The sequence below is a fragment of the Ptychodera flava genome, chromosome 3 (genome assembly GCF_041260155.1).
Source record: "Ptychodera flava strain L36383 chromosome 3, AS_Pfla_20210202, whole genome shotgun sequence".
NCBI classification, from domain to species: domain Eukaryota; kingdom Metazoa; phylum Hemichordata; class Enteropneusta; family Ptychoderidae; genus Ptychodera; species Ptychodera flava.
The window spans coordinates 2,746,607-3,323,322 of NC_091930.1; the positions used below are offsets into that span (position 1 = coordinate 2,746,607).

The window sequence follows — 576,716 nt, forward strand, 5'->3', positions numbered from 1 at the left end:
TACCTCCGGGATGCGCACCCGAAGCCTATGACGTCATAGCGTGCGTTCTGGCATCGCGTCGGTGTACTTCGCCCTGACCTAAGCGCCAAGAAAATCGCACGCAAATTCTTCGCATTTTAGAGAGAGACCGACGTTGTAAAAGCCCTGCTCGAAGGATGAAAATGTATACATACCAGAGGATGAATTAATGTTGGCGAAAATCGACAGTTGTATTGTGCATGACGGCAGACATATTCACTTTTGCATTGCAGTAAAATACTGTCTTCCAACCCTTCAAATCTCGGTGCGCATTTTAAAACAGTACACCTCAGAATCAAACATGTAGTTTATTTTCTGTATCACGAAATCTCAGCTGTTACTGAAATATACCGCAACCTCACTTCGTGTATGAATGCTGTCGTGTCGAAAAGGAAATCAGACCACCACACTATTCACACAGTAAGTAAAAAGACCGCCTATTGGTATCTGGTTATGGTCACACTCATGCTGAGTGGTGCATCAAAAACTGTCCTTGACAAGCATACAGTTTATTTCATAAAAATGCTGAAAGTCTCTCAAGTCCTGAAAAGCTTGAAACTTTCAGTATTCACTTCAGCAGTGTCGAATATGACTTTATTTGCAATCACGTAAACCTGGCTCCATGCTGATATATCCGACAACGAATTCCTAGACGGACTCTATACCATACACAGAAAGGATAGAGACTCTACAGAAACTGCTGGTTCAAGGAAACGACGAGGCAGGGGGGTCATGATAGTGGTGCACAATTGTTTTAAAGCAAGGAAAAGGGCCTAGAAACAGATACTCAACTTTTATGGGCGCAAATTTATCTCCGAAACCAGAGTACTTTTTCGGGTCACTGATATACCACCAGGTTCCAATATCAACACCTGGAAAGAATTTGACCTCTCCCTGTCAAAGGTACACGATTCAGCCAACGCAGATCGGGATGGCATTGTCATCTATGGTGACTTTATTCGATCGAGGAGATATTCAATGAAGCGGGGAAAATGGTTTTGCCATAGCTCGCCGATGGAGTGACCGATCTGTAGAATTTTTGTCTCGACACTTTTGATGAATATGGATTGCGGCAATTTAACACTCACAACACACGCAGCAATCACGTTGTACTACTAGATCTTGTCTGTGCCACAGGTGTACGCTGCGAGGTTACCATCACAGAAAAAGCTGTAACTTCAAAGCACGATGCCCTTCACTGTGTACTCAACATAACGTGTCACTCAAAACCTCATGAAGAGGACAGAAGATACATAATTTTCGCAAAGCTATTTATGATCATATAACCTCCAGTCAAAATGACGTGGAGTTCACATATAACCAATAATATTGAAACAAGCGTCTCAAACGACATTATACAGGCAACCATTAGAGAATGCGTACCCCTGTTGAGGACGCGAAAAAAGGAAATATCCTTCATGGTTCGACAATTGTCTCATAGCACCCCTAAAAGACAAGGAAACCGCATACAATGATTATAGCGTTTCAAGTCCGCGACTGCCTATTGTCACTTTTCTGCATTGCGGAAAGATTTTAAACATTCACAATGCTGAATATATCGAGAACATTGAATCCATATCTGTATCTAACCCCAAATCTTCTGGATCTTTGTCAAAAACAAGCGTTCGTTTACATCTATCCAAGGTCACATGTAACCACAGACAAATAGACACAGACTTGCAACCGTATTGTTAAAGGCGTGAAGCGGTTACGTAAACCCATCCATGTTCGCCTCGCCTCAGGTAGCTCTCGCCTCGCTTTTCTGAAGAGTGCCGACCATGCACCCTTCGGTAGTTTCCGGATTTTCCGCCAATTTTTAAGCGAAAGTATGTTCGGCAAAGTTTGTTTTGTTGTTGTCATGTGGTGCTGGGCGGAATCGGTGTACTGGCGAAAACGAGAAAGTTTTTAGCTTCGGGAAAATGAGTTTTACCATTTTAAAAATTCCTCTCACATTTTTATGAATATATAATGAGTGTGTTTCAACCAAATTTGAAAATCTTCTATCGATATTCTCTGGTTTTACTCAATGGTTTACGGTCAGTCATATCGTCTATTAAAAGTTGGTCATTGAAGGACGTGTTTATGAAACTGCGGGCGTGTTATGTTTTGATTGGCGTGAAGCAGTGTTTCTGCCCTGAGAGCTCACAAAGTAAGTATGGTTGCTACGCGACTGGCAGCACGATGCCATCTCGTCGTACTTTTTGCATAATCTCGTGCAATTATCAACCACGAACAAAGTCTCAAAAAAATCTAACACCTGTGAAGCTCATTTTAATATGAAAAGGCCATAGTCTACCGAGACGACCATGGAACAAAAGCCTTGCCGCGTTGCCAGTCTGTGTTTTCTATTTGTCTGTGATGAAACATTATGACAAAGAATCGATTGATCAGATAGAAATACTCGAAATGTCCAATGTTTTCTTTTACAGCGTCTTTACATCACCCAATCTGAAAACATTCCGGATTTGACCTACTTTACACGAGATATTTTGTCTAACCTTTATTTTACGGTTGACTCAGTTAAAAACCATCCTAACAGTATTAATATACACAAAGCCCTTGTGTGGGACAACATATCTGGTCCCTTTTTACGAAACTGGTGCCCAAGAATTGGCATTACCACTAACTCTTGATTTTTAATATCTCTGTCCTCTGGTGTTTTTCCATCTCATTTTAAGAAAGGCGATTGTCATGATGTAAAGAACTATCGTCCGATATCTCTTCTTTCGCTAATACAAGACATTTGCAAAAACCTGTATATACAAAACTTGTTGAGCATGTGAAGAGTTCCCTTATCTCTGAACAACACGGTTTCATTAAGAACAGAGAGATCGTTTCTAACCTCATTTCTTACTTTGACCACCTGTCAAAGGCTTTTGACTCAAGCAACACATGGACTCGATTTATTTAGATCTGAGCAAGAATTTTGACTCTGTGTCTCATGATTTTTTTAATTCGCAAAATGAAATATTACGGACTTTCAGGCTCACTGCTTATGAGGTCGAAATCGTATCTCTCAGGTATATTCCAAAGAGTAGTTCTGAATGGTAAACGGTCTTCCTGGAAGCCTGTTCTCTCTGGTGTTCCCAAGGGCTCATTGATTGGCTTTCTTCTTTTTATCTTGTATGTGAACGATTTGTCTGCTGTTATCTCTCATTCAACCCTATCTATATACGCAGACGACACAAAATGTTTAAATGTCTGGACTTTTTGATGACTGTATATTTCTTCAGCAAGATTTAAACAATATCTCACATTGGTGTCTCAGATGGAAACGGAATCTCAATATTTCTAAATGCTGTACCATATCATTCAAAATTAAAAGAAACAAAATAATTTCTGATTATTAACTTAACGGCTCTGTATGCAGCGAGTGTACTCAGTCAAAGATTTAAGTATAATCCTGGCATCCGATTTAAATTGCAAAACCCACATTGTCAGTAAATCCTACAAAATGCTGGGCTTCCTAAAGCGCATTTGTAAATCTTTCACCAATATACAGGTTCTGCGGACTTTGTACATTTCCTTAGTTCGTTCAAATCTTGAATAAGTCTCTCCTGTATGGTCTCCGAACCAAAATTATTTCGTAGAAAAACTGGAAGCTGTTCAGAAGAAGTTTATCAAACTTCTCTGTTTCAAACAAAATATTGCCTATGCATCAGAACAATATGAACAGACACGTAAACCTTTTCACCTTACCCAGCTTTACTCTTGTCGCAAGGCCGCTTATCTCAACTTTATACACAAGTGTGTCCATTAAAATCCGTTTGATGCTGGTCGATAATGGTAAAACTGTTTGAAAATGTCCAGTATATAACTTAATGTCATACAGCATTTATAACCAGAGGCATGTAATAAAAATATTATTGCCTGAATACATGGGTTTATGTGCCCTCGCAGCAGGAAACGATTTGCCAATCAGGCGTCTGGCAAATTGTCACCTGTTCTCTGGCACATAAACCCATGTATTCAGGCAATAATATATAATATTGCACAAATTCTGGGGCTCCGTTGTCTTTCACATGGGAAATTTTTGTAAATCTTGATGACTTTCTAGGGTTTGTTGGTAATATCATGGAAATAACAGGCTCTGCCCCGACCATTAACGTTTATCTATAGGCTTTGGCAAGACTGAAAGCCAAAATAAGCATGCTCGCCAAGCCTTGTAAATTCTTGACTTTCCTCTCCCCTTGGCCATAAATGAATAATAATGGTCAGAGCATCACCCATTATTTCTATAATATTAATTACATTAACCATTAATTAACATTGTTAAAATAACTGTGATAAGGGCATTTGTGTACAAGAAATTAAATTTTGGAATTTCACCAAATGCACTACATGGATTATATGTGGCCTCTGTTCATTTACCTGCCTGCCTTCCCCTGAACCGGAAATTTGCAAGGTCCCGTTCGATTGATCCCCCTGAACGCTACATGTAAACAGTAATTGTAGAGCGGACTTTTAGACCTTCAGAATGAAAATAAGTATCACATCTGCGACTCCATGAAAGTTGTGCAATAACTTGAAAAGTTAAATATAGACTATGCACACACCGGTATCTGTTCCTAGCTCCATGAGTGTAGTGAGGAAACTGTGAACACACACTCAAGCTTAAGTGTAGTAAAAAACGACACAGTCATCAAAATGATAAGCGATCTACAGTACAACACCATTTTATTTGAAAAATATTTCGTCACTGCATGCACTGTCCGAACATAAAACATACGGGCTCGGCACAGCTGCTTCCCGTGAGAACAAGCTTGATCTCAGCATGGAGGTAGTCTCTCCTTCTACCTCCATGATCTCACAATGTGACCTCTATCCGTATACTTCTGGCCGCTGATGCCATATCGTTTAATCAAACATCTCTGTACAGTACACTGAATCGCCAGCGTATGTAATGCAATTCAGTTCCCGTACGTGCGTACGTAACGTGTACGTGTTCCACATTAGCCCTGCGTACGATGCTGTGTGTTCCGCTACAGCTAATCGCCCCGCTCACTGTGGTGAGCGGGGCGATTAGCTTTAGCGGAACACACAGCATCGTACGCAGGGCTAGTTCCACATATGAAAAAATCTAAGACACGAAAACGAAAAAGAACGCGTTGTGACTAAGCAGTACACTACTACCAGGCGCCAAATGTAAAATAATTATTTTACACATTAGAAGAACATATTCATACGAAAAGGGTGTATTTGCATGCATTTATCAATAAAAATAAACTACTATAGCATAAGTATAAATAAATCAATACAGACATAAGTAAATACATATATGAGTGAAAAAACATACATATATGTGAACCAATTCACACAAGACATGAAGACAGACACATACATACATACGTGCATACGTACGTGCATACATACATACATACGTACGTGCATACATACATACATACATACATACATACATACATACAAACATACATACATACATACATACATACATACATACATACATACATACATACATACATTCATACATACATACATACATACATACATACATACATGCACTCATGCACGCACATACATACGTGCATACGTACGTGCATACGTGCATACGTACGTGCGTACGTGCATACATACACATACATACATACATACATACATACATACATACATACATACATACATACATACATACATACATACATACATACATACATACATACATACATACATGCATGCATGCACTCACGCACGCACGCACGCACATACATACATACATACATACATACATACATACATACATACATACATACATACATACATACATACATATACACACATACAGGATCGAAAAGGTTTACATGAGGGAACGAAGTACACATGCGTATATCCAGTCGCACACAACACACACTCACACACACACACACACACACACAACACACACTGCTACTCGGAAAAGTTTACATGAGGGGGAACGAAATACGCATGCGTATATCTACTCGCACACACACACACACTGCTCTGAAAAGTTTACATGAGGGGGAACGAAGTACGCATGCGTATATCCACTCTCACACACACACTTACACACTCACACACACACACACAACAAACACAACACACACATTGCTACTCTCTCTGAGATACACACACTGACGCGACGATTGCAGGCCCGGAAGTGCCACACCGGGGAGCTCACTCCTAACTCGGACTCTACGTACGTCGCGGCGTCGAAGGCTAGTGACGATGACAAAGATGTGCGACACTTTTTCTCTTTCTTGCCTTTGTGTCGTGAGTCGGGTTCGTACAGGGCTTTACACAGTGGTAAAGTGGTAGCCGGCCTGAGTAATACTACACTGCTTAGAGGCCCCGTAAGGGTTTCTGACTTAATGGTACCTGCCATGCCGGCGAAGTTCTGCTGGGGTTAACGGCCCAACCCAGGCCAATAAAACACTGGGAGTCGTGTATTACAGCTCTCTGCCATTCGGCTTATATTCTTTAATGGTTAAATACAGCATTCAACAGGAACTACAGCAACAGCTTACTGGAACTAAAGCAACAGCTTTACTGCTAAACTCTCTGCTCTCTAAACTCTCTGCTTACTTTACTCAGGATCGTACGTAGCTCCACTGAGCAGGGAATGAATGTCTGGAATGCCAAGTATGCCCACTGGAACTAGACAGCAACGGAGTACGGAGAACTGGAATTTTCAAACTAATATTAAGAGCCACTGTGTATTTTCTAATAAACTCATTTTCACGCCTACGACATTTTAGTGCCTGATGTACAAGGCAGTGGTATTTTTTACGAATTTTCATTAGTTCTACGCGTGAATTTTTGATCGAAAAATTGATGCTTTGTAAAGTTTGTTCAAACATCAATGTATTCACTTTTCCCGGACGTTTTTTGATGAAAGTCATATGGTCAACCCGGTCAATGTAGTATCATTCGACTCTTAATGGTACGAAATGTGTCAAACTGTCATCCGACCCCTATCGACCCCTAGCGTTTTCACGTAATGGGGGCTTTCTTTCTGCCTACTTTTAGTGATTTTCTAAAATGTGGACGCCTTATGTAAACATAGCCAGGCCGTCAGGCCTGCAGTTGAGGACCGGGGCAGCAGGTCACCTCGACCCCTGTCCGTTTCGACCCAAGTAATTCACACCCTCTTGTCATTGTTTGTGGTCAAATCAATCCCGGTGCCTTAGTCACTTCGACCTTAGTCAGTTTTCATGTTACATGTACCTGACAACGTTTTACTGAGTACATTATGCAACTTGTTTCTGTGAGAAAAACTGCTGGCTTCGCTACAACAATCCACGGGGTAGCTGTGATATCGCAGCGGTACTTGTGGCGTGTCGAACGCGCTCGGTTCATTGGTTTGGGGTCATCGCCACAGTCCCTGTGGCGATGACCCCATTGACTTGATCGCGTTCGCCACGAGTACCGCTGCGATATCACAGCTATCCACGGGGCTGTGAACACTCTGATACTTGTGGGGGCCTGGGGTACCCCGGCCCCATTGTCATTTACTGACAGGGGAACGTGTCTCACTGAAGTACGGATGGATAAAGCATGTCATTTACTGATTTTTGGAAATAAAGCATTCGTCATTATCGCAATTGCTTGCCATATGCGGCAAGATTGGATGAGCGAGGCCGGTCCGCTCGCCTTGGTGTCTTGACGCCAAATGAGCCTATTTCGGTTTAGGCGTTGGGCTTACAGCAATGCATTATAGGATATCTTCCAGGGCGGCGTGGATCAACAAATGCGTGGATCAGTGTGTGTGTGTGCGAGTAGATATACGCATGCGTATTTCATTCCCCTCATGTAAACTTTTCAGAGCAGTGTGTGTGTGTGTGCGAGTAGATATACGCATGCGTATTTCGTTCCCCCTCATGTAAACTTTTCCGAGTAGCAGTGTGTGTGTGTGTGCGAGTGGATATACGCATGCGTACTTCGTTCCCCTCATGTAAACTTTTCGATCCTGTATGTGTGTATATGTATGTATGTATATATGTATGTATGTATGTATGTATGTATGTATATGTATGTATGTATGTATGTATGTATGTATGTATGTATGTATGTATGTATATGAGTGTGTGGGTTTGTGTGTATGTGCGTGCGTGCGTGCATGAGTGCATATGGGCTATGTATGTATGTATGTATGTATGTGCGTGCGTGCGTGCATGAGTGCATATGGGCTTGTGTATGTATGTATGTATGTATGTATGTATGTATGTATGTATGTATGTATGTATGTATGTATGTATGTATGTATGTATGTATGTATGTGCGTGCATGCGTGAGTGCATGTATGTATGTATGTATGAATGTATGTATGTATGTATGTATGTATGTATGTATGTATGTATGTATGTATGTATGTATGTATGTATGTATGTATGTATGTATGCACGTACGTATGTATGTATGTATGTATGCACGTACGTATGCACGTATGTATGTATATGTCTGTCTTCATAGGTCTTGTGTGAATTGGTTCACATATATGTATGTTTTTTCACTCATATATGTATTTACTTATGTCTGTATTGATTTATTTATACTTATGCTATAGTAGTTTTTTATTGATAAATGCATGCAAATACACCCTTTTCGTATGAATATGTTCTTCTAATGTGTAAAATAATTATTTTACATTTGGCGCCTGGTACACTACGTAGCCCTGCGTACAGGTCTGTGTGTTCCCGGCGTTACGGCCTCCGCCACACAGACCTGTACGCATGGCTATATACATACACTACAGTGAATCATCAGGTTACCTCAGCTGACGAAAGGGGTAAAAACCCAAGCTCTGCGTGGCAGCAGGGCTATGTTTTACCGGCGTTATACGGCGGGAGGACGTATAACCCCGGTAAAACACAGCCCTGTCACCCATGCCACAGCTTATACCCATGCCGTGAATAACCTGCGGTTTCGTGCAACATTCACTCTTTCATTCCTCGGCGGTTCTAGCGTATGACCATATGTTCACACAACTGTCACACCTCATCTGATCGACAATGCACCGAAATCAGTGCCATGAATATACCAATTTAGTCAATTCGACTATAATATGATCGAGCGTACCTCTGCGTGGCAGGGCTGTAAGTGTGTTGAACACACAGTCGTGGCATGCACGCAGAGCTACATATTTTAATTGGCAGTATACAAGTACTTACGTGGGAGGATGGACTTCGCAACTCGAGGCAAATAAGTTATCATCAGCTGTTACCCTACAATGGTGAGACTTGGCTTGAGTACGATGTATACGGCGCCGCGTTGAGGTAACTTTCGCCAAGGGTTTCATTCTGCATCCACAGTACCGGTCACCGCGCCGACCGTGAGCGGTCAGCAAAACATTGGTCCGCTTTACACAGGTATATCCTTCCATGACAAGCAATCAAGTACGCCATTCTCAGCTTTATTTCGACAATACGTCAAAGAAACTGAATGTTCAAATTTTACAGAATGCTTTATACAATATAAACCAACACTTCTAACACATTAAGCTTTCAATTGTAGTGTTAATTTAGCTTCGCTACACTTGTTCTCATTTGCATACAACTTTGCATATCGCTTCTTGCACTAGATGTCAAGTTTGACCAAAAGCGACAAATCCATTGTTATATGGTGAATTCACCAAGTTACTTTTGTGAGTCAAAAAATCATAGTCATAAAAGTGCTACCGCAAAACCTGGTTTAATCGGATCCCTCGTCCATTTTCTATTTAAAACAGAAGGATCAGTGATGGGGTTCGTTGGAGAACAGGTATACGTATTTTTGACAGATTCAACATTAGTCATGGTAAATAAAATTATGCATTGATATACGGCACTGCGGCCCCTCCATTATATTTGGCAAAAAGAATATTGCAAAATTTCTTTCTAAAAAAACCTCTTTGGCTTCTCTGTCGAACTGGAATGGTGTAAATTCCGGCGTGTAAATCGTCATAGCTTTCGGGCAAATCCAAGTATGAGGCTCAAAGATGATAACCTATATCATAACATTTTAACTTTCATTTCATTTCATCAGGAATTCTTAACCGTCTTTCAGGATGCTGAAGATGACACTTTGGCCAACCCTTCAAGAATATTGGGTCCTTCGTCTTATGTGCGACACAGGCAACCGATAGATATTTCAGTCAGATGGAAATATTTATGTTAAGGGGGAAACTAAGTCCAGCGACATTGACCATTTATCCCTTCCAAAATCACCCTTGAATAAAATGCAGCTCGAATTTGCAACATAACGGTATATAATTGCACGCGCCGACGACTACGGAGCGACGAAAAGAGACGTTGAAGTAGCCGACGTTTATTGAAATGAGCTTGGAATCCATGGGCGCGAAAGGGCTCATAGGAGAAGCGTGCGTGACGCCATCGGTGATACACGAGCGTGTGTGACCCCTTACCAAAGCATTGGAGTCTATGACTGCACGAGTGCAGTTCTGCACGTTACGACTCTTTAATGCTCAGTAGCATAAAAAATGATTAACTGTCGTTCAGTTGAGTGCAAAAATCACTCAAGGAAGAACAAACGGAGTCAGCTTTTATCGTCGTCCCACAGAACAGCTTTTTCCAAGACAGTGGCTAAAGAAAGTTGGGCGAGTTTTAAAATCTCAATAGATACAAAGTTATGTTCTACTTCCTTCAGGATGATTGTTTTGTAAGGGATTTCGGGACTCTGATACCGATACAAGACGATACTACACAATGCGGTTCGTATCTTGACATGCTGAGTAAGCCTACTATCGCCGGTTTTAACCAGATAAATGTTAATAAGCGTTTTCATTTCGACAGCCCGGATCTGCGAAATCGCCCTTATATACCCGATAAATATAGGCAATTTCGTGACTATACCTGGTAATATTGATATTACAAGATACTGCAGACTTCTTGCCTATTCTCGACCGCGGAGTGACGTCAGTAGGTGAAACGCATACGAGCGAGGTGAATGAGAGATTAGACGATACAGAAGAGCGAATGATACAGAAAGTGTGTGGAAAAAAGCAGAACTAAAAGTTATGTCATTTATGTATATTGAAACTTTAAATATTTCTTTGATGGTTGAAAAATTCGAACTTCCAACGGCGCTGTGACGCAAAAATGACTTAAGAATCCGCAAGTACCCGGATGGCCCGCGGTCCGATCGAGAATGATGTGTCTCGATCGGCACGCCGGGTCTGAGAAATCGCCGATATTATATTTACCCAATAAATATCAATTGCGCCGCACGGGACTCCTAGGCTAATATCGATATCGATACCAGACGATACTAGATTTACGTGCACTGTGTGGTGTCGGCACGCCGGGTCTGCGAAATCACGGATATTTATCCGATAAATATCGGCGACTTTGGACATTAACTCTGATACTAGACGATACTTTGTCAAAATGTGGGTAAATATCCGATGTATATCGGAGATTTCACCACGTGCCTAACAGTTCTGACCACCCGACCACCTCTGTCCGACTCTTAGTTCATAGCATCCGTGGCCGATAGTCAAGAATACTGTATGTTTTACATTAATAGAATTATTCATGAACGAAATACATTTTTTACATGTAAAGGATTTTTTTCATTAAATTTCCACACGAACTTTCATACACTACAATCGGAACTTCGTCGAGAGGGCCGATCGGATATCACCGTGACGTGAGTTGGGGAGCGCCTTGCACGAATTACATTCTTTACATGTAATACAGTTTACTTGGCGATCGGGACTTGAACAGAGGACATATCGGACATCATCGAGAGTTTTGGCTGGTCTTGTATGAAATACATTCTTTACAACAATATAGACGATGCTATTGTTTTAAATAGCGGGCAAATATCCATTATTTCGGAGATTTCATCACTTTGTAGATCTGAGTAAGCCCGACTTCCTAAGTTCGACACCAACTTCGAAAAAAAGACGACACTATACATTTGTCAAATTGCGAATAAATATTTTCCGATATATATCGAAGATTTCACAACTTTAAAGATCTGACCAAGCTCGACTTACGTATCATTCACGAACCAAAAATAATTTTAAGCGACTGATAAAGAAAACACTGTTTTAGAAACGTAGCGTTGAAGGATCGCAGAGTCACTCAGTGTCTCTAATCCAGTTCGGGGTCTGTCCAAGCACAGTGACTCCCTCCGCGGAATTGTGAACGATGTGTGGAAATGCTTTCCCATTATTACATATCTTGGTTCAAATTAGTATGGGTTGATTTCAGTCGGGGAAAAGTAATACTCGATGTCAGAAATATCACTGTCCGAACTCTCCAGCGTTGTCTAACGAACGCGCTGAACTGTTCATGGTACCATGAGAGAAAATGCCGAGAGAGTTCGACCGGTTGACCTCGCTGTTAATTTTATGCAGGAAATTACAATAACAATGCTTGGTCGAATGACGTATTGCCTTGAGGGCGGGATAGCCAGTGGTATAGGGGGAGGAGTACCTTCAAGATAGTGATAAGTGGTGCGGATTACCGTCGCCTAGGTGTCTGGCGTATACGCGTGCCAAAAGACACCTATGGTTAATTTTCGGTTGACCAGTCTGATGGCACAGTTGCAAATACCTGGACTGAACTATTCTGTATTTTGTAGGTGTCGTTGGCATTTGACAATAAAAGTAAAGATGCACACATATTGAGTTTATTGTCTTGTTTATGAGCGGCCAGTATTTCCAACGGCATAAATTGTGTGCATTTGCCCTAGAATAAATGATTTCGAATAAAACATAAAGTGCGAGGTAAGTTGATATTGTACACTTTAAAATGCGATACGTTATCTCGTCACATGCACCCGTCCTTTACATTTGTTTGGTAATTTTTTCAATTACTTTTTGTCAGTGATTTTATATGGCAAGAGCCATCTTCGGCATCCAAAAACCATTTTTTGGCTTTTTATGTCTACCCGTTTTGTTAATGTTGTTGATGATGATTTATTGTTGGTGGTAGCGGTGGCGGTATTGCTGTTTTTATCCCTGAAGTTATTGGTTTTATAGTTCTGGTGTCAAACTTCGAATAAATTGCCAAGTACCTTGACCCATGGAGGTAGTAGAGACTACCTCCATGCTTGACCAAAACCTAAGTGCCCGCTATTGATATGCGTCATAAGGTAACAAGTGAGAACGGCCCCACGCCTCGTCCGAGAAAACGGCCCCGCGGCAGCACGTGAATCGTCGCGATGACAAAGCCTGCTTGTACCAGGCAAACGAATTTCAATAAAACAGTAATAGCAAAAAGCGAAGCCGTAGCTGCACAGACTATATTCTGTGTTCGATGACAAGAAAGTAATCAGTCGAGTATGCAAAATACACGTGTAGCTTAGTTTTGACAGCGATCCCTGGCGACAGGGCTCTGGTGCGGAGACACAAAGCTCGCTTTGGTTTACTTGATCTAGCGTCTTTCCCCGGTGTGCCACCCACATAAAATATAATTATTAAGATGAATGTTTGGATACAAATCTAAGTTTTCAAGGGTCGGATGGGAGGCTTTCATTTCGTAGTGAGGCGGGTTAAGTTGCGTTGCCAAACTTTATTGTGAGGCCGTTTTTGGTGTGTGGCCGTCCCCGTCTCGGGGCTGTTCTCGGGGCGGGGGCGTTTTTTCTTGTTTTTCGTCAATGTTTTCCACCACGGGCAAATGGTAACAAAACTGAACAAAACCTGAATTATATGCTTGTCAAACCAGTTTGTGTCAGTGCCGCCGGTCACGCGCACCACCCAAAAGTTTGACCGTCACTTAATATCGAACAGTATTCAAAGAAACAGTCCTACTAATTACTGCCGTCCCTGCCCGTCATTCTTCTAGCAATGCCCGTCACGAAATTGGCCTTTTCAATACAGTAATAGGTCGATATCTTAATATTCCACAACATTTGTTTGTGATATAAACTTATAAAATCAAAGTCCAGGGCCCCCAAAACCGCCGATCGATTTACGACCCGATAGTTATGCCGCTGACGCTGATATTCACCGTTGGTTGCCTGTGTGTGCGTACATGGACAGTCTGCATAGCCCTTGAATGTGGTCTCGGTTTTGATCAAACTTACAATTAAGGAGTATATATCAAAACAGATAAATGATTTATGTTTTCACATGGATTCACAAAAAGTTTCGCCCCGGTGTCATTTTGGCCCTGGAATTCCATCTACCCACCCTTTGCAGAGTAGTAAGCTTATTGGCAAGTAAACATGGATGCGCCGGTGCGATTCAACGATCAACCTGTATATCGGATCGAAAGTCAAAAATTTTACGGCTCGGACTATGATTTTACAAGTGTATATAGAAAGTATAAGGCGCGGGTTATTATATATTGACTGATTACTGTAGCTATGATAGGCTACATTCAGGACGGGCAGCGACGGGCAGTAATTAGTAGGCAAAACAGGTGGTTTTCACCGTGGGCAGAACTCGGTGCAATGATACTGAACATTAATAGTAAGCCCGTCACCTTGAAGGTAATACTGTAAGTGAAACAAGGACTTCAAACGCACGATGATACAAACGACACCACAAGTGAAACGTACACATAGAAATACACGCGTTCCTACGTTGTGCCCACCCGGGCCACGCGATTAAAATATGACTGATACTGCTGGATAGTGTTAATTGGGTCGGTAAACAGTCAACTAATAGTTTAATTGACTACCTGGGTGATTGGCAGGTCGTGTCTAACGACGCATATGCAAAGCAGGCCAAAAGACAAAAGCCCCCAAAGTTATTGACAGCTGGCCAGGGGTCACCATGAATACGTAATGAAGCTTCACTACGCAGAAACTGCGTAGTCAAGCCCTTCTTAACCGGTCAAACTCTCTCGGCATTTTCCGGCATGACTCCTCCAGCTGCAAGCTACAATCATCTGTATCGCCGATTACGTCACGCACGCTTCTCCCATGAGCCCTTTCGCGCCCATGGGATTCCGAGCTCATTTTCATAAATGTCGTCTACTTCAACTTCAACGACCGAAATGGCTCACTTTCGCGATGTCATTGCATCATAAACGCTTCTTAGTAAAAAAAGTTTATGACAACCACGAAGTTTTCATCCCCTGTGCACGCCAATATACATGTAACTCTAAGCGTACACATGGTTTGTTTACATCGTAATTATTCTCGTATGCACAGCAAATGTTTGACCAGTTTACACCTCTGCGCGTCACTGAATGATTGACAATTGTTTGAATCGCGGAACGACTGTTCCCTCGGGGCCATTTCCTTTGTTACGAAAGCGATTTTTCCCCGAATCGTCGTAATTTTAAAAAGCTTTGTGAAACTTTGCAGACACCTGTATGGCCTACGTGTTTATGAAACAGTCTATGTTTATGGTATGCCAATAATGTTTGTTTCAGAATCGCTTTGGCTGATTTTCACGGAGCGGTCTACCTTGCTTTTGCCAGTTGTCACTCAAGCGCCATTATGAATTTTCGATCAGTTAGGGGTCTTTTATACCCCGCACCGGGGTTTAAGTCAATTCCTAATTTACATATTTAATGAACTTTGCTACTTAGGGATATATACTGGGATTCACTTGATCAAAGTTGGCAAATCATGCTATGTACATTGATGATTATATCTGATTAAAACAATATCGAAAGTCATTTCACATTTAATGTCAGCTAATTTATAATTTGCATATCTAATGAGCTTTCACAGCTCAGCATATATGGCTTGAAGGACTTGGCCAATGGTAATTACACTTGCTATATAAAATGGTGATACAATGACAGCAGTCAAGAACTTTAATGTTTTTATTTCAGCTAATTACATATTTGTATACTTCATGACCTAATCGGGGGTGATTATCTTGATCATAATACTTTCAATGAAGTTGCAAACATGTGGCAAAGGTTCAGATTTACACATAACTGCAATATATAATGAAACACGTGAGCATTTTCAGTTCATATCTGGTAAAGTGACAGACAACGAGCAAAGAGATGATACGCAACATTTGCAGACCTCAGGATAATCACTAACCAAAACACAAGAACAAAGACAGACATTGTATATTCTGACAGCAGTTCAATTGAGCTCACAACGCGGAATGGAAGACATACTTCTGATAAAACTAGACGTGTATACGGTCTACTCTCAGTGTAACTATCTCTGACGAGGATTTTTTGTATTATTTTTTTTTCATATTCCTGTCAATAAACCAAATTCATACCTATATAATCAACAACCGTGTGAGGCGTGTAATAGGAACAATCAGATATCTGTTATAACATTTTATGTAACAAGTAACATCAATTTTCGAACAGTACGCTCAGAGTTAAATCACTAATTACAAAACTTTATTGAATATTTAAATGAGCTTATTATTAACTTGACAAGCCCAATGCTTTTCAGTAAAATTAAATATTTATCAGATCAATATCTGTAACAAGTTTCATCAAGTGTAATGCTGTAATTTAGTAATATCACTAATTACAAAGTTCATTAAATATGCAAATGAACCCTTAATTAACCCTACACAACTAAATACATTATACCACAATTACATATCTGTCGGATCAGAATCTGCAGAAGATTTTATCACATTTGGTGCAGTTATTCGGAGTTATATGAGTAATTACATAAATTCATAAAATATGCAAATGAGCAATTTGTTAACTTAAAGTGGCGTTCTCACTGCAACGTTTTCGGTGGCCCAGCACCGCCCCTACTTCAAGTCCGACTCAGAAAAGTAAATGAGAACAGTTCCCAACGCCCCTGGGCGACTTTCGGGCACATTTTGGATGTCACATACAACCTTTTTTCAGTTGCCGCTGTGAGTTCAATCATACAATAAAGGGAAAGCGGCTCCACACATCGCCTACACCATATTTTTCGTTCTCAGAGATGCCGTGGCTTTTCATAATATCACACAAGTTTACGATCTTGGCGAGCGCAAAAGATCCCGTTCGATGACACACATAGTGTGTACCTCATTGCATGTTTGTGCCCACAACGCTGCCGTCACCGGTCTCTGCCGGTGTCAACTCGTCAATCCCGATCTCGGTCGTCAATGTTTTCGTCTTACGGACTTTGATGTTTGCAGTGACACATATCTCGCCCGTGGATACATCCTAATTTGTTACTTGACGGAAACTCCGTTTTGAGTGTTGTCTGAGTCAACTTTCGAAGTACATTGGATTCCACAGCGCTGCAAACAGCTCGACAGCTTATGTCTTCGCTACAGCCTTACGCTGCGCTGCAAGTTTGATTCCGAGCGAGAATTTACGGAATTTTTTGTGCGATGAAGGAAATTTATCGTTGTTAGTCGAATGACTTTATGCTTGTGCCTCCTATGTCGCTTTCCCGAAGATTATACTGTACTCATTTATTCAGTTGAACTTGATATGGATGAAGTCAGTTATTTGAAGAATAAATTCTGTCTATTTATTGATCTGTGTAGCTTTAAAGATATTTAATTTCATAGTAATGGATTAAGACAGTGTACAACTTAATATTCGAAAAAAGATATATCAGTTAAGAGTGGTAACGACGCCCATGATGACAAACTATTTGCTCAATCATATGTTATCAGCGATGCCTGGGTCGTTGTTGAGAACAGTAGACTACAGTCTACAATTTTAGTTAGCCTGCCACTCGATCGGCCTAGTTTCTGCCAGTCATTTGCATGTGACTGGATCATCATTTTTGATATCATGGGGCGAAATTATTATTTTACTACGCCTTTCATTCCTAATCTCACCGGCTTTCATACAAACTGAACGAAATGTGCCTCATCGGGTTCCTATTTATTTTCAAACAGATCCTTATAATCTTCAAAGTTAGGGTGTTTACGAACACAAAAATCTTTTATCCCCTTATTGTTTTCGTGATAGAAGATGGAGTATGAAAAGCATACACTTTCGAACGAATGCCGACGAATTTGAGAATAGGTTCTCCATTCAATTCATCTTTAAATTTACCTATCACCTTTTTGTTAATCTTTTGAAATCGGCGGAGCTCATACCATTAGTATCATATATCGACTCTTTCCCATTCTGTTCTACATCTTCTCGAACTATATCATTGAAAGTTGTGTTAGGGGAGGGGAGAGGCACACTGTAAATGAAACTATCAGTATCTATGTAGGCTAACCTAATACCCGGGAACTGCTTTCGAAAGTAAAATTGTAATGCGTGTCATACATAAGCAGCTTAGAAAGTTCGATTACTGTCACGCCAATGTAAACTTGCTTTAAATACCGATATTCCTCCTGTTTTAGTTCCAGTAGAGCACTGTCACAGGAATCACAATCCTCTTCTCTAATTAAGATATTTCTATGTTTCATCTTTGGATTATACTTCAGGATTTTATAAAGATAGCGTGCTGCATATTTCAAGTCTCCGTACTTCCTAATATTTTCTATTTTCTTGCCGAACATTGAGTTATTCATCAATTCATAATGTTCTTTTTCAAAGTCTGTTTTCCCTTAGTTCTCATTTCAGTGTTAAAGTTATTATATTCAGTGAGACATGATGCTTCTTCGAAAGCAAGCACCCAGTGAATCTTTTTCAGTTTCACTCTGATTCTTACTCAGAATTCAACAAACCTGTAATGTAAGACATAATTCTCTCTGTCCATAACACTCATGATTAGTCTACAAATTTGTCACAGACTTTCAGTGATGCGGCGCAATAGGTAGGTCACTATGTTCTTCAGGTAACTTTTCTTGGTATTCAATATCTACGTCTAGAGAGCAGGCTTTGAAGCCCCGTCTTGAGGTAGCATCTGCAATAGCGCCGCCTGCAGTAGCTCCCCACCTTCTTGAGCCATATCTATTTCTTCTCTCGTCAACAAATGAAGTCCCCCTACTGGCATTGGCTGGCTCATTGCCCATCCATAGAGATTGTTTCATCAAGATATTTTATTTCAGCCAACAAAGTACTCTCTGGCTGCGTCTGTAGTTGCTCCGGCTCGGCAGTTGCTATCGCGTGAGCCACTTTCGGATGATTTGTTTGTAAGTATAAATATTACACTGATTAATACCAACTCGAATTGCACTCCGAAAATAGTCATCAGCTCGTCGTCCTGAATGAGTTTAAACTTATTACCCGTGAAAAGTAATATAGCATCCCATGTCAGACCGGGCATTGACATATAGTGTGCCGGGTCTAGCTTATATGCTCGTAAACAGTGTCACGGAAATTTTGAAATGTATTTTCAAGAAGGACGACATCGGTCTCACATTATAATTTCGTGTAATCTTTCAGAGTCTTACATTTCCCTTCATCCGAGACCTTTAGTGCATGTTTATAATCGGTCTCAAGATCCCTTCTCCTGTTACTTTACTATCAAAATTCCTTCTGTATTGAAGGCAGTCTTCTTCCAATCGCTCGGGAGAGCCTAAATATTTATATGGGAAGAACCCGTTGCCGGCTGAATCTCTGAAAAGGAAAGTGGTATCATCCATCCATCCTCTAGCACGGTCGCTGCTAACTTCGCGAGAGACAAAGACAGTAGTTGGGCACTGTCCATAAACTTTTTCGGAAATAAAGGTTAACTGCCTGTCTCTTCTCTTCTTATCAGCGCCCCATAACCATTCACGCACGAAAAACCTGATATGAACTGAATATGCTCATGTGTTTTACAACAGGCATTAATAGTAGTACGCTTCACAGAACAATAAGATATATGTTATCACTATATGTAGCAGGTTTTTTCAACATCGCACAGTACTCTCAGAGTTTAATCACTATTAAAAAAACTTTATTTAATATGCAAATGAGATGTGAATTAACTTGACACTGCTCAATGCTTCATGGGACAATTAAATACCCATCAGATCAACATTTGTAACACGTTTTATTTAATTCAATGCTGTAATTTTAGAGTAATGTCACTAATTAGAAAATTCATTAAATATGCAATAAACCCTAAATTAAGTTAATAATTAGCTCATTTACATATTATTAAATAAAGTTTTGTAATTAGTGATTTAACTCTGAGAGTACTGCGCGAAAGTTGATGAAACCTGCTACATATATTGTTCTAACACATATCTGATTGTTCTTATTACACGCCTCACACGGGGTGTCTATTATATTGGTAAAATTTGGTTTATTGACAGGAATATTTAAAATATTTCAAAACATAACACAATAAATCCTCGTCAGAGATAGTTACTCTGGCAGTAGACCGTCTAGTCTTATCAGAAGTCTGTCTTCCACTCCGCGTCGTTCGCTCTGTCAGAATAAACAATGTCTGTCTTTGTTCTTGTTTTTTGGTTTGTGATTATCCTGAGGTCTGCAAATGTTGCGTATCATGTCCTTGCTCGTTGATTTGTACCCTTTAATACGAGACAGGTCAAAGGTATATTGTTTTACACAACCTCATAACAGTCAAAAAGTGTGCAGTAATTCATATCATACTGTATTATTATTTCATGCGTCCAGTAGTGTCTGATAAATGTCAATACATGTCTAGTCATCAGCAGTCCATTTCAATGCCTGATAACTAAGTTTGTAATTTTGTCAAACTCAAAGTCATCCATTCAGGGGTCACATTAGTAGGTCAAGTTGAGTAAATGCTAAAATTTTCTAGTCTGTTTACTGACTATTAATGAATCTGTTGTGAAACACGTTAGCACATTCAGTTCATATCTGGTTTATAATAAAAGAACCGTCATATCCCTTGAGGTTGTGAAAGAAAATAGGAACAGTTCTCGACGGGCGGCACCCTTCACAATAAAAAGTAGCGTTATCCCCAACAATTCTGTGTGTGGCACCCTTCTCACATGCAACGCAGGTCGGCGCTCCGTATAGAGAAGGATCTTTAATCGGTTTGATCTTATAATGGTATGATCTTGAATAATACTCAGCAGTACTCTTCATCTCCCTTAAAAATTGTGCAACACTGCCAAGCCCAGTGATTGTTCCTTTTTAGCTCACGTGTGTAAACACGTGGGCTAATGTCATAGCGATATCTGTCTGTCTGTCCGTGTACACGTGTGTGTGTGTTAGGGTGTGTGTGTGAGTGAGTGTGTGTGTGTCTGTCTCTCTGTCTGTCTGTCTGTTTACACGATAACTCAAAAACGCCTGAACGGATTCTGTAAGATTTGGTACACAGGTACCATATGCTACTTGCAAGAAATGATTAGATTTTGGTCAGTGTGGCTTGCATATTAATGAAGTTATGCAATATTGTTTTTTTCCGTACAATGGTTTCCCTATGGAGACGGTAAAGACAGTGTAGACATATATTAAGAAATACTGCACAAATTTCATGAAATTTTTCATAGATGACAATCTCAGAGCATTATGATGATACTGTGAGTGTCATGTCAATTATCTTCTCATTTGCATATTGAATGAACTTTTGTTATTAATGAGATAACTCTGAAATTCCTGCATCAAACTTGATGATGCTTGCAACAAATATTGATCTGATATATATCTAATTATACTTAGAAGTATTAGGCTGTGTCAAGTTAATAAGTAGCTCATTTGCATATTTTATGAAGGTTTGTAATTAGTCATATAACTCCGATATAACTTCACAAATGTGATGAAATCTGCTGCAGATACTGATCCGACTGATATCTAACTGAAGTGTAAACCATTTAGTAGTGTGAAATTAATTAAGGGTTGATTTGCATATTTCATGAACTTTGTAATTAGGTATATAACTCTGAAATTACGGCACCCAAGTCAGTGAAATTGGGTGCAGATATTGTTTTGATAAATATCTAATTGTACTGAGAAGCATTTGGCAGTGTCAAGTTAACAAATAGGTCATTTGCATATTTTATGAAGTTTTGTAATTAGTGATATAACTCCAAAATAACTGCACCAAATGTGATGAAATCTGCTGCAGATACTGATCCGACAGATATCTAATTGTGGTGTAGAGCATTTAGTTGTGTGAAGTTAATTAAGGGTTCATTTGCATATTTAATGAACTTTGTAATTAGTGATATTACTCCAAAATTACAGCGTTAAATTTGATGAAACTTGCTACAGATGTTGATCTGATGAATATCCAATTGTACTGAGAAGTATTGAGCAGTGTCAAGTTAATAATTAGCTCATTTGAATATTTCATGAAGTCTTATAATTAGTCATATAACTCCGAAATAACTGCATCAAATGTGATGAAAACTGCTGCACATACTGATACGACAGATATCTAACTGTATTGTAAAGCATTTAGTTGTGTAAAGTTAATTAAGGGTTCATTTGCATATTTAATAAACTTTGTAATTAGGTATATAACTCTGAAATTTCGGCACCAAAATTTTGTGAAACGTGCTACAGATATTTAATTGTGCTATGAATCATTGAACAGTGTCAAGTTAATTTAGGGTTTATTTGCATATTTAATGAACTTTGTAATTAGTGACATTACTCTAAAATTACAGCATTAAATTAAATAAAACGTGCTACAAATGTAGATCTGATGGATATCTAATTGTCCCATAAAGCATTCGGCAGTGTCAAGTTAATGAACAGTTCATTTGCATATTAAAATGTTTTGTTATTAGTGATTAAACTCTGAGAGTATTGTGCGAAGTTGAAAAACCTGCTACATATAGTGATAACATATATCTCATTGTTCTGCGAAGCGCACTATTATTAATGAACCTGTTGTAAAACACGTGAGCATATTCAGTTCATATCTGGTCATTAATTTTTGGCTGCACCATTGGGGCCATCGCTCAATTACAACATATGTAAGACAAATTGGAATGTGCCTACCTGTGTCCTTCACTATGATTGCCTCAGTATCTGCACAGACAATAAAGGGGCAAGTTACCTGCTTCTGGTGCCATTCGAACTGACACACCTCAGGAAGAACTGCTGAGCTTTGACTGTGTTTGCTACAGTCCCGATGCAGGTTTTCACGTGGTCCCTGTGGTTCATCAAAATATCCATTTTACTTCTTAATGTTTATTCTATATAATGAGGACTACATGTTTTCGAGCAATTGTAGAATAAAATAGTTTCATTTATCAGTTGTGCAATGTCACATACATAAAATGTCAATATACCATAAGACTGCTGCATATGGATACTACCAAAAGAGCCACTGTAATTGTTGTCCAGTATCATTCATTTCTAAAAGGTGCTGTTGATGAGTGGCTGCCTAAAACAAACAAAGAAAAATATTTCGACGTCTTTTTGCATCCAACAGTGTCAGTTTGTATTTATGTCTATCTTATTCGACTTTATGTTTTGGGGATACTTTATCTGAACCATTCTTTGGGATATTCTCTTTTTACAAGTAGCACAAACGGTTTGAAATAGATTCAAATATTAGTGCCGAGGCGATTAAAGCCATGTCGGTGTTCAAGATTGTATTTTGGGCTTTATTCGCAAATAACTCATGTTCATCTCATCGTAATAAGAGAGAGAGAGGAGAGAGAGAGAGAGAGAGAGAGAGAGAGAGAGAGAGAGAAGAGAGAGAGAGAGAGAGAGAGAGAGAGAGAGAGAGAGAGAGAGAGAGAGAGAGAGAGAGACAGACAGACAGACAGACAGACAGACAGACAGACAGACACAGACAGATAGACAAAGACACACTGAGACAGAGAGAGTGAGACAGAAACAGATAGAGTGAGACAGACAGACAGACAGGCAGGCAGACAGACAGACGGAGACAGAGACAGAGAAAGGGACATATATTTTAGGAAATATATTCAGCTCCTTGATTTTCCTTTCATTTTCTGTTTCAATTCTCGGTAATGACGGCAGGCTTGGCATAATAGCGGCTACAGTGTCATTGTTGATATGTTTGTATAGATTTCCATGGTAACAAAAAACCAATTAATCATATTCTGCATATACTTTTGACCAGCATATGTCTTTCACAATAATAAAAATTAAGGTTTAAAACGTTGCAAGGATGAGAGCTGTTAACAGCAGACTAACACACAGTTTGTTTAATGATGAGTGACCTAAAGCTGAGATTGATTGTCTACAGCTATCAAATCGTCGTTATGTATGATTGATGCTCGAGAGGTGTATTTGTGGAGAAAAACTGCACAACTGATAAATGAAACTATTTTATTCTACAATAGCCCGAAAACATGTAGTCCTCAACATATAGAATAAAGATTGTGAAATAAAATTGACATTTTGATGAACCACAAGGACCACGTGAAACCTGTTTCGTGACTACAGAAAAATAGGAATATCTAAATGTAATCAGGCTATGTGGAGGAGAGAGAGAGAGAGAGAGAGAGAGAGAGAGAGAGAGAGAGAGAGAGAGAGAGAGAGAGATACAGACAGGCAGACAGACAAACAGAGACGGAGAACAGGTTTCCTGGAAAATATATTCAGCTATTTGGTTTTCCTTTCATTTTCGTTTTCAATTCTCGTTAATCACGAACGGCCGGCTTGGCATAATAGCGGCTACAGTATCATTGTTGATATGTTTGTGTAGGTTTCCATGGTGACAAAAAACCCCAATTAATCATATTCTGCATATACTTTTGACCCGCATATGTCTTTCACAATAATACAAATTAAGGTTTACAACGTTGCAAGGATGAGAGAGAGAGAGAGGAGAGAGAGAGAGAGAGAGAGAGAGAGAGAGAGAGAGAGAGAGAGAGAGAGAGAGAGAGAGAGAGAGAGACAAACAGACAGACAGACGGAGACAGATTTCCTGGGAAATATATTCATCTCTTTGATTTTCCTTTCATTTTCCTTTTCGAATCTCAATAATGACGCACGGCCGGCTTGGAATAATAGCGGCTACTGTATCATTATTGATATGTTTGTGTGGAGAGAGAGAGAGAGAGAGAGAGAGAGAGAGAGAGAGAGAGAGAGAGAGAGAGAGAGAGAGAGAGAGAGAGAGAGAGAGAGAGAGATTGATTTCGTAGGAAATATATTCAGCTCCCTTGTTTCCTTTCATTTTCGTTTTCAATTCTCGGTAATGACGCACCGCAGGCTTTGCATAATAGCGGTCGCAGAACAGTTAAAATGGAATTGTTAATATGTTTGTGTAAAAATCCATGGTGACAATAAAACAATTCATCATAGAGCGCATATACTTTTGACCTTGATATGTTTTTCACGATGATAGAAATAAAGGTATACTACGTTCAAAGATGAGGGCAGAGACCAACACACTGCTTGTTTATTCCTGAGTGACCTTCAGCGAAGGCGTATTGTCTACAGCTAAGAAATCGTCGTTATTTATTTTTGGTACTGGAGAGGTATTTGTGCAGAAAAAATGCATACTTAGCCACTTGAGATGACGACAGACGACGGACGACGTCAGAAAGATCGCTGACAGCGGAGCTAAAGATATTTGACCTGATTTCAAAAACGGCCCATAGCAGCAAGACTCATTGACAGGAAAATGTCAGTCCCTTCGGGTTTGGGAGGGTTTGGTCTTCGTGCATCGGTTTTTATTTATTTAATTTATTTTATTTTATTTTATTTTATTTTATTTTATTTTATTTTATTTTATTTTATTTTATTTTATTTTTCTAATTTTGGCTGTGATATTTCACATAAAGATTTCGATTCCAAACCCTCTGACTGCTTTCTTTATTATCTACAACTTTTTATTTCTGTGATATTAAAAATAAAGATTTTTGACTGCTTTCTTTACTACCTACAAGTCCTTATCTTCTCTACAACCTATTTACACCCATTGCCAACTGGTTAATCGGCCGGCCGTATCAGCGGATTTATTGATTAAGTCAACACCACAGCTGTCCCACACGTAGTAAAATTTACTACATGTGGGACAGCTGATTTCATATCAAATGATTAAAATGTATGATTAAAATAGCGAACAATTGGCCTCTCAAACCAGGGCGATAGAAAAAGCTGCGTTTCAAAATGTTACAGTAACTGTTAAATTCAAAAAATGCATGAACGGCACGGCAAAGAGCAAACTAGATTATCATCGATTACGGCTGCGGCCTACAGTATATAGTGCCTGGCGTCATTCACGTCAGTGAATTGAAAATTAAAACAGTCGGCACAGTCACGCATGCCTTGTAGTTGCAATTATATCGCCGTATGTCGATAATGGTATAATTTCGTAGCGAACACGGTTAAAGAGTTAGTAATACCTCACCAACTCTTTTAACTGGTGAGTTCGTACGTAACTGGCCGACTTTTCTTGTATTCTATTGCAAATTACAAAAATCGACACCTCTTTGTGTACATAAAGTAATGATATTTAAAGATATGTACTAATTACATGAACACCGGTATCCAATCTTTTTACATCTGTGGTTACATGATTGACAGCTCATGCAAACGTCAAACTATGACGATCTTATGAGCTGTCGATGTGTTATGTAAATACGCTCATCAATGAAACTCGACCGAGTTCATTGGTTTGGGGCTTTCTCTTTGCGCATTACGCTTAAAGTCGGCGGTTCCTCATATTCAATGTCATGAATAATCCAAAATCCTCACAACACGTCTATTACACGATGAAACAAAATTGAAAAATACGTTCACGCAATATTATACTTGTTGTATATAATTGTAAAAACAACTACAAGAAAAGGTAGGCGTCATTTTCCATTTATTGACAAATATTGAACACGTTGGATTGTTATCCTTCAAGTTTTCGGTTGAGTGAGAGATAAAGGTTATTGGTCTGTTATCATCTACTGAGAATGATAAGATATTATTTCAGGAAAGGACAAGAAAATAAGCCGTGCCTCAAGGGCTGTTAATCAGCTTGTTTGTGCAGTTTTTGTCACTCTCGCAAAGATACAGTCATAATTGAACACCGTGTTGCATAGTGATAAGGTCACAGAGTTCAACGGTAAATATCACAGTAAATTGAAATTGGTATATTGCAATGAACAAATTGATGAGCTAGAATATTAAGTTAAATTGAAAATTTTAATTTTAAGAGAATGCTTTATTTTATGTTTTTCGTCATAAGACTCACATGGATATTAAAAAACATACACTATGACATTTCTTATTTTGCAGGAAATTTTTATACCTGTTGTGTTTCAAACCATGGATATAATTGAAGAATCAATGTCTACTTTTTTGTAAAGGAGCTAAAAATGAATGTTATGAAGCTGATAATAGGTGATCATGTTCTTTTTAAATCTATCCATCCATCTTCATTAAAAATAATTACTTTTATGGTGTTGTACTCAACTGGTAAACATTTCCCGTTAAATTGTCGTAAAAAGAGAAAGTGAAAGAAAAATGACTAGTCTAGGCTACAGGGAAAAACAATATTTCATAACCAAATGGATGGCTATTAATATTCATTAGTAGCTCTCTGATAAAAGATCACTTTGTTGTCTTTGACATAAATCGAGCTGGAATTGAGGACAAGGTAGAAAAACAATGCCAGCAGGTATGAACATGACAGCCTTTTGCCATGCAAATTTCTGCAAGAGCTTTTGCCAGCCTAATGAGTTAGTGGGTGTGTGTGTGTCAATATGTACTGACTGATAACAGTGAATTTTAAATTTTACGCCTAAACCAAGCATGGCCAGTGATAGGACAGAAACGCCTATCCACTTATCACGAACACTCACACAAAGTGTAACAATTTGTTAATCGGGTCCTAAACGCCATTTTCAGTACAATTTCAGACGTAAACTGAGCGTAATCGTTCTAGACAAAGCATAAAGAAAATTTTCACTGGTGGTTTACACAGTGTCGCATGAAGATGCTTTCTCAAACAAGCAGGTCTTTGATGCTGAACGATTATGACGAGAAAGTCTATTCCACAAGGAAGCAGCGCCATTCATCTGTGCAGTCGTAGCTCTCGTTTTCCCGGACTAATATGGATTACAACGGAAACTCCGAATCGTGCAACAGAAAAATGTTTTTCCGTCGCAACGTACGAGAGCTAAGGCTGTTGCTACGGCGACATTTAAGAAAGAACGATCATCATAATTTGAGTCTTGTTGGTTGAGTTTTAAGAGAAACTTCGTCACTTCAATGGAAAGATTTGAATTCTGGTTTATGAAATCGAAAACTTTAGTGAATACACAGTCCCTCATAACTAGACTGGTTTGTAATAGTGTTAATACTGTTAGTAAAATCACGCATATTGAGACATGATTCTTGAAGTTGGCGTGCAATGTTAGCCGTGAGTTACGTACAGCTTCCGCGTGTTCCCGGCGTTACACGGGTCAGCCGGCATGTGAGCATTTTTTCTGTTTGTCTGTATAGTGAGTTAGTCAGCATATTGAAATTAGACTACAATATATCAAAATTGGACCACATATATATCTAACATGGACATACTAGGCTTACATTAGAGAGAAGATAAAAACAGTTAACGGCAGGCTAAGTACCATTGATGTAAAATATTTTTATTTTTTCTATTTTTACATCCATGCTAAGTACAAAGCTGGAATCGAGGTACGGGCCCGGGGACGCCAGCTCTTACAAACAGGCGAAGTTGGTCTGTTTTTGCTTATTTTTATGTCCCATTAGCCGAAATGTTCTGCACCGCTGAATGCCGGACCTTTGTCCATAACTACGGAGAAAACAGCAGTTTTGTAGTCATTCAAGTCACTTGAACTGGACCATTAATATAGGTCATACCGTCGTACCGATCGACACGATCGCAAGCGTAGCATTCGTTGCTGACGTGTAATGCATACCATACAATGTCAGCTTAGAGCGTACGGACATATACCAGCACGTTCATGTATGGACGTGGTTTGAGGTACTGTGGGGCTTATAAAATACTCGAAATTATCGTGTGTCGCAATGCATTTCATTTCATTTTCCACCAAAATTGGTGACTTTGGTACTTTACCACATAACATGCAATTTAATAGTTGCTAGTATCCGTTTCAACTTACATCGTTTCGTGTCACCGTTCTCAACTACCGACAATCCAGTCGTTGTGGACTGACTAGCTGGGACTGCAGAGAAATACTTAGATGATAAAGTCGAGATAATTTGTTTGAGTTCCTGCCAGCCTTATCCGAAGCATTCTTTGTAGTTTTATCGCCCTCGTTCACGCTGAATATTCATAGACGTGGGCACTATCCGGTTCTCAGGGCCTGGACCGGATAGTGCCCACGTCAAAATTTGTATGGCCAAAAGCTGGAGTGAAGATATGCTAACCAGAGGGCAGAATGCTCAATTTGTCAGTGAATAGGCAATCCATTCATACTACATTTTGTGGAAATAAAACAAAATACGTTTACGTTCCCGCCGCTAAATATCTGAACAAAAGCGAAACAGGTCAAATAGACCGCCTTTTGTACTTGCTAATGAAAGCCTTTTGAACTTTATAACTTTAAATAGTACAGTCATTTTAAGACTTACCATGGTCTTCAGCCCAAGAAAAACCACATGCTTGGTCGGTTGTCTCACTTATGATGGCGCAACAATATCGGATTTACGAAGAGAGCGCAGTAGAGTTAGCCTACACTAACACAGAAAAAAATACGGCAACCAAAAGGAATCACCTTATGCACAAGAAATACTTTTGATGACAAGAAACGATAAGCCTGGTACATCATGATAAAGAAGAACAGTAGCCACAGGGTATCTAGCGCTGGCTATGTTGTCAAACGTCGACTACTTTTCTTGTCCTTTGCAAATATGATCCTTTTCATAGTATAGTAGATGATGGCAGACCAATGGCCATTGTTCTTGAGTCAATAGAAAATATTGAGGTTATCTTTCAGTCAGTAGAAAATATTCTTGGATAATAACTGTAAAATATGTTCAATATTTGTCAATAAATATTAAATGACTTATACCCTCCCTTATTGTTTCTGTTTTCATGTTGACGTAAAAGAGGTATAAATATTTGTAAAGCAGCTCTGTCATTTTGTTGAGTAGAACATGCAATGCTCATGACAATTGTTAGTTTGTAAATTGACTACACTTGATAGTGATAGGCATTATTATTCGTGTAGATACAGCTTGCGTGAAAATGCATTCATTGTGTAAACGCCCTTCCTTATTCTCGCTTCAGCAAATTCCGCAATATTCTTATACATCAGGAGCAATTTTCTGACGGTATAATCAGACTATTTTGCCTAAAAATTCATATTTTCGCATTGATATTCAGACCTAGATACTTCTAAAAGTTGAAGCTTTCGTAAAGGGGAATTTTATGTAGAAGAAGAATTAAAAATAAAGTCTCAATTTTGAAGCTTATATTTTTGATGAATGTACATTGACATAGAATAGCTTAGGCCATCCTAAGGAAGCCTGTCAAACTACGGTAATCCAGACAGCCAATAAGTATTTCCCTTTGACGATTATGTTAATGTCAGGAGACTAAATTTGAATTCGTGCCAAGTATTCTCTGCTAGGGTCTTCAGTCGCCGATTGCACAAGGCAAAGTCGAAGTCTCCATTGCGTATCGAGCATTTGCAGATCTTGGTTTCCAGTTATAAATTGATCAGATCGAAGATTATTTCTTGAAACGGTGTTTCCCACTTTGAGAGCGAATATGGCAGCTTGTGGTAAGTTTCTCATGAATAGCGCTTTTGCTGTAACTCACCATCAAGATGCGAGAAATGTATGGACGGGGACAGTCGGTAGATATATCGCCCCTCGCACAGTAGAGTGCGAAACAAAGACTATTTGTCGATGTGCATAGTGTTGTATTTATTGAATGTTGCGTTCGTGTTTTAATTGTGACCAATGACAAGAGTAATACGAGCGATGTCGTTATTTTTTTATAAAATGTCAGCAAAAATGTAATCTTCTTTGAAGAGAATCGAATGGCGTCATATAGTTGTAAGTGAATTTCGTGAACATTGGGGAAAAATCAACTTATTATTTTAACCACAGAAGAACAAAGGAATGAATATCAACTCATTTTATTCTTGGGTGATTTATTCCTGTTGATATAAACTCGTCGGGCCTAGCTGTTGCGTGGCTTCCTCACGTAATGGTATTGTTATGGTAGTCGCTCCTAGGATGAATTGTCTAACTTCGAAGAGTCTAGATATGGAATTTTCTATCATGTTTTCGGTGCGTGATGTCACAGCCTTTTAAACACCAATAAGAAGTGGATTCATGGTCACGTGATAAGCCTGGGGAAAGCGTGCTTTGTTAACACCTACGCTTAAACCCCGGTGTGAGGAATAAAAAGCCGTTAATTGATTGAAAATACATGATGGCGCTCTAGTGAGAACTGGGGACAGCGAAGTTGACCGTTCAGTGAAACTCGGCAAGAACGATTCTCAAACAAAAGTTATTGGCATACCATGAACATAGACCGTTTCAAACACCGTTTTAAACACCCAGGCCAATCAGGTATGCCCAAAGTGTACGTTTTTTAACATACAACGATTATCGAGAAAAATTGTTTTCGGAACAATGGGAATGACCTTTAGGAGACAGTCATTCCATGATTCAAACAATTGTCAGTCATTCAGACTCGCAGAGGTGCAAACTAGTCAAACATTTGCTATGCATACAATTGCGATGTAAACAAATCATGTGTACGCTTAGAGTTACATCGGTGTGCAAAGGACGAAAACTGTAAGTTGTCATAGAATCTTTTTACTAGCGTCTATGAAGCAATGACATCACGAAAGTGAACAATTTTCGGATGTGACTGAGCAAGAGTACTAGTCACCTAGTCAGTACCGGTAGTGCAATGCAGTTTTGCGAAAAGCGCTTACTCTGTATGTTACAAAACTGTAGGTAGAGTTCACGGTTGGTGGCATTAACAATGGCAACGAAAATATTGTATCTGTCATTTCAAGGTGAGCAAGTGAACGTTATCACCCAATTTTGTGAAAGCTTTACTTATGGATAGACTTGTTTGAGGATTGCTCATTGCGCCCGCGCTATATCGTAAGATTTCGACTAAGGCTAAACTTCAATTCCTGCAATAAAGAAATGAACCTAGTCCGTCTTTGATTCCAGTCGAGGGTTAACAAGCGTTTTCGTTAAAAAATTGCTCCAAAAAAACATAACTCGTAATGAGTTGTCGAGGTCATCTTACAAGGTGATTTTATCTTTCGGTCATGACGTCACGTTGTTCAGCTATTTCCTGACATTTTCCAGACCTTGTTTCTCTGTCCATGTTTAACTGACAGCTTATTCGATTTTCATCAGTAGTTCGTAATTTCACCATACGAAATTGGCAATTTCAGGTTATTTGTAATTTTTATATGTTTATTACTTTTTTGATGATTATTTCAACTATGTACGGCGCCCATTCTGTACGTGCATATGGCAGTCATTAGCCGAATCATTGTCATAATGACCGTTGACCTCCAAATTCAGTAAATCAGTAAATCAGCAAGCTCCTGTTTGATGTACTTTATAGTTCTTGTAACCCGCATGTTGGTTGTGATCACATTAGCATTTTAGAGGTATATAACTTAACGTGGCATCAATCCATTGGAAGTATCCTCATACACACCACTTTACATTGCGACTCTTTTGCTGTACTCAAATGAACAACGATCATTGCCGACAGGAAAACCCTGACATGGCTCTAAAAGTTTTCATCGCGGCTACCCTACCAGCATTAACGTTTCTTCCTCAGAAGCACTGTTCATTCGATCTTAATGTTCGAAATTTTTGTTCTGTTATATCCTTTCAATTTGCACTTCCGTTTAAATAATTCTTTTGTTACACAGCATAGGTCTCTACATCGATGTATACACATTATAGGCGTTCACAAGCCGGGTCGCAGTTATACTGCAGTCTGTCTAGTGAGGTTCGCTGACCCATTTCTACCGCTGGCTGCGCTGTTAACGAAAATGAGTCAGATATGGACTATTGTTAGTACGGCGTACATTTGTTAATAGTACGAGTACAATGATTGCTCTGTATATATATATTTCCAACTTTGAGCCACCTTCTAATTTAAATTTCGTATGCCAATGGAGTCATTTAACCGCAATAATCTTTCTGGAATCCAGCATCCTATGTCGGTATTGAATGAAAACAGAAAAATCATGTATTTTTAGTCTTGCCGTACATGCGAAAGGTCACAATGGTCACCAGGTCACGTCTGAGAAAAAACAAAACATAGACGATAATTGTCATTTCACCATTCAATACAATAATAGAAGAACAGAGTCGGAAACTTAAAGTGAAGCTGTGCAAACAACTTCAACGTTCGATGTTTAGTCATCTAATTTCCGAACTTGCCACTGTACAGATGTGCTGATCACATAACTTTGTCAGGTGACTGTGCTCATGCAGTAGAAATTCTGACTGAAACATTAACCCATACCTGACCTTATTTCGATAGCGTCATATTATTCCTAATGATTGTATCCTCGGAGATTCCTCAGTGAAGTTTCTCATGTCTCCCATGTGTAGACAAATTCACAGATTAGTTGTCAAAATTTTGAAAACGTCCTTTTAAGCACACCACTATAAATGATTTGGAAAATTATGCCTAATTGAGAGAGGGGATAGAACTGTTGTAAAATTTTCCACTGATTGTGTCTTCAGCCACACAGAAAAATGTGATGGAAAGTAGTGACAAAAGAAATTTGTACGCTAAGCTTTATCAGAGAATAACGCCTTCAGTTCGTAATAACTTGCTGCCCAAAAAAGCATGGAATCTGTAGTACCTAAAGAATGTGACTTTTATGGATGTATAGTGGTTATTTGGAAAAATTCACTGAAATATATCTCAACGTACTTCTACTAGATATTAGTTAACAATTATTCTGATGCTGCACTTTAATGCTTACATGCAGAACTGAATAGGTTTTTAGAAAAGTAACCCTAGACAAAACAAGTCAAAGAGAATTGTGGGTGATTTACTGTACTGTGCGTACGAGGACGTCATTTATTATGCGAAAATTTGTCAGCGATTGGTCAGATTCACTAAAAGATTCGGGTCACCATGTCAAAGCGTGAGCGCTAAATAATACACAACCGATAGTCTGGTCCCCTACTTTATAACGCCAGCGGTGCTTACGAAAATGGGATCAAGTAGTGGCTATTATTATTATTATTATTATTATTATTATTATTATTATTATTATTATTATTACAAGTTTAGGGGCATAAAGAATTATATAATTATTATGTTGCATACAATCGCTTAGGGGCTTAAAGAATTATATGTAATAAAGTAGGCCTATGGGTCCTATTCATTGATTAGCAATACTAAGTCTTACCATTCTCTGTGTAATAAAAAATGCCTCAAAAATTCTCAGTTCTTCAGCGGATGATATCTGGGCCGATCGATGCAATAGTCCTTATGATCACATTGACATGGGCTAAACCACAAGTGTAGTGACAAAAACTAATACTAAGTTATCCTATAACGCTATTGAGCATATTTAGTTCTCCCGATACTTTTGCTTCATATATCTCAGAAACATTAGAAATTAGTGTAATTTTTAAGAAAACAATTCTTCACAGATCGACTATTCTTCTTTCTCGTTCAACCCTTGAATTAAATCAGTAGATTTCTCTGTTAAATCAGTAAATTCTCTGATACAGTTATCCATGGGTTTAAAGAAATCATGTAGGGCGTCAGATAAGAGTGAAAGATATATATATATATAATATATATATATATATATATATATATATATATATATATATATATAAATATATATATATATAAATATATATATATATATATATATATATATATATATATATATATATATATATATATATATATATATATATATATATATATATATATATATATATATATAAAGCCATTATGGTGATAACCGGGAGGGAACATTGTATAATAATAATTAATATAAGTATTATATAGAAATAATAACGCGAATAATAATAGGTTCAATTTCCATGAAAATTTCACCATATGGGTATTTTTGGTCGAAAAGACGAAATATGATATCGAATTCACTGCCCCATGTTTCCATGGTAACCATTTTAGGGGTTGAAAATTTCAGTTTTTCTAATATCCCATGAAACGTTACTTTGATTGATATGAAAATTATCTATTGGGGGAGTTCGGGTCAGAGAACACAAAAACCAGACTTTTTTAATGTTTCGAGTTGCCATGGTAACTATTCCAGAACAATGTCATATTATGGCAAATTTCTGTGCCCAGTTTGGTTTGACTGCATTTATCTAGCTCGTCCCAAAGTGACGGACGCATCTTTCAACCTTTCATTTTGGTGAAAAACGCATTTATTGATTCGCCAAAGGCCTGTGGATTCGCTTATTTTGCACAAGTGCTACATGGACATAGGAAAAACTTCGACTCACCCTAGCCCTCTCGATTGTTGAATACAACCACGGTCCATGATGAGAGTTCTCGAATCAAAAACTGTAGTGTAGCCGTGCTCGAATACAAATATCTTCTCATTAAATTACGTCATTGTTATACAGAGTTAGCATTCCAAAGTCTGTCACCCTGTTTTTTTCAAAGTTTGGAGAAGGGCGGCATTTCCATCTGAATGATTGAACGACGTGAAACGCAAAATTCTATCGCATATGTTCCGGCAATATGTACAGTACTGTCAGTAGAAATACTGTATACGCTGCTGAGTTACGTAAGCTTATAAAGGGACGATTCAGAATGTACTTCCAGGGGGGGTGGGATTTTCAGGGGGGCCACCCATTTTTCCCAAGAAAATTTAGGGGGGGCAGACAAAAATACCACTATCTTTTAGGGGGGCCAAGGAAAAAAACATCAATTCAATATTTGCCCAGAATTTCTGATCTCTACAAAAGAGCACCATAGACGCTACCTGGGTGACAGATAAACTCAACATGTTTAGTTAAACTCCTTTAGCTGCCAAATTCGGTAATATTCACAGTGGTTTGTTTTATGCATCTACTGCAGTATCTTGTTCTCCTCCCTGAAGCGTTATGAAATGTCCAGTATTTAGCATGTCAATACAAACCATACAGTGAACAGTCAGGTTGTTTTTGTTGAAAAGAGATCTCAAGTCCAGACTAGAATTCATTTATCAACAATAACAATGGTCATTTATGTTCACACTGGTATGTTGCTAAATAAAGCATTGGGTGTTCTATGTAGTGATAGAATAACAAACAAATGCTGATACACAGAGATGAACATTGAACAAATGCTAAAAATTACAGCAAATGTCTTTTTAAGGTTGGGTTTACCTTGTAGCTTGTAAAGCAGTTGAAAGTTGCGTGATAAAGAAGTGTTAATTTATGCAAATGTACGCAAATCACCTGATTTCTTGGCTTCTTTTGCCTCCCAATTTCAAAATTTCCAACGAATTTAACTCCACTCCGGCTGGGTCAAATTTTCTGAAATCTCACATTATGTTTTTTAAATGCTATATAACACAACAACTATCAATTGGTTTTGTTTGGCAATAAAGCTCTTACATTTTAATATGAGGCATTTTGAATAGGAGGCATTTTAATTTTGCTGATCATGATTTTAATCAATTATTAGAGTGTCAGTCTTTAACCCCTACAATTATGAAGATGGATAATGCCAAATAAAATAGTTGTTTTTTTCTACATGAATACTTTCCTTTCAAGTGAAATATTACATTTCAGAAAATACTGTCTAGTTTTCGACTTAAATTAATTTTTATCATTAATACAAAAATTGAGGTTTTTTACCCCAAATATACACCCATTTCATCCTTTGAGTAAACTAGTGCTACTGCTACTCTTCTTTTCTGCTCCTTTTTTGTATGTTTCATTCTCATCAATTTTACCCTTTCTAAATTTTTTAAATGTTCTACATAACTTTTTACAGTGCTTACATCTACTATAAACTTTTTTGAAAATAAATTTACGGCCGTCTCATCTTCAAGGTGCTTTTCAGCGAATAGGTTTTAATGTTTAAAATAAAAATATTATGTATTACTGTCAAAATATATGGTGAAAAATTTACAAAAGGGTTGATTTTCCAATAATCCTGTATGTGCATCCAGAAGATCATGTGGCACTGCACCAATGCTATGGTGTCGGATTGTTGAAATGTTGTGTACACAAGTAATTTGCTGTAGTCCAAGAAGTGATCTCATTGTGTATGAGGCTAGGAGAAATGTGGATAGGCTTACACATTGTGTATTGATGCTAATACTTTTGTTGCCCATTCATTCTGATATGTATAATCAAAGATTTCAAAGTGGCGGCTGGCAGAAAAGGCAAAAAAGCAACTTAACATGTATTGTTTCGTGTCATCTGAAAACATGCGCATCATGACTATTTTAAAACTAAAGTTTGTGAAAAAAATTTGAAATATGAATGCTCTGTCAATTTTGAAAAATACTGCTGACAAAATGTGAATTTTGACTTACACAGGGTTATCTCCATTTTAATATGAACATTGGATTGTGAATGGAATGAGCAGAATAACATGTGAATTCATGTTTTGGATAAGGTGTTTTGTTCAAGAAATGTTCTAAAATATTCCTCAGCATCGTTGCTTTCAGTGGCAGCTACTTGGTTTTATGACAACCAAATTAGAAAAAAAGAGAAAATTAAAAACAAGTTGGCTTTCACCAATTTTAATTCCTAATGTTTAAAACTTTCACGTGAATCTGCAAATAATCAGCATCATCAAATGAAACTGTATGCTGAACGCGTGTGCATGTACATGTACATCTCACTTTCCAGAAATATCTGGATATCTGCAAATGAGATGTACCATAAAACGTCAAGATATATATCACTTTGCCAATTATCTACTCCTCTGATTTTCTGTTCACCATTTCTAACTGACATCTTTGCTTGTCTTTGTGTGCATCATGTGTATCAGTGAGACATAACGAAAAAAGTATTCATATTTAGTAATTAACTTTTCTTCAGAAATTTACAACCAGATATGTTTATTGCTACCCTTTCCAAAAGTGTGCCACTTGCAGTCCCTGCAAATCATTCTTTTATAGTCACATAACCCTGAAATGATTTGTTATATCATCGATTAAATGTCCACTACAGTTCCTGCAACTTGTCTGGATATGTCCATAATGTATAAGCATGCATGTATATATTAGGGGGGCCATGGAAAAATAACAGGAAAGATGAGGGGGGGGGGCCATAGATTTTTTCTATAATTTACTAGGGGGGGGGGGCAAGGAAAAAAATCACCAAGAAAATAGAAAATCCTCCACCCCCCCCTGGAAGTAAATTCTGAATCGTCCCTAAGCTTATACTCCACAAAATGGCCACAAGGCGTGAACTTCTGAAAGGATTTCCTAAACGTCCTACTTGGTACCTTAGACACTCACATGTGATATCCTGAAATGTATTCTCTGCAGTAATTCCAGTTTCTGTCAACATTCCATCATTTTTAAATCTCACAACGACACGACAGCGCGAGATCGGAGACGTTCTACTGTCACGCCACGCACTCTCAATAGGCCAAACCCGGAATTCGAATCGACCACGGTACAAACAAAGTCATGTGCGCAAACGCGCACAGACGTACGTGTATTTCCATACGCGTTCAGTACACATGTGGGTTTGTTTGTACCGGCATCACGTGATTATTTGGGCGTACTGAGTATTTAGAACGGCGTACGCATCGCGTCCTTTTTATTCCGGAGTAGAACCATTGCGCATGCTCTGGGATTCGCGTCGCGTCTTTGAAGGGCGCGCGCGTGTTCCGACAGAGAAGAACGCGAATCGCAGGGTTTCTGCCAGACTACACTGCCAGGGCGAAACATGCGAAATGCAGAAAAAATGTTTATTCTGCAATGCCAATATGACGCTTACGAAGTAAGTCTGAATAAGTTTTAAATTATACATCAGAATGAATCCATTGTACATTGGTACGTTTATGAAAGAATTAGTACAGGATACGTGTTTGAGATGTTTTTCAATTTTAGGTCAGTTATTAGAGTTGGGGTTGGGGGTGGGGGGTTCTGAGACCTAACTTAAAGTGTATGTCCCGCATAAATTCAAAGTTAATTTTGCTTAAAATGAGCCATGCTATATGATTTTGCCACCCCTGCTTTATCAAATAAATGCATCACCCCAATGAAACGACGCGGTTAAATATTATTAAATGCAATATGTTGTGCGACTTTGAAGTTAGCTGCCACTCGGGTCGTTTCGGAATTCGCGGGCATTGCCACAGGAAATGACGTAACTAATAGAATGTACGAGTGAGTGTGTTCACACTCGGCCATAGCGAATGCTGTGGCTTCAACATGGTGAGAAGTTACGCCTTTGGTGGCTGAAGTAACTGCAGCCATTGTCAGTTTATTGCATTTTAGGATGATGTATTAGCCGCATTTGCCAAATTACAATAAGGGTCGGAAAAGAGGCATTCAGACAAGCGTTTTCTACGGTGCCCATTTTCGAGTGCCGTGACTTAGAATAAACACGGTTCGGAAGCCAGATGTACGGTAAGATAGACTTTAATTCCTGGAGTTACTACATCGATTATGTAATCGCAATGCCGTACCAGTACGACCATTGTTACCAATGTATCATCATCAACTGTGGACAAGAGCGAGAACAGCGGCAAGACTGCGACAGGTTGCCCAAAACATGTCAAGGATGCGGGGGCCGCGGAGAAGTATGGCCGTGTTTACCGGTACATCCCCCAAGACTGATCGTCGATTCAGATGTTTTACGAAAGTGATTGTAAATAAATAAATAAATGAATACAAGTACTAGATCTCATGCATGTGTGACTCTATAATAGTAACGTTAGGAGATATCTAATTTTATATTCCTAAAAAGTTTACGTAGTGATTGACTGACTCTTTGCGAGACTGAACGATAGGTTGTGTATAATACAGCACGGCGCTGCCAGTAACATAGCCCTACGAGTATGGCGAGAGTGTCCGGCTTTGGCTACGCGGCGTAGCCAAAGCCGGACACTCCCGCCATACTCGTAGGGCTACCAGTAACAGTGACACAACGTGTAGCAAAGAAGTTTATACTGTTGACGAAGCAGTCGCGTTGTCGTCATCTGTTCCCTTCTGCTCGACTAAGTCTCCCCTAAAATATTTTAGCTTCTTTGAGAATTTCGCAGTGATGAAACAATGAACACTGTGCTTTATATCGCTGACACTTAATCAAGATAATAATAATAATAATAATAATAATATAATAATAATAATATAATATTTTATTGCTTGCTTGTAAATATAGGATTTACATCACATTTGTGGCAATAAAGTGTGATATAAAATAAGTTAAAATTTTCTTCAATAAGATAAAGTATTACAGTACAATAATAGTAGCTAATAACTAGGTATTTCTTTGTTTATATTTCTTTGTTTATCTGCAAGTTGTTCATTAAAAGATAACTCTTGTTTTGTTTGTAGAGAAATAAGCTGATTTTCAGTATTGTCGTTTGGGAAATTGATTTTACTGAAAAAGTTCTTTCTGTGGACTTTGTATTTCCGACAGACAAATAAAAAGTGTGTTTCATCTTCAATACTGTTGGTGTTAAACTCATTGCAGTATCTTTCAGTAATTTGGGTTTTTGGAACAGTGTGTCTCCGTCTTTCAATTGCTAGATCATGATTGCTAATGCGAAGTTTGGTGAGTAATTTTCTTTTCTCACCTTGTAACTGTGTTAAGTAGGGTTCTAATCTAAAATTATGCTTTATTTTGGCATACATAGAGAAAACTGCGGAAGCGTAGCTGATCACTCCGTCACAGAAATGGTCGGCTGAGCCGCCCGGCCTCGGGTGCCAGTGTGCCCGATATTTACAGCATGTCAATTTTAATTTATCTCTTCCCGAGAATTTGGCTAGACATGTCTTTACGGTCACATATTTTTAAAAGTGCCAATGTTCATGTGAGGTTTTATAACGCCAAACTGAAGATTTTGCGGCGAGAATACTACCTTTGGTGTTTATGCTAGCATTACCCTCAGCCTGTTCCACTTCCAGTTGTTGATAGGAAAGATGTGTGTTATGAACGGTGGACAATTTTCAACTTGATCTCTACTACCGTACATTTATCTACAAGCGTCATGGTGTAATTCAAATTTTTATATACAGATTTTGAACGAGGCAATTTGTGTCGAGAAGTAATAATAAGGTGGGATGGCAACTCCAGACTTATATTTATATTTTGTGAGCTTGCGGTTGTGTGTACGGTAGTGCACTGGTGTGTTTGACTGTGGTCACTTGTGGGCTTGTCACTGACGCGACGGTCAACAAGAGTTCCGCTCTTGTTCTCGTTTAGGTTAAGGTTCCGACTGTTAAAATTTGCAGCCTGTAAATTCTGAACAGCTTTGTCATATCTTCTGTGACGATGATATTCTCAGTTGCACTGCTTTCACTCATGAAATTATCACTATCTCCATAGTCAATGCACGAAGTCACCATCACCCGTTCTATTAGTGACGTCACAGCTACTTACGCCAAAACGGGGCGAGCTCGGCAATTTCCGGAAAATGTCGCCATGATGGAAATCGAAATGTGCAACTTTTCCCGTGTTTTCGTCGAAATAACATAATACAACCGTCTAAAAACCGCTCAAATAAGCTTCAGTTTGTGTGTATATGTTTGTTTTATTAATACCAATTTCATTGACACCCAGAACTATAGTATATGCCCCAAGTCAAACGAAAAAGTCTCAAAATGTGGCAGGACTCACACTTTAAGCAATTAGTTAGATTTATAAAATGAACTTTTAATATTACCCTACTGTATGGAAAATATTCGTTCGGTGGTCGCAGCATAGCAATTCACTGCAGAGAGAGAGAGAGAGAGAGAGAGAGAGAGAGAGAGAGAGAGAGAGAGAGAGAGAGAGAGAGAGAGAGAGATTTTTAATTTATATTGGAAATCTTTTTCATAGTCGTGACTTTTGATGTAAGAAAACTAAAAACAAAATTCAATTGAACCGATTGAACGTGTATCCGTAAAGTTCGCACAAAAGTTAAAAGTCTAGGCCTGCTGGTATCGCGTAAACTGCTTGGTGTCACTTTTCCGACAAGCAGTTAATTACCCCTTGGCTTAATGATATCCCCCTCTCTCAGTACAGTATGATGCATAATTCTGCGCTGCACGTAAAACAATTGGAAGTCACCCCTATTGACAAAATTAAAATATACAACACCTCTTTTTCAGAATTCCCACACAGCTTCAATGAACTGTTATTAGATTACTATATAATACTTATAGCCCCAAAACATGTATTATATTATATCATGCTACCATGCGCCATTCTGATTGGACGAGAGCTCATTCCACCGATGCTAAAATACTGTTTTAGCACTGCTAGCAGTGCTAAATAGGGCCCCTAAACCAGCATTTCGACAACTGCTCGGTTGGTGCATTTGAACGTACCTATCTAAACCATAGACCCTCGAGAAAGACTGAACCACTTTGTTTCAAAGAACGAAGACCGAATTTTGATACACAGATAAAGTGTGGGTCTTGTAACTCACCTTTTGTGTAAATAAGTTGGGATCGATGATGAAAGACATCTCTGAAGCAGCATGTTTGGGGTATGATGCACACAAATATTAGGGCGACAGCGCACCGTGCACTTTGCGGGAGTCGAGACGCGATATATCCTAGTACCGCTCTTTAAAATGAAGATAGTATTCGTTCATACACAAATAAATTGACACTTCCTCACAGTAACGGTATGTCAGATATTATTTACCAAAGTTTGGGCTATAACAGTTTGGGATGTCCTAACGACGTAGACCAAGAAGTTCAAAATAACAATGGGATGACTCCTGGCGACTGCGACGATATTTCTTGACATCAAATACAAATGCAACGAGCAGTGTCAGCGTCCAGCTCTCCCTGCATCGGGCAACACACTCAGAATCTGCACAACTGTTCATCACAGTTGCAGTCATCGCAAGTCTGGATTATTTTAAAACTGCTTGTTTTCTGGTACAATTAACGTCCAAATTATCCATCAAAAATAGATCCTGTAACTTCACTGTGCCACCACTGAATGTCGCGACGGTATGCGGTACAGAATGAGACAAATCTATTTTTAGTATGCCAAAAAAGCCAGGACTATTGTTCTTATGTAAATTTACGAAAAAAATTGTTACTTTTTTCTTTTGATTTGAACTCTTGACCCATTTTCTGTGTGAGTGCTGCAGGTATTTTTGACAAGTATCGTTCGTGTTGCATGCGAATAAAATGAATGTCGATATGGACGTAATGCGTATTTATCGTAGGATACCTTGTGCCTGAACGGAATCCTTATAAAATGCTCGGTCTCGGGCGCAGAATTTCCGACGTTCGATCTCTCAGACGTCCGTTTTCTGCATTTGGGGCTTAGAGTTATGAAAATACCCAAGTAAGACAACAAATACACACAAGTTGATATAATATAATAGCAATAACCCCTTCGCAGTCGGGTATACACTCGATTTTGGTACAATTCGCTCCATATAGCACTCGCCTATCGGCTCGTGCTATATGTCTCGCATTGTACCAAAATCTCGTGTATACCCTCCTGCGGCGGGGGTTATTGCTTAAATAATAATAATAATAATAATAATAATAATTAATATAAGTATTATATAGAAATAATAACACGAATAATAATAGGTTCAATTTCCATGAAAATTACACCATTAGGGTACTTTGGGTCGAAAAGACCAAATATGATATCGATTTCACTGCCCCATGTTTCCATGGTAACCATTTAGGGGTTGAAAAATTTCAGTTTTTCTAATATCCCATAAAAGTTACTTTGATTGTTATGAAAATTATCTAGTGGGGGAGTTTGGGTCAGACAACACAAAACACCAGACTTATTTTAATGTTTCGAGTTGCCATGGTAACCAATTTGGGATTGAAAATGTTACTTTTTCCCTAATTCCTATTAAAAACTATTGATTGATGTAAAAATTGATTAAGGTTTTTATGGTTAGAACACCAAAAAAATTACACTCATTTTAATGTGAGTATGTTTCCATGGCAACCATTCAGGAGTAAAAATTACCAGTTTTTCAAAGATTCCACCTAACATCCAGTAATCAACAGAATGTGTTATATCAAAGGGATATTTTGGGTTAGAAAGACCAAATATCCAGTGTAAAAATCCAGTAATCAACAGAAATATTATACCAAAGGGTTATTTTAGATTAGAAAGACAAAATATGATATCCATTTTTACTGCCCTGTGTTTCCATAGTAACCTATTTGCATTTTAAAATTTCATTTTTTTTCCAAATTCCATTAAAAGTAATCCCAGTTACTATGCAAATGCTCTCCTAAATGTATTTATCACAGCATGAACTCAATGTTCATTTTTGTTTTATGTTGCCATGGTAACCTATTTGGGAACCACAGCTTTTTTATTTAAAACAATAGACCCTTGAAAGGGTCTATGTTAAAACATAGTTCACTGTAATTTTATATAGACCAGAAATAATTTTTCAAACATTTTTAATTTTGTTTCATGTAGTCATCCCAAATAAGTGTTATAGAGTATAGTACCAACTTATTATGCATTCATCGAATTAATTTTATGCCTTCAAATTAATTTTATGTGCTAAAATGAATTCTACTTGAATCTCAAATTAATTTTATGAACCAATCCCCCTTATCACCCAATGTACCATTATTTATCAGAAAACAGTAACAGTAGTAACAGTAGCAACAGTTTTTGTGTTATTTAAAACATAATCACTGGTACCTATTTATTTACGGATTTATAATTAACTACGTATAATAATGTACATTTTATAATAATTTATTTTGATTTCTTTGCCTCATTCCAGGAAGAATAATGAAGACAAATTATTTCTGATTGTTTAACTAAAGTAAATTATGGCCATGTAGTGGTGCATTATTTTTTGTGTGACCTGGCGTGACCCCATAAACTCTATGATTCTGATGATTAGCTAGATCTCTCCTTTCCATGGTAGCAATGGCTAAATTTGAACATGGTCCCTGTATACCTTTAAACATTTTTTTAAACCCAGCAGGCCAAGACAAGGGGAAATATTACAAGTTAAATGTTTCATATTTAATATTGCCCAGGGCTCGAAATTAACTTTTTTTCCCTGGTAGTCCACTTGGGCAACCATATTCTGAAGTTGGTAGCCCGGTGACACTGGCTGGTAGCCCATGCATATTTTAGATCAGGGGTATCTTTTTTTCGTCAACCAGACAAGAAAGGGCTATTTTACAAGGTTCTGCCCATGAAGTGAATTTTCTAGTCTTTTGATGTGTATACTTGCACACCTTTAATGCCCAAGGAAACTTTGTTGCAAAGTTCCACCGCACGGCCGGTCGTACTATATCGTCTCTAGTACTATGGCAAATTTCTATGCCCAGCTGGGTTTGACTGCATTTATCTAGCTCGTCCCAAAGTGACGGACGCATCTTTCAACCTTTCAGCTTGGTGAAAAACGCATTTATTGATTCGCCAAAGGCCTGTGGACTCGCTTATTTTTGCACAAATGTACTACATGGACATATGAAAAAGTTGTTGAATACTCACTGTTTCAGTGAATCCGCCATGATGAGAGTTCTCAAATCAAAAACTGTTGCCGAGGCTCGAATACAAAGGTCTTCTCATTAAATTACGTCATTGTTATACAAGAGTTAGCATTCCAAAGTCTGTCACCCTGATTTTTTCAAAGTTTGGAGAAGGCTGGCATTTCCATCTGAATGATTGAACGACGTGAAACGCAAAATTCCATCGCATATTATCTGGCAATATGTACAGTAGAAATACTGTATACCGTCGCTCCAGGTACGTATAAGCTTATACTCCACAAAATGGCCACAGGCGGCGTGAACTTTCTGAAAGGATTTCCTAAACGTCCCACTTGTTACCTTAGGGACTCACTTGTGATGTCCTGAAATATTGTCTGCAGTAATTCCAGTTTCTGTCAACATGCAAAGCTCAACGACAAGATTATAGCACGAGACGTAGTGTACAGACTACACATTCACGCGCAGTAAACTCAATTGCGTATGCTCATATTGGCAGACTACACTGGCAAACGACTGCGCATGCGCGAAGGTATATTATTATTATTATACTTTATTGTCCAAAAAGGATAATCACCTTACAGCTCAGAGGATAAAAATAACGACCTGACAGACATAAAAAACAAAAACAAAACAAAACACAAACTAAGTCAGAAAACACACGGAAAAAAAATACACTTCAGAGATTGAGTCTCTAAATGGCTGTTGGGACAAAGCTCTTTCTGTACCTTAATTTGTTACACTTCAAGCAGCGAAATCTCCTTCCTGAAGGCAATAATTCAAAAGAGGAATACAAAGGATGGTTTACGTCAGCAGTGATTGATCGTGCTTTGCGCAGTATTGCACTATCCGTGAGCACTGAAAGGGACGGAGTGGGTCTACCAATTATCTTAGCAGCAGTTTGCGAGATTTTTAACAACTTATTGCGATTTACGGTAGAGAGCAACGAAAAGTAGCAGATATTGCAATAAGTCAGAAGTGGTTCAATAATACTCCGATATAGTAAGAGTAACAGATGTGAATCCACATCAAAGGAACGCAGCCTCCTAAGCACGTGCAACCTCTGCTGACATTTCTTTAGAAGGGCTGTTGTATGATGACTAAATGAAAGTTTACTGTCGAGAATTACGCCAAGGTACTTGAAAAAGGTCACTTGTTCAACAGGTTCTCCATCAATACAAATCGGGTCATTTTGGTCAGGAACCTGACGAAAGTCGATTGTAAGCTCTTTCGTCTTTGATACATTTAGCTCTAGGAAATTCGAGCCACACCAATCAGAAAAAAATATTTAACCGAATTTATGTAAACAATTTTCGAGTTTAATTCACTAAGGAGAGCAAGTACACTGCATCATCTGAAAATTTGAAAAATGGGCTAGTTGGAGAACTACTTTGGCAATCATTTGTATACAAAATAAACAAGAAGGGACTGAAAACACATCCTTGTGGGGCACCAGTGTTTGTTGAAATCATCGTGGATTTGGACTGTCCAACCCTTACACACTGTGGTCTGTCAGTTAGGAAATTATAAACCCAATGAATAATTGAAGATGGAACATTGAACTTCATTAATTTATCTATCATAATATGTCGCTGAATAGTGTTAAAAGCAGAACTGAAATCAATGAATACAATCTCAGCATAGTTACCAGCTTTATCAAGATGTTCTAACAATCTATGGAGAAGGCAAGCGACTGCGTCATCTGTACCTCTTTTACGTTGATATGCAAACTGATTTGGGTCCAGTTTTGATTGAACGTGAGGGGGAGATTTGACAGGATCAACCTTTCAAAACATTTCATAATGAGAGATGTGAGGGCTACTGGTCTATAGTGATTTAATTCAGAAGGTGATGAAATTTTGGAACGGGTACGATTGTCGACGTTTTCCAAATTTTAGGGATAGTGCCAGTGTCAATGGAACGCTGAAATAAATTTTGAAACACAGGACCAAGATCATCAGCGCACGCCCTCAGCATCCGACCAGTACCACCGCAGCAAATACACTAGCATAGACTCTCAAGTGCTGTGCCTTATTGTTGCACGCCCACGACTGCCACGATGGGCCTGCATTCGAACACCTCTTTTTCAGAATTCCCAGAGCTTCAATGAACTGTTATTAGATTTCTATATAATACTTATAGCCCCTAAACTTGTAATAATAATAATAATAATAATAATAATAATAATAATAATAATATTTATTACTTTAAAAACGCCTTCCATGAATGGAACATCTCAAGGCGCCTCACAAAACACAATCAAAAAACGAAAATTACAAGAGTTAAAAAAACTGAAAATCACAATTGAATAAAAATTACAAGAGTAAAAAAAACAAAACTGAGAATCACAATTAAATAAAATGAAAAGACAGTCGCTGATTAAAAACTACACAATGTCATTCCTAAAAAGATAGGTCTTGAGATTTGACTTAAAAACATTAAAATTAGGAGACGTTCTGACCCCAAAAGGCAGTTTATTCCCAGACGTGGGGCACAGACAGCAGAAGACCGCTCACCATAGTATACTGTGTACAAATCGGTGATGCAAAGTTATTACCCCCTCAGTAGTTGAACGCAGCAAACGGCCAGGAGGAACATTTAGTAAATCCGTTAAATACACAGGTGCCATACCATGAACAACTTTTGATATCAAACATAGAATTTTGAATTCTGTCCTCTTATATACAGGAAGCCAGTGCAAAATAGACAGTATTGGCGTAATGTGTTCTGTCTTTTTGGTTCTAGTGACAAGCCGTGCCGCAGAGTTCTGAATTAGTTGAAGTTTTTTCATTTGATGACTAGGGAGACCATACAATAAACTGTTACAATAGTCAAGTCTAGATGTGATGAAAGCATGTACCAATTTTTCAGTTGAACTCTGATCAAGAAAATTACGAATTTTACCAATTTTCCACAATGCAAATGATGCTGATTTGCAAAGACTGGTTACATGAAATGACATAGATGCTGATGCATCAAGCATAACACCAAGGTTATGGACTGTACTACAGGTGACGAGTGAACGCTGACTTCTCCCACCTGCAAATTACACTCACGTGACCGGCCCCCATCAGCAAACCTTGAAGAAAAATGAATTACTTCAGTTTTACCTTCATTAAGTGCTAACATGTTGTCACCCATCCACTGACGAACATCACTAATACAACCCTCAATTTGAGTAATGGGAACAAAGTCACGGGAGCAAGTTATATACATTTAAGAGTCGTCAGCATAAAACAGAGAATCTAAGCCATGCCTGACAATAATATCCTCAAGGGGTGCTACATATAAACTAAACAATGTCGTCCTAGACCGAACCCTGGGGGACACCACATTCAACCAGCTGTGCCTCCGATACCGCCGACCCAACACAAACTCTCATTGTTCTATCCTTCAAGTAAGATTTAATCCACTCAAGCACAGTACCATCAATTCTAAACCTACAGCGTAGCCTATGTATTAAGATATTGTGGTCGATGGTATCGAAGGCAGCAGACAGGTCAAGAAGAATTAAAATTACGTCATTACGTCTGTCTAGAGCACGCAGCACATCATTCTGCACACGCACCAATGCAGTCTCTGTACTATGAGCCTCGCGATAAGCCGACTGAGACTTAGCATATAAATTGTTATTACATAAATATGAATTAATTTGAAGCAAGGCTGCCTTTTCAATCAGCTTAGATAAATAGGGCAAATTAGAGACAGGCCTATAATTTTTCAATGCATTACTGTCAAGACCTGGCTTCTTAAGCAATGGTCGAACAATGGCAGATTTACATGAATGGGGAAATATACCATTAGCGAGTGAAGAATTGATTATATGTGTAATAGTAGGGGCAATTTGATGCAAACACTGTTTTAACTAAGAAGACGGCATTGGGTCAAGCACTGTGCCAAAAGTGGAGAATCCATTGAGGATTCTTCTGTATTTTGTTCTGGATACTTCAAGAATCCACCAGAATACTACAATATACATTATGTATTCCACCGGAATCCACTGGCAATCAAGCAATGGATTCTGTCGGATACGGAACAGAATCCATTGTTTAATCCATTGCAGGATTCTGCTGGATTCACGTGTTATCCATTATATATATATTCCAGGATACTGCTGGATTCTCATGTGTAATCCACTGTATATATTTCAGGATACTGCTGGATTCTCTAATTTATAGAGAATCAAGGGACCAGTAGTTTTGGCTTGATTGATTACATAATAATGGGAGGGACAGTTGCCGCATATATCCATACTTATTATTCACCAATTTTTACATAATTATCCAACACAGGCTTCGGGGGAACTAGGGTGTGGGGGTGGGTTCTCAAATAACAGTATTGCTTTGAAGCTTTTGACTCATGTATTTCTACTCATACAGGCATCACATAACAGTATATATATATAATATATATATATATATATATATATATATATAAATATATATATATAATATATATATTATATATATAATATATATATATATATATATATATATATATATGTGTGTGTGTGTGTGTGTGTGTGTGTGTGTGTATACGCAATGAGTACTCTTTTTACAAGTGAAGACACCAATGTAATGATGCTTTCTACAGCAAAATAGAGTACAGATTGCATCTGAAAACTACTACTGCAATTTAGATACACAAATCCAAGATCACTGTAAATGATTCTTCTTTATTCAAAAGGAATGTGTAAATGTTAGTAAAATAAATAAAAGGCAATATAAAGCATTAAGTAAACTACACTGATTAAAAAATACACACAAAAAACATTCAGAACAATTTTCCTTTCCTGAGACACACTCAAAGTTATCTTCAATACTGTCAAAACAGAATTCCATAACCTTGATAACTCTAATATCAATAATGCAGTCACTTTTAAATATGCCTGGGCCTAACAGGGAGAAATATGGTTCATCACAACAATTTGATATCTACCACTATCATTCCCATTTGACCTGTATACAAAATTTGAACCCGAAACGAACTGCGAAGAATTTGATGATAACTATCATTTTTTACTCCATCTTGAAGAAAAATGTTATTTTTCGCTCTCGTTAGACAAGAATATTGCTAACTTAACCCTATCTTCGTCTTACGCCAGATAAATGTACAAACTCAAGGGCAGCAGGCTAGAGGGTCACGTTTTGCTGTGCTATAGTATCAGACTGTGGCACGATGCTGAAGTTATTTTTCGTATTCGTTTTCGTATTCGTTTTCGTATTCGTATTCGTATTCGCATAGGAGTCACGGACAAAAATCTATATTTTTAGACCAAAATTCGTAATTTTTAATACAAAATTTCCACCTTCAAAGAAGTTTAAATACATATATAATATTATATAGGGCTCAGCCCTTGGTGTCGCGCCAGGGGTTTTAAAGATTGGCAATGTTATTTGTATTGATTCATGATAAACTGTAATTGTTACTTCATAAACATTTATATGACAACTATGCCCAGTTTCCCTCTGATGAAAGCAGTTCACGTACGTACACGACGTCAAACCCTGCAGCAGGGCAGGTATAGATTTTCTGAAGCGTGTAAAAATTTTGGACAAAAATTGGCAATTTTTACAATGATAACAGCCTATTGTGTTAAACAAGGGACGTATTATGCAATCATTATCAGTGCAATGGTAACCGCACTGCCCACCGTCCCCTTGCAAGCTGAAAACTATAGCGTTCCGTCTAAAACTGGCAATTTGTGAATCTAATTATTGACACACGGGGGCGCTCTTCTACATTCATATCAATCCCAGCATTCTTTGCGTATGCCCCCGTTCATATGCACGACAGATTTCTCCCTTTATCTATATTAACGATGTTTTGTATCAGCGACAAGGTGCATAATAACATTTACTGGCTAATAAAAGAGGTATATTTTATAAAAGGCATGTTATATAATAGTAATTTGTTTCGTATTTGTTTATTTACGAGTACTCAAAAAAAACATGGCGGCGCCCATGAAAGAAGGGTACACTTCCGGTTACTCGCATAGTATATTATGAATAAGCGCATGCGTAGTCAGTAAGCCGCTGGCGTGACTAATAATATGTAATTCTGAAATATTATGAGAATTTGATTTCAATGAAAAATCCTTCTTTTGTGCTCCCCATTATCGAAAAAATGGTGCTATTTTGCCGGAGAAAAGTTTTTTCACAGGTGGGTATTTTGGAGCAAAGATTTTATAAACAAATAGCCAGTTTCTCTAGTACGCACTTTAACTCAAATACATACCATGGAGTACATGTTGATTTAGATCAAGAAAATATTATTCCCGTCACTATCGTTTGTGATGTTGACCGAAACACGGCTGTCCCATTCAGTTGAAGACCTGTGAAGGCGATATTCACTCACCATGAGCAGGTTATATCAAAGCATTGGTCAAAGTGATTGTACGTATTACTAGATAAGTTTTTACGTTAATTTTGTATTTCTATTTGCCTCTTCAAAGACCATCGTACATTTTCTTTGATTTTGCAAAAGGAGAAGGAAGTATGTTCTTATGGTAATCGAAAATCGATAGTCCATTTGATTCCTACAATAAATGCATAAGATGTCCAGTGATCGAAATTTACAGTTTTCTTGATTGGCCGGGGTCAGCACAAAGAGAAAGACCAGTTAAAATTGACTACCATTCCTTCCGGAAAGAATATCTTGCAGTGGCAAACCGTTTTTTGCTTTGGCATATAACTTACTATGAAGGGCATGATTGGAATTGCTGACATATTATTCTATCAGACCGACAAATGTACAAGTTTCACACCCAAACAATAGACAGTCCCTGCCAACAGACAAAAAGAAACATATCCCCATAGGAGCATGTCACCTCGACCTCTGTCCATTTGACCCCAATAATGCACACTCTCTTCTCTCTGGTGGTGGTCATTTAAGCGTTGACTAATTTTTCTGTTATATGAAAACATTTGAAATATGCAACTTGCCAGGGAGAATTGATGATGGTGTTTCTGTGAGAAAATTTGACTCTGAAAATCCTGGCATTACTAGCGTCTACTAGCTATAACAAACAAATTGGTGACTTGCTTTTTAGATAATGATACAAGTTATTCTAAAGGACAAGTTATGAGGGGGGTCAAGGCGACTAGGGTAAAAGGGTGGGGTCAAGAAGCCATTCCATCACGACAATTTTGACATAAGTTGTCAGTTTCCTTTTTAGGTTATCTTTGGAACTTTAAAAAAAATTATGAAAAACTTTAAAATGGGCCTACAGGTATTCAAGGACATAATCTTACATTACAATCATTCAAATTTATGAGACATAATTTTCTTTAGAGAATTTTCACATATTTGTTCATAAGATGTTCTTTACAATGACCAAAGTAGGTGCAAAATTGGCAGTCATTTGGGTCAAAAGGCAACTACACAACTGCTGGCATACTTTCACATGTTTTCATACTCTGGCCCACAATAAAGTATCACAATGAAGTTGTTTATTTGTTCTATAGTGTTATTTTATAAAGAATTATGAGTTGGCCAGAAGTTTGAACATCATTCTTTCCACATTCAAACTCATACATCCAAAAACAAGTAAAAAGAGAATTGTTTTGAAGAAAGAGCCAATGCTCATGAAAAATGTTTATTCCTGTACATGTCACATGATGCAACAAAACACATTTCCTATGAATGAATCAATTGAAGGTGATCTCTGATACAAATCTTTAATACATGCAGGTAGTTCTTGCAAATATTTTCGATACATAAATAAGTTCTGAAAACAATGCACTCTTACACTGTCAACGAATGCCTCGCTAATGTTAGACAATTTTATCTTTCATACAGGACAAGATGTAATCGTGTGAAATGTACTCAGTGCATGCTACAGGAGATTTCCCAATGATGTGTACAGGTCATGGTTTCAGAATGCAATAGTTTCACAGCGTAGATGGACTTTTTGCTTAGAAACAATCTGTCGCCATTAAAGCCTTTCCCAGTGGATGAAAGTAAAATAATAAATTAAAAATCAAACTTATACAAGTTTCACATGTTCCCAACCAAGAAAAAGAGGAAGATGAAGTTATAAGAGAGAGAAAGAATTACAATTATTTCCATTATTTCCATGTCAGTAATAGCTATACTAGTAATCAATGACATGATTTGCAATGCGGTCAGTAAAACTGAAGGATCTGAGGACCATGACAAAAAAGTTGAAACCAAGAGGACATGTAAAATATAACACCATGTTCATTTTTTACACAGAATATCTGAAAATGTTCTAGGATTTTATCATATAATTTTATTATATTAAAATTCAGATTACTTGTATTGAGAGTTGCATCCTAACAGAATTTGTAGATTTGTGATAAGATCAGTTGCTAAATAATCTGTACAATAATGAGCAGAAGGTTACCCTCACACCATCCTTTCTATCATACCTCAATCATATCATATTATTCTTGCCATTGTGTTTGGTCTCTGTAGTACATATTAGTTCACTTGTTGGTTTTAATCATAATCACACTCATCATGGAGAACTGATATTGTTTATTTTGTAACTTTTGAATGAAAACTTCAAAACAAAGAACTTGGCTCTGCATTGGCTGTGATCTCAAATTTCACATGTGATACTTGTTGTACAAAATATAGTTTTTTTTATGTTAATAAAATAGTTAATGTTGGAATGAAAGTAGATTGAAATTGTCTAGATGTAATTTCTGTTATTTTTTCTCTTTGGCTCTCTTATTGTAAGTCTACTCTAGTTAACATTTGCCTCCTTGTATTGAGACACTCCTTTACTAAATTAGCAAATCTGCTTAATTAGTCCCTGCAGATTCATTCAGGGGACTTACAGAGAGGCTGGCATGTCTGTAAAGTAAATTTTGGAGGTCATAACTAAGAAATAATTACACCAATGTGACCAGCCTAGGTATGTGGAATGTATAGCGGATTGTCTAAACTGAGTGGAATCTTCAAAATGTTGCTTTTGCAATTAAGAAAAAAATAGATAATTATGATTTTTAACAGATATCAAATATTAATATTTGCATGATTTCTTTGATATTTTGCAAAAATCTTGGTAGGGACTATGTATTTAATAGTTGATAAAATAAGCATAAAAATTGCATTTTCGATAACTTTTCATTTTTGTTTGTCATGTCTTCTCTTCAGGAATAACTACTGATAGGTCTCAAATTTGGTTTTTTGGTTCATTGGGATTGTATGATTATATTTAATCAAATGAATATAAAATTGAATATAATAATATTGTAGCCCAATTTTTTTGAAACTTTCTAATATAATAGCTTTCAAAGCTAATTAATTGTTCCGTCAGTGATTTTGATATGTGAAAATTATGTATTTGCACAATATTACTGTTAGGGCAATTGTCAGATTTTTTATCAGAACATTATATCTTTCATAAAATGATAGCACTACACTTTCAAATGTATTTTAAAGGTTCTAGGGCTTACTTGATGAAATGTCCACAATACCTGTACTTTCCTCTTTTAAGTAAATCATCATGATATACCTTTACAGGTTTTTCCATGTTGATTATCATTGCTGAGGACATGATCCAGAAAAAATAGGGTTGAGTATATTATATTCTTTTTTCAGTATTACAGCCATGTACGACGGGCCATGAAAGGCGTGCTTTGATTTCTTTGACTCATTACATCGTCAGCCACTAGTATGCCTATCTTGACTTACAGGACTGTTAATTAAAGAAAAGATGTTCACTTTTCAATTATTAGCGTCACTTAGCTTTCCAAATTTTGGTTTAGAAATAGCCCAATCACAGGAACATCATGCCATTGATAATTAGAAGTGTGTCAGGAACGAAAAGATTGGAAAAGTTCATGAGGTGAAAACTGGCTCCTTACAGTCTAAATGGAGGAAGGCCAGGTATGCCCACGGAAGTTCAAAAATTTGCTGCTTGCATTTTGCTTGTTATTTTGCTGATTGTGCGTGTCTGGGATAGTATAACCATCCATTACAGAAGGAGCGACAAATTCGTATTGAATTAATCTTGAATTCACAAATTTGCAATAGTGATGGAGCAGTGAACATTATGCAACAGTATGATTATTTTATTTTTGATTTATTTATGACAGAGCTATACTGAGCAGGTAACAAGAGACCATTGAATTTAATGTGGTTCTGGTTTTTAGGAATACTAATCTTATATGCTTGCCCACAATTTTCCAGTAACTTAAATGCTGAAGTTGCAGTTGCATATTCCTTTTAATTAAAAAAAAATAGGTCCTGACAAATATTTATGCCAAGCTAAATTTGTTATTACAGGAGGGGAAATGACCTTTAAAATTGTCTCACAATCATATATTTAATCTCTCAGTCCTGTTACCAAAGTGTCAAAAGTGAAGTACAATGAATAAATTTTTTTATGTAGAAACAATTCTTCAGGTTGTTGTGTATAGCCCAATCGGCTGCAAGTCACTGTAGTCTATGGACTTCAAAATATTTTTCATTTCCTCTCATCTTTTATATATGCTCTATGTCACACACTTTGCATATTTGCATGGGGAAAGCCATATTTGGCAATCCCGCCTATTTAGACTTCCATGAGTTTTCCCAGTCAGTGCTCAACAACATTTATTATACTGGCTTCTCATCTGCTATCTTTTGTATGAAAATGACAAATGCTAATTGCTGCCAATATAATGGGACTTTATGCTTGTAGGTCCACCACTGACTTGTTATACCATACAAGTACTCTTCCACAACTTTTGAAACGCTTGTGTTCCTATCCTGTAATATCTGTGGTTACAGAAAAAAACAAGTCTCTCTTCCAATTCATTCAGGTTTTTGAAATGAATTTTATTCAATATGAACAGCACTTCGTTGTTTTCATTTCATGAAACATGCTGAAATATTGGTCAACTGTGCACAACCTGAACTCTGCTTGCATCCACACAAGATTAAAGGCCCGATAGCTGTATCTTTTTCGCATTATTTTTGTGATTTTACTTCCAAACTAAAACAAGTTCATAGGAATGTACTCATTGAGGGGTGTTTATACAGGTAGAATAAACTGTCCACTGGGACTACATGTGCAATTTTGAGCAAGATAAATAATAAATGTTTGCCAAAACATAAAATTGCACCTCTCATGCAATAAAGCAAAAACACAGTACGCAGTGCATATATGCATTGGAATCTTCACAGAAACAACAGAGTAGTCCAATATAATGCATAGTGCTGAATGTTTTCCACTGGGACATCATATGCTATGTTTTCTTTGTAATATTATCAATTTTAAAAAATGGCGGGAAATCAAAATAACAGTTAAAATTTAAATTTACTTGTCCAAATTTTTAATGGTAAAAGACTATATCCTTTAAATCTGTAGAATTAAAGAAAACCAGAGAGAAGAAATCCTTTTCAGGTCAACAAATTTCAAGAGTTAGAGCTACAGGGGCTTTAAACATTCAGAAAAAAAAATTTTCATCTATGAAAGAACACAAGTTCAAATGTTGAATTGTTACAACTCTCATCATGCATGGCTGAACATACAATGTTACATAAAGTTGAACTACATGCAAGCTTTTGTAATGAAGTTGTAAATTGGCGGTGCTTTTCATGTAGATAAGGATAGCAGCTTTCCCTTTAATTTTGTCCCGAGGCAAAAGCGAAATCCTCTGTTTGCATTCAGAAAAGGGGTGGTTTATGAAACTTTTGTAGTTACACACCAGTCATTTTTACACTGAGTGCCTTTATATAAAGTATTCCAAGTTTTCTTGACTTATCAAGGTCAAAATAGAGCAACTTTGTCCCTTAAACCAAACGTGTTCAGTCTTTTGTGTGTGTGAAATATCCACCAAATAGGTAATCCTGGTTACACCAAGAAAATATGGGTGACATGTCCCAGTCATTTGCCTTTGACCTTCCTAAAATCTATCCACTATTATCACCTGATGAGTGAGTAATGATAAATGCTAAAATGGTGTGATTTAATCATAACATTTTCATTATTTTATACAGTATGCTGTTGTAAGAAAACTATGAGGCAGTTTCCATATAACAGTTGAGAATGAATTTTTGTTCATGGCAATGAGGATCTCCATACAGCTTATCACAAAACTGTAAAACATTGAAATGAGTTCATCATCATCAGACAGACATAAAACTAACAAAACACTGGCAAACAATTCGAAAACTAAACAAACAATACACAAAAAAACCGCTTATGGATCACGCAATTTTATGGTGCCATTCTCACCATTTTTGGGCTAGTGAATGGACGTGACATGAGGTGTCTGTTCTTTTTAAAGTATAATGAACATGAATGATAGGTACTGTTAATATACAATGAAATTAAATCAATACTAAAATAATAATACAGTTATTATTGAAACTAATAATACTATGTAATAATACTATGTATTACCGACCTGAAGAACATGATAAGGAATACTACAGTTAATTTCGAACATATGCCGAAAATAATGCTATGAAATTTAAATTGCAATTACATACATAATATACAAGAAAGAGATAGAATGTCAGATATCTGAACAAAAAATATCACATTAAAACCATTGTAAAGCTAAATATAAAACCAACAAAATCTTTTCCATGCTAATATTCTTCATGTTTGTCTCCTTGAGAGCGAAACAACTCTGATCTAAAGGTAGTTTAGCAAATTCGGATTTTTATATCGGTCATCCTTTTTTACTCACTTTAGAATAATCATATCAATTTACAGTTTTATTTTAAGTAGTCCACTTTCTTGTATTTTGATATGGCTATAAGTGGACCTGAAATAAATAATAATGACAATAGAATACTTTATAAAACTTTATTGCTCAAAAACACACATTAAGGAGTGCAGTAAGGCAAAAATTACAAAGCTCCAAGTTATGACTAAGTTGTATGAGCTGCTGCTGGAGGGGGGGGGTATCAGAAATACATTTGACAAGGGGTACTTTTCAGAGTGAACAGGTAAAGATAACATAAAAACACACGGAACGATAATTTCATGTACTACATGCACGATATGCACTGTCGTTATGACGATCACTTTTACAGAGACATCAGTTTATGACAAGTCAATTACCTCAATTTAAGTCGTCATATTTGGCGGGTCAGCTTTCAATTAGTGGTACTAACGATGTCAACAGAATGTTGTGAAGTTATCAGGTCTGGACGTCGCTCGTATATAGTTAATACGAAACGAATACGAATACGAATACGAAAATGTTGTTTGTTTAAAAAATCTCTCCTCCAAATTCCATGACTGGCCGTTTGTTTTTAAAATATCTACTCTAACGATAGAAACGATATTTTTCGACCTAGGCCCTACAAGATAAACGTTTTCTTCAACTTTACATTATCAGAATATTGATGCATAATATATTATTGTAAAAGTACTTATGAATCTTTAAACGCTACAATTTTTATTAAAAATTACGAATGTTGGTCTAAAAATATGATTTTTGTCAGTGACTCCAATACGAATACGAATGCGAATACGAAAACGAATACAAAAATAACTTCAGCATCGTGACTGGCGGCTTGTAAGCTGAATCTTTTTACGCAATTTGTTATCCTCATGAATATTCTGTATTACGCACACAGACGTGCCAAACCCGTGCACAGAACAGGAACATCGAAAAAAGCTGTTCCAAGGCGATTTTTGAGGGCAGGGGAAATTTTAATTTTGCTCAGGCAGGGAACATGTTTTTAAGTGGCAGGGGAGCAAATTTTAGTGTTTGTTTTGTAGGACAGGGCAGATATCGGTTGATTGTGCTGGGGACAGGGCTTGGCGAAAAACGAGGAGACAGAAACGGGGACAGGGGAAGTTGAGCCATGGTGTTTCCGGGGATTGGGACACAGGGCTAGTTATGTTATATGTTACGTTATATTATTTATTAAAGTGTCATGTGTGGTCTTAAACAGCTTGGTTGCCACGCCCAGCCCCAAGGGCTTACAAGACACTGAAACAGTAAATGAAGTACATAGATATGAATAGCTCGAAATGCAATTTAAGTATAAGAAGCTTCTTGTCTCATTGAAAATGCATGATAGACATAGGATGCCAATTGGGATGGCATGTCGCTCATTAGAAATTTGAGTTTCTGTTGTACATCAAATGAATCAAATACAGAGCACAAGTTTCTGGCTTTAGAGAACAATTGTTTCCTAATAACATTGTAAAGTGTGCAATCAAAAGTAAAATGGAGCTCATCTTCTACTACATTTGGACAAAAATCACATAGTCTTTCCTCTTTAGGCACATTCGTGTAACGCCCAGTTTCAATTTTCAGAGGTAAGATACCAACTCTCAATTGTGCTAAAAGTGATCTTTTTGATCTAGAAATGGGAAATTGTAAATATTTCTCCATTCCATATTCCGTCTTAAACATCAAATATGTACGCAGTTTGGGCTTTTCACTCAGTTGGGATGTCCAGTTACTAATATACAACGTTTTAATGCATCTTTAATGACAGGAATACTACAAAGCTCTAAATTACCAAATTTTTCTCCTGCAAACCAATTTCTGAAAATAAATCAAACATATCTTTAGCCCAGTTTTTATATTTTAAACTGATATCCAAGTAAAAACTTGCTTAATCATTCTGTTATCAGGCATAACTGCTAATCTATTCCAGAGTCTTACCATGTTCAATTTATTCCTCAATAGACAAGGGTCCCAACCCATATCTCCATTTATAGCAAGTATAGGGGCAAATTTGTGGACACCAAGAAAATATCTAATCGCTCTGTTTTGAATTGACTCACATTTTGAAGAGAAACGGTAGCCCCAAATTGCAGAACAGTAGTCTAAAATTGGAGTAATACAAGAATGAAATAGAGTTGTAAAAGTGTTATATCTAAAATCCTTAAACATGTGTATCTTAGAAATAACTGATCCCAAAGCTCTACCTGCAGCACTTGCTAGGGTTTCAGCAGTCACTTCAAATTTTAAAAACTGATCTAAAACTAAACCCAAATATTATACTGAGAAACTACGTCAAGATTTGTACTACCAAATTGAAAAATGGAGTCTGTTTTCATTTGTCCCATATTTCGAAAATGAACAATTTGTGTTTGGACTTGTTCATCATCATACGCCACCTTTTGCACCAATCTTGTAGATGGTCAATCATCTTTTGTAAATTTGTCTCATTTTCAGCAAGCAAAACAATATCATCGGCATACAACAGAATATTACTTATGAGTTACCAACTGGGATACCTAAAGCTAAATCATTATAATATGCTTCGCTGGAATCCAGCAATTCTGATTGGCTGGAGCTGGGGTTTATTCTCAACAAGAAGACCTGCGCGCCGCGTAACATTTTTGAGCTCGCGCAATTTCGAACGCCAAATTGAGAGCTCAACGTGCTATAATGTCGAACAAGTCTATGGCTTCAGATTGATTTTGATTGTTAAATTTTAGTCTAGTGCAGCTTGACGAACCAACAAATGAAGAGTTTCTGTAAGCAGCGGAGGCTATGTGACAACAACATAATTTTTAAAAGTTTTTTGAGTGTTTTTTGAAGTAAAATTCTTCAAGTTCGATGTCTAATCGCGATATCGATGCGTTGCGTAACCGTATTTTATGAATTCAACTGTGCACGCGCGCACGTTCTGAAATGTTCTATTTTAGAGTTGTATGAGGTTGGGCGCTCCTGAACTCTCGTTCCAACTTCGCCCCTAAATAACGACATTGTCCATTGTTTTTAACTTAGCATATTATAATGAGGTTATAAACGGTGCGCTCGGGTATTTGGTTGCGGATATAAGACCTCTGGGGTGAAAATTAGCATATTTGGGTGAAATAATCACCTCGCTTCGCTCGGTGATTATTTCCCGCCAAATATGCTAATTTTCACCCCAGAGGTCTTATATCCGCAACCAAATACCATCGCTTGCCATTTATAACCTCTAAATCTCAATCGCTAAATCATTGATAAAAATAGAAAAAAGCGTTGGGGAAAGTACATCACCTTGTCTGACTCCATAAGTTGTTGCAAACCAAGAAGTAAGGTTTCCGTTTACATTAATACATGATAAAGTTACAATACCTACTTTTAATAGACTCATAGACCTCCCATTAACCTTATTTTGCAACAATTTGTAGAACAGTAAGTCCCTGTCAACCCAATCGAAAGCCTTTTTCATGTCAACAAAAACAGAAAAAGTTGGTAAATTTTGAGCTTTACTATTTCGTATTGTAGATGTAAGTATATAAATATGGTCAAGGCAAGTTCTCGTTTTTCTGAAACCATTCTGTTCGTCAACTATTATTTTTTTCTAAATCAAGGTATTTCGTTAATCTATTATTTAAAATACCAGAGTACAGCTTACAAATGTTAGACAATAAACTGATCCCCCTGTAATTTAACGGGACACGTGGGTCAGACAGAGAACTTTTTGGGATGGGTTTGATTACTGCCTTTCCCACACAGTGAGGGCACTCTACCAGAAGTAAAACAAAGTTGGAAAAGCTTATGAAGAATCTTAATCGCATGATCATTCTTTAAGATCTCGTACCGGGATTTTATCTGGACCAACTGCCTTGTTGCATTTAGAGCGATTAACAACATAGACAACTTCTTGTAAAGAAATATCACTATTCAGATACACATAAAGACTTGCATTATTTGCTAGATACATTTGTTCACACTGAGCTTTAGCACCGATGATTTTTGTATAAAAAGAATCATCGAAAGTCGATTCATTCTCGATATTGCACGTGGTGCAATATGTTTTGAGACATTGAAAAATATTGTAGTTCGGCGCGCTCAACCAGGTTGCTCCAGAAGTAAGGATCTCACAACAAGGTCTAGGCGAAAAGATAACGAATCAGTTGTATAAAACACGGTTTTTGGATATCGTATGTGTTTCAATTTCTGAATAAGCTTTGGAATCAGCCTGGTATAATAACTATCAACCTGTAGGCACCCCCCCCCCTCTCCCCATGACGGGAAAAGCGAAATATAAGCACTTTTTTATGCAATTCATCATCATCGGGTCACGTCGCGATTTCACATGCGGAACTGAGCTCGGTGTTCACCACAACTTGATGTGGGATTTGATGGAGCTTGGAGGTACCGGTGTATGAGTTAGGTAGTCAGAATAACAATTAATCACAAAAGATTGATGCTTCAAAATGTATAGATTAATGTGACTGAACTATCTTATGATTTGTTTGCTGATTGACGTTTGGGGCAAGGCGGCGAAAGTCCAAGGCCAAAAGAAGAAGTACGCAGTCGAATCACATATTTGTAAGAAATAACCACCGGTTTCCATAGGTACTGTGCTCAATCCGCCTCTGACTTATGCTCCCGTCCTGTTTCCGAGAATAAGTTTTCGAGCTGCGTTGCTAAGCAATGTCGCTAAACAACCTTGACTCACCTCCGAGCCGATTTTTGATGTCGTTGATGCCCCTGGTGAATGTTAATGAGAGTGTATTGGCAATATTCGAAAACACACCCGTACAAAATGTAATGTAGCTCTCCTAGTTATGTGTCAATTAATAAATTTTCGTCGCAAGTCACATCAATTTTAACAAAGTTGAACTCACAAGAGAGTATCGTCTGCTGACTGTACATATTTGTCATCTAAATGAGCGACATTTGCGATGGCAACCCTAACAAATCGAAACGAGAGCATTTTGCTAAATATTATGTTTTAGTCGTCCGCGGATTATAAGATTATAAAGTTGTTATAAAACGTGCCTGTCTATAGAATTCTTTGGAAGTCTTGATCGCTTACGTCGTACAATGATTCATAATAAACTGCAAGTAGAATTCGGACGTCCGTCAATTCTAAATCTCTCACGCAGGATTTTTTTACTTCATCAGGCAGTCTGGTATAGACCATCTTGTAAAACGCTCCATTCTTCTACTCGCTAACTCTTTGCAATTGGAATGCTATGTCTGGGAAAACAATACGAAAAGTTCTGACATGTCGCCATACGGTATATTTTCGATACACTTCTGGGGAAGAACAAAATAAAAAGCTTCATACTTCATAATTGATTTTATTGGTATTATAAACAGATGAAAGCCGATGTACATCAGCTCTCCTCAACTTTATTACATTTTGACTGTATTTTGGATAGTGTGCGGTTGTTGGTGTACTCTTTACATGTAGCTACCGCGAGACACATCTGACTGCGTTTCCGCTGTATATCGTAAATGTTCTTGTTCTGTACAAGTTTACGAGCATTTTCCTCTCGCCAGTCGTTAATAACCCGTTCCAAACGCCAATCATGTGATTTTACCCAGCAAACAAACAAAATCTGCCACACATCCAGTTAAAATATTGTTTCACTGCCCTTAAAATATCCACTGTCATTAAAAAAATAAAACGATTCCCCTGCCCCTTTTCGATGAACAGCTCCGTTGACTACCTGTACCTGAAAATTTAGCGTTCTTTCAACTGTCACTATGGGTCTGGTCAGTTTCTTCGGCCTGGGGGATCCCAGGCCATGGAATTTTACCCGAATAACCGCCGTCACCCCACAAAATGGAGTGGCCATGAAATTAACAAATCACACAAATTGCGTAACTTCTCACCCGTAGGATGGGACCGTTAGAGACTAGTGACAACTGCTTCTGAGAATTAGTCTTTGACTGTTGAGAAGATTTTGCGGTCATGTAACGTCTCTTGTCTTACCAATCAGATATTGTTCATTATATGTTTATCATCAAGGGGAGGCGTTAGAATCTAGTTTCGCCTTACAGAAGTTTAGCTATGTTTTGTTGATCCTTTGACAAAAATGCTATCGGCGCGTGCCATGGGACCGCAAAGTCATGCAAACACGTGCTTTGATGCAAATACTGTATTGCTGATGCGTCAGTTTTCGGTGCGGAGCTAAATCGTGGCGATCAACAGTGCTCAGTGAACGATGGCTTGAAGCAGGGGACCTGGGCGATCTTCACCGCTCCTAAAATTAAAGGCTGTTTTTTTTTCAGTGAATGAAAACCGACTGTTTTGGAGAATGCCCGAAATGTCACCACAATTATCGTTTCACCTCTTTGACACTGATAGTACTCGCACCATACACCATAGGCGAAAGAAATCAGTCCCCTGGGGTAGGGAGGGAGGTTTTTTTGTGCAAAGGTTTACCTTATTTTATTTTATTAATTTTGACTGTGATATTTCAAATAAAGTTCAACTCCAAACCGTCTGACTGATTTCTTGATCATCGAAATCTTTTTTTGAAATACCACAGTCAAAATTAATAAAATTACTTTTATTAATTTTACCACAGTCAAAATTAATAAAATTACTTTTATTAATTTTGACTGTGGTATTTCAAATAAAGATTTCGACTCCACACCGTCTGACTGTTTTATATATTACCCGACAAGTCCTTATCTCCTCTCCAACGTGTGTATACACCATTGTAATTGCTCCGAAAACATTGCCAACTAGCTAACCGTTGTCGGTATCAGCGGATTAAGTGATTGAGTCAACACCACAGCCGCCCCATACATGTGGGACGGATTGGTGTTGACTTAATAAGCCAATCCGCTGATACGCTCGATACAATACTATGTTCATACAGGGAAAAATTGAAACGTTTCTGCAACACTATTTGTGATTTGTAAACACAGGGGATTAATAGATTGAGTCCGCTTGCGTCCACATACACAAAATTAAGCCATTGTTTTGATGTTTAAGACGTCTTAATGCGCCCTCTCGAGTTCAAAAGGTGTGTATGGTCAAGCATTGTTTGTAACAAGATGGCTGAAATGGACGACGTCGTACTGGCTGTAAAGAATGTGAAAGAGGCTCCCCACCTAACTATCCAAAATGTTTTTGTGTCGAGTTTGTGTTTTATTCGTTTCTAAATTGTGTTCCTACATTCTTATCCGATTGTTTGTGTTAATAAAATGTTTGTTTCGCCTCGCCATAAGCTTTCCTCACACAACAAAACATTACCGTCCACACTAATCCAAACTTCCTTACAAATATCCGAGGCGAAACAAACATTTTTATTAACACAAACAATCGGATAAGAATGTAGGAACACATTTTTGAAACGAATCAAACACGAACTTAATGACTCAATCGAATATTTTTGTTCCAATTAATAAGATCATAGACAATCTCAATTCTCGGTTTAGGCCTATGCATTTTTGTCGACCGATAAAAGTCTTTTAATCTTCAATATTCCATTCTAATTTCACCTACGGTATATAATATCCTAACCTCCTGTGACTTTCCTTCTAAACGTTGATTTGCCTTGTGCACCAAAGAGATGCTGTATTTTATGCCAAACGATGAAAAAATATGTGAAGAAATAACCATGTATCAGTCAGTACGGCAGGCGAAACCCGGACGGCCATACCGATTGGGGACAGAGCAGAGTAGATCGAAACGCAAACGGGGTGTTATTATAGGAAAGGCGGTGACTTATTTTAAAGCTGAATAAAATGCTGTCTCTGGTTGTGTAAGTCTGTTGATCGAAATATATATTTTGTTCCCAGTTGATTAATCATGGGGGATGGCAGTCTCGATCTCCCCTTTATGGTTCGATATTTACTGACTCGTTCCCTCTCATTTTTGTCAATCAATGAAAGCATTTTCGTCTTCCATATTCAATATTACTTTGACCGATGTTACATCCTGACCTATACTGTCATTAGTTTTGACCAACGTACAAAGACGTTGCCCATGCGTCCAGTTGATGATATATTTTGCAAAACGGTGAAGAAATGGGGGCCCGGGAGACATCGATGTCAGTCTTTCCGGACTGTTATATCAAAGGAGATGAATTAGGGGATATCAAAGGAGATTAATCAGTTAGTTGAATAAAACATAACTTTTCGGACTTATTTTATGTCAATTTTGTCAATGTCGGACTTTTGATTCGATTGAGAAACCAGAATCACCTACAGAGATGTCAGTATTAAACACGGACGATCAATTGGGAATAGTTTGTTGTGCTACTGTCGGTCTCAGTCGTGGTGTCTCTCCCATAAAATTTCGAAGCTATAGGGTCTACACTTGTCGTTTCGATTCACAGGTAGCGGTGCACCGATGACCAGATATTGTACCGTTCTTAAAACTAGTCTAAGCAATTTTACGACACTGCACTATTTGCCATCGTGTCTCCCCGTGAATGTCCTTGAACCTAGTACCTATGGACGTGACCATTGTTTTACTGCGCCCATTAGAGTGTAAAACCCCTGCTCGTTCCAAGCAGAATACTTTTAAAAGTTCTGTACATCAGTGCACACTGTGTGTATAAGCCCTAAACCTAGTTTAATTCAATTATGGAAAGGTATTAAAGAATAAAGGGTCGTTACAGTTGCTAAAATTGCGAGAAAAACGGCACGTTTTACTCAAATAGAATAGTCCTATCCACAAGCGCTATTGTTTTAACCCCTTAATCACGTCCACGGTGTGCTGTTGATTTTCATTCTTTCGTGCAATTTCATTCGTTTGGAGCACATATCCTTTCATTTGACCGCTCAGTGGGACTCTTCTGGATATGTGTTTTGGATGAAAAGAACTCTACAGTGAAAGACATAAACTTCGACGGTGATAGGTATACACACAGTCCCTGTGGTATACAATATCGGTTCGATGTGCGAAGATATGCAGATTACAAGTTATTTTAGAAGTTCTCAAAACCAGTAAAAATAATTCTGCGCACCACTTATTGATAATTTCTTCTTGTGAACGTCCTTGAATCGTGACCGCGACCATTGTTTTCGAAGTGTTCGACGGTCGATGATCGGTAGATTAATGAAGATATATGTTACTGAACTATCGTGTGATTGTTTAATAGCATGGTTAGGTAATAGACGGTGTAGTCTGTAGAGGCGATACGGCGAAATTCCAGGGCCCAAGGGAGCGTACATCGCATGGTTTCTTACAACGAACGAGCCGTCGGTTTCCATAGCTACTACGTGAAATCCGGCCTCACCGATGTCCCGGGCCGATGTCCCTGTCCTGATTCGGAGAACAACTTTCAAGCTGCGTGTTGAGGTTCAGATGTCCGACTTTTTCATATTCAAAAGGCTTATTGATTTACAGAGAACGCCCGTCTTGTTTTTAGCTTTAACTTAGCACATGATGGCAATTGAAAATTCAAAGCCAAATAGCCAGTGGGAAAAAAATAGACGACTCGCTCTCACCAGCGGTCGAGGTCGCAATGAAAAAAAATCGAAGTCTCTGAAATCGGTATCATTGCTCCGCCATGTTTGTTGGTGGTTGTACGGCCAGTTTAGAGTCACAGACTTTCTTCAAGGTAAAGTTCATATAATTGCCATACCGCGAAGTTCCCTGTGCATTTCAATATGTCTATTTGGAAGCAAAAGCGCCACGGACATTCGATCGATGGTGATGAACTTTCTCCAGGCCGTGACATGGCACCAGTTACGAACTTTACCGGTTTTCGATACGAAAGATACGATATATTATCAGCGTTGTTCACGTTGTGTTTTGAGTTGATATGGAATATAACAGGAAAACACTAACGATTAGAGTGACGATAGAGACCATGCCCGATATGGAAAAATTGACATCAACTACTTGATTTATTTATTTATTTATTCATTCTGACATCCAACAGGCATAGCCCAATAACTGGATGCAAACAGAGAAAAAATTAAAACATGAAAAAGACAATTACAACATGCAGAAACTAATTTTAAAAAAAGGCACTAAACAAGTAACACAGAGACTGACAAACATCAAAAACTCTCGGTAGTAAAATGACTATCAGCAAGAGATAATAAAACAGATGACACTTGTGTTTTAAAAGCACTAAGACTGGTAAACAAATCAATATCAAAACGATAGACACTATTTAAAAGTGACTATGCCCGAGACGAAAAACAATATTTAGACAGGTTAACGCGGTGATTTGGAATCCGGAAAAGGTCAGAAGACCTGAGACGCCTTGGGGGCACAAAGAAAGTGAAGGAGCTATTAATATCTGGACAATCGGTAATAAAATTGACACACTTGTGAATAAAACACAGATCTAAAACTTGACGACGAATAAAAGAGGCGAAAGTTTAAAATAAGAACATAATGTAAAATAATTATCAACATTGTACTCCACACCCTCCTTAAAACAGAGAAATTTAATAAATTTCTTCTGAACTCGTTCAATTTTGTCAATGTACGACTTCTGGTGTGGAGACCACACTACTGAACAATACTCAAGGATACTCCTAACAAGTGCAATGTAAATACTTTTGATGGCAGTGGTATTAGTGAAGTCGCAGCAAGTCCGTTTAATAAAACCGACCAATTGATGTGCTCTTTTGATTGTGCAATTGATGTGATGTACAAAGCTTAGATTTTTGGAGAAATAAACACCAAGATCCTTGATGACATCAACACGTGTGATTGATTGCTTATAAAGCTTATAATTGGAATGAACTGGAATACGCTTGTTGGAGAATGAAATAACAAAACATTTTTAAGATTTAGTTTAACTTTCCATGCTTTGCACCAATTACCAACAAGAGAGATATCTGATTGCAATAGTCTGCAATCCGATTCAGTTTTGATGATCCGAGAAAATTTCGAATCATCGGCATACAGAAACATGGTCGAATGATGGATAGACATGGGCAGGTCATTGATATATAAAATAAATAAAAGCGGACCCAGTAGTGAGCCTTGAGGAACACCAGAGGGAACACACATCTCCGCAGACTCGTGCCCACCGATGACAACCCTTTGTCTCCTACCCTCTAGGTACGAATAAAACCAAGAGAGTAGGTTTCCATGTATGCCGTAATAATTTAATTTGCGAACCAAAAGCTTATGATTAACTGAATCGAAAGCTTTTGAAAAATCGGTGTAAATGGTATCTACTTGAAGACCAGTGGAAACAGCCTCAGTAATAAACTTGTTGTATGACAGAAGATTAGTGGCTGTTGATCTGCGCGGAAGAAACCCATGCTGAGAATCGTGAATTGTACTTTTAACGTGATTGTAAATATACTTATGAACTAAACCCTCAAAAATCTTGCTAAAAAGTGGCAAAAGAGATATAGGTCTATAGTTTGTGACATCGTTTCTAGCACCAGACTTAAAAATCGGAACAACATTCGCGATTTTAAAGGCAGACGGAAAAATAGCCAGCACTGAGAGACTTATTAAAAATAATGCAGCATTGAGCAGTGACCTGAAATTTCAGACTGATATATAAATGTCGACAATATAAAACATTGAAATGCCGGAGAGAGAGAGAGGGGGGGGGGGAGAGAGAGGTTTACGCTGTGGCGAACTGATTAAGTTTCGGATATGACTTCGGTGTAGACGATACACAGACATCGAAAATGTACACCTACTTTACAGAAATTCGACTTATCTTAGAATAAAGAGTAGAACAAATCCAAAAGTGTTGGTTGAAGTAAATCTTCAGATGTTGGTTTTCTAAAGTTAGACAATACTTACAGAAATATGGTCGTCATAGTCTTCTTTTAAAAACTATTATCTTCAACACCACGTTTCTTATGATCGGTGATGTCATTTTTTATTATTTTACAAACTTTCAATGCATCAAACGCTATAAGACTATCTCATCTGCCTGTCAAGGAGTTGAATATATTCCAAGGGCTGGCACACGATATCAACTTACGTGTCGTCCGTCGAGCGGCCGGTGGCAGTGTCACAGATTGTTCGTCTGTAATCGCGGCCACTTTGATTTTGATGTGACACCAACGTGCGTTTGAGGTTTTTTTGTTACCTAATTTGTCGACCTCACAAAATTTCACAGTCCATGCTTTGAAGCAGTCTCAACATGGCAAACATGTCTGGCTTTAATTTCATCCTCGTCGTTCCAAATTAAATTCGACCACTAAATTATTTCGGCAGTTTTAATTTCCCATTAATTCGACGTTTTTCAAATCGTAATTATTTTTTCTGGTCGAATTGATAGGGATTTTGGTAGCAAGCTTATCTCTTCGTCGGACCAGTATACCGCGAGATGTAGTACTGTGTTCGGCAGCCATGGCGAAAGTGAATATTGTATGTTGGTTGTTGTTTGTTTTACGTTACAAATACCTGTCGCGTGAGGGCGTTGAAACGCTTCTGAAGCGGCTCAGTCTGTCCACACAGCGATTTGCGGATAGAGTTAATCCCTACAACGGCTCTGGTCGGGCCGACTAAACCGTCTCAAATCTGAAACGCTTCAGAACCACTTCGGAGTGTCCACACATAACTTTCTGTGTCAGTATCGGCCCAGAACCGTTTCAGAGGCGTTTCAATGGCCTGTGTATGAACGGCATATAAGTTGGCAATGTTTGCGCAGCAATTAGAGTGGTATGTGCACTGGTTGAAGAGGAGATAAGGACGTTGGAAACACAGTCAGACAGTTTGGATTCGAAAGCTTTATTTGAAATATCACAGTCAAAATTAATAAAATCAAATAAGGTAAACCGTTGCACAAAAAACCTCCCACCCCGGGGACTTTCATCTGCCCCCTGTGCATACACAATGAACCATTAATTACAACACCGTCCCTCCACCTAGGTGGGTGGAGGGACGGTGATTACAACATCGCTTCAACCCGTGAAAACGACAGGTTGAAATCTCATTTCACATGCATATGTGCAAAGCCAAGACGGCTTCATTTAGATGCAAATGAACGAAGGGTGCAGTTGCTAATCATAATATCAAACAAAGGACAGCCGACTTCTAAGAATACCTAACATTAAACTATTTCCCCATCGATCTGCGTATCATAATATGAAAAAAGTTCTCTGGGAAGGAAATCAATTCTATAATTTTAGCGTAGCATTGCGGTGTTTTTGTCCAACAATAAAACCATATACAGAAACAAAGTCTGTGGTTAAAAATGAGCTTACGCGGACCACGGTCCCTTGGTGGAGGGACTGTGCACGGACAAGTACAATGAGACATACACTGATTTTCTTGATTTCGTTAATGCTTTCCTCTGACTAATTTTTCTTTGATTTTTTTTTCCTTCTGAGTCCACCAGTAGAATTGAAAGCCATCTAGTCGATCGACACCCGTGACACACTTGTCAGATGTTATCTTCGATACCTCTGATGTCCGATGCAACATTCTCTTCGACAAGCTTGCTTGACTTATTCTACCTGCAACTTAAAACTTATAGTGATTTTGTAGCTCATTCTTTACTATTTTGCGTAGTATTTGATAGCCGGTACGTTCTCTCGATACCTCGACACACTTGTCCGACAACCTCTCAAATGGGTTATTTCTCCGGGGAATATATTGGCTATGAAATGCGGACCTGTGAACTTTTATCTCATTTTGTACTAAATTGAACTGACTTGGCTTCAATGTTTGTCGGCTGAAATATTTTTTTCATGATTGTTTAGAGAGTTTACTGGCGCAATGGTAATTGACACGTTTTGTACAAAGAAAAACACCGTTTGAAGGACTTCCTCTGCGGGAAAAGCGTACCGGTACCTGTTTCACACGATCTACATTTGTTCACCGTCCCTCCACCCACGGAGGGACGGTGATTTGTTGCATAATTGTTCATGTCAGTGGCTTTTCTGCATTTTGGAAAAAAGTTATGTTTCTATCATTTGTCTTTCACTCGTAGTTCTGACGTCGCGAAGGTCGAACGAATTCTGATCGCATCGTTTAGATGTCAAAGGAAAGTTTCACAAACGGCGATTTTCAGAAATTCTCTCGGATATTTGAGGAAGCCATTAGGCCGATTACCTCACAGCCATGATATAGCTGAATGATCTGGGCCTGACCTACACTTTGACAACTGTAATTACCACGATAAAAATTTGCGTTAAAAAGACTGATAGCTTGTGGAATAAAAGGGTTTGCGTAGCGCTGGCTACCGGTGGCCTACCGGTGGCCTCCAGCCAGTCGTTTCAGCCCATGTCGTTACGATCTCAATTTCCGGCCGCAAGTCACATCGGCATCGTGACCTAAGTCGTTTCAGCATCCTGTTTCGATTTTTGTTTTGTTTTGTTTTCTTGTTGTTGTTTTTTTTTTTGGGGGGGGGCAAACTTATCAGTCATTGACTGACTAGTCGTATTCGTAAGCTTGATTGACCTTTGCCTTCTTATCTTTACTTTTACGTGCATTTTGTTTTTTCTCCAACGGATCCGCCTTCAAGCTTTTGATTTATCAGCGGCTAGTGCTATCGATAAACTTGTGTCACAGAATTGAAAATGATGTGAAGATATTACTGTGTTTTACCATGTTCCCTGTAAGATAGAACATGCTAATGTTGACACTATACGTTTTAGAGCTTTATTTTGTAACAACTTTAATCTTAGGCTTTGTAGGCAGTCCATCGAGGTAGCCTGTGATAAATAGATGTCGCGGTGCCGAAACGACTTACGTTAGAACATTTGTGGAGGGACCGTGGTTAGAAAACAGAGAGGCCGACTTTATGCCGAAACATCTAGAAATTTAACCCGGAAATAAATGTTAAAATACGTGCCAGGAGGGACCGTGGCCAGTATCATGGCGTTTCCAGTCAGTGGACTTTTTCAGGAATTTCCCAGTTTTCACTGAAGCGCCATTATAAATTGACGAAAGTCCATCATGTGTTTTATGATAATTGCTTATTGCATCTCTACGTATGTCTTTGAGGTTGCGGCATTTTGTAAGTATATCATAGTTCCCAGCGATATAATCATGATAGTGCTGGTTTGCTCACAGTGGCAAGAAAATTCATATCATGCAATTGCAGATTCCATCGCGAAACATGAGGTGTCAAGAGGTGAGAACTACATTTACACATAAGTACCAGATACACCTCCATGCTCTATTGTATTTCACATTCAGAACAGGCGTGATCGGCGTTTGCGAAGAAACGCTTTGCGTTGTTCATGTAGTTGTGTGTTTAGGGACTGTCGTTGTACATATGATTGTCAAATTGATAAATTGATGTATAAATTAGCGACATTTCCTATAGAATATGTATTCTTGGCAGCTATTCTCTTCATTCAAGGAGATTTTCAGGGGGATAATTCACTTCACTCATGGAAACACGGTCCCTTGATCGTTCGAAACGTCAGTCGTACCGGCTTACTGTCACTCACAACTTTTTATCCTGTTCGTCCTGTAAAACATCGGAACATCGTTCCGTCGCAACTTACTGAAACCATGGTATTGAGTGGTTCACTGACCTCGAAAACAGGAACAATTGTTTTGTAAAGTTTGCGTAATATGCCTAACTTTTTTTTCTATAACACGACCCTAACTTACACTAAACTTTTTTTCGCATTTCAAAAATTACTAGTGAACTTTCTTAATTTTATAGTTTTTTGTGCGTCCCTATTGACCAGCCAGCGTTTTTGAATGTAAGTTTCGGGAAACTTATTTTAAGCTCAAATCAAAAGTAGCACGCGCGCACCTAAGGACCTCAGTAGGTAACGACATCGTCCAATTACTGAGCAACGTCCAGCCAGAATTATTGCTACTTCGAACCTGATCACTCTGAACGCCAAGCTGTTTGTGTAAGCAGTCAATCCATGGCTAATTACAAATCAAATCAGAGTGGGTTGAAATGATTCAAAGTTAAGTACATGTATAGTTATGAGGTAAAGAAGGCGCTAGGCGATAATGCGTGCTGGTAGACACTAATGAATGCCATGCTACCGTGCCTCGGAGTGAGAGTTAACACGTTCTTGAACGTATGTAGTACCTAGAATTAGCTTCGCCTTAAAACGTGCGTTAACATGAAGAAAAGGAGTGAAATGAGAATTTCCCTTGTTGGAAGTGACTAAAAAGGGGAATCAATGTGGCCGCGGCAAAACTAGACGTCGAATAACTCCTGTCGAAATGGTCCGGGTGTCCAAGTGAAGCTGGCTACCGTCAGCCTTTAGTTACTGGGAAGCCTACATATTTACTGGGAGACATTCTGTGCTAAAATTGACCGAGGCTGCTCCACTATTAATGTTCCTTTATATACCAGAACTAAAAGAGTGTGGTCATAGTATTAGTAAGGCACGTAACCGAAGCGATTCATACTTCTTGTGTGTTACCCGAGCGCGTTGCTTATGTAATCACAACGGACAGTGGTGACAATTGCCCCGTCTGTCCACTGACGCCACTCGCTAGCAACTTCGACATAGTTGAGTAACCCTGCTCGAAACCATATTTTCTATCCAGTTTTAGCTCCGTAAACCACAAAAGTGCATGTTAAGACAACGTAGATCACTATGTTAGCACTATAGTTGAAAATTGCAACGAATCACCCTGCTGAAACGTGCATTTGGGCGTATTTGTAGATTCGACGTACACGGCCTGTAACAGCTTAAGTGTGAGATTTAGGATGTGTAAGTTTCTGCCGGTCACACCCCTAGGAAATATAAGCTGGCTTAATCGACGGGACAGGAAGTGGATAAGGCGCGTTTACGTTAGCTTATAAAATCGTAAACGCCCGATTTCATACATTGGCATTGCCTCCCTTTTGCAATATTATTTACACACTGTCCCTTTATATTTGGTAAATAGTTGATGTCCATCGTTTCATAACGGATGAGACATGGCTATCAAACTAATAATGAAGTGACCAAAACCTAGAAAACGAAATGGAAACAAATTGTTGGCCTATCACCCGTCTTCTCTGTCCCTTAAGGTAGCATGCACCTCGAAAGTGAAAAAGATTAACTTGCAAATATGGGTACTAGATAAGTTATCCAAGATTCAACGATATTTGAAATTCAAAATGGCCGCCAAGTATGCGTTTACTCTCAGGTAAAAAATAAAATTTTCGATTTTCCAAAACTAAGACGATGACAATGTTTGTTACACAAAAAGTTTAAAATGAGCCTGCACAAGTTGTACATCAGAAAAGAATTGCCTAGGGCGAATTCTACCTTAATACGCAATTTTAAACGTTGAAAGAACGTGACATCGAAACTTACGCCGAAAATGACCAAGGTTTTTGTTACCTTTCCCTGTGGAATCTCACCATAGTGGCTCTTATTATAAAAATGTATTGACACGTCCATATTCTTTGAGAGGGTAAGTTCAGCCTTACGCTACGCGTAACCTGTTGTCGGAGAATTGCAGGTTTAATAAAAAATATTTCACAATTGTTTCTACCACAAGATGTAATAAAGTCAACAAAATAAGGCCTTATACTTAGGAAATTGAGTGCGTTAGGAAGGGCCAGCGCTTTTAGTGTTGGGTGGCCATATTTAGTCCGAACATTTTGGTACGGTTCGACTGAAGAATATGGCCTCGCAGGCGATAAACACCGGTACCGGCAGGCATATCAGTTCTGCTGAGGAAGTAATCCAATGGCCCGTATAGGTCAGGGGCTCACATAGGGGAGAACCACTTGATTTCTGGAAGTATGGAGGATTTTGGAGAAAAAATTGTCACCAGGTGAAATAAAAGAAAAAAATGAAGCCTGTAATGGCTTGAGAAAAAAAATTCTCATAACAGACAGAAATAAAAAAGGAATTGTCACAATGCTGTTGAAATGAGCAAAATTTTGGAAACTTCATTCTCATGTATTCTTTGCTAGCATGCTGCCATAGGCAGCGCAAATGTTTTTACCACAAGCAATTCTCATGTGTTTTTTTCCCAGCACTTATGATATAAGCATTCACTACTTTACACCTCAGTGCACTCGATGTTTTCCTTCCCTTTTCTGACCCAAGAAATCATATTTCAGGATTTCTGTTGCAATATCTCAATGGTATAGGCAATATCTAGATGGGACTATTTGACTTCTGTAAATTGTGAAAATTTAAAACACAAGATAGGAGTCAATAAACTAGTGTTAAAACCAATATATTATTCTCTCAATATAAATATGTTAGAAAGATTACAAGTTGACAATGAAAAATTGAGGAACAACAAATATAATGAAATACAATGTGTGAGCCTTGTTTCTCTGACCACAAAAGATAACATCTCCCCTGAGAACTTAAAAGGAATTGACTGTTTTAAAGAAAAGCAGGTATAGTACTGATCACAGTTGATTGCCAAAAAAGTGTTTATAATTTAAAGTTGTTATATATACTAGACTTTCCATTTTGTTTTCATTTGTTGGAATGTAAAATGAATACATAAAAACCATCCTGTGATATGTGAAACACTGGCTTAAATTTGAAAAATTGCACTGCTACTCCATTTGAATAAAAAAAATTGATGCAGGTCTGACAGTAGAAATAAAAAAATGTTGTCTCTCTAAGAGATTAAAAAGTTCCCATACCCACTTCCTGCATACCCCGAAATCAAATGGGTCTCCCCTTAATATGCGCATGCGCTCATAACAAGTTAGCGTTGTTTTGCAAGGACTTTGAAAAATCAAACCGACGCCATCTTGTTTCTCGGTAGGTGCGAATTTTGACGTTTTAAAGTTTTTAGCGTGTATTTGATGATGTTTTGTAAATATGAAGTTCACAGTGATGGTACTTTTGTTGCTGTCATGTATTTTTTGGCACGAAACGCTCCTTCGATAGACTGAAGAATGATGGCCTCCGTACTCGGTACTCCCCAGTACCGGCGAATCCATTGCTTTAGCGAGGCAATCCCACCGGCGGCCCGTACTATAATAGCTGGGTGAGAGCGAGGGAACGCTCTGTCCTTCTACCTCCATGTCATAACAAACTAGCGTCGTTTTATGTTGATGTACTGTTCTTTCGACACAGCGATAACTTTTAGTTTTCTGTTGCTTATTTTGGGTAATTTCGACAGTTGTGCATTGATTTTGACATCATTTTTGACTTCGATCGCTAAAGCGAAGTGTGTGCTTATGTTGACCGATTTACTAAGGAAGTACGCGCACTTCAGAATCACGGCATAATCCGACATGGTAATTTGGCATGATCATCAGATCATACATGATCCGAGATTGCACTTTAGCAAGGTCACGATAACTAATGTTGTTTGTTTCACTGTTGTTTAATACCTATATTTCCACTAAAAGACCATTAGAATTTCCTCGTGGCTACTTGAAATCGTGCACTGGCATGCATGTTGTTGTCAACATCACTATGCTTGAATGTAAGTAGACTCTTACTATGAATATATCGACTGTCACTGCATATGCATTGTGTCAAGTCACTCCATATCATATCAAAAAATGTAGTATTGCGACGTTTGAGCTGCCAGAAGCCAGAATTTACAGTTTACGAGAAAGTTATCTTACATGTAAAACTGATCAGTTCTACTGTGAACAAAATGCAAGCTAGGTTGTATAACTATCGTGAATAGCATAATATTGTTGTACCGACAAACATGGTCAGGATGATACTGTTATATTTTAATATTTGTCTCTTGGCACACACCAGATACTCATGACTGTAAAACAACATTTCCATATAATTGTATATTCAGTTTTTATATTTAGTTTGCTTTTCACCATATTGTATGTCCTTCCCTGCACTACATTATTCAAAATTAAATATTGTTTTTGGCCTATACATACTTGAGGGGTAAGCTTATTTAGTCTCATACATTAAAGATGCACTGTTGACCTACAGAGTCCAAACTTTTTATCATTTGTATTGTAGATAGGTGTACACTCCAAATACTAAGTACAAGTGTGGTGAGTGTAACAAGCAAATGTTTTTTAGTCAATGGCCCAAATTTATTTTCTATTTGATGGACAATAAATACATGTGTAATCAATGCCAACAATCCAGTTAAGTAATTTGGTTTAGATTAGCCATTGTCCATTATATTACAATAGTTTGTGGCTAAATTTTCTCCCCTTCTGTATTATATAAGTTCACCGTTTCCTGTTTTAGATATTGTTGATCCTATTGAGTCCATATCTCTTATTCTTAATTCACTTTCACACCTATCAAGGTTGTTGATACTTAGAATCCACACTTGAACTTATGCTGGAGCAGTAACCAACCGGTTCAAATAACTTTCATTTATGTCCAAACAATTTGACTTTTGCCAAATTTCACATTTATGGCAATTAATAAACAGTAAGGAGGTACAAAGGACGTCGGTGCCCCCGGGCCCCATGTTTGGTCAACAATCTTTAAAAATCTCCTTCAAAACTACAGGTCAGATGGCTTTGATATTTGGTAAATTTGTCCTTAGGAATGATCTATATCAGATTTGTTCAAATTGTCACTTATGGACAAAAGAATTGTTGCATCAAAACCGCTTGTCTGACAGCATAGATATTTGGTATAGCGGTTTATAGGTATGGACAAAATGTGATATAATCAAATTATGATGAAATCTACAATTTTGTATTTTTGGGGCAATTTTTGCAATTTTCCGTCAAAAAATTATCTTACTCCAAAACTACTGGTCTGATAGCTTTTTATATTTGGCATAAAGGTTCCTACAGTGTGATATATTGAAATTATGATGAAATGAAAATTTGCAAATTTCTATTTTAGAGGCAATTTTTGCCATTTTTGGTAAAAAAAAATGTATTTCTTCAAAACCACACCTGATAAATTTGATATTTGGTGTACAGGTTTCTAAAGATAAACTAAATGTGATAAATTGAATTTATGGCGGTACTGCAATTTTGTATTTTTTGTGTAATATTTGCCATTTTTGGTCAAAAAAGTGTTTCTCAAATACTGCATGTCTGGTGGCTTTGATATTTGGTATACAGGTTCAAAGGAGTAATTTTAATATGATACATTGAAGTTATGATGAAATCTGCAAATTTTTTGGTTTGGGGCAATTTTTGCCTAGATTAGTAAGAAGAATTGATTCTCCAAAATCTACTTGTCAGATAGCTTTGGTTGACATGTTCTTAGATATGATCTTAATGTGATATGTTCAAATTACGATGAAACCTTCAATTTTGATTTTTTTCAACCATTTTTGCAATTTTTTGTCTGGTCACTGAAATGAGCTATCAAAGATTTCCACCTTCTTCATTAACGGATGTGTCAAAAATATTTATTCTCATCATAACAAAGCCGAGCTATATCGGCAGCTAGGTCATTTGACAGATCATCTGTGCCATTACATAGATACATTTATTAACTGTTTTCATTAAAACTTAGTATAAGAACAAACTTCCATTATAATAATTCCATACATTTGCTCACCACTTTGTGTAGGATATCAGAATATGGCTGTCAGGGAACTATAACGTCATGTATTTTACAACTTGCTGTAGCATTAATATATTTCACACTGCATGCACTCCATCTTGTTACGGTTTTTCATGTCCATGACCAGCATTTATACCTGTTTCAACCGATTTCTTCTTAATTTGAGTTATCAAAAGGATTTTAATACATGTGTCATTAAATCTGAGAATTGTTTTTACATTACAGAAGCAATTAAAATATTGAACACTAATCATACATTATCATTATCATGTATCATGTCTGTTATGCATGGGTCTCGATGGATACAAGAACTGCAAATTCCCCACTTCTTATTCTGTGCAAACATTGTCTCTTTTCTAAAGGCAATGTGGAACTTAGTTTTTGGAAGAGAGTTAACAAATCTTTTGTATGCTGTAAAGCTTGGTATGTCCTTTTTACAAAACAGATATGATTGTACCTTTTTCCAATAGGAAGTAGAAAATTTACAACAACAGAAAGTTTGGGATCACCTAGTATGGTCTGCCATATTTTTGGTTGTTTTTTTCTTCTAAATTTCTATTTTTGTCCCAGTAACATAAAAATGATTCCCAAAATAACTGCACATGTTGACAATGTAAACGTAATACAAGTAAATTTTGATATGTCTGTCAATGTTACTACGATGGTTCCTTCATTAATAAGAATTGTTATTTTTAAAATATAGATTACTGGCTCCAACACATTTTTTCAGGGAAAATATATCTGTCAATTAGGCATCATTTTACAAGTGGTATAATCACAAACTGATGACGTAAACATCGCCGTACACAACACACAGTCCCGTATTTGCAAGGCGTCTGTTTTTTTTTTGTACGGCAATTGACGTAATCAGTTTGTGGCTATATGACTTGTAAAATGGTGCCGTGAATTATTCTCACTAATGATCAAGATCCACAGTTAAGCTCGTCCTCGGTCTCTGTTTTTTTTTAAGGGGGGGGGGGTTACATCAAAAGATATGCCAACTTTTGTAAAGTAAAGCGTGCAATAATATGCCAGAACCCCATGACCCGTGAGTGCACAAGCCCGCCGTACGAGCGGTATTTGCACGAGTGCTGCAGTGTATTCGGCAGCAGTTGAAAGAACAGCCGAATACACCGCAGCACGAGTGCAAATACCGCCAGTACGGCGTGCTTGCACTCACAGGTCATGGGTTTCTGTTATTATTACATATGTTATCTTGGTCAGATTATTTCAGACTCTGTAAATGAAAACTACTTCTGGGAATTGCTATCGATACACATCTGGTCTGGAAGTCGAATACGGATTCAATTTATAAAAAAAGGCAATACATGTACACCCTTACTTAGACGTATGATACGGCATTTACTATTAAACACTAGACGAACGTATTTCAATGCATGCGCATACATACATCCCCATTTGGACTATTGTTGATGTGCATGGGGACGTAGTGCAAATACAAACAAGTCACTCAAATTACAGAAATACTACGTGCGTCTTTTGATGGGCACTAAGTATAATTATCCTATCAATGGACCTTTTTGATCTTTACATATTATGCCTTTACCTGATAGAATTTAAACGAAATACCTGATTAGTGTTTAAAACCACAATTTTCAATCCAAGGTTCTCGCATTAGTGGAGTTCTCCTTCCAGTCGAACACTTGGCCAGTACGATGTTTGATTTCTATAACATTAATTATACAAACTGATATCAACCTTTCGGTACCTTTTGCTAATCCTGCAAACAGAGTTTATACAAGCGTTTGATTGACGGTCGGTTCAAAACGCCAACGGTCATTGATTCTCCATCACCAACGCTCGAATGTCCTAAAATCGTCTTTCAGTCGCGTTAACATTTGAATATAACCACAGAGTTAGATTGGCAGCAGCTTCGCGCTGACCGCTTGGTAGTCTGCCTGCGTTTTTGCGGACGGAAAAAACCCCTAAAATGGCATTTTCTGGAGCGTGTGCCCGCGTGTTGCCTGTTTGGTGTCCACTTAAACAAAGAACGCCGCCATAGCTTTGCGTCCTTTTAAAGGGAGGCCCCGCCTGTAAATCCTTGAAAGGATCACTGCATGAAAACCCAATAATGCAGATAAATTCACATTAATGAGTTGTCTGTATTATAGTATAATACTCGTGAATTCACATAAATCCATATGAATACAGGCTTGCTGAATACAAAAAATGGATTCTTGACTGTATTCACCTGTATATGCACTCTTGAGCTAAAATACAGGCAATAATCCATGTTAATACAGTTAGTATTATAGGGTTTTTATACAGTGGATGAGTCCCATGGTATGACGGAAATGTTTCAATATGTCAATCAGCGTCATAGCCGTGGGACCGGAGCTAACTCCCGAAATAAGCTTGATATCCCTAGAGCCAAATTGAATGTTTTTATAAAATACATAGTCATTACAAGGAGCTTTGGAATTGAATGAGTTGAAACCAGAAGCCTAACCTTCTGAGACACTTGTCTTTTAAAAGCAGTTACTTAAAATAATACTGGGCAGAATCGTAAATTTTTCATGATATTCCTGCTACATATAACAGTTGTCAAGTGGTTGTTTGTTTTTGTACATTTTAAAAATGTTTTTGTGATTTTTTGTGTATGTTTTAAATGTGTTGTAATTTCCAGGGCCCTGGAGATATAAGCCCTCTCTTCGGTTAACCAGGATACCCTCATTAAATAAAGCAAAATAAAATAAAATGACAATGATTATTTGTGAAAATGCATTTATTTTGTAAACGCTCTTCCTTATTTTAGGGTCATCAAATTCAATAACATCCAATACTTTCGAATTGATAAGTTGAAAGTTGATGCTTTCGTAGAAGAAAATTTCATGTAAAAGAAGAATTAAAAATAAAGTCTCGATTTTCAAGCCTCTAGTTTCTGAATAGATGGATACTGACATCGAATAGCTTTTGCCCGCCCTAGGAAGTCTGTACAAACTATGGTAATCCTATGCTTATATTTCAAGATTATGTAAATGCCAGAAGACTCTGAGTTTGAATTCATGCCAAGTATTAGCTGCTAGGGTCTTCATTTTCTTGGCAGAGTCAGTCTTTTTTGAGTAGCGAGCATTTGCAGATCTTGGTTTCCAGTTATCAACAGTAGATTGGAGACTATTTCTTGAAAAGGGTTTTTCCACTGAGACCGAATATGGCAACTTGTTGAAGTTTCTCATAAATAGTGCTTTTGTCTTCTAAACCTGGACTTTCCTATAGGATTTACTCGTTTTGACACTATGTGTCGGAACATAGGGATGTTGCGTGTCAGGACATAGGGTTTTGGGAACATAGGGATGGAACTCCCCTAGAGCTGACAACATCTGATTCGATAACAGCCTTGCCCTATCACACTTGGACCTGAAATAAAGTCTTCAATAGCCGCATCATTACCTGCAAAAACTCTACCCGTTGCAGTGAGCAACGTTGTTCCGAACACCTGTCGCTTGCGATCACATCCTATCACCAAAGTGTCGGACGTAAAAGAAGAGTCGGTGTAAAGTATTTTACACCGTTTATAGGCGGGGGTGGTTGGGGGAAGGGATCCTAATCAAAGCATCGTGTTTCTGGTGTTTGTCTGTAATTACTTTTGCTATTGCTATGATGATAAGACAACAAACGGTGACAATGTATACCTATAAACGGGACGTTCAAAACTCCACTACAATGCACCATGTTGAGCAGAGGTCAAGATCACGGAGTGCAACATACCACAGTCCCTCTACTCATGCCATGGTAGAGGGACTGAGAACACACGAAACAAAAACACGTATTTATCGACGTGTACATTTGTCTTTTTCTCCATAAAGTGAAAAGGTTAAATATGAGTGTCCAAAATACGACAATAAATCAAAGAATCTCTGCGTATGAGCCGCGACCTTACGACCGGTTGTGGATTAAAATATTGGAGAAAAATCAACACTTTACAGCCACGACCCCAAGACCAGTTTCGAAGGAAAAACTTTGAACATATACTTTATTATCTCTCAATGTTTATCCCCACGACCGGCCGTGAAGAAAATCGTTAAAAGAATTTTTTTTCTTCTCACCATGTGCATCGCAAGGACCCAATAATCAGACCGGCCGTAATCGAAAAATCCTCCGTATCACCGTACGACTCGTGGTATCAAAAGAAAAGTTGTCAAATTTTTAATACATTTTATTTTTCCTCGCAATCAATCCAACATCGAGGCATTGTTTATACATATTCTTTTAACACACTGCGGATATTTCATTGTGCAGTAGTTTGCGAGTGTAAGCAGTCGTACGACTGGTCGTGTAGCATGCTCATTAAACTCGTTGGTTCATTTTTGGTATCGTTGACTGAGTGTTTCAGAACCAAAAATGAGTTTCATCCCTCAGTTGCTCTCTTGTTTTGTATCCCCTCCACTTGGTTGTGTGATTACGTCATCTTCGTCCTCAAAGACTCGAGGAGAAGCCAGATTCGTTATTGAGAGAGTTAGCCACTATTGACTGACTCTATAGTGAGCGATCCGGTGTGTGGTGTCATATTGTAATTAACATGACCCAGCATCGACCGGAGTTTCTGGACCCTATGGGTTTTGATTTATGGCATATTTTGAGCGTTGCTAGTACTTGCTATGTTAATAGTAAATGTTTTATCAATCAGTCAACGATTAGTTTGTGTTAGGAATTTAAATCGCTTATCCGAACTTTTCTGTTTTGTTTTGTTTTGTGTCAATTTTTCATGGACTTTGTATAAGATTTAAGGTTGATGTTGGTACGGTGTTTTAAAAGCATGTTGTGAAGGGCTGTTTCGAGAAATACTTTCTCTGTTTTTAGCCATTCCCAGGTTTCATGGTTTGCTGTAAACGGCCTTTTAAATCAGTTTGGTTTGAGGAGAGTATTGGTTTATTTAATTCCAGCTGCAAACTTTGATTAGTTATATGGTAGCTTTCTCAGTTTTTGATTTTCCTTGCTGGACGAGGATTTTTGTATTGCTCAGCAATCTTTTTAAAATTGGTGGATTGTAGTGCAGATTAGATAACAGATTGCATCTTGGTTTTATACGATATGTTGTGGCAGAAAATGAACACAAGCAAAAAAAAATGCAGAATCCTCATTGTTTGAACTGCTATCGTGAAACCTTTTAACTGTTTGAGCGATATGGGCGAGATGTGTTTGAATTAACTCACCGGATTTTTAGGTTTCGGTCTGAATATCGACGGTATGCTTACGCCTTCACATGTTGGTCAAAGTTTCATAAAGAGCTATGATTTTGTAAGAAGGATTTGTTTTAGTTGCTCGTTTTATAGACCATGAGGAGTGTCATTGGAAAACGACTTGAGGGTTCTATACCAGAAGCAAGATGCAGTGAACAAACAGTAATAGGAAATTCAAAACAGTGCGGTCGAGGATTGTCTCCTAGCAGAGAAATTTGAAACAGTGCGGAGAAAACAGTTGAGAGAAATTTCAAACAGCGCGGTTATACATTATACACAGTGCGGAGATAAATTTCACACAGCGCGAAAATTTTTACGCAGCGCAGAGAATTGTCGTTTTCGTCCATGGTAATCGAGCGACATGATGACATTGTAAAAATGAGGCAAAGTGACGGGCAACTCAAGTCGCTCGTTGTACTGCATATATGTCGGTATTTTTTTTCAGATCCCCTTGCTCACTGACAGAAAACACCTGAATACGTCATACGACGTTGGTATGACGCGTTGTGACGTCTCCTTAGCTTCCGTGTTGTCGGGGCATGGTTAGTCACTTTGATAATGGGTTGGTTTATTGTAAACCACATGCTGGCGCAGTCTACTTGAAATAAAATGATAGTCAAATAAAATACAATAGAATCCCATTCACACACGTTAACTGATTGCAGTGAACTCCAATTCACATAATTTATATGGTTATATTGTTTGTTTCAACTCAAAGGTGCCTTCATTTAAATTGCATGCAGTGGACCCATTTCAAAAATGACTCACCCCAACCAAGCCCCCCTAACACAGAATTTTCCCCGACATGAATGCGTTCAGCTCAAAAAGCAAGACGAATGCAGAGTCATTAAATGAGTTGAGCTTCAAAGGTAATCTAGGGAGTCCGATTCAAAAAAGTCGCACCGCAAAACAAATGCATTTCAAGAGAGTTGTATTGAGGTTTTCACGAGTTGCATGCAGGTTCGTGAGTTGCATGCAAGCTCGTGGGTTTCAAGTATGTTGATGAGAGTTGCATGTAGGTTCGTGAGTTGCGTGCAGGTTCGCGAGTTGTATGCAGGTTCGTGTTAGTTGCATGCAGGTTCGTGAGTTGCATCCAGGTTTGTGAGAGTTGCATGTGGGTTGGCTCAAAATGGACCACACGTCGATCATAGCCATTGCATGAAGTAAACCTATTTATTGTAGTGGGCCGTCTAAGGCGGCCTGCCGGTAAAGAGGGTCAATCATGGCCATTGCATGAATTAAACCTAATTGGAGTGGGGCACCAAAGGTGTCTGGCCGTTAAGAGGTTCATAGGCCATTACAGAAAGTCAACTTATTGTAGTGGGCCGCCCAAGGCAGCCCCCGGTAAAGAGGGTCGACCACGGCCATGGCATAAAGTGAACTTTATTGTAGGTATTATATTTTTGAAAATGTGGTGACCCCCCTTTCCTACCTGTGAAAAAAACGATTACCCCCACCCCTTTGCGGATTCCAAATTTACGATTTCCCCCCTAGATTTTGCGGGCCCCCGGCCGTAAAAACTGAACGGTCACTTATGTATCTGAATAACCTTGGCACACCTAAATCAATCAGGAAATACACTACTGTTGATAGACGTGTTAACTATATCGGTAACATTTTCTCCAATACAAGAGACACCAAGCTTCAAAAGCTTTGGAGAAATATTATCAATACCAGATGATTTAAATTCATTCAATAAAGAAAGCTGCTCTCCGACAGAATTAACGGAAATCGCAGGAGTGTGAAAATCGACCATGTCACCACCAGTTTGAGAATTAACCCAATCGCCAACAAGGCTAAAATCAGGTGTTGGACTAAGGCAATGGCGATACTTACTAACAATACCAGTAAAGTTAGTATTAAATGCGTGGAAGTTTATTTCCCTCATACTAAATGTAAGGGCTTTGTGTTCTGGAATTTCGTTGATTGAACGTCAAATAATTGAGGGGAGTCTGGAATTGTCCCTGAAAAGGTCATGATAATGCTGTCGCTTTGCATAGGAAATTGAATAAACAACTCTGTTTCTTAAAAATCTAAAAAGTAACCAATCATTTGGCGATTTTGAGCGGATTGCTGTAACAAGATGATAATCTCTTACATGAATACGAGCAAGAATGTCTGCAGAAAACCACGGTGGTTGTCTGAGTCTTTTTACTCGCTTTTCAACAAAGGAGCTTGCACATTACAGACATGATTGAAACAATTGATCCACTGCTAAAAGAGAACATTGACATCATCTATGACAGAAGCTCGAGGCCATTTGGTAGCCTGTAAAGTATGAAAGAAATCATCAACGGAAAAATTACAAAACTGCCTGCATTTAACAGAAATATGTCATCCTGTGGAAACGTTGTTACCATGGAGACGTCTCACTACACAAACAGGATAGTGATCGGAAATGCAAATTGCATCAACGTGTCAACACACCCTTGCAGTATCTCGAATATTCGACCGTTTTTCGTTCTGGCCTTGTCGCCTCTTCAAGCTCCGTAATCTAAACTCTCCACATAAGTCAAAGGCCAATGACGTTGTGGCTTCAACATCATAGTCATCGTATACCTCAACACACGACTTTACAATAACATCAAATGGCAGTATATCCGTTCTGGTGACCATAAAACAAAGAATTTCATTTTGCGCATTCTGCTGGGTCTTCTGATGTTAAGTATAGAGTTTTGCAAGAATCGAGACCTGGAAGAATAACCGGGTATCGATGCAAAGGGTTATTGCAGTCAACACAGATCAAGATCCCCTTGACACAGGGAAACACCCTGAGTTGTCCGAAATACGAAACACGGAACAGCGTACCATGGTTGCAGAAGTCGTGTATAACTTTCATAGAAATGCTAGCTGTAACGGAGCTTACCTTAGTCGACGAACACAACTCTGGCGCCATTTTGTGTCATTTGTAATTTCAATGGTTTGTATATTTTCAATAATGTTATGTTTCTGAATGGATTTTCAGTCTTTGCTAAGTACGCCTTTTTCAATTTTAGTGAGTTTGTGTATCAATAGGCTTTTTAGTCTTAAAGTATTCTTCCTCATATTGCTCGATGATATCTTTTTTGTTATTGCGACATATTTTTACTTTAGTCATGCTACGGTATTGTTTGAGCTTTATTGTGTATTTTCCTATTTTCTGTTGATTAAATTAGATTTGTGTCACATATGTATTTGGTATTTCCATTATGTTACTGTAGTTCTCTTTTTTTAAATATATGATGGCTTTGAGAGAGGCCAATTGTCGTGAGGCTTTGCTAGGCAAACGCAGTCATTTATGTTAGGAAGACTGTTTGTTAATTATATTAACTTTCGCCTTATTCACTGTCGACTGGATAGCACATATTAGAAGTCCCATGCCACTTCAAGATGAAGTAATTGTTTCATTATACCTCCTACGATAAATGCTTTCAGGCGGACTGGGAAGCTGCCAGATATATTGGATGTTTTGAGGAAACGTCGAAGTATGGAAAATTGTTGACATATCTTATCTTCCGTTTCGTATAGTGTCTTCACTTCTTGTTTACTGTTTTAAATACTAACGGAGAATGGGTTTGGTTCCTTCAGTTTCCCAGTTGATGCTTGTTGCCTCACTTTAAATATCAGATATGGAGTGCTACTTCCTTGTGGTAAACATGATGGTATGTATTGATGTACATCACAGAGCTGTCTTCATTTTTCGGCTGCTTGGGCAGATAGTTGTGCATTGTTTGATTTTGTGGTATACTTTGCTCGTCGTCGGGGAAACTACTGAAGATCGAGTGGTGTGCACAGAGATATTGGTTGCTATCATTATCATTCATGGTGCGGTACACGGATACAAGCTGAAAGGCACAGAAATTTTCGCATTTGCTAGCAACAGTCAAACAAGTCTGCCGTTGTCAACAGCGTTTAAGTAGGAACGAGAGCCTTTTATCTACATGACTAAAGGTACGACACGAAAGGTCTCAAAAACGATTTTGGTAATGTTATCGTCATTATGTATTATGTTGTGCCAGTATTAGTGATTCCGTTACACTAATTGCCATTGAAAACATTATAACAATGTCACCTGAACATATTACACCTAACATTGCATGAGAAACTTATTCATTAGTATCATTCTTAATTCCGCAAGCGATAAAACTCTTCCATTTCAATATTTTTTGCAAAAATTTTACTCCAGTACTTCCGGATTATGCTAAAAACAGAAAACGAACTTTACATTCAGAAGAGCGAGGTTATATACAGAGCAAGGAAATTACAATGTGAAGAGTGCACATGAAAATAGGAATAGAAACCTTGATCGCTTTGATCCACTCACAATGATCCCAGAAAGCATTCCCATCTTCTAAAGGGTCAAAGCGTCGTTGTCGTTGGACATTTCAAAATTTGTGATCATTAAGAAGGGGAGATAAGTTTCCCTAGCTTTGTAACTCGGTGTTATATACTGGTACTGTAAATCAGGAGGTAACGTTCTGACGTCACTGTAATACAATATAAGGAGTCGATAGGTAATCGTTGAACAGTTAACCCGAATGGAGTTCAACCGGCATTCCCGTACTCCCACTAGGACTAGTCTTTATAAACTCTGCCTATTTGCAAACTTTCGACGATCACCATATTAATATCGTTGTGTTACAAGGAAAAACAGTGTTTTGGGCATTTTTTCCTTTTTTCTTCTTGTTGACAGCAATCATTGAAAGAGTGATAAGCGGATAGCAAATTTGTCAAAAATAGATTGGTCCTTTTACAAGCTGATTAATGATTTAATATTTGTATTATCTTGAATTTCAGATACTCAAGACTTCAAGGACAGGATTTCGGAAATAGCAAGAATTATTCCTGAAGAGCATTATGATGTTCTCTGGAATGAACTGCAGATTTCTGACGTTGACGTACAGTTTTTTGAGGAATTCAAGCCTCCCGAAAAGGCACAACACATATTGACGCAATGGATTGAGGACCAGGAGGGTTCTTGTGACTTACTAATAACTGCACTTGATAAAATTGGTCTACCAGCTATTGCCGCCAAAGTGAAAAGTATGGTAATGGGTAAGCTATGTATGGATTTATAAGTCTGTAAATAATTTTGTTGGGCTAAATTCAGTAAAAATGATCAAAATCATGATTATATTATATCATGCTACCATGCGCCATTCTGATCGGACGAGGGTTTATTCCAACGATGATAAAATTATGTTCTGGCAGTGGTAAAACGGGGCCCTGAGCCAGCATTTTCGAAAACTAACCAGTCGGTGCATTTGACCGTACCAATACAAACTTAATCCGAAACAGTTCGCTTTGTTTCAAGGATGGAAGTCCGAGTGTTGATACAAAATAAAAGTATGGGTCTGTAACTCACCTCTCTGTGAAAATATGTTTGGGTCAATAATGAAAGACACATCTGAAGTAGCACATTTGGGTATGATGTACACAAATCATTGCATTAGGTCACACACAAGTAAATTGACACTTCCTCACTGTAACGGTATGTAAGATATTCTCTGCCAAAGTTTGGGCTTTGATGTTCTAACAATGTAGACCAAGAAGTTCAAAATAACAAAAGGGTTACTTCTGGTGACTGCGACGAAAGTTGACATCAAATGCAACAAGCAGTGTCAGCGTCCAGCTCTCGCTTAATAGGGCAGCACACTTTGCAAGATCACAGTTGCTGTCATTCCAAGTTTGGATTATTGAAAACTGCTTGTTTACTGGCCGGTACAATTACGTCGAAATTATCCACCATTCAAAAAACAACGTCTGTAACCTCATTGTCCCAAGACAGAATGTTGCGATGGTCGACGCATCTGTACAAAATGAGAAAATATATTTTTAGAATGCCAAACAGCCAGGACTATTCTTATTTAAATTTTAAAAACAATTTTACTTGTTCTTGTAATTTGAACTCTTGACTAATTTTCTTTGCCTGAAGCAGGTCGCAAGTTAATTTTCGCGTTGCATGTGAATATAATTCAATGTTGATTTACGTAATACGTACGTTATCGTTTTGTTAGGATACTGTGTGCGTCTGCAAGGTAATCCAAACTTATTACCAGATATGAACTGAATATGCTCACGTGTTTTACAACAGGTTCATAATAGTTGTGCGCTTCACAGAACAATGAGATATATGTTATCACTTAATGTAGCAGGTTTTTTCAACATCGCAGAGTTTAATCACTAATTACAAAACTTTATTTAATATGCAAATGAGCTGTTCATTAACTTGACACTGCTCAATGCTTTATGGGACAATTAGATATCCTTCAGATCAACATTTGTCGCACGTTTTATTAGCTCAGTGTGTAAACACGTGGGGTAATGTCATAGCGATGTCTGTCTGTCTGTCCGTGTGTGTGTGTGTGTGTGTGTGTGTGTGTGTGTGTGTGTGTGTGTGTGTGTGTGTGTGTGTCTGTCTGTCTGTCTGTTTGTTTACACGATAACTCAAAAACGCCTGAACGGATTCAAGTCAGATTTGGTACACAGGTACCATATGCTACTTGCAAGAACTGATTAGATTTTGGTTAGTGTGGCTTGCATATTAATGAAGTTATGCAATATCGTTTTTTCCGCACAATGGTTTCCCTATTGAGACGGTAATGACAGTGTAGACATATATCAAGAAATACTGCACAAAATTTCATGAAACTTTTCACAGATGAAAATCTCAGAACATTATGATGATACTGTGAGTGTCATATCAATTATCTTCTCATTTGCATATTTAATGAACTTTTGTTATTAGTGAGATAACTCTGAAATTCCTGCACCAAACTTGATGATACTTGCAACAAATATTGATCTGATATATATCTAATTATACTTAGAAGCATTGGGCAGTGTCAAGTTAATAAATAGCTCATTTGCATATTTTATGAAGTTTTGTAATTAGTCATATAACTCCGATATAACTTCACCAAAGGTAACGAAATCTGCTGCAGGTACTGATCCGACTGATTATCTACTGTAGTGTAAAGCATTGAGTAGTGTGAAATTAATTAAGGGTTCATTTGCATATTTAATGAACTTTGTAATTTGGTGTGTAACTCTGAAATTACGGCACCCAAGTCAGTGAAATTTGGTACAGATATTGCTTTGATAAATATCTAATTGTACTAAGAAGCATTTGGCAGTGTCAAGTTAACAAATAGCTCATTTGCATATTCTATGAAGTTTTGTAAATAGTGTTACAACTCCAAAGTCACTGCACCAAATGTGATGAAATCTGCTGCACATACTGATCCGACAGATATCTAATGGTCGTGAAGAGCATTTCATCGTGTGAAGTTAATTAAGTGTTCATTTGCATATTAATGAACTCTGTAATTAGTGATATTACTCCAAAATTACAGCGTTAAATTAGATTAAACTTGCCACAGATGTTGATGAGACGTGCTACAGATGTTGATCTGAAAAATATCTAATTGTACTGAGAAGCATTGAGCAGTATCAAGTTAATAATTAGCTCATTTGCATATTTTGAAGTTTTATATGAAGTTACATGAAGTTTTATAATTAGTCATATAACTCCGAAATAACTGCATCAAATGTGATGAAAACTGCTGCATATACTGATCCGACAGATATCTGTGTTGTAAAGCATTTAGTATTGTGAAGTTAATTAAGGGTTCATTTGCATATTTAATAAACTTTGTAATTAGGTATATAACTCTGAAATTACGGCACCAAATTTGTGAAACCTGCTACAGATATTGATCTGATAAATATTTAATTGTGCTATGAAACATTGAACAGTGTCAAGTTAATTAAGGGTTTATTTGCATATTTAATGAACTTTCTAATTAGTGACATTACTCTAAAATTCCAGCATTAAATTAAATAAAACGTGCTACAAATGTTGATCTGATGGATATCTAATTGTCCCATGAAGCATTGAGCAGTGTCAAGTTAATTAACAGCTCATTTGCATATTAAATAAAGTTTTGTAATTAGTGAGTAAAACTCTGAGAGTACTGTGCGATGTTGAAACAACCTGCTACATATAGTTATAACATATATCTTATTGTTCTGTGAAGTGTACTTCTATTAATGAACCTCTATTGTAAAACACGTGAGCATATTCAGTTCATATCTGGTTTAATTTAATGCTGTAATTTAGAGTAATGTCACTAATTAGAAAGTTCATTAAATATGCAAATAAACCCTAAATTAATTTGACACTGTTCAATGATTCATAACACAATTAAATATTTATCAAATCAATATCTGTAGCACATTTCACAAAATTCGGTGCCGTAATTTCAGAGTTATATACCTTATTACAAAGTTTATTAAATATGCAAATGAACCCTTTAATTAAATTTACACTACTAAATGCTTTACAATGCAGTTACATATCTGTCGTATAAGTATGTGCAGCAGATTTCATCACAATGGATGCAACTATTTCTGAGTTATATGACTAATTATAAGACTTCATGAAATATGCAAATGAGCTAATTATTAACTTGACACTGCTCAATGCTTCTCAGTACAATTGGATATTTATCAGATCAACTTCTGTAGCAAGTTTAATCAAATTTAATGCTGTAATTTTGGAGTAATATCACTAATTACAGAGTTCATTAATATGCAAATGAACACTTAATTAACTTCACACAATAAAATGCTCTACACCACCATTAGATATCTGTCGGATAAGAGTCTGCAGCAGATTTCATCACATTTGGTGCAGTTATTTGGAGTTATATCACTAATTACAAAACTTCATAAAATATGCAAATGACCTATTTGTTAACTTGACATTGCCAAATGCTTCTCAGTACACTTAGATATTTATCAAAACAATATCTGTACCCAATTTCACTGACTTGGGTGCCGTAATTTCAGAGTTATATACCTAATTACAAAGTTCATTAAATATGCAAATTAACCCTTAATTAATTTCACACTACTAAATGCTTTACACTACAGTAAGATATCAGTCGGATCAGTATCTGCAGCAGATTTCATCCTATTTGTTGAAGTTATATCGGAGTTATATGACTCATTACAAAACTTCATAAAATATGCAAATGAGCTATTTATTAACTTGACACTGCCCAATGCTTCTAAGTATAATTAGATATATATCAGATCAATATTTGCTGCAAGTATCATCAAGTTTGGTTCAGTAATTTCAGAGTTATCTCACTAATAACAAAAGTTCATTTAATATGCAAATGAGAAGATAATTTACATGACAAACACAGTATCATCATAATGTTCTTAGATTTTCACCTGTGAAAAGTTTCATGAAATTTAGGGCTGTTTTTCTTGATATATGTCTACACTGTCATTACCGTCTCCATAGGGAAACCATTGTACCGAAAAAAACGATATTGCATCAGTTCTTGCAACTTGCATATGGTACCTGTGTACCAAATCTGACCTGAATCTGTTCAGGCGTTTTTGAGTTATCGTGTAAACAGACAGACAAACACACACACGGACAGACAGACAGACAGACATCGCTATGACATTAGCCCACGTCTTTACACACGTGAGCTAAAAATGCTCGCTCTCATACGTCCATTTCTGCATTTTTGGCTTAAATTGAAGAAAGCTAGACAACAAAGACACACAAGTTTTTAATATAATGGCAATAACCCTCGTCGCAGTTGGGTATACACTCGATTTTGGTACAATTTGCCAAATGTAGCGCTCGCCTATCGGCTGGTGCTCTATGTCGCGCATTGTGCCAAAATCTCGCGTATGCCCTCCTGTGGCGGGGGTCATTGCTTCATTATATATAATAGATACGATTGGGAAAACTGTGAACCTGGGTCGATTTTTACCATAGTATCAAAATATGCAAGGAGGCTCAGCACACAAATCTTACACATAGTTACTGCTAATTATTTATTGCGCTTTCGAAAAACTCTACAGGATTTCTTTTTACATATAACATTATTAACCTCACTCATTCAGCGTGCACTGCCATTGGTTTAACACGACTCAGGTGACATGTAAAAGAACGTGATGATGCCCTCTGCGAATTTGATGATGCCCTCTGCATTTGATATTACATGGATGACGTCATTTTACTTACTGCGCTTCCTTTCTGCGCAAAACAAATTGTCGTTCGCTTGTTGTACTTTGCAGTTGGCAACTTATGGCTGCAAAACGTCATGCAGAGCTGTCACCGGCACAGTTAGACGATACTTTGATGCACGTAAACGGCAAACGAACGAAAATAGTAACAAAGAATGCAATTTCTGTGTTCAGCGACTATGCAAGCAACAAATTTGGATACGCCACCGAGGAGATCGGCAAACGTTAGCGACATCCCTAGACTCCACACAACATTTTGCGCAGAGGTCCGGACTCAGAAGGCGAACTGTACTCGAAGAAGTCTTTTATGTTTTGTTTCTTTGCATGTTTGCTTGTTCGGTGTAATAAAAATAATAATACATGAGAGCTAGGGCAATATCACGATTTTTGCCTGCCCTCGGGCTGGTGGTCATGATCGAAATACTGATGATGCCCGAGCCGTAGGCATGTTTGCTTGTTCGATCTAATAAAAATAATAACACATGAGAGCGAGGGCAATATCACGATTTATTGCCTGCCCTCGGGCTGGTGGTCGTGATCGAAATACTGATGATGCCCTCGCCTACGGCTCGGGCATCATCAGTATTTCGATCATGACCACCATCCCTTGGACAGGCAATAAATCGTGATATTGCCCTCGCTCTCATGTGTTATTATTTAACTATCAAAAAGAAATTTAATTGATTTTCGTACCCTATGACCCCCGGACAACATATGCAATCAGCAGAATTTATTGTAAAGTTATCAAATAGTGGTTAAAAATTCAGAAAATGGATAAAAGAGAATTGTATATTAATTTAATGAATTTCAAAAAAATAAGGTTAAATGGGTGACTCAAGGCCAAGCGTTTAGATTTTGTGGAGTGTGGGAATAATAAGGGTTTAGCAATAAAACCATCTTTGAACGGCTTTTCAAAGAAAGGTGTCGTGATATTAGATCCCGTACTCCCACTAGGGCTACTATAATCTTTATAAACTCTGCCTATTTGCAAACTTTTGACGGTCACCTTACTGATATCGTTGTGTTACAAGGAAAAACAGCGTTTTGCCATTTTTCTTTTTTTCTTCTTGTTGACAGAATTTATTGTAAGAGTGATAAGCGGATAGCAAATTTGTCAAAAATAGATTGGTCCTTTTACAAGCTGTACTATCTTTAATTTCAGATACACAAGACTTCAAGGACAGGATTTCGGAAATAGCAAGGATTATTCCTGGAGAGCATTATGATGTTCTCTGGAATGAACTGCAGATTTCTGATGATGACGTACAGTTTTTTGAGGAATTCAAGCCTCCCGAAAAGGCACAACACATATTGACGCAATGGATTGAGGACCAGGAGGGTTCTTGTGACTTACTAATAACTGCACTTGATAAAATTGGCCTACCAGCTATTGCCGCCAAAGTAAAAAGAATAGTAATGGGTAAGATATGTATTGATTAAGTCTGTAAATAATCTTGTTATACTAAATCAAGTAAATGATCAAAAATAGATAAAAAATATATTTACCTATCATAGATATGATTGAGGAAAATGTGAACTAGTTCGCTTTTATCAAAGTATCAATATATGCAAGGTGGCTCAGCACACAAACCTAACACACAGTTACTTCTAATCATAAATTGCGCTCATAAAGCAATTCTACAGGATTCATTTTTATATATAACACTATGAAAATGAATTTCAATTGATTTCACTACTTATGACCTCAACATATGCAAACAGCAATTTATTGTAAAATTATCAAGTATTGGTTAAAAATTTAGAAAAGGTGTCGTGATATTAGATACACAGCGCTGGTGTTGAAAATAGAAACAAACCTATAATCTCTAATCGACCTTAAAAAGAGATGGTGTTTGACTATTACTTGAGCTGTATAAGCGCGGGTTACGCGTGTATTTTTCTTAAACCCGGGATGCAAAATTAGTCGCTCTGTAAATACTCTTTCTCAGCGATCTAAGCGATCTCAGATTTACATGTCAATCAATGACGTGTAAATTAATTCGGGTCAAGTGCCCTCATCGGTATTGAATGCGGCCAGTGAATAATCGCAAGCTCGCAATGTCATCGATCGCTTACATTTCAGTTTTGATTGGTAAGACGTTGTGAATAATTGACTGACTTTATGTGTTAATTATTGATCCACTGAAGTTTGTTTTTCAAGTAGGGTGTCTATAATGTCTACGATTGAGTCTTTTTGTGTTTGTCTATGCTCATTTGCATCGGAGTTCAAGATATTGTAGCTTTTTTGAAGCCTGGCATTTACAAGTGTATCGCTTATATTTCTGTCCTTATGTATGTGATTATTGGTTGCTTTTAGGACATTATTTCTTTTTCAAGTTCACGTCTGTTTTCTGAAAGGGTTTGTTTGATCCTTGTTTGATTTTGTTTTGAAGAATGTATTTTGTTATGGTTACTAGATTGTTTTGTTCAGGTTGTCTTCTGTTTCTTGGGAATTAGTTCTATTTTATTTTTTATATTGTTGGTCTTGCAATTTTTCACTAAAGTGTGTGACTTTGTGTGAAAAATCTCCCTCGTTGTTGCATGTTCTAATGTATCGTAATGTTTCGTCTCTGACAAGAACCTTGAATGTTGCTGTGGGGTGACGTGTGTTTCTCTGTAAAAACTGAAAAAATAATGAATCTCAACCATACCAGTCCGTTATCCATAAAAGTAGGTCAATATTTTTAATACACTAGTTCTATACATAGGCAAAAAATAGCACAGAACAACAGACAGTAAAGCATTGGTACACACAACTAAGTCAAATTCATGAAAGAAAGACATATGGACCTCTGGCCAAAAGACCAAGAAGTGATGTCAGGTGTTTCGAAAATAGTAAACGCATCCTGCCCCACATGTGATACCCGCTATATATTAATCTGTAAGTCAATGTATTTGTTGGTTTTGTGTTTTCTGATATCGTGTATGTCATTTTTAGTGTACCGATGGCCTTTATACATAATTAGGTCTAAATGTGATTTCTTTAGAACACCTTTCAAAAGATATTTTAAAAGTAGGATGCATTTTGTTGATGTTTGATATGATTTCATTAAGTTTATGTTGAGTTCCAATGAAAATCGGAAATACATCGTCTCTGAATCTCACGATATTTGTTCTTTCTGTTTCTGTATTATTCTCATTTGTCTGGTTAAATGTAACGTGGGCGACTTCTAGTGAAGCTGGTCAGGGATATTCTATTCTGCACCAACATATTTGACGGTAAAATTCATCGTTGAATTCAAACGTGTTTTTTTTTTTTGGCATAGCTATGACGTATTTTTTTTGTTTGACTATGTAATCGTTTGATGATCTTTCCTGATTTACTAGTAATGCTCTGCTAACTGATTTGATTGCTTCTTTGTATGGGTTTTTCGCATACATTTACACAACCTAAATCATAATCGTAATCTTTATTTCTTATATAGCGCATTACATATTTAAATATTTCAATGCGCTTTACATTAAAAACAAACAAAAGAGTGACAAATAATAACAGTAAATTCAAAATGTTCAACAAAAGTAACAGCTGGTTAAACTCAAAAAATGCTTAAAATAGATAATCAAATAAAAACTCATGTATAAAATGACTTAAAAAGGTAAGTTTTTAATCCGACTTTAAAATTATCGAGAGACTGAGATGCACAAAGGTGCGACGGCAAAAAATTCCAAAAACGAGGCGCACATATTGAAAAAAGCCCTATCACCACAGTAAGCTGTGCGACCAATGGGTTGATGTAACTTAATTTCTTTTCTGTTACAATTTGGTATTTGCCAGAAGTTTGATTGTCTCAATTGGCAATCGTGTTCAAATTTTTTCGAACTTTGGATGCCTTCAGTGGTGGCATCCGTGCCTTCTTGGTTAACACAGCCGGTCTTTCGGCAAGAAGCTCTGCAAACTCATAGTAAAATGGTATCGTTTTCTACCTCTGTCACAAGTTACTTCACTGAATATTCTTCTAGCTTGCTGACAAGCTAAATTCGTGCTAAATTTGAACCGGTTTATTTGTCGCTGTGCAGATTGCTTCATTTTCCCTAAATTGGCTTGCTTTTTGGCTTGTTTTCAGTTTGCCTACATGCTTGATTGAAGAGACTGGCAAGGTGACAGACCACACTGAGTGTAGGACTTGGTTAGCAGGCAACCAATATGTGTATCAGAAAAAGTTTGGAATCTTGAAAGAGCAAAAAAGCAAAAAAGCTCGAAAGAGCAAATTCAAATAACATCGGTTTACAGACAAGCCACGACTTCCTTTGATAGACTGGCATAATATGGTTTGCTTGCAAGCCACTCATAAAAAACTTGTGGTCTGTCAGCAGGCCAGGAGAGCGTCCAGTTTTAGCTAGGGTGGGGCTGGGCGGGGCAAGGTGGGATATGGTATATGTGGGCTGACATGGAAGGACCTTGAACTGACGACGCCTTTACTGTCTGTCGTCCTCTTGGAGTCAACTTAATCCTCTTTCCAGCGGGTTCCATAGACAAAGCTTGGAAATTAATACCACTTAGGAGAAACAGGATTGAAATGACTTAGTCTTGATGAATATACCAGGTACACTACACGCTAACAAACTGCATAGTCCTGTAAGAAATAGTAAGGGAATCCCAATTGGATGGCATTTTATTCAGTGAAGGGGAAAGCCCTATGGTGATAACCTGCCAAAGAGATCACACAGAGAAATGTCTAAAGTGTTATTATTATTATTGTACTTGGGCCTCAGCCCAAGTACATTTGTTTTCATTCCGTGGGGAAAAACTCTGAAAGGTATAACCATTTCTGTCTGAGACCAGGGAGGGAAAAATGTCTTGGCATCATCTTTCTTGGCATAATAAATGGCGTAATGATGTGAACTGAATGGAAGTGCTGCTCTCAGCCAGTCTTGAATAAGTGAGATGTGAATATTAATGCTTCTCTATCTGAGTTTTTGCCACAAAATCTTCTGAATATAATCAAAATGTGCATCGAAATGCAACAATTAATGCACCCTCCGTTTCCTAGGCGATGGCACGACCCTTGCTACACCCACTGGACGAGCCAAAGTGGGAGGGGTAATTTCAGTTTGGTCGAACAGGAGGGCTCGAGACCAGAATTAAACATTTAAACTTGAAACATGTTTAATCACTGACAAGATGTGGACTAGTGTTAATCAAAGTGAAAGTGTGAAAAGGAAAGGTTTTATATCCCGGACACAATGAAAAACATTACGACTGGAAAATGTACCCCCAGTTGAGAATAGTAATGCCCACAGCGATGGAGAACACTTATCCTTGAGCTGAGAAAACAAGACCATCATTTCGAAATAGAGCTGCAGATTCGAGAAGCTCGTTCAAAATAGCTAGGTACACCCCATAAAGGGGTGGTTTCGAGTCTTGAGGGCAAATTTCGCCTCCTTCATTTAGAAATCGTACGTTTGTTTTTCCAGGAGAACACACCATTTGACACAAAATTTGCATGTAAAGGGGTCGCCAGTAAGCACGTGGTCAAATCTGGCATAAGAAACAATATGAAATGTTGGGTAAAGCCAGTCCAAAATAAACTGATTTGAACTTTTGTGTTTTCTAATTTATACCACTGCAGTAACATTACCTTTTTTTGACAACATCACACAATGTAATACGTTTTGAAACTGAATACTCCGACGTATTCTGTGTCTCCTTTGCTAAAAAATACGGTATGCCGATTACCATGTAAGGAGATGATGACGTCAAGACAGATTTGTAGTGCGTTTGGTCCTGGATGGTGCACGAAGTTTTGTCAAGGTAGCTTGTGTATTTATTTCCTAAATGGGAGAAATTAGGGTCGATCTAAAAGAAGGCCGAAGAATGTTATGATACTCTAAGCGAGCTGAACTCCAATGCGAATGGTTGGATAATTTGGAGGATGTCTAGAATGATCTCGTCTCATTAAGATTATTTGGCGGTCAGTATTGAATTTCAACTGCGTCACAAGTTTGCGAAATGAGTATTCCGTCGAACGGTCAACGAACGATATTTTAGAAATCTGGAGACATGGCACATCGCATTTTATTTTAATATTTTATATTTTACAAAAGACGTAAGAAGCAATGATTTTGTCGAAAATTCTGAAAAAAAATATAGGAAGATTTGATCGCGAACACATTTTCACTTGGGGTCAACATGGGGTCGCAGCCATGTTGCCTCAAAACGTATTTCTGTCTGCACTCAAAACTCAAAAATGTCGGATATGAACCTAAAAATCGATGTAATTTTGTCAAACTTCGGCGAAATTTCAGCCTATAGACAAGATTTCATCTAGGTAAGGTAAATTTACTGAAATTTGATCGACAAATAATCCTGAGCTTGAACGTGACAGCTCGCCTTCTCCGGGAAGTCAGCATCCAGCTGCCCATACACAGCTGCCCATATGGCCGGGTGTATGAGATTGTTTTCAAGCGACTGTGGCAGACCGTATGGGGCTCTGGATATGAACCTACCGCCAATGTAGCTGTAATAACTGTTGCGTTGATTTTAGTGCCCACGGACGAAGTCCTGGGGGAGTTATAGGTTTGGTCATGTCCATCCGTCCGTCCGCCCGTCCGTTCACGCAGATATCTCAGACATGCCCTGGTCAATTTCTTTCAAACTTTGCACAAAAATAGTACCCAACCCATACAGATGCACGTCGATTTGTTTCACAATGCAATCAAATTGGCCGTGTTAGAGGACTTTTAGTTTACACCTCCATAGACTCCCATGTATAAGGCAGTTCTCCATAGATTCCCATGAATAAGGCCAAGAAAAATAAAAATTAGTTTCTCATCGTATTCATGTTGTCTAAAGGATGCAGTGACACAGTTTTTTGTCCCCACGGATAAAGTCCAGGGGGCTTATAGATTGGGTCATATCCGTCCGTGAGTCCATCAGTAAGTCCATCGGTTCATGCAGATATCCTAGACATTTTGACAAAATGTCATGTGACCTTGTGACCTTTGACCTCTAATATACATCATTGTCCATAACTCAGTAACCACAAGTGCTAGACCTTTCATATTTGGTATGATGGGACACTTTTTGACGCCACATATTGTACCTCATTAATTATGTGCATATCTAATTTTGAGCGAGCCAATAGAGCTAGAGGTCTGATTTTTGGTATATAGGATAAGTAAACAATATAATTGGTTTGACAAAACGTTACGTGACCTCAATGACCTTTGACCTCAAATATACATACTTGTCCACAACTCAGTAACCTCAAGTGCTACTCCCTTCATATTTGGTATGATTGGACACCTTATGACACCACACGTTGTACCTCATTAATTATGTGCATGTCTAATTTTGAGCGAGCCAATAGAGCTAGAGGTCTGATTTTAGGTATATAGGGATAACTTAACAATACAATTATTTTGACAAAACGTCACGTCACCTCAATGACCTTTGACCTCAAATATACATATTTGTCCACAACTCAGTAACCACAAGTGCTACACCCTTCATATTTGGTATGATGGACACCTTAAGATGCCACATATTGTTCTTCATTAATTATGTGCATATCTAATTCTGAGCAAGCCAATAGAGCTTGATGTCCGATTTTTGGTATATAGGGATAAACTATAGGGTAGATAGGATAGATTTCTTCTCCTCCAAAATATGGCCACAGTACTGCCATACAATTATGATAAACACCAAAAATGGTGCACATGCAATCTTTCCATCTTTACAAATACAACATGGTGCAACCTACTTCAGGATGGGACAGGAATCCACTCCATTTGTACCCTTTTTTTCAAATAGTATGGCAAGCTTTGGAAAATGGCAGAATTAACAAAAATCTTTTCTTTGTTTCGCCTATTCTGCCATAAGCAAAATTTATAGATAGCAATGAATATCTGCGAAAATTAAATGGTAACTTGAGGTTGGTTAAATTTTGCAGTTACCTCTCAGGCCTCTTAACTGGCTCTAATAAAATCATGTAATGTTTAGTTTGCTTCCCAATGCCAGAACAATTCACTTAGGGACGCACCATTAGACTTTGTGAGGGGGTGGTCACGATCGGATTCTGAAATCTCCACCATAATATAGTTAAACAAACACCATGTTATTTGTGCACATACTAATATTTATTAGACATCTACCATCGAGAACAAAAGAAATTTGCTGTAATTTGAATATTTAAGGAGTTTAAGCAATTTCCACTATAAATAAAGAAACCCTGCCTCAAACTCCACAAAAGTTGCTAGACATATTTTGCCGTTGCCATGCCATTGCTTCGTTTAATAACCAGTTAATCAAATACCTAATTGACAGGAGGAAATTCGAGACCATATTTGAATACTAGTATATATTGTCCACAACATTACTATATCACGCCCAAGTACTCATTGCCTTCAGCAATACTGCCTTGTTATTATTATTATTATTATTATTATTATTATTATTATTATTATTATTATTATTATTACAAGTTTAGGGGCTATAAGTATTATATAGAAATCCAATAATAGTTCATTGAAGCTGTGGGAATTGGAAATTCTGAAAAAGAGGTGTTCGAATGCAGGCCCATCGTGGCAGTCGTGGGCGCGCACAAAACAAGGCACAGCGACTGTAGAGAGTCTATGCCAGTGTATTTACTACAAATATACCTTCACGCATGCGCACTCGTTTGCCAGTGTAGTTTGGCTGGTCCCCGCCTCAGTGACAAGCACGTGATGTGTCTAGTCAAGTCACGTGAGACGCAGTGATCAGCGAACCAGTGTAGTCAGTGTAGTCTGCCAATATTAGCATGCGCAATTGAGTTTACCTGCTCGTAAATGTGTAGTCTGTACACTATAATCTTGTCGTTGAGCTTTGCATGTTGACAGAAACTGGAATTACTGCTGAGAATACTTTACATTACATCACAATTGAGTCCCTAAGGTAACAAGTGCGACGTTTAGGAAATCCTTTCAGAAAGTTCACGCCGCCTGTGACCATTTTGTGGATTATAAGCTTATACGTACCTGGAGAGACGGTATACAGTATTTTTACTGTACGTATTGCCAGATAATATGCGATGGAATTTTGCGTTTCACGTCGTTCAATCATTCAGATGGAAGTGCCAGCCTTCTCCAAACTTTGAAAAAATCAGGGTGACAGACTTTGGAATGCTAACTCTTGTATAACAATGACGTAATTTAATGAGAAGACATTTGTATTCGAGCTCGGCAACATTTTTTGATTTGAGAACTCTCATCATTGCGGATTCACAGAAACAGTGAGTATTCAACAACTTTTTCCTATGTCCATGTAGCACTTGTGCTAAAATAAGCGAGTCCACAGGCCTTTGGCGAATCAATAAATGCGTTTTTCACCAAGCTGAAAGGTTGAAAGATGCGTCCGTCACTTTTGGACGAGCTAGATAAATGCAGTCAAACCCAGCTGGGCATAGAAATGTGCCATAGTATGACTTTGTTTAGGAGACGACCGGCCGTGCGGTGGAACTTTGCAACAAAGTTTCCATATCTGAACTGACGTACTTGAATGACAGGCACAGGAAACGATGGCCAATAAAAATGCATTCTCGTTGCATTTTGATAATAATGTATCAATCACAATGACACGGAAATTATGCCTCCTCCCAACAGAAGGGCCATGGTCTATTTTTAGCCCTGCTACAGTATGTCTCAGTGCTGAAAAGGCCATATTGTTGTCATGTTGTCATGGCGACTTTTAAAATTTGCATACAACTGTGAGAGTGAAACGGGTTGTTTATAGGTCACAAAACTTTTGAGTCCCACTGTCGTCCATTACACATGTTTCCTTCGGCATTAAAGGTGTGCAAGTACACACATCAAAAGACTAGAAAATTCACTTCATGGGCAGAACCTTGTAAAATAGCCCTTTCTTGTCTGGTTAACGAAAAAGATACCACTGATCTAAAATATGCATGGGCTACCAGCCAGTGTCACCGGGCTACCAACTTCAGAATATGGTTGCCCAAGTGGACTACAAGGGAAAAAAGTTAATTTCGAGCCCTGGGCAATATTAAACATGAAACATTTAACTTGTAATATTTCCCCTTGTCTTGGCCTGCTGGGTTTTAAAAAAATGTTTAAAGGTATACAGGGACCATGTTCAAATTTAGCCATTGCTACCATGGAAAGGGGAGATCTAGCTAATCATCAGAATCATAGAGTTTATGGGGTCACACCAGGTCACACAAAAAATAATGCACCACTACATGGCCATAATTTTACTTTAGTTAAACAATCAGAATTAATTTGTCTTCATTATTCTTCCTGGAATGAGGCGAAGAAATCAAAATAAATTATTATAAAATTAACATTATTATACGTCGTTAATTTTAAATCCATAAAATAAATAAGTACCAGTGAATTATGTTTTAAATAAAACAAAAAAAAATGTGCGCTACTGTTACTGCTTGTGATAAATAATGGTATATTTGGTGATAAGGGGAATTGGGTTCATAAAATTAATTTGAGATACAAGTAGAATTAATTTTAGCACATAAAATAATGCATAATAAGTTGGTACTATACTCTATAACACTTATTTGGGATGACTGCATGAAACAAAATTTGCTTGAAAAATTATTTCTGGTCTATATAAAATTAATTCAAACACACTAAAATAAACGGAAAACAATTTTGACAAGAATGGCCCCAATGTACATTATCTTTATTATTCTTCCTAGAATGAAGGCAAAGAAATTATTATTATTATTATTATATTATTATTATTATTATTATTATTATTATAGAACAAACGTTAAAAGTTGTTACTTAGAAATCCATAAAATAAATAAAAAAGACAGTGAATTATGTTTTAACATAGACCCTCTCAATGGGTAGTAAAAATGCAGTGCTTCATCTAGAGAGGGAGACGGATTCCCCCTCTGTTGACATGTTGGCACCCCAGGTAATTTTTCAAGAGGGGACCAGCCCCCCATGAAATGGTGCCATTCACACCTAAGAGATACAAATAGAACACATGAACTGGTGAAATCACCCCTAAATTTTCTCTTAAAGGGAGAAAATCCCACCCCCACCCCCTCCCCACCCCGTTGATGTCACCCTGGATGAAACGCTGAAAATGGATATCATATTTTGTCTTTCTAACCTAAAATAACCCTTTGGTGTAATATTTCTGTTGATTAATGGATTTTTACACTGGACATTTGGTCTTTCTAACCCAAAATATCCCTTTGATATAACACATTCTGTTGATTACTGGATTTTAGGTGGAATCTTTGAAAAACTGGTAATTTTTACTCCTGAATGGTTGCCATGGAAACATCTCATATTAAAATGATTGTGATTTTTTTGGGTGTGCTAACCAGAAAAACCCTTATTATAAATTTTTTACATCAATCAATAGTTCTTTAATCGAAAATAGGTTTCAATCACAAAATAATTACCGTGGCAACTTGAAACATTAAAATAATTTTGGTTTTTTGTGTTGTCTGACCCGAACTCCCCCACTAGATAATTTTCATAACAATAAGAGTAACTTTTAATGGGATATTAGAAAAACGGGAATTTTCAACCCCTAAAACGGTTACCATGGAAACATGGGGCAGTGAAATCGATATCATATTTGGTCTTTTCGACCCAAAATACCCTTATGGTGAAATTTTCATGGAAATTGAACCTATTATTATTCACGTTATTATTTCTATATAATACTTATATTAATTATTATTATTATTATTATTATTATTATTATTATTATTATTATTATTATTATTATTATTATTATTATTATTATTATTATTATTACAAGTTTAGGGGCTATAAGTATTATATAGAGATCTATTAACAGTTCATTGAAGCTGTGAGAATTCTAAAAAAAGAGGTGTTGTTTATTTTCATTTCGTCAATAGGGGTGATTTCTAATTGTCATGCGTGCAGCGCAGAATTATGTATCATTCTGTACGGAGAGAGGGGAGATATCATTAAGCCAAGGGGTAGTGCTTGTCTGAAAAGTGACACTAAGCAGTTTAAGCGACGATACCGGCAGGCCTGGACTTTTAACTTTGTGCGAACTTTATGGATGCAAGTTCAATCGGTTCAATTTAATTTTGTTTTAGTTTTCTTCCGTCAAAACTCACGACTATGGAAAAGATTCCAAGAATATAAACTAACAATCTCCCTTTCTGTCTCTCAGTGATTGGCATTGCAGAATAAACATTTTTCTGCATTTCACATGTTTCGCCCTGCCAGTGTAGTCTTGCAGAGACCGTGCGATTTGCGTTCTTCCCTGTTGGAACACGCGCGCGCCCTTCAGAGACGCGACGCGAATCCCAGAGCATGCACAATTGAGTCTCAGTGCGCGTGACAATAGAACACTTTTCGTCTTCGATCTCGTGCTATCGTGTCATTGAGCTACAAAATGATGTGCACGTTGACAGAACTGGAATTACTGCAGAGAATACTTTTCAGGATATCACATGTGAGTGTATAAGGTACCAAGTGGGACGTTTAGGATATCCTTTCAGTAAGTTCACGCCGCCTGTGGCCATTTTCAGTTTATACATACGTGCAGCATATTTCTACTGTACATACTAACGGATAATAAGCGATGGAATTTTGCGTTTCACGTCATTCAATCATTCAGAAGGAAATGCCGGCCTTTCCAAACTTTGAAAAAAACAGGGTGACAGACTTTCAAATTCTAACTCTTGTATAACAATGACGTAATTTAATGAGGAGACATTTATATTCGAGCACGGCTACAGTTTTTGAATCGAGAACTCTCATCGTGGCAGATTCACTGAAACAGTCAGTTATTTAATTTCCTGTTTATTGGCGAATGCTTGAATATTTTAAGCGTCCACTAGTTTTACGGACGAAATCATGACACTGTGTCTGTGAGTTTCAACCCTTTCCTTATTTTAATGCGTGTGGGACGGCTGTGGTATTGACTCAATCACTAAATCCGCTGATACGGACAGCGGATTAGCAAGTTGGCAATGTTTTCGGAGTAATTACAGTGGTGTATACACAAGTTGGAGAGAAGATAAGGACTTTTCGGTAATATATATAGCAGTCAGATGGTGTGGATTTGAACTCTTTATTTAAAATATCACTGTCAAAATTAATAAAATCAAATAAGGTAAATCATTCCACAAAAAACTTCCTCCCCATCCCAAGGTCCTTTCATCTGTTCCCTGTGGTGTCACCATTGTTTACATGCCTATCACGTGACAGATTATTTGCATAACCTTTCAAAAATCAGTTTTCCCTATGTTTTGTCTCAATGCTTTGAGATATGTGGCTGAAATTTGTATGAGTGCAAACTATTCCGAGGATCTTCGAAAGCGTGTCTCAGAATTCTTTAAACTTACTTAAACAATTTTTATGCCAGAAAAAAAAACTTCCAGAGGGGTGAATTTAACGCTATTTTTTTTCTTTAAAATTGTGCTCAAATAAAAACTAAGCAAGATATGAAAAATCTGAGACACACTTTTGAAGAATCTTATAACAGCTTGCATTCAAGCAAGTTTAAGTAAGATATTTTGAAGTATTTAGACAAAGCATAGGGAAAACCGATTTTTGAAAGGTTATGCAAATTGCCTGTCACGTGATAGCCGTGTAAACAATGGTGACACTGTGGTTACCAAAATGTTCCCCTATATCTAGGCTTGTAGAAAGTGTATAATGTACGGGGGTTCTGAGCTTATTGAGCACCAGGGAATTGTTAGATTAAAGAGGTCAATTTCTTGTCTTGGAACCTTAACAGTTTGTAAGAGAGATGGCCTTGTCTCTCTACAAAATCACCATATGAACTGCATGCTCTAGCATATCGAATAAGCTGGAAAATGCATACCCCATAATTTGTTGAGAGTGGAATATTACTTATGAGGTGTGGAAAGTTGATTTTCCTAACGTTGAAATCATCTCTCTTGTCATATAGCCTAGTAGAAAGGTGACCATTAGAGTCAAATTTAAGTAAAATGTCCAGATATGAAGCAAAAGAGGCCGTTTATGTAGTTTCTTTAATCTCCAATTCTGGAGGATAACTCATAGCGAGATATTTACTGAATTCAGAGTTATTCATGGAAATAACATCGTCTATGTTTTTATATGTTAGGTTGAAAGTTCTAGCTACAGAGACCTTCTTCTGTTTGATTAGGTTCTGGATAAATTCTGCCTCGTATCAGAACAAAAACCAGATATGAACTAAATATGTTCACGTGTTTTACAACAGGTTCATTAATAGAAGTACGCTTTCCAGAACAATAAGATATATTTTATCACTATATGTAGCAGGTTTTTTTTTCAACATCACACAGTACTCTCAGAGTTTAATCACTAATTACAAAACTTTATTTTAACATGCAAATGAGCTGTTAATTAACTTTACACTACTCAATGCTTCATGGGATAATTAGATATCCAGCAGATCACCATTTGTAGCATGTTTTATTTAATTTAGTGCTGTAATTTTAGAGTAATTTCAGAAATTAGAGAATCCGTTTATATGCAAATAAACTCTAAATTAACTCGACACTGTTCAATGATTCATAGCACAATTAAATATTTGTCAAATCAATATCTGTAGCACGTCTCACAAAATTTGGTGCCGTAATTTCAGAGTTATATACCTAATTACAAAGTTTATTAAATATGAAAATGAACCCTTAATAAACTTTACACTACTAAATGCTTTACAACACGGTTACATATCTGTTGGATCAGTGTATGCAGCAGTGTGCACCACATTTGATGCAGTTATTTCGGAGTTATATGACTACTTATAAAACTTCATGAAATATGCAAATGAGCAAATTATTAACTTGACACTGCTAAATGCTTCTCAGTACAATTGGATATTTATCAGGTCAACATCTGTAGCACGTTTCATCAAGTTTAATGCTGTATTTTCGGAGTAATATCACTAATTACAAAGTTCATTAAATATGCAAATGAACCCTTAATTAACTTCAGACAACTAAATGCTCTACACCATCGATGCATAAATGTCGGATCAGTATCTGCAGCAAATTTCATCGCATTGGGTGCAGTCATTTTGGAGTTATATGACTAATTACAAAACTTCATAAAATATGCAAATGACCTATTTGTTAACTTGAGACTGCCAAATGCTGCTCAGTACAATTAGCTATTTATTAAGACAATATCTGTATGACTTTGGTGCCGTAATTTCAGAGAAATATACCTAATTACAAAGTTCATTAAATATGCAAATTAAACCTTAATTAATTTCACACTACTAAATGCTTTACACGACAGTTATATATCAGTCGTGTCAGTATCTGCAGCAGATTTCGTCACATTTGGTGAAGTTATACCGGAGATATGACTAATTACAAAACTTCATAAATATGCAAATGAGCTATTAATCAACTTCACACTGCCCAATGCTTCTAAGTATAATTAGATATATATCAGATCAATACCTGTTGCAAGTATCATCAAGTTTAGTGCAGGAAATTCAGAGTTATCTCACGAATAACAAAAGTTCATTTAATATGAAAATGAGAAGATAATTGACATGACACTCACAGTATCATCATAATGTTCTGAGATTGTCATCTGTGAAATGTTTCATGAAATTTCGTTCAGTATTTCTTGATATATGTGTAACCCCGGTTACGAAGTAAGTCACATGATTTGATCATCCATCCCATCTGACAGTTAAGTAATCAGATGGAATTTCTTGATTGCCGTTATCTCCCACAATGCACTGCGAGCAGACAGATATATACTGCGTGGAGTGGTGTGCTTGTGAGGGCAGAGACTCGGTCTAAGGGAATTAGTTCTTCTTGCCAGTAACCGAGACGACTTGGTTGGTCTTTTTGCATGGCTTATGAAACTTCTAGGTAGGTTTTCACATTTGCTGCAATACTGGATTTGTAAGATGTTTTCATGGTGTATTTTTTGAAGTTGGAGACCACAACCATTGTGAGGCAGATTGGAGAGGCCATGGGCTTTACCAATTGGACTGTGAGCCATTCTGAATCTCAAGCTTCCATAGTAATAGATTGATTCGTTTAGTAGTTTTGTACTTTTTGTTGTGATTTTTAAATACCAATAGTTCGACAGAAAATGAACTTGTTCACCTTGACATAAAGTGACTAGAATGGCATTGCCATGCCATGGATTAAGATCCAGTTGATATCATGATCTGCTGACTCAAAGAGCTTATGTAACTTGTAAGTGCTCTTCCTTTTTTGCATAGCTTATGAACTTCTAGTTTCCCGACATACCAACCCATTGACGGAAGCGAGATGCTAATGAGATAATCCCAAAGAAGAACTGTCTGGAGGACGTTTTGTGTGAATCAGTTTCCCACCCGAACTGGAAGAGGTTACATCAAGAAATTCGTAGCCGTAGCAACAGGATCGACGTGGACTCTGAACCCTGAACAATTCTGGAGAGTGTCTATTGAGTGAACACTGTAATTGATATGAACTTGGATAGGGGCGTGTCTAGAGTTTCTGTATGTTTAAACAGTATTGCCGGCTAATCATTGTAGACTTTTTCATCATCATTAGTGTGTAGTGAAATAAACCTTCATATAAACTGTAACGCAAATTGTACGATAATCATTGTTCCCTTGTTGTTGATTGGATAATATGAACTTGGCTCCAGGTTTAGTTGACTGACAGTTTAACTACCTGGGTTACATATGTCTAAACTGTCATTACCGTCTCCGTAGGGAGACCATTGTACGGAAAAAAACGATATTGCATAACTTCATTAATATGCAAGCCACACCAACCAAAATCTAATCAGTGCTTACAAGTAGCATATGGTACCTGTGTACCAAATCTGACTAATTTCCGTTCAGGCGTTTTTGAGTTATCGTGTAAACAGACAGACAGACAGACAGACAGACAGACAGACACCAACACTAACACACATACACACACGTACACGCACACGGACAGACAGATAGACATCGCTATTACATTAGCCCACGTGTTTACACACGTGAGCTAATAGGTCGGCAAGCAAGGGAGCACAGTTAGTGCCCATAGGAATTCCTTTACACTGTTGAAAAATGTGTCCTCCAAATTCTACAAATATGTTGTCAATGAGAAAATCAAGCATACTGATAATGTCTTTCTCGATATAAAACACTTCGGCGATAGTAACATTTTTAACAAAATATGTAAAATTATACCCTAATACCACATATTTGTAATGGTGTGAACCGTTTTTGTAGTAAAATGCTTGGTTGATGATGTTTTTCAAGCGTTCTTTCAATTTATCATGTGGTATTGTGGTATACAATGTGGAAAAATCGAAAGTTTTAATAGATGTTATTTTTGAAACAGATCTTGATTTCAAATTTTCCAAGAGTTCCTTCGAATTTTTTTTAATATCCACATTTGATTTATACCACTCCGAGAAAAGACAACATCACAGTATGCCTGAATCCCCGTTTAACAGTACAAAGAACAGAAGTCAATATCTTCGATAACTCTGTTATTGAACATTTTGAAGATCATGCGATAAACCTAGCTTTGTAAGGTGTAGTGTGGAGCTTTGGTATCCAGTATAAGCTAGGCAACTTATTATGGTCATCCTTTGTTTTAATATTAATTATTATTACTTATGGTTTGCCAAAAATTTAGATTTGTTGAACATTGATTGTCTGTAGGTGAAGTTGGTGGAGGTCTTAGTTACACCAAGTTCGTCTGTAAGACATTTAATACTTCTTACAAACAAATAAAATGTTATTGGCAGCTTTATCAGCAGGGACGACAACAATTTTATTCAAACTTTGTACAAGGACAAGGTACTCTGGGATACATATGCACGTCAATTTGTTGCAATTTTTAACGTTTAGAGCCATTACCCAGATATGCACAGACTTGTTTTGTTGAAACTTGGCACAAATACAATTTGTTATGACATACATATGCTGGCCAATTTTTTTTTGCGATACGCCCCCAATATGGCTGCCTGGCGGCCATTTGGTAGCGTTTTTTCATGTCTGATTCTATTATACAGACATGCCTGATCCGATTTTGTTCAAACTTGGCACAAGGACAATGTACTATGACATGCACATGCATGCCAAATTTTTGTTGTGATACGCCCCCAATATTGGAGTCTGGCGGCCATTTTTTACGAGACTTTCCTGTTTAGAGTCATTTCACAGACATGCCTGATCTGATTTTGTTCAAACTTGGCACAAGGACTAATTTACTATACATACATATGGATGTCAATTTTTGTTGTGATATGCCCAAATATGGCCATCTGACGGCCATTTTTGCGTATTTTTTGTGTCTTACTCTATGTGTCTGACATGCCTGATCTGATTTTGTTCAAACTTGGCTCGAGGACAAGGTACTATATAATAATTTCTGTACTATTGTAACTTTCATTCTCGTCTCTATTTAAGTGTGAGTTGGGGAGGTGGATGTAAGCATTTATTTTACTTTTTATATCTGCTTTTTCGGAGGATTTGCTTAGACGTAGGGTCTGATTTTTTCTTACTCTAGACAACAACGACAAGTCGTCCATACTGATGCCCCCGAAGAAAACATTCTTTTTATGGCCTGTACAGCTAGGTGTGGTACTGGACAAACCCAGTTAACTTTTTACAGAGCTAATACTATAACCATTTCCGATTTTGGCAGTCTACAGTGAAGCATACCTGATTTCAACAGATCCAAGGCTAACGTGGCTGAATTAAAAAAAAATCATACAATAAAATATGCCCCATTTTGTGGTACATTCTTCATAGCTGCCAAACAACAGCATATCCAAGGCCTGTCTGGGTGACTTGGCCACATACCCTTTCCTGGGCCCCTGCCTGAGCTTTATGAACATACCTAATTGTGGTGTTCCTATCACTGCTACTGAAGTTTTTTGGGTGGATGTATGTAACCATGGGACAAAGATGCTTTCTTGTATTAAAGTATAATTCAACTATTTGATTTATGCACTTTCAATGTATTACAGTGACATAATTTTTGTTTTGCGGGGACTAAGTCATTTTCTCAATAAATGTCATCTTACTCATTGACCACAAATGTTACTTGTTAAATATAATCAAAATAAGTCCAAACACATAAACTTAACTTCAAAAGTGACAAGGGGAATATTTTCACAAAGAAGCAGCAGGGCTGGTTACATGTGGCTTACTTTCATCGCAATTTTGCTAATATCAAATATTTTTCTCAATATTCACATTAAGAAAGTACTCAATACTTGGCTTTGGCTTATTTTTTCTATATTCATTGAAAGTATTAGAGTGCGACCTGAAATCTCTCAAGTGCTCTTATTGACTTGCTTGAAATATATTTCACTTACTCAAATGTTTCACTATAATGGAATAAAGATGATAAAGGAAGACATTTGCTATATGCTTTAAGGTTAAGATATTTGGTGTTTGCTATTTGTGGTCATCATCATTTTGTTGAGGGAAAAATAAACACCTGTACAATGTAATTCTCAGTGCCATATCATGATAAAATTTTATTGCTCTCATGTAACAAACTATTTGCATAACAACAACCGAAGTTGTAATGTCATTCGACACACTGTCCCATTTACTCCCATTTGTTTACATTCAGGAATACCTTATCACCCCCCTCCCCACCCCAATATTCTATACATTCCAATCAGTCTGCAACTTCATGTGTACAGCTGTGTCTTCATATGGTGATTACATACAACACATTTTAAACGATTAAGTGCATCTTGCATATTATCATAATTTTTGACAGAAATATTGAAAGAATGATGGACAGCTTCGTACCCACTTTCCTAATATTTACAAAATATGAAGGCTGTTGCACTAATATACTGGCAAATAAGTCATCCTGGTTATTTGATATTTTTGCTGTACACTTTCCTCCCATGATGGCCGTCCAGCAAAAATCAGACCTATAGCCATAATGGCTATGTCAAATGTCATCCTAGTCGCTAGATATTTTAGCAGAAACCTTAGTTTACATAATTATCTCTGTCCAATAAACTTCAGACCTTGACCTCTGTTAGATAGCCTATAATTTATAGATGTGCATTATTAGTGAGGTGCAGGATGATTTGAGGGTCGAAGTTGGGTGTCGAATAACAGTCACAGTTTGCTAGACATCAGCTGTCTTTGAGTCTTACGTAGCAGAGGGGGATAGGGCAAGTCAAAGGTCATAAATTCTTAGAAATAAGATTGTAAAAATAGTTTTAATATTATCTTTTAATATTATCTTATCCCCTTGATGTAGAATTCATAAACACACATTCGCTGGTCATCGGTTCATGCATTTTGAAGGCAGCGTTGAAGACGGAAGGTTGATTTATCCATGAAAATGAATCAATGAATTTAATTTCAGTGTAATTGCACCTATTTCTAGCTTAACATGCTAATCGTGAACTTTGGCACGTGGCTCGTAATATCTTGATTAGAAAAAACAAGTCTCTAGGAAAGCCATTATTTTCTCCAATGTTTGGCAAGCTTTTAAAAATATTATACACATAATATATGCTTGTTTTTAGATTATGATGTATATGAATACTTGACAAGATCATACATTTATATATTGAACAGTCTTTTTAATAGACAGAAGCAAGAATAAAAGTACAAGCAGTATTCAATGGTTACTCTAACTGTAGATATGAACAGTCACATGATAGAAGTACAAAGATAAATGTGAATCACATGCAGTACATGTATTCTTCTGCACTTGTTACACACACATTGTCTCTGTACTGTCATCAGATGCTATGACAATAGAATACTTTGAATGTTCTTTATTCTGGATTAAGCCTTTTGATTTCCAACTTACCGTTTCAGTGACCTGAGTTTTTTGGGGGCAGATTTAAAACAGATTTCAAAAACAGACCAGCACCTTCTGAAATATTTGGTACCATACCCATTTCTTGAAGTAGAGCAACCTTGTCCTCTTTGGTAATCCTCTTCACGTCTTGTTGTTGTTGTTGGACCACTGTATGTTGTTCTAAACCATAAAGCCTGCAACAGCTTTCTTCAAACCATTTGGCCCGCATTTCCCTTGTCCTTTCACTTGCTTCCCCTGATGTTTCCTTGACTGTGGAGTATACATTAGAAAAATTGGCTGTTGGAATGAAGGAGAATAATTTTATTATACCATGGATTGTTATACAATAATTTCTACAAATTTCAAAGTTTGGGGACAAAGCAAGAAAAATTATTATCTGTTATTTTCTAATTTTTATTTCTAACTAAGATTTAAAACTGCAACAAAAAGGTTTGAAAATGGTAAAGAATATCCTACCTGTCCCCGTGTCTTAAGTTTGATTGGTACACCGGATTTTTAGCCTATGATGGTTGACAGCTTTTCCTCTATACATGCAGTTGTAAGCTCCTCAAAACCAGGTGACTCATATAGGTTTTCTCCATGGAGCAGGGTTTGGATGGCCAGCGGTACCCATAAACTCTCTTCAGGGTTTTGATGATGACCAGGCAGTTGTAAATATTTCCTGGTTTGTCAAACAATAATCATGATCACAAATGACAGGGGCAGACTGATACTGACTTTCATGTTGTATCACAATTTCCAGATCAACAACAACGCTACACCCTCTTGAAATGTGGTCACGCTGAACTTTCAGGAACAACAGCAAGTTGAGAACAACATTGGGAATGAATGCTAGAGATCTATTTGTGGGCAACTCTGGGTAGTTTGAATCCACTCTGATATGAATTCAGCAAAAATCATGTGTCCTCCACCTTCAAAATTACAGTCTATCAACACAGGTTTATCATATATCTGCTTGCAGATAGTGCAAGTTAAGTTTAAACTTTCACCGACACATCTATCAACCAGCAAGTCATTTTCACTGAGTTTCCAAACAGAAGGGCGTCTCAGTCTCCCCCTGTTTTTCCTTTGTTTTGTTTTCCTCTGGGTTTGACTATGTTAAAACATACGGGACATTGCCCAGTTGTTGGATGTTTAACCCAATCTATAGCTGCTGTTCCGGGTCTGTATGTCTTACCGTGGTACTCGGAAATTCTGTAAGCTACAACAGTGTGCTTGCAATTATTGCAGAATTTGGTCGGGTGTATTCCGGTGATGTCATCGGAAATATTAACGCTAAAACAGTCAGAAATATCTTCAACAAAGTCAATGACATTATGCGTTGTACCTTCAAGTTTCCTTCCGCGTATTCTACAGTGTTCTTTGACATAATTATCATGGTAGGTCAACGTTTTCGCCACTATCTCTGTCGCCAATGCTTTACATTTGTCAGGAATTCAGTTTTAGATAGTCGACCAAACGAGCAAAATTGGCGCAAAAGGCAAAATTTGGACAAAAACCAATCGTACAGAAAATAACCAAGGCGACAGCAGTATCACCATAATGCAGGAAAACATCCAGACAACGAGTAAAAATTGGTTTCAAATCTCGAAAAATACGTTTATTATGCATTTTTAGAAAAATAAAATACATTAACACAAGAAGGCTTAGCTACTTGCCTAAATCATACGCAGGAAATCACGTGAAAATTCAAAAGACTCGATTGTCGTTTTACCGATGTGCAGAGTCAATGTTTGGGCATCTGATTACTCGTCAGAATCTTCCGAATGCGATCGGAGGCATATCTTGCCCATAGGCAGAGCGATGTTCGGAAAACCCAAACAATTAAAATCTCAGAGCCCGCGGCTGCAATGCCATGCATGCAGTCTATCCATTATGGCGAAAGCACAGAGAATAAGTCACGTCCAAACTCACATGCATAATCTCTCTATGTACGAGACTTCACTAAGTTGCCGAAAAATGAGCTGTGTGAACACCCGTGTTCCTGAAGCTTCATATATATCTATATATCTGAATAAATTTATGCACACAAGTAGCAGTGGATCCTGGGCTCCATTAATTGTGAATCCTGTACTGTATCACTTACTTCCTTTCCCTTCTTTGCCGTTATGCATAGTGTCCTGTTTAGTTGAGCACTCAAACATGCAACTAAATGGTGATGTCATGGCAACTATGGTCTTTAGTTTCCTTGATTATTGTTTTATTCGCCTCCGTCACTTCTCCTATCTGTACAAACTGACTTTCCATTTTCGATTGGGAAACCCTTTTAGAAAATAGAAAATACAGTTGATGGCATTTATTTCTTGGAACTGAAAATGGTAAATATTAATAAATACAATGTGTACAATGTGTATTAAATAAGTCTTCACTTTAGATGTTGTGTATATGTTGTTTGGCTGTTTTATGTAGAGTGTTGATTGGCCATGAAGTGACGTGTAAGTAACCAGCTGTATGTGCCTTGTACTGGAGACGCCGAGCGGAGGGACTATCTGTGATCCTTTGACTCTACGTTTTGTAAACAGAGTATTATTCATCAGTTGCTAAAATTCATTTTTGATCTTTGGGACGTTTAGAATGATTGATTATTGTATGTGTTCATAGGTTGTTCTACTGAAGTTTGTTATATAAGTAGGGAAGCGAGAATGTCAATGGTTCGGCCTTGTTGTGTTTGTGTATGCTCGTGTCTTCGGAGTTGGAGCTACGGCATTTATGAGTGTATCGCCTATATTTCTGTTCCTTTTCACAGTTGTGGAGGGACCGTGTCCTGTTGTATGCAATTAGATTAGATTAGAGTATTGTCGGTGGTGGCTTTTTTGGGTTTTCATTCAAATTTGTCTATTATCTCTGAGACGAATATTCTGATCATTTGATAGAAGACACTCACAGAATATACAGTATAACATATTGCTATGGTGAGAAAGGAATCAAACCTTACCTTAACTTTCTCTATGAACTGTAAAATGGTCCGTTGGCATAAAGGTTATTGACGTCATTTGGCACCATTTTACAAGTTGCATAGCCACAATCTATTGACGTCAAACTCGCCGTACACAAAACACAGACGCCCCGTAATTGTGGCACTGACTAACTAATAAGGTTAAATAATATAAATTTGCACTTTCTTCAAATCACCGTCACAATTTTCGACTGCTTAGTTTTTGTGTCGGATTAAGTATACTTGGGGCTAGGAATTGGGGTTAGCTGACCAAATTGTCGGAACTCCGCTCACTTCGCTCGCTCTGTTCCGACAATTTGGTCAGCTAACTGTAATTTCAGGCTCCCACTGTGCTTCAACCGACACAAAATCAAGCTAATGAAGACCATCACACACTTTTTAGGGTTAGGGTTAGTTATGTGATCGCAGCAATAATTCCATCTCTTTGCGGGTAAAATATGTCCCCTCTCACTTTTTATTCATCAAATTTGTTGTCATGTTAAATTTCCTCTAATGACAATGGCCACATTGACCCCTTTTCAATATAGCCGTTGCCAAACAAGGCACACAGTTACATAACAGAATTCAGAGTTCATTCAAATGCAAATAATAATCAATATGACGGCCAAAAAATCTTTGTATGTTTTCATTTGCATTACTTCTTCTACAGACCAAAAATCACACCTGTACATTAGTTAAAACTGTTATTGATTGGTGTAATTTTTGTCCACAAATTTGTTTCCTTTGTCCTTGCGATCATGCCCTCAATAGATTTTTGGCCAGGCTGTATAATGGAAATTTATGAATCCACGGATGTAAAAAAAAACAACATCTATAATGAATTCAAGTTCCGAACGTCCAAATACAGCGTTGGCCGGCACAGTGACAGACATTGGGTGATTGAAATCATTGGTCGCGATATTGGTGCTTGCTTTTTAATTTATGTTGACCGGCGCATGTACTGCCAATGCTTTATCGAGTTGTTCCTCCAGGTTACAGTATTATTCTGATGAATGATGTGGAGGAGAGGCTTATTCTTCGTTGTTCAAGTCTCCGCAGGTCTCTCATTTCACCGCTAATCATTCTCTTCATTTTGTGGATCCTCCCACCTTCGCCCACACAAACACCTTTGAAGGCATATGGATGCATGCCAAGCAAACTTGGACGGGCTTCCCATATTTTTAGACTTATTTCTAATCTATCTGTATGAGTTCATGTGGCGGAGGCGTTTCGGCGATAAGGCTAAGGCGTATATGTCATTTGTTCAACACATTTCAATTCTTTATCCTTCGAGTTTACAGTCCCTTCATCGATTTAAAACTGCACATAACAACATATTGTGCCAAATGTTTTAAAACGGTCTAAAAACTAATATCACGCCGAAGTTTACCTCTTAGGAGGCCGTTGCCGCTGATGTGTGACAATGGGAATGCACAAACCAGACGAAGTTCGTGCTAGTGACAATATATTGACCCTAAATCATTATATTGCCAGCGAATTTCGTTTGCTTCTGTACTTAATTCACTTCATCGATCGGTGGATTTCTATAATGTAATTTTTCTGGCATATCCAACGAAATGTTTTTTACGTTTTCATCTACAATACCAATGAAATATAACTTTTCATACGTGTTTCGTATGAACCACTTTTATATAAATGTGTATCCTGTCACAAACGGAACACACACCTTTCGAATTGTAAACAGGTCATCATTAATGACACAGTCCCCACTTATTAATGGGTACTTTAATTACAAGTCCTTAGGGAGGATACAGTCATTTTCATCAATTAGGTCTGTGATTAAAATACTGCGATACAGATGGGGCTTAATGGTCAAAAATGAGTTTTATGGTGATAAAAACATAAAACCAATGTAGACCGCCATCCTAATTACAAAAGGTCATTAATTGAGTCAAGTAGTATTTAATTGACAGGATGCTGCCAAACATTTTTACATCCTATAATAACACTGACAGATTATCACTCGTACCATATTTCACAAAGTTTGATGCAACGTTTCTGGACATTCATCCTAAACAACAAAACATCATTATGTAAATGCAACTGCAATTAATTTAAATGACACACCTAAGTGTCATTGAATTGTATTTTCAACACTATGAGATCCATATTTGTTCCAAGTTTCATCACATTTGATACAGTATTTGTACAATATCTTTTTCCCTGTTAAAGTAGTGTGAGCTTAACATCTGTACTAAGTTTCATAACATTTGATGCAGTATTTCTTGACATATCAGCCTAATTACGAAAATTCAATCATAGACAGGAGACTGCTACATGCCGTCAAACAAATTGATGTGCATATGTAAGACATAAGTCAATGACCTTGTACCAACTTCGAATGGTACTGTTGGAAATATGTCTGTGTTGTCGCTCTGTACATGAAGAAATTGTAACAAAATGTCCACAACACAGCCTATAGGATCTTACAATCTAAAATACCAACATGCATATGTATGACATAAGTCAATGTCCTTGTCCCAACTTTGAACAAAATCGGTTGAGACTTGCCAGAGTTATGGCTCTTGACATGAAAAAAAACTATAACAAAATGGCTGCTTTGTTGCCATATTGAATCACATCGTGAAACAAATCGACATACATATGTATTACAAAAATCAATGTCCTTGAATCAACTTTGAATAAAATCGGTTCATACATTTCCGAACCATGGTTCCGAACATGAAAAATATAACAAAATGGTCGCCATGCATCTATATTCAATCTTATCATGAAACAAATTGACGTGCATATGTATGACATAGGTCAATGTATTTATACCAACTGTGAATATAATCACTTGCGATGTGCCTTAGTTATGGCTCCGTCCATGAAAAAATCGTAAAAAATGGCCGCATGTAGCCATGTAAGATGGTATCACAAAGCAAATCAATGTGCATATGCATGACATAGGTCAATGTCCTTGTACCAACTTTAAATAAAATCAGTTGATACGTGCCTGAGTTACGGCTAAGGAAATGAAAAAAACGTAACAAAATGACCGCCATGCGGCCATATTGGATCATATTATGAAACAAATTAACGTGCATATGTCCGTTATCACAACACAAATCGACGTACATATGTATGACATATGAAGTAATCCTTGTACTAAGTTTGAATAAAATCACTCCAGGCATCTCTAATATATCTGCGTGAACGGACGCACGCACGCACAGACATGATCAAACCTAATTTCCCGCGGACGGTGTCCGTGGGGACTAAAAAGACAGCAAATGACAATTTCAATAATAAATGTCAAATACAAAGTTTTCAACATATAAAACATTCTAAACAAGCGACAATTTTATGCTTTAACTGTGCAAATACAACAAATAGTATGAAAAATATTCATACAATAATAAACATGCACAAAAAACACGACAATGCAGCGAAAAAAAAGATAGGCAATAAAGCAATCAATAAAGGGGCAAACTTTCTCGCAAGTTGTTCTGATGGAGTACAGGTTATAGGTAGTGTCTCACATGCTGGAGATGCTTGGTTTGAGTCCCGGCAGCGGTATTAGATGTTGTGTAAAAATGTGTATCTGCCTGTCATTAATCAACCCTTGCTTCAACATGGGTATCAGGACATCTGAACAAGACCTGGCTAGAGTAATAGGATATAAAATGAGGGAAAGGAGGGAAGATAGTAAAAAATAAGAACCCTTCTTTGACCTCATTTCCATAAGTACGCACATCTTTGACGTCATCAGTCTGTGGCTATACCACTTACAAAATGATGCCCGTCATTTCAATGTAAAGAAAGAAGTTTGCGTTCATGACAACCAGTAAGTTTGAATGCATGGAGTCTGAGACACTGAATCTTACGACAACTTTGAATGCAATTTTATCGCTTTTGGCGGGAAGGTACTAAGAGTAATTGGTTTCAGATAAATCTTGCGAGACTGATTTAGAATGAAGTGTAAACATGGGGATATATGTGTAAGGAGCTGGTGAGAGGGTTTCATTATGTTCTCACATACATTTCTTAGCACTGTCCAAGCTCTGCATTGCAAGTTTTCTCGAAGAAAATTTCCTGCCATAAAAACAGTAAAACAGAAAAAGAATTGTGGCGGGTAAAACCCTAGACTGGTTGAATTTAACTGCGGTTGAAATATTAATTTGATTTTGTTCGGCTGCTACTCACACTAACATACCTATAAAATAATTTTTGCAAAATGAATTAATATATCCATAAAAACACGACTTATCTTCTCCCTGTCTGTGTTACCGGGATGATTAAAATGACGTATGAATTCACTCACACAAATTCCTTTTTGAAGGCCCCCTTACACACAATATCAAGAGATAATGGTGACATGAAATGTGTTATAAAAACAACGCAGATTTGTGGTATTAAAATATCATTTATGATGAAAGTAGTCCTTGCTCAAGTTGTCTATGCCTAGTTGGTAAAATTATGAAATACCCAACATTTGAGGAAACAAGAGTGAGAACACTGTAGGTAGGTCAATGAGGCCTTATGTCATGGAGTCTACTTACCCGTCCATAATTTTCAGCACTGTCTATGGGAAACAGCGCGGTTTTCATGCTCCTGAACTGAAGCTGTTCCTTGACATGCTGGTGACAGACAAGCTCCTTGGTCCACTGTTGGGCGCCATTGTCTTCGACGTGTACCAGGTTTAAAAGGCGGGCGGATAATTTTGAAGAAGACAAGGTACAGTTACTGTTCTGCATGCTACTAGTTAGGCATCCGCAAGTGAAATGGTCTAAGGCACGATTCAATGCGCAATGCGCTTGTACTTAATAAGAGCAAGTCAAGGTTAAAGGTCATGTGACGCCCACACTTGGCCAATCAAAAACAACTATCATTCATCATTAGCCCTTTTCAAACCTAAACGTAGACACTCATTATCGTAAATATGAAAATTTCCTCATAATGATTTAAGGGGTAGAAGTAGCAAAGATATCAAAACTGGAAAGTAAACATTGCTACATTGACCACTAACGATTATGACATATTCAGGTGCTCACCTCTACATCCGAAGGGCGAGAAACTTGAGGGTTAAACACGTTGTGTAACTCACATGTGTAACTTTGAAATGCCATGCAAACGTGGCAAGTAATACAGCTGAAAATAGGATCCTACATGTGCAATCGTGAGAAGATTTACATCATTGATGAAAAATTTTGTCAGTTTTGTAAGGCTTGGAAACCGTCTCTGTGTTTGTTTTGCTTTTCATGGAAATAGTTATACTCCATGTGGTTTGATGCCAAACGATTTTGATACTTTCCTAAATTACGCTATTCCGTCGGGCTTGTAGGCTCCAATTTGTTTTTGCCCGGTGGTAAAAACTGCTAGCCAGTGAGCTCGCAATGGTGGATTTCCTCACCCCTCGATTCTAACCCCATTTTGAACAGATTTCGTCGGTATCCACAATCCTCTTTTCATTTTTGGGCATCCCATCCATGTCTTTTATCTTCGTCCTCCGAACTCAAATATCTAAACTGGAAGAAATCTCCCGTTTCAGATTTATTACTACCCAAATTTTTAAAGTTGGCAGCCAACACTAAAGCACCTTCCCTCACGTATGCATTTAACTGCTGCATTATCAAAGGTCAGTTTCCATCTTTATTATTAAATTTGCTCGTGTTAATCAAATGTATAAAAAGGTCCAACAGATGAACCTGGTAAATACAGGCCAATAAGTGTACTTCCTGTATTTTCCAAACTTCTTGCGCGCTATATTCACAATCACCTTGTAAAATTCCTTTTCTAACCAATCTCGATTTCGCGCCAAACACTCTTATGAAAGTACTCGTGTTGGTCTGGTCAACTCATGAACTAAAGAAATCGATCGTGAAAACATCGTTGTATGAATATAACAATCTTCCCGAATCAATCAGGGACTCTAAATCACTGACTAGTTTTAAGAAATCTTGAAACAACTTTCTATATTCTATTTACTTGTCTGATGCCCCTTTGTAGTTTTTTTAAAATGATATTGGTGTTTTTTTGTGTTTTCAAGTTGGTGCTGTAATATGATTTTGTTTTGTGTCTTCGATCTCCATGAAAGAGATGTTTCACCTATGGAGTTACAGAGTTTAAATAAAGATTAATAGTAATATTTTTTTACTATAACCGAAACGGGATTAAAACCCCCACACACTCACGGCAACATCGCCTAGCTGCTATGATGATGATAATAATAATAATAATAATAATAATAATAATAATAATATAAGTATAATATAGAAATAATAACGCGAATAATAATAGGTTCAATTTCCATGAAAATTTCACCATAAGGGTATTAAGGTCGAATAGACCAAATATGTTATCGATTTCGCTGCCATATGTTTCCATGGTAACCATTTAAGGATTGAAAATTTCAATTTTTATAATATCAAATGAAAAGTTACTTTGATGTGATGTGATACATGATCGGTATATCGCTTCATTTCGGCTTCACTTCGTCACTTGTCGGCCGTGAGTGACGGGTTTCCTTACCTGCTGGACAGGGGGATTGTGGCCAATCAGAAGTGCGATAGGAGTCACGTGATTTGTGGAATGTTAGCATGCTTTCAAGGAGAAGAACTTTCCATGGCGTAGTGTCGACATCGTTGTCGCTCAGCTCTGTCGAGTTTTAGTTAATTTCAACCTTTCCTTGCTGTGGTAGCCAGTCTGGAGTTCAGCGATCACAAGATCCTATATTATTTAGCTTAGGACGTTGGTTGTAGTTGCTATTTCTACCCGGGGCGTTTTTCTGGGTCTTTACCCAGATGGCGTAGCCGGAGAGGACATTTAAACAATGTGTGTGTAGAACAGTTGGGGCGCGGGATTTCTCTAGCTTGGATCTAAACCATTCTGTTGTAGGCTACAGGCTGTCTCTCATGAAATTATTCCGGCAGGACATGAGTCAATTATACCAGCTAGAAAGACAAAACAACCAAGAAAAGGTCAACTGGGCCATGACAGTTTCAAGGGTCAAGGGTCACAAACATCTCATTGTAAGCAAACTGCGGCAAGTACTCTACCCTTGTCTGAGTTAATTGCTACAGTGGAGCCTACTAGCACAAACGATAGTTTCCTTGTAGGAATGGGGACAGCGTCTGCTCTGGTGATGCCAGGTCAAAGGTTATTACCTGTTAGAGTCATAAATTTAGGGACAAAGGACATAGAAGTCAAGCGCGGTCAGTTGTAGGTTTATACAACTAGAGAGATCAGTGGATTGTAATGACAGTACACAAGTTGATGGTACTGCAGTTATTTCTGATAGAGTGCCCTCTTGTGGTAGCGCTGTTGCAGGGGTTGTGAAGTTTTGTCTGATGCTTTGAGTGTTGAGGGGTTGCCATCACATTTAATAGATTTGAACATGCGTAGTGTACAGCATCTTGAGTCTGATAAACAAAAGGAACAGGTACGAAGACTGTTGATCAACAATTCTTATGTGTTTAGTAAAAATGAGTATGACTTAGGGTTGACGGATGTGGTTGAGCATAGAATTGATACACAGCAAACTGCCCAAATCTAAATGGCACCATATCGTGCACCATTTTGGAAAAAGACAGAGATTGACAGACAAGTCCAATCATTGATAGACAAGGGCATGTTAGTTGAGTCAACGTCACCATGGAGTTCGCCATGTCTCTTGGTGGGCAAAAAGGATAGAAGTCAAAAATTAGTAGTTGACTATAGACGTTTGAATGCAGTCACTATTCAAAATGCACGACCTATTCGTAGGATACAAGATAATTTAGGAGCAATGTATGGAGCTTGTTGATTTTCCACTTTAGATTTGAATATGGGCTTTCATCAGGTTAAACTTGACAAAGATAGTAGGGAAAAGTCTGCGATAGTAACTTCCTCAGGCAAACTGTTTGAATGGACTACAATGCCCATGGGATTATGTGGTGTGCCTGGTACTTTCGAAAGGTTGATGGAAAAGTTTTTTCAAGGATTGCAATGGGAAAGTTCATTACTATACTTAGATGACATCATCGTGTTTGGTGAATCCTTTGAGCAGGAATTAGAACGGTTGCAAATTGTTTTCGACAAATTGCGTTCGGCTGGATTGAAGTTAAAGGCCAAGAAATGTACTTTGTTTGCAGTTCAGGTAGAATTCCTAGGATAAATTGTGTCAGAAAGGGTGTGTCAACGGATCCAAAGAAAATCGAAACATTAAAGAATTCGCCCGTGCCTATAACATTGTCCGAGGTACGAAGTTTCTTTGGGCTTGCTTCTTACTATAGGAGGTTCATACATAACTTTTCAGAAATGCAAAGCCACTTTCCAATTTGACAAAGAAAAATGTAATCTTTGTTTGGAGTGATGAATGCAAGCAGGCTTTTGACAAATTGAAAGAACTACTGACATCTCACCCTGTGTTGGCCTTCCCGTCTGAGAAGGGGGAATTCATTTTGGATACAGACGCATCAGAGTCTTCAATCGGTGCTTGTCTTAGTTAAATTCAGGACGGTGCAGAGCGTCCCATAAGTTTTGCAGATCGTGTATTGAGTCCACAGGAACGGAATTACTGTGTTACACGGAAAGAATCGTTGGCAGTTGTGTATTTCACAAAGTATTTCAGACATTACTCGTTAGGGAGACCATTTACCATCAGGACAGATCATGCATCCCTAGTTTGGTTACTAAGGTTTAAAAAAACTGAAGGTCAGCCAGCTCATTGGCTAGAGTCTTTAAGTCAGTTTGATTTCAAGATTGTCCATCGTCCGGGCAATAAGCATGCCAATGCTGATGCGTTGAGTAGAGTACCGTTTCGTCCATGTAAGCAGTGTGGTAGACAGCACTGTGGAAATTGTTCTATGCAAGTCATAGGTCAAGATGGGAACAATAAACAGTTTGACTTACTGTTGGACCAGGAAATTGGTCAGTCACCGGTAATTGAAGGTGATGTTTCTGGTGATTATAGGTCTTTTGATGGGGTAAAAGATCCGGTCCTTAAGGGAGTGGGAACTCGGAAAAGTCAGGTTAATGACGAGTTTGAGGTCGGGGGACGCCTCGTCCAAAAAGGTTTTGTGCACAAGTCATCAACTCAGGTAAATCATCTTGACAATGAGGAAATGTGCAGTGATGCCATGTTCAAGCATGACCCGTTGTGGTCACGGGAAGAATTATGGAAGCAGCAAATGAGCAACCCGAACATTGGTTTTCTTATGCAATCTGTTGAACTGGGTAAAGAAAAGCCGTTGTGGTCTGACGTATCATCCCGCTCGCCTGCATTGAAGTCATACTGGTCTATGTATGAGCTCTTGCGTGTTCATGATGGCATTCTGTACAGGTTATGGGAATCACCAGATGGGAAAATAGTCAGGTGGCAGATAGTGTTGCCACAGGTTTTTGTAGGACTGGTCCTACGGACTCTCCATGATTCTTTTTTTGATGGCATAGTGGTACAAGTCGTACCCTGAGTAAAATAAGGTTGAAGTATCATTGGTTTGGCATGTCCGTAGATGTGCGTGCTCATGTGAGGGCATGTGATTTGTGTGCTTGTAACAAAACACAGAGGGTTAAGAAATATGCACCCTTGCAGACTTATGTTGTTGGTGCTCCGATGGAAAGGATAGCAATTGATGTGTTGGGACCTTTCCCAGAATGAAGTTCCGAAAACAAGAAAATTCTTGTAGTTGGAGATTATTTCTCTAAATTGATGGAGGCATATGATGTGCGAAATGAGGACACTTCTACGGTTGCAAAGGTACTGTTGGACAACTTTTTGAGTCGGTTTGGTATGCCACTAGAGTGTCATAGCGACTTGGGTCGGAATTTTGTGTCACATGTATTCCAAGAGGTGTGCCGACTGCTTGGAGTAAATAAAACATACACAACCCCCAGACACCCTCAATCGGATGGCTTGGTGGAGCGTTTTAACCAGTGTATTGTTAGCTATATTCGTACTTATATGGATCCAAAGAAAATCAGTCAGATTGGGATAAGAATTTGAGTCTTGTAACCTTTGCGTACCGTAGCAGTATCCATCCTTCCACAGGGGAAACTCCAAATATGCTAATGCTAGGTAGGGATTTGATATATCCATTAGATTTAGCAGTTGCATCTGAGCCACCAGATAGGTCTAAGGAGACAGATTATGTCAGTGATTTAAGGGAAAGATTGCATGAGGCACAGAAGATGCCAGGGCTAATTTGCAAACTACAGTTCGTAGGCAGAAGATTCGTTATGATCATTTTGCTGCAAAGCACGGGTTTGAGGTGGGAAGCTTCGTGTGGTTGAAGGATGAAAGGAGGAGAAAGGGCTATTCTCCAAAGCTTCAGTTGTCATATGATGGTCCATACTTGGTTATCAGTAAATTGACTGATGTTGTATATCGCATACAGAGAAGTCCACGAGCTAAACCTAAGATTGTACATTATGAGAAATTAAAGGCTTATCAAGGGAAAGATATCACTTCATGGTTAGACCAGGTGAAATTGTTGCCAGTTGATGAAAGACAGCAGATCGGTAAACCATCCAATGGGGTATTACCAACTGTTAAAATTAAAGATAGTAAATCAGATGTAGTCACTTCTAAGAGTTTTGAAACTGTAAAGAGAGACAGTGAGAACAAAACTGAAGATGACACTGGTCATCTTGCTAAGCCAAAACCTATAGTTGATCCTGCCCCAGTGGAAGAAGAATCAGTGGAGGTGTTCAGAGAAAGTGAAACTCCAGATTTAGCTGAAGTAGGTAGCGAAAGTGATAGTCGTGTTAATCCTGTGGTTGAGAGTCAGAAATCCACAGAGCAGACTAGGTATCCAAGATGACAGAAAAAGTCACCCAAGTACTAAGGATACAGTGCAAAGTTGTCGTATGTCTTGAGATGAGAAATTAGAAGTTTTATAAGGATTCCTTGTGTTTCAAAGATTCTTGAATTCACGGAATTAGTGTTAAGAAAAGAAAAGAAAAGAAAAGAAAATGAGGACCTATTTTTAAAGTTTTAACGCCAATCTTAATGTTTTTGGGCTTTGACAGATTTTGTATCAGACAGGTTTCATTACTTGTTCAGCGAGAGTTTTGCTGATGATTTTCACACAGATTGTGTGACCAAACTTTGTAGTTAGCGACTGCTTGACGAGTTTCAGAAGCATTTTGTGAATTTTCTAAGATGAAGATTTTCACGGTTCAAATTTTGACTGACCGTGTAAACATTTGTGGTGAGGTAGTTCATTGAGATTTTTACACTTGATACAGTTGGTCTAAGATAAAGTAAATGTAATTTACTGCTTTTTTTTGACAGTCATTTTTGCTGACTGTTTTCTGGTGTTGCAGTGTTTTCAAAGTTTTTGTAGGTAGTGTAGGACCTATGACAGGGCAGCAGTTGTTGGTTAGCTGCCTAGACAGACTGCAGACAGGTGACAAGGTGTGCATTTTGCACATGGCAGCGGATTTTAGTTGTGTTACTACGACGATGGTTTTTGTTGTTGACAGACGATAGGGACCTTGAGGATATCGCAAGTCTTTCCCTGATTTGCAGGACTTTGGGATGGCTATCCTCTTTTCTTCTAGTCTTTGCTATATTTTTGTTATTCCTTATTCTCAAGGGACTTCGAACGCTGAGGTCGGGGGAGATGTTATGGAACTGCTAATGTGATACATGATCGCTATATCCCTTCATTTCAGCTTCACTTTGTCACTTGTCGGCCGTGAGTGACAGGTTTCCTTACCTGCTGGACAGGGGAATGTGGCCAATCAGAAGTGCGATAGGAGTCACATGATTGATGGAATGTTAGCATGCTTTCAGAGAGAAGAACTTTCCATGGCGTTGTGTAGACATCCCTTCCTTGCTGTGGTAGTCAGTCCGGAGTTCAGGTCCTTATGTTATTTAGCTTAGGACGTTGGTTGTAGTCGCTATTTCTACCCGGGGCGTTTTTCTGGGTCTTTACCCAGTGGCGTAGCCGGAGAGGACATTTTCAAAGTGTGTGTAGAATACTTGGGGAGCGGGATTTCTCTTGGTTGGATCGGAGCCACTTTACCAGATATTCATCTGATCCTGAGCGGAGTCCAGTTCACCATACTATTAAAGAACTATCAATTTATGTAAAAATTGAAAAAAGGTTTTTCTGGTTAGAACACCAAAAAAATCACAACCTCATTTTAATGTGAGATGTTTCCATGGCAACCATTCTGGAGTAAATCAGTTTCGAAGATTGCACCTAAATTCCAGGAATCAACAGAATGTGTTATATTAAAGGGATATTTTGGGTTAGAAAGACAAAATATTATGTCCATTTTTACTGCCCCGCATTTTAAAATTTCAATTTTTTCCAAAGTACATTAAATAATAATAATCCCAGTTACAATGCAAATGCTCTCCTAAGTGTATTTATAACAGCATAAACTCCATGTTCATTTTTGTTTTATGTTGCCATAGTAACCATTTCAGTAACTTTTCATGGTAGCAATGGCTTAATTTGAAAATGGTCCCTGTATACCTTTAAACATTTTTTTAAACCCAGCATTCCAAGACAAGGGGAAATATTACAAGTTAAATGTTTAATGTTTAATATTGCCCAGGGCTCGAAATTAACTTTTTTCCCCTGGTAGTCCACTTGGGCAACCATATTCTGAAGTTGGTAGCCCGGTGACACTGGCTGGTAGCCCATGCATATTTTAGATCAGGGGTATCTTTTTTCGTTAACCAGACAAGAAAGGGCTATTTTACAAGGTTCTGCCCATGAAGTGAATTTTCTAGTCTTTTGATGTGTATACTTGCACACCTTTAATGCCCAATGAAACATGTGTAATTGACGACAGTGGGACTCAAAAGTGTTGTGACCTATAAACATCCCGTTTCACTCTCACAGTTGTATGTAAATTTTAAAAGTCGCCATGACAACATGACAACAACATGGCCTGTTCAGCACAACGACATACTGTAGCAAGGCTAAAAATAGACCATGGCCCTTCTGTTGGAAGGAGGCATAATTTCCGTGTCATTGTGATTGATACTTTACTATCAAAATGCAACGTGTATACGTTTTTATTGGCCATCGTTTCCTGTGCCTGTCATTCAAGTACGTCAGTTCAGATATGGAAACTTTGTTGCCAAGTGTTACGTGCAGAAAAAACGAACAAAAGGGTGAACTCAGCAGTTAACGTTGAAACAAATTTATTACAAAAATAAAACTAATTGCTAAGTCAGGGATAGAGTACAAGCTTTAAAAGTGTACAGATTACTTATCTCAGCTGGGACGGCAAGCGTCCAGTCTCAGAGTTGTAACAGTCTGTCGGATGAATGAACAGTCCTTTGCTTGCAGGCTTGAAGCTGCACAAAGTCCAGAGTATAAATCCAGCGTTGGCAGTGAAGGTCTTGAGAAGTCTTGAAAATTACTACGGCTGGAGTTCAGTAACACACAAGAGACAGGATCCCAAAAGTCTGACTGGAAGCTGTGCAAGTCCCTTTTATACACATGCATATAAGACAATCTAGAACTTTTATTGACATGCTAATTACTGTTCTAAAATTATCTCTCTTACACAACTAATTAAATTTCTAGAACATTCCAAACATGACTAATTGAATTCAAGGTTGTGAGGTCACTAAGGGCAGTGACCTTGAGAATGTTCTAGACTAATTGAACTCAGGTCATGATGAGTGTGGGGGGAAATGACCTACATAACACACCCCCTCTTCAGAAGGAAATTTTTCAAAAAAAAAAAAATTTCTTTTACAAATGCAATCTTAAAAGTGTGAACAACAATAAGCTCTAAATACGAGAGAGACAGTCTGCAATTAAATTGTCTCTGCCTTTGATATGTCTAATGTCAAGATTAAACTCCTGTAACATTAAACTCCATCTTAGCAATCTCTGATTTTTGCCGTTAAATTTCTGCAGAAAAAAAAGAGGGTTGTGATCAATATAAACCACTATTGGCTGATTTGAAGAAGTAACATAAACTTCAAAATGCTGTAAAGCTAATATCAAAGATAAACACTCTTTTTCAATTGTAGAGTAGTTTCTCTGGGATTTGTTAAATTTGCGTGAAAAATAGCAAACAGGATGATCTACACCATGACTATCCTCTTGCAATAAAACAGCACCAGCAGCCGTATCACTAGCATCCACAGCTAATTTGAATGGCAAAGTGAAATCTGGTGCAGACAACACTGGAGCACTTTGCAGTATGGCTTTAAGTGTATCAAATGCCTGTTGGCATTGCTCTGACCAAACAAACTTTACTTTCTTTTTAAGTAAGTTAGTCAAAGGCTCAGTAATTGTGGAGAAATTTGGACAGAATTTTCTGTAGTATCCAGCCATACCGAGAAAGCACATCAGTTGTCGTTTACAGTTTGGTATGGGAAAACTTGAAATGGCACTGATTTTGGCATCAACAGGTTTTACCTCACCCTGTCCTACAGTATGTCCGAGGTAAGTCACCCTCGCCCAACCAAACTCAGATTTGGCAAGGTTGACAGTCAACATTGCTTTACTCAGTCTCTCAAAGAACTTCCGCATGAGCTTGATGTGTTCCTCCCAGGTGTCACTATACAGGATGACGTCGTCAACGTAAGCTGCACACCCGTCTAGCCCGGATATGACGTCGTTGATCATCCGTTGGAATATGGCCGTAGCGTTCTTCATTCTGAATGGTATCACCTTATATTGGAACAATCCGTCTGGTGTAACAAAGGCGGATATTCCACGAGCACGATCCGTCAGAGGGACTTGCCAAAATCCCTTCAGTAGATCAAATTTTGTCACATACTTGGCTTTTTCCACTCAATCGATGCAATCATCAATCCTCGGGACTGGGAAAGTGTCTGTCTTTGTTAGAGTGTTTTATTTCCTTAAGTCCGTGCACATACAACAACTATTTTCTGATTTTGGAACAAGTATGCATGGCGAACTCCAGTTACTTTTACTGGGTTCAATAAAGTCATTGTCCAGCAGGTATTTGACTTCTTCCTGGAGATATTTTGCTTTTGTTGGATTCAGTCTGTATGGATGTTGTTTTACAGGCTTACTGTCCCCAACATCAACGTCGTGATAGATGACGTTTGTCCTCGTTGGAACATCTTGAAACAGGTGTTTATATTCGTGGAGCAGTTATTTTACCTGTTGTTGTTGTTCTGGCTTGAGGTGTGCCAACTTTGTAGACTCCAGCTTCTCCAGGATTTCTGAGTTCTGAAGCTTGACCGAGCCCAGCTTTGAGTTTAGAGTATTTTCACTCAAGTCAGTTTCAGTATCACTATCTTCATAATGGTTTGAACTGACTGCACTGGCAGGCTGAGTTATAGTAGTATTATCCCTATCCAAATATGGCTTAAGCATATTTATGTGACATAGCTGTTTTTGTTTTCTCCTGTCAGGTGTTATTATGATGTAATTTAAATCACTCAATTTCTTATCAATTAGGTATGGCCCAAAGTAACGAGCATGGAGTGGTTTGCCAGGAATTGGAAGTAGAACAAGAACTTTTTGACCTGGTTCAAACTTCCGTTTTGAGGTGTTTTTATCGTATTTGGTTTTCATTGACTGCTGAGATGACTCAAGATTTTCTCTGGCTAATTCACATGCTTTAGAGAGTTTTGTACGAAAATCTGACACATATTGCAAAATATTCAGACAATCATCATCGTCTGATAGGAATTTCTCTTTAACAAGCTTAAGTGGGCCACGGACTGTATGTCCAAATACAAGCTCAAAGGGGCTAAAACCAAGAGACTCTTGAATTGACTCTCTAACAGCAAAGAGCAGAAAATGAATTCCTTCATCCCACTGCTTCTCTGTGTCAAAACAGTAGGTCCTAATCATGTTTTTCAAAGTTTGATGAAATCGCTCAAGAGCACCCTGACTTTCTGGATGGTAGGCGGATGACCTATACTGTTTAATGCCTAGCTGATCCATTACTTGTTGAAAAATACCAGACATAAAGTTGGAGCCTTGATCGGACTGGACACATTTAGGGAGGCCAAATAAAGTGAAAAATTTGACTAAAGCTCTCACTATAGTCTTTGTCTTTATATTTCTCAATGGTATGGCTTCCGGGAACCGAGTTGATGTACACATTATTGTCAGCATGTACTCATTTCCTGATCTTGTTTTTGGTAGGGGCCCAACACAGTCTATTAGTATCCTACTAAATGGTTCTTGAAATGCAGGAATTGGCTGTAAAGGGGCCTTTGGAATGGTCTGATTTGGCTTTCCTACCATTTGACATGTGTGACAAGTTTTACAGAAATGTGCTACATCCTGCCTGAGATTAGGCCAATAAAAGTGACTGAGAATTTTATGATAAGTTTTCCTGACTCCTAAATGACCAGCCCAGGGCGTTTCATGGGCCAGGCGCAATATTTCAGCACGATAGGGCTTGGAACCACAATTTGATGTTTTATAGCCCAATCGTCATCAACCAAAATGTCTGGAGGTCTCCATTTACGCATGAGAATACCAGATTTTGTATAATAGGAAACAGAGCTATCTGAAGTTTTACCTTCATCATCTACCCTGTCAAACAAAGACAAAATATCTGGGTCTTTGTGTTGTTCTGCAATGAGATTTGATCTAGAAAATGTTTGATAACAACTAGAAAAAAGGACTTAGGGGCTACTCAGAGTTTGAAGCTACCTGTGTCCTCTGTAGCGATCTTTGTCTGATAGAAAGTGACTTTGCAAATTATGCAGAAGATGTTCTGAACAGTAGACTGACATAGGGGGAAGACGGGTCTTTAAGAGGAGCTACTATAATCAAATTTACCTTTCATGCAGGAGATTATAGTTCAAACTTTTCAGCGAAAATTTTATGTCAGGTATTCTCGATTGAAAAGGTTATATGCTACCTGGGGAAGATAATAGGAATCTAAAACTGTTACAACTGTGTTCCAATATACCACTTGTACGGGGTCATTTTAAGTTTTTGGTGCCATTTATGACATGAAACATGAAGGTTAATATTGGGTAATTTGTGTCACTGGTATAAATGTTTGTGCGGTGATCCCGGATTGTTGCTCTTGAATTAAAAGATAGTGGTTAAATATTGATGGAGTTAAGTTTATGACCTCTGATTTCGAGATGGATACTACCTTGAGGCATCCAGATTACCAATGCATTGGATAAAACACTTTTACATACACTACGGCCCAAAAGTATGCCTCAGTGTACGGTATTCCGCGAAGCATTATTTCTGTGGAACAGCGCGTTCAGCCGGTCGCTATTGACAACGGCGAACATTGTATCAATAGATTATCGATCGAAAATCTGTTTGGGTGCCGCTCGTGCCGGGCGCTCGTGTGTTGAGTTCACTTCATAAACATTTCCACAATTACCCGTATATTGACTTATACACTTCAACATCAAGGTATCCGTTGGTTTCCTGTACTGAAAGTATATCGACGACACTTTTTTCAGTTTTGGTGATAGTTTTACGTACGTTTCAGCACATTTTGGCGCACTTCGGCGTAGTTTGGCGCCATTGTGAACGGTGAACTACACGCGAGTGAGTGAGACAACAATGTAACAATTTCGGACAAAGAATATCGATCGATAACGTTCACTGCACGATTACAGTGGAAACTCTTCGCCCGTACGCCTCTGTTCTGTGTTATTTTTGCAGTTTACTGGAATTTTCATAGTTGATATTCGCCAAAATTTGGTGTAAATTACAACAACCTGACAGGTATTTGGTCTGTACAATTTAAGAGACGCTAACCGATTAAAATTCATCAATATGAGACCCTGATTCTGCATATGCAAACGCCGTAAGATCGCCATTTTATTGAGGGCAAGAGCAAAAATTCAGCGATCGAAAAAATAAAATGCAATTAAAACATGTTTCGTCGAGAAATTCAAAAAACTAAAACGACAGGAATTTTGTATATAAATCAAAGAAACACTGTGCCATTTTTCACTATCATTGGTTCAGAATTGAGAAATTTGAACGAGCGAGAGTTGTACGGTCTGTTCAGTACATTAAACGCCATTGTTTTCTATGGGAAATCGAGCTGATTAGACACATCGTAAAATGAAAAATACATCTGAAAAAAACCGTTGGTTTAACTTTTTCATTTCGCTGTTATTTTTATAATATTTGGTATGACAGATATCATGAAGGGTAACTAAAACTCTATGGTTTTATTTTTTTGAGTTTCCCTCTTATTTTTATGAAATGGCGAGTTGAAGATCGTTTTGCTGTTGACTGTGTTTTTACGTAATTTTGCATATGGCTGTTATCACTTACGTATTTTTGGAATTCCCATGTGAAATTCTTCCCAAATATACACTGCATGAAAACCCAAAAATACTCACTGAATTAGCATGAATTATTGCCTGTATTTTAGCTGAATAGTGCATATACAGATGAATACAGACAAGAATACATTGCTTGTTTTCAGCAAACCTGTTTTCATGTGGATTCATGTGAATTCACGTGTATTATTTTATAATACAGGTAACTCATTAGTGTGAATTTATCTGTATTATTGCGTTTTGGTGCAGTGATTATAATTGTAAGGGCAGCATATACGGGAAATAGGACCTGTTACACTTTCATTAATATTTAGCTGTGCAGCAAGGAAATACGGTGAAATGTTCAACATGACGCGGGAAGTGAAATTTACTCTGTACGCGCACTCCACGTATGTGTGGCGAAAATCGGACGCTAATACCGTACAAAATGGGGCGCCTTTGGGCCGTAGTGATAGCAAGTCGACAAAAAACAGATATGAACTGAATGTGGTCACGTGTTTTACAACAGGTTCATTAATAGTAGAAGTACGCTACACAGAATGTAGGATATCCAGTAAATAGACTAGAAAATTTTCGCATTTACTCAACACAACAACCTGACCTGCTAATGTGACCTCTGAATGGAAGAAATGACGTGTACAGATTTTGAATTTGACAAAATTACAAACTTATAGTTAACAAGCATTGAAAATGACTGTTGATGACTCAACATGTATTGACATTTATCAGACACTACTGGACGCATGAAATAACACAGTATGACATGAATTACCGCATACTTTTTGACTGTTATGAAGTCGAGTAAAACAATTGTACCTTTGACTTGTCTCATTTTAAAGTGACAAACAACGAGCAAGGAGATGTTACGCAACATTTGCAGACCTCGGGATAATCATTGACTAAAACACAAGAACAAAGACAGACATTGTATATTCTGACAGAAGCTCAATTGAGGACATGACGGGCAGTGGCAGACAGACTATACTGATAGTTAGACTTGACATGTATACGGTCTACTGACAGAGTAACTATCTCTGACGAGGATTAATTGTGTGATGATTTTCAATATTACTGTCAATAAACCCTAATCATACCAATATAATCGACACCGTGTGAGGCGTGCAATAAGAACAATCAAATGACTGTTATATCATTATATGTAGTAGGTTTCACCAACTTTCACACTGTACTCTAAGAGTTAAATCACTAATTACAAAAAAGTATGTAATATGTAAATGAGCTAATTATTAACTTGACACACCCAATGCTTCTCAGTACAATAAAATATTTAGCAGATCAATATGTGTAGCAAGTTTCATCCAATGCACTGCTAGCACTGCTAATCAAAATCTAATCAGTACTTGCAAGTACCATAGGGTACCTGAGTACCAAATCAGACTTGAATCTCTTCAGGCATTTTTGAGTTATGGTGTAAACAAACAGACACACACACATACACACACATACACGGACAGACAGACAGACAGACATCGCTATGACATTAGCCCACGTGTTAACACGTGAGCTATAAATGAGATTGTATTATAATTTTTTTTCAGTTCGTCATTATCTGCTGCCTGCTAGTAAGACAATAAAGTAAACATACTTATAAAATGTTTTGCAATTAACACAGATGAGCATCTTGATATCACCCAAAAGAAAGCGACACTAAATTTAATCTAAGCTGACGATGTTTAATTTACAAAGACTATAGGCATTGAAGTGAATATGCTTAAATTAATTTACATCTTTTTGGATGATCTCTCATTTACTTTCTTTAGAACCTGATTATCAAAAGGGTTCATCGAATTTCCTCGGTGAAGCTGCTTCTACGGCAGCAAAGTTCCTCAAAGAAGATGACTTTGGTAAACTATGGCAAGCACTGAATATATCAGATGATGATGTAGAGTTTTTCAATGATTTCGAACCAACTGAAAGGGCAACGAATATACTGAAGTTATGGCTGGAGGACTCTGGAATAACTGGTCTTGATCGTCTGGTTCATTGTGTTAAAGTGATCGGACTTGATGACATTGCTAAGGATATACGGAGTAAACTAGCAGGTAAGATTTACATTTTCTTCAAAGAAATATAATTTATACAATTTCTCTCTGTTGATATACTCCATTTGAAATCCATACCACACCATCAATCACGTATATCCTGGTTCAAATACTGCACATAAAGATCAGACCTCAATCTGTGCACACTAACGGTTAAGGTGGATTTAATAGTCGCGCCAGCGGCTTACTGACTACGCATGCGCTTATTCTAATATACTATGCGAGTAACCGGAAGTGTACCCTTCTTTCGTGGGCGCCGCCATGTTTTTTTTTGAGTAGTCGTAAATAAACAACTACGAAACAAATTATTATTATATAACATGCCATTTATAAAATATACCTCTTTTATTAGCCAGTAAATGTTATTATGCACCTTGTCGCTGATAAAGAATATCGTTAATATAGATAAGGGAGAAAACAGTCGCGCATATGAACGGTGGCATACGCAAAGAATGCTGGGATTGAATTTTAGAAAAGCGCCCCCAGTGTCAATAATTAAATTCAAAAATTGCCAGTTTTTAGACGGAACGCTATAGTTTTCAGCTTGCAAGTGAAGTTGGGCAGTGCGGTTACCATTGCAATGATAATTATTGCATAATACGTCCCTTGTTTAACGCAATAGGCTGTTATCATTGTAAAAATTGCCAATTTTTGTCCAAATTTTTTACACGTTACAGAAAACTATAGGCTATGGAAGACCGGTCACGACATGCGACATGCGACCTGCGACTTCAAAACTGCGACCTGCGTCCTGCGAGTTTGAAACATGCGACCTGCGACTTCGGCATTTAGACCAAGGTGTAGGCCTAACCTGCGACTTCACAACAGCGATCTGCGTCCTGCGTGTTTGTAAAACTGCGATATCAGTCTTGATTTGTTCGCACCATTGCTCTGAACACGAGCCTGAAAAACACGAGGGACACCATTGCACTATATTAAAACAGCCGGTTTACCGCATTCTCGCGACCAGAGCATAATTTTCGCACCGCTGGCCTACGCAAAAATCGGCCAGCGAAAGAATTCAACCAGCGATAGAAGTGCATGAAGCTGTGACGGTAGAGAATTCCACAAACGAAGAGCACAAATTTATTTTCCTTCTTACGAAAGGCAAACTGATCTGAAATAATGCAATAGCAATAGGGTTTTAAACGTCTACATCAGTGTTTAATAGTTTCTGGAACTTTTCTGCCTACATGATCTAAAATATTATATACACACAAAAAATAATATGTACATATTATAGTATGTACATATTAGGCATAAAGACTGAAAGTAGGATTGTAGTAGGGTTTAATTATGTCCTGTTTTACAGTTTTAACTCGCGTTATCTATAAAGAAAGTCGGTCACTGGCTATTCATGGTTAGCAAATATGTTTGCACTTCTATCAATATCAGTATTATTTTAACTGCTTTACTTTGCATATGTTATTTGTGTAGACAATGTAGTCCTAAGTTAACCAGTAAGAATATTTTTATTTTTCCAACTGAACAAAAGTTGGATCAATTCGATTTTTTGACGAAAAGTAAAAATGAAATTAGACGAAAAGATGGCAACATCCGATGATCAATCACTAGAGAATTGGAACAAAACTGGAAATGTTAGAAAATGAACGACAATAACTGAAAAGTCGAATGTTTGCAATGACACTGACGCAGTTATGATACAGGGGGACAATGAATTAAACAGACAGCTAGATGGTTATACCACAGTGAAATGAGGATAAATACCAGAGATATCTAAAAATCAAAAGGTTTGTCGATAACATAAGGAAAGAAGCGAGGTAAGGCAGACGAAGAATATCTAAAATAATTTGAAATTATAATATAAACATATAAATGCCTAGATCACGTAGCATATTATTTTCCATGCATTAACACGTACTGTCAACATTTCCGTCATAAAATTATCTCTCCAGATGAAAATGAGTGAACTGGTGTGTACATGAATTGAGTTTTGCCAGACTTGGTGAACGCTTTACCAAAGCGAAAGCAATGGCTTATTAATTGATCGATGTTGAACGTTAAATCTCCTTTCCACGTTTTACCCTTTGAGCGCTGTAATTTTCTCCCACCAAAATTTTAGTGCAAAATTTTACCAATTGTATGAATTTTCTGTAATTTTTTGATAATTTGGGACCAAATCGACATCACATTTCATTGGCTACAGTTTTTCCCAAAATTTTTGCAAAAATTGGAGAAAAATTGACAGGGTTTTTATATAAGGGGACAAAAATAGACTTTGGCGCTCAAAGGATTAAGTTCACGCAAGACGCCTCCAATCTAATACTGAGGAAAACACCATGAAACGTTACGTGTTGTTGTCGCATGTCGCAGTTGTGAAGTCGCAGTTACACCTAGGTCTAAATGCCGAAGTCGCAGGTCGCATGTTTCAAACTCGCAGGACGCAGGTCGCAGTTTTGAAGTCGCAGGTCGCATGTCGCATGTCGTGACCGGTCTTCCATAATAGGCCTACCTGCACTGCTGCAGGGTTTGACGTCCGCGCGTGTACGTACGTGAACTGCTTTCATCAGAGGGAAACTGGGCATAGTTGTCATATATACGTTTATGAAGTAACAATTAATTACATTTTATCATGAATCAATACAAATAACATTGCCAATCTTAACCCCTGGCGCGACACCAAGGGCTGAGCCCTATATAATAATACTTCATATACAAGTCTCCTAACCAAGAGTAATAAAAATAGCGCCTATGTAGCTGAAGCATGACTGCCCATGATTATAGGTGTATTAAAGGCGGAGCCTCCCTTTAAAAGGACGCGAAGCTTTGGCGGCGTTCATTGTGTAAGTGGACATCAAACGGCAACACGATACCAGCAATATCCACTCGATACCGGATAATTTCTGCCAGAAAAGAAATTCGAGAATGGGAGAAGAAATGTAATGATTGAGAATGAAGAAAGGCGAAAGCAGCAGAAAAAATAATTTTCCCTCTACCAGAAATCAGAACGAAGAAATCACTACGAGCTTTTTGGTGGTAACTTTGTGGCAGCTGATAAGAAGCTGAGACAGTTGGTAAAACTGTTGGGTCAAGACCGTTTCAGAATAGCAACTGCCAATTGAGGTATAAAGATGGACTTTAATCCACCACTTTCACCACATTTTGGTGGTGTATAGGAAACCATGATAAAAGCTGCTAAAAGAGCTATCTATGCAATTTTGGGCAAAGCTGATGTTACAGATGGAGAACTGATGACTGCCTTTACAGGAGCTGAAGTGCTAATCAATTCTAGACCATTGACATATCAATAAGCAAATCCAGCAGACAACACGTCCCTGACACTGACTCATTTCCTGCATGGTTAGATCAGTGTACAATTTGCACCAGAGATGGTGGATTCAACTAACTGCAATCCTTGGAAAAGAGGGAGACGAATCCAAGAATTGGTAAGACACTTTTGGCACCATTGGATGAAAGAATGGTTACCAAGCTTAAATTCAAGAAGGAAGTGTATCCATCCTTTCGAGGATATCAAAATTGGAGATGCAGTTCTCTTAATCTAACCTGAAACCCCTCGTGGTAATTGGCCTATGGTTAGAGTAATTGCTGTTAAACCAGAAAGAGATGGACATGTATGCGTTGAGAAAGTCCAAGTTGGATCTAATATACTTACGCGACCAATTTTGAAATTGTGTCCTTTGGAACTTGAATTGATTGACCTTATAATGGACTAAAACTAATGAGCTTTCAAATATTTTTTTTCAATTTTTATGATTAAGATTACATGGATTACATGATTTGGATTACAATCCGTGCATGAAATTGTGAAATTGCTTTAAACTTCATAGACTTTATTTCGATATACATATCGAGGAGAAGAAGTTTGGAAAAGAGACCCTTTAGCAAATGAATGAATTATACACTTTGAATATATTTAAATAACCGAGATCCTTAGCTTGGTATGAATATTTGAAAACGCACAATGAACGTATATGCAAATTTAGCACAAAACCATTGATAGATTAACGTTCTGTATAGCTTTATGCTAATTTTTTATTTGATTATTTGGTCTGTAAAAATATCCTGTCTGTAGTGGCATTAAAGCTTTTAGAAAGAATTATCCTAGTTTTGAAGAGTTATTCACGCCAGCCAGTGAACCGAAGGTCAAACTGTATTCATTTATGAATGACAGGTGGCTGTTCTCAGCCAGGATTGTGTTGTACTCAGAGATAATTTATACAGATGACAGGTGATTGTAATCCGCCGATCGTTTGCATTTTAGGATGTGTGCTTCTTGGTTCTTAACTATTATCATGTGTTGTTTGTGCACATGGTGTTTGACGTATAAAAGAGTGTTCTTGGATTTAGGTCTTCACTCCTATCTACTCCTATGAAGGATCACCTTACCTCTTAGCCTAGCAAAGTACCAAATTGAAAAGAATGCTGTATTTGGACCAGTCAGCTTTTCACACATAAACCGGACATTGACGCTACAAGTGTTTAAACGTGCCAGCCAGTGGAATGTGTATGCATCCAGCTTTCTACAGCTACAGGACTTCCTGTGGTCATCTGTGCAGCAATCTACAAGCAAGTCTCCTTTTGCTAAGGTACTTGCTGATATTGCGGATATTTCAAGACAAAAAGACTGTGCACTTTGGATTGTTTTGAGTTATGAGTACACCCTTGTCATCGCTGAGAGTCACGAATCGTTTTAGTTATTTTCGTGTGTAGTTTAATTTCTGTACTTCAAGTATTTTTTGTAATTGTATTTACTTTATATTACAGGTATTTTGACCAATTGAAAAATAACCTACGTGTGCTTGTGTTTCTCTATGCTTAATACTCAGTTCCTTCCCTTATCTTTTTAGCCTGTTCGAAATTACGTCACAGAGTGGTTGACCATCTTGTCACACAGACATTCATACATACATGAATGCATGCATTCATGAATGCAAACATACATACATACATACATACATACATACATACATACATACATACATACATACATACATACATACATACATACATACATACATACATACATCACATACATACATACATACATACATACATACATACATACATACATACATACATACATGAGCGGACAGACAGACAGACAAACAATAAACTTTAAGAAAATTATGAATAAATGAATGAATGAATTAATTATTACCCAGAAAAGTTACATACAATATGAAAGTCAGCAACGAGTTTGGAAAGTCAAAAATGATCTGGGCAAAGGGGAAACAGGATATAGCTGGTAGCTAGTCGAGCCTGAACCCCGACATGTGAAAATTGAGGTGTAAAAAATACTTAACGAGGGCTCACAGAATGAATACATTTAAGAAATAAAAAATAATTTACAAACAACAACCAAAACAAAAACTTATGGAAAACATGTAAAGTGCCTATCAAACAAAAGCTACAAAGCTGTCACAGAACCAATCAAAGTCCATACAAAAGATGGCGTTTGAAATATTGCCTAAATTTGTACAGTGAGACAATTTGTCTAATATGAACTGGAATATTATTCCATACATTTGCACCTGAAAAAGAAATGGCAAATTGACCTGAATTTGACTTAGCATGATATGGTCGAAGGTGCGTCTGAAGGCTCATTCTAGTATTATGTTCATGCTTATAATCACTGAAATAGTCTGCTATAGAGTGTGGTGACTTTTGATGAATAAGACTATGAATAAAAGTGCCAAGGGACAATTTGTGAAGCTTGAAAATGTCTAGAATGTTGATCTGGATAAATAATGGTGCTGAGTAGTCCGTCTGTTTTTAAAAAGTATTGTTCGAACAATCATCTTCTGAGCTGTTAAAATACAGTGCAAGTGCGTTGGGTAGGTATTACCCCAAATCTCGATACCATAACTTATGTGAGGAAGTATAAAAGCATTATAAAATAACAACCGAATGTGTAGTGGCAGGATGTGTCCTCAGCCTAAACAAAATACCACATTTCTTCCTAATGATCTTATTTACTTTATCAATATGGTCAGACCAAGAAAGATGTTTATTTATCAAAATACCAACAAATGAAACTACGTCAGCCTCCACAATGTGCTCACCACTGATTGAGACAGAGCCACACACATTTAATTTCGTCTGACGTCCTCTAAATACACTAAAATTGGTCTTTCCCCTATTTATAGTTACTTTGTTTGCGTGACACCATAACTGAACATCGTCTAAATGATGTGAAACATTTTTGAGATCTATGCATTCAGCAGCTGAATAAGTGTGAAACAGGTTTGAGTCATCTGCAAACAAACGAAAATCAAAAACGTGGATGAATTTGGAAGATAATTTATGTATATTAAGAAAAGAGTGGGTCCTAAAACCGACCCCTGAGGGACACCATGACGGATAACGACCTCTCCGATGACTGGCCATTTGAATAAACAAATTGGGAACGGTCCATAAGGTAGCTTTTTATCCACTGCTGGCAGAGCCCCCTAAAACCATAATGTTCAAGTTTCGACAACAAAATAGAATGATTTATGGTATCAAATGCTTTGCTAAAGTCAATAAACACCCCTAAAGTCGAATTTCCTTTATCAATTTCTTGCAAAAGATAATTAACTAAATTTATCATTGTAAGCTTAGTACTGTGTTTCTTTCTGAACCCATATTGATGATTGTACAAAATATTAAATTTATCAAGATACGATATAATTTGCCCATTGATAATCTTTTCAATTACTTTGCTAAAAATGGGCAAGATTGATACAGGTCTATAATTTCCAACAAAATCGCTATCTCCTTTCTTAAAAATGGGTGTAACTTTTGCAATCTTTAAATGACTGGGGAATACACCAGTTGAAAAGAAACGTTGACAATATGGGCCAAAGGTTGAGAAATAATACTGGCTGCGTCAATAAGCAGCCGCGGAGGTAAATTATCCCACCCACAAGCTTTCTTACTGTCCAGTGTAGCTAAAATCTTATAAATATCAGCAGCTATGACGGGTTTAAGAAAGAAAGAATGCTTGAGGGGTTTGCCAAGATAATCATGAAAATTTTTTGAGGTTTGTGGAATATTGCGCGCTAAATCTTCACCAATGCTAACGAAAAAATCATTAAAATTCTGAACCACATCAGCTGGGTCTGTTACGTGTTTTACATTACCATTAGCAAATACCTTCAAGTCATCTGGCAGTTTATCAGGACTACGTTTCTTACCCAGCAGATCATTCACAACATTCCACATTTTGTTGCCCTGATTTACAGTGAATAAATTGCATAATAATTCTGCTTTGCTTTTCGTAGAACACTGGTGAGGATATTTCTGTAGGCATTGTAATGTGAAACTGTGCATGGTTTGTGCTGACTAAGAATAACTTTCTTGTACAGTTTGTGCTTAGTGTGAATGGACTTCTTTATAGACCTTGTGATCCAAGGTTTCTTATTACTCATAGACTTCACCAATTTGTTCTTCAAAGGGGCATGACGATCACAAACATGAGTAAATAAATCATTAAAGATACCAAATGCAGTTTCAACATCACTATTGTTATTCAAAATATCATCCCAGTTTACATTTTTAAGTCAGACACAAAGCTGTCCTTGTTATAACATCTAAAATCTCGTACACGTACAGATCTTACCACAGGGGTATTAATATTAAAATCTTCGAAAATAGAAAACACCGGAAAATGATCAGAGATATCTGAAATGATAGTGCCAGCAAAGATTCGACAAGAATTGATGTTAGTATAAATGTGATCGATTATTGAGCTCGATATACTTGTCACCCGAGTTGGAGTTGAAATTAACTGTTCGAGATGAAAGCACTGTAATTTAGAAACAAAATTTTTGGCACTTTTATCTAACTTGGCAACATCAATGTTAAAATACCCCATAAGTATACAATAATTCTTATCAAGTTTCATTTATGCAAAACATTAACTAGACTATGTTCAAACTCTGCTATATCAGTACCATTATATTCAATACTTTGAATTAGAAAAAATGGTGACGTATACATGAGAAAACATGCCGCCAGGAATTATCCGGTTTCGTAGGCTCGTTATGTATTCAAATATATGGCATAAAATCAGCATAATGAGGCGTTAGCTGATGACGTATGACTATCAAGTACGTTTTCCCTGGATTAGTGGGAGGAGAACTTCGTTAATTGGGATTAGCTGATGAACAAAAGCGGGCTCCAGATCCATGACGCTCTTTTGTACTCTTTGTATAAACACCAACTGCTACTTCAGTCGACCGAACGACGGTAAAATTGCAGTTCTTATTCCATTATTCTCTGTGACAGCGAATTGTCGAGTTCAACGTTTATGCTGTATAAGAATTAACAAAAATCGTAAACACAACAAAAGAGAAATACAACATTAAAAAACAAAAACAAAATGATAAAACACAGTAACAGACAAAATGGCCGTGGAAATAAATCAGCCATCTTCCAAAGAAAAGCCGACAACAAGACATCAAGAACCTTCCATCGCTCAAACTAACAAACACCGAAATAATAGCACTAGGCAAAGGCAAATATTCATTCCGACACCAACAAAACCAAGCAGAATAAAACTGCTTCAGGATTTCAACAAATATGATCGAAAAGTGAGACTGCGCTACATCATGAGACACAGACAATCGAAACAACACCCATTCAAGGAAATATCAAGCTGGACTCCCCGAACAACAAAAAACACAGAACTTGAAAGCTATCTGAAGCTGCTGAACTTGCACTTCTAGAGATATCCTTTCAAACAAGGAAACAAGAAATGTCGCGTGCCCAAAGAATCGCGATAAACCAGCTTGCAAACAATAGACAAATTACCATAAAAACCCTTCGACAAGGGTCGGGGTATCGTCATTGTCAACACAAAAGATTACGTACACGAATGCGAAAAGCAATTTCGCAACACTCGGCATTATACTCAACTAGACAGTGACGACACAAAACAAACAGTAAACAAAGTACACGACTGTTTACTAAAATGTACGACAAAAAACATCAACCATGATACTTTTAAGTATCTTGATCCGAAAAACATAAAAATCCGTACCCAGCAGTGGTACTTATTGCCTAAAAGTTCACAAACCGCGGCAAAAAATCTAAAAGATACACTAGTGTAAATAAAACATAGAAAAAAACAAACCGAATCACCAAACGGACTCACAACGAGACCCAAACATTAATATACTTGCCTCGCTACTCGAAGAGCAAGACCACTAAAATGCATTAAAATAAATTTTCACAAACACAAACTAAGGAAAGAATCTACACTGCAACTGATGAGAAACCACACTCGGGTTTCGAAACGCAAGCGTCAAAGGGCCACTCTATCAAAATTGCAACACCATAGGCCTGGCTGCGTCTCGCCATAAGCTTTCCTCACATAAACAAAACATTACCATACACACTAATCAAAACTTCCCTACAAATATCCGAAGCGAAAATAACATTTCATTAACACAAACAATCGGATAAGAATGTAGGAAAACATTTTCGAAACGAATCAAACACAAACTCGACACAAAAAACATTTTGGATAGTTAGGTGGGGAGCCTCTTTCACATTTTTACATACGAAAGATTTGGATTTTTTGTTTCACTCAAGGATTGACACTGATACTTGACTTCTTTTGTCACCAAAGTAAACAATCACTGTCTTGAGTGACAGCTTACGCTCTGCATATATGCATAGAAAATGAACACGTCATGGCTAATCCATGCATAAATGCATGTCAATTAATCGGGTTCCCCATGATTTCCACGGGCTGAAGCGGTTTGAAACCGGACACCTCCTGGCGGCAATACTTGGCATGAAATGTATTTGACAAGAGTAAGTATAAGGAGACATTAATTTTTTTTGAAATCGTTATTCGTGATATCAATGTAGATATATGTCTGTAACATTTCCTTATTTTAGAAATTATTGCTTCTGACATCAACGAGGTCATCGCTGAAGAGCTATGGGAGCTGTTAGGTATGAAGGGAAGTTTAGTTCGGGCTCTGGATAGTCTTCCTGTCGGGCAGAGGAACAAGAAACTTATCAACAGGTGGATGAAGAACGAGAAGAATACATTTGAAAATTTGATTGAAAAAGTCAATGCTGCTGAAAATGCGGCTAAGGAAGACCAAGAAAAATCAACGACGAAGGGTGAGTACTCACCTTGCCATGTCATTCTGGAGAACTGGCTTTTAAGTACCTGCAATTCATTTATTAAGACAGATAATGAAGGAAATATTCACTTATTACGTCATATAAAATAATCAACACATGTTTTAAATCTATGAAAATCTGTAGACATCTAATTTGTCGCCTTTTGTAATAAAGTGATAGCTACTAATCATTAATTTATATCCATTTATTATCATTCAAATGTTTAAAATGGCAAAGTGACAATTTTAGTTGTATTTCTGAAGGTGCGTAGTGGAAATCAAATGATTTTCCTTGGTATAGTAGAATCTAAGTCTGAAACACTTACAATTACAACGATGAGATACTATGGCAAAGGTTATAACTCATGAACCTTGAGGAATACAGGGTGTGTTGAAATTACATGTTTGCAAATCATGTACCAAATTTGACGATTTTGGTAATGACTTTGAAATGATCACCAAAAATCCACTCTTCATTGTAATTACTAGCCGGATAATGTTTCAAACCATTAAACGGCAAATGTTTCACTCCATGTATCTCAAGAAATCATAAGAGGGAATAGTAAACTGCAATTTTTGCTCTAGTCCTTCGAGATTTTCGTTTGTGGAGATGAATGATGTCTTGTCAATGAAACGTCTTTGTCATAAATGTGAAGTACCGGCGAGATGATTGTTTCTGGGTTTTGTTCTACTAGAATCGGTTGAATTCGTACCCATTATATAGAATTATATTATTATAGCTTTGTCAATAACAGTGAATTTTTTGACGTCTTACCCCCTAATTATAAATGATGATGTATCCGATAACCAAGCATTGTTGCCCCACAGCAAAAATAACAATATGTGTTTTTTTTTAAGAATTAAGGATTAAGCATTTAAAAAAGAAGGGGATTGTTTGGTAAAATGATAATTCCTTATAATTGTGCACAATATCGACAATAATACCTTACTGTACGATTTATCAAATGTTTAAAGTCCTTCCAGATGCACATGTCATCAACTCTGCCTTGCTTACGCCCAGCAGTCTCTTGCCTTACGCTGCTGTGTGCTGTACCACGTTGTTTACAACATGGCCAGCATCGTTGATATGGGTGAAACAGAACTTAGCAAGTTTGCAAATTCTTAGACGATGCCAGCATCTTTGACTTACGGCATATTATGTACGTCAGTGTCCAAGCAAACGAGGCAAGCCTGAAGAGCTGCTCGAACCAGCCATCAAAGGGCCAACTGTCATCAACCTTGTCCGGCAGCGTCTAAGCAAATGACTCCCGGGCCATTTAAAGTCTCAGTCCAAGATCTGCTACGACCAGCAATCAGAACAGCGTGGGCTCTCCGTTGATCTAATATCTTAGGTACCCATTTCTGATGCACCGGTTGTAGATCTGCAACAGCTTTCATCATCAGTATTGACAATATAGTTCCATCAAAGGTTGTCCAGTACACTTGTCAACTGTAGCTTTCAAGCACCAGTTTTCCTGTTCGCCAAAATACAATAGTTTTCCTCGACAAGCAACTGTCATCTGAAGGGTACGAGATTTACATATTTGGTTCCTATTTTGATGTTATATTACTCTGTGCTTGCGTATAAAGGATATTGAAACAATACACATTTCTGAGTAATTGCACCTACAAATGACAAAACAAAGTCGACGTTCTAAATTAAGGTAGTATGTACCTCGAAAGTGAAAGACTTAATCTTTTTGCTCGAACTTTCATCAAGGAATCTTTCAATATTTCTCCAATAAAATCAATAACAAAAATAGGGGGTCACCGTGCAAATTTTGGTACTAGAGAAACAAATGACCAAAGATTTACCGATAGTTGAAATTCAAAGTGGCCACCATCTCTGTGTTAACTCTATGGAGAAAAATAAAAAATTTCGAATTACAAAAAAACTAAGCCGGTTAAAAGTATTCTTTTACCAAGAGCTTTAAAATTAACACCCACATGTAGTATATTAAAAGAGTGTTGTAAAAGTTTGAGAATCCGAATGTCTGTTCCAGAGATGCGTTCTACTTTAATAAAGAGTTACAGTCACGCGAGTACCTAGGAGATTTATAAAACAAAAACCCATTAGGTTTTACGGTGGTTTGTTCGGTGCACGAGATTTACCATAAGCTGTTCTCCATACATGGCTTTCAGATATCAATATATTACTTAGTCCTTTTGTAAATCCACATTACTTGTTATTGGCGTTTAATATGTTATGTATTTCTTACAGTGCTATGTATTTACGACATATATTTAAATGGCTATACACGATAGCGAGGACCAAATGCTATGCGTATACAGTGTAGATGACTCTATGAACAGAGACAACGTGACCATATATTTCTACACCTAAAACTCCATAACCACACAACCAGCTGTCTGGAGAGTATCGACATAACAAACGACAATGTTAAATTGAACCAACCAACAAATCATGCTGTAAGCAGATGTGCTTGTAGTCCAAAGCAAGCAATTGCTAGTCCCATACAAAAAAACACCGTGTCGAAATTACATAATCATTGTCAAAACATGGGGATGAGTAGAAATTAGTTCGTTAAGAAGCAGGTGTGTTGAGTTCGACGTTTTTATCTAGCCTAACATCGTCTGTCAATATCTGAATCTCTTTCTTCAGTAATATTATTAAAATTATTGTATTTTTCTTTCTTCCTCTTCGTAGGATATTAGAGACGAAAAAGCCAGTAGACGCTTATATCTTTAGTTATAGAGGCTGGTAAATGAGTAGATTCAAACAAGTTTTGCAAAACAATGGAACATTTTTAAAGGAGTTTGGACTGACATGAAAAACAGAAATTTATATTTTCCAATGTGCGTACATTTATCTTCCAATTAAAAATAACATGTGCTGAACATCATAGATCTGATTCTTCTTTTGTGTTTTTCACAATATTGAGATAAAGGTTGCATTCGTTGGCTCTTATATCTATGAGCCACCGTACCAATGCTTTATGACGTATTGCATTCATCAGATTTTTCAAACCAGTGAGCTGATTTTCTTCTAATTGTCTTCTAAAGACTTTTTAGGGATACCTTACGAGACTGCGAATTGTATCCAATCATCTGAGAAGACATGACCATAATTGCCCTCTATCGCGAGAACGAGGTTGATATTTGGACTGTAGTGTTAACAAGGATAGTATTCAACCTAAGCCACGAAAAATCTACTGAGTGCCCAAAGACTAAGTTACTCAAAAGCAGCCACTAGATTTCCTTTATTCTCACAATACTACATACTTTTGGTCACCTTAAACTAAGTATATAGCTTTGTAGTACCAAGAGATTCGTCCATACTTGAAATCTGTGCAATGTAAGCACACTGCAAAGGCAAGTGTGCACATGTTATAGTTTATGCAAGCTTCGGATATTACCAAGCTACGACTATATGGCCGGCGGCAAAGCTTGAGTACGAGTGTCATCAGTAGCAGAGAAGTTAAGGGATTGCCTAAAATAAAATCGATTGATCATTTTGACATATCACCATTAATTAAGTATGCAATCAATGCCAAGGATGTTAAAGTGTTAAGTCCTTAAGCAGGAGATAAAAGGAGTCGCCTTGTTCAGAATGCTGTGTTCTTGCCAGTAATTTTTTTAAACAGTATATATTAATTTGCATAATGATATGTAAGTTTTATCTTAAATTTGCAACACTCATCTCCAAATAGCATCAGAGAATATCATTCACTAAGAGACGATAATACAGGTTTTTCATGCATTTTTTTACTTGAACGTAACTTTAAGAACATCATATAACTTATGAGTATTAATTCAGTTACTTCCCGTTCTCTTTTGCGTCACATCAAAAGCCGATCGCTCTTTTGTGACCCTCTTTTGGTGCATGTTAGTCGACTTAGTTATGCTGGTATGTCAAAGAAGATTAGTCAAACTGTGATGAAAGGATACATGTCATGTATACGTCACTAAGTATCATCGAATAGGGTACAGTCTGACAATGGGCTACAGTCGGATGATAAAGGATTTTAAAATATCATACCAATAGCGTATCGGGATGGAAATCATGTAATAAAGTGCAATTTTGTACCTCTTCAGTCTACATCAATGTATATGCTGGTGAACATAATTCAAGCCAATTTTCAAAGCTTCATTAGCAAATTGGATTCTAAAAATGACGATGTGAGCCTGTTAAGCAACACTCACAAGAAGGAATTTGTGTCGTTCCTTGCGCTACTTTACAATTATAATTGACGCTCGTTCGTCCAGATATTACAGTCGGATTGAAGTGTAAAAAATGATTTTTGAGGACGTTCAGATCATTTCAAGTAAGAATATCACTAAGGACCTTTTTAGCATCGGATGGAGTTTCGGCAGTAAAGTCAAATTATGGTAAGTATGCCTCATGTTCACATTCATAGAGCATAGTTTTAAAATTGCTCAGAATTGCCATACGTTTTTAATGTCGGCAAGTCTTCAGAACCAAGATGTGGCTATAATATATTAATTTGAAATACACATAAGCTATATACTTTATCTAGAAAGCTTGTTTTGGCGTGACGCATAACTTGTTATTTTCCACCAAAATAACAATATTATAATAAGTTTCCAAATGATTCGCTTATCATATAAGTTAAGATTATCATTGGTATTTCAACTTTGCAATGTATTAAAGCATTCCTTAAAGTCGTCGTTGACTATCGTAGTAGAAAACTCCTTAAGGTGATAATCAATTTTTACAAGAAAATTTAAGATAAGAATTCACGACTTAACAAAAATATTAAACAGGATAGTAAGGTCATCATTTTTGTAGAAATTACAAGTAAAACGCCTAGACAATTACCCTTCTTCCTGACATCAGCTTATTACTTATCAACATATGGTGCCAAACAACGCTTTGTTGATAATTTAACTAAATAACCAGATATGAACTGAATATGCTCACGTGTTTTACAACTGGTTCATTAATAGTAGTACGCTTCACAGAACAATAAGATATATGTTATCACTAATGAAGCAGGTTTTTTTTTCAATATCGCACAGTACTCTCAGATTTTAATCACTAATTACAAAACTTTATTTAATATGCAAATGAGCTGTTAATTAACTTGACACTGCTCAATGCTTCATGGGACAATTAGAAATCCATCAGATCAACATTTGTAGCACGTTATATCTAATGCAGTGTTTTTAGAGTAATGTCACTAATTACAAAGTTCATTAAATATGCAAATAAACCCTATATAAACTTGACACTGTTCAATGATTCATAGCACAATTAAATATTTATCAAATCAATATCTGTAGCACGTTTCACAAAATTTGGTGCCGTAATTTCAGAGTTACCGGTATATACCTAATTACAAAGTTTATTAAATATGCAAATGAACCCTTAATTAACTTTACACTACTAAATGCTTTACAACACAGTTAGATATCTGTCAGATCAGTATACGCAGCAGTTTTCATCTGATTTGATGCAGTTATTTCGGAGTTATATGACTACTTATCAAATGAGCTAATTATTAACTTGACACTGTTCAATGCTTTTCAGTACAATTGGATATTTATCGGATCAACATCTGTAGCAAGTTTCATCAAATTTGACGCTGTAATTTTGGAGTAGTATCACTAATTACAAAGTTCATTAAATATGCAAATAAACCCTTAATTAACTTCACACAAGTAAATGCTCTTCACCACAATTAGGTATCTGTCGAATCAGTATCTGCAGCAGATTTCATAACATTTGGTGCAGTTATTCGGAGTTAGGCCTATATCACTAATTACAAAACTTCATAAAATATGCAAATGACCTATTTGTTAACTTGACACTGCCAAATGCTTCTCAGTACAATTAGATATTTATCAAAACAATATCTGTACCCAATTTCAAAGACTTTGGTGCCGTAATTTCAGAGTTATATACCTAATTACAAAGTTCATTAAATATGCAAATGAACCCTTGATTAATTTCACACTACTAAATACTCTACAGTTAGATATCAATCGGATCAGATTTCATCACATTTGGTGAAGTTATATCGAAGTTATATGACTAATTACAAAACTTCATAAAATATGCAAATGACCTATTTATTAACTTGACACTGCCCAATGCTTCTAAGTATAATTAGATATATATCAGATCAATATTTGTTGCAAGTATCATCAAGTTTGGTGCAGGAATTTCAGAGTTATCTCACTAATAACAAAAGTTCATTAAATATGCAAATGAGAAGATAATTGACATGACACTCACAGTATCATCATAATGTTCTGAGATTGTCATCTGTGAAAAGTTTCATGAAATTTTGTGCAGTATTTCTTGATAAATGTCTACACTGTCATTACCGTCTCCATAGGGAAACCATTGTACGGAAAAAAACGATATTGCATAACTTCATTAATATGCAAGCCACATTAACCAAAATCTAATCAGTTCTTGCAAGTAGCATATGATACCTGTGTACCAAATCTGACTCGAATCCGTTCAGGCGTTTTTGAGTTATCGTGTAAACAGACAGACAGACACACACACACACACACACTAACACACACACACACACACGGACAGACAGACAGACATCGCTATGACAATAGCCCACGTGTTTACACACGTGAGCTAAAAAGGGCTCGATATATTGTAAATCGCTGCTTCTAGCAAGCTCATTACGCCTTCTTTTATCATTGACTACCCCTCAGTATGAAGATTTGACACCTCGTATGCTACTCTGAGTCAATGACCGCAAGATGAATAAATAAGTTATATGACGAAAAAATCGGGGGGAAATGACAGTAGCAGTATGGATATCATCAACCATTGCTAAATTTGGTAGGGGATATCTTTCGTGAGTGGAAAAAATACATTGGAATTAAAACTCTCAATGAACACTTTCCAATGTTGATATTGGGCCTGAATAATGGTAAATAAAACTTTAAAAAGTTATATCGCAAGAGGGTTTGCTTTTAGAATAGCTCAAAACAATGAAACATATCAAAGCAAGAGTTTGCTGCCGACACACTTTGTTTCAAAAAAGTAAGGAGCGTTTACAAAGCAATCAGTCTCCATTCTGTGTTATTGAAGTATCGTGGAGTATCTTGGAGCAACAGTGTCATGCGTAAAGAGAGAGAGAGAGAGAGAGAGAGAGAGAGAGAGAGAGAGAGAGAGAGAGAGAGAGAGAGAGAGAGAGAGAGAGAGAGAGAGAGAGCAGGTGACCAAATGTTGATGTTAAAGGCATCCCTATATGTCTACAGGGAACAGATGAAAGGACCCTGGGGTGGGGAGGATGGGGTTTTTTTGTGCAACGGTATACTTTATTTGATTTATTAATTTGACTGTGATATTTCAAATAAAGAGTTCAACTCCACATCGTCTGACTGCTTTATATATTACCGACAAGTCCTTATCTCCTCTCCAACTTGTGTATACACCACTGTAATTGCTCCGAAAACATTGCCAACTTGCTAATCCGCTGTCCGTATCAGCGGATTAAGTGATTGAGTCAACACCACAGCCGTCACACACGCATTAAAATAAGTAAAGGGTTGAAAATCACAGACACAGTGTCACAAGAAAACGCAAATCTGAGCAGATATAGAAGTCAATCGAAATTTAACGACTATCAAAAGCATCGCTATACCGATGAACTGTTACATGCCAAAGTACGCCGTCTAAAATGGTCATTTTGAGCCAGAAAACCAACCTACATTTTTGAGTCGGTCATGGTCCGATGTCGTCCGTAAGAGCGGAAGTCGGAAGTAGAACCTTTTGACCTCAAACCTGTTTATTTCCAATCCAGAAGCACTTGTGATCCAGAAGTTAACATATTTCCCATGATGCGTTTGATGTTACATAATGTCAAAGTTAGTACATCGTGCTCAAAATGAGCAAAAGTTTTATAAGATCACGCTACACGACTGGTTTTAATCAATCCTATAAAATCAAAACAAGGATTCAATTTGTATCCTTTTTGTCACAAAATGTTGCTAACGATGAGTTCGAGAATATAACCAAAACTTCTGTAAATTTTGCACGGAAAGAGCTGAAGGGCGAGGTATTACATTTTCTGCCTCTGCATCTACACAACTTGGTCAATCGAGAGGTGTAGCTTCAACAGCCACAGACAAGGAGAATTTTTCTCCTTGTAGCGAGGCTCAGACAGCATCAACCGAACCGAACACCGCTGCAGGCAGCTCAATATAGATTGATGTCATCGTGTATGCCAGTATTATACACTATCCATATTCAGATATTATTCGATGCCACCATCGTCACCGTACATCTATAGCGTCTATCGTAAACGTAGCACACCGTCATCGACTGTGACTGACTCGTTTGCCCGGCCTCCCCGCTAATACATCAGCGACAATCCGTACCAATGAAGTTCTCACCTACAGGTACTCCAAAAGAACCTCCACAATGTGCACATCGTATCAACAAAACATCTTGAATGGCAAGGAACACGATTAGACTTCCTAATATTAACCCCAGTTATTACCAGGATTACGAATTTACTGACATTTTCTTGCCCGTTCTCGTTTTAAAATGTTAGTGTGTTTTTCACTTCCGCGTCCATGTGTAGCGTAAGTTATAGTATTTTCCCCAAAGACGGACAGCCCTCGCTTCACTTTCCGAGAACAAGATGGATAAAATCATCAACTTTTTATTCAGTTTTTTGTTTGTGTGCTGGTACTGCAAGCACGCCTTTTCAATAAAAAACGATTACATGGTATTTGATACATTTTCTGCGTAGTCTGCCTGTAAAACCGTCAGCGGCGGCGTTTAGGGACTGGACATAAATTACAGGGGGGGCGGTGTTTTTCGAAACACCGCTGCGTCAAAAATAATGACCCTTCAAAAGTTCATGCACAAAAATTAGTGACCCTCCCCCTTATCCGTGCATGAAAATAAGTGACCCTCCCCTGTTACTCAATACCCCCCAAACAAACCCGCAATGCGTTCAAGACCTCCTTCTGACTTGCTATACTTTTGAAGTCCCCTCCCAAAAGGAAGGCAAAATGCGGCCGATATAACGCTTTGTCCAAAAATTATCAAATCATATGTGTGTGATAATTCATGTAAATGTATTTTGCTTGAAGTGGCAGATAAAAAGTGCATGCATTTACAAAAAATGTAATTTTTAGATTTCATCGATAATGTCGATTCACTATGCATGGCAGCCTATGATGAAACTATGAATATTTTTTCCCAATACAAAACTAGGTAAATCTGTGCATTTATGTACACCTAATTATTAGTATTAATGTTCATGACTAGACTACAGTGGTTTCAAGTCTATGGTTGTGCAAGAAATTTGTTTTTGGAATTTCACTGAAATGTCCATTCACTATGCATTGCAGCCTATGATGAAACTATGAATATTTTGTCCCAATACAAAAACTAGGTAAATCTGCGCATTATTGTACACCTAATTATTAGTATTAATGTTCATGACTAGACTACAGTGGTTTCAAGTCTATGGTTGTGAAAGAAATTTGTTTTGGAATTTCACTGAAATGTTCATTCACTATGCATTGCAGCCTATAATGAAACTATTAATATATTTTTTTCCAATACAAAGCTAGGTAAATCTGGGCATTTATGTACATCTAATTATTAGTATAAATGTTCATGACTAGACTACAGTGGTTTCAAGTCTATGGTTGTGCAAGAAATTTGGTTTTGGAATTTCACTGAAATGTCCATTCATTAGGCATGGCAACCTATGATGAAACTATGAATATTTTTTACCAATACAAAACTAGTAAATCTGTGCATTTATGTACACCTAATTATTAGTATTAATGTTCATGATTAGACTAGAGTGGTTTCAAGTCCATGGTTGTGCAAGAAATTTGATTTTGGAATTTCACCAAAATGTTGATTCACTATACATTGTAGGCTAAGAGGAAACTACAAATAACTCATAGGTTATCTGATCCTAAATTGTTATTCAAAAGTTGTTCGACCTGAAGCTTCCAGTTGTTATTGATGACATTTTGCACTATTGTGAATAGTTTGTATTCTGTCAATGTCCTCAAAAAATGAAAAATGTACATACAGCTTCATGAACATTTGACACCGACCTATACCCAATGTATTGTCAATGGGAGAATGATATCAAATAAGTGATCTCCCAAATTGTTATTGAAAGCGTCATTATAGGGGACAGTTTATATGTACAATAGAGGAGTTGGATAAGTAGAAATCATGACAACTTAAATCAATGTGGCTGCTTGGATCATCAATACATTGCTTATTATACCCTTAAACTTGCGCCCGAAGGGCGCGCCGAAAATGGAAATGACAGAAATGAAAGTGCCAGGAGGTATGTTTTCTTTTTTCAGTATTCCATATTCTTACCTGCACATGCAATTTCAGCTTTGATGCATAAAAAAGGTGACCCTCCCCCATAGGTTTGCACAAAATTTTATGACCCTTCAAAAATGCTTGCGCGAAAAATGGCGACCCACCCCAAAAAACACCGGCCCACCCCCCTGTAATTTGTGTCCAGTCCCTTAGGTTGTTGCGCGGCACAACAGAGGGTCCACGCTGACTTTTATATATTTTCGCTGTATTGTTATGCACTTTCCACCAGTATCATTCCTCAAACACGCAACTCAACGACGACAGCACATAATCTGAATGAACTGAAGGATGAACTTAGCTTTTTAAAGTTCTAGGGTAGGAAAATGTAGTCAGGAACCTAACCTATGTCATCAAAAATTTTGTAACGTTGCTGTTCTCCTTCAGGCCGCCAGATCATGTAATTTAATTTTTCCTGAGCTGTCTCTCAACATGGCTGTTGTTAGTGACTTTTTAACTTTTCTACATTTTCTCTCCTGATCGATCGGACGGTAGCCTAGTTGATTTCATCACAGCATGGAGGTCTCTACTACCTCCATGATCACAGACAAGGAGCCTCAATTTCCTCCACGAGAATAGTTTAAGCGTCCACGTCGTAGATTTCAGGTTTCCGATTTTTTCCCAATATTTTCTCTCCACAACCGATCGCACCAGGTCGTGGCTGTAAAGTGTTGAATTTTCATGACATTTTTCTCAGCGACCGTGACTTTAAAGTATTCGACTTTAATTTTTTGTCCACGACCGGTTGAGGTAGTGGCCGTAAAGTGTTAAATCTTTCCGACATTTTCTCAACCATCGGTCATGAGGTTAGGGCTTTCAAGCTTTGACTTTTTTCCCCGGTAATTTTTTCAACGGCCGGTCGTGGCTATAAAGTGTTGAATTTAGCCCGAAATTGTCTATATGATCGGTCATGGGGTTATGGCTTTCAGGTTTTACTTTTTTTCCCCGGTAATTTTCTCCATGATCGATCGTGAGGTCGTGGCTGTAAGTGTAAAGTGTGGAATTTTTGCCAACATTTGTCTACACGAACGGTCGTGAGGTCGTTGCTTTCAGTAATTTGTCTCGATGGCCGGTCACTAGGGAGCTCCTTTACCGTTTATTTATGAATAATAAGTTGTTTACCTTCCTGTTTATTTACGAATTTACGAATATTTTAAGCGTCCACTAGTTTTACGGACGACATCGTGACACTGTGTCTGTAATTTTCAACCCTTTCCTTATTTTAATGCGTGTGGGACGGCTGTGGTGTTGACTCAATCACTTAATCCACTGATACGGACAGCGGATTAGCAAGTTGGCAATGTTTTCGGAGCAATTACAGTGGTGTATACACAAGTTGGAGAGGAGATAAGGACTTGTCGGTAATATATAAAGCTGTCAGACGGTGTGGAGTTGAACTCTTTATTTGAAATATCACAGTCAAAATTAATAAAATCAAATAAGGTAAACCGTTGCACAAAAAACCCTCCCTCCCCACCCCAGGGGACTGATGTCTTTCCCCTATGATATGTCCTGGTGTTGTGTAGGGTATCTGGTCTGGGTTTACCTTGTAGTATCGTTCATGAATGGTTCGGTCATTCAGTCTGCATACGAACGATACCAAGCCACAGTACAGAAACCGTTCTATTGAAAATAGTCAATGATATTACGACCTCCCTGGATTCAGACAAAATTACCATTCTCACCCTCTTAGATCTATCCACCGCATTCGATAGGTTGATCACTTCAGTCGCATCCACCGTCTTGAAAACACTTTTGGCATCTCCGTGATTGCTCTATCCTGGTTTCAATCTTACCTGTCATGCAGAACACAAAGCGTAACTATCAATGGCATACGATCAACTAAATCGTCTTTCTTTTTTGATGTCCTTAAAAGGCTCAGTTCTTTGCCTTGTCCTGTTTGTTTTTTAGACTGAACCTCTTTTCAATCTCATCAGATAATCCTTCTTTAATCACCTAGCATTTGTCAATGACTATCAATTATACAAGGAAACTACAATCGATCAAATAAAGTCAACCATTGAATCTGTGTAACGTTGTATCACTGCCATCAAGCAGTTGATGACATCTAATAAACTCCAGTTTAATGACAGTAAAACAAAAGCAAAAACTTATATCGTCGCCCAGACAAGCTGAGAAATTATATCTTCCTTTATCAATTATTCAGGACTATTGTGATATCATTATCGACCCGAGTGTCAAAAAAGAAGGCGACTCTAGTATAAATGTGTTTTGGCATGTGCAGAATATTTGCAAAGTTACATACATTCAAATTAGACAATATGTAATTTGCATTAAAGTTGCACAACCAATATGAGACAAAAATAGAGCTAGCACTACTTTGCCTCTCATAATACCAAAATACGGGCGGCATTATTGTAAGCAAGTATCCGTTTTCTCATGGCATCAGCAGAATATTTAAGCCAGAGGTAGCCACGGTACAATTGAGAAAAATAAACTTTAAAAATTCTACATTTTAATTAGAAAGAGCATAAGGAAAATTTCTCAGCAGCATATTCGCTTGGACATAAAACATTCTCCTTTGTTGCTCAATATTGATATTGTCTCTGAAGTGATGCGAAATGTTTAGGTACATAACGGTGATTTTAGTGATTAGTCAGTACGCTTTGTTAGTTGTGCTCCTCAGGGATCAAGATTGCCCAGGCCACAATTTGAATTTTAGTAATCATGATTGGCAGCATACTGTTACGTAGCCACTCGATAGATTAATGTTTCATCACTTGAATTTAGTTTGCATGACCGACAATGAATGACCGACAGTGACCCCTGCTCGTGGTGCATCGTGAGAATCCTCTCCCTTGTTTATTTTCGTGTCCTCTGAAGGAGCGTCTATCTTCTCTCAGTGATTGTATTGTTTTAACAACTGCTCAAGTCATTAACATTGACCGGATAATATGTTGACAGATGGTTTCAGCCACGCTCAGCGTTGAGAGATATTTTCATCCTGTTAACCTTGTACTTAGATTTGAGTGACGTTCCTCATTATAGACACATACCAAAGTTATGACAAAACCAGATATTCACTCAATATAAACTCTGCATTTTAGCGTGCTAGGGTAGAACCCGTTGGGAACCTTTTGCGTCGCCCAGCTGATATTGACTGTGACCGACGCCTATTATTAGACTAGTGTGAGACATAGAAGTTTTTTCCGTGTGACTTGTGTTACTCAGCTTGATAAAGTGCTACGACTTAGAGTATATTTGTGTACCTGTTGCCGTCTCTACTGCCTGACGTTCCACGCCACAAAGTGTACGTACCCGACAATAGCTACATCACAACAACGCTACGTGACAATACCTTAACATTGGAACAGAGTTCAAATGGACATTATGGAACCATGCTTTGTGAAAATATGCGTTCTCTGTATTAAATAAAATTGTTTTACAACGTTTTTAGCTCACGTGTTCACACACGAGAGCTAATGTCTCACTGATGTCTTTCTGTCTGTCCGTGAGTGTAAGTGTGTGTGTCTGTCTCTGTCTGCCTGTCTGTCTGTTAACAAGATAACTCAAAAACGCCAGAACAGATTCAAGTCAGATTTAATACACAGGTACCATATGTTGCTTGCAAGAACTGATTAGATTTTGTTTAGTGTGGCTTGCATATAAATGAATTTATGCAATTTCTTTAGCTAACGTGATCAAACACATGGGCTAATGTCATGCTAATGTCTGTCTGTCTGTCCGTGTGTGTGTGAATGTCACTCTCTGTCTGTATGTTTACAAGATAACTCAAAAAATGCCTGAACAGATTCAAGTTAGATTTGGTACACACGTACCCTATGCTACTTGCAAGAACTGATTAGATTTTGGCTTGTATGGCTTGCATATATATGAAGTTATGCAATATAATTTTTCTCATACAATGGTTTCCCTATGTAGCAATAATGACAGAGTCGACATATATCAAGAAATAATGCGCAAAATTTCAATAAACTTTTCACAGATGACAATCTCAGAACATTATGATGATACTTCGAGTATCATGTCAATTATCTGCTCATTTGCATATTTTAATGAACTTGTGTTATTAGTGACATAACTCTGAAATTCTTGCACCAAACTTGATGATACGTGCAACAAATATTCAAATGATATCTATCTACTTATACGTAGAAGCATTGGGCAGTGTCAACTTAATAAAAAGCTCATTTGCATATTTTATGAAGTTTTGTAATTAGTCATATAACTCCGATAGAACTGCACCAAATTTGATAAAATCTGTTGAAGGTACTGATCCGACAGATATATAATTGTGATGTAAAGCATTTAGTTCTTGGAGTTAATTAGTTCCAGATACTACCTCTGGAACTGTTAGTTTTTGCTCATTTTCCTTCTTTCTTTCTTTCTTTCTCTATTTCCGGTATTACTACCATAGAACAAGCTATGCACAAATTTTACCTTAATTACCCAGAATGCATTGCGACACGCTTATGATGTCATCGCTCAGCTCGGACGGGTTTTACGGGCATATCTTTTTTGTTTGTTTCTTTATTTTTATTTTGCATTGCACAACTATCATATTGCGTTCAGCTATTAATAATTCTAGCTTTCTTTCGCTTTGTTTTTTGTTGCTCTTTGATTTTTATTTTTTTCTAAATACTCGCCGTACGTGGCGTTGTACTGTTATGTCATGGTTTGAATGAGATTAACAATGGCGGCGGATACGAACGCTTCCCTTGCATAGAGAGACAAAAGTAGGCTTTGCGTAAGTTTACAAGCGCGGCTGGGCACATCGTGCACCTAGGCGAGGTGGATGTGCTCGAAAACGAAGATCGATGCAAGTTTTTGATTCAAAATCGACTGTTTTCGGCGGAGAAACTGCCCGCTGTATTTCTGAGGAGCCACCAGCGGTTTTTCCTATATCAGTATGCAGGGGTGAGGTGGGAGGCCGTTTAACGCCGGTAACACACAGTTCTGTCATGCTGAGCTAGGCAAAGCATAGTGAACTGCCTGTCACCACACTGGCATGCGTTGGCTGCACGTAAAAGCAACTCAGCTTTCCAAGATCAAACGGTCAGTATCTTATGAAAACAGTGACATAGCAATGAAAATGCATTGGGCCTCGGTTTTCAAAATTAATGGCCTAGGTCCGACGTTTCCTCTCGTGTGATATACATTTCCGTGCGTTGTCGCCCCGGCATGTATCTGTTGAGTTTTTACCGTACATGTAGGCATTTGTAATCTGTGTACTGTAATTCCCCGGATTGCCTTGCGTTTAGTTGTATGCTGTTGTTACTGCTATCAGCCCTAACTATAGGTACGTGCTTGCATATTAAAATCCCAAGCACTCTTTCATTCTGCACCTATCTTTGTCACACATTCTCTTGTTTCTTCTGCTGCTCTGGTCTCGGGAACTTCGCTTTTGCTTGCAAATGCTTTCTAGTTAATGGTTCATTTGCATATTTAATGAATTTTGTAATTAGTGATGTTAATCCAAAATTAAGGAATTAAATTTTATGAAACTTGCTACAGATGTTGATCATAAATATATAATTGTAATGAGAAGCATTAAGCAGTGTAAAGTTGATAATTAGCTCATTTGCATATTATATAAAGTTTTATGATTAGTCCTTAAACTCCGAAATAACTCATCAAATGTGATGAAAACTGCTGCATATACTTATCCAACAGATATCTGACTGTGTTGGAAAGCATTAGTGTGAAGTTAATTAGGGGTTCATCTGCATAATTAATAAAGTTTGCAATAAGATATATAACTCTGAAATTACGGTACCAAATTGGTGAAACGTGCTTTAAATATTGATCTGATAAATATTTAATTGTGCTATGAAACATTTAATTAAGGGCGCATTTGCATATTTAATGAACTTCGTAATTGGTGATATTACTCTAAAATTACAGCATTGAATTTAATGAAACATGCTACAAATGTTGATCTCATGGATCTAATTGTCCCATTATGCATTGAGCAGTGTCAAGTTAATTAACAGCTCATTCCATATAAAGTTTTGTAATAAGTGATTAAACTCTGAGGTTAGTGTGCGAAGTTGATGAAACCTGCTACATGTAGTGATATAACAGATATCTGATTATTTTGTGAAGCGTATTACTATTAATGAACCTGCTGTAAAACAAGTGAGCATATTAGTTCACATCTCCATTTTTCATACAATGGTTTCCCTATGGAGACAGCAATGATAGTGTCGACATATATCAAGAAATACTGCACAAATTTCATGAAAGTATTTACAGATGACGAATTTCATGAAACTTTTCACAGATGACAATCTCAGAACATTATGATGATACTGCGTGTGTCATGTCAATTATCTACTCATTTGCATATTTAACGAACTTTTGTAATAAGTGAAATACTCTGAAATTCCTGCACCAAATTTCATAATACATGCAACAAATGTTGATATGGTATATCTAAATCGTAGAAGCATTTGGCAGTGTAAATTTAATAAATAGCTCATTTGCATATTTTACGAAGTTTTGTAATGAGTCGTATAACTTCGATGTAACTGCGAAAAATGTGATGAAATCTTCTGCAGGTACTGATCTGACAGATAGCTAACTGTGGTGTGGATCATTTAGTAGTGTAAAGTTAATTAAGGGTTTAATGAACTTTGTATTTAGGGATATAACTCTGAAATTATGGCACCCCATTCAGTGAAACCTGCTACACATATTGATCTGAACAATTGCTAATTATAATGCAGAGCATGGGCAGTGTCAAATTAATAAATAGCTCATTTGTATATTTATTGAGTTTTTTAATTAATCATTTACACCTAATAGAATAACAGTAATTACTTGGTGATTAGAAAATGTTTAGGCATTCTTGAAAATGTTTTTGAATACAGTCGATTAGCCAGACTGTGGGATATTTACTCTTTTGTCTTCTTGCAGCCCTTGAAATTACACTCAGTCCATTTAACTCGAGTTTTGTATATGAACAGAATAATATCTTTGGGAGAAGCCTGTACAAAACGAGAAAATCATGAAGAATATCTCAGAGAATTTGTATGCCTCCGGGAAGCCAAGCTAGGTAGATTTATCCTTGTACAGATAATAAATTCTCGTTAATTTGTTATGTAGTTCACTTTCCCATGACCAGTTTAATTACTCCCGTATAGTGGTAAACATTCTTGAAGGTCATTGAATATATTTTAGAACTGTAATTCGTATACCAATGGGAATTTTGGGTTCTTGTCCTAAATCTTTTAGAGGCCTCTTGAGAGCACATGGGTTTGTACAGTATTTAAGGCAGGGTGAGCTTCAAAATACCCCTATCTCCCTGGGCCTTCATAATCCAACATGAGTGGCACATGGTAGTATCGTTAACAAATGCTCCCGAAAATCTGGATCTTTCAAGAACCATGGTGTAAATTAAAGCACTATTCCAACATATTACTTTTTGTGAATACTTGTGGCATCACCTTGTTGACGTAATTCTCTCATTTTTTTTTCATTTTTAGTTGGTTTTTGATGCCAAAACTGCTTCGATGCCATGTTCGAAACGTCCTAAGAACAATAGATGAAAGCATTTAAACAGCTGCCAATCACGAGGGGACGAACAAGGGTGCAAACGTCAAACATTTGTTGTGTACATCGGATCGATTACGATGTCAACAATGAATAAACGATTCTTACTACTGAGCAAAATACTTGACCAACGGACACTGAACACGCGTTTCAGATGAATTTAGACACAAGACATACTGCTTTATGGTTTCAAGCAGATTGCTTCTGCCTATTCGTTTGTGGATCTGTGTACCGTAGGCCTATGAATGCGTGATGTGTACGACCTGCAGTACGATATTTTACGATAGATTTCTTTTGGAAGTATGTTGAGGCCTAGCCCTACATACGATGTTGTGTGTTCAGCTCTGCTGATTGCCGTGGACAAAACCGGCAACAAGCGGACCCGTTTTGGACCAAGCACGAAAACTACTTTTCTGACTACTTTCAGCCAAAATCAACTCCCGAGTCGATTCCGATCTATGCCTACCCAAATCACTCAATCGCTAACAGACTGCGAAAAATTGCTCTCGCGACGTCCAAAACCGTTGTTTGCTGGCGATGCATGGTCAAAGGCCCAAGCAGTGACCGGCCGTTGGATGCGGTTCATGCGACGATTGTACAGTTGCCCATGGGCTACATTATTTCCGGTCGGGTCGGGGAGATGAAACTAAATCGCGATTGATTCATCTCTGACGGAGTTGTCCAAAAAAAGACACTTGCTATAGATTGTAGCGTCAAATTTTGACCGTTCAAACTGAAACATGATGAAAGGTCTGAAGATCGCCATGATGACATCCTTCTCTATACGTTTCCCTGAGCTGGTTTTTATCTGACGTTTGTTTGAAATCTTTATCGACTTTTCTTTCCCAACCAGGGCACAACATTACCTGTTTACTTTCATAGTAACCTGGGATTCATTTTAAGTTGAAGATTAATAGACGACAAACTCAAAAAAATTGACAACTACAAACGAATAGTCGGCAAAATTTACTGAGATTAGCAATGATAATTATGGTCATATTACCGTCTTTCGCTAAGCGGGTTCGCATGGCGGAAGCAATATATAACGATCTGACTCCGATTTTTACCCCGCCGTGCCACAGTGAGTGTATTAATTGAACAAGTGAGATCATAATCTTACGCTGTTCCGAGTGGCCTAGGGATGCATTTTAATACAGTTAATTGACCCTATCAAAATTACATTGCTGGGATATCGATATTTTTTCTTTGACTTTTGATTTGAAGTCTTTGGATTCTCCATTGGCTGCAGTACATGTATGGTTACAACCGTTATGTGATGACCGGAGAATGATTGTAAAGAACTACCTTGCCATCAACATTAAATTATGTACAAAGTACACCCCTGAAAGTTATGGAAGAGGTCATCTGTGGCATCGGCGATAACACGTTGGTCGTAATCTTGTTTTATTCTGCCCCGTCTTTTGGAATTACAGTCAACTCGCACATTTTCCAACCCACCCAGAACCAACTCACCCGATTCCAACTCGCCCGATACCAACTCGCCCGATTTTAACTCGCCCGATTCCTACTCGCCAGATGCCAACTCGCCTTTGTCTGAGATGTAGCTGTAGATTCAATGGGGTACCAGTCAACTCGCACTTTTTCCAACCCGCCCAGAACCAGCTCGCCTGATTCCACCTAACTCGCCCGATACCAACTCCCCCGATTCCAACTCGCCCGATATTATTTTGCAATTTTATGAGTACCTGGTACGTATAAAACGTTTTATTTCTTACAACAAATATTTCTAACATTGAGTACTACGGGTGTGGCTTGAAATATGTGCCAATACGGAAAACTTTTAATTTGCGAATTTTACGTTTTGCAAATCTCTTGAAGTTGAAAAAAATAAATTTTGTTCGGCTTCTTTACATAAAGGGATAGTTAGTGCAGTCATACTGGCTTACGTCTTTAGGAAAAGCAGGACCGTATTTCACGAGTTACTGGCCCGGTATAATATGAAAATAGCTGGCCTTGGGCCATCAGGTTAGCGTACATGGAATCTACAACTAAGTCTCAAACAACAGGCGAGTTGGCATCAGGCGAGTTGGAATTGGGCGAGTTGGAATCGGGGGAGTTTGAAACGGGCGAGTTGATTCTGGGCAGGTTGGAAAACGTGCGAGTTGACTGTAATTTGATTCATGTATGGCTCGAGGCCAGCTATTTTCATGCCGGGCAAGTAACTCATGAAATATGGTCCAGCTGTTCCTAAAGACATGAGCCAGTAACTGCAGTAACTTTCCCTAAACTAAAGAAGCGGAAAGAAATTTGTTCTTCCAAGAGATTTGCAAAACGTGAAATTCGCAAATAAAAACTTTTCCGTGTTGGCACATATTTCAAAGCCGCACCTGTGGTTCTCAATGTTAGAAATACATGTTGTTAGAAAAAAAAAATAACATTTTTATACGTACCAGGTACTCATAAAATTGCAAAAGAGTATCTGGCGAGTTGGCATCGGGCGAGTTGGAATCGGGTGAGTTGTTATGAGGCAAGTTGGAATCGGGCTGTAATGATACGTGCTAGTTGGATAGCGCCCCAAACCTTGTTGTATTACTTCCGTTGTAGTTCAAGTAAAACCTGTGACGGTTAGTTACAAGTTGAGTGGTGTGTGTGCCCTTCCATGTAGAATATCGACGCATATCTTTACATGTTGGCAGCGGTAAAGTACGCTGAGACCACTTGAATTCTGTAAGTCGCATTTATATAAATAATTCGTGTGTTGTACGAATTTACGCTGTGATTTCTGCACCGGAAGGGACACGACTTCGCACGCTTCTAGAAAGTTCTGTATACGTGCGCGTGTCACTGTCACACTTGCACTGCCCGAACACAAAGTTTGTCAACCGCTATTTTCAACAATGGACGGAGTGAGCTGGCTACCAATCATATGTGGTAAATATAGCATATTCAAGTAACCATACACCGAAAGTGACCGTACCGCCACATTCACAAGCGCTCGTACACACGAGTAGGGTGAATTTAGACACTGTTTCTGTGAGCTGTATATAAGCATATGCGTACGTAATTTCATTGTCACTGGCGATCATGGGTGACGGAATAAAATGTCCTCAAATGAAATGGGAGAGTGGCGACGACCAAACTGCTTTAGTAGATTACCACACAAGGCTGAATCGTTGGTTTGACATTAAGAAAGTCTTCAAAGAAGACCAACACGAATACGTTATCTTCCAAACAGGAGAAGAGGACGAACAACTGTCCAAAACATGGACATTAACTGATGAGCAACGGAAAACGCCTGATAACGTGTGTGATAGATAAAGAGTCAGTTGGTTTTGCTGACCATTTTCGAGTTCACAGACTGAATTTAACTGCGTACAAACAGAAAGATGGAGAAAGTATCAATGAGTTCTATACACGTTGCAGAGCATTGGCACTGAAGTGTAAGTTTAAAGATATTGATGATCGTTTGATTGAGCAGATAATTATGGGTACACGAGTGAACGACTCTCGCAAAGAGTTGCTAAGTGAGGGTGAAAACCTGACGATAGATGACGCATTAAAAAAGTTTAGGGTAGGGCCCTGGAGGCAAGGCATGCACACATGAAAGCATTCGCAAGTGCAGGTACATCAATTATAAATATTTGGGTTTGTTAATGTCGAGTAAGAACGTGTGGGGCTATGCTTGCAGATCAAGCTAGAAAGGCCATGGGAGTGGTATTTCGTATGATGAAACCACAGGTTGTTTACCTTACAAGGAATATTTTCGATTATTTGATGCCATGATCCTGCCAATTTTGACGTACGGATCAGAAGTGTGGGGGTATAGCATACACCATGTTGCTGAACGTGTTCAACTAAAATATTGTAAATATTTCCTTGGGGTAAAATCTTCTACAGCTGATGCATGTGTAATTGGTGATTGCGGCAGACTTCCAATTTTTGTACATACATATAAAAAAGTTATTTTGTATTGGTATAAGCTTTTAAAAATGCCACAGAACAGAGTTGCAAAACACGCCTATCAACTAGCCGTGTCTCTTGACACTAATAATAAAGTGACGTGGGCGACATATATTAGAAATCTATTGCAAGAGCACGGGTTTGGTGAGGTTTGGATGTGGCAGGGTCCCGGGGATTTTGATGCATTTTCTCTGCCAGTTTATGGCTAGAGTAATTGATGTTTTAAGCAAAATTGGTTCTCAGAAGTGTGTACCAAAGAAACACTACGCCAATATCGTAATTTCAAAATATTATTTATTGCTGAAGGTTATTTGACCGTCAATATGGATACTATATTTAAAAGAGCTCTAGCATGTTTAAGAAGCTATAGCCACCGTCTAGCAGTCGAAGAGGGTCGGTCACTTGGATTAGAACTTGAAGAACAAATCTGTAAAATATGTGAGTCTGGGGAGATTGAAGATGAATATCACTTCACCTTAATATGTCGCTATATCATAATTTGAGAAAGAAATATTTACCTAAGTGGTCTTTTGAACATCCAACTCAGCAAAAATTTTATTCACTAATGTCAAGCTCCAGAGACACTGTTATTATCAGTTTGTCAATTTTTGTTTATAAAGCATTTAAACTAAGGGAAATGTGTTGACCAATTTTCTGTACTTCTCCTCTGTTTATAAAGTTGTTTTATTGTATTTGATTTGCAATTTGGGCCGGAGGCTGTAAAAGCAATAAAGTATTATTATATACTAGATTACCACACAAGGCTGAATCGTTGGTTTGACATTAAGAAAGTCTTCAAAGAAGACCAACACGAATACGTTATCTTCCAAACAGGAGAAGAGGACGAACAACTGTCCAAAACATGGACATTAACTGATGAGCAACGGAAAACGCCTGATAACGTGTGTGATAGATAAAGAGTCAGTTGGTTTTGCTGACCATTTTCGAGTTCACAGACTGAATTTAACTGCGTACAAACAGAAAGATGGAGAAAGTATCAATGAGTTCTATACACGTTGCAGAGCATTGGCACTGAAGTGTAAGTTTAAAGATATGGATGATCGTTTGATTGACCAGATAATTATGGGTACACGGGTGAACGACTCTCGCAAAGAGTTGCCAAGTGAGGGTGAAAACCTGATGATAGATGATGCATTAAAAAAGTGTAGGGCCCAGGAGGCAACGCATGCACACATGAAAGCATTCGCAAGTGCAGGTACATCAATTACCAAGATAGATGCTATTCACAAGAAACGTGATACAAAGAAGACCAATGGTGTAACTAATTGCAAGTTTTGTGCAAAGGACCACCCGTATGGACAATATCCAGCATTTCATAGCAAATGTGGTACTTGTGGTAAAACAGGACACTGGAAAGCCCGATTTAAGTCACTGAATGCTCAACAAGCCCGGTCAAGAAGCATTTTGTTTCTAAACAACAGACAAGAAGCAGTGCTAGAGGTATGAAGGGTAGAAATAGTAAACAAGACAGCAACATGAAAGCTGTACACGCACTAGAGGTTGATTCTGATGATGAGGATGAACAGTTTTCTTTCGACACTATCAATAGACAAAACGGTGCTGAGAGTGATATTATTGTTGATGTTGGCACACAGATTCCTGGCTACAGCAAAATAGCCAAGATGAAATGTAAAGTGGCAACTGGAGCAAGGGAAATGTGTTACCTGTAAGAACATTCAAGAACATGTTTCCATCGCTAGTCAGTCCTACAGGACTAGTTCATGGTAGAATCCTGCAAAAACACCAACATGTAAAGTTGTACGCTACAATGGAACAGAAATTACTCAACATGGTTATGTTAGTCTGAGATTACGATATGATAGCAGAACAAAGCAGTGGTATCAGATAGAATTCTTTGTTGCTGATACACCAGGATCGATAATTCTTGGGAAACACGCAAGTCAACTGTTGAATATAATCACAGTTAACACCGTAGCAGCAATGACACTACGTGTTGCAAACTCAGATGCACCAAAGCCAATTGGCAGCACATCAACACTGGCGGACATGTACCCTGACCGATTTACAGGTATTGGTAAATTCCCAGGGAAATATCTGATTGGAATAAAGCCAGGTGCAACACCAATGGTAAGCCCTCCTAGAAAAATATCCTATCCACCTGAAGGATGAAATTCAGGCTGAACTTGATAAAATGACGAAAATGGGTGCCATTGAACCCATACCAGAAAACGAAAGCACTGAATGGTTGAACTCACTTGCTTCAGTAGAAAGGAGTCAGGAGGGTTACGTGTATGTCTTGACCCACGGAACTTGAATACCACAATCAAGCGGACATACCACAGAGCGCCAACAGTTGAAGAGATTACTCATAAACTCGCTGGTGCCAAAGTCTTCAGCAAATAGGATGCCCGACATGGGTACTGGAGCATTGAACTTGATGATGAGTCTGCAGCCCTTACATCATTCAGTACCCCAAGCAAGCGATATAGAATTCGTCATTTAACATTTGGTCTCAAGGTGTCACAAGATGTATTCCAAGAGAAAATGGATGTTATATTGGCTGGCTACAAGGGTACTTTGAATATTACTGATGACATTATTGTCTACGGGGAAAACGACGCTGACCATGACGACAATCTACACCAGCTCTTGACACATGCCCGTCAGTATTCAACCGTGGAAAGTGTAAGATCAAGACTAATGAGGTTACATTCTATGGTATGGTCTACACCGCTGAGGGAGTACGCTCAGATGAGAAGAAGGTGAAGGAGATTGTTGATCTGCCAAGCCCTACTAATGTCAGGGAGCTACAACAGTTTCTTGGCATGGTACAGTATTTGGCACCGTTCATCCTAAACCTATCAGGCAGAACCTCATCATTACGCGAATTGATCAAAAAAAGATATTACTTGGATCTGGACAACATCTCATTAGAATGTATTCAAGAGATCAAGAAACTGATACGTAACGCTGTTACACTCAACTAGTTTGACCCCCAGCGAGAGACAAGAATACAGGTGGATGCCAGTAAAAAGGGACTGGGTGCAGTATTAATCCAAGTAAACCTCAATGGAATTGAAGATGTGATTGCATTTGCATCGAAAGCCCTTACACCTACAGAGGAACGGTGTGCAAACATAAAGAGAGAAATGCTTGTAGTAGTGTTTGGAGCTGACCCCTTATACACATACGTCTATGGGTCCAAGTTTGTTGTGGAATCGGACCATAAACCCCTTGAGGTAATAAAGCTCAAGAATCTGAGCCAAGCCCCACCATGCTTACAAAGGATGTTACAACGGATACAGCAGTACGATAGGGAGATTAAATACAGACCTCGCAGAGAACTCCTATTGGCCGATGCATTATCTCGCCTTAATCCAAAACCTGACACAACGCTGAAGTTCGAGAAAACCATTAGCAGTGTAAGGCAGTCTGATATGAAAATTGATCAGTTACGCCACCACACAGACAATGATCCAGAACTTTTTATGTTGAAGAATATAGTTTCTAATGGATTGCCAGAGAAGGTACAAGATCTACCTAAAGACAATACTGGAGTATGAAAGACTTTATATCTGTCTAAGATAGTATTCTGATGAAAGGTGAGCGCATCATAATTCCAAGATCCCTCCGGTATGAGATGCTATCAAAGCTACATGTGAGTCACCAAGGTATTGAGAAGACATGACTCAGAGCCAGGACATGTGCCTACTGGAGAGAAATAGATAGTGACATTGAACGTTTGATTGGCAAATGGGATGCTTGTCTACAACTTGCAAGGAGAGAACAGAAACAAAGCATGATATCACATGACATGCCAAGCGCACCATGGCAGAACATAGGATCTGATCTGTTTATGTTGGATGGTATCACATACCTTGTAGTTGCAGACTACTACAGCAAGATGACATTTGTAAGACATCTAAATGCTGAAACGAGCAAGGCAGTTATCAGCAAGCTATAGACCTTATTTGGAGAGCATGGAATTCCTGAATGCGTGTTTAGTGATGGTGGACCATGCTACGGTATTCAAGCAAAATGTTCAAGGAATTCAGTGGAAATTGGGGATTCAGACACGTCATATCATTACCTCACTACCCACAGTCTAATGGATTCATTGAGAGAGCTGTAAAGACTATGAAAGCCACAATGAAGAAAGCCAAGCATGCAGGAACTGATCCAGAACTTGCATGACTGTGTGTTAGAGCTACCCCATCAGATGCAAGAATTTGTTGTCCTACAGAGTTGTTGTATAATAGAAGGGTCAGAACAAACATACCTACTAGAGTAAAGGGAGACAAAGAAGTAATGACTTCCCTCCATTGACGACAGGAAGTGCAGAAGTACTACTATGATAGATCAGCTCGAGACAGTCCAGATTTACAAGTTGGACAAATAGTTAGTCTACAAAACCCACAATCACTCCGTTGGACAACAGCCAAAGTCACAGAGAAATGTCCTGAACCAAGATCATACATAGTCAAAACATGAAATGGAACAACACTTAGAAGAAACCAGAAATTTCTCAAAGACCTGAGCACAAGAGACACGCAGAATGAGAATAAACTATTAAGTGACAAACCTGATCAGCTCATCATTGCTCATACAGTAATGGACAATAAGGCTGTGACAGAGAGCAATAATAATAGTAAAAGTGATAACATCAAACAGAGTGATGTGAAAAGAACATCCTCAGGTAGATTGAGCAAACCACCTGTGTGGAAAAAGGACTATGTATAAAATATTTGTAAGACACCAGTGAGAACACTGAACGACTCTCACTGAACTCTGAAATTTTCTTGTGTATTACGTGTTTGCATGATGTTTCATTATTTGCGACTCAGCAATTTTTCCTGTTCATTTTTTTATGTTTTGTTATTGAAAAGGGGGTGTAATGATACGTGCTACTTTGATAGCGCCCCAAACCTTGTTGTATTACTTCCGTTGTAGTTCAAGTAAAACCTGTTATGGTTAATTACAAGTTGAGTGGTGTGTGTGCCCTTCAATGTAGAATATCAACGCATATCTTTACATGGGCGAGTTGGTATCAGGCAAGTTGGAATTGGGCGAGCTGGTTCTTGGTGAGTTAGAAAAAGTACCTGTCTTTTGTACCATCCAGAAATTACAAAGCTAGAATGTTTTACCCTAACATATAATACAGCGACCTTGCAGACAAATGATCATTCCACTGTGTCTGTTGGGGTTTGTTGGTTTTTATTTGCCCAATGGCCTCTGTAAGATCTTTTCCATATGATACAGTATGAATGTTTGCAAGGTAAATTCAGTATATTCCTAGTTTGTTGGGCAAAGTAGAGTGAAAAGTTGAGTTGACGCTGACAGAGTACAATTGTCTGGTTTTGCTCAGTTGACTGAGATCTGGTCGGTTAGGGGTCGTTTTGACCAGAAACCTTCAAAGTTCTGTATAATCACCGTTGGGCATTTTGGGTGTTTTAACTCATTTTATTGGTCAAAGAAATGCAGAAACAAAATACGCCAGATTCCTTGTTTTGTTTTTGTCACCGTCATACGCGTATACGGACGGCTTTAGATTAAAAACGGTAAAAATATTCAGTGCTCGTAAATGCGTGCAAAGTTTAGTCAGTGACTGTTTACGCAGCAGTCGTCAACTCAACTTGGATTTACCACCACATAACGACTGTAACCCCGCATCAATAGTCCATATGAAAATTTTGTGTGAATCGAAGAATGTAAAAAAATATGTTGTAAAGGTCGGTCCATTTTCCGTTAGTATTATAGTTCTGCAAAATCTCCACTGTGCACACACAGTCTACACTCCAAACGTGCTTTCCATTGTTCTTTGTTTCGAGCTATGTTCAAAGTCTTGAGTTACAGACATTGGTGACGGACACCCTGATTGTGTTCAAAACCACCGCCTGTTTGCTCGCGTTTTTTTGGTGTCCCTAACGTCGACTGTCTCTATTTGCGTACACACAAATAGCTGTCAGGATTACGATTTCCTGGATAAATAGATACATTCATAGTTTATTCCACCTCTGACGCAAAGATACACACTGTTTTACATGTGCCAGTCATAGGCCTTGGGATCAATTACCACACCTTTTGGGATTTTCACAAAAGTGTTGAATTTAAGACTTCCATATGCTTGACTTTGCTATAAACCCTGCACGGTTCAGACTAAGACTTAGACTTCGGTTTGTTACTAGCTCCATGGCTGTTCGTATGATTAGTTTTACATCCCCGTAGACAGTGAGTTTTGCCTCATCAGTCACGTCCAGCGAACCATTTTGGTGGTAATAAAATAAGGAATATGTAACGGTTTACGCTCACCTTCCGCGGGATGCTGGTCGGTGGTAAGCTTGATGCATTCGTCTGATATGATGTCCTTGAGCGCTTTCGTTCAGTTTTTTGGCCAGGGACTTTGTATTCGCCTCTGGTGCCGCTATAGCGCCTGCCGGTTGGTCGGGAATTGCCTGTTGCTTTAGATCCAAGGTAGCTGGGTTTGGTCATCGGTTGGAACGTTCGGCGTTGACCGGTGTGTTTTCTGTGAGGCCACAGACAAATATAAAAACAGACTAGCAACACGGCATGCCTTTTGTCCCATGGTCGTCTCGGTAGACTTTTGCCTTTTCACATTAAAATGAGCTTCAAAGGTGTTAAACTTTTTGGAGACTTTGTTTGTGGTTGATAATTGCACGAGATTATGCGAAAATACGACGAGATGGCATCGTGATGCCAGTCGTGGAGTAACCATAGTTACTTTGTGAGCTCTCAGGGCAGAAACGCTGCTTCATGCCAATCAAAACATAACACGCCAGCAGTTTCATAAACATGTCCTTCCTTGACCCACGTGTAAAAGACGGTATGACTGACCGTAAACCATTGAGTAAAACCAGACAGTATTAGATAAAAGACTTTCAAATTTGATTCACACACACTCATTATATATTCATAAAAATATAAGAGGATTTTTTTAAAACGGTAAAACTCACTTCCTTGAAGCTCAAAACACTCCCGTTTTCGGCAGCAGGCCAATTCTGCTCAACACCACATGACAACAGCAACACAAACTGCCGAACATAGTTTCGCTTAACAATTGGCGAAAATCCGAAAAATACCGAAGGATGCATGGTCGGCACTCTTCGGAAAAGAGAGGCTAAAGCAACCTGAGGCGAGGCGAACATGGATGGGTTACGTAACCCGCTTCACGCTTTGAACAATACCCGTTGCTAGTCTGCCAGTTCTTTGTCTGTGGTGAGGCCTACTGTCTTGCACCATGCTTCAAAAACTGTGTTGGTTGTTTCCCTTTGTTGTAATTTGTCATTACAACTTCAACGATGCTAACTTGTACACCTATTAATGCCTGTTATTCAGATGTGAAAAGCACCACCTGTATGCATTTTGCGGTGGAATGTAAATGAGGTTAGTTTGCTCACAGTATTAGGTGATGAAGGGATTATTGACGATTAATTTTCTGGCCAGCATTATGGCAGTGCGAACCATGATATGTTCACACTCAATCCTCCAACACGATACTGACTATGGCTGACCATTACCTTCATCGGTTGACCCATGGAGCTAGAAAAGGACGTCTCTTGCTTGGAGGAGGGACTCTCACAGTAATAAATCGATACCAGTTTTGGCCGTGCAATGCAAGAAAACATTGGCACTTGACCATGTGTACCTGCACGTGTATAGATCATCAGCCGCTTATACAGTGGTACAACATATAGGTGTAAGCGTGTAGCCAGCTCAGTTTCTAGCTAATTTCCACGGACTTTTCCATTTTTTGAAATCACATTATACCTGCACTTATCGTGAAGGCACGCTTCCAAGCCGTAACTTAGGTAAAGCACAGTCCCTCTATAGGTTTTCATATCAGTGACGTGTGCATGTGCGCAATTTTACTGTTGCTAAAGAGTGTCGATCGACCTTGTTCTCCTGTGAATGCTAAAACACTTCTCTGAGCCATAGACCCTCGATGGTCTATGTCCGAACTTAGCATCAATGACTTGCAATGTAGCAAAGTAACATCCCCAGAAGATTTTATTTTCTTACTTTTTTATCCTGCATACCCTCTGCTTCTAAAACCTTCAACATCTGTCTGGTATCTATGATCAAAGGGCACTGTTTTTCAACGTTTTGACTTCAGTGTCAGTTACGCCATGGCAGCTTATTTGCAACATGCGTGGAGCGTTGACATGCGATGAAGTGAATGAACGTTCTTCTGTTCAGCATATCCTTGCCCCAAAAACGACTACTCGGCAGATTATTTCAAATTTTCAAATTCCTACGGTATTACGAGAAAGTGGATATAAGCAGATAATTTTCTGGAACTACCAGGCTATAATCACTAGTTCGTGGGCTGGAGGGGGCAACCGTGCACCCCCCCCCCATAAACCTACTACATTGGTAATTTTTGTTCTTTGGGATCTGCTGAACTAGAAAAAAGATGTTAACATTGGATATTTTGGGATGCACTACCTGTCTGCACTGGTTTTTGATTTGTATGTACCGCAAAAAATGGCAAAAAATGGGTAGGGTAAGGGGTATTACATCCTCCCCTAAATTGAGTAAACTCGCATGAAATAGCACAAACCTTACATTTTTGGAAAGCTCAGCTACTGCTCTTTCTGAGAAATACCAACTTTAGCAAAATTAATTTGTGTACATAGAATAGGACGACTTTAAAATGAATTTTTTTTGACAAATTTGAAATTTTTTACCCAAAATACCATGTAACAATTGTGATCTACTTTTTATTAAGCAAAATTTTCACAACTTTTTGTGTTTAAATTATTTATTCCGACATATTAAACAAAAAAAAAGTGTTAACATCAGATATTTAACAATACACTACTTCTCTGGCGTCAATTTTGAATTGCGTGTATCTGTATGGGGTGTGCAAAAGCTAGGGGTAGGGGTACAACATTCTTTCCTTGATGAAGTAAACTGGCTTGAAATGCCATATACCTTAGAGTTTTAGAAAGCTTAGATACTGGTCTTCCTAAAATGTATAAGGTTTTAGTAAAAAAATATGACGTCATAGAATTGGATAATTTTAAATCGATTTTTCTGGTAATTCAGCAATTCTAACCGGAAGAAAATACGATAACTATTGTTTCCTCCCAATGAAGCAAATCAAACAGATTTATGGATGTTATTTACTAATTGCAATGTGCTGAAGAAGAAAATAAATGTCAAAATTGGGTATTTACAATCCATTATTGTCTCTACTCACTAAAATTGCAAGTTTTGCTACATTGGTATATCGTGAATGGGCATTTTATTGTTATGCAATGAACTAATGCACAGCCTTAAAAAGAAGACTTTAAAACGCACACACATAGTCACATTGCCATTTCATCCTTAAAGTAAATAGATTGTTGATGACTGTCTATTTTTATAATTTACTTTTAAATATTTTCTATAAAATAATTTGATACGACGTATTTGGAAAATTGTGTATGCCTCCTTGTCTTACTTATACAGCAAGCATTACTAACAATTTATTAGGCCGTGGGCTAGAGGGGGCGTATACGTGCACCTCCCCCCCCCCCCAACCGCACAGGATAACAAACCTGTATTTTTCAGAAGCCTTGGGATCCCTAGAATAAGAAATAGGATTTTAACAGACAAAATATAGGGACTCAATAGCTGTTACGGTCATGTTTTGATACAGATACACGCAATTCAAAATTGATGCCAGAGAATTCGGATAGTTTTCAATCGGATTCGAACCCACAACATACGGCATCAGTCGTCTAGCTGAGAGGCCACAGACAGAACCACTCGGCTAAATCTCCACTCCCAAAAAAGAGTGGTTCAATAGCCGGCTAAGTTGTTACATTTTTCTGACTGAGACCGCTCAACACGTTGTAGAGTTCGTGAAGCACTCACGCACGCATGCTCACTATCATACATCGCTCATACACACTTTATCGAAGCGAAGAAACGAATAGTAGTGTATAGTTAAATATCTGATGTTAGCCCTTTTCTTATTTAATATGTCGGAATAAATGATTTAAACACAAAAAGTTGTGAAAATTTTGCTTAATAAAAAGTAGATCACAATTGTTACATGGTATTTTTTGGTAAAACATTTCATAATTGTCAAAAAAATTCATTTTAAAGTCTTCCTATTCTATGTTAACAAATTAATTTTGCTCTGTCTGAGCGCGAGCGTACGTATCGAGAGTTCGCCATATAGACGCTACATGGGTAAATATGCGAATAAAATCGACGTGCATTTCTGCAGTTGTCGTTCCCATTCTGCTCATAAAAGACATGATTTCACAGAATATTACACAAAAACATATTTGAATCATATTTGGAGGCACTGACTACTTGCATTGCAAGAGAAAGGGACGACAAATTTTCCGGTGTGATTCCAGCCGTTGCTTGTGCTTTGTCAACACACTCGAAGCGATCAACCCAAGAAATTATCGCAGACTCTCATCATTTATGATGGGAGAAGGATCATGAAAAACACACACCGGTTTCAGGATATGGTAATATCTCTGTCTTGGTTTCGAAGATAGATGCAGAGAACACTTTATAGTGCCAAAACAGTAAAGATTAGACAGGACAGAGAGGACAAACGTCTGCCCTGACACAGAGGTCAAAACCAAGTGACCCACTGGTATCACGTGACCGTGTTGCACTTTTGCTGTGCGGTCTAGGTGATTAACACCTATTACAATAGGCGTTTCCAGACCGTTGGATAGAGGGACTGTGGCGGGAACAATGGTTTCGCGGACAAAGTATACGTACGAACGCTCGAAGGTCCAAGCTAATAATGGGATACCCAAGAGAAGCCTCGTTCCACAATATCCCACACACAGTCTCGAACCTCCCCCATTTAAATTACGATAAAACAAGTACTATTGCACACACTTCACCACTTTTCTTTTCTGATAAATTTCCTCTAGAGTTAGATATTAATTTTGGTAAATTTGTTTCAAAATTCGTGACTTTACTGTATTATTTTCTTTCATGACGATGTTATTTTGACCCTGATATAAACCAAAGCATTTTCAGTAATTTCAAGTTCAGTGTCTTTACACAGTAAGGAAGACATATCGTCACTCGCATTTTGAATATACTGGCAAGCTTAATGTTGGAACAAAATTTGATGTACATTCCATCTATGAAGACTACCATTTTCAGTTTTTCCGGTTACTTGCTTTTTATAGAGTTATATTTGCGGTAAGCTGTCAATTCGTTATCATCATCAGATCAGATCTTACTTTATTTACATTAACCACGAGTCTGAGTCCTTTGACATTCTCGCCGAGTTTTGTAACCTTTTGGAAACTACAAAAGCGCAAAAATATACCTTACTGACATGTTTTATGTGTTAAAAGTAGAGTGCATTTGAGATAGAAACACAGTTAGTAAACGTTTACAGTGTTGTTGTAGAGCTCCCCTGTACTATAATCATTGATCCCGCGTTGTTGTTGTACGATACTTTTCTTCGTTTCACATGTGTACCTCTTTTTCCTGCCTCTGAACTTTTGTGTAGAATGGATGGTCATTCTCTACGCTGGAGAGCTGAAACCCTCTGAAATCGCTAGAAATAAAGTTTAGGGGACCAGAGATCCACGATTCTAAACAGCAAGGTTTTTATCGTTTCGTAGAATTTATTTTGATGCCAGTCTTCGAGAAGCTTTGTTGATTTGCGACCACTTTTCTGTCATCTGTGTGTCAGACTAGTCGGCCATCGACATCGATCAAACACCAAATGTGAAGTCTGAAAATGGAATACCTTTGCAAGCTTTGGACACTGTTGGCAACTGCATTCTCGCTGTCCGCGGAAAAAATACAGATTGTACAAATGAAGTAAATAGTCCAGCGTCTATGATCTAACAAAACAATGTTCCGATATAATATATTATTCTCGCAACAAAATAGTTCTATACTTGCCGAGTAATTTATGTTTGCTGAGAGAATACATCAAAACAGTGCTAATTCCTATGAAATACTGAATGCTCGATTATTGATCTGAAGTAGATTAATGTTAATGTTGGAACAGTATTTTAACTTCCAAGGAGAAAATGGTTAAAGGCTAGGGCGGGGTATAAATAGCTAGCTGCCCCTGTTGGAGTTGGTTCATGCGCAGCGTGACTTGAGTAGCGTCACGCACGATCGCTGCGTAAAAAACATGCCAAAATGGTCACAGGCGAGGTAACTTAGGCGTCCATGCACATATACTTAACTATGAATGTCTAGTTATTGAATGTATTGATAAAATTTTGTGATGTGAGAATAAATAAAGCTGATTTTGATCGATGAAGGTATTTCTCTTTGTCTCTAACTAGCCTGGCAAAAGGCCAAAACAAAAGTCTGCAAGCTGCCAATGAAAAAAGGCAGCGTTAAAGGTGTGAATCAGTTTACGTTTGCATATGAATGACACTGAAACAAAAGTTGAACTTGTAAAGAGAAATGCTCAAGTAAACAGACTAGATATGCCAGAGTTACTAATTCCTAGTGACTTGTCACCAGAAAGACAGCTCTATTTGTTCAACAATATCCGCGAACATGTACGGGAGCCACACAAGATTGTAACTTGCCCAGCCCTATAAGTGATAAGTGATATTCAGGACTGCATGTACCAGTGATTTTGTTAAGGTTGGGAAACATATGTTAATAATTTGATAACTATATTTGAACATATCAGCTCATTTCTTACAAGAGTATTTTTCATATTTAATGGGTGTATGTATAACTCAGAAAGAAAAACCTGAATCATAGTGACATTGACCAGGTTGCTACTCCCAGCAAAAACACTCGTGTACAGCAAATGATGTGGACCAGACAAATATAGAGCAATCTTGATTACTGGAAAATCCATCACTCCATCCGGTAGCTGTAACTGGTGGTGTTTTTTGCAGTACAAAAATTACAGTGCTACTCTCCTTACTGTGGTGTGTTTACTTGTCTAGATAAGGAGTGTTATATGCATAGATATAATAAGCGTAAAATATGTGTAATTCTGTTGTCAACATAAATTGTAGTCTATAATTAAATTCATTTGCTTCAAGCAAATGCAGTTTGACAAGTTTAATGTTTGTATAAGCTTTGAAAATGGAACTGTGAAAATATAATTTCTATATAATAAGTCATCTTTGATGATTTGGTCCCAGGGTGTTAATGAGTACTTTGATTACTAGTCCTTGAAGAGGATAGAGTCCTGTTCATTCATTAGATCTGTGACTAAAGATGAGTTCCATGGTAGTGAAGACATAAAACCAATGTGGACTGCCACCCTGATTACGCAGGGTCATTAAATAAGTCAATTAGCAATTAATCCACGGGGTGTTGCCAAACATTTTTGCATTCCATTATAACATTGACAGAGTATCACGTGTACCACATTTCATGAACGATACTGCCAAGTGTCAATGAATTGTACTACAATACTGTGAGATCAACATCTTTACAGTTTCATCAAATTTGCTGAAGTGTTTCTTGACATATCATTGTAATAGACCATGTTCCGAACCGCGCGAGACATTCCGAGATATCGCGAGAATATGTGGTTCGCAGTGGACGTGTTCTCGCAACACAGGACAAACTGCGTAAAACAGGACAAGTCGCTAATTACGTTAAATTTCACTGCATAAAATATATGAAGTTGCAATCTTTGCTCAGTTCTGCACTTTTTCTAGTTCCATACAAAGTTTGACTTGTATTACTAAGCTGGAATCCTGTTTCTACGGGTATGTATTAAAGTCTCGCGAAATCTCGCAATCGGCGGAACATCGTCTATTAGGAAAGGTCATGACATATGTAAATTAAATATTAATTAACATAACACCGCATAGTCTCTTTATTCCATGTTGAAGCAATGTGAACTCAACATCTGTATCAAGTGTCAATGAATTTGATAGACTATTTCTCGCCATATCAGCCTAATTACGAAAATTTAGTCAATATGGAAATCAGCAGTTAATTGACATGATACTACAACATATTTTTGCATGCCACACCATAACTGAAAGATTGACAACTATAACACATGAATTTGATACAGCATTTCTAGACATATCATACTAATTATGAAAGTTCATTAAATATGCAACATAGCAATCAATTGACTTGATACTGTTTAAAGTAGCAATATGGATCAAAATTGTCGATTGTTTTCATAAAACTAAAGCAAATAGACCATACTACGTTGAAGTACTCTTCTTAGCTAAGCCTCTTACCAATCCCGGCATACAAACACGTTCATTTTGATACGTTGCGGCCGCCTAGAAAATATGTTTTGTAAACAAACTTTCAAAACAAAACATTGGCGTTTCTGCTGTGCACGTGACAAGTCCCACCAATAGTGATGACGTCTCAATAGAGTGCACGTTGGAGGGGCGATGTTGACACGATGACAGAACTCGACATACATAACGATAATTTATTGTAAATTTTGCGTTTGCCTAACTTTGGTAGCATCACAATGTTTCAGAAAGACAAGTATATTAATATGATAAAGTACAGCTCGACAAAAGATCGGTGATTGATTTTTCTCACCCATATACATGTATGTCAGTGCCGCGCCGTGTGCACCTACTGTGTACGTTCGATCGAGCAAGCGTCCAGACCACCGATCTGGCTGTGTTCACTGCGTGCCTGACGGCATTTCCATAATCCTCTCCCCGTTGCACGTTGTTACATTTTTCATGTTAAAAGGCGAGGTATCTGCACGCTATATTTATTTGAAAGCTTTGCCCACTTCAGTATCATCCACAATTGCAGAAGTTCGGCAACTGTCTTGCCCCACAGTCTGGTTACGCATGGCCATGACCGCGTTGATCGACGCGTGGTATATAAGACCATGCCATTAATTATGGAGACTGCAGTTTTTCTTTGTTTCCGAAAAATGCATATTTGACCCTAAATATATAGATCAATGAATACTAACAGATCTAAGTTATTTCCTTGCGGACGGACTACGGCCCGCTTCACATTACAAATCATGGGGTCCGCACGGTGTTGTTAGGTCGGTGTTGCCCAAGGAAACACCGCTGGCTAGCGAAGTTGATCATCATACAGTGGCTAAGATGGTGTTTTCGCTAGAAACTGTAGACACAGTCTGCCTCCTCGACGTGGTGCAGAAGTCGCGTGTCACTCTTTTTGCTGGTTCCATCTTTCGATCTGACCAAATAATGTTTATTTTGCCGAAATTTTTGGCTAATTTCATCCATTTTTACTAGGCTGAATCAGTCAGCAGAGACCCAGGGCGCGGGCAGACACCTGACCGCTTGCCCGTGGGAAGCCTAGCTAGGCATGTTAACACGATGTTGCAATTTCGCAAACTGGCCATGCACCAAATACGCATGCATACATATTCAAATAGTAAAAATGACGAAAACAGTACGTACCAAAACAGCAATTTATTCGGTATTTAAATCAATTTACTCTAATTAGAGCCATCCCCGTGTTCCTGTTAATGGTCGAATCTGCAAATGAAATTGTTACGGATTTTTCCATACAGTTAATTCTTCGAAATACGAAGGTCAATTCTGATCTATATTGCAACTTTAATGTCTTCTCACAGTATTACAGTACTAAAAGATCAACATCTGTACCATGTTTCATCAAATTTGATGCAGTATTTCTGGACATAGAACCCAAATTAGGAAAGTTCATTCAATATGTCAATTAGCCTTTAATGTGAATGATACTGATAATGGTCTTCTTTCAGATGTTAAACAATGTCAGCTCAACATCCATACCAAGTATCAAGAAATTTGATGAATAATTTCTTGACATATCAGCCTAATTACACAAATTCATTAAATATACAAATGAGCAACTAATTGACATAATACAACTACATATCAATGCATGCCATTACGCCACCAAAAGTTCAACATCTGTGCCACATTTCGTCAAATTTGATACAGCATTTCTGGACATATCACACTAATTACACACATTCGTCAAAAATGCAAATTAGAAATAAATTTACTTGACACTGCTTAATGCCTTCTCACAGTATTTAAGTACTGCACGGTCAAGATCTGTACCATGTTTCATCAAATTTGATGCAGTGTTCCTTGACATAGCCTACTAATTCAGATAGTTCATCAAATATGCAAATTAGCAATTAATTCGCATGACACCACTAAGTGCCAATGAACTTATATGAAAATTTGTGCTAAAGATCTATACCAAGTTTCAACAAATTTGCTGCAGTATTTCTAGATATACATCACTAATTACAAAAATTCATCAAATATGCAAATTAGCAATTTATTGATGAAATACTGACTAGGTGCCATCAGGGCTCTGTGTGACGAACATTTTACAAAGTTTCATCAAATTTGGTGCAGTCGCTTTGAAAATAGAGTTCATTTTCAAAAAGTTATTGTCAATGACATAGTCCCATGTTTTTCAATAAAACGACCATCACATTGCTATTTTTGATTCTATCGAAAAACAATTGAAAATGTATATGCCTGACATAAACAGTAATTCTTGTACAAAGTTTGAATGAAATTGCTCCAGGCGTCTTTGAGATATCTGTGTGAACGGATGCACGCACGCATGCACGCACGCATGGACATGACCAAAGCTATAAGTCCCCTGGGACGGTGTCCATGGGGACTAAGATACAAAAAACATTAAAAGAAACAGCTGCTGTACCTCTATTGGAGACTGCGTATAATCTTTCTGTCTTTGCTAGGGCCTAAAATGATTGTAAGTTTTTTATCTATGAGGGCCATACAGTGTTCCTGAAATAATGTCATGTGACCTATTTTAGGGTCTTTCACATTTTAAATAATATTACATATTTTGGATAATTAACAAGTGTGTGTAATTTCCTTAACAATCTGAACATAATGTGTTGCAACTATGAGGAATGACATCACAGTAAGAGTGACCTCCAAAATCACTTCAGGATGTTTTTCCGTTTCATACTAAAGGTAAAAAACAGCAAACACTTCATAACAAACAATATGAGTATCAGTATTTTTGATGAAAAGAAATTTACTTTAGAAGATACACATTAAATACTTATTACAAATAATTTGCAACATTCGACAATCTCATTCCTGTAAATTAAATGAATTGATGTGGACAATGATTTGAACTGTACTGGGATTAAAGTTCTTGGCAAATAAAGGTGATTTGTGATTTTGTAACAAATACTGGAGATGTAATGGAAATTTAGAGAGACTTGAAGTGTAATATGTGTAATATGTTTAATATGTGCAATGAATGTAAGTGTCTATACTGTACATCTGTCTACTGTGCACAGTGCATGTGTGTACTGAGAGAGCGCCACAAGCAATATGTCTGAGTATGTCACATTTATCTATTATAACAATGTATTTTTCATAAATATGTGTTCGTACCAAATATTTTATGCTGCTTTGATTAATTTTTTGCCCTAATATTTTGAGAAACATTATTTCACCATTACTTTCTGATATTGTCACAATACTTCAAAATATTGCAGTTGCTGGTATTATTCTGCCTTTTTACATGGTATTTATTTATTTCAATCAGTATTTTTCTTAATCTTCAAAAGAACAACCCTTCAACAAGATAGAAATACAATAAGCCATGTTCAATGATGAAAATAAATATTCTAAAATTGCAAGAAACGTGAATCATAATATGTCTATGGGTGTTTATAATCAAATCTGCTGTAGAAAAACTCAAGCAGACTCATTACATATGCAAATTGTGCAAAGAGTATGCAAATTAGGGCTGACATGACCCTGAAAATTAGCTCAAATAAAAATTTAAGGGTCATAGAATAATATGACAAAAAGTGATATTTTAGCAAAAGGGCCCTTTTCTCATTCCATGGCTCAGATACAGTAAAATAGGTCAAAGGTCATTCAATTTAACACTAAAATTAAAAAAAAAATGTTCTCATACTGAGTCATAGCACCTGGAACAAAACCATATTATCCTGTAGAATCAGAGATACAATGTCTATGCATATGAAGACGATTGTCCACTTTCAGGAAACTCCCTCACCTCTTTAGTAATATACAAAGCCACTGTCACCACAATCAACGATCAGAAACATAATATTAGACTCACGGACTCAACCTTCAAACAAAAACAAATTCTGCTGCTCGTTTGGTAACTGGACGGAAGATGAGCCGTCACATTGATATGACATCTATACTATGAAGTTATTACGAAAATACCGCAAAGGATGCACGAGGACATAGGCGCAGCGTATCGCCCGACGCGAAGCGGGGGGCGATGCGCGGCGACAATGTCCGAGTGCATCCTTTGCGGTATTTTCTTACTAACCTTATTATTATACATCTTACATTCCTGATCGGGGCATGTACTGCGAAATGTTGGAGTAGTGACCGTTTTCGTGCAATGTCAACATTTTTTCTTCCGATTTTATCGCGCCAGTGTGGAGCACTACCTCGGACGCGCTTCTGCAAGTTTTGGAGTGTGTGCACTACACACATACAAACGTACAGAGCGCGCGCGAGACTTGTTCTGGCACTCGTCCAAGGGGTCCCTTGAAACCGTTCTACAGTGAACGCGCAGATACAGCTGCAGGGAATGGGGCGCCTTGAAACCCTACGTGTTACGGAACGGGCGCACGTTCCGTACGGCTTTTTTAGCGCATGCTAAATTCTATTGTTCTCGATGGTAGATGTATAATGATCAATGATCTACATTGGCTCACAGTAGAAGAACGAATCCGTTTTAAAATTCTTCATCTGGTTTTTAAAATTGTCCACCATAGTAAACTTAGTTCCTAATTATTTATCAGAACTAGTAACAATTGATAGCCCGGTACATAACACGAAAAGGAGTGTCGGTGTAAGATTGAATCCCTTTTCTGTCAAAGGTCACAGGAAACAACTTTATAGAACATACAGTGACAGAGCTTTTAGCGTGTATGCCCCTATACTGTAGAATAGTTTGCCGCCCGAACTTATGATGATAAAGAAATTCGTTCTTTTTAAGAAGTATCTTAAAACCATTTTTTTTCGTCAATGTTACCTCTTGCTTGGATATAATTTTACCTGCATTTTTTATATTTTATTTATTTTTTATCATTTATGGGACATTTTTAAACACTGTCTTTGCTGTTTTAGTTGGGATCCTTTATTCTAGATTTTAGGTTGGCTTGTTTGTTTTTTTCCGATTGGTTTTAATTACACCCTTTTTTTAGAGTTATTTGTATTGTCTCCGATTTTTTTAGTTCTTCCAGTAATTTTTTTAATGTGCAGACCACTGAGACAAGGTGTGTAGTGGTAATAAACAGTAAATTATTATTATTATTATTAAAGATACAAGTATCACAAGTACACATTCAAAACAACCAAGCACAGGGATAGAACAGGAATATCAAAATTCATATACAAAATCTAAGACAACAACAGAAACTACGATATCAAATGGTCAATTATCGACAGAGTCCCCGCCCCCTTTCAAATAAAACTAAAAGCTTCAACCTAAACCCAAACATTGCATGACGAAAAAACTAGATATAATCTATTCTATATTAATCGGTCAATCTATCAATTCATTGAATCGAAAGAAAAATCGATCGATTGATAGATAAATGAATTGATTGATTGATGGATTAATAGAAATATATATCTATATCTATATATCTATATATCTATATATCTATATATATATATATATATATATATATATATATATATATATATATATATATATATAATATATATATATATATATATATATATATATATATATAAATCGATTTATGAAGATCCAGCGATCGACGAATAGATAGATAGGTAGTTCGGTTACCTATTAATCAACCCATAATGTAGCCAAGTGAACAATAACGGATAAATCAAACGATGACGTATCAAATCAACAGATAAAGTAGCCAGGCCAAAGAATAAAGATTCAAGTCAACTGATAACGAATCAAGTCAATCAATAAAGTACAAAGCAACCGATAAAGTATTAATAAATGGAAACTAAATGAATATAAATGAGTGTTGTATTTTTCTTTTTTTCATAATCAATCAATTACACCTTCGATTTATACATACTTGGAGTATACTGTTTTCGTAATATTACCCAGACATTACGAATCGAATTCAATCAATTTGGGAAATGCGACTTAATGATGATTATTTAAACTTTTTACCATCAAGATACTATGATTAAACATTCCGACATTAAAATTCTGTTGGCCTGAAAATGTCTAGGATTCGTAAGGCCGTACGCAAATATTTTTTGTTTCTTTTGCGTAAAATGTGTCACAAATGCGTACAACTACGTCTAAGTACAAAAGGAATAGCTGTACATGCAATATCGAAACACTGGACGAAAAGTAAAACACTAAAATTATCAAGAAACATCATCAGTGAAAATGTTTTTTGTTTGATGACTTTTACAATCTCTATGTTCTATTCTCTGCGGAATCGTTATTGTCTCTGTTTAGTACTTTCCACGATGTCTTTGCTGATCTCTAACATTGCTGCTGCGAAGTCTAATTAGCGGCCTAATCTCGGGCCTTCCATAGTTATCACTGTCAGATCATTCATGACATCTTCACTCACAAAACTACGTTTCAATGTTTTAATCATGTTATGGGTACTGAACCCACGCTCACACAGGATAGATGAGACTGAAATCACAGATGCAATTATAGTCAACTTTGCGATATTCGGAAAGAGCTCACCATACTCGTTGTAAGGAAGCGTGAAGAACGCCATAAAAATTATATATAAGTCCCCGTGGCATTAGCTTAAATTTGTTGACATTCGACGCGGAGATCCTCAGGGTTTACAGATATGCATATACGGAAAAAGAACTTTTAAACATGTGACATTTTTATTAGTACAGCCTTTAAGGGAACTATTGATGCTACATAATTGATAGAATGTTGGACAAGATATTGCAAAATCATAGACATTGTTTACCAGCAAAAGTTTTATTTTTGGTCCTTGATAAATAACGCATTGGAAGGAAACAGCAGGTGCCCATATCTTTGTTACGGAAACTGCGTTTTTTGAATGCCTATCGGATTACGCACACGTCAATTTACCATGCGCACTGTAGAGTAATTATGCGTGAAATACGCAGAATTTTGCGTAACGGAAGCTCTGATTACTGTAGGTGTTTGATTACATCCAAATACTTATATCACAATACTGAATATAGTCTATGCTGCATGTAGACTTATAACAGTCTATATGATAAACTGTGACTCTATCAAAGGCGTTTCTAAAGACTACGAGAGTAAAATAAACTCTTACGATAAGTAACATGATACGATCAATGATCGATATTTTTAAAATAAATATGTTATCGATTGTACTCTATCCTTTTGTCAATCTCGGGACACTAAGTGGGTAATGATACTTATCCCGTTATAGAGGATTTGGTGTTTTTTTGTTTTTGCAATGGACTGCTGATATTTGTCAAAAATAAAAACAACTGTAAAAAATTGCCTTGGTTTTTGCAACTTAAAGTCGATTACTGTAGAAGCATTCACTATTCACTGGGACTTAAATTCGCTATTTTCTGAAATTAAATAAAATCCGCGTGAAACTTAATGATTTTACAATATTAGAATATCTCAATAAGAATTAAATGGTATTTATGCATTAAATTTAAATTGAGATACTTCAACAGAAAAAAATAGTGAAGTGCAGGTTAGGTTATAAGCAATACATTTCTTCGCTAAAATTCTTGCTGTGTGATCTATTTATATAATGACTCATTTGTTATTACAGGATACAAGGCAATTCCCCTGTGTTACCCGGATAATTATGTCTGGAATAAAGCTGATAACACACTCACACAGCGGACAAGAGTGTCAAAAGGAAAGTTAAAACTAAATGACGACGCCTTATCGGTCCTAGAACACATTGACCAACCAGTGTGTCTGGTTTCAATAGTCGGAGATAGCTGCACGGGAAAATCATATATACTCAACCAACTGCAAAGTGACATGGAAAAAAGATGTACATTTGGAGTATCAGCTTCGTTGAAAGGTTTTACTAAAGGTAATTAGCGATGGGGAATGATAGTCACGTGTAGGGTTTTACCCACTCACGAGCATCATTAAGAATGACGAGTATGAGTTAGGATCTTGTATTGTTAACACTGGCAATTACAATCTATTAAGGATTGTAATTATTTATCCCACATCTGAGGAAACAGGCTGCCGTGTGAATTCGATGCGTTCGATGACTGTACGACTTTAGGTGTATGAATTCATAAAGTTTTAGCGGAATACAATGTATAACTGCTCTGAGGATGCTGCAAATTTATATTTCAGGGTAATAACATATTCTAGGCATCTTCGTACTTGCTTTATGTAATTGTAAACGCTTGCAAGCGAGGTTTTATCATATCGGTTTGAACATACTCTAGAATACTGCGATTGAATATTTTGCTTTGGGCTGCCGCTCCTCAATATCTCATTGTCCAGGCTTTTGCTATGTAAGATTATGTTTACCATGTAATATAAGAGATCTGTGATGTTCTTGCATCGGAACATCACATTAACTGGCATGATAACTACCTGACAAGATTTTGCCTTGCATCAAAGTGGATCAAACTTTTAATGTTGATGTAAGTAATGAGAATCATTTGTCTTGTATAGAGAATCATTTTACTAAACGTTTTTCACGCTATTTCTTGTGATTAAACCAAAGGGTTATGGATGAGTGGTAAACCTATTTCGCAAACTCTCTCAGATGGAACAGAAGTCGCTGTGATCTTCATTGATTCTGAGGGACTCGATTCTCTAGAAGCAAGTAAAAATGAACAACTTTTTGTTTTGGCCGTTCTGATATCTTCGTTGCTGATCTACAACTGCAAAAACATCACAAAACCAGAGGCATCGACAAAACTGAGGTAAACATTTCCCCACAAGCGTTCCTTCTCGGCAAAATATTGTTGACGATCGTATCATTAACATCCTGATACAACACGCCGAGTAAAGCAACGCTCAAATAGTATCAGGGCTTTTAATTTTAAACGTCATAATGTGATATAAAGGATGTGCCAATGTTTAGCGCAAGTCTACTAATATGTCTTTGAGGGGTATACTCTATTTTTATAAGTACAATGAAACCTGTCTATTAAGGACACCTTCGGGAATGGAAAAAGTGTCCTTAATATAGAGGTGTCCTTAATAGACAGGTGAAATTCTATTCAAAGTGTAACTTTTGGTTTGATAAATCTGTCCTTAATAGAGAGGTGTCCTGATTAGAGAGGTGTCCGTAAGGACAGGTTTCACTGTAGACAATCCAGAATTTTAAAATCGAATGACAGTCGTCAAAAGGCAAATTCTAGATTAGTCATCTACAATGGTGTATTTTTTTAAATCACAACGAGGAATGCTTAACAACGAGGTTGCTGTTGCATAAGGTAGGCTTAACGTAGTAAACCTAGACTATCCTTTTTAAACGATGATGCACTCGAGACCTAAGTAAAGTAGTTTGTATCACATTGCAATTGCGATCCTTCAATTTCAGTAACTGCCTTGTTAACGTAGCAAACTCTTAAACAAATATTCTATGATCTACAAATTAACTCGTCCTTATACTAATTATTAAACAAATAATAGAATTAGTTAACGCCCAAAAATCTAATAGTCATTAAAATCGTGTGCTTTAAGTTGTGGTTAAAATGTAAATTTTAACAAAAGAGACTAAGGGATTGAAAATTAAAATTGTAATTGATAAAAAGATAACACACGTAAAAACACAGGTAATTAATTGTTATTCGCATATCAGTAGAAAATCACATTGGAATTGCTTATTTTTGAATAATTGAAAATATATGAACATTAGGTCAGCTTTAGGAAATTCCTTTGTTCCATTGAGTGTTGTTCATTGTTGCTAGAGATGGCAATTCGAAATCACCGGATTGACGAAGAAATTCATGGATTTTTTTTGATTTTTTTTTATTGTCTGACCTACTTGCACTGGCCATAGTCGTTTATAGTTTATTCGTCTTTTATTTCGGAATCAATTATTTGCCTAATAACATTTTTATTTTTAGGCTTTTTGGCTTCACTCTCAAAGCCAAATTTCTGAAAGGCTTTCCACATTCAATCACATTCAGTAGTCATTGTAGATGTATAGAGTGAATTATGAAGTAAATGTTACGATCAAAACTTCGAGCAATGGCTTTGAAAAAATCACAAAATCACATTTGTTTTTGTTTTTTGTGACGTAGGCATCTTTCCTTGGGGAGAATTAGTTTTTTGACTAAGTATCCTGGAATACATTTTCTCGAGGATTTCTCGAAGATTCAAATTGCAAGGCGATATCCCTAAATCTTGTGTCAAATGCAATACTACAGATTTGTAATTTACGAATAGATTTAGTGACAGTTTCCAATTATTTTGAGGAAAACAATTGATTTTTCATTCTCTATAGGCTTATAAAAAATCGACATGAATGAATGATTCTGTTTCAGATATTTCGGCACACTCGCCTCTAACATAAAAGTAAACAAGAAAGATCGTAAAGACAAAGTAGATTCTGATGACTTCTTCCGATTATTCCCCGATCTCTTCTGGCTTCTACGAGACACTACGTCCCGACTGACTATTGATGTGAAGGGAGACGTGAAAAAGGTTGAAACAAAGGACTACATTCTGCTTGAGGTAAAAATATTACTTCGTCAACATTCGTTATGACAAAAAATTTTGCTCTAATCTTTGGCACACAAGTCTGATAGAAATGGGGAAACATTTCTATGAGTGAGCACAAACACTTAGAATTCATTTTGAAGCATTTAGTATAATTTTAAAAGATGAATTTGTTAGATGCACAGGAAAGTATGATCAGAAACCTTTCCAAGGAAGGAGCTGAATGTTAGTGTTTTACATAAGGAAAATATAGTTTAATGGTTACTTAAGTTTCATCCATCCCGCTATCACCAGACAGACGAAGTGACAGGATTCGTAGCCAACACTAGCTTGAAAATCTTTTGTACGTACAATTTTATTTGTACGTAGTGTTAAAATTTTATAAATAACATTTGCTTTTGTGGCGACAATATGAAACCAACTAAGAGCGATAGAGTCGAATAGAGTAGAGGGAATAAAATAGAATGAAATCGAAGGGTACATCGCAAAAATTTAAAAGAGATTGTGGGCTAAGAATCCTTTCACTTCATCTGTCTGAGGATTGTAGGATGCATGGAACGTAAGTAACATATATTATTACTTTGCAGTTGAAGTAATATGACAGAACCCCATGGCCTGTGAGTGCTTCGCTCGTGAAAGGACTGCCGCCGAATACACCGCAGCACTCGTGCAAATACCGCCAGTACGGCGCGCTTGCTCTCACAGGCCAAGGGGCTCTGTTATTATTGCATATGTCCTATCTTTTATGCATCATTTATCGGGAGAATCAACAATTAGTCGTGCGTACTACTTGTCTGTCAAAGCTTCAGGGCGACCCTGCGGAGTTATATAACATTTACATCACTGTAATGAAGCATCGAATCAGCTTTCAATTTTCATTGGTAAATGCCGCCACACCCTCTATTTTGATTGGCTAAAGTATTGTTTATTTGTTTATAAAAGATGACGTAAACGGAACGTCGGAGGGCTCGACCTCTGCTTGCGACCACTCACATATACGTAGCAACATGCCGTAGATAGCCAAACGAAGAGAACTTTGAACATGGAACGCTTTTGATTTTTTTTTCACATTTCGAGCTTGAAATTCTTCTAAATGATCGATACAAATAGCAGTTCGAAGATTTTTAGGGAAATCAAAGAGTAAGAGACGGCAAACGTAACTTGTCGAACGATCAAATTTTAGTGTTCACGGTGGCACAAAAGCGCTCACTGTTATCAATAGCGTGTAGGACACATAAGCACGGAAAAACTGGATGCAAAGTTACTTTCTATTGTAAACAGGGAATGTCCGGTGAGAAAATTCCTGGCAAAAACGTCTCTGAAAATGTTAACTGTTTCATTTGCTCGGCTGCGCCCGCAGTTACGTGTGTTTCGATGCATGATGGCCGCCGTGGTACGGCGGCCACCGTGTAGTCGGCTGAAAATATGGTTTGACCCTAAAAAAATTGCTACAAAAGGTTTCTCAACGGTTTTTGATAGAGTCAAATGTGCTTAATAACATACTAAAAGTCTACCAAAATCTGACCACCGGAAACGCGTCATTTTCAAGATGGCGTCCAGGATGGCCGCCTTATACTTAAAATGGCATAACTACTTAAATATTAAACCTAGACTAGTGATGTCTGTGTCTACCACCATGTTTTAGTGGTTTAGGAATCCAACTACCATATCTAGATTATAGACAAGTGGTCATAAGTCCCATAATTTGCATATTTGTACATGTATTAAAAATATCACTGTCACATTCTTCGTCCGGAACATGTTGCTCATGTGGATTTTCACAATTTCCGAGGTTAGGTAGTAAAGGGAAATCAACTCCACACATCGTTCATATTTGGATTGTTTGCATTTTGTGTATGAAATTGTGTATAATATAAGTGTATGCCATGCTTGGCTGTTTTAAGTAAAGTGTTGCTTAGCCATGGCGAGACGTACCTGTAATCTACGTGTCTTGATGTTACTCCACACTGGAGCGGAGAGACTAGTGTGACACTGCGATCCTTTGGCGCTGTGTTTCGAAAACCGAGTTTTCTTAATCAGTCGCTTAAAATTCATTCTTGATTGGTGAGCCGTGTTGAATGGTTGATTGTTTATATTTGGTAGTATGTTGTTTCACTTACGTTTGTTGTTCAAGTAGGGAAGCTAGAATGTCTACTGGTTGGTCTTGATGTGTTTGTGTAGGTTTGGTGAACCTGAGTTCGAGCTGTTGTCGCTTTTTGCAATCTGGCACTTATAAGTGTATTGCCTATATTTCTGTTCATTCTATATGCGATTATTGGTTGATTTGGAACCGCTTTTTAGACTAAGTGTTTCATCTTTTACAAGTTTACTCCAGTTTTCTGTCAAATTTTCGTTTGAAAGCTCCTCCCAAGAAATCACATATTTAGACCTGCACTGCAAATTCTTCTGGCTTGAAATATAACCACTTGGTTTGTAGGTGGCTTGCGGTGAACCAGTGTGTAGAAGTTCGGTTTGCCCGAAATCCACTAAGGTTTTTATGGTTTGAAGTCACGCCACCACACAGAGTATGGATGGCGTGTATTCATACCAATACATTGGTGGCTTATTATCAAGCCCGTCATGGTATAAATTTAAGCCGAATGGCTTCTTTTTAAGCCCCTGACAATATAATTTATCGGTTTAAATTTGAGCCACTGGCATCGTTGGTTTGTTTATATACCAACAAATTCATTGGCTCATCTTTAAGCCAACCACAAGTGGCAGCTTTGTGGGCATGGTTTGAGTTTAAACCATTCAAGTTTATGAAATTAATCGGCCTGTTTTCAAGCCATTGTCATCATCAGTCACTGGCTAATTTCTAAACCAGAATTTTACATCACGTCACGACTTGACAGGCCTTTCGCACGATAGGGAGGACCATGCGCATTCAGTGCAACATATTGATTAGCTTTAATTTTGGGCGATACAATTTTGTGAAGTTTTCAATTGAGCAAAAGACATGGACTTGCTTCAAATCTGTGGGCACATAAATATCAAAACAAATTGAAGGATATAATTGACAATAAAAAGCGTTGATATCAAATGACGTCATTTTCTTTCATTGACATGCAAAAATATATGTAGGGCCTATACGTCGGATTGTCAACATTTTCCAAGACAACGACGGAAGTAACAACCACAATAATTCATAGCTCAGACTAAAGCTACCACAACCGTGAGTCACGCATACAACAACAAACTTTGGCCGAATGCACGCATGCAGTAGGCCTAGTAATACAAGCCTGAAATCGGGATCAATGCTATTCTCTGTAGGCCCGGATTGTAGGCATATCCTGAATTTTTGCCAGGCCACAGCCTTGATCCTGGGACAAGTCCGACGCGGCATTTTATTAATAAGGACATGTTTGAAATGGATGTTCTATGCCCCTGAATGTGCCAAAAATATACACAAGCCATAGCAAACGCAACTGATATTCAGACGGTCGTTCAAATTACCAAAACAGCGTACAAGGAGGAAGTCCTTAACCTTTGACCGTCCTTTCACCCTTTGTAACATTGCACTTTAAAATAGTTCAATTTTACACAATGATTCACCAAGCCAATGTTTAAACTTCGTCATAGATATTATATCTCTGTGACATATGTAAGAATTATAGTACTTGTTGATTGATCGTACTCTTAAAGGGACCGCTGGCTATTGGAATCCCCATCCCTTCACTTTAGGCAGTTGCGTATTAATTCCTGTGTGGCACTGATATGATACTGCGCCCGCCAAAAATCCGAATTACACTGGCCTTTGCACCGTACGTAGCCGAGGCGTTACTGACGATCGTATCAGCGCTTACGATTCTGTTCTCCGGACAAGTCGACAGTAATGGCTTCCGTCACCGATGAAGAATTACTTCGCAAGCAAGAACTGGTTATGTACCTCAACGATAGCTATTCGCCACCACATATATACGGGTCAAGATCAGATGCAAGTTGCAACCGACGTCTTGGAATGCATAGCCACAACAAATCAAACGTAAGCTTGTTTTTGCATATTCCGTGGAAGAATTGCAAAGTCATTGATTTAAACCGCGCTTATTTTTTTCCTCAAAGCATATCGGCTAGCTTGAACCATTTTTAAGTAACATGCGTTTGAGTATTGTCGGAAAAAGTGAAAATTTCCTTGTCACAACTATTCGCCATTGTCTTCGACATACCGCTACACCATGGACGGGTGTATGTTTATCGTGTTTGTATGGCTTTTCACGACCGCGAATTAATGTGTTTCCCCGAAATCGTCCATGCTCGGTGAATAATCAAATGCGTTTTCTTAGCTCCACTGTGTCAGCTGGTCAGCGACGAGGAGCTTTTCTAAGAGTAGCCCTGAGTACAGGTATGTGTGTTCCCGGCGTTATACGGCCTCCAGGCTCCACCACTAGCTAGCTCTGCAACGGTCTATATGGAGATAACTGGGGTTGTTGCAGCGAGATTCAAAATGGCGATCCCCGTGGGTAAACAACTTGTCGAGTACGTTATGTTTCAGAAAACGAGCGGAGAAGTTAATCGCATCTTTCCTTGGGTCGGTGAGGAGGTTAAGGTAGGCAGGAAAAGGATTTTGCCCCGATAGAGCAGAATTTCGTCCAAATAGCGTTTTCGTTGCGGTCCTCATCCGGACCGCAGAGACCCCAGTTATGCGGAGGCCGTAAGTTATAACGCCGGGAACACACAGACCTGTACGCAGGGCTATTCTTTGAGGAGGTAGATCATGGATGCGTCGTCCGGTGTACGTCGTCCATAGTCCGCTATACATTTAATAACCCCTTGCCATTGTCCATCCTGAACGGAAAGATGGCAATCATTTAAATTTTGTCATCCATCAGTTCACAGGAAAATTGCATTTAATAACCCTTTGTCATTATTATATAGGACGGAGACACCAACAAATAGCTGCAACAAGAGCTATTGCCACAGTAAAGAGATGCCCCATTTTACCAGAAAAAGTGAGTAAAACTGCACATTTGTTTCACACTACCTTTCTGTGTTATTTTCAGGCAAACTGACTTGCCACAGCTTATTTGCAGGTATCCTCATGCCATTCTTTCAATAACAAACATACTGTTTCATGGATGATATTTCTTGTTTATGTTGATAATAACCTCAAACTGGCAACTTAGATGATTTAATACAGACACATACCTCACAAATCCTTTGGCCAAAAAGATGTAATGGTTGATTCTGTTATTCAAGGCAAATTTATGTTTCCACAGCATGATTTGAACTTGGGTCCTTCAACATTGCTTACACAAATTTTGTGAGCCATCTTGTCACTCAAGATGGGTAAATATTAAAGTCATTCATTTCCAGCAAATAACTTCCTGTACAAATGTGACTATTGACTTCCACTAACCGGTAATAGATAATTATTTGTTTCTTTTTCAACAGATTGTCCAGGACATAATATACTTGATACAGAAAATGCCTTCAGCTCAACAAATTAACAATGGATTCTCTGTGTACAATGTGTAAGCAGAATGAAGACTCTGCCCTCACATAAGGAATTCAAAGAGCGAACATAAAAGGTGATCAAGTATTGTTATGTGCAGTGATAATAATTACATCAGGCATGAATGTTCCTCATATTTCCACATAGTACACTAACACTTTGGGTTTTGTTTAAATTTCAGCTGTTATTACATATCTGTGACATATTATCTTTGTCGTGGTCACACAACAGACAGACATGTTTAAACTTTTTATTGTTATAATCAATCTTATGAGGGGAGCCATTTGCTTGCACCTGGTTTATGATATTGAATCTTAGTCTGGTGTATCAAAACATAATTTGCCATTTCCCTTATTTTTAAACAGGCATCAAACATTTTTGGTTCTCAAGAGTGTCTTTGGTGGAAAAACTGCAGTTGGAAAAATGGTAACAGTTGTGACGTAAGTATTGCTTGTTGAAAAAATTTGTTACTGTGATTCAGTACAAACTAGTCAAGGCACATAATGTGCCTTGACTAGTTTGCTCTGACATTAGCTGTAAGTTTTAGCAATTTTCAATCTTCATTGTTGTGTGTACAAACTGCAGTTTTGATAGCTATATAACAGTCTCTTGAATACCAGTGTTCTGCTTGACAATGTACTGTGTACATGCTTAACAACCATTGTTATTGTTGACAAATGAATTCTATTCCAGACTGAAATTAGATTTTTAACAATAACCATGCTGTACACATATGAACTGGGTTGATACTGTATGTTAGACATTCATTATGCTTTAAGAAGTAGAACAAGAAACTGTATATACACACAACAAAACTACTTGGAAATTGCCAATGGCTACAGCTGATGGAGTTTTCATCATGCTGGATTTATAATTTCTGTCAGATTCAGTACAACGACGTCCGTGTAATCCTACACTGGAAATCTCTCACAGCCCTGTTACATTCTGAGGGCTGGTTCAGGGATGTGCACATACCTGTACCAGCTCTGGAAGCTACAGAGACTACCAGCTATTAAAATAATATCCTCAGTGTAGTATAGTCAGAAAAATAAGTAGCACAGCTGCATTTCACATCCATGTACCTAGTGTGTCAACAGTCCTGTACAATAGTTTTGCAAATAGTACATGTACCGTAACATGGGTTTGAAAAAATGAGCTTCAAAATTTGCTTCCAAATCAACCTTGTAGAAGCAATGTGTACAGTTCTGTAATAGGGAAATTCCAACATAACTGGTACATGAATGTCTGCATAGGCACAATTGCACTGTGTGTTTACAATAAGGCTGGTACAGGGAAGTAAGCTTTTATGTGACAAGGGTAAAAAGGGGCTGAAAATTTCACAGCTGGTATGTGGATGTGTTCATCACTGTGCCTCAAATGCTGAACACAGGTCCTGGTAGAGGGAGGTGATCAGCACATCTGGTACATGCATATAGTGCTAGGCATGTCACATACATACAGCACACATTCCTATATCTGGATGTGTATAAAATTACCCCTGCTACAGTGTTGTCAGGTACATGGGTGGTACACAGAGTGCTCGTCAAAGCTGTGCTAGGATGTTGTACAAGGACATGGCCATGTCAAATCTGCATTTGTCAATTTATTTCAAGATAAAAGGCAGATATGACCATCAACCATACCCTCATTCACATGAATCATATGTTTACTTGGTAGATTATGGCTTAGTTCTGTTGTTCGGATCTCCATTAGCCACAACTTGGGGGCTTTCTGCCAGCATTTTTGTTCTGCTTATCAACTGTAGTTTCCCATTCAAGTCATTGAGCATAATGAAATCCTCAATGTTTAGCTACTCAGTACAGTATGCAGTGTTTTTGCTAAGGTTTGGGAATATCGGTAAACTATTTGGGAACCCCGGTAACATTACTGCTGTCCCCTAATCTGATTGCATTGACATACCAAGGGGAACCCCGGTAAAATGACTGGGAACCCCGATAACATTTACCGGGGTACCGGCCTTAACAAAAACACTGGTATGTACATGTAGCATTGTTATTGTTGAAATTTCATTTAGGGCTGGACAAGAATTCATTGTCAATTATAAAAATGATAAAAATACAGGCTGTGTTTACAAACATAATACTTGGCATTTAGTATGCTGAGGAAAGTAGTCCAAGAAAGTGTAGATGATAAACAGTAGTTACAGTTAATGGAGCTTCACTTACTTATTTCAAACTATATACATGTGAAGTATATCATCAATTATGGCTGTTGCATAGCCAGAGTGATAAAATGCTTTCTCAAAGTCTTTCCAGCTTCTTTGCAAGTCTCAAAAGCACATTGCACTGTGACTCTAACATATCTTGCCTTGTAATATATTCATTTTGATATTCTGGATTTAAAATTCATTATCATGACATTCAAACCATAGTTTTACACATTTTTGCAAGTGCAGTGATGCAGCAAGGACTATGACATTGACAATAACTTGTAAGAGCTCTTTTTTTCATGCTAAGAGACTTTACCCTGAGTAGTCATGTCAGATTATTGGTGCACCAAGAAAAACTTGATAATAGTGTACTTGCAGTCAAATATGTGTTTAAGAACATGACTGTAATTTAGAATGCTGCCAATAAACATTCCAATATACTTGCACAAATTCCCTAAACATACCAGTAGATAGGCCTTGCCCTCATTGTACTTGTAGCTTGGTACTGAGTGTTTTACCATGATCTAACCTTGTGCCTCAAATTTAAAGTGTTTACATCTTTTACATTCCAGGATACTGGAAAACTCTGAGGAAGAGATGCAAAGCAGCAGCCCTGTTTAGGTATGCTCGTCTATGAAGGAGCAAGCAGTTTGTGTTGTTTCTTGAAGGTGTAATCTTCTGCAGCATGGAAAGAGACAATGTTATGCTGGGTTTGCTTAGTTATCTAGGGTTTCAAAGTTTAATTACATCAGATGTCTGAAAGGAACTTGTCAATTTGTAGAGTACTTCTGGCTTGACAAAGCTGGGATGTGAACTAAATGTGCTGACAATTATGAGTGGTCTGTAATGCGCAGGGGATTTCCCGGTGAAACAGCTAGCAATTTTGCATCAGATGCATGAGGTAAACGTTATAACATCAAATTATGTTATCAGTATGATTTTACAAGTAGCATTCATAAGAATGTCATTTTCAGTGAGTATACCCTTGTAAGTATTAAATTTAATTATGTTGCAACAATTACTGTTTCATTTCTTGTAAATTGCAATAAATGTTAATCTGAAATTAATTTTGATGATTGTTGTTGTTGTTTTTTTAATGTAGCTTGCATGCAGGATTTCTAACTATTTCAGCTGTTGTTTGTGTTTCAGATATTTTACAGTCCTGCTTTGTGTAGCTCCATCACATAGAGGACCCAATAGGCCATTCCATGGGATGATAATCCTCCCCTGTGTCTGCAAGTTTGCAGAAATCCATTTTAAATTTGAAGGATGGTCAGACATAATTATCCCTCCCCCCCTCCCCCCCAGCAATATGGCCAATATTGAACTGGTTTGTCAGCAAGCCATACAAAAGCCCTAGAGTGGCATGTCTGCAAGCCAGCTTGTAATGGCTTGTTGGTAAACCAGAGGAATCCTTATAGTGGCTTGCTTGTAAACCATAATTAGTCAGAAATTGGTTTGTTTGTAAGCCACATTGCAGTAATATTGGCTTATCTTCAAACCAGATGGAACCAGAATTGGCTTACTGTTGAGCCAGAGAAGTGTGGTATTGGTTTACAAATAAGCCACTATTCAGCATTATCTGGTATATGGGCAAGCCACAGTATCTAAAACATGGCTTGCTAGCAAGCCTAGTTCATATAAGAGTGGATTGCCTGTAAACCATTGTTCAGTACTAACTGGCTTACTGGCAAGCTGAAGTGATCTTTACTTGGCATGTATATATGCCGTATCAAAAGCCAAACTGGCATGCACAGAAACCAGACTTGGCATGCCAGAAAGCCAATATAAGCCAAATTCACAACTCGAAACAATCCGTTTACTGACAAACAAGCCGGTTTATTTTTGGCTTGAATTTAGCTGGCCGGCAAACCAGAAAAATTTGCAGTGTGACTATCTACAAAGATCGTCGATACAACAAAAAGAACATTCTCGACACCAAGACACACATAAAACCAACAGATACATTCCAGTTCTTACAAAGAAACTCATGCCATCCGGCAGCAACATTCAAGGTCTGATCAAAGGTGAAACATTACGATACATCAGAACATGCAACAACGAAACCGATTTCACAGAGAAAGTCACACAATTTAGTGAAAAACTACAAGACCGACAATATAAAATACCGCAATTATACGGTGTCCATCATATTTGATCAGAATTGGTACATACCAGTATGGGTACCAAAGATCAACAATAAATGTTGTTTCTATCTGACTGTTCAGTACAGGAAAATTCTACGTTGATGTTATGACAATGACTTCCACAGTACAACCAGAAAAACAACAAGAAATATATAAACCAGAAAAAGAAGAATGACAAAAGTAAATATCGTCTGAAACTTTAGGTACTGGGGGTCAACTTTAGCAACATGCATAGCAAAAACAGCTAGTCCCTCTTAGTTTGAGCAGGTCTGTTAATATATAACAGTTCAAAAACAATGACAGGAAATGATTCAAGGTCAGTGGAGTAGCCTGTTTGAGTCACTGGCATACCACCACTCCTACACATTTGCAGGATTTCCCTTTTCTTACCTCATTTGAACATTTTTGACGTCCATTTAAACAACGTCACATCTCAGCCCCTGCATTACCTGTACACCAAATACTGAGATGATAGCTTTGGCGGTAAGGGAGCTTTTGCATGTGACGGACATGCATCCGCACTAACATACCCACATACATACATAGAGACACACAGACGCCACCGACTCACCATATTAGATGTTTTTTGTTATTTATGCACATACCAAATATGAGCTAAAATGAAATAGAACGCATTATCAGAGAAACAGATCATAAAGCAGAAAAAGACAGCTTGAACAACAAAAAGAAAGAAAGAACGCCACCAACAATACAGTAGTCTTCATAACAACATATAGCCCGTACATCGAAATGACAAAAATCAAGCAAGCTCTGAGAGAAAACTGAAGTGAACTTGAAAAAGACGACACACTAAAAAAAAAAAACTGTTCCAAAATCAACCAATAATCGCATATACCGGCAGAAGGAACAGAAATATAGGCGATAGACTTATAAGCGCCAGATTTCACAAAAGCGACAACAGCTCGAACTCAGGTTCACACGAATCTACACAAACACATCAAGACCAACCAGTAGACATTCTAGCTTCCCTACTTGAACACCAAACGTAAGTGGAACAACATACTACCAAATAAAGACAATCAACCATTCAACACGTCTCACCAATCAAGAATGAATTTTAAGCGACTGATTAAGAAAACTCGGTTTTCGAAACGCAGCGCCAAAGGATCGCAGTGTCACACTAGTCTCTCCGCTCCAGTGTGGAGTAACATTAAGACACGTAGATTACAGGTACGTCTCGCCATGGCTAAGCAACACTTTACTTAAAACAGCCAAGCATGGCATACACTTATATTAAAATACTTTCATACACAAAACGCAAACAACCCAAATATGAACGATGTGTGGAGTTGATTTCCCTTTACTACCTAACCTCGGAAATTGTGAAAATCCACATGAGCAACATGTTCCGGACGAAGAATGTGACAGTGATATTTTTAATACATGTACAAATATGCAAATTATGGGACTTATGACCACTTGTCTATAATCTAGATATGATAGTTGGATTCCTAAACCACTAAAACATGGTGGTAGACACAGACATCACAAGTCTAGGTTAAATCTTAAACAGGAACTTCCCCTATAAATGCCGGATTACAGTAATTCTATGCAAATGTCAAAAAGCCACGCTACTGATCGGACGTGCCGTGTTTGGTCCAAGAATCGTGTCATTTTACCGTGTTCAAGCTGTTTGATGTCACCAAATGTCGCATATATTGTCTATGAATATACAGCAAATGCAGTCAGGTCGAAAATAAACTTTGAAAATGTTGTAATTTTTGTCAGCGCCGGCATATATTTTCAACAGCGTGTTCCGGAACGAGCATTTGACCCCAAAGTGCAAATGTCACGACACTGTCAATCATGAGTATTCAAATTTATCACGTGGTCAGAGCGATGTTTACCCCACTGGCCGAGACAAATATAACGCACCGACTTATCAGAGCAATGCAATTAGATAAAGATTACAAACAACAAATACTAACACGCATACATACATCCAGGGAAGGAGTCAACGATACACGGTTTTCTCTTTTTGGAGCATGTAGTGGTCCTGAAAAGGACCGTTTGGCATTTGGTCCTGAGAAGGGCCGTTTTTTTTCGCGAACAATGCGGAAAATTTTCGTCCTTGGACGACGGTCCCAGGACCCCACCAGAATGTCGTCCGTTTTTTTTCACACTAACGGACATCAAAGGGAGATAATGTATTGCGCAACTTTTCTATGCTTCTTCCTGTGACAAGACATTTGGGTGCTAAAAGGCTTGAAATGTGTTCTGATATCACTCTCGTCATTTCCATCCACCAATGGCAAGTGCGAAACAAGTGTACAGTCTTAGTTCTGTCTAAGATCATATGTTCAAAATGATAGGACATTATCCTAGCAGAGGTCGTGTCACGGCTCCTTGTCACACGGAGTTTGACAGTTATTTGAGAGTATGTGACGTCAGGGCTTGACCTAAAAGTTGCAAGTCTCGAGTCTTAGACGATGTCACCGAAATCACCCTAAATGGTCGATAAAATGTGATCTCAGGGTCAAAGTTATGACCCTATTTAGGTCTCAGTCAGGTATACATCCGATGATCCGACATTGTAATCAAATAATATCTGGATATCTTTGTCTTACACGTCCATGATGAAATCAACACGTTCAAAAAAAAGTCAGTCCCGGTAACGTCATCATACTGCAGTATCATCATGACATTTGTCTGTGTGTTTTGTCTGTAGAAAACGCCAGTGGCAGTAAAATGTAGACCATCTTTTCAAATTGGGTTGGAGTCGCCTCAGTTTACTCCAGTTGTCGTTCATTCATCAGAATAAACATTCAGGAAAAATTGTCCGGCTAGGGAAAATGAGAAATCATGGCTCCACATCAGTCTTTGTTGCTCCATGCTCGCTGTTCATCAGCGTTTAGATTGCACACGTTTTATTGCAAGATGTGACAGCAAGTCTTACCATGTCGTTACTAGATAAAAGTTATAGAGGTATAGCATGACAAAAACGTAAGGCCTAGAAAATTAGAAAAAAAAAAAACAATATATAAATGCTACTTCACTGTATTCTCGTACCATAACTTGAAATTATGGAGGACATTGCCAGCTGATGCTATTGGGCATTCGGCTTTTCCGTTCATGTCCAATTTTCTTACGGTCTATTAGTCTGAGACAACAAATTACACCTGTGTACCCTAATCAAGACACAGATATAAACATGTGAGCTTTGGATACCCTACTCGTGACACAGGACATGTTCCAGAAACGTTTCACACATTCAGCTTGCGTCTATAGATTGCCAACTTTGAGGGACCGTGCTTCTTTGTACCGTTTATCAAACTTGATACCAATGCCAGTCGATCCGTGTCGACAAATGTTACTAGTGATTGACGAAAAGCGGGCAAAGACGCATCTGTCTTTTCATTTTCGACAGTGTCGAAACGTTATCAGGCTTCGGAACTTAAGTCACCAGATAAACGAAAAATGCAAAAACTGCATGGACAGACAAGCGTCATTCGCGAGTATAGACAACTCTTGACGGCGATGTATCCGATCCGAACAAGCTTACTCGCGCAATCGCGGCGAACTACACCACAGCGTCATGAAAATTGAAATATCAACGCTCGGATTTACAGTATTACAAGTCTAAGTTTCAATGTCAATGGAAAACTTTAAGTTCTGTTTGTCACAAAATTTATGCATCGTGCGAATTCCTGTAGGCATATCGTATCGTGTGCAGTCAAAGTTTACGTTACCTCAACGTACATTTCACCTCAATTACGTCACCCCGGGGTCAAAATCCTGCCAATGACATTCACGCTTCACTTCGTTATGGTCGGTGCACGGTGTTGTGTTCCATTGTTTGTGAATTTGCGGACGTTGTCGGACGCTGCCAGCGCTGTTTATGTTTTCAAATAGAAGGCGAAAATATTGCCTTTGATTCATTCCTTATAACAACTGAATTAGTTATACATAAGATGTCATCATGCTGTAGTATACAACGAAGTTTTAGTCGACGTTCACTCTGACTGCAGTTAGGCAGACCTCAAGCCCGGGACCTCAAGTTAGACGGGGTTTACTGCGGCCATAAAATGATCGCGTTCAGTTTATTTTACCCGTGGAGACAAATTCCTTGTTCAGGTTTCCATTACATTTAGACAGAAGGTGATAATTGAAATCCCTCTTAATCGGTAACAGATAGTGTTTACCCCTCCATTAACCATCGTCCACACGTGACTTCGAAAAATCCCGCCCAGTGTATGTAAATTATGAGCGTCATGAATAATCGCTCTATTGTGCGCCCACGGTCCTGTAAGTTCCTGTTTAAGTAGTATATGGCCATTTTAAGTATATGGCGGCCTCTTGGACGCCATCTTGAAAAATGACGCGTTTCCGGTGGTCAGATTTTGGTAGACTTTTAGTATGTTATTAAGCACATTTGACTCTATCAAAAACCGTTGAGAAACCTTTTGTAGCAATTTTTGGGGGTAAGGTCTTTTTTTTTCATAAATGCAGCCGACTAGTGTCGCCCGTTGTCAATGTTTTTGCTTTACTGACAAACAAACTACTCTTCCGGATACCTAAAATCATCCTCACACTATAACTAGTGCATGCAATTTTCTCAATCTTTGTCGTAGTTTGAAATCGGTCATGTCGTGCATTTTACTATGATAGCATCGAACCAAAGTAAAATGAAATCTTGTGGACGACGTTTTTGTGTTTACGAACAAAAATAGTTCCGAGTTAAAATTGGTAAATACATATTAACATAAAGGAATGGCATAATGTTTTTGGTATTGCACTGCAGTGCAAATACCGGTAGTGCGCGCACGCTTCGATGGCAGTAAACTGTGGTACATATGTAATAAGTTTTTTTATTATTATTAATATTATATATATATATATATATATATATATATATATATATATATATATATATATATACTGAGAATCTAGGAACTTGTAGTTGTCACTCTACAGGCTGTTTCATGCGCTAAGCAATCATCAGGAGTGAGGATATGGCGGGAATGGGACTGTTTATATTGTGTTGCAGGTGAGTATCATATTCAAATAAGCGGATGCGGCCAATGGCAGGTCAGTTATTAATGAGGAGGAATTTGCTGCGGTGTCTGCATTTTGAGAGGAATTCTGATCGTTTGTTGAGGGTTGATTTGCTCTCTGAATAAATTATATGGAGTTTTTCTGTTATGCAAAGGTTGCAGCGTTTGGTTTTATTTGAATAGGGGGGAGCTCTGTCGATAATTGACCATTTGATATCGTAGTTTCTGTTGTTGTCTTTGAGTTTCCATATGAATTTTGAGAGTTCTGTGCTATTTCTGTGCTTGGGTGTTTTGAATGTATACTTGTGATACGTGTATCTTTGTTTGAAGGTTGAGTCCGTGAGTCCAATGTAGTGTTTTACACGTATCACAAGTATACATTCAAAACACCCAAGCACAGAAATAGCACAGAACTCTCAAAATTCATATGGAAACTCAAAGACAACAACAGAAACTACGATATCAAATGGTCAATTATCGACAGAGCTCCCCCCTATTCAAATAAAACCAAACGCTGCAACCTTTGCATAACAGAAAAACTCCATATAATTTATTCAGACAGCGAATCAACCCTCAAAAAACGATCAGAATTCCTCTCAAAATGCAGACACCGCAGCAAATTCTCATCATTAATAACTGACCTGCCATGGCCGCATCCGCTTATTTGAATATGCATACTCACCTGCAACACAATATAAACAGTCCCATTCCCGCCAAATCCTCACTCCTGATGATTGCTTAGCGCATGAAACAGCCTGTAGAGTGACAACTACAAGTTCCTAGATTCTCAGTATTACCGCCCTGCAGAAATGCATTGAGCACTATACTTTGCCTGCATTGACAAGCAATCCATTTTCATATATATATATATATATATATATATATATATATATATATATATATATATATATTTTTTATATATATAATGGTTGGTGTCAATCTAGTGTCCGTGATGGTTGGTGTTTATAGTCTCTTGATAAGGTCTTCCTAGAGCATACTAATTAATTAGTTGTTTGTGTCTGATCAGTGTTGAATTTTTCTTTTTAGAACATCCGTTTGTTACCCTAAGAGGTTTGTTGTGAATTTCGTAAAATAAGGCTATCTAGGCCGCATAAGCCAGCCAATCCCAATGCAGCGGTGTTCTCATCACATATTAAAAGGTCGAGTCATTGAGTGCATTGTAGGATCACAAATATCGATGACTATGGGTGATATATTTGTCTCGAACATAATTATTTCAACATGACAAATAAGACACTGTTGCTTTTGTTGTGTACGTTTCATAAGTCCTAACATGTAAGAAAGCTTTTAACTCATATGAAGACCACAGAGTTAGACAGAGGCCATTAGCACAAACGATGACGACGCAAGGATTCTTGGACAGTAGATAAGTGAAATAATTTACGAAGTTCTTTGATAGATATTGATATGTTGTGTCGAAATGTAATGTATACTAATTTCCCAAATCAGAGTAATAGGATACTTGGGTCTGACAAAGGACTGAAACCAAGTTATTTCTTTACCACTTTACACCAACTTCGTCACCTTGGTTGAATCTTAACTGCGCGTAGCACGATAATCTGACTACCCATCCTAGAAACGTTGTACCCCAACATATTAGCCCCGTTTCATAGTTATTTACTATTCCTTCATTTTATGTGGTCCATTATTCATTTACATTAACTGGTAATGTTTATTTCACAATTTTTTAGACGAATTGTGCCGATCATTGTTTTATTTTCTTGACTTTTTACAGATTTTGAACTCAGATAAAGATTCCGTCAGAGAAGGAAAGATAAAAAGAGACATCCTCGATCACTTTCCTGTGTTTGATGCCATCCAGCTACCGATACCGTCATTTCAAGAGGACATTATTGCAAAACTGAATGACATAGGAGACCTTCGAAATGTAAAGGGGATTAACCCAGAATTTGCCCGGGGGATCGCGAACTTAGGACTTAACGTTGATAGGATGATGAAACCGAAAAAAATGTGGCCCCAAGTTGGAAAGTTGTACGGATCGCGTGAGTGTTTCACCTTCAAATTTAGTATTACTTCATTCGATATGTTTTCAAAACAACGTATGTTAAAAGCCATAGCCATCAGCAGATTTTAATCTCTATGTACTTCCTGAAGGCAAGGCAAGACATTTACATGATAATGGTATGACTCAAAAATATTTGCGATTGTTGTAGCCTGCGTGTCGGGCAAGTGCGTAGCATTTGATAATGTAGTCTTTATATTAATGACAGTACATCCTTTTGTATTTAGAGTGTTTGCTAACATTGAATTTACACTTAGTTTGACCATATGACACTTTCTCAATTTATATCACTTTTTACACTGAATGCACAATTACATTCCTTGTTTAGCCGTAAAGTAGGACATTCGGAATAAGTTCTCTTTTGTCCTCAAAACGTGTCATTTTGTTTCAAACTCTGTCCAGATCTTGCGCTATTCCTCCGAAGCTATGTGTCAAAAATAAATTATACAGATTCCACACCATGCATTGCGTCTTTATGGGAGGATGTCACGAAGTCACTGCTTGACGCAGCCATGAAAAAAGCAAATATTGTCTATGAAAATGAGTTTGGTCCTATTTCTTCTTCCAAGAAGAAACCTTGCGATGAGATGGAGATCCTAGAAAAATACGACAATGCTTTTTGTAAAGCAATGGACTTCTACACAGATGAAACACGACATATTAATGATGCCACTCTTCGAATGAAATATTTGAGGAAGTTAAAGGTAAGTTTAATGATATAACATCACTTTTAATGAGTTCTTGCAATTGATAAAGGAAAACAATATAATTTCAATTATTCAAGTTTTCAATTATTCAGGTATTTTGGCTAATGTTAACACAATTTTATGACTAGTTAGATATTCTTATTCACCACTTTTTGGGCTAACCAAAAGTCTTGGCTCCTGAAAAAAAACATTGACCGTCTTTATATTTGCAAAACTCGAGTGAATACAGTGATAATGGAAATTTTCAATTTAAATTATCTCTAAATATCTGAAAATTTGTGTCTCTCGAACAAAGCGTTGCAATTTGATAAAAGAAAGGTTGAAAGTTTCATTGATGAAAGTTTGAGCAGAAGTTACATCTTCCTTTTTTTGAGGCGCATACTGCTATCAAATAACGCGTAAATTTTACTATAACCCAAACGGGATTCGAACCCCCACACACTCACGGCAACATCGCCTAGCTGCTAGGCCTCACACAAAACCAGTCGGCCACTGCTTCCAACCCAAAAGAGTTGGTCACAGTAACCGACTTAGATGTTTCAATTCTGTGCGCGACCGAACAACACGGTATGCGTGGAGCAGACGACACACAGACACAGTACACACACAAAGTACACACATATATAGTAATCGGAAAAGCACGAAGCTTTTTACTGAGCTATCAGACAGACTCGGGGACAAGTAAATATCCACCAGCAGAACTGTCCACTCAGGTTAAAGAAATATAAATTTTACTATAACCCAAACGGGATTCGAACCCCCACACACTCACGGCAACATCGCCTAGCTGCTAGGCCTCACACAAAACCAGTCGGCCACTGCTTCCAACCCAAAAGAGTTGGTCACAGTAACCGACTTAGATGTTTCAATTCTGTGCGCGACCGAACAACACGGTATGCGTGGAGCAGACGACACACAGACACAGTACACACACAAAGTACACACATATATAGTAATCGGAAAAGCACGAAGCTTTTTACTGAGCTATCAGACAGACTCGGGGACAAGTAAATATCCACCAGCAGAACTGTCCACTCAGGTTAAAGAAATATAAATTTTACTATAACCTAAACGGGATTCGAACCCCCACACACTCACGGCAACATCAAGTAACGCGTATGTGTTATTAAATACGAAAGTAATCCAGAGTATATTCCGACTCAGGAAATGCATTGAAGAAACAACTCAGGTTCAAAAGTCAAGTTGAACATTTTATAGCGAAAAATTAAGAAAATAGCAAGCTATTAGATACACCGCTATCGTTATCGTAGTTTTCCTTTTATATTGACGGTACCGAATCACCTAAAACGATAACTTTGATAAAAAAACAGAGATTATGCAAATTCTTCCTGGCATGGTGCGTGTGTACTACCTTTAACTCAATACTTAACGTACTTAACCCAGGTACGATGTGTACCAGTGCGATGACATTGCTGAAGTCAAGTAGACCAAAACTGTCGTTCGAATTCACGCTAAGCATCCTCGAAAATGCAAGCGAAAACAATAAAAGAAGAACACGAAAAATGAAAAAAATGCGCGTGTCTACGAAAGTACGACTACACAAAATTGAGAAACACATTATGCGGCAATACTTCAATACTATGATACAATCTGTATCAAAGAGTTTCCAAGTTCATGCACGAGTTCATTAACACACTAATCTAGCATGTAAATTCAAAGGAGGAAATTCGCCGATCTGCTAATTTTGAAAACCGATGTAAATAAATGTGTTCACTGCTTTCCTTATCTTGCTTTAAATACTCAATTACGTCAAAGCAAACTAAATCTTCGATTACTGCACTTTTAATGAAAAAAACTGCAGCCTTCATCGTGACCTTCAGCCGAAACATACTACAAATGTTCGGGGTGCCGCGACGAACAGGGTTACGTTTAGCATCATGACATCTATTTCCCTCAAGGCTGACATATACCGGCTGAGGATTGTTATGGTCCGTATTTCATTAACTTATATTAGGTCTCACTTAGTTTACATTTAAGCTGGTTCTTCCTTGTGGCATGATGTGCATTGAATTTCAACTTCAAATCAATATAAAATATTGTCAATCATTTGAAGGTTCGTACTAAGAAACTGCACGACAGAGCCTTCGAAATAGAAATGTATACGACTTGTACGTTGGTAGCAAGCATAGTTGCAATCCTAACTCTACAAGCTGATATTTTCATGGGACGCCACCTATGACGACAGCCCGCCATTGTTAAATCTACAGAGGGAGAATTAGTTTGGTATCGTCAGCATTCTATGTAAGACAAGAACAAACATTAACTTAGTTTGACAAATAACACTAGTTAGTCTCTGTCGTCATAAAGGGCGACAGGGGAAAAGCTAAGAAAATACATTAGCCACACTCATTGAAATTTTCAGCAAACGAAACAATTACCTTTTCAAGAGCTATTTGTCTCATTCTTAGGTAAGAAAACTGGCAAATAACGTCCTGTTTGTATCGAATTCGAAGCTTGACAATTTTGTCTTACAAAGATTATGCATTATTTGTCGATTACGGGACAGAAAGTTGAACATTTGAGTTAGGCTAAGAACAAACTAGTGCCCGATGGGACAACAGCTCTCAGATGTTGATACGATCAAGTGTTAGACTGTCTTACACAAGTTTTGACATTTTCACCTTCACTGTGAACTCTGAAAATCAATATAGACAACAATATATGTTTGTTCAGCGTTCAACAAAAAGATAAAACCCTGAAATTATTATTCTATCTCAGACATACCACTGCTAACATCATTTGCTTTTTCGGTGTGTATGCTTTCTGGTCATTTTCACACAATGTACAATTTCAAGCATGTTCTAATTCACGATACGTAGGCCAAATATTTCAACTAATGACTGGTGTAATCCAATTCACACAAATCTTTGCTTGTTGGACTACTTGGCTACACTTTGTACACATGAGTCGTCAGCATAAATCGTTGATTTTTTCTGTTCCATTTCTTACGATGTGTATTTTCTTCAAATAAGTATGAGACGGCGGCGCCTGGATGTTCCTGATGTTTCTGATGTTGACAGTGAATTAATACATCTTAGAGATAGTGTCTCACATTTCTGGTGAAAATCCTTGAAACCAAGATACCTTGACATCAGGTCATGATGCTAGAATAGACAGCGTGCTTGCGTCGTTGCCAAAGGCTGAATAGATTTACTGCGTGTTGATCTCCTAGTTGAGATATTCGTCGTTACGTACTGGTCTGTTTAGTAATCAGCAACCTCTCCATCGAGATTATCTCGATGATATGGGCAAGCAAACGTCGTCATAAATCAAAAAACGTAGAAAAGAAATTCCTACATGCTTTCAAAAGATGGCAACAACACGTTTATCGCTAGGTAAGGTGAGCGAAGAAAGCAGCATGTCTCCTGCTTTGCTGAAATCTATAATAATAGGCTATGAATCCATAGTGACTGATTGGCTGTATAATTTAGACAAAAGGTTTGGACACCAAGTGTTTAGAAATGGAACGCCTCTTGCAAGCCGATGTTAAAATTAAAACGTTCAAGGTGATTTCCTGATTTTCTGTTCAAATTTTCAAAATTTCAACCCGTAATAAACGTGTAACATTATTTTGTATACTTCCCTTTTAATAATTCGGATAGTTTTCAATCGGATTCGAACCCACAACATACGGCATCAGTCGCCTAGCGGGAGGCCACAGACAGAACCAGTCGGCTAAATCTCCACTCCCAAAAAAGAGTGGTTCAATAGCCGGCCAAGTTGTTACATTTTTCTGCGTTCAGCAATTGTAAACCGGAAATATTTTCCCCTTAGTGGGAAATTCGTAACACTGAAATCCGTGTATGTTTGCCGGACAGCGAGGCAGAAGTAAATTTAATATAACCATTTTAAAGTAAAAAAACACAAGACATTGCTAATTGTTTCATAGTATTGTAACAGATGTTTGAGACTGAGCTTTTGAACACTAAAAGAAGATGGTTGTTAACACATCGTGTTCAGGTTTATAATATCATTGTTAACAATATGAACACTAGTGTTAACAATATGAACACTAGCCCTTCAAATTTGAACACCGACATGTACATTTTGAACGCGTAAAGACGCGTCTAGCGTCCACTATTTTTAGAGTATAAAACACATGATTCGCACTTGTTGAATACGCTCAATTTTGAGCGTCAAGGGGGTGTTCACGCCTTAAAATTACAATACAGACAACTGACATTCAGCAAACGTCTTTTTTCTAAAAATATACAAAATATTTCTTCAGTAAAATAAATCATTTAGTGAACATGGGCAAAGTTTGTCAGAGGGAAAGGCCAACGATGTTTACACCTTCCTATCAATAACTCGAACAAAAGAAAACCCATAAACACTGTAGACCGTTTTAGAAATATGAACAAATAAATGACAAAACAGGTTTTACATAATATTTTTGATTACCTTTTTTTGTTCATACTAGTTAAAAAAGTGCAAAATTCTTATTAAAAAAGCTCAATATTTGGCTCACCTTTTTAGTTGCAAACACGTACATGTATGGAATGCATACTCCACTTTTGTAAGATGGTTTCTTAAAGACATTTCCTCTTGTAAAGACAATTTAAATTTTGAAAAAAAAAGATAGTCAAGGCTTCCTTGATAAAAATGGTACATAGTTGTCAACAACAAAGCAAAAACAACATGTCAAGTTGTCAAAGTGTCACACTAAGGCACAACATGCAGAAAGTCGGGAAAGTCGGTCCTTAGCAGTGTGAAACCCATTTTCTTTGTCCAACAAAGTCCTTCATAAACAAAAGGGTTGGTTTGTTCCTAATATCTTTAAATAAACCCTGAAATAAATCAGTGATATTCCAAAAATCTACTTCTGAGAAAATAAAAAACATAATCGCAATCATACCAATCCATAATCCGATGACAGTAGGTTAGAATTCGTAAGACTATAGTTGTAAATATAGACACAAAACAGCACAGAACAGACAGTAAATAGACGGTACGCAAACAAAGTCACATTCATGAAAGAAAGATGTTCACTTATTTTGACTTCTTTCATTAGTTTTGATCTTTGTATCAACATACATTTAATGTTGAACTCGGAAATTTCAGTCCTTACTGAAATTTACTTGTGAAAGGAGCTGCTGTCTGAATCAAATGGCAACAAACGAAATGCTAGCCATTTCCTCACCAACATAGGGATACAACAAGCGAAAGAAAGAAAGAGCTCGCTTTTTTATGTAGAGAATCTTTGACAGCTCACATAAGGAGGCCTAACCGAAAATTGGAAAATAGCAAAAATACACCATCGAATATTTCATTATAATTTGAATATATCAAACTTAGATCATCCCTAAGAAGGTGCATAGCAAGTATCAAAGCTATCAGACGAGTAATTTTTGAGATACAATTTTTTATCAAAATTAGTAAAAATTGCCCAAAATTTATAAAATGCTGATTTCATCATAACTTGAATATATCACATTCTGATAACCCTTAATGTCTGAAAATATCTGAAATGTCTTTAATATTTTCAAAATTCATATTTGCACATTTTTGCATAATTTGAACAATCTGAAAAAGGCTATCAGTGGAGACCTATGTCCTAAATGTCAAGGCTGTTATAGTTGTAGTTTAGAAGACGAGTTTCAAATTGTCTTGACCAAAACTTACAAAAACTGACATGAAAAATAAAAATGTGAATACTTCATTACAACTTCCACAAATTTGACTAAGGTCATTTTTAGGGACATGTTTACCAAATATTGAAGACTTAGAACCCCAGAAAAGGAGAAGAAAATTTTGCCAAAATGATAGCAAAATCAGACTAATTCATCATAATTTGAACATATCCGATTACGGTAATCCCTTGGGACCTCTAATCCAAATATTAAAGCAATCATAATGGCTCTTTTGAAGAAAAAGCTTGGGATGTACAAATTTGAGGACGATGCATTACGTCCATCTATTTAGATAAGGTCTGCCTCACTGACAGCAAAGCCGAAAACTAGTTGCTAAACACAAGAGACGTGTTGAGCTACAATACAAAATAATATATGAATTAGTAGCATGCTATGATTGACTAAATATCACTGGAGCATACGTTTTCAAAGACGTGAAGTCTCTTTCATCTGATGCAAGGGGGAATAAAGAACTGAAGCACAAAGAGACAGAAAATTTAGAGTGAAAATTTCAGAAAATTCGCCTGAAAATAATGCAACATAGGTAATATGAAGATATGAGACTTTTTACATGAAAGACAAGGGGCTGACTAGGTTAAGGAAAGGGAAGACTTTTATATACAGTGCCTCTATTCAATCTTGTCACAAACAAGCAGTCTTTCATATTCTAAAACAATACAATCATACTCTGCTATGTTTAACTGATGTTTTACATACGATTATGCCTACTGAAAGACATGTGTTAGCTGTGATTACGGAGCGGTACTGTGCAAGGCGTATTGATTTCACTCAGGTAGAGGTTATCGCCTCAGTTCATCGGCAATGACCCTTGACCCGACTGTGATCGATAGGCAATGGTCCAAAGTTCTGCTGCATATTACTAGTGTTTGGTATACCAACCACTTAGAGTATAAAGTTTCTTCACGTATGTTAGCTTTACCAAAGTACAATACAATAAATTTCAAAGGAAAAAAATACATATGCTTCAAAATGTAACACTTTTTAATGTTTAAGAGAAAACTCACCCTTTGTGGTCTTGCGCCCGCCGATCACTACTTCAGCGTGCGTTTACAAGACAAATGTCGTAACTTCCGTTTTGATGCATCATAAGATAAGAACAGGCACAAAACCTGAACACCAAGTGTTTAGAAGTAGAACGCCTCTTGCAAGCTGATGTTACAATTAAAACGTTCAAGGTGATTTTCTAAGTTTCTTTTCAAATTTTCAAAATTTCGACCCATAATGAACGTGTAAAATTATTTTGTATACTTCCTTCTAAGAAAAAACATACAGCAATCGTAGAGCGGAAACATTTTTCACTTAGTGGGAAATTCGGTATATTAAAATCCCTGTACGTTTGCCAGACAGCGAGGCAGTAGAAAATTCAATTTAGCCGTAGTAAAGTAAAATCACTAAAGATTGTCAATTGTTTCGCAGTCTTTTCTGTAATGCTGAAGTTTGAACACTCTTACGAGATGTTTGTTAACACATCGTGTATAGGTTTAGAACATCGATGTCAATAATATGAACACTAGTTTTAACAATATGAACACTAATTGTTCAAATTTGAACAGCGATATTTACATTTTCAACGAGTAAGGACGCGTCTAGCGTCCGCTATTTTTACAGTGTGTAAGCTTGGACTGCACAACGCTCCAGAGTTAACTAAGCAGTGAGAAACATTTTAACTTGCAGGTTTGAAGTTGGTCCGGGCAAAGTCAAGAGAATAAATCCAACTTGTCAATGTAAATATCTTAATATGTCTTGAAATAAACACTGCTGCAGTGATCCAAAAGTCGTGAAGTAAACACATCAGTGACACGATCCTAAAGTCTGACTGAAAAACTATGCCGTCCTATATTTATATTCAGTAATTCTACCTAGCGAGTATAATAACAATCTAGAATTTCTATTGGTTTGCTAATTACTGTTGTAAAATAATCTTCACCTGTAGTAAACAAGACTAACTCAATTCAAGGTTTATGGAAGATAATTACTTTAACAATCTTCCAGACTAATTAAACTCAGGTCAGGGGAAAGAGAATGACGTACGCAACTTGTCTTTCAACCTGTTATTAAAAGAGGTGATTCTTATTGCCAAATAGTCGAAGTATGATTGTAAACTTAATAATGTCATACCCGTCTTTAATTTCGTAAAAATAAATTTTATAATTTCCAAGACAATAGAAATGTATATTTTGAAAAGAAATAACTGTATTGAAAGGGACCTATTTAAATGGAAAATATTTGATGTGTTATTAATACAATAGGTGTAAAATATCACTCTTCAAAAACCTTCATAAACACTTGTAGATCCATAACTAGCATTGATACTATCAAAATATGTCAATAGTTTACAATTATTATGTAATTATTATGTATGTAATGTATTATCAATCTAACAATCTGACGCGGGGAGGTTCGCGCAAGTTTTTGAAATTTGTTACCGCCATTCGGAGCTGTCCCCTTCCAACTAACGTAGGTGGTTGCTGTGGGCACGACAACATTGCTGATATGTGGAAAAATCACTATGAGAAACTGCTTAACTCAGCTTCAAACTGTAAAGACAAGCATTTTGTGTTGTCGTCATTGAAAGAAATTGATTTTCACAAAGATATTGTGGTTACTGTAGACAAAATTACTCGTTGTGTTAAAATGCTTGAAAGGGGAAAAGCAAGTGGTAAAGACGGCATTGCCGCAGAGCATTTGAATTTCAATTTTTTACATTCTATTGAGTTTGTATTTTACCAGTTTCTTTATACATGGTTGTTAACCCGACGCATGTATGCATGCATGCTACGATATGCCCTATTGTGAATGATAAGTCAAAAGATCTTACGTCCGTTGACAACTACAGACCCATTGCAATTGTAACAGCTATTTCGAAGACTTTGGAATTATATATCTTACACAGGATCGATTCATTTATAGAAACCAGTTCTCTACAATTCGGCTTTAAAAGCAAACATTCTACTGACATGTGTATCTTTGTGCTTAAGGGAATTGTTGATTTTTATAAAAGGCAAAATTCGCCAGTTTTTCTGTGTTTCATGGATGCCACGAAAGCATTTGGCAGAGTCAAACACTGGACTTTATTTAGAAAATTGATTAATCGCAACATCCCATTGTTTATTGTTCGTATTTTACAGTACTGGTATAGCAATCAGCTGTTTTTCGTCCACTGGGCATTAGCTGATTCCAATCCTTTTCAAATTTCTAATGGCGTGCGACACGGAAGTATTCTCTCACCAAAAGTTTTTGCTATCTATGTAGACCAGTTAAGTAGTAAGCTACAGCCTGCAGGCGTAGGATGTTATTTAGCGAATCATATTATGAATCACTTATTTTATGCTCACGATCTGGCCTTGATTTGTCCATCTGTGAAAGCTTTACGAAAATTGATCAACATTTGTGAACACTATAGTAACAAGCATGATACTCTCTTTCATACCGAAAAACTGAGTCTATGGCTATTTTTCCGAAATATTGGAAGCAGGATAGGATTTCTTGTGTATATTTGTATGGTAATTCTTTTAAATTTATAAATTCGAAGAAATATCTTGGCTACATTATGTCCTCCACTGAGATGGACAATGCAGGTATGCAAAGACAGCTTCGTAGTTTTTATGCGAGAGCCAATTTTATTGTTTGTAACTTTGGCCAGTGCTCTCAGAAAGTAAAATATGTCCTTTTTAAAGTTTTTTGTATAGTGTTTATTGTTTGAACGTGTGGTGTAATTTTAGTGCTAAACTAATGTGAAAACTGAGGATAGCTTATAATAATGCCTTGAGGTTGATTTTTGATCTGAAGCGTGACGTCAGTATTAGTCAGAATTTTGTGACCAAGAACATCTTTAATTTTGCTTACCTTCATCGTAGACTGCTGCTTGCATTTTGCAAGCGTCTGTCCGTGAGTGAAAACCAAGTTATCTGTACCTGTGTAGAATCTGATTCGTATTTTCATTCACTTTGGAGACATTATAGAAAGGTTCTTTATTAAGATTTTTGCTCATTTGTTAACTTCTGTAATTTTTGGCATCTCTTAATTTTATATTATGGGCATTTATGGCCTGAAATAGAAATTAATAATAATAATTAATATAAGTATTATATAGAAATAATAACGCGAATAATAATAGGTTCAATTCCGTGAAAATTTCACAAGTAGGGTATTTTGGGTCGAAAAGACCAAATATGATATCGATTTCACTGCCCCATGTTTCCATGGTAACCATTTTAGGGGTTGAAAATATCAATTTTTCTAATATCCCATGAAAAGTTACTTTGATTGATATGAAAATTATCTAGTAGGGAATTCGGGTCAGAGAACACAAAAACCAGACTTATTTTAATGTTTCGAGTTGCCATGGTAACTATTTTGGCATTGAAAATGTTCCTTTTTCCCTTATTTCTATTTAAAATGTACTCGGACATAAATCCCGGTATTTGGGAATAACCTCATTATTATACACCTTTTTTAATCCAATTTTACCTCGAAAAAATCAAAATTAAAGCTTTTTTGGGGATGACCGTCCCACACTGCACTGAGCGATCGCGAGCAAACTGAGAACGCGTTAAGCGCGTCCGCTAGGCGCACAGAACGAAATTTCAAACCTGCGCGGCAGAGTGTACGTGTGAGAAATTGTAGGCCGGCAGCATAATTTCACCCGAATTCACAGGCTTTTGATTCAACACTACTAACGTTGTGAAGTACCCAATATTTAGAAGTATTTCCCCGCATTGACGTAATGGTGTTTTGAGGTCAAAGGTCAAATAGCGTCCAATAACACCAAAAGTTATTTACTCCGCGGCAAAGGTATTGGACTCTGCGTCCTCTGATACCGAAATTTACTGTACGAAGAAACTCCAAAGATTGCAGACGCAGGTGTATAATGATAAAGATAATGTATATTAGGGCCATTCTGGTCAAAATTATGTTTCCCGTTAATTTTAGTGTGTTAACATTAATTTTATATAGACCAGAAATAATTTTTCAAGCATTTTTAATTTTGTTTCATGCAGTCATCTCAAATACGTGTTATGTAGTATATTACTAACTTCGCATTCATCGAATTAAGTTTATGCCTTCAAATTATTTTATGTGATAAAATTAATTCTACTAGTATCTCAAATTAATTTTGTGAACCCAATTCCCCTTAGCACTCAAGATTCACTGGTACTTATTTATTTTATGGATTGACAATTAATAATTTCTTTGTCCCATTCCAGGAAGAGTAATGAAGACAAATTATTTCCGATTGTTTAACTATGGTAAAATTATGACCATGTAGTGGTGCATTATTTAAGTGTGACCTGGCGTGACCCCATAAACTCTATGACTAGCTAGATCCCTTTCCATGGTAGCAACGGCTTAATTTGAACATGGTGCCTGTATACCTTTAAACACTTTTAAAAACCCAGCAGGCCAAGATAAGGGGGACATTTTACAAGACATCACGTTTAATACTGCCCTACTTGACATAGTATAGGGCTCTCACTTGTGCGAACGTCGTAGGAAACACTTATTGCAACAATTTACCCTAAATATAAAGAATCGGCTGTCAATTAAACTGTGGTTGCTAACCAACCGGAGGTAAACAGTGAGACTAAACGTGCCCATACAAGCGCAATAGACTAATCGTTTTGGCGCGTGCCAAAATTATAGAAAACCGCAAAGACTAGTCGTTTTGGCGTGTGCCGGCTAATCGGCTAACAAAAAACAGGAAACCGCAAAACCGCAAAAAGTGATAAAGAAATGTAAATAGCTATGGAATAGTTTCTATAAAAATCTCTACATATGTATATCAACCTAAGGAATAAGATTTTGACCTGTAGCCTAGCACGATGCTCAATGGAATAGCCAGTATTATTGTGAAAGGCGTTAGTCATATCAAACTACTGACGTGCTACAAAATAATAAATCTTTCCACCTTTCAGCTTGGTGAAAAACGCATTTATTGATTCGCCAAAGGCCTGTGGATTCGCTTATTTTTGCACAAGTTCTACATGGACATAGGAAAAAGTTCGACTCACCCTCTGGATTGTTGAGCATACAACTGACTGTTTCAGTGAATCCGACATGATGAGAGTTCTCGAATCAAAAACTGTACTGTAGCCGTGCTCGAATACAAATGTCTTCCCATAAAATTACGTCATTGTTATACAAGAGTTAGCCTTCCAAAGTCTGTCACCATGTTTTTTTCAAAGTTTTGAGTAGAGGGCGGCATTTCCATCTGAATAATTGAAAGACGTGAAACGCAAACATTTCCATCGCATATGTTCCGGCAATATATACAGTAGAAATACTGTTACGCTGCAGTTACGTAAGCTTATAAGCTTATACTCCACAAAATGGCCACAGGCGGCGTGAAGTTTCTGAAAGGATTTCCTAAACGTCCTACTTGGTACCTTAGACACTCACATGTGATATCCTGAAAAGTATTCTCTGCAGTAATTCCAGTTTCTGTTGACATTCCATCATTTTTAAGGCTAGCGACACGATAGCACGAGATCGGAGACGTTCTAAATGTCACGCCACGCACTCTCAATTGCGCATGCTCTGGGAATCGCGTCGTCCCTCTGAAGGGCGCGCGCGTGTTCCAACAGAGAAGAACGCGAAGAACGCCAGACTACACTGGTTAGATTTATATAATGAACTTTTAATGTTATTCCTAATGTATGGAAAATATTCGTTCGGTGGTCGCAGCATAGCAATTTCACTGCAGAGAGAGAGAGAGAGAGAGAGAGAGAGAGAGAGAGAGAGAGAGAGAGAGAGAGAGTGTTTAATAATTTATAGGCCTATTGGAAATCTTTTTCATAGGGGAGAGAGAGAGAGAGAGAGAGAGAGAGAGAGAGAGAGAGAGAGAGAGAGTTAATTTATATTGGAAATCTTTTTCATAGTCGTGACTTTTGATGGAAGAAAACTGCGCTGCACGTACATCAATGGGAAGTCACCCCTATTGACAAAATTAAAATATATAACACCTCTTTATCAGAATTCCCACACAGCCTCAATGAACTATTATTAGATTTCTATATAATACTTATAGCCCCTGAACTTGTAATAATAATAATAATAATAGTCGCGCCAGCGGCTTACTGACTACGCATGCGCTTATTCATAATATACTATGCGAGTAACCGGAAGTGTACCCTTCTTTCTCATGATGGGCGCCGCCATGTTTTTTGAGTGCTCGTAAAGAAACAAACAGGAATCATACAAGGTATTTTTTGCTAGTTCACCATTAATAAAATATATCACTGCCATTAGCTAGTAAATAGTACTTCACATCTCGTCATTGATACAAAATATTATTACCATCACCTCTAAAAAATACAAAAAGAGAAAAATATGTCGTGCATATGAACGAGGACACGCCTGAAGAATGCTGGGATCCAACACCGTGGATCGAACGCAGACGACAGTTTTTGCACAGACGACAGTTTTGTTTGCAAGGAAGCAAGACGTGAAGTTTTAGCTAAACTTCGTGAGGTAAGCAAAAATTCCATTTTCGTCCAAAATTTTACTTAAAAAATTCATATTGGCGTTTTACTTTGCCACAGATTAATAATTTGCGTCCACAATTTTTTTTGTATACATTGTGGCCTTTCAGAGCACGGTCTCCAGAACTGTACCGAGAAACGGGGAAACCATCGTGTAGAGTCACCGATGCATCGCGACTACTAAACGCAGATTTTGGACGTACTGTTGATCAATAGCTGCGGTGTTGTTAAAGTCAAAATCAGCCCATAAAAGGTAGGAATCCTGTTTGAAACCACCACAGCTTTCCACAGCTAGTTTGTAGTGTGGGTCGTTGACACATAGTATTTAAAGTATGGCGTACGTCAATCTGCACGAAACCGAAGCGGTAATTTGGATAAATAGCGAGACAACCTTGAGCGTGCAGGTGCTTAAATACTACTAGAAGGTAAACCGACAAGAAAAGGGAGGCAAGATTCGCTGAATTACGTTCCTAGCTAGACGCCCCGAACTGAATCCATGTCAGCACCTGACACTTTCTTCTCCACGGTTGGACCAACCCAAATACCCAGTCAAACCCTCGAGCTGCAGTACTGCAGCTGGCTGTTCGTTTGCTTTGTTTTGGGTCCGAAATTCAAGCGTGTCGATCAGTCATTGCTTCCAAAATCGTTTTATACGACACTTTCGTTAGTCTGATTATTTCAAAGTTGCCATTGGTCTTACATCGAAATTTGAATGGTGAAACGAATTTGTGTATGCATCAGCTCTGTAGTATTGCTGCACTGCAGGTTTTAGGGATTCGTCACACCAGCAGAAACATCAATTCAACCATGATATTTTCAACTGACATATTTATTGTATATATTCTGAACAGAATACATTTTATGAATTTGTGGCGTCTTTGTGACATAAATTGTTTCTTGATCAGAAAAAATGAGTTCACGAGTTCTCAAATTTCAAATCGTGTTTGACAACAGTGCACAACAAATATGCGTTACATTGTGACCATACAGACGGTTAACTGAATGAGAGGTAGAGTTATGTCATGTTCTTCATGATTTTGAGTAGAATTAAAATAATGGATATTTTTGTTGATTCCAGTTTTGAAGTTCCCAAAATAAATGTACTTGCAAAATCGATCTCATCAGAGATTCATGTTCAAAATATTACGATAAATATTTGTTTTCATTCACTGATGTCAATTTTTGAAGATGTCATTTAGATGTTCACTTTCACCGCATTGTAAGTGCTATCAATTCATCACAAGCTTTCTGCCACAAACTTGCATGTAATTGTTTATTGTTTTTACAGTTTCCCCAGGACCTGAACAAACCTTGGCTAGCTCCTCGTCACAAAAGGCCATTGGGCTATTACAGAATGCGTAATTAAGGTAATTACCTCAAATTGTTATCATATCATGCATGTTTTGATTGTTTTGTGTTCTGGCATTATAGAATAAAAGTGATTTTTTTTACAATGTTAATGAGTCACAAGTTACTAATTCACCTGCTGTCAGATACCCTGGTGAAAACCCTGAAATCGGCCCTGTTTGCAGTATGCAAAATGGTGGACTCACAAATGAAAACTCATCAGAGATTCATGTTCAAAATATTACAATCAGTTTTTGTTTTCATTCACAGACACGAGTCTTTAAGTTGTCTTTTAAATGCCACTTTCACAGCATTGTACTCTTAATTCATAGCCAGCTTTCTGCCACAAACATGCATGTAATTGTTGATTTTTTTAAACATTTGTTTCCACAGGATCTGAAAAGTCTTGTCCAGTTCCCCGTGACAAATCATGGTTTTGTAGCCAGTACAGAATGCATAATTAAGGTAAAAAAGCCCAATATTTTCATCTTGTCGCATGTGCTTAGTTTGTTATTGTCTGTACTCTAGCATTTTAGTACAAAAGTGATTGTTGCATTTTTCAAAGTTAATTTTTAAAAGTTATTAAAATCACATTGGTGGAGTTTTGTCTATGTTTGCGGAAGGATCACCCCAATTGTTCTACCCATTTTGTGTCAGTGCCACCACAAGTAGACAATAATTGTCAAGACACTGTGGCAGCATATTTCATAGGGCCTTTGAGGAAAATGGCCATTGGTACCCTAGCTTGGAAAATAGTAATTACTCTTATCAGTATCACATCAAGTGATCAGCGTTGTGTAATCAACAGATGACAATGATACATGATAAATCAACTGTGCTTTGTGTTTGTAGTGTAAAGAAATGTGTACTCTGCAAAAGCAGTTAGCATTGTCTTGAAAAAACAGGCTTTTAGAGATTGAGATTGTTTGGATAAGGGAATTGCCTAGAGTACCGGTATATCAAGCAAACTTTCCCAAAGTTTGACAATCAAACAGATGCTTTTCACAAAACATTGTATTTAGTTTTGGTGTTCAGAGCTCAGTGACAAAATTTTCATAATTTGCCTGTCACACTTAAAGACTGATATAATTATAGGTGAAACCAGGAATTTGAATGCACCTCTGTAAAAAACAACACTACATGCAAACAGGCATAGAAATATACGTATTCCTATGTGTGCGCTTACTCACATGTATTTGTTTTGTACCACTATCTCATAACTTTTTCATCGCTTACTGTCCTTAACACTGCAGTAGTCAGTGTGTGCCATTTTATTCTGGAGTAGGCCTATTAGTAATCATTATATGTAGACCTATTGAGGATTCATTCTGCAAATATAATTAATGGCAATATATTTGGATATATTGCTGACTCATCAAATAAGAAATGAAAAGGGATCAGAATCAATGAGCAATATGTGACTGTTTGCTTCACGGTGATTGTATTTGTACACATGCTTGGTCAAATAGACAAACAGTGGTGTTAGTCCATCCTTCACTTGTGTGATTGGCAGGTTACTCCCATCAACCTCATATGCAAAGTAGGCCCAAAACAAAAAACACCAAATATATTGACAGCTTACGATGAATGCGTGGTGAGCCTTCACAATGCAGAAATTGCATTCTGAAGGTCCTCTTATGTGGTCAAAATGTTGTGAGGTAATCTGTCATTAATGTTGCTGCCCTGATGTTGGGGTACCCAGTATATATTGCAGTTGCCTGCTGTGGTACACAGATAAGACTTGTACAGTGTAATATTTCTCATTGACGTCAAAACTTCATTCTAAAACATATCAATGATGTTCAAGCAAATGTTGCATTTTCCCAAACATGGGAAGGTAATCATGATTATTAAATACAATAAATTAACTAAATCGATTCAATGTCACATTGATTTTTCAGGCCTTTGGAAACTTTGAATGTGAAGATGTATATGTAGCAGATAAACAAATAATTCTGGTAAGAAAGCCAACAGTTATCTTAGCAGGAGACAAGACTGTCTCTAGCTAAGGTATTGATATATTTACTGATTAGTATTATTTAATTTATTTATAGTTTTAATTTCCAAGATTTTACGGTTCATCTTGAATTATTTGAATAATATCGGTAAGTATTTACAACATTCATTTTCTGAGACGAATGATGTCATACCCATTTATAAAATTGATGATCTTAACTATCAGTTGGAAAACGTTCCAGCTGATGGCAACTGCCTTTTTCACTGTATGTCCCTTGAGATTGGAGGGAACTTCACCAAAACTAAAGAAATACGCTACCAAACATGTAATGCAATACATAAAAATTGGGACACTTGGGAAACAGAAATAAAATTTGTCATTCACAGTACATTACTAAAGACAGCTACTTAACCCAAATGGTACATGGCAGTGATTGGGGCACTTCATGTGAATTGCAGATGGCCTGTAATATTTTCAGTCTAAAAATAAATGTATTCCTTGTTAATGCTGTGACTGGAAAGCATTGGTTACAGACATTTCAACCTCAAAGTGGCTACAGTAAAGGTGTGAAAAAAGTTATCAATCTTTTATTACGTAATCAACATTTTCAGGTCTTGCGACAAGTGTTGCCTCATAATCAAGTTCTATGTTCTGCTCAAAAAAAAGGGGTTGAGCATCAAAATGTTCCACAGTTAGACAATAGTGCCATTAAGAAAAGAAAGTTGAATTCTTTAGAGAGTGATTGTACTCTGTTGGTGAGGGGGATCATACATACTGTAAGTCCTTTTTGCAGGAAGGTACAAAATCTAAATTGCTCAAAAGGAGAGACTCTACTCAAGATATTCCTGTTGCCATAGCAATGAAGACAACTTCTTTAATTCCAAAGCCAGGTTTGGAAAAGGAAAACTCATGTTTTCCAAATGATTCCAGCAGAACTTTTGAAAATAATATTACATTGCCTGATGAAACAGCAATTGCTTGTCTACCTGTGCAAACTAAGCAGAATGTCGTTCTCACAGAAAAATTAACCCAAACTTTATTAAGTAAAGAAGAAGAAATCAAAATCAAATGCAGAAAATTAGGTATCCCATATGAGAGACCAAGTGACGATTTGTCCCAAAAAAGTAAGAAACTCAGATTTAGAAGTCTAATGAGGAATATTAGTTCTGAAAGAAAAAAACTAAATTTAAATGTTAATGACATACCAGACCCTCCCCCAGAGACAGCCTCATCAAAATATGATGAAGCTCTGGATGCAATAAGGGCTTTTGAATTAAAACAAATGTCGTATTCTATTGATTTGTGTAAGGTATGTAAAGAGCGCAGAATAGCTATGGCAAAGAGTTTTAAAAATGCAGAAATTTGTAAACGTTGTGCCAATGACAAATCTCACGTAAAAATGTTTTCAGAAGAAAATAACATGGACCCAGGCATTGTTCCTCCTGAGCTCAGTAAGCTAAGCATGGTAGAGCAACAACTTATTTGTCGCATTTCGCCTTGTATCAATATTCATATGTTGAAACATGGTGGCATTTCCTCCAGGGGTCACTGTGTCACATTCCACAGGAGGTCAATGAACCAGCTCAGATATTGCCAAGGTTACCCAGTGAAATTAATATTGTAAAAGTTAAAAGGGAAGGATCAAACAACAAAATGAAAGATTTTAGGGTGAGAAGAAAGGAAGTTCAAAATGCGCTACAATGGTTAAAATTAAATAATGCAGCATACAGTGACATAATCATTAGCAAGGAAAGATTAGTATTATACCTAGTGATGGAGAATTATCTGAGATTCCTCTAGTTAATTTAGCAAATTGCAATAATGAAAAATATACTAAGAGTAATGATAAAGGACCAGCTCCTGAACAGGTTTTTCCAGCAAATTTTGATGGTCAAGCTGACACAGGTGTCTTGATTGCAGATAACAATATCAATATACATGAAGCAGTGAATGAGATAGTTAAAGACGTAACTGGAAGAGATAATACTGTTAACATCAATAGAGCAAATAGTTGTACCATTCCTTGGCCATCAAGAGGTAACACCCCTCTGTCTGAATTCACAACTAAATTTTTCTTTACATTAGCATTTCCTTGTTTATTTCCATACAGTTCTGGTGATTATCATGATAACCGTCCCATAACATGTACATCTATGGCAGATTGGGCAGACCACCTACTGTGGTATCAGGATGGCCGATTTGCTTCTCATCCATATTTTAAGTTTATTGTTCACAATATGATTATCCGTAAAAGATCTGTAGAGAATTCTAACTTTGTAGTGCGTCAAAAAATTGGGGAAGACCATTTAACAATTGAGAATTTAAGACAACAATTACAGGATGGAAATGAGTCTATCTTTAGTAAAATAATGTTTTTTTCATCCCATCTCAGAGGGACATCTCAATACTGGGCTGCAAGAGGTAGAGAGTTACGAGCTCTTATTCAATACAAACTCCATCAAGGTAGTGGACTACCGGCCTATTTTGCCACTGGAAGTTGCGCAGAATTTCACTTCAAACCTCTGAAAAGGCTTCTTGCAATGTATCTTGAACAAACTACTGGTTGTTCAGAAGATCTAAGTGATAAAAATAAGTTGTTCCAGTGTTTGCAAGCCAATACTCATATTGTTGCCAAATATTTTGATCTCCGCACACAATCATACTTTCATGAGGTTATGGGCCCAATCTTGGGATTAATTCAAACTGGTATATGCAAAGTCACGTGGCATGGTTCATTGGCATGGCCTGTGTTGGCGAAAAGATTTGCAGCCACACAAACTTCTCAGTGATGCAGTTCAAAGGGGTCTCTCAGATAATGAAACGGCACAGAAACTTGCAGAATGGGCGTCTGATGAATTAAAAATGACTGCTTCTCATCCTGCTGGTAAAGACATTCATGGTAATCCCTGCAAAGATAAATGGCCACCTCCAGAGGGTACTCTTCACCCCCACCAGAAAGTCTTAATCCTTTAGCAAAACTGTTAATGGATGTCAGTCAAACACAGGAATCTTTGCTTGAAGACTATCTTTTGCTGACAAATCAAGTTTGTTTGCATAGATGCTCTGATTATTGTTTAAGACAACCAAGATCTAGAAAAAAAACTAATGAAAGAATTTGTAGAATGGAGTTTGGCTCAGAAAAAGCCCAGGTAAAGCCCTTAGAAATGAACCCGCTATTATAAAAGATAGGAATGGTTCACCCCGTCTGGAAATGGAAAGAGATCATCCAGTACTAGTTCAAAATTCAAGATTCCATACACAAGCTTGGAGGGCGAATGGGGACATTTCGCTCATATTGTCTAAGAGTGAAGACCCAGAAAATCCAATATGAATGACATCATGGCTACAGAGAAATACATCACAGGCTATGCATGTAAAGGCTGTGAGCCTGCTGGGTCGGTTTGTGATCTTTTCAACGATCTCATAAATTATGCAGAAGATTCTAGTTCAGGTCATTCAATAGTTACTAAATTATTGATGAATACTGTAAAGAGAGATGTGTCATCAGTAGAAGCGAGTTATGAGTTGTCATCATTACCTCTCTTTAGGTCCAGTCATTCTTTCCAAAATGTCAGCTTATCTGGTGCCCGAATGTTAGAAAAGAAACCTCAGACTAGTCTAACTAGGTCGACCTGTTTAGATAAATATTTATCCCGTCCAAAGGATGACAATGTATCATTGTATACTTTTGCATGCAGGAGTGGCAAGGTTCCTGTTGTATCTGGTGGCTTTAATCAAGCTTCATGGCCACTTGATGAGCAATACGCCAGAACAGCATTACTATTACACTGGCCAAATTGGTATAAAATAACTGACATTAAAAATGAAAAAACTTCATGGGTTGACAAACTGTGTGACTTCCTTGAATCAAATGATTGCCCAAATTTTTTGAAGGCTGAAATTCTCCGAGCAAAATCACATGTGAATAGTAGTGATTGTGATGACATGATAGTAGAAAATGAAGCAGATATTTCAGTAGATTGTCCAGAGTGGATGGAAAACATCAGGCCTGACTGTGCTGTTGAGCCTGTACATGATGAATTCCAATATGATAATGGTGGTGACACATACGATTGGACTCAAACATCTTACCATTATAGTGATGACTTTGGTAAAGGTTGGATTGACCATATAAATAAATGTCAGTTAAGGAAAGATGATAATTTAGAATATGACGATGTAGATCTAACAACAATGAATGATGATCAGAAACTGGTATTTAACATAGTATTAAAGACCTTATCTGATTACATTTACAAACCAAACAACTTCATAAAATTAAGGCTAATTGTTGCAGGAACAGCTGGATCAGGGAAATCATATCTTATTAAATGTTTAGTAAAGGGGATAAGATTAATGTTTAAATCAAACAAATCAGTTCAAGTTCTCTGTCCAACAGGTAACAGTGCAAATATAATATCAGGTGTCACTTTGCATAGTTTCTTGAAAATTCCCACTTTTTTAAAGGAAAGGATATGAAGCCACCAGATGGTGTGATTGGTGAGGCCTTACAAAAAAACTGTTTTGGGGTCAAAAGTCTACTCTTTGATGAACGATCACTAATAGGTGCAACAACGTTAGGATGGGCAGAGTTCTTATGTCGCTGTGGTTTTAATAAGGATGAGTCATGGGGTGGTTTACCAGTGGTTGTATTTTTGGGGATGATGTGCAGTTACCACCAGTTTTAGATTCTCCAGTATATATGAATAAAGCAAATCACCAGCTTCTATTAGAGGTGTCTTGGTTTGGAAAGAGTTTACTGATGTAATCACACTTAATAGCATCATCAGACAGGGTATTAGTGAAAATTGCTTTAAGGAAGTTTTGAGTTCTCTGCGTGAATACACTACAACTCCTGCCGAAGCCAAATGGTTACAAAAATTCCAGTGGCATGACCTCAAAATGACTCATGGAAATAACCTGCTGGAACGGATGAGAAAGGATGGGCTCTTTGTTTTCCCAACACATGCTGAAGAGTCAAATTATAACAGGCAAAAATTACTTGAATTAAATAGAGAGGTTCCGATTGCCAAAATAAATGCACTTTGTATAGGTCAGCATGCCAGTTCTCTTCCAAGTGACAGAACTTCATCGTTACAGAAGGTTCTCTTTGTGTGTAAAGGTGCCAAAGTTTCATTGACTGCAAATTTATCTGTAAAACATGGGTTATTTAACAGAGCAGTTGGTACTATTATTGATATCATATATTTGAATTGCAGAAGACCACCAGCTGATCAACCTGATGTTGTGATGGTAGAGTTTCCTTCTTATAGGTGAACCATTCATTGAAGCCAATCCAAAAGTTGTTCCAATTGTTCCAGTTGAAAGGAAGGTTGATTGTTTATGTAGATGTTGTAGGAGAAAACAAATACCCTTGCGGTTAGGTTGGGCTACGACTATACACAGTTGTCAGGGTATAACAGTTGGAGAAAATCAACCAAATAGATACATTGTCATTGATCCTGGTAAAAAGCAATTTGAGGCAAGAAATCCTGGTGCATTGTTTGTCTCTTTGTCTCGTGCCAAGTCTGCTGGATCACATCAACATGACCCAGATTTTGCCTGGAGCCCTTCAGTATTGGTAAATGAGGATAGACTCTGCTTCAAGCCAAAAACCCCAACAACTCTTGCAAGGGCCAAGGAAATCCAAAGACTGAGTGAACTGACACAAAAGACTAGACAGAAATATGCATATCTGTGCGCAGAATCAAAATTTATTACCATCAATAATGATTAAATGTGCCAATAAACTGACAGATACATTAGGGAAATTGAGTATATGTACAAGTCAGCAGATTCAGTGTTCTACTTATTAATTACGGGTACATGTGTTTGTGAAGTTTGAAACAATAGTACGTACATATACATATTCTTTATCTTTTGTAGTCATTTAGCTGTTTGATATTCATATCTTGACAAAATTGGTGGGAGACAGTACAGTCTCTAACAGTCATTGTCAAGATCCAATGAATTATTATTAGTTCATTAAGTACAAGAGTGTGTTTTTCACATCCTAAGCATTCAAATGGTTAAATTTCATATATTGGGGAATAAAGTGATATAATTTTTCTGCTGACCACTTCATTTGCTCAGTCTATTTGATCTCTCATTTCACTCACTCACTGATTCTTTTTAATGTCAAAAGCTGCTGTTTAAGCTACAAATAAGTGAAGAATGCAGGCAAAAAAATTTATCTACAGATTGCATGTGCTACCCATTCTCTCAAACGTCCTGTCAGTTTCTTGAAAGGTAAGTGGATGGCCTAATTAACTCATTACAATGCAGTGGCACTTAAGATATATTTCTTTTCTAATGAATTACAGGAAACACCTATGGAAGACAGTGCAAAACTATTATCATCGCCACAGACTCGCGTGGAAGAGGTCTTCTCAACTTTATCAGCCAGACATCATTCACCCATATTCGTATACACATTCTTGTAAACCAGCTGCTACAATAAGAAATCTTCTTAATTTAATCAGTTCAAGTATAGTGGAAATTCTGAATGAACAGCTGTCTCCAAAAATTTATGTCATGTTTGCAGCTGGTATTTGTAACTTAACAAAGAAAGTTAAACATCAGTGTGGCACCTTTATTATATATGATAACAGTGAAGCAATAGAACACATAAAGGAAGAACTACATAAACTATTTGATCACCTGAACATACTGTGTCCTAATATTGTTTTAAAGATTGCAACCATTCCCCCTGTATCAATAGAGAAATTCTTTTCATACCAATGCAATGCATTTGATAAACATGACTTTTCTTCTGTGATGGCTATTCAACAAAAGCAATTAGAAAGTGATATATCCTACATTAATAGTTACATAGAAGAAATGAATACCAAAGCATGTGTTCGCACAGTTAAGCTTCATAGAGACGTAATGAAAATTGTAACCAAGAAAAGGGGACGTAATGCTAAAAAAAAGGTCAAACAATGTAAATTCATGTACAGGAGATTATTTGATGGAGTTCATCCAGAATTAAGTTTAGCAAACAAGTGGTTCACACTCATGATTAATTCAGTATTACGTGATATCAATGATCCACTACTCTGCTTGAATAGGTCTCTTGAAAATGTTGAGGAGTCACTTTCATGTTCTGGCTCTGATTGTAATTCACAAAGTGTCAAATCTCCTGGTGGTTCAGACTCAGAGTTGGACACAGATGAGTTTGATTCATGGGATTTCAAAAGGGCAAGGAAATTAACTTGAGTATCTGATATGACTTTAATAGATGTTACCAGTTTAATCTGTAAAATATTGTGCATTTCTTTGCATACCTCTATCCTGCAACCAGTCAGGTACATCCAAATCAAATTTTAATTGTACAATATAAGAAATGCGTGGTTTTGAACAAATGCGTGGTTTTGAACAAATGTACAACTTTTGATCAACACAAAATCCATGTGTGTCACTGCTTTTAGACTCATACTCACAGAAGGATTATGGGATCATTTGTATCACCATATTTCCTCATATAAATTTGAAGTAACCTAAACAATGTACACTAATTTTTTATTGATCATCAGAAATTCATACCCATATTCCTGAACACGTTCTAATAAAACCTGGTGGCACCGTACAAAACCTTAATCAGTTCAAGTACAGTGGAAATTCTAAATGTACAGCTGGCTTTGTCTCCAAAAAATTTCTGTCATGTTTGCAGCTGGTATTTGTAACATAACAAAAACATTTAACATAAAGGAAGGACTTCATAAACTATTTGATCATCTGAACATACTGTATCCTAGTAAAACCTGGTGGTACCATAAAAAAAACTTAATCAGTTCAAATATAATGGAAATTCTGAATGTACAGCTGGCTTTGTCTCCAGAAATTTAGTCATGTTTGCAGCTGGTATTTGTAACTTAACAAAAACATTTAACATAAAGTAAGAACTTCATAAACTATTTGCTCATATGAACACACTGTATCCTAGTAAAACTTGGTGGCACCATAAAAAAAAACCTTAATCAGTTCAAGTATAGTGGAAATTCTGAATGAACAGCTGGCCTTGTCTCCAAAAATTTATATCATGTTTGCAGCTGGTATTTGTAACTTAACAAAGATATGCAATATTTGAATTTTAAGTGTAGTATATCAATTTTCAAGGCAGTAATTTGTAGCAATTGTTTACAGAACTTTAACAATGTTTATAAATGAATTTCAATTGAAATATAAGGATTTATAAGGCTGGAATGTGAAATTTAATGTATGACTTTTAAAGTCCATAACTTAAACATATTTAATGCCGGTATACTAACTTTCACAGATAATATACGTTCAACATCAATCTTAAGATGGCTACTTTTGAAGGCCACTATCATATGAATACCATTGCCTACATAATGTAAAGATATGCAGTATTTGAATTTTAAGTGTAGTATATCAATTTTCAAGGCAGTAATTTGTAGCAATTGTTTACAGAACTTTAACAATGTGTATAAGTGAATTTCAATTGAAATATAAGGATTTTTATAAGGCTGAAATGTAATGTATGACTTTTAAAGTCCGTAATTTAAAACATATTTAATACTGGTATATGAACTTTCATAGATAATATAAGTTCAACATCAATCTTAAGATGGCTGCTTTTGAAGGCCACTATCATATGAATACCTTTGCCTACATAATGTAAAGATATGCAGTATTTGAATTGTAAGCGTAATATATCAATTTTCAAGGCAGTAATTGAAATATAAGGATTTATAAGGCTGGAATGTGAAATGTAATGTATTTTAAAGGCCATAACTGAAATTTTAATAATAAATTTTGATAGATATAATTTAAAAGTCCTTATATTGTGAAATGTGACTTTGAAAATGTCTGTACTTCTAAATATTAAATAAGGACATGTCAGTCCTGCTATTTTAATTAAGAATAAACAATGCCTCTTGTACTTCAAAGTTTTTTGTTCTGTATTATTTGAATAGCAAAAGGATACTTTTTTATTGTATAACAGCCATCACTCATGAGTAGATAATCCACTGCTGTTTCATTGAATAAAAATAACATTGATAAATTAATGATTTTGTTGATCTGTGTTGTTCTGAAATAATTCTGTTACCCTTTGGCAATAGAGTTGGCAATTTCGTTCAAAGGAAAACTGACTTATTGCTGAAATATTGCCTTTACGACCATTTTTCATTTCAATGGAGTTTTCATTTGTGAAAACAATGTCTATATGACAATGAAAATCTTGTGAATGTCAAATGGAGTATAACTACGTTGAAAAGAGCGCCCTCTGTGTTGAAGGTACAATGTTAATCACTGAGCTTGCAACTGGAAGTTAATAGGCAGTACTGCTGCTATGGCAACGATAATGATTGCACAGTACGTTTCTTATTAAACAATAGGTTGTTATCATGGTAAATAAAAAATGTTACCGACAAAATTGTCATCTATGTCCAACTTTTTTGCAAATTAAACAGAAAATATGTACCTGTCTGAGTCTGACAAAGCGAGAGTGAACTTTATGCATCAGAGTGTGACCAAGTGAACTGAGTTTTTGAATTCTTTGTTTATGCAATGCGAGTACTCAGTGGCCCTACTATTTCATTCTGTCATATTATAAAATAATGCATCAATACTGTTATTGACCGTGTACGTGACGAATGTGCATCTTCAGATGTTTCTGAACCTCTGGCGCGACACCAAGGGCTGAGCCCTATATAATAATAATAATAATAAACTGTTAATAATAATAATGAAATCGTATATCCAGACACAAGAAAAAGAATCGTAAAGTTCATACTTTGAAGGCTCATTGTGCGGGAGCACAAACGAATTTCAAAAATCCAAGAAACAGTTTTTTCCCAGCATACCCAGCTCTCGATTGCCGTAAACAGATCACTGAGGTCGTTTGGGGGATTTGTACTCACACTTTGTTGAGAAACAAACAGGCTTTTTGAGTAAAACAACAGTATGCGCAGTTTTTTAAAAAATAGCTGTTATTGTAACTCTTGATTACGCGAGATTATAAATATGTACCAAACGTCGGGTCTCCGACCTCTTCTGTTTATGAGCAAACTTCCTGATTGAATATACGTTTCAATGGACCAGAGTCACTACCTTAAATATTACCTTAAATAGTCATTGCTTAAAAGTTATTGAGATATCATTCACTTCATGTGCAGGATATTATCGCTGTCTTCGAAAAGGACACTGCAACTATCAAGAGGGGAACTTTGTATAAAATACTCGTTGACAATGCAGCAGTATCAGAAAGTTACTGTCGGGATGTGCTGGAAAAATTGATGTTGCCGTCTTTTGAAGAAGATGCAAGACTCACATCAGTCGAGAATATTACAAAAATGATAATTGACCCCATAAGTGAATACTATACACAAGCCATTGGTCCAAAGAAAGTAGAAGTACTGCAAGAACATCTCATTAAGGTAAGGCATCAATTTTGTTTAATTCAAAAAGTACAGCCATGTACAAACAAGGGAACCAAGCATAATTGCTTGTCTAATGCGGCATTGACAAGCCGAAGTCAACAACTAATAGTATGGCACGTAATTGTAATTTTCCTGTTTCTGAAATGCCGGGAGAATATTTTTCGCACTTCAAAAAATTGCACATACCCTTATTTATTTATTTATTTATTTATTTATTTATTTATTTATTTATTTATTTATTTATTTATTCTGGGTGCCATTAAACAGAACTTTTCGAGCTCGCAATTACCATAAGTGTTTGATTTTTGTCAAATCTGCGACACCTCCAAGCATTAGTTCAGAAATGAGGCATTTTCTGTAGATTCTGAAACAGGTATGCCTTTTTTGCTTTCAAACCGTTTCGGGTTGAAACAATTTAATGTTACTTAAATTAATTCGACGGAGCAAATATTACAAGAAAAAATTCAGTATACAGGATTGCCCGGTCACAATAAACAACGTCCTCCATGTCCATATTCAAGGTAACAATTTTAAGGTGATGGTACGAAATCTTTAAAAATATATTTTGAAACACCTCACCTTGTATGTTTTAAATTCATACAGATAGTTAATTTTTCATTAAATATCCGATTCTACGCCCATTTCTCTGTGAAATATTTCTTTAGTACCCATTTTGTTACTGAAAATACATTTATCCTCAAAGATAGGTTTTAAGCAACAAGTGATTCGACTTCTCCAGCTTCTCATTCAGACATTTTTGCTCTATTTGATTGTATTTGTCACCCATTTACCAGACTGCTCGAAAAGAGAGATGTCGTCAACTTCGATATTATCAATTTTGCTATCCTAAATAGCAACGTTTCACTCCCACAAACTATGGGGCGTACATCTTTCAACTTATTCGTTGTGCAAGACCATGTACTCCATATAGCGCTCTTGTTTAGAAACATAGATGGTGCCCATTTACTTCCTGTTATGCTTTATGAATTTGTATATTGCTGGTGCCACATATGGGGTAAGATGCGATAGCCCTTTGAAAGACCTGTTGACGTCACTTCTTCGTTGTTTTACCGGAGGTCCATATACCCTTCTTTCAATACTTTGCATGCATTACATGTACAAGTACTTTTTTCTTTCCATCGTATAAGAACTGAATGACACAACTTTGACCTCTGATTTTTGGCTAACCAAAGTGTATGGCTGATATAAACTGTCCCGCCAATCCCTTTCAAAATACCTTGGATAAACACACCACGATAACACCACGATTAGCAAACAAAATTGATATCTGTTTCTTTGCAAGAACTCTAACATATATATATATATATATATATTTATATATATATATATATATATATATATATATATATATATATATATATATATATATATATACTATTCGCCTTGCCCTATCATTTTCTTTCGTAATTATCGACATAACTATTCATAATGATAATTTATATGCTTTGCAGAAAATGAAGGCTGACGAAACGCTTCCTGAAAACCCTGCTTATGAAGAAGGACATATCCTTACGCAGGTGCTTTATAACTTCAGTTTTCGCTGTCACCACATTCATTTGCTTATCGCACAATGTAATGCAGAAGTATATGACTTGTGTATAGTAATAAAGCAAGTTAAAGCAAACTCGTTTCAGATATGCTATTCGGTCCAAATAGCTGTTATTGTTGCGATAATTATGACCATGACATTTGCGCAATGTTTTGAATGAATTTTTTGATTGTCCACTTTCAAGTAACAATTGAAAGTGTTATGATCAACATCATGAAGAATATTCGCCACAGATTAATTCAAAGGTCATTAAGTATATAAATATGTAACATTAGATAAAATGCTTGATTGTGTCTTAGTATGATTTACGTACATCTTTGTATAAGAAATATTTCAACACGTTGATATACGTAGCGTATATCTTTGCAGAACTAGGGTACATGTATACATAATGGAGATCTTTGCACACCAAGTGTACACTGAACTTTTACATTTTATCAGTATACTTACGTGCATACTTATTGTGATTGACAAATTTTCAGAATCAGTATATGTGTATATATATCATGTAGTAAGCATTTTGCGCAGTGTAATTAGCTGAGATAAAAATACTTAACTAGTGAAATTACCCTTTGTCAAGTTATTCAAGGTATACACGCAAATTCTGAAAGGTTGTTAGTATACAAATTATAAATTAGCTGACATGAAAATGCAAAATATCTTTCACATGAAACATAATTGTCTCATCAATATGCATTGGAAGTTTAATAAACTTTCTAGTGTCCTTCCAGTCTTCTATCCCTAAACGGGAAAGCTAGTTAAATTTGCCAATTCCGAGTTTAGTAAACTTTTGTAATGTCAATCCAGATATATATCCGAAATAAGGAAAGTCGTTAAATATGCAAATTAGTAATAAGTTTAGCTAAAACTGATTGTTATGTCAGACAGCGGTTATCTCAAATATACGTAACAAGTTTCGTCAATTTTGATTACGGCAATCAAGATATATATCCCTTATTTGGAATTTTTCTTCAAGATGCACATTAGTGATCAGCTGAAGTGAAAATGCTTAATGACTGTCAATATTTTAACCTGGTATCATCAATGTACACAACGAGTTTTGTTCAAGTCAATCAAGGTGTATATCCCTAATTAGGAAAGTTCAGAAAATATGCAAATAAATAATTTTATCTGAAAAATTGTTAAACAACTTTTAATGTTGTAATATCAGAGTATCTCAAGTATACATTGCGAGGTCAATCAAGGTCAGTCAGGAATTATAACCGGAATTGGAAAAGTTCGTTAAGTACAAAGATTAGGAATTGGCTGAAGTAAAAATGCTAAATAACTTTCAGTATTGTTTTAACATAATATCTTCAGTGTATATAGTATGTTCCGCCGACTTTGATCGATTTAATCAAGGTATATATCCCTTATCAGGAAAGTTCATTAAATATGCAAATTTGGGATAGGCTGAAGTGAAAAGTGCCTAATAAAGTTCAATAATGATGTATCATAGTATATCAAATTACAAAACGTAACAACTTTTTACTTCACTGACAATTACTGACCGATTTGAGTGACAGCGATGTCCACTTTGCTGTGATTAACTTTGGTTTACATGACAAGGAAGTTTGTATTCCTATGAATTGTATGTGCAGTAATCGTAGCTAGAATAAAAGTGGATTTAACCATGTTGACAATCGCGAACTTAGCATCAAAAATCAAGAGAATAATATTACCTGCATTTATTAGCCAAGGCCTACTTTGACCGAAATTCGTCATGATGCCATGGCAATGACTGTCAATCCAACAGGGTAACAATTTCACACACATACTTTCTCGACAGTCCTTCCTTTTCCTTTGATTTTCTTTTCAAATTAACTACTGCAATGTCAGTATTCAGGACCGAGCACTAAAGTCAATTTCAGTTCAATTTGTCAATGGTTCTTAAGTTTTTTTAAGCTGTTTTTTGTTTGCAAAAAATAAACTTACATCCAACCAGATTTGTATGTAGACTAAACTGATTTCCGTCTTCCCGTTGGTCCTTTTGACAGCACAGTGTGTATATTCAAGCTAAAATTATCTGTTACTAATCGCCCTTGTTGACCTTTATCAGGACACCTCTCGGTGAAACCTAATTAGTGTAGGCAGTTTATATGAAGTTCGTATCAATTGTTTGGTCAAAACTAATAATGGTTGTAAGTGACATTTCTTAAAATGCCGACGATCTTTGTTAACTAAACAGGCAATCTTATATTTGATACGTATGTTTGGCGAAGAACGCAAGAAAAAGATTATAAGGAAGATGGAGGAATTAACACGGCGAGAAGTAAAAATGACTGACCTTGATTGACCTCGCAATGTATACTTGAGATACTCTGATATTACAACATACTATTCGCCTTGCCCTATAATTTTCTTTCACATTATCGACATAACTATTCATAATAATAATTTATATGCTTTGCAGAAAATGAAGGATGACGAAACGGTAGCGCTTCTGGAAAACCCTGCTTATGAAGGAGGACATATCCTTACAAAGGTGCATTATAACTTCAGTTTTCGCTGTCACCACATTCATTTGCTTATCGCACAATGTAATGCAGAAGTATATGACTTGTGTATAGTAATAAAGCAAGTTAAAGCAAACTCGTTTCAGATATGCTATTCGGTCCAAATAGCTGTTATTGTTGCGATAATTATGACCATGACATTTGCGCAATGTTTTGAATGAATTTTTTGATTGTCCACTTTCAAGTAACAATTGAAAGTGTTATGATCAACATCATGAAGAATATTCGCCACAGATTAATTCAAAGGTCATTAAGTATATAAATATGTAACATTAGATAAAATGCTTGATTGTGTCTTAGTATGATTTACGTACATCTTTGTATAAGAAATATTTCAACACGTTGATATACGTAGCGTATATCTTTGCAGAACTAGGGTACATGTATACATAATGGAGATCTTTGCACACCAAGTGTACACTGTACTTTTACATTTTATTAGTATACGTATCTTTGCACACCAAGTGTACACTGTACTTTTACATTTTATCAGTATACTTACGTGCATACTTATTGTGATTGACAAATTTTCAGAATCAGTATATGTGTATATATATCATGTAGTAAGCATTTTGCGCAGTGTAATTAGCTGAGATAAAAATACTTAATATATTTTGACTGCTATCATATTGCCACTTCATATAGCAAGTGAAATGACCCTTTGTCAAGTCATTCAAGGTATACATGCAAAACTCTGAAAGGTCGTTAGATATACAAATTATATATTAGCTGACATGAAAATGCAAAATATCTTTCACATGAAACATAATTGTCTCATCAATATACATTGGAAGTTTAATAAACTTTCTAGGGTCCTTCAAGTCTTCTATCTCTGAACGAGAAAGCTAATTAAATGTGCCAATTCCGAGTTTAGTAAACTTTTGTAATGTCAATCCAGATATATATCCGAAATAAGGAAAGTCGTTAAATATGCAAATTAGTAATAAGTTTAGCTAAAACTGATTGTTATGTCAGACTGCATGTATCTTAAATATACGTAGCAAGTTTCGTGAATTTTGATTACGTCAATCAAGATATATATCCTTTATTTTGAATTTTCCTTCAAGATGCACATTAGTGATCAGCTGAAGTGAAAATGCTTAATGACTGTCAATATTTTAACCTGGTATCATCAATGTACACAACGAGTTTTGTTCAAGTCAATCAAGTGTATATCCCTAATTAGGAAAGTTCAGAAAATATGCAAATAAATAATTTTATCTGAAAAATTGTTAAACAACTTTTAATGTTGTAATATCAGAGTATCTCAAGTATACATTGCGAGGTCAATCAAGGTCAGTCAGGAATTATAACCAGAATTGGAAAAGTTCGTTAAGTACAAAGATTAGGAATTGGCTGAAGTAAAAATGCTAAATATCTTTCAGTATTGTTTTAACATAATATCTTCAGTGTATATAGTATGTTCCGCCGACTTTGATCGATTTAATCAAGGTATATATTCCTTATCAGGAAAGTTCATTAAATATGCAAATTTGGGATAGGCTGAAGTGAAAAGTGCCTAATAAAGTTCAATAATGATGTATCATAGTATATCAAACTACAAAACGTAACATTACTTTTCTACTTAACTGACGATTACTGATCGATTTGACTGACAGCGTTTTTGGTTTACATGACAATGAAGTTTGTATTCCTGTGAAATGTATGTGCAGTAATCGTAGCTAGAAAAAAGTGGATATAACCACGATGACAATCGCAAAACGCAGCATCGAAAATCAAGAGAATTATATTACCTGCATTTATTAGCCAAGGCCTACTTTGACCGAAATTCGTCATGATGCCATGGCAATGACTGTCAATCCAACAGGGTAACAATTTCACACACATACTTTCTCGACAGTCCTTCCTTTTCCTTTGATTTCTCTTTTCAAATTAACTACTGCAATGTCAGTATTCAGGACCGAGTACCAATGCCGAAATCTGTACAATTTGTCAATGATTCGTAAGTTTTATTAAGCTGTGTTTTTGCAAAAATTAAACTTACTTACAACCAGATTTGTGTGGAGCCTAAACTGATTTCCGTCTTCCCGTTGGTCTTTTTGACAGCACAGTGTGTATATGCAAGCTAAATTTTCTGTTACTAATCGTTCTTGTTGACCTTTATCAGGACACCTCTTGGTGAAACCTAATTAGTATAGGCAGTTTAAATGAACAAGTTCTTCTAAATTGTTTGGTCAAAACTAATAATGGTTGTAAGTGACATTTCTTAAAATGCCGACGATCTTTGTTAACTAAACAGGCAATCTTATATTTGATACGTATGTTTGGCGAAGAACGCAAGAAAAAGATTATAAGGAAGATGGAGGAATTAACACGGCGAGAAGTAAAAATGACTGACCTTGATTGACCTCGCAATGTATACTTGAGATACTCTGATTACAACATACTATTCGCCTTGCCCTATAATTTTCTTTCACATTATCGACATAACTATTCATAATAATAATTTATATGCTTTGCAGAAAATGAAGGATGACAAACGGTAGCGCTTCTGGAAAACCCTGCTTATGAAGAAGGGCATATCCTTACAAAGGTGCATTATAACTTCAGTTTTCGCTGTCACCACATTCATTTGCTTATCGCACAATGTAATGCAGAAGTATATGTGTATAGTAATGAAGCAAGTTAAAGCAAACTCGTTACAGATATGCTATTCGGTCCAAATAGCTGTTATTGTTGCGATAATTATGACCATGGCATTTGCGCAATGTTTTGAATGAATGATTTGATTGTTCACTTTCAAGTAACAATTGATAGTTTTATGATCAACATCATGAAGAATATTCGCCACAGATTAATTCAAAGGTCATTAAGTATATAAATATGTAACATTAGATAAAATGCTTGATTATGTCTTAGTATGTTTACGTAAATCTTTGTATAAGAAATATTCAATACGTTGATTTACGTAGCGTATATCTCTGCAGAACTAGGGTACATGTATACATAATGCAGATCTTTGCACACCAAGTGTACACTGTACTTTTACATTTATTAGTATACGTACGTGCATACTTACCGTGATTGAAAAATTTTCAGAATCAGTATATGTGTATATATATTATATAGTAAGCATTTTGCGCAGTGTAATTACCTAAAATGAAAATTCTTAACTAGTGAAATTACCCTTTGTCAAGTTATTCAAGGTATACACGCAAAATTCTGAAAGGTTGTTAGGTATACAAATTATATATTAGCTGACATGAAAATACAAAATATCTTTCACATGAAACATAATTGTCTCATCAATATACATTGGAAGTTTAATAAACTTTCTAGGGTCCTTCAAGTCTTCTATCTCTGAACGAGAAAGCTAATTAAATGTGCCAATTCCGAGTTTAGTAAACTTTTGTAATGTCAATCCAGATATATATCCGAAATAAGGAAAGTCGTTAAATATGCAAATTAGTAATAAGTTTAGCTAAAACTGATTGTTATGTCAGACTGCATGTATCTTAAATATACGTAGCAAGTTTCGTGAATTTTGATTACGTCAATCAAGATATATATCCTTTATTTTGAATTTTCCTTCAAGATGCACATTAGTGATCAGCTGAAGTGAAAATGCTTAATGACTGTCAATATTTTAACACCAGTATCATCAATTTACACAGCGAGTTTTGATCCAGTCAATCAAGATGTATATCCCTAATTAGGAAAGTTCAGAACATTTTAACGTAATAAGTTTATCTGAAAAGTTGCTAATCAACTTTTAATATTGTAATATCAGAGTACCTCAAGTATACATAGCAAGGTCAATCAAGGTCAGTCAGGAATTATAACCAGAACTGGAAAAGTTCGTTAAATACAAAGATTAGGAATGGCTGAAGTAAAAATGCTAAATAACTTTCAGTATTGTTTTAACATAATATCTTCAGTGTATATAGTATGTTCCGCCGACTTAGATCGATTTAATCCAGGTAGATATCCCTAACTAGAAAAGTTCATTTAATATGCAAATATTGGGATAGGCTGAAGTTAAAAGTGCCTAATAAAGTTCAATAATGATGTATCATAGTATATCAAATTACAAAACGTAACAACTTTTCTACTTCACTGACAATTACTGACCGATTTGAGTGACAGCGATGTCCACTTTGCTGTAATTAACTTTGAATTACATGACAAGGAAGTTTGTATTCCTATGAATTGTATGTGCAGTAATCGTAGCTAGAATAAAAGTGGATTTAACCATGTTGACAATCGCGAACTTAGCATCAAAAATCAAGAGAATAATATTACCTGCATTTATTAGCCAAGGCCTACTTTGACCGAAATTCGTCATGATGCCATGGCAATGACTGTCAATCCAACAGGGTAACAATTTCACACACATACTTTCTCGACAGTCCTTCCTTTTCCTTTAATTTCTCTTTTCAAATTAACTACTGCAATGTCAGTATTCAGGACCGAGTACCAATGCCGAAATCTGTACAATTTGTCAATGATTCGTAAGTTTTATTAAGCTGTGTTTTTGCAAAAATTAAACTTACTTACAACCAGATTTGTATGTAGACTAAACTGATTTCCGTCTTCCCGTTGGTCCTTTTGACAGCACAGTGTGTATATTCAAGCTAAAATTATCTGTTACTAATCGCCCTTGTTGACCTTTATCAGGACACCTCTCGGTGAAACCTAATTAGTGTAGGCAGTTTATATGAAGTTCGTATCAATTGTTTGGTCAAGAGTAATAACGGTTGTAAGTGAAATATCTCAAAATGCTGACAATCTTTTTTGACTAAACAGGTAATCTTAAATTGGAGACGTATGAGGGGCGAAGAACGCAAGAAAAAGATGACAAGGAAGATTGACGAATTAACACGGCAAGGAGAACATACATTTGAACAATGGCGAAAAGATGCTAAAAAGGTAAATGGAACAATCTTGCCTTCGATACCCACTGACATCTTCTTAAACTGTTTTAAACTGTAAACGCATCATTAGTGCGTGCATGCATGTGAATAATTTTCTTCTGTAAAAAAAGGTTCACCAGATAGCATTAAGTACTATTTACATGCAAATATTTTCGGAAAATAGTGATGCTTCTTAGGTTTAAAATTATTATCGTCGATAATGATAGAATGTCATATAGTCTGCTGAAATAACAGAGGAATTTTTGGCATTGGCTGTCGTGAAACCATTATAATATTATGTTTAGAACAGCGAACACCAAGAAAGTTCTCCTTTGTTTTCCTAAAAAGGTCATTCTGTCGTTTTATTGCATAATCATATCAATGATTGACACTTAAACTATGATGAAAATAATAAATATTAATATAATATAGCACTCACCATTTAGTGTCGAACCAGGGGTTAAGATTAGCAAAGTAAAATTACTGATAATAAATGGTAAAGGATAAATTAAAATTAATTGTTACTTGTTATATACGTTTGTATAACAACTATGCCTAGTTTATCCGCAGACGAAAACAGTTCACGTAAGCTTACAGCATGTCAGACGCTGCATGTACAGCTTTTCTGTAATTGGTAAAAATGTTGGACTAAAATGGGCAATTTTTACCATGATCACTACCTGTTGTGTTTAACAAGGGACGTATTATGTCATCATTATCATTGAAATAGTAACTGCACTGCCAAACATCTGCTTGCAAGCTGAAAACTTGCGTTCCATCTGAAAACTAGTAATTTTCGCATGTAGTTATTGACACAAAGGGCGCTCTGATTAAGTTGAATCCCAGCTTTTTGCGTATACCTCGTTCATATGCACGACATGTTCTTTCTTTTTGTATTTCTTAGGCATGATTACGAGATGGATAATAACGCTTAGGGCTAATAAAACGATATATTTCATTAAAGGGTCTATGATATCATTTCGAAAAATGTATATTTTCGTCAAAAACTCAGCTAGCGGACCTGTCTGTGGATCGCATTTGTTTCAGTTCCAAAAGATATGTGCGAATGGCGAAATTTGACTCTTGTGATCAGTTGATCACTTCGCACCCGAGCAAACAAGGGATATTTGTGTATCGACCAACAGGTACAATCGACGTCATTTGTTCCACGCTATTGACACAAAAATGTACCTTCGGTCCTTGCGTAAATTAGACCACAAAAAGCTACATAAACAATGTTTTCATTCGCCTAGAAAACACTGGTAAGGAAGCTACATCGGCAGTCCAGCAACAGGGGACTTGTCAACTTGCTCCAGCGAAGACAGTGTTGACCAAACCTCATTTAATTCATTTATTGTGGAAACCTACGAGATCTTGTCCTACTTACAGGTTGCAAATTTAAATAAACTCAAAACACAAAACTGCAAGTACAGACTAAATACAGTCACAGAAACAAGTCACATAGAAAGAGTGTGGTATATATAAAAGGTGAACCTAAATAAAAAAGACACAAGAAAATAAAATCAAGTAGGTAAACTACAAAAAATGGATAGTCTAATATCAGTATCATTGCTTAAAAGATCACTACTCATGCACCTATTGATAGGTGAGTATTAAGAAATGTTGATACGGCTCCGAGATGGTCTAAAGGTTGAACAGGTTCGTGGATGTTTACTCGGAACATTCAAACAAAGCTTAAAAACGATATCTGGCAAATTATAAATACCAGTTGCACATTTTTGTAAAAACATCATGTAGAGATAACAATACCGTTGTTGTAACGTTGAAACCCTAAACACAGAGTTAAGGGCTGCATACTGATCTGTATGGTATAAAGTACGGGTCTTAAAAAGCAGGTATTTCACAAATATTCTTTGGACACTCTCTAAGATTAACTTGTGGCACTGTTGCCACGGATTCCGCACAAAAGAACAATATTCCAGACGACTTCTTACAAGAGACAGATATGGGGGTCTCAAAGTCCTAACTTTGTTACAATTCTTGGTATAGTGTTTTAACAAAAACCAATATTCTAAAAGCGTTATTAACAATATACGTTGTGTGACTTAAAAAGCTGAGGTTTGATTCTAAAACGACTTCTCAATCTTTGACCTGGTTTACCTTTTAAGGAAAGACTGTGCAATACAATAATAAAAAAACAATAGCATCGTCTGCATATAACAAACATTTATAATTAGTACAACTACTTGGTAGATCATTTATGTAAATGGTAAACAAAGGACAAAGTAATGACCCCTATAGGATACACCAGAAGACATTGCACCCTACTATACTACAATAGATTGAATATATTACAATAGATTAAGTATCTTAAAGGGAAACCTAAGTCCAGCGACATTGACCGTTTATCCCTTTCAAAATCACCCTTGAATAAAATGCAGCTCTAATTTGCAACATGATTGCACGCGCCGACGACATCGGAGCGACGAAAAGAGACATTGAAGTAGACGACATTTATGGAAATGAGCTCGGAATCCCATGGGCGCGAAAGGGCTCATGGGAGGAGCGTGCGTGACGTCATCGGCAATACATGAACGTGTTTGACAGCCTACCAAAGCATTGGAGTCTATGACTGCAGGAGTACAGTTCTGCATGATACGACTCTTTAATGCTCAGTAGCATGAAAAATAGTTAACTGTTGTTCAGTTGAGTGCAAAAATCACTCAGGGAAGAACAAGCGGAGTCAGCTTTTACCGTCTTCCCACAGAACAGCTTTTTCGAAGACACTGGCTAAAGAAAGTCGGGCGAGTTTAAAAATCTGTAAGCCTAAAAGATACAACGTTATGTTCTAATTCTTTCAGGATGATGGTTTTATAAGGGATTTTGGGATTCTGATACTGATACAAGACATACTACACAATGCGGTTCGTATCTTGACATGCTGAGTCAGCCTACTATCGCCGGTTTTAACCAGATAAATATTAATATTGGCGATTTCGGCCGGGGACTCTAAAATCCGAAGACAAAGCTACACAAAGCGTCTCTTATCTTGACATCCCGGGTCTGCACATCTCCGATATATAACCAATAAATATAGGCAATTTCGGCACTATACCTTGTAATATTGATATCACAAGATATTGGAATGACTTTTTGCCTACTGTGTCTCGGCACGCCGGTGTGAGAAATCGCCGATATTATATTTACCCGATAAATATCAATTGCGCCGGAACTCCTAGGCTAATATCCATACCAGACGATCCTAGATTTACTTGCACTGTGTGGTGTTGGCATGCCGGGTCTACGAAATCACGGATATTTATTCGATAAATATCGGCGACTTAGGACTTTAACTCTGATACTAGACGATACTTTGTCAAATCGTGGGTAAATATCCGATGTATATCAGAGATCTCACCACCTAACAGATCTGACCACCCGAATACCTCTGTCCGACTCTTAGTTCAAAAATAGCATCCATGGCCGGAAGTCAAGAATACTGTATGTTTTACATTTAGATTTATTAATGCACGAAATACATTTTTTACATGTAAAGCATTTTTTTTTCATTAAATGTCCACACGGGACTTCGTCGAGAGGGCCGATCGGATATCATCGGGACTCGGGAGGCCCTTGCACAAACTAGGGCTACATTCTTTAGCGTACATGTAAACATTTTTACTTGGCGATCAGGAATTGAACAGAGGACATATCGGAAATCATCGGGAGTTTGGGCTGGTCTTGTATGAAACACATTCCTTACAACAAGCTTTAAGACGATACTATTTTTTTAAATAGCGGGCAAATATTCATTATATCGGCGATTTCATCACTTTGTAGATCTGAGTAAGTCCGACTTCCTAAGTTCGACACCAGCTTCGAAATATAGACGACACTATAATAGATTTGTCAAATCGCGAATAAATATTTTCTGATACATATCGGAGATTTTGCAGCCTTAAAGATCTGGCCAAGCTCGACTTACACGGTAACACATACAATCAGTCAATCATTCCGTATCATTCACGAACCAAAAATTAATTTTAAGCGACTGATACAGAAAACTCTGTTTTAGGATCGCTCTGTTGAAGGATCGCAGGGTCACTCAGTCTCTCCAATCCAGTTCGGGGTCTGTACAAGCTCAGTGACTCCCTCCGCTGAATCATACACAAAACGCAAGCAACCAAGATATGAACGATGTTTTGAGATGCTTTCTAATTATTACATATCTTGGACAGATTCAAATTAGTATGGTTTGATTTCAGTCAGGGAAAAGTAATACTCGATGTCAGAAATATCGCTGTTCGAACTCTCCATGGTCGTCTTACGAACGCGCTGAACTGTTCACAGTACTCCTCCAGCTGCAAGCTACAATTGTCTGTATCGCTGATGACGTCAAGCACGCTTTTCCCATGAGCCCTTTCGCGCCCATGGAATTCCGGGCTCATTTCCATAAATGTCGTCTACTTCAAGTTCTCTTTTCGTCGTGCCGTAGTCGTCAGCGCGTGCAATTATGTTGCAAATTTGAGCTGCATTTTACTCAAGGGTGATTTTGCAAGGGATGAACTGTCAAAGTCGCTGGACTTAGGTTTCCCTTTAATAAGTGTTCTTTTAGATGGAGCTTGAAAATATTGTCTTAAGCAAATTATGTCCATAGCATGGATTGCCAATAGACATATCATATGTCTTATACTTGTATGTATTCATATTTTATATCTTGTTTTTTGACACTGATGTTCTTTCTATTGCAGGAGCAAGAAAGAGTTCAGAGGGAGACAGTGCGTCTGATGAGATATGCAGCTGACCTTGAGGTATTTGTCCCTCCTTAGACACTGAATCGCGACATAACTTCATTTTATCTCAACATATTTAAGCAGTTTGTGTTTTCATTCCTCAGGTATTACTGTATTGGCACTTATCACATGAATTGGCGCGGATCATCACCTGTGTGACATAAACCAGCATAGATAAGAAATCCAAATAACCCCTGTTGTAGATGATCAACCAGAATTCCTTCCTGCTTTTATACCATTCATACACCAATCCTGCGACTCTTGCATGCAAAGCCCGATCTGTCATAATCGATGCTTTGCACTCACGACATTTTTACAAAAAGATGACGGGATAAATCCAGACATGGAAACAAAGAAGGCATGTCCAACGACGTTTCGAATCCCTTTAGCTTTAGTTATTCCCAAAAATCGAGTGAGGGATGCCGTCGATCATTTACATGGCTCAGTAACACCGCTCCCGTCGAGTCGTAATCTTTAAAAAAACGTGTCATTGCAAACATTAATGTCCGTGAGACGCAAACATTGACGACCGAGTTCGGGATTGACCAGTTGACATCACCGGAGACCAGCATCTGGGCAGGAGTGTCATCGAATGGAATCTTTTGCGCTTGCCAGGGTCGTGAACTTTTGATATTTTTAAAAGCCACGGCATCTCTAAGAATACGAATTACTGTTTCGATCGTGTCGTTGCATTTACTTTATGAATCTATTTGTACATGTTTTAAATAACTCTGAAACTATGGCCATCCGTCACAAACGCTGTGGAAGCTATGTCCGCCAATTGTCGGCTTGCCTTGGCTTTGGATTACCTGAGACAGCGATTGACACGTTCATGTGATCGATTCCGTATGTCTTGTTGGTTGAAGGTACTATTCAGCGTATCAAATTTCAATTTTATCGGATATATAAATGAATGTATTTGTAAATAATTTGCATCTTTACTCGATTGCGGGCCGCTTTACTCAATAAATGAAGATAATACATGTAAATAAATTAAAAAATCGCCACAAATATCATGCAGTTTTTGGCAATAATTTGGGTTTATCCACATGAAAAGAAGGTAAAGAAGACTGTTCATGTGATAATATAATCCCATGGAATTTTATTTACCGAGGAATTTCGTGGAAAGATGATATTCGACATTAAAATGTATTCCTTTTTCTTCATATCTTCAATCGTAGGAAAAGGCTTGGGATATTTATTTTAGCCAGCAAAATCACCATCGGAGGCTTGACGATGAAGAGATACAGAATAAACAAAAACAAAACTTGACCAATAGTGATAAGATATACAAGTACAACGCCGCAAAGCATGAGGAGGAATGGAAACAAAAAAAGAGGAATATGAATACTGACTTTGAGAATAAAAGAAAAGCTCGTGATAGGAATGCTGGAAGATTTTTCGACCGTTCTGGTACGTACATACCATTCTGTAGCTGATCAAATCTTCTTTTGGTCGTTTAATGTGTGATATAACCGAGGTTATGTTGGTATTGTCGGTGATGTGGTAGCGTGTCGGGGCCGGCAAGGCTGGTATTCCAATGATGAATGGATGTAAAGACGACTGGAAACAGCGAGTACTATATAATCTAAGATGCTACTTTATTACACTAAGCTCTATTCTACGTACATAGAGTGATGCTAAGCTGGAGACTCGCTTGAGTACACGTTGGCTAAGATAGATATACATGCCCTCATGAATAGTAATGACAGCTCATGAATAATAACCACATGACACTAGGTCACATTCCTCCCTCCTTATTTTGATGGAGACAGGGAGTCTACATCACTGGTACGGCAAAATAATTCAGAAAATCAGCAAAAATCAAAATAAAATGATTCAGTGCTAATACTACTGAATCTAAAGGAAAGTACATAGCAAAAGAAAACTACTGACTAAGTCGGCTACAGCAACCTATGCAAACACCATTGCTATAAGGGTTGAAAATTCAACATGCATTTTCTGAAACATTGTAGATCAGGTCACTACAGCCCTTTCACTACATCATTCATGCCCCTTACAAACTACCGTACATCCGAGCTCCACATTCACGACAATGCGTCTGCATTTGTATTTTCGCTGCCCTTTTTGTGCTCAATCTTAAATTGATGCTCTTGCAGTATTAAACTGCATCGCTACAACCTACGATTTTTACTACACATTTTGTGTAACCAAACCAACGGATTGTGATCTGTTTGAACTGTAAACTCTCTCCCGTACAAGAAAGGATTCAAAGCTTCCACAGCCCAAACAATGGCTAAACACTCTCTTTCTATAGTTGGGTAATTTCTCTCCCTGGGGAGGAGTTTTCGGCTAATATACTGAATCGGATGTTCTTCTCCCTTGTCATCATACTGACACAAAACCGCATCGATACCATGGTCAGACGAGTCTGTCTGCACCACAAACGGCTTATTATAATCTGGAACCGCCAGAACTGGTGATGATGCTAAAGCATCTTTCAGCTTCTGGAAAGCATCCACACAGCTCTGAGTCCATTGAACATTGGCTGGGCTATTTTTACACGTCAGCTCAGTCAATGGGGTTGCAATGTCAGAGAAATTTGGGATAAACTTCCTGTAGTATCCTGGTAATCCTAAAAATGATCTGACATCACGCTTTGTCACTGGTGTTGGATAGTTGACGACAGCATTAACTTTATCTGCAATAGGTTTTATTTTCCACTTCCAGCACTGTAACCAATGGAAGAAACCTCACTGCCACCAAGATAGCATTTCGTTGGCCTAGCAGTTAGTTTACAACTACGTAACCTATAAAATATGCTACGCAGGTGTTTAATATGATCTTCCCATAAATGATCATGTGGACCCAAATCATCCATGTATGCTTTTTTCTGGGCTGATTAAATGTCTTATTCATTAGCCTCTAAAAATGGCTGGCGCATTTTTCATCCCAAATGGCATAACAGTAAACTCATTATGTCCAAAAGGAGTGATAAAGGCGGACTTCTCCCGAGCATGTTTACTCAAGAGAATTTGCCTTTGAAACTCCCTTTGTGAGATCGACCGTCGATATATAATTCGATCCACCGATTTCCTCAATCAATTAATCTATTCTAGGCGTCAGATATGCATCAGATACCATAACCTGATTCAGTCTTCTATAGTCCACACACAATCTAATTCCGTTCTGTTTTTTTAACTAAAACGAGAGACGAGGCATAGGGACTCTTTGATTCAGTAATAATTCCAGCTTTCAGAATTTTCTGCAGTTCCTCTTTAACTGTCTGTTTAGCTGCCTGCGGTAGACGATATGGCTTCTGACAGATTAGCGTTTCGTCAGTAGTCATCACATCGTGTTCTACCTGATCAGTACAACCTGGCACATCAGTTAAAACATCACTGTACTGTTACAGTAAGCATAACAGTTCCGCACGCTGATCTGCAGTTACGGAATCCGCAATTACTACATCTCTCCAAGTCTCCGTGCTCTGATCCTCCAGTGTGTAGTACATAGAGTTTTTTATGTCCTTGTTACACACAGCGTCAACAGTGTCAACAAAATACACCGCTTTTTTTCTTTCTTTCCATGCTCTCAGCATGTTGATATGATAAACCCGCTTCGGTTTCTACGGCCACCTCGCTCAATTTGGTAATCAACGTTTGAGACTTTCCTCACCACAGTGAATGGTCCTTGCCACTGTGCACTCAACTTATGCATGGAGTAAGGTAGGAGTACAAGTACTTTATCACCGTTCTTAAAGGAACGTTTCCTTGCTCCCCTATCATACCACCGTTTTTGTCGTACTTGGGCTTTTTCCAATCTCGTTCATAAAAGAAACTAACTGGCGTTGTTGACCGGCTGCCTTTTAGCTGCTCTTTTAGTTGTTATTTCTTGGTTTTATGACGAACTTTCTCGGAGATTTTCTCACCGTGTGTGTTTTAAATGTCCTAGCATCAAACTATTTTGGAAAGACGGTCTCTTCTTCACCCACGACTGTAATGTTTTCGTTATCTCTCATCGCGGTTCAGCATGGCTGTCTCCGTTCTCCCTTTATGTAAAAGCCTTGTTCGTCATTGCGTAATACTGCATCGCTTCTAGTGAAACCCCGTGGAAGAAAAGCCGGGCTGAAACATCCTAGACCATGATACCGTATCCCAACTATTCTTACAAGTGATCGAACTCCACGATCTCCAAGGATAACTTCTAGACCAAGAGTACTTCGGCAGATTTCCGGACAAAATATTGCATACGGTGAGCCTACATCTATCAATACTCTTGTTACGCATCGTACGATTCAACACCTGTTGAGAAACGAGTACCAGCGCCATTGAAAATTCCGATGTTGTCTTCATGTTTCCAAAAACATACAAATGAATGCTGCTCTTTGGAATGCACGTTCAATTTCTGGAAAATAGGTGCCATTATAGCATCCTTGATCGAAGATAATTTAGACATTCTTGTCGTCACAGAAACTTGGCTGAAGAGTCAATCTGATCCAACACTCGCTGAATTTCATTCGTCAATCACTGGCTATAACGTATATCATCAGTCCTGCTCCGGACGTAGAGGTGGTGGTGTTGCTGTGATCGCTCGGTCAAATTTGCGTGCTGCAGAGAAACAACGGGTTCATTCAGATCTTTTGAATCATTAGATGTTCTGTTTAAAGCTTCTAGTCAGTCTCTGCGTGTCATCACAATCTACTGTCCGCCTAAGTCACAGAAAAATGGTTCGACCTTCAACGAATTTCTCACCGAGTTCTCTACGCTACTTGAGTCCGTCGTACCATCAGCTTGCCGCCTTGTCATTGCTGGTGACTTCAACCTTCACCTAGATAACACTGATGCACCAGATACAGTAAGATTTACCAATCTTTTGCACTCGATGGGATTGTACCAACACATTCTCACGTCGACACACAACAAGGGTCATATCCTAGATCTGCTTATAACCCAAACGACAGATCAATTTCTTCATTCCGCTAATGTCACAGATTCGATGAACTCTGATCACAGTTTCATAAAGTTTGGTTTGGATGTACGACGCCCAGCAAACAAGAAGATTATGATTTCGTGTCGCAATCTCCGGACTATAAACCCTGATGAATTGCAAGAAAAAATCACCGCCAATTTGAACTATTCACGAGATAGCAACACTGAACACCTGTCAACATTCTACCATGCCGCAGTAATAGACGTATCGGACACTATTGCGCCTATTAAGCCGAGAATTGTTACTGACAAGGTAAGGGCACCATGGTTCTGTGAAGAGCTGTTGATGATGAGGAAAATTGTACGACAGCTGGAGACAAAATATTGTTCTACCAATCTTGAGATCGATCGTCAGATTTTTCTCACAAAGCGAAAAGAATATTTTCGTCCGTGTGATGAACTCAAGGCCGACTACCATCGCATTCGTATCCAAGAAGCAGACAACAAGGGACTCTTTAACATCATTGCCGAGTTATCCGACGCGAAGACAATTATCAGAAAAGTTCTACCAAGCCAATTCAAACCAGCGACACTTCCATCTGAATTCCTGGATTACTTTAACTCTAAGATTTTGCGACTTCGAGAAGGCCTACCAAGTCCCCACATTGAGAATAACAACGTCTTACCATCACACACCCTACCATGTTTCAACCAGGTGACTACAGACCAGGTGAATAATATCATATTACAAGCATCCTCGAAATCCTGTGATCTGGATGTACTGCCTGTAAAATATATCAAGCAATTTGCAGATGCTCTATTGCCATTCATGACACATCTTTGAATTCGTCACTGTCATCGGGTTCCGTCCCTTGTCACTTCAAGTCTGCTATCATCCGACCATTGCTGAAAAAAAACAGACCTCAACCCAAATATCCTTAAGAACTATCGACCCGTAGCAAATTTGTCTTTCTTATCGAAATTACTTGAGCGGATTGTTGCTGCCCAGCTTGAATACTCATCTCAGAAAATACTGTCTGTTACCAAGTTCCAAAGCGCGTATCGCGCCCATCACAGTACAGAGATGGCCCTTATGCGTGTACACAACAACATCATGCTCGCCCTCAACGACAAGAAAGACGTCGTCCTTGTTATGCTGGACTTATCGGCTGCGTTCGATACAGTTGACCATGAAGTCCTTCTACATAGACTTCAATTTCATTTGGTATCACCAACACAGCACTATCGTGGTTCAGATCATACCTCAACAATCGCACTCAGTGTGTTAAAGTGGGATTTGCAACATCATCCAGTACACATATGAAAAGTGGCAATTGTCCTCATCAAACAATCTAGAGATACCCAGTGAATCATCATGTGACCCATTTACCTCTTGGATTTCATTGACCTTGTCAATGTGTTCTGAAGCACTGTTACTTTCATCAGATGATTCTACTTCCTCATCAAAGTCATCATCACTTTCTTCAACAGGTATTGCTCTCACACCAGACGCCATTTCATTTTGCTTAACTATAGCCTCGCGCTCCTCCTGCGCTTTCTTTTGACGTCTTGTGACCACTAACGCATGGCGATCCTGCAAGGCAAGCGCGTCCTCACCTAGTAGAACGTCCTTGGGTATACCTTTCCATACCCCCATACGTAAAGGTCCAGTGAAAATTTCACTTTCGATGTGGGTTTTGACAACAGGCGCCTCGTGCACTGTTTGTCTGCAAAACTAATATTGCGAGTCTCTCCAGGCAAATAGTGAGATTGTTGTATGACCTCTGGCTTTACCAAGGTTTGACAACAACCCGTGTCCCTCTGTATACTCACTGGTTTATCGTCTAAACACCCAACTAGTATTTCTCCCAAGTAGATAATCATTACCAAATTCAGCCCAAATATCATAGCCTTTGTCATCCTGACTTCTGACATGGCCAACAACCTTTGTCTTAAATTTGCTGAACCTGCATTTTTATCAGACTTTTGTTCGGGACAATGTTTTCCAAATGACCAGTTTTCCAACAAGTATAACACGCAGCTGAGGGCTTTGACTTCTCACCGCTCTGGGATGAGTTATCAGACTTCTTTCCCTCACCCTTTTGCTGCTTATTCTTATTGTTAAAACTTTTGAAACCCCGTTTCCGCTCAGTCTGATCGCTAGCAGCGCCAGAATGAGCAGACTTATATGTCTCACCAAGTTTTACTAACTCCTTATAGTTTTCAGGATCCCTTTCCTTCAACCATGTTTGCATTTGTTTGGGCACGCCCTCAACTAATTGCTCCATTATAAATAGTTCACGTACCCGTTCATATTTTTTGTCACCACTTAAAGACGGAACCCCACTTGTTTCCATCCAGCGGTCAAAAGTATCGGCAACAATATCACCCCACATACAGAATGTCTCCTCATCTGTATGTTTGCAAGCTCTAAATTTAACTCTGTATGACTCTCTGGTGAGCTCATACTTCCCAAGTATAGCAACGTTGACCTTATCATAATCCAGGGCATCGTCTTCTTTCAACCTAGAATATGCCTCCTGGGCCTTACCTACAAGAGTCGGAGCTAATATTACCCCGGCAAAAGTGTCAGTGGTCTAACAAGGACTAACATGTTAGTTCATGGTCATATGGCCATGGTCAACCTGGTAGTTCACGGTCGACCATGTTTGTTAAATGGCACAAATTACTATGGTTGTCCATGGTCACCAACCATGGTCAACCACGGTAAACCAAGGTAGTTAACCATGGTTAACCATGGTTGACCATGGGCATCAAACGTGGTTGACCATGTTATTAACCTTGGTCAACCATGATCACCGACCAATGGTATTTGATGGTTTTTGAAACAAAACCTTGGTTGGAAATTGTCAGAACGGAAAAAATCTTGGTATAAACCTCACCAAAACTCTGCAAAACACCAGTGATCCTGACTGGTGTCATTATAACTTGACAGACTCGCTTGGGATCAGCAAACTTAGCCTCCATTATAGTGTCCACTGCAATAACAGCCAAGCCCTTCAGATTCTATCAAAGATCATCCTCCAACATCTTCTGAGTGTTTCCCTGAATGTTCGATGAGCAAAAATATCCAAAATTTCTCCAGAATCGATGTTAAAAACACAGCTACTTTTCCAGTTGTTCACTGAACAGACAATCCATTGAAGTGAATTTTGAAGATGGCTGCTTCAAATGAGCCAATCAAATGCATTGCTTTATGACATGTGACATCATGGTAAAGGGTCAAAGATCCAATGACAATGGACCTATGACCTTGCCTACATTGATATCATGTTCCGAGGCAAACATTGAGTGAGACTGAGATAGTCTGAACTTCCTGCAATTGCAGCAGTGCTTTCATGCCCTCCATGTCAATAATTCCAAGAAATTCAGCTCGAGATTTGTCCACAGTCTTCTGACATGAACAAGAATACAGCAAATTGGTCTAAGCTTCCCGGGCAACGACATTAATTCTCTCTAACAACTGTGAATGATGTCAAGAGACTCAACTATGTAAATATGGGAGTGTATATACATACAGACTATTATCAATATGATCATCAAGAAAATTAGGCATCAAAATGAAACTACCATGAGTCATCAGATATCATGGTCAACCATTGTTGACCATCAGTAACCATGGTCAAACCATCTGTCACCAAGTACCATGGTCAACCATGGTAGCCAATATCCATAAAACAGGTCAGCCATGATAGACCGTGGTTAACTGTGATAGACCATAGTATTGGAATGCCTACTGTGGTCTCATATCATGGCCAACCATGGTAGTTCATGGTTAAACATTAAAAACCATCAAATACCTTGTTGACCATGGTACACCAGAGTTGACATTTCGCCGGGGTTCTTTGGCCAAATCCGCTTAGGCCAACTGTACGTTCGAGATAGCCTCTTGAATGTACGCAAATGTTTGTCGACACTGTCACCTTCTTTGAACTTAGGGAGCTTAGCAGTCCAATAATTGAACTCAAGATCCGTATCATGCGAATTTTATTTCGCTTTTACCTCTAATTCTTTCATTTTAAAATCGTGTTCGCGCAGTTCTCTTTCTGCCTTTAGTTCAAGTTTAATGTTTTTACTTTTCTTGCTCATGTTTCTGTTTTTTCTGCATTTATATGCAGGCGTTCTCTCTCTATATGCTGCGCGTGATTTGCCTTCTCTTGTTTATACAGATTCAATTTGAGCTGAAGAATTTCCTTTTGAAGCAAGAGGTTTTCAGCTAATTCTTTTCCACTTAAACCACTTGTTGCGCCATAATCATCAATAGGCTCTTGTTTGATTGTCGGGTTTTGGCTTTCTGTCATACTGGGAAAGCTTACTTCACCCTCCGTATCGGACATAATCATTCACTCACTAGCACAAGGCTGTAGTAAGAGATATGCACTTACCTGGTCACCCCTAGAATGCAATGGTATCAACTACCTGGTGCGTTGACCCCACCCATTCAGTGCAAATTTCTCAAGTGAATGCAACTGAATGATAGTATTTCCATGGCTTCTAATCTTGGGTTTTCACCGCTAATGAAAAGATACACAAGTACACAATCACAGAAATGCAAATTTCCTGTAGTATGATTTGCACAGGTACTTAGTTGAGGGGCGTTCACCCCAGAAAAACAACCTATCTTTAGATCATTAAGACTTTGTTTCAATAAGTCTTTTGCGTCAACAGGGTATGTCTTCCCGCGTATACTGAAATTAATTAAACACTGAAACAAAAAGATTGTGAAAATTCTCTGCACAGAGAAATTTCAAGAAATTTAAAAGTCTTAAAAATAAGCAAGTCCAGTTGCTTCTAAGACAATGTTCACGGCAGAGGTCAATTAAGTTCTATTCACACAAAAGTTCTTTTGCCTTCTTAATTTTCGTCCATCTTTGCGAACTTGCTTCTACTGGCTTATGGTTGACTACTCCAATAGGTTGACAGTGCTCACAAAATCCAACTTCTTGCCTCTGGTTTATCAGTCACGTAAACACCGCAACGTCTGGACCAGTATTAAGTTGGTCAGCAAATTCAGTTTCACTGGACTCTTTCAGGTACCAGAGATTCTGCTATGATGGTATGTCCACATACCAAAATGACAACAGTCTCCCCCTGCAGATAACTTTCCAAAGTTCCGGCAGATATTTAACTTGCTGTTTGTAGCAGAGTCAGGTTACAACAACCATAGAAGCGTTCTTTCTGAGTTTTTCAGCTTTTAGTAGCACATAGTTATTTGTCAAAGTTCCGAGTGTGACTTACACACGGCTTATAAATACTAACAGGTTAAGCTTTGTTACAACCAGGTTTCCTCCAAGTCTGTCTTGAGAATGTGAGTTAGAATCCCATAAGCTGGTACCAATGTGATATAACCGAGGTTACGTTGGTATTGTCGGTTATGTGGTAGCGTGTCGGGGCCGGCAAGGCTGGTATTCCAATGATGAAGGGATGAAAAGACGACTGGAAACAGCGAGTACTATATAATCTACATAGAGTGATGCTAAGCTGGAGACTGACTTCAGTACACGTGGGCTAAGAGAGATATACATGCCCTCATGAATAGTAATAACAGCTCATGAATAATAATCACATGATACTATGTCACATAATGATATGAAGAAAAAACAATTTAGACTACCTAAAATGCGGGATTAAATGATAGCCATGAAATATGCAATGCGTGAGATCATAAATCATGCTTTGATTTGAAAGGATAATGTAAGTTTGGATTATATACGTCTACAACTATCACAATCTCTAAATCATATATTGTTGCAAAAATTAAGTAAAGATTGTAGACTATTTTAGAACATATCTACGTTACGCTGCTTTAATGCCACTCATTTGAGAACACAAAAAAGGTGAAAGACATTCAAGTCCCCTCATGTTTATCATTACTTTTCTTACATCCCTTCTGTAACCGCAGAGATTGTAAACACCAAACTTTATTACGGCACGTTGCTTATCCTTGTTTGGTATTATTGTCAGTCTACAGATGTGGTTCCCATTTATGGACATCACAAAACTGTTCAGTGCCAATAAAGGCTTCTTTTCTTAGTTGTATCTTTTTAAGAGAAATACAAAGTTAACATAATGTTTTAGATATGTCTGTATTTGTTACAAAGTTTACAATAAAATCACCTCATTAACTTTGTGATGAGTCGTTTTCTTGCTTGATAATGCTTAGTTTAAACATCCGAAATTTGACCCATCGATTGTTGCCTTATAGGAAAGCATGATAACTAAAAATGACCAATGGACATTTAGAACGAGTAAAACATTCTTTGTGCGACAACAAAGAATCTTGTGATCAATACAACCCACATGGGTATTAACATTCTTCACGTTGTAGTACAACAAACTCAAGAAAGACATGTTCCTTTCGAGTTCGTAATCAACATTTGAATATGGATTATTTACAAATCCTCTAAATCTGCTGGTTGACATGATGGTATATCACAAGTTTAAAAGGAGATAAATGTAAAGTTCAAACATATATCAGTTTCACATGTTCCTAGCTTTAGTTTTTTTATATCCTTGAGCGCCAGGGAATGTTTAAAATGTAAAACGATGAGTTACAAAATATTGCCATCTACAATTTTGCTGCTCCTAAATAATTTCTTGACACTTGGTTTAAAGCTGTTCTCCCCTGACTTGTTTAATTTCTTTACCTCTTTACCTGTAACACTATTATCAATGTGGAAAAAGCTTTTTACACAGCGTTATTTATATGATACAATAATTTTAAAGGCCAGGCTAATGCGAAATTGCTTAATGTTTATAAAAGAGACCAATATATGGAAGCTTTTTGTCCTGTGTATTGGCAAATAAACGTACGCCATTCGAACAACTTGGTTGATGATAGCCTGCAAACCTAAATCAGTGTCGCTTGATCTTTCGCAGGTGTGCAGGCATGTGGAAGAGTATATGTCGATGCACACATTGATCGTTCAAATATATTTTGTAACACACTACACACTAATATGCCTGAGTGTTTCATATTCCGCAAAGCATATTTTCTACCTAAGAGCGCTTTCGGCCGGCTGCTTGTGACGACAGCAAACAATGTATCAATTTATTTTCAACATAATATTGATCGAAATCTGCTAGCGTAAGGGCTAATGTGTTCTGGTCACGTCATGAAATTTCCACAAAAACCCGTATATAATAACTTATATACCATAAAATCAACGTATCCGTTGGTTTCTTGTACTTCAATAGAATCGTTGATACTGTTTACAGTTTTGGTGTTGCTTTTATGTTTCATCATATTTTGGCGCTCTTTAGCCAAGTTTGGCGCCATTGTTAGGTGGGTAAGCAACACACAATGGATAACGTTCACTACACGATTACACTAGAGACCGTGCGCCCGTTCGCCTCAGTTCTATGGTTTTTTTTCAAATTAACTGCAATTTTCATCGTTTATATTCTCCCAAAGTTGGTATAAAAGACAATAACTGTCAGGTATTTGGTCTGTTCAACTTAAGAGACGCTTACTGATTTAAATGCGTCAATTTAGACCCTCATTCTGCATATTTAGACGCCGTCAGAACGCCAAATTATTGACAGCAACAGTATATTTCAGTGACCGGATTAAATAAAATGCAAATAAAACAAGGTTCGTAAAGAACTTCGTAATTGTAAATCAAATGATCATCTTGCCACTTTTCATCGTAATTCGCTCAGTATTGAGGAAATTGCATCGGCAAGAAGTATGCATAAGTTCGGGGCATGAGACGCCATTGTTTTCTATGGAAAATCGAGCACATTTGCTGTTTCGTAAAATGAAAATATATCTGGAAACCGCCTATTGATTTAACTTTTTCATTTCGCTGAAATTTCTTACAGTATTTGAGATCACACATCTCATCAATGTCAACTAAAAATCTATCGATTGTTTTCAGTTTTCCTCTTATTTTTATGAAATGACAAGTTTACGATCGTTTGGCTGTTCACTGTGTTAACACCAATTTTTGCATATGAATAATAGCATTAATATTTTCAGAATTCCTCGCTCCATGAATGTTTTTACAAAAATATCGTAATGGAAAGGTCAATATATGAGGAATTTGATTTTTATAACTCTTCCATCAAAATTAATCTGTGCAGCGAGAAAATTCAGCGAAATTTTAAACATAGTGTTTAAGACGGATTTGACTTTCTGTACGCGCACTCGACGTAAGTGTGGCGAAAAAGTTACACGCTATTATGATGCGAAATGGAGGGCCTTTGGGCCTCCAGTGACAGGACATTACCGGATCACATTTGTCAAAGTTTCATATTATGCAATTGTGCAACAAACACTAAAATTTAGAAAGTTACATTTAGTCTTGAGTAAGTTTTTTAACAGTTGTAATAAAATCAACCACAAATGTAATAAAAAAGTCAACCATTAATGTAACTACCCGCAACTACAAATGTAAAAAACAAATTAACCATAAATGTAATAAAACAACCATAAATGTAATAAACATTTGTAATGTAATACAGTTTTACCAACTCCTTATAGTTTTCAGGATCCCTTTCCTTCAACCATGTTTGCATTTGTTTGGGCACGCCCTCAACTAATTGCTCCATTATAAATAGTTCACGTACCCGTTCATATTTTTTGTCACCACTTAAGGACGGAACCCCACTTGTTTCCATCCAGCGGTCAAAAGTATCGGCAACAATATCACCCCACATACAGAATGTCTCCTCATCTGTATGTTTGCAAGCTCTGAATTTAACTCTGTATGACTCTCTGGTGAGCTCATACTTCCTAAGTATAGCAACTTTGACCTTATCATAATCCAAGGCATCGTCTTCTTTCAACCTAGAATATGCCTCCTTGGCCTTACCTATAAGCGAGAAAATTCAGCGAAATTTTAAACATACCGTTTAAGACGGATTTGACTTTCTGTACGCGCACTCGACGTAAGTGTGGCGAAAAAGTGACACGCTATTATGATGCGAAATGGAGGGCCTTTGGGCCTCCAGTGACAGGTCATTACCTTTTATGGTAATGTAATAGATTGAGCATGAATAATGTTGTCCCAATGTAAATATAAATTTATTATTGCAGCATTCTTTGTGTGACGTAGCCACTAGATAGTTAATATTATATGATATTTTATGACTTGAATTTAGTTTGTATGACTGACAATGAATGACCAACAGTGACCTATAGTAACCCCTCTGCACGTGCATCGTGAGAACGATCCCCTTGTTTATTTTCGTGACCTTTTGATGTAACCGTTCATCCGTCTTTAGTGAACGTATTGTTTTGACAACTGCTTAAGTCATTAGCATTGACCGGACACTTAAGGAAGACCTCCTGCGTTATGTTGACAGATGTACTGATGGGAGCGACCTTCCTGTCCTTTGCACGTATGCCGACTGTCTTTAGTTAATTCTTTAGATACTGATAGACGCATACCAAAGTCATGATAAAGCCAGATATTCACCCAATATAAACTCTCTATTTTAGTGTGTTAAAGTAGAGAACCTGTTGCGACGCTCGAGACGACACTGACCGTGACTGATGCCTATTATTAGACTAGTGTGAGAAAAATAATCGCAATCATACCAATCCATAATCCAATAACACTAGGTCAAAATTTGTAAGACAATAGTTGTAAACATAGACACAAAACAGCACAGAACAGACAGTAAATAGACGGTACAAACAAAGTCAAATTCATGAAAGAAAGATATATGGACCTCTGGCCAAAAGACCAAGAAGTGATGTCAGGTGTTTCGAAAATAGTAAGCGCATCATAGACATAGAAGTTTTACCGTGTAACTTATGTTACTCAGCTGAATAAAGTACTACGACTTAGAGTATATTTGTGTACCCATCGCCGTGTCTACTGCCTGGCGCTCTCTGCCACAGAGAGTACGTACCGATAATAGCTACATCACAACCACGCTACGTGACATTTGTACAAGCTTTTTGTCTTAACTACAATGTTAATTAAGTCTTGTAACCTCCATAAATGTAATAACCTCCACAAATGTAATGGCAACCACAATTGTAATAAAATCAACCACAAATGTAGTAAAACAGTCAACCATTAATGTAACTACCCGCAACTACAAATGTAAAAACAAATTAACCATAAATGTAACAAAACAACCATAAATGTAATAAACTTGAAATTGCATATGTGATCATTTTTTTATCAATGCCCTGAGTAAATAATGTTATTGCATACTTTCCTGAAACTAGGTTCCTTTCCGAAACACAGAATAGAATACTTTGAGAACACTAGCAGAAAACGGCGAGGTACGATCAAACTGTTAGATAATGGAAGTGGAACAGCAGTTGTAGACACTGATAATTATATAATAAGGAAGAGTCAAAATAACTAGTCAACCAGTGATACCACACAAAGTTTATGACAGATGACTCAGAACAAATATAGAAATATGCAACCTTATAACAGAAACTTACGACACAAAACATGTTTTTTTTTATTGACGAGAACATATATCCATATTTCAATCTCGTAAAAAACAATACGAACACTACCTTGAACACAGTAGAACAAAATTAGACATCCTAGCATCCCCAGCTCAGGAACGAACTTGAAGTGGGACAACTTAGGAATATAGACAATGTATCGATTATTCCACACAATTTATCCACTGAAGACGAATTTAAAAAAGTCTCCCCCACTCGGGAGTAGAGACTGCACTGACATTCATATTACAGCTGTGTCTCGCAATGGCCAATCATTTCTGTACACAAAATAGGGAAACATAAAATACACTTTCAAATATACAAAACACACTGAACGCAAACAATTAAGACATGAATAATGTGCGGAGTTGCTTTCCTTATTACATAGATAAATATTTAAGGGCTAATTCTTCAATTCCGATCACAAATAGATTTATTACATTTATGGTTGACAAGTATTACATTTATGGGTGATTTTTTTATTACATTTATGGTTACCATTTATTACAATTGTGGTTGGTGTTTTTATTACATTTATTGTTGATTTTTGTTACATTTATGGGTGATATTACATTTATGGGTGCACTTTATTACATTTATGGTTGATGTTAAATTTATGGAGATTATTATATTTTTAGAGGTTACCTGTCTGAGCTTAATTAACTTAGTGAAAGCCATACAAACGTCAAAGTACTTTGTCTGAAGAGCAGTCTGAATATTTGTTTTTAAAGTGGGGACACAGAGGGCGCTTCTTGGGAGAGCTTCTCAACATGGGCTCTTGGGCTATTATATGAGAAATCTATTAGATGGTCTATGAATTTTTGGTAGCGTGGAAACGTAAAGGTACTGTGATTGCATTGGTGAAACTCTGGACGAAATGGGCATAGCTGTACAGCAGTGGCGAGCCAAAATTAATTGCTTTCAACAACCACGGTCACGAACAGCAGTAGCGGGCCATATTGGTCTCACTTTGACAGCAGTGTCACCTGTCGTGAGATTCCTTGTCCTATTGTTACTCGTCATGTATGTGACGTGGAACCGAATCCAGGGCCCAAGCACAGCACAGCGGGTAAGCAAGCTAAGTTGACGGAAACTTGGATTTTATGCGGCGAAACAACTGATTCTATGAGATTATGAAGCTCTAGTTCATCTACTAATGCCGCCAGTCATGCCAATTGAGAAAGTGAAACACAGTGGCTACCATGGTTACTTCACGAAATGAAACAACTAAATGGTAAAATGGATAACTTATCAAAAAGCTTGAATATGAAATAGATGAACTAAATGAAGAAGTACAGGAACTAAGCGGACAGGCGAAGGTATCCAAGGAAAGAATAAGTAGTCTAGAAGCTGTAAATAGACGACTGAGTGACAAGTTGATAAACTGGAAATGGAACTGGATAAACAACGAGGACAATCCAAACGAGAAAATCTAATGTTTCACGGATTGGGCAGAGTCATAACGAAGCCTGGGAAGAATCACAAGAAAAAGTACACGATTTATCGAAAGTAATCTACATGTGGAAGACAATATTGAATTTGAGACAGTCAATAGAATATCTGCGTCCCATGCTAAACCAAGGTCAGTCGTTGCCAAATTTAGTCACTACAAAGATAAAGTGAAAGTAACGAAACAAGCCAGAATTTTGAAGAATTCTAATAATGCGGATAGTAACGTAAAAGTTTGAGAAGATTTTTCGGAAATGGTTCGAGAAAAGAGGAGGAAACTGTGGCCGATTTTGGACCAAGCAATTAAAGATGGCATACGAGCAATAATGCGCAATGACAAAGTAATCATTGAAGATGATATGTATGTGTATGACACTAAAGCTAAAGAAGTCGTACAGTTGAAGATAAGATAACGAGGGGGCCAAGGCCATAGAAATATCAACTCAAACCAAACAAGACTGCATGACCATCCTCAGAAAATCAATACAAACGACATAACTTATGAGAAACTTAGCGATAATGATTTTGGTAATTTTATCAATATTTTATGTTGGAATATCAATAACTTGAAGACGAAATGGTCAAATCCATATTTTATAACGTATCTTAAGCAATTCCGTATTGTATGCCTCACAGAAACATGGGCTACAGATTCAGATAAATTTTCATTACATGGATTTTATTCTATTTCTAAAGTCCGTACTAAAAGATTTCACTTAGAAAGATATTCTGGTGTTCTGTTACTTTTTTTTTTGCAAATGATTATATTTTGTCTACTTCAGAATTGCCCAGTCAATCTGATGATATAATGTGGGTTAGAATAATAACAGTAGATAATATCTTACTTTTAATCGGTGTTGTCTATATCACATCAGAAGATTCTCCGTCCTATGCTGACGATTCTACGTTTAAGATCATTGAGAATGAATATACAATGTATACACAACGTTTTTTCCTATCATCATTGATTTATGTGTGGGGATTTCAATGCACGAACAGCAACGGATATAGATCATTTGTATTTTGATAATATGACCTTATTACCATGTGATGAATACCATGCAACAGACGATATCTTGCATTTAAGGAATTCATGTGATGCAATTAGCAATCGTTATGGGCGATGTCTGTTACAGTTTTGTAAGACATCTGGATTGAGAATCATGAATGATCGTTTTTCAGATGAGAGTGGTCACTTTACATGCATAAAAAGTGCAGGTGCCAGTGTAGTAGATTACCTACTGTGTAATTCGACTGTGCAATTCGACTACAGCTCATTTCTTAACATCATTATTGAAGAAAAAGTTCTGTGAATATTACTGACATGATACTTATAAATAGACCATTTTGCAACCAAAATAATAACACTTACAATTTTTTTTTCAATTTTTTGTTTTCTTTGTTTTATTGATGATAGAATAGAATCTGATCATCAACCATTGGTTTTTCGTTTATGTCAGAATAGTACTGTAACTTTAAATTCTTACACTAACTCTACAAATGTACATGTTGTTAATGATCACAGTGTCTCTGCTTTAACGAAAATAGGTTGGAGTGATGATGAAAGTTTTGAGTTTTATCATAATGATTATTGGAATAGTACAAGAGCTGACAGATTTTACGAAAAAAAATCAGATGTACTTGTACTTCTCGAAATGCTGTATACAGCTGCATCTAGAATGAAAGTGGAATGTAATGTTGCCAAGTATAACACAGCATAAAAACCTATAATACTTACTGTATTAACATGGGTTAGTGCCTGTATTTTAACTGAAGAGTGCATATACAGACGAATACAGTCAAGAATCAATTTTTTGTATTCAGCAGCCTGTATTCATGTGGATATGTGAATTCACGTACATTATACTACAATGCAGGCAACTCATTACTGTGAATTTATCTGAATTATTTGGTTTTCATGCAGTGCATAGGGACACAATGGATACAGTGTAAGGTATTAATTTTCGTAAAAAATTGGTATGATAAAGAATATGTCGACGCCAAAGTCAAAGCGACAAAAGCATCGAACGAATTCAGACGTACTAGATCAAAAGATTCATTGGCAGTTTTAAAAATGTGTAAGTCTAACTACAGCAAACTGTTGTTAATTAAAAGGAAAGTACACGAAAGAAATGAAAAGAAGAAATTAATGAATGCTGTTATGGAGTCTAATTCTAAAAGATTCTGGTCCCTCCTGAAAATAATTCGGGGGCCCTTCACCTAATTTCAACAGATGACTGGTTCTCACATTTCCATGGTTTAACTTCGAGAATGATTCTGGTGAAGGTGATGAATTTTACAGTGACATTAAAAAAAAATGTAGATGGGTTTGATCCCCTATTTGGTGACATTCGATGTGATCATATTGACTGTAGTCTGCTTGATGAAGAAATTACATTTGATGAAGTTAAAAAAGTATTTTGAATTTAAATGTGGAAGAGCACCAGGTTATGATGGTTTTTTTATTTAAATGTATATTTATTTCGTCTTTCATAAGTCTTGACAGTTCATAATGACATAATTACATTCTTTGAAAAATACTAAGCAGAATATCAATTTGTTGAGCTTGCGCTCTCAGATACAGCTCATTTCTTAACATCATTATTGAAGAAAAAATTCTGTGAATATTACTGACATGATACTTATAAATAGACCATTTTGCAGCCAAAATAATAAAATTCACATTTTTTTCAATTTTCTTTGATTGCAAAATTATTCCTCCTATGACAGTTTCAAACTCTAGAGTAACCCTACTTTCTACAACATCACTTACTATATTTTCTGTCATCTCCCAAATATTTCTGGCCACAATACAATCCCAAAATCTGTGTCTTAGTGTGTCTACTTCACGACAATAGGAACACAATGGAGCTTCAATTTTTTCCATTGAAATAATCTGAGATTTGTTGGTACTCGTCGTATGGTAAATTTCCAGTGAAAGCTATGTAACTTTGTCTCTGGTGTGACTTTTTTTCGCTAATAACCATACATTTCTTTCATTAAATATACATTTACACTCTCTGTTCCTCATTGAATTGCATTTGTAATCGTTAAGAAGTCTTCTAATAACAATTTATAGACAATTTTTGTTGAAAGTTTTGAAATGTTGATTCTTCATTTTCTTACTAAAAATAAAAGTATGCAGTATGTGATCTACTACTGGTACAAAAAGTCTGTATAAGGAATTCCACAACAATGTCTTTTTGTTATTTCTTTGCATTTCGATCTCATGTTAAACCATACTTCAGACAATCGGTATAAAACCCAGACAACATGTTAGTGATCTCATGAGGCAAATTATTAGGATCAATATATGATCTCAATATACTCTCATTGCAATTTGGTTGTAAAAAGAAGGAAAACAGTATTTTCCACGCTGCTTCGTTGGCATAAAAAAAATTTATAAACCACGTAATTTTAAAGCAAGTGTAAGCTCGTAGAAACTTGGAATATTTAAACCTCCCTTTTCTATAGGTGACAATAAAACGCCCTTTTTTATTTTATATTTGGAACAATCGATGAAATCAAAAACTAATTGGTGAACTCTTTTGACAACTTTTGGAGGAACATCTAATACTGCTGCTAAGTATAAAAGATTAGATAAACCAAGACTCTTCGTAATTAAAACTTTACCATGTGGAGTTAAGTTTCTCATTTTCCAGGAATTCAAAGTGCTCTCTAATTTTTCGAGCTTTGGCTGCCAATTCAACTCGTCGCATTTCTGTTCATTGTACCCAACATATACCCCAAGTACTTTTACAGGTTCACTTGTCCACTTATTAACTTCCCACATACTTTCTTTGAAATCTTTCAAACTCCCAGCCAAACAGCCTCAGTTTCGTCATTATTGATTTTTAAACCAGATACTTTTTGAAATTGATTCATGATATCCAAAACTCTATTAATAGATTTCTCGTTTCTGACAAAAACGGTAGTGTCATCTGCTAATTGAGCAATACGAGCTTGTTTTTCTTCTACTTCACTTGCTAATTGAACACCATCGATCTCTATACATTGTCTAATTCTACACGCTAATATTTCTACACATAGAATGAACAACTGGGCACTCAGTGGACATCCTTGTCGCACTCCCCTTTTTAAATTTACAAATTCTGTCATCCAACCATTATTATTTACTCTACTATAAATTCCACTGTACATTACATTAACCCACTTAATAACTTTTCGCCAAAATTGAAAACATTTAACACTTCTTCTATATATTTCCTGTTAACGGAATCAAAAGCTTTTTCAAAGTCAATAAAAAGGACTGCACCTGGTATTTTGTATCTGTAAGTGTAATCAAACATATTTTGTATCAATCTCAAAACTTTTCCAGCTTGTCTACCTTTAATGTAGCCAACTTGATCACAGCTGATCACTGTTGGTAGCACTGTTTTTAATCTATTTGCCAAAACTTGTGCCAATATTTTATAATCAGTGCACAGAAGACTAATGGGTCTCCATTTTTTTAAAAGCTCAGGGTTGCTTTTCTTGTGTAATAATGTGATGATGCCTCTTTTCTGTGAAACTGAAAGCACCTTTCGAAAACACTCATTATAACATTGAAGCAGTAATGGACTTATAAGAGGCTAGCATTTGTTGTAAAATTCTATTGTCAATCCATCGTACCTGGGTGATTTATTTTTCTTCATATTCTTTAAAGCATCAAAACACTCTCTATTTGTTACTGGTCTATCACAGAACTTCTTCTGGTTTCCGTCTAACATAGGAACGACTGTATCTTGTAAAAAGTCCCTAAGAGTAATGTCGCGTTTTTTTTCTCCGTACAATTCTGCATAAAAATTTTTAATTTCTTCTTGAATTTCCCGCTGACCGGTAATATATTTTCATTTGCTTTTTGTAATTTTCTAATGGTTTTATTTCTTCCGTTCCTTTTTCCAAACTTAAAAATACTTGTGTTCTTTTCTTCGTGTTCAATCCATCTTGCTCTCGAGCGGATATTTACCCTTCTCATCGGCCATGTGTAACTCCTCAAATTTCTGTTTTAAGGTATTTAACTTATCATATAAAGCTTTAGATGGTGAACTACATAAAAAAATTTTTTCGTTTCTACCAGCTCATCATATATTTCGTTTAGGGTATTTCTGTTTCTTTTCGCTTTTTCAATGCTGTACTTTATGGTCATCTGTTTAATATCAAGTTTCCATAGATCCCATTTCATTCTCTCTGATTCACACTTATATTTATCTTTCAAATTATCCATCAAAATAACCAGCTTGTTTAAATGCAGGCTATCCTCTAATAGACTATTATTAAATTTGCAGAAACCCCTTCCCCTAATCGAGGAATTTAAATTTAATTTCATGACAACTGCGTGATGGTCAGACCGAATTGACGGAACGATTTCGACATCCTGTACATATTGTACAATCTACTTACTTATAAATTGATAATCCAATCTACATTGTACAAATGGTGTTGCTCGACACCATGTAAAACCTTTTTCGTGTGGATGCAAACTCCTCCAAACATCAATCAAATTAATTCGAGATATATATTGGTTGACATATTTTGTTACGTTGCAATTTTCCTCCTTTCCAAAAAACCCTTCACTCCCCTTATCTTTATCGAGCTTTAAATCTAAGGGATATTGAAATCTCCTGAAATAATAATATCTTCACCAAAAACCTTATTATTACAACATACATCATTTACTGACTTAAAGAAGATCTGTTTTGCTGTTGGTGTATTTGGTGCATAAATATTAATCAGCCAAAATTTCTCTTCTTCTAATTTACCATGGCGGCTGCAATGCGCCCATTGCAATCTATGTACGTATCATTTATCGCTATATCAAACTTTTTTCCAAATAGTATGGCTACACCACAGCTGTGATTCGTCCCATGACTCCAAACAATTTTCACACCCCATTCTTTTGCCCATTGCTTTTCATCTGATTTTAAGCTATAGGTTTATTGAAAAAGTATAATGTCGAAAGCATTTCTTTTACACCATTAAATACCAATTTTCGTTTGAGTTGGCCACGAAGACCTCTTACATTTAGTGTTATGATTGATAGCGCTGACATATTATTGTAACAAAAAAAAATTAAAGTAATCTGTTATTTTTCTCTATACACTTATATCTAGAAGGACTTATTTGCTAAACTATGTACAGCCAATGGTGGTGATACCACTTCACATCGTCTCTTTCTCGGCCATGTTCCATAGGCGATGGCGGTGACCTCAACTTTGCGGTATTGTCCTCATGTCTTAGTATGCCACTAACGCTAAAATATTTTCTCAGTCCCTTCTTTTTTCCTTCCGTTTCTTTCTCTACACTTGCTGCTTTATGCCTCTTACCTCTTTACGTTGAGTATTCGTATTTGTTTCTTGTGATACCGATTTCGTTGTCTGTTGCAAGTCTGGAAGCGAGTGCACTTCAGCTTGCGTCGTGATAACCCTGCGGTGCTGGAGACATACTTCTATACATGGCTTTCTCAATCATGTCTTGCGCTTCTCTTGCTTTAATTGAAGAGGATTCAACGAAGCGGTCGACTAACTCAATGTCAACTTGAGGGCAAACTCTGGCTATATGGCCGCTTTGGTTACACTTGTAGCAAAGCTTCTGCTTCTTGCACTCTTGACTTCGGTGACCGAATTCCTTACAGATGAAACACGTCGGCGGTGGCTTTTTCGGACAATTTACTGGTTTGTGACCGCATTCTCGGTATATAGAGCACTCTCTGTCTTGTCCCGAGTAGAAAATTCTGAAATTATAGATTCGTTGCTGTCCATTTTCGATGTACTTTAGTTGAGCAAAGTTCGGGATAGGTACTGTGACACTGGACACAAGACAGTATCTGTTTCCGTTGAAATATGACCCGCCGTCTTCAGGGTCGGTGACCGTACACTTGACGACTGGCTGCTGTCTGTCACAATGAGCATCTAAGAAATTTGCTACGACTTTATCAGGAATATTTAATGGAAGATCATGTATTGATATTCTAATGCCATTGTCCTCGGGTAGTACAGAGTTCAATGCCATATGTTTACCTGCGATGTCGATGCCTGACACTAGCAGTTTCTTTTACAAGCAGCATTCTTTGCATATATTAACCATTGTCTACCTTTTGGAAGGAATTGGACTCCAACGATACCATTTTTTCCAACCACCTGTTTCGCGCTTCTTATTACGTCCAAATCTCTCAAACCTTGAAAATTTTGACCAAAGGCTTTGAAATTTACCCTTAGATCTTCATCTTTTTCTTATAATTTTGCACTTTTTACTTGACCTGATCCATCTTCTTCATTCATCCTTCTCGAGGTCTTGTCCTCGCTCTCGTTCTTGGCGCTTTCTCGTCGGTCCTCCGACTAATTCTTCGATCTACGTCGCTTTCGGTTCGGCATTTCCACCTCTCAATCACTAAATCCAAAAATAGGCAAAAACGACACCTTTACAGCTGGAATCTTGTAAAGGCAGTACTCCCTTGATCGAGGTGCAACTAGAACACCACACAATGACGACAAAGGAGTAGAAATCTGTTTTGATAAGAGGAAAAAAAGAAAATTGCGAGAACGAAATGACTGTGCTGTGTCCTCAACACTGTCATGCGCAAAACCATTATGATGGTATTCCAGCGGAATTGCTTAAAATCTCTCCTAGAAAGTTCAAAGAACTACTGGTTGGTTTGTTTAATAATTTGTTCTTTGCAGGTTATTTTCCATCAGAATGGGCTTTAGGTTTGATAGTTCCATTACATAAGAAGGGAGAGCGTGACAATGTAAATAATTACCGTGGTATAACTCTTCTTTCTTGATTGGGAAAAGCGTTCTTATTAATGTTGTACAGTAGACTACAGATGTGGGTTGAGAAAAATTGTCCACTTTCTGAAAACCAGGTATTCGTGAGGGTTATAGTTGTATTGATAATATGTCTATACTTGAGACAATTATTAATAAATATTTTTCTTTTGGAAGTCGTTTGTATTATGCCTTTGTTGACTTTGAGAAATCCTTCGATCGTATCAATCACCATTTGTTATATTATAAATTGATGAAGAATGGCCTTCTTTGTAATTTTATTGAACACTTCAATCTATGTACAAACACATCCGTGCACATGTCCGCACACCGAAAGGTGTTACCCAGGCATTCGAATGCATCTGTGGAGTCCAACAAGGGGCAATTTTATAACCTTTGCTTTTTGCGTTATTTGTAAATGATTTGGAGCAACAGCTTGAACACACATTTACCGCAGTTTATGTTGGCGCCTTGAGACCGATACATCTTCTGTTTGCCGACGATCTCATTTTATTTAGTTATAATGCCATCGGCTTGCAGAGATTATAGATTAATTTGTTCACATATACAGCTCAACGGAAATTGAAAGTCAATGGTAGTAAAACTAAGATTATGGTATTAAGAAAAGCTGATCTGTTAAGAAATTATGAGAAGTGGTTCTATAATGGTGAAAAATTGTTGGTTGTAACATACTTTAGTTATCTCGTTATCACTTTTTCGTCCAGTGGATTTTTTTATATGGCACAGAAAGTTAGAGCTGATCAAGCAAGTAAATCAATTTTTGCTTTGAAGGAGACCTTGTCTTGGTTCGATACACTTGATGTAAAGATTTCAATGAAGATTTTTGATTGTAAAATTTTGCCGATTGTAATGTACGGAAGTGAAATATGGGCTTCCAGATGGCTGAGAATGTTGAAAATGTTCATCGGAAATTTTGCAAGTATGTGTTGGGTCTCTATAAAAATGTATCAAACCCTTTTATTTATGGTGAACTAGGTAGAATATCTTTACAATATTTTGAGATAAGAACGAATTATTAAGTATTGGCTAAAATTTTAAAAACGAGCAACAGTCGCTTCGTATATGAATGTTATAAATATCAATACAAAGAAGTTGAAAATAATCATAAATGTTGGGCTCTGAATGTAAAAAACATTATTGTTCTCTTATGGTTTGGCTTTGTGTGGTTTAATCAAGGTGCAGAAGACGAATCTTATCTTTTGAGTATTTTTAAGCAGAGAATTCGTGATAATTTTATACAGTCATGGAACTCTGATATGTCAAGGTACACAAAGCTAGATAACTACTGTGCATTTAAAGTTATTTTCAATTGTGAGTCTTACCTCACACGTATTTAGGACAGCAAAATGAGATCAACATTGTGTCGTTTAAGATCCTCACCTCATCAGTTGAGGTATTCCACGTAAAAATCGAAAGTGTTTTTACTGTGAATATGACGCAGTGGAAGATGAATATCATTTTTGTCTAGTGTGTCCGTCTTATACTGATTTACGAGAAAAGTTTTTAACAAGGTACCTTTATCAAGATTGTAATTATCAGATATTTGTCATGCTAATGCAGTCAGAGTCTGGAAACACAGAGTATTTTGCCAAATTTGTATTTCTTGCTTTCAAGCGTAGAGAGAGGTGTAAAAATGAGTTAGGGAAATAATTGCTTTTGTGAAATTATTTTGTTGATTGTATCTTTTTTGTGCTCCTCATGTGTCCAGGTACAAATTTTTCTATTTTGTATTGTACTATAGGCCGGAGGCCAAAGTGCTGAAATAAAATAGTAATAAATAAATTTGTTTTCAAAGTAGACTTACTCTTTACGGGGAATATCGACTTCTCGAGGTTCCCTTACTTAATTTTTGTACTTTTAGTCATTAAAGGTTTGATCCTGTTCGTCCGTCTGTGTGTGCACGTATGTATGTGTCTGTCGATTCGTAATTCGCGCAAATTTCTCAGAGATGTCTGGAGCGATTCCAGTCAAACTGGGGACAGCAATTACTATGTCATACCTATGCACGTCGATTTGATTTTTATTCTGATCCAATATGGCTGTGTGACGGCCATTTTATTAACGAAGCGGGGACTATGTCGTTGACAATGACTTTTTGAAGAAAAACTCTGCTTCCAGAGCGACTGCACTTAATATGATGAAACTTTGCAAAGATGTTTGTCACACGGAGATCTGATAGCTTACAATAACATGTATAACACACCCCATCCGCAGTATGTGTTCTAATTCGCCAATCAATTGTCACGTGGGACGCGTTCTTTTAGTGCTGATCCACGTGAACGACGTCATCATGCATCATTTGTCGGAACTGTTGCCTGTCAGGCATCAGTTCCGAAAAATGATGCCCGCTGAGGTCAAAATAAAAACATTGGCGCATGCGTGACCTGAAATGTAAACAAAGATGTCGTCTGCGGCCGAGCGAAACGATAGACGAGAAATTTCTCAGTTTATTCTTCTTTCTGAAGAAGAACTGAATGCTCCGGTTTCCAACAAGGAATCGAAATGAACAAAAACACCAATCAAAGATTCATTGAATAATTTGCAGAAGTATTGCGTCCCTGTCCCGAACCACTTCAACATTTTACATCATTCATGCGACAAGTTTTGTGTATAGTACGTTCTTATGCATGGCTACGGATGAGGTGTGTTATAAAACACACATTGACTGGCCATGTGGGCAACAGCATACGTCTTTAAACCCTCGGGCCTGTAAGTCACCCACAAAAAGGGCCTCGGGAAACATGTTTTTGGGTTTGACTCATAGTCGATCGGGGTACAGACGTATGCTGTTGCCCTCATGGCCAGTCACTATGTGTATAATGTCACCATTGCGTCCATCTATTGCCAATTTACATAATTTTTAATTTTTGTCATTGGAACTATATGTCTAGAAATATTTTATTTAGCAACTTTGATTGAACTTTGTGAATACGTTTTGCACACAGTGTACAAATATACCACAGGGGAAAGAAACCAGTACCCTTGGTGGTGAGGGACGTTTTTTTGTGTAACGGTTTACCTTATTTGATTTTATTAATTTTGACTGTGATATTTCAAATAAAGAGTTCGACTCCAAACCATCTGACTGCTTTCTTTATTACTACAAGTAATTTTATTAATTTTGACTGTTATATTTTACATAAAGATTTCGACTCCTCACCGTCTGACTGCTTTATGTATTACCGACAAGTCCTTTTCTCCTCTCCTACTGTATAAACCACTATAATAGCTCCGAAAACATTGCCAACTTGCTAATCCGCTGTCCGTATCAGCGGATTAATTGATTAAGTCAACACCACAGCCTCACACACGTAGTAAAATAAGATAGAAGTAAGGTAGAAGATCACAGACACAGTGTCACAAAAACCCGCAATTCTGAGCAGATATAGAAGTCAATCGAAAATTAACGACAATCAAAAGTATCGCTATACCAATGAACTGTTACATGCCAAAGTACGCCGTCTAAAATGGTCATCTTGAGCCAGAAAACCAACCTACATTCTTGAGTCGGTCATGGTCCGATGTCGGCCGTAAGAGCGGAAGTCGGAAGTAGAACCTTTTGACTTCAAACCTGTTTATTTCCAGTCTAGAAGTAAACATATTTTCCATGATGCATTTGATGTTATATAATGTCGTTTATATGAGCACGCTACACGACTGGTTTTTATTCAATCCTACAAAATCAAAACAAGGATTCATTTTGTATCCTTTTTGTCACAAAAAGTTGCTAACGATGAGTTCGAGAATATAACCAAAACGTCTGTAAATCCAACACAGAAAGAGCTGAAGGGCAAGGTATCACGTTTCCTGCCTCTGCATCTACACAAACCTTAGTCAATCGAGGTGGTAGCTTCTTCAACCACAGACAAGGAGTTTTTTTTTCTCCTTGTAGCGAGGCTGAAACAGCATCAACCGAACGAACACCGTTGCAGGCAGCTCAATATAGATTGATGTCATCGTGTATGCCAGTATTATACACTATCCGTATTATTCGATGCCACCATCGTCACAGAACATCTAGCGTCTCGTAAACATAGCACACCAATATCGACTGTGACCGACTCGTTTGCCCGGCCTCCCCGGTAATACATCAGCGACTATCCATACCAATGAAGTTCTCACCTACCGGTATTCCAAAAGAACGTCCACCATGTGCACATCGTATCGACAAAACATCTTGAATGGCAAGGAACACGACTTAGACTTTCTAGTATTACTCCCGATGTAATCCCTGGGTATTACCAGGCTTACGAATTTGCTGACATTTTCATGCCCAATCTCGTTTTAAAATGTTAGTGTGGTTCTTCCCTTCCGCGTACAGCGTAAGTTATAGTATTTTCCCCAAAGACGGACATCCCGCGCTTCAGTTTCCGAGAACTGGATGGATAAAATCATCAACTATTATTCAACTTTTGTTTGTCAAGTGCTTGTACTGCAATAACGCCTTTTCAATAAAAGCGATTTCATGATATTTGATACATTGTCTGTGTATTCAGTCTATAAAAATGTCAGCGGCTGCGTTTAGGTTGTTGCGCGGTACAACAGAGGGTCCACGCTGACTTTTATATATTATCGCTGTATTGTTATGCCCTTTCCACCATTAGCATTCTTCAAATACGCAACTCAACGACGGCAGCTTATAATATGAATGAGCTAAATGCATGGACTTAGCTTTTAAAAGACCTAGGGTATGAAAATGTAGTCAGGAACTTAATCAATGTCATCAAAAATTTTGTAATGTAACGGTTGCTGTTCTCCTTCAAGTCGTCCATATTTATTTTATTTTTTCTGAGCTGTTTCTCCACATGGCTGTTGTTATTCACGTTTTCACTGTTCTACATTTTCTCTACTGATTGGTCTGACGGTAGCCTAGTTGATTTCATCACAGACAAGGAGCATCAATTTTGCTCCACGAGAATATTTTGAACGTCAACGGTCATAGATTTCAGTTTTCCGATCGTTTCCCAACATTTTCTCTCTACAACCAATCGTGCCAGGTCGTGTCCACGACCGGTTGAGGTCATGGCCGTAAAGTGTTGAATTTTTCCCGACATTTTCTCAACGATCGGTCATAAGGTTATGGTTTTCAAGCTTTTACTTCTTTCCTGCTAATTTTTCTCAACGACCAGCCATGAGGTCGTGGCTGTAAAGTGTTGAATTTAGCCCGAAATTTTCTCAATGATAGGTCATGAGTTTATTGCTTTCAGGCTTTAACTTTTTTCCTGGTAATTTTCCTCCACAACCGATCGTGAGGTCGTGGCTGTACGTGTAAAGTGTGGAATTTTTGCCAACATTTTCACACAACCGGTCGTGAGGTTGTGGCTTTCAGGTTTTCGACATTTTAGTGATTTTTCTTAATGGCCGGTCTCTGGGGAGCTCCTTTACCGTTTATTTATGAATAATAGGTTGAGCACCTTCCTGTTTATTTACGAATTCAGGAATATTTTAAGCGTCCACTCGTTGTACGGACAATATCGTGACACTGTGTCTGTGATCTTCAACCCTTTCCTTATTTTATGCGTTGTAGGACAGCCTTGGTGTTGCCTCAGTCAATTAATCCGCTGATACGGACAGCGGATTAACAAGTTGGCAATGTTTTCGGAGCAATTTCAGTAGTGTATATGCAAGTTAGAGAAGAGTTAAAGGCATGTGTTGGCACCAGATTGTCTCATCAGAAAATTTACCAACCAGATTATAATTTCAATGGAAAACAAAAGTCTATCACACCACCATAATCATCTTAAAGACAAGAACAAAGGCGATCCCAGGCATCGCGAACAGTGCCTTTAAGGACTTGTTGGTAATATAAAAAGCAGTCAGACAGTGTGGAGTTGAACTCTTTATTTAAAATATCACAGTCAAGATTAATAAAAAAATCAAATAAAGTAAAGCGAAACTTTTTGCACAAAAACCTCCCTCCCCACCCCAGGGGACTGATTTTTTTCCCCTGTGAATATAATTTGCAGTGCCATGCCACTTAATTGCCGATTTGCATATTTGATGATTTTTCCTAATAAGTGAGAAGTCTCCAGAAATACTGCATCAACTTCGATGAAATATGGTACAGATGTTGATCTCTCAGTATGTAATACGAATTAAGACAGTGTCATGTCCATTGATTGCTAATTTGCGTATTTAATGAACTTTCATTAATAGTATGATATGTCTAGAAATGCTGCAGCTGCATCAACTTTGATGAAACGTGCACAGATGTTGATCCTTCTGTAGTGTAATGGCGTGTATTGATATCTTGTGGTAGCATGTCAATTAACTGTAGATTTGTATATTTAATGAATTCTCGTAATTGGGCTGATATGTCAAGCAGTGGTTCATCAAATTTCATGCAACTTTGTACAGATGTTGAGGTAAACTTGGTTCAACATTTAACAAAAGACATTTATCAGCATCATGCGAATTAGCTGTTAATTTGCATATTTAATGAACTTTCCTAATTAGTGGCCTGTGCCGAGAAATACTGCACCAAATTTGATGAAACTTGTACAGATGTTAAACTCTCAGTACTGTCATATTGTCTGATGATATTATAAGGTTATTACGAAAAATATCACAAAGGATGCACTCGAACATTGGCGCCCCGCATTGCCTCTGCTTCCACTTCCCTTATGTCCTTTTGCATCCTTTGCGGTATTTTCGTAATAAGCTTATTATTATACATCTTACATTCCTCACTGGGGCATCAAATTGTCAGAGGAGTGACCGTTTTCATGCAATGTCAACACTTTTCTTCTGATTTCATCGCGCTAGTATGGAACGCTATCTCGGACACGCTTCTGCAAGTTTTGGAGTGTGTGCACTACACACGTACGTACAGAGCGCGCGCGAGACATGTTCTTTTCTGGGTCCCTTGAAACCGTTCACCACTGGAAGCACAGATACAGCCGCAGCGGATGGGGCACCTGGAAACCGTTCATGGTACAGAACGGGCATTCTGTACGGCTTTTTAGCGCACGCAAAATTCTATTCACGACGGTAGATGTATAATAATAGGTATAAAGGGAAAGCAACTCCACACATCGTTCATATTTGGGTTGTTTGCGTTTTATGTATGATATCGTGTATAATATAAGTGTATATCCTGTTTGGCTGTTTCATGTAAATTGTTGTTTTAGCCATGGCCAGACGTACCCGTAATCTACGTGTCTTGTGTTACTCCGGGTTGGGGCGGAGAGATTACTGTGACACTACGATCCTTTGGCGCTACGTTTCGAAAACAGAGTTTTCTTCATCAGTCGCTTAAAATTTCAGTTTTGTTCGGTGAGACGTGTTGAATGGTTGATTGTTTTTATTTTGTAATATGTTGTTCCATTTGAGTTTGTTGTTCATATAAGGAAGCTAAAATATCTACTGTTTGATCTCGTTGTGTTTGTATAGGTTCTTGTGAACCTGAGTAGATGTATAATAATAAACAGTATCATATTGATTAATCGCTTATTTGCATATTTGATGAATTTTTATAATTACTCTGATATGTCTAGAAATACTGCATCAAATCCCATAAAACTTTGTACAGATGTTGAGTCACATAGCTTTATAGCTTTGACATTGAATAAAGATGTCTATCAGTGTCATGTTGATTGATGTTTAATTTACACATTTTAATTAACTTTCCTTATTAGAGTGATAGGTGCGGAAATACTGCATCAAATTAATGAACCTTGGTGCAGATCTCACGGTCCTATAACACAATTCATTGACACTTAGCGATATCGTTTATTAATTGCGGCACTTGTAATAATCTGCCAGTGTTGTAATGGAATGCCAAAATATTTGGCTTATTTAATGACCTGTTTTAATCAGGATGGCAGTCCACATTCATTTATGTTCTAACCACCATTGAACTCATTCTTAAAGCCATTTCTGGCGATCCCTGGGATCGCCTTTGTTCTGGTCTGTAAGAGGATTATGGAGGTGTGATAGCCTTTTGTTTTCCATTGAAATTATAATCTTGTTGGTAAATTTTCTGATGAGACAATCTGGCGCCAACGAATGCCTTTAATCAGAGACCCAATTAACTAACAGGACTATATCCTCTTCAATGAGTTATAATCAAAGTATCCATTAACAAGTTCAATGCATCAAAACGCAATAATACAGATAAATTCACATTAATGAGTTGCCTGTATTATAGAATAATACATGTGAATTCACATGAATCCACATAAATACAAGCTTGCTGAATACAAGCAATGGATTATTAACTGTATTCATGTGTATATGCACTATTCAGCTAAAATACAGGCAATAATCCATGCAATTACAGTAAGTATTATTGGGTTTTCATGCAGTGGTAGGGACTGTGTCATCAACGATAAGTAAGTTCTTTCTGTCTTCAATAACATCTGTATGATAGGTATCAACAGACTTGTTGCAAATATATTTTTTTTATTCTTTCAACTTTGTTACATTATCGTAACATTGTCCCTGATATATTATTTTTTCAGAAAGGACAAAAGAGGAAGAATTCACGACGACAAAAGGTTTGTGTTTTGCTTATTTTAATGGATAATACCATTTGCATGTCAAAGTATCTTCTATCGTACTGCTATTAGAGTGTTTCTAAAACCTCAACATTCATTGTAATTGATTTAGTGGACCACAAACTTTGTTCATCGCGCCATCCCATATGCCAGGTGGGTACAAGTGTTACCTTTTCTGACAATATATTTTTCATTTGTGCTGATTGTTAAAACATCTTCAAGCAAATACATTTTAGTTTTCCAAACAATTATTCTCCATCGTTATAGATTAGAACGACCAGCCAAGTTGTAAAAATGATTCAACAACCACTGGTTTTCACCCTTTCTATCTTTCCAAATGATGGTAGTGTAAGAACTATTTGTTCCTGACCACTAGTTGGTGTTGGAGCCTTAAATTGCCAAATGGATGTTCCCATTACCCGAAAAGGCTTAAATCTAGGGTCACTTGAGAAGGGCCTCGGAGCTTTTATTTACTAATTAAAATAGCTGTTTTAATAAGATGACTATCCAAAGGTAATATGTGGATAAAGGCTCCCAACCCTAAAAAGAGGTATTTGTTCTGGACCATTTTCGGGGATGGGAGCGTTCTTTCCGTGGTTTGAAGACCCTGGACCTATTTTGAGCGAGTGGGCGCACTAAGCCTTGGTTTTGAGGTATTTACCCAATAAAGAGGATATTAATGAAGATGACCTCATTTTCCTTTGCACACGTTATACCTTTAAGACGTACCTGCAGAGCTAGAAGATGGGTGTTGCCTACGGGCTTGGACTTGTATATGAACCGCGAGTTTTTCTTGGACATTGTACGACCTCAGCTCAGACAGTTACTCACTGAAGATACTTGGGAAAGTGGCAGCCTAAAGTTCCAGTTCCAGAGGGTCCGCCTTGGGCTTGGTAAAATAGATGATTTCCAAGGTTACAAACAGCCTGTCTTCCACCACAAACAATGATATTCCTAAAGGCCAGTGAGGTTGATGAGGTCCGGGAAGTGGCCTTCCTCCATCTCCTGGAGAAATTTCAAAAGTGGACACAGAGGGGCTCAGGCTGGATCGCTGGTGGAATTACGACTTCTGGATGGACATGGTTTGAGAACAGCCTCTGAGAGATGGCTCTTTTACCATCCGACCACAAGCAGCCCTTAAAAACAAGAAAGCAATCATTAATGTGGACAACGAAGCTGACAACTGCCTCCGCTGGGCGTTCCACTGAGTTTTGTTTCCTGCAGAGCCATCGATGTATCCCATCAAGGACAGGCTGGACGAGACTTTCAACTGCCTTAATGTCCCAACCCCTATTTCCACACTTGTAAAGTTGAGAGACATGGGGGCCTGGCCATTAATGTCTTTGGCCAGGAAAAAAGGCGTCATCGTCTTTCACATCAGCAAGCAGAGCAGGGGAATGATCCGGATCAATTTTATGTTGATTCAGGTTGCTGGGAAATCCCACATCACCCGCAAGGAGGAATTCAACCAGCTCTTGAACAACAAGTTAAAGTGCACCCCATTGTGAAAACGTCTGCATACACTGCCTCCATGGTTACACCAGGCAAGACCTGCTGACACATTGTGTCTGTGTGCCAGGTAGCCGGGAAGACGGCTTTGGGAGTCGAGATGCCAAAAGAGGGTTAAAAAGGCTCGTTTTCCAGAACTAGAAAAAGCAGCTCACCTACCCCTTTATGATCTACACTGAATTCGAGGCCCTGATCACTAAGGTTGAGGGCCCTAAGCTTAGCCCAGTGGCCAGTAACACCCAGGCGACCCAGCATCATGAGCCCTGCAGCTTCTACTATGCGGTCATGCTGTTTGATGGTATGAAAAATCCCTAGGTCGGGTACAGGGTCCCAATCTGGCTGAGCATTTCCTATTAACTGTCGAAGAAGAGGGGCGCCACATGAAGGCAAACCTAATCCCCTCGAAACTTGTGGAAGACCCTAGAGGACTGCAAGGCCGATCACTCTGCCACAACCTTCAATGTATACTAGATGTCTCTCAACGGAGACTATCCTTGACAACTGCCACAGCACTGGGCAGTGCCCTAGGGCAGCCCACAATGCTTGCAACCTCAAGACTGCGGCTTAGCCCACAAACCACAATCATATCAGTCGTCTTATGCATTCTGTGGGGCTATGGATCCCATATCCTGATGCATGCCATATTTGTAGTAGATGACAGGATCACCTACATTCCCCATACAACAGAAAAATATATTTCCTTCCAATTTTGGGAGTTATGGTTCATCGACAGATGCCATTTTCTGTTAACGTCCCTAGACAAGCTTTATCAAAGCCTTATCGAATAAAGCAAGTCTAGAACGAGTTCCTGTATACTGATCTAATGCCAAATCTGGTTTATTCCATTGACAAACACTGAGTTGTACATGGAGGATTGCACTACTGAAATGAAAAATGAAAATGACAGTCTATTGATGAAAGACCTTAGACGTTAAAAACTTGAAAACAATACGAAAATACAATGTGTCACAAATGTACTTTTAAAAGTTTAATCACAAAGCAAGCAACAAGCAACAGTGATTCAGTTAGAATCATTGTAGCTAATCGACGTTTAGATAATTCATGCTCAATTTTTCTTTCATAAATAGACTGTAATCCAACTTTAGGTTCATTCTTGGCTCCCACGAAGTATGATCCTCGATCAAAGCGTGTATGACTCAAAGGAACTCCAATTGTGATAAGGATACGAGGATAATTCATAAATGCATATCATCATTTCTTCTAAGATTTCATTGTGTAGGGCATTCACTGATAGACAAGTGAAAATGATGCTATGTCGTTTTACATCACTACGACAATCTCTGACCATGAAAAGACCGAAGCAATCCATGCCACTGGATGTGAATGAAGATAAAGGTTCAAGACAATTCTTTGGCAAATCTGCCATTCTCTGAGTTTTAGTGCTGGCCTTTTCTCAAAGCTTTCAACATTGAACACATTTGTAGATGAATGATGCAATGGAAGAACTACAATTTACTATCTGAAATAAACTTTATCTTATTTTGTTTACGGTCATGCCGTCACCCTGGTGAGCTACTTGGTAATCACACCATTTGATGCTCATTGTTGTCATATGAATCTTTTGAGGAAGGATGACAGGATGCTCGACATTTTTCGACATAGGAGATCTGTCGAGTTTTCCTCGGACTCAAATTATCTGTTGCACATCTGGGGGTTTTTCTGGCAATAATCGATAAAATAGTTGGAGCCGACAAACAACCAACAAATATGCGCATTGACAATTTAAGTCTCATTAAGTCTCATTAATCCAGCGAGAAGAAAACGTGATTTTCTTTCCAGAACATTCTGTGTTCCATCTTTCTGTTGAAAATGTTCTGTATTCTAGAATATCTCAAAATTTAGGTTTCGTTGTCATTTCTGCATTTATTTGGTAATATTTTTGGCACATTTTGTATGGAATTCCCTAATTTTTTTTTAATTATGGGCGGTGTTTGCATTAATTTTGCTTCAACAAGCAATCTGTGAGGAGTATTTTGCCATCAGGGTCACAGCAGAAATTCTATGATACTGTATTTGAAATAAATTTTCCCACGGTTGAACATAATTTTAATTTAATCTATAGGTAACATTTTGTATTTGTGATAGGTGTTCGTACTAGGGAAACCTCTTATTTTTCGGGGCACTGGATTTATAGCCACCGGTGTGTTTTGAGACAGAAATAGGCGCCATATTTGAAATTGTGCTCGGCGCGCAATCGACATCGGCATTGTCAAAACAGATGTCAAAGCATAACCCTACAAAACAAAACTTTAGTTTAAGATGTTAAATGTTCTTGAAAATTACATCCGTAAAGTAGAATTCTGTTGTTAGGATTGTGATATCAAGCCATACTTCTTTCACATTTCCAATCGCGGCAACATTAGGTAGTTGTTGACTTTATTTTATCTTTATGCGATCGGGTAGGCTACCATAAGCTTTTTTGAGTCAAGTCCCGGTGAGTACCGGCAAATTCTATGGAAGTTCGCTGCAGTATGAAGCAAAACCAAAGGCCAAATGTCAGAGATATATAAAAATAAAATAAGCTATTTCTTACCTTCTTGTTTAAATTCTGATGAAAAAACTGTATTTGAAAGTTATTTACGATCACGGCAACTATCACGGTTACCTTACATGGCCGTATTTGAAATACAAGGGCAGTGCACAACCCCCTAAACTAAGCGTAGGGCATAGGCAAAATCTTTGTTGCAGCGTGGATGTACAAAAGCAAATCGAAACCAAAGACATTAAAAACTAATGAATATTACACAGGTGAAGTCGAACTCTATCTTTTTTCAAGTTGAGATCATCGGTATTTGTAAGAAATATACGATCGCAGCTGGTGGCTACTAAAACAGACAGCGAGGGCAAAGTCTATGCCATGCTATGATCACCAAATATAATATTTGAGATCAAAATTTCAAAAACCGATGCTTACAAAATCTTTGTAATCTAACACGCTTGTTCAATTTGTCGTAGCAAATTACGTTTTTGAACAATTTACGATTACGGCAACCGGCTATGTTCTTGCATTGATCAAGCACATCGCACTGTACATAAGTGACATCCTGCGAACTGCCCACTCGCCGTTCACTCAATACGACTTAGACCTTTATATAAACTGAAAGCTATTATGATTTTAGAAAAAAACGAGCTATACTTATGAAGAGTTTTATGAAGAGTCCATGAATGGCATGAGTATGGTGAAATCAAATTTAAAGCATTACAGTAAGGTCTAAAAAATAAATGTTTCCCTCTCGCTGACCACGGGTACGTGTGGCCGTGTTCAACGGGAGAGGTGACACAATGTACCAGTTAGCAAGCCAGCTTCCCTTTATGCTGACAAATTTTCCGTTGTCGGCCAAGAATTATAAAATGTGCATTAGTATGATTTTTACGGTCTGTTATGCAAGAGTATATATTTCTAATTCCATAAAATGGTAAATAGCATACTTTCACAAATATATTTACGGAACTTTGTCCTGTCTCGAAGTGTGTGGGATTGTTTACGAAGCAGGATCTTTTGAGTTCAAGTGATGGAGACAGAGGCGTTGGCTGTATTTCTTCAAACTTTATTACTACAGCTACGATGAACTACTGCTACAATAACATAATGTATCAGTGGGTGGATAAGTGACGACCAGATCCAGTGGTGAGCGATGCGCTCTGAGTATACGCATACACATACACTAAACTGTGCGTAAACATTATACTAAAGTAAAGAGGCTAATTCAGGCTGTGATATAGCCGGTTTTGGCGGGAAAGTAAGAAGTGTCTTTGACTTTGATTGGTTAGAGATGAGTCACACGTCAGAAAGAAGTAAAACTATGTGTAAACACAGGATATTGGAAGGAACTGAAGAGATGACAATCTGTCTTCATTGTAAAGGAATTAAGAAGTAGCTATCTTTGTATAACGTTTCTCAACACAAAGTTTGATGAGCCTTGTGCATTGTCTATGTGCTGAAAAGCAGCCATACGGGAGGTTTGATCGTTAGTTTGTATTTCGTTCCTTCAATTATGTTACCACTTCTTGACACACGTGGTTAGTCATCTAAATATTGACTGAACAGGAGCAAATGACTATTTCTCTTCACTATATTGGTCTCATTGCCTTCTAGGGTCGGCCGCTTTAGAGCATGTGTTTTTTCGGCAAGCATTTCTCGTTGAGTCCATTTGATTATTACCATCGTAGCTCTCTGTTTAACTTTTCTCGGAGTAACAAATTCTTGGTTTCTTTCCTTGGCGATGTATCTGTACAATACTGCAAGTGCAGCTATTGCTCCATTCAAATCTGAAAAACATTCCATGCAATCTATCATTGAAGAAAATGTTGACTGTTTAGTCAGCCTTGTAATCTTTAGCTCTGGATCGTCTGTAAAAGTATCCCTACTTGCATGGGTGGGCGCAGGAAATTCCATACCCTATAAAAAGGTTGGATCACTGAACAAAATCGAGAGGATCATGTACATTACACCAAGTCAACATTATGCTTGGTTTTCCTTGGTGCTGACATATTTTCAATGCTCAGGCTGAGATGATTCTTTGACTCTTTGTATATGATTTGCCACGTATATGAAGATACGACGTGCATTGTTATTCAGATAGTCGAGAACTATCTTTGAGTCTGTCCAGAAGTAGTTTTCAATGCTTTTGTAATGGAATTCTTTGTTCAAGAATTTACTGATGTGACCTTAGACGGGCGCTGCTTGAAGCTCTCATTTAGGAACAGTCATGGGTGTTAGAGGAGCAATACTCTACTTCCTCATTACGAGTGAACAATGAACATTGTCCTTACAATCGACGAGTCTTAAATGTGAGCCCCGACCATAGCCTGTCAGGCTTGCACCTGAAAAATGGTGAAGCTCAACCTTCTCAACAAGTCCAAAACTGTCTTGTGTAAGTTTAATCTAACAGAACCTCCGTAAAGTATACATTTTCTGAAAGCCTAGATATACGGAAACATTTTGGTAACCACAGCGTCACCATTGTTTATATAACTATCACGTGACAAGGTAATTTGCATAACCTTTCAAAAATCGGTTTTCTCTATGTTTTGTCTCAATACTTCAAAATATCTGACTCAAACTTGTTGGAATACCAGCTGTTACAACGCTCTTCCAAAGTGTGTCTCAGATTTTTTATATCTTGCTTAGTTTTTTTGGAGCACAATTTTAAAGAAATCAAATACTGTTAAATTCACTGCTCTGAAAGTTTTTCTGAGCATTGACACTGTTTAAGAAAATTTTAAAAAATTCTGAAACATACTTTTGAAGACCTTTAAGACAGCTTGCACTCACACAAATTCCAGCCATAAATCTCAAAGCATTGAAACAAAACATCGGGAAAACAGAGTTTTGAAATGTTATGCAAATTACATGTCACATGATAGTTATGTAAACAATGGTGACACTATGGTAGCCAAAATGTTTCCCTATATCTAGGCTTTCCGAAAATATACAATTTAAAGGGGTTCTGAGTTTATTAAATACTTGAGAATTGTTAGTTTAAAATGGTTAATTTCTTGTCCTGGAACCTTAAAGCATTCTCCTATAGTTCATCTAACTTTGAAGTTCAGAAAGCCATGATAATCATTTCTGTCGTAAGTCATCTGGTAAGTGATCATCCCAATCTGTTCCCCTCTTACATATTTCTTGTGGAATTCGTTTGCCTCAAAGTATGAAAGTGCCGAGAAATCCTAGTGCTGTGAATGTTTTCATATTCATCCATAGTGTGTCCATTTTCCTTACAAAAATTACTGTACATGATTCAATATCTGTTGTAGGCTTAGATGCAGTGGATAAAGTGTGTCCGCCTGGTTCTCATTTTCTGATTTTGCAATTTGAAGTTCTTTGTAAATCCTTGTCAGTTGATGGCCTCAGGACTGTTGAGGATGTTAATGGGTCACATGCGATAGCTCAAGCTTTCTGTAAGAACACAAGAGAATTTTCAAATTGCAGGTTTGCATTGTAAGTCTCTTTATCCTTGCGAATTCTCAACACTATCAATTAGCAAGCCAAATGGGTAGTTTCTGAAGCATTTTCCTTTTTTCTCTACCATCATTCAAGATTGCAAGGTCTGATATATAATTCATTGCTACTTTGCACTGCTTGAGAAAGTCCTACAATTTCTGCAGTGCTTTGCAGTCCTTGCCTGAAAATCATGACCTGGTTTCGATTCTGTTACTGAAAGCTCCTGTTATTGTTTATGGGTTTCCATACCTTTCTATCATACTAGCTCTTGCTTTTTTATATGTTGGTCGCTTCTTAGAAGAAAGCATCCTTCTATAGCTTCCTTGGCTGGATCTCCTACGCAATTTTTCAGGTAGTGAATTCTTTCAAGAGGTGGCATGCCACGTGATTCCACCAAGACGAGAAAAGATGATAGCAAGTATGGATAGGTTAACGAGATTCGTGAATATTGGTGGTTCAGCTGTCGGCTCAATGTCGGCTCAATGATACAGATGAAGCCAAAATCTCCTTATCACTGTTGCATGTGGTTTCCCTGTTTGACTGAATAAATGATCCTTAGCTTTGTCTAAATGAGCAAATGTTAGCTTGGCCGGCTATGTCTTTGCAACTGGTTGAGGTGCTGTGTATGTTTTTACTTGTGAGCTCACTGGTTCAGTCTTTAGATGTCGGAATTTTAGCTGCTGGTTGTGGTGGTGGGGGCGTTGGTGGTACCAATGAAATTTGTATGGCTGTCTCTATCACAGGCAGGCCATCAAGCAATTCTTCTTTTTCACAGGCTGCTACTTGGGCATTCTCAACACAAAGTTTTCTTGCTATACTGTATCGCTCAAATTCTCTTGTTTTCTGCTTTACTTCTGTTTCTGCTTCGGCCTGTCGCCTTTCAACTTCAGTCTGTCACCTTTCCTCTCCAGCTTGATATGCCCTCTCTGTGAGTTTCATCTGGACGAGCTTTCTCTCTGAATGGTAATTGATGTAATTCCTCTTCCCTGGCAACTTCCTATTCTCTCACTATCAGTTCTGCTTCAAAGGCAACTGCTTTGATAGCAGCAACCTTTCGAATCGATGAAGTACTCGATGAAACTTAGGAGGAAACAGATCGTTTAGATGACTTTGAGTGAAAAGACATGGTTGATTTTGTACAGCGACAAAATATTGAACCCATCAGAAAAACAATCTGATTTTTAGTGTGTTTGATGAGATGTCATGCATGAATTATGACTCTATCTACACTTGAGTTCATCCTGTCAACAGCTTTCAAAATACCATCTGCTGATTTTTGTGATATAACTCAGATCTGATCATAGATTTCCAGCATTTTAGTGCGTTTTGCCATAAAAGCCTTCATAAATGTATTAAGCGACACAACAGACTACTTAAATTATAGCTTTGGATGACCAACATGTGGTAACAAATTATTATGTAATTGCCAGAAACACTTTGCGAGATCAAAAATCTTACCTTCTCTCGCTTTCTCTGTAGGTCTATGCACCCATTCTGGTCTACACAATCCAAGATCACTCGCAGTGTGTAATTTGACAAACGTAGAATTCCTCACCTGAACCTCAGATGGTATAGAAGTCTGAATAATTTCAGTGCACTCACCTTCATCATCTGCATTTGGCACTGTAATATCTTTCTCTGTCATGATTGTATTAAGTTAGTGAGCGAAGAGCATATTAAGATCAATGACCGGAACGATTTGTAATTTACATTTGTTTCATAAAATCAAAAGGGTGTGTACACACAGGCAATTCAGTGACTAAATGCTGATAGAGGCTTATGTCAATTGATAGGGAACATTAAAATTGTAAAACATGAATGGGATGGAATGAATGGGATTCAAAGCAATACAGAAAGATTTGACATGATTGAAATGTCTAAATGGACCAAATTTAAAGTCATGTACTGGTTGGTATATCCATGCAAAGAGGGCATCATATGAAAATTGAATGCCACAGAAAATGGCAAACTCAGCAGAATATGACCCTTTGTGGCATCAAGGCCAGAATGTAAGAAAGGTGAGAAGCTTTGCTGGCGATGCCAACGCCAAAGACAACAACACCAACCGCTTGTATTGGATTTATCCGAAGAAGTGTACGAATAAACTATGGAAATGACTCACGTGCGGTCATAACATTGCTTACTCAATCGTGACCAGCAGCTACATAGAGTGGGAAATCAACCTAGCACCAGCCACTCACCTGATACTCCCTGAGGACCCCACTGTTTGGGGTATTCACTGATGAATATCCAGCTTCTTGTATGAGCATGTCCATCTTTTACTAACTATGCCGCCCCTGTGTTTTGTACTACACTTGGTATCAAGTTTATAATATTTTAACTGAAACAGGTCATTGTGGTCAATTTGGTTATAATTTTAAAGTTACTCTCAACCGAAATTTCATAAAATAGCTTTACCTCGCCAGTTTTTACTGAGAGAGTGGACATTACTGTGGGAAATTGAAAAACAAATCAAGGGGCGCCGACAGACCATGGATATTATCGTCCAATTTCTTTATTACCACAGTTCAGCAAATTATTTGAGAAAATAATAAATAAGCAGATCACCTCTTACTTAAATAGCTTTTCTTGTTGTATCACCATCAATATGGGTTTAGAGAAAAATTTAGCACAAACTTGCCATGGTGCATTTGGTTCAAAAGTTAAGTGAAGAAATTGACAGAAGAAGAACAGTTATTAGGATATTTTTTGGACTTTTGGTACCAGTAATCACAGTATCTTAATCGACAAATTATATGCATATGGAATACGTGGGATGGTCATTGATATATATTTAAATACTACCTTTTCGATAGGAAACAACTTGTATGTGTTAATTAGGTTCAGTACCAAGAACTTCCAATTACTTGTGGAGTCCCACATAGGTCTGTACTGTGATCCACTCTTTTTCTCATTTATGTCGATGACCTGGCAAAGTGTACAGATTTCTTTGATACTCGCTTATTTGCTTATGATACTAGTTCATTTCATTGTTTTGACACAAGTGAAGTCATAAATTTGCAATTTATTAATGAAAAGTTACAGCATGTAGTTGACTGGTGTAGTAATAACAAACTAACAATCAAAACAAAAAAGACTGAATATGTAATATTTCCGGGGTAAAATATGGCAAGGCATAATCAGTATTAAAGGGGAACAGATTATAAAGTTCAAAGCACTCAATATGTTGGGTCTGACCTATATAATAAACTTATCTGGAAAGAACGCATGAATAAAGTAAACAAAACAATAAGTTCGAAGGCAGGTATATTATATAAAATTAAGCACATTGTCCCTTAACCAATATTGTTTCGACTCTATAATTGTTTCATTGTACCGCTCATCTCTTATTTGTTAAAAATTTTGGGGAATACTTACACCACTTACCTTAAGCGTATACATCTTACCCAATAACGAATTATATGTACCCTTACAAAGTCCAACAGATTTCATCACACACAACCATTTTTTCAAGAGTTGGCAATTCATGATGTTTTTAAGCAATATACTTGCTTGGAGCAGCAGTGTCGCACATCAAGCTTGATGACATGAGTGATACTAGTGTTGGACGCCTGCTGAAGATGCAGAGAAATGAGAGAGAGAGAGGGGGGGAGAGACAGAGAGAGAGAGAGACAGAGAGAGAGAGAGAGAGAGAGAGGGGGGGAGAGACAGACAGAAAGACATCTCATAGACAGAGACAGAGACAGAAAGACAGAGACAGAGATAGAGAGGCATTAAAGACCACTATCTCCTTCTTCGCTTGAGATCGATTTCTTTAAGCATATGTTCTGCTCCTTTTTGTTAACTTGAGAAATTTCAAGCATGAAATGTCCAATGGTAATGGCCTAGGAGTGATCAACATGAAAGATCGGGTGTAGCAGGAAATCAACTAAAAAAGTACTGCCACAGTAGATCGCGATGACAGTCTGCTTGCATACATGTTAGAGCTTTCTTTGGAACAAAACCATCTCAGCGGTATCCATTTCTAAGTATATGATGGGCGAGAGATGGACATCTCTTTGTGGGTTGAGCCACGTTTTAACATGACAATAACATGGCTTACCTGCTGCGTCAAGCCATTCTACCTGATTTGCCAGTTGACAGACCCCTATATTCCGAGGTTCTATTTTTCTTAACAGGTGCACTCCTCAGTGTTGTCTCTTAAGTCCATTATAGTATTCACTTTACACATACGACTGTACAAATATGTTTGAGGGAAATGTAATGGTAAAATTTGCAGATACTACTTCTGCAGTTGGGTTGATTAATAATAATGATGGGTCAAATTACAGAAAAGAAATCGTTAACTTAGTGAAATGATGTGATACAAATGATCTTGAACTCAGTGTAGGTAAAACGTTTATGTTGGCAACAGTTCCTTGGATTCGTTCAGGTTGGCAGGGGTTGCAAATCTTTGTGCCACAATATTTACAGTGTTTTGCATTACCAATGCGCAATCTACACATCAAGCATTTCTATGTGGAGATAGGGAAACACAAGGAGAAAAAGAAAAAAAATGAGTTGGTCGATTCTAGCTCTTTCTTTAATATTATCGAAACTATATTGAGTGTTATGTTTTATCTGTAGCTACGACGTAAGGGGCAAATGTAACAATATAAACGTCACACTGCAGCTTATGTGGGCAATAGCCAAAGCGCGTAGGTGCGAGCACGATCCCCACTTCTCCTCTGCTGGTGAATTTACTATGCGCCGCCATCTGGACTAACAGCCAGAAGGGAGGCTAGTGATGTCAGGGTACAAGCACGGTTACATTAAGTTCACTTTGGTTGATATGGTTCACGGCAGCATGCACAAGTGAGAAGGGATAGTAAACGTGCAGTTCATCACTTGACGAAAACTGATAAGTGAAACAAGTTATTCCGACACTCTCTGTTTGAGGGAAAGGGGATACAAAGTTAGGTATTTTGGCGTTAGACTTGTTGATCATGGCGTCGATTGTTTGTGGACCAAACTCCCTGTCAATATTGTCCCATGCCTCATAGGAAAACATGACATCTGACAACAACAGGTGCCTAGACGGTTGGTCCAAGAGATTATGCTCCGATTACGTGCACTAGTTTTAGGCGAATATTTGACTTAACACATAGGTGGAAGATCTTCATTAGCAGTTGATTTAAGGGAATCGATTTTGATCCTGGGAAGCCAGAGTTCCCTGCATGAACAAGGACAGCCGAGTCTGAATGTATGTCTACGTGCGTGTTCATTAGTTGTGGGCCAAAAGTGACAATTGCTTAGCCAGGGCCTCGGTTTCCTTTTCTGCTATTGGTCTGGGCATCCACTCCATTTCCCATGAATGACTAACTAACCATGGATGCGACAAATTCGGCATCAATATCGCGGCCCATTTAAAACAGCTGGCGTCCGTGTATATTTCTATAACTGCATGGCTTTCTCGTAGCCATAAAAAAGGGGAGCGTTATGTACAATTTCGAGCGAGCATAACAATTCATCATGAAGGGGGGCCTTTAATGCACACTAGGTTATGTGCCGAGATTTGGGTTATCAATATAGCAAGTGCCATCTGTCATATATATAAATGCGCACACGCAATGGCACATGCAAATGAAATGCACTTTCCCATAACTTTTTATAAAAGGATATACGTAACTGGAATGGTGGGTTTTGAACTCGACCAGTTCGATGAAACAGACTTTTTTTGTTCCGGAATAATAAACGCCTGAACTTCTGTGTCAACTGTAATGCCTAGCATCGTTAGTGATCGCACTGGACGCAGTATGCTTTTCTCTAAAGCGATGAAATAGCTAGCATCGATACACATTGAGAGAAGTATAAGTGTGGCTGCCTCTGAAAGCTTCATGTCTGACCAGGTATTGTGTTGTATACCAGCAGTTGTGATATTTGCAGGCAATCGAAGGGGACCCCGTGTCTGTCATCAATATATTGCAGCCACGGAACTCCTAGCAAACTTGCATAGCTGGTTCTAGTATAACATAGGGTATGGTAGATGTAAGCAAACAATTTCCATCCGAAAAGTAAGTCATTATTCACATACCAACGGCACGCCCATTGGAAACCAAAATATCGCCTATCATTTTCCCTAATCAGAACATGGACATAGCCACTCTTATCATCGCATTTTAAGTGGTATTCGCCCCGTGGCATATACCTAGAAACATCTATTAATTTATCCAATTTGAAAGGTACATCCTTGATCCAAAGATTGAGAAAACCCATATCTATGCACATGCATGGTTTCTTCTGTTCAACTGTTATCAGCATTACTATATGGGGTGGTGGGTCCCTCCCGACTTCTCCAAAAACAGAAATGGCTCCAGTCTGTAGTCTATCGATGATGGTTTTAGAGAGAAATTCAGAAAAATTTTGACATGACGGATCATTGGCTAAAATTTTTGCCGGTGGCGATGGTTTATAATAGTAACACCCCTTAAATGTACCCTGAGAATGTTTTAAGTATTGCTGAATGCCAATTTTGTTGGAAAACCAGTTCATAATGTGAGACAGGCTTTTTGCGGTGACTGATAATTGTTCCCACACATTTCTGTGATTTTTTCTGAGGACCAGCATATTCAGCTCGTTGCTGTTTTGTAAGTAATCCCGGATTGAATTACTTTCCACAATGCTGACATAGCAAAGTCAACCCTCAGGTTGGCAGTGCGGTCAGTGCATGTTTGTGCGAAGGTGCATGTGCAATTATATGAGTGTGCATGAAGGTGCCAAGTGGTGTGAAGGGTGTGAAAGAATGTAAGAGTCATGGTGTATGCATGCATGTAGATGGATAGAGTAAGCATTATCCACTTTCCACTGAAGCATCCCATTGAGGCACAAATGTGAATGAGCAAAATCACAAATATGATGCAGCGTGGCACTGAACAACTTTCTTCTTGAGCAAATCCTAGCCACATGAACTTTTTCACTGCGAACAAAGCAAGTTACTGGCTCATCTTTATTTACTTTGTCATATGGTCTAAATCGTTCATATTGTGGTTTTGGGCGACGATGACCACTGTCAAACATAAAATTGGACACCTTGGAGGTAATTTCGTCTTCTTCTTCTTTGTTTCCGAGCAACAGCACTATTAATCTAGCTGCTTCTTTACAATAATCATTGGATTCGAACTGCGCTAGGATAGCCCAAAAACGTTTTAGCTTCGAATGAGCTGCGACTGTTGCCCTATCCACCAGGGCTCTCAGGGCAGCAATGAGTTGAGAATGTGAGGTGAGGGATGGGATATGTGCCAGGTGCATCACTTATTCTAGAGCGTCATCCACAGATGCAGTGTCCATTGATTCATGCAGCTTTCCTACATGTCTCTTCAACGTCTTCAATTCCCCTTTCTGCAAAAAAGAATACACGTACCCAGAAAATGATTTTGTATCTTGCCAATACCACAGACGGAGTGTGTACTGTCATTTGTGCTTAAAAAGCCCCTTCTGGTTTAGGGGCGTATATGTGGACATCCCTAAGTTGGAGTGAATATCCGCCCGCCACATGGAAAAAAATCACATAGCCACCCCTTTATCAGCCACATTCGGGACTCTTGCAGTCACCAATGGATTGAACTGCCTGGCTGGTCTCTTTGGCACTTGCATTGGTATAAACCACCTTGCCAAACACAATATATGTTGGCACTCTTGAAGTATCTCAAACTGCCTGGCCTGTCTCCTGGGCACTCACGTGCGTTTAACCCACCTAGGCCGACACAAAATATGTTGGCACTCTCGCAGTATCTCACACTGCCTGACCGGTCTCCTGGGCACTTGCATGGGTATAACTCACCTTGCTCGACGCAAATTATGTTGGCACTCTCACAGTATCTCACACTGCCTGGCCCACGTGTCCGCTTGTAAACTCCCAATAGCAAAAAACAAATTACAAAGTATTACATGGAGTCTCCGGTCTGTACGACTATGCCTAAGTGTCGGCTGGCCAAATTTCTCGACGAATTTGTTTGTTTGATTTGGTCAAACATGCACCTCGGCGACACAGGAGGCGCCAGGTGTACAGGAGGGGTTTTTAGCTCTAATGATAGTCGAGGTCTTCCATTCACAACGAGGACGATCGAAACCAAAACGCTGTGCAAGGTAAGATTTAGGCTGGCCAAAATACTTGTTGAAGGGAGACTACAAGACGCTAACTGCCAAACAATATCGTGAACAAGAATAGCCGCATGTAAGGGGAAAATACTCATCTGGTTTGAACAGCCACTGGCGCTGCTGTTCGGTTTGTAGCCAGGGACGCTACCATGGCGGTTGGCTGCGTTATGGTGGAAGTGCTGGGTCTCGGCTTACGGCCGGGTGATTCTGCAGAGTCCTGGTGCGAGTCCACGAAAGCTTGGGCAGTGCTTGGTTGTGAAGCCATGGTGCTGACTGTCCTGGTCTATTGCAAGGGAGGGGACGATCATATGTTGCTTCTGCTTTTATACTTTGGTTAATTAGCATGATGTGGAATGATATCGCTCTGTGGTATGACTTTGACTATTTAAAGACCTGAAAGGGGCAAAATGAGGGTCAATATCAGCGTGATACCCTCAAGCGAATCGTCCTAATGGATGTCAAATACTTTCCATGACTCTTGAAGGATGAAGAAATACATATGCTTAGACCTTTCTCCATATAGACAGGTCTCACCATGAAGACACCTTCTGTTGATCCAAAGAATATGAATTCTTACATCAAAGACGTCAAGGGCATGAACAGAGCAGTTCAAGAATAAAAAGAACCATGGGAAGGTCTTCACCCTTGTATATTAAGATGATATTGAGGGTATTCCTTGAGGTTAGCAGTGCCTTGCAAGCCTGTCCAAGATATGATATACGGGGATATCCTTGTCCATGAAGACGCGACAATAAAGGCCCATAAGCTATTCCTTGCTTTAAGGGTTCTGAGTGAACAGAGAATAAAATGTGTGACGTCTTGTGTGTTTTCTACGATGATACAAGTTCCCTGCGACTAAGTATGAGCTTTCACAGTCCAACCTTAGAATTTTCCACTGTAGACGTGTGCATATGGAGCCCTTTCACAGTTATTTCAGCATCCCCATCATTTTGGCCGTGCAGATCAAAAATAAAAGCGATTCCGAACAAATCTTGCCAACCATCCATCTTAGACTTCATTTTCTACCAAACATGCTCGTAAACTACGATGACTCTGTGCCCCATCCGCCTGGTTCAAGCAACGCTTACCACAACCTCTCCACAGACCAGTTGTGAAACATCTATTGTTTTTACATGTGAAGTACCGGATTAGGAATGGTATGCGCATTATGGTTTGGCATCCGTATTTCATACCCATTTTGCATCGCTTTTTTTCTTTTGAACATTTGTAACTCACAACCATTGATATTTACTCTAATATGTGAAGCCTGCGCCAGCCATTCAAAAAATGAAAAATCGATCAGGTTTTGGAGAGATCGGTCATTTGATTTTGTTGTTTTGATTTCCGCAAAACAAGATTGTGGTTACCGTAGCTCGCCTGCAATCCAATGCAGTAAACTGAAATGAAACCCTACAATTACAAACAAAGACATCTTTATATCTAATCTTAAGGCGCATCGTAACAATAGGGATCCGGGCATTTCTGAACTGGTGTGTGGAGGGACTGTGCTGTTACGTAGGATATAGCCGTGTTACAAGTCTCTGAAAACGAGGGACAAACAATGAAAACAAGACACTCATCCCCAACGGATTCCAGAACCAGGGTTGGAGCATCTATTTTTCAATTTGAGTGAATAGAACAAATGATATGAGTAAATGAATGATCGCAGGCCTTCTTCAAGTGATCCTTGACTGCGAAGACAAATGGTCGGTGGAGCCTGTTATATTTGTAGCGACACTCTTTTACCGCCGGATGTTGAATTTGGAAAGAATAGGGCAGTAATCATCCTTTAGGCGTGATTCGGATGTCAAATGCAACAATGGGTACTGAGGCTTTGATCCCACTAACCAAGGCGTAATGCACCTATCTGCTCAAAATGGGCCTAGGGCCTTCAGATCACACAAACAATAATATCATCCCCTAAAGTGATCAGGAATGGACACCTGTTTTAGGGGAGTCTTGGAGCTTCCATTTACAAAGTCTGGGGATAGGCACCTTTTAAACAAAGCCTTATTTAAAATTTGCAAATGAAGACTGCCAGGCACCTAGCAATTGACTCTGAACTTAGGACGTTTAGGGTGGTGATGAGAATTTCTATGTCCCATGCCCCGATAGTGGGTCAGAACAAACAGTATATAGACTAGTAATGGCTACACAATTAATTTATCTTTACCTATCTTGTATTATAAGTCTACCGGTTATAATTGATAGAAAACATTTATGTAACCAAAGAATACCTTATCGCTCTTTTATTTTTTATGTTCTGGATAACGATCTGCAGCTCTGTAAGTTTAAGGCTGTAAACTGAATTAGCATACTTCTATTTAACACCGCAATTTAATTCAAAATTCGACCAATGCAAATGGCAAACCATTACAGCATACAACTGATTTATATTCATAACCAATACTTTAACATAGTTTATAGAAAAGGATAATGTGAGCAAGATTTATCATATAAAATTTCACCAATAAAATTCTTTCTCTCTTTCCAGATCAAGAGAGCACCGTGCTGCAACGTCGTGGAGGTAATACAGGAATGAATCTTTTCTGAGAAGAAATATATTTATTTTAATACTGAAAAGTTATACTGGCTGTTGTAGCCAGGAAATCTTGCGATTTGTACGCACTGTCATAAAGGGGAAGATTGGAGAAATGTACGAAGGTGTGGCCAAAATAATCTCTTAGCATGTACATTAAAAACGCTTTTTGTATTTTTTTAATATTGCGAAGGATACTTAGCATATATCATGTATATATATATATATATATATATATATATATATATATATATATTATATATATATATATATATATCATGTATATATATATATATATATATATATATATATGTTTGTGTGTGTATTAATTTTACAGAGACGTTATTCATGTGCAAATATATATTAAATTCACAGATTCTTCAATGCATCCAATGATGGGTAAGTAACGGATTACGTCGTTTTTGAAAGGCTCAGTAATTCTAACTTTAAAAATGTGTATCTTCGAAATTCTGGCTACATACTTTGTTAGACCGTCATGAAAATAAGTATATATATATATATATATATATATATATATATAATGATGTAGACTCATCTGTGCAGACATACTATATTCTTTCAGCGAAATACTTTGTACTGCAACGAAGCATTATTTCTCAGTCCTGAGGTTTCGACAATTACCCAGCCCTCTTTATCAATGGTGTTGATTAGCACCACTGCGCATGCGTGATCTGAAAACATTATCCCAGATTCGAGGTAGCTGATACCGTCCTTCGTCCCGATTCAACATTGGTTTCTTATCCCACACGATCGAAAGACGTATGTGGTCCTACTTATCACATCCGATGTGAGGGTTGGGAAGATAATGAATGTAAAATGGACTATATTGCAGTAACGGAACGATCCTTGCAAGCCCAAGTGAAAGAACATCGCGCGTCCAAGCTGCGTCACTTCAGAGGTTTCTAAACATTTTGAAAATCTAGAATCGGGAGCAGGATTGGTTAAAAAGCGCCACTGAGGAAGCAATATACATATGATTACATAAACCAATGTTGAATCGGGACGGTTGACGGTATCAGCTACCTTGAACCTGCTGGATAGTTGTCGAAAGCTATGGGCAGAGAAGTAATTCTCTGGTGCAGTACAAAGTATTTAACTGCAAGAATATATATATATATATATATATATATATATATATATATATATATATATATATATATATATATATATTCTTGTAGTTAAATACTTTGTACTGCACCAGGGAATTACTATAGAAGAAATATAATATATAAGAAACTTAGGTTGACACACACTACCCACCTGGTTGTTAGGTTCCAAACGTATTTATTATACCTCAAACACAACGTTTCTCTCTAAATTTAGAGTTTCTTCAGGTGTTTCCTACAATAAAAAGTACGAACATGAAAATTACAATGGTTGAATTGTGTAGGAAAACGAGCAATGTAGAGTTATAAGTCTGTGAAAATCTGGAAATGTACATGAATGACAGGAGAAAGACTAAAAAATTACAATGGTTGAATTGTAGAGGAAAACGAGCAATCTGGAGTTACAAGTATCTGAAAATCTGTAAATTTACGTAAATGACAGGAGAGAGACTAAATTTAGAGGCAGAACGCAAAAATGTTTCAAACAAAAAATCTCGCGTTAAATTATTAATCATTCTTTAAGCATATATCGTATCTTACGAGAGACTAAATTTAGAGCGAAACGTTGTGCTTGAGGTATAATAAATACGTTTGGCACCTAACAACCAGGTGTGGTAGTGTGTGTCAACCCAAGTTTCTTCTATCTTCACCCCACTCCACGCTCCACTGGGGATCACCTGAATTCCTACAGTTTCTTATATATATATATATATATATATATATATATATATATATATATATATATATATATATATATATATATATATATATATATATATATATATATATATATGTGTGTGTGTGTGTGTGTGTTTCTGTCTTTCTGTCTGTCTGTCTGTCTGTCTGTGTGTCTGTGTCTGTGTCTCTGTGCGCGTCTCTGTGTCTCTGTGTGTTGCACGTTAGGTGTTGACAAGACCAGTCTAAAGGGAGTGGGTTTCTATAATACGATGGCAAACCTTGCGTTAATGTCGTCAAGCACACGATCTGATGCTACTATGCTGTGTTACGTGTGGTAAAATCGCTTGATTTTGTGTCCGAACTGGAATTCGTTTTCCAATCCTCTAATTATATATTGTACACGATTGAGAGCCGGGCCGAAAATTAAAACCATGATTCACTACTATTTTTCATGTAGTTTAATAAATTGCCGATTCAATTTCAAATAAAATATCTGTACAAAATTGACATAGCTTTGGCTCGTATATGCTTAAAGAATGATTAATAATTTCACGTGAGATTTTTTGTTTGAAACATTTTTGCGTTCTGCCTCTAAAATTTGAATAAGGACTGTTCACTAACTAATATTGCAAATGTAATTTAAAGCAAATTGACTTGTATCTTACAGCTTTCATGGAGGTAATGAGGCTGAGAGGTAATCACAACTCTAATATAATCTTTGAGACCTTTTTGTCTTAATTAAAATATGCCATGATACGATCCACTCACTTTCACTTTGAAGTTATCTGAGTAGTCGGATCCTTCTGCAGTAAAAAATACTACACTGGCCAAAAGTCCTGTTTGGTCATTCAGCTTTGACAGGGTGGATTGAAGATTACAAGTGTTAAGAGGCGCAGGCAATCTATCTTCCGTTGTGAAAGTAAGTGATATGTAACATGACCAACTTTTACCAAAACCTACAACTCACAAGTTTACACACAGTCAGGGTGACCAGTTACACAAAGGCGATGCCACATTTTACGTGTAGACTTCGGATTATCTTAGCACCAACAAAAGCTATAACAGAATAGATACCCTAATATCCAAACCGAAATTGTTGTTGATTCTTATGTGTTCATTTAGATCGGTAATCAACTGTCATGGATGTTAATATATTTGTTTTCACTTTTTGTGACGAGATCTTTCATGTATACGAGCATGATAAAGAGAAATAATCGAATTACTGCAGGGGTTACTTTGGCAGAGTCGTAATAACAAACTGTTATCAATAAGGATTCAAATGGATGAATAACCTTGAGTTATGTTCCCTATAATAGTAAAAAAAACTATGAGGTGCTTAAAAGGTTGAAAGTCGATCTCATAGATGAAATATATCTGCTCAAGTATGTTAATGCATGTCTGTTTGTACCCATAACGCCAAAAAGTAAGAAAATGATCCATTATCTGTAAAAAACAGAAGATTTGAATGCTATTTTGGCCTAATTATTGGTATATTATTATTTTCTTTTAGAAATTGACTGCTTCAAATTTGACGAGTTGAGTCACATGACAAAATCCGATATTTTCCCGCAAAAATTCACGACTTTATTAATAATTAATATTCCAACAGATAGCCATATAATTGTCTTAATTTTCTCAGCACGTTTGGAAAAAACATATATCATAACCTTTCAAAATTACATGGCACATATGGAAATCTGTCTCTATTTCCTTCTGACATGGAAAATATTCAAGTAAAGCATAAAAAATATTGCATTTTTTGTTTGTGAAGAACCGTTTTTTTTTTAAATTCAATGATTTTGCATCTGCCAGTAGTTTTAACGTAATCCTCTATCTCATTTTTTATTAATTGGTCATAATATTTAATATTTAATGTTTATCAGTTGGAATTTACAGTTATTTGCAATATAAAATTTTGGCGGGAAAATGATAAATTTGGTCACGTGACTTGGCTTAAGTAATATATCATAACAAGTCATCGTTTATGACAGTCCCCATTTGTTAATGGGTACTTTGATTACAAGTCCTCAGAGAGGATAGAGTGTTCTTCATTAATACGGTCTGTGATAAAAATACTTTGATACATATGGCACTCGATGGCCAAGAATGAGTTCTACGGTGGTGAAAATATAAAACCAATGAACGTTGATATAGTATTTCTTGACATAGCAGCCTTTACAAACTTCAGTAATTGACAAAATAGTGTGCTACATGCCGTGAAACAAATTAACATGCATATGTATGAAATAGGTCAATGTCATTATACCAACTTTGAATTATACTGGTGGAAATATGTCTGAGTTATAGCTCTGTACATGAAAAAATTGTAACAAAATCGCCGCAACCAAGCCGTTTTTGATCTTCCTGTCTAAAAGATCAACATACACGACATAAGTCAATGTCCATGTACCAACTTTGAATAAAATCAGTTGAGACTTGCCAGAGTTATGGCTCTCGACATGAAAAAAAAACTTAACAAATGGCCACCATGTGGCCATATTGGATCATATCGTGAAACAAATAGACGTACATATGTATAACATAAGTCAATGTCCTTGTACCATCTTTGAATAAATTCGCTTGATGCATGTCTGAGTAATGGTTCCGGACATGAAAAATAGTAACAAAATGGTCACCACGCAGCCATATTTAATTTTATTCTAAAACAAATCAATGTGCATATGCATGACAGAGGTCAATGTCCTTGTAACAATTTTGAATAAATTGGTTGAGACGTGCCTGAATTTTGGCTAGGACATGAAAAAATTGTAAAAAAAAATGGCCGCCATGCTGCATTATTGGATCATATGGTGAAACTCATTGACGTGCATACGTATGACATAGGTCAATGTCCTTTTACCAACTTTGAATAAAATCGGTTGAAACATGTTCGAGTTATGACTCCACACATGGAAACATCGTGACAAAATTGCCACACGGCGGCCATATTGGATCTTATCATAAAGCAAATCAATGTGCATATGTATGACATAGGTCAATGTCCTTGTACCAAGTTTGAATAAAATCGGTCGAGACATGCCTGAGTTTTGGCTAGGACATGAAAAATGTTAATAAAGTGGCTACCATGCGGCCATGTTGGATCATATCATGCAACAAATTGATGTGCATGTGTATGACATAGGTTAATGTCCTTGTTCCGCCTTTGAATAAAATCGGTTAGATATGCCTGAGTTATGGCCTCGTACTTAAAAAATCGTAACAAAATGGCCGCCTGGCGGCCTTATCGGATCGTATCACAAAACAAATTGACGTGCATATGTATGACATAGGTCAATGTCTTTGTACCAACTTTAAATAAAATCAGCTTAAACATGTCTGAGTTATGGCTCAGTACATAAAAAATCGTAACAAAATGGCCGCAAGGTGGCCATATTGGATCGTATCACAAAACGAATCGACGTGCATATGTATGACATATGAAGTAATCCTTGTACTAAGTTTGAATGGAATAGCTTCGGGCATCACTGAGATATCTGCGTGAAATGATGATACACATGCACGCACGCACGGACGCATGCACGGACACAAGGACATGACCAAACCGATAAGTCCAACCAGATGGTGTCCGTGGGGACTAATAATTTTCAATTTGATCGACCGCAAAACATATTTTGGCTAATTTTCCAAGTCTGATTAAAAAGTATGTTCAAACTGATTTTACATGCAAGTAAACCTTTGCCCATGAATTAACATACCTGAGTAATAGAACTTTCCATTGAAGTATTCTGTTTATTATGACATTATCCATCATATGAATGCCATGTGTTCTATTTGTTACTCGCTTGCAAGCAAGATACTTGATTAACGACTTACAAAAGCTGTGAAACCCATTGGTATTGTTACTGAGATGGCTCACGACGAAACTATGAAAGAAAGTTTAAAAGAATCATCAGAATGGCCGGTAAATATATATTTCTGCGTGACACAGTTACAGATTTATCGATCGTTCCTCGTTGGTTATAACTGTATGCGTATTAGTATATCCCTTATTTTGAAGGCGTTAAAATAAAAAAATAATAGATATCACTTTTCAAAGTTAATTTCAAAATGAGTAATGTGCTAGATTTGCTTCTCATCAATTAGAAACACATTTGCCAAAGTACTTCGTTTTCTTTTAGCATATATTGCTCCCATTTTTCTTTCCTTTCACTGATGTATTTATGTACTTTATGGAGGATTGTCAATCAAAATGCGTTCAACAAGGTGATTGCTCTGTTTAGTTTTTTTATTTAAATATCACACATTATGAATAAAGGATTTTGTTTTGTCTATCATTACGATTTCGCGTTTGAAATGTACATTATGATATATGCTAAGCTTCTTTCCCAATTAAATTTCATCAAATTTCCACTTTCGTCCCTAAAGTAAAAAATATCGTTATTGAGTGGTCAGTAAGGATAAAGTTGTTGTGACATTAGTCGGCATACGTGCAATCAATCCAGGTGTGACGCATGCCCAGAAAAAAAACAACATTCAACCAAGCCCACGAGTTCACACACGCTAGCAAATGTCGTAGCGGTGTCTGTCTGTCTGTGTGTCTGTGTGTCTGTGTGTCTGTCTGGCTGTCTGTGTACATGATATCTCAAAAACGCCCGAACGGATGAAAATCAGATTTGGTAAACAGGTACCATATGCGAATGGAAAAACTTATTCTGTTTGTTTAGTGTGGCTTGCATATTTATAAAGTTATGACATTTCATTTTTTCATATAATGGTTTCCTATGGAGAAAGTAATGAGCGTCAACATATATAAAGAAATAGTGCACACAATTTGATGAAACTTTTCAAGGAAGACAATCTCGGAATATTATGGTGATACTATGAGTTTAATGTCAATTATAATCAATTACATGTAATGAACTTCTGTAATAAGAAATATCACTCCAAAATTCCTACATCAAATTTGATTTTACCTGCTACAACTATTGATCTGATAGATGTCTAATTGTACTGAGAAGCATTTGACCGTGTCAAGTTAAATAATCGCTTCTTTAATGAAGTTTGTAATCAGTCATATAATATGACAGATATATGACTGTGTTGTGAAGCATTTAGGGTTCATCATGGCACGCAATTTGGTGATCTGATACATATCTAATTGTCGCGTGAAGCATTGAGTAGTGAAAAGTTAGCAAATAACTCATTTGCATATGCAGTGAATATTTGTAATTACTTGTATTCTCCTGAAATAACTACACTAAATTTGATGAAGTCTGATGCAGATTCTGATCCAACAGATAGCTTACTGTGTTGAGAAATATTTAGTAGTATGAAGTTAATTGAGGGTTTATTTGCATATCTAATGAACTTTTAATTAGTGACATTACTCCCAAATTATGGCACCAAATATTGTTAAACCTGCTGCAGATATTGCTCTAATAAATGTCTAATTGTCCCGTGAAGCATTGAGCAATGTGAGTAAGTAAAGGGCTTATTTGCACATTTAATGAACTTCGTAATTAGTGATATTACTCAGAAAATTACAACATTAACTTTGCTGAAACGTGCTTCAAATGTTGATCTGATAGATAGCTAATCGTCAAATGAAGCATTGAGCAGTATCAAGTCGCAGCTCACTTGCATATTGAATAAAGTTTTGTAATTAGTGATTTAACTCCGAGAGTACTGTGCGAATGTTGATGAAGCCTGCTGTATATAATGATCTGACAGACATCTGATTGTTCTATGAAGCGTAGTACTATATAATAAACCTGTTGTAAACCACGTGAGCACCTTCCTTTCACATCTGGCAATGACTAAATTTTATTTCTTCTTGTGACCTAAAATATCGATTAAAAACCTTGTCTGCTTCTCTTTCACTTCTTTCCGCACTTCATGCCGTCGCACCACTTTTCCACAGATCACAAGGATCAGAAAGAAATATATATATATATATTCTTGTCCTTAGTTACAGTGAGTAAGCAGCATTGATATGAGAAAATTTTTCTTCGAATCAGAATTAAAAGTCACTTTCAACAACAATCAACCATTTAATCAGTAAATCAGAATGCAACTATAAACTAATGGCCTTTGACAACGTGACCATGTGATATTTATAGACTGAGCCCACTGCATAGTGAGTATAATTAATCAACATCATGGAACTTAGGAACGAATTAACAATTACAGTTGGTCGCAAAAATAGAAATGTAGGCGTAGTTTTATTCATTGGTGGGAAATCATGCATATTACTTACGTTGTCATTAAAATTGTGACCATCTAGAATGTCATAATTACTGTTACTGTAAAGATTTTCTTCTCGAACTTTAAAATATTACATCACTTGGACGTAATTTGTCATTCTAAAAACAGTATCATATCATTAAATGTGAGTTATGTTACATGTAAATTCTGTACTATTTATATATATAGTAGATTTGGAGGATGGCGTGCGCCTCTCTACACTTTTGATCATTATTATATAACCAGGGCTTAAAGAGCAAAGGGATCTGTTTGCCTATAGCTTAGCTAGTATTTGCTACTGCAAAAGTGTTGAACACACTTTATCACGGTATCTTGTCTTCAGGAGTTCTATAAAAGTATCAAAAACATTACCTACAGACACCTGCCTTATTTGATTGCAACAAGGTAATAAATGTATCTTTTTTCATTCCCCAGACGAGGACGCGCGAAAAGCAGAGCAAGAGAACTTAAAGATGGTGTTTGGGGGAATGTGTATGAAACTTTTCTTTATGTTTCACGTATTTTGTGGCAGAAACAGCAAAGACTTGTTACTGCTTTGCAAAAAGTGTGTCAGTAATTATGATGCAACATTACATACTGAGATATTATTATTGTTATTATCATTCTTATTCTTCTTATTATTATTATGTTGTTGTTGTTGTTGTTGTTGTTGTTGTTGTTACGTAATAGTAGCAGCAGCAGCAGCAGCAGCAGCAGCAGTAGTAGTAGTAGTAGTAGTAGTAGTAGTAGTAGTAGTAGTAGTAGTAGTAGTAGTAGTAGTAGTAGTAGTAGTAGTAGTAGCAGCAGCAGCAGCAGTAGTAGTAGTAGTAGTAGTAGTAGCAGCAGCAGCAGCAGCAGTAGTAGTAGTAGTAGTAGTAGTAGTAGTAGTAGTAGTAGTAGTAGTAGTAGTAGTAGTAGTAGTAGTAGTAGTAGTAGTAGCAGTTAAGGGCTTTCATTATTTCGCGCCTCCGGAAAGCAGGGTAACCGCCGATTGAAATCATGTCTAGATTGCTTCTTTTACCCACTTTCATAAGCGATAAAGAAAACGTACAAACATAGTTTCGCTAGGTTAATTACGGGCTTATCGCTTAACTCCTTGATCAACTCGGGGTCTCATGCTTGTCCTCCATACATCATTAGATGTACAATCTATGTAGTATTTTATTTTATTTTTTCGTTAACATCCTCGACATGTATCGACTGCTCTTATTGGCTAAAATGTTTAACACAGTTAATTAGCATAGCCTCCCACAAAGGCATCAGGAAGTTAATACCGTCGCCGATCCGGTGTATCCAAGAGGCAACAGATGAATTTTTTGGTTCGAGAAAGTTATCCAAGCACAAGGAAAGTAGGTTTGGTTGTTTTATCTCGTTTCTAGTCATGAATTTGCGCATAAACGTGGTCTGTCTGGGAGAACAGACGAGTCGATACCCATGCTATTCGCAGGCATGTCCATATGCATCGCATACCTTGCCGGTAAAGAGTCAATTCTGTTACGGTTACGTGAACGAGCAAAGTTGATCGTCGTCGGCCGTATAGAATTGGATTTCGTAAGCCGTAAGTTTAAGTATCTAGTGGTTTTAATGAAGAAATGAGAAAACTATGCATACGCTCAATCATATGTGTATTTTGTACTGAACTTTGAATTTTTCAATATCAGGTCTATTTTAGATATAGGAATCCGAAGCGAAGACAACATAGCAAAATTGCAGTAGAAAATAACTGCTGATACATGACGAAATTGGAAACCATTTTAATTTTTTTATGATAGCAAATTATGAATTAGTACAATAACACAAAAAAGAAAAAATAATCTTTACACTTAGTAAATATCTTTTTGTGAATGTGTTCCTGTGTGTAATGTGTAGTTGGCTAAGTATTAAAATCAATGTAATCTGTATTGCAATCATGTAGTAAGAGCAACTTCGCTGATTTTACTAACTAATTTTCAAATGCAGAGTTTTTCGATTGTATTAATTATACAGTTAAGGTACCTTAAAAAACTGACCACCAATCAGAAAGCTTCAAAATTACTCTAAAATCTAACAAAAACTTAATTATGAAAATCCTTAGGAGGTTTCTTAACCGTGTACAGAAGGGCTCAAAATAGCCTCCGAAAAGCCTAAAATCTTAAGGACCCCCCTTTCGAGAGGGGGCACATTCCCCTCTAGAGCTCTGCCGATGACTTTTGGTCTTCAGTCGCGTCACTTAAACACTAGCCTGTTGATATTTCTTATTCATCTGTTGACCAAACATTTAATGAAATCCCTGTGGGAGTAGTAGTAGTAGTAGTAGTAGTAGTAGTAGTAGTAGTAGTAGTAGTAGTAGTAGTAGTAGTAGTAGTAGTAGTAGTAGTAGTAGTAGTAGTAGTTAGTAGTAGTAGTAGTAGTAGTAGTAGTAGTAGTAGTAGTAGTAGTAGTACCAGCAGCAGCAGCAGCAGCAGCAGCAGCAGCAGCAGTAGTAGTAGTAGTAGTAGTAGTAGTAGTAGTAGTAGTAGTAGTAGTAGTAGTAGTAGTAGTAGTATTTGGGTCGAAGTTTGCGCTTCGGGCGGCATTTCTTGCTTAGCATGACTCCTTTAAATTATTACCTTTTTTAACTTTGTTCATTACTTTTTGTGGCTCTTTAGGTCACCAAGCAGAAGAGAACAGAAAAAGTAAGTAACTGATAAGCTGATAAATAACCAATAGTAACACTGGAACAAACAGAAGTGACAGATTACTGTGTCGGGTCCACTTTTTTGCATCCACGTAGATGTCACCTTTAAATACCTATAAGCCCATGCAAAACATGTGTTAAAAGCTCTGCCTTTCAAGATTCTTCAGCACAAATTATGTTTCATACATGCAACATTATGAACATTGATGAAAGCGAATGCTTGCAAGAAAAAATTTGCTTATAAAATTGTCTGCATCATGCCAGTCATAATCTCAAACAGAAAATACTGTGTACGATGTTTTTGATCCTCACTGTGCAATACGAGCAATTATTATGCACCTACGTCTGCAACCTATGGAGTTTCATGGTTCAGTAAGTTTCGGTATACCAGATGTGGAGTCCCATAACATTGATGCAGAGTAAAATAAATGTGGTTGTTATTGGCTGCTATTTGACCTTTGACCTCGTAAGTGATTCATTGAAAATACGGATAGTTTTCAATCGGATTCGAACCCACAACATACGGCATCAGTCGCCTAGCTGAGAGGCCAGAGACAGAACCAGTCGGCTAAATCTCCACTCCCAAAAAAGAGTGGTTCAATAGCCGGCTAAGTTGAAACACAGGGAAAACAAGACAATATTTCGTTACCTCTTTTGCAAATTACCTTTTCTAACGATCACTTAGACAAGCAGTGAATGTTGGCAAGTCCACATTCTGTAAATTTATATGAAATAATTCTACCGAATCACAATTACTAGCACGTGCACTGCGATGCGCAGGTTGAATTTTTATTGTGTACGTTGGCCGCGCTTCAACTCTGCTTGCGATCGAGCGACACACTGTACGACAGGACACTTTACTTTCGACTATTCAAATAAACTTCGACGAGAAAGGGTGGATATTAAACTTATTTGCAAAATATCGGGATTTATGTCTGCCTCGATCATACACTTTGGTATTGTCCTCGATGCTATGCGTATCGGACAATAGCTCCACCCTATAGAGTACTCGGACATAAATACCGGCATTTTGTGAACTATTTAAAAGTCGTCAAGCTATCATTCATTGCTATGACCTAATACATCGGTTTGTAAAGAAGTTTAGGATTGCGACCTGACAGCACAGCAGATTAGAATTATTCCGGGGCAAACTAGTCACGTTCATGATACATAAATCATGTATGCTGGAACAAGATTATGTTTTGTGTGTCATTTTACGCATTCGTAATAATATATCTCTCATTTACAGCAAAACTGGCTATTGCTAACGCGCTTTGAAAGCTGTGCATATTTGCTTCTTAACAGTAAATGTGTTTCACGCTCATTTGGGGAAGCATAGCAACTGCTGTTCTGAACAATCCTATGACCGTAACCATAGCACTCCACACATTATTTTGACTCATTTAATGTGAATGGTACAGTTGTGCGCTGTGTCTGGCCTTGTTGTATTTTTGATTGGTAGGTTTATTGTCGAGTTTTACAGTTTGCTAGATCGTGTGCATGTGCTACAAACACGTGCTTTTCCGACAAGTGTCGCGATACTCGGTAAAACTTTTAATACAATTCATATACGTAATGCACGGAAGACAGTAATGCTGTATCAACCACTTTTTCACCATGAAACGAAACGCTGTGTTGCAAATTCATTAAGATAAGTAAAGGTAGTTAATCATGAGGTTAATGGGAATATTTCAGTGTTACGATTCATCATTTATGGCTGTTTTGATTTATATATTGATTGTGTTCGTGCGATCCGATTTGAGTCCTTTGTAATGTTTTGTATAATTCAGAATCTTATCAGCTTCTAAGAAGGACTCTGACCTGTTCATTATTACAGTATCTGTATGCTCCTTTGTCTCCATGCTCGTAGATCCACTCCCTCTTTTTTCCTGTCAGTGTGTGGTTCCAAAGCATTTCTCTCTGCTTTTGTGAGATTGCAACAAATCAAAAAAGCACATGTTTTATATGTTGCAAAACATTCACAAAGAGGACACTCCATTCATACCAATTATTTCAACTATTAACCATCTAACACTGACAATATATAAATGATTATCTCCAACCATTAGCAGCGAAGTTGCAATAGTGCATCAAAGACACGACTCACTTTTTACCGACCATTTGTAATACAGGACACTTACCTAAATGAAGCTCAATAATAACGCTTGACATTAATCAACACTTCTTACAGGTTAATAACACAGTCAGGTGCCAAAATATGGTACCCAGTCATGCAATTATTTATATGGATAACCTTGAAGGAAAAAAATCATGTACAGAACGCACCATCAACACTGCTCCAATGGCACAGTATTATCGATGACATTTACAGCATTTTCGTAACAAACCCACAAGCCATTACCACCTTCTTTAAATATATTAAGTGATATCATTAACTATCAAATTAACCATGGAAGAATCCAAGCAAAGTTTTCTATTTCTAGACGTCAAAGTTCACCTCAATGGTAATGGCAAAATTATGACCGATTTATAAGAAAACCAACCAACACCCACTAGTATCTCCATTTTAATTCTTCACATCCAGGGCATGTAAACCCGGTTTACCATACATGTATCTTGACCATGAGAATTTGCTGCATTTGTTCAGTAACTCAATGGAGAGACACACATCTAACTGAACTACAAACCTCTCCATTGCAAAGAGGATGCCCACAGAAATCTTGTAATGAATCTAATAGAACGTGGTAAGGCCACCTCTAGAATAATGTTATTACAAAATCATGATAAAAACCTCAATCCCTTTTATATATATATATATATATATATATATATATATATATATATATATATTATATATATATATATATATATATATATATATATATATATATATATATAAGTATAGAAAAGTATAGAAAGCACGATCATCCCTATGTTCCCTCTAACCCTTGCTGATGCTTGGTGTTGATGCATCAGGACCCCACACTGAGATAGTTGTGCGGGCAATGAACTATAGTTGACTAGCTTGTTGCTCCACTTCTTCATGTCTTTTGACGTGACGTAGTCATCTAAAACAATCAGCGACTGCCTCCTTGTATATTTTTTTGGACCATTTTACCCATTAACTCATGTCCGTGCGGATGATCAATTGGATGTACCAAGTCTGTGTACAGGAAGCTCTTGTTTTGTTTGGTTGTTCAGGTATTAGTGGGGCACAAGAAAATAATGTACTCAAATTTATGATGTTACGGTCTCCTCAACAGACTCATACTCTGTCTTACCGCCACAGGTGGGTCCTATTATGATCATATTGAAGGGTGGCTCTACCAACAAACTGCCATCCATCTCTCTCCCGCCAACCGTTAGCTGCATGTGCCTATACTTAGAAGAGGATACCACTAAGGCTGCTTTGTACCAATATATTGTGCACGTAGGCCAGCACGTAGGATTGTTGTCCTGATCTGCCATGGCTGCATTTTTGGCGGACTTCCAGCTGCACTCCATCCTTTTTGTTCATCACTTTTAGGCCATGGCCATTGAACACTTCTTGCCTGAAGCTTCTCAAGTCCATAAACAGGCAGAACTTGTTCTTCAAAACATGAACTTCACCAGAAAAGAGGTCCTGGTCTTCGAAGCCCTCTATGAAGTATCGGCACGCATAGAATGTGTTTGCAATTCTTTGAACATCACATTCTTTCAATGTCTGGATTCACAAACAAGTCGCTCTCCAGCCAGACCTACACCTGTCTCTTTGTGAATAGAATGAGTACTCCTTTCATACTTCGTTGAGGGACGTTAATATTCTTATGGATGATGGTGTTGCTTCATAAGAAGAGGATCGTGTAAAAATTATGGATATGCTCGTACAAGAAGCTCTTGCTGCTGTTATAACAGCCAGTGTTGACGCAGTTGAAGCCCTCCCCTTACGAAAGATCAAAATTTGCCTCAAGTTTGCATTTCTTATTTGTTACAAACTTGATACAAATTCTGACGCCCAAACAAGCACCAAATGTTTTATCAGTTATATACACTTTGATTCAAATATTGGCAAAGTTAGCAGCAAGTATGTGTGGAGAGTGTGATGAACATTGCACCAAGTTTGCACAGAGAATGTAGAGGTGATTTGTTTGTATAAGCGTGCACCAAGCTTGGGGATGGGGGAAAGAGATATTTATTATCTAGGCCACGGTATTTGTTACCTTAGCAACAACAGACATACTGTTGCCCTGGTAACATTTCAGGGGATTTAGATGATTGTAATTCCTGACAGTGTCTGTTTCAAAAGCAATGCTCACACAACATGTGGTACATGACATCATCGTGCTGCTTCTCCCCATTGTATTGTATACAAATTATTATTTCTAATGTGGCTTGTAAATGTGCTCTTTAGATATGTTTACCTTTTGAGCAGCAGATTCTAAAATTCACCCTCAAGTCATGTATCCAGATGCTAGGTTTGAACATCTATGAAAAAGTTGAGAGGATATTACTACATCCAACACGCACTCACCCTACGACACATTCAACTATACTGCACTGTAAAAAGAAAAAAGGAACTTCTCAGACAAGAAATTGTTAACTAAAACACACAATATATTACTGTAGAATAAAACAAAATATCTCTACTATAATAATCATACAATAATTGTACTTTCTACATAAAATGAGCTGTAAAATATATTCTTTTTGGCATATATGTATAGTACACTATAATTCAAAACATTCCCTGACAATGGAATTTACATTGAAAAATGGTAAATTCTATCTCTTGAAAGAAGATCATACAGATCACAATTTTTTCAAATGTGTACCAAATAGAAACTGAATGGTGAAAAAATATTGTTAAATTCTAATGAATAGTTAACTATGAAAAACGTATTCAAAAAATTTAGCATTTTTTGTTACATGTACTTTTGTTAACGAATAAAATTCACTTTAAACATTTCAAAATACCTTTCCCGATGGAATGTACATGGAAAACATGAGTTTTAACTTAATATTGTATTATTACATGTTCCAATCAAAAAGCAATAACAGCAAAATCATGGTAAAACAATTTCCATGGCCACCAAAAAATAAAATGATAATTTCCATGGAGTATGTGATGACCTTGACTTAACAGCGATATTTGAACAGACACTTAGTGCTCAGTCCAACTTCCAAAAGCAAACAACTAAACACCACCAAATCCCACACTACTTGGATGATAGAGTAGTTCTGCTGAGTCCAAAAACTTTCTTCCACCTTAAAATACCGACAACTGTGACGAAAATAAAACTGATAAAACCCTGTCATGCATAACTTGTACGGCGTTATTCCTATGCACAGCATGCAGAGGAGTGCCTATGCAATGATCAATAGGGATACAGATCACTTCTTGTTGTCATATGATGTTCTCAAAGAACAGTGATTGGTTTGAAATAGTCCTCTGTGGAATGGAACATGTCAAAGCAGCAAACTCTAGCGCGAAACCTTACTGAAAACCCGTGGAAGTGTTTAAGACCATTTGAGTGTACACATAATGGACATTCATGATCCACTGAATGTGTTTAACTCACATGAACTATCGTGTCAAACGTAGGCAATATCCTTCAAACAACAATTGTACTCCCAAATATCTTCTTTGTTCCCTCAATCGTTTGATGACAGAAATAATCTACAATTTGTCTCCAAACGGCGTGTAGAAAGATCGTAAATTTGACTGCTGAGGCAAAGTCATGACTTAGTATGTACTAGAGTTCAAATGCTGGTGTTGGCAAAATTAGCCAATCAAGTGTCTTTCTTCATGACATGTGATCTTTTAATTTAGACTATATAATTACCTGTGTGACCTGTGTCCTGGATGCTGTCATGGATCTCAAACGTCAGTTTCTCGTGATAAGGGAGAGTATATTACTTTTTACCAACTTTTAGGCACTTTAAATCAAATCAATCATTTGATTACATTTGATGTCAGCTGGTATTCATGGTCTTTGGACATGTATAATAATGCAAGTAACGATCATGATATATAGCCAGGCAATGACTTTTCTCTGCTATGAGAGTATGAGCGCATACTGGTATGAATGTTTTTGGCGTACACCTGACAGGTACATTAAATGGTTACGACCAGTAAGCGGAACAAAAAGTCTTTAACTGGAATTCGATTACCATTTTTGGGTCCTAATCAAACATACGTCCAAGAAAATTGTTTGAAAAAATGGCATATGAACTAAGTTTCAGTTGACTGATGTTTTTCATTCATGATTCCAGGAAATGTTGCATTGGTTTGATATATTTGTGCATTCCATGCGTAACCTAATTCATATATGTTTAACAACCGACAGCATTTTATTTTTTAAAAGTAAAATGAATTAATTTGTCATTTTGTACAATGAACACAGGGTGATCACTTCAATCATTTTTTTCAATACAGTACAAAACTGTGCCACAAGGAACAGATATAAATCTGACGTTCGTACCAAACTTGAAGTAAATTTCACATGTATCTACAAGCTCGGTATAAATTTCACAATTACAAATGTAAAAATCCCATAGAGTGTACCAAACTAGTACAAACTTGGTGCACATTTCAAATGTTCAATTAAAGTGTGTATCAAATTTGTAACATATATGTACTAATATGTAGCAAGTTTTCATCTTTCGTATGGTTCGTCTCTGATCGTTTTGTACACCAGATGGATATTGATCAGATATTATATATATATATATATATATATATATATATATATATATATATATATATATATATATATATATATATATATATATATATATATATATTTATATAATATATATATATACTGAGAATCTAGGAACTTGTATAGTTGTCACTCCACAGGCTGTTTCATGCGCTAAGCAATCATCAGGAGTGAGGATATGGAGGGAATGGGACTGTTTATATTGTATTGCAGGTGAGTATGCATATTCAAATAAGCGGATGCGGCCAATGGCAGGTCAGTTATTAATGAGGAGGAATTTGCTGCGGTGTCTGCATTCTGAGAGGAATTCTGATCGTTTTTGAGGGTTGATTTGCTGTCTGAATAAACTATATGGAGTTTTTCTGTTATGCAAAGGTTGCAGCGTTTGGTTTTATTTGAATAGGGGGAGCTCTGTAGATAATTGACCATTTGATATCGTAGTTTCTGTTGTTGTCTTTGAGTTTCCATATTATTTTTAGAGTTCTGTGCTATTTCTGTGCTTGGGTGTTTTGAATGTATACTTGTGATACGTGTATCTTTGTTTGAAGGTTGAGTCCGTGAGTCCAATGTAGTGTTTCTGATCGTTGTTTGTGGTGACAGTGGCTTTGTATATTACTGAAGAGGTGAGGCAGTTTCCTGAAAGTGGACAATCGTCTTTTTTGCGACAGTTGCACAACTTCTCTTGTTCCCTGTCTTTATGTAGTATCTGGTTGTTGTGGGCTTTGATTATCTGCCCATATTTTTGGAGCAACTGTAGCTGCTTTATGCTGCTATTTACATGCAAATCTCTTGCGATTATCTATCTATCTATCTATCTATCTATCTATCTATCTATCTATCTATCTATCTATCTATCTATCTATCTATCTATCTATCTATCTATCTATCTATATATTATATATATATATATATATATATATATATATATATATATATATATATAATCGCAAGGAGATTTGCATGTAAAATTATAGAACTATGGTGATTGTGTCAGTCTTTACAGACGCCACCAACCAGGCAAGCTGATTATGCTGAAAGAAGAACTGTTGCTTAGGCCAAACAAAATTGTTTCCGGTAACCTGACCTACCCTAGTTCAAACCCCCCGACCCTAACTTTTTTGGACCTTAAAAAATAAATTCCGCGAGATAGGCTGGCAAAAGTTTTAAATCACGCGTGATTTCATGACGTCATTAAACAACAATGGCGACTGCTTGTGCAAGCGTGTTTTCCGTAACATGTGAGAAATGCGATCACGTTCAATGAAAAATGTCTTTGCTGACAACTTTGGAACACAGGCGTAATTTAGAAGAAATATTACAAGACTACCACCCCGGTTTCCAGGTTTCAAGGTTTGAGGTAGCCCTGCGTACAGGTCTGTGTGTTCCCGGCGTTATACGGCCTCCACCACAGGCCGTATAATGCCGGGAACACACAGACCTGTACGCAGGGCTAGGTTTGAGGCAATCCTCATGTATTCAGAGAATGACTATCCTGTGGTGCAGAGCTGTCACCACCGGCTACATAAAAAAAGTGCTTTGCGGCCACATCTCAGCTGTGCTGTACCAGTAGATATCCCGTATTATGGAGCTGATGTAGGACACAAAGATGTCTGTGCCCACTGTGGTTGTGATAAGGCACAGATAGATGCTGAATTAAAAAAAAACAATACAAGATTGTCTTACCAATGTGTAATGCTTGCCATGAACTTGGCAAAATGCCAATCACTTACCGCCCATTTGCAAAAAGTAAACAATCAGCAGCAGCAAAAAGCAGCAAGAGAGTCTTTATCTGCATCACAAAATGTCAAAAGCTATGTCATGGTACATTGATTGTCAATGCTTCTTGTTTCTGTTTACAATCAAAGGAAAATGAGGGCAACTCCACACATTGGCTCTACCAAGATTGTTTAATATTACGATATGGTGAATAAAAGGATCATTGCATTTATTTTGTGTGGAATACATGGCGAGACACCGGTGAATCGATAGTGCTTTGACCCTAGTCATGTGATCTGGGTCCCCGGTAAACCGGTTTGTTGATTGAGTGATTCGTCTTAACGGTGTTTCGGAACCAAAAATGGGGTTCCTTCATCAGTCGCTCTCTTGTTTTGTATCCCCTCCGCTTGGTTGTGTGATGAAGTCATCTTCGTCCTCGAGGAGGAGAAGCCAGATTTGTTATTGAGAGAGTTAGCCACTATTGACTGACTCTATAGTGAGCGATCCAGTGTGTGGTGTCATATTATAATTAACATGACCCAGTATCGACCTGAGTTTCTGGACACTTATAAGGATTTTTGTACGAACGTAAAGTTGGCGTCATCCTCATCCTCATCTTCAGCCTCAGGTGACCCTTCTAGCTGATGCTGAAAATGATGCAACTCAGCGTCAGCTTCAGCGTCGTATCCGAAGATTGCCGAAGTTACGCTACCCGATGACGGATAAATGATAAAAATTCGCCCATAACTTTAGAAAGTAACAACTCCATTCTTTCTCAAATTTCTTTTGAATCGTAAAACTGGTTCGCAGGTAATATTTTATCGTTAGAATATCTCGTATAGACTAGTTTTTTGGAAATGTTCGTAATTTTTAGTCCATGGATCCACGGATGTGTTTGTTGGTATCCTCTCAACTCTTGCGTTAAGATTTTCCAAAGATTGGTGCAAAAAAGGTATACATGGTCCGAAATGTGTAAAAATCGCCACCATGAGAGGCGATATGAAAGCCCTAATTATTCAGAGGACATATAAAACAATTAACTTGTATAACTATGACTTGAGGCCTGAAAAGTCAATGTATTAAACATACAACCTTTGAACTTTAAGGAAATTGAGGGCTAAGAATGTTGCGTTGTAACTACATCGTGAGAAACGGATATTAAGAGGAGAGGTTACTAAATATTATGAAATACAAACCCCACTGTGTTTTGATAAACATTTTCAGTGATATGAAACTTGGAGCACATTTTTAAAGTCGTTTTACACTTATCATTTCATCAGAAGCATTCGGGAATACTCGGATCTGACGCCCGTGAAGCTGACTCTGTAGCGTCATCCTCATCCTCATTTTAGCGTAACCCCTGAGGCTGAGGATGAGGATGAGTATGACGCCAACTTTACGCTCGTGATTTTTGTTTTAGGGCATATTTTGAGCGTTGCTAGTGCTCGCTTTGTTAATAGTAAATGTTGTACTAATCTGAAAACGATTAGTTTGTTTTAGGCATTTAAATCGATTATCCGAACTTTTGGTTTTGTGTCAATTTTTCATGGACTTTGTGATAGATTTCGGGTCGATATTGGTGCCTGCTTTCAGGTGTTTGAAAAGCATGTTGTGAAACACTGTTTCGAGAAATAAATCTTATTCTCAGTGTTAAGCCATTTCCACGTTTCATGGTTTCGTTAACAATGTTTGCTGTGCACGGCCTTTGAAATTTGTTTGGTCTGAGGAGAGTATTGGTTTATTTAATAATTCATGAGTTGAGAAATTCAATTGACGGTATTAAAATTTTCCCATTTTCTTTTTTGCAGAGAAAGAGAGAGAGAAAAAAAATTAGCAAAAACATTTCCTACCTACCTACCATATTTTTTGAAGAGCATGTTACAGGAAACACACACTTTTTGGGGGCCTTACCAGTGCAGTTACAAGACAATTGGCAGAATCAATAAGGGCTTGACCATTGTTTTGATCGTGGATGGTCATGAATAAGTGACGCAGACACAGATATTCAGAGCTCAAGTAACTTCGTGTATTTCACTAAAACGAGTGACATGTTGGAGAGAGTGCGCATGCGTGCGCATGTTACATCCTTGTTCAAGAACACATTATAGCTTTCTCAAAGTACTGATTTTTACATATTGTAACATCCTTCCTTTTTTAAAGGATAGTAGGGAGTCCTGATATGATGTTAATTGTTCATGAATTGGAATGTTCATATCAATTGTCCGCGTTACCGTACTCAGGCCTCTGGTGGACATAGTAATAGTGAACTTTTTTTGTTTTTTTTTTTTTTTTTTTTTTTTTTTTTTTTTTTAGAACAAAAACATTCTCAAGATGCAAATACAACAATAAACATGATTAAAATATCAACTTTGTTTCAGCATGCATAAGATAATATAAAGTTTCTTTGAGTATCAATGTTTTGTTGAATTTGTAACGAAAGGTTTATGAAACATGAATAAATTTGGCAACTGTAGTCATAGTTACAGTAGTGTGTTAAAACTAGCATAGAACACAGAACAAAGTTTTCAAGTGGTGTAGTCCTTCCAATAGGTTGGTTGTTTTATTATACGGCCGCTTCTGGATTTCACTGGTGATTTAGACAGTGTTGTTTCAGTCGGAGGGGGCGGAGGCGACGAAGTTGTTTCCTTGGTAGCTGGCAGACGTGGTGGTGGAGGGGTACTTGCAGGCAATGGTGGTTTGATGGAAATGGGAGCGTTCAGGATTGCGTCTGTTGGTGCCAACTCTTTGGTATCTGGTGGTTCTGTTGTTTCTTGAGGTGCGCTCGATTACGTCGGTAGATTGTGTTGTCTGATTTAACTTCATATGATCTTCCATCCAGGCGCTGTGTGACGATGGCTTTTGGCCATTTCTTTTGTCCTAGGATGAACGGTTTCATTCTAACAACATCACCTTCTTCTAGCGTTGGTAAGTCATGTGCATTCCTGTTGTAATATGCTGCTTGTACAGTTTGCTTTTTCTTCATTCTGTCTCGTTCGCTTTCCGAGTTGAATGACCTTGGTTTCAGTAGACTGGCTGCGGTTGGAAGTAGTGTTCTGGTCCTACGATTCATTAGGCGTTGTGCTGGACTGGAGCCTACTTGTTGTGTTGGGGTGTTGCGTTGATCGAGTAGTGCAAGGTTGATGTCGCTGTTGGATTTCTTGCACTTTCTCAAGAGTTGTTTGGCTTTCTTGACGGCTGCTTCGACCTTGCCATTAGCTTTGCTGTTGTATGGGCTTATGGTGAGGTGTTCAAAGTCCCATTGCTTAGCGAATTCTGCAAATTCAGTAGATATGTACTGTGGTCCGTTGTCACTTACAGCTTGTTCCGGTATTCCATACCTGGCAAAGTGCTGTTTGGTTTTCCTTATGATGGTTGAGGACTTTGTGTCTGGAAGTTTGTCCAGTTCATAGAAATCGCTATAGTAGTCTACGGTTACGAGGTAGTCACGATTGTCATAGGTGAATAGATCTGAGGCTATTTTTTGCCATGGTCGTTGTGGAATCTCGTGGTTCATCAGTGTTTCTTTGCACTGACTAGTTTCATATGTTCTGCATGTTTCACAGGCTGAGATGTAGTTCTTGATGTCTGCACTCATACCTGGCCAGTACAGGCATTCGCGCGCTCTACGCAGACAACCTTCAATGCCAGTGTGTGATGAGTGTATGCGGGTCATCATGTCTTTTCTTAGGCTGTGTGGTATGACGACTCTTTCCGATCTGAAGATGAGGCCATCTTGGATGGATAGTTCATCTCTGAAGTTGAAGTATGGCGATACTTGTGTTGGTGCTTGGTCCTTGGTATCTGGCCAACCGGACTGGATTACCTTTCGGAGTGACTGCAGGGATTTATCTTGCTCTGTTGCTGTGCGAATTTGTGACAGTCTCTCCTCACTTATAGGTAAGAAACTGACCATATTGATTTTGTCAAACACAGTTTCTCTGTTAGTTCCATCAGGAGGTAAGTATGCTCTGGATAGAGTATCGGCTACGTGCATGTCCTTACCTTTGCAGTAGACTATCTTCACGTCATAGTTTTGGAGACGGATCATCATTCTCTGTAATCTCTTTGGTGCTCTGGATAGCGGCTTATTCTGTATTGACTCCAGAGGTTTGTGATCACTGTATACTGTGGTGTGTCGGCCATAAGTGTATTGATGAAATTTTCCATCGAGTAGACAATAGCCAGCATTTCCTTTTCGATCTGGGCATATCTCGTTTCGGCTGGTGAAAGTGCTCGGCTTGCGTATGCTATGGGGCGTCCTTCTTGCAGTAGTACGGTACCTAAGCCAGACTGACTACTATCACATTGTACTTCAAGTTCTTTGTCTGGGTTGTAGTATGCTAATACAGGCGCTGACGTCATCAGCTTCTTTACTTCATGAAGTGCAGCTTCCTGCGTTTCGGTCCATTCCCACTTAACATCAGTATGAGTGAGTTGTCTGATGGGCTTCATGACGTCAGATAGCGTGGTAGGAAACGACTAAGATAGTTTACCATACCATTCAGTCTCTGGACTTCTTCAGGATTCTCTGGCCTGGGCATTTCTATGATTGCCTTTATCTTGTCTGGATCAGCTTTCAGGCCGTCTTCAGTCAGTAGGTGTCCGTGGAAGGGTATCTGTTTGCATCGTAGTTTCAACTTGGCTTGCTTGAGTTTGATGCCTTTCTCACGACATCGTTGTAGTAGCTTGTCTAAGTTGTTATCGTGTCCTGGGTCAGTGTCGCTGTGGACTGTGATATCATCAGCAATGCATAGTACGCCTGGTAGGCCCTCTAGTGCTTGGTGTAAGCGTTTCTGGAATATTTCGCTGGAGACATTGAGGCCAAAAGGCAGTCTAAGCCATCGATATCTTCCGAAAGGAGTAATAAACGTGGTAAGTAGACTGGATTCCTCATCAAGAGTCAGGTGCCAGTATGCGGACGACAGGTCGACTTTGGTGAAGACCTTTGACTTTGATAGTTCAGGCAGGACATCATCAAGGGTCGGTAGCTGATAGTGCTCTCTTTTGAGCGCTTCGTTCAAGGGTTTCGGATCGATGCAGATCCTAATTTCTCCGGACTTCTTTGTCGTAGCTACAAATTGACTGGTCCATTCAGTGGGTTGGTCAACTGGTGTGATGGCTCCAAGCCCTACAAGTCGGTCAAGTTCGGCTTTCAATTTGTCTTTTACGGAGATGGGTACTGATCGACATGGCAGTGTGACAGGGGTTGCATCTGGGTTAACATATAGATGTACTTTGCCCTCAAGTTGTCCTAGTTTATCATCGAAGACATCAGGTATTTGTTGACAATGTGTTGCTTGTCATCAGAGGAGACTGAGTTAACTGCCTTGAAGTTCTCTCTATTTATGGTTAGCAGCTTCATCTGTTGTGTCGCTTGTATGCCTAGGAGTGGAGTTAGGTTTTCCTTTACAATAATGAATTCAACAGAGTACTTCTTCATTCCCTTTGGGTTGCGTATGATCAGGCGACATACTCCGGCTGGTTGTAGTTTAGTGCCATTCCACATTACTAGATTATTGTGACATGGTTTAATGTCTCTCTTACCGATGTACTTTATGGGCAGGATATTAGCCGTTGCTCCGCAATCTAACTGGAAACGGACTGGCTTGTTATCGATAAGAATTTCTGCGTGAACTTCTTTGTCATTCACTGAGTTGACCTTCACAACATTTATCCATTCTGGTTCAGAGTCACTGGATTCACTGCACTGGTTGTCTTGCACAGTACGTACTTTGCGAGTTTTCAAGCATTTCTTGGCGAAATGGTTTCTACCCTTGCATGATGTACAAGTCTTTCCCCATGCAGGGCACTTCTGTTTATCAGGAACATGGTTGTATCCGCAAAATTTGCAGTCAATACTATTCTGTTTGGTATTTGGAGCTTGGGCTTTGTGACTCTTAGTATCACTCTGCTTCTTTCTTTGGGGAGTGGGCTTTGCCTTAACTTTGTTTACTTCTTCTGAACCTCCCATCGCTCTCAGACGTGATGCGGTGGCTTCAGCACCTCGGCATGTGTCGATACAATGGTTGAGTGTTAGTTTGCGTTCTTGCAGGAGACGCTTTCGTACTGCATTGTCCTTTATACCAACAACTATTTGATCTCTGATGAGCGAGTCGTGTAAGCACTGACAAAAGTTGCATGTCTTGGCTATGGTTTTCAGTGCTGTAATGTAGGTATCAATGCTTTCATTTTGCTCTTGGACACGCTTGTTGAATAGATATCGTTGGTATGTTTCATTGGTTTCACCAACAAAGTGGGTGTCAAATTTCTTGACAATAGTGTCTAGCTTGGATTTGTCCTCTCCCTCTGCATAACCAAATCCATTATATATTGCTAAAGCTTCAGGCCCAATGGCATGGAGAAACAGGGCTAACTGGTATTCAGTTGTTTGAGTATTCAGCTGCGTTATCACACTATAATTGTTCCATACCTGTTTCCATGTTTTCCATTTCTCGGCTGAGGTGGCGCTGTCACCTACATCCAACTGAGCAGGCAATGGAATCTGTGGTGCGTTGGGCGGTAAAGTAACACGAGCGTTCTCTTGGGGGTTTGCCATAATGAGTATTGCAGCGATCGGCTTCGGTATTAGGTTTCTCAGTACTAACGACAATGTTTCAGACAGTGCCGGGTTTCAATGATAGCCGTGTGTATTAGAAACACGTGTGTTCGTTCATACGGAATACAGTCCGATCACAACTTACAGTTTTGTTGCCGTAGAAATTCAGTTTCTTCGTCCTTGGGTCCTTTTCTTTGGTTCAAGGATTCATCTAGGCTTCAAGTTTTACCGCTGCCACCATGTTTTGATCGTGGATGGTCATGAATAAGTGACGCAGACACAGATATTCAGAGCTCAAGTAACTTCGTGTATTTCACTAAAACGAGTGACATGTTGGAGAGAGTGCGCATGCGTGCGCATGTTACATCCTTGTTCAAGAACACATTATAGCTTTCTCAAAGTACTGATTTTTACATATTGTAACATACACTTCACAAAAGTTGTTTTAATCAGCAGCACGCTAGCTGCCATCATTCCCGCTCTACTGGCGGCCATTATGGCAGTCGCCCCTTCTGGCATTGCCATCGAGGTTATCCAGACGAGTACTTGAGTGACAAGGAAAAGAGAAAGATACGAAGTACTCTACATCTGGTACAAGCAGCTTCCCGCAGAAATTAGACAGATGCAAGTAGGTTAAGGCATTGGCGTCAAAGGTTGTCATGAATACGCATTAGGGTCATGAATATTTAAAAAAACAACACTGTGCATACGTCAGATAACTACCGGAAAACTACAAACGAAATTCACATCTAAAACACCAGCGAGCAAATGAATTGACAAACCAGTCACTAGTGTTCACAACAAAATATAGCCTATATGCACAATATGGAAACTTGAAACATACAGAAAAAGACGAAACATTTATGAAATTATTCACCAAACAACAGATTATCGCATACAAAAGAAATCCAAACATCAGCGATAAACTGATAAAGGCCAAAGTTCACTGCATTTTAGGAACAAGGCGAAAAACGATAACGAACAGAGTCGGACACAAAACGATCCAAACATAAGTATTTTAAAGATCAAGAGATCAATAAAATAGATACAATATAAAACGTTTGTTTAAAAAACTACCGAAATTTAAACAAGAATTGATTTTTCCTACAAATCGTACGTATTTGGCAGAAATATCAGGCGATTAACTCAGAAATTTCCTTGATAGCGTGTATTAGTCAATTGACCTGAGTCTACTCTGTTATCATATGCCAAAAAAAAGTTTAAACATTGTTTACAAGATGCATGCGATATCAAAAATTCATCGCCATTTGTGTCAGTTTTCACAAATACGATGGCCGCTTCCGTCTATCCCTGACTTAGCAATTAGTTTTATTTTCGTAATAAATTTTGTTTAAACGTTATCTGCTGAGTTCACCCTTGTGTTTGTTTTCTCTGCACGTAACAAAATTGGGGGCTTGTCCGGGATACGAATATTTTGAGCCGTTTGACAACATTTTGCCAGCCTTTTCAAAACTACTGTATACTGTGAACTCAGCGAAATTTAATCATGGCGGAATTTAAACCAGAGGAAATGGATGACCTTGATCAGGACACTTTGATTCCCTCAGAAAAGACGACCTCATAGCACTGGCCAATTTCCTTAAAGTAGAAGTCAAAAGATCTATGCGCAAGAGGGAAATACAGTACATTATTGCAAAACATTTAGTTGATTTAGGCCAATTTGAGGAATCCACCTTGAAAGATTATGAGCCCGAGTCTACTTTTGAACTAAGAAAACTAGAAATACAGGCAGATTTGGAAATTAAGAAAATGGAATTACAAATAAAAGAAAGGGAAAGGCAGGAAAGATTGCAAATGGAAGAAAGACAAAGAGAGAAAGAGAGAGAGGAAAAGGAAAAGGAAAGACAATTAGCAGAACGTCGACTGCAATTAGAAATGAGACGTTTAGAGCTTGGACAGTCAGGAAAATTCTTCCCTTCAGACAATTTTGACATCACTAAGCATTTCAGGTTAGTTCCCCCTTTCCAAGAAAAGGATGTTGATAAATATTTCCTTCATTTTGAGAAAATTGCTCAGAGTCTGAATTGGCCTAAGGGGTCCTGGTCTATGCTTTTGCAGAGTGCTTTGGTGGGTAAAGCTAGAGAAATTTACATTAAGTTGTCAGTAGAGCAGGTTTCAGATTATGATTCTGTGAAGGAATTAATTCTCAAGGGCTATGAGTTGGTGCCAGAAGCTTAACGTCAGAAATTTAGGGATTGTAAGAAGGCAATGAAAGATCAAATTGATGTCGAATTTGCTCGAACGAAAGAACAACTGTTTGATCGTTGGTGTTCTTCTCAAAAAGTCAGTCAAAGTCACGAGAAATTACGTCAACTTATTTTGAATGAGGCATTTGAAAGGTGCATTCGGAGTGACATCAAGACATTGATCAATGAACAAAAGGCAGATATGTTGGAGATTGCTGCACGTTTGGCCGACGATTTTTCATTGACCCACAAATCTTCGTTTCTCAGCAAGCCATCCCAGTCCTTTTCATACAGAAAGAATGCAGGGAAATTTAACTCCTCTTTTTCATCCAAGAATTTTTCAAAGGAGAGTAGAAAAGATCAAATGACAACAGTTCACAGAGTTCAAGTAACACTCCCACATCATCAGATCCCAAGTCTCAATTCCTTCTGACAAACAGTTTGGTACACTTTCTTGTAATTATTGTAAGAAAGACGGCCATTTAATGTCAGATTGTTTCAAATTGAAAAGAAAACGTGAAGGTCAAAGTGGTCAAAGTGGATCTAAGCCAACCGGCTTTATTTGTTCATCAACTCAATTAGAGTCTAATAATGTGTGCAACACATTTTCTGAGGTTAAACCCCTCTCATTCCCAATTAATGAGGTCAAGGTCAATTCTTCTCAAGATAGAATTATTGGTATTTTTGAACCATTTATTCACGATGGTTTTATATCACTTTCTAGTGATTTTTCTTCCGCTTCCCCTGTCAAAATTTAAGAGATACCGGGGCTTCCCAGTCTCTTTTGTTGGCAGATACCCTGCCGTTTTCTGAAAAGTCATTTTCAGGTTCTAAAGTTCTTATTAAGGGGGTAGATTGCAATGACTACATTCCTGTTTCTCTCCATAATGTCTATTTGTCTTCGGACTTTGTTTCTGGACCTGTGACTTTAGGTATTAGGCCTTTTTTGCCTTTGAAGGGATTCACTTCTTCTTGGAAACGACCTTGCTGGGGACAAGGTCATTACTAATCCACTTGTCACTGATAATCCTAGTTTAGATCAGAATCCAGAGCCAATAGAGGAAGAAATTCCCAGTCTTTTCCCTTCATGTGCTATTACTCGAGCCATGTCAAAGAAAACTTCCGAGAATCAAAATACTCTCAAAAATAATGTCACAGATGTTGACTTAAATGACACCTCTCTCAGTCAGGTGTTTGACACGGATCATTCCGTTATCCCTCGTGGATTTGAAACTTCCAGTAAAACTTCTGCTGACCAAAGTCAGACATTTTCTAGATCAAATCTCATTGCAGAACAACACAAAGACCCAGATATTGTGTTTGTTTGACATGGTAGATGATGAAGGTAAAACTTCGGATAGCTCTGTTTCCTATTATGCAAAATCCGGTATTCTCATGCATAAATGGAGACCTCCAGATGTCTTGGTTGATGACGATTGGGCTACAAAACATCAAATTGTGATTCCAAAGCCTATCGTGCTGAAATATTGCGCCTGGCCCATGAAACCCCCTGGGCTGGTCATTTAGGAGTCAGGAAAACTTATCATAAAATATCTCAGTCACTTTTATTGGCCTAATCTCAGGCAGGATGTAGCACATTTCTGTAAAACTTGTCACACATGTCAAATGGTAGGAAAGCCAAATCAGACCATTCCAAAGGCCCCTTTACAGCCAATTCCTGCATTTCAAGAACCTTAGTAGGATTCTAATAGTCTGTGTTGGGCCCCTACCAAAAACAAGATCAGGAAATGAGTACATGTTGACAATTATGTGTACATCAACTCGGTTCCCAGAAGCCATACCACTGAGAAATATAAAGACAAAGACTATAGTGAAAGCTTTAGTCAAATTTTCACTTTATTTGGCTTCCCTAAAATGTGTCCAGTCCGATCAAGGCTCCAACTTTATGTCTGGTATTTTTCAACAAGTAATGGATCAGCTAGGCATTAAACAGTATAGGTCATCCTCCTATCATCAGAAAGTCAGGGTGCTCTTGAGCGATTTCATCAAAGTCTGACAACTATGATTAGGACCTACTGTTTTGACACAGAGAAGCAATGGGATGAAGGAATTCATTTTCTGCTCTTTGCTGTTAGAGAGTCAATTCAAGAGTCTCTTGGTTTTAGCCCATTTGAGCTTGTATTTGGACATACAGTCCGTGGCCCACTTAGGCTCGTTAATGAGAAATTCCTACCAGACGATTATGACTGTCTGAATATTTTGCAATATGTATCAGAATTTCGTACTAAACTTACAAAGGCATGTGAATTAGCCAGAAGAAACATTGAGTCATCTCAGCAGTCTATGAAAGTCAAATACGATAAAAACACCTCAAAACGGAAGTTTGAACCAGGTCAAAAAGTTCTTGTTCTTCTTCCGGTTCCTGGCAAACCACTCCATGCTCGTTACTTTGGGCCATATCTAATTGATAAGAAATTGAGTGATTTAAATTACATCATAAAAACACCTGACAGGCGAAAACAAAAACAGCTATGTCACATAAATATGCTACAGAGATCCACAAAATATTAATTGGAAATTTAATTTCAGAATTATCATGGATGCCGCCGGAAAATATGCAAGACAGTGGGCTGCAGTTGAGGAAGTTGATGTGGAATGCCTCTCTGACTGGCTGAGCAAAGTCAGAGATAAATTAAAATCACGTATTTCACATTTCCATTCTCACAGTAAAGATGTAAATACTTCCTCGGTATTAGATGACCCATCGGTCAAAGCATGCCTCGATGCTTTACACAACGAATATGTTGTAGTTCCTGCAGACAAAGCTTCAAACAACAAACAACATCATCATTGTCTGTAGGAATTATTATATCCTGTGTATAATAGAAGAATTAAACCTTCATTCAGATAAGAGTAATACCACCTACACTTTTTCCTCCCTTACTGATGAAGACATTTTTTCAAACCATTCATCTGTGCTCAATGAATTTGGCATTCCTTTGAAAGAGAAGGACAAAAAACTGCCTATGTTGTATTGAGATACCTAAACTGCACAAGAACCCTTACAAACAACGTTTTATTGCAGGATCAAGCAATTGCACTACCAAACATCTGTCACAATTATTGACTATAATTTTAACAACCATCAAAAAGTCTTTTTCGATATCGTGACAAAGTGTATGAAACAAGTGGGTTGCATCAAATTTGGATACTAAAAATTCGAAGGAATTGTTACTTGATTTAAAAGTCAAGAAAAACAAGTTCAGCTCAATCCGAACATTTTACTTTTCCACATTATACACCACAAGCCCCACGATAAACTTAAAACAAGGCTGTCATCTCTTGTTAAACAAGCTTTCCTGCATACAAATGGCAGTAGAAGGTACCAATACATTACCATCAAACATAGGTCAGGTTATTTCAGTAACAACATGAATGCCCAGCACAAATACACAGATGAAGAAATTATTAAAATGCTTAATTTCTTAATCGACAACATATTTGTTAAGTTTGACGGTATGACATTTCAACAATCTATCGGCATACCAATGGGTACAAATTGTGCACCTCTTCTTGTAGACTTATTTCTGTATTAATATGAAGCAGAGTTCCTACAGTCTCTCTACAAATCAGGGTCTAAAAAACTTGCAAGGCGTTTTAACAACACGCACAGATATATCGATGATCTGATTAGTCTAGACAATCCAGACATATCAAATTACTTACATCATATTTACCCTGATGAGTTGGATATCAAAAAAACAACAGAGGGTAGGAACTCTGCTTCATATTTGATCTGTTCTTACAAGTGGGTACTAATGGGCTACACACTAAGCTGTGTGACAAAAGGGATGATTTCGATTTTGAAATCATAAATTATCCCCACTTGACAAGTAATATTCCGTCTGCACCTGCTTATGGTGTGTATATGTCTCAACTTCTCAGGTATTCTAGGGCATCAAAATTACTGAGACAAGGATACACAACAAAAAGACTCGTTAGGACTTTCAAAATGTTTTACGGTCGATATGACGACATTGTGGCCAAATATGACACCTCGGTCACACAAATGATTAACGACAGCATTCCCGGCTTTGACTTATTACAGTGATCATATCCTGTATCTTTTCATGCAATATTTAGACAATTTTTGGGACCAATACTGACGGGTGTAGCATGCTAGCAGGGTACGCTTACCCATTCCGGACACCTGGTACCACCACTAATTATCAGTGGTTCAGGATGGTCTTACTTAAATTTGTAAATCACAATTGTCCCATGGACCTGGTCATATATTACCTTGAATGGAAACGATTATTGGACCAGCTTAATGTCATATTGGATAGGGATAATCCTACTATAACTCAGCCTGTCAGTACAGTCAGTTCTTGCCATTATGAAAATAGTGATACTGAAACTGACTTGAGTGAAAATACTCTAAATTCAAAGCTAGGCTCGGTCAAGCTTCAGAACTCAGAAATCCTGGAGAATCTGGAGTCTATAAAGTTGGCACACCTCCAGCCAGAACAACAACAAAAGCTGAAAGAACCAAACCATGAACATTTGTTCCAAAATATTCCAACAAGGACAAACATCATCTATCACAACGAAGATGTCTGCAACAGTAATCCAGTGGAACAACGCCCAGACAGACTGAACTCTGCGAAAGCGGAATATCTCCAAGAGGAAGCCAAGTATTTGCCGAACAATGACTTTATCAAACTCGATAAAAATAACTGGACTTTGCCATTCATACTTTATGCCAAATTCAGTGCCATTTCAAGTTTTCCAATACCAAATTGCAAGAGGGTAGTCATGTGACAGATCATCCTGTTTGCTATTTTTCACGCAAATTTAACAAATCCCAGAGAACTACTCTACAATTGAAAAAGAGTGCTTATCTTTGATATTAGCTTTACAGCATTTTGAAGTTTATGTTACCTCTTCAACTCAGGCAATAATGATTTATATTGATCACAACTCTCTTGTATTTCTACAGAAATTTAAAGGCAAAAATCAGAGATTGCTAAGATGGAGTTAATGTTACAGGAGTTTAATCTTGATATTTGACATATCAAAGGCAGAGACAATTTAATTGCAGACTGTCTCTCTCGTATTTAGAGTTTATTGTTGTTCACACTTTTAATATCACATTTGTAAAAGAAAATTTTTTTCTTTGAAAAATTTCCTTTTGAGGAGGGTGTGTGTTATGTAGGTCATTTCCCCCACACTCATCATGACTAGAGTTCAATTAGTCTGAACATTCTCAAGGTCACTGCCCTTAATGACCTCACAACCTTGAATTCAATTAGTCATGTTTGGAATGTTCTTGAAATTTAGTTAGCTGTGTAAGAGAGATAATTTTAGAACAGTAATTAGCATGTCAATAAAAGTTCTAGATTGTTCTTATGCATATGCCCTTATTACATATGCCCTTATGTAAGCACATGGGTATAAAAAGGGACGTGCACAGCTTCCAGTCAGACTTTTGGGATTGTGTCTCTTGTGTGTTACTTCAAGTCTTTGGAAACTCCAGCAGTAGTCATTCTCAAGACTTTTCAAGACCTTCACTGCCAACGCTGGATTTATACTGTGGACTTTGTGCAACTTCAAGCCCGCAAGCCAAAGGACTGTTCATTCATGACTGACTGGTACAACTCTGAGACTGGAGCTTTGCCGTTCCAGCTGAGATAAGTAGTCTGTACACTTTTAAAGCTTGTACTCTATCCCTGACTTAGCAATTAGTTTTATTTTTGTGATAAATTTTGTTTAAACGTTATCTGCTGAGTTCACCCTTTTGTTCGTTTTTCTCTGCACGTAACACACTCGAGTTCAGAAGGGAGAGAACTTCACCCCTCCTCTGGAAAGGTATATGTGTAAGTACGGGCTCGACGGCTATAATGAGAAAGAGTAGCCCTCTGCCAGCCCCACTGAAATTTGCTAAAAATACACAAACAGGATTAGATGGCTTGCTACCCAGACAGCTTCATGCTCGACAATGATCTGCATCCAGTGGTCTTGGCTGTAGATGGGGACAGGCAGCACCTGTGGGTGATCTCAAGGTGTTACTTACGGGGTTCGAAATCTATGTGACACACCCTAGAGACTTATTCCAGAACAATCTTATTGTCCACAGGAATGCAAAAGAGGCCATTGCTTAGGTGGCAGGCCTTCACATCAACTACTGGCTCATGACGGGACACTGCCATCTAAAAACAATGCAAAAATACCCGACTTATGAGTAAGGAAGTCAGATATTTTCTTTCTAATTAAAATTGTTTGCCATCTTGTAAGCTGTTTACAATGTTTGCAATTAGAGATAGCGATAAGTGATTGCGTAGGGCAAAGCTCAATGCCTCATACACTTTACTCCTACAGACAATCATTTGCCCTTGAAGTTGAGTTGTTGACTCAGTGTTATGTAATATCTGATATAACTACTTAAGATTGCATATTATCAGTGTAGAAAGGGGCTAAAATTGCTCTGTTATTTAAAAGCAAGTGTTCCATAATGTACAGCAGTTCAAATTCGCCGTTTAGTTTGCCACAGCTGGTCAGGGATAAGTTTCCAAGACCACTTGTGGGCCCCACCCTGCCCCCTCAGATCAGACCCCATTCTCAGTTTCCCTGTGTATTTCACCACCAGGCGCGTTCTCCATGAGATAGGGGTTGCAGTGCCTGACGATGGCACTTTCAAGATTTGGACAATCCCTAGAACAAGGTTAGTTAGGAAGCCTTCTGCCTGGAGTATGGCATCAGTGAGAATGAAGTCTTAGGGTAAATGGGGCAGAAAATGGGAGCCTTGGCAATGGCTACACACGGAGGCCTCTTCCTGAGCAAATGCGCAAAGTGCAATTTTTTCATCAGCCCCGACAGCAAATACTAAAACACCAAGGACATGCTCGGCTGTAAATACAAATATATGAGGCCGGACAGGTAGAGGCCCTCCTACTGTTTCTTCAGAAACGACGAGGCAGAAGGAAAGTGTAACTGGTTTGTTGTTGCTGGTGGTGGCGAGGGTTAAGACAGCAGATTAACGCAGGCAACTGAACAAATTCATCGAGGCCTATGTTTATTGCATTCTTTTCGACCAAGCCAGCATCAGGAACACCATCGTTGGCGGGACAGAAATTCCAGAACAGGCACAGGAAAAACTTCGTGTTCTTCTTGAAAATGAGATCGCCAACGCGGACAAAGTTGTCAGCTTGTGAAGGGGGGAGACAAGATTGACACGGTCAAAGTGAAGCTTGACATGGCGGTTTTGCCGGCTCTGCTGCTGATATAAGTGCCTTAAACAAACTAATCGTTGACAGATTAGTACAGCATTTTTTGTTATCACAATGAGCACTAATTACGCTCAGAATATTCCCTAAAACCATAAACCTTAGAATCAAGAAAACTGACAAATAAACATTCAATCAGATATCCTTTCAAAAATAGGTCCTCGCCTACACATCCTAAGATGGAAAACTAACTGAACTGAACTGAACTGGTTTGGTACCAACTATGGGATTTTCACCACGGTAATTGTGAAATTTGTACCAAGCTTGTAAATATATGTGACACACATAATAAGTTTGATATGAACTTCAGATTTTGTAGCTGTCCCACTTGGCACAGTTTTGTACAGAATTGAAAAAAAAGATCGAACTAAGTACCCTGTGTTCATTGTACAAAATGACAAATTAATTCTTTTTATTCAAAACAAATTAAAATACTGTCGGTTGTTAAACACATATGAATTAGGTTACGCGTGGAATGCACAAATATATCAAACCAATGCAACATTTCCTGGAATCATAAATGAAATACATCAGTCAACTGAAACTTAGTTCAGCTGCAATTTTTTCAAACAATTTTCTTGGACGTATGTTTGATTAGGACCCAAAAATGGTAATCAAATTCCAATTAAAGACTTTTTTGTTCCGCTTACTAGTCGTAACCACCGATAGTACCTATCATGTGTCCGCCAAAAAGCATTCGCACTGTCATACCAGTACGCTCAGAGCAGGGAAAAGTCATTGCCACGGCTATAATGATTACTTGCATTATTACACATGTCAAAAGACCGTGGATCCCAGCTGACACCAAATGTTTTTAAATGATTGATTTGATTTAAAGTACATAAAAGTTTGTCAAAAAGTAATATACTCTCCCTTTTCCCCAGAAACTGACATTTGAGATCCATGACAGCATCCAGGTCACAGGTCACACAGATTTTTATGTAGTCGAACTTCGACCAAGTTACAAGATCAAATGTCATGAAGAAAGACACTTGATTGGCTAATTTTGCCAACACCAGCATTTGAACTCCAGTACATACCAAGTCATGACTTTGCTTCAGCAATCAAATTTACAATCTTTTTACACACCGATTTGGAGACAAATTGTAGGTTATTTCTGTCATCGAACGATTAAGGGAACAAAGAAGATAATTGGGAGTACAACTGTTTGTCGGAGGACATTGCCTGCGTTTGACATGAGAGTTCACGAACGATTAAGGGAACAAAGAAGATAATTGGGAGTACAACTGTTGTTCGGAGGACATTGCCTGCGTTTGACATGAGAGTTCACGTGAGTTAAACACATTCAGTGGATCATGGATGTCCGTTATGTGTACACTCAAATGGCCTTGGACACTTCCGCGTTTGTCAGTAAGGTTTCAAGCTAGAGCTTGCTGTTTGACACGATCCATGTCTCAGAGGACTGTTTCAAACTAACCACAGTTCTTTGATAACACATGACGACAAGAAGACGTCTCTGTCCCTATCTATCATTGCATAGAAACTCCACTGTATGTTTTATTTTCGTCACAGTTGTCGATATCTTAAGGTGGAAGAAAGTTTTTGGACTCAGCAGAACTACTCTATCATCCAAGTAGTGTGGGATTTGGTGGTGTTTAGTTGTTTGCTTTTGGAAGTTGGACTGAGCACTAAATGTCCGTTCAAATATCGTTGTAAAGTCAAGGTCATCACATACTCCACGGAAATTATCATTTTATTTTTTGGTGGCCATGGAAATTGTTTTACCATGATTTTGCTGTTATTGCTTTTTGATTGGAACATGTAATAATACAATATTAAGTTTAAACACATGTTTTCCATGTACATTCCATCGGGAAAGGTATTTTGAAATGTTTAAAGTGAATTTTATTCGTTAACAAAAGTACATGTAACAAAAAAAATTTTATTAGTTTTTCATAGTTAACTATTTATTAGAATTTAACATAACATTTTTTCACCATTTCACCATTTCACTATTTCACCATTCAGTTTCTATTTAATAAACATTTGAAAAAAATGTGATCTGTATGATCTTCTTTCAAGAGACAGAATTTACCATTTTTCAATGTAAATTCCATTGTCAGGGAATGTTTTGAATTATAGTGTACTATACATATATGCCAAAAAGAATATATTTTACATCTCATTTTATGCAGAAAGTACAATTATTGTATGATTATTATAGTAGAGATATTTTGTTTTATTCTACAGTAATATATTGTGTGTTTTAGTTAACAATTTCTTGTCTGAGAAGTTTTTTTACAGTGCAGTATAGTTGAATGTGTCGTAGGGTGAGTGCATGTTGGATATAGTAATAAATCCTCTCAACTTTTTCATATGAGTTCAAAACTAGCATCTGGATACACGACTTGAGGGTGAATTTCAGAATCTGCTGCTCAAAAAGTAATATATCTAAAGAGTACAATTACAAGCCAGTTTGGAAAGAATCATTGTATACAATACAATGGGGAGTAGCAGCACGATGATGTCATGTACCACATGTTGTGTGAGCATTGCTTTTGAAACAGACGCTGTCAGGAATTACAATCATCTTCCCCTGAAATGTTACCAGGGCAACAGTATGTCATATGTTGCTAAGGCAACAGATACCGTGCTCTAGATAAGAAATCTCTCTCCCTCTCCTATCCCTAAGCTTGCTGCACACTTGTACATTCTCTGTGCAAACTAGGTACAATGTTCATCACACTCTCCGCACATACTTGCTGCTACCTTTGCCAATATTTGAATCAAATTGTATATAACTGACTAGCACGTTTGGTGCTTGTTTGGACGTCAGAATTTTATCAAAATTGTAACAAATAAGGAATGCAAACTTGAGGCAAATTTTGATCTATCGTAAGGGGAGGGCAACGACTGAGTCATCACTGGCTGTTATAAGAGCAGCAAGAGCTTCTCGTACGAACATATCCATCATTTTTGCATGATCCGCTTCTTATAAAGCGACACCATCATCAATAAAAATGTCAACGTCCCTCAACGAAGTATGAAAGAGGTACTCATTCTATTCACAAAGAAACAGGTGCAGGTCTGGCAAGAGAGTGACCTGTTCGTGAATCAAGACCTTGAAAGCGTAAGTGCGATATTCACAGAATCTCAAACAAAGTCTTTTCCCGCCGATACTTCACAGAGGACATCGAAGACCAGGACCTTCTTAACTGGAGAGGTCAATTTTTGAAGAACAAGTGCTGCCTGTTAATGAACTTGAGAAGTTTCAGGCAAGAAATGTTCAATGGCCATAGCCTAAAAGTGATGAACAGAAAGAATTGGGTGCAGCTGGAAGTCCGCAAAAAAAACACAGTCACAGCAGATCAGGACAACAATTCTACGTGCTGGCCTACATGCAGATTACATTGGAACAAAGCAGCCTTAGCGGTATCCTCTTCTAAGTATAGGCACGTAAGGCTTACGGTGGGCGGAAAAGAGATGGATGGCAATTTGTAAGTGTCAGCCTTCAATATGATCATAACAGGGCCCACCTGTGGCGGTAAGACAGAGTATGAGTCTGTTGAGGAGACCGTAACATCATAAATTTGAGTACATTATTTTCTTGTGCCCCACTAATACCTGAACAACCAAACAAAACAAGAACTTCCTGTACACAGACTATGGTGTCATCATCCAACTGATCATCTGCACAGACATGAGTTTACGGCTAAAATGGTCCATAAATATATAAGGAGGCAGTCGCTGATAGTTTTAGATGACAACGTCACGTCAAAAGACATGAAGAAGTAGAGTTACAAGCTAGTCAACTTTAGGTTCACTGCCCGGCACAACCATCTCAATGGTGTGGGTCCTGACGCATCAACACACAAACACCAGCAAGAGTTTAGAGAGAACATAGGGATGATCGTGTTTTCTATACTTATATATATATATATATATATATATTATTATATATATATATAATATTATATATAATATATATATATATATATATATATATATATATATATATATATATATATATATATATATATATATATATATATATTATATATATATAAGGGATTAAGGTTTTTATCATGGTTATGTAATAATTTTGTTACGTGCAGAGAAAACGAACAAAAGGACGAACTCAGCAGTTTCCGAATAAAAACGAAATTTATTACGGGAAATAAAACTAATTACTAAGTCAGGGATAGAATACAAACTGTAAAAGTGTACAGACTACTTATCTCAGCTGGGACGGCAAAGCTCCAGTCTCAGAGTGCATTAACAGTCAGTCCGATGAATGAACAGTCCTTTGGCTTGCAGGCTTGAAGTTGCACAAAGTCCACAGTATAAATCCAGCGTTGGCAGTGAAGGTTTTGAAAAGTCTGGAAAATAATACTGCTGGAGTTTCCAAAGTCTTGAAGTAACACGCAAGAGACACGATCCCTAAATGTCTGTCTGCAAGCTGTGCACTTTCCTATTATACCCATGTGCTTACATAAGAGAATATAAGAACAATCTAGAACTTTTATTGACATGCTAATTACCGTTCTAAAATTATCTCTCTTACACAGCTAACTAAATTTCCAGAACATTCCCAACATGACTAATTCTATTCAAGTGAGGTCATTAAGGGCAGTGACCTTGAGAAAAACTCAGGACATGATGAGTGTGGGGAAAATGACCTACATAACAATATAATTATTCCAGAGGTGGCCTTACCACGTTCTATTATATTCATTACAAGATTTCTGTGGGCAGCCTCTTTCAAAGAGAGTGGTTTGTAGTTCAGTTAGATATGTGTCTCTCTATTGAGTTTCTGAAAAAATGCGGCAAATTGTAATGGTCAAGCTACATGTATGGTTAACCGGATTTACATGCCTTTGGTGTGAAGAATTAAAATGAAGATACTGGTTGGTGTCATTTGGTTTTCTTATAAATCGGTAATAATTTTGCCATTACCATTGAGGTGAACTTTCACGTCCAGAAAGAGAAAACTTTCATTGAATTCTTCCGTGGTTAATTTGATAGTGAGATGATATTAATTAATAAATTTAAAGAAGGTGGTAATGGCTTGTGGGATTGGTACGAAAATGCTGTAAAAAGTCAACGATAAAACGTTGCAATTGAAGCAGTATTGATGGTGCGTTCTTTAGATGTTTTTTTTCCTTCAAGATTATCCATGTAAATAATTGCATAACTGGGTGCCATATTTTGGCACCTGACTGTGCTATTAATTGTAAAAAGAGTTGATTTATGTCAAATTTTATCATTGAACTGTATTGAGATATGTGTCCAAGATTATTAATGGTCGGTAAAAAGTGAGTCGTGTCGTTGATGTACTATTGTGACTTCGATGTTGATGGTTGGAGATAATCATTTATATATTGTCAGTGTTAGATGGTTAATAGTTGAAATAATTGGTATGAATGGAGTGCCCTCTTTGTGAATGTTTTGCAAAATATGAAACATGTCGGTTTATGATTTGTTGCAATCTCACCAAATCAGAGAGAAGAGCTTTGGAATCACACACTGACATGAAAAAAGAGGGAGTGGGGATCTTCGAGCACGGAGACAAAGGAGCAGCCAGATACTGTAATAATGAACAGGTCAGACTCCTTCTTAGAAGCTGATAAGATTCTGAATAATACAAAACATTACAAAGGACTCAAATCGGATCGCACGAACACAATCAATACATAAATCAAAACAGCCATGAATGATGAATCGTAACACTGAAATATTTCCATTAACCTCATGATTACCTACCTTTACGTATCTTAATGAATTTGCAACACAGTGTTTCGTTCCATGGTGAAAAAGTGGTTGATACAGTATTACTGCCTTGCCTGCATTATATGTATGAAATGTATTAAAAGTTTTCCGAGTATCGCGACACTTGTCGGAAAAGTGTTTGGAGCACATGCATATGATCTAGCGAACTGTACAACTCGACAATAAACCTACCAATCAAAAATACATCAAGGCCAGACACAGCGCACAAATGTACCATTCACATCAAATGAGTCAAAATAATGTGTGGAGTGCTATGGTTACGGTCATAGGATTGTTCAGAACAGCAGTTGCTATGCTTCCCCAAATGAGCGTGAAACACATTTACTGTTAAGAAGCAAACATGCACGTTAGCAATAGCCAGTTTTGCTGTAAATGCGAGATATATTATTACGAATGCGTCAAATGACGCACAAAACGTAATCTTGTTCCAGCATACATGATTTTTGTATCATGAACGTGACTAGTTTGCCCCAGAATCATTCTAATCTGCTGTGCTGTCAGGTCGCAATCCTAAACTTCTTTAGAAACCGGTTTATTAGGTCATAGCAAGTAATGATAGCGGGACGACTTTTAAATACTTCCATGGATACAAATAGTATTAGGCACAGTTGGATTAGATGTCAGCAAAGTCAACTCTCAAGAAATCTTTTCGGGAGAAAATTGAATACATTCACAGTAGAAGCCGATTTCGTACAAAAAATAAAGGTCCGCATTAAAACAATACAATACTTCAAATAACAAATCAGAACAGCAACAACAAACTCTATTAAACCTCCATAACACTCTTAGTTATACACCTAATAGTTTAAAGAATATTTTGAATTGTGTGAGTGGGACAGTATAATTTCATACGATATTACCAGTTCTTCTATTTGATTTTTTCTTGTAACATGGTTCCTTCTCTTTATTGTACTATTTCAGCAATGAAGGAGATCCGTAAGTTATTTTGTGGAATTAACCAACTTTAGTCAATAGAAAATTTTATGCACGCCACAAGGGACTTCCTGATCTGGAGAGAACTTTAACGAAACTGCATGGCTTAGCCTGTTGTTGTCTTACAGAGGTGCTATAACAAACAAAGCAGATAAGGCCAACCTCTTAAACAAGCGTTCTGAGTTGGTCTCCGAGTGCTGACATAAAAACAAATTTTACTTGTCAAAATTCCATAAAACCCAACACAACAATTTGAGGCTAATATAAGCACCTGGAGCAAACGTCATACTATAAAATCTACCTGTATGCACTGACGATCGCGTGTAGGCGTGAAACTCTTTTAAGAGGTACCCAAATACGCATGATGTGATCTCATCTTTATTGTGTGTGGAGGGTGAATGAGTGTGTGGGGGGATGGAGTGTGGGTGTTTGTGTCTGTGTGTTGATTAAGCATTTAAATTAATACACTTTTTGAAAGAAGCACATAGTGTTTTTCAAATAGATATCCAATAAAGTACAAATCGTCCCATGTCTTTAAAACATTGTTGGCCAGGAAAATAATAACTTTAGGCATTATGAGGTATATCGGCCTTGCTGGTCGTATTTTGGCAACAAAAGTCCTTGTAATGTGGTTAGATTTCAAAGTACATTTTAATAATACGTATGCACATTTTCATGAACTTGCGGAATGTGTGCAATCATTATTTTCACTATTTTAATTAAAGTGTGGACTGTCAATACTGTACTTAGTCTGGCGTTTATGATTTGTCAGCATTATCTCTGCAATTCGTGGTGACAGGGGAGACATCTATCTTCAGCAGTAGTATGTCTCATTTCGTATTTAATTATTTTTGAAGCATGTGTTTATCGTGTGCTGATTATGAGAAATTGTCGTCTACGACGATATGTTCAGTTCATTTGTGACAAAAGGTCGTGCTATTGTTCATAATTTTAATTAACTTCAGAAGATAACTATTCTTTCCAGACGAACGACATGAAGAGACACTTAAAGAAGCACAAGGTTAGTTGTCACTCTTATAAAACTGTTACCCTAATTTTTATGCATGTGTATGGCTACAGCAAATATGTCAGATGTACGAAATTGATATTAGCATTATTGTAACCAGTAATATGCCTAAAATGTTTCATAAAGAAACGTCACAGAAAGAGTAAATGTTCAATATTTAACTTAGCGTCAGTTAAATATTATACGAAACTCATAAGTCGCCGAATATGCGATCTATGTGGTAGATTGGTACGCCTGTCGATAATGAGGATATAACTTGGAACATAAGGACTACGACTTATTCGACACAACTTTAGATTGCTCAGAATAAACATTGCCCTCTGTTGTTAAAGACACTCAAAACGTTCAAGATATCACATTCAATATAGTGTTTTCTAGTGATCAACACATCTCCGAGCGTAAAATTGTTATCGCTACACAATCGGGAAATACTAATTTCACATCTACAAAAATCAAACCGAAAAATAAAAATTAAAGATTGTCTTGTAGCTCTACTCCACAAGCCTAGGCAGGATTACTTTGATTCATTTTTATTACTTAATTAGCGTATCAAAATAGGACTGAACTGATAAGATCTCGACTTTAAGAATGACGGCTTTCTATTCACCGTAGCTGTTCTATTTAATAAAGATACACTTGGAGATACTCGATTATTTGTCTTCGTCTCAGTAGAGTTGGTAGCCTTACTGGCTATGTGTAAAGTAAGGTCGGCACTGTAGTAAAGCGAAGTGCAACATAGGGCATGGGAGTTTACGCGTTGTTCTGACTATTGCGCGTGCTCTTATGACAGCCTTTTGAGCTTAGCAATACAACTGGGCGCGCATGTTATGTCTCCGTTATACAAACGCCACTTTAGGACTCTAATCTGGCCGGCCATTCAAAATTCTTAAAGCCAGATGGCGCGATACGAACACTCAAGAGTGATACATCCAGGGAGTAACTGATCTGCGAAATGGATGTAATTTGTATGTTTAGAGACTAAATCGTGGACACTTTGGTTTGATGGTATGTTGAAGTCCCTTTCCGAAGTCGCTCTATAGAATTGATTGTGAACCTTGACTTTTATATCCTGGCTCAGCCACAGGCGGCACAGAAACTATTACTGAGTTTTTCTGACTGAAGTTCATCTATCTTAATGTGGCGCTTATGATAGTGTAACATCTTCGTATATTACACAAATTTACACAAATTAACAAATGCATAAACAAATTATCATCCACAACATCTTAATGTAATCAGTTTCGTCGCCATGGGATGTACAACTGTAAGAAGACTTGCTTTTGACTTAATATATACATGAGGAATCTTAGAAATAATAAACCAACTTGAAAAATAAAAAGACACTTTGATTTAATTGTGTTAAATAATGAAATGTTGATTAGCAAAGCATAAACAAGTATTAAGAGGATATATTGACACACATTTATTTATTTATTTATTTATTTATTTATTCAGATAACAAACAGGAGTATATTTCCAATTATGGCTCCGCAAAACATAAAAATACATAAAAATACAGACAAACACAAAATTAACGCAAAGGACAATAACTAGAACATACAAATCATGAATAAAAATAATTCCTTACACTTGTTTTTAAAATACTAAATCTGTTGAAAATGTCAATACTCGAGTGCAACTTTGCAATATCGTTATAAGTGCTTAAAGCACGTGGCAAATAGGAGTGTTTAAGAACATTGATTCTTGAAAAGGGTACCCGAGAGATTATTCATATTTTATTTCGCCACGGCAGCAATCGCTATTTCACAGCACAAGCAAGTCAGTATGCTTATTAAAATATTTTTAAAGATACGTGGGGACAATATACCCCAGTCATAAACCATAAAAAACAGCAAACTGCTGTTGCGAGCCTCATCCAAAGCAAATTCTTGATGATTGTGCCAAAATACAAACAATCTGTTAAAAGGACAACTCTTTCTATTAATTTACATAATCAAGTCCAATGATTCACCCTAATAATAAGTTTTGTTACATATAAAATAAAGGTACAGAGGGGTGCTGTGTAGTTTCTAAAATTTAATAATTTCTTTCATTAAGAAGATATAGTGGATTACCTTCCGTGCAACCAACCAAATGGTCACTTAGTACGAAAAATACTAACGCATTTGCTGAGCATATGTATGACATAAAATGACATACGTTGCCAATTGTCTTCTTAACTAAGGGAAATTAGACGGTATCCATCATACGTGATGGCATATTATCATGTACATGTGAAGAAGTAAACATAATAGATAACAGAATATGTAAACGTTTGTGCGCCAACTGCAAATGTACATTTGATAATCTATCTGGCTCAAATGACTTGCCATTAACAAATTTGATAATAGAGTTACTCATGACAGTAGAAGAGAGTGGCAATCATTTCATCATCAAAAGAAACCACAAAAATATTATCCCGTACATAACGTTTGTGGGTGTGGTCAGTAACAGAGAAGAACAGCCTCACCAAATTTATCCTCCCACATGCTTGCAATGTCATAATGCCCATTAAAATCGTCAACAACGATGAGAGAGGAACATTCTCCTAATGTTTTTATACATTTTTCACAACTGATACACATCTTTGATACATAGAATATATGCAAGAGCGCTGGATCTCATTTTAAACCCACTGTTTGTGCATACCTTCAACACATAATGAAACGTTGCACGAGATTTTCTTCTGAGATTTCCCTTAGACATCGAATCTTGGAGTGGACTACCAGACTCCCGCATAAACATAAATGCAAGGCGAGAATTTCGCATGGCAAACCTTAACATGTTGATTCCAGCCCCTAATAGACTTATTACGAGAGTTACAATGAGACTTTACCAGAATTATTTGCTTAAACAGCTAATTAGAGAGCGTCAAAAATATCATCTTAAACATTAGCCATGTGTAAATCTCACTAAGTTGACTGTGCGTAGTGTCAAGTAAACTTTGCATCAATAAACAATTTATCAAAGACCAATCAATGTGTTTAATATTGGACGGTGTAATTGATGGAATTTTCAAAAGTGTGTAATAAAACTGATAACGCTACACTCAGACCAGTCTACTTGAAAATCTTAGGTACAATTATTTCACTCCGGGGCTTAAATCCGGCTGGGCTGAACAGAATAGAGAAATCCTATCACAGAATGTCAGAGAAAGATGGCGAGATACGGACATATCAATGCCTCCTAGAAGCAACTAATCATCTATGATGTAATTATTATATTTTGAGACCAAGTCACGGAAAATGCAGCCTCAAGGCAGAAGTGGCTTTCGAAGTCAAATGACTGGGAACTATGACTTAAATGTCCTTGATCAGTTGAGCAACAAGAATGCTATAGCTGAGCCACAGGCGACCCAGAAACTATTACTGAGTTTTTCTGACTGTTTTCTCTATCCTTTTTTTCTCCTTTTCTTCATGCTCTGACTGATCGCAGTAAATAAAATAAATGGTTATATAACCTAACCGAGCCTCTGTGACTGTGTATTTATTTTACACCCCATTACAAGGACGTATATCCTTCATACACACATCTTGTTATGAATTAGTCAACACAACGAATTATGCTAATCCGTTGACTTATCAGGGATTGACGGTTGGTCAAAATCACAAAAGTTAGAAAAGGTTACTTAAATTGGAAGGTAAGAAGCTCTCCTGAAATGTTTTCAAAATTTCTAAATTGGGGCCAATCATGACCATTTATCCAAAATTTACTGCAGCAAATGTATTTCGATGGCCGAGGAGAGCCGGCTACTCTAAATTCAAACTTATATATGGTCGCAAACAGTGCAAACCCTACCAGTGACTTGTGTGCAGTTCATTGCATTAGGACGTCCGTAAAGCAGGAAGTCAGAAGTTGAAACCTTTGACCTTTATGTTGTTCATATGTGGGCAAACTTGTAAACATACTTCCCAGGGACCAGTCTGATTTTGATTTGGGTCAAAATTCGTGTGATGAAGCGTGGTTCTGTCGCCAGATTGACCGCATCGTGTTTCCAAGGTTTTGTCTGCCATCAATTGCAAAAGACCGTACTCACCCAAGGTAAGCCTATGTTTAATGATACTGTCTATGGTTTGAGAATGACAAAATTGTCTGAAAAAATCGATTAAAACTGATTCAATTCTTCCCTTCATTTTCCCGTGATTTGCACAAATCGTTTGCCATTCACAAAGGTATGAAATACTTCTGGCATTGTGTGTAATCATGGTGTCAAGTGTCAAGTGTCAAGTTTTGACTTAATTAATTTTTATCATTAAGACCAAAATTTAGGATTTTTACCCCAAATATACACCCACTTCATCCTTCGAGTAAACTACTGCTATCATAATAAACTTTAGATTCTCTGCATTTTGAAAATATATGGTATGAGAGAGTTTCCTTGTCATCTTTGATGAGACATATTGCTTTGAAAAAACCAGTGTTGGCAACATGCAGCTCAACCTTGAATAAAAGAAAATAAATACTTAAACAGAACAATAAATATTATCTACATTTAGCAAGGCAAAAAACTACAAGTACCTGCCACTTCTAGCAATACTTATTACGAAAGAAAAGATAGTGACGATGAGGATGATATCGTTGTTCATGACTCAACGGCACCAGCGACAGTGAAGATCAGGATCGACTGTGGTGATGATGATGTCACATAGTAGTTTTCTACAGTCGTTACCAGAGGCGGGAGGAGAGGCTGGGTCGTTGAAAAATGTTCTCGACAGATATAGTTATAAGTGCACAGGATCTAGGACAAAACTGAGCTGTTGTGAATTCATCCTTTATATTATCACAGAAATGTGAATTTTAATTGACTTGAGTTAAACAACCATTCGGACATTCAACCATGCCGTTATGACATGCTACCCATCCAAATTAAACAATACTATGGTTAGAGACTGGTTATTAGGTGAGCTTTTATATCTACATATTCTTACATTGGCTCAGGTAAGCCAAAATTTCTGTTAGAGAGGGGGTTACTCAAATTCATCATGGCTGGCTGGGGTGTGACTCAAATTTCGGAGTTTCCTCTGGCCCCAGGTCGTAAATGATGACGGCTCCCTAAACTGCTGCGAACGCCTGAGTCATAACGACTTACTGCTAAGAAATTAGAGACTCTTGGCTTTTGATGCATCCGTTTCTGAGCTTTTATACCGGCAAATAGGCATTCTGAATACAGCCGTAAATTTCCACCCAAACGTAAGGCGAACACGCGGGCATTCTGCAATGGACGCTGTCAACTTTCCCTTGCTGCAGGCCCCACGCCAATCTTGGGCCGGCCCTGCTGTCTACTACCTCCATGTAGTACAGCCTTACAGGACTAATAGCTGGCATAACACAAAAAACAACGCCGCAGTGTAAAATCCGTAGGTCACAACCATTGTTCATAAATTTTCAGAACAAGTGATGTTTAAAAGTTTTGTATTGATCACTTCATTTAGGTTTATGTGAACGACGTTTTCATCGAGCTCCGTGTATAATTGTCCCGGGTATTGTCCATGCAAATTTGAGGCCTGCCTTAGCTTCCTCCGATCGTTTCTGGACAACAGCCAAAATCACAGTTCTAAGCAAATTGTACAGTTTTGAAAGTCAGATATATGTATCATGAATACTTTGCAAAAAATAAGTAATCAACAGAATCAAGCCACGAGGTAAGTTTGCTGTCGGGCCGGGTGCGCAAGGGACAACTTTGCAGCTAGGCCGGGATCTCTCTTGTGTTCGAACTTCTACCATATTTGGAGCTCGCCGATAATTGTACTACAGTAGCCCTTGTGAAGATAAGATACTCGTTACGTTCGATATTATTGGAAATACTTTTAAATTTAATGAGTATGACTTTTGTACTGCATTCAAAATACAATGTGTTCCTTTCTCAGCGTTTTCAATTGCGGCAATGATATGCGAAGTTGATCGGCTGTGTTGCCGGCAGCGTAGCCCTGCCGTACACTAAACGTCGTTTGAGTAGACGTGGCAGAATCAGTCCCGTCATTATTTTAACGAAATTTTAATTATACTCCATAATGGAAGAAACGACTAGTTCAATGATTACGATGGTGAAGAATTGAATTTTTATGTATATAGGTTTTTCTCTCTAAATTCACTCAGCAAACTTGATCTCCGTACCGCCGGTCACAACGTGCAATACAGTGCATGAAGCTTACAATCGACTGCCTCCATTTTTGTTTAGCTGTTCAAAACGTTTGTTTGCACAACTCATTATAGTCCGAACAGTCTGTAAACACCTACATATTTATATCTTTCCGGAATTTCTCCAAACTTACGCGCGTTTTTAGCTGAGTCACCAGTTTTGATGGATCAGACCTTTTCGAAGAGCGTAGGTAATATGGACGCCACTGTAAAACTTACGTAGATGTGGTTGAGCATGCGCGATGGTGTGATTACATTTTGTTTCGTATGTCATCAGAGCCTGACTTCAGGCCCGGACAAGAAGTCATTTTTCACTCTTTTTACTGTTAATCGTACACGTTTGTGAGGCGGGCTGGGCATGCAGACCGTGCGATTCAGTATTAATAATGGTCTACTTTCACATACTGAGGATGTCATTTTATTCAAAAATATGAAAAAAAAGTTAGAAATTAGAAATACTGAAATACTATGGCTTTAATGTTTTTCAGTAAGGTCTCTGTTCTACCGATAACATCACCCTGAGTCGATCTTGTTTCTCTCCTGGAACAAACTTCAAATCGTGAACAGAGATAAGAGTTCGTGTTGGTCGCTGCTTAAAACAGTCGGTCTACCATTACATTGAGGTACCTTTCTATTAAGAATATGAAGGGGCCATGTCCAGTCTTCATACACTTTCAACTCCCGTATGACCCTCTGGCTACCGTAGAAGATGTTATCGTCGATGAACAACCATTCTGCCGCGAGTGTCGACGTGTCAGTTAGGGGTGCATCGCTGTCTCGGTTATGAGCCTTATCATGATGACCTTGGGGAAGCCATGCAAGTTCACTCACGTCCAAAGTTTTCACGTCAGATCAACCAAGTCGATCAGGATACTTATGAAGCATCGTATTTTGGCCCCTTTTGAGATTTAAGTAAACGTGACTAATTCATCTGTCAAGGAAATGGTGTGAACAAAAATCATAAACGCCTCCGTCAGTGCACCACTCTACCTCTCACGCATGTTATGTGGAGGCATTGCCCTAACAAACAATCACACAGTGTCAAAAGTTCTCGCAACGACGTAGAAGATGGACGGAATTAAAACTGTGTGCCAGCCATTCCATATGGACGTAATAACTGTAATATAAATATTAAATGTTGCATAGAAAATTCTGAATCAATTTAAAGTATACTACCGTTTCGCATTCATGTGAGTTTTCCCTCCTTCACTGTGTTGTACACCTAGCGAACAATCGCTCCTTTCTGTGCCGAAGAAAGACGGCTGTCCGAAAAGGCCATTATCTCTTCGACAGGAACAAATTCCCCAATAGCCTCATGAAAATATTTGCATAGCCTATGGGTGACGAAAATGAAATTCGAAAAGAAAAGAAAAAAGAACTACATGTAAATGAAAAAATTAAGCGTACACTACACTACACTACACTACCCCGTCACAGTACACTACACTACACTACACTACACTACACTACACTACACTACACTACACTACACTACACTACACTACACTACACTACACTATACTAAACTATGCTAAACTACACTACAGTACAGTACACTATACTACACTACACTACACTACCGCGTCACAGTATATAACTCTAGCGAGCGACCTATGTTGGAAAAATGTTCCCTTTGTCGTAGACACAGAAGACACACATGAAATACAAAAAGAACATGGCACCTTGACGAACTCGGTACTGTCACAAGCAGTTTGCATTCAGATAAGTATATAACAAATTATGTCTTTGGGAACGAACATTTCGTTGTTCGATTTTTAGGCCTTACCAAAAAAACAAAGTTTTGTAGCCCGTGCACCGCTTCTTTCGTGAATTGTACACTATCACCATAAGGCACGAATGAAAATCGATGAATTCCTTGGACGAGTGGCGACCAACTCTCTTTTATTAGGAACTAAGCGGCGAGATTAACTTTTTGACGCCATACAGTCATTCAAGTCATGAGCTTGGTTGCTAGCATATGTCAGAAAACAACCGACTTTGGCATCAAAGGTCTGTTGCTGGTACGTACTTTAAACGGAAAATCGCGATATGTTACCTGCTGACATAGAATTATATAGCGAGTGCAGAGAAATGATGGTGACTGCTTTAAAAAATTCACAGTGGGTGGCAAATTTTCTCCAGTGCGCACCTTTACTAATGTGTCGCCATTGTGCCTTGAATCACGACACAGTTTGTAAATTTTACTTGGCTTATACACTCCCCGAAAAAGATGACGTGAAGCATATATCTATATAATTTTATTGACAAAATACACTTAACTTACCACGTAATAAAACGGCCCCTTCGGCGATCTTTTTCTGCTTGCTCGGTCGATACTCTCTTGGTGTCATTTGTTACATCGAGCAGGGCAATGTCTGCTTAGTTGTGTTTGAATTTCGCGCTTGGCAAAGAAAAGCACGCGCGTTTCCGGCGGTCCTTCCGATCCAACTTCCTGTTTAATTTTGAATAATGAGCAGTGTTTGTTTACGCATATCATAGATATATAAGAGTTCGTAAGAGTTACGGACGTCCTTGGGACACGTTTTCCAAAATAGTCATACCTTCTCCTTTTTTATTTACATCTCTACCTTTCCAATGTTTACCAACCTCTGATAAGTCCACGGATATGCATGATTAGTTGTGTTGACTAATTAATAACAAGATGTGTGTATGAGAGATATACGTCCTTGTAATGGGATGTGAAATAAATAAACAGTCACAGAGGCTATGTTAGGTTATATAACAATTTATTTTAATTACTCCGATCAGTCAGAGCATGAAGAAAGGGAGAGGAAATGATAGAGGAAACAGTCAGAAAAACTCAGTATAGTTTCTGGGTCGCCTGTGGCTCAGCTATAGCATTCTTGTTGCTCAACTGATCAAGGACATTCAAGTGATAGTTCCCAGTCATTTGACTTCCAACGCCTTTCTTCTGCCTTGAGGCTGTATTTTACATGACTTGGTTTAAAAACATAATAATTACATCATAGATGATTAGTTGCTTCCAGAAGGCACTGATATGTCCGTGTCTCGCCATCTTTCTCTGACATTCTGTGATAGAATTTCTCTATTCTGTTCAGCCCAAGCGGATTGGAGCCCCGAAGTGAAGTCCTTATACCTAAGATTTTTATGCAATCTGGTCTGAGTGTAGCGTTAATTACACACTTTTGAAAATTCAATCAATTTATTTATTATTTATTTATTATTTATTTATTATTTATTTATTTATTTATTATTTATTTATTCGGAAGACCAACAGGAATAAAATCCCAATTACAGGCTCCGCTCGACATAAAAAGAAATACAAGCACAATCACACAAAATAAACAATAAAAACAATATATACAATAAAAACAGACAATTGCGATTCACAAACGAGATCATGTATAAAAATAATTCTTTACACTAGTTTTAAAAAAGACTAAATCTGTCAAAAATATCAATATTTGGATTATATTTTGCAATTTCGTTAAAAGTGGACAGAGCACGTGGAATGAAAGAGTACTTGCGAACATTAATTCTGGTTGCTGGTACCCGAAACGGACAGTTAAACCTTAAAGTTCGTTGAACATTCAGTGGGATTTGTGTTAAATAAGACCTGTTAACCACAGAATGAATACATTTGTATAAAAAACAGAGATCAGAAACTTTTCTACGATTAAAAAGGGGATATAGTTTGAAAAATGTGCATAATTTTCTATACTCTGAAGAACAGTATGGTATGTTTTGTTTAAAGCATAAGTACCTGATAAATTTCTTTTGAACACGTTCAACTTTATCAACTAGGTTCTTTTGCCATGGATTCCATATAACAGAACAAAAATCGAGGCAGCTCCGTACCAAAGAAATGTACAAGGCCTTCACCGACTTTACATTATGGAAATCTTGACAATTGCGTTTTAAGAAACCTAGATTGCGCATTGCTTCTTGACGACAGTATCAATGTGCTCGGAAAAATCCATGGAGCCACAAAGTATGACACCAAGGTCCTTGATTGACGTAAACGTGTGATTGGAGTTGTATTAATTGAGTTATTAAAAAGAATCATCTAAGTCTTATTAGTGAAACTAATCAAGCCACATTTGTCAATATTTAACTTAAGCTTCCATGTTGAACACCAACAAACAACCCTGTCAAGATCATCCTGCAACAATGTGCAATCAGAAATTGACTGGATAGTTTATAAAGCTTCGAATCATCTGCATATAAAATAACATTTGATGACCGAGCACATGTTGACAAATCATTTACGTATAAAATAAAAAGCAGCGGACCAATAATAGAACCCTGGGGTACACCAGATACAACTGGGCACCATTTGGAAAAACTTCCCTCAATGACAGTTCTCTGGGAGCGATCAGACAGATACGACTCAAGCCACTTAATGCAATTTCCGGTATAACCGAAAGAAGAAAGTTTGTGAATAAGTAGTTTATGAGAAATGGAATCGAAAGCTTTACTGAAGTCAAGATAAATTGAATCAGTTTGTAATTTATTGTTGAACGCTGTTGAAATAAAGTCTGTGTAAGTGGGTAGATTCGTCTCGACGCTTCTCCCAAGAACAAAACCGTGTTGATCATCAGAGATAACGTTAGCAACATGGCCATATAAACTCTTAAAAACGATCTTCTCGAAGACTTTACTGAATAAAGGTAACAGTGAAACAGGTCTGTAGTTCTAACATCCTGCTTATTACTTTTTTAAAAATTGGCACCACATTGCTACGCTTAAAAAACGTCGGAAAGATTCCGGATGAAAGGGATTTATTATAAATATAAGTGAGAGGAAAAGCAAGTTCCTCAGCGCACTTTTTTAAAATTACACCAGATACATTATCAACTCCACAAGCTTTGTTTACATCAGTGGAAAGTAGTAATGTCATTACGTCATCGTAACGTGCATGAATATTGCACAAGACGTCATCTTTTATAGTAGTTACATCAGGTAAATTCGACTCATCAGGTTTACTAAAAACAGATTCAAAGAAATCGTTAAAACCTTCAGCAATTAAAATCGGTGAATCAAACACGGAATCAGTATGTTTCATAACCTTTGGAATAGAACTAGATTTCGATTTATTAGCAACAAAACCCCAGAAACGTTTGGGATTATGTTGTGAGGATAATTCGATTTCCTCTACATACTCACAATATTTGATGTTTTTCAACTTTTTAAATTCTGACCTTAGCTGGGAAAAAAGTTCATAGTCTGCAGGATTACAAACTTTTTAAATCTACGATGGGTATCTGCCTTCTCCTTCAATAGAGAAATTAGATCCGCATCGAACCAAGGAGGAAATTTGCGCCCTCTAAGTTTTATTTTAGGGACACATTCATCAATTGCACTATTTAAAATATCATAAAAACATCTAACACACTGATCGAGATCTTCAATGTCAAGCATTGTTGACCACGGAATACATGACAAAAGTGACTTCAGGTGTACAAAGTCAGCTTTTCGAAAATTATACACAGATCTTTCAAACAGAAGTGTGTGACGCTTACCGACAATTTTAAGTTCACAGTGAAGAGCGTCATGATTAGATTTAACAGACTTTTCGGTGACGGATGCTGTACATGAACCACCGAAAGAAAACACCAAGTCTAAGACGTGATCATTGCAAGTTCTGTGTGCGTTGACTTGTGTCAAACCAAACTCGTTAATTATTTCGATGCATCTGTCCGACAGGTGTTCATTCCACGACGATGGCCGCACTGCATTTTGAACAGTAGACCATTCAATGTCGCGGCGATTGAAATCACCACATAGAAATACGCAATCTTTGTCGTTGTTGATGCAAGTGTACACTGATTCAAGGGATAATTCAAACTGCTCCCATGTATTCATATTGGCCCATGTTGGGATATAAACACAACCAATAAATATACTACAGCTTTTCATATATACCTGCACCCACGCAATTTCTAGATCTGTTTCAAACTCGTATCGGCGGCGAGCCTTGTAAATATCCTTCACTGCAATCATAACTCCACCTCCATGTTTTTTCTTCGCCGTTGCTGTAGGTGCCGACTCTCTGTCCCGTCGAAATATATTATACCCGCAATCTGGAAGGACTTCTGCATCGCATATACTACTGTCCAGCCATGACTCCGATACGGTGATGAAATCATAGCTGCCGCCGGCAAAATGCAATTGGAAATCGCGTAGTTTGCCTTTTATGCTGGTACAGTTTTGATAAAACAAGCTAAGAGCAGAAGTATTACCAGTGATATTAGCAGAGTCAATAGGACCAGGGTTGGGGGAAATGTCTCCAGACAGCATGATAATGATAAAGGTTAAATGAGACAATGCATGCTCGCTCCTTGTCTCTGCGGCAGTCCTCCATTTTGTTTCGTCACGCGACCGTTGGGTTTTGCTGAGACAAATGTTCAGTGTTGACCATCGGTTCACCAGGAGATTACTGTCCTGGTTAGTTGGACTAGGGAGGATATGAGACTTACTTGCAGGATTATGGGTGTTGACGGAAATGGCAGACTTCAAACTAATGAGTATTGCCAAAACTTGAAGAGCAAGTAGAAGTGCGTGCTTCCCCGAGTTGACGGCCATTCTCAGATTATTACCAAATTACACCGTCCAATATTCGACACATTGATTGGTGTTTGGTAAATTATCCATTAATGCAATGTTTTCTTGACACTTCGCACAGTCAACTTAGTTAGACGTTATAGTCTCATAATACAGCCTCTTAGTGAGATTTACACATGGCAAATGTCTAAGATGATATTGTTGACGCTCTCTGATTAGCTGCTTATGCAAATAATTCTGGTTAAGTCCCAGTGTAACTCTCTTAATAAGTCTATTACGGGCTGAAATCAACATATAAAGGATTGCCATGCTAACTTCTGGCCGTGTATCTATATTTATGCGGGAGCCTGGTAGTCCACACCAAGATTCGATGTTTCGGGGAAATATCAGGAGAAAATCTCGTGCAAAGTTTCATTATATGTTGAAGGTATGCACAAACAGTGGGTTTAAAATGAGATCCAGCGCTCTTGCATATATTCTATGTATCAAAGATGTGTATCAGTTGTGAAAAATGTATAACAACATTAGAAGAATGTTCCTTTCTCATCGTTGTTGATGATTTTAATGGGCATTATAAATTGCAATTATGTGGGAGGATACATTTGGTGAGGCTGTTCTTCTCTGTTACTGACCACATCCACAAACGTTATGTGCAAGATGATATTTTTGTGTTGTTTCTTTTGATGATGAAATGATTGTCACTCTCTTCTGCTGTCATTAGTAACTCAATTATCAAATTTGTAAATGGCAAGTCATTTGCGCCAGATAGATTATCAACTGAACATCTGCAGTTGGCGCACAAGCGTTTCCATATTCTGTTATCTATTAAGTTTACTTCTTCACATGCACATGATTATATGCCATCCCGTATGATGGATACCGTCTAATTTCCCTTAGATAAGAAAATAATTGCAAACATATGTAATTGTATGTCATACATATGATTAGCAAATTGCGTCAGATTTTCGTCCTAAGTGATCATTAGGTTGATTGCACGGAAGGTATTCCACTATATCTCTTAATAGAATAAATTATTGAATTTTAGAAACTACACAGCACCCCTCTGTACCTTTGTTTTAGACGTTACAAATGTATTAATAGGGAGAATCACTGGACTTGATTTTGTAAATTAATAGATAGAGTTGTCCTTTTAATAGATTGTTAGTATTTTGGTACAATCATCAAAAATTACTTTGGATGAGGCTCACCACAACGGTTTCTGTTTTGTATGGTTTATGACCAGGGGTATATTGTCCTCACGTTTCTTGAAAACTGTTTTTAATAAGCACACTGACTTGCTTGAGCTGAGAAATATCGATTGCTTCCGTGGTGAAATATTAAACTGGATAACCTTTTATATGCTGATGATATCGTTAATTTGTCCTGCTGTAATGTGTCAATAGCCTCCTGAATATTTGTTTCTGCTATACTAATTAACATTTCATTATTTAAGACGACAAAATCGAAATGTGTTCTTATTTTTCCATGTTGTTCTATTTTTCTAAGATTTCACATGTAAGTCAAAAGCCAATCTTCTTACAGTTTTACATGCTATGGCGACGATGCTGATTATATTAAGATGTTGTGGGTGATCATTTGTACGTATGTGTAATTTGTGTAATATATGAAGATTATTGTAAGCGCCATGTCAAGACAGATGAACCATTTCCTTTTTTATATTAATTGCAGCAAGGAGAGAGGAACACTATGAGAGTAAGTACTCCCTGCTCTTCATCATGAAAGCTGCTACTGATGTTTCACTCAGCTACATGGATGGGAATTTGGATGATGTGGTAGCTACAAATCTTAGGATTGTCCTGGAAAAGTACTGTCGTAGGATAAGAATGAGGTCCTCCATCTATTCTTGTCGGTATGAAAGTACACCGCCGTAAAGGGCATTTCTTTTCTTAAAAACGCTACGGAGAATCATCATATTATCATTCCTTTAGGTATGGTAAAAAACGGTGTAAACTGAAACGATAAAACAGGTTAACGTTTACTTCTCCTAAAGTGGACTTCCTTTAAATATTTCAAGGACATTTTCTTTGTCAGCGTACAACGCGTTGTTTCGACAAATTTTCATAGCAAATGACACAACAACTTATACAGTACAAAATTTCAGTAATATCTTTATTCCGTATAAACAAGTTGTTTTTTTCTATCGATTTTGCCAAATTGCCAATTGTGAGATATGCGACGTGGACATTTTTGAAGTCCAAGATATGGCTATCAACAAAAATTAATTACAAAAAATAACAGATTGCTCTAGCGTCAAAAAAGCCATGATATTAATACGCATAAAGAATTGCTCTATACTGTTTCAATAGTCACTTGAACACATTATTTGCAAATGTTTCTTTACAAACAATGTTAAAGATAAACTCCCTCATTTCTCTTTGACATATAACAGGACAATCCAAGGCAATGGAGCAAATGAGTGAGTATAAAAGTATAGTCTCATATAATGCATTACGTATGTTCCTGCGGATAGGGGATCACAGAAAGACAAAGACAGCATAAACAGAGTATTATTTTAATAACGCATTGCCTATTTACAATTGTAATTCCGCAATCTGAAACTTCCATCTTTAGCTGCCAGAGAGAAAAAGAAATTTTTTTCAAATTTCGTGTATCCTGAAGTTTAAAACTGATTGGTCTCTCTTGCGTACTCTAGAAAAGGAGAGAAGAGAAAGAGAAATGGCTATTGGAGGTATGTTTCTTCACTTATGCATGATTTTCAAAAGGATTCTTAACCTTTCATTGCGTTTCTGATGTGTGTATATGAAAATATGTGCATAAGATTTCAGTAGGTAAAATTATTTGCTTCGATGAATGTTCGACTCTGGCATTTTACACTGAACTGGAATTTATTTAAGCAATTATACCCTGTTATTTCTTTCAGAACGATATCGACAGGATTTAAAAGGTGAAATTTAAAACCTCCTTAAGTCCAAAGTAAATGCAGACTCAGCCACTTACAGATACAGTACAACACACGCGCGCGCGCACACACACATACACACACAGGCTTGATGATACTCTCTGCATGCTAAATCAAGCACAGGAACAATAACAATGTAAGAAAATCTGTAATAAGGTCAGTAAAAGGCCTTGTTGAGTTAACTGCAAAGTCTTGTAGGATAATGTACATCGAAAGTGGTCACTATCATCCAGGGCAAGATAACGGGTTATAACATAGAAATGGCACAAAATTTATTCAAAATGTATCTTTATATATCTAACTTTGATTTTTAATGTAAACATCAACAACAGAAAACATACACAAGTAAATATGCCTAATGCTGATTTTAAGCAAATGATTAATGGGACATATTCTAACATGCCAGTATCAGCAAAGTTATCTGTTGTCAAAGTAGTGTATACATTTGCGCACATATACTACCTAAATCTACACTGTACTGATAAGACTGCGATTGAATTTCCCATCGAAAAATGAAATTAGATTTCAGCGATTAGGTGAAGGAAGCATCACCAAGGCCATCCTCCTTTAACTATAGTCATCTAAAGGAATAGGACTCATAAACCTCTCTGTAATCTACTGATGTTAGTCCTCATCTATACTTGGGAACATCGACAGAATAATTGTCATCCCTTAAGTTCGCCGAGCAGTAAGAAGGTCCCCTAATATTAAATTAAGGACATTCGCTACTGACATTTTATGGCCCGCCAAACCTTTCAGGCTATGTCAAAGATAAATGCACCTATATTATCTAACAGTGATTATGATTATTGACACCTCGGTCACTCAAATGATTAGCGACAGCATTCCGGCTTTGACTTATTACAGTGATTCATATACTGTATCACTTCATACAATATTTAGACAATTTTGAGACCAATCCTGACGGGTGTAGCATGCTAGCAGGGTACGCTTACCCATTCCGGACACCTGGTACCACCACTAACTATCAGTGGTTCAGGATGGTCCTACTTAAATTTGTTAATCCCAAATGTCCCATGGACCTAGTAATGTATTACCATGAATGAAAATGATTATTGGACCAGTGTAATGTCATATTATATACTGAGATTCATGTGCCCGTTTACCTATGGGAGAAATCACTTTCTCATCCGTGCACTAGTTTTACTAATCACTCCAAAGTCCAGTGCCCAAATTTTGATGGACTTTGTAGTTGTAGTCAGCCAAACTGCGTCCGAGTAATGGGCAATCGTGTATATTTCTGAACTACCTCTATTCTCGTTACTGCACTTGTTGCTATCCGCCATCGTTCAATTCATAAACAAAGGCAGCTCGAGATTTGGAAAACCGCTGCTCACTCATATAGTAGTGGCAACAGAGGAGCAGGGATGGTCACATCTCATGATATTTTTAAATTCCAGCTAAATCCAGTGTATCATACGTGCATGCCTGTTCAGTGTAAATTACAATAATGCATCACGCTTTGTCCTTCTTACACCTCGATTTCAGCCTAGATCTCTGTAAACAGTTACAGTATGTCGCATACATTGCTTTGCGCGTTCTAGACTTATCCAGTTAACAAATGCCGTCATAATGTGTGTCAGTTTGCAATGGAAAGCGGCTATCGTTTTTTTCTGAAAAATTGACAAAATGGCGAAATCGATAAATGTTTGAAGATTGCAAGCATTTTTATCTCCAAAGCAATACTCAACATCATATTAAAGACATATTATCATTCTATAAGGTATAATATGTCACAGATCTGACCTAAGAGCGAGCACAGCGTGAGGTATTGACATTGAGATTATTATTCCCACAATTGTACATAGCATGCCAATCACTATGTTTGCTGCATATTTTTGCCAAAGTAGCGCAAGTGAAATGTTTGTTACCAATAATTTGTACAACTTCGATGCACTTCGTAGAAAACAAATGTATGGTTTTATGACACGCTTATCGAGAAGTGAAAATATGATCGTTAGGCTGGTACATGATCATCTTTATTTCATCTCTGATATTGTAAATTGTGGATCGATTCCCTGTACCTTTGATTTTGTCTTTCACTACCAACACAAAAAATCATATTTTTGTAATGCTTTAAGAAAATTTTTCTACACGTGAATCATGAATTATATGGACTGATTTAGTCCGAAATAAAGTGAACTAAAATAAATAAATAAAGTGCTTGAGAGGGACAATGGCTATCAAATATTTTCAAAAATAACAATAGATTTCAGTAACTTAACATTAAAGTGCCTAGCAATCAAGTTTGACGTTTGAAAATCAATTATAATGGTCAAGTGACATTGCTAAATCAGGGTAGAATTGTAACAGAGACCTGGAACAAAGGAATACTGAACACATATTAGAACTGTTGATGGCGCTCCACAGTAGATTTAGAATTCTCAGGTGTGTTAGCAGTGTTTATATTCTGGTTTCCTGACCCGTTCCTATCGTCCGCTGACAGCGCTGCTAACGACAATGGGGTCAGGTATAGGGTATTCTAAGCAAGGCTATCATTGGTTACGAGTGCAGTGATTGCATTTAATTTATTTCTAACTTGAAGCTACCTTCGAATTTCATGTGCCCATGGAGTCATTTTACCTACATAGTTTCCCCAACCAAGAATCCTATGTCGACATTGAATGAAATATAAAAATCATTATGTTTTGAGTCATTGCCATACATGCCAAAGGTCGCCGTGGACACTAGATCACGTCACATCTAAGAAAAAAAATGTATACAATAATCGTCATTTCACCACTAAATACCATCATAGCAATGCAGACAACTTTAACATTCGATGTTTGAATTTCTGAGCTTACCACTATACAGATGTGCTGATCACTTGGTCTTGTCAGGTGACTATGCTCATTAATATGCAGTCAGAGTTCTGACTGAACATTAGCCCATACATGACCCTTTTTCGTTAGCAGATCAGCCAACGGTAGAAATGCATCAGGAAACCACACTCCATTATGTATGGCATAACGATGTATGTCTCGTGAGAGCTGGCATGTTTCAGAATGGTGGTACAGGGTGATTATGGAACCTAGCTTTTAACAGAGACTGCAAATAATCATTTCAATACAAATTTCATACTGTTTTGTCCTTTTTCCGAAAAGTCCGTTTTCGGATAGGAATTGTGGTAGATGGCATCTTTTATTTCACCTAATCTGTAACTATGTAGTCAAAATGGCTTCCTCCATGTAAACACTGGATTTGAATCCTTTTCATACTCGTAGGTATATAGAGATTCCATTTCATTCCACATACGTGCATATACGTTATCTAAATCCTGTCTTCACAAATGGCCTTCGGCCGCTCTCCCTGTTCTTGCTTTGATAAAACTGTAACAGCTCTGATACGGGTTTTGCAAATCTCAGACGTACCGTATACATGTCTGAGCACACTCAGACCCTTCCGCCATACAATCTTAGGCTGCAAAATCAGCATCAGGGCCTTAAAGATTACAAGTACACTATTAAAGGGCAGCGCTGATAAAAACTTCATGAAATATTTAAACATGGCGTGGATTTGTAAGGAAAAACACAATACACATGCAAAACTTACATTGTTACGTAAGTCATTTCTCCCACTCATGACCTGAGTTAGTTTATGCAAATTTGAGGAATCTAACTTGAACAAGTGTGTGCCTGAATCTACCAAAGCACTCTTTAAATTCAATTTAGAAATGCAGACAGTTTTGGAGCTTAAGGAATTTGCATTGGAAAAAAAGCTGCAAATCGAAAGAAAGACAGAATGAGACAGAATTAGAAATGGTATAAATGCAAAAATGAGAAAGAATTAAAATGGAAGACAGACAGAGAGAGTGGACAAAAACAGTGAACAAAAATTAGAATAGCATTGACTACAGAAAGAAATAAGAAATTAAACATTCAGAGCTTCAACATATCAGAATAATAATTTTCTCTTCTGACATGTTTTACATCACTAAACATTTTAGGTAAGTTTCCGCTGCCAACAAAGTTTGTTGACTAGTGTTTCTTTCATTTTCAGAAAATTTAACTGAGTCTGTATAGGCCTAGGAAATTCTCACTGTATAAAAAGCCTACAATACTTCCTGTATAAAAAATTGATTATTGGCTGTATTTTAGCTGAAGAGTGCATATACAGAAGAATACAGTCAAGAAAAAAATCCATTTTTTGTGTTCAGCAAGCCTGTATTCATGTTGATTCATGTGAATTCGCGTGCATTATACTATATAATACAAGCAACTCATTAATGTGAATATATCTGAATTATTGGGTTTTCATGCCGTGTCGGGTCTTTGCTTTAGCAGAGCACTTTGGTGGATAAAGCCAGAGAAATTTACATTTAGTTGTCGGTAGAGCAGGCTTCAGATTATGATACTGTGAACGAATTAATCCTTAAGGCTTTGAGTTTGTGCCTGAAGCTTACCATCAGAAGTTTAGAGATTGAATTAAGACATTGTGGCATCAGGAAAAAAAACCTTTGATGAGACAGATTCCTTCATTACAGTTTCCGGTATCAGTACTCAATCTCAAAAAATATAATCTTCGTCATTCTCATTAAAGAAAAAATATGTTTACTGAACAATGTATTGTTTACTGTACACTGTATTCATGTTTCACAACATAAAGGAAAATACTCAATTTTATCTGATAGCAGCATTCTAAGTGGTCTCTTTTCATCAACAGTGTCACCTCTTTCCTATCTACATATTAAGTTGACTTAAACTTGTCCTATAAAGGTATTTTATCTTTACAAATATCCTATCTTAATCTCACCGCTAAAATATGCTAATCTCCTGTAAAGGGCAACGCACACAGACATACCTCACATATGCAGTTGGTGAGAGTTTAAGGTCATTGTCCACCACACTCATGATCTGAGATTAAGCAATCTAGAACATTCTTAAGGTCACTGTTCTTCATGACTTTGAATTCAAGGAAAAGGAAAAGGAAGAGAAAGACAATCAGAAGAATATCGACTACAGTTAGAAATGAAACGTTTAGAGCTTGAACAATCGGAAAAATTCTCTACTTCAGACAATTTTGAATCACTAAACATTTTAGGTTAGTTCCCTCTTCCAAGAACAGGATGTTGACAAATATTTTCTTCATTTTGAGAAAATAGCTCAGAGTCTGAATTGGCCCATGAAGTCCTCTGTACTTTTGCAGAGTGCTTTTAAAGATTACAAAGATTACAATCTACATTCGGTTGTCAGTAGAGCAGGCTTCAGATTATAATACTGTGAAGAAATTAATACTTAAGGGTAGTAAGTTGGTGCCTGAAACTTACTATCAGAAATTTAGGTATTGTGAGAAAGGAAAGGATCAAACTTATGTTGAATTTGCTCGAACAAAGAACAACTTTTGATTGTTAGAGTTCCTCTGAAAACGTTTGTCAAAATCATGAAAAGCTGAGGCAACTCATTTTATTTAGGAATTTAAAAGGTGCATCCAAAGCTACATTACGACGTTTATCAATGAAGAAAAGGCAGATCCGTTAGAGGTCCCTACATGTTTGGCCGATGATTATTCATCGACCCACAACACTTCATTTGTCAGCAAAACATTCAGTAATTTTGATACTAAACGGTGCAGGGAAATTTAACTCCTCCTTTTCATTTAAAAATTTCTCAAAGGAGAGTAAAAGTCAAATGATAACATTTCACAGAGTTCAAGTAACACTCCTGCGTCATCAGATCCCTAGTCTCAGTCTCCTTCTTGCAAATAATTGCACACCTTCTTGTAATGATTGTAAGAAAGATGGCCATTTAATGTCAAATTTTCTCAATTGAAAAAAAAAACGTGAAGGTCAAGGTGGTCAAAGTGGATTTAAGCCCATTGGCTTTATTTCTTCTTTATAGCAATTAGAGTCTAATAATGTGTGCAACTCATTTTCTAAGGTTAAACTCCTCATATCCGCAATTAATGTGGTCAAGTAATCACAATCATACCTATCCGTAATCCATAAAACTTGGTCAAAATTCTTAATACACTAGTTATAAACATGGACACAAAAGAGCACAGAACAGACAGTAAAACACCGGTATTCTCAACAAAGTCAAAGTCATGAAAGAAAGATATATGGACCTCTTGGCAAAAGGCCAAGAAGTGATGTCAAGGTCAATTCTTCTCAAGATGGCATTATGGATATTTTCGGACCATGTATTTACTATGGTCTAATACAACTTTCTAGTGATACTTGGGCTTCCCAGACTCTTTTGTTGGCAGATACCCTGCCATTTCTGAACAGTCATTTTCAGGTTCTAAAGTTCTTATTATGGGGGGTAGATTGTAATGACTACATTCCTGTTCCTCTCCATCATGTCTATTTCTTCGGACTTGTGTTTTTGGACCTGTGACTTTAGGAATTAGGCCTTTTTGCTTGGGGACAAGGTCATTACAAATCCGATTGTGACTGACAAACCCAGTTTAGATCATGATCAAGAGCCAATTGAACAAGAAATTCCTGAATGTATCCTGCATGTGATGTCACTCGAGTCATGTCAAAGAAAACTTCTGAAAATCAAAATATTCTCAAAAATGACGTCACAGACATTGACTTCAATGACACCTTTCTTAGTCAGGTGTTTGACATGGATCATTCTGTTATCCCCAGAGGATTTGACACTTCCAGTAAAACTTTTGCTGACCAAGGTCAGACGTTTTCTAGATCGAATCTCTTTGCAGGACAACAAAAAGACCCAAATATTTTGAGTTTCTTTGACAGGGTTGTTGATGAAGCTCAAATGTCGGATAGTCCTGTTTGTTATTATACAAAGTCTGGTATTCTCATATGTGAATGGAGACCTCCGGATGTATTGATTGATGATGATTAGGCTAGAAAACATGATATTGTGGTTTTATAGCCTTATTGTGCTGATATATTTCTCCTGGCCCATGAAACCCCCTGGCCTTGTCATTTAGGAGTCAGGAAGACCTATCATTAAATTGCCAGTCACTTTTATCCGCCTAATCTCAGACATGATGTGGCACATTTTGTAAAACTTTTCATACGTGTCATATAGTAGGAAAGCCAAATCAGACCATTGCAAAGGCCCCTTTACAGCCAATCCTGCAGTTCAAGCATTTCAAGAACCGTTTAATAGGATACCTATCATGTTGGGCCTGTACCAAAAACAAGATCAGGAAATGAGTACATGTTGAAAATAATGTATACATCTACACATTTCCCTATAGCCATACCACTGAGAAACATAAAAGCAAAGACTATAGTGAAAGTGTTAGTCAATTTGTCGCTTTATATGAATTCCTAAATGTGTACAGTGCACTCAAGGCTCTAACGTTATGTCTGGCATTTTCAACAAGTCATGGATCAGTTAGGCAGTAAGCATTATAGGACCTTTCAAAATATGTGTCAGAATTTCATATAAAACTATGAAAGCGTGTGAATTAGCCAGAGAAAACCTTGAGTTATCTCAACAGTCATTGAAAGTCAAATAAGATGAAAACATCTCATAGTTGGAAGTTCGAATCGAAGTTCTGAATCCATAGAAAGTGAAATATCTCAAGGAAGAAGTCAAATATATGCTGGACAATGACTTTATTGAACCTTGTAACAGTAACTTGAGTTCACCATGCATTCTTGCGCCAAAACCTGATCAAAGCTACTGTATGTGTACTGACTATAGGAAAGTGAACATCTCACAAAGGTAGACACGTTCCAAATCCATAGAATTAATGACTGTATCGACCGATTGGGAAAAACGAAGTATTTCAATGTTTGACCTACTGATGGGATCCAGGCAAGTCACTCTGACGGATTATGCTTTTGAATTACCCACCTTCGTCATATAAGACAAATTGTTCCAGTGCAAGGTGGTGCCATTTGGTATAGAGAACTCGCCGGCCACACTCCAAAGGGTAATTAACAACATCATACCCAGATTAGAAGGATTTGAAGCTTACATCGATGATGCTGTTGTGAACAGCAACACCTGGGAGGTATATATATCAAACTCATTTGGAAGTTCTTTGAGAAAGTGAGCAAAGCAATGTTGAATGTCATGCTCGCCATATCTGAGTTTGGTTGCTCAAGGGGACTTACCTTCGACATACTTTAAGAGAGGGTGAGGTAAAACCTGTTGATGCCAAAATCACTGCCATTTCAAGCTTTCCTATAATGAATTGCAAGTGACAACTGATGCCTTTCTCGGTATGGCTGATCACTACAGGAAATTCTGTCCAAATTTCTCAACCATTTGTGTCCTTTGACTAACTTACTCAAAAAGAAAGTAAAGTTTGTTTGGTCAGAACAATACCAACATGCATTTGGTACACTTAAAACCATACTTCAAAGTGCTCTAGTCTTGTCTGCACCAGATTTCAGTTTGGCATTCAAATAAGCTGTAGATACTAGTGATCTTACTGCTAGTACTGCTTAATTCCAAGATGATAGTCACAGGATAGATTATCCTATTGCTATTTTTCACACAAATTAACAAATCAAAGCATAAACACTTTACCATTGAAAACACATCGAGACACATCATTCTCGACCGCGGGCATCCGGGTACTTGCGGATTCTTACGTCATTTTTGCGTCACAGCGCTGTTGGAAGTTCGAATTTTTCAACCACCAAAGAAATATTCAAAGTTTCAATATACATAAATGACATAACTTTTAGTTCTGCTTTTTTCCACACAATTTCTGTATCATTCGCTCTTCTGTATCGTCTGATCTCTCATTCACCTCGCTCGTATGCGTTTCACCTACTGACGTCTCTCCGCGGTCGAGAATAGGCAAGAAGTCATTCCAGTATCTTGTAATATCAATATTACCAGGTGTAGTCACGAAATTGCCTATATTTATCGGGTATATAAGGGCGATTTCGCAGATCCGGGCTGTCGAGACGAGAGACGCTTTGTGTAGTTTCGTCTTCGGATTTTAGAGTCCCGAAATCGCCAATATTAACATTTATCTGGTTAAAACCGGCGATAGTAGGCTGACTCAGCATGTCAAGATACGAACCGCATTGTGTAGTATAGTCTTGTATCGGTATCAGAATCCCGAAATCCCTTATAAAACAATCATCATGAAGATGTAGAACACATCTTTGTATCTTTTACAGATTTTAAAACTCGCCGAACTTTCTGTTTTCGAAAAAGCTGTTCCGTGGGACGATGATAAAAACTGACTCCGTTTGTTCTTCCTTGAGTGATTTTTGCTCTCAACTGAACAACAGTTAATTATTATTTTTCATGCTACTGAGCATTAAAGAGTCGTAACGTGCAGAACTGCACTGCTGCAGTCATAGACTCCAATGCTTTGGTAAAGCGGTCACACATGTTCTTGTATCACCGATGACGTCACGTACGCTCCTCCCATGAGCCCTTTCGCGCCCATGGGATTCCGAGCTCATTTTCATAAATGTCGTCTACTTCGACTTCTCCTTTCGTCGCGCCGTAGTCGTCAGCGTGCAATTATGTTGCAAATTTGAGCTGCATTTTACTCAAGGGTGATTTTGGAAGGGATAAACGGTCAATGTCGCTGGACTTAGGTTTCCCTTTAACGCAGGCACGTGAACGTAGGCATATGATAATGAAGATTATTTATTCAGAATAAATGGAAACGTCCAAAATCCGAAGTCGGCTAAATTGCTTATGTACAACATTAGTAATGGCAAAGTGGGATCATTCTTAGCAAGAGGGATATTAAATGCCTTGAGGTATGAAAGCCTGTAGCGTATTTAAAAATTAGATGACAAAATTAAATCTCCCTGTATCCAAAACACAAAATTTAAGGTAGTCGTCCAGCAACAAAACTGAGTAGCCAATATTTCTCAGGCGAAAGCAAAACAAATTAATATTCAAAGATATTTGTACTCGCGATCGATCAGTCGTTTAAACATTTACACAATATACAATACATTATTGTCGTTGACAATAAATGTAGGCAATGTGATAAGAATGCCCTATTATGCACATCGTTAGTTATTCCTCCATCATGAAAAGCTTACCGTTCCATCCCCTTAATCGCTTGTTACATCGGTTAACCTCTCAAGAAAGCATAACCGATATCGTTTTAAACGTGTTTAAGTTGAATTTGTCCAGAATTTATTTCTTTATTGTGCAATCTTGATTCCAGGAAAAATAGGAAGTGAATACACTGGCACCAAATATGTAGTATTTAAGTCAGGCTTGGGTGCCTTTGATCATTACATTTATATTGGCCGATCCGCGAATGCAGCGTTTTTCAGCTAAGATATTTTTAACACTGTTTTGATAATATTACGATAATATTACATTTAAAAAGTTTTACGTACTTATAAAACTAAATTGGATTTGATTTGTGGGCATAATTACACATTTGATCATAAAATAAAATTGGTCTAACAACACATTTTCAATTCTAACAGCCTTCTAATTTAGTTGTTTGTTTTAAGTCGGTAATCCTATGTCATTCTATTGTCTCATAATGTATTATTTTCTTTCTCTACAGACAAAGAATCTCGGTATAAAGGGGTAAGAGCCCGTTATTTATACAATATTTTTGGGTTTTTTGTTCATTACAAATAGCTATTACTTGTTGACGCAAACTTAATAGTAATTCTATACTAATGAACCCATTTTTGCTATAAAGTAATTATTGTAGCCGTGATCCATTTGAATTTCGTTGAACGCAAAAACTGGACAGCAATATAACTTTTGCATTACATAAGAGGTTGTGATATCATTGGACACGTACTACTAGGTGGCATTAAAAATCCCGTTTATTATCCTAATTTAAGATACTCAAACATAATGCTGAGGATTTGATAAAGATACGCTTTTGCCCGAATAAGACTAGGAGAAGGGTAAATTGAAAATGCCACATGCTCACGCTATTCATTTGTTTCAAATATACTGTGATGAAATAATTCACCTGTGAACTGTTACTGGTTAAGTTTTCTATATTGGTAGCAATCGTGGCAGTGGCTTCACCAAAATAGAAAAAAACAGCAACATAATAACCTTAGCAAACGCAATGACGTATTACAACACCAGATCCTTTCTTGTAAATGAGTTTTCCGTGTTAAAGCTATGGTGACGTTGCTCCTGAAGAAAGAAGCTTATCATTCCTCCCACTCCAATAACATTCGCCATAGTGTAAAAGTTACGATAGACACAGAGCAAATGCCTATGAACTCTTTAAGGACCAATGCCAGAGAATGTATTTGGAAATTACCCCAAGTTTCACGTTTTCGATCAAGTATAATGTACGTTTCTTCATTAATGCAGAAATGAAAAACAAAAACATGAAAACTTAAACAAGCTGTAGCAGCGTAGTGGTGTCAATAATGTTTACCAGATTTCATTTACCAATTACAGTAATCATATGACAATAAAAATCTTCCTCGCTTCTGTTGATCACGAACGGACTTTCAAACACAGTGTCATCATCTAGCTACTTTCCTAAAAGATATGAAAACAGTTTACGGCAACTTTGTCCAAATGACGTTGCTATTACGGTCTCCAAGTTTGCATTAAATAATGCGGCGCTGTTGGTGGACTATTGTTTGACGGGCATCAGACTACTTCCGATTGTTCAGTAGAAGAATCGTGATTCAGTCAGTTCGTTTTAGATGACATTCAATCCCATTTATTCACTAGCTTTGAGTTTGATACAATTACAATATCCATTTTTAAAACTTCTTATCAAGAATCCATGCATCTCTACCGTCTTTTACATAACTCGAAAGCTTAAAAAAATGGTGGAATATGAGAAAATCGCAATTGACCTACCCTATTTTCACAAGCATGTTATCGGAACCACACATGTTTGGTTAGCTTTATGTTTGTCCCTTGGCATATTCTCACATGCCGCAAAATAGAAAGTTCAAGTCACGTTTTGAATTAAAAACCTTTCTCTATTACTTCAAAAAGAGAACCATTTCTCTCCTTTGCATAGGGTATGTCATTCTTCTTTTCTGCAAAATAGAACAATGCTGTTTCAAAGTAACGTTTTTTTATTTTGTTTTGTTTTTTATCAGAGCGAGACGAAGCTGGTAAGTGTTACAGGAGCACGTAAAATATCCTAAGTAATGTTGTACCAGTTCAGAAAAATCAAAATTGATCAGTCTTTACATAACCAACCGACATTGGAAGATAAACACCTTGGCAAATATGTTGAGACATAAAACAAAAAACTCCAAGTGAATAATGACAGTAGTAAGCTTAGCTTGTAAAGGCATGTAACGTCATCAACTTTAACTGATTATTCATGAGTCTTAAAGACTGCACATTTACGCTTATCAATGGAACGGAAATGTAAGAAAAGTGTAGATATATACAGTATTAACGATAGTGATGATGGTGATGATTTTGCATGGTCATGAAGACGACCAAGACGACGATGATGATAATGATGATTGTGATGATGATGATGATGTTGTTGTTGTTGTTGTTGTTGTTGTTGTTGGTGGTGGTGGTGGTGGTGGTGGTGGTGATAGTATCACGAGTGGCAAGAAAAGACTACGATTGTCCTAAAAACAAATAACAAAGACGTTAAACTGAGATCGACAAGAAATGCCGATACTAAAATCGATATAAAAAAATTCAGGTAAATTATTGAGTGGAGTTCGAAATAGAAATTGTGTCGAGCAGTCACTTTCTTTGTGCACCATAAGTTGAAAGTAGATGGCCATAGTAAGATACAACTCAACAAACACCAGTTATGCTTATGATATTATATTTCAATTTAAAATAAAACACATGCTAGAAGTTAAGCTCGGTATGACATTTTTGCCAACATTTTGCGTTCTCCATTTTGTGTATTCTTGATATAAAAAATGGTTGGTTCTGGTTTTAAAAATAACTACATTCAATGTAATTTACCCATAATAGTAAAAGAGATGGAAGAAGAAAGACGTGAAAGAGGTAAGAGTCACTGTGACTACTTCCGAGTAAAATTATTTTTTGAATACACGGTCAAGTGACTTGTTCAAATCTAGTCTTACGGCAGTTTCATATGAACATTCATCTGTCAAATTTGTTCCCATTGTTATGATTTTTGAAAGTTTGGTAACCTTACCCTTTGTATGTGCCAACTGATATAGACCAATGGGGAATCGTCAAAATACAAAACTAAATCTACCATGGACCGCGAAGCATCAGATATATACGTCTACTTTAAAGTCATATGTAAACCAACTTTGAAAGCATCAATCCACGGATTTGAGTTAAAACATCTGTATACATCTATAATCGAGAACAAGTCGGTATGACATTTTGCCGACATTTTTGCGTACTCCATTTTGTGTATTCTTGATATAAAAAATGGTTGGTTCTGGTTTTAAAAATAACTACATTCACTGTCATTTACTCATAATAGTAAAGGAGATGAAAAAGGAAAGTCGTCGAAGAGGTAAGAGTGACTACTTTAGAGCAAAATTATTTTTTGAATACATGGTCAAATGCCTTGATCAATTTTAGTCTTACGGCAGTTCCATGTGAAGGGTCTCTTATTCGCCTGTCAAATTTGGTCACATTGTTATGATTTTTGAAAGGTTGGTAACCTTACCCTTAGTATGTGGCAAACTGATATAGGCCAATGGGGAAGCGCCAAATACAAAACTAAATCTACCATGGACCGCGAAGCATCAGATATATACGTCTACTTTAAGGCCATATGAAACCAAATTTGAAAGCATCAATCCACGGATTTGAGTTTAACAGCTTTATACATCTACAATCGAGAACATCATTGACAATGCCATATTAAAAACATAAAAATTGAACATTACAAAATTCTTGCCAACCCGGGAAAAGCTAGTTTAGATTATTTTCCTAAACAAATTTGACATATCTATAATATTCACAGATGGTTAACGATGTGACTTTACCCATAACTGTCATGTATCTTTGAATTCTTGAGTCACTTACTTGATACATATTTTTGTGATATAACCTTTCCCGTTAGATATTTACCTCTCTCAATGGTCAGAGGCATTCGAGATTGTCAAGAAATCATTTTACCTTGCGCTAAGACTGGATGGCTAAAATGAAAAATAATGTGACAAACATCTTTGCTTATGATATTATATTTTACTTTACAATAAAACACATGCAAAAATTGTATCTGAGAATTTCATTTTTGACAAACACTTTTGTGTATTAAACCCTCAAATAATTTACTTTGGTATTGGTATGATCAAAATACTACTATTTTACTTGTTCCAAGAAATTACAAACTTATCGTATGCTGTCACTTAGCCGTAATATATTTTCATCTACACGTGGGCTCGAAGATTTTGATGCATCCATGTTCGAGACATCGTTTCTCTGAATATTATTTAACCTGCAAGGTAAAACATGGTTGTTATGTTCTTTAAACTAATTACATTTAATATCATTTAACCATAACAGAAAGAGAGATGAGAGAGGAAAGTCGTCAAAGAGGTAAGTAAGATTAAATATATTCTTTGAATTAAAAGTGACTTGGTCAGATCTAATCTAAGGGGAAGTTTAACCTGAAAGGTCTTATTCGCCCGTCCAATTTGTTCGCATACTTCTAAATTTGCAAGTTTATCTTTACAAATTAACCTTGCCCTTGGAATGTTCAAAACTGCTTATGAACAAATGTAATCCAGATAAATGGGGAAATTTCAAAACGCAAATCTACATGTAATATTGATAAAGATAAATTTGAAATGTCATAACACCAATCTGCATCTACAAAGGGACATGTAGAATAAGATATGTAAGCATATTCAAAGGCCATTTAAACTAAAATAAAAGCATCGAACTACGGATTTGAGTAAAAGACATAATTATGTATCTAACATCGAGGAAAACATGACAAACACTCCCGTGACAGTTGTAAGCATATTTAAAGGCCGAGTAACTAAATAATAGCATCCAACCACGTACTTGAGTAAAAGACATAATTATGTATCTAACATCGAGAAAAACAATGACAAACACTTCCGTGACAGTGACAAAAACCCTTGCAGACCAATTTGAAGCAAAATCGACATATTTAATAAAGAAAATTGGCATATCTATATCAACGCAGATGATAAACGATATAACATTAGTCATAAATGTTATAATCGTTGAAATTCTAAATGACCCTACTTAAAGGGGAAGTTCACCAAGGATGATTTTTACATATGTGGTAGCTCTGTGGTCATTTACCCCAGAAAAGCTATTTTCACCATTATAACTCGCCCGATTTTCTACGAAAATGATAAAAATAGTACAGGAAGTAGCCCGTGTAATTTGAATCATGGGAAAAAAACCCTAAGCTTGGAGCTTGCATCATGTGATATGGAAGGGACCATCTTCGGATGGGTATGGCCCCCACATTGTCCACTCACAGTAATACAGTAGTAAACAGCAACACAAAATCTGACAGTGGACAGTTTATTATAAGTGATTCACCGTTTATGCAAGGATACTCAGTATAAACAAAAGTTATGTAAATACGCACAGCCTGGTTTAAGCATGGGTGAGTGGACAATGCCATACCCATGGGAAAATGGTGCCTTCCATATCACATTATGCAAGCTCCAAGCTTGGCGCTTTTTCCCATGATTCAAATTACATGGGCAACTTCCTGTACTATTTCTATCGGTTTTTGTAAAAATCGTGCAAGTTATAAATGGCGAAAATAGCTTTTCCAGGGTAAGTGACCACAAAGCTAGCACATATGTAAAAATCATCCTTGGTGAACTTCCCCTTTAAATGACCGTTGAATTCTAAATGACCCTACTGTATGTATTTTCCTGTTGAATTTCATTTCCAACGGAAGGGCTACCAGTGTAACTCGGCGAACCTATCTAAAAATGGACTTCTACCAGTTAAAAGTGCAACGCTGGTCATTTTTAGGTCACGTGTGTAAACACGTTGGCTATTGTCATAGCGATGTCTGTCTGTCTGTCCGTGTGTGTGTGTGTTAGTGGTGTGTGTGTGTCTGTCTGTCTGTCTGTCGTTACACGATAACTCAAAAAACGCCTGAACGGATTCAAGTCAAATTTGCTACACAGTTACCATATGCTACTTGCAGAACTGATTAGATTTTGGTTAGTGTGGCTTACATATTAATGAAGTTATGCAATATCTTTTTTTCCGTACAATGGTGTCCCTATGGAGACGGTAATGACAGTGTAGACATATATCAAGAAATACTGCACAGAATTTCATGAAACTTTTCACAGATGACAATCTTAGAACATTATGATGATACTGTGAGTGTCATGTCAATTGCCTTCTCATTTGCATATTGAATGAACTTTTATTATTAGTGAGATAACTCTGAAATTCCTGCACCAAACTTGATGATACTTGCAACAAATATTGATCTGATATATATCTAATTATACTTAGAAGCATTGGACAGTGTCAAGTTAATAAATAGGTCATTTGCATATTTTATGAAGTTTTGTAATTAGTCATATAACTTCGATATAACTTCACCAAATGTGATGAAATCTGCTGCAGATACTGATCGACTGATATCTAACTGTAGTGTAAAGCATTCAGTAGTGTAAAATTAATTAAGGGTTCATTTGCATATTTAATGAACTTTGTAATTAGGTATATAACTCTGAAATTACGGCACCCAAGTCTTTGAAATTGGGTACAGATATTGTTTTGATAAATATCTAATTGTACTGAGAAGCATTTGGCAGTGTCAAGTTAACAAATATTTCATTTGCATATTTTATGAAGTTTTGTAATTAGTGATATAACTCCAAAATAACTGCACCAAATGTTATGAAATCTGCTGCAGATACTGATCCGACAGATATCTAATTGTGGCGTAGAGCATTTACTTGTGTGAAGTTAATTAAGGGTTTATTTGCATATTTAATGAACTTTGTAATTAGTGATATTACTCCAAAATTACAGCGTTAAATTTGATGAAACTTGCTACAGATGTTGATCTGATAAATATCCAATTGTACTGACAAGCATTGAGCAGTGTCAAGTTAATAATTAGCTCATTTGCATATTTCATGAAGTTTTATAAGTAGTCATATAACTCCGAAATAACTGCATCAAATGTGATGAAAACTGCTGCATATACTGATCTGACAGATATCTAACTGTGTTGTAAAGCATTTAGTAGTGTAAAGTTAATTAAGGGTTCATTTTACATATCTGATAGACTTTGTAATTAGGTATATAACTCTGAAATTACGGCACCAAATTTTGTGAAACGTGCTACAGATATTGATTTGATAAATATTTAATTGTGCTATGAATCATTGAACAGTGTCAAGTTAATATAGGGATTATTTGCATATTTAATGAACTTTGTAATGAGTGACATTACTCTAAAATTACTGCATTAAATTAAATAAAACGTGCTACAAATGTTGATCTGATGGATATCTAATTGTCCCATGAAGCATTGAGCAGTGTCAAGTTAATTAACAGCTCATTTGCATATCAAATAAAGTTTTGTAATTAGTGATTAAAATCTGAGAGTACTGTGCGATGTTGAAAAAAACCTGCTTCATTTAGTGTTAACATATGTCTCATTGTTCTGTGAAGCGTACTACTATTAATGAACCTGTTGTAAAACACGTGAGCATATTCAGTTCATATCTGGTTTATTCGCATGTAGAAATTCAAGAAATTATCCATGTAATGTTGTCATTGTTTGAAACGTACACTGAAGATATAGGATGAGAGGCCATTTTAACAAAATAATAGCTTGCTAGATTTCAAGACAAAATGACAAGAACGCATAATAATGCAAACTTAGCAGTTTTCCGCGTTTTCATTGATGCATCATTATGTACTTCACTTGAATGGTCAGTAAAGCAGTACGCATCTCATACAATCTCACCGATCTTACAGAAAAATGTAATGCTTTAGTCTAAATCAATCCACTCTTAGTATTGGTAATTTGTCATCATGTCTACATACCAGTGACGGACGGAAGACCAGTGACGGACGGACGTACGTACGTAGGTACGTAGGTACGTACGTACGTAGGTACGTACGTAGGTACGTAGGTACGTACGTACGTAGGTACGTAGGTACGTACGTAGGTACGTACGTACGTACGTACGTAGGTACGTACGTATGTACGTACGTACGTATGTATGTATGTATGTATGTATGTATGTATGTATGTATGTATGTATGTATGTATGTATGTACTTGTCGAGTATGTTACGTTTCAGAAAATGAGCGGTTTTGGACGTTAGGAGAAGTTAATCCATCTTTTCTGGGGTTGGTTAGGAGGTAAAGGTAGGCAGGAAAGGATTTTGCCCCAATAGAGCAGAATTTCGGTCAAAAAGACCGTTTTTTCATTGTGGTCCAGATCCAGGCCGCAAGAGACCTCAGTTCTCTTCATAGACCGTTGCAGGGCTGTGGTAGACACCATAAAATGCTGGGAACACTGGTGCACAGACCAGTACGCAGGACTACAGAGCATTGGACATGAAATTAGGAACTAACACGCAGTCATATAATGTAACAAACAACTTCTGTATATTACTATATTGTGACAAATATCGAGGTCTACATAGAAAATAGTAAAACCGTATTTCAAAACAATAAATATTACTCCATGGTAACAATAACCGTACTGATCGACCTCCCGACGGCAGGAGTCGAATACACTTTCAGAACAAAATTCTGTTCAAACCCTTTCTAAATGCTTCTACGAAAAACTTAACGTTACCGCAGAGGTACCTCAAACTTGATTACGCTGCTCGGAAACACAAATAGTTCACACGCGACTTTAACTAATGTTCGATGATGAGCACGATTGTAAGTCCGTTGTAATGTCCGCAAATGAAAGTTGGCGACAACACATGCAATTCACAGCTGAGCAGCGTCCACTTCAGCTACCACGGGCACAGCCATCTTAGCTCTTGGTTTACTTTCGGTCTGCTCTTCGGGGGCACTCGTACGTTCTGCTTAACTAATGTGAAGTCTTCCTCTGCAAACTCCGCGCATCGTTAAAAGTTCAGTGGAACAATCACAAATAAAATGTTCTCATGACAATCTCAGACATCTGACTGAACTCATAAATGGAATAAAGTTCGCAGTTAACACACAATTCGCTGCAGAAAGATCAGCTTTCAACTTGTGGTGATACTAGCCCTGCGTACAGGTCTGTGTGTTCCTGGCGTTACACGGCAACTGTACGCAGGGCTATGGTGATACTATCATCTCAGCTAGCTCTGCATGGCAGAGCTGGATGTTACCAGTGTTATACGGCCTCCCACCGTATAACGCTGGTAACACACAGCCCTTTCATGCAGAGCTACATCTCAGCGTGCAGTGCATATTGCACATATACGGCAATGCTTTCACTTGTGAGCAATGTTCATTTCATCGACTAAAGTAGAGGAAGGCGTAGGGTTTAAATAAAGTCCGATCCGCAAGGCGCGAAGAAAAATGCAACTGAATGATGAAGTTTGTGCCTGACGCAATGCATTTTAGGCAATTATGAGCCTTTGTCGAAATTCAAAACACACTGACCCCCCTTTTGGGCATTTCAAAATCATGGTGACCCCTATCACCAAAGTCAAAAACCAGGGTGAACCCCCCTCCCCCCATTAATCCGCCGCCCCCCAGACCGAAGAAGAAACTAACCCTAAATATAAACATGGATATCGTCTGTTGGGTCCAGTTCAATCCCGCGGTACAAAAACGAACATTGTCCTTCACGTCACTACTAATGTGCACGTGAAACAAGAAGTCACTGATATGAACTCATTTTGACGACACCAAAGCTACAGAGAGTGCAGCTGACTAAGCTCTACCGCAGTACCAAAATAGAATTCCATGGCAACTGGTATGTTGCAAAACTTCCCAGGAAACCGGACCATCCACTGCTGTCGACAAACTTCTCAATCAGCAAAACGCAGACTCGTTCAGTGGTGCCTAGACTCAGTGGTGATCTGCTTTGTACACACGACAAAATAATACTGTCACGTAGAGTGGTTGTGAAGTAGCTATTGTCGGATACGTACACTCTGTAGCAAGGAACGTCCAGTCGTAGAGACGACAACAGGTACACGAATATACTCTAAGTCGTAGCAATTTATTCAGCTGAGCAACACAAGCTACACAGTAAAACGTTATGTCTCATACTAGTCTAATAATAGGCGTCGGTCACGGTCAACGTCGTCATCGGTTCATCGCAACAGGTTCTACTTTAACACACTAAAATGCAGAGTTTATATTGAGTGAATACTGGCTTTGTCATGACTTTGGTATGCATCGATAATTATCTAAACAATTAAGGTAGCTAAATACCTTTTAGCCACTTTCAGATTTTTATTTTTTTCTCGATTAAACACGTCCCAAACCCAAATAAAGTATACATTTTCTGAAAGCCCTGATATAGAGCTATCCAACCAAGCACAGTACACGGTCATTATTTGCATAAGAGTCACGTGACAAGCGTTTTGCTGAACCTTCCAAAAACAGGTTTTTCCCGCCTTACGCTTACACGCTGCAAGATTTCCAGTTGAAATTTCTTCATTGACAAGCCTTGACAATATCCTTCAAAACCGTGTCTGCGATTTTTTCTCGGAGGCTCCATTCAAATTATATGGCGTGATAATTAAAATTCCTTGAAAAGCACCTTCATCTAACACCTTTAAGAGCGCATTAAAAGAAAACAAAGGCATATAAAAAAAATCCCAGACACGGTTTTGAAGGATATTGTCAAGGCTTGTCAATGAAGAAATTCCAACCGGAAACCTTGCAGCGTGTTTGCATAAGGCGGGAAAAAACCGGTTTTGGTAAAACGCTTGTCACGTGACTCTTATGCAAATAATGACCGTGTACAGTGCTTGGTCGGATAGCTCTATATCAGGGCTTTCAGAAAATGTATACTTTATTGGGGTTTGGGACGTGTTCAATTGAGAAAAAAATAAAAATCTGAAAGTGTCTAAAAGGTGTGTAGCTACCTTAAGTAACAGCAGTCGGCATACGTAAAAAGGACAGGAAGGTCGCTCCCATCAGTACATCTGTCAACATAACGCAGGAGGTCTAGCTTAAGTGTCCGGTCGGTTGAAACAATAAGTTCGCGGATTAACAGTTACTTCAAAGAGTCTTGAAGATAAACAAGGGAATCATTCTCACGATGCCCACGTGCAGCAGAGGTTACTATAGGTCATAGTCATTGTCATTGGTAAAAGCTAAATTCAAGGGATATAATATCGCGTGACTTCATCAAAATACAGGAACAAGAGCGCAATTTATAGGGATTTATAGAGAATGTCAAGGATGATAATATGTCACAAGGACACTGCCTACCGCACCACCTGGTACAAAGAACTCAGAAACAACCTCCCATATGAACCTCCATCCGCTGAAGTACTAAATATCAATACAGTCGCTCTTGCTGCTGATTCAGTGGTTTCCTTCAGCTGGGTCTGCAATCTCTTGCACACTTCGCTTGTTGACTGTACCGCCAAATCTACCTCTAAATCTGAAAGCATACAGTTGTGTTGCTTCAGCTACCCGGATTCTCCACCAATACGTCATGCTCATAGTTAGGGGAATTATGAGGTGAGGTACCAGTCAGGATTGTAATCATTTCAGTGTCTGAAGCTGACACACCATATTGTAGATTGTAGCACTTTTACATCTTTATTTTATATGACAACCGTAACACGCCAGGTCTCCAATTATGATCTGTTGTACTTTCGCTTCAAGTTATTTTGCTCTTCTAAACTTACATAATTACTATGGTGAATGACGCGGTAATTTTCAGCCAGTCTTTACTTGTTTCTTGAGATTAAATAAGATCACACCATGCAATATCCCGTTCTCGATTGTTCTAATTCAACGTCTACAAATAATTAAAAGTCTCACACTATCTCCTATCTCCTGTTCGTACGATCTTGAGTCAACCTTCGCACGAATTGGCCATGTAAGGGACGCTTGGATATAAAATCTCTACAGGGGAGGGCGTTACAGTGTGAGCTCATTAGCTCTTACACCAATGGTGATCAAACGGATTGCAAGGAATCAAAGACTTTTACACGTTCGAAAATAAAATAATGGAGCTCTCTGTAAGACCATGTCAATGTATAAAGGACTTAACAAATGATCTGCTGAAATAAAGTATGCTGTTTTGTGTTAGCTATCAATGTAATACTCACAGTACGAACTCTGACTGTAAATTAACTTCTTCACTGGGAAAGTTTGAACAAAGTGACATTGTATAATAATAGTATTATCGAGTTGCCATAAAGCTTCAGTGAACATTTGTGTGAAACATCACAGTGTTACAAAAAAATACGCATTTCAATATTATAGTTGGTGTTCTTCAAATCAGAACGCAAGAACGTCGACCTTTCGTTTATAGGTCGATAATTTGATTGCCACGTTCTGTTTTATGCAAGCATAAACGAGTCATGTTTATCATCGTGTTTATATTGTGTTTACGGATTCAGTTACAGATTAATTTAGTTGGTTTATAATTGCAACATTTTTGCCCGGCAGAGTGATGTAGAGAACAAGTGTATGTTTATTACCTTCTGCCTATTGGCGCAGTCTCGCTGTCAATCACCTAGACTTTCCATATTTGTATTGTACCACGCCCTCTTTCACGGGCACGTGTTTTTGAGGATTTTGGCAGAAATAAAACTGAGTTTAGGTGAGTTTTAGCTGTTGTTAACTGAACACGTTGTCCGTTCGTTCTGTTCTCTGGGTATATACGAACCACCTCACCCAAAGCGGTCACACAAGCTGACAACAGCAGAAATCAATGCACTTGGCAAAGGGTTGAAATTCATCCAAACACCTAATCGTACTCACGGATGGCATCTCTTACAAGACGCAAATACATTTATTAGGAGAATGAGAATCCAATACATAATGCAACACAAATTGACCAAAAAGACAAAGTAAGTGTCGATGGACTCCACTTACAACTAAAAACACGAATCGGCAAATTTGAATTCCTACGTGGAACATCATGCCATCCGAAATCTTTCCTCAGAGGCCTGGGCAATAGCAAAACACTAAGGTACATCATTACTTGCAACACTAGAAATGACTTTGTTTCACAGGTCAATACACTTAATGCAAGATTAGTGGAACGTGACTAAAAAACAGGAAATCTCTAGTCACATCTCAATTACGGTTCACCACAATAATTACGCGCTTAGAACACCAGCGAACAAACGAAGATACAGAGGACACGCTAATATTTGCATCAAATGTAGCTAATTTATATGATAACCCAAGATACAAAAAACGGCAATGTGCGAACACTGGGAACACCTAGAGAAGGACGAAACACTATGGAAATCATTCGCACGACAACCGATGATCGCATACAAAAGAAATCCAAACATAAGAGAAAAACTGATAAAGGCCACGGCATTAAGAACAAGGCATCAAAGGAAAATAAACAAAACGTTCCAAACATAATATTCTTCCTTGCTGGAGATCAACATTATCGACATAGTGCAAAATAAGAAAGAGATATACTTACATCTGTGGTGACTAAGGAAGAGACCGCACTTGTTTCGAAACGTGGGGTCAAAAGGTTGTCTTAAACGCACTCGACTACGCCAACGTCTGGCCATGACTCATTTTAAAATTAAAACAACCGTTTTGTTAATTTTCGCACTAACAGCAAAACACAACGTAGACATAAAACAAATAAAAGCGCATACAAGACGAGATATATGATGTTCGAAGACACTTTGCCTGTGATACAATTTCTTAAACTCAAACACAATCAGCCAAGCCACTTCAGAACAAGAATATCCATATTATTACATACGGAGACATCACTTCTTCAGAGCTTTTATATTCGAAACGAGGATCGTGTGACAACACAAACGGGCTAAAATCAACGACAAAATAGCCGATCACAAACACTCTAACACTAAACAATAAGAGGCAAGTAAACAGAAAATTAACTAATGTCAAATGACACAAGTCAATCACAATTGACTCAACACAAGGATAATAGTCTTCAAACACAAACAGTCACACTTTCTCACCATGAGCGACACAAAACCTATGTTCGAGGCCGTTTTGCTCGATATTGGCATTGATCGGGACAGCCAGACAAGAAGCAAAACGTATTGAAGCACATTAAATATGAGATAGGTGATGTGTGAAGCCACTTTCAATTTATTACAATATTTATTTTTAACCTTTGGAATCAGAATTGGATTGTCAAAATGAAACTGATATCTCGTCACGGAATAAAAACTGCGAATACGATGGAAGCGGTACTGGCGAAATCTACGATAAAGCCGTCGACATCTGCAAGATTTGCTGCGGTCTCGACTGAAGACCTCGACTGTCTCTTTGGGTTCCAAAAGACTAACAAAACCTCCGTTATGACAACGCTTCGCGGAGTTGTTGTTTTCGACGACTGGCGTACAACGGAAACTCGTACCCTCGAGAGTATCCCACCAGTCGAGCATGACTCACTACTTGCCAGATTTTTCGTCAGCGTACGGAAACAAATCGACGAAGAGTATGAACTACATTCGGTATCCAGTAACCAAAAATCAGTCGCCAACAAAGATCAACAACAGCCAATGAATGACATATTGAGTTGGGTTGATAACAAACTCAATCCGCGACCGAACACATACACAAGCGATAGTGTTGTACCACTTTCGGCCATGGCAAAGAAAAAATGTCACCATGGCCAGCAACGCGAGCGATAGATCGGCTCCTGAAGACAACGCTGCTATCAGTACTTCGCAATCTTTGCAATGTGTGGCTCGTTTATTACAGTTGAGCTTGTTACTCTAAATGCCAATTTTGTTCACATATATTCGAACTACTTCAGATTTCTGTCTTGAAACATGTTGGTTTGTGTCTATTTTTGTTGTCTTAATCGAGACGTACATACAGTGGTAGAGTGAACTCTGCATCATAATATCTGCATATGAATAGTAGAAAGTTTGCCTTAGCCAATCAGTTAACTCACAGCTGAAAAAGCATTTACAGCATATCGATGCGCACTATATAGAATCTGTAGGCAGTCAGGCCGAATCTCGATTGTCTGTTTTATTGGACGGCGATTGACAAAGTTGGGAACATATATAATGGTAAGAGAACCCATGACCTCGGAGGGCACTTTGTGGAGTTCCAAAGGTACTTCTCTCGAGATATGATGTATTCCGTCTGTTCTTTTTTCTCGGAAAAGTACCGGCAGCAAAATACACCGTATCCGTCGGGAAATACCTTCGAACACCACAGAGCTCCCATCGAGGTCACGGTGTTCTTGTATTATATGCTGAAACACAGGCGCACTTTCAGGTGTAGTGATCTTTTACTAATCAGTCATCAGTCCTCATATGATCTTTTCGATGGTGACATTTGTTGTATAACTGTTGATTTATTTACGTAATTACCTCTTTAGGGCCTAAGTGTCTAGCATTTTACGTTCCAAAAATAATATTCAATGACAAAATGTTTATTGCCGTAGACTTTGCATTTTCTCTTTTGTACTATGCATTTAGAATGTGGACATTAACTTTCAGAAAAATTAATTCAACGTTGAAATGTTTTATTAGCCCTTGCTTTTGCGTATTAACCATGATTTTACAAAGTGAAGTCTTCACATTGTATATCGTAAGTCTTAAGTAATTGTACTGATTGGTACGTGCCGGGTTCCTATAGCACATCAAAACGTCAATTTATTGGTGAAATGGCCTTGACTCAAGGTAGAAATGCGCCTCGGACACAGAGATTTGGACTCTAAAACTTTGATCATTCTGTTTTGATCTACCACTTGTTGGGTTCATTTTAAAGCTCTGGTTGTAACAAAAAGTTTCGCCTTGTAGTTTTTACGGAAATCGGGTTTTTTTCTAAATAAAGTGTACATAGAGATGGCGGCCACTTTTAATTTCAAAAGTAGGTTATTCTCGGGTACTTTGTTTCTGTAGTGCCACATTTGCACGGTGAAACCGGATAATTATCTTTGATTCTGAAAGAGAATGATTTATAAAAATTCCTTGAGGAAAGTTCGAAAAAGGTTTAGGTCTTACAATTTCGACACGCATATTACAATAATATTAATAATCACTTGTTCTTCTTTCATATATATGCATTTGACATCGATATCGTTCTTTTTTATCTTTTCTTGCAACAGAGGAACAGGCTGGCAAAGGTAGGATCATGTACTTCTGTATTCCTTCATCCGTAGTGACATATTTGACACTTCCAAACAAAATAATCCTTTTGCATTGTTCTCATAATGTCAACAAGTACATTTCGATAGTATTCATTTGCAAATATTTCCAGATTATGCAAAGTCAATAAGCGCTTTCGGGTGCGATCATTTACTGGAGTCAATATTCTGTGGTTTTGAGTTCGGTCGATTCAATTTGAGGAATTTAAGGTCCCTTGCAATATGCTAAACATATTCTCAGAGACAATCCTGAATCAAAGCTTGTTGACATACATAACGATCCGAACAATGGTAAATGTAGATCATCTCTACAATCAAATTTATCCCTAGACAACTACCTTAAGGGCAGAAAGAAAAATATGTTTATGTTCCTCGGATATTTAAGCATAGATACAGCTGTGGCAAATGTCGTTTTATACTAGTTACATTGTTACTGAGGGATGTAAGTCTCAGTTTGTCATTCGTAATATTTTAATACAATGACAAATCGAAGGGGGAAAAGTTGAAAAATTCAAAAGACAAAAAATGGAGGAAAGACATCAGGAGAACTCCAAATGCTGTTTTCTGGCATTTAAATGTTCCAAATTGGAAAAAAAGTGAAGCAGCGTTTCAGAGAAACAGTTTATTTCCGTCTTGTGGCCTTGTTTCATTTTTGATGAGAACAAAGATAACTTTTAAATATCTAAACATGCAGGTTTTATATTTGGAAACTGCAAAATATGTTTCATATCTTCGTGAGTGAAAAAATAGTGTTACCAACGCTCGCTGGATTATACAGTGACAATATTAGGAGTGACAAAAATAAACTTAATTATTAAAATATGCACACTAGATTAAAAACCCTGTAATGCGGAAGTGTGACGGCAAATGGGGTAAGGGAATGGTCATGAAAATAAAGACAAAAAATATTTTTAAGTTAAGCACTTGCTGCATCAACTTACAAACCGTTTTATCAGCAACTGTGACATTGTTTGATTACAAAGTGAATACTTAATTGAAGATAATGATATCGGACTGTGTTATTTCGCGAGATAAAATAAATTGCTATAACTTTCATCCTCATAGAATTATTGGTAATGATTCAGAGGTAAACAAAACTATAAAAAATCTTTTAACGTCTCTGTTGCCTTGCCTGACAAATTCATTGTACAATATATTAATGACTATTTCGCTGAAAGGAGTTATAAGAAAATTGAGACAAATATTATGATTAATATTGAGCTTGAAACCTTTCTTTATATTCTCTATTACCCTTTCAATTTTCTAAAATTCAGAAATAAGACATTTGCTTACAGTCCATTTTTCGATTACTGTTGTATAAACATTGCAAATCAAAACAGGTACTTTGAGTGTTGCCTACAGGCCGGAGGTGAAATGGGATGTAAACACTTGAGGTGGGGTAAAACGTGGGAGCGCATGACTTCGACTTTTTGTTCACAGATATGTCAGAGTTTACATGTTCACCGTGCATTTCCTTTAGTCTTGTGATGAATTGCAAATCAGATGGCCCCAATTTTGCAGTATTCATGATCGCAAATTCGGTTTACTCTCACGTTTTCTAATATTTTGAGACTGAAAATGGTATCAAGATATGAGTCGATGTAATCGTATTCATATTGTTGACATTGCTGACGTTTGAAAACTTGCTTTCTTTTACAGGTTTACTAAGAAAGCTCGGAGGCGCATTTTGGTGATCTCACTTTATGATGGACTTACAAGTTCGTGTTGACTCTGTTCCTGCAATATGTGTGAACACAACCATCACATGGGCCTTCAGGCTTACGGTGGAATTGGAACACGAGTAACCCGAAATCCGGTGATCTTCAATGACTTTTATTCTACAACAATACAGAAGAAAAAATTATAAACCTGCAATCATATATAATGGTGGGGGTGCAAGGAATGGCGATTGATAGTTTTCAGATCCCCTCAGTACCTACAAAAATTTAAATTCCCCATATCTGTAAGATCGAAATTTTTCAAAGTCTCCCTAAAAGTATCATATAGCCAAATGTTATCACAGATGTACGCACAGAAAAAGTATTTAGCAGTTCTGGCCTTGATGTTCGATACTACCTTTTAATATCTAACGCATACCTATTCTGTAATGTCATCAGGAGTTTGAATAGTCATATTTCCAAGGCAAGTTCTTCAATTGATTCATTTATAAATGCATCAGTAGGCGTTTTTTGATTAACTAGTCTCAGCTGACTTATGGTATTCCAAAGCCGAAGGGCTTGATCGGAATATCCAGGGCGTAACGCCGTTTCAAGTAATTTTGAAGAGTCATGAAATTTTTATGCATGCCTTTTGGGAGAGTCACCAATTTTTGCAAAACTATTAAAGCCCTAAAAAACAAGTATATATATATATATATATATATATATATATATATATATATATATATATATATATATATATATATATATATATATATATATATTATATATTTATATATATATATATATATATATATATAATATATAATATATATATATATATATATATATATATATAATACTTGATGCAAATGTACTCCATTGAAGTGCATGGCAGGTACAAATGCATGTGTATGTGTCTACAAGATATTTGATTTAGGCTTTCATAGAAAATGATCATCCACTATACATGAGAGAGTATAAGAAAACTATGAACAAATGTTTTAAATATAGGGCTTGCAATTTCTGTAAATGTAATAATTTTGGATAATTGACATATATGTACTTTTGAGAATAGTGGTTACAATTGTATGTCTTTGCAAGAAATGTGATGTTTGAATATTACCCAAAAGTATATACACGGCAGATCAACTACATACTCAACCCAGTTAACCTCTAAGAACATGCATACCCAGTTTCAGAGCAATCAAACATGTAATTCGACAGAGAAAGAATTTTTTGACCAAAAATGGGTAAAAAATGCCTAAAAATACAATTATGAACATTTCACCACAATTGAATACTCTCAACTGAGGATATCCCCATGTACCTGCATACAAAGTTTCAAAGCAATCATAATATTTAATTCAGTGAAAATGATTTTTTTTATCTAAAATGTTGAAAAATTTCCCGAAATTTCATATGTTAAAAATCCCACCTGAAACTTGAACAAACCTGACAGAAGTCAACCCAAGAATCGTGCATGTTATGTTTCAAAGCAATCCAACAAAAAGTTTGGGAGAAAATGATTTTTGACCAAAAATGGGGAAAATTGTCCCCAAATACAGATATGAAAATTGCTCTATGATTTTACAAATCTAATGATGCTAACCCTAATCCAAATTAGACCACATTGTAAACTTCACTTTTATAGATATAGAAGGTAACAATATGTACCCTTGAGTAAGTCGAAATTTTGGAGTTTGGGATTTGATATTAGCCATTCGAAATTATACTCATCGTACGGCAATGAATGCCTTATTCATTTTGCTGCGCACTATGTTATATCTTGTTTGGTTTTGTTTGTTTTGGTTTGTAAGGTTAAGACTTCTACACCATTAAACATACTTGCATGCTCGTATTTTTTCGCAATAAAGCAGTTGGAAGCTAACAAATCTTGGATGGTCTGTTTTAATCATAAAATTGAATTATCAACAATTCAAGGTAATTGTTACACACTAACGAAAGGTACTTGCATATCCACTTCACTGAGTGCATATACGAAATGTCTTCGAAATACGATCGGTCTATGAAATTCAGGTAATCGTAAAGAAATAAAATGGGTCCAGTTTTTGTTCTACCCTTCCATTTGATGAATATACCAGAGCTTTTTTACTAATTCAAATATATTTCACAGTAAGTGTTTTTAAATGTGCCAAATAAAATGAAGTAGATGTACATAATCACCATGCCATGGCCGGTCCTGCCAGGGCTTCCTATTTTTTGTGACAGAAGGAAAGTGTTTAATTTCAAGAGTATCTTTTCAACAGTCAAACCTGAAACGAAAGGACTTTGTCTACAATTCAATCTTGAATGCAGTTGATAAATTAGATAAACGAGCATTGAATATATAAAAATTGGCTATACAAAGGTTAAATTGTTTTTGAACCTTCTATACATTGTTGCATGCGAACTTACTGTAAATTTTATGTACAAGCATTGCTTTACACTTGGTTGTTAGTTGTGTATTCAATTCAGAACCCTTACTTAATTATACTTAGTCAGAGTCTTAACAAGTGACTTCGACGCTAATGGGTTTGGGCTGCGATGTATCAGAGCAAACAAAAGAAAAGCTCAGTATTGTGAATCGAAAATTATTTGAAATTTTTCTATTTAGAATTTTTCATTTAGAGTCCTTGAAAGTATCCTCACTTTCTACTTTTCTCGAATATAAAAGAAAAATTTAAAAATTATTTGCTCCTGTTATCTAAAATGACCTTTTCAGATAATCTGTATTAGCTCTTTCAATTTCAAGAAATGTGCTGATTAACAGTTCGTACATTTCGTGTAGGACGGTTTTCGTTTAAAGAGCATTAATGTTATCTGTTGCAGTCTTTCTTGTAGCTTAAACTACAAGGATCAAAAATTAAACCAGAGTTGAAAGGTGAGAAGTAATCAATGCAATCTAGAATAAAGATATTTTACGTTCTGTAATTAACTAGCTGCAGAGGGTGACATTTTAAATCGACGTGGAGCTCAGAACATTATAACGATAAGAAGTAAGTTACAATAAAGCTGCAGTAAAATATCACTTTAAAAGTGTAGCGTATGAGGAACGCTTCACTTTCGATAATAGATACAATTGTTGTCGGGCATTGGGTTCATGTACGATACATGATTGGAATTATCCAGCTATAATTTAGCGTGACAACAAGTAATTTTTCTTATTTGACATAATTAAAGTTTACATTATTTACAGAAACAGCACGACACTGCGTATACAAGTACAAATCACTTTATCATTAATTTTGATATGTTTGGGCGAACACAGCCTTGTTTTATGCACAATTAACGAATAGTGATGATATTTTTTTATTCTAAGAATTTATCCCTATGGGACACCGACCTATACAATGGTGGCATTAGAACAGTGATCATTGACCATGACATATTGTTTCCTACTCGGCGAGTAAAATTTGAAAATATATCGGTGAGTGATCAGTGAAACCGTACAGCCTGAGTTTTGAAAGAAGAATGTTATGATCTACAAGGCCAATCGCTTTACTACAAACTAACAGAACAGTGCGAATTAAATATTCCCTTTTTATTGCTGTCTATTTTTTCCTCACCTCATGTGTGCATCATCTACAACATCCTGCTGCAAAGTCCACTCCTCTATTAGGTTCGGACTGGTGCATGTTTACTGATAATCAGAAGTTTATTAAGAAAAACTGTCAACTAAACTTGGGAACAAATCTAGCAGATGTTAGAGAAAAAACTTCACCACAGATGAGCAAAATTCTTAAAGTCGCACCGATGGCACAGTAGCTACTCTGACCTACGTGCCATGGAACATATAACAGTATGAACTTCCTTGTCAGCAAATTCAAACACGTACTTTTGCAATTTTCTCATTGCTGATGATCGTAAGAGTTTGAGTTCGGTATACTCTTATGCCCTAACGCATGACTTAATAGCTAGTCTTTGTAACAATGACGTCTATCAGTTCGTTTATTTAACCGTTAATTGTTAATCTTCTTAATTTTCAAGATATTTACTGTGCTATGATATCTTTGTGACTTAATAAAAAACCCAAAGATAGTAATGAAATCAATCTGATAATGCTAAAGACATGCATCTTTTTCAGAGTTTTTTACGGTACTTAAAAACGCTCCTGCATATATACACGACGTGCATACCATGATTAAATATAAAGACATGTTTCTCGGATCTCCTGCATGGAGATAACGCACTTGTACTAGTCATACAAGGGTTGGATGAAAAGTTTTGGGCCTAACTATGAAGTCCGACTGGAATGAGTTTCTATGCTATTTATTTTTTCAACATAGTCCCCCTTACGGTCTACACACTTCTGCCAGTGGTGCTGCAGCACCTGGATCCATGCTTTGTAAAAGGTTCATCTTGGTTGTCAAAGATTTCTGAACGGTGGATATGACGTCATCATCATCGTCAAAATGCTTTCCAGCTAACAGTTTCTTCTTGTTGGGGAAGAGATGAAAGTCTGAGGTTGCTAGGTATGGTGACATGGTGGATGTGGAACGAGTTTGAAGCCGCAGTCATGCACTTTTGCCATGGCAATGACTGACTTGTGGGCTTGAGCATTGTCCTGATGGAACAAGAGATTTTTTTACTCAGCTATCCTCGTCGGTTTTTTTTTTTTTTTTTTTTTTTTTTTTTTGTGAATGTCTACCGTAAGTCTTGTATCAGCAGTCAAATACACAGCAAACTGAAAATAAACCAGGCAGTTAGTCATCTGGAGAGATGAAATAAATGCAAATCAAGCTTCATTGATCTTGTATCGCTCCTACATAGTTAGGCTCAAAACTTTTCATCCAACTATTCTGCATTCGAAAGAGATAAATTGCATAATTTCAGGTACATTTCAAATCAAGACTTAGTAATTTCAAGGAAACAAACAAATTGTTGTGTTAAAAGAAATTACTATGACCCTTACTTTGTAGCGTGACCGGGACATTGATAGGCCGTTCTATCCACAGTCAACATTCCCTCGGTTCAATTTATGTAACCAAGTAAACCATCGTCGTAAACCACGCGCCTCTTTACGGCAACAGCTCAGCGCTACGAAGGTCAGCGGAGCGGAAATTATTGCTCTGGCTTGCGAGAATGAAGTAAACATGAGAGACCTTTCAGTACATCAGAATGTAGTGAGTAATTTTTCTAGGCTGTTCTGTGCATCACCAGCACTCCCTCCACAGAATAACATTAGCATTTTTCACCAAGTACAGCATAACATTGCATTGTATCAGGATGGCAAGTGCCACTCTGATGGCAACTGCCACTCTGCTAGAATTTCTCCAAAAATACAATCTTTCTAACTTTTGCCTCAAAGGACAATTGGACTGAAGTCAGCTCCGGGATCATCCATGCTACATTTTAAAGCGTACTGATGAACGGATTCTGAGATGATTTTTGACCAAAAATGCCAATTCAGAGGGCAAAAGTCCCTGAAGCTACTATAGACATGGATACAAAAATTCAGTATTTCCTGACTGTATGAAATTATCTCACTAAGGTCATCCTAAGGACCTGTTAACCAAATGTTAAAGCTGTCTGACCAGCCGTTTTGAAAAAAGAAGCAACCCAACAGTCGACAGAGCTCTCCTGTGTTATGTAGAGAATAACTTTTTGTGACACATGTATTGATGAAGAAGGTGGATATCTTTGATAGCTCATTTCAGGATGGCCTGACCAAAAATGGCAAATTAGCTGCAAAAATACAAAATGAAGATTTCATCATACCTAAATATATTACATTAAAATTAAGCCTAGGAACCTGTATACCAAATATCAAAGCTATCAGATGAGTAACTTTTGAGAAACAAATATTTTGACCAAAAATGGCAAAAATTGACCCAAAAATACAAAAATTGACGATTTCATCAAATATCAATATATCAAACTAAGACAAATCCTAGGAACCCGTATACCAAATATCAAAGGCATCGGACAAGTAGTTTTGAGAAACACATTTTTTGACCAAAAATGGCAAACATTGCACCAAAAATACAAAATTGCAGATTTCACCATATATTCAATATATCATATTTAGTTCATCTGTAGGAACCTGTATACCAAATATCAAAGCTGTCAGACGAGCGGTTTTGATGACATTAAGTTTTGACCAAAAATGACCCCAAAAATCGTTAAAAATACACATTTGCATATTTCATCACAATTTGTACAAATCCAAGTTGGGTTACCCCTAGGGACCTGTATACCAAATAACAAAACTGTCTGACCAGCGGTTATGAAGAAGAAGATTTTTACTAAAAACGCCTTTTTTGTGCTAATTTGCATATTTTCAACAATATCAAAAAAAATTAAAAAAATAATTTCTCATAATCATATTTTTCATCTACACAACAAATATCAAATCAGTAAGTACTGCGGTTCTCAATATATTTGAGTGGACGGACGCCACACAAACGGACATACATACATACATACATACATACAGACTGACGCCGGACACTCGACGGATACCCATCCCAATACTTTCTATAGACTATAGTCTATAGTAGCTAAAAACTACTCCCTCAATTATGCTGCAAATTTTGCAACAATTTGGACAAAATTATAGTAAGATAATCACCATGAACCTTAGATCAAATTTCAAATCTATCCTGTATGAAGTTTGTCAGAGAAGGATTTTAACAAAAAATTACAAACATTTCAAAAGTACAAATGTGCATAGTTCATCGTTTGAACAAATCTGCATAAGGTCATCCATATAGGTGCCTTAACAACTCCAAATATTAAATGTGTTGACCAGCAACTATTAAAAAGATTTTCACCAACATTGGGTTTTTAGCGCATTCGCATATTTTTACAACATAATTTAAATAAAAAGACACCTGACCCCATGCCATGTCGTATCTAAACAGCAAGTTTGCCAGTTCATCAATTATAAAGATATAGATATTTGAGTGGATATACATTCATGTATATGGTAAACACACACTCACACATACATACATATTACATACATACATACATACATACATACATACATACATACATACATACATAGTTTAGTCTATTCGAGAAAATTGTTTTAAAGAAATTTTCTTCTATGTCTATTCCGATGCTAAGTGTTTGATAGTTGTGTTGTTCCTGTCTTGTGCTATGTAGCAGAAAGTTGGGGATTCGAGTATTCCCCTCATTCTCAGTTCCCAAAAGCTTGTAGGAAATGTATGTTGAAAAAGCTAGATGATGCAGGCAAAGTAATGTTCAATGTTTACAAACATAAAACAAATCCATGTGAGATATAGTTTTGCCTATCTTTGGTTATATCTAAAGGTGGGTATTTCTGAGTTATGTTTATCTTTAATTTCTCACAGTTGAAAGGTTGCTACAGACAAGAATGGCACACTGTAGTCAACAAAAATCACCTAGATTATTTCACTCAAAATTTCAGTTTCAACTTGAAACATAAAGATAGTTACTATGTATTCAACCAAATAAATTTAAAATTGCTCTTTTAAAAGTTTGACGACTGAATTAGTCATGAAATTGAAGAAGGTAGACAAATAACAGAGATGTTCAAAATAGGTATGGTCCTTTCTGTGAAAAACAGAGTAGATTAGTCGTTGATGAGGAAATTCACTTCTTCCCATTTTATCTGACAAACACATCACTTAAAAAAAATGTACTGCCTCGCTATATGAATGAATATCCAAATCTAGATAAAGTTATGTCATAACTTTTAGACAGATATCCCTGGTATACTGACAAAACTCTCTCATTTCATTTATAAAGCCATGTTGTTGGGAAAAGAACAATAGAAAGTATTGTATCTTGGTGCTTTTTCATCATGTTTGATCTTTAGGTCATGTGCCCAAATATATTTGCTTCATTTAGGGAGTAATCATTAATTTTTGCCTGGGTGTTAGATTGATAACTTGAGAAACTCTGTGATTTTGAGTAGCCCCTTCCCCACCCCTCAACCTATGACGTACTTGAATACCTCCCTCCCTATCAGAAATTTTGACTGACATACAATAGACAATCAAACTTGACTTTCAAATAGTAGATACTTTGTTTCATATGTTATACAAAACAATTTACATAGGACTACAGGAGAAACTTGAGCTTGAATTTGAACAATTTGAATTTTTTGTTTATTCCAGTCTTAACTTTTACAACAACTAACTAACACTAGAGAAAGTAATCCTCCATATTTGCTTTTTACATTTGAGGGTTATGAGAGTTTGGTGAGAAAAGATGCTAGGACGGAAAATACTTTTTTACAAAATGGATGGCTGATCAATACAAAAGAGATGTGATATTTTGAAGTCTCTGTGATGATGTTATGCTTTTAAACAGTTCTGTTAACCCCTCAAGGACAGGGATGATGGTTGCATGGAAAGTCCCTGAATCAGAGGTCAAAGGTCAGCAGTATGGTACAGGATAGTTAATCTCCCTCCTCTGCTGCATCATCACCGGCATCTTCCGCTGCCGGTGCTTCATCCGCTGCTTCCGGTGCATCTTCCGCTTCATTTCCTTCTTGTTCTGTTGCTGCCGGTACTTCTGCATCCTCAGTGGGTTCACCTTCAGCTGGCTGTTCTGCTTCTGAAGGGACGATAGACAAATCATGATGGATACATGTACATGTGTATAAAGCAACTGTATTCGATCTTGGGTTGAATACTGGTCATGACTGCACACAGCACAATTAGACATTCTGAGAGTTCACACAAATGGCTAAGAATCACATTTAATAAATACAACGCATTGTATGGCCTGTTATGATGATACAGCAAATACAAAATACTGACTGCAGTCAGCATACTACGTCATTGTTTCTATGCTATCTGTGGGATACAAAAGATCTTAGTTCATCACAGATGAACAGTTGATCTACTGGTTCAAGGGATGTATAAAAAATTGTAGCCATATACACTCACCTCCATCTGCAACCGCTGTTTCACTCTCCTTGGCATCACCTTCTCCTTCCTGTGCCGTTTCCTCACCCGGCACACTCAGCGTGATCGCCGTCACTTTGCCGGCTTTCCATTTGGGAATGGTTACTGTCACTGGTTCTTCCTCCTCAGTCTCTCCTCCTTGTTGCTATTGAGAAAAAAAATCAAGAAGAAGGTCATTCTTCAGTTTGAAACAACACTTTCCTATTTATTCTCAGCTTTAAGAATGAACTGCAATTGACCTGTATTCATGCATGCTTACTGAAGTTGTGTCACACATGCATCAAAACCATGCTTTCTGTGCATTTCTGACAGCAGTACCTGCAATCAAAGATTAATTTTCCTCAATATTTTCTCTCTTTGTTCCTTGGCATTTTAACATAGTCGCTGCTTAGTGTGAGTTCACAGCTCAGGCTCACCCAAAAAGTGGATCTCTTTGATGCAAGAAAATTCAACATATCATATGTAGTGATATAAGGCTGACTGAGAGAAAGTTTCAGACATCTGACACCGACTCAATGAATCAGAGAGCACACAGCTTTTTATCAAACGATCACAGGTACAGGTAGTCTTAAATCTCAGGTCCCATGTACCATATAATCCATTTGAAACGTGGGGCACTCCTGCCAGCATCATGGTCTGTAGCAGAGGATATTCCAATTCGAAAACCTTCCTACAAACTACTTACTTTCAGCTGTTTGTTTTCAATGAAATCTCACCAACTTGGACAAAATGTGAAAATTTTATTCACAGAAAAAATAGTTGAGTGATATTTTGAAACTCCAACAGTTTGTGTTTCACATCTACCAATGATGATTAAAAGATGAAGACTTGTTAAATAATATGCTGGAGTGGACCACACTGGCATGCATCAAATGCAAGCTTTTTACCAGAGTGACGTGCCATAGATCAGGGGAAAAAGTAAGTTTTTACACTGAAACCTTTGCTACTACCTTTGCACTGGTGTTTGTGACTCTGACGTGATCAGAGGAATGATTGGAAGGCGTTGTGATACTTCAAACCATGCATATGTAGGGAGCTTTTGAAACCCTACTCTCTGTCCTAACTTACAATGAAACCCTGCAGCAGCCATTCAGTTGTTGTTGTTGTTGTTGTTATTGTTGGAAAAGAATGATTATAGTAAGTATTAACAGTATCAAAATGGAACTCGTAACTCTAACTTTCCCACAGCAGACTGACAAATTGGTAATCAAATATATATGGTCAGTATTTAAAGTCAAATTTGGGAATGATATGGATAACTCAAGCCATGGTGGTGAAGAAACTACTGGTCATTTGCATTGAAAACGATTTTTTCAAATGTGAATATTTTAATTTATTTAAGAGGTATGTAAAAATAAGAGTTCTCATTACTAAACATGTTTTGCACAAAGACTAGGCAGAGTGACAATTCACAAACAGTTTTACATCTATGAATCGAATTGCATATTGTTTGTTCTGTAAATGTTTTTGTTAGAACTAATATAATAAAAGTTGCTGAACTGAATTATCCAGTTATGACAAAGAGAATACTTGTTATAAACTTGACAATTTCTGTCACCCAATTCTGAACTGATCATAAATGAGAGCAGTGTATCCTAGTCATGCTGAAATCCAGATTGAGACAATTGTCATCAGTCACTGTGTCTTACATATTCCTGTCTCTTGTGACACTGACAAAATCAGTTAATCATGTAAATTCACAACAATGAATGTTCTATTACAGTCACACATATTTTGTCCATGGTCCAATAGAAAGTGACCGCATTAATTAGAGATCAAGTTTAGAATGAAAGATAACGGTACCAATGATCACTTACAGGTAAATCCTTTTCAGTGGATAGAACAACAAATTTAAATTGGAAAGAAAAATTATGAATAGAGTAGAGAAAAGAATGAGAGAAATGGTGATTATTGACAGTTTTAAAGATGATAAGAACAGACAATCTCAGGCAAGACAAAACGCTTGTCATATCTCTAGTGATATTAATGAATGCATAAAAAGCAATACTTCATTTTGCAAGCTACGATACTATTGACACTGTCATACTACAGGCCAATTGCCAATGAAACTTTAATATGTATTCTTCATCAGCATGAAATTCAACACCTTGATTTCTTTCTGCACCTGATCTGCGGTAACTCACTGCACCACAGTTTAACCTATCCTCCCCAATGCTCTAGTAGACAGGTCCACAATCACCACTGTTTACCATGAGTTTAGGCCAAACCATAGTGGTGAAAGGGTTGTCGTTCTACATATAATGTGAAGGAACATAATGTCATTTCTTGCCTAATGTATGCTTGGTGTGTCAGTCATTCTAAAAGTTTGAATGACTACATAGTAAGTATGTTGCAAAGAGGAAGCAGGAAAGAAGAACTGAGCTCTGCCATACCTGTTCTACTGGAATGTATTCACCGTGTTGCTCACAGCCAATGTCAAATACATATTTGCCGACACCTTGTGGCTGTAGAGATAAAGTACAATTGCATATTACACAGCTTGTTAACAATAAGAAAAGAAAGATTTCAAAGCTCCTGACAAGCAAATAAGCTGTACAAAATTTGACATATGAAGTAATTTTGGAGTAAAGAATGGTTTAATCCCTGAATGAAAAGACAGGTGCTACAAAGAAAAATACATATGCGAACTCGCATGGAAATATAGGTTTATTTCCAAATGCGTTTGTTCGCGTGTTTGTTTGCACCACCATGGATCTGTAGAACAAGAACAATTGATGCATGTCCTTTGAATTCTGGAGTAGAACGACTAGGTGAGTACAATTTCTACATGATTTGTACTAAAGTTATATGGAAGCTGATTAACCTTTTGACTTGAGTGCTACTTTTTCCCACCAAAATTTTAGTGCCACATTTCCCCAACTTTTATGAATTTTTGTGTATTGTTTTGATAAATTTGGACCAAGTGGACGTTACACTTCATTGGCTTCAATTTTTTATTAAAATGTTGGCAAAAATTTGAAAAAAAATTTACAATAGTCATTTTAAAAAGGTGATGACAACTGACTTTGGCGCTCAAAGGGTTAATGTACGGTAGAGGGCAAAAAAGACGTTTGGTAATTACTACTTACATGATCTGTTGAAAAGTTTCCCTGGTATTTGTGATTAAGATGGATTATTTCGCCGGCTCCCTCTCGCCTGCCGTTGACGTATGTGCCGACGTATTTTGTTCCGGTTTCTTTGTATGTGTAAACTCCCTGGCCATGTTTCTGATGGTTCTGCCATTCTCCTTCAAGTGTGTCACCGTTGACGTATGTGTATACTCCATAGCCATGGCGTTGGTCGTCTACCCAACTGCCTGTTGACGGCACAATTTGAACCAATTTTAGTGATTATGATATGAGACTCTCTCTCTCTCTCTGTTTATGACAATAATGTGGATTAATTCAATTGCTGAACATATTACATGTATTAATCATGTTCAGGTCACATGGGAAAGTATTTGCTGGTGTCAGAACATAAATCAACTCCTTTCTGCGCTGTCTCCATGAATTACAGATCCACCGATTCCAACAAAGACAAAGGCTTTGATCAAAGTTTGGTGTTGTTCGCATGGAAAAATGTAGTAGATACAAATATTTCAACTCTTGCACATTAAAATTTAATGTGTTTCTGCCTTGCTATGTTATAGATGCACATTTGTGACTTGCAATGCACAGACAATATCTCAACATCAGGTAAGACTAAAGAAGATGAAGGGGCCAAAGAGTCCAATTTTAAAAATCAACTGAATCATAAGCCCCAGGCCAAGTTGCTTCGAGTTGCAGTATATAAAAGGGCCTCATCCTGGGAAAATCCCATTTATTTTTCAAAACAAACATCAGACTCACTGTTCTCCAGGTATACCTGAAAACATATCATACAGATTGCTCTATTGTAGAGTTTTTTATAACCAAATCTAATGGTTTTTGGTCTGACACTACCAGCTTTATGTTGCATTTGTTTATACTATATGTGCCTTATTGACTCACCTTCATATTTTGATCCATCTGGATAAATAAAAGTACCTTGACCTTGTTTTTTATTTTGTCTGTATTCACCTATGTACCTGGCTCCGTTTTTAAACCTATATACACCCTGTGAGTAAAAGAGAAGGCATCTTGTCAGGAAAAATAGAACAACAGGTTCATCAGTAACTAAGAATTTAACCAATGATTATAAAAATACTAGAGCCAGCTGCTGATCTTATTTGATTGTTTCAAAAATCATGTAACTCACCAACGGACCTTAACATATGGTGCTTATTAAACGATAAAAGAATTTCTTCAAACAATCTGTAGTGCTGTGGATCTTTTACGTGTGATTGTAGTGTACACATGAATTACTTACATGTCCAGTTCTCTTTCCATGTTCATACATTCCGTCGTAAGTGTCACCGTTGGGTAACGTTGCTTTTCCTTTTCCATGCCTCTCTTCCTTCTCATTCCTTTCACCTTCATATTCCTGTACAACAACCACAAATCATCAATGGTCAATACAACCATAGAGTCAAAAGAAAGGGCAACGTCTGTGTCACACCGAGACTTCAGCCTACTCTGTTTTCAAAGATTTTACCTTCTCATGTGAGAATTTATAGGTTTGAAATATTGACTTCTTGGGATTGCAAATGGTGAGAACAACACTGTATAATTAAAATATAATACTATTGGTAATGTGACTATCACTTTTAAAACAATTATTGTGTGCAATCTGGAAATCATTTTTGCTTCTCTAAACTTAAAATTATCCAATAAAATATGAAGTTAAATATATACAGTGATATTGGGTTTGTTTTTTTTTTGGTTTTTTTTTTTTTTGTTTTTTTTTTGGGGGGGGAATGCATTCACATTCTGCATAACACAAAACCCTATAAGTATCATCAACTTCATTCTTACATGAAACTTTTCCCCCAAATGCAGTGACATGAAAAACTCATTGGAAACCATGCATGGCATGCTAAGTACAAGGGGGAACAGGCAAGTCATAAATCTGTACACGGTTAAAAAAAATTCACTGACATGCATAAACAACTTAATGGTTAGGGTGGGTGTGTGAATCCTAGCTCCAACAAGCTTCAGGTTGGGGCATGGGAGTTAAAAAAATCTCAATGGTTTGGCTATGAGGGGGTCACTCCTGTTTTTTTACCTGTCGAGGTTCACGTGAATTGTGATAGCGATTTCTGCCCTGTAAAAAGTGTTGGTGATAAACAAATGCAACACGGTTTGAAGTAAATCTCAGTAAATACCCAGGGCTAAGTGAAGTAACGAATAATTTGTGCATTAGACCATGCATCAAATCCAATCCAACCCACTGTGATTATGATAATCTGATGAAAGCTTAAGTTACCATGGGGTGTTGTGGTACTTCCCAGCAACAGGCTTTCAATAAAAAAATACACTCGACATCGAAAATATTTTACACGAGTACTTTGCGACAGAGAAATACCTACATTATCCCGAAGTGATCCGTAGTATTGATCGCTTTGTAATCAAGATTTATCGTACAGAGATATAGGCACTCGAGTTGAAGTACTGAACAACACTGCAACGTATTTCACGCTTTGGTATGGTATCTCAGGCAGAAACGTCTTATGTGACTTTGACCGTTTCTCACATTTTATTTCAACGTTAAAAATTCGAATTTATGCCAGCTTATCAAAAACCCTCACTTAGTACTTTCCTGCATTTCTCAACGTCAAAATTCAAAAACAACAGCATTTTTAATACCGGTGGTGACTATGTAATGTGAGCTCGCCAACCAACCAACAGAAGTGCAGACATCGAACTTTCGAATGTATGTTATGATTACGATATGTATACGTTTTCTTTGCAAAATAATGAGATTTGTCCGGAATACTTACACCTAGGTATGGCCCCTGGTCTTCTTCATCGTATTCTGAGCCAAGATCGGACATTTTGTCTGATGTTAACACGAAGTTTCACTGAAATTCGAGAGAGATGAACGAACACTGCTTCGCAATATGGCAGTTGTCAATGAAGCAAACAACTGCTTACCCCGGTGGTTGCTAGGGGCCTATGGAAACAAAGCATGGGGGTGTCCGTACGAGTCAGGTACGGCAAGTATACGACTTAAATATGAAAAGGTGCAATCACAATGTACTCATGAACAGTGAAATTTCAAGTAAATAAATTTTATAGATCAAACGAATAATCGAAACGCGATTACACCGAAAATTATTTTTGAGAAAGTGGAGGAGTCATTACAAACGAGAATCGATGACCCTATTTAGAATGGTTGAGTTCGAAATTTGTAGTCTCGTCAGTTCTCGTATAAAACGTGATTACGTTCCTGACAGTTCTGGCTCATACTGTCGCTCGGAACTCCGAGTATATTGGTCCTGTTCCCTATATGTGATCTATGAAATGTTGTATACACAGTTCGATATCTGTTCAACGTCCCCAATAAACCAAGGCACTAAATTTTGTGATAATAAACGTAAACCCAGTGTCCGCGCCGCAACTTACAACCTTTGAACCCTGACCTTTACTGACCTATATTGAAAGACTGCTGTTCTCGTGCGTATTCTTCTGCTGATACTTTCATCACGCTTGATTTTCTCGTAAGTCCTTCTGTCACATACGATTTAGTAGATGTTTCTACAGAAGCCGATTTTGCTTGCTCGATGTGATAATCACTGTTTTGCAAGACGATTGATAGTGGTCGAAGAACATTGGTCGAGGTTGAAGTGTTCCAACGTTCGCCTGACAACACAATGTATGGGGCGAGTTCATCATGCACGCTGAAAGATCACTTAAAATGCCAAGTCCATCTGCTACCTGATCATTAGCGTGTGGGAAATCAAATGAAACCGACGTGCCCTGCACCTATCGGCTTGCTGGCCTGTATACTGGTGCAAGTTTTGCTGATGGCGACGGGGGATGCCAAGATCATACGGGGTCATTTGACTACAGCATCTGTAAGTTATACCATTTAGACTTCTATGTATGGTTATACCACAATTTTCCGAAATGTCATTGACTAGACTAACCCGACGATTTGATGGGATGCAGATTTCATGACGTATTAATATGTCTTTTATTTGTATTCTAATTAAAGACAACAAAGACATTAATGACAACAACATAAATAACAACAAAACAATAAATCACTGTCAACACACTATGTAAATAATGTTAACGAAGATAAATCTGTTTGGGCCAGCATTCACTGTACAAGTATTTACCTACAGTGTGAAAATAATCATGACACCATCACTTGCATAGGATTTATGCACCGTACAGACACAAACTCCCTGATTGGTCTAAAAGATGAAATGTATGAAGAAATTGACCAATTACAGAAAACCTTGTTAGAGAGCATAATAAACAATCCATTTCCTTCAAACCAATACAGTCCCTTGCTCACTGGTGATTGGTCTGTTTCCACTCATCTTCACCTTCTTTAAAGACCTGTCCTCGCTCTTGTTGTCGTAACGAATTAATTTGACAGATTCAAATAAAAAAAAAAGACAGTGTACACTTTTAGAATTAAAACTTTCACAAGTTGTTCTCGTACAAAGGCATTTGTCATACATTTCTATGAATTTTGCAAAGTGACCATTGTCATATTGTGGTATTCCTACACACAAGTCAGTTGTTATAAATTTAACGTCAGCATTATATTTCAACGTTGCTGTTCAGTCATTTTTCCACAGAAAAGTTTATTGTCAAGCCATGCAGTTTTCAGACTCTCTGACCAAGGAATATGCCCAAAGTTAAAATACTTTAGTAATCACCATGAACTGAACACTTTGTATTTTGTTTCAGAATTTTCAGTTTGTTGACAGATTCTGTTTCCAACCCGATGAGGAGGGCAGCTTGCAATACGAGATCAAGTACAAAGCAGTTGAGTATCTGTTCATTGAACTTCTCACTTGACCTTTGGTCATAATGAACGTTGACACCAGCCATAGTGAAGTCAAATTTGGGAAATTTCATCCATCGTTAATTTTATGAACTCACAGTTACAGAAAACTCTCATATATTTTTCTATTGCTAGGCAGACTGCTGCTACAAGCTGTTGATGTTTAACGATGAACCAGGTCAGTGGCCGTATATTAGAGAGCATGGACAAGCTCTGGTAAGCAATTGCACAAACAACAATTATATTTTCAGGTTTTACTGAAACTGACAAAGTTTCAAGTTGTTGGCCAGTCAATTGAAGCCCCAACCACATGTGGTTAAAGGGCTAGTAATTGTAGTTATTGAAAATTTCTGTATTGTCTTCAAGTTGTATGTGTATCACAAATTTTTGTCCTACTAAAGTGTGTGAATCTGTTGTTACATTTTGTGAACACAGCATTTATACGTGTAGAATGCACAGTTTTATTTACTTTTAGATGAATGAAGTCTGTGAGTAAAGACTAATATTGTGAATGTGATGTGGTACAGTTATAGCAATGTTTTTGTCTGACTGCTATGTGATGGAGCTATTGCTTGTCTGGGAGAAACTTACTGCAGATCACGTTCACTGGATACGTACAGAAATCCACTACCCAGAGAGTTCATCTTTCACAAACATGAGCACTGCAAAAGAGCATATAGGGGAATCTCAGTCAAAACATTTCATTTAATATTAATGCTTTGAACTTGGTGAAATGACTTTATTTTATACTATCACTGAAGTTCAACTAAGTCCAGTACTGGCCCTTTAAAGCCCTATTGAGTGTGGGAGCCTTAATTTTACATTTGATTTCAAGCTCTGTCTGGATCTTGTGAAATCATTTCCACAGATAGGTATGCACCTTCAACCCTGGCTCACCTTATATTGCATCCCTTATTATCACAACAACCAATGCTAGTCATTGAGCTCACCAGCATTTTGAACACCAAAACCAAGGGTATCGCAATGTGGGAGAGCTCCTAGACTACAGACATATACAAGCAGAGCTTTCGATTTATTTCTGTAATGTTTTGAAGTATAGACATTCTAAAGATTCTCCCAAAGAATCATTCAGAGATATTTGTGAGAGTAAACCCCAAGAGTTTGGTTTTACTTCTGGACATGAAGGTTGTTTGGGGGTTAAAGTTTTATTCATTTCTGACACTGAGGGCGCCATGGCATCAATCATTTGAGATCTCTAACACTTGTATTCACATAACCCCCAACCAATACAAAATGTATTTGTTGTAAACTCACATCACACATACATAAACAGCTACATGGCTCAAGTGAAATATGTTAGCATAGCCACAGGTTCCTGAATACCTCACCCATATATCATGTTTGAGGGCTCTGTTATGATTGTTCTCAGAATTTAGCTTGAGCATCTTTTTATGTTCCTGAAATCTATCTTTAAACCTTTCAGTGCCAAAGTCAAATTTTGTTGCATGTATTAATATAATGTAGACAATTTTTTTCAATTTTAGACAATTTTTTTCAGATTTTCCCTAAATTTTGATCAAAAACTGTAGCCAATAAAATGTTATGACCATTTGATCCAAAATTATCAAAAAATACAAAAAAAAATCATGAATATTGGAAAACTGAATCACAAATATTTTGGTGGGAAAAATTACAGCACTCAAAGGGTTAAACCAGTTTGAATCGCCTCATTTAGGGCAATGGAGTGTTCTGTTTTATGGTGCACTGCATGGCACAGGAAGAGATGTTCATTGATTTTGACACTTTTTCCAAATCACAGTCCTGCGGGGAGAAGAAGGAAGTGATCCCAGGAGCTGAAAATGCCAAACTGACGTTACAAGATCCGTACAACGGATGTCAGAGATATAATGACTCAGATGGCGTAGAGGTAAACAGCAGATACTTTTATGATTTCATTTTAGGTACAATGTGCCCAGTGGACAGATGTTTGGAATCTCAAACTTTTACAATATTCTTTTGGCCTAGTCCACTTGTTGGGTCTCATTATTAAGCCAAAAATTTGCACTGTGACCCTCAATTTTGAGTTGAAAGTTTGCTCCAGGGAAGTTGAAGCAAAAGTGTAAGTCTTTCATTTTCAAGGCCTGAACTATCTTAATATTACTCACTGTCGGAAAATTTCTCACAAGCCCAAGCTTTTTTAATCCATTTCCAAGATGTGATCAGAAAACTTTGCTTGTCTTTGCTGCGTTTTAAAACCATCCCACCAGGCATTTCATTTGCCATCTGCCACATCGGTAAAACCCAATATTGAGCAAAAAACCTGTTTACTTGTGTATGTCATAGCAGGTCCAGTGACTTCAAATCATGTATACAGTATCCAGGCTTGCAAGGCTGCCTAATGTTCAAGATTTTGTTTAAATGCAACAATAAGTGACATGTTATGCTTTACTGCTTGTATTTAAGTTGTAACCAACTTGACCTGCCTATGAACGATGAACTCAGCAGTGTTAGGGTAAATTTTATCAATATTTGTATTAAGATTTGTGATCATTGAAGTCAATAATCTCTCTCAGTTGAAGTCATCAACTCTACCAGGTTTCTTTCCAATGCAAGCAACAATGTGATTGCAAAAACACTATACTCCTCATATCTTTCATCATCGCATTTTCTTTTCTTTCTGTCAGTATATGCTCTGCACTGGAGGGCGATCTTTTGAGACAGTTCGTGCTCGTTGGTGGTTCCTTGTCATGAGTAACTGTTACTCTGACGATGGCATTGACTTTGAGTTCCACATTACCATGACCAACGGTGTTAAGTTGTGGGACAAGCATTTCTCAGCGGATGAAAGATGTAAGTACAAGCGTATTGAAAATGAACAGAGAGAGTCAATGAAGGACAGGGTGTGTTCGTGAAATAGTCGATCTTGTCCGTCTATTCTATTATTGGTAGAATTTTCCATGTGTATAATACATGTATCTGTCAAGTTCATGCAATGTGTTGCAAGTTTATTTTGCTAATTGTTGTGTATTGTTTGCGATGTGAATTCTTTGAAACACAATATTTGCATGCTGCACTGTCTTCACACTTTCAGAATCTGTACATTGTGATGTGGGGAAGGATCAGGAAAACTATAGTGATTCATATGTCAATCAATTATTTCTTCTTACACAAGCCATGAGACTGCGTGTACGACTATGACTCTACATGCAAACTTTGTCAAGGGCACCGTTTGTTTGTTTGCTTTGTGTGAAAAAATAAGCTTGCGTAAAAATAAAAATTCAAAGAAAAACAAGGGATTATTCCCATTATCAATAGTCAATGTCAACAAGATCTGATGCTTAAACAATTGATCGATGGATACTTATACTGTTTTGTATAAGCCATGTCCTAGTTTTATTCTCCACAGTGATTAATTAAAAGGTCAAAGGTCAAGAGGTTAGAACCAATAAAGGAAATCCAGTGTGAGGTTTTCATTTCTCGTTATTCTTCTCTCATCAGACATTTTGGAAACAGACATGACATTCCTGTTTGTGTACTTTGCAATGCTGCTTATCACGGCCTACTTTACCAGTAAGTAGTGTAGCAATGCCCATAACTCACTTTGTGCAGCGTTCTCAGCCGTTACTTACGGTATGTTCATGAACACTGAAGCTGAATTTTCATTGATACCATTCTTGGCAATAAACTCTTGACTTTGTTTGAATTTGATGAATTGAATTTATTGCCATAGAAACAATATTAGAGAAAGTATAATTACTAGTCTAGCTGTAATAAATATAGGAAAAATATTATGTAAACCATACAGCACTTGGTAGAAAGATCAAAAATACTGTACTTTGGCCGGAGCGCTCAAGAAGAGCTGATGTCTGTGTTTCTATTACTTGGTTATATTGCTTCTTGTAAATTTAAAAATGAGCGCTGATAAATCACGGAAAGTTATAACATGTAATAGGTATAAGATGCACATATTTAAATTCTACATACTCAAAGACATCTTTCTTGAAAATAATAAGATTAGTCTGAAGCAATGTCTTAGGATTTCAGGATGTACAGTGAAAAAAATGGATAAATACATTTAGTATAAAATAATAAATGAGAGATATTGTCAGCAAAGTGAAAACACAGTTTATGCTTCTTATGTGAGTTAAGATAATGCTTTGATTTTTTAAAACCTTTTCCTACAAGTCATATTGCATACATAAAATGCAAATTGATTCATTAAATGCTGAAAGAATATCAGTAAAGCATGAATTATCTACTGATATTTCAGTACCATTTGCTTGTTGATGATACCTACCCAGTTCAGATTTGAATGACAGAAAACATAAGCACTGTCAGAGTATAGTCACACTGTACATGCACATATCATTCTCAATGTTTTACACAGAGATACTGGCCGACAGGAATTTGCTGCACTCCACTTACAAACTGTTCATCTGGTCCATGCTGGCAGAGTTCAGCAGTTTACTGCTGTTGACCATTGCGTTGGGTAAATACGGATCAACAGGTGTGCGCATGCATGGATTGGAAGTGCTCGGTGAGTTGTGTAGGTAGTACAGTTTGCTTGCACTGAGTGTGCTAGTCACTAGATGGAACTGTAAATGACTTTAATTGTATTTGTACAGATCTGGCATGCTGCAATTAGCTTTGTTACGTACCAATACCAAGTGCCAGATCAAGTCCATTTTGTTGGCACAGCCCTATTGTTATGTTCAGATTGTGCTCTTTGAACTAGAGCACTAGACACATGACTCACACGGTACAGCCATTAACACCAATCCTACCAACCTGTATCATTTCCCTATCTACCGAGAGTGTTAACCCTTTTCCTGCCAAGTCCATATTTCACTGCTAGGTCAAGATGGTTAAAATTAATGAAACACAACGTATTCCATATGATGTATTTTAACATAATAGTGTACATTTGAAGGCTGTTGAAAAACATAATACTGTAAAGTTGATTTTTTTTGGATAAAGATGCTATAACATACCAAGCCAAGTGGGTGAAAATACGTCATGTTTTGGCTCAATACCGCTTTTTACTGACTTGGCTGATGGGGAAGTAATACAGTTATTACTGTCTGGCAGGAAAAGGGTTAAAAGTAACAGTAAGGGATAGCCAAATCCCAGACTTTTTTCACCTATTTAGTATGGTATGGGGTGGCAGTTTAGTCAATAAATATTACGTTTACAGCATTAATGTTGACGCCTTGGTTAAAATGATATTAGGGGAACATGTTATACCACGCTGGTTTCAACCAACTTGACCTGATGGTAATGCTTGAACTTGGCAGGATAAGGTTTAACTCAAAGAACCATAAATGTTGCTGGTGGATAAAGATTACGTCATAAAAAACAGCATAACTGTCAGGTTTTAAAGAATCTTGAGCTGGTTATCTTTTAATACAGTATTTTAATCCTATTAACGAAGCACATTTTAACTTTCAAATTAACATAGTACGTAAGTTCTGTTGAATAAGTTGAGCCTGTAGGTAATCACAGAAAGCACACAGAAGAGACAAATGTTTGAAACTTAAGAAGTTCAAGGTCATCAAAAGCATTATAATGGATCATGTTACACTTTCATTGCACTGTTTACACAGATTGCATAATTGCTATAAATAGCACATGAGGAATCTTACAGCCCCGCTTTACCATAAAAACCCTATCACTTTGACCACTCTTTTAATTGACCACTCTATTTTTTTCCTCAAAAAATAATCTTATTTTATCCTTTCAAGCCAACCATAAATGGAAATTAGAACTTTCTCTATCTCTATTTATTTGACCACCCTATCATGACAAACTATTATGAGCAATTTCTTTTAGATAACATAAATGGTGGTTCAGAATGTATCAAAGTTGGGATTCAGGAAAGTTGCCTTTACATGTTTTATCCTATGAACTGTCAAAAAAAGTTGAACTTTCTGATAATTCCTCACCAAAATTATTTTGGCTTTGATGATTTCCTAATTAATTCAATTATTTAAAATCATATTAATTATTTTTTCCGGGTGAATTGATAGGGTTTATACAGTACAAGAATTACATACAATGTAAGTCAAACTTGACCAAAAATGACAAAAAAATTCCTTAAAAATACACATTTGCGTATTTCATCACAATTTTAACAAATCTAAGTTGGTTATCCCTAGGGACCTGTATACCAAATAACAAAGCTGTCTGACCAGCGGTTATGAAGAAGAAGATTTTTAACCAAAAACACCTTTTTTGGCATTAATTTGCCTATTTTCAACAATATCAAAAAATTAAAAAAAATAGTTTCTCAAAATCATATTTTTCATCTACACAACAAATATCAAATCAGTAAGTACTGCGGTTCTCAAGATATTTGAGTGGACGGACGCCTCACAAACGGACATACATACATACATACATACATACATACATACATACATACATACATACATACAGACTGACGCCGGACGCCGGACGGATACCCATCCCAATAGCTTCTATAGACTATAGTCTATAGTAGCTAAAAACAGTCATTCGTCATCTGGTCATAGCACTAAAACCTGCTCACCCCCACTTTCCTGCAAACAGACCCACAATTCCCATTGAAACAAAAGGTTTAGGACCATACCATGGTCGGTGTCAGGGTTGATAGTGGAAAAATTCTATCATGTTTTGCAGAGAAGAAAAGATACTGTGTTTCATCTCTGCAGTACACCGTTTTCATGACAGTGAAATTTATCCTACCATTTATAAACCTGTCAGTTAGTTACTTTCTCTTCAACATTTTTATTTTACAGCTAATTTGATTGGCGCTGCAGGAATTCTGGTCTTTATTTTAATGATCGTCTTGCTTGGAAAAGGATTCACTGTAACAAGGTAAAATGTGATTTTACAACTTTTTTTTATTATTCACTTATGCACAATTTTGGAAGAGAATTCAGAATTGCTCATTTTGAATTCCATACCAAAGGTTTGTGTGTGTTTGTGTGTTTTTAAGATATCAAAAAATCTGTTGAAAAATCCTTTATTTTACCATGTAATCAATGAGAATAGACCTAAATATTGCAAATGTCTGTAGTGCTGTGTTTTGATAGATTTATTGAGTGTCTAAATGTCGGTTTCTTTGAATGTTCAAGGAAATCTCATTGATATACTTTACAAAAATTGAGCATATTATAATTTATGTAAGAAATTAAGCATGAGATATTTTACGAGGCGGTATGCCTCATTTGACTGCTGCCATGCCCACCTAAGTGTTTATTATGCTTGTCTGGTCATGGTTCTAAAGTTGAGTAGAGCAAGCATGTTTGACAGTGACATTTCTGTTGGCACCCCATATGGACACAAAATACCTGAAATACTTGGACTTGTGTGGGATCATGGCAAGAAATATGGGTCTCTTAGTGCTAGATTAAATGTACAAATGATGCTGACAATGGTGATTTAGTATCTGCTGTTACTCACGTTTCAAATGTAGCCGGTATTATAGAGCATCACAAAATAGTTTTTACATGTTGATTTATGAACAATTATAATAATCATCATTAGGGAAAGACTGCATTAACTTGCTACCAAAAACCCCTGACCCGAGGTTTTTCTACACAGTGTAGGCAAGATGGGATGGAAGTTGTCTATGGTCGACCATTTTTTAGACATCTTTCAATAAATCGTACAACATCAGCAACTGCTCGTTTGCAACAATATTGGTGAAAAAGGGTCAAAAGATAGCCACGATGTCCGTTTAATGGAGCTTTCCCGTAATGTTCAATCCTCAAAGCCAACACTCATTTTTCTTGTTGTAGTTTTGAGATCACATTGTGTAATACTGCCTGTTTTATTTTCACCTTTCAAAGAGCAGCACCTTTTATACATACACTATCAGATATAGAGGCATATAATACTTACAGACATACATACACAGAAACAAACCCACACTGAGGTATAAATACCATATATTCAAACATACCCACACCCAGTTCTCCATGAAGGGATTTTTAGGAGTGGGCCACTCCTGTGTTTGGTACATGTCTTCTCATATGTTAATAACAATACAAAAGAATAAATTTTCAAAACAAAGAAATATGCAAATTATTTCTTATTTAAAGTGGCTGTCCCTGTGAATTTCCATGCTGTGGTGAAAACTGTGGACTCAACGTGCAGGCATGAATTCTGCTTTATCTTCAGGGGTACTTTGAGTAAGACCAGTTTCATGAAATTGGCCACATTCATGACCATGTACACTATTACATACTGCATTCTGTACATCTATGAAGAAACCATGTTTGATCCGAGAGATGTGCTCTACAAATATGAATCAGTTGCCGGCTATGGTTTGATTGGACTATTTTTCATTGGTGAGTGGCTTGTATGTGTTTTTATAAATGTGTATATCAACCACCTTCTGACATGTACCTCAGATTTCGAATTTCATAATTCCATGTCTGCTGCCCTGACTGTTGTGCTGAAAACTCAATCAGTTGTTATATAGTTTTTGATTCATTTTCCTTTATTTACATTTGTTGCTGTTTCTTTGTTAACTCCTAACACCATTTTCAAAATATTCAATTTCAATGTATCGCCAACAACATAATTTGTGTATGCTGACCACAATTCATTTGTTAACGTTGCAGACAAATTTTTCTTGTTTACAGGGCTACAGTTTTGTATTTCGACACACTCTGACGGGAAATTAAATTTTACAGGCTTTCTTGCAGAAAAATAAATATAGTATACAATGAGATAGATACAGCAATTGTCCCTGTAAAAAAAATGCAAGCATACACCCACTACCTCTATATCTTCACCTATGCCTTTCAAGCCATGTTCCAACCTACACTTCATTGCAATAGTGTATGCCACATCTTCCCACGTTACATCTGCATCTTCACTCTAACCAATGCTCTAACCACCTCCTCTAGGTTTTCTGTGGACGTACTACGCCATCTTCTTCTCCATCAAAAACTACCCTGAGAAGGTCTCTTTCTATGTGCCATTTGGTTTCATTTTCGCCCTCTGGTGGCTGGCCACTCCGATGACAATCTTCATCTGCAACCATGCCCTTGATGCCTGGGTTAGGTTAGTCAGTATTAGTTAGGATACTGGGTTAGACTAGTCAGTTTAAGTTAGGATACTGGGTTAGGATAGTTAGTATAAGTTAGACTATTGGGTTAGGTTAATAAGTATAAGTGAGAATACTGTGTTAGATAGTCAGTGTATGTTAGAACGCTGGGCTTGATTTGTCATCATAATATAGAATACTGGATTAGATTAGATTAGTCAGTACAAGTTAGTTAATAATGGATTAGGTAGTTGAGTCAGATTGGTTGGTTCAAGTTAGGATAGAGTTAGGATAGTCACTTGAATAGAATACTGTGTTAGGTGAGTATAAGTTAGAATACTGCTTAGTCATAGCTGTGAGTCCATAGCTGTGGTGTTTTCAGACGGGATTCCTGCCTTTTACCGGCTGATTTTAACTTTTACGACTTTTAACCCCGCCACCACAGCTATGGGATATTGCATAGACTAGCGTCCCTATCTGCCACAAGCACACTTTGTGCAAGTTTTTTCGACGATATTTCAAAAAGTTTTGATCCATACTTCAAATTGCCAACACTCTCATCAACAGCTTGGTTACTACAACCAGAAATCCAAACAAAATTCACCAAAGTACTGATTTTTTCTTGCTTTTCCTGACATGACATTCTAAAGTCCATTATTTTTCTGGCATACAATTATTTTACAAGATTCAGTGCAGAACTTCACAAGAGTTACGTGAACAGTGAGTTTTCAACTTTAAACACAAACTGAGACAATTGCCGGCATCATCAGTGGGGTCTCTTTTCTAAAATTAAGAAAACACACCACTGTGGATGCGTTTTTGTCTACTCACAAAGCAGAGAATTGTCTTACTTTGAGATACATAACTTCTCCTTATACTTGACACTCTGTTATCCTACAGAGCCAAAGTTGTGAACGGCATGGAGAGAGCCGTCACCTGTGGCGGTCACATCTTCTTCCTGTTGCTAACCAGACCCAATGCTGCCAACAGAAACTTTCCCTTCCACATCAAGACAACACAGGTGAGTGGAATAAATTTCATCTGAACCTCAAGCCATTGGTAGTGTGTCAAATTGTGCGATAGGTGATAATGTTAGTACATGTATACTGTAAGTTGGCGGATTGCTGAAGTTCTTATCCTGACTTTGTGTTTGATACAGTCAGTGAGTGTCATCACTCCGACACTTCATTTCTGATATTAATTTCCCTACAATCATAAGCTTTGTTAACACACAGTTATATCGATAAACTAAGGTCACTATTAAATTTACTTCATTTTCAACTCTGTTTTGTATGTTTAATGCTTTATTGCAGTTTATGCTATTCAGTATTTTTTTGGCATAAAATTAAAATCCTGTACATTTTGCTCTGTTACCCAGTCGTGTTCTGATACGTCAAAAGGCACATTCGTAATAAAGAATTATCCTGATCAATGGAAAATTAAAAAAATCCATTTAGATGTGAATTAGATAACCAGTCACTGTCATACGTTTAATACCTGGACAGTAAATATGTCATTTGAAGTTTCCATAGCAGCTCTGCACTTTTAATATCAGCAAATGTTTTTGCTGCAAGCTGGATAAAAGGCAAAAAACAGCCATACTCTAACAATATCTGATGTGTTTAGCAATGGGATATTTCTGTTTTATTTTGCAGATTGGCACAATCAGTGGCGGTGACGGCCGCGATGCATACAATGCTACCGCAGCCTATACTGTGAGGAGAGACTCTAGCCAGGCTGTCAACCTCTCATTTACTGATCTGTTTGTGACGGACAAAACTCCAAAAGAAAAGAAGACAGCCATTAAGGTGTGTGCACAAATATCTCTTTTGCTTGTATTCTGAAAATCCGTCTTTGTCTGGGTCTTAAACAAATGTAAAATTTGGCTAGGTCTCAAGATTTGCTCTCCCAACCAAACCTTTGTTATTTTCTGTAATACCCCCATGGGAACATGAAAAACAGATTTTGCATTAATTTATAGTTTTGAAAGCTTATTCATCCATTCTAAAAGTTATTACCCACTCTCTAGTTTTTGTCAGTCATAATTAAGTTGGTTCGATGAAAATTTCACTCGGGCTCAGTGAAATATGCCTTGATAGTGAGCCATATACCACCAACAAGATGTAATCATATGATTGCTTAATACAATGGAAGTGATTATTGAGCAGTAGACAAAGATTTTATTCCAGAACTATATAGTAGCAATAAAAAGGACACATTATTGTGTTCTATAGACTCAGTACGCCAAAGAGATCATGTTATTTCTGGCATTGAATTCCTGTGAAACCTCAAACCTTTACTTCAGCATGTGTACTCATCTGTGTTTTGCCTGTAGAAATCTGCCATATTGAAATTATGGCAGATTGCCTCAGACTTTTATGATTCACTTAGGCGGCAACATTGTATTTAAGGTACTGAGAATCAAAAGGAGTCTTTATGCAATGTTGATACCAGACAATCTATGTAACTTTATTTATTGTCTTTTTCTTTCAGATGGATCCTCTTCCGACAGCGTTAGATGCCGGCACTTCATGGTGTGATCCTGTCAGTCAGACATTCAACACTTCCCAGTGAAAAACAGAAACTAGAGGTCACGGGGTCATCGCCTTACACCACTTGACTGAGAGCTACCACAATACACAATGACAGCATCACTGACAGCTTTGAAATTACAGAACATTCATTCACTTTAAACTTCCAAATTGTTTGATATGAAATACAGGCTACCTTTTCAGTGTCGATAATCCTGAAAGAATTGAGGTGTTGTTTTCGTAAGACTTTGAAAAGAATGGTATGTACGAGGGCGCTGTTTTTGAGAATCTACCAATGGCTCACCTCAACTGTAGCAGATGTATGTCTGATGATGTTTGCACTGTTCCAGCCTTCACTTTCGTTTACATTGTTTGCAATAAATGTAAACACTAGGAACAGTAAATCTTTGTTGTGGTTGTGCTTCTGTTATAGAAAATAATAAGCTGTGTGTGTTAAAGGGACATAAGCTGTAACTTGTGGCAAGTTTTCCAGTATTCTGCTTCTGTATATCAACTACCGTGTCTGACCCTAATCCGTTTGTCATGCTGAAATTTCGAGTATTCTTTTTGTCAACACAGCTTGTATGTGTGTAGTGATCATTGTTTATTGTTTACAAATGAATTCTAGTCCGGACTTGAATACAATTTTCAACAATAACAATGTAGATTATACTCATATAGGTTGTGTTGATATGCTAAATACTTGGCATTAAATTACAGTTTAGGGATTCAATGCAGAAAGTGTAGGGAAACCACAAAACAAAAGTTCTGAAAAAATAGCCAAAAGATACAGCTTATGGAGCTTTAACAATCAAACAGTATAATAAATTACCCACAATTCTGTTTGATTTATACCAATGAAGGTTACTTTTCTCATAACTTTTTCAGTTCTCTATGTTATTGTTTAAGTACATCTAGTAAAGGTACATGTATATCAAGATATTTCAGTCAAAAATTTCAAAATAACCATTAAAGATGAAGCGTAAAGTCGTATTCTGCAGATATTATAAATGCCATGCTTTTGGGATGTAAGTTATGACAAACTGAAGGACAGATTCTAGCTCTTAGGAAAGTTAGCATGTATTTAGTACTAGCCCTTTCCATGGGAAAAATCATCTTTTTATTTTATAAAACAGGTGCAACCAAACTTCCTGTTTTCCATCTCATCATTCTGTTTGGCTGCAGACACAATCAGTGGGAAATTTTACAAAAATGTGATCTTTTTCAATCAAGAATAATTTTCCAAACATTTGAAATGGACATTGAGAATAATGATGTGCAACATTTAAAAAACATTGAAACCAGTGTATGTATTTGTGTGCACATGCAAGGCATACTAGATTCCACTGAGGGATATCCAATGGTACAAATTGTATAATGAATCATGGGATATCTCATGGGAGACATGGCAGACTTCACTGAGGATCCCCAATGGTACAGATCATAATGAATCATGGGATATCTCCATTACTGTGAATCATGCATAGTTTGTGTGATTATCCCACCGCCAGACGCCAAATGTGACATCCAATCACCACTGATATATCTCATTGATAGTCAAATCATACAGTCCTGATTATAATTACCCTTTGCACCCTGACCCCTTGGCAACCTATGATGTCATATGGACATTTTTTTTCTGAGGGTTTAAAGGGTTAATAGTTTGTCCCTGAATACAGTGCATGTGTGACATTGGCTGACTGAAATTGGAACAAATTTCATCCTGGCAGCATGTGTGCATTTTTAAATTCTGTGAGTCTGATCCTTTGACTTGCGGATTTTATATTTCAAATTATATTATTCATGATCACAAATTACCAATTTTGAATTTTATTTCTAAAAGTCTTGTCAAAGATTTCAGTAAAAAAATATTCAGGCACAGCACGATGTAATTAGCATCAAGCCCCATCGTCACAAACAAACAGTGAGCATGGGTAGTGATTGGTCACTGTGCAGAGAGAGAAAGTATTGTCAGGGTAGAGACAAAGAACAATAATTATTCCAGGCAAGAAAACAGGTAAGAGATGAACAGTTTGATGAAATTAATTTTCTTGATATCCCTACAAGAATTTGTTGTAACTGGACAGAAACTAACATTACATGTTGTATCCATTTTTTTAATGAAACGAAGAACTCTCAAATAATGGCCAGCCACAGAAAGAACCCACCATGCATACAATGTTGCTGATTGTTTGATGCTTTTGAGAAAAGAAATATTTAAGAATTTAGTAAAGTAGAAGCAATTCTAACCAGTAGCTCTTTGATTGCCTCCTGGTATTATTTGAGTGACAGAAGTAACCTAGTTGTTTTGCCATTTGTAGTCAGTTTGATCACTCTACTGTCACCTGCCATTTTGAGCTTTGTACACATATTCTTCTGACGGACTCAAACACTGGTAAACCAGAAGACTACAACTTTGATGATAGAACACAGCGTTGATGTGTACCGGTAAATAGTTGAGTTTGATATTTTACCTCCAGGCCTAACAGACTGTAGCCTATAGCCTATAGATTTGATAGACTTTATCAAAAAGTTTCCCAGGAATGGTCACGTTGAACACTGAGCTGTAATCCATGAGAAGACTTGGCTGGCAGGTGCATTATGGTGTTAATAATTTGTATGCAAACTGAAATAGATTCAGAAGTAGGCTGGTAACCTTGAAGACATTTTATTACAGAAACTTTAAAGATAATACGTAACTACTTAAGTCACCTTGCTGGGTCTTTAATCATTATTTAGACGTGAAAATTGTGGGGGTTTTTTTATTGGTGCGATTTTATGAGACTTAAAAAATGACTGGATTTGCCACCATCAAAGAAATATGAAACGTCTGTAAACACAGGTGAATTGGTCATCAAAGTGGCTTTCCTGTTGTAGTGATGTTTTAAGATTTGCAGACTTTTTGCAGTTTTGCATACAAAATGCATTTCTAAGTTTGGTTTCCTGTTTTACGGAAGGGGAAACGTCACTCACTCTGAATGAGTCATGTCCAAACGAGTTCATTCAAAATGAAAGTATTATTTACTTATCAGAAAGTATAGTATGCATGCTTTGGGTGAGACCTCGCTGGTAATTTTTTTTGGTAAAACCACGCCAGAGATTCTATCATTATCTGAGAACTGTGCAACAAATATGTTTCTGTACTTTGCTTCAGCGTTTTTCATTTCTGCTACTGTTTCATAGGTTGCTTCTATGTCCTCTACTCAACTTGGCAGATTTGAAGCATTATTTGTACTATTGCCAGGAGTTGTCTTGTAAATTCTGGTTTGCCAATTACATAGATATGTATTTCAAGCATTATACAAATACTCTCACTGAAACTTAAACAGTGTCTGTCATGGTCCATACACTCAAAGTCACACAAAATTAAAGGATCCATTCAGCAATTTTTAGGGATTTTTGTGTCCACCATTCCATCTTACATGTCACTTTTATGTCATGAACCACTCATCTTTTGCAATTTTGGAAGATTTTGGGTGGCATTCTACATTTTCAAGAATTCTCCAGGACTTCATTATCAAGGAGTTTCCAGGAGGCCTTAAAATTCCAGGACTTTCAGGGAATTTACAGGTGTATGTGTAAGACCCTGGTCTGCATAATAACAACTGGTGACTGCCTTGAACGCTGGAAATTTCCAGCCCCAGCCCCAGGATGAATACCTAGAGTGTTGGAAAATGCGGGCCACATCCTGTATTAAAGTATTTCACACAGTATGTGTGGTGCAGTAGTTTCACAACACAGCTGTAGTCAAGGGGATCTAAATCACTCTACTTTCAATCACACACAAAATGACACTGACGCTGCAATGTGTTTACTAGTACACAGCAACAAAAAAACTTTTATTTCTTTTTTTTTCAAAAAAACAAAACAAAATGAGCATGCACACATCCATGTATACACAAATAACAATAAAACATTTTTTTTCCTCTTTTCTTCTCGACATCAGTAAATAATTTCCATTGCTTTGTTTCTCTTTTCTCAAAAATATAACAATCTTGGGCCACTGATACAACACAGTGCCAACAAAGCTCAGCCGATAACATAGTGTAAGGAAACCCCTGACACTTCACAAAATCTAGGACATTGCACAGTCAGTTTTTAAAGTAAAAATAAAAAAAAGAAGGAAAAGAAAAAAAATATTCAAGTCTGCACGTCTTAAGACTTTCCTTGCCAAATCTGCACTTTTTTCTGAATTGTAAAATAAACACACTGTGCTGTGACAAAAGCTTAACACAAAACATTTATATTTTATTTTGCTGTTTCTTTCATGTTTTTTGTGTTTATATTATAACCTAGGGTGGGTATTTTTTTCCCTGTAGGCCGTAAGCAACATAAAAAATGCTAAACACCCAATTTATATTCTACAAAATAGCTCATCTCAGAAAAATTTATTTTGCGCCACAAACTCAACTACCATCAGTTACTTGGCCGCCGCTGGTTTGTACCACAATTCATTGACATGAGGATTGAATTGTCTTTTTTGCTTTAATGGATTTTGAGGTCTCACAGTATACCGGTACAACTCGTGTGAAATTTGATGGCTTGTACGTACAACTCCAGACCCGGCTCCATTAACATATATCATAGGAGAAGTGGGCCTTGAGTCTGATTGGTTGAAATGTAATCACATGACATGGTCAGGTGTGAAAGGTCGAAAAGTCCTGAATGAAACTAAATTCACTGAAATAGATAGCCATGACTTAGCTGTTACAAGATAACATTGGCTGACTCTCAACGGCTAATGAAGCCAATTTGACAGTGACGTGCATAGGGTATGCAACATCATACAGCAGCACCTACCAACAAGATAAAAATAAGAACACCAGTACTGATTGGACAACACATGTCACATGACTGGAGAAGCTGGCAATGATTGGATACAACCAGGTGCGGCAGAATCACCTGACGGTAGCTGAGTTGTAAGAGCAACAAATGTGACAAATTTCTTGATCACGTGATGAAAAGTTTATTAAAGTAGACAAAAGCAACAAGGGTCAGCTAGGCTGGAATATTTTCACATAAAAAGGAAAAGATTGTATCTCAAGAACGAAGAAGGAGTCAGAAATTTGTCTCATCTTTTCTTGGAAAGCAAAGTAAAGTTTCTGAAAAATACAACCTGCGCATATACCAAGTACCACTATATGCCAGTTATAATTAGATATTAATATCTATAGTATCTAAAAGGACAAATCTAAAATAGTTATTTTTTCTTTATATTAGAATTCTATAATACAAACTGCAAGTATATCTACAAGCGATCTCATTGCTTCTCTTGATTGCTACATTCTGAGCACGAGTTTCAGTGAGATCAAGGTATTGCTAGCTGAATATTGCACTGCAAATTATCAGATGGTTATACTCTGTTGGTATTTCATTTTTGTCGAATGTGTGGTCTTCAAATTTTGCAATGCTTCTTGTGATTGTGGTGATCTAAGAGAGATAACTACGACACACACAGTAAGACTCTAAATAGAGGATTTGATTTGGTGGGGGGGGGGGGGGGGTAGAGGTTCTTTTTGATGTAACGCTGGTATTCGTGAAAGAGCCTCACATTTGATTGTGAGTCGCTCACACTTTCTTAGCTTTCATCCCCTTTTTCATGTGGACAAGTCCACTGACGACAATAGGGTTAGACTATTGTTTAGGGAAGGAGGGAGGGTGATCGTTTCTCTTTAGCTGAACAATTAGTGACAACATTATTACGATTGAATCTTGCAAAACAAGGAATGGATGCAGGCAAACATCACAGGTGAAACATACAAAATATAGCATCCAATTGTACCACAAAATTAAAAAAAGGTAGGCTAGAATGCCTACAAAAATAAGTAAGTCGCTACAAAAAAATGTCGCGAAACATTGATTACAAAATAAAACCAAAATACTCTATTCACATGCACAGAGTTGCCCTTTTTTAATTAACAACATTTCTGTGAAGCTTGCATATTACCCTAATATCAGTGGCTAGCACAAAGCAAAGAAAGTTACCTTTTTGTATTGACATATTCCTGTCTATGGAAGGTAAATTTCAGCGTTCTCATGAAAAAGGGGATGGTGCATTTTCATCTGTGCATTTACGGGGGGAAAACTACACCTTTTGAGATTACAAAACACTGTATCAAATAGATAGTGATACTTCTATCTAACGAGAGTGACATTGGACCTGCACAGAGAAACAAAATAAAAACAAAAGGCTCCATTGATATGGCCTGAGAGGGCAGTATCTGCACATGCCTTCTGGTTACTGAAGATTCATGGTGGGAAAGCAAACCTGGTTTGTCTGCTTGTTTTTTGAGAAATGCACAGAATCAGTACAATTAACTTGCCCTCATCATGGCATAAAATGAAGAAAGAGTTCCCATGTTTGCTATGAAAAAAATAAAAATAGATATAAATTGATTCTTCATTAATCAATCTGTGCAAGTGGAACACCCTACACTGAAGTAGACTGATCCGTCAGACCAAACACATGGGAATTGTACATTACAATATTTTCTCATTATGGGGGGAGGTACTATGGATGTAAATTGATAAACAATCATAATGTTGATTAATTTCTACATGCATTCTCAACAAAGTATACAGTCCAATTTTTCTTAAAGTCTCAACGATAGAAAACATATATTTCAGAATTTTAGAATATATCGATAGACATTATCACACACTCAAAACGAAATTATACTATAAATTTCCTAATGAAATTATATAGTGAATCAATAACTGCAATATTCAAATGAAAAATTTTCCTCGCAGATTTATTTTTAAGAATTCATGAGAAATTATGAAGGAGGTTGTGCATCAGTAGTTTTCTTGCAAGAAAGGCTGGCTACCTGACCTGTCAACCAATTGGAGTTCTTGTTACAGGGGACAATCTTTTGAAGGTTATTCTTCCTGCATTCTCATTGGCTTACATTCTATCCCTGCTTTATTTATTGACTTGTCAAAAAGGTAACTTGTACACATTTTTGAGAGAGGGCCTCACTTGCTGATCATGCAATTTTTCTTTACAGAAATTTATCAACTTTTCGCATAGTAAAATCAAATTGTGCCATGCACTCCAAAACATCATTGAGAAACCCCCTATCCATCCTAAACAGCTCTTGAATAGTCTGCTCTGAAAACCCCACAGACTATCTGTTAATACCAAATATGGTATTACCAAATATGGTGATATGACATCAGCCCAAGCTTGCAAAGATCAATAAATACCAAATATGGTAATATCTTCAGCCAAATTTCCAAACGACCAGTACTTACCAAATATGGTGACAAAGCTTTGGCCCTAGCTTCAGATTAAGATTCTAATTGTCCATTCATTTGAAAAGCACAGCGGAGCTATGTAATATATATTTGTATGGCAAGGTTGAATTCTACCTGACTGAATGTAAATATGTTTCTAGTTTATCTGTTCAGTAGAAAAAAAGCTGACAAAAGCTCTAATTACACCTTGTGGGAACAAACATCTTTGCTTTGAAAGTTGTGACTATATTCACTCTGCTTATGACTGTTGTAGTAAATTCTGAATCTGCACATAACAGAGATGGGTTGTTGGAAATAGTATGATGTAAATGTGACTTTCTAACCCCACCCTGCATTGCTGTAAAGTGATCTGACCTGACACAGTAAAACCATGGATTAGACCATAAGATCTGTGATCAGAGGGGAGGTGGCACACTCTACTGAGGGGGGAAGGAGGAGGAACGAGGAAAGCATCAGTGCCAGACTGATGTTCATGTAATAGAAACTCTGCTTGCAGTGAAACTCCCTTCACAGTCTACTTTGAACTTGAGGTAGTTATCGTGGTGATGGGTACAAACTGAGCCGACTGCTGTTGCTGCAGCGATACGTGGGGCTGCTGCAGCACCACCTGTGACTGCAACGTCGACGACGGCTGTGTTTGCGTGACAACCAGGGTCTGGGACACAGTGGTGGCGGCCGCGGCCACGGCGGCAGTGCTGGCCTGCATCTCTCTCTCTTCCTGCTGCTGTTGTTGCTGCTGTTGTTGCTGCTGCATGATTTTCTGCCGGACTTCCCGGATCTTCAGCTGCAGGCAGGTCTTCGTCGGGAATATTTCCTTGAACCTGGCTTGAAAAGCAGCAGTTGCGTGACCTTGGAAATAGGAAAACACAATCACTCACACTTCAGCATAAGCCTCACTTTCTAGTCAAAATTTGCATAAAAAGTTTCCTTTTACGACCACTGAATGACAAAAAAGTTTTCAATATAACACTGAACTTGAAAAAAAAACATTGATTTACTAATTACCAAAGCTCCAGAACATTTGTGATAGAGAATGAAAAAGCGCCCTCAAGCATTTGAATTAGAAGTATAATATTTCCTTTTCCTTTCAAATAACAAAGAAAATGTGTTCAAATAAAGCTTTCAGATCCATAATGAGATGTGATAAAATAGAGGGCTGTAGTGAAAATATAATAAACAATTTTGTTTACATTGTTGTTTGTTTATTTGTTTTTTATAGCTTGTTTGTTCTTACCAGTGGGGAAGTATCCGTGATCTTCAAAGAGCTGCAGTACCAGGGTTCTCCTCTGGTCCAGTGTCTTTCTCAGCGACGAATACGGGGCTTTCTCACTGTCAGGGTCATTGGGGTCACCAAGCTCCTCTTCATCGTCTTTGCCTGTGGAGCAAACCAACAAATTATGTATGCAAAATCCACTAATGTATGCAAGTGAAAGGAGCCAATCATTGCACTGGATTCTCATTGTCATGTGACACTTAAGGAACAATGTGACATTTTGCAATATGTTCCATAACATTACATTTCTAAAATAGATGGATATAATTGCAGATTTGTCACTATTTCAAAATAAAGATCACAATTTTGATGGAATCTTGATGTTGCGTCACAAAATATTTGAAAAACTGCACTGGAACACGAGGAAACCTCTGAATTTTGATTTTTTTTATGGGATTATGAAGATGCTATGCTCTAGTTGGCAGGTTTAAGTTCACACTGCAGTAGATTTAAGCTACAACTGATGGCTGCTGATGTGCAGAATTTAATAAGTTCGTTCTCTGATTGATCCATTGTCACTATTCACAGCAACTTAGGGAGTCTATTTGCATTGTTTTAATATCGGTAAGATTCAGCTACCAAATTGGATAAAGGCTTATTTAACGCTGCACATTAGCCCACTGATGGCATTGTAATGTATGAAATCCCTTTCAGAGATGAATTTCTTGATTTGGTACGTCGGTTCTTTCATGTGCAACCAACAACTTACAAATGCAAAGTCCACCAACGTATATAAGTGACAGGAGCCAATGGGCCATATACAGCCTCATAGGGGATTGTCTCTGCCTGTATGATAAGAGGGTTCCCTATACAGCAATCTAGTCACACTTACCGGCAGCTCTCTGCATGGATGCAACCTCAGCCAGGGCATCCAGACTGGAGCCGCTGGCAGCCTTCTCCGCCGGCCACTGGAAGATGTTCTCCTCGCAGCGCAATCCTGGCGTTCCCGGCTCGGAGCTGCTGGAGTGACGTCTCTGCTTCAGCTTCATCGGAGACATGGGATCCGTGTCCGTACCTGAATCATATTCTGACTTCCCTGGCAACGGTAAGAGATAGAAGCGTCAATGAAAGCTATGTAGGGGAGTGTTCTTGATGACACTATCTCAATTATGTTAGTTCACATAATGGTGGAGGGGTGTTCAATCATGATGTTACACAGTTTTATTTGTATGACTGAATTATGACGAATCTTTCACTACACAGATTATGCGTGAATACTATACAGTCTGACAAAATCTGGCTACCACTCTTGACATACCATACCTTAATAGCTGCACTATATAGAAGGTGACAGATTCTACTGGTGTGTCTAATTGTTGAGGTAGAAATTTGAGAGCCAAATATCTGTCCCTGAAGTGCACTCAACGTTAAATGCATTTCTTACCAGCAAACCTTCTAGCTTGCTAAGTTTTGTGAATTCTCCAAGTTAGTTTTGGAATATCTGAAAATTTCCACAAGTCAACACTGTACCGATTCGTGTAATATGTCAAATTTTTCATCAGTGTGGACTTGGAAAGCGGACAGTGCTTTATATGATGCGCAGAGCTTTCTCGGAATTGACCTTGAGAGCAAAGAAATCTTGAGTGTTGAGAACATAATTCCCTCTCAGGCTGTATCATTTATCTTTACAATAGAAAACAATCGAGTCGAACAGCAATTTAGGGGTGAAAGTGAGACATCAAGTTTTGTGGAAGAAATAACAGCAAGCATACCTGATGAGTTTTTCCTCTTTCTTCTGTAACTTCCGACAAGCGCCCTCGGTGACTGTAACTTGGCAGCCTCTGATTGGTGTTCCTCTGGGTGATATTCTGGCAGTTCCGCAAATCTGGCTTCAAAGTTCACCTCCTCCAGAACTCTGAAATAACAACAAAAAAAGGTCTGTAAATATATGATGCTATGATACAAAGACAGTGTAAAACTCAAAGAGAAAATTTAAAGGTGCAGTGCAATACAGAGTTTCTCTGATAATTGTCTTATTCCCGATTGACCTTCTGCAGGTGAACAGTTGACTTTGAGGAAAAATTTTGTAACATACATAAAATACGAACAACACAGACCTTGTAAGTCATTTGTTGGGAAACAAAATTAGTTTGTAGGAGTGAGGATATTGACTAAAACAAGTTTTCTAAAGGGTCTTTTTAGTCCCCACGGACACCGTCCGGGGGGACTTATAGGTTTGGTCATGTCCGTGCGTCCGTCCGTCCGTCCGTGCGTGCGTCCGTCCGTCCGTCCGTCCGTTCACGCAGATATCTCAGAGACGCCTGGAGCGATTTCGTTCAAACTTGGTACAAGGATAGTACCCTACCTCATACAGATGCACGTCGATTTGTTTCACAATGCGATCAAATTTGGCGGTGTTAGAGGACTTTTTAGTTTTCACCTCCATAGACTCCCATGTATAAGGCAGTCAGTCCATAGACTCCCATGTATAAGGCCGTCCATAGACTCCCATGTATAAGGCCGTCCATAGACTCCCATGTATAAGGCCGTCCATAGACTCCCATGTATAAGGCAGTCCATAGACTCCCATGTATAAGGAAGTCCATAGACTCCCATGTATAAGGCAGTCCATAGACTCCCATGTATAAGGCAGTCCATAGACTCCCATGTATAAGGCGGTCTATAGACTCCCATGTATAAGGCAGTCCATAGACTCCCATGTATAAGGAAGTCCATAGACTCCCATGTATAAGGCAGTCCATAGACTCCCATGTATAAGGCCGTCCATAGACTCCCATGTATAAGGCCGTCCATAGACTCCCATGTATAAGGCCGTCCATAGACTCCCATGTATAAGGCCGTCCATAGACTCCCATGTATAAGGCAGTCCATAGACTCCCATGTATAAGGAAGTCCATAGACTCCCATGTATAAGGCAGTCCATAGACTCCCATGTATAAGGCAGTCCATAGACTCCCATGTGTAAGGCGGTCTATAGACTCCCATGTATAAGGAAGTCCATAGACTCCCATGTATAAGGAAGTCCATAGACTCCCATGTACAAGGCAGTCCATAGACTCCCATGTATAAGGCAGATCTCCATAGACTCCCATGTATAAGGCCAAGAAAAATAACAATTTAGTTTCTCATAGTATTCATATTGCAAAAAGGATGCAGTGACACAGTTTTTAGTCCCCACAGATAAAATCCAGGGGGCTCATAGATTGGGTCATGTCAGTCCGTGAGTCCATCCATGTGAGTCCATCCGTTCACGCAGATATCTCAGACACTTTGACAAATGTCACGTGACCTTGGTGACCTTTGACCTCGAATATACATATTTGTCCATAACTCAGTAACCACAAGTGCTAAAACTTTCATATATGGTATGATGGGACACCCTATGACGCCACATATTGTACCTCATTAATTATGTGCATATCTAATTTTGAGAGAGCCAATAGAGCTAGAGGTCTGATTTTTGGTATATATGGATAACTTAGCAATACAATTTTTTTTTAAAAATGTCACGTTATCTTGGTGACCTTTGACCTCAAATATACATATTTGTCCATAACTCAGTAATCACTAATGCTACACCCTTCATATTTGGTATGATGGGACAGCTTATGACGCCACATATTGTTCCTCATTAATTATGTGCATATCTAATTTTGAGCGAGCCAATAGAGCCAGAGGTCTGATTTTTGGTTTGTAGGGATAACTTAGCAATACAATTTTTTTGACAAAATGTCACGTGACCTCAATGACCCTTGACCTCAAATATACAAATTTGTGCATAACTCAGTAACCACAAGTGCTACACTCTTCGTATTTGGTATGATGGGACACCTTATGACGCCACATATTGTACCTCATTAATTATGCACATATCTAATTTTGAGCGAGCCAATAGAGCTAGAGGTCTGATTTTTGGTATATATGGATAACTTTGCAATACAATTTTTTTGACAAAATGTCATGTGACCTTGGTGACCTTTGACCTCAAATATACATATTTGTCCATAACTCAGTAACCACAAGTGCTAGACCCTTCATATTTGGTATGATGGGACAGCTTATGACGCCACATAATGTTCTTCATTAATTATGCGCATATCTAACTTTGAGCGAGCCAATAGAGCTAGAGGTATGATTTTTGGTATGTAGGGATAACTTAGCAATACAATTTTTTTGACAAAATGTCATGTGACCTCGGTGACCTTTGACCTCAAATATACATATTGTCCATAACTCAGGAACCATTAATGCTACACCCTTCATATTTGGTATGATGGGACACCTTATGACGCCACATATTGTACCTCATTAATTATGTGCATATCTAATTTTGAGCAAGCCAATAGAGGTAAATGTACGATTTTAGTATATAGGGATAGACTATAGGATAGAAATTTTTGACAAAATGTCATGTGACCTCTATAACCTTTTACCTACAATACACGATAATGTCAATAAATAAGTAACCACAAGTGCTATGTCCTTTATATTGAGTAGGATGGAAGACCTTATGACAACACATGCTTAACCTCGTTAACTATGCCCATATATAATTGTGGCCAAGCCAATAGAGCTGGAGGTCTGAATTTTGGCATATATGGATTAATTAGCAATACAATGTTTTTTTCAAAATGTCACGTGACCTTGATGACCTTTGACCTTCAATATGCATATATATGCATATCTCAGTAACCACAAGTTCTTTACGCTTTGATTTTGATAGGATAATAGACCTTAAGATGTCACATCTTGTACCTCATTTATTATGCACATATGTATTTCTTGGCTGGCCAATACAACTAGAGGTCTGATCTTTTTTCCTGATTTAGAACCATAACTTATACATGCCTCTTGTTTCAAATTGGGAACAATGACATAGACGTATGTGTCCATAGATCTGAACATATACACTCCAGTGATACTTCTTAATGACCTCATTTCCCTGCCCCATCAAGACTAATACTCCTATTACAAGTGGGGACTATGTCATTGACAATGACTTGTTTCTCTAAGAACTCTATCCTAACCAGAGGTAACTCCTAGTTAACAAGAGATTAATGCAAATACTGCTTATGTGAGCTTGTCTTTAGTCTTGCTATCTTGTCTCTCTGTGGTCCATGGAGGAAACATTTTACCAACCTTTCCATTCCATCATCGATGTTCCTCTTCAGTATGCCTTTGGTAGTTGGCGTGGTTGGCAGCTCAGACTCCATGGGAACAGTGCCCTCAAACTTGCTTTCTGCTTGGGTGGTTGCCGTGCTCGCAGGAGGCAATGGAGGTGGTTTCTGGTGCCTGTGCTTGTCTGTTGCTGGTGGCAACGGTGGTGGTGGCAGAACCGGCTGAGGAGCTGGAGAGCCTTCATCAGTACTATCCGTTGTCCTGACAACCTGGCAGTTGGACAGATGATGATGGGTGCCATATTTTAATTTGAGCAGATAAAATAACCCGGTTGTCATCCAGTTTATAGTTTCTAGGGACATAGCAGTTAATTTTAATGTTGTATTTATTCCGCTGCATTTGCCCTAGCCTTTGACTGCTGTAATTTCTCCCACCAAAATTTCAGTGCTACATTTTATCGCTTTTTGTGAATTCTTCTGTAATTCCTAATGACAGTTTTGGACCAAATGCACATAACTTTTTAAAGTATACAGTTTTCAATTGAAATTTGTAGAAAAATCTGAAAAAACAACACGTTTGAACCTGAAAAGAAATTACCTGGGCTATGTTTTGTAAAGCAACAAAACTTGGGTTTAGTTCTCAAACAGTTAATATACAAACCACTAACCTTGCAAACACAAAGCAGTGAGTAAAATATGCAATGTTATTGTTGACAAATACACCATAAAATTTACATGCACAAAATAACAGTATGCTAAATAAAATATACCTGTTTCTGGTTACAAGCATCCTAAAATCAGGATAGGTAGGTCAGAGGAACACATTTTTTAATTTTCATTTTTATTGGCTGAGACCCATAAAATATGGTAACTTCTAGAGGGTGAACTCAATATTTTTTGAAATGAGAAAAAAACATTCAGGGTCAGCATGTTTTTCTGGGGTCAGGTTGGGTTACCACACATATCGTAGACATAATACGTTAACCAGGTGGGTTGATAAGTTAAACACTAGTCATACACAGAACACATCACACAATATTGGCTGTGTTGACCCATTTCCACCATCACAAAATGGTAAATGGAACGGAAAACACACTGCACATCAAAAGATCTTTAAAAAGACCACACAGAATGTCTTATTGAACTTGCAAGGATTAGACAGTTCAGTTATGTTAGCTCAAGTGATCTCTCAAATCACAAAAACATTTCTATTTCTTTCCGTGTAATCTTGATGAAATGACACCTTGAGACTGAATGAAACAGTCAACCACATCAATCTCTTGACATCCCTCAACATTGAAGAGCGCCCTAAGAGTCAATTGAGAACATTTTTTTCTTTTGAGATCTGCACTGCAATTATTGTAATGACACGGCAACTGCACAGGACACTGAATGAAACAGAAAACTACACTGATCACGTGAAGGCCTTCAGTGTTGAAGAGCGCCCTCTGAGGTCAATTATGAACATTCTTTCCTTTAAGATCTGCATTGCTTCTACAGTGAGGTCAAGGAATGACTAAGAAAACAGCACTACCAACCTTTTTGTCTCTCTTGATAGATTTCATCCCTGATTCTGCTACAATTTCTTTGTATCTCTTTCCCTTGCAGGCTCTCTGTGGTTTCCCATCAGAGTCGCCACCAATGGACGCCGGCGAATTCCCACCGTTCCCCACCATTGCCGGCATAACCGGTATCACACTGGTTATTCCAGGCTGCACTGCTCCGGCGATGCCTGGCCTGGTGATCTGACCAGACATACTGGTGATTCCAGTCAGACTTCCTGCAATACCCGTCATTCCCGCCACTGATCCCGGCACTGTCATTCCAACCATGGGGCCCGGCAGCGTCCCCGGCATGCTACTCACTCCAGTTGAAGTTATGCCGGCTATTCCAGCCATGGTTCCCGTCGGGATGTTCCGTCCGGCCATTGTCGCAGATAACAAAGACCGTGTCGCACTATTTTCCGGTACGCACATCGGTAAAGTCTGGATCCTGGGCTGGATGGTGGCAGTCGTCCTGGGAGCTTCCGGTGGATTCAGAATATTACCCATGACTCTCTTTGATAGATCCGTCACTAAGTTATGACCGGCATCCGACTTCTCATATTGACCGCCACTGTCCTCTTGCCTGGTGACCTGCACTTGCTGCGGTTGCCTGGCGACCAGCATCTCCGTGGTAACCGGCGCCATGGTGAGAGTCACTGGCATTTGTGCCTTGGTCATCTGAAATGTTTTGGGACTGGCGACGGGAATGGATGCGAGGGGTGCCTTGACCCGTTTTGTACCCGACTGGTTACTTTGTTCTGGCTTGGTTTCCATTGTCATGGTAACAGTGTTGCTCGGCGACTGCTTTATACTAACCACACCTGGGAAGAGAATGCAGATAAACGTTTCAGTACCATGACAAACATAAACAAGTTGTACTAACCAATATATAAAGCTATTCAGCCCAGTTCATGGGACAAAAGCTGTTACTGTTGATGATACTTTCTAGTTTTCTGTTCTAGAAAAACATCTTTCCTTTTTCTCTTTCTCCCTAAAGTATGTTGCATCATGAAATCTTATTGTCAAAAATGAATTCTAGTCCTCAGTAGATTGGCTCATACTAACGTCGAATAGGGGTGGCTGCAGTTGTGGGCAAATTGACCCCCTTCTTTACCTTTATTGTAGGTCAAAGGTCCCTGTGTAACTACACTGGACTTCACTGCATGCTGTGATGTTGGTACGGACGACATTGGCCCGTGACTGCTTGGTGGCAGTGTTGCCTTGGACATGGTCGTCAACACTGACGGTTGAGTAGGAGCCGGCTGTGCCTGTATCGGGACTGTCGCCAGGGTGACAGGTTTTGGCGCAGTCTGGGTGGTGGTTGCTGGTAGGAGGCTGGGCTGTGACCTTGGCTGTGGTATGGGCATCATCTGTGTGGTGGTAGCTGTTGAGTGATTGCATTTAAATAAAATTGTTTTATCAACGCTGTCACCATCATGGTTTTGTCCAAACCCACTGTTAAAGGGAGGGTGTCGTCCGAACCCCACATGTGTGACTTTCTTGTTTACAAACAATGTACATGTACTTCATGCACGATAGCTAGATGCATCGAGTCAACATAGCTGCAAAATTTAAATTTTGCAAAATTCATTGATACCAAACATGTTTTAACTTTCATCAATCGCCAATGTACCCTGGATACAGTGTTTAGTAGTTTACATCAGTCGTTGGGGTCCCTGGCAACCTTTGAGCAGAGTTCCGACAACACCCTCCCTTTAATGTAATGCCACCCTGAACACCAGACATCCGAACAGCATCAATACAGTAACACCCAGGATATTCACCGGCAAGATATTTCCAGTCTTACCATTTGTGGCAAGGCACAGGAATAGAGATAGGGTAAGTGTTCAGTGGGGATACCGGTACATCCAGAGCCGGCCATAAAGCATTCCAACGGATTATTATGATAGAATTATGAGGACTGTATCAACACACCGCAGTGAGATGAAACTGTAACCCTTTCACCCCTGTACTTTTGGTACATTCCCACTGTTTTCAATAGGGTGGGTGAACCCATTTATAGGTAAATGAGGTGAAAGGGTTAAAAAGAGGGGCAGTACTGTAACTTTTACAGTATGTTCATTATTTCTTTTCAAAACCAAGAACAATTTCTTCTTCTCACTCTCGAAAAATATGTTGAAATGCAAGGTACAAGTCCTGCCAACATAACAGGGTTGTGTCTGATATGCAAGAGTTATTGCTAACAAAATGAATTCCAATTCTACGGATAATTCAGACATCAATGATAACATTGGTCATTGCACACACAAAGGCTGTGTAGACAAAATAAACCCGTTCTGACATGATTTCTAGAGAAGAATGAAGAAAAAGTTCATGAATTTGACAAAGAAAACAAACTTAATGGAAATACAAATGATACAAAAAAAGTTACAGACTATGGAGTTTTCCTAATAGAAATAGAATCAATGTGTTAATTGTAAACTATAACGTCTAGGAACAAAAAACAGCATCATGACAGACAATAATATTTAGCTAGCAATATCTGCCATGAAATGTTCCTTTTGCGCATATTGCAATAGAGCATTTGATTTTTGTAATTTACAAACAGGGTGTGCTATAAAAAATTATGACTATTTAGCAGCATAAGATGGTTATGCTAATGATGTGAAAGGTGTGTGCAAAGCAACTGTGTTTCATTTTTTCCACATAAATTTAATCTTTTATTTATTTATTCGTTTGTTTTCTTGAAAAGCAAGAATGCGCAAAAATTAGCTTTTGCACACAGCTATACCTTCCTATGGAAAACACCGCACACAAACAAACAACAACAATACCATTCAGCATACCTGCAGAATGCTGGGCCCATCTCCTCATGGTATGAATCAGTGCGTGCCTAGGGGTGCCTTTTGTAATGAATGATATACAGACATGCCCCCTAGGATAGTGCTTAGTTGTACAGCACCTCCACATGGGCCCAGTAATTCTCAGTCTTATCTCACATTTATTAACACAATGACAGCACAAATTTTGAGTCAACATTGTGTCATTTTGATGTTAACACTTTGAGTGCAGTAATTTTTTCCACCAAAATTTTAGTGCAACATTTTACCAATTTTTATGAATTTTCTGTAATTTTTTTGGATAATTTTGAACCAGACGGACATCTTATTTCATTGGCTACAGTTTTTTATCAAAATTTACGCAAAAATCTGAAAAAAAATGACAGGGATACATTTTTTAAAGGCAACAAAAACTGACTTTGGTGCTCAGAGCGTTAACGTACGCATTGACATCAAAAACACACATATTTGGCAAATCCACAGCTATTCTACTGTTATGTAAGATGATCGTGAAATACCTTGAAAGCTATTCTGAGGCAGGGCGGCAGGGCTCATGTAAGCGTTTGCAGGCAGAAAGGCTGTTTGAAGTTTTTGAGCGTCTGTCTTAGCTATATTACCTGCTCCAGGCTCTGTTGGCATGACAACGCTGGCCGGGGACCCTGGCGGGCCGGGGTGTTGGATGTATGTAAATCTGTTGAGAAGAAATTTGAAAACGAATGAAGAGATTTTTGAACAGTAGAAAAAAAAACGCAATAAGTTGTGAATAATGTTCTCCACAAGCGTGGAAGTGCTATGGGATTGAGTGGTTGGCAGTAGCATTGCGTCCTCCAATGGAACACATGGCACTGAATTGTTTCTTGTTTGACATTGGATTCTGGTTTTTCTTCACAAATGCCACTAGTTTCTAAAAGTGACAGAAAATTTTTTACTTTTGAAATGGAAAACTTAAATTTTCCTGCCCATTCTGCAATGCAATTTTTTTTTGTAGATGCAGTAAACGGTTACTTTGTTGGAGTTCAGAGAATGAGAGTGAGAATTGATATCCATAGTTGAATGGACATTTGTGGAACACAGTAGCTACAAGTTTTGAAACTGGGGGGGCCACTGAGTAAATATACATCTACATGCTACTGCCAACACAAATAAAAACAGCTAGAACAAGTTCTGGCGAAAAGCCAACAATTCTCGAGACAGATCTGGCTCAAGTGTCAGATCTCGGTCTCCTACAGAAAGAAAGGCACGGTGATGATGAAAAAGACTTGAAAAAAATTACTGATTTTGTCCGCTAGACAGGCATCGCCCTTTTTTAAGTTTAACCAGCCTTGGATAATGAGAGAGAAAAACATGAAGTGATATTGTGTCCTTTCTTTCAACTCAGCCTGACATTTCCCGTAGAAACTCCCAGACAGATCTGACCTTTTCACTCAATACACCCACGGGACTCCATGTCATCCACAACAGATAATATGATAAACGAAGACACTAAAATGAAATACCGTGTCACATTTTGATTATTGAAAATCTTCCCTGAATCACTTGTTTGGCCTTCGTGACTTTATGATAATTATTTCCCGAATTCTTGAATATTTTTTGAGCAACTGTTGAGTTGGAACCTAATCAATTATGCATTATCGTTCTGCTTGGCTGGGATATCAAATTTTGACGGTGCCTGATGGTATTACACGTAAACATGTCACATGGATTGTACTAGAAATTGCCAGATTGAAAAGTCTGTTCCAGGCAATGAAAATTCTAGACCATGTATTTGCATGACTAATGACACCCTGCATGTCAAAAAGTACACGCTCCGCTTCATAAGGTGCCATGATCCTTGTACAAGGTTTGCCTTCAAAATTTGGAGAGAGCAAAAATTACAAGAAGACTAACACAGTTCTTCATTTTCCTTCAAAAGCTATGTCAACAAACTAAGTCTGTGCCTGAATTTTTTATTCAACGCTGAATAACTGTATTCTGTCAGTAACTATATGAATTTTGCTTTTCCCCCCTTGCAACTTTGATACGTGGAACAGAATTCTTGGGTTGTAAGGTTGATACAGAACACGGTGAAAATATTGAGAAACAGAGACTACTACTGGTGTATGCCAAAGTGATCTTTGATGATCCAAAGTTTTGACATCATCAATAACACTGCCAAATGGCACTGATGTGTAATGATGTTAATGGAGACAAAGAGAGAGCTTAACTGACAGAGAGACAAGACAGACAGACAGATAGACAGACAGATAGAGACTGACAGATAGACAAGGCAGATGGAGAGAGACAGAAGACGCATTACCTTTGTGTTGATGGTAGCAGTAGCCGTGGCTGTTGGTTGGCTTGGATAGGCGCTACGGAGACCTGAGTGCTTGGTGCTACATGCTGGCTGACAATCCCAGTCGTTGCCAGGTTGATTGGCTGTGAGACAACCGACGTGATCGGCTGGTTGACTACAGTCGTCAGGGAGACCGGCTGGCTGACCACGGCCGCCACAGGCTGACTCATGGTGAGGACCTGTGAGGGCAGCGTGACGGGAGACGGCATGACGGGGACCAGGGACTGAACTTTGTTACCGGCGAGGACTGGCAACTGCTGCGTGAAGATGCCGCCTGGCAGCGGCACCTGGTTGCCGTGCAGTGCCGCGGCGCTGGCCTGGGTCACCTGGTTGCTGGGTAGAGTCGGCGTGGTCACGACGTTTGCCTGGTTACCTTGAGAAGCCAGGGCAATTGGCTTGGCCTGGACTGCCTTGATTGCAATGTTGTTCCCTGTTACCTGTATTCCGGGGCCTTGGTTTCCAGGGGGTGCGATCTGCAGCTTGGTTCCGGGTGCGACTTGCGCAGGGATGGATGGCAGGATGTAATGTAACTGCGTGATGTTACCCCGGGGAACCTGGCTGTGCGACAGGCCGACGCTGACTGGCGTCGTCGTCGGCTGTTGGGTCGTAATAGTCGTCTGCACCGGATTGGTCGCCAGTACCGTACCGCTGGAGGTGGTGCTACTTTTCAGTACAAAGTTGGTCAGCAGAGCCGTTGGAGGGATGCTGGTGTTTTGTTGTCCCGGGATCTGGGTCTGTAAAGGTTTCGGTGGCGGCTGGGACAGGGTCTTGATTATGGATCCTGGAAACGGACTGATTCCTGGGTTGGGTTGGCCAACCGTGACCGGCCCCTGTTGAGGAGTACCCACTGTTGTCAAACTAGGCAAGAGTTTGTTAGCACTGACCGTGCTGCCGATGGCTGTCACACCTGGCTTGTAGTGCTGACCCGGCATTATCATGGTACTGGATGGCTTTTGTACTGCGGTTCCAATGTTCACTAACGTCTGCGGCGGCATGCTGACGGCCGACTTAGCCATCTGCGATATTGTCTGTGTTGCCGGCATGGTGCTCATCAAGGAGGTAGCACTGGCACTGCCTGGCTGCATGGTCACTCCACTCACCGCCACGCTTTCGTCTGCACCGCTGGTTTAGAAGCTATGAGGATCGGCTGCATGAGGGGTTTTGAAGCTGGCATTGTCGTCATCACGCTCCTGCCGTTAGAGAACGTGGTGACTGTCATAGGCGGCGTGACGCTCGCCAGTTGCACTTTGCCAACCAATGGCACACCTTGGGGCTGAGGCTGTGTTTGTGTCAGCGTTATGGGCAGCAAAGTCTGCTTCACTCCTGGGGAAAAGACGGGAGGAGGCTGGGCCGTTTTCTCCGCCAAGATTTTCGGATGTATGCTGGAGGTTGGTGTCAGGGGCAGTGGAGGCAACCCGGATACTTGGATCATGGTACCGACAGCTGTGGTTGAAATGGAGGTCAGCGCCGGCATCTGCAGTGGTCTGTGCGAGCTGAGCGGTCTGCCGGTAGAATCCCTCTGGCTGGACACCTGTACTGGACTTGAAAATTCCTGAGTTTTGAAGTGTCCCGGTTTTCTATCCCCAGCAGCCAGGCCATCATGCTTGGTCTGGGACTTGGGCACGTACTCCTTGAATGACCTAGCCACTGATGACTGCTTGAATTGTTCCAGAACCCGGCCCTTTGGAGAGTGCACCTTGAACACAGCGCCCGTCGGCTGAAAGAGCCCACTGTGAGTCGGCCTTGTGATTGGCTGGCTCTCGGACAGCTGACCAATCGTTGTGCCTGTTGTAGCGGCGCTGGCGCCTGGTCCATCCGGGTGATCGAGTCCGGAGAACTGGCGTCTGATTGGTGAAGTGGAGCCTGGTTTCAACGGCTTTGGTCTGTACGTGATGTCGGCCGACGAGATGGGCTTCATGACTGGAGAAAAGCGTTGCTGTGGAAACACCTTGTTCTCTATCATTCCCTCTTCCTCTGATTGGCTGTCTGTGTCGCTGTCAGACACCTGCTCCTGGCACTTCAAGTCGATGGTTCCTATTGGCTGTACGCTACTCACTTCATCATCAGCTGTGGGCACAAAAGAAACCGACAGAAAAATTACCAATTAACCGTGAATTACTGGATGCTGTTAAATAATTTTCACACTTCACAACATAGGGGAACCTATCATGTTACATATGTAGGTAAATAATCGCTGTTCATTAAAACAAGTCCTTAGAGGAAACACCAGTGTAAAATCTGAGGTTTCTTTCAAGAAAGAAAACTTTGACACAACGCCAGCTAGCTTGAACTAATCTGCGAGGTCAGAGGGCATGGGTTCAAAGCCAACGTAGGTCATATCAAGCACTGAAAGATTTGCAGTAGATACTATTTCATAAGTATATATCGTGTGAATTTGCACCGCATACATACAATTATATAGAGCATGTGCATCCAGGCAGAGACACACGAGATGTGAAGAGAAGCACAGAACAGAATCAACTCTGAGGTAACATTCGCGAGCAAACCGAACCACTCATTGATGTCAATCACTAGATAAGGCACACTCACCGATGACATCATCGTCTCCTTCTTCACAGATCACCATGCGCTCTTCATCGTCGCTGGTCAGGTCGTCGGATTCGATGCGTTCTTTCCTCTGCCGGGGGTTTTGAGGAGGGTGGTGAGTGCTCCCCTCCAGCACCTGTCTTCCTGCAGCCCTCTTGTCACCCTCTTGAAGTTTACTGGAGCACATCTGTCAGTAGAGGAAAAAACAAGGTATGAGTCATCCTCTTGCCAAACAACTCCCTTCACTGCAGTTAATTTGCAGACTATGTGTATTGAGCAGATCAGAGGGCTTTGTGGAAGGCCTCCAATCTCTATAAAATATTTCATACTGTGCAGAACGAAAGTGACCGGCAGCCAAAATTAACCCTTTGAGTGCCAAAGTCAAGTTTTGTCACCTTTATAAAATGTACCCAAGTCAAATTTTTTCAAATTTTTGCCAAAATTTTGATGAAAAACTGTAGTAAATGAAATGTGAAACCCATTTAGTCCAAAATTATCAAAAGAATTATTGAAAATTTCATAAAAACTGGTAAAATGTTGCACTAAAACTTTGGTGGGAAAAATTATTGCACTCAAAGGGTTAACCACAAATAAAAATATTTTTTTTACTCTTTCTAAACCATTCATTGTGCATAGGTGAGTCAATATCAAAGTAAACAATATGTTATGAACTAACCTGACACCGTTCAGCAGGGGGAGGGGCAGTAAATGAAGGGGGGAGGGGGTGCACTACTGAGAGAACTTGACCTACCTGTGTTAGTTCAGCCAGTGCTTGGCTATCACCAGTAGCAGCGTGTTCATGCTGACGGTGTCTGCTGCTGTGTTCCTCGTGTTGCTGTCTGTGATGCAGCTCTTCCAGCTGGTGCTGCAGTTGTTGCTGCTGGATGAACAGCTTGTGCAGCTGCTGTTGCTGCTTCTGCTGTTGCTGCTGCTCGTGGGACGTGGTCGGCACCTGCGACATGCTCTGCGAGCGCTTCTTCCGGGCCGCGATCTTTGCCGGTTTCTGCAAAAGGCAAGAAAATCAAGGACCATTGTAAGATTTCCTGACATGTTTTCGCTACAAATGGAAAAACAGATTTTTTTGATGGAAAAATCAACACATTGCAGAATATTCACAAAGAAGAATAATTTCAATTTTGCCATTGTATCTGAAAATTTTCCGCGAAAAAAAGTAGGACTCTGCCAAACGTGAACATGACAAAACTGTAGTTCTTGTACGCAGCATATTTCTTTCTTTCATTTTCCTGCCTATCATATCCGCCCCAACACAGCTGCAAATTTGCGCACCTTTCTGTCCCTATGTCAAGAGGATATATCCTGTTTGTCAGAATTTGACAAGATTTTGTGTCTCATGTCAAATTACTGACAACCAGTAAATATCCTCCTGACATACGGACAGAAAGGTGCACAAGTTTGTAGTTGTGTTGGGGCGGATATGGTTGGTAGGAGAATCAAAGAAAGAACCATACTGAGTACAATCGTATTACAATATGCTTCACTCGTCTTTCTTTCTCATGGTTAAAGAAATTTCCACTTGGCAAATTATTGGATTTGAAAACGGAGATAACATCATGAACAGTGGCTCTTAAAATGTCTCCTCAATCAAATTTTGAAGAGATTGTTGTATTCTGACTGCAATTTGCTACTCTGCCTACACAAAAGACATGACAAAGACAAGGACGAATCCCTGTCCATTGAATTCGGTCATTTGATAACACTGCCATTGGCAAGCAAACATCACAGGTGTTCTCATTTCATGATCAGCATCTTTGTACAAATCTGGGAATTATAACACCTACAAAACAAACTCTTGTCAGAACTGTACTCAAAGGAATATAATGCGTGTTCCATTTTTCTATCAATGTAATGTAGAACGCGCCTCGGTGACAGAAATTCTGACTCTCAATTTTTCACGATTCTTTTCTGATCTACCACTTGTTGGGGCTCATTTCAAAGCTCTTCGAGAAAAAGAATTATCACAATCTCAATTTTTTTGAAAATCAAACATTTACTCCCCCCTCCTCCCCATTTGAGTTAACAGAAGGGTGGCAGCCATTCTGAATTTCAAATGTTAGGTAATTTGTTTATCTAGTACCTACAAAAATTTGCACGGCTAACCCCTGATTTTTATTCTTGATTTGGTAAGAGAATGATCGACAGTTTCATGAAAGATGAAGTCGTTCACATTCGAGGCACCAACTACCCTAAAGGGGAACCGTCGTCGGAACTGCGCTTGTGCAAGTTTCTCGTTTATAAACAACGTATTTCGTGCACAATATCTACATGCACCTCATCATCATAGCTGCAACATTTAAATTATAGGATGTTGATTATGACAGACGTGTTTTAACTTTCATCAATCACCATTGTACCTTGAATACAGTGTTTACATTGGTCGTATGGGCCCCATACTACCTTTGAGTGCAGTTCCGATGACTGTACCCCTTCAAAGTGTACTGAAACTAACAAACCGAGAAAGAAAGGAAAACTATGGCTACCTCATCAGTGAAAATATACTGGTCATCTTTGGTTGTTGCCGCTTTGCCAGCATCCGGTTTCTGTGGTCCCTCTCCGGCACCAATCAGAGCGCTCAGTCCCGTGATGTCATGAGTCGGGGCAGTGGTGCTGATAGGCGACACTAGAGGGCTCTCGTCGGTGGACTCTTTCCTTTCGAGCTTCCTTCCCACGGCGCTACCCATGGTTGAGCTGGTGGATTTTTTGCGGTCTTTGTTGCACCACTTCCAGTCAGGGTGGGCTTTGAAGTGAGCTTCTTTCACCTACAGAATATAGAGATCATTCATTAAAACAAAAAAACTTCAATCCAAAACAGTTGAACAGAATGTACTATTGAACACAATTTTTAATGCCCTACATACGTACATTTGTACCAAACTCTTGACACACATGGGTCTCACATGACCTTTGGGCAAAATACTGAGGGTTATGGCCCTTTTAATAAAAGGTTTACTGCTCTAGAACAATGAGAGATTCATTTACCATTTGCCAGGAAAGTCTCTCTCACTCACCTGAAATGCCAGATCATGGTATTTCTGTTTCTCCTTTGGACCCAGCGCGTACCACCACTCCCCCAGTATCTTGCTGACTGTTCTGTTGTCTTGGTTTGGATGTCTCTGGTGGACCAGGGCTCGGTGTCGCTTGCTGAAAATCATAAAGGCGTTCATCGGACGCCGGATGTGATCCTTGTCTTTGGTCTGCAATGGATTGAAGACAAGAACACAGAATAAATTCACATTCTAGAAATCATGATTGCTTGGCGGACAGTCTACGTAAAGACCAAAACTGCAGTGTGAAGTGTTTTTCATGGATATTTTGATAAGTTGACCATGACATGATGCAGGCTCTGCTTGAAGTTCTATATCAACATTGCATGATGGGCCGCTGTGCATATCTGAAAGTCCAAAAGACATATTTCAAATAGGTGTATAAAAAGTGAAAAATCTCATTGTTGACTAAAAAGACACCAAATAACACCCAATGGCAAGTGGCTGTTGACTTCCTGATGATGTCTCAGAAATACAATTCTTAAATTTCATGATTGACAGCTGTCTTCTGAAGTTCTTCCCCATAGTACAGTTGCATAAGACAAGCTATAGTCCCTATAGATTTCTGTAGCATTTCAATAGAATTTTACAGAACTTCTATGGAAATTCCCTCTATCACAGGGTTTTCCTAGCCTCATTTTTCCTGCTATCAAACAGAGTAAAAATACTTCCCTCTTTGCACTGAGACACAGAGTGAGCCACACAGTCTCATTGCACACACTGACTCTACTCAATCTATCCATGTATATACTCTTGAAGTGAACAAGTTGACGTGGGACAACAGTGTGTGTGACAAAGAGTTGCCCTCGACCATGTCAAAATTCTACTCAATGCAATCAGATGATTCTTGATCAGACAGTGATGTCTGGAAACACATCATCTGCTTTAAGGCCAATTCTAGTACAAGTGCGCCTACATGCTATCAATCTGTGCTCTAATGTCAGCAACGTATCACACGGCAAGATATCAAAATGACTAGGTTTGGGTTTTTTTAATAAATCATAGTTTTGAACTATATGGAAGTATTGATCACAACTTGTATTAAATTTCTCGCAAATATTTCAGCATGTTTTCAACACTGCCAAGCTAACGATATTCTATTAGATGTACTGTATTATTTATTTATTTATATATTTATTTGTATTTAATCATTTATTTATTTGTTTATTTATTTGTCATTTATCTATTTATATTTATATGATTGTTAATTTATGTAATTATTTATTTATTTACATAATTGTTTATTTTCACTCTTTTTCACAGACAGGATTGTCTGTTTGCCGCATTAGAAACAATAAACAAATCTGAACAGTTAAAATTTACGCATTGGAGGAATGAAACAACAATCCTACCTTTCTAGGACTCTTTGGTTCTTTGTCAGAGTCTTTGGGCAATGCGCTGAGTGACTGAGTTCGTCTTTTACCGCTGGATGGACTCACTGGTACCATGGTAAACCTGAAACAAGACAGCAATGCTTACATGTAAATATGTCCACCACACCATACTCCCTACACACCACTTTTGTCTGTTGCTATGTTGTACATGCACCATATGAATGAAAGCTCACCAAGGGCATGGAAAGTTTTGGCTACCTGCAAGATGGGCGGGTAGAAATAATTTCAAAACGTATTTTTGTTGAAACCAGAGGTGATTTACACTGGGTATATATTATGAGAGACATAATTATCAGCGCAGGGGAGAGGGCAATTTTACAAAGTTACCTGCTTGGAAATTTGGTCGTAATTTTACACAAATTTTCTACACTGGTACTTCATAGTTTGCTTATATAGGATGAAGTCGGGTGAGTTGTCTGACACTGTCATGGCAACTGAGACAATAAACTATGACAGCAAAGCAAAGGTACAGAGTATCTAATGATATTCAGGGTACTTGTACATATATATATATATATATATATATATATATATATATATAATATATATAATATATATATATATATATTATACATAGTCTATCGCCTTACAACTATTTTCCATCTTATAGATCAGACCAAGACATTGAAAATGAACGGGACTGGACTGAAAGCTCGGTCCTGAAGGGGCAACTTGTGTGTACCCTCAAAAATGTCTGAGGTGTACTCTATTATCAAGAAACTGACTCAGCCGTCACTTTAAGTTATGTTTCATTTTTTGTGACATTTCAATTTTTGGACAGATTCCTAGTTTTACTTACAATGGCAGATGTCTTCATTTTTTAATCTGGCAGAATGGAAGTGAATAGAAACACTAAACCCTGGTCATTTCGATCCAATAGCTAACCTATTACCTAACAATGTCTACGCCTAAAACCTTCACAATATAAAGAACTGATGATGATCATGATCCTGAGGGAATCTCTTGTCCACCCCTTTTGTATAATGGTATAATCCGACACAAAGTACATCTAGCCTTATTACACAGACAGTAAGGTCTCTGGGTGAATCTTCAAAACATGCATAATTGACTATTTTCCCTGGGTGCAGCTTTGGAAGAAAGCCCAAAATCTGAACAAACCTCTATATCTCCCCTTTGCAAGAAGTGGTACGACCCAGCATGAGCAGAGCAGGGCACTTCCATCTGAACATTGGCACAGGGGTTGAACATGTACAAACATGGAAAATTGACAATTCCTCTGTCAAGAGCTTTAGTAAGAGTCATAGATCTGAACAAAAATTCCCCCTAGTTCATAGTGGTATGACCCAAAATGACTAAAGCAGGATAGCACCAAAAGAAAAGTCAGAGGGGCCAAGACAATCATTCATTCATAAACCGTCTGACACATTTCCTGCCTCCAGGGGTAAAAGAAAAGTAACCCTTTACAGTGTAATCCCTTCCTACAATGTCTGAGCGGTTGCTCTAAACATTGCAATTTTCCATGGAAAGCGAATATGCGGAAAAACCTTTAACATTTCCCAAGGGAGTGACATCAATAAATCTTGCATCTTTTGGGGATTGAAATGAATGTATGAAAATCAACAGAACTGTATTATTTGATAATTTTTTCAGGGAGTTTTCTAGACTCTCTCAAAGCCTCTTGTTTACTACATAGCTCATCCCAGCAAGGATGGCTGACTGAGACAGCCAGGCTCTCACGTAGCACAGCTTGGGTTAAGGTAGACAACATGCCTCGGGGACAGATATTTGGGCTTTCAAATTTTATCATTTCTCTTCTGATCTACCACTTGTGGAGCCTCATTTTAAAGCTTTTGGTGTAAGAAAAGTTTTCACCGTGTCGGTTTTTCGAAAATCGAAAATTATATTTTTCCCCATTGAGTTAACACATGGATGGCGGCCATTTTGAATTTTAGATATCGGGAAATCATGGGTAATTTGTCTCTCTGGTACTAAATTTTCACGGTGATCCCTGGTTTTCTTCTTGATTCAGTAAGAGAATGGTCGAATGTTTCATTGAGGAAAGTTTGAGCAAAAGTTTAAGTCTTTCACTTTCGAGGCGCATACTACTCTAAGCTGTCTGTAAATGTCATCAGAGATTACACAAGTTCAATTATAAGGCCATGGTGTATTAAAGTTGAACACCTGATATTTCAAGATGATTTGAGGAGTAGAACAAGAAACTGTATTTCACAAGAAGAACAAAGACACAGGGAACACATCTGAAGTTGCAAGCTATTGGGTCTTAACCCTTTGAACCCGGCTCGGACAGAAATGTCCGATGATGTCATAGAGTACCAGGGGGTCAGGGTGCAAAGGGTTAATCAAAATAACACATACGGTTCCTTATCCAGGTCAATGTCACTTTCACTGGCTCTGTAGTGTCTGTCCATCAGCGATGATGGAGGCTGGATGGCAGCCTGGATGCTGGCAACAGACTCCTCTGTGGTGAAAAGGAAAAAAAGTAATAATGAATAAATGAGTGAAGATTTTCTGATAAATCAGTCATGATTTGTCATGAAGCGATATCTATAATTTACTACAAATTGTCACATTACACTGAAACGAAAGGTTAGAGTCTGGGTTGAAAGTAAAGCCTTTGAGTTGAACCTTGCCATTTTTGCTTTATTTAAACGATGTAAAATAGTCTCAAAAATTTATCAACTATGACAATGAAATTTTTTTCTCTTAATACTCCAAAGTCTATCGACAAACTCATGAGCATCTCCAGTATAAATAACCCTTTGAGTGTTAAAGTTGATCTTTGTCGCCTTTATACAATATAATGCCAACAATTTCTTTCAGATCTAGACAAGTTTTTTCTGATGTTTTCCAAATTTTTTGTCAATGAGTATAGCCTGTGAAAATTTATGTCCATTAAGTCCAAAATCATTGAAAAAATTACAGAAATATTCATAAAAGTTGGTAAAATGTTGCCCTGATATTTTTTTGGAAAAAAATACAGTGCTCAAAGGGTTAACTTGCATTTTACTCAGAGTGAAAATCACTGCCGCCTTGATAATTATATTAACTTTAATTTAGAGCCTTAATTTTTCTTGGCTACTTTCAATATCTTGGGACTTTTCTAAATATCTAGCACGTTATGGGTACAGCATTTTCCTCTATTATGACAACATTCAAAAGAAATATTTTTCAAGTTTCCTTCATATTTATGCAAGATGGTTATGCTACACCGATACATTGCTGTAAAATGACTGTTTAAAACAGCCGTTCATGTTCATGCAAAGATTCCATCATGAAACACAGTGTCTGGTCGGTAGGAACCAGTTGATTGCTCAGCTTTATGGTGTAACATTGGAAATCATGCTTTCTGAAACATACATTACCCTTACAATACGTACCTTGATTCTGATTGGTCAGAGCTTGCTGACTGACAGGTGGCTGCTGCACTGTAAATGGTATGTGATTGGCTGGTGGCTGGCCAGGTGTCAGGATGGGTACCAGGCTGTGCCAGGGAATACTGCCAACGCGTTGGTGGACGTCTGGTTCCAAACTGTGTATACAAAGTCATGGTCATTAGAAAGTGTTAACTTTAACACTTTCACTGCGTAATTAATTTTTATACGTGCATTCCTGTGCGTAGTTTTCTATGGGTATATGGCCTTATAAATATTGATTTACATGCATGTGCTATATCTTTGTAATTATTTGAGTATTCGGGACAATTTTTTCAGTGAGTATTGCAATATGACAGAGCATCATAAAAATGCACAAAAGGTCATGTGACACGCCTTGAAGATCACGTGATCATGGCGGCCATATTGGATTTTACCAAAAAAAATCAAAAAATGTTGCATTTTTTGTTATTTCAATATATAAATGTATTTTTCTCAGCGTAACACTTTAAAAATTACCACTTACGTTTTATCAACTCAAATTCAGTAGGAGGAACACATACGCTAAAACATATTCCACGTAAATGAGATTAATATGCATATTTATTACAAGTTCATCTTCGAACAACAGGTATCATCTGACATTCAAAAGAGAGCTATGTTCTATTTAAGCTTATATACTGGTAGCCAGTCCGATGTGTAATTGTCATTGATAGATTGATGTCGTACAACATCCACAGGATACCCCATCAACGTTTGTGATGTCAGTCATCGGTCCTTTGTCGCACTTTGTCGCATGCTCAGATTGCCTACCTTCCTGTCAGTGTCTTGCTTGCGATCTCTGTGTTTGCTCAACTGGTTTGGGAACATATTCAAGTTCTGTATTAGAGTTGTAATTTGAAATTTGACTTCCGCCATCTCGTCGAGTTCAGTTTCAAGATCAGTGACAATTCCACTATTAGTGTCTAGAAAAACATGCTCAAGGGCTTTGTCGGTGTTAAACTGTGCCCGCATCGCCATTTTTAAATACCCTCTGAGAGAAAAACAACAACCGATCACACGATCCTTACAAATCACGGCCGAGAAATGACCGAATATGGCGGCATTTGTTTACAAATTTGGCGCGCATGCTCATTTAGGTTTGACCTCTACCTCGTATACTACGCTAGGCTTGAGGAAATAGTCAACAAACATGATGTAGATCAAACAAAGCCAACGTATATCGAACGCATATAAACGCGTACGTTCTTGGCGCGTTTACGCGCCTCCCGCAGTCTGGCCGTTGGCGCAGAATGCGCCCTCCCGCGGTGAAAGTGTTAATACAAGTGTGATCTCAGCTGCTATATGTTTCAATCACTGTCATAAGCAGTTTTAAGAATTAAGTATAGACAGGTTGAAGTGGCACCTTCACTCACAGACCACTATCCCCTGTTTATCCAGGATTTGGTTCAGCCCTACTGTTTGCTATGGTGTTATTGGATGGGTGAACTCTGAAATGGGTGTAAACATATCAAACTCCAATGACCTAACCCCTCCGAGCGAGAATCAAAAATATTTGAAGGTTGAATGATTTTAATATCTGCACCAAGGTAGTACAGAAGGGACATTCAAATATACTATCTCAATAAAGCAACTGACAAACTATGTACTATGTCTACTTGTATGTTTACAGAAACAAAACTGCCAATTTTTTGGACATCCTTTTCAGGTTTACATCATGATAGGCTGTGTAAGGTATAACATCCTGCCGCCTGAAGCAAAACTTGATGACCACTGGAACAAGCACAGTGTGTTATTTTAATATCTTTCAGAAACAATATCTGGAACACACAACAAACTAACTCACATAGGAATTTACGCTTTGCATCTAAACAGGTTCACAATCACCATTTACCGGTATAACAATGGCTATTGGCTGAACCATGGGGGGAGAAAGTTGCCCGATATCTGGCTGAGAAATGCAACTCCAAAAGCCTGATTACATGTATATTAGATTCAAAGCATAGATTCCTGTGTGAGTAAAAGTTTGTAGTGCGTTCAAGGTATTAGAGGAACATTTTTCTATCACACAAAGGATGAATATGTTCAAGATTTTCTCGTCCATGGAGGATCCATACATCTTTGAATTGCCTCACTTGTGTTGCCACCCATCTTTGACAAAACACCATCTGTTGGATAAATTTTGAACATTCTCAGATAGCAGAGTTCTTGCAGCTGATGACATCCCATCCTTTTACCCCCATTTTAAAGAAAGTGCATCAGCCCCAAACCATGGAGTAACCCATGAGAAGAGACCATTATGAGGGGTGAGTAGCATTCATTACCTGAACCTGGTTTGCCATTCTCTTGTTTCTGTCCTGCAGTGTCAGGCTTCTCTGTGTTTATCACAGGGAGCAACGCAGATGGTGTTGGGTGGCTCGGCTGTGTTGACTGCTGGCCCTGGCCCCCCTGGCTTGGCATTTGCTGGTTGCTCTGCTGTGGCTGTCCTACGATCTGATTAGCTAGACTGATCTGTTCCTGCGGATGTTCACTCTCCTGGGGTGTTTGAGTCTGTGAGTCCATGGTGGACACCTTTTTCTCCTGTGTGCTGTTTAGTTCCTGGTGGCCATCCACCGACTGAGCATACTGTAAAGTGGAGCGTAAAATGTTTTTCTGTGTGTTTTCTTTTGGTTGTTGTGTCTCCACAACTTTGTGGTTTCTCACAGGTGTGTGGTTCCTTTCCATTGGGCTTGTATGCGGTTCCTGCTGAATCTTTTGTGAGGGCGCCACCAGTGGCGGAACAAAGCCTGACTGTAACCTCTGATCCTGCGCCTGTGAGACGCGGACGGTCCTCTCCGACACCGTGACTTGCTGCATGTTTGACGACGCTTGCCAAGCCTGTTGCTGTTGTCTGGCAGCTACGGTTGGCGATATGATATTTGGAGGCGAAATCACCTGCTGTCGTGAATATGTCGGCGATATGGTCAGTGCTGGCGTTGGACTTCTTGTCTGACTATGCATATCCACCCCTGAGTCATTGCCGTCACTGCTCTTATTCAAGTCGGGGCGGGGCATGTTTTTGACGCTTTCCATTTTATTTGTGAGCTTCGTTGGACTGATGGGAGAAGCAAAACTCAGGTTGGTTTGAAAAGTTGGCGTGGTTCCAGTTCCAGAGCTGTAGCGCTGACTATTGGGTGAAATCATTTCGGTCGAAGAACGACCGGATTTCGGAGTGCTGGTGCTCCACCTTCGCGTTGGCGTGCCGATGGGCACTCTCTGTTGTGAGTGTGGGTACATAGAAATTGGACTGAAGGTGTTGTGTCCTTTGAAGGTGAAATGTGGCGATGGCGACTGGGAGAGCGACCGCGGTGACATGGGCCCTCCAGGCGTTGGCACGGGCGAGAAGCATGGCGTGCCCGATCGTGAGTTGCCGAGGGACACCAGCATGTTGGCAGCCTCTGTTTCGTCCATGTCAAACTTGGACGCATCGATCAGTGGCCGTGAATCTGTTCAAAACAGAGAAAGAGAACAATTAGCAAAGTAATCATCTTGCAAGACAAAAACAGCTCACAGAAAAGACAGCATGTATGGAATATTACAACAGTAAATTTCAAGACAAAACCAACATGGTTAGAATTTTACCAATGACATTTTGGAGATAATAAGATTGTCACGCTTTAATTTGTGATCCATTTTCAGGTATGTTTGGTTTGTTTGTGAAATAGAGTTTCTTATCCCACTACTGAACTCGTGTCAGAATGTCCAGTTTCCACTTTTCCATGCAGCTTATACCGGTATGCAAATCGTAGTACGGTATATATACAGTGTTCGGTGTTATTGATTGCTGACAACTCAATATTCACCGAGAGTAGAATTCATTTGTCGTAGCTAAGTGTAGCCGAGCATTTAATTTGCTGCGCAGATAATTGGTGCAGTACATTGTATTTCAACACACATGTAAAGGAAAAGATGAATAAAATTTATATTTGTTTTCTGGAACAAAGTCAGTGACATAAACATCAAAGTTGATGCTGTTGTCTTTTCTCAGAATTTTTCTGTTGCTTTTATGAAATCATGACCTGAAATTTATACATGTCAATTTCTGATGCTTGGCGAAAACCAGCCACCCCCAAGACCAAGTACCTCTCAAATCATGGTAATGTACTCTCTTTGATTGATAGCTGTTCAGAAGGACAGAAAATGCCACATAATGAAGTTCATGGGCCAGCAACTCTAAGTTTACATGATTTTTCCAGTATTTTTATTTCTAACGTCACCATAACAGGGCTCGACGTAAGGTCAAATCATCCACTAGCCCGAAGGACTAGTAGCAGCTCATTTTTAGTAGTCCTAAATGAAATCTACTAGTCCTGTTCAAGCAAAGCCAAATGTTGCTCTCATGTTGTAAAGAGGTGTATATGACATATTCTCATATTTTTTGTCGCAAATGTTTTTAAACCCAATAAGTAACTTTCATGCAAGACTAGCACATTTGCTTACTGCAAAATGTTTAACTTTGAATCATATATAAACCACAAAAATAACCTGAATGAAATGTCCTGTGTAGGAGGAGAGGTCATGAAAATAGCCTATTGCCATCAAGAATAAAATCAGAGGTAGGGATGAATTTGTTGGAAAATCCTTCATAGCTCAGGTAGTGCGCCATTAATTTGCAAAGAACATGTTTGTTCATGATGGGGACAGATTTGTTTCTCCAGAACTGAAATTCATACAGCCATTCACAAATGTTCCAGTGGAATGCCTTCATATTTTTGATCATCACATTTTAAAATTGACCAGCTCGTGGGGAGGACCTCTCATTTGTAATAATGGTTTGTGAAAAATTTTGTTTTTAATAGTAAAAATGTTGCATTTTACCATTTCAACTGCTTGTGTCTTTTATAAGTTTTTGCCAGTTACTGGTAACAAAATGTGATTAGCACAAAAATAACCAATGACTCCCAGAAGTGATTGGATACAACAGTCTGATACACCCATTTCATACGTTGTTTTTTCACTACTGTTTTAAGGTTCACTTCACTGTTATTGCCCCAATAATTTACACTTTTCCACTAAAATGGCAAAACAATAAGTTGCTAGCACCAAGTTATTATCTGTGAGGACTTCCCTCACCTGTACAAGCAGTAGCAACTTGCCATAGCACTGCTTTGGCAAGCTAGATGGCTCTTTTTAAGACCAGCTTCAATCAAGCTAGGGGGCTTGACTATATATGGAGGTCAGCATGTGGAGGCATTCTAAAGCAGGGTCAAGCTGGCTACGAACTATCGGAGGTGTTGTTTGGGAATGCCCCTGAAGAAATCTTGAGAAAATCTTCTTTGAAAGGCAAGGATACAGTGTTTGAACGAAATTGTGGGGTTGCTCATGTTTTTAGGCGAAGTGATGAGCTTCAAGCAAACCAAAATACACGACGTGCAGACAATTCCGTTTGATGCTCAGCGTTGCATTGAGCCATGTTTCCCGGGGCCATGTTACTGGCATGTACAGTACAATTTGATTCTCCGTAGCAGGTAAATGTTCCATTTTAAGTTGGTGATCAATAAAGTTTGCTTCACTGTTTCACTGTCCAATTTGTTTGGGTAAAAGTTAGTTTATTTTTATATAAAATGATCGAGGCTTGGTTCATTCTTATCTATGAGTGGCCCGGCGTCCCATTAGTTTTGTAGCGATAAACTTTCCTAGCTATACGGAACTTGAAAATTGCACTAGTCCGCAGGACTACCTCCGAAGACATTTTTACTAGTCCTCTTGAAAATTTACTAGCCTCGGGCTAGTGGGCTAGCGCTTATGTCGAGCCCTGCCATAATAGTTTGATCTACTCCCCAAACCATACACAGTATTGAGCTTGTCAACTCAGCCTGTACATAAACAGACTGAATTTATATTGTCGACAAGTGAGTTCTGGTCTGGACGACAATTCAAAAGTGAACAGGAACAACTTGCATTTTAAATATACATGGACACTGTGTTGACAAGTTAAAATATTCAAGCTATCACCATACTTTTAGAGTTATTGGCCCAGTAATGTTTTGATAGAAGTATACCAATTTGAAAACAAAGTTACCCCTAGAATCACCTGAGGCATGTTCTGCATTGCCACTTGAGGAACACGGTTACAGACACACAATCTCTGACATTGGATTTTATCCAACTTATTACTCATAGTGAAGCCCTACACTTATGTACATGCCCCTCTAAAAATAGCAAAATATAGAGAATTTACACAAAGTCATCTTCTCACGATTTCCTCGGCAAGCAATGCTCACTTTTTAGGCTTCAATGAGTCCACAGCAAACTGGTGAAAGGCACAAACTTTTCAGCAGGAGAGAAGATTTAGAGCATTCTGTTTTAAGGGCAATTATTGTTTGGTTTGATGTGGTTTTGTATTTCTGACTGTGATTGGGAAAGTAGAGTCTGTGAATGATCCTCTTTCTTTGACACATGCCAGCATTACGCTATATTGCTACCGCCACTACTAGTGATACACTCAGTTTAAGGTTCACACAGAGGGCATGTCTGTGGAAGGTTCATTCAGAGGTCAAACCACATTTCCCCAAGTCTTCTCGAATCAGACTCAGAATAGGTAACCATGTCAGCACTGGCTATATCCAGCAACAATGCTGTACACTCCATTGAATTGTATTAGTATCAATTATTTTGGCCTATTACAGTGGTGATCTATATGACATAGGGTGTCTGAAATAAGAAACATGCTCCCCTAGGCCACTAAAGAATGTTAGACCTAATACCGTGATATCAGTAATCACATCATCTTAGGGTGTCCTAAATAAAAAACAGGGTCCCCTAGGCCACCTGTAGAATGTTGGACCAGATACCCGAAAGTTCATACATGTATTGTCTTAGGGTGTCTTACATAAGAAACTTGCCCCCTAGGACAATGATGAAATATACTGTTACTGTGGCTACATTTGATCCCTAATTCCTAAAGGGCCTGTGACACATGTAACACATGTGATGATTTTTTTCACCGTATTTGTATCATATGTCAACTCCAGTTTCTTGTTCTACTCCCCATAGCATGTTGAGATACACAGTATTCAGCTTGTCAACTCAAACTACACATGTGTAGACTGCATTGTTATTGTTGACAAATGAATTCTGGTCTGGACTGGGATTCAAATGTAAACAATAACAGTGCATTTCGCATGCATACATTCTGTAGAGACAAACCGAATATTTGATATTTCAACATGCTTCGGAGGGTAGAACGAGAACTTGATCTTGACATACACTAAACATAGGGCCAAAGTCCCTGAAGCTACTATAGACATGGATACAAAATTAAGTATTTCCTGACTGTATGAAATTATCTCGCTAAGGTCATCCTTGGGACATGTAAACCAAATATTAAAGCTGTCTGACAAGCGGTTTGAAAAAACAAGCGACTCAACAGTTGACAGAGCTCTGCTGTGTTATGTAGAGAATAACCTTTTGTGACACATGTATTGATGAAGAAGGTGGATATCTGTGATTAACATTGTAGTGAGTTCTGTTGAATAAGTTGAGACTGTACGTACTCAGAGAAAGCACACTGAAGAGACAAATGTTTGAAACTTAAGAAGTTCGAGGTCATCAAAAGCATTATAAGGAATCATGTTACACTTTCATTGCACTGTTTACACAGATTGCATAATTGCTATAAATAGCACATGAGGAATCTTACAGCCAGCTTTACCATAAAAACCCTATCACTTTGACCACTCTTTCAATTGACCACTCTATTTTTTTCCTGAAAAAGTAATCTTATTTTATCCTTACCAAGTCAACCATAAATGGAAATTAGAACTTTCTCTATCTCTATTTATTTGACCACCCTATCATGACAAACTATTATGAGCAATTTCTGTTAGATAACATAAATGGTGGTTCAGAATATATCAAAGTTGGGATTCAGGAAAGTTGCCTTTACATGTTTTAATCCTCAATTCACTATGAACTGTCAAAAAAAGTTGAACTTTCTGATAATTCCACACTAAAATTATTTTGGCTTTGATGATTTCCTAATTAATTCAATTATTTGAAATCATATTAATTATTTTTTTCTAGGTGAATTGATAGGGTTTATACAGTACAAGAATTACATAAAATGTAAGTCAAACTTTGACCAAAAATGACAAAAAAATTCCTTAAAAATACACATTTGCATATTTCATCACAATTTGAACATATCTAAGTTGGGTTATCCCTAGGGACCTGTATACCAAATAACAAAGCTGTCTGACCAGCGGTTATGACGAAGAAGATTTTTCACCAAAAACACCTTTTTTGGCATTAATTTGCCTATTTTCAACAATATCAAAAAATTAAAAAAAATAGTTTCTCAAAATCATATTTTTCATCTACACAACAGATATCAAATCAGTAAGTACTGCGGTTCTCAAGATATTTGAGTGGACGGACGCCTCACAAACGGACATACATACATACATACATACATACATACATACATACATACATACATACATACATACATACATACAGACTGACGCCGGACGCCGGACGGATACCCATCCCAATAGCTTCTATAGACTATAGTCTATAGTAGCTAAAAACAAAAATAGGTAAAAGATTCATCAAAAGTTAAAGCTACTGCCGTTGAAATCTCGCCATTTCATTCCAATTTTCCATATTTTACTGCCACAGCATGTGTTTATCAAGCTAAGCCTCTCGAGGCGAGTGACGGTTTTCATGGATTTATCCGAGAAATCTGAGATGACAAAACAGGGCAGAAGGAATACCATCTTGGATTTCTAATTCATCCATCTGGGAGTCACAGTCGTCTGATGTATGGCACAGGCTAATTTTCAAGGGAGACATGGAGTAAGAGTCAAGTAAAGCTCATCTCCCTGGGGGCTAATAACAGAATTAAAGATCTCGTGACATGGGCATTTGGAGGCTTTGGTGTGTACTAGTACAGCTGTAGCTTTTCTTGCGCCAGTTTTCTAGAATTTCCGTTTTATGCCTTCAATTTGTCCATACAGCCTTTATGTGTGTACATCGTATTAGTGCCCAATCTTATTGTCGAAAACTGAATTTTAGTTCGGACTGCAATTTGCTCAGAATTTATAAACAACAACAAATCACACAAAGAGCACAATTTTTTGCATTGCCACAGCTAATTTCTTTTTATTTCATCATACTAATAAAGTATAGAATAAGAAGGCATCCTGTCACTGCAATTACAACAAAAAATAATGAAAATATTATAAAAATTTATTATCACTATATAATAAAGGACATCAACAAAATCAACCATCGGTGCATAGAATATGCGGAGATTCTATGAGGAATTGTGCTCAACAAATTATGCACAACCATTGAATTTTAAAAGCGACACGACAAAATAAAACTAACTGTTCTTGCCCTGAGTGAAGCCTGTATTATAAATATTGTTTTTTGCTGCACTGTTCTGTGTCCCAAGGTTATGACAACACAACCCCAGATCTCAGCTACTGGAAATAACATGGGCTCTGCATGCATTTGACTTCTCAATGAGTGCATCGTGCCAATGATGCTTATTTAAATAGCGTGGATCTATACACTGGTACGGTGTCCATTTTCACCCCCCACCCCCACCCCCAACACAATTCTGACTAACTCGATTGGTCCATCAACTGTACTGGAACTTCTAAAGGATTAGACAAATTTGTGGATGGAAGGGGTGTCTGCCATCCATTTCATGACAAATGCAAATGTCATGACAGCAAATCATGGTATCACCTACCCTGACATGAGCTCTCACCCCTGTGCAGTCAATGATAAGTGTGTGACCCTTTCATTACAAAACTTTGGTCTGATCCTACTGAATTTGAAATGGTACTATGAGACCTCTGTGCGAAGCCATGCGGGTAACATGGCATGTGGTGAATGCATCAAAGACGATCATAAAGTTGCCAATACAGCGAGGTGGACCACTGTACTACCCTCATGATGGTGATGGTAATGGTAGTGGTGTGAGTGTGTGTGTGTGGGGGGGGGGGGAAGTGGAAAGGAGCAGTTTGCCTGCATTTACATCTTCCAGGATATACATGTATACTGGAAGTGTCTCCCTGATAATGGACAGACTGGCAGAATAGTCTTTGTATGAATTTCAGGTACACTTGTAATGACACTGTGACAATTAGTCAATTACATAAAGTACACTTGTATCATACATGTATATTCATGCATATGTTATGGATGGATAATGTTGATCAACAAACATGACCAGTGGATGCCGTTATATCGTGCTGTGAAAGGCACGCATGTATTGTGATGACCGGTTGATCAGAACAAAGTATTGCAAATATACAATGTATGATGCTGATGCTTGGATCACTAAGATCTGTCCTGGTAGCTAGGTAGATAAATCAGTGACAGAGAGAGACAGGGGGACCTCCAGACACCGCTAATCAACTCCGAGCGAGGTCATCTAGGGTAGCAGCAGAGTCATTCAACAGTCATAAACTTGAATCCATAGCTGAAAAATAAGTGAAGCCTGCCCTGAGCACAGGGGGGTGACTACAATCACAGCACTGTGTGAAGTAGACTGATACAGCACTTGGCCTTGTTGTGACACCCCCTGACAGGTGAAGTCTCAGTCAGCACCAGGGCAGTGTTTTCTGCTGTTTTGCTGAGGGTATGGGTAAATCAGGGTTTTGGGTACCATTTTGTATGTTCTCTGATTATGATGGTGTTAATTTACCATGTGGAACCCCGGTAACATGACAGGGGAACCTGGGTATAACTATAAATTATAATTCACGTAGGTGCAGCACACTTTGCCTGGGCATACATGTAAGACGAATACATCGAGTGTGCACACACAGTCTGTCAAATTAGAGTGAATCTCTGCCTTCTGTGTATTGGATTCACAGAATTTTCTGCGGTCACACACGTCAGGGAAGCCATTTCCAGTTACACTCACACCTGCTATACACATCGGCAAACCTCACTGTTGCCACAACAACTGCACAGTGATTTATCACCGATTGAAAATTAAACTTTAACAGAGAAACATTGAGATTTTATTCATTATTAAACAATGACTGACATTAGCATCAATATTGGGTTTTACCCCCAGTCAGAAATGGAAAGTCATCGAACGATAATTACCAAACGCAACAATATTTAAATTCAGTTGCGTATTATGAACTATCCATTCATGACGTGGGGCGATCACAAACCCAAAATGTGTGTTGAAAGCTATCCCATGATTGCATTCTATCACAAACATGGAATACGTGATTTATCAGTCTTTGAGGGCAAGCTTAATGTAGTCTTGCTACATGCCAAGTTTTCTACCGGAGTCTTTATTTTGCCCCGGAGCTAACTCAGAGAGTGAAGTGTATGTCAGAACCTGTGTGCATTCTGAGCCGTCCCTTGTACACAATATGCTATTCTAGCTCGTTGAAACCTCATTAACTTCACACTCTCATCCTCATTTTTTTCCATCCTTTTTCCATCCTCATATCGTCACATGGGGTGTTTCAATTGTGTTAAGAACATCATCATGCTAGTGTGGGAATGTCCTTACTGAAAAATTTACACCCAGTATTCATGTACAATTTCCCCAATCATTACTGTTTCCTGTTCTCGGTTTGAAGATTTCCGTCATGAGACAATCGAATACATCGAATTTCTCCTGAAATTGATAATTTTGTGGCGGGAATTATTGCACTGCCTGTACAGTGAATTCGTGTGTATGTTGCCGTGGAAACTTTTTTTTGTGAGAAATTTTGTGGTTTCCGTGAAACTTGCTGTGCTGAAGGCAAATAGTTTTTGTTTGCATAATTGTTAGATTTTGAATAACTGTCAGTATTTGCAGAGTTTTGAAAAACACTACAACGGGTGAAAAGGTATGACACCCCCCCCCCCCTTGCAATATTGAAATTAAGTCTTCTGGTTGCTAGATCTCAAATAAATGGGAGTACAATCAACTTCCATTACCCTTGGAAGATACGGAAAAGTGCAATCATTAGGCAATTTAACATATAATATGACTCTGACACGTTCACTGAATGCTCAAAAATCCACAACTATACTCCGAACGGTCAGTGGCATTTTTATGACTGACCTCAGTTGATCCCATTACGGCCCCTATACCTGATTTAGTGATGACTCATTCTTTTGGATTACAATCACGACTACCTGACAATAAAAAGTGTATGAGTGTGTGACTGTGACATGTACTACTTCCAATCCCTTTCCTCAGTGCACAATAAACAATATTACATCGGCTGACTCTCTAACTAGAGATTTCTTGTTGTCCACCGCAAGAGCATTGAATGATGGTTGATATGCCACATATCTGTGAGGTACCAGTAGTCTTGGGGTTTGTGCAATATTTTGAGGTTTTTTTGCTTGATATCAAGTTTTTAAATGCTTCTCTCTTCATATTGATATCATAATAGTATTAAGGCACTTTGTCGATAAAACATGTAGATATTCAAGTATTCAAAGTTTCTGTTTTTTTGTTTTGTGTTTTTTTGGGGGTTTTTTTTTTGGTTTGGTATTTTAGTGAGGGGTGGAGTTGGGAACTGATATTCACGTAAAAGGATTTGTTTTCAATGAATCTACCAAGTGACAAAACCTGCTGAATCATTCATATCACCCCTATTTTCCAATACAAAGGTCAAACTAACTCTGCAATGGGGATTAGGATTGGGTTAAACCATTGAAGTCAAAGGGTGGACATGAAATTTTCACCTGAGATGCTACACCTACAGAGAATGAAGAGATCAGTGTATTAATAATTTAAGTCCAAATTCTTCATTTTTCAAGATTGAATGTCAGAAAGAGGAAACGACACCTCGGAATACAACGCAACAATCATGCAGTTTAGACATTTTCAATTTCATGGTCAGGTACGACATTGCCTAAAGCTTCATCTTCACCAAGATAGTGCAAATTTTATTCTCAATCAATCAGAACTAATCATTCTCAAAGTAGAGAAAGGGCAAACACGTCTAGGTAAGTAATTCATTTATTAATCTTGGTTGGTTATTGTTTGTTGTTGTGTTTTTTTTATTTTGGGTATCTGTCATTTGTTTAGTATTAACACTTTGAGTGCTGTTATTTTTCCCACCAAAATTTTACTGCAGCATTTTACCAATTTTTATGAATTTTTCTGTAATTTTTTTGATAATTTTGGACCAAATGGATTCACATTCATTGGCTACAGGTTTTATCAAAATTTTGGCAAAAATCTGACAAATATTGAGTTGGGTATATTTTTAAAGGTGACAAAAATTGACTTTGGCGCTCAAAGAGTTAATGAGTATAATATTTGTTGTTCCAGATTATTATGTAATGGATGTCAGTACTAGGGTATTGGTATTCTAATTACAAAATGCAAAACTTTGAGGCTAACGGACGCCAAACCTGTATGGGACCAGACAAATATGTCATGAATTATAAGAAGATTATAAATAGCCGGTGGCTTTTGACTTTCAAAGGGCGGAATTAATCAGTACCAGTAAATTTATTTGAAAGTTTAATTTGACGTGTAAATTAATTTACTCAAGGGAATGAATCAGCCATTTTCTTGAATTATTTCAATGCGTATTAATTTCAACATGGTTCCAGAAATCACAGCACAGCAAACTGTTTCACAAACAGTGAAACAAACTTGCAAAAACACATGCATGGCACGCATAACTTTTTTCCTGATATTTATTTCATCCACTAGACTGACACAAAACGAGTGCCCTTCTCTTCTGTTCTCAAATTACTTCGTCAATTAGGTATTTCAGAGGGAATCTACAATGAGGTGCATGTATACGAAATGACGCTACATGTCAGAAGTAGTCAAAGAATTCCTGGTATATCTGATAAAAATAACGGCCATTGAGTAGCAAGTAGATGGAAAACAAGTTTAAAACCTGTACACCCCTACTTGCCTGTAGACAGGTCCACAATCACCATTTACAACAATCAATTTGGGCCGAACCATAATGGTGAAAGAGTATGAACTGCTAACCACACTTTTCAAAGCAGCCAGCTGCTCTCTTTCGATTACAATCATTGCTATACATGTATTTTTTTATTAATCGATTTTCAATGTTTAGTTACGATGCAATCAACTTATGTGTTTCCTAACTCACTGACTTTGAACATGACCATATTCATACATCAGAACAAATGTTCTTATTTTTATTGATTTCTAAAAGAATACAGACCAACACAGTGCTCTCCATGAATGTCATCAAGATGTGTCTGTAGAACTGAAAATGTTTAATTTGCAGTAGAACTGTGTCTTTCATATCGTTTGTCGTAGAGGAGGGGTTTGGTGTGACTAGCCCCGCCTAGTAACTTGCATGATGTAGGGAACGCATTCCAGCAGAAATACCTGGAAAGTCTGTACACTGAAAGACAGGGATATTTTTCAGTCTCTTCACAGCTCATTATACTTGACCCAGATTGCTTTAAGCCGCCGTTGTTCATATTCATGGGATGTTTTTATTGTCCCTTTCAACACTTAATCTGCACTTGTTAGAAACCAATCAATTGTCTTTCGGCCAAATTCTAATAGTATTGTTTACCAATGCCAGCATTATCCATGTTCAGGAATGATGAGGAAATGATATCTTTCATTATCTGTCACAGTAATTCCATATGAATTTACGCCCTCGTAAATTATGCAGCGTTGACCTTAATCATGAACTTCAGAGACACTCTTTATACCCTCAGTCACTCCCCAACTGTGATTTATAGTATGCTGATGATTGCCATTGGGTGAATTTTTTACAAAACAAGAAAAGGTCATGCATATACTTCAAACCACACTTTCCATCCAAAAGATATCATTTTTCTGAGAATCTGACTCCAAAATCATGGTACACGAGACGGTTTCTGTAAATTCAACAGGAATTTTCAACAAACGATATGAGAGCTCATGGCCACCTAAAACACTCTTGTACATAATTTATGGCAGTTGTATAACTTTTAACTCATTGTATTTGACCTCAGACCATGAAAATGAAAGTTTGACTATGAGGAAATCTTACTATGACACTATGGTCTGAACTTCCCCCATGGAACATGATCACTTGGTGAATTTCATAGTTGGAAGTTGCCGACAGGTTTTTCACTGACGGAATTTCCAAAATCACAATCTGAACCATGAGTGTATATTAGGCATTTACATGGCGATACCAATACATGGTTCTTATGGCAAAACAATGACATTGTGCTATGAGTGAAAACGACTAAACACCCTTCCGACCCCCATACTAATTATGAGTTTAGTTTGTTATGCGCATATTTTCATTAATCACTGCGCCAAAACAGGGAACAAACACAACTTGAGAAATGGAAAAAAGCCTGAAATGACAGAAAATATCTCACGATACACATATCACCATTCACCAGTCACTGTCAGCATCAATAGAAACACTGCATTTGTGATGGTGACTACACCACATCAGCAAAACAGGAAGACAGGATGTACTTGGAAAGTTACCAGGAATGAAAGGTCATGTTTGAGATGACCTTCATGGCTGTGTCCAAACTGTTTTAAAAATAATGTCAGTCTTTATATAAGGCTGAACTTAATGTTACATGTAATTGTACCGAAAAAGCATGGAAAAGGGAGAAACATGGAATACCAATGATATGACTTCAAATGTTATAGCTTGAATCATGGTGCATGGAGTGACCGTGTTTCAACAAAAAAATATTTTTTTTTTTTATCAACGGTACATACATGCATGTACATCTACACATATCAGAGCCGTTACTGGTGAAACTACACACACATGAGTAACACACACCGACACAGTCGTCAAAGTTTCAAAACATTCACTGAAAAGACTTTTTCTCAGAAAGGAGGAACACTGCATCTCTGCCTTGGTCGGTGTTTCAGACAAAAATCACCGAAAGACACAAAAAAACATTGGGTGTTACAACCCCAGTGAACGAACGAACACCATATCATAGTCTGCTGACGTGATCGTTATGACCTCCATAATCAGAAAAAATCCCTCCCCTTTGAAAAGTGACAAATAACATATGCTACACCAACAATGGAAATATGATAATAATACCACTCATTCAAACCACACACATATTCAGAGCTTTTTTCAATCAGTGTACAAGAAGGGGGGTCAGTGAACAGAAGTTGCATCAGTATGGGCTATGTATGCCTCCTTAATATCAGCTACATTTTTTTGTACAGCCACCATATCAAATAATGGCAATGAAATTACTTATGATACATTGTGTGATATATCTGAACTGTCACTCTGCTATGGTATCTGAACTTCATCTTGAAACTCATCTTTGAAAACAATTTTGACTTTCACAGTTATCAAATTCATAACAACATAGAGACAGCTTCGGTAATGTTTGTTTTGTAGGTTGAAAAGTTTTGTCTTGAGTTGTCGAGTTGCAGGCTTCTTTGTTTGTCATGTTGACTATGCTTTGCATCTGGTGCAAGTATCCGGTGAGGTGCATCCATCGCATTCCTTTGGAATTGTGAAGTCAAGTATGGAACATGAAGAATGAGACAACTCAGTTGTGGAGATATGAAACAGGCAGCTAACAAAAGCAGTGCACACACATGTATATATATGACTGTGATAGAGAGCAACAGTCCAGAACAGATTGACCAATGCATCGACACTGACACACGTGATGACATCAACAGACAGAGTGACACACGGACACACGTCACAGACAGTGTGTAACTTCCATCAAACCAGGTGTGCAAAAGATATGTTCAGAGGCAGCGAATGAAGATTTAAAAGTTAACAGCAACACATAATGATAGAGTCAGACAGAGTGACAGACACACAAACAGATGCACGGTACAAAAGCCAGGGCACCAGCACAACTAGGAAAACCAGGTCTGCAAAAAATACGACGAGAAGTGCCATTGAATGAGGATTTAAGAGTTCAAGTGCAACGGCACTGACGCACAGCACTGAAACCTAACAACAAGTAACAGCGATGTTTACAAAAAAAGGCAGAAAGATTAACAACATCTAATGATGACATGACAATAAATTTGAAGTACAGGGGCATATTAATATGAGATACATAATGAAGAAAAATTACTTCTGAGCTCTCTCTCTCTCTCTCTCTCTCTCTCTCTCTCTCTCTCTCTCTCTGACTTTTGTCATTCAAAATTCCTAATATGTATGTGCAAAATTATATCAAATCATCCGCAAAGGCCCTAAATTATGATGTACCCTTTCAGATGGTTGTATGCATACTTCTGGAAGATAGCATACTGCATTGCACAACATTAATTAGATAAGCCTCCTCACTTATTACAGATATGAATGGCCGTCATACAGTTTTCATACACAAAGGCGGAAATCCCATTCAAAGACATCTGCATGACTGAACAACCTAAATCCTGTTGCCATGACAATCTCTATTTTATTTTAAAATTTGCAAAATGACAGGCTTATTTCAATACAGGAGTTAAAAATGCCAGCTCCTTGGGGTTTTTTTTGAAGTTTGGTTAGATAATCACAAACTAAGTAATGTGAAACAGCACAGTGCCATATAATTTGACTTATCTGGGCGGAGTAGAAATAAATGAGAACTGTTTATCAATAATTTCTGACACTGAAAGGTCAGATACACAAGTCTGATAATGCCCTGTGTGGATCTATTTTCTGTGAAATTATGAATCAGTTTGGAGACGACAGTTTCACATGATGTTATATTTCGCTGGTGACAAATATTCAGGCTCCTGGAATATAATTTAGGAGCGACTGATGGAAAAAATTGATTGTGGCTTTGTGATGGTAATTCTGAAGCGAGGCTGCGTGCAACCACATACCAGCTGATTTGAAATGCACAGCTGTAGTAAAGTGCTGCAGAGCTGATCAAGATATGCGTATCAGGCCCCGGAACTGCCAGTGGGCGTGGCTATGCAAATGACCTTACATCTAATTAACATATCACTTACTGCCAGAGTCAAACATCCCATTAACATGTTGTTTACGCTGGTCTCACACTGAGGGCATGCATGCGCCATCCCATCCTGTGGAAGTGATACACTGTACACACACACACTCTCACTACAACACAAAGTAGTGAAACATGTAGGCGTGGCTATGCAAATTTACATCCTTATATAGGCAATATGCAAATAGAGTACTGCTTTTATCATTTGCATCCACTGTCATGCTCATTATTTGCATTCAATGGAGATATCTGCCAGCCAAGGGTTTCTGCCGGTGTGTGAAGCAATGCAAAGCCTAGGTATGGTATTTCAGAACTGTGTGAAATTTACACAATTCTTAAATCAACAATAATATTTTGTGTAAAAATTTGAATATATTTGTCCTCTTAAAATTTGGATTCAATTGGCTCTTGTTATCACTGTCAAGTTACATTGGGGTTACATTATTAATAAATTATGACAATCTAAGCCACTGTAAGGCTTATCGTATTTTCTATGTACATGAAGGGCCCTGGGGTCTGTTTATTATAATATTACAATTGTTGTTTAGTATATGTTATTTTTGTCCACATTTCAGGGTTATTTACTAAATTTGGGATTGACAATTGCATTTGCAGGATTTCTGGTGCATGTGGTAACAGCAGATACTGAGAGCACACAACATAAACCATGGACTGAACATGAAAACTAGACAAAAAAACTTTGTGTAGTAATCAATTTAGAAGATTCTGTCAGCTGCAGTGTGTACTCCAGCTTTTGTTTTGGGTTTTTTTTGTCAGTCTTTTTTCTTTTGAAAATTTTAAGGCAGTTTCTATGACAGCTATTCCGAATTCAACACTACGGTATTTCTTTGCCACAGAACAGAGCCACACACACACACACACACACACACACACACACACATTAAGTCTGACTGACTTTCCTGGAAACATATTCCATTACTTTAAAACTGATGTCTATGTGAGGCCATATAAGGCAGGGAATGAAATCGGAATGGAGAAAAGCAATGCCAATTCAAAGGTTTTCTTCTCCCGTTTCTAAGAAAACTATACATGTCACTGCCTCTATACTATCCATCTTTAACCCATTTGAGCACCAAAGTCAATTTTATTGCTTTTATAAAATATAACCCAGTCACAATTTTTTTTCTGATTTTTGTCAAAATTTTGATAAAAATCTGCTGGTTATGAAATGTGATGTCAACTTGGTCCAAATAATCAAAATTATTGCAGAAAGATTCACAAAACTTGGTAAAATGTTGCACTAAACCAGCGGTAAATGTTGCACTAAAACAGCACTCAAAGGATTAAATCTTTTCAATGCAAAATGTCATTGTCTCTTCACAGGGACCATGGCGAGCAAAATTTCAAGAAACCAGGTTTATGCGAAAAATGCTACGTCCTTCAAAAACAAACCTACCACAACATGTATCACACAATCTGGATATCAGCGATACCATTCACACAATCTATGAACAAACTGACAACAAAGAAACTGGCCGACTCAACCTTTACACCATTTGTTTTAACCCTTTGAGCACCAAAGTCAATTTTTGTCACCCTCATAAAATATAGCTCAGTCAATTTTTGTTAGATTTTTGCCAAAATTTTGATAAAAAACTGTGGCTGATGAAATATTGTGTACATTTGGTCCAAAATTATCAGAAAAATTAAAGAAAGTTCATAAACATTGGTAAAATGTTGAAAAAATAAAGCATTCAATAGGTTAAAAGAATACTCAGTAACTAGGGGACAAGTACAAAGGGACACAGGTATCACAGTATTGTTCACACACAGGTCATGACATCAACCATCCGGTTGACTTTTTGTCAGAGCTGGCAGGCTCTGCGAGTGTTTCTGCGAAAACTGAGCAATATGTGTTCATAGGTTGCTCTCACATTCACTGCTGTGGAATGCAACTGTTTGTCGAGAGTAATATGTGACATATAAACTGAAAACAATTCTGCTGAAAAGGTCATGGGACACAGAAGACCACTGACAAAGTCACGACTATATAATATCCTAGTTCAAAGAGAGTCAGTGTTTTTTTTTGTTTCTGATATGTTTATTATTATGCAGAGATTCTCTATAGAGAATTTTCTTCACGAAAAAAGATCAAATTTGCGCCATTAAAAATTCCCATGCGTCCACTTTTCAATGAGAGGAAGACTCCCACAAACAGTTGATTCAAAGATTCCATGATAACTTCTGCTCGGTGTATTTCACCTGCTTACACAAGGAGAAGTGTATCGTATTCAACCTACACATATAGCACTCTTTCACATTCATAGAATTTCACAAAGATGGGTGGCTTTCGAAAATTAACCAAACAAACAAATTTCGCAACAAGCAGGCAACAGAACCTGGCAAGAGAAGTTGCACTGCTACATCCATAATTAATTCTGTTCCTCCAGTATTTTTCCTCTTGTTCCGGTGTTTGTCAGAACCCCAAAATTCCAAGAACAGGAAAACGGCCACAAGGCAAATGACCTTGACAGTTATGAGGCTCAAATGAGCATTCTGACGCATCAAATCGATCGATAAAAAAAGTGTTAGTATGCAGTCAGCGTGTGGATGGATTTGGCAACATCGATGGTAGATTTTCTTCTTAACTGTACCGTTACACCAACAATTCATAAATTATGTACGCTACCCATAGTGTGCGTCCATCCATGGGTTTACAAACAGTAAATACAAAAGAATTTCATGTATCCCCTGCACTGTCTGAGAATTGCCTTTCTTTCAACTACAGAGGTACCCATCCACCTTCACAAAAAAAAATTGATGCAAAAGAATTATGAACTTTCACATTTGAACATATCAACCACACCCCCACACATCCCCATAGGCAAATGACCTAGCAAGCAATTAACATAATATATGCGTGGAGCCGAACACACATTTTGCCAGATGAGTTCAACTTTGCATGAAATAGTTCATTGACATGAAAATAAAAAGCTCCCCAGCATACATGTAAGACGAATCCACAGCCTACATTTGCCCGGAAGGAAGGTATACTTCAACTGTTGGCCCTGTCAGTTGCCAGGCTCCTGCAGCCTTGTTAGGAAAAATTTCAGAGATGAAAAATTTATCACAGAGTGTTGCGGGGGAGGTATAAGGACTGTATCATAAATGTCACTCATTTTCTTTCAACCTAGTTGCAGGAGATATTTCTGGATAAAATTTCTTTTTCACACAAAAAACGACAGTTTTTGAGTGTAGTAAAAATCTTATATTGCAAATGTACAAAAAAGTTATAGGAAATTATTAACTTCTAAAAATATTTTCATAATTTTTGTTTTATGTCAACTACTTTTCCTTGTTCTACTCCCAAAGGCATTTGAGATACACAGTATTCAGCTTGTCAACTAAGCTTATAAATGTGTAGACGGTTTTGTTATTGTTGATGCATGAAATTTAGCCCAGATTAAAATTAAAATGTACACAATAATATAATTAAACTTGAATTGAATAGGGACACTGTGTTAACCCTTTGAGTGCCAAAGTCCATTTTTGTTGCCCTTACAACATTTTTGTCAGATTTTTGCCAAAATTTTGATAAAAAACTCTAGCCAATAAAATGTTGTGTTCATTTGCTCCAAAATTATCTGAAAAATTACAAAAAAGTTCATGAAAATTGGTAAAATGTTGCACTAAAATTTGGGTGGGAAAAATACAGCACTCAAAAGGTTAAGTGTGTCTACATGATTTCAGAATGGAAGAAAACTTGTAGTTGACATACAAAACTAAAATTGTGAAAAAAATGATTTCAAAGTTACAGTTGTGGGCCTTGCAATTTGTAAGTACAGAATTCGACTAACGTTGAGTCAAGGATTTGTTTTAAACCAGGACATGTTACCACTCACCCACTGCCTCAAAACATTCTCAATCTCAATCACATCTCCACACGACCCATCGCCATAGAAACCGTCTCTGGAAGTGTGAGAGATGTTTCAGTGAAGCAGAACCCTTAGTCAACCTAGTTCTGTCTTCAAGGTTGAACAAAAAACTCTGCAATTTCTTTATTCAATTTCTTCAATATGTTTGCAACTGGAGGTGTTCGTATTTCTCCCATGGGCCAAACACAGTCCACACCTAGCCCAGAATTCAATTTTGATGGTTGCCAAGTCATGTTTATGCCAGATATTTCCCTCATATATATATATTTGAATAAAACATATTTGAACAACCTGCCTTGCAGTTATGCAAATTTATATGTCATATGGAGATATGAAATAATTTTTATTATGTACTTATGAGATTTTGGATAATGGATAACGCACTGTACCTTCAATAGTTTAAATGAAACAAGTTACAGTCACTCATACAATCTTTTCAATATTTGTTCAGAAACAGCCAGTCATCAGTACATGCAAGTGACAAACAAATGCCAAAGGACACCACACCGTTGGGTGCGGCACACATACAGGGACAATACCCAAAACTGTTGACATGAGAATTACACACACACACAAAGATTTTGGTTGCAATGACACAGTGTTTTGGCATAGACTCTCTCTTCCTAGAGACTATGGTTGATGCACGTACATTCAAAGCTGCAATTAACCAATTACAATCGTGCAGCTCTGAGTCCAAAGCATTAATTTCTGAAAATTTGCCAACCATCCTGTAACAATGGGGCGGCGTTGTCACGACGCCACAATTCTGTCCTTAATTAATATACAGAATAAATATTTGTCCTGAATTTTATGCAGGACAGGAATTTGAAGCACAGAAATGATGGGAGGGGTTCTTCATTCAATGTTGCCATTAACCCTTTCAGTGAAAGGGTTCCACCCCCATTTTCCTCTCTAGAGGTCCAACTTTACCATAGTAAATCAATAGGATTGGTTCAAACCACAGTGGTGAGAGGGTTTCAGGTGTCCAGTGATCTTGCCACACAAGGCAGAAGTAACAAACACAGTTTCAAAACCGTACAAAACTTTTCTGCCGGCATCAGCAAATCTTGCACAAATGCAATTCCATATATGGTTGCAAGTAAACAACCACGATCAGCGTGATGCTCATAATTATGAACAATCTTGCCCTCGCTAAATGATGAAATCTCCCTGCACTGCACTGGAATGGAACTATTGAAGAGAGATTACCATGGCAACAAGGTAACTGCATACATCTAGCATTATCTACAGCCCAGCCACATTGTAATACTTTCCAACATGCCAAGAATGGTATGTGAGCCAAATCTGTACATACTTTCTGAAATTCACCACTTGGCCATGGTAAGTTGAAGCTGGTTTTGTCGGTTAGTGAAACGAAAATGCTATATACACTGGGTATTCAACAGCCTTCAAATGTTCCTGTCTTTGTTAAAATGCAACATATTGGTCTTTACTATGCCTCACTGGTTGTAACCAACTTGACGTCACCTGATGGTGAAAATATGAACTTGGCAGGATATTTGGCTTTTTAATCTGTTCATCACCAATCTCCCCCACCCCACCCCCTTAACAGACCCACACTCCCTATCGATGACAATGGGTTTGGGCCAAACCATTGTGGTGAAAGGGGTAATAAACAACACATTACACGGGTGGCAGGATGTTATCAACTTTTAATATGAACACATTTAGCATTGCAGTTACAGGCTGGCTGCAACAATTTACATACTGTCTGTATGCACTGTTGACATATCAAATGAGTTTCTGCACTGTAGAGCTATGCATAACTATTAAAATTGTCTGAATAGTAAACAAAGCTCAATGCCTTGGGGGGGGGGTTCATTCTGTTTTGATTGTCATGTGCAAACTCACACTGGTAGGTATGCCAAATAAACTATGTAAATGCATGACACTCAATCACTGTTCACTTTTGAAATGTTTGGTTGTTCAAAAACCTGCCAGCAGTTTCAACTTCCTACGACATATTTCAGCAATTACATGTGCACTAGTCAGTAGTGTTTTGGGGAAGTTCAAATCATGCACATGTATAATCTTGCTGTCAGATTGCAGTGCATGTACTTCCACGCTTTTACTTTGGAGAAAAAGTGAGTTATTGACAAATGAATTTGGACTGGACTGAAATTAGTAATCAGCTATACACAACATCACACGGCTCTGCATACATGGACGCAGTGAGAGGGATGTTGAACACTCTAGGCACTTCAGTATGATTTGGAAGCATACATGTAGCTACATGTAGAATAAGAATTTTTACCAGACAGACCAAATTTGCATGAAAAACATATCAAATGTTAGATTAATGAAGGTCAAAAACCAAATGGCACCAGAAGTTCAGGTTCACTTCCGACTCCCTACCATGGCATGTATTCTTTGCACTGCATCGTCACACTGGCTGTGTTCAGCAGATCCAAATATGAGTCTCTCATGTATTTTCCATTCAGAGCATTTCACTTTATTTCTCTACTCACTCCTGACACCGCCCACCTATACGGACCCAACGACATGGACTTGGAGCCAGGACAGACAGACAGAGCTACATCAGACAGCATTTCTGTAATGCAGTAAAAAATCTACAGGTACAGCCCAACTTCAATGCATGATTTATTAAAATGTTGCCGCGACGATGATGTGAACGTAACTTTACTCCGAGTCAATCAATCACGCTAAGCACCCTGTCCCTTGACAAACCCTGCACTGATCCCCTGTCCACCATTTAACAAGCCAAACAAAAAAAGGAAACAAAAATAGCCAGACACTTACAAATCTGTCAATATGTGGAAAAATAAAGAAACAACTGTTCTGCCATGAGGGTGCCTGCCTTAATGCATAAATTCAAAGGTCAACCAATACCTGACCATTAAAAGCTTCCAGACAACATAACTCTTCTTTTCAAATGTAAATCGTGCTGATCCCCTGACCAGGGCACACAAAAAAAATTCCTTAAAACAATTTCACCACACACGGATTTCTTTCATCAGTGCAATGATTGAACCATTCAAGACATAAGCCCACTCCAATCTAGCTCGACAGAAACCTACTATAGACATTCAAATAATTCACATAAACTTTTACTGCACTGTACTCCAATGTCAAGCATAATAATATGACAAAATCCGGTCTACGAATGATGCTTGTGTATGCATGTTAGTATGTGTGTGTATGTGTGTGTGTGTGTATGTATGGATTGATGTCCATTAGATATGAATGCATATTATGCACTTGTATATATACACACACACACACACACACACACACACATATATATATATATATATATATATATATATATATATATATATATATATTTTATATATTTATTTATTTATTTTTTTTTATTTTTTTTTTTTTTCAGGCGGTAAAACATATTTTGCTAGGTAAAACTCTAAAGTGTGAATTTCAAATTCCAGCCAGCAGTCAGAACACACAATCAGCTGTACTTGAAATTACCTGGAAACGTATTACATGGAAAGGTATTACATAAATGACGATCATGGGTTTCTACAAGTCATGAGTCACACGCTGACAAACATCACAAAGGGGAACATTCCCAAAGGTCACCTACACACACTGTGTCCGCACCCTGCATCATATTCTCCCATTCATTACTTCCAGCGTACAAATTATAATCTTCAACTCATTTTACCGTCCATATGCAGTGTGTTTTCTTGTCTTGTCAATTATTCATAAAAACATTGCATGAATCAATCTCACTTCAAAAACAATGGAAGTTGATTAATCAATTACTCAATATTTTTTTTTTCTGGTATTTCCATAATTGTACACACATTATTCATTCACCTTGTTATCTGATTCAACACTCACGCAATGCTTTTTTTGCATCCATTGTTCATTCACACCAGGGCTCGGGATACTCCACACACCCCTACCCAGCAATGCACTTGGCCACATTTCACTCACAAGTCACCGCGGTGACTGACAACATAATGTATGCAGCAACTGTCCGCTGGCTGGCCGACTGATATCTCAAAGAGAAACACTACACATCGATATTAAAATGACTTCCATATAAGGATGTTGCCTCATTATCATATTAAAATGAGCCAGAACTGCATTGACCCCTGTACTCCGTACTCCAGGCCATTATTACTGTGAGCTATGTCAACAAAGCCAGTCACTTGTCAGCTGGCACTCTGTTGTGTGAGAAAGGCCCTACCTTATCACAGCAGGCACAAATCCCTCTCTCTTACAAACAACAAACATGTTCAAGATCACTGACTGTGACCTTCAATATATCTATATATCTTTGCATTTCAGCAAACTGAAGCCAATATTACAATGATATTTTCTGATAATTTATGCAAATAACATCAAAATCAATCACAATTACGATGAGATTTCATTTCATCTTAAATATTTCATCCATTCAGTCCGTTATTAAATGCATAAAATGAAATGCAGTCAGCAACAATGGAGTTGACGGGGAATACGGAACAAATTGTCCCCTGAATGCAATATTCCCGATATCATCACTGGGAAGAGAGCTGGCCATAGCAAAGGAAACCAGTCACAAAAATGCATGGAAATATATTGCCCTGGAAGAGATACAAGCCTTTCCGACCACAATGAAATCAATAATTTATTGAATAAATATATGGTTAATGAGTGAGAAACTAGCAATGAACGGTTGGTAACCTGGTTTATTTTCACATCTGAGACGCAATGCGCCCGAAATAGCCTGCCCTGTTTTCAATGCCCCCTCACCTCCCCTTCAACTGCACAATTAGTACAGCCCATACTATTGTGACCAATGGGATGAGACCAAGTGGCTGGCATGAAATAGGTATTGAATTCCCTTCAGAGCGCTCTTCAACAAGCAGGGTGTTACCAGCTGCCAGTGTTTCCATGTAATTGCTAGTCAAACAAATAATGCCTCCATCGCCGTTAAAAAAAGGGGAAGGCAACTCACAAAATAAAGATAACACATTTCAGAATGGCAAGAGCCACAGGACTTGGTAGAACCCTGGAGAATGCATCCATGAAATGTCAAAAGGCTTCAAATAATATAGTCTATGCGCAGATCGCATGATTATTTTCAAATGATCGAGTCCAGCTAACTGATATGTAATTTCATCACAAATTAAGTGTATCACAATACGTGGAATAGGGGTACGGCAGTACAATAGTGGTATTAGGCATGGTTCCTCATTGATAGGTAAAAAAAATCAATGATGTGTGGGCTGGGTAAACATTACTGTTACAGTATTTGCAGTGTTCAGTGCCATGCAATTCATCGGTGAGTTTCCCTAAACCATGATGTGCTGCCACTGACCTCACACAACACGTTCCTCCGCTGAACTTATACTATACTGCAGGGTATGAGGGTGCATTTTGAATTTTTGTTGGCTGCGCACATTTCATACATTTTATGCAATGCTCTGTTCAGTGTGCAAGCTACTGCATTATTTCCGCCGCCATGTATCATTTCCGAAATTCTTCGACTTCGCGACTGCGCATTATGCACAGTTTCTATGTGGCACAGACATGCACTTTCAAAAGCATATGCACTAACATATCCTGAGTTCATTGATCGTGGTTTATTTGATGAATGAGTACAACGAAACTCTGAGGAACTCCTGCATCTATGCATGCAAATTTGCACTGTGTGTATACCGTACCTGTGGCAGTACATCTGTAGATGTGTGTACACCTGGACGATGTCATATCCACATGGACACACAGGTATATTTCATGCTGGTTAGATTTGTGCATTGAGCACAACATGGTATTACTCTTACTGCACGCGGTTCTTCCTCAAGGGGATTTGAGGGCCGGGCCACCCCTCTGCTTTTGAAGCATGCTAAATTTCATATGTTAAGAAAAATACAAACGAATCAATTTTCACAACAAGCAAATTTATGCAAATTATTTTTTTTTTCATGTAAAGTCATCACCTCTCTGATTTGCCTCACTATGGAGAACACTGCTGCATGGGAAACATTTTATCCAACACCGGAGTGCATGGTGATACAATATTAATATGCAAAGCTCAGCAATGGTAGCATGTGTACTGTAATACTGTAGTCTTGGTTAGATTGGCGTACATGATGATGGTACAAACGCCTGATGTAACATGTGTCAGTGGTCACACTGTGGGGAGGGGGGCTCCCATGGCATCCTGGGAATGTTACAATCATAGGAACTCAAGGTTGGGTAGCTGTATTGACTTGCAATATGGGTATTGCGTACAGCATGCATGGCTGTATGGTGACACATCACCGGTGTGTACAACTACACAAAGAATATGTTAAACCAAAACTGATGACCCCAAAAAGTTGACAGGAAACACCTATTCAATGGTAAACTGACCTGTTCTGATGCTGGAGTCGCTCTGTGATGTTCCTGTGTCCTCCCACTCAAGTTCTTGATCTTTCAGGAGTCCCTTCCTCCTCCCTGGGATGCCACCCGGATCGTTGATGCGCTTGCCTTGCAGGGAGAGGTGGCGCGAGCAGTAACCCCGTCGCTGCGACTCTTTCGTGCAGCCGTCCTTCGAGCAGAGTCTTCGCCACTGCTTGCCGTTGAACTTCTTCCGAATCCCGTTTGGTGCGCACACGACATCGCCCTTCTTGTACTTCGGTTGCGGTGTCGTCGCCGGGGAAACCGTGCTGCTGCTCCTCTCTGAGGAGACTGTGCTGCCTCGGCTGTTCGTCTCGCGTCGCTTTGTTGGCTGTCTCCGTTCCTTTACGCGTCCCCTCTTAAAAGGAGAGCCTGACATGTGGTGGGGAGAGTTGGTAGCTGTGCTGCCTTCCGATTCAAAACTGATGTATTCTTTCTTCATCAGTTCATCGTCCGATTCTCCGCTCTCAGCAGACAACTCGTCTCTCTTTTCAGACTCGTACTTCAGCTGGCGAACCGGCTGCGCCTGCGGTGCATTCTCTGCCTCCCACGGGGCGCGCAGCAGTCGTAAATCTGACCGAGAGACCCACACAGACTCTCCCTCCTCCCCAGAGCAAGCCTCGTTCTTATCATTGTCAAGGGCAACGTGGTATGACAGAGGTCTAGAACTGATGTCAGTCACACCACCCTCACAGAACATATTTTCATCTTGGCTGATCTTGGCACAAACACGAGTTCCCACGGCAACACTGCCAGGTTGAGGTACAGTATCACTGATGATGTCCACACTGTGAGTTGTCAACACGTCATTGAAATAGGACAAGTTTCTATCCCCTGAGAACAGAATCCCTAAATCTTTGTTTTCTTGTGTTGCTTGATAACGCCTGGCTGGAACGACCCGTCTCGTTTTGCGAGCACCTTGTGCCCCTTGTATGTCTTAAAATCCACATTCATTTTCTTGGTGTTTGGGGAACCACTCGTTTCACCGATAGAGTTTCTCCTTTTATGTGTCTTTACACTCCCCTGGGTGAGGGGCGTTTTGTCAAATCCCCCCTCGACACTTGAGGTGACACTTACTGAACTGCCACTGACACTGTGGGTGCTGTTCTGAGCCGCCATGCTTTCCGGATCTGAGTCCGTCTCCTCGGCGTTCTGTTTCTTTTTCCGTGGGATCGGACGCTGTTTCGCGGATTTTTTACTCAGTCCTGGCGAGCCGACGGGTCGATCGACAAAGTCGCCGTGCTTAGGCGACATTTTCTGTGACGCCCGCCCCTTCCTGGTCGCCCCACTCGCCTCTTCCGCCGCGCTGTCATCGTCACTGTTGACGTTGTCAGCTGGTCGGCGCTTGGCTTTTGGGCGACCCGAGCTGGCCGGCGTCGGGGAATCGTCCTTGCCGCTGTACGGCGGCGATTTCTTACTTCGTCGGGACTTCTCGAGTTTGCGATTCATGGTTTCCTTTGTCCTGAAAAAAAATACAAATCGCAACAAAAATAAATTAGGCGCCCTGCGTATTGCAGAGTCAGCGCTGGAGCGGCCGCGTGACAATGAATGAAATTCCCCACACAACTGCAGATCGCGTGATACTCCCATTTTCCTTCATTCCGCGACAAACGATTTTTACTAAACTGTTGGCAACCCCTACCTCCAGTTTCACACACAATTCCCCCCTTACCATTAATAATGGTTCTTGAGACGTCATGATAGATACGAGATAGTGAAATACACGTATGCGTACGTATTCAGCAAAGGGGTGTTGTCTTTCGACCAAACGGTAATTACTCAATATTCCAGTATGCACGTAACACAAAAACAGACCATGCATTAATCCAAACGATAGCTAAAATTGCGACTCGCGGGCGACATATTTTCTCAAAAACCGGGTAGAATGGAAATAAGATACTGATAGATAGGATAATGTCGAAAATCAGTCGCCTTTGGTGTCAAATTCTACAGATATCGACGACAAAACAACAAGGACATCAGACCACGCAAGGGCAATCTGCGATCTTGAAAAATGGCCAAAGAAAAATAAATTAAATACCCACACACGAGCCAAATGCACCGATATTGCATCCTTACGTACCAGAATTTTGGCAATATGTCTGTCCCCTTGGCCTAAGTGGGTATAAGGATGAATTTTACGAATTTGGGCGGACATTGCGTCCTAAAGAACGAGGAAACGACAAAGAGAATGCCGACTGACATTGGTCTTATTTCGTCATCGTACAATGCGAGCAAAAATTCGTCGACACACAACCACACAAAGCATCGTGATCGACAAAAACACGCCGAAAATTTGAAGAAGCGGTGGTGTTTTACCTCAATATCTACTCCCCGAGCACAGAACGTCCAGATGCATCAGGTTGCAGCTCCAAATCGCCAAAAATTGTCTTACTTTTCCGCAAAAACTGGTAAATTTCGACAATTTTTGCGTTTTCTGTTGGCGATGCAATGAACACTAAAAAAGGTGAATGAGCAGATGCCCTTGTAAAACGAGTAATGTGATTGGCCAAACGCTTGTCACATGGTCTACCTCTTTTCGATCCATCTGATGATTGGTCCAAATTTTACTGACGTGATCACGTGGAGTGTTTATTCAGTTTTTTCTCTTGGACACGCCCCTCATTCCAGGATTTGCCTAGATCATTTTCATTAGATACCTTTTCAGCTGAAATTTTCATCTTGAAATATTTTTCCTACAAGTTTCAGCTGGTGCAACTTGTGGATCCGATGTAAAGATTAATTCTGTGTATTTTTTGCGAAAATTGCATCGGTGTTGAAATTGCTAGGCAATTTTTTCGACCACCGTACGGCGGGATACAACACGTCATTGTGACCGACGGCACAAACAGTATTTAGTATTCTGGCCAATGAGGACGAAGCGTACGACTGACGATCTAAAATTATCCTGGTTGCCTAGGCCATGAGCCAGTTTACTACGCGCAGGGCCGCACTACTGAAGAAATACCGCTGTTCACAAATCGCTTCGCTGAAATGATTTTAGTCATATAATAGATCTTTTAACACTGTCTACACGCAGTGCAGTTCTCCGCTCTGCAGAAAATAAACACTGTTACCGGCATCTGGCAACGTCACGCCAGACGTCGGCATGCAGTTAGCGCATGGTTATTTTTGGCGACACACAAATATGATGTCAGACTAACAAATAGATACCTAGGTTGCTTATTCAATTAGCATGCAAGAGTGACAGCCGAGCGAACGCAAACAATTTCTTTGGCTAGCGACTGCAAGGCTCCCTAATAAACATGGCCACGCCCATCGTGGGCCGGCCTACCCATGGCCACAACAAAACCGTGTTGTGCCAACTGGGCAACAACACGCGCGTTGCTTGCCCTATGGGATTCTGCTCACTGGCGCATGGCTGGCACATATTTTATCAAATAGCGCACTAACTTCTCGGTCGATTCTTGGTCGTGTATTATGTTTTTCACAACACTGTTCTGTCACTTTGCGTATTTTTAAAAGCCAATGTGGATTTATTTTATTAATTATCTACTGAAAAATATTTACAAACACACTGATTACAGCTCAAATAAATTTAATGCATTCAAGATAATTTATGGTAGCTACCTCAATGTAGCGTATGCTAAAACATTTTTTCACTACCAAGTAATCAGCCACCATTGATAAGGTTGTGGTAAATTGAGATACGATTTGCGAATTGCAGACACTTCGTGCCAAAAATATAATTTTATTAGTCGACACTGCACGGTCATCATGATTTCCTACCGATATTGACAATTTGTCCCAGTTGTCAACGCATTGTTATCGTAATTTAATATCATTGTTTAAACTGTAATAGCTTATGAATGTTTATATTATTTTTTACTGATAAAGAACCGTCCCACATTTTTGCAATTGTTTGTGATGTTCGCCTGTTTGCGCACTACTCACCATAGCACGCAAAAATTTGAACTTCCGGTTTGAACCTCTACCACGCATGACAGTGCCCAGATATCGCCTGGCGTGCTGGTCTGTGATGCACGCATCACGGATAGTTCCATGTGGTACTATGAGAATATAAAGACAAAAACATTCCCTTTTGAATAGAATAAAGTTCCAGTAAGGAACTGGTCAGTTTTATTCATCGGGGGGGGGGGGCGGTTCACCCTGTATTTGACTTTACAGTCCATAGGTTTTGTAAAGACAGTGATAGCTACCTTTGTAGAGCTGCTGAAACTGTTATTGAAAGGTAACAGGGACAAGCTAGGTAGCAAAATTCATATGAAATTCATTAGAAGCCAGTACAAGGATAACTATGAAAGGACGCTTTCAGAGATGTGAAATAATGCATCGTCCATGAAAATAAACTTTTATACCTAGATTATCATGAAAATACAGAGTTAAACTGGTCTTGTCTTAGTTCTACCGTCAATAAGGGAGAGCAGCTGTAATTTATGACAAAACAAGTACAACTTCTCCGTTTGTTTGTTTTTGTTTGTTTTTTGTTTGTTTTTTTTTATTGTTCTGTAATATCAATCTCAGTGTTTCCTACTCTTGAACCTTTTCATCTCAACTTTCCTCTGTAAAGGTCCATCATGATGGTGAAGGGGTTAAATGTATAGCTGCGAATTTTATGTATCATTTTCATGGTTTTATTTTCAAACCAAAGTTGGTTCGTGTAAATGCGCTAACTGAAGGACGTGTATCGAAATATCACTGTTTGCTGATTTGGACCTAGCTTATGCGTCACGTAATAAACGGGTGCCGCACTCATAAGATGGCGCCCCCATTGAAAAGTACAAAAAATGCAGTATTTCCTACACTCACAAACAAGCATGATGCAATTTACTTGCAACAACACACGATGGCCAACATTTTGTTGTTGTAATCTTTATTTTCTCTATCACATGATTAATTTTTGAAATTTAAGGCGGGAAATCTAAAATGATGTAGTTAAAACGTTTGAATTCGCATGCTACTTTCCAGTGTTATACAATTTTCAGTCTTTAATGCATCTTATTCAAAGAAAACTCTTTGAAAATTGAGGATATTTTGAAATCGGTTTGCTACACATTCGCGGCTATTGTGGCTTTAAGCTTGTTGAAATGGCCTGCACATGTATAGACAAAAGGTGAATTTTCAGTTCAATCAAAATTATTGTCCTATACAATTTATGTACCTTGAATGACACTGATTATTGAACATTTTTATTTCTATTTTAAAGCATATGTATGCTATGTTGACAAATTGAAATCTGGGCATTTCTGTCGTTAATGAACAGAATAAAAATCATGAAAAAAAAAATTCAAAAGATGAAGCTACTGTTGAGCTTTACTCACGAATGAGGAAAGTCAAACATTCAGTTTGCAAAGCCTGGGCTCATTAACACTTAACATGATACATGTTGCCCATGATCAGCAAACGTTATCATGACGTCGACCTGAATCGATCTTGGTCTACGTCTACTTTGGAATACGCAAACCGTTAGTACAATTACACAAGTATATTTGGTATGTCTGTTTGCCTAGCCTGTCTGTCTGTCTATGTATGTATGTATGTATGTATGTATGTATGTACGTATGTATGTATGTATGTATGTATGTATGTATGTATGTATGTATGTATGTATGTATGTGTCTGTGCGTGAGAATGCGTATATGTTGAGTTGGTCCAAATGCGAGACTCTGTTGCATAATATTCTTCAGTGTAGACGGTACAACATGTGTATACGCGTATGGTATTCATTTCCATACGCCAAAATGTTCAGTTCTCGTGACGCCACACTTCAACGATCGCCGGACGGATAAAATGCGCGTTTTACGTCATTAGGGGAGTGAGAGAGCAGATCGCGTTCCTTTTTACGCCGATATGTCGACAAATCGACCATTTCTTGCAGTTGTGGAATCGAGTAAAGTGACCTTATGAAATGTCACGCGTTTCTTAAAATCTGGAAAGAGCGCCTGTGGGAGAATTCTTAAAACGGTGAAAGGTACTCGTGTGAATGTCACGGAGGTAGTATTGGTGAGTTGTCCGCTGTATGGCCTTCCATGCCCGGAAGGGGTACATATAGCTGATCCAGTAAAGTGCCAGCTATTGACATTTTTGATAAAATGAAATACAATTATTTTTAAAGAAGAAGAGCTAAGCGACAAATAATATCTCTCTCTCTCTCTCTCTCTCTCTCTCTCTCTCTCTCTCTCTCTCCAAAACCTTTGCCCGGGACTTCGGTATCTGTCTAGGCTGCTGACGTCGAGCAGTGGATGCATCTCCTCAATTTATGTTCCACATTTGCATACCACCCGCATTTGGATCCAATATACACATTGTCTGTTATTAAAATAATCAATGCCAGTCCGGACATATCACAATGCCCACGCAGTTAATGCCATTGTATGCTAATTATTAATCTGGCGTGTGACATCACCGTCAGCTTGAACTACCCATGACTTAGCAAGTCTGCAAAGGTGAGAGCTAGGGCCGACCACGTGATAAGGAAGTATTATGTTATAAGTCAACACGAATATCTATAGCATCCGTCTTATAGGGGTGCTATTTGATTCCCTGTGGTGACGATTGTTTCTTAAAAGAAATTACTAATTATCGGCAGGTGAAAATGATTAGTAACAATTTGATCCTGTAATGGCTTAAGCAAAATTCCAACAAACAGAAGTAAGTATTATTCCAACAAACAGAAGTAAGAAAATTGTCGCTAATGAGCCAAAGTCAGCAGCACACTGGGAAATCTGATTCCCGTTTTAAAGTCAAATACTTAAGAAACGCCACAGATTCCTCACACTGAAGACATACTGATAATTAGGAGTGGACCATTTGATGAGTTGGGAGTCTGGAATATCGACCGGGGAGCAGTATTTTTCTCCCGTTTTCGTATGGTTCTCTTTCTGACTTAGCCAATTCTGGCAACATTTTGTTTTACTTTCCCCCTCAGATGATTTTTCATCCCCACGCGCATGCGCACAGTACCTTAGATTTCCGATAATTCATTATGATTTGTATCTTCGAAGATTCCTTAGTGAAGTCTATAGACTAGATGTAAAAGTTCTGTTAAACACACTATTCTTACCAATTCTCACTTTAAATGATTTCGAAAATCATGCATGATTGAGAGAGGAGATAGCATTTTTGTAAAAGTTTCCACTGATTGTGTCTTCAACCTTACAGAATAATGTAATGAAGAACAGGGAGACTAGTTGCATCCGCTTTGTGAAATAAAAGGATATTGATTTTTTCCAATGTAAATGACAAAAGAAATTTACATGCTAATTTTTCTCGGAGAATGACCTCTTCAGTTCGTCATAACATGCTGCTCAAAAGTATGGCATTTATTGTACCTAAAGAATGTAACTTTTTATGATTATTTAACGGTTATTTGGAAACTTTCACTGAAATATCTAATCCATGCTTTCACTGGACATTATTTAAAAATTATTCTGATGCTGCATATTATCATTGCTTATCTGAAACAGTTATTACGAAGTAACCTTCAATGATATAAAAATCAAAAAGTTTGCTTGAAGTTTTCAAGATATTTGAAATTCAAAATGGCTGTCATCCCTGTGTTAAGTCTATGCGAAAAATGAAATTTTCAATTTTGGAAAAACTAAGATGGTAAAAATTTTTCTTTCTTCAAGAAAAATTGAAAAAAATGGGCACATATAAAACAATAGGACAAGTATGGGTTAGGAAAATACAATTAAATCAGATGTTATGAAAATGAGTGAAGGAAGGGCGCCCCGAAAACAAAAATAATGATTGAATGATTGCAAGTAGCTGTCGGTGCATTGTTATTTTATGTTTCCTTGCAATGTTTTATGTGTTTTCACAGTCATTTTTGGCTGTTTTTATTCAAAGACAATCTCTTTGGAATTTTCCCCAAAAATATGCCTTACCCCCTCCCTCTCTGAATGACAAACGGTCCACATCGTATGTATATCAGTCAGTCCAGAATCAGATTTGCCTACTTGATTGACAGCTCGCCCAGTTAAGGGGGCAAATTCTGTTGAGTCTAGCTTGTCGCCCCCCCCCCCCCCATGCGATAGATTTCAGAATATTTGAAATAGTCAGCCGACGTCTGAAATTTACACCCCACATTCCTTGCAATAAGTACGACCGGTGATTTAGTTTTGAAGCTCTAGAAAATCAAATTTCAACAATCTCACATTCTATGATAACAAACGATAATCCATGGTTCACCCCCACCCAAGCCGCCATTGCAAACTTGCAATACCTTGCACATGGTCACAGAGTAATATCATAGACAGAGTGGCAACAGCTATTGTTTAAGGCGTGAAGCGGTTACGTAAGCAATCCATGTTTGCCTCGCCTCACGAAGCTCTTGGCTCTCTTTTCCGAAGAGTGCCGACCATGCACCCTTCGGTAATTTTCGGATTTCACCAATTGTTAAGCGAAAGTATGTTCGACAAAGCTTGTGTTGTAGTTGTCGTGTGGTGCTGATCGGAATTGATGTGCTGGCGAAAACGCGAGTGTTTTGAGCTTCAGGAAAGTGGGTTTTACCGTTTTAAAAATTCCTCTCATATTTTCATGAATATATAATGAGTGTGTTTGAACCAAATTTGAAAGTCTTTTATCGATACTGTCTGGTTTTACTCAATGGTTTACGGTCAGTCACACCGTCTTTTACACGTGCGCCAAGAAAGGACATGTTTATGAAACTGCTGGCGTGTTATGTTTTGATTGGCGTGAGGCAGTGTTTCTGGCCTGAGAGCTCACAAAGTAACTATGGTTGCTACGAGACTGGCAGTACGATGCCATCTCGTCGTATGTTTCGCATAATCTCGTGTAATTATCAACCACAAACCAAGCCTCCGAAAAGTTTAACACCTTTGAAGCTCATTTTAATATGAAAAGCCAATAGTCTACCGAGACGACCATGGAACAAAAGGCATGCAAGTGTTGCCACTCTGTCCATGATATTACTCTGTGACATGGTATAAGCACACAGTAATGCAGCTTCAGTGGAGGTATACACAAGCGAGTCTCGCAAGTTTTGCATGTACCTTCATGGTTTTGGCAATAGCGTGCAGACCGCCTCTAATTAAAATGCACAGTCGAATACATGTGCCTATTTACTCGTGATTCTAGGAGTTACAGAGTTGCTTCTAGCAAAGTGTATTCACAACTAATTCTGCTGGTATGTGCGAGAGATAATCACCAGAGGAGAGCAGCCGTAGCTGCAGCATTTGTGGGAACTTCAGATCTTGTCTGTGGACTGACGCCACTCAGTGTTCTCGGTTATGATAGGAGGATAGTAAACTTGTGAACCGAATAGGGTATTTGTTTGAATATTGGTTTTATGACATTTGCAGGCATTTTTACTTTCGCCTTATTTTCAGTCACCTTATAATATTTATTCTGAATATATTTGAAGATGCAAGTTTCGTAGGATGGCGAAATCGGAACACCCTCACCAATCTCCACCACCGTACGAAATCTTTGAAACTATTCACATGGCTGGCTAGACTCAACACCCTTCTCCATCATATGTGAAGACAATTTCACCATCAATAAGAACGATAATGTCACGATGGTTGAATCATCGTGCCCAGAACCTGGGTTTGATGTTGCCCAGAGGGGTTCATGAGTGGATGCAAGCAGCGCCCCCACTGACCACTTTTAATATATTTCAATAAACATAATATATGTGCATATCAGAGACAGAAACATTTTCATTTATTTCATATGCATTGTAACTATATCGCTGGTCTTTAGTTAATCTAAAACCTTATGGGCAAAGTTTTGCCACCACGCTTACTAGGTTATCAAGCTGACTCGCTTAAAATAATTAGATAAAGGTACATCAATTTGTAAATCAGGGCCCGGTTGTGATATTATATCAGATTCACTATGGACCGTATACAAAGAATAGTCACTAAATATATTTGTATTTCCGGTATTGCGAGCATAAGAAAAGCTTACGGTCCCAAAAATTGCATGTTTTACAATACAGTAAAAGTCTTTCAAAATATGTGGAATTTTGGAGAAGACTTCCTCATTGGGTGACCCATTCATCCGTTTCTCGAAGGCCCGTGCCACATATTCGCCTTTTGCCGCCTCCATGTCGTCAGTCACTGTTCATTTATTGTTGGAACTAGCCAGGAGCGTCTGCCGTATTATTCGCAGAATGATATACTAGTAATGCATTTAATTTATACAAACGACGTGATGAATTTCTTCTAAAAATAACATCGACCTATAGCAGCTGATATCGCCACTATTATCACGACGCCTTTGTCCGCTCACAGATTTATCCATTGTTTCGAAAGGTAAATCTAGTATTGTTTTTAGCTTTTATCGATTGTTTCCAAAGGTACTGACCCCGCATTGATATTTTATGATTTCTTTCTTCTTCTTCCCAGGGTCAATTCATTGAGGTAGTAAGCGCCTCAAAATAAAAGTCGCCGACTTTTTGCTCAAACTTTTCTAAAGGATACTTGCAGCTATTCCTTTCCGGAATCATAGTCGATAAGAAATATCAGGAGTCATTGCTTGCAAAATATTACACCAGAGGAAAAAATACCCGATATTTACCGATATTTACCGACTCTTGACCTTCAAAACATTGGCCGTCCTGGGGATAATTCTATATGGGGAAGAAATCAAAATTTTCGATTTTCACAAATTAATTACTCTATGAACTTCAAAATGGGCCCACGCAACTAATAGACCACACTACTGTAAAAGTTTGAGAGTCCGAATATCTGTCCCGGAGGTGCATTCTGACCTACATAGATACGGCACCCATATTTTTCATTTTCTCATCGTTTGGACTTTTTTCACTCTAACCGAACATCGCTGAGCTACAGTAATAGGATCATGACAAGTTGAAGCTTATAGGGGCAACCGGCAAAGCTTTGCCATCCCTGCAAAAAGCTGATTAATTTCTAAGCGATATCTGATGGGGACGACGAGCATTCGTTTTAATAGCACTTGGGGCGGAGAACGGGCGTGCTTACAGCTCTTCTATTTTTATATGCGGATGAGGGAAACTTTAATATTTTCATACTCTTATTCAGCGAGTGGAGCCGTAGTAGGTTGTAGAGAGAGTGTGTCTTTCATGAATAGAGAGTGTGTTTCATGTATCACTATCTGAATGATTCAGCGGTGAGAGAGTTTGAAAGGGCATCGACCGAGAGGGAAAATTTTCTGATTTAGAGCGGGAGGGGAACGTAGTGTACGGGAGGGGAACTTTTAAATATCGAACTAGGGAGGTTGACTGAAAGCACCCCCCCCCCCCTCTCCATTTTCTTCAAACAAGAATGGCGTATTTTGGATGGGAATAATTTGAATAGTTAGAATAAAACGCGTCACGTAAAACGCATCTGATGACAATTTTTGATTTTGAAACTCGACTGGTCGGCTGCCAACCGACTTTACCCTATAGTCATACATTGCATTGTGGTGGTGCAAGCTACCGGAGCCTCGTATATCGCCTGTTGGCAGAGAAAACAATATCATGCATACACAATCAACACCCCCCCCCCCCGTTACAATATTTGTATGTATACTGTTCTTTTTACATCAGTAACTTTTCTAACTCAACACAAACACAAACAAAACACGTTGGCGGACAAATATACCGTAGGCACCTTAGCCCCCTCGCCCTGCAACCATGATTAAATCACAGGCGACCCAATAGGTTCTGAGTTTTTCACACTGTTTTTCTCTATCATTTTATCTTCTTTCTTCATGCTCTGAATGATCGGAATAAATAAAATAAATGGTTATATAACCTAACCTAGCCTCTGTGACTCTTTATTTATTTTACACTCCATTACAAGGACGTATATCTCTCATACACACATGCTGTAATTAATTAGTCAACACAACTAATTATGCTAATCCGTGGACTTATCAGGGATTTTACGGGTTGGTCAACATCGCGAAAGATAGGAATGGTTACTAAAACCCCTTTCCACTATCTTTCCGATGTTGACCACCTCTGATAAGTCCACGGATTAGCATAATTAGTTGTGTTGACTAATTAATTACAGCATGTGTGTATGAGAGATATACGTCCTTGTAATGGAGTGTAAAATAAATAAAGAGTCACAGAGGCTAGGTTAGGTTTGTAAACCATTTATTTTATTTATTCCGATCATTCAGAGCATGAAGAAAGAAGATAAAATGATAGAGAAAACAGTGTGAAAACTCAGAACCTATTGGGTCGCCTGTGATTAAATATGATAACACACAACACCGGACTTCATGGTCAGCGCGGTGACCTTTGACCGTGTACGTCGACTACCGTACAGGGCAGACAGACCACTTGTCATAAAATATGCCTAGCGGCCTTCGATGTATTTGGCTAACACGTCGAGTTTTATCGATAACAATTAATACTGGGCGTGACTCAGATAAAAAGTTGATATGCAAATATCGGATTTCGAAGGCCTCTTTGCCCTTACCAAAGAGCCTTATTCGTACAAAAGTGTATACTCTCTCTCTCTCTCTCTCTCTCTCTCTCTCTCTCTCTCTCTCTCGTTATCGCAGTCGTCAAAATGTTTTCGGACCCTCGACCTCGTAGAAGCTGAAATCGCTGACATTGTCATTTGATGAAAGCCCCACTTACACGGTTTCCATTCACTTTAATAATTTACTGTTATTATTTTACAGATTTATTTTTAAAACGTATCACTTCGTATAAATCAATTTTCCGATAATAAACTATGCCGTCAGTTTATGCAAAATGGGTGAAGAGTACTGTGTTATTAGGCATTTTTCGGTCTGTTCTCAAGAGCGAACTCGAAGCACGGTCCCTCCACAAGAGGGACCGTGCTCGAACTATATCAGACGTGATGCTATTCAAGAGTGTCGCTTCTAGGACATTACCAAGGCTGCAGCTAATTTTTTTCTATCCAATCAACGCGCCCGTTTCATTATCTCTTGTTCGCGGCCGCATGAAGGTACGCCGATCGATATACGGTCAAAGCAACCCGTACCCGGGGTCTGAAAAATAAGCCAGTCAATCATGCATTTGTTTTCTACGTAACATCACGTGACCTACTCTTTCGTCATTCATCGCACCGCTGCACGACCTGGTGACTGACTGCAGGACACCTGTTCTATGTGCTTCGCGGAGCTGCCAATGACGCCGCATAGTTCCATGGCGGTTGCCCGTGGTGACAAATGACGCCACCACTCGTGGAACGTATCAACACAACACCGCGTAATATGCAAACACTGCCCCTGCAAGAACCCTAAACAGATAAGCTGTCCGCGGGAGATTTTCCACAAGAAGGACCAAAGTTTCCTAAACATTGATCGGTAACAACCGCAGAAAAGGGGCAGGGATTAAGAAATATGAGTGCCGGGTCAGATGAGTTAGCTTTCCGCTCCATGATACGAGCCTCGGGTCTCGGCGAGGTGTGGACACACGGTACAGACGACGTGAAGTTCAGCCAGTACGGGTGGCGATGCCCACCACAAGAGGGACGCTTACAAACCGGCCACCTTGATCGGCAACTGGAACGAGAAGAACTTCGACATTGAACGACTGAAAGTTCCCAAACGACTGCCGTCCCAGGTAAGCCGGTGTGTTTACTCGCAAAAGGTCTGCAAATTGATTACAGACGTGGAAAACATAATAATGTTATAGACCTGGGTATTTAATAGTCTGCCAACTTTACTGACTGTTGGCTCATACAGCTGTACAGCGGTATATGATCAGGGTGATCGGATTGTAATCTGTAAACAAATAACCCCACCAAAACGCCGTCACAATATTTTCGTGCGTAGACACGAAACAAGTGTAACAGGCTTCGCCTGCACACGGTCCCTCACCACGGCCTGCAATGAATCACCAAGCTCCCCAATGACATGGCTAGCGCAGTCGACATCAAATTGTGACGCGTAAACGTTATCATCAAAGATAAGAAATGACAATATGTCGGTCTGATAGCTGGCCTTGTTCACAGGTTAGGGTGTCATTGTAATTATGTAACGTCCCCTGAAGACCACACTGATAATTCAACATTCTGCTTATAAGGCATTGGAGTTCTGTTGAAGTCGGCTGTAAATGACTTATAAACACATTGGCACGGAGATTGAGACAAGGTGCGCTGGCTTCCTGTACCATGGAGGTAGCACATAAAATCAATTGTTTCCGAAGCGTCATCAAGTACAGGAAAAAGAATTATGACAGATTATCGGCGTTATCTCAGCCGTTTGCTGAAAAACAATCTCCTCTGTGAAAACAGGGCGCTTAGGCCTAAGTGCTTCAGTGACGAAACAATCGTATGTGAATCCAACAGGTGTCCGCCATTTTGAAATACAAGTAGATACTGCGTCAAGTTTAGTGGCCGCTGTGTTTTGGCTTCCGCGTTACGCATTTTTTTTAACAGCGGCGGGTGTAACAATGCTCCACCGTCTCAAATATGTTTCGTTGTTTCAAATGTCGTTACGATATTGCACGCACACAGGCGTATCACGGAGCATTAGTTACTATAGAGAATTTGTTTACGAAACTGCAGATTGTAATCGAAATAAAATATACGAACTCAATTACTCCAGAGGGCGCTCAGTGCCACCCTCGATCACCGTTCACAGTGTCGCGTGTGCACTGTGTGTAGTTGGAAAATAGCTGGGTTACACCATAGAAAAACGTTTTTTCTTGAGGGTCTGTGGTTACACACACACTTCTTAAAAACGAAACTATCTATCACTGTGTTTAAAAGGTTATAATTGTCGACTGCCGAGAAATTTATCCGTCTCACATTCAGTTCAGCCCCAAGACTCCGAAAATAATGCACTGCATGGCAATCAGCTAGTTTCTCACTAGATTTTCAAGGGTAGCTACCAAAGCTTTTTTTCTGGAAAAATGTTTAAGCTATAAAGCACACCCAGCGATGGTATACTACTCGATTTTGACCAGTTCACGACATATATGCACGAGCGATAGCCGCGAGTGCATATATGGAGTGAACTGGTCAAAATCGAGTGGTGTACCTTCGCTGGGTGTGATTTATTGCTATTATATCATAATAGTATATTGAAATTCTGGCATAGAACGTCACGAAAAGGATTTGGCTCTTGCCGAGAGCTCGCGCGTGTGCCAGCCGTGGTATATCGCGAGTACACCACCGCTCTTTTCGCGTCTCGACCAATCAGATCGCTGCACACAGATCGCTGTATACTTGTATGATATTTGAAATTATATAATATCTGTACATTGATTGCTCAAATATAGCCATCTGATAGGTCGAGACCTGAAAATAAGCTTGCTATATTTGCTATAAAGCATAGTTGGAATACATGCGAGCTCTTAGCCACAGGAAACAATCCTCTTTTTGACGTTTCACGCCGAGAATTTCAGTTTACTTTTATGATATACTAGCAATAAATCGCTTTACCAACGGGGTATACTACTCGGTTTTGACCAGTTTACTCCATTACATACACTCGCGCTCTATGTTCGAGCATATCTTGTTGCAAGGTGGTCAAATTCTCATGGTATACCAGTTGGTGGGGTGGTTTGCACTTTCTCAAAATCAATGATATCCTTTACATTTTTCTCTCTACTCAGTATGAACACTACTTTGAGACAACACAAGGTGCAAGTTACAATAAAGAGCCAGCCAAGGTTCCAGAAGTTTTAAAACACCTAGAAGGTAAAGTTCGGTATTTTATTCAGATTTTGTGGCAGCGAACAATTTTATATGGCATGAAGTTGTTAACATAACAATGAAATTTCATCGCTTCTTCTCTACAGTTATATATAAACATAATTGTACGAAATGTGTATATATTAACATAGACTATTAATACAGTAATATATCAATAGAGCTCTAGTAATTTATCAATCCATTAACATGGCTCGGTTGCAGGCGTGACTAATCATTGCAACGCCGATGGTAAATACAACTGAGATAAGCTTATTTCAATGGGAAAAATTGAATAAGTAAAAAGCACACTGTTCCTAATATAGCGGACAAACAGACAGACAGACGATAAGACATGACTGGTGTCACGCACAAAAACTAGGCCATAAACAGAGCACGGCTACAAGTTGATTTGATAAGTTGCCTGCTTGTTGTGATGAAAAGCGCGCATGCGCAAATAGCTCATGTAAGTTGCAAAATCGAATGTGGTGCCTCGCGTCAAATTTCCAATACAGACGGTCACCACTAGTCTTCTAAATCTTTTTCGGTTTTTTCTTCCTTCTTGCTCAGCCCGAGAGACTTTTGCATTCCCTGGACACCAGCCTGAACTAGACCACCCAAGCCTCAAAGCGGAGTATAATTCCTTCGAGACAACGTCGAGGGCAGGTTACATCGATCCTAAAAATTGGAAACTGCCCTCTCCGCAAACATCGGAAACGCAACTCCAATAAACGCCACCACAGACCATAGACCGCACAGTGACTTTGCCATCAACATAGTTCAACCACAAGACTTGGTACACGATTTCTGATTGGGTGCAAGGAACCTATGAACTTTGTGGGTGTTCTCTCGTAGAGAGGAATAGGAATGGGTCAAGGGGTTTGTGCATGAAATAGGTCGAAATTATGTCGACCTTCTTACCTCCTTCACCATCAGACCTCTTTGGATTATAGTAACATTGAATTTCTTAAGGACAGAATAAAGAATTTTTTTCTTTCAAGTTTTCGTTAAGTTTTCTGATCCAAGGCATTTGGGTCTCCACCAAAGCAGAGAAAAAAGTCGAAAATGAATGAACTGTACATTCAGTTTTTGGACGTGGCCTAACATCTACTGCAGAGTTATCAGAGTTATCAAGTTGGAAACAGTTCATCAAAGGATGCTAGGATTCTTCACTTACCCTTCCTCAACGCCATGTCACTTTCACTGAAGTACTTGTTTCCTATTTCGTGTATTTAAGTAGTTTTCATACAAAATTTATACTGTTGACACATCACACAAAAACTAAGTATCGCAAATTTTCAGTTCTAGTGGCAGAGTTGCCTATTTACACGCTGTATTACCATTTGAACCGTGCTACACTACACTGACAGTATTTTTGACTCTATAATACATCATTGTCTCAACGTAGACAAGTCTTTGGCAATATCATTGACTCACTCAACTTATCCCCTTCACCGCTATGGTTTGCCCCAAACCCGTTGTCATCATTCGTTAAAGTGGACCTGTTCACGTGCAATCGGGGGTGAACAGGTTATTACTTCCCTTACAGGATAAGTCAAAGCCCCGATAATTATGTATCGTATCCGTCCAACCAATAAAGCATTATTGAGCTGCGCTCACGCATGCGCACCGTCTTAGTGACAGTTTTAAATTAAAAAAAACAACGTTGGATATACTGTTGGATAATGTGACCAGTATTAAATCGTATAACTCTTCGAAACTAAAGAAACTACTCTTCATAGTCTGTCATTTGTGTGCGTGTTGAGATATGTGATATACGCTCGTATGTTTGCGCATATCATCATGACATGTAATGTGGTTGGCAAGCTTGTGTTACATCTTGGGAGGGTTTGGAAAGTTAGTGAGGTGACAACTGTAACAGATTTTTTAAATTGTATAAAACCTACGAATTCGCATAAATTAAAACTGAGCAACACCGTGGTCTTATTGAAAAAGTAAGCTTAATCTTACGATGTAAACTACTAAATCTGGAAAAAGAATCGCCTTTGTGTATCTCCATTCGTACTTTTCCTAATATTATATATACACACACACATACACACACACACCACACATGTATATATATATATATATATATATATATATATATATATATATATATATATATATATATATATATATATATATATATATATATGTATATATATATATATATATAATATATATATATATATATATATATATATATATATATATATATATATATATATATATATATATATATATATATAGTCTGAAGTAGTCATACAGTTTTAATTCACTTGGACGGAAATAAGTGGTGTGTAGTAACGTCATACAAATCATTATGTGTTCTCTAAGGTGGTGTCAGATGAATGATGAAGATATGACATCAGCAGGATTAGTTTATAACAATTATCATGTAGCAAAGAATGAACATCATCAAAAGCTCCATAAGTGTTCATCAGTTATTTACCAAGGCGACTGTTTCGGGGATTTGAAAATAATACAGTCAACTGCCTTGGCACCCCAAGCAGTACTGATCAGGTACCACCACACCTTATGTTATTCGGAGTCTGATGTCATGCATGATGTATTGAATTTTTCAAAAAGTAGAGGATATCTCGACATGGCTGTATTAAACTGTCTGACCATTTTATGTTGTTCTCCTCCTTGAGACAGCATCCTGTTGTACAGGCTGGCAACTTTCGGAAGAAAGTCTTCTATTAGAAGTGTTGCACGAGCAATGCGGAGATATTCTGACAATACAGTGCCATAAAAGATGTATGAAGGGATGTTACTTTCGCGATCTGGCATTCTCACTATGAAAAACTTGAAATAGTCGCGCTTGTAAAAGAGTTTATAGACAAAAAATCCATCCACTATTGATCTGTCCATTTCAAGAAATGTAGCATGTTGTCCAGTATGCTCACATTTCAACTTGACCTCTGTTACTATTCGTTTTTTCAAAGGGGACTTTGTTTGTTGAACTCGCCTTGGCCTGCTGGGAGGTACCTGGGGATCTTCTGTGTATTGACTGCATGAGACGTTCAGAGTTCGTTGGTCGTACCACAGAGACTTTATTTCTCTGTAGACAAACTTGACAGCTAGTTGCCATCGCCCAAGATACGATTCTCTCACAGTCTAAATGTCTTGGGTCCGCTGTGTTACTCTCTCGTAAGCAACTATCTTCAAACAACTATATCCGTTGTTTGGTTGACGGTGTTTTAACGTTATATTTAAGGCGTGGCTTTGATCATACGATAGACATGAATTAGAGATAAAATGATACATCCAATCATAAACATTAAATTGACATGTTACCATTAATCTTTAATTGACATGTTACCATTAATATGCAAACGTCATTGACTACCTTCATTTTTTCAAAATAAATATATTTTTTCTGTCATAAAAATTGTACATTGCTTGTTATATAGTATTAATTGTTCAAGAAGGAAAAAAAAATGTTATAGTTACAGTCATTGGTGTTGTTGTATTTATTGCCCTCTACAATCTTATAAAATATTACACAAGTATACTTTTCTAAAAGACAAAGAACTTTCGATAGTTACTAAATTTATGAATCATATAACTAAAATATGCAGGTAGTTATGAAACACATATATGCATCGTGGATAGCACTGCTTTTTGGCAATTGACTACCTTCATGATTCTTAATATAATTCAAATATATTCTTGTTTTCATCCAGACTTCCGTAAACATCCTCGTAAAACGTAATTAGCGTTATTGTGCCTTTGTCTCAAATATGGTTTGTATGCAAATCGACTTATAATTGAGATCTTGTTGTTTTAATTAATTATTTTACTGGTATCAATGACCGCTAGGTTCATTAACCTTTGTGTGGGATAAACCATCTCCGCAACACCTCCGCAGGATAAATTTGCCCATACGATCTACAAAACTTTCCACCATCATTTAGGGGACATATGTCATCGATGAATCGTGCGCATCCATGAAATTTCCGAGCACGAACTACATCGGTATGGATTAGCTTTGACATGAATCTATACTCATGTCCGTGTTTACCGTCCTAAGTATAAATTTGCTCAGAATGGCGATGGGTCAATACCAATAGGAATGCCTGTGGTTTGTAAAAGCACTCTGTTACCCATCTAGAAATAGTTTTCTACTATGAGATGTTCCATGGCAAATTTTAACGATGCTTGAGAAAAACAATAGGTTTGTTTATCTTTGCGACAAAATGCCTTAGAAGAAGAGAAATCAATACACCGTTTAGTTCCACCCTCAAGTACAAAGTCAACTACACCATACAACTCTTTCAGTAGATCCTTATGTTCAGTTATGGTGTATAGTGTGCTGAAGTCGAATGTGTTAATTATTCATAAAAAGGTTATTGTTGGTATAGCAATTTCATATGCGCTGTTTCTATTTTACATTTACAGTGTGCTCATTTACGATACGTGTACACTTTCTCCAGAATATATGTCTATCAAAATGCGTGAATCATACATACTGCAATTTTTTTCCTCCTAAGTTATTTCAACATAATATCATTGCGTATGTCATTACTTCACCGTATGTTAAAAGGGGACTGCCTTTGGCTGCATTTATATTTCAAAATTTTAGTTTTTCGTACTTGGTTCCAGTTTTGTTTCGTTGTATTGTTTTGATTTGTTTACTTTGTTACTTTTGGTCCCGAGTGTTGCTCACAGTATTTTCATCCGCCCTTGTACACTTCAAAAATAGACCCATTAGACCCATTGTTAATGATTTCTAGTCAACGTTTCGGGAATGGAAGAAGAAGGAGGGGGGATATCTGCAAGTCATTTACAATTATTCTATCGCATGTGAACGTTTTCCTAAAGCACGGAAATTTTCCTACGATATCGACCCGCGTTTAGGTTTTTTCCGATGAAAGGTTTACCCATGTTTATTGATTTTCGTATAGGAAAGTTTAATTCATTCGGATCCGGGATAGGACATTCCCGTCCACAAGCTAATAGGTATAGCCTTCATTATTCACTGTTCATTATAATTTTCAGAATTTATAGTTCTGAATATCTGACCCCTGGGTGTCCATCGATGAAAACAAGCGTGCCCTTTGCAAAGACAAAGCTTTGTCGTCATATACTCGTTCATTCTCGACCGCGGGTCATCCGGGTACTTGCGGTTTTTTACGTCATTTTTGCGTCACAGCGCCGTGAAGGGGTTCGGATTTTTCGACCACCAAAACAATATGCAAAGTTTCCATATAACATAACTTTTAACATAACTTTATGACATAACTTTTAGTTCTGCTTTTTTCACACAATTTCTGTATCATTCGCTATTCTGTATCGTCTGATCTCTCATTCACCTCGCTCGTACGCGTTTCACCAACTGACGTCACTCCGCGGTCGAGAATATAAGAGGATCAGGATCGGCTGCAAATCGCTAGAATATTTCTGGCGGCAGATAGCGGCGCTGTCACTGTGGGAACTGACCTGCACACACACAGAGCAGTATCCTTACTTGACCTTATTGCCGGTAATATTGACCAATCACATTCATGCAAGTATGTGACATGCGCAGATGTAACCTAACGGCGTCACAAACTTCCGGGTTGTGAACGAATTTGACACGCCGGTTATATTTTTGACATATTTTATCAAAACCACCGTTACCTGTCTATATTTCACACATGCTTGAATCCTTGTCGATATGAGCACAACCATAACTATCATAGGTGAGTATCTTAAATGTAATTTACAGAGCTGACTGGATTAATAGCCAGTGAGCTAGTCGCAGTTCAGTTGTCGCACACTGTCGGAAACTGACAGAGTTGCCATATGGATAGTGTCGAACACTGAAATCATCAGAGTATGGAGATATGTTTTTCACAGAATCTTCTATCTTGTAACCATAGACACAGAGGAACTTAAACCATGGAGGTAGAAGCGAGGAATCTGTCACCACCTACCATCATGGTTTGAGTCACAGTCGCGTGTGAATCGATACTGACAGGACGGCGGCTGTGTGGTGTGCATTCGAAAAGTAGGAAGTTGGGAAACGGAATGGCCGCTATACTAACGTATCGCTGAGTTCAGAGGCGGATTTCCTTCGCAAAAAGCCACATTTCATTCAATAATTCAGCATCGATGGCTTCCAATTCATCTTCAAATTCATACCTGCTTTCTAAATGCATAGCACTCATCGGCCACAGTGTATGGCCCTTTTCTTAGCTCCATGATCGAACCACAGGCGACTGTGGTTTGAGTGTAGTACAGTATACTGTGTAGACTGAAAAATTCAAATGTCACTCATGAATATTGGTACTACTCTGTCAGCTCCTAGTCCAAACACTACTGAATCTTTCAGTCTTAGTACAACATGGCCCAAAGATATTATACAGTACTATACATGTACAATTAATTATGTGAAGTTGATGTCTAATAATTCACTGACTTGTACGCTGTGGGTTCGTCAACGAGAAGATGCCTCAAAACAGATATTTAACTTAATGAATCAGGGTCTCATGGCTCCTATCATTACTGCAGGAGCACCACTAGATTAGTGCTCAGTCTAGGCATGGCTACACTGGTATATTCATGTTCTAGCAGTTTGTGTGTACCTATGAATTAATTACAATTTTGAACAGGTTTTTGTAGACTTGAATAACAAAATTGTGTGTTCATTGACTGGCTTGTTGAATTGTATTCCTCTTTGTCACATAAATCTATTAACCTGCATACATACATACCCGGTACATACATACACACATACATATATACATACATTACATACACATGTACATTTATACATACATAAATGCATGCATACATTGTTGCCAATTGTTGTTATTTTAACTTTTATGTGTAACAATTTTTTTTACTGTTGAGACCATTGGTCTTCCCTATACAAAGTAAAAACAGAATAAAATGAATTTAACAAATAACTGGATAAAGTATGATCAAAGCTTAGTTTTGTGAAATAACACTGATAACCAAACATTGCCTTCTCTTGCAGGTACAGCAATTCTCAGCCTCTTATTGGCTGGTTACTTAGCTCAACAGTACCTGCCACCCCCTAAACCCAAGATAGTTGGTATTGACCTGGGCACAACATACTCATGTATTGGAGTGTACCAAGCTGTGACTGGGGATGTAAAGGCAAGTATACATGCTCTGTATTATATCAAGCTTTAGATAAGTGTATGAACTTGCAGTAAGAATGCTTTTGAGAACTTGTTGTGGTAAAGCAAGAAAAGGGTGCAATCTATTGTTTTTCATGTACATTTACATGTTTGTCATTTTTAGCTCATATTTGGTATGTATATAAATACCAAAAAGAGCTAATATGGTGAGTCAGTGCGTCTGTATGTCTGTGTGTATGTATGGATGGATGTATGGATGGATGGATGGATGGATGGATGGATGGATGGATGTATGTATGTATGTATGTATGTATGTATGTATGGATGTATGGATGGATGTGTGTATGTATGGATGGATGTGTGTATGTATGGATGGATGGATGGATGGATGGATGGATGGATGGATGGATGTATGTATGGATGGATGGATGGATGGATGGATGTATGGATGGATGGATGTATGGATGGATGGATGGATGGATGGATGGATGGATGGATGGATGGATGGATGGATGTGTGTATGTATGGATGGATGGATGTATGTATGGATGGATGGATGGATGGATGGATGGATGGATGGATGGATGGATGGATGGATGGACGGAGGACGGACGGACGGACGGATGGATGTATGTATGTTTCTATAAATACTATGAAACAGTCATTCATAGAAGTGGTCACTATTGATGTCACTATTTCCCAATCCAAAGCTGAGTACATTCATTGCTCAGTTGATGCTCCACTGTACATAGAGTTGTGGTAAGCAGCTGATCAGTAAGATAGTCACAGATTACTGCAATGAACCAACGAACACATCCACTGGTACATGTATGCCCAGGTACCTGACAACATGATTCACCATATCCTAGCATACATGTATTGTATCTGTATTGTCTGCTCTAGTTGTTCGGTAATTATGGTCGTGAGGCAATGATAGAATCGCAGTCAGCATTTCTGTTCTGTCTTGTGTCCCTTGTACTTCTCCTTGAAAACATTGTATTAACAGAAGGAAGGTATTTGTAGGTTGCTTGAAAACAACACTCACAGGAAGATAGCATATGTGGCCTTTTTCAGTCTATATGCACACACAATACAAACCACTCTGACCCACATTCTGGTGAAACAATTAGCATAGTCAGGAAGGAAAAGGATAACACAAATTCTAACTGTAATTCCATTATGACAATTATTGTATATTATATCATACCAGTATATTGATGGCGCAAATAGTGATCTGATTGGTCGAGACGCGAAAAGAACCACTGTATATTGGCGATATACCATGGCTGGCATACGCTGGAGCTCTCAGCTTGAGCAAAAATCTGTTTTATGACGTTCCACGCCAGAATTTCAATATACTGTTATGATATAATAGCAATAAATCACACCCAGCGATGGTATACCACGAGATTTTGACCAGTTCACTTCATATATGCACTCGCTATTGCTCGTGCATATATGTCGTGAACTGGTCAAAATCTCGTGGTATATCATCGCTTGGTGTACTTTATTGCTTAAACATTGAACCTGTAGAAGTATCAAACTTTGGAGACAGCTGCTTTTGTGCTGTTTTTGCACTCTTTCATGTTTTTTCCATCTGACCAATGAGATTTCATTTCACAGAATACACATTTTCAGTCTCCTTCTGATTAGTTACCAAAATTTACATATAACCAGGTGTTGGTGGATTCAGCCAATCACAAGACAGTTCCCAGCATGGTGGCGTTCACTGGCAGTGATGTGTTGGTTGGATACGATGCGCTGGAACAGGCTGAACGCAATCCCATATCTACGATCTATGACGCAAAGAGATTCATCGGTAAAATTTTCACACCGTCTGAAGTCGCCAGGGAAGCAGCCAGATATCAGTTTAAGGTAAGAGTTGGTATTGATGTCAATGTCTTTGGTTTGAAAACGATGATAGTCTGCAAAGTGTACAAACCCAGCATTGTGGATACACAGTAAAAGTTTTTCTGCAAAAAAGTGGTTGCACTGCAAAATTGTTTAGGAATCCCTGCAATGTTTCTCTTGTGTTTCCTGAAAATATTGCATTCAAATGCTGAGTGAATCTCGGTGATATGACTAGGATACCCCGGTAAAATTTACCGTGGTACTGTCCTTAAAATTAACACTGAGAAACTTGTAGCATTTTCACAACATTAAGTTAAAGATCCCCTTGTACTACATATATGATTACAAGCATTAGTGAGTCAGATTTTAACATCATTAAAAGAACCAGGGATACAGAAAGGGTCTTTTGAATTTTCAGAATTTTTAGGCTTGTATTTCACTTCCATGTCACTTATCCACAGGGATCAACATATGGAAACAAACAGCTCAGAGTTATTAGTACTGGGGTAAAATATGCAATGCCTGTTGTTTTGTGTGTAAGAGGATTACCCGTTGGAATCAATGTACGCATTGCTGTGGCATTCTGTTATAATCTCTGAATGTATAAAGCCCACACAATCTGATCAGTTGGCATGAATTTCTGACAAAAAAATCTGTGTGGGATGTACTCCCAATGATTTTTAACTGGTACCGTAGGTTGTACAAAACGGAATATTAAGCTCCATACAATTCTTCCTGTGTACGGAAAAATGAGTTGGGGAAAATGTTCAATAGTTTAACACACTCTAACAATGCATTTCGTTTTCCAGTGCATACTTAGATTTTATTTTTGTCAATAGAATTGCAATATGGGGAATGATGGGAAATCAGGCCCAGATTAGCTTTCATGAATTCAAAATGTCAGTGTGGTCATACAATGTGGGCATGTGTGAAGGAAGGGGCAAAAAGAGTTTACTGTTTACTTATTATGACAATGTTAATATTCTGTGTTTAATGCTTGAGACATTGAATAATAAGTAAGTTCATGGACACACTGGATTCCAATGGTAACCCTTTTCCAGCCAAGTTCTTATTTCACCATCAGGTCAAGTTGGTTAAAACTAGTGAAGCAAAACGTGTCCCATATGGTGCAATTTTAACAAAGACTTGAAGATTTGAAGGTCCCTGACGACAGAGATACACGTACTGTAAACATGATTTTTACAGACTAAAACTGCTGTAACATACCAAGCCAACAGGTCAAAATACACATGGTTTTGGCTCAATACTGCTTTTAAGTGACTTGGCAGATGGGGAAGTGATACTGTCTGGCAGGAAAAGGGTTAAAGTGTCATCTTATACATGTAGAAATCTTCCATTCTTGACACATACAGATCAAAGAACACAATGGCTTGATCAGATTTGTTGTTGGTTCCAATGACAACCTGACTGAAGTCACGCCAGAATACGTGGGTTCCCGGATTCTCCTTGAGTTACGGCAGACAGCCCAGGAGACGCTTGAATCTCCCGTTACCATGGCAGTAATGTCCGTGCCTGCAGAGTTCAATGAACTCCAGAGGAATTATACCAAACTTGCTGCCAAGTTGGCAGGTGAGCAAATTATCCTTCTTTTTGTTTTTGTAACTGTAATCAATTTTGTCAGTTTTACTTTGATCATACCTTTATACATTTATGCAGACTTCACATCAGTCTCTAATAGGTCAAATGAGGTTGAAGAATCATTATAAAAGCACTAAATTGTCGATATTTTTATACATTGCAGAATGTTCAATAATGTGGCTAATGCCGTCAATCATCTCTCAAAATGACAATGATATGAAAAACGTAACAGTAAAGAAATTGTCATAATGTTGAAGTTTTGAATACCACGCAGATGAATTAATGTCCATGAAAAAACCTCAAATCAATATACTATAGAGAAATGCGCAGTCAAATACAGTTTTCAGGAAAATACCGGTACTCATCAGCAACTATGTCCAGCTTTTTGGACTGAGTTTTTAATTAGTTGACAAGCTGAATACCGTGCATCTCAACATGCTTTGGGGAGTAGAGTAAGAAACTGTAGTTGACATCAAAAACAAAAAAAATGTGGAATTCATCAAAAGTTACAGCTACTGCCCCTTTAACTAAAATGTGAGTGACCTCAGCTCATAGACACATGTGTAACCATAACTCTTGGTGTTTTTTAAACCATGATTTGAGAAAGTACCAGTAACTTAAAGCGCAGTGGTCGTCGCGCTGCGCATGCTCGTGAGGGGGTCCCCCTGTTGTCAACATATCCAAGAATGCCGCACTATACGTTACGGGTTGATTATAATGTTTGCGATATTGCCGCTTGTTAAAATGGCAGCCGATCTGTTACAAGCATACCAACTTACCAAATCTAGTATTTACACGCTGGATTGAGATCACATTTGATCATGATTTTCTTGAATCGTTGAATGGGGCGGGGCTACTGTTATCGCTCGGCCATGGAGCTAAACACTTACCTGTACGCGTGTATATACAAACAGACTATCGATGACCGGGCTGTAGTCATTTCATTTCAAGAGGCCCAACAGGAGTACAATTGACAATAACGCAAGCTACAGAAATCTACAGCTGTCAGAGCAATGCCCGCTGCAGCAAGAAGCATATGTTCCGTGGTCTGCATGAACGTCCGTGTCAAGAGAATCGGGTATATGGCGCGCTTCACTCGGCTGTGGAGAATCCAACTCCACTACGAAGTTTACCCTGTTTAAGGATGCAAACGAGAATTCCGAGCACAGGTATCAAGTCAAGCGAAGGAACTTTCATAGGTCTTCTTGCTATGTGGGGGTTAACTCATTTGAAAGGGGACTCAGACCTACCCGGCAATCATGACAGGAAGTACAACAACGAAGTTTCCGTAGCACCGATAGGCCAACACTATAGCTAGCCGTTGGATCACTGCCATGACCGTGCACAGGATCTCTCGATACGTCCCTATGTGTAGCTATACTGTGCAATTTTCCTGCCAAATGCCGCGAAAACTCGCTCGTTTTGTCTATTGTTTCCTGTCATTTGACTATTTCTTGCCACGTATTACTAGAAGAAGTTAGAAATGGTGATCAACAGTGGGTCGTGGGCCAAGTCGTCGCGGGGCCGGTAGGTTGTGGGACCGGATTCTCTTATATCCGTGTACGTCAACATGGTGACCTACTCCCTTATCAAAGCACCAGCATCTCCCGTGTCCTGCTCTGGCTTGCCGATCATGGTCTTGAGTGTAATTTTTGTGTTAGGCATTGTGCTTGTTGCTGGTCTACATATATATACAATGTTGATCATTTTAGTGATGTATTTTTACTGTGCTGTACATAGCATTGTGCACAACCAGCATGACCGCGTGTGATCAAACCCATTTGTTCACTGTGACTGCATGTGCCGAGTGTTGTGTCTCAATGTTTGTAGCCTTACATGAGTTTATAGATAGAAATACACCACTAAAGTTCGTTTCCGATCTTAATATATTAGGCCCTACTATTGCATGATGTTGAGTCTTACAGAGGCGCTTCCATCTCACTCCGATTGAAGTTGAGAAGCCTTATGTTTACAAAAATTCATGTTTATCAACAAAAAAATCGTGCACGCGCAGCGCGACGACCACTGCGCTTTAAACAATGCCACCAGTAGTCAAAAGAATTAATTTGTTGATGGATTTTGTCATCAGGTATTGATGTTCTGCGAGTGATCAATGAACCCACGGCCGCTGCATTGGCGTACGGTCTCCACAAGAAAGACGGCGTCAGTAATGTCCTGGTTGTCGACCTCGGAGGAGGGACCCTTGATGTGTCGCTGCTCAGTGTACAAGGTGGCATGTTTGTAACCATGGCAATGGCAGGTTAGTACATATTGTGAACCTTGTTTGCAAATGTGGATATTTTCAGCTAATTAAATCACTGGACCAGGCAGGGTTAGCTGTGTAGTTCAACACTAGTGCAGCGGTCAATGAGAGGTTGCACTAGTACCACTGCACATTTCTGCAGGGTCATGAATATTCATGACTGCAACGTGTGCCATGAGTAACATTCAAACATTGCATAGGCTTATATAGAAAGCTACCAGCATTGACTGAGCGTGTTCATAGTTATGACTTGATTGTTAATGTCACATCCAGTGTGTTTCATTTGTGAATTCTAGTAGCGTGTGTGTGCCCCCACATCATACTGTCTTGTAAGCAGGCAAATATAGATACTGGAAGTTGGCACACAGTGAGTAAAACACAGCCTACAGGATCACTTTTCAGTCAGTATCCCTTTTCAGCTGGTTTAGCCAGCAACTAGGATTTCCATGTGTGAGATTTTGTTGTCCTAAGAAATGACCTGTTTTCTCTATTGTAAAAGAATAGTTCCTGACTGAATGAGAATACCTGCAATTTTTTGTGAAAAGAAAAATAATTGGAAGATTTCGTTTGAAAGCAAGTCAGATCCTTAAAAACTAGTACGAAAATGGATATCATCAAAAAGGATATACATGTACTTGTCAAATATGTTTGAACTCAATATTGAACAGTTATCATAGGCCACTGCACAATGTGTGTGAAAGTCATATTCAAGGGTTACCGAATTCAGTGGTATAAAGTTTGAGACCACCAACATATATTTGCTTTTATCAGTTAAAGTGCAATTTCCATTGGCCAAATGCACTTGTGAATTTTGATTCATTTATATGATAAAGAATGTATGTTGGACCAGCAAATCATCAAGCATGATTGGTGGACAAGTGCTATTACCGGTCTGAATGGGGCCACCACCTGTGTTGGACTTCATGGTCCCTAACCATTCCAAAAGCAAAGCTTTAAGATTTTCAACTGTGAGGCACAAAATACTGTATTGCTATCAAAGTTATCATCATTAACGTAGCTCTTTAGTAGTGTAGGCCACAAGCCTCAAGAGATGAATGTGAAAAGTATATCATTTGCATATTTTCTGTTTGCAGGCAACAATCGTCTCGGAGGCCAAGACTTCAACCAGAGAGTGATGGCGCACTTCTTAAAGTTGATAGAAAAGAAGTTTAACAAAATGTTGAACAATCCTGAAGATTTGCAAAAGTTAAGATTGCTGGTAGAAGAAGCAAAATTAAACCTCACCTCAGGAATTTCATCTTGGATTGACATCAATCTTCAGTCATTAGGAAAGGACGCTGTTTTCCGAGACAATTTCACTAGAGAGACGTTTGAGGAACTAAACTCAGATTTATTCCTGAAAGTCTTGCAACCAATTCAGGTCGTCTTACAAGAAGCGGAAATGCCCACGAAGGAAGTGGACGAGATCGTGTTGGTGGGCGGGTCAACGCGGATTCCTAAAGTACGGCAATTGATACGGAACTACTTCGGCAAAGACCCAAATGTGGCTATAGATCCGGAGCTCGCGGTAGCGTATGGTGTCGCCATTCAAGCCGGTATTATCGGCGGTTTATGGCCTCTCCAGGTCAGCGCCATTGAAATACAACGGCACATCAAGAAGATACATGTCACTTGACAGCAATTTTGAAAGTGACGAATAAGAATGAACATGTCAATGACAATTTCATTTGTGCTGCATGTCAAGTTTCAATGACTTTATTCTTGTCTTAAACCTTATTCATATTTATAAGCTAAGAGACACAGAAACAATCTTTTTGTTCTTTTAACCATTTTTTAGTCAAGTTCTTCAAAATTAGATTAAAAATCATTCAACTCAGAAAATTGATACGGTACACATTGCTGTGATGCACACTATCTCCAGCAGATCATGTCTGTCGAACTCACTCTATTTGCTTATGTCTTGACGAGACAAATCAGTGAAATTATGTTTATGTATTGCCTTGGGGGGGGTCTTCATATGGTCAGGTCTGTCAAAATACTGGTAGTTTACATGGGAATGTACTGTTTATGTGTACAGCTTTCAACAGCTTGGCCATATGGTGACATATTATACTGAAAACACTGGCAGGAAAAGATCAGTGAGTGCTGTGCTGACAAGCTGGTCTGCTCAGTTCTGAATGTTTTCACTCAATGATGTCCGCTCTGCAGACAGTGTTGTTGAATCAAGTTGTGAGATTGCACATATTCAGCAAAATAGGACAAACCTTATACCCCTTCCTTCATCCTGCAGTTGTGATATTATATTGAAATCTTGAAGTTACAATCTGTTAAGCAAAGCAGCTATGGATGCCGTTTTGTTCCCACATTGATAAATACCTAACCTATCTGTAGTGCGTATTACAAAGATCTACACACACAAGTTGTGAAGAATTTACGGCTGCCATATGGCCAAAGCCACTCCTGATCTGGTTTGTTGACTGAAACACAGATTTTCTCATTGATGCTGATGGCTAATCAAGCCAAACATGGCAGCAATCCCAGCTGCCTCTGTGAAAATGCTTGAATTTGCAATTTGGGAGAAGAAAGCTACGTGGCTTATGACCTAATATTAAAGTGACATTTTTATGAAGCCATAGTACAGGGATGCAGTCGTTGCATGACAGAGTTCTGCACCAAGAAATGTGAAATACCATCATTATGGTGCCAAATTAAAGGGAAAGAGTCGTCGGAACTGCACCTGTGCGAGTTTCTTGTTCACAAACAATGTATTTCATGCACGATATCTAGATGCACCTCATCATCATAGCTGCAACATTTAAATTATACGATGTAGATTATGACAGACATGTTTTAACTTTCATCAATCACCATCGTACCTTGGATACAGTGTTTCCATTAGTCATTTGGGTCCCATACAAACTTTGAGCGCAGTTCTGACGACTGTAGAATGCACCCCCCAAAATGAAAGCCATCAGTCTTTTTTAAACCTTTTTCAGAAAAACTGCACCAGAATGTAGTTGTTGTTGTATGGCGTCATTTTGTAACAGTGTAACAGAAAGACTGAAATGTATGATATCAATACTTTGAATGTCAAGTTTGTCCAAAACACACATTTCCTGCATAACTTCCAAGGAAATTCATAGAAACCTTGCCCCATGCAAATTTTGCATAATGTCCAGAGATGTTCATTTCATAAACAGACCTGTGTCAAGGTTTGTGTGCATTTCACATGATATTCAGACATGAATTTGCAAAATCTCCCAATCTCTGTACTGCACTGATTGCATGTATGGAAATATTTTTATCAATGCAAGAAAAGTAAACAGTTTATTTATGAACAGCAACAAATAGTTTGTGTTTGTCTTTCTCTGAGTTTTAGTGGTGATTTTAAGATTAGCGCCACCACCAAGGACACCGGCATTGAGTCTAAGGTAGGTTTACTTCACTCATTTGCATACGTGTCACTAACTCATGAGATGTAGTGTTGAAGGAGATACTGATCAGTTTTAAAGGCAAACTGAGTCCCAGTATGGTAATGGCAATGAATTGAGTAGCATACGGAAGGAACAGAGGACAAAGTATTTAGATTGCTGAAAAAATTAAAACAAGGCAAAGCTCCAGCTCCAGATGGACCACCAAATGAGTTTTGCAAATCTGCATTTGACGTAATTTTGCCTCTGACCGCAGAACTTGTGAATCGTATCGTTATTTCTGGAATACTCCCACCAAGCACATACAAAGCCAATGAAATCAATCTGTCGTCTTAACAAAGGTGACAAGGGCGGTATAAATAACAATGGGAGATTTCACTACTCCATCCATAGGGAAACAGCCAAATTCAGCTCATCTTGAGTGACACTCTAGAAATAATAATAATAATAATGACAATAATAATTTATTTATATAATTTATTTATAAAGCGTCTGTATCCACCATGATTCAAGTGATCAAAGACTCTGCATGGAAAGTTACACTGTTATTTCAAACATGCAAAAGGACCAACTAAAAGATTTCAGCTGAAATAAATAAGGCCAAAGTAATTAATTTTTTTGTTTTGCGTCCCAACCCGCTTAGGTTTTTAAGGTTTTCATGAAAAACACACACAGTGTATTTGAATATGAAATTGTAGGACATGGCCGCTTAGCTTTTCTGAACGAAAATTTTGTTACAATTTTTTATTTGCTGCAATCAAATTACATTGTGTTAATTTTCTTGTGTGTGTTTTTCAGCCGCTTAGACGCGTACCTTTTCCCATTTAGAGTGGACGCAAAGCAATTTAATTACTTTGGCCTAACGGTGTAGTGGTGTAGTTATTTTAAAAAATCAGCAAAAACAACTCTTTACATATCAACTCATCTGGTAAGCTTACACCATCCCTCCCTCCAAAAATTATAGAAAATATTAAATGACAGCCAACTTAAAAAGGTGCTAAGGTTCGATTCAAAAGGTGAGAGTGTGGGCGAGTGCCATACATCACGAGGAAGATTATTCTGAAGAAAGTGGACGGTATTATTACAGGTCTCAATTTCATCCATCGGGATATTGCCCCGTCAGAGGTCTTCGAGGATACAGACAGAGCAGAGACTCTCAGTCTCCATGTTAACACCCATTTTGTCATACTTACAGAAGTCACGTATCGAAAGAGGGTGAGCTGGCAGCGCCCTCTCTCGCCCGTGCTCCTGATATTATCGAACTCTTGTTTTTTTTAGACAACACGTACAAGGGGTGGTTTCAATACTGCGATAGACACGAGTTAAAGATAAAATAATGTATCCAATAATAAACATAAATACAGTTCTTTATCTTCAATTTGCATATTACAACCAATATTTAAAAGTCACCGTGACACGTTACAAACCCATGACGTGAAATTATCATGTTCCTTCTTTAAGTTGTACATAAATTCGTAAAACGCACCCGTGCCGGTAAGACACAAACTGTTTCTCTGGAGAATATTCATTTTGTATGCAAATCTACTTACAATTGAGATCCTGCTGTTTTGATTAATAATATTTGTGTTCGATAAACAACCTTCCTAAACACCGCGTATGAAAATATTTGGAGTATCCCCTCAAGAATATTCATTACTTTATTATCCACAGATGTACATGTACAAATTTGCCTTCAGGCTCATCAAATACAGATTATAACAATAAAGATGGCATTAGCATTCTATACAATTGGACACTAGTATGCAGTAAAAAGATCGACATTTAAACACACACAACAAAACAGCAACAAAGAAATAAAAATTTAGACACTTGCAAACAGATGCAATCAAAATGGAAGTTTGAAACAAGTTTGAGTTTAAAATTGAAACTGCTGTTGGAAGAAATGACTTTTTGAAGAGGTTTTTCTTTGCACGAGGAACCCGAAAACGTCTCCCTGACGGGAGCTTCTGGAAGTAACCATGAAGAGGGTGATTAGAATCATTGACTTTTCACTGCCGAATGGTAAATGTCTACAACAGAATTTTGACGACGCTCAATAATTTTTCTGTCATCCTCACAATACGAGAAAGTTAATACCTCTGTTTTTTGAAAGTCAAATTACCGTACCACAAAATGATATTATAGGTTTAACACTCAATGAGGGATCTGTACACCATTTGTAAAATATTTTGACTCACATTGAACGTTTTGAGTTTCTTGGGAATGTGTAATCTTTCTTGGTACTGTTTCGCTATACAGTATCTTCATGGAATATGAGGTTTTTCATGAAACGACTTCAAGGGAGTAAAATCCGGGCAAACTTTATTTACTACCAATTACAAGCTCTTTTGTTTTACCAATATTCATACCTAAAAATCTATCCTTGCACCGGTTTTTTAAAATTCTGGAAATATTCGGCAAGAGAATCTCCCTTTTTATGTAACCCAACGAGAGCCATGTCATCAGCAAATTTAAATAAACAAGATATTGCAGTATTACCTCTCATGTGATCTTCGTAAATATAAAATAAAGCAGGCAAGTCTACTCATTATGTAGATACGACACCAAGGTATTTGTTTTTGGAGGGGGGGGGCAACATCGTTTCTTAAGCAGGTTTCTCTCTCATTTTCTAAAGGGAATTTCCTTAAAAATAATTTGAATTGGATAGCCTTGAATTTGGTATGCATTTTCCTAAGTTGACTTTTTTCAAATGTATCAGAAAACTCCCGATAATCTTACTGTATCTGCAAAAGATATCAAAGCCTGTCTCCCAGTAGCACTCCAGACCAAGTTCTATTACAAATTGATCGGTTCAAAACTGAATTTACTTGATATGCATACAAGTTACCCCCCCTCCCAACCAATTCATCGTGTTTAAATGTGGCAGCAATACGCCCAGTGTCACTAACACGATGTTTTACATCAAGGCACACTGTGGACCAATACACAATTTGTCGTGATTACTGAGAGCAACGTCGTCAGAAAATATCTCTGCGCAGTTTTTACAGATGAGAAGACTCCCACAGTTGTCACCCGTCGTCTCTTCTCCATCACGTGACTCTACATTGGCAGGAGCTGTCTGCTGATCAGCCGCGACTTGATACTTGTCTGTTCGTTCACTGTATTCTTCCGCGGAGGAACATTCTTTCTGCTCACCCTTGCAAGACTCGGTATGAACTACAAGTATAAATGGACTATCAAATGTTGCCTTGCACATTATGCATTTAAATTCAGACTTGGTATTCCCTAATTTTTTTATTGTAGTTTTAGTATCTGTTTTTCCACCATGAGATTTAATTGGAACGCTTACATTTGTTGAGTTCAGGGATGTCGTTGATGTCTCCATGGTGTCCAATTCTTCACCAGCCCTGTAACTGTGCGGGTCTCTTTGTATTGATGATCCCCGACCACCACTGGTTCTGCTTGGGTTGTTAAGAAAGGGTGTAGCTTCACGATGCCCCGGTCGGTTCGATCCACGCCTTCTTGACCATCGTCGTTGATCTCCCCAGTGACCTGGAAACCTTTCATATCGATGTCTTCTGTGATTCCTCCGTGTTTGATGGAATGCTGTATTATCCGGAATACATTCATCAACGTGAAATTGTAATAATTCCAAACGAGGGAAATGCTGCTCGCATCGAGGGCATACAAACCTCGGGAGAGAGTCGGGGACACACATCGTGACGTGTACTGCAAGGGTGTCCAAATCCGGAAACGGAAACTCACATATTGGACAGGTGTGCTGATCAGGGAAAGAGTCGAAGTTTCGCTGATCTTCTGCCATGACCTCAGAAGCAAAACCGTTTGTGTTGTTTCTCGAACCCCTGGAATTTCAAAAGTCTGATACCCAGCTGTTCTGTCGGTAGAATTATCTTCAGGACCTTCCTCTGGAGTATTTGTATCTGTCGCCGTCTGTGGTGGAACAACCTCAAGACGTTCCCTCCTTGCGACCTCTTCCAGGAGAGATACTGCCTCGTGGTCGTCGGGAAGTGTGCTGACATCGTTATCCTGGACGTGTTGGAAGCCATCTCTCCGGCAAAGTGGGCATTTCAGAGAACGACCGTATAGGCATCCTTGGAGACAGTCTTGGCAGAAGGTATGGCGACAACTTGGCAATCTCTTCGGCCTGACATATCGTTCAAAACACACCGGACACTGCAGACGCTCGTATAGATCGTTGATGTCTTCGAAGTTGCCCGGCAAACCATTGTCGTCCATACCGCCTTTCTAATGCTGTGAAATAGATAATGCAACTTAAAGATATGGCAACGACGCTCAAACAATATAAAACTATGATCAAAAGTTACAGTATTCAATTAAGTAGAGGAATTATGTGATAAAATCAACCACTTTTATCCTATCCAGGGAAAGACACTTATTTTTTTATCCACTTGCCCTTCGGGCAAGTGGGGGTTCAGTTCACTTGTCCGAATTGGAAAACCACTTGCCCAGTATAATTTACGTGTTTGAAAAAAGCTAAAACATCGGTTTTTCATTTCACCCACTTTATTTTGAAAATTATCATGTTATCATGAGAAAATGTCAGACATTCTCATAGGGTTCTCCTCACACTTCTAAGAGTGCAGGACGGCTCATGTATATTCAATTAATTATTAGAGCCCCACTAGCTGTATCTTTTAGCATTCTTTACGTGATTTTACTTCTGAACTAAAACAAGTTTTTGGAATGTGCTCTTTGAGGGGTTGGAATAAAAGTATTGTTAACTGCCCAGTGAGACTGCATGTGCAATTTTGAACAAGAAAAATAATAAATGTGTGCCCAAACGTAAAATGGCACCCCATGCAAATATAGCAAAAACAGTGTACACCGTGCATATATCATTTGAATATTCACGGAAACAACAGAGTAGTCCAATGTAATGCATAGTGTTCATATTTTCAACTGGGACACATATGCTTTGTTTTCTTTGTAGTATGGCGGGCAATCAAAATAATGGTTACAATGTAAATTTACTTGTCCAATTTTTCAATAAAGAATGTTTTGTAAAGCAGTGAAAGACTATATCCTGTAAATAGGTAGAATTTAAAGAAAAAAACAGAAAATTGGAAGCCTTTTTTAGATCAACAAATTTCAAGATTTACAGCTATTGGGGCTTTCATATTCATAGAAAAAATTCTTACAATTCCTATAATAACAGCCATTTCAATTGTACCTTCAAGGTATTTTGCAGTTAAAAGTTTTAACTTATCTATACTGAAAGAAAAAAATCTGTAGCTCTAAAGGTATGTTTTGAAGCTTCTGTAAAATAATGTACTTCTTTGTCATGTTTTTACTGCGCTTATATCATACACCAGCCCTATGAAGTTTGGATTAACAATTGCACTATACCAGTATCCTATGTTTTTCTCATAACCTAGGTGGTCTTTAATGCTCATGCGCAGACTAAATAGAATTTAAACCAACAACCTAAGGCGTCAGTGTTTTTCAATGTATTTTGCAAGCTGAATTTGTCGATGTCAATCTCGCTCCAATTGCTTCTTGACAGTCGTTTTAGAATGGGAAAATTCACAAAAAGAGAGGTTGGTCGCCACGGACAAGTAACTTTTGGCTTATTGACCTGAAAATTAAGTCAGTGTTCATTGAAAATTCAAAGACAGGACCCGTTGACACCAAAGCTTGCTCATGACTTTCATTGCATGCGGTCTTGCCACGATGCCACTCACTCACTGTCACTCAACAAGTTAACATTGAAGAGTACGTTTTAGTAAAAGTCTCATTTTTTGTGGTGATTTTTCACCACTAGACTTTTATTTTAACCTTATTATAAACGCTCATACAAAGCACAAAAACAGCTGTGTGTTTCTTTTTTTTACCGTATCGACATATTGTGAGACACCGTAACCTCACAGTCAATGCAATGAACTTTGGTGAACGTACTCTCCACCAGCTGAAATGAACAGCTTTTTCATATGCAAAATCAGCGTACAGTATTTAACCGGTGGTATTGTTTGAATTGCGTTTTATTGGAAGCGATTATGATTCTTTTCATCAATTCTTCATGCAATTTTATGAAAAAATCTTATGGAAATGTTCACAATGACATAATATGATACTGTGTTCCCTCGCCAGAAAATCGCTCTCGTGAATTTGATTTCTAGGTAATTATTTTTTTTTCACTTGTCCCGTCGGGCAAGTGGCATCAGAGGTTCACTTGCCCGAATAGTACGTGACTTTCACTTGCCCCGGGCAATCGGACAACCCTTAGTGTCTTTCCCTGCCATCCAAAATCACACTGCAATGCTTCACGAAATACCGGTACAACCAAGGTAGGGATTCAGCTGAGTGGTCCAGTATTGTTTCACATACTGCAGGATTTGCCATTTTCTGGGAGCAGTAGAGGACAATTTGTCTATTTCCGAACTATGGCTCATCAAATATCTATGAACAATTGACATTTCTTCAATATTTTAACAAGAGAAAGACTATTGCCAGTTTCTGCAATCTCAAAAGTTGAATTAGAACACCTTGATTTTCTGGTTTGCTCAATTTTGTATCCTACACTGGTACGCGTGTTGCGATTTTATTTCGACTTCTTGATAAGTAACACAATTTTTCAAGTCGCATGAACTGTTCCACCTCAGGATCATTTTTGCTCACGTGTTCACACACGTGAGCATATGTCGCAGCGATGTCTGTCTGTCTGTCTGTCTGTCTGTCTGTCTGTCTGTCTGTCTGTCTGTCTGTCTGTCTGTCTGTCTGTTGGTCCGATATCTCAAAACGGCTGATCAGATCAGAATCAAATCTGGTACATAGATTCAGTTAGCAAATGGCAAGAACTGATTAGTTTTTGGTGGGTGTGGCTTGCATAATTAAGCCTCATTTGCATAAATATGTATTTTATTAAAACTTGTTATAACTTACAAATGAATGGTCTGAGTGAAGTTAACGTTTGTAGGCTGTTGCAACAGTGCAATGACATTACCTGTTCAATCAATGTACGATATGGATACATAATTAGGTAAATGGGCATAACTGAAATTAATTTGATGGGGGTTTTGTTGTCAGTGAAATAAAAAAAAGGCATTACCAAACCTTCTGTTGAGGGCGCTTTACAACGGCATCTTCAATAGGTATGTATTGACAGAATTAATTGATTAAATTTGTTCAAACGCTTGACACATTCACAGTTATGTAGATGTGTTTTGTTTTGTTTTGTTTTTTCACTTTGTTGTAATGAATTTATCTTTTTCAAAAAAGTATGTATTGACAGCGGCATGTCTGATACATTTTACCCACAAACCCTAGCGGCATAAAGCCAGTCTTACTGCACTTTATACTGTACTTGTACATTTCGTCTCCCCGCCATCGTCGCGTAAATCAAGTTATACCGTCGTATCATAACGAGCACATAGTTCTTCGCTTGTCTCCACAGCCTTTCTGTGCTGTGAGTACGCTTATCCGGCTTTTTGCTGTACAAATTCTGAAGCGTGATTTTGATGGACTGTCGGTGTGGTGTCGGTAAGTAATTCAAAGTAATTTGTGTGTGATGTGTTGATTCTATGTCGTGATTTGATGTATGCACCTTTGTTCGATACCACGATTTGACTTGGACGCTTTGAGTTTACGGTTGAGAAAGTGAATAGTACGGTACATGCATCAAAAGAATTGAGAAGGAGCGCGACTGTGACTCGATCGCGACTGGGAGCTGTAGTTCCGAACTTGACTTTTTCATGGCATAGATTTGTACGGTCGGCTCTTGCCCTGCATACCCTGCTGTGTGTTTCGGGCGTTACACGGCCCCCGCCACTATCATCTACATCATCACATCTTTCATCTAGTCTAATGAGGTCTTCCAAATACTTTGTATTCATTTAAACCCATATTTTTTGAGCAACGGCTTTTGAGATTTTCTGGCGCACGTTTGTTGGCTCATTATAAAGTGAGTCTTGGGGTCGACTGTTCAGAGATGACAGCTGTAGTTGCTTCATTGTAAGAAGGCAGACAACATCCTGGACAAGGCCCTCTGTCACAAACCTTAAAAAGTCTGTAGCATGATTGAAAGAATCCATTACTTTACGCTTCACTGTTCTGTGATTAAATGTTTTCTTGGCGTGCGCCAATGTCAGCTACGCTGGCTCCTCTGTAGAATTCATCCATTAGATGTGGTGGGGCCGTGTAACACCTGAAACACACAGCACGGTACGCAGAGCTAGCTAGGTCGGGTAGATTTCTGTGTACGCTGCACTGTCTCCAAAACCCACGTGGGTCCGGCCCGACAGCGTATCCCTTAGCGTACACGCAGGCGTACACGAGAGGTCCTGCACGAAGAATAACAACTTGACTGGTGTCAATGTTATTACTATTTCATAAAAATAGTCCACGTAAAGATTGTTTTGTGACAATCGACGAGAGTCATAGGCTGGATAGGCTAATTTTGTCGTGGCACCTAATTTTGTCGGGGCAAAGCCATAGATTAGGGTTAGGGATTTTAGATTGGGCAATAGTTTTCGTTCTCGTAGATCAGTCTGAAAGGAGCCTATGAAATTTGCATAAAAGTTCGTGTTAGAGAGCCTCGTTTTCGTTACGCTGACCGCCACTGCAGTGAGGGATAAAATACGGCGACAGGGTGGTCTTGAAATATCGACGTGCAGCAAAACGTACAATAGCTAGAACTATAATTTTGCTTTCAGTTGTAGCATACATACTAATGATCTGTTTTCCTTGGGTAAACTCACAAAAGTTGAGAAGATTTTATTTAAATCGCTACAAAGTGGGTGGCGAGGTCGACCCGCCAAATGCGGAAGTAAACTTCACCTTTTTCGTAAACAGCTCGATAATGACCTTAGAGGTCTTAAGCCAAGCCGAAAATTTCAGAAAATATTCATTTAACTATTATCAACATTTGGTGAAATTTTCATGACCGTGCGACCATGGACATGTATTTGCGGCAGTGTTGAATGTTGGCATGCAGTTACCATATCGCTGTATACGTAGATCTCGAGGGTCTATGAGTAATATGAACACCCGTTACGCTACGTACACTCCACGCTGTTTACCGCGACCAAACCACTTGTAGTTCACACGGCGCGGGTGTTACACGATTAATCTTTCATTTTTTTCAAAGTTTACTCATATAATCTCGGGTCACTGATGTTATATATAAATAAAGTATTTAATTAATGTCACATTATGACCATCAATACTTTAAAAACAATTTTTTTTTTTGCTAGTTACATGAGTTATAAAATGTGCCAGTGTAGTTCGAGCACGCACGGTAATGCTAGCAGGGATGGCCGCAACGCGCAGCTGTTTACCGGCTATCATTCTAGCCGCATCTATATTCACGTACTCGTGTGCGGGATACAGAGTAGCCGTATTTATCCACGGAGATTTTTTGCAGTCGATGTTATTTCCTACAGTTTTTGTATGCTTGCTAGCTACTAGAATGCGAAAACGGAAAAAATCACTCATAAACGAAACAGCACTGCTAGTCAGTACGACGGGTGTCTACTGGTCTCTACCACTATCCGTGTACGGCCGCAGACAGTGATAAACGTAGCCCTTCTGTCACCGTAGTGTTTTTTTTTTCCATTTGCACTGTCCACGACTTACCGAGAAGCCAGCCAGGCAGATTGTGTTGGCCAGTGAGGTAACACAAGCTTGCAGTCTTGCTTCCTCGTCACAATCATTGAAAACATAAACAGAACCGAAAAAATCTGCCAAGTTAGCCGGTGAGGACCGAGAAAGAGCTGAAAGAGTTTACGTGTACACTCACGCTGCGCTGTAGGTCGCCATGTTAGATTTAACACATGAACGTCGCTGCATAGTCAACTTCAACGAGACTTATTTCAAAAACGGAGGCTTAAGCCACTGAGATTTTTTCAGATCGTATGGACCTACTCAGGATACGTCCCCTCCCTACTTCTCATGGAATTTGACTTTGGATATGCTTTTGCGGCAGTGTTTAGTGAACGGCATTTTCGGTCGCTCGAAAACCATGAAAATAAGGCTAACGCAAAAACGAATCGATAAAACCCCATAAAAAATCATCGGCGAACACTAACTAAGAGTACAATTCAGCCGCTAACTGGAAACAGGACGGATGCTAAACGAAGGCTGAGATATCTGCGGATAAAATTCTGGCGAAAAATGCCATAACCGTCACTCACTGGCTAGAGGGCGCTGTTCGAATTTGAACTAAATCCCTAATTATGCATGCAAATGAAGTACCCTCCTTTCAGACTGGATGTCGCGGGGACATGGATATTCTAGGTACACTGGTAGCAATGATGAATAGTTACTATTATTGTTTGTGTATAGGGTCTGTTGTGGTGCTCCGAAAGGGTTTCAGGTAATATTTTCATGATATCGTCATAATAATATGTCTGATCATTTACATACTTTTTTAGTTTCCTATAATGTGGGACAAGCTACTGAATTTCGATGGTTGGTACTCAGTGGCAAAGACTTTGCTTGGAAAATGCGTTACCATCAAAAGCGTATGTATGTATGTATGTATGTATGTATGTAGACAGATCGGTGGATGGGTATGCATGTATGCCGGTATGCATAATATTTAGTTGCATGCACAAACCCAAACTGTATCCACTGTGGCGCTCATCATTCCTGCAACACATTTCTAGGCCAGAAGAGAGAATGCAAGGTGATTGCTATGCATCACGCAGGGATGAATAGCCGTGGGGTATTATTATTGGTTGCTTTCTCCGCCTTGGTCAAGATAATTTTTTTCATTGTGGCCGAAAAGGGTTCAGCAAAGCCAGTAAGTTCATGGTAGGTAAGGGGAAAGATATAGGGGTGGAAGGTAGGCAGTAGAAATATAAGTACATGTAGGTATTAGTAGACACGTAATGAGGTAGTCACATATGAAAGTAATCCGGTTTTACACGCGGGCAGAACATAGCCATGCGAACAATTACGTGTACATTTCTTAGTTTGTCGGAGAAGCGGCGCAAGCGTTACAACCAATATTTGAAATCAAAATATTGATTCGAACGTAAATAATGTTATATGGGCTTAAGTATATGTTTACGTCATTCAGTCAGTACAAAATATAATTCGCCTACAAATACCGTGTTGAAAATAAAATCGCATTTCCTGAATATCACTAATTACGTACTTGTTACAAAAAGGAGATTACGAATTCCAGGCTTACATAGTCGATATTGGATATTGCGGTAAGCAGCTTTGCATGTATTGAAATTAGGGCGATGGAGTGTTGACACAGAAATAAAATTTATTGCGGGAAAGTTATAAAAAAAAACACGTATTAGTGTAATTTCAATTTCCATCATCCGTCATGAAATTTAATTATGTGATTTGAATGACTCCTCGAATCCATATTTCGCAGCACAGTGCGCAATGCTTTCAGACAATAGCGCGCTAAAAAGGCGACAAGATGTGAAACGCATCTAGAAGTCTGATAAATCTGATTATCCTTCTATGTGGAGGATGTTGACCCTTTTAAGTTGACCATGATCGCAATAACAGAACACACTGGCGGAGTCATTGACAAAGTGTATCAGCGTATCTGTATTTCGAACGGCCATGATTGGTTTTGGCGCGAAGAAAACTGCAGATGTAGTGCCGCTTCTATTAAAAGGCGCTCCAAATAACAAAACTTCGCCACCCGCCAAAACTTTCACTTACTTCGAAACAAACACCGTTATCTCATCAGAAAATCTCCCCACGAATGAAAAAAAACCTATCAGTGTGAGTCAATCATGACGCTATGTGGTACTTGCTCATAACCGGTGTGTTCATTTCCCAGCTTATTATGATGGATAACACTCTGGAGAGATACTGGGATGGCGATAATGAGGGTATCGCAAAACCACCATCGATATAGACCCTCCTCGTAGATTAATGAGCCCTGGCTATGTGTTGATAGCTTGTTAATGAGGTTAGCGGGAGCAAAAAGATGGATTGGCACGGGGATGGATGGAACAGTGAATCATTGGATGGGTAATACGGATCATTTGATATAATTGAATCATGAATGTGTGTGAGTGTGTGGTGTGAATGAGAGAGAGAGAGAGAGAGAGAGAGAGAGAAGAGAGAGAGAGAGAGACTTGAAACAGACACATAAATGGACAGTCAGACAAACTAATGAATAGAAAAAACCATACCGTCAGAACAGAGCGACAAATAAAGACAGCGGGATGCAATTAAAACAAACTGTCCGAGGGGGACTAGGCGATAATTGGAAGAGCTGCGATGATGCTTTTGCATCGATACATTTTTCGAGGAGTCTTATAAACAAAACCTAATCCTTTATTATGCGTTTTAGTTCAACACCACCACGTGCCTGTACCATTTAATCATATTTTGTGTATGTCAGACATATTCAGTGTTGTCAGACCATACACTTAAGTAAGCACTGACAGGCTCTGTAATCAGATTTGCCTCTTCCAATTTTAACCAAATTCTGAACGCATCTTTTCTCCAAGCAGATTTTTTTTCTCTCAAGGTTTGGCACTTGTTTTTCATGGAAATCAAACGGCCTTCCTTCTACCCCAGCGTAATTGTTTTTTTCCCAGCCGACGGGTAATTGGCATCTACAAATTTGCGGACGCTGCTCGAAAACGCAGCGTTAATTCCGCTCCTCTCGCCACTTAACATAATTTGTGTACCTAGGGTAGAGCGCGCCTCGGGGAAAGATATTCGGACTCTAAATCTGCACAATGTTTTTTTATTGTGATCTACCACTTTGGTTGGCTCCTTTTGAAGCGATAGGACTAAATAAAATTTGTGAAAAGTGAAAATGTAACATTTCCCCGTAGAGTTACCGTACGCATGGCTGCCATTTTAAACATTTCAAACATCAGTGACTTTGAGGAACTTTGTTGCTCTGGTATCAACATTTGCATATTCTTGAGTTTGAAAGAGAATGGTAGAAAGTCTCCTAGAGAAAAGCAAAGTATTCCACTTTCGAGGTACAAATTAACTTAAGAAGTGACAACTCTTTCCCACCATGCAGTTCGACGTGAGCGATTATCGTCCCGCTAGTTCATGACATTGTGATTTCCTGGACCACGGTAGTGAGTTACGCAAAGTCAGTTTAAATACTGCTCTCTCTCTGTCTGCCAAATGAGCTGGGAAATAACATGAATCACCTAAACTCACAGATGACGACATGCAGCATCGCCCCAGTCAGAACATGACATGCGCTATGTCAGTTAACATGTTCTTCAGCGGCCACGAGTTGTCTGTAAATATTCAGTATCTTTATCCTGGTTGATATAGAAAAAAGGCAGTTGAAATCCCTCTGGGCAAAATACAGAGCCTGGATATCTATCAATGAATTCTTTCCTCCAGGGTTGGCCTCTGTCAGTGTCTTTTTATCGTCATGTTTTACTGCTCAATTCAAATCGCTCCAGTTAGAACATGAAAGGCGTTATGTCAGTTATCATTTTCTTCAACCACGAGTTTGTCTGTCACTATTTAGTATCCTTATCTAGGTCGGTAAAGAAAAAACAAAGGGCAGTTGAAATCCTTCTGGGCAAACATAGAGCCTGGATATCTGTTAATGAATTTCTTTCCTCCAGGTGTGGCCTCTGACATTGCCTTTTTATCGTCATATTTACTGCCCAATTCACATTACCTGGCCCTGTGCATGTAATAAGGTGGAATGCGCCTCGATTTTTTCAATATTTTTCTGGTCTACCGCTTGTGAGGGGTCATTTTAAAGCCCTTTTAATAAGAAAAAATATCATCGTCTTAGTATTTTAAACGTCAAAAGTTTCAGTTTTTTCCGGTAGAGATAAGATGGGATGGCGGCCATTTTGAATTTTAAATATCGGTAGATGGTTGGTAATTTGTTTTCTCTGGTACCAAACTTTGCACAGAGACCTGATATTTTCATTTTTGATTTGGTAAGAGAATATTTGAACGGTTCCTCTTGGACATTTGAGCAAAAGATTAGGTCGAATACTACCTTAAGAAAAGGGCTTCAAAATGAACAAGTCGTTGATCAGAAAAAATTGAAAGTGCGAACATTTCATCCTGAGGCGCACTCTAGCTGTAAGTCAACTTGAATACTACGAATTTTGGCAAAATGTTTTTGGAAGTTAAACAATAAACTGTATTCTACAGAAAAAACAATGATACTGGAAACTACAGTAAAAGTTAGTGCTGATGGAACCTTATCTGTTGATATGTTTTAGCACTTGTTTTTTCCCTTCCCACACATCAAATCATGGTGCCTTGTAACCACGGATCTATCATTAGTTTAATTAAACAAACATTTGACTCGACCGTGACGAGACGGTGCATGCATGTGTCGGGTTCATTTCATAATTTAACAGTTGACGACGGAAATGAGATACGTGTAATAATTCAATTACCGAAAAACGACATTGAACGTCACAGTAACAAAACCGATTTACCCGGGTCGACTGCCGTGTCTTTCTATAAAATGGGCAGTATAGATATTGTTGCTATGAAGGAAAAACAAAACAAAACCAAAAAAAAAACTGTTAGACAGCCAGCGTCAAAGTTTCTTACAAAAGACGATGTGACGTAATCACACAATAAAAAAACAAAGACATTACAAAAATATCCAGAATAACCAATCAGATTTTATCAACTATGTCTAGCTATTTCCTGGAATTCAAAGTTGCCTATACAGTAAAAGCAAGCAATCAACATGAATAAAATAATCATGGAACTAATGTATGTATTTAGGTTATTGCTTCCCAAAGACGTGCCTGATAGTAGCGGAACGTTTATAGTCTTTTGTTGATCGACATCAGTAATCCCTATCTCAGGCATTTGCAGCAAAACTGATTTTTTTTATTTCGAAAGAGTTTTCAAAAAGATCTAAGCGGAGACGCATTGCGTTAGTGGTTCTTTGTTGATCGAGATCTATTAAGTTATCTCTTTCTGAGGCATTTGCCGCAAAACCGTTTTTTTTGCTTTCCAAAGAGTTTCAAAAAATTATTTTCGGGGACGCGTGATCTCAGTTCCTCCTCGAAGGGATACGGTTTTGCTGTAGAATAATTGCACGCTTTGATAACTGTCCGGGCACGAACGAGGGAGTTTCTGAAAGAACAGAGACAAAACACCCCGAGGACATTTGTCAAACTAACTGATAATGAGCTCAAAACGAGCCAGAAAAGTCTATTCTTATACGCTTTTAAAAGAGGGTGTCACGACGAAAAACGGCGTGGCATTTGCCTCGATGACTCAAGTGTGAATGTAATTTATATCGCTCGTGATAAATTTGCTAGTATTACTTCACGGTCGCTCGCTGTACGAATCTTTTCGAAACAAACAAGCCAGGCACCTTGGCGACATTGCCCCTCAGCTGGGTGCCCTTCGTCATGGGAGACTTCTCTGAAATACTTAATCCGTACAACTCTATGTACAACCTCAAGATTTACTGAGCTTAGGTTCTCAGCGGTCTTTTATGAGATGAACTAGAGTCATTAAGCAACGTTTTAAGACAGCTGTTGCGTTTTACACCTCTGAAAGCAGTCTGTTCATAATAAATCAGATGCAGCTTTTCCCCAACATGGCCAGTATAGTCACCTTGCACTTGACATATATCATGATAACATCGATGGAGGACAAAGGACAGTGTCTGTGTCTGTCTTTGTCTGTCTTTGTCGGTATTTGTCTTTGTGTCCGAGTCTTTGTCTGTGTCTGTGTCGAGAGTTAACTGATATTGTTTGTGTCACATCACATGACTAATGTAATGATATGAGTTTCATTAACTGGCTATTTATAGAAACCTTTTATCGTTGATTTATTAACCATGGTAAAGTCCTTGTTTATTTGCCTGGCACCAACGTCGTGTCTTAATGTATAGTTGCATCGCGATGAAAATCAAGTTTAATAACAATTCTTGGTAGGAAAATGACGGTTACGTCAGTACCGAGCACGTGTGGATGTTTGGGGGGGAGAGAGAGAGAGAGAGAGAGAGAGAGAGAGAGAGGAGAGAGAGGCCTTGACTGACTGACAGAGAGACAGAGAGAGACTGAAAGACAGAGGTTATCACGATGATATGTAATAATTGGTAAATAATTAGAGTGCTACGGGCAGCGTTTTCAATCATTCGTTCTTGAAGGTATCCGAGCGCAAAACAAACATTTGAACTTGACTGACAGATAGCCCTGTTGTATCTTCAAGCTGCATATTGAATCTTGTACAATACTGCGTGATCCAATGTCACGACGCTATTCTTAGCGACTGTGTGTTTCCATGATAATCCGTAACTTGAACTTGATGCATTCAATTATTTCTTGCGCCCTTCTTTTGTGAAAGACATTATCCTTCGCATTACATTTGAAGAATCTAATTGTCAACTTCACGCACCTGTGCTCAAATACTCACCCTAGCGTCAAACTTAAATCGCTTTTCATCATAACTTGGCCTACCTGTCCTTCAATTTATGGAAAAGAAGTGTCAAGGAAGCTGATAATTTGAGTGGTGAAGGATGCGAATACTATTCCTTTTTTACATCGTGATATTAACAAGATTTTTTTACTAACAGTTGGGCATAATTTCTGACGTTGGACGGCAATCTGCAAATAGTTCAATATCTATGTCGTTTACAAATTTTACCAATTCTTAGGCTAGATTAGTGGCACTCTACCAGCCTAACAGCCGTGAACATTCCGCTAAGTGCCGGATTTTTCCTCTGATGGGCATGCGCAAATCCCTCTTCTGAGCGCATCCTCGTCTTGTGGTAGGTTTCATCACGTCTTAATTTCAGCACTATTATGGGACAGTACCTTGAAAATACAAATCTGCTTTTTAAAAATTTTATCTTCTCTGTAATCGGTGCGATTTAGCTTTTGACAACGAGATGAGCACATGAAAGCAGTCTAGCCTTCAAGCGGTATTATTGACATCATCGTCGCGCTCGTGATTCATGAACTTATAAACTTTGGAAAGGAAAAAGAGGGTTAGGTACAACATCTTTCAAGCAAATTATATGTTTGGTAGCATGCGCCTTGAGGACAGATATTTAGACTCTCACACTTTACGATTCTGCCTTTGTCTGTCACTCCTGGGGGGGGGTCCAATTTTGAAGCTAATTATGCTCCTAAGAAGCTTTTTAAAATAGCAATTTAATTCCCCCACCGTAAACACGAGGATGGCAGCCATTTTGAATTTTATCGGTCGGTAAATATTGAGTTTGTTTCTCTTTACCAATTTTTCAAGGAGTCACCCCCGATTGTTATTCTTCACTTTAAAAGGAAATGGTTCAAAGTTTCATTCAAGAAAGGTTGAAGGCTCCCGGTCGGAGATCGATTGGTTTGGTGCCCGGGAGATTGATGGTCGTCGAGTAATCTTGACTTGTAACACCGTGATGCTGGAAGGGTAGACCAAATAAATCACATTTTCCTCATTGCCTGCCCGTATTGTCAATTAAATTACATGACGTCAAGACCTTGAACGACCCTGGGAAACCGCTCTGGATGTCTTAATTACCCCGGGAGTTGAAGGGTCTTGAAAATGTTACGAACCCTAGAGAGAAGGACAGCCCTGGCATGATGGACGATGCGGTTCACAAATCAGCATCCAACCGGCCTTTTATTGGTTCGTACTCTCTGACGAACCCGTTGTGATTTGAGCATGGCTGTACGCAAATACCATTCACTCAAATGCCATCGCTGTATTCTGCTGAAGGGCATGTGCATCATGTTGAGCCGTCGGATATCCAGGCGTGTACGGGAATGACTTGACCTTTAGATGTACTACTGTAAACCAAGGATTCTAAGAACTGAAAAGTTGACTTAGTCGACGACTTCTTCAAGGGATGTGGATCTCCAGCAACATGTGACGTCATGGTGACGCGTCCCAGCGTTCTTAAATTCGGCTCACCTTGGTTTTTTTAAGGTTATTGATGATTTTTGATACTTTTACGACCGATTTTAACATCTCACTGCAAAATGCAAGTTTTTAGGCCAGGCTTTTGAAGTCCCAAGATCTATGAATTAAAACTTTCGCTTGTCTATATTTTGTCTAGGCTTGTTTTGAAACCCACGGGTTGTTTTAAGTTTCACAAATCTTCCGTGTCTGTGTGTCAAAAGCTCATGTGCCAGTAAAGTCACAAAGGATACAAAGCAATTATTTGGGATTTTCAAAATGCCGGTAAAAGATGGGATCAAGTGCTACTGCAATCTAACACTTGGCATACAGGCTTTTGTGGAATGAAAGACAAAACTCAAAGTTTGCTTCAGCAATTGTGACTGACACGTTTTTAAAGTGTTTACATAAATTCGAGGATCATGGCAACAGGTCACGCTCGTCTTTTCAGACGCTGTCCAACCATGTTTTCCTGCTTGTGGTCGAAAATCAAATTAGGGTCTATTTCACTCGGAGTACACGGGCTCGCAAAAAACATAAGAAACAATCTTTTTGCACTCTCTCTTGCAATGTTAGATATTCACAATTGTACAAAAAGTTCAAGGTCATTTTAAACAGGTTTTAAAAGCAATAAATGACTCAAAGCCTCCATGTGCACTACGTTTATCAGTGAAGATGCAATGCTTGTATAACCCATAGCAGTATAGGACTCTGGCCCGAGAAGGCCCCCAGCCCTGTATTGGGTGCAGGAATACCTTCGACAAATCGGACTTCGAAGCACAAGCTCTACGGCTTTCCGTTAATGTTTGGGTCAAAACTCAACATTTTTTACAGTTTGGTCCCAAGACGGGCGTAAAAAATTTAAATTTTGTACGAAACGTTGGATCAAAATCGCACTTGAGATAACAACAATTGGGTCACTTATATTTATCATTATTACACCTCACGTATTATCCAGGTACTGTGATTGGCTGAGCCTTACTCACGTGATATAGAACAAAAAATGATAGAACATGGCTTAGGTGATATAGCCCTGTCGCGTGCACTGATCATGATATAGCCGCTACCACGTTCTGGAATATCGCGCGTCCTTTCTGCGCGTACCACATCATCGCGTACATTTGCTTAGTATTTTCTGTAAAGCAATAGCTTTTGAAAAGATACAAGGAATTAGCTCGACCTGAAGTAGACGACGTTTAGAAAAATATTAACAACACTGTCTTCGATTTTAAACGTTAAGTTGACCTTCAACTTCATGCAACATTGCGATCGAGCAACAAATAGAACGTTTCACTGTGGCTTTTTTGACTGCATTCTAAAAAAAAGTTTCGAAAACAAAAGTGTCTGTTCGGTGTAATAAAATTAATAACACACGCTAAACTCGGGCAAGATCACGATTTGTTGCCTGCCCTCGGGCTGGTGCTCATGACGGTAATATTGATGATACCCTCGCCTTCGGCTCGGGCATCATCAATATTACCGTCATGAGCACCAGCCCTTGGGCGGGCAACAAATCGTGATCTTGCCCTTGCTGGCGTGTGTTATTATTTAATCAGTATCTTGGTCATGAGGCAGAAAGGTGGAAGAGGGATTAAGACATATATGTGTATAACTTTCCCATGGCATTACGTGTGAAGACGATAATCAATCATATAGCCAGAGGACTATCTTGCAGTCATTGCGCCAAACATACGAGGGATTTCTCCCCAAATGTTTGGACAAAGTAAGTGTGCATGTAAGACTTCCAAACATATTCAAAGGCGGTAAAAAGGTCATAAATCGTATTTGACGGACATACAGACTATACTTCCCGCTTGATAAATTTGCATAGCCTTGGTTCCCGCAGTATTTGACGATTCATTTCCAAGACTGCACCGCGTTCGACAAAAAAATCGGTCTAAATAAATATGGCGCCAAAGTAAACACGTTTTTCCAATTAGATTGCCTCCGAAAGGATCCCGGAAAATAAAATAAAAAGACTGATGTGAACAGGAAGCGAACTGAGATCAAATGTCTCCATGTAAAGGACTCCCCCCCCACCCCCCGTCAAAAGTGGCAGGTTTTACGACATTAAACTGTCATTATTTTTGGAACGATCGTCGCGAATCTGAACAAGGTCTCGCCCGAGCCTGTAACGGCTTTTGCACGTTACTGTCGCATCGAGAAGTGAACCGAGTCTGACAAGAAGCAATGTAAGGGACAGTCAGTTGATAGGTTAGGCATACAGTGAATGTAATCACGCTGTGCAGAAAACGTTAAAAGGTAATACTCAATCACCTCTACGCTGAGCGGTTCTCATGGACAACGCGCAAACTCGTAGCATGGCTCCGAGCGAAAGCTGAGAAACAAAACCAAACGCACCTATCTGCCGTCTTTATCAATGGGGTAAGATCTTCCCTGATCAACATGGCTAGTTTCCGAGAATTCGGAGGCGTCGTTTTCCCAGGACAAGATCGCCCTGAGTCATCAACAACATTTAAACAAACCGCGATATACTTACGGGAAGTTAATAAAGTTTCATTTTTTACGCGGTGGGCAGGAATATGAAATGTTTATTTGACAAAGAACTAGGCAGTGTAATATTCTCAGGAAGATCAAGTGAGTTAAAATCCAAACACAGCTTCCGTTGAAGTGAGGGGGTGGGGAATCCCATCAAAACTGCAAAGTTTCCCTGCATCTCCACAACATTGTCCTTTTTATTTCCCCTTTTATGACCCAACAAATACTTAAAAATTGGAGCTGCCGAACCTCAAAGCAACAGGCAAAACTATGTGTATTTCCTTTTTTAAGAATGAAAATGCCCCCAAAAAATCTTCCAGACCCCCACCCCCCAGGATATCAAATGGTCCACCCCATAGGTGGGAAGGCTTGTATAATGAAAAAATGACATTTATTCATCATATTCATAACTTCCAGACAAATATTGCTTGCAAGATCCTGTGAGTGGGCCACCACTGTAATTGTTGATAGATCAATAAAGCCTGTCGGCTGGTAGGAACTGATCAATTAGTGTGTGTGTGTAGTGTGGAGATTTCCTGACTTTCCATCCTGTAAATTTTGACAATTTTCTAAAGTACAGCTTGTAAAAAATTACACAAGTTTAGTAATATGCAGATTAATTTTAGTGCCCTTTCTTATCCAGCTTTGAGTGTTGAATGAATCATTATGAGGACAAAATGGTAATGTGATGAAATGTCACAGGACAAAGTGATGATAAACCATGAATTCATTTATTATTCATGAAAAGTATACTCTATGAGTGAACTAATGAGGTTTAAATGGGTCCTAAAAGATAAACTTAATTTGATGAGATTTACATCCGTGTGTTGCCCTTATATTTCATTAAAACAAAATGACATGTCATACACACATCAAAAACATTAAGATAGCTATTTGAAGAGATTGTTGGACATGGAAGATGTGTGACAAATGTTAACAGAGCTTTCGATAATGTTGTATCACTGTTCTAGTAAATTATATGGCACTTCATGGAGTCAACAAAATTTATGACAGTGGTCATTTTAATCCTTGGTGTTATGTTTTTTTTCATTTGCAGAAGTGGTCTATTGATGATTACATCACCACAGGGCATTCATTAGGACATTCCAATTAAATCGACATATTTTTTTGTGTGAGTTCATTCACTTTTGCCATTCTTTGTTAGTCCATGCAGCTTTTCATTGTGTGTGCATTCAGGCATCTAGGTAGATATTTCAGACATGCCCAAACCGATTTCAATTTGTTCTTTGATACTATCAATGCCATCAGGCAGCCATTATGTTATATTTTGTGGCCATTCACAAAGATATGTCTGACATACCTGGACCAATGTCATGCAAACTTGCCTTTGTAGGAATGGTGTCGTGTCATCAATGATGAACTTGTTGGTCAATAATTTCCATGAAAAAATGGAATAAGTTCTTTACATGTTGTAAAACATCAAATTCATCTTTTTTGCCAATTTTTTCACCGGTACAAATATGTATATTTAACAGGATGCAATGGATGTCTTACTTTGATTTTTGTTTCTTTAACAGATTATACCAGGAGGCCATATACGTGGTGAAATTTACTCGCCCATAGGAGGCACAGCAATAACTTGCCCACAGGAGGCGCAATAATAAACTTGCCCATAGGAAGGGCGCATAATAACTTGCCCATAGGAAGGGCGCAATAATAACTTGCCCATAGGAGGCGCAAACAATAGCTTGCCCAAAGGGGTACAACACAATCACTTGCCTATAAGAGGCACAGACTGCCCATAGACGGTACAGACTGCCTGTAGAGGCGCGTTCAAGATCACAAATTGATAGTCAACAAGCATTGGTTACAACATTGCTGACAGTACTTTGAGCAAACACTGTTGTGGTTAATTTCGCATTTAGATCACAACTGATTTGATATTGATTATATTCAGTATTAGCTTGCAGAAGAAAAAAAATAAGGTAGTAAAGTTTTGTCTTTGTCTTCCTCAGTGTACATTGTGAAATTATACCGTGAATATTTAACAGCACACAAGTAGTGCTCTATCATTTACTTCCTGATAGGAAACAAGAGTATTGTTTACAGGCAGATTATTTGCAATCAAATAGAATTACTTCAGCGTACTGAATATATAAGGAAGACTGACATTTCTCTACAATTTCTGAAAATTGGCATTCATTTACTTCATAATAAACAAGAACAGTCATACCACATTCTATCATTGTCTACTTATAACTGACAACCCTTTTAACTGCTTTTTTCTGTCTAGGTCCAGCTTCCCCAATAAAGTTGGACCTAAATTTTGTAGTGAAAGGTTCAACGTCTAAACTGCACAATATTGACAAGCAATAACACATTCATAGTCTACAATCTCAACAAACACAATCATTCTTTCATCAATACTTCAACTTTTAAGGTTTCACTTTTCATAACATCAGACAAATCAAGGAAGCAATAAGCAACATCATCAAATTATTAATTTTTCTTCCTATACAAGTGCTTGAATTGACTGTAAGAACTTATTATAATATTAAGCACACCCATAACACAACGTTACTATAAAACTACAATGAGAGTAAAAAACTGAGCATAAAAGCAAAAAATGAAAGAAGTAAATTGTACATGCAACGAAAAGACAGTTGCAGACTCCTCACAGATGTTACACAAAGGTCAATGTCGAAGGTGATGGTAATTGCTTGTTCCGTGCTATAAGTCTAGGACTCTATGGGACACAAGATCATCATCATGCAATAAGAGTACATACTGTTGACTATGTAATTGAACATTGGGACAGATATGAGGATCCAATTAAAGGTGAATATGAAACATGGCATATTGTCTCTCAAGATGACTATAGGCAGTATATGTCCAGATCTGAACCAGGTAATGCAACTTATGGAGGGGACATTGAAATAAATGCTGCAGCGCTTGCATATAACATTAATATTGCAGTTCATCTTGACACTTTAAGTGAACCATTAGAGACTGTTGGTAATTCTTCTGTAAGTATACATCTTTTGTATCATGCAATCCGTGTTGAAGGAGAAATTGATAGTGGTCACTATGACTTTCTGCAAAGCACAGAGCAAAATTTGTCACAAGCAATAAATGTAAACAGTTTTGGACCAGTACAAACAGAGAAATCTTCTATGGCGCAAAATGAACATTGTGTAAATTATAGAGAAATAGAGAAACAGAGAGACATGATTGCCAAGAGAGAAAAGAGAGAACAAATAGAGTTTAGGCAAAGCGAAAAGCAAAGAGATTTAACAGCCAAGCAAAATAAACGAGCTGATCCAGCATACAGGCAAACTGAAAGGCAAAGAGATATGAATGCTAAGAAATATGAGAAATGATGAGCTGTACAGACAAACTGAAAGGCAAAGAGATGTCAATGCTAAGAAAACTATGAGAGCTGATGATGTGTATAAACAAACTGAAAGGCAAAGAGATGTCAATGCTAAGAAAACTATGAGAGCTGATGAACTGTACAGACAAACTGAAAGGCAAAGAGATGTCAATGCTAAGAAAACTATGAGAGCTGATGAACTGTACAGACAAACTGAAAGGCAAAGAGATGTCAATGTAAGAAAACTATGAGAGCTGATGAACTGTACAGACAAACTGAAAGGCAAAGAGATGTCAATGCTAAGAAAACTATGAGAGCTGATGAACTGTACAGACAAACTGAAAGGCAAAGAGATGTCAATGCTAAGAAAACTATGAGAGCTGATGATGTGTATAAACAAACTGAAAACAAGAGAAACAGGACATCAATGAAATTGAGACGGTGTGATGATGAGTACAGACAAACTGAAAGACAAAGGAATGTAATTGCTAAGAAAACAAAGAGAAGTGATGATGTATATAAACAAACTGAAAACAACAGAAATAGGGAGTCGAAGAAATTAAGACGGTGTGATGATGAGTACAGACAAAATGAAAGGGAAAGAAATGCTAATGCTAAAAGACAAAGAGAACTGACCAGGTCTTCAGGGAAAGCGAAAAGATCAGAGATGCCAATATTAAAAGTATTAAAAGAACCGATAAATCATATAGAGAGAGAGAGCAAATGAGAGATAGATTAAACAAACTAAACAACAGAAGATGTAGTGCTGCCAAATCTATTGAAGAGCTGATACAAATTTTTCACGGTGCAGTTCAGATGGCCCAAATTTTGTATGTGTGTGCTGCCAACAGCTGTGGTACAGAGAAAGTGTTTTGAACTACAATAATGTTAAAGAAAAGTTAAACACCTTTGCATCATCTCAGGCTACAGATAATGATATGGCACCATTATGTAAAACTTGCTATTCATATTTAAAAGAGTCAAAGTTGCCTCCTTGTTCTGTGGCCAATAACATGTCATTTTTGCATAACATGTCATTTCCATTAATTCCCCCCGAGTTACAGTTACATCCACTAGAAGAAAGACTTGTTGCCTTACGCATTCCATTCATGCAAATAAGAGAATTGCCAAGAGGTAGACAAGTTAGTCTCAGAGGTAACATAGTCAATGTTATAGCTGATGTATCAACTACTGTCTCTACATTACCTAGAACTTTAAATGAATCGCAGACAATACCTGTCAAATTTAAAAGAAAGATTAGCTATAGTCATGCCTATCAGGTAGAGAATGTCAGACCAGTGAAAGTCTTACAAGCAGCTAATTGGTTAGTTAAAATAGCCCCTTATATAAAGCAGAACTGATTACAATATCTACAGATTGGGTTGTTTGCAGAAAGGATGAAAACCACAATTGGCAGGAATTTTGTGAGGAAAATGACGATCATGATTATTCTCACATGTCTGACAAACAAACATGTAAACAAGATGACAGTAATGATCATGATGATCATGATGATGATGATAATTGGACTGAAGAAATAAATTGGAAGATCATCCTGCTGGCACACTGGATACAATGCTATCACCTTTATATGATCAGCACACAGACTCTGATGGCGCAGTTTGTTATGCACCAGGCGAGAACAATAAACCACTAGGAATATTTCAAGACAAATATTCTGAGGAGCTCTCATTTCCAACAATATATTGTGGTCAACCCAGACAAAAGAAACGCATAGTCCCTGTATTATATAGTACATTGTGTAAATGGGAACTTCGACACAAAGATAGGAGAGTTGCAAAGTCGATGCCTAACATTTTCTTTAAACTAAAAAAATTACAAATCAAGCAGATTAAAGACAAGGCAACATTATGTTTGCGAAAATGTAATCTGAAGGGCCGCAAATTAACAGCTGGTGAGCTTCAATCACCACAAAATGTTGATAAAATTGTTCGACTTGATGAGGGATTCAGAGTGTTGAAGACACTTAGAGGTTCACCACCATACTGGGAGAGTGCAAAGAAAGATATATTTGCCATGATACGTCAACTTGGTATTCCAACATTTTTCATGTCATTTTCATCAGCAGAATCTAAATGGATACATCTATTGAAAATTCTTGGAAGGACAGTTCACAACAAGGAATACACAGATGACGATGTATTGAACATGTCTTGGAATACAAAATCTGATTTGATAAAATCTGACCCTGTTACGTGTGCTCGACACTTTGACTATTCATTTCAACGATTTATGCATGATTTCCTAATGAGCTCACATCATCCAATTGGTGAAATACACGATTACTTTTACAGAGTGGAATTCCAACAAAGAGGATCACCACATATACACATGCTTGTATGGATTAAAGATGCACCACAATATGGTGAAAATAGTGATGATGACATCACACAATTCATAGATCAGTATATTACATGTTCAAATGATACCAGTAATGAATCCTTCGCTGAATTGATAAATTATCAAATGCACAGACATGCAAAAACCTGTAAGAAAAAAGGCCAATGTGTTTGCAGATTTGGATTTCCTGTGCCACCTATGCCAAGAACAATGATATTGCAGCCATTGCCAATGGATACTGATGAAAGCACAGAACAGATCCTTCAAAGGCACTATGAAAATATCAAGACTGTTGTTACTGATTTACAATTTGGAGAAACTCTTTCTTTTTCTGAATTCTTAAATAAACTACAACTTGATGAACAAACCTATATTAATGCAATACAGTCATCTCTAACATCAGACAAAATATTCCTCAAGAGGTCACCAAATGAAATAAGAATTAACAGCTACAATGAAACCCTACTCAAAGCTTGGAGAGCAAACATGGACATTCAATTCATTCTTGATCCATATGCATGTGCCATGTACATCGCATCTTACATTAGTAAAGCTCAACGTGGAATGAGTAATTTGCTCAGTAGGGCTGTGGAAGAAGCAAGGGAAGGATGTCATGATATCAGAGAAAGTGTCAGGCATATAGGAAACAAATTCCTTAATCATGTTGAAGTTAGTGCTCAAGAAGCTGTTTACCTTGTTATGCAAATGAGACTAAGAAGAGCTTCACGCGGCTTCACATTTATTAACACATCACCCCCTGATGATAGAGTTATCCTATTGAAACCTCTTGATGACATACAAAACATGCGTCCAAATGCTACTGACATAGAAAGTGATAGCATCTTGAAAAAATATGAGAGGCGCCCAAAAGCCCTTGAGAAATTGTGCTTGGCAGACGTGGCAGCATGGTACAGTTTTCAAAAGTTAAAAGATAACCCGCAAGATCATTATCAAGATAATGATGACTTCTACAAAACTGATGAAGAGGATGATGATGATGAAAACAACACAATATATCAGATACGTGGCCTTGTGTATAAAAAACGCACCAAAAGTAAAGTTATTAGATATGTTCGTTTCCATAGGGAAAAAGACAAAGAAAATCATTACAGAGAGTTAATAATGTTGTTTTATCCTTGGCGAAATGAAAATGAACTCCTTGCAGGGTGCAAAACATACTATGATCGTTACATGCAAGTGAAATTTGAAGTAGATTCTAAAGAAAAGGAGTACAATAAAAATGCTCAGGAATTAGATCAAGCTATTGAAGCAGTACAAAACACAGCCATTGATATGTTTGATAATGTTGCTCCAAATACACAACATCAGGAACATCAAGACATTTTAGAAGGATCAAGGCCAAGTGACACATTGAGTATGTTTGCACCATGTGATGAGAGTCATTCTAAATATGACATTGGACAGGACATTGGCATCAGTACAAATAATCCCATTATTGAAGATCTTCAACAACCACGAATGGCTGATAATGAATTATATCCACTTTTACAGAAACTCAACAAGAAACAAAAGAAATATTCTATCACATAGTACATTGGATGAAAACAAGGACAGAGCCGTTAATATTTTTGTAACAGGTGGCGCTGGTGTAGGGAAATCTCTTCTTCTCAAATCATTGTATCAAGTACTTTTAAAATATCTTTCAAATCTTCCTGGTGAAAATCCTGACAACATACACTTATTACTAGTTGCACCTACTGGAAAAGCTGCTTACAACATTAAGGTACTACAATTCATTCAGCTTTTCAAATTCCTGCATCCCAAGATTTCATTATAGACCACTGACATCAGAAAGACTTAATACTCTACAAGCAAAATACAGGAACTTAAAAGTCATATTCATAGATGAAATCTCCATGGTTGGTAATGGTATGTTAAATTATATCAATCTCAGACTACAACAGATAATGGCCAACAATAAAATCTTTGGTGGTGTCAGCGTTGTTAGCTTTGGCGACTTATATCAATTAAAACCTGTCTTTGATGGTTGGATATTTAACGACCTTCAACATGATTATGGGCCATTGGCTGTCAACATCTGGAAAGACCTGTTCAAAATGTTTGAATTAACAGATATTATGAGGCAAAAAGATGACCAGAATTTTGCTAAATTACTCAACCGTATACGTGAGGGAAAGCATACATCTCATGACATAAAAGTTCTGCAAACTCGAATAGTCAGTGTTGATAAAAAAACTTCATCTATTGATGAGTCGACAGTACATCTTTATTGCGAGAACAGACTTGTTGATGACCACAATGCAATAGCATATGACAGACTTACAGGAATAAAAACATGTATACCTGCTACTGATACAGTCATTGGCGATGTCTCTGAGATCATAAAACACAAAACATTAGGTATTGTTGTCATGCTTCCTGCTCAAAAAACAATGGGGTTAGTTTCTAAATTATCAATTGGAACAAATCAGCGTATTGAGCTTTGCATTAATCTGTCTGTAAATGATGGATTGATAAATGGTACTCCAGGAGTAATCAAATACATCGATGGACCTGATTTGCATCATGTTACTATTCTATGGATTTTATTTGATGACGATAGTGTTGGCAAAAACCTGCGACGTGAAAAACGGCATTTAATACATGACAAAGTATCTCACAGATGGACGCCAGTTTTACAGATATCACGGCAATTTAGAGTGGGAAGACACAAAAATGCAGAAGTTGTGAGAAAACAATTTCCACTCAGACCAGCTAGTGCCAAAACAATACATCGTTGTCAAGGTGATACACTTAACAATGTGGTTGTGGACTTCAGTACAGCAAGCAAGAGAAATCAGTGTCATGTACACTATGTTGCTTTAAGCAGAGTGACTAGACTTAGTGGTCTCAACATAACCACATTACAAGAAAATCAAATATCAGTTAGCACTGATGTTACACAAGAGATGCAACGCATGAGAACCCATTCCATGCTACAACTCTGTTTCACATTACCATATATTATATCGAACAGATTCATTATTACTTATCAAAATGTGAGATCTCTTCATTGCCATTTTCAAGATGTTGCTAGTGATTTCAGCTTAACTTCAGCTGATGTACTAATTTGCAGTGAATCAAGACTACAAACGGCGATCACAATGATGACTTCAAAATAGCAGACTTCAACCTTTCAGACAGGATGATAAAAACCGTCAAAACAACACCAGACCATATCATGGTATGGTTATGTACAGCAAAGAAAACACTCTTGAAGCTACCCCACAGACACTGCATTGTTTTAATACAGATTTCGTAATTGCAATACACAAAACAACATTTGGTTTAGTTCAAATTGTTGGTGTTTACAATCCACCATCATCACCTACATCAAACTTACAACATGCTCTCCTTCAGCTCATCCATACACTTGAGTACAATCTACCAACCGTGATCATTGGTGATTTCAATGTTGACTTACAAAAGCAAACACAATCTACAAGACAACTATCTGAACTTATGACAAAGCACTTCAACTACACACAAGTTATTGAGGAGTCAACAACAGACTATGGATCATGCCTTGATCACATTTACACTAACATCCATTGCATGCAAAGTGGTGTACTTGAGTCATACTATAGTGACCACAAACCAATTTGGATTGCATTGTAAAATAGAATTAAATCAAAAACTGCAGTCATACTAATTACTGCCCGTGACTACCCGTAGCTGCCTGAGAACTGCCCGAGGAAAAAGTGGGACAAACAGGTTCAGTTTATTTGATGCCCAGCCAACCCAAAATATCACTGATTTACTCCTCTCTATACATACATATACATGTCAATTTGTTGCACCATACAATACATATGCCCATGCCATAACAAATTCATTTCAAGTATTTGATAACAATGCAACTGTAAAGAAAAAAATTGAAAGATTTCTGCAGTGATGTCAATTACACTTAAGGATTACTCAGCAAGGGCACTTTGCAAGACCAGTACTGGTTAGCCACTTTCATACAGAGGAATTTCTCCTTACTACTCTTACACAAAAACACTCCATTATTTCTCCGTACTACTCATACTAACTCTCTATTGCTATTTAAACTATGTCCTTCTCAATGGCTCATTTTAATCTATTTTCTTGAAAGATTTATCAAAAATAGCCATGTTGTTTATCTTTTACTTGAGTTCTTAAAAATAAAAATGGTTTTCTGAAAGAATGCGTATATGGCTTTCATTACTTTATGGTGATATCACTTTGGCCTATACAGTGTGAAGCACTGTACCAATCAATTGCACTTGTTATGTAAATGCTGATACAATGCCAGAAGCCAAAGACATTCAGCATTTTTTCCACCGAATTCATATTTGTAAATAAAAAGGCCGTTGTCATTGGTCTGTCATGATTATGTCCATGATCTTGATCATCACAGCTTAAAAAACTTTAAACTATTGGCAAAAGTTTAAATTTACAGACAAATGCAATATCTATGAAAACACGTGAGCATTTTCAGTTCATGTCTGGTCGAGTAAAGGTAGTTGTATTCCGTCTACAGGCATTTAGATAGAGTGAATGTTACAGCATTGTCTATAGGATGCTACTCTTGTGAACACATACGAGGCCAGCGAGGCCACTAACACTTACGGGAAGGACAGGTATCTTTAAAATATTTTTATCAACACATCATTTACTTTGAACAGTGAACTGTTTTTCGCTTTCAGTTGAATTTACATTTCCAATCTCACTCTGCGCCCCGGGGGGGGGGGAGGGTATCCCATAGAAAGGTGAAACGGGTATGTGCCGCCCGAATAGGTCACTTTTTCGCGGAAAAAATCCCTAAATATGGGTCGACTTTTCATTTGAAAAATCCCTAAACATGGATCGGAAACACAGCGAACGTCTCTAATTTTTTACATTGATTAGAATAACGGTATAAAATCATCAACCCATCCATCGGGCCGGCCGCGCCGACCGTGAGATTGGCGATGCGCGTATGCGGTGATGTGGTGACTTGACTCTCGATGGGGAATCTTCTCAGCAATGACATGACCCAGGTTGACCCCACTAAAAGACTGTTACTTAGCAACCAATGTCGTCAGTTCCTGTGCGTCTTGATCCTTGAAAGTTATCTGCCAGGGCGGGGTTTGGTGTTTAAGATGCCGCGGGAGGTGTTACTTGTGGCATTCACAAATTTGAGGTTAGGGTTCCATTTATTTTTCAGAAAATCCCCATAGTTTTAGTTATAATAAACCCCCAGAAATAAACCTCGATCTTTTATTCAAATGTTACAAAACAGTACGAAGCTGTGAATGATATCGGAATTTGATTTATTCATATGTTGTCGTCTGCATGGCTTTCTTGGCATGGCTTCCCGTCACACATAGCCGGAAAGGTGAAATGTGCTGTGCCAAGCGAGCTCAGAGGATATACTGTGCAGTTTGTGATTTTGCATATTCTCAAAAATGATTCAGGCTACACAGTGAAAATCCATTTCTGTTTTTTGACTGGTGGAAATGTGGGCTTATAGCACAGTGGCAATAAAGACATTGCATGCATGATAATTAAGGGACTGGTCAGTTTCTTCGGCCTAGGGGGCGGGGGGCCGGTGGATTCATGGGGGGGGTCACCCTTTTTTTGATTTGGTGATAGGGGTCACTATGTTTTTGAAATGCCAAATAGGGATCAGTGTGTTTTTGGATTTTGACACGGCCTCATAATTGCGTAAAATGCATCGCGTCAGCCACAAATTTCATCATTCAGTTGCATTTTTTGGCCCGCCCTTCGGGCGCGCAACTTTAATTATCAGACGTAATTTTCAGCACACCTAACTAAATAAATATATCAGACATACATATATCAGAGATATATCATATCTGTATGTTCAATATTTTTCAGTAGGCTCTTTGAGTGCATTACTTCATTAATGTATCAGACATTTTTCAGCACGCCCTTCCAGCTTATGACTTAAATATATAAGGCCAGGAAGAAAAAATAAATTGTTCATCGGAATCGCCGCTTCTACTTTGGCATATTTGGAAATTTTTTTTTTTTTTTTGATCACGGCAAATTCTTACTTCCGCATTACAAATATTTTTAGTACTGCCGCTGGTGGCGCCCTACACTGTGTCGGGTTTTCGTGGGCACGGGATTTTGAATGAGACTTCATACGTGTTCGGACTTAGTTGACGCCAACACGTTGTTGTGACGTCTGAATTTGGCGAATCACGACGCAAAGTGGGTCGATATGGCCAGAAATTTGCTCGTTTTGTAAAGGTTAGTACATGTCAGATCATGAGTATTAATTTGATTGCCAACATTCGACGTGATGGCCAACAGTTAGTTCCAGAGACGCTACTTAGTGTTTGTCCTTATATTACGTTCGGCGATTTGTTCAACAAGATCGTGACAGCAGATGGACGGTGCATCCGATTGAATGAAAATTGCATCGAAAGTATAAAAATTTACGGCAATGACAAAACACATGGTTGCGTCGATGTTAAAGTACGATCTGAATGATGACTATATAACTTCACTCCGATCACAGTACAGTGTTGTTAGACCATTGTGTAAAATGTGTATATATAGACAGTGGTAAAGAGGCCAAAACATGGGGCCAAAGTAAAATGAAAAAACTCAGATGCTAGGTCCCACCAGGACAATATTAAAGGACAATACTGAATTGTTGAATTTCAGTGATTTGCTGTTCATTTTAATTTTATTCTGAGAGAATGTTGAAATGCTCAGAATATGTTGTGCAAACACTAACTGTGAATGTAATGGCCTATGTTATTGTTGGGAAATATAGTATTGAATTCAGTTACCATATTTCTGGTAAAAAGGGAAACAATTATCATGTCTTGTCTGCATCTTTGCAAAAATGCCAGAGAACCGCGTTTACCTTCGGCCTAAAAAAAAAAAAAAAAAAAATTTTCGCTCGCCGCTCCTGGGACTTGGTCCAAAAAATCCGATGAACAAGATTTTTTTTTCTCTGGCCTTATGAAAAAATATATATCAGAGATATCAGGATGTTTCATATTTTTCAGTACGCCCTTCGGGCGTCGTACTTTAATAAATCAGAGATATATGTCTGCGATATCTTGATGTTTGCTAGGTGAAAGTGTACCATTATGAAATCTGCAGTGCATATGAAAAGTATGACCAATTCATGACAAGTTCTTTTGTTTTGTTGTATGTGAGTCACGTCTAAGACACACAACAAAAGTACTGTTTCACTCCAATGAACTAGTCAAATGTCACCTCAGATGCCACCAGAGAACACCATTTCCAGTCCAAAATTTCATTTCGCCTTGCGAGAGGGGGGAAATCCCCCTCTCGTCCCCCCCCTCTCGGCCGCTTCGCTCCCTCGCAGTCCACCCGTCCACTTTCTTAAATTACCTGGCTACTTTTAAATATAAGGACAACATTTTCTGAGTATAAGTTACATGAGCCTCTGAATGTGAGCACATATGTACGTTTTAACCATATAAATGATAAAGTGGTGCCACACGCAAATGTGGTCGCCCTATGTGAATTTTCAAACAGACAGTGAAACCAGTGCATAAACCTATAAGAATTTTACAGACCGACGTGTGTCCATCCAATAGATTTCATGGGACGGAATGTACTTCACTGAGACAAGGTATTCTCTATTTTCAGTGTAATCTGTGAAGTATTGGAAAATTGAAGGAAATTTAAGATTAACTTAAACTATGTAAAAATTCCTGGCTGATTGGTAACAAATTATTGTTTTCATGACAGTGCTAGGTAATATCACTTTATTGGTAGAAATAAAATAATTATCTGAAATTATTGGAAATATTTGAACTTGAACAAATTCAATGACATTGCAGCTCACGGCCCTTTAATACTTTTGTTTGCTAGTATTCTACTTGACAACTGGTCGGCTTATTTTCTTTTTTGATCGCTGCATTATTCCCTAACTATGGGTCTGATTTTGACAAAAAGTCCCTAACAATGAGTCTGTTTTTTGACAATACACTTGGGCCACACACCCCCGTATGAAAATTTGAGAGTACCTCCCCCCCGGGCTCAGCGCGAGCTAATGGGATCAGTCTTAGTGTGATTTAAGGTAGAATGCGCCTCAGGGACAGATATTCAGACTTTAAAATTTTTATAATTTTTTTCTGATATACCATGTGTGGGGGTTCATTTTAGAGCTCTTGGCGTAAGAAAACTTTGCACTGTTTTAGTTTTTCGAACTTCGAAAATTTTATCTTTCTCCGTAGTTATAGCACATATTATTATGGATGGCGGCCATTTTGAATTTCAAATATCAGTAAATCTTTGGTCATTTGTTTCTCTCTTACTAAAATTTGCATGGCGACCCCTGATATTTATTCTTGATTTTAAAAGAGAATGATTGAAGTATTCCTTTAGGAAATTTGGAGCAAAAGTTTAAGTCCTTCACTTTCGAGCATTCTCGCTAGCCAGAGCAATAATTTCCGCTCTGCCGACCTACGCAAATATCAAGCCCTGGCAGATGACGCCGGGAAACAGGGGAAGTATGGATGGGGGTTAATTAATTATTCATGAGAACATATCATCAGAATTAGCCAATCACGGACCGTTTAAAAGTCATGTCAGGTCGTACACAACAGACAAGCTCCTCAATGTCTGTGCACATAATCGAACTGTCAGGGTCTGAGATCCTCTGGTTCCGTTGCATCTCTTCCATTATATGTTGCATTAAATCCGACAGCTTTCAAAATTTTGATAGTTTTTCTGTCATGATTGAGAGCGACGGCGACACCACGTGAATACTATGGCTTCAAGGAATACTTGCCATAATTTCCTTACGTGAACGAAATGTTGTAGGCGCATTCCACTTTTTGTCTGACGCCTCCAAATAGAATTCTCTAGCCCACATAAATGACAAAATCGGCCGATTTAAGGTAGTTCGAGGGTAAAGCAAGCTACTATAAGAGTGGTCCTCACGTATCGAAATCCATGTTTCTTAAAAATATACGAATTTCGCATGTTTCTGAGAAAAATATGCAGCAAATAATCGGGAAGTTCTAGACCTCTCTATTCACACGTGAGCACGGATGCGCGTACGCCACTGCACGACGCATCAGAGGAACACGTAATTGCGTGTAACTAAACCTCTCTATTATGAATCTGAGTGGTCACCGAAATGAAGGGAGTATCCGCAGTTATTGTCGTCATAGATCAAATGAACAAAAAAACGCCAGTCCAGTGACATTCTAATGTCAGCAATCTTAAATTCACCTACCAGAAATGTTTCAGTTGTCGGGACTCCAGCTTCGTCGACACTCGCTGCTATCTATGCATATGTGTGGCCCAAAATGAACCAACGATTTTAATGAGCACGCTACACGACCGGTCGTACGACTCAATTTTCGTCGTGGGTTTTTAGTATTATGCGCCGCTCGAGTTGGTCATGACCGATTTGAACACGCATGCGTGTCATGGTAATTCCCACCTATCTTCTCCAGCCGGATATGTTGTCATTCTTTTCGATACCAGAAAATGGACGAATTTTCACTGACTTTTCTTTCAGAAACCTTCAGTGGCGTTGTACCGGTCGCAGGTCGTGCGTGGCTTTCAGTAGAGATTTTTTTGCATGTTCCTTCATTACCAGCTGGCATTTCTTCTCCACGAATGGTTGTTGGTCGCAGCTTTATATAAATATGGATATAAAGTTACATGATACAAAGTTGAATCTTCTTGTATTTCTCCACTGCTTCTGCTACTATCGTCGCCAGTTTCCTCTTCGCAATCCGCAATAGCGGATGTAGCGCATGAGTACAGCTGGCAGTGGCAATGTTTATGGGTGTCTGTAAATGTGGTAACTAGCCATAACGATCAGTAACGACCAGAAACGAGCAGTAATGAGCAATAACGACCTAGAACTGGACAGAACGAGCCGATAACGATCCGTAACGAGCCAAAAAAATTTGATCTGTCGCTAAGTTAAACTACAAGTGCAGTTCCCGCCAAGCTTAGAAATCACGCCCTCTATTACGTTTGGTATTGCCAAAAAATTGTGCAACACTGCTCATATAGTAAGCAATAACGAGCTAGAAATAGAAAGTATGACCAATAACGAGCAATAAAGAGCAAAATAAAAATGATCTGTCCATAAATTGAACTACAACTGCACTTCCCGCCTGTCCTTGAAATCCCGTCCTCTATGACATGCTTTGTACAATCTCGAAACCTCTGCTGCAGTGCTCAGTAAACACGTGGCGTACAAGTGAAGCCTGATAAACATTTCTTGAATAAAAAGAAAAATTCACATTTATTTATGTATTGTTGATAAAAAAAGACAGCTCATAAACTTGAGCGCGAGTAGTATCCGTTTTGCATTCATGAAACCACATTTGCCAGAACTCTGACCCTTCCCCATGATCATGGTAAGGGACTGGAGAGAGATTATGAGGGGAGGGCCCCATTTTAAAAATTAAATCCGGAGTCTGTTAGGCAAACCATCGATAAATTCCTCGACAAAACAAGTGATATCCCTACATTGATATATGTTTGATAGCTGATATATGTATTTTATAGAAATTTGGAGGTACGAAGTGCGTGTGTGTTCATGAAATATGATTTGGCTCTAATTTTACTCAAGCTGTTGAGCTACTATATGGCAATCTATGAGAAAAGCATGGACTCTTTTTGTGATACAATACTGACTATGTCTTTGCATTTGTAAATGTTTGTCAAATACAATGTGGTGTTTGGAAGTGAAGATGTGAGATTTAAAAATTGATATGGGAATTCCGGGCGAAAACCTCAACAATCCAGGGATAAACTATAAACAATTTTTCCCTTACAAAACCACAGGGGGAAAAATCAGTCCCCAGAGGTGGGGAGGGAGGGTTTTTGTGCAACTGTTTACTTTATTTGATTTTATTTTGATTATTTTCAAAGGATAAAGCTATTCTTTAAAAGGTTCATGGTTTGTTTTTTTGAGCACGTAAATTGATGTGCGTCACTATTTTTCATGGAAACACGTTTGAAGTTCACAATTCACTATTTTTTCCTCAGCGTCATGTTGAAAAACATCAGCCCTCCCGTCTTATGATTTCTTTTCTGTCCCTCAGCATTAGTAATCCATTGGGGAAAACATCTTTTTTGGGGGGCTCTTTATTGCACCTTATTTGCTCGTTCTATCTAGTTCTGGCCCCTTATTGCTCGTTACTGCTTGTTTCCTGTCGTTATTGACTATAATTGCTACGCTGCAGCTCATTACTGGCAACGAGCCGCACAATGTCCAAACATGTCGTAGAGGGCGGAATTTCCAGAATTGGCGGGAACTGCCCTTGCAGATTGCTGTATGGACAGATCATATTTTTTGGGCTCGTTATGGCTCGTTATTGGCTCGTTCTGTGTAGTTCTAGGTCGTTATTGCTCGTTACTGCTCGTTTCTGGTCGTTACTGGTCGTTATGGCTAGTTACTACATTTACAGACACCCAATGTTTATAGGTCGAAGGTTAGCCCGCTGCGCAGTAGTTACAGTCACCTTGTCAGACAAAAATTGAGAGGAAATGGCCCAAGCATAAATCTTTTACAATATATAGTTCAACATGTAATTTACGTATGTGGTAATTGTCATGTATTTTTAGCCCATCTTTTACCAACGTATTCCGAATCGCCCGGTACTGTGTGATCGGTTGATAGTGTCTATGCTAATAAGCGCTTGGCTGTCTGTCTATGACTGGTATTCTGCTCGTTACAACTTTTTAATCGAGTGCTCAGTGGCATGAAAAATGATTAACTGTTGTGCAAATTGAGTGCAAAAAATTACTCAAGGAAGAACAAAAACGGAGTTAGTCTTTATCTTTTCCCCACAGAATAGTTTTTTTCGAAGACAGTGGCTAAATATAGTCAGGCAAGGTACTAATAAAATGATAAAAACTGTCAAAGATAGAAATTATGCTTTGACCTTTCAAGGATGATTGTTTTATAAGGGATTTCGAGACTCTAATATCGATACAAGACGATACTACACAATGTGGTTTGTATCTTGACATAGCCTAAAATCGCCGGTTTGGCGGATGGGCGATTTGAGGACTCTTAATTTCCGAAGACGAAACTACTCGACACAAAACGTCTCTTATCTCGACAGCCGGGGTCTGCGAAATCACCGATATTAACCCGATAAATATCAGCGATTTTGGACTTAAACTATGATCCTAGACGATACTTTGTCAAATCATGGGTAAATATCCAATGTAGATCAGAGATTTTACCACCCAACAGATCTGACCATCCGACTACCTCTGCCTACTCTTAGGGAGCCTTCAGTAATTACAGGGGGTGGGCCGGGGGAATTTCGCGCACACCTGTACCGTAAAATGTGACCCTCCCCCTATCCTCCTGTCTAAAATGTGACCCTCCCCCTTGTCCGACATTCTAAAACTTGACCCCCCAACCACTGCGGTATTCTCCCCAGGAATAACTAAAACAGTATCAGCTAATTTACATAACAATTGGTTCAATTGTTATGTTAGGGACAAATTACACAGGGGAGGGCTGGTGTTTTTGGAGGGACAGTCGCAATTTATCACGCAAGAATTTTTGAAGAGATATGGTATTTCATACATTTGAGGGAGGGTCACCATATTTTGTGCAACTATAAGAAGGCAAGATGTGGCTGATTTAATGCTTCATCCAAAAATATCAAATCATAATATATGGAGTCTATCAGGCAGATTATTGACAATTTAGCCCAACAAAACATAATATATCTGTATATTATATATATATTTGATAATGTATTCAAATGTACTTTGCTTGAATAGGGAAGTAAAATGTGCATTTGTGTACAAGAAATTGATTTCTGAATTTCATCTAAAAAGTTGGTTCACTATCCATGGTGTCTATGATGAAACTATGAATAGTTTTTTCCAATACAAAAATAGATAAATCTTTGCATTTGTGTACTCTTGATTATTGATATTAATGTTCTTGATTAGACTAGAGTGGTTACAAGTCCATGGTTGTGTAAGAAATTTGATTTTGGAATTTCACTGAAATGTTGATTCACTATGCATGGCGGTCTATGATGAAACTATGAATAATTTCTTTTCAGTACAAAATTAGATAAATCTGTGCATTTATGTATGCTTGATTATTTACATTATTGTTCTTGATTAGACTAGAGTGGTTACAAGTCCATGGTTGTGCAAGAAATTTGATTTTGGAATTTCACTGAAATGTTGATTCACTATGCATGGCGGTCTATGATGAAACTATGAATAATTTCTTTTCAGTACAAAATTAGATAAATCTGTGCATTTATGTATGCTTGATTATTTACATTATTGTTCTTGATTAGACTAGATTGGTTACAAGTCCATGATTGTGCAAGAAATTTGATTTTGGAATTTCACTGAAATGTTGATTCACTATGCATTGCGGTCTATGATGAAACTATGAATAATTTTTTTCAGTACAAAATTAGATAAATCTGTGCATTTATTATTTAGATTATTGTTCTTGATTAGACTAGAGTGGTTACAAGTCTATGGTTGTGTAAGAAATTTGATTTTGGAATTTCACCGAAATGTCAATTCACTGTGCATGGCGGTCTATAATGTGTACGTATTTGTTGGTGATTTCCTATTCAGGAAATATCACATTGACAATCAAAGTTTTGGCCATAAAATCAGCTTCTGTCAAAAGTGACCCTCCCCCAAGGTAGGTTTATAAAAAGTGACCCTCCCCCTTGAACTGTTTTCTAAAAAGTGACCCTCCCCCAATTTCCCTTTGTTCAATAATAGCATCTATGGCCGGGAGCCAAGAATCCTGCATGTTTTACATTATTAGATTTATTCATGCACGAAATACATTTTTTTACATTTAATGCATTTTTTTCATTAAATGTCCACACGAAACTTTCATACATATACTATTGGGACTTCGTCGAGAGGGTCGATCTGATATCATCGGGAGTTTGGGAGGGCCTTGCACGAAATACATTCTTTACATGTAATACATTTTACTTGATGATCGGACTCGGCCAGAGGAACGATTGCACATCATCATAAGTTTTGTCTGGTCTTGCGCGAAATATATTCTTTAGGCCTACAACAATAGACTATAGATTTTTCAAATCGCGGGTAAATATCCAATATATGTCGGAGCATTCCTCACTGTACAGATCTGAGCAAGCCCGATTTCCTAAGTTCGACCCCAACTTCGAAAAATAGACGGTATTATAGATTTGTCAAATCGCGGATAAATATTTTCCGACATATCAGAGATTTCGCAACCTTAAAGATCTGGCCAAGCTCGATTTACATGGATCTCGGAATGTTGTTCCGTGGAGTCTCAAAAATTAATGAGCAAGTCACGGTGACGGTAATGATATACTTAAATCTCCTTTGAAATTTTTTCAAATTTATTGGTCATGGAAGCGTTGTCAAAACATACATTAGAAAAGATACATGTTGAAATCAAAGCAAATGACAATTAGAATATTATTTCGTACCTGCTGCTTGTATAATTTGATAGAGTGTTGTTTTCCGTCATCAGTGGAGTCGATCAGTGTAAAATGACATAAGCAATTGCTATTATGTATCTGTGTACTCTTCGCACCTGCGTCAAAACAGAAATGTGAAAACAAAAATGTCGATTCTACATCAAATGACAATTTATGTATGAATTCTCGTCTGCTGGTCGTATAGTTTGGCACAGTATTGCTTGAGGGACCGGTCGGTGTCGGCACTGCCGAGATATTTGCAGAAGGGAGGCGTCACCCTGTTTTTAATTTTGATAATAATGGTTCACTGTTTTAAATGCTCAATGGGGATGCCGTCGGTGTCATTTTATTGAGATCACTCTACCGGCCCATTATAGCATAAAGTGCATAGAACTAACTCACAAATTGTACCATTTAATTGCAAATTTCGGGTGCGTAACAAACAATGAAAAACTCTAGTAAACTCACATGTATTCTCAGACGGGCTTGACGCGTTTTCCCTATATATTTTTTCTGATGTGACGGTAAGCGGAAGCCGCATCACGAAAAAAACCAAAATCATTCATAAAAGTAAAACATTAACATGCAAGCCCATACGTAACTAACACAATACCGTATATGTGTCCCAGCTCTGGGGCAAAGTGGCCAATTCGTAAGCACGTAACCACAACAATCATGCGACATTGTTAAGCATTGGTTACAGAACAAAGCCGTACCTGCATGGCAGGCTGTCTTCGGGACGTCAGCGCTGGGTGCGTCTGAAAGTCTCCCTCTCAGTGAAGGCTGGATAAAGCCTGGATCCAAAGGCCACGGTACAATATTGGAATATTGCAGTATGTTCCTGTTCGTCCGATACAACGAGCGTAATACCGTAAACGTATCCCAGCTCTACGGGGAAGTGACCGATTCATGAGCACGTCAACACTGCAGTCACGTGACATTGTTACTCATTTACCGTGTCGCACAGTTGCCATGGTTGTCTGCAATGACACTCAAAATTTACGACATAAGTAGCTGGCGAACTTTGATTATGATATGGGAGTACCAATTTTACGGTAATAATATTGCTCTCACCATTTTGAAGATCACTAAAACTCAATATAGCACTTAACAGAGAGCCGCGGTTATTCAATTTACGTTTTAAATAGTTTACACCTTACAGTCGAGTTTGTTTTGTGCAAACATAGAATTCAATTCATTATGTTTAACAGATGACGGAGAAGATATCAGACATAAATTTTGAAGGATAAACAACGATACACTTCGAATATGATACAGAGAAAACACAGAAACGTATTGGCGCTGGTTTCTGTAATAATAATGAATACAAACATTGGGCCATAAACTTTACTGTCAAGGAAACTATAACGTGAATGCTAAAAACATTGTGAAATTCTTACAGTGTCATTCACGTCATGTGATCTAACGCGTGACTTCGGTCAGGTGACAGTAATTCTATTGCAGAGTTCACTTGACCTGACAACACCTTGGCAGCTGGACGTGGAGCTGAAAGCCGAACAACTATACCTGACCGGTATCAGTATGTGACGTGTCCAACCTGCTTCAATAAGACATGACATGTGTAAAGATGACTATCCGGCAAAAGAGTGTTCACCTGACAAGCTCAACCCCATTTCGCTGTAACTCTAATCGTTGGTCCAAACATAATATTTCAAGCGTGTACCGTTATGGCGCGTAATCAAGGCCAATATTCGAACTCCTCATTTTGGATTCGTACTATCCGTCTTGGACTCATAAACGCTATGTTCAAATTCGGTGGCATTTTCAGGCCAACTGAATTTTAAGGTCACATATCCAACATCGGATTTTACACGTAACGCCGTGCATTACGTGGCCGGCTTATATTTGATGATGATATTGGAGAACTGAACGCGTATTGGCTCAAAAGCCAGCACCATATGCATTGCTTGCATGAAACAAGTGAAAAGATGCAAAGACCACCGCTTTAAAATATACTTGAAATAAATCGAATATCGAAAGTTGGTGTAGAACAGGAATTTCTCTCGCCAGTGTTCCTGATATCATCGAACTCTTGTTTTTTTTTTTAGACAATTTTTTTTTTAGACAACACGTACGGCGCGGGGGTTCGGTTCAATAATCCAATAGACATGAGTTAAAGATAAAACAATGTATTTAATCATTAACATAAATACTTTATCTTCAATTTACATATAACAATCAATATTTAAGTAACTGTGACACGTTACAAACCCATCACGTGAAATTATCACCTTCCTTCATTATATCAGTTGTAGATAATTTTGTAAAACACATCTGTGCCAGCAAGACTCATGCTTTTTCTCTGGATTCATTTTGTATGCAAATCTACTCATAATTGTGATACTATTGTTTTGATTAATAATATTCGTGTCGATGACCGCTACATCATATGTGTGCGATAAACTACCTTCCTAAACAGCCCGCATGAAAATATTGGGAGTTTCTCCTCAAGACTATTCAATACTTTATTATACGGATACATATACAGGTAGAAATTTGCCTTCAGGCTTATCAAATACAGATTTAAATAAAAGTAATCCCCCCGCACCCAATTCATCGTATTGAAAAGTGGCAGCAATACGCTCAGTGCCACGAACACGATGTTTTACATCAAAGCACATTGTGGACCAACGCACAATTTGTCGAGATTACTGAGAGCAACGTCATCAGAAAATATTTCTCCGCAGTTTTTACAGATGTGAAGACTCCCACATATTGTCACCCATCGTCTCTTCTTCATCACGTGATATTGGCAGGAGCTGTCTGCTGATCAGCTGCGACTTGACACCTTCCTACTTGTCCCCGGTATTCTTCCGCGGAGGAACTCTCTCTGCTCACCCTTGCAAGACTCTGTATGAACTACAAGTATAAATGGGACTATCAAATGTTGCCTTGCACATTGTGCATGTAAATTCAGATGCGAAATCCCTTGATTTTGTTATTGTACTTTGCGTGTCCACCATTAGATTTGCTTCGAACGCTTGCATTCACTGAGTTCAGGGATGCCGTTGATGTCGCCATGGTGTCCAAAGCTTCACCAGCCCTGTAACTGTGCAGGTCTCTTTGCATTGATGATCCCCGACCACCACTGGTTCTGCTTGGGTTGTTAAGAAAGGGTGTAGCTTCACGATGCCCCGGTGGGTTCGATCCACGCCTTCTTGACCATCGTCGTTGATCTCCCCAGTGACCTGGAAACCTTTCATATCGATGTCTTCTGTGATTCCTCCGTGTTTGATGGAATGCTGTATTATCCGGAATACATTCATCAACGTGAAATTGTAATAATTCCAAACCAGGGAAATGCTGCTCGCATCGAGGGCATACAAACCTCGGGGAAGAGTCGGGGACACACATCGTGACGTGCTCTACAAGGGTGTCCAAATCCGGAAACGGAAACTCACATATTGGGCAAGTGTGCTGACCAGGGAACGAGTTGAAGTTTCGCTGATCTTCAGCCACAACCACAGAAGCAAAATCGTTTGTGTTGTTTCTCGAACCCCCTGGAATTTCAAAAGCCTGATACCCAGCTGTTCTGTCGGTAGAACTGTCTTCAGGACCTTCCTCTGGAGTATTTGTATCTGTCGCCGTGTTAGGTGGAACAACCTCAAGACGTTCCCTCCTTGCAACCTCTTCCAGGAGAGACACTGCCTCGTGGTCGTCGGGAAGTGTGCTGACATCGTTATCCTGAACGTGTTGGAAGCTATCTCTCCGGCAAAGTGGACACTTCAGAGAACGACCGGATAGGCATCCTTGGAGACAGTCTTGGCAGAAGGTATGGCGACAACTTGGCAATCTCTTCGGCCTGACATATCGTTCAAAACACACCGGACACTGCAGACGCTCGTATAGATCGTTGATGTCTTGGAAGTTGCCCGGCAAACCATTGTAGTCCATACCGCCTTTCTAATGCTGTGAAATAGATAATGCAAATTAAATATACGACAACGACTCTCAAAGAATATAAAACTGTGATCAAACGTCACAGTATTTGATTGAAGGAGGAGAAATAATTTGAAAAAAATCAACCTCACTTATCCCCATCCAAAAATCACACTGCAACGCTTCACGAAATACCGATACAACCAAGGTAGGGATTAAATGTCAACTGAGTGGTTCAGCACAGGATATGTTATTTTCTGGGATCAATAGAAAACTATGGCTCATCAAATATATGTGAGCAATTGACAATTCTTCAAGATTTCAACAACAAGAACTATTGCCAGTTTCTGCCATCTCAAAACTTAAATTGGAATACAGTGCTTTTTTTTTTGGTTTGCTCATTTTTTTTAATTCTACACAGGTACGCGTGTTGATAAATACCACACACTTTTCGAGTCGCATAAAGTCTTCCACCTCGCTCAGGATCATTTTCTAACAAATTACAAGGTGGTTTAGAGTAAATGGCACAGCGTTGTCTATAGGATGTCGATGATGTCGCACGTTTACTACTCTTGTGGAATATTTGATAAAAACGTCGAGCATTATATTGGGCCCCACCAATCTTCTAAAATACCCGATGCAGAGCTGGACGTCCTATATACATACAGCTGTGTTATTGTCTTCACTTCCGCTAGGATGACCGCGGAAGGCCAAAACACGATTGCATGAAGATCGAGCCATCGAATTTTAATGAGATTTAGCATGAAGTTCAAGGTTCCCATGTTTTCTCAGAAAGTGAAATTTTAAATCTTTTGATAATGGAATAGCCCAGAACCCGTTCTAAATATATAAGTGTTGAATTATTCTGGTTTGGAATATACTTTGAACAGTGAACTGTTGTCGCTTTCAATTGACTTTGCATTTCCAATCTCACTATGCGCGAGTTAATGGGATCAATCCTAAAGTGATATTTATATAGTTATTGCGAAATTAGCGTAAAAAATACATTCAGGCGTTAGTGCATGCCACACGTCACCCTTGGTTTCACCACAGAGGCTTATGAATGGTCCAATCGAGATAACAAAAAATGCAGCTATTAAGCCTACTTTTGTGTACGAGCCTTTTTTTTCTTGTTCTCTCCTCTCACCTCTACGATTCGTTAATTCCTCGCTCTGTGCATCAGTGTTAATTATGTATGCCATTTGTAGTGCACCCTCCCTTGGTCAACTTTTCGTACAGGATTCCTGCGTTGACCGCCAAGAGAGGGCGTACTGCACAAGTAGGCCTAATTAACAGAGACTATATATGAGGAAACACAGGGAGAGAAAAGGGATCAACGGAAAAATGCTCATGTAGAAAACTAGATTTAATAGAAGCATTCTTGATTATTTGTACAGGACCATTCCTCTGTGGTTACACCTTGAGCGATATAATATGCTAATGTCCTCGTTCTCCCTCAGTTAGGCCTGTATTTTCGTAATAAGCTTAACGTCATAGGATTTGTGGTGTGTGTCCAGTTAATATCGAACCTGTAGGTTAATCCGTGGGCAGTCGCCTTTATGCTCTTTATATGGTCTTTGCATACGTATATCGGAATGTTGTTCCCCGTCTGAAACGAGATGTGGAGTCTTAAAAAATGAATAAGCAAATCAAGGTGACGGTAATGATATACTTAAATCTCCTTTGAAAAATTTTCAAATTTACTGATTATGGAAGCAGTGTCAAAACATGCATTTACAAAAATACATGTTGAAACCAAAGCAAATGACGATTTCTAGATTATTCCGTACCTGCTGCTGGTAGAGTTTCTTAGAGAGTTGCTTTTCGGTTAGTGGAGCCGATCAGTGTAAAATGAGATTAGCAATTACTATTATGTATCTGTATACTCTTCAAACCTGTGTCAGAACAGAAATGAGAAAACAAAAATGTCAACTCTACATCAAATGACAATTCTCATCTGCTGGTCGTATAGTTTGGCGCAGTATTGCTTGAGGAACCGGTCGGTGTCGGCTCTGCGGATGTATTTGCAGAAGGGAGGCGCCACCCTGTTTTTAATCTTGATAAAAATGGTTCACTGTTTTAAATGCTCAATAGGGATTGTCAGTGTCATTTTATTGAGATCACTCTACCGGCCCATTATAGCATAAAGTGCATAGAACTAACTCACAAATTGTACCATTTAATTGCAAATTTCGGGTGCGTAACAAACAATGAAAAACTCTAGTAAACTAAAACTAACACTCGCAAATACACAGTCATATCACATGTATTCTCAGACGGGCTTAACGCGTTCTCCCTATATTTTTTTCTGATGTCACGGTAAGCGGAAGCCGCATCACGAAAAAACCAAAATCATTCATAAAAAAAGTAAAACATTAACATGCAAGCCCTACGTAACTAACACAATACCGTATATGTGTCCCAGCACGTCACCACAACAATCATGCGACATTGTTAAGCATTGGTTGCAGAACGACGCCGTACCTGCATGGCAGGCTGTTTTCGGGACGTCAGCGCTGGGTGCGTCTGAAAGTCTCCCTCTCAGTGAATGCTGGAATTGACTGATAAGTCTTGATCCAAAGGCCACGGTACAATATTGGAATAGTGCAGTATGTTCCTGTTCGTCCGATACAACGAGCGCAATACCGTAAACGTATCCCAGCTCTACGGGGAAGTGACCGATTCATGAGCACGTCAACACTGCAGTCACGTGACATTGTTACTCATTTACCGTGTCGCACAGTTGCCATGGTTGTCTGCAATGACACTCAAAATTTACGACATAAGTAGCTGGCGAACTTTGATTATGATATGGGAGTACCATTTTTATGGCAATAACATTGCTCTCACCATTTTAATGGATGACGATCACTACAACTAAATATAGCACTTATAAAACAGAGAGCCGCGATTTTTCAATTAACGTTTTAAATAGTTTACACCTTACAGCCGAGTTTGTTTTGTGCAAACATTGAATTAAATTCATTCTGTTTCACAGACACTTGGATGACGGAGAAGATATTAGACATAAATTGTGAAGGATAAACAACGATACACTTTGAACATGATACAGAGAAAGCACAGAAACGTATTTGCACTGGTTTCTGTATGACATTGGGCCATAAACTTTACTGTCAAGGAAACAATAATGTGAATACGCAAAACATTGTGAAATTCCTACAGTGTCATTCACGTCATGTGATCTACCACATGACTTCGGTCAGGTGACAGTCATTCTATTGCAGAGTTCACTTGACCTGACAACACCTTGGCAGCTGGACGTGGAGCTGAAAGCTGCAACAAGGCACTAGACTGTTTCATTACCGATCGACTATACCTGACAGGTATTAGTTTGTGTCGTGTCCAACCTGCTTCAATAATGTAAAATGACAATCTGACAAAAACGTGGTCACCTGACAAGACTCACCCCATTTCGCTGTAACTCTAATCGTTGGTCCAAACATAATATTTCAAGCGTGTACCATTATGGCGCGTAATCAAGGCCAATATTCGAACTCCTCATTTTGGATTCGTACTATCCGTCTTGGACTCATAAACGCTATGTTCAAATTCGGTGGCATTTTCAGGCCAACTGAATTTTAAGGTCACATATCCAACATCGGATTTTACACGTAACGCCGTGCATTACGTGGCCGGCTTATATTTGATGATGATATTAGAGAACTAAACGCGTATTGACTCGAAATCCAGCACCATATGCATTGTTCGCATGAAACAAGTGAAAAGATGCAAAGGCCATCGCTTGAAAATATACCGAATATCGAAAGTTGGTGAAGAACAGAAGTTTCATTTGCCAGCAAGTTTATCTTAGTACTTACGACGGCCGTCATACCAGATAGGTATGTCACTGTGCATATGAACATGATTTTGTTTTCACGATCCAGATGATCCGATCATGAAAGGTCAACCAACATGAATTTATAGAATCAACCTAATCAAGCATAAAAAATCAATCAATGTAAAGTATGGGTTTATGTCATCATTATGTACTATTCAGCAAATTACGGCAAGCCAATCATAAAGACTTCATTTCATGTAGGTTTTAAAAAAAGCTGTTTCAGTCAGTGTCTGTTTCCGCGGTCACAACTTGAAACCCCAAACAATCCTGCGAGAGTAGACAAGGGTCAACAATCACGGTAATCATGATAAATTTCTACTTCGTTACTTTCGAGTCACAGATAAACACATACATACTTTTACTATTCTAGAGTGACATGTCACAGAAAACACATATTTTACGAGTTACTGTGACTTTTCTAACCCGAACACTCAAAACTTTTATTTGCCCGAGAAATGAAAAATTATGTTATGTCGTGAAACAATTCAAAAAAGCGAACTTTTGCCGTATATGAAGAACGGACATTTTATGGGAAGTATTTTCAGCTTTTATCATATAGAGATTGAGTTGTCCTCTGAAGTTTACTGCTGACGAACTTTGTTTATAAAATGTTAGATATTTTAACATAGTTGATTATTTATAAGTATTCACTAGAATTAGTATTAACGAACCACGTAAGCATGAATGAGAACATCTTGGTTAGGAATACCGCCTTTCATCTTTTCTTTAGGCCAAATATTTTCCTGAATTTCATTGCATCAGCAAGTAACTCAGTTGAGGCTGAAATGTCATGGCATATCACCGAGAAAGCGAGGAAAATTTTGATTTATGTAAGGCACGTCTGCCAATTTATTTTTCAACGTATCTTAGAAAAAAGTAATTGAGAGACCCTAAAGCGCCAATATCGTCAAATGTTGACTCTTTTAAGGGTTTGTATTTCTAATGAGGCCAAAGTGGAAAAAAATATGTGTTTCCTGTAACAAGTCCTTTAGAATATGATAGGTAGGGCAGCAGGGAAATGTTTTTCCTGATATTATCGTACCCGAAAAGGCCAGAAAATGATAAATTTTCCAAAATTTGCGTGAGTTAGACTTTGTCTTCCTAATCTCGCGGTATTGCTTTCAAGCTAGCTGGAAAAACCTTTAGGGTCGGTAGGTATACCGGTTTTTTTTCCTGAATACTATGAAATACACTATGTGATATTATATGTTTTTTTTTAAAGATTCTTAGAAGCTGCTGTAGTCAAAGTAAATTTTCAACAACAAAACAATGACACAATATGAAAGGATCGTTCAGTTTTAATCTGAATACAAAAAAATGACTGGACAGTCGTTATGAAAATCCGCTAGTTTCTAACGCACTAACAATAATTCATTTTTCATGTTTCTCTACAGAGAACCTCAAGCATAGTCGAGGACAGTACTCCGATGTAAAGATAGACCGATGCAGTCAGAAAATAGGCAGCATTCGCAGTTCAGTTGAAAAGGTGTATACGATTGATGTATTGGATAAGTACAAGCCGAAATCACATTCTTCCAGAGCCGACTACAAAACGGTTAATAGTTTGGGTGACCAAAACAGGTGCAAATCACCTATACAAAATCAGTTCCCCATATAACACACTACACAACGAGCAAAAGAAAAAGCTGACGTAAAATATACAACAGTTTAATTAAAAATGAAAGGATGACAAACATTTTAATCAACAACCAAATTTACATAGGTCTACATTTACTACAAAAACAGTGGATTGTCCATGTACAAGTGTTCGTAGATAAAAACGCAACAAACTTGTGTATGTTCACAATATATAATCCAGTAATACATTTATGAACAAAGACAAGGCCAAGAACCTCTTTGCGAAATGACAATGGTAAAAGGTTGACAGAAACTAATCCTTGTTTATAGTCATCACCTGGAGCATGTATCTAGTCGCTGCTTTCTGGATTCTTTCTAATTTAACTAGATTTCGTTTGGAACGTGCCGTCTAAACAACACTCCCATACCGAGATGGCTATGAATTAGTAAACAATAAAGAGCTCTGAAGATTTTTGTCTCACACTTATAACCACAAGTACACTTCACGCAAATGCGATCGATATGGCTGTTCCAGTCTAGGTTGGATGTAAGATCAACACCTAGATCACAGTATTTCTTAACAGACTCTAAACATTTGCCATTCATAATAACATACTCAAAGTTCAAGGGGTTTCTGGATCTTGTAAACCTGAGAACATTACACTTTGTTGTATTGAAAGACATGCCCCATTTGACACTCCAATGGTATAGAACATGAATGTCACCTTGGAGTTCAACACAATCTTGCTGAGATTTGATAGCACGAAAGCATTTTGAATCATCAGCAAAGAGAGCTAAAGTAGTCTGACGAGATACACAGATGGGCATATCATTAACATATAACAAAATAAAAACGGACCCAAAATAGATCCCTGAGGAACTCCTGAAGGAACAGGCAACCAATCTGAGTATTCTTCCTCAACCATTACTCTTTGTTTTCTATATGATAAGTGACCTGATATCCAATTTAAAAGCATGCCATTGAAACCAAACAACTGTAACTTATGTGAGGTACTGTGTCGAAAGCCTTGGAGAAGTCAAGATAGAGCATGTCTACCTAACCCCCTCTTGTCTAACACTTCACCAATATCATGGACAACCTGTAAAAGCTGTGTACTACATGACTTTCCTTTACAGAATCTATGTTGTACGATGTAAATAGAACCTGACAATACAGGATAAGCCATATTGAAAATACATCTTTCCATCACTTTGCTGACTAAACTTAACAAGGAAACCAGCCAGGAATCGTTAATATCAGTATCTAAAATTGCTGTGTCAAAGGGCACACGAGACAGGAGCTGCCTTTTTATAATTGTACACATATCTTGGTACATTACGATTTCTTAACAATTTAAATAAAAGTCAGCAACATCATGATCAGAGTAAATCATATCGTTATAGGTATGTACATCACAAAATCTTCAAGAAAATTTGCTAGAACAAGATCAAGAAGTCATTCAGCCGTAGTCATCTCCCATTGATTGCATTGAGTTAGTTGCTCCCGCCAGAATGTGGTAACTAGGTTTAAATTAGTCTTACTTTAATCAGCCTCGAGTCCAATCACACTGCCTTTGCCTGATGTCAGAGCAATGCCAGGAATGTAACATTACACATTTCCTCACCTGCAATATTACGCATTGTTTGTGAAAGTCTTGCGGCCTTGGAACAAGACCTAGTAACCAGTCCGATAAATGTCCACTCACAGCTACAGAGGCATGGCACTCCAACATTCTCTCCACGGACAGCTGATCACCATGACATACAATCGGCCAAGATTACCGTCATCTTAATAGAGGCACATATGAGCATAATCTCCTCATTATGGCGATGACACCTTTCCCAGAGGACGGGTTTTCTTGAATCACGCCTAAATTTACCTGCAATTTGAAATAATTTATTGCTATAGAATGCTGTTGTTGATATGAAGTTTTGCCAAAGGGTATTTTACCAGTTGGCAGAACATATTTTTTAATATCAAGTTTTTTGTTTATCAACAAAAGGTTTTTGGTTTATTAAGGATACATAATCTTGATTCATTATAATCGTATTCCTATTCATTTGTCAACAACATAAACGGTATACATACAGGCATCTTTGCTGTGTTGAAGAGTTAACCACGTCTATTTCAATGAGACAACGAAACTAGGAAATAAAAACACAACAACATAACACTAACTATTTCGCTTTTCCGGACGGATTCTTTCGAAACTTCATGAGAAATATGCCATGTAACACTCTTCTCTTCTGTTTTGAAGCAGTTAAAGCGTTTAACCATTATTCGCTCTACAATGGTCACCATTCTTTCTTCTAGAGACTGATTTGCAGGGAGTTGTTTTGCCTTAATCTTTGGTCAATATTCACTAGGTGACTCCACAGATTCTGTTTCTGACGGCATATGACATCATCATTGATTTATTTTGGCTCTTTTGGGACTGGTGCCTCGCCGTTGAAAACTTCTGAACGTTGTCCAAGCATAACGTAAAACTAGGTTCTGAAATAAGGAAATAAAGCAAAAATCAACCTGAAACTGAACGTTTGATGTGTTCATTCCTCGAAATATGAAAACGTAAGAGATGATTTCAGACAACGTATGTTTTGTTCAAGCTTTCGAGATTGGTGACAGTTGTTCACTTGGTGGTTGGATTACAGAAATAAACACACAGGCAGCCAAGACGTTATTAATATTATTGAGTTTTTCACACTGTTTCCGCTATCAGTTCTTCTCATTTTCCTTATGCTCTGACTGATCGGAGCACAAAAATGATTATATAACCTAACCTAGCCTCTTGACTTTTTATTTATTTTCCACCCCATTACAAGGACGTTTATCTCTCATATACACATCTTGTAATTAATGAGTCAACAAAACTAATTATGATTTGCAGACTAACCCCATGTAAGTATGGGACAAAAATAAACGCAAACATCACTGTAGTTTACATTTTTCTGTAAGGCAGGGATCAAGTGCAAAATGTGAATAATATTTTTAACCACTTACATTTTTCCTGCAACCACCTATATATATATATATATATATATATATATATATATATATATATATATATATATATATATATATATATATATATATATATATATATCTGTATAGAATTGTGACCTTGAAGGTATTTGAATCTGAAATTGTTTCGTAGAATCGTACCAATCAAGAATCCAAGTCCGGGAACCAAAGGACTCATTTGTCTGCCGTTAGTATTTCTAAATAGAAGAAAATGGACGCTATTTTGAAAATGGCGAGTAAAGTAATATTGAAGAAACAAAGAAGTCTATGGTTTTGAATATTGATCTTACCAATGTTACAGATGATTAGGGTTTGGCATTGAAAAAAACTTTACTTTAGTATAGCAGGATATAAAATGTCAGTTCAGGATAACCGGTGTCATTTGTTGATGACTTCGACAAAGTCGTCATGTAGTGTAAATCTGTTAATATCATCGCGTATAGCTGATCTATTACCTGTATGGAAAATTATATTTGTGTGAAAAAAGTAACAATTTCAACTTTATCTTCACTTCTTTGTAAAGTCAGCGCACCCTCAATTACGCTGTGCAAAGTAGGTAGGCCATCTCTTGTCTCACCGATGAACTTCTTCCAGGAGAATTCTGAAATGTTGTCCATGCTCACTTGTTTTATTGCAGTTTTCTTCTGTATGAAGGCCTTCATCTCTCTTCTCGCCTTTACCCGAATCACCTGAAAAACTGCCGCCGAGAGTTGTAGCGGTTCTTTAACAGCGTGTTGATTGCTGCTGCGTATTTGTACCTCCGGATTTGCTTCACAGCTAACTCAGTGAAACTTTTTTTCACAAAACCAAGAACCTATGATTTCACACACAAAACATTTGAATGTATTAGGCAGAGAAATACGTTGTAGTTTCTAGTGTATTTCATTGTAAAACGGTATAGAGACTACACTGACGAGATCGATAATAATGAATTATGAAATACAAAGAATCACTCGCATTTATCTGTTGCTACTCAGAAAACTTAATCCATTGATTAACAGAAACATTAGTTTTTCTTATTTGAATCGGTAAATACTGTCTTTTCACTTGCCTTATCCTTTTCTTTAATTGGCGTTTTCTCTTGTGTATTCTGAGTTGTCGATTGAAGGGGACTTCTGCGAACTGTGGGTTGTACTGAACCTTGTTGTGCACATTTCTGTAAACGTTGTGAAATACAAAATCGATATTGTTTATCGGACTGTATAGCTAGATGTGTTACTACCCTACGGTGTTACGCACCTCATGATTTTTCGTTTATAACGGTAAAGTTCACAATTCATGGTTTACTGAATATCGTATTTTTACTAACAGTGTGACACTGAAAAAAACATAGCATTGCAAAAACATATTATGAAAAGAAGTGTATATGTATACTTACGTCGGTCCACGATGTTGAACCACAGTGGCTTGTTAACTCCCATACCGCTCTGCGCCTACTATTCGCAGACGTGTGTATATACACAGAGGTTCGTCTTACGTGTATCGGAACACCCTGTGCTGTAAACACATTTCATCTCGAAGTGTCCCTGTTGCTAAGGACAGTAATAAATTGTGGACATTATGGAAACATGGCGAACAATACCTGTGAGATTTGGACATCATATAACTTTTTATAGACATATGAGCTAATGTTTAGTTTCAATAATTCATGGTCACTCATTCATGGTCATTCATGGTCGGTGAAGGTGTTCCCGGTCGAGAATTTTTTTTTGTTTGGTGTCAAACCAGTACTGGTGGTTCGCCTGGGCCGCTTTTTGTTGAGGTATGTTGTAGGCATGGCTCTTCTGCACATATCCTCTGCTGCATCTTTCAACGACTGCCGGGCCTTGTAGAGGCAACCAATTAAGATGAAACATTGGCTGCAGAGGCATCTTTCAGGTGTCAAGCGCGATGACCTTTTCCAGTGGAGTGACGGTGATATTGAATAGTGACTCTAGAGCTTCTCTGGTTGGAATGTCCTTCTCTCGTAATGATGCACTGACACTATGCCTCTTAAAGCCATCGGCCTTAGAATCAAAGGTTTTTTGCACAGTGGACGCATGCCATTTTCTCCCCTGACTTTTCATGAAAAGGCTAAGTTTGCTACACGCAAGAGTAATTTGAATTTCAAAGGAAATATGATAAAATTCAACTACTTTCCATTGAATCAAATAAGGTAGCTGGAAAAATCCCGTCAAGGACATAAATGCCATTGAAAGTACGAAATTGCCGCCTGGAGATAAATCTTTGTGCAAAAGGCAAAATTTTATTGCAAGCGACCGTAAGAAACGATCGCAGTTGAGATGCCGGTTCGATATCTCCGCGCTAAAAATGACTTGCATTAAAATGCTAAAAAGGACGTCACTTGTGCGAAGAACGGCAACGAAGTGAGGGTAAGAGTTCACTACCGGAGTGAAAATCTTGAGCAATCCTCGGAAAATCATCCGAAATACGTACACAATCGAACCAGAGATTTTGTTCACAAAAGAAGTTAGGGAATGAGCAATAATCAGAGTTCAGGCAGGTATAGGTCATTTTATTGAATTACGCTCACCTTTGGTTTATTTGCCGTTCTAAATCCCGACCCAAGTTTGGTCGTCGTAATAGACCCATTTTCGCTGCCAGGCGGCGGTTCGCCGCTATCCGTGGCGGGGTTGACATGTTGATGACTCGCGTAGACGCAGGCGCGGTACCCCGCCACAGATAGCTGCGTTTCAGCATAGAGTGTTATAGAGTGTTTCTCATGTAACTAACAAAATAGCATCTATGGATCATTGTTATGCAAGTCAGCGTAAGAGACAACACCCACGTTTATCGTGGAAAGTGATATATTATCATTCGTATTGTGACTTTTCGTGCAAAATTAGCGCCGACCATTCCCAAAGATTCCTAAAGATTGCTACACATGGCGGCACAATTGTTTACTTACGCTGAAAAATATGAACCTTCTCGATGTTGTACTGATTGCCGTGTAACGAGATTGTTTTATGAGCAATGATAAGCAATGTGTCAACATACTGACATTACGAGTTCTCTCAAACCATATCGTCCTCTCACATGGCGTTGTCTTTTTCTCTCTTTTTGTCACTTTCCTTTGTTCTAACCTAAGATTTTAAGTCTCAAACATTCGAATGTCACTTTAAATTACTGGTGAGACTAGCTTAGAATTCAGTGTTTTCTCCGCATGTTCATTGAAAGGGGCACTTTGTGCCCCATTCATCAAAATTAGGGGGCAGACTTTACATTTTAATGGGCAGTCACTGTTGATGCCGATTTTGAAGCGCTTCCCCGATATCATTACGATCGTCACTCACTTCAGTTGCGTCGTCTATGTCGCATTCACCACCCGTATTAACATTGGCATCATGCTGTTTCAAGTTCCGCTTTCAAACTCTACCGCTATACAAAACATGAACGTAAAATTGTTCTAGTATCCATGGAGACTGAACCGGAACTGTAGATCGTTGGCTGTTCTTTTTTATGCTTACACTTCGCGCCATGCACGTCACCAAACCTGAATGACAGGGGATGTTTTGTCTTTTTTGGAGGGAGTATGACTAGAAGCAACTTACAGGTCGCTACACTATGAGCTTGGTTCACCCCAATATATGGGAATGCCTTTGTTTGCTTTGTTTTGTGCGCGATTTCCGGGCTGTCAGTAACTTTCCCAGGGCAGACAATGGCTCGAAATGCGCAATTTGCGCAATCGCGCTGTCGAGAGAAAACCCTGCGGCATTGCGGTTCGGAAATAAGGACTGTAAATCGGTCCAAGTTGGTCAGCACGTCAAAGAACATTGTGTTGATCTGACAACTTTTCCCAAAAATAATTAATGCTGGCGTATTCTATAACTCTTCACTCACACCATGTCTATTACTACCATATGTATTTGGCTTCGAATAAATTTCAGCCATCGGTATTGATATGCATATACATGTAAATTAGTAATGCTTTGCATATATGAATAATTGTTGAGCCTAATCTTGTTTGTAATAGCATCTTTTTTCTGGTGTATTGCTGGAAAAAGAGGCTATATAGTGAAGGCACAGTGTAGCGTGTGTAGTCACAGATGATATTCACGTGGCGTCAGGATGTCTGTAGAGGATAAACTACACACAGTAGGCGATGCAGGAAGGTACCAGCTACTCATGCTGGCCCTAATAAGTTTTACTTTTGTACTTCAATCGGTTTTTGGTCTGGTCAATGTCTTCTTTACCATGAGCAGTGACCATTACTGTCGGGTGTACACGAACCAATCCTATGAACTTGACTCGCCTTTGAAACGTGCGACCATTCCCAGAACACATCACGAAAACCAGACCGTCTGGGATTCCTGTCACATGTACAACGTGAATGAATCCATGCTTTTTGATAGTTACCTTGCCGACGGGACAGCTTCTAATATGTCGCGCTTCACGGCGATGGGTGTTCACCCATGCGATCACGGCTGGGTTTTCGATAGATCGTCAGTGTCGAACACCTTGGTGATGGAGGTAAGTAGATAACTTTCCCGTATTTTAATATTATTCAGACACGGTCACTCCACAAAGACGAGTGACCTTGCTTCAGATAAATCCTGCGATACTCTATCGATGTAAAACTTTTTCATCAGAAGAACTACGGAATTTAATATATGACAGTACTAACCAAAACTAAAATGCACGTGTACCAAGTTTTTATCTTAGTGTGATCAACATATATGGACACCAGAGGGAAATTGGTGTATAGGAGACATCGATGCCGCTTATGATCCCGTGCGCGCATATTAATATTCTACAAGGTGTTATCATCCAATCTGCGACTTCGAAACTTTCTTGTTGACGAACATTGTTTCTTCCAGGAATTTGGTTGTGAATTTCGAGCAAATGAGTAGCGATTTCAGCATTTGATGCATATTCATAGTTCACTAGTTTTCGTAGCTTTCAAATTATTGGTTGCGTCCCACTGTATTATATGAAGCAGCTTGGGCCGCGGTCACTAATTTTGGTGCAGCGGCCATATTAAATTTTATGATCATCGGATGATGGAATATGTTGTGCATAGCAATAGATCCGTTGTACGGGTTCCATACGCATAGTAGCAGACTAACAGAACGCACCCTGCTTTTAACAATAATTGGGCACTTTTTATGACTGTATACCGCCCTGGGGAATCCGTTGCCAGGAAGAAATCATGAACGCGGGGGGGGGGGGAGACGAAACGGAAAATAAAGCTGTAGAATGGATCTGTGGTGCTCTTGTCACTGCGTGAGGTCACTTAATTTGAGTGAGGTACCCCACATATACTAAACGACACAAACTGAAAGAGTCAGTCGTGTGTTGGACGCTCCTACTCCCAGAAGACCTCGGACCGCACATGGCTGAATCTTTCCGTCCAGGGGAAAGTTGTTGAAGCGAATTAGTAAAAACAATCACAACCAGTATACCAGCTTACTTGGTTCAAGCATACATATATCTAATGGCTCAAGCCAGTGCTTTTGAAAAAAGTTATTTCATCAAGTAAATATCACAATAGGCCTAACTCCGCAAGTTCGCGCAGACTAAGATTGGAAATGTAAGTCAGTTGAAAGTATTTCATATTTTAAGTCTTATCACTTCGCTCTAGGATATAGGGTCTGTAGGATATGGTCGAACAGCTGGTCGGCTTCTCGGCGTCACTGGATGATTACGGCCATACTATAATCATGGTATAACGCGGGGAAGGGGCACGGGGACTCAGGCCAGTTCACTGATTTGCACAGGCCACCATGGCCTCACATATGCCCCTCACATTTGCCGAACGCACAATAAACCCTTGTCTCTCGAATCACAGGTGCTTCTTGTTTGCCCTCACCATGCACCATCAAATATGAATGCCATGCATGCCTTGCATGACGTCCAACACCTAGTTATCTGCTCGTATCGCTGACCATCATGCATCAGCTATCCGTGCATGCCCCCCCCCCCCCCGCCGGCCAAAGCCATTAACCGCCACTATAGCTACGTTGACGTCCCTATCACAAATCCTCCACGAATCTAGACTTTATCGCGGCCGAAGAGGGCCCAAAAAAAGTACCTCGATCCTTACTTGCTCTGGCGACAACGGGCTCTGCCAAATGACCTAGGCCCTGTCACTTCGAATTCCGACACAGTACCAACCGATCAGGGAGCGACAGACCACATCATGCATCTCCAAACTGATCGAGGCCGGGATCGCAAATTGCTGTCGCATCAATACGACGTGACCTGCAAGTCCAAACCAACGGCGGTACCAGCCTGACAGCGCAGCAGATATCAAGCCAACCTACTTGATTATCGAAACCAGCGCAGAGTGGGTAGCCCAACCAGCCCACTCGCAGAACCATCACCCTAGTCAAGACGCTGTCTCACACAACGACAGTCGGCCTTACAGCGACCACCGCAACTGAGTTGTTAACCAATGATGCGATAAGGGGTGGACCATTTGATATCCTGGGGGGGGGGGGCTTGGAAGATTGGTGGAGAGCCATTATTTTTTTTCCCACGTGCTTCACCATGAATTATTTTTTTTCTACAGGGCATATGCTGGCAACTTTTTTTTTTCACTTTCCTTCTTCGAGATATATTTTTTTTTACCAAATTTCGGTGCAATGTTTGTTTGCTTGGTTTTTCACACCCAGTAACAAGATGCTGTTCTATCGCACACAGACTATATTCAAGAAACTAAATAAAGATATGTAATACATGTACATTTTTATTCACTTTACAAAAACATATATTGTAAATCATGTACATTTATGGCATTTACTTGTCAGTGTTGTCCTTACATTGAAAGTAGCCGGGTAATTTAAGAAAGTAGATGGGTGGACTGCGAGGGAGCGAAGCGACTGAGTGGCGAGTGAGCGTAGCGAACGAGGGGGGGGGGGAGAGCGCGAGAGGGGGGTGTCCCCCCTCTCGCAAGGCGAAAAATGAAATTTTGGAGTGGAAATGGTTTTCTCTGGTGGCATCTGAGGTGACATTTACAGACTGAAACAGTACTTTTGTTGTGTGTCTTAGACGTGGCTCACATACAACAAAACAAACAAACATGATTTTGTTTTGTTTGTATTATTTATGACACACTTATGGTTTATTTGCAGTGAAGATGTAACATTTAATCTTAAATCACCTGCTGTCTGCTCATTTCATTGCCCATTTCCCATTCTCATTACCACATAGTAGTTTCCCCAAAACCATCAAACTCATTCAATTCTAATCAAAACACATTCGCTTTTGTTAAGAAAAACATTGGTAAGATAATTTACTATAACAGTGTTCGCATTACGAATAAAACATGCGTATATAGAAAACTCATAACAATGAAAAAATGTGTAGAGAGTCGATCCAATGCGTAATAATATTACGCATTGGATTGAGTCTCTACGCATTTTTTCATTGTTATGAGTTTCTATACGCAAACGATAATAGTAAAATGTTTGCAGGCTGTCTCTCTTCTTGTGGTATTTTGACAAAATCCATACATTCAGATTTACACATTTCTGGAAAACACTGGTGAGCAATTTCAATTTCAATATACTTCCTCTAATCAGAAGGTCATGTATACTGTACAATTGTTCATATTCAGTTATTGTTCCTCAAGCTTGAAATGGTTTATGCTTTATAAAACTCCAGAGCTACTGCTTGATTTTTATTGATGCTGCAGTGTGCATCAAACAATTGCCAAGATTTTTTTTTCCGAGTCGCAATGGTCCATAATTGTTTTTTCCATCAGCCACTTAAAGCCAGATTTTTTTTTTCGAGCAACTCCACCTGGCATCTTTTTTCCCCAAATCTTCCAAGCCTCCTCAGGATATCAAATGGTCCACCCCTAACGTACATCACTTCCTGATCGACCACCGTAGGGGGAGTGTCTCATAACAACATAGCCCTGGGTTTCATCGGTGCTATCAGCGCGTTTGTGTACTGCTAGGCTTCTGGCCTCTCACGTGTGAGACTGAGAGGACATAGAAGCGTCACAGTACACACAAACACGGCCTCGAACACCGCCCCGATTGAACCCAGGGCGAATAACATGACAGCCAATATGCATATGGTTGAGCCCATGGTGCAGCGGACCCAGCTTTACAGTTCCACAGAAACACCGAGGCGTCCACCCCCTGGCTCGGGAACACCGGCCTACCAGCTGATCCACTCCTATCATACGTCGAGCAAATGACGCTGGACAACCTGGCTAACCTCTGTAAGTTCACCGACCTTATAGCTGCAGTACAGTAGCTCGAGTTTTGCCTGGGTATTTGTGTCGGACGGCAAAACCGACCCAAAAACCCAGGCAAAACCTCGAGCTACTGTACTGCAGCTACCGACCTCAATGATCTACAGTAAGCTTACACCCCGATGCCCTTGCCCCGTGCACATCACGGGCCACAAAGGCACAAATAGCCTTCGATCCCGACAACCCAGGCATAGCTACGTTCACCACCGAAGTCAAACGTTAAAACATTGGCAATTTTGAGATCTGGTCTCAGTGTTAAAGTACATTCTTGACGTATAGATCCTTGAAATTGTCATGAAATATACAAATTTGTATTTTCAAGACAATTTTGTCATTTTTGGTCGAGAAAACTTGTATTGTTAAGACACTTTTGTCATTTTTGGTTAAGACAAATTGTTCTCAAAAGCTACTTGTCTGATAATTAATTAGATTTGCAAGAACCATGGCGAAGGCTGCCCGAAGTTACTCTGATTCAAGTACATTTCTACCTTTTTTATGTGCTTTCGGTTGAGAACTTCCCTAATCTTTATTTTTCGACCGACAACCAAATGCTTTCTAATGGTAACATAATAGATGTAGATCTATTGTTTGTGTTTCACTTTAAAAGTCACCTGTAATCCAAATGTGCCCATATATGGTCAAAGGGGCGTTCCCTGGTATTCAAAATGCCCATGTGAGGGCGCTGTTTTTAAAAAGCGGCCACCCGCTTAAAATCTGTGATTGGTTAGATTTTCTCTTTCCATGGTAACTGTGGCAAAATTGGAACAGGTGACAGTATACCTTTAAGGATGAACCATTGACAACCATGTTTGTCATGTAACCAAATGTGACCAAATTTAAAGGAATCAAAGAAGTTATGAAAATTGCATTAGCACAATAACCAGCATTTTTTCGCCCTATACGTCTTTCACAAATAGCCTGTTCAAACTATTTCTTACCATAAGTATAAGGCAATAGGCCTTAAACCTGGAACGAGTGCAACTTTGAATAAACTACCACACAGTTTTACAGAGCATGGTGTCGAGTAATATGTGTTTTCAGCGACAAAAAAATTTCCATCAAAATCTGTATGCTGCTACAATGCTTTGGCTGGGACACTCCCATTTCCGTATTTATTGACCAAAGACCAAAGCCCATCCGGTGGTATTAATAGAAGTGCTGTTTTGTTGTAAATAGGTTGTATATAGCCAGTTCAATCTGAAACTTACCATAAGTATAAAGCGATATCCCTAAAACCTAGAAAGAGTGCCCCTTTGAATAAAATACCACGAGGTTTTATATAAAAAGCTGTAGAGTAACACGTGTTTCCACTGACGTAAATTTCCATAGAATTCTGTATGCCGCTACAATGCTTTGGTTGAGACGCTCCCGTTTCTTTATTTATTGACCAAAGACCAAGGCCCGTCCGGTGGTATTAATAGAAGTGCTGTTTTACTGTAAATAGGTTGCACCTTAAAGATTGACCCGTGATAAGCATGCTTGTTAGGTGACCAAATGTCAGCAACTTTTCATGGGAGTCAATGACCAACATCACGTTAAGGACCAACCCAGCCGCAATGTTGCCGTAAAGAGGCGTGCGGTTCACGACGATGTCCCTAGCATTGCTTTTTCACTCTGTGATTTCCCAATTATAAGTAACTCTCTGCATTTTTGAGTGTAGAATTACATATAAATATAATTGACTGGTTTAAATGACATTGGCATTGGTGTGAAAAGGAAAAATAAAATTTTCAGAATTATTCTGCATTTTTTTGTTCACAGACCACAATGAGAAAAGTGTTTTTTAATTTTTAATTTTTCACATAGACTTGTAAATCACTGTATTTTTGTCTGTTAAATTAATTGTATGGACTTACGTGATTAACTGCTATTTTATTGAAGAGGAACAGGCTAGTGATAATAATTTTGGAGTGCAAAAAGAATGTCCGGGATTAGGATTGTTAAAAGTCACTCAACCTCATGTTGTTCATTGACTCTAGTGATATCTATGCTTATCCTTGACTACATGATAATCACACCAATTAGAGATGAATCTTATATGTACAACATATTTCTGATAGAGCAGTATCTGTACTATTCCGAATAAAGTGGCTTTAGATATTAGTGCAATAATTGGGAAAATGGGAGGTTCCTTGAAGCATGACGTATATGGCCCAAAGTTACTGTGATTTAAGTACATTTTTAACCTTTTACACGCCTTTGGTGGGGAACCCCCATATTCTTTATTTTTCCACTTACCACCAAAAGCTTGCCAATGGTAGCAGAGGAGATGTAGATATATTGTCAGTGGTTGCACTTTAAGGGTATTTAGTCACCTGTAATCTAAATATGCCCATATATGGTCAGAAGGGCGTTCCTTGGTTTTCAAAATGCCCATGAGACGGCACTGTTTTAAAAGCCGCCACCCGTTTAAAATCTGTGATGGTTAGATTTTCTCTTTCCATAGTAAATGTGGCAAAATTGGAACAGGTGACAGTATACCTTTAGAGTCAACCATCGACAACCAGCTTTATCATGTAACTTTGTAACCAAATGTTACCAACTTTACGGGAGTCAATGGCCATTACGAAAATTACATTATATCACACCTAACCCTTTTTGCCAATTTTTTTTATTAGCACCCTTTTCAATCTGAAACATATGTATAGAGTGATGTCTTAAATCATAGGGAACCCAGACATCTGGTTGTTGTTGTTGTTTGTATTGTTGTTTATGTGTTGTTGTTGTTGTTGACCAATAAAATTCGACGAACATAAGTGTTGTGTTGTTGCTGTTAATGTTTCAAACGTAACGTAGATGTCATAAGAAACGCTACAAGGACACTAGTACCATTACTTGGCCGATACAACTCTCTGCTAACGTACACTCTGTTTATACACTTAAACAAGGGGTGCAACCTCAGCACCCTTCCTGCTCATGCATCCCAATTTCTGAGCCTTTAAATAACCCTCTATTTACGAGCGATCGAGTTAAAAGCAGCATGACGAGACCTCAAATAGACATAACAAAGCTAATGTGGGGTTTACTTTACCTCACATCTCGAAAATCGCTCGAAAAACCGCGATTTTCACGTCGTTGTATGATGATTTTAATCGCTTTCAAGGACAGGTACGCTCCAGAGGTTCCCATGTTAGTGAGCATTTGAAATTAGCCAATCGCGTGGTCTGTAAAGCCAACGGGCGGGGTTTTAGAATCGGAGGAATACGGTAGTATAGGATGAAGAATTCTGCCAAATACTATAAGATTTAGGATGTGTTTATTGTTGGAAGTCTGGGACTTTCCGGAACTCATCATGGTAACAAATGTATATTTAGACAGTGACTACACTATATAGCCACACGTGCGGTTGTCTATTACAAACTCAATGTCAAACAATATAGCATCACACGTATGACATCTTAGCCATGTGATGACCCTGAAAGTAGTTCCGACAGTGCTAATGTGTTGTTTACGCTACAAGATAATCTGTTTGCTAATGGTGATATAGAGATTTATCCTCTTATAACCAAGTAGGGAAGTGGGGTATTCCTAAGTTTATGGAGCTTTCCTTTAATGATAATTTTCAATAATGTTATATCACAGTATCTTCAATGTACAGAGCAAATTTCGTCAACTTTGGTACAGCCAATTCAGATATATATCTCTAATTAGAAAGTTCATCAAATATGCAAATTAGGAATTGGCTGAAGTGAAAATGCTTAATGACTTTCAACAATGTTAAATCATGGTATCTTCAATATACATACCAAGTTTTGTCAATTTTGATCATGTCAATTGAGATATATATCCCTAATTAGAAAGATCATCAAATATGAAAATTAGCAGTTTTCTTTCATGTCGCCCCTTAATACCTTTAACGGCTGATATATCCTGGTGTGATCAACACTTGTAGCGAAATTCATCAAATTGTGTGCAGTTGTTCTCCATGCATATCCATTTTTTAAATCATTAATTATGCAAATTAGCAACAAGTATGCAAGTCAAACCCACCCGAAACTAATAAGTTCTTGTCATTTTGCAAACTAATAATATGGGATGATTGGATCTTCGTAAATTTTCACATTTCCCTAAAGTGTTAGGTGCCTTAGAGCTGAATGTTGCAATATTAAAAATTACTCATAAAAACAGGCAGTAATTAAAAAGAAAAACAGACGAGCCTACATTTGTAGATTAAAACGAACTTGCTTCACCATCCAATTATCCCAAATTAGCTCCTATCGTGTTCCATGTACCAGATTTGATTCTGATCTGATAAGCCGTTTTGAGATGTCAGGCCAATAGACAGAAAGCTGCGACATCAGCTCACGTGTGTGAACACATGAGCTACTGAGAATAGAACTTCAAAAGCAAATCGTGGGGGAAACAGAGGAGGTCGAAAATGTCATTTTAAAAATAGATGACACGGCGATTTTATCATAGCATTGAATTGTTTTAATAGAGCAAAAAATTGACATCCGAGTTAATAGCAGCGTAATGTTCTTACCGAGGTTCTGGCAACTTTGGTTTAACATTTTTATTTTCGACCAACGAGACAGAAGCTTGTTGATGACTTTGCGGGAACTGTATCAAAACTTAAAATAAAAAGTTGTCAACTGCAAAACTACACTGTGTAACTTATTTTTGCTTGTTTTTGGATCTTTTCACAGTTTAACTTAGTATGCGACGGAGTTTGGTTGCAACAATTGCCCAAATCGACGTATGCTTTTGCTGGAATATTCGGATCTGTAATCTTTGGTCCTCTGAGTGACGCGTAAGTATTTGCCGCCAAGATTCTTGATGCCATGGAGAGCAATGGTCGACATTTTGTTTTGTATTTCCATCAAAATAAACTAACATTTCCGCAGAATTCTAGGATTATTGGAAAACAATCAAGAAAGAAGCTATGTTCACTAAGAAAATTGAGATTGATACAGGGAATAAGCTTGAAAACAGGGCGACATATAAGTAAATATAAATTGAGACTGCGCATGCGTAATTTTCATATGGTCAGATTTGCACAATCCTGTGAATTTCAAATGCGACTATGTTTAGCATGTTACAAATAAGGTTGCATCCTTTCCTTTCCAACAAAGTGAACATAAAACTTTATAAAAATCACGGACAGCTTTATTTTTCGTTGACTTATCGAATCACAGAGACACTTCTGAGCTTCTGCTTGAAGGACAGTTCATGTTCAGAATGAAGACCTCATGAGCGAGCCGGCGCCACGGCTTCGATATCTTTCGTTGCTATTGTAATACCAAATTTATATACCTTTTATCAGAATTACGCTGACTATTGAAAGGTAATGTGTAGGTAGACAAACCACGTGGCGCCGAAATAACTAAAGCAACACACCTGTTTAATAAAACCATACGTATTAATATTAACCCATCATAAACCCTTTGCTTGGCTTGCAGATATGGGAGAAAACCAACATACGTCTTCACCTTAACTATCGCCTTGATTTCCAACGTACTAATGTATCTATCGACGACGTTCCCTATGTTTGTTATATGTCAGTTTCTGATGGGTATTGTTAGCCCAGCAATTTACATCATCGGTCATCTCTTAGGTAGGATTTGGTGATATTTTAAATGTATGCACACACGCATGAGAACATCAGGTGTTATCAAATATTTTCGGTACCTATTCACCAAATACATATTATTATTAGTACATAAACTGGCCCGGATCGCCACCTGTGTGACGTAGACCAGCACAGATAAGAAATCCATATAACCCCTGTTGTACGTCATCAACCGGAACTTTTTTCCTGCATAGGTTCAATTCATATATTCGCGCTTTAAATTGCAAAAAGGTGACCCGATAAATCCAGAGATGGAAACATAGAAGGCATTTTCAACCAAATTTCGAGTCACTAAAGCTTTAGCTACTCCTAGTATCGAATTGGGGATAAGCTTACCGTCGATTGTTTTAATGGCTCATAACGTCGCGACTCCAGGTGAGTCGTAAGGCCCGATGTGGATATCTATCTATCTATCTATCTATCTATCTGTCTATCTGTCTATCTGTCTGTCTGTCTGTCTGTCTGTCTGTCTGTCGGTCGGTCGGTCGGTCGGTCGGTCGGTCGGTCGGTCGGTCTGTCTGTCTGTCTGTCTGTCTGTCTGTCTGTCTGTCTGTCTATCTATCTATCTATCTATCTATCTATCTATCTATCTATCTATCTATATATATATATATATATATATATATATATATATATATATATATATATATATATATATATATATATATATATATATATGTCTCTTTGTTTTTCTATCCGACTGTGTGCATCTACATTAACCTTAAAAAACATGCAGAATATAGCATTGTACATCATTTCCTCTTCAATTACAAGAAAAAATAAGCCACATTTCAGTCATAGGCTACCACTTTTGAAGCTCGTCTTTATCACAGGTATTAGTGCCAAAATCTGACAGGCCGAGGATACAATACAAAAGCATGACCTGCAAAGATCTCGTTCCTATAGATTGGTTTCTTACCTCAACGTATTTGTTATACACCGTTGCATTTATTCATCCTGTCCTTAAAATTTAAAATTCGTCTCATCTTGTCCAGTTGTAGAAATGGTGACCACGAAAAGCAGGCCGATGGCACTGGTAGTCCC

The 576,716-nt window shown here is 38.0% G+C and overlaps 8 protein-coding genes and 4 long non-coding RNA genes across 13 annotated transcripts in view; 9 read left to right on the forward strand and 3 right to left on the reverse strand.

The window, feature by feature from the left end:
• The first annotated feature begins 30,206 nt into the window (after nucleotides 1–30,206).
• Nucleotides 30,207–361,361, forward strand: LOC139130281 (uncharacterized). The gene is made up of 24 exons (XM_070696034.1): nucleotides 30,207–30,352; nucleotides 89,106–89,363; nucleotides 95,527–95,784; nucleotides 138,009–138,290; nucleotides 148,161–148,391; nucleotides 191,857–192,129; nucleotides 192,784–192,985; nucleotides 194,558–194,747; nucleotides 211,273–211,540; nucleotides 211,963–212,264; nucleotides 238,867–239,127; nucleotides 240,603–240,668; nucleotides 247,984–248,106; nucleotides 252,803–252,862; nucleotides 254,026–254,257; nucleotides 285,876–285,911; nucleotides 303,980–304,012; nucleotides 304,400–304,423; nucleotides 306,497–306,523; nucleotides 312,469–312,525; nucleotides 314,661–314,687; nucleotides 345,747–345,761; nucleotides 346,744–346,779; nucleotides 361,159–361,361. The coding sequence occupies exons 1-24, from the start codon at nucleotides 30,340–30,342 to the stop codon at nucleotides 361,359–361,361; spliced, it is 3,477 nt and encodes a 1,158-aa protein (XP_070552135.1). The 5' UTR covers nucleotides 30,207–30,339.
• On the forward strand, nucleotides 225,316–226,788 carry LOC139124576 (uncharacterized). Its single transcript, XR_011549965.1, has 3 exons — nucleotides 225,316–225,409; nucleotides 225,531–225,673; nucleotides 226,709–226,788. It is a non-coding gene; the product is annotated as an uncharacterized lncRNA (long non-coding RNA).
• A 781-nt stretch (nucleotides 361,362–362,142) lies between the features above and the next one.
• Nucleotides 362,143–375,769, forward strand: LOC139124584 (uncharacterized). Its single transcript, XR_011549966.1, has 4 exons — nucleotides 362,143–362,179; nucleotides 362,372–362,395; nucleotides 374,397–374,411; nucleotides 375,737–375,769. It is a non-coding gene; the product is annotated as an uncharacterized lncRNA (long non-coding RNA).
• A 22,464-nt stretch (nucleotides 375,770–398,233) lies between these two features.
• LOC139129430 (radial spoke head 1 homolog) lies at nucleotides 398,234–405,080 on the reverse strand. Its single transcript, XM_070695065.1, has 7 exons — nucleotides 404,923–405,080; nucleotides 403,413–403,526; nucleotides 403,051–403,160; nucleotides 402,155–402,377; nucleotides 401,459–401,530; nucleotides 399,048–399,210; nucleotides 398,234–398,712 (listed from the first exon to the last, which is right to left on the reverse strand). Exons 1-7 carry the CDS (start codon nucleotides 404,974–404,976, stop codon nucleotides 398,555–398,557), a joined length of 894 nt encoding a protein of 297 aa, XP_070551166.1. The 5' UTR covers nucleotides 404,977–405,080; the 3' UTR covers nucleotides 398,234–398,554.
• A 488-nt stretch (nucleotides 405,081–405,568) lies between these two features.
• LOC139129429 (transmembrane protein 145-like) lies at nucleotides 405,569–418,879 on the forward strand. 2 transcript variants are annotated; one of them, XR_011551573.1, is made up of 12 exons: nucleotides 405,569–405,999; nucleotides 406,850–406,927; nucleotides 407,082–407,162; nucleotides 408,727–408,834; nucleotides 409,592–409,757; nucleotides 410,406–410,477; nucleotides 411,295–411,444; nucleotides 413,684–413,762; nucleotides 415,071–415,240; nucleotides 416,845–416,965; nucleotides 417,600–417,752; nucleotides 418,438–418,879. XR_011551573.1 is itself a non-coding variant. In XM_070695064.1 (10 exons), the coding sequence occupies exons 1-10, from the start codon at nucleotides 405,886–405,888 to the stop codon at nucleotides 415,978–415,980; spliced, it is 1,194 nt and encodes a 397-aa protein (XP_070551165.1). In that variant the 5' UTR covers nucleotides 405,569–405,885; the 3' UTR covers nucleotides 415,981–416,082. The 2 variants fall into 2 exon arrangements, 1 of the variants encoding a protein (XP_070551165.1); XM_070695064.1 differs by lacking the exons at nucleotides 416,845–416,965; nucleotides 417,600–417,752; nucleotides 418,438–418,879 and adding an exon at nucleotides 415,805–416,082.
• A 3,402-nt stretch (nucleotides 418,880–422,281) lies between these two features.
• LOC139130282 (protein capicua homolog) lies at nucleotides 422,282–478,006 on the reverse strand. Its single transcript, XM_070696035.1, is given in 19 exon segments — nucleotides 422,282–426,581; nucleotides 426,967–427,107; nucleotides 427,838–428,041; nucleotides 428,718–428,860; nucleotides 432,106–432,353; nucleotides 433,622–434,448; nucleotides 434,742–435,011; nucleotides 436,947–437,119; nucleotides 438,725–439,860; nucleotides 439,863–440,827; nucleotides 441,311–441,494; nucleotides 442,059–442,310; nucleotides 443,806–444,084; nucleotides 444,334–444,519; nucleotides 445,722–445,824; nucleotides 448,101–448,203; nucleotides 449,123–449,263; nucleotides 451,441–452,601; nucleotides 477,280–478,006. Coding segments are annotated over 19 exon segments (7,578 nt in total). The 3' UTR covers nucleotides 422,282–426,246.
• A 12,575-nt stretch (nucleotides 478,007–490,581) lies between these two features.
• On the forward strand, nucleotides 490,582–493,905 carry LOC139129431 (uncharacterized). Its single transcript, XR_011551574.1, has 3 exons — nucleotides 490,582–490,831; nucleotides 492,830–492,914; nucleotides 493,476–493,905. It is a non-coding gene; the product is annotated as an uncharacterized lncRNA (long non-coding RNA).
• A 4,534-nt stretch (nucleotides 493,906–498,439) lies between these two features.
• LOC139129432 (heat shock 70 kDa protein 13-like) lies at nucleotides 498,440–509,018 on the forward strand. Its single transcript, XM_070695066.1, has 6 exons — nucleotides 498,440–498,595; nucleotides 499,876–500,018; nucleotides 501,680–501,877; nucleotides 503,227–503,443; nucleotides 505,542–505,712; nucleotides 506,810–509,018. The coding sequence occupies exons 1-6, from the start codon at nucleotides 498,571–498,573 to the stop codon at nucleotides 507,349–507,351; spliced, it is 1,296 nt and encodes a 431-aa protein (XP_070551167.1). The 5' UTR covers nucleotides 498,440–498,570; the 3' UTR covers nucleotides 507,352–509,018.
• Nucleotides 509,019–516,355: 7,337 nt separating this feature from the next.
• Nucleotides 516,356–531,028, forward strand: LOC139129433 (uncharacterized). Its single transcript, XR_011551575.1, has 3 exons — nucleotides 516,356–516,586; nucleotides 530,460–530,534; nucleotides 530,941–531,028. It is a non-coding gene; the product is annotated as an uncharacterized lncRNA (long non-coding RNA).
• A 3,283-nt stretch (nucleotides 531,029–534,311) lies between these two features.
• On the forward strand, nucleotides 534,312–536,648 carry LOC139130283 (uncharacterized). Its single transcript, XM_070696036.1, has one exon. The coding sequence runs from the start codon at nucleotides 534,312–534,314 to the stop codon at nucleotides 536,646–536,648; it is 2,337 nt and encodes a 778-aa protein (XP_070552137.1).
• A 15,824-nt stretch (nucleotides 536,649–552,472) lies between these two features.
• Nucleotides 552,473–556,053, reverse strand: LOC139130284 (uncharacterized). The gene is made up of 4 exons (XM_070696037.1): nucleotides 555,923–556,053; nucleotides 555,229–555,333; nucleotides 554,968–555,047; nucleotides 552,473–553,468 (listed from the first exon to the last, which is right to left on the reverse strand). Exon 4 carries the CDS (start codon nucleotides 553,451–553,453, stop codon nucleotides 552,473–552,475), a length of 981 nt encoding a protein of 326 aa, XP_070552138.1. The 5' UTR covers nucleotides 553,454–553,468; nucleotides 554,968–555,047; nucleotides 555,229–555,333; nucleotides 555,923–556,053.
• Nucleotides 556,054–565,965: 9,912 nt separating this feature from the next.
• The window catches only part of LOC139130285 (solute carrier family 22 member 6-B-like), an 11,301-nt gene continuing 550 nt past the window's right edge, over nucleotides 565,966–576,716 (forward strand). Inside the window, exons 1-3 of the mRNA XM_070696038.1 lie at nucleotides 565,966–566,367; nucleotides 574,750–574,853; nucleotides 576,668–576,716. The exon at nucleotides 576,668–576,716 is cut by the window's right edge and continues 20 nt beyond it. Coding sequence (XP_070552139.1) covers nucleotides 565,966–566,367; nucleotides 574,750–574,853; nucleotides 576,668–576,716 — 555 coding nt within the window. The remainder of the gene's footprint in view (nucleotides 566,368–574,749; nucleotides 574,854–576,667) is intronic.

Coding starts and splice junctions, on each gene's coding strand:
- LOC139129432 (XM_070695066.1), top strand. CDS start 498,571: ATGAGCACAACCATAACTATCATAG. Junction 498,596..499,875: donor CACAACCATAACTATCATAG/GTGAGTATCTTA, acceptor CTTCTCTTGCAG/GTACAGCAATTCTCAGCCTC. Junction 501,878..503,226: donor CAGCCAGATATCAGTTTAAG/GTAAGAGTTGGT, acceptor TGACACATACAG/ATCAAAGAACACAATGGCTT.
- LOC139129429 (XM_070695064.1), top strand. CDS start 405,886: ATGAAACCGACGTGCCCTGCACCTATCGGCTTGCTGGCCTGTATACTG. Junction 406,000..406,849: donor GTCATTTGACTACAGCATCT/GTAAGTTATACC, acceptor ATTTTGTTTCAG/AATTTTCAGTTTGTTGACAG. Junction 409,758..410,405: donor TTTCTCAGCGGATGAAAGAT/GTAAGTACAAGC, acceptor TTCTCTCATCAG/ACATTTTGGAAACAGACATG.
- LOC139130281 (XM_070696034.1), top strand. Junction 285,912..303,979: donor AGAATTCACGACGACAAAAG/GTTTGTGTTTTG, acceptor CTCTCTTTCCAG/ATCAAGAGAGCACCGTGCTG. Junction 346,780..361,158: donor GACACTTAAAGAAGCACAAG/GTTAGTTGTCAC, acceptor TATTAATTGCAG/CAAGGAGAGAGGAACACTAT.
- LOC139130283 (XM_070696036.1), top strand. CDS start 534,312: ATGCTATCACCTTTATATGATCAGCACACAGACTCTGATGGCGCAGTT.
- LOC139129430 (XM_070695065.1), bottom strand. CDS start 404,976: ATGTCCGATCTTGGCTCAGAATACGATGAAGAAGACCAGGGGCCATAC. Junction 403,527..404,922: donor ACCAGGGGCCATACCTAGGT/GTAAGTATTCCG, acceptor GTTGTTGTACAG/GAATATGAAGGTGAAAGGAA. Junction 403,161..403,412: donor ATGGAAAGAGAACTGGACAT/GTAAGTAATTCA, acceptor TTTTACTCACAG/GGTGTATATAGGTTTAAAAA.
- LOC139130284 (XM_070696037.1), bottom strand. CDS start 553,453: ATGGACTACAATGGTTTGCCGGGCAACTTCCAAGACATCAACGATCTA.